The sequence below is a fragment of the Aulonocara stuartgranti genome (genome assembly GCF_965226115.1).
Source record: "Aulonocara stuartgranti genome assembly, chromosome: 22".
NCBI classification, from domain to species: domain Eukaryota; kingdom Metazoa; phylum Chordata; class Actinopteri; order Cichliformes; family Cichlidae; genus Aulonocara; species Aulonocara stuartgranti.
Window position 1 is genome coordinate 3,468,650 of NC_138957.1, and position 513,170 is coordinate 3,981,819.

Genomic DNA, 513,170 nt, shown 5'->3' on the forward strand with positions numbered 1-513,170 from the left:
GTCTGTCATGTCTGTGTCTCTCTCTCCCTTGTGCACATTCATGTTCCTTCGCTCCCTCTCGTCTGCCTTTTGTCCACTCCTGTGTCATGTTCCTCAGTTTCTTGTTTTATTGGGAAAGTCTTGTGATTCCATGTACGGTGTGCTTCCCCTGTGGCATCATGTTAATTTGTGTCACCTGTGTTCCCTGAGTGTTCTCACTTCCCTCGTTGTCCTTTTTTTTATTGCATCCAAGAGTCTGAATTTGGGTCCTATCCTGCCTGCTCTGCACACAGTTCATGACATAACTGTCATGGTCCTGGGTCGCTGACCCAGCATTTTTCTCTCGCTGGTTCGTCTGTGTCCTAAGTCCTAATGTTGGCTTATAAATGCCTAAACGGTCCTCCATACCTTTCTGATGTACTTCAGTCTTATATTCCCTCGCGAGCCCTTAGATCAGCCGACCATCTGCTTTTGGTTGTCCCAAAACCTAGGCTGAAACTTAAAAGAGAATGAGCTTTTTCAATTGTGGCTCCCAAACTTTGGAATACGGTGCCTTTAAATATTAGACAGGCATTTTCACTTCCTGTTTTTAAGTTAAATAGCTTTTGGACTGGTGTGAGTTGATATGCTTTTTATGCTTTTATGTGAGTTTTTTAATGTGAATGGTTTTATCTTTTGTTTTGTTTTTTCTTGTTTTGTTTTTGTACAGCACTTTGGTCAAACTTTCTGGGTTTTTTTAATTTGCTATATAAATAACTTGGATTTGGATTGCAGCCACTGAAGGTGTGGAAGTAGAGAAATGACAGGATGACCACAACCTCAGCAACAAGCCCACTCTCAGCCCCGACTAAGTGTGTTTGCTCCTGGAACTCTGTCTTCATTCCACCTATTTTACATACAAGGGTCAGTACTACAGGCAAAAACATGGGTGTGCCATGGGTTCCCCGGTTGTTGTCTGCTCTGGCCCATGGAAAACAATTCGCCATGGCTGCTGGTGTCTCTAACTTTACATATCTCAAGCTGAGAATTATGACAACCCTCAAGCAAACTCAGGGAAGCAAATTATATTCTAATGAAAAAATGAGTCGTTTATTTGTGGCTGATGAAACACGCAAAACAAAGGGCAAAAGGAAACTAAGACTAAACTAACAATAAACTAAACTGGGCAAAACTAAACACTAAAGGCTGAACACTCAACAGTGAGAAACATAGAACATGAGAACATGAGCACTGTGAGTTCTTTTTTGCTGAGAGAAGTTCAGGAGACAGTCTATCAGTTCACTATATTTTAGTGTCAGGCAGTTAAAGATTCTGGTTGTGCAGCTGTGGACTTCTCTTTGTCAGGCTGTCTGCACACAGAGAAGTTTAGCACAATTCATAATTCAAAGTATAAATTAGACACATGGAAACAGGAAATAATTGTGATTGGCAGTTAATTGGAAAATGCCGTGGTTTAGACTTAGCACTCCCTGATTTTGTTCTCCACAAGCAGGAAAATTCATATGAAAGAGGTAAACGTGGGATTCAGCAGGTGGGGGAACCCTAAAAGCAGTTTTATTGGCTCACAATAATTTCTATTGAGAGCACCAGTAGATGTTCTTAATGTACGGGCTGTGATCAGCTGATCTGCTGCTCTTTGTGGAAATATACATCTGAATTCAAACAGATGTGAGCAGATGTTTCATGAGTTGTCCTGGTCGATTTCCATTCTCTACACCAGGGGTCCCCATCCCAGTCCACGAGGGCTGGTGTCCCTGCACATTTTAGATCTCACCCTGGGTCAACACACCTGAATCACATGATTAGTTCATTACCAGGCCTCTGGAGACCTTCAAGACGGTTATTTATCCATTTAAATCAACTGTTATGGATCAAGGACACATCTAAAACCTGCAGGGACACCAGCCCTCGTGGACTGGGATTGGGGAACCCTGCTCTACACTGACAGTATTCTTATACTAGCTGTAACCCTGCAGGGCTCTAGACTAACTTTTTGCCATGGGCGTGTGTGCACAAAAGTTAGGCGCACACAAATTTTCTAATAATTGATATAATATGATGTGTTTTTCTGGATACACTGTGCTTTTTCAGCATTCAAAGATTGATGACACCGTGTCAAAGCACTGGCTATGAATTTCAGAAGGATCAGGCCTTAACTTAACAGAAAAGTTAGCAATAGTTCAGCTACATCCACTTCTATCGTGCCTAGGCTGCTCACTAGGGCTGGGTATCATCACTGATTTCTATAATCCATTCGATTCCAGTTTTCAAAGTCCCGATTCGATTCAACTTAGCCTCAGACAGTCAGAAATATTATAATTCTGATCATTTATCAGTACTGACTTCATCAGAATTGTGAACATCACAGCAGATGCCTTTGTGTGAAAGTAACTGAGAATAAAACACAGAAAAACATGAAGGAGATTTTCCTGGTCTGGCGTTTTATAGCAGATAACCTTAAAAATATTCTACAATGTTCTGCATATAAAGTTTAAATTTCTTCAGTATTGAACAACAGAAAGAATAGGGTAATAAGCGAATGAATAATACAGAAAACAGAGATTGGAGACGGGAAACTGTTCTTTCTGAGATAGAGAGAGAGCTAGCTGTGCATGAAGTGTGATTTTAATAGTCGTGGAAGCAAAACAGCAAAATTCATGACGACATTGATCAAATGTGAAGCGCAGTTTGCTGCTTCTTTTGCTGCTGGCTCGGTGGATTTTGGCTGGAGAGAGACAAAACCTGCAGCTCATAATCAGCACAAAAAGACGTAATCACAGCGCGGACCGGACGCATCAGGATCGCTGAGCTCCGACAGCGTGTCCGTCTACGGGCCGTCGGGTGAGAAAGCCGAGAAAGACAAAGCTGATTCTGATGCGTCGGTCTGTGTTTACATCTTTGTGTGGAGTCCGTGTACCTGCTCTCATTTGCTGTTTGGTTGTTGTTGAAATGGTTTTGTGAGCTTTAATCTGAGAATCTGGCGTTTCTGGCAAAACACAGTTATATTTAAAAGTCGATTCAGGATTTAATGAATTGATATCGCTTTATTCAAGCTACTCACCTCCCACTTCCACCTGCACTTTCAACTGGACCACGGCCAATCAGAGAGGTCCCGCCCCTTACTATCTCTGATTGGTTTAGTCCACGATAGGGGCAAAATGTGTGTCTGTTGTTGACCACAGGGAAGGTTGCAGATTTTTTTTTTTTTTTGCCACAGTTGGTCGCACAGGTGCAACCAAATATTTTTCTTTAGTCGCACCACTGAAAAATTTGGTCACATTTGAACAAAATGTCATCTGTAAAGACCAAATAGCTGGTTTAGAATAGAATAGAATAGAATAGCCCTTTATTGTACATGTACAAAATTATGGAAATTATTATCTGAAAACATGAGGACGTATATGTACACTGTAAAATATAACTTGTTGTTTCAACTTAAAAATATCAGGTAAAGGGTTGCCTTAAAAGTTTAAGTTAAGTCAAGAAATAGAGTTTGTTCTTGTAACACAACCAATTGTTATCTTAATGAAAAATCACATGTTGTCTAAGCTTTCATCTTAGTTTAGTTGACTGAGATTTGTTAGTCAGTTCAACTCCTTTAATTGTCATTTTTACTTGGGAAAACCCTTTCAGCTAAATTAAAATAATCTATTGTTTAAACTCTTGTCCTAGTTCAGTTGACTTGGGTTTTTTAGTTAATTCAAATACTTTAGTAGTTCTTTTAACTTGGGAATCTATTTTAGCTTAACTAACATAATCTGTTAGCTAAGTTGATTTAAGTTTATTAATTAACTGAGCTCCTTAAGATAGCTGAGTGAACTTGTAAATCAGTTTCATTTTAATTATCAGAGTTGATTGACTGGATGTAAAGAAAATGTGTATTGAACATCTTAAGTTTATTTTTTTAGCTTTCCAACATCCATTTCAGCAAAACTACCTGTTAGGTTTATCTTAGATCTCAGGTTTAAATATAAATGGCCTGCATTTGTATAGCTCTTTTCTAGTCCCTAAGGACCCCAAAGCGCTTCACACGACATTCAGTCATTCACACACTGGCGATGGCAGCTACATTGTAGCCACAGCCAGTGGGGCGCACTGACAGAGGCGAGGCTGCCGGACTGGCGCCACCGGGCCCTCTGGCCGCCACTAGTAGGCAAACACGGGGTTAGTATCTTGCCCAACGATATTTGGCATGCAGCCAGGAGGCAGCCTGGGATCGAACCACCGACCTTCTGATTAGTGGCTGACCTGCTCTGACACCTGAGCTACAGCCACCCCAATATCTACATTCCTTTAAATTTTCTATTGTTTACAGAAAGAAAGAAAAACCCACAGATTCCATTAAAGTGTATCTGATCATTTCAGGCAGAAAGTTTGTTTTAAGAACATGACAAGACAATTACTCATGAGCACCCAACATTCACCATTTATTGTGCCATCTTAGTCATCTGAGAAACAGAAAAATCAGTGACGTAGCTCAACAGGCTCACAATCCATCAAAACTCAAAGGTTGCTCCCTGTGAAACAATAAATTTGAACTTGGTCTTGAGCCCAGTTTGGATGAAGATTAAATTCTGACCAATACTCTAGGAGCAGTAGTGATTCTTGTGAAGTAACAACATAAAGTCTGCATTAATGTAATGTATCAACGGGACACTTGCTATTTTAGAAAAGTTATTCTTTACATTTGCAAAATTTTTAAACTTCATTGTGCTCAGTCACACCTGTTAGCACAAAACTTGAAATATTAAAATAGTACAAAACCTTTGGTTGGTGACAGTAAAGATCAGTTTATAACAACTAAGACATCAAACTCTTCTATTTGTCTTCGTTTACAATTGCAAAAAATTCCACAGGACCAATATCTCTGAAAATGAGTGCATGCTTCTGAAACATTTGATAATATGAATATTTCAGAAACACTAGTTTGAGTCTGCTCAATTGCAAAACAAAGGAAAAACTACTGACTTGATGAGATAAGCATCTGCAGAGTCCACCATTATATTGTTGTTCACATAAGTTTCTTAAACCATGAACAAATGAGTAATGCCTTCCACCAATGTTCATTAGGACATTCTGAATGACTTCAAAGATGCCCTTAAGTTCCTTTGGATAGTCTATGTTGTGGGCAAAAAGAAGGCCCATCAGCATGGAATTGGCACTTGAGACATCCCTCAGATTAGACAGGATTACTGCCGCCTCAAGGACACCATCACAATGCCAACTTTCATCCTCTTAGAAAACGTGTCTTCAATACCTGCCGGCTATAAAAGGGTTCAAAGACAAAAAAATAATAAAATTACACAATTACAATTACACAATAGCCCTCGTGCTTAAGAATTCATGTCTTTCCAAAGAAGAGCCACACTGATGCCTTGGATGATGGTGATTGGCTTTGGGTAACACTTATTAGCTAAAGTTTTTTCAGAATGAGATATGCACCCCCATGTTACAAATCCATTTCTTGCTTTAAACAAAGACCATGTTCATAAATAACTTCAATTGCAGAATTCAAACAAAATTTTCAATTAAAATGGTAAATGGCCTGTATTTGTAAAGCGCTTTACTAGTCCCCTAATGACTCCAAAGCGCTTTACACATCCAGTCATTCACACACATGGGTGGATGACTTAATCGTGGCTCAAGAGTTGACAGTTCGCCTTATAATCGGAAGGTTGCCGGTTCAAGCCCCGGCTCTGACAGTTTCAGTCGTTGTGTCCTTGGGCAAGACACTTCACCTGTTGCCTACTGGTGGTGGTCAGAGGGCCCGGTGGTGCCAGTGTCCGGCAGCTTCGCTCTGTCAGTGCGCCCCAGGGTGGCTGTGGCTGCAATGTAGCTGCCATCACCAGTGTGTGTGAATTTAAATCTACTTATGCTAAATATTGGCTGTGCTCTAAACCAAATCTGGCTGAGAATACATGAAATGTGCAAACTGCAGCTACACTACAGGATCAGATTATGGCTCCATAGACAATGCTCCTTTAATCAGTTTATTGATTAAAGTTTATTTTTCCCTAGTTAGCCCTCCTATGCCACTCTTGATTTTGTACAGCTCCATGAACCTCTCCATAATGGTCAAGCACAGCAAAAAGGAACCCTTTCAGGTCAACAGATGTAAGACGGGCAAATCCTGCTTCAACCTGAGCAACAGAAGAAGAGGGGTGGAGAGTACAGGCAGAAAAGATTCTTTGAGACCCAAATTTAAACAAACCGTCATCTGAGGCCCATTAGAGAAAACACAAACACACGCAAACAAACAAAAAGATGCACTTTACCTGCCATTCAGCGAAAAAGGAAGTTCAGAGAACAATAAGCTCTGTCTTGAAATCTTTTAAAGTAGAATGATTGTGAAAATGACTTATGTGATGTAAAACTTTAGTAAACATGCAATTAAAAGAACACTGAGTAAAAGGACAAGTAACAATTTCCTTATTCCTCAGATGTTTACCTTGATGAGCAATACTGCTTTAGTCCAACTGCCTCATTAAAGTTACACAACAGGCTTTTTACAATAAAGCCAGCAAGTCCATTACATACTCCCTTTTTATATCTGAAATACTGTGCACATTCTGTGTATATGTAGTGGACAGCAATTTACCCAAAAGAGTGCAAAGTTTGCAAGTCCACCTCATTTAAATGACAAAGTCAGATGTGATCATCTAGACCTGTGAAAACAAATGAATGACAAACCTGCAGTTATGGATGTTATTACAACCACAAGAACCTAAACAGTCTGCTCCACTGCTTTTGTTAATGAATCATTTGTTGGTAGCACGTCTGAATTTTTAGTTTATGCCACCTGCATGCGATCATCAATAGTGCAATATTACTTCTTAAGAAGTACCCTGACACTACAATCTTTATATCATTTGTTCTACAGAGCTATTAAGTTACAATATAATCTGTGGTGTTTCCAATATGACAAAATGCACAAATTGTAACTTACCATTTGACTCCACTGACAAAAACAAATCCCCAGCATCAAGTTTGGCTTCACAGACCTAAAATAAGTCAAATAAAAATATATGTTATAATTATTTTGTTTTTGCCATTTATTCATGTTTGCTAATTTTCTGACATATAAACAATGTTAGTTTTCTTACAATACAGGGAATGCAGTTTAATTAAAAGGTAAATTATGCAACAACAAAGAAAACCAAACAAACAAACTTCTGCAGTATACCATGCCAAAAATCAGTTTCTCTTATGCCAATTATTTTATCTCTACAGCTCTTTTAGTATGGAAACTCACACAATCTAGTCATACTGATCACAAGAGTTCAAAAATAAGTTAAAATAGTGAGCTGTTGTTAAGCATAAAGCATTTCAGAGCAAGCACTTTGGCGACAGTGGGAAGGAAAAACTCCCTTTTAACAGGAAGAAACCTCCGGCAGAACCAGGCTCAGGGAGGGGCGGGGCCATCTGGTGTGATTGGTTGGGGTGAGAGAAGGAAGACAGGATAAAAGACATGCTGTGGAAGAGAGACAGAGGTTTATGTGTGACCTATTTTGTAATAGATTTGCTTTTCCCGGCATGCCAGTTTCCTGAGTGATGATGCTGGGTCTGGAAAAGGTTAGTCAGAATTAACTTTGGTTCATTTTAGAATTAATCAAACTGAAATTTACATAAATAGTCTAAATTGTATCATCTGTCCAGAGCCCTCTTCTGCACAGACCCCTAGATCTTCTGAAGTCTGCGAGACAGTATTAAACAGTAAAATGTTTTACTCTGTGTTCATCACAGTGAATTATCAGATTAATTTAAAAGAGAGATAAAAATAGTATCTCCTTAAATACAATTTGTTCTACATGCCTCAGAAGTAATTGGTCACCAGTGAGCATTTTATTCATTAAGAAATCATCAGACACTTCCAGTGGGACAGTAATACAGTCCTATATTTCTCCAGATCCAAAAGAAGATGTAACGGCAGACTCATGAAAGAGAAATGCAGAACATGGTGCCACCTTATTTACACCACATGAATGAATGTTCCAATTTAAATGCAAAGTCCTGAGGTGGAGGGAGGCTGTAGATCACACTGACATTTTGGGACATTTTACCTCAAGATTTATAAATAACATCCAATGTAATTACTCCTCTTCAAATGAGTTTTTAAAGCTTACTTGTCATGGCATATCCTTATAGTAGTGTTTTTATTGCCTAAAGTCTGTGTTATTCTTACTCTGTGTAATTACTTCTGTCCTCTGGCTCATCAAGAAAATCGATGACTGAGCAGGATGCTTTCTCAAGATTTCAGCTTTCTACAATGTACCTGTAAACTATGGAGGGCCTCAGGTGCCAAAATGAATTCATTAAATACATCATTAAACAATTAATGTGTCATTATTCAATTAAAATGGGAAATAATTCATTATTCATATATACTCAGCCTCTGTCATGTTCTTGTCAATATTCTTGATATTTATTATAATCACCTTTGTAAATTCTTGATATTTATAATTGAGCAATTAGTCTGTTACTGTTACTGTCCTGGAGCAACTGTAACCCACATAATTTCCCTAGGGATTAAGAAAGTATTCTGATTATGATTAATTAAACATATTTTAAAAAATAATTTAATTTCAATTCTTTTCATTTATAACATTTAATAAATTATTTATTTCTATTAATTAATGACACATTTTCTAAACAATGTAATGATGGATTTAATTAATTAATATTGGGACTCTTGGCACTGTTGCTGTGTTCATGAACTAATGTTATCTGTCAATCTCACCCATCAAAGTCAGCGGGCAGAGCTAACACTGTCACTGCAGCCTCTGATTGGTTAGCGTGCAATTTGGGATTCTGTTCTACTATGCTGGGTCAGCAGAGTCTAATTGCCAAATACATTAATTTCACTATCACAATAAATCATATTAAATTTTTCCAAGTGACCTTGCCTTATTGAACTAAAACCACTGAATGAAGCACAAACTGCATTGGAATGAGCATGTATTAATTTGGTGATTTAGAAAATGTATAAATTTTTTTCTACTTGATCTGCTGTTGAGTCTCTTTTACACTGATGGAAATGCAGATACTTGGACATGTCAGCAAGCAAAATCATGTTCTGAATGCTTTGTTGTGCCAAGCACATTTGCTTTCCCAAGAGGAGCACTATGGGAAAGCACTCTAGGCTCCTCATGATAATCTGATTTTATTTATTTCATTATTCATATTATTATCTGTGTGGATGCTATGCTCGAGTGGACAGGGGGTTAAGCCCAGGATAGAGAAAGGAGAAGAAAGTGGAGGGATAGAAAGAGAATAGGGGCAGACTGAGGATGAAACAGACAAGCTGGGTCTGCATCTGTAACAAAACAGACTCAAATGATACACAGAACTGGAAATGCAAGACAAAGGGAGGTACACAAAAATGCATTTGCTGCGTGTGGGTGTGAATGAGGGACGATCTGATATCCTCGTGTTGGTGTTGTTCCCTCGTCATCATAAATAATGTTGTTCCAGGTTCAACATTGCAAGTGACCAATCACCTTCTCCTGACGTCATCTGCGACCTCGAAAAAAACAAACGCCTTCAAAAAATCGACTTCACTTGCGAGAAGAGAAACCGCCTCTGTAAGGACAATATGTATAATGCTTACCGTTTATTAAAGAAAAGTATCCTGAAATTCATAGAATTAAAGTTCCTGGATCGGCGGACAGAAGCGGTTTCTCTTCTCACAAGTGAAGTAGATTTTTTTAAGGCGGTATTTTTCAAAGGCACAAAAGGGGGATGTCACAATAATGTGATTGGTCACTTGCAATGTTGAACCTGGAACAACATTTATTATGATGATGTGGGAACAACACAGACACGAGGATATCAGATCATCCGTGAAGGAGTGTGAGACAGACGAGAGAAGAGAGAGACTGAGTGTCTGTGTATGAGAGTTTGCCATGAAGGACACTTTAAAATGAGGGTGAGAGAGACTGCAACAATGGCCCCTCACGTGTGTGAGTGATGTGTTGTCAGAGGAAGTAAGGGGAGGAAAAGGCTCAGGATATGTAAAGGCTGGGGAGGCTTACGGTGCGTTCACACCAAACGCGATAGACGTGACCAAAACGCGCCAGACACCCCTAGCTGGTCGCGTGCACATTCGCACCTCGACGCGCGTCCAACGCGAATTGGTCGCACATCCAATGGAAATGTGGAAGGAAGTAGTGCCAGACGGTATGTTTGCAAGATGGCAGCTGTCGATCTAGCATTTGAAGAGAGAATCTCCCTTCTCCATAGGGCTTTGGAGTTGACGTAACGCTGCTATGCATTGTGGGAGTGCGGCACCATTTGAGAAGGCCACGAATCAAAACAAACACACTGTGTTGGAAATCAGTTCAAAAGTCAAAGGACTGTATTGAGACTGGTTGCGCCCAGACGCCAAGAGACGGTATTTGGAAAAAATAGCAGTGGAGTAGAAACCCTGAAGACCTACCGCCATTGTCCTACCCTGATATCTTCTCATACCTTGTCTGTGGAGTCAGCGCATACACGGCAAATCATTTTTGGAATTGTAATTCCCTGGAGGTGCACATCTAATTCACAAACGGTTGGGTACAAGATCTGGCCGTTTTTAAGCCTCCATGTTGTGAGTACGTTGACCATATGACCAAGATACAGGCAAAAATTGCTCTAGATGAAACCATAAACACACCGTCTGCAGTGGAAGGCAAAAGGAGCCGTCCACAAAAAAGGCAAATTCCACTTGCTACTCTGGAGGAGTTGTCACCGATAAGCTACTCCATAAACAGAACATAGTTCTGCTGCATCACACATTAGGATGTTTGTTCTAATTTTCTATGACCTCAGCGCATTGAAAATAAAACTAAAAGCCCATAAAGAGCAATATGAATTTCTTTAGAACTTACCGGAATGAAAATGTTGGGAGCACACCAACAAAAAACTCGGGATGGCAGAGAACTTGATATCAGCTCATCTCACCGCTGCTATCCAAGCATGATGTCTTCGTTTGGTAACATCAGATACATGAGATCCCTCACGTTGCTTCCAGGAGGGGAAACGATAAAAAGAGAGCCCATTTTCCAGCTTATTCCCTTCCCAATCGTGCGGTCTAACATTGCAACCGACAACACAGCAAGTACGAGCCATAGCTGATGTTTCCGTGTGCTTTCGCTCCTGTAGCCCTTTGTTTGGCCTACTAACATGGCGGCTCGACCAAAAATCCTGACCACGCCCCCTCCAGTGACATCACGCTCCAAAGCCCTATTTACTTTCCAACTCGAGCGGTAGACACGATACGCGCAAATGCACAAAATGCACCACAAAAACTGATGCGCGTGTTTTTATTCGCACTTCAAACGCGTCAGTCGCGCTACTTGCTCACGCGTTTTCGCAACGCAAATCTGCTTCTAAATTTTCGCGGGACCCCCAGTCGCGCTTCATTGCGCTCCTCCATTGACTTTATATGTAAACCTGACGCTCTGGTTGGTCAGGTTTACAGAGTTGGGGCCCATTTGCACTCAGAGCCACAGAATCAGTACCTGAGTCAATCAACCACAAAAAGAATAAGACAGACTGGCTTGAGTCTGTAACAAGCCATTGGCCCAGCCCACCAAAGGGGCCAAGAGGACAGACCACCACAGTGCAAAGAGGGACCCAACAAGAACACGGGCAGTCCCGGGCAGCGGGGCCCCAGGCACCACACCCAGACCCGTATAGAAGAGGCCAGCAACCCAATATCTGCCACCACAAACCCCCCAGACCCCACATCCCAAAACTATAAGGCAGCAGCCACCTACCACCATCCACCGAGGCACAGCCACAGATGCCCCAAAACAGCAGCCGCAGCCCTCCAGCTCCCACGATGCCACAAGATTTCTACTTCAACATTGGAAGGAACTATTTCCTCTTCTGCCTTTCATAGTCATGTGCAAAATACGGCTGTATAAATGTGTCCAGCCCCTGGCGTGCGCACTCACAACAATGGCTGAGTGTAACTGGAGTTACGTGCAGACGTATTTTACCTCCACAAACAGCCGAGATGTGGTTTGCAATACATGTGGCAAGACAGTGAGGTGTTGTGGCAACACCACTAACCTCGTGAAATATCCATCCATCCATCCATCCATTCGCTTCCGCTTATCCTTTTCAGGGTCACGGGGGGCGCTGGAGCCTATCCCACCTGTCATAGGGCGAGAGGCGGGGTACACCCTGGACAGGTCGCCAGTCTGTCGCAGGGCCAACACACAGAGACAGACAACCATTCGCACTCACTTTCACTCGCACATTCACACCTAGTGGCAATTTGAATTATCCAATTAACCTATCCCCACAAGTTGCATGTCTTTGGACAGTGGGAGGAAGCCGGAGTACCCGGAGGGAACCCACGCAAACACGGGGAGAACATGCAAACTCCACACAGAAAGACCCCGGCCTGATGGTGGAATTGAACTCAGGACCTTCTTGCTGTGCGGCAACAGTGCTAACCACCGTGCCACCGTGCTGCCTCGTGAAATACCTCAGAGTAAATCATATCACAGAATATGACGAGTTTATGTTGAGGCGAAGAGGAGGAGAGGGACAGGTGCTGCTAGGGCGAGACAGACATCTCTCACTGAATCCTTTAGTGCTGCATGCAGGCAGCGTGCTCAAATAGCGCACAACTTCAGGTTTTTTATTTCTATATGATGAATTCTGCATTATTAAGTGATAAGAACGAGTAATATGATGTCCTGTAATCATGATGATGCTATAATTTGAGATACAATAAAAGATACAATAAATAAAGTAAGTTTTTGTACAAAGTATCGTATCGGATAAGTATCGTCGATACCACCCTGAATTTTACTTGGTATCGCATCGGAAAGGAAATCAGTGGTATCGCACATCACTAGTGGAAATGATTGGGTTTGCGTCTTACTTGGCAGGTATGGCTCTGGAGGGAGGGGAAATGGCCGAGTGAGCGTCCTGCAAGACAAGTTAGTGGAAAACAAGGCAACAAGTACAACACAGAAACACCAAGCATGCAGCACTGCAGACTGTTACTGACACAAACTGGCAGCGAAGAGATGCTGACTCTGGTCTTAAGTACTGATTGCCTCAGATCTCCATCAGTTGAGCTGAGCAGGTGGAATAATGACGACTCCACCCAGAGGCGGATAACAAGGAACACACGGAAACAGTAGAAAGACACAGGATGCTCGCGTGGACCATGACAACATATTTGCTGCCGAGCACAGTCTCTACACCAAAATTTGTGTTTTCTTATTTATTAATTAAATTTTAATTTAAGTTTATTTCAGCTTGTTAAATTATTTGTTTTTGTGGTAAGGTAGCATAGGCAAATTCGAATAATTAAATTTTTGTTCTACTGCTAATACAGCAAGAATTAGAACAGTGAAGTTTATTTTTCTGGTAATTAATATGGCTCCTTGTGTAAGGAGTATCAGAACCTTTGAGATGCATTCTTTCTAAATACAGAGTCTCTGTGGCTTTTACGCCCCAAAACTGCGCCAAAAATTGGTCCACCCCAAGGATCGGGTCCCCTGACATGAACAGAGTAACATAGTGTACGCTGTTAAGTGCCAGGAGGACTGCCAGGATTTATACATCGGGGAAACCAAACAACTTCTGGCGAAGCAGATGGCACAACACAGAAGAGCAGACATTCCCCAACTCTCTGTGAATGGGACTCGTAGCCACTGATCAGTAGTCTTTGATCAATGATCTCCCAGCCTTTTGAGATAAGAACCAGTCCATTTTTATTGCTGACAATAGATATGGTCAGCAATAAAGTGAAGGTAAGCTGTGGTATTTAAACAATGCTTAAGTGGTACTAATGGGCCCATTGTTTGCTAAGAAAATATTCCCCACACCATTACACCACCATCAGCCTGTACTGTTGATATGAGGCAAAATAGATTTCACATTGTTTACACAAAATTCTGACCCTACCACCAGAATGTAGCAGTAAGAATTGAGACTCATTTTACCAGATTGATGAGCTCCTGCAAATTGTAGTCTCCATTTCCTGTTTTTACCTGAAAGGAGTGGCACCCATTATGCTCCTCTGCTGCTATAGCCCATCTGCTTCAAGATTTAATGTGTTGTGCGTTCAGAGAATGCACTTTCTGTCTGGCTATTCTCATCTGACTTCTGGCATGACCAATGCACTTCCCCCCGAAAAAACTGCCCCTCTGTGGATATTTTCTCTTATTAAATTATTCTTTTGTAATGCTCAGTTTGAACTTCAACAAGTTTTTTTGACCATAGCTACACGCTTAAATGACTTACTGCCATGTGACTGAGTCACTAAATATTAGCGTCAATGGGCAGTTGAGTGGGTATAACTAATAAAGTGGCTGATAAGAGTACATCAGGGGATCAACCAGTTACACACAATCCTGCTTTGCCATAAATCAACCTGTTTGCCCAACTAGAGGACCAGTCAGGGTCACGTTTGAATTAAATGGGTAGTCCATTAGCATGAATTCTGAACAGATTGGTGTTAAAATTAGATAATTGCATTGCTTGTGCCATAGATTAGCATCTTGGCAGGTTACAAAACAAATATCTGACAAACACAGTGAGTTCTTTTGTTTTTATTGTTTTTTCTTTGTTTGTTAATTTTTATTTATTTGTTTTTTGGGGTGGGGAGGGGGGTGTCTTTTACTCTTAGATCAAATTCAAATTCAAATTCAAATTCAAATTTTATTTGTCACGTACACAGTCATACACAGTACGATATGTAGTGAAATGCTTGGACAACTGCTCGTGACCTAAAGAGAACAAAAAAGGAAAAGGCTATGAATAAGATAGGAAATAAATATGAAAAATTAAAAAGGGTAAATTTAACTAGGAAGGAATAAAATATAAATTAAGGTTAAAAATGAAATAACTGTACAACACAAATTAGAATGAAGGGTAAATTTAACTGGGAAGAATAAGATAAAATATATAAATTAAAGTTGAAAATAAAATAACTGTACAACAAAATACACAATACACAATATAGAACTATATAAGAATGTATGAAGAAATCTAAATCTAAATAAATATATACACAATAACAGCAGCTGTACAAGTATTAACCGGAAATGAAGAATATAGTGACCAGTGTTGTGCAAAACCAGAATCAGAATCAGAATCAGAATCAGAATCAGAATGGGTTTATTGCCAGATGTTGAGGTTTACAACATTAGGAAATTGCTGCGGTGCTTCAGTGCAGACAATAAGAATTAAAGTGCTATGTAGAAAGAAAGATATGTGCATGAGATATACATGAGATATATACATGAGAATAAGAATTATGAGTGCTACGTAGAAAGATATATACATGAGTGCAGGTGGTGATCAGTGCCAAACATATATACATGAGAATAAGAATTATGAGTGCTACGTAGAAAGATATATACATGAGTGCAGGTGATGATCAGTGCCAGACATGAAATGATGCAGTGACACAGCGTAGGGTCATGTGTTAGTGGCGGGGACAGTCATGTGGTTATTGTTCATGTGTCCAACAGCAGAGGGGAAGAAACTGTTCTTGTGGCGAGAGGTTCTGGTGCGAATGGACCGGAGCCTCCTGCCTGAGGGGAGCAGGTCAAACAGACTGTGTCCAGGGTGAGAAGGGTCAGCTGAGATCCGGGCTGCACGCCGCAGTGTCCTGGAGGTGTACAGGTCCTGCAGAGATGGGAGTCTGCAGCCAATCACCTTCTCAGCAGAGCGCACAACACGCTGCAGTCTCTGTTTGTCCCTGATAGTGGCTCCAGCGTACCACACGGTGATGGAGGAGGTGAGGATGGACTCGATGATTGCAGTGTAGAATTGCATCATCGTCCGTGTTGGCAGGTTGAATTTCTTCAGCTGCCTCAGGAAGTACATCCTCTGCTGGGCTTTCTTGATGACGGAGGTGATGGTGGGCTCCCACTTCAGGTCCTGGGTGATGGTGGTACCCAGGAAGCGGAATGAGTCCACAGAGGTGATGGGGGTGTCAGTCAGGATGATGGGGGGGAGTGGGGCTGTGTGCTTCCTGAAGTCCACAATAATCTCCACTGTCTTCTGGGCATTCAGCACCAGGTTGTTGTGGCTGCACCAAGACACCAGACGTTCAACCTCCCTCCTGTAGGCAGACTCATCCCCGTCAGAGATGAGCCCAATGACGGTGGTGTCATCTGCGAACTTGATTAGCTTGACAGACTGGTGGGTGGAGGTGCAGCAGTTGGTGTACAGGGAGAAGAGTAGAGGAGAAAGAACACAGCCCTGAGGGGAGCCGGTGCTGATGGTCCGGGAGTCCGAGACATTCTTCCCCAGCCTCACGTGCTGCTTCCTGTCCGTCAGGAAGTCAGTGATCCACCGGCAGATGGGATCAGGCACATTCATCTGGGAAAGCTTGCCTCGGAGATGGTCTGGAAGGATGGTGTTGAAGGCAGAGCTGAAGTCCACAAACAGGATCCTGGCGTAGGTTCCTGGGGAGTCCAGATGCTGCAGGATGAAGTGTAGGGCCATGTTGATGGCGTCGTCTACAGACCTGTTGGCTCTATATGCAAACTGCAGGGGGTCCAGGAGGGGGGCCGTGAGGGTCTTGAGATGGGAGAGAACTAGGCGCTCAAATGACTTCATGACCACAGATGTCAGAGCCACGGGTCTGTAGTCATTTAGTCCAGTGATCCTAGGTTTCTTGGGGACAGGGATTATGGTAGAGGACTTGAAGCAGGCAGGCACATGACATGCCTGCAGTGAGGAGTTGAAGATGCCAGAAAACACTGGGGCCAGCTCGTTTGCACAGTGTCTGAGGGTGGCAGGAGACACACCGTCTGGGCCGGGAGCTTTCCGAGCATTCAGACTTCTAAACTGCTTCCTCACATCTGCTTCATGAATATGAAGAGTTGTGGTCGGAGGAGGTGGTGTGAAATCCTCTTTTGTGTGGGGTGAGGGGGCGGGTGTTGCAGGTGAACAGTTTGAAGGTGGTGATGGCTCTATGGAGGGGGGAGAGGTGGGGGAATGAGTGTCCAAAGTGCCTCTATTGTTGGGGTCGTTGGAGGTGTGAAGGCTGCCTGATGGCTCGTCAAAACGACAGTAGAAGTCGTTAAGGGTGTTGGCTAAGAGCAAGTCATCAGTGGAGTGGGGGGTTTTAGGCTTGTAGTTTGTAATATTCCTAAAACCTTTCCACACAGAGGCCGAGTCATTCTCTGAGATCTGCTGCTGCATCTTCTCAGAGTGCTGATGTTTGGCAATGTCCACTTCCTTAGTGAACCTGTACTTGGCCTCTCTGTAGCAGTCCCTGTCTCCGCTTCTGAACGCCTTACTCTTTTCCAGCCACAGCTTTTTTAGTTTAGGAGTAAACCAGGGTTTGTCATTGTTATAACTCACCCTGGTGCGTGATGGCACAATGCTGTCCTCACAGAAGTGGATATAGGAGGTGACAGTGTCCGTAAACTCGTCCAAGCTGTTAGAAGCAGCCTTCATTGTGTCCCAGTCTGTGGTCTCCAAACACGTGCGAAGCTCCTCCACAGCCTCGTTGCTCCACAGTTTTTTGGTCCTCACGACAGGTTTGGAGAGCTTCAGCCTCTGTCTGTACGCGGGGATTAGGTGGATCATGACGTGATCAGAAAGTCCGAGTGAAGCGCGCGGCACCGCGCGATAGGCCCCGCTGATCGTGCTGTAGCAGTGGTCCAATGTCCTCTCCTCTCTGGTCGGGCATTTAATATACTGCTTGTATTTCGGAAGCTCATGGCTCAGATTGGCTTTGTTAAAGTCCCCAAGAGCAATGATGAGAGAGTCCGGGTATGTCCGCTCCGTGTGGAGAATCTGCTCTGCGAGTGCGCACTGAGCTGCTTGCGCATCCGCGTCTGGCGGGATGTAAACAGCGGCCAGGATGAATGAAGCAAACTCCCGCGGAGAATAAAACGGTTTGCAGTGAATGAAAAGATATTCCAGAGAGGGAGAGCAGTGCTGAGCAATCACTGTTACATCTGTGCACCAGCCACTATTGATGTAGAAGCAGACACCTCCACCTTTGGTTTTACCGGAGAGAGCGGCCTGCCGGTCCGCGCGCAGCAGATGAAAGCCCTCCAGCTTGAGCGCGCAGTCCGGGATGTCCTCACTGAGCCACGACTCCGTAAAACATAAGACACAGGAGGAGGCAAAGTCTCTGTTCATGCTTCTCATCAGGGCCAGTTCGTCTATCTTATTCCAGAGTGAGCGTACATTAGAAAGGAAGATCCCAGGAAGGGCCGTTCTCAGTCCGCGTTTCCTCAAACGCACGAGTACGCCGGCTCGCTTACCTCTCTTTCGACGTCTCACTTTCCTGATCAGAGTCAGCAGTAAATCTGCCGCAGATGCGACAAATATTGGAAATAAATCCACAGGCGTTGTAGTCCTGCAGTTAAGGAGCTCTTCTCTGGTGTACGAGTATCCAGAGGAGTTCCCAGACACAGAAGAAATGCACAAAAACAAGACAAAAGTAACGCACTGAAGCACCAGGGCATCCATACGCGGCGCCATCTTGGTTAGTATAACCAACCAAAGTCCAGAAAGTCCAGTGTGTGTGTAAGAACCATATGTGTGGGTCAGTACTGTGTGGTGGTGTGATTGAGAGACCGTATCGCCTGCAGGAAGAAGCTCCTCCTCAGTCTCTCTGTGTTGGTCTTCAGGGAGCGGAATCGCTTTCCTGACCTCAACAGAGAGAACAGTCTGTTGTTGGGATGGCTGAGGTCCTTCACGATCTTCCTGGCCTTGGTCCAGCACCGCCTGCTGTAGATTGAGTGCAGGTCAGGGAGCTCGGAGCGGATGGTGCGCTCAGCTGACCGCACAACCCTCTGTAGAGCTCGTCTGTCCTGCATGGTGCTGTTCCCGAACCAGGTTAAGATGTTTCCCGCCAGGATGCTCTCTATGGTGCACGAGTAAAAGTTCCTGAGCACCTTGGAGGGCAGTTGGAAGTCTCTCAAGCGTCTGAGGTGGTAGAGACGCTGTCGGGCCTTTTTCACCACGGTGTTGATGTGACAGGACCATGACAGGTCCTGCGTGATGTGAACTCCGAGGTATTTGAAGCTGTCCACTCTCTCCACTGGGCACTCGTTGATGACGGGGGTCTGGTAGTTCCTCTCCTGCTTAGTGCTGAAGTCCACTATCAGCTCCTTTGTCTTACTGACGTTTAGAAGGAGGTTGTTCCTCTGGCACCAGTTCTCCAGATTCCTAATCTCCTTCAGGTAGGCCGTCTCGTTGTTATCAGAGATCAGGCCCACCACGACGGTGTCGTCAGCAAACTTGATGATGGTGGTGGAGCTGGTAGTGGCCACACAGTCATATGTGTACAAAGAGTACAGCAGGGGGCTCAGAACACACCCCTGGGGGGCTCCAGTGCTGAGAGTGGTGGAGGCTGAGACATGTCCGCCCATCCTTACTGCCTGTGGTCTGCCAGTTAGGAAGTTGGAGATCCACTGACACATAGATGAGCTGAGTCCCAGATGCTCCAGCTTGGTGGTGAGTGTGGAGGGAATTATGGTATTAAATGCAGAGCTGTAGTCTATGAAGAGCATTTTAACATAATTCCCCCTTCTAGTGTCCAAGTGAGTGAGTGATGTGTGGAGGAGATGAGAGATGGCATCGTCTGTGGAACGATTTGGACGGTAAGTGAACTGTAGTGGGTCCAGTGTGTCTGGTAGTGAAGAAATGATGAAGTCTCTGACCAGGCGTTCAAAGCACTTCATCACTACTGAGGTGAGGGCTACAGGGCGATAGTCATTGAGAGAAGCAGGGTGGGGTTTCTTCGGGACAGGAACAATGATGGACTCTTTGAAGCATGTGGGGATCACTGACTGAGATAAAGAGATGTTGAATATCTCAGTGAACACAGGAGCTAGCTGGTATGCGCAGTCTCTTAGGATACGACCTGGGATGCCGTCTGGTCCTGCTGCTTTCCTGGTGTTCACTCTCTTGAAGGCTCTCCTTACTTCATGCTCGGAGATGACGAGCACGTTTCCGGTGCTGGCAGTATCTTCCTGTCTGCAGCCGTTAGCGCCGCTAACACTAGCATTGTTGGAGACCTTAGCTGCAGCCTCGAAGCGAGCATAGAAAGTGTTCAGCTCGTCTGCCAGAGTCACAGCCGCGTTCGTCATACCGGTTGTTGGTGCTTTATAGTCCGTTATTGTCCTTAGTCCCCGCCACAGGCTCCTAGAGTCACTCTGTTGGAGTTGTGACTCTAGTTTCCTCCCGTAGCGCTGCTTCGCCTCTTTCACCGCCCTCCGCACGTTATATGACGCGGCTTTGTACGGGTCCATGTCCCCCGTCATGAGTCCCGTGTTGTAGGCAGCGGTGCGGGATCTCAGAGCGTCGCGGATGGTTTTATCCACCCACGGCTTCTGGTTGGGAAACGTTGTGATAGTCTTTGTCTCCACGGTATCATCCGCTAGTTTCCCGATGAATCCCACAACCGCTTCCGTAAACACGTTGACGTCATCGTCGGAGCTGTTTCTGAACATGCCCCAGTCTGCGTCATCGAGTGCGTCCTGTAACGCGGCCACCGATTGATCCGTCCAGCGCGCGACCTTCCTCTGAACCGGAACTTCCTGTTTCAGCCTTTGTTTGTATTTTGGCATGAGGAAGATGGCGGCGTGATCAGATTTGCCAAACGGGGGGCGGGATTGTGCCTTGTAGCCGTCCTTGACCGTAGTGTAGCAGTGGTCCAGTGTCCTTTCACCCCTGGTGGGGCAGGTGATGTGTTGATAAAAGTTCGGCGCTGCGCGTTTGAGGTTGGCGCTATTAAAGTCCCCCGTCACAATAAGCGCAGCGTCCCGGTGTTGTGTCTGGTGCTGTGTGAGTGCCTCATGCAGCTCGCATAAGGCGGTGACCGTGTCCGCTTGTGGTGGAATATAAACGGCACTTACAATGACCGATGTAAATTCCCGAGGTAGATAAAAAGGACGACACATGATGGACAGTAGTTCCAGATTTGGTGTGCAGGAGCGTGTGAGAGGAACACCGTTCGCACTGTTGCACCAGTTGTTGCTCACCATTAAACACACGCCGCCTCCCCTTGACTTCCCCGAGTCCCGTGTCCTGTCCATGCGGTGAACCGAGAAGAACTCGGCCGGCTGGATGGCGTGGTCCGGCACCGCTGGGTTCAGCCATGTCTCGGTGAAGCAGAGGAGATTGCAGTCCCGAATGTCTCTCTGGAACTTTATCCTGGCCCTGAGGTCGTCAAGCTTGTTCTCCAGTGACTGGACGTTGGCGAGCAGGATGCTAGGCAGAGGTGTGCGGTGTGCACGAGCTCTCAGCCTGTTCCTGACGCCGGCTCGCTTCCCTCTAGGCCGCTGCCGCTTCCCTTTGTTCTCCCTCGAGATCTCACTCGGCCAGCTCGGATCCGGAGTTAAAAACTTCGAATTGTGAGTACATTGTATACCAATAGAAACAAGAGTGTCACTGTCATACCTAATGTACCCAATGGTGATGATTTTGCCGATTTAGAAACGCTGAAAACTAACTTAAAAAACAAAGACAAAGAAAAAGTGGTCGGAGCAGTCGTGACGGCAGCCGACCTCACCGGCGCCATCTTAATAATGATATTTATCATCTTAAGATGATATTTAATAAAAATATTTTGTTACAAACTCCTTCCAATCCTTCTTCATTTTTTGTTGCCATAGTACCGGATGAGGAATCCAGCGCATATGACAATGTCATGTTGGATTGCATTTTGAAAAATGGCACAAAAGTTATACACAGTCCATTAAAATGCCTAAACTTCCATATGTGATGCATTGGAGTGAGACCATCCTCACCTCACTCTCTCTTAGTCTCAACTTCTGAAAACTTCTATTCTGATTTCCTTTTGTGTTTGGGGATTGGTTTGAGGCTTTAACTATAATAGTACATAAGCACTATAGGCATAAACCCTTTTTCTGCTTGAAAAACTGGTGCAATGAAGTGGCTGTTACACTTCCACCTGGCCTGACTGTCATTATCCCACTGATTTCAATGTCAGACAAAGTACTCAACACATTCCCTCCAACACTATCTACTGCAAACAGGCTCCATGTTGATCAAAGTAGGGCAGGAGAGAAAAGGATGAAAATGCTGATAGTGATGATGACAGTGATCACTACTGTGATATCCTCAGTATTTTGATACAAGCTGATAAAAACGGCCTCTTTCTGCACAATTCAGGGCCATTTTTCATCAAGAAAGGACAGCTGTAATCATCCCTTTTGCTTTCCTGTCCCATCCGTCTTCCCCTTAGCATGCATCAGGATCAATCTAGGTTCATTTATTTTAATCATCTCTTATTTGCAAAACTGACAAAGTCAAAAGAGGACAACAGAAACAAAGTTAATTTTGAAAATAAGTCAAAGTATACATTTATACAACTCCATTCCTTTGGAGTAACATTCACATTTTTTCATTAGAAAACATAATTTTTAATCCCCCCCCCCCCCCCAATCTGTTTTAAATTAAATAAGTTAATTGTCAGCATTAGATTCTCTATGAATTTTTTTTTTAATCAAAAATATGCACAAAAAAATCCAAACCTCAGACATGAGCAATGATACAATTAAAAAACAATTAATTAACAATAGATTTTGAATCCTATAACTTTTTTAATGATAAATTAAGTGTAATTTTGAATCTTTGAAAAATATATGTGGATAATTTATTTGTCCACCTTTTTCATGTTGATACAGTGCACCCAATCTGATTGTTCAAACCTGAGTTATTCTATATAGTTATTCCACCATAATGTGAGAATGTTCATAAATAGATATTTTAAATGGAAATTTAAACTTTTACCATCCCCATGAATGTTCAGTGCTGTTTACATCAATTCCAGCTCAAATAGGTACATTTTTAGAAAAGTTCTGATGTGCATAAACATTTTATCCCATTTATTTATTTTTATAGTCAGCTTTTTACACACTAACCTTTATTTTCTTTGTATTTAACTGAGTTCTTTTGTGTTATGAAGTTTTTAGCTTATGGAAATTTTGTTGTGCTACATACAAATTTCAAGCTATTTATTAGTTTTAGCTGTTGTAACAAGGATTTCCCAACTTTCAGAATGAAAAAAGTTGTTATTCTATTGATAATTAGTAATTAGTAATAGTAATTACTCTTAAAAAATCCATAAAATCCCCTAAATTGGATAGTCTATGATAAAAACGTGTATACAGTAAGTGCTGTTTTAATAATTTCTATGGTTCCAAAACTTAGCATTGGTTTTATAGTAGGCCTACATGCACTCTATACACAATTAATGTCATCATTAATTAAATAAAGTTTATAAACTCAGATATTATTATTTTGAGTCACTAACTCTCACGTGACTGTCATATTGTACTACGTAACTGTCCTCATAGCAACAATATGCAGCCGTCAGTACGTCACCACGGTGTTCTCCATTGTCCATATACCATGCTTCTGATAGGAGACCTGTCGTAGTGAACGTGAAGTACAGAGTGAGTCCTTCCACGTTGTCATTTATATATATATATATTCAAATTGTATTTGCCGTCTGGCACAATTAACAATTATTTGTTCCCTCAAACTGTTGCTAGTTAGCTAGCCCGGCTCTACTTTGTGACTAGTAGTGATGTTGCTGGTATGCTAAATGCTAATGCTGTTGTGTTTTACGTGCAGTTTTGCATTAACTTGGTCTGATGCTAACACATTAACTTGGATCTTACTTTTGAATGCTTTTAATTGTGTCCCTATATATATATATATATATATATATATATATATATACTAAAAGCATCACGAGCATCAGTGATTCAATTAGAAGGTCATAATTTAAGTATAGCTAATAATGCTCAGCACGATTAGCTATGGTGCTTGACGGACCAAAATGTCTGGTAAGTGTACCTCTTAAGCTGTTTTAGACGACTATCGTAGATTCTTCAGTTAAAAAGAAAAACAAACATGTATCGTTCGTGAAAACAAAACAGGGACCGCTTTTGATAGCCGTTTAGGCGCAGCGGTGCTATTTGTTTGCTAACAGTGTGCTAATAGGCAAGTTGCGTAGCTAAGAGCTGTACAAATCCCAGCATCAGAAAACCTAATGTCTGCAGCTGATTAACGTTGTGTTTCGTGTTGGTGTTGAAGGGAAAACAATAGATAGGTTTACGCCACTATTTAAAGCCGCGTTTGAGAGAGAACTGTCCTTTTGATACAGGATACCCGAACGTTAAGGGCTAAAAAGTAATTGGACGTTTGGGTGCTGAATATTTTGTGTAGCAGCATAGATTGATTTGCATAAAGCACAAATTGAGTTTGCTTTAAATGTCTTTAAGTGTAACTCGCCGTCAATCTGAGGTGCAGACCGTACAGGTGAACTAGACCATCATTACAAAACAATCTCTACATTGAAGCAACTTTGTGTTATCGTACACAACCTACCTACGGCACTGCGGTACCTTTGGTATTTTATAGGTGTATATATAAGGGTATGTATTTTCCTATGACAAAGGGAAGTATGACTGAATGAAGGTAGACAAGAAACAACACAGCCAGGAGTTTTCAACCATAAAACTCCTAATCTTTCAAACATACTTTTGTGGAGTCCACCAAAACTCAGCAGCATGTAGGCCAATGCTGATTGATTGGCAAGTGGGATGAAACTGCTTCTTTTGTTCTGGAGTTCACCAGGAATGTGGGAGGCAAGAAAAAGATTATGTATGAAAAGCATAGACTTGGCTGCAGAAAACAGTATAGGCCTTCAAAGTCTGGAACTATCTTGCTGACAAATTGTCAGTGGCTCTCTTATAGACATTTTTCAGCCCTTTATGGACACTTAAGTTTACCCCAACTCAGACACTCCTTACAGTGTTACTGGAGCTTAAGGTAGTGGCATCCAGAGGCTAGATTCCATATTTGTAAGACTTTTTATGGCCGAGCACAATAACCTCAGTTTTATCTGAATTTAGAAGCAGAAAATTGGAGGTCATCTACCTACCTTTGAGACATTCCTGCAGTTTAGTTTAACTAAATAGTGTGTGTTATCTGTTTTGGATAGATAAAGTTGAGTATCACCTGTATAACAGCAACAATGTATTCTATGCCTTCTAATGATACAACCTAAGGAAAGGATGTATAATGTAAAAATAATTGGTGCTAGCACAGAACCTTGTGGAACTCCATAATTAACCTTAGTGTGTGAAGAGGACTCTCCATCTGTTAGACAGATATGTTTCAAACCACTGCAGCGTACCTATAATACCTATAGCATGCTGTAATCGCTGTAATAATATATTATGGTCAGCAGTACAGAATGCTGCACTTTACATATGGGCACATAACCACCTGCTAGCATCTCCTTTTCATAGCCCAATTTTATTTGAAATACTATCAAATAAAATATTATCACTTTTATGCTTTATAATGATCATTATGCAATAAAGTAAAAACAATTTTGCATGGTTAAACATGCAAAGCTTATCTGCTTTTTATAGTTTTTTTCTTCTCAGCTGTGTTTTTCTGCTCATGGCATCTTACTCAAATGTTGCATTCTTGTCTGTTGGTTTCTGGGACTCCCCCATGTAGTGGACCGCAGTTTAAAGCGACGGCAGGTAAAACCACTTGCTGCCTCTCTGCTTGATGCCTTGGATTATGACAGTTCAGATGACAGTGACTTTCAAGTAGGAGATGCTTCAGGTAAGTATGGCCTTTGTGATGTCTAACAGTATTAAATACATGCATAGTTTTTTATTGTTCAGAAATGAACAGTCCAAATGGCTTGAGACTAATAAGCTTTTGGCTGGCTAACTTAAATGCAAACTGTTTTATTTAATTTAATTTAATTTTTAATTTATTTTATTTTTTTTTTAGAAAAGTTGAAATGCTGCGCAAAATTTAATAAAAATGCTATGACTTTACAGTATTAGAAAATAAAAGAAAATAATTTAACCCCAATATTTCATTTACATAAAACAACATATGAAATGATGAATTTTAATTTTCTTATGCACAAGTCACTAAGTTTGGAATAAAACTTTCCGGTGTAATTTTCTTTTTATGAATTTCGTCATCTGTGGTTCATAATAATCCCAAATTTCAAGAATCTGAAAAATATCACATTAGGCTTTCTTCTGATGATTTTCTGAAATTTTCTATAGGGTTATTTTCGGGGCTTTGAGCGGACCATTCACAGACTTTATTGTACCCTGCTACATCGATTTCAAAACTAGTTTGGATGTGTGTTTGGAATAACTTTCCTGCTGGATAAAGCCGTTGCATCTCAGTTTTAACTGTTAAGCTTTTGATTTTAGATGAAGTTGAGGAATTTGGAGGAAGTCAATTCCTCCAAATCTTTCTATACTAGAGGATGATGCCCATGTGAGCAGCTGCACATTTTAAGCAAGGCAAGTTTATTTGTATAGCACAATTCAACAACAAGGTGATTCAAAGTGCTTTACAGAGACATTAGAAACAAAAACAAATAAAAAGCATGATTTAAAATTGATTAAAACAAGCAAACAAACAAACTAATTAACAAACAAACAAAACAGTATATAAAATCAAAACAGATAAAATCAGAACAATAGATAAAATCAGTAGTTAAATGCAAGTTTTGAAATTTAAGCTTAACAGTGTGGATTTGGTGCTTTATTCAAATGCAGCTGAGAATAGGTGAGTCTTCAACCTGGATTTAAATAAACTGAGTGTTTCAGCTGATCTGAGGCTTTCTGGGAGTTTGTTCCAGATATAAGGAGCATAAAAGCTGAATGCAGCTGCTCCGTGTCTGGTTCTGACTCTGGGAACTGATAAAAGACCGGATCCAGATGACCTGAGGGATCTGGAAGGTTCATACTGGGTCAGGAGGTCATTGATGTATTTTGGTCCTAAACCATTCAGAGCTTTATAGACCAGCATCAGAACTTTAAAGTCTATCCTCTGACGGACAGGCAGCCAGTGTAAAGACCTCAGAGCTGGACTGATGTGGTCCACTTTTTTGGTCTTAGTGAGGACTCGAGCAGCAGAGTTCTGAATGAGCTGTAGTTGTCTGACTGATTTTTTTAGGTAGACCTGTAAAGATGCTGTTACAGTAATCAAGCCTACTAAAGATGAATGCATGGACTAGTTTTTCCAGGTCCTGTTGAGACATCAGATCTTTTATCCTTGAAATATTCTTGAGGTGATAGAAAGCTGACTTTGTTATTGTCTTAATGTGTCTTTCTAAGTTTAGGTCTGCATCCATCACTACACCCAAATTTCTCGCCTGGTTGGTGGTTTTTAGGTGTATAGGTTGAAGTTCTCTGGTGACCTGTAATCGTTTTTCTTTGGCGCCAAAGACTATTACCTCAGTTTTGTTTTTGTTTAGCTGGAGAAAATTGTGGCACAGCCAGTCATTAATTTCCTCAATGCATTTACCAAGAGCCTGTACAGGGCCTCGGTCTCCTGGTGACATTGTGATATATATTTGTGTGTCATCTGCATAGCTGTGGTAGTTTATTTTGTTGTTCTTTATAATCTGTGCCAGTGGGAGCATGTAAATGTTAAACAGAAGGGGTCCCAAGATGGAACCTTGGGGAACTCCACATGTGATACTTGTCTGCTCGGATGTGAAGTTACCTATTGATACAAAGTATTTCCTGTTTTCTAAGTATGTTTTGAACCAGTTTAGTACAGTTCCTGAAAGACCTGCCCAGTTCTCCAGTCGTTTCAGTAATATGTTGTGGTCAACTGTATCAAATGCTGCACTGAGATCCAATTTTAGTCAAGCTTTAGATGCTGATTTTGAAGCAGGGACTTCTTTCTTGATTTGCACAGTCTCAGCCCACTGCCACATAAAACTTCAATGTGGGCAGAGACTGTGAAGGTAATTATGTCGCAATATGTGAGAGCTTGTAGAATTAAAACATGTTCTTTTAAAAGAGAAGACGTTTTCTTCTGACAACCCTTCCAGACAACTCACACTGATTTTAGTCTTTTTGTAGCTGTACTGTCGTGAACTTTAAAATTTCACACCCTAACTCTGGTGCCTGTGGAGTCTGAGATATAGGTTTTGGGTGTTTTGCAGTTTCTCTTGAGCATTGCCTGGTCTGATCTTGAGGTGAATTTGGCATGTCGTTTGTGAGAAGATTGTGGCATTGTGTTAACAGATACCTAAATGCTCCAGAGGTAGTCACCCTTGCTGATGATCAGTTAATTAATTTCATTAGTAGCACCTGGCTGCTACTTAACCTCTTAATTCCTGTGGAAACAGTAAGGGTGTACTTAGTTTTTTGTTTTTTTGTAGAATTTAACAGAGTCCTGTGAAATCAAATGACCCCTATGAGCAAGCGCTTTGGTGACAGTGGGAAGGAAAAACTCCCTTTTAACAGGAAGAAGCCTCCAGTAGAACCAGGCTCGGGGAGGGTGGGCATCTGCCGTGACCTGTTGGGCATTATAAAAGAAATACATCAAAGGAGGCCCTAACCACAGAAGTCAAAACAAACACTGAGGAGGTGTATACATACGAAGTTGAGAAATTTGTGTTTGTTTGATTATTTCTGTGCTGTGAGAATGCTTCTTGACAGTAAATGTTATTCCATTTGAAACCCTGTTTATTTACATGGTGCCTGTTTTCTAAAGAAAATGAAGTTGTGGGTCCCAAATTTCTTTACTTTTTGCTATTAAGTTCACTAATGCCAGTTTGACTGTAAACAGACCCCCTCCTCCACATTGTGGGTTCTGCTGGAGAAACAGCCAGACTTTTCAGTGATCTCACAGACACTTTCTTCTCTGTTGTGACAGGGTCAGAGGGCACAGGCAATGGCAGTGATGAAGAAGGGTCCAAAGTGAGTGCAGGCGGTTCAGAAAGTGATTCAGATAATGCTGCTTCAGCAGATGATGGCATAGATGAGGAGGAGACCAAAGACCTGGCTGCTGAGGAGAACTTGACTGAGGATGAGGAGAAGAGCAAACGGCAGCAATCGTCAGACAGTTCCACCAAAGACACTCCCACTGTCATCGCACCCAAAGGCAGACGCAAGACCAAGAAAATTTCAGAGCCTGCTGAAGCTGCTGAAACTGGATCTTCCTTAGTGTCTGCATCCAACAATGTAAATGCTGAAGAGTCTCAAGCTGAGCCCAAGAAATGGAATTTCCGCAGGAACCGCCCACTTCTGGACTTTACCACCATGGAAGACCTGAACGAGATGGACGACTACGATAGTGAAGATGATAATGACTGGAGACCCACAGCAGGAAAGAAGAAAGGCAAAGCAAACTCTCAGAAAGGAGGCACAGATGAAGAGGGTGGTGAAAGTGCTAGTGATGACGATGACAACGATGACGATGATGATGACGACGACGATGATGATGATGACGAAGATGGCGACGGCGATGATGATGATGATGATGACAAGGAAGATGGTGAGGACAACATTAATAGTAGCAGTGATAGTGACAAAGAAGCGAAGAAGTCCAAAAAGAAGACGAAGAGCAGCAGTGCTTTTGATGAAGAACTGACCAATGATAGCATGTCCCAGGGAAAGGGCAGCGAGGTGAGTACAAGATCAGACACGTTTCAAAAAGCAGTTCAAACCAAATAAACATTGTTAATAATAATAACTAATAAAATGTTTTTGATGAACACCATTGTTGAATGGCCACCCTTAATTACAGGATGAACACTCCCTTCTCTGTTGGTGGAACAATGCGTTATGTCAACCAATCAAAAAATTATATTGTAACATGTGGCATTTGATTGCTTAGGAAGAGGGGGAAGTTTTGCACGTGTGTAGTGTTGTGTAGTAGTGTAGTTATTGGCTTTGTTTTGTGTGTCAAAACAATGACTCCACTACTGAATGTCACAGATGGTAGCCAAAAAGCCACCAAAGGTAGATGTAATGATGCAATGTCAACGCTGTCTCCGGGTCTAAAACAGGAGGAGTGACACCATCTGTTGTCAGGCCCGTGATGTGCTACCCTGTCTTGGTGTGGACAGAAACTATTTTTTTGAGTGGCAAAAATCATTTGTGTGGCATCATTTTGTGGCACCTGTTTTGTAAATAGTTTTAAATGGTTGTGGAAAAAAACCAAACAACAACCCAAAAAAAACCTAAAGCATGGCAGCATTTCTAGGTAAATATTATGTATAACTTTATTGTTTGCAAAATTTGTGCTTAAGTTTTAAAAATTTACAATTTATATATCAAGTTAGGAAAATAATTTGTGTTGTGGTTTTTATTAGTCTAAAATCGAACTACTCAGATTTTACGATTGGTTTTGTTTTTATGTGAGTTTAGGTCAATTGTGTTCATACAGTTTGTCAAAATAAAGAAAATAACTGTAAATTCAGACATGGTTGTGCTGAAAAGCATAATACCCGTGTTTAAAGGTGAAATAAAAAGATAAAGTCAAAAATGGCCAACTACACCCGGAGCTCAGAGGATTAATGTGGAGATGGAGCCCACCTACACACACACCACAAAGAGCAAAGAGGCAGAGTCATTATGAAACGCTGAGCTCAGGTTGAGTGAAGGAAAACACAGTTCTAGCATCCAAAACATTCCTTTACTGGGTAAAAAAAAACAAACCCAAAAAGAGTGGGAGGCGTTGAACAAAACACCCGATCAACAAACTCTGACATGAGGAAAAAGCGAACAAATCATTAAAAATATTGGCCTATCAACACAATTTAAAACTATTGCAACATCTTGTTTTTAGCAACACAAAAGCTTTGCATCAAAGTACAGGGCAAACTAGGATGCTGATACTGTATGCTGGCCTCTTTTCATTGCAGTCACATGCAGACAAACATGTACAAAAGCTCATAACCATGAACACACCAAATCTCAGAGTAGAGCCGCTGCTCCTCCACATCGAAAGGAGCCAGCTGAGGTGGTTCGGGCATCTGACAAGGATTCCTCCTGGGTGCCTCCTGGGTGAGGTGTTCCGGGCATGTCCCACTGGGAGGAGGCCCTGGGGCAGACCCAGGACATGCTGGAGAGATATTATATCTCTCGGCTGGCCTGGAAAAGCCTTGGTGTTCCCCCAGATAAGCTGGAGGAGGTGGCTGGGGAGAGGGAGGTCTGGGCTTCTCTGCTTAGGCTGCTGCCCCCGAAACCCGGCCCCGGATAAAACAGAAGAAGATGGATGGATGGAGGTTGAACTCTTGTTAATAACAACATGTAATTTTTATTGTTCATTTATTAAAATTCCTTTTACATTCAATTCAATTTTATTTATACAGCCCTAAATCACAATAACAGTCACCTCAAGGCGCTTTATATTGTAAGGTAGACCTTACAATAATACAGAGAAAAACCCAACAATCATATGACCCCCTATGAGCAAGCACTTTGGTGACAGCAGGAAGGAAAAACTCCCTTTTAACAGGAAGAAACCTCCGGCAGAACCTTCCTGAGCCTGAGAGAAGGAAGGCAGGATAAAGACATGCTGTAGAGGAGAGCCAGAGATTAATAACAAGTGTGCTTTAATGAAGAGAGGTCTATTAACACATATTGAGTGAGAAAGGTGACTGAAAAAGAAAATACTAAATGCATCATGGGAATCTGTTTTCTTCTTCTCTTATATGCTGGTTTAGTGTTTTATCTATTAAGAATAGAAACTCTTTTCAGGAGTGTTGTTAACGCCTGCTCCAAAATCAGAGATAATCTAAAATAAAATAACTATTTTTTAATATCTGTAATATCTAAGAGCTTAATACCATAAGTTTGTTTTAGCTTATTTGCAGCTGAACTAAATTTAAGGCAGCTGGCTTTTACATTGGCACCTTTGCTTGGTGCTCCATAATACCAAAGTATAACACGAGTCATAGAATGCCTGCAATCCAATGAGAGGTTTTGATGTCATCATAGTAAATTCAAGAGAATCAACTTCAACCGTTTCCATGAATGTCAGTCATTGGGTTTGTGACTCTGACTCTGCTCCCTGATTCCCCAGGGTGCTTTGCTGGATCGGTCCCAGACCTGGAGCACACAACACATTCTCATCTGCTGCGTTTGTCTGGGAGACAACAGCGAGGATGCAGATGAAATAATTCAGTGTGACAACTGTGGGGTGACCGTCCATGAAGGTAAGGTAGAGTTATTTCAGTATAGTGGGCATGTGCATGCATGTATGTAGGACGGTGGTGTGGTGGTTAGCACTGCTGCCTCACAGCAAGAAGTTCAAATTCACCATCTGACCAAGGTCTTTCTGTTTGGAATTTGCATGTTCTCTTTGTGTTTGCATGGGTTCTGTCCAGGTACTCCGGTTTCCTCCTACAATCCAAAGACATGCAGTTAGTGGGGTTAGGTTAATTGGTAAGCTAGGTAGCTATATACTCTTTAAATACTCTTTAGCGTCACCAGGTATAATCGTAGTAGTAAAAAATAATAATGTTAATGAGCTATGAAAGACTTCCTGTAGCAGTTTTTAGGGCAGAAGAGATGAATAAGGCAGTTGGTGGATAGAGAGATGAATGCTTTCTCTATTAACCTTCTTCCACTACTACAGACTCGCCTCTGTTTTAGTTGTTTTCCATAACAGTCAAGTATAGGGATGGGTATCGTTTAGGTTTTATCCAATACCGGTGCCAAACCGGTACTTTTGAAACGGTGCCGATGCTCGAACCGATGCTTAAAAAATGGAGAACACAAACTTTGTCCAAAAACCTCTTATGTTTTTATTTTTAGAAGTCTCTTTTTTTTCTGCAAAATGATAACCAAGTTAGCCTTTTCTGTTGATACAACATACCTCCTTTGGTTGGAACCGGTGCTTAAACAATGGCAAACACAAATTCTGTCCAAAAACCTCTCATGTTTAGCTGTTTTTTTTTTTTTTGTTTTTTTTTTTCTGTAAAAAGATAACAATGTTAGCCTTTTCTGCAGCTGTAGGGCATATATGGTATCACTCTATCGAACAAGAAGAAAGCCGCATGTAACTATGACGGTGTTTGCTAGTTCACCATACATGCATTAATTTAATAACGTGGTTAGCCTACTCAACGTAAATTACAAACGAACAACATTAAGCTACTCACGCAGAGAAGAACGGCTGCTGCTGCCATCATCATCCTCATCATTTCTGCTACACTGGCAGGGCTAGGGGCCAGGACTCTCCTCTTTGGGTTCTTGGTGGGATGTTGCTAACTCCGGGTCCGATAACAGGCGCCACACCCTCAGTAGATGTGCTCGGTGTGAGGTCTTGCAGCAAGCTATCAAATACGGTGCATTTCTCGGCTTTTAAAAAAGCGCTATGCGTCGCCAGGTGTTTTATCAGATTCAAGGTGTTACCTCCTTTGCACAGCATCAGCTTAAAGCACTTGTTGCAGGCTGCTGAGTTTGCATCTTTTGGTGTGAAGTACAGCCAGACTTTTAACCGCTTCGCCTTGGGCATTTTTAATCTGTAGCTCTGCTCTAAAAGAACGTACGTACCTGGGCCCGCCTACTATCCTTGGAAAGGTAAAATAATTGGCTAGAATCCAAAGTGTATGACATCTCAGGAAAAAAAAAAAGCACAGAAATAAAGCACCGAAATGTGCGCTGCTGGCACCGGATACCGGTACCCATCCCTAGTCAAGTACCACCTAATGTGCGCAAAGCCAGTATAGCAACGCAGGCCGGAGTAGATACTTGATTATCCATATACGCTCATCGGCTACTTCATAAGTTACACCTTACTAGTACCAAATTTAGAACTTGTTTGGCTTTCAGAATGTAGAATGTATATTCTTTTCTTTTCTTTCTTTTTTTTTTTTTTAGAAAAAGAAAATTTGTATCAAAAATATTTTAAATAAAAGTTCATTTTCAAAAAACCAGTATGAGATTGAGACTAAGGCTTTGAAGTCTTCCTGGCAGTCTGCTGTGACCTCTAGCATCAGCAAGACATTTTCACCCAGAGAGCTTCTGATCAGTGGATATTTTCTCTTTTTAGGAACATGCTCTGTAAACCAAAGAGATGGTTGTAAGAAAATCCCAGTATTTCAGCTGTTTTACTCAGACCAACACCTCTGGGACCAGCAACCATTCAAAGTAAACTTAAATAACCATTCTTCCCAATTAACATCAGTATGTCCCATTGCTAGGTTTGCTTAGTCTACCAGCATATTGTCAATAGCAAGGATGAACTTCCAAGGGTCTTGTGCTCACCTCAGTGTTGTGAAGCCCAACAGTAGGCTGTAATGGAGTAAACTGATATATAACCACTTGACTTTAATACCATTTAACCATATTCTGTTCAGTGAATGTCAACCTACAAAGAAAGAAGACTGCTGCTCCTACATAATTCGGCTTCATTTAAATAATTTTTGGTCATCAGGCCTATTGAGTCAAGGTCTTTCTGATCACAAACGTTTCCATTACAAAATCCTGTTTTTACCCATTCTTCCTGTGCCAAAATGATGACTGTATTTAGATAAGAAAAGTCTGGTTTTAGTCGGCCTGTCAACACAATTTAAAAAAAACAGGTATCTCGTTTGAAGTTTACACTTTCACTACACATTGAAATGGGGAGATTGCAAGGGCGCAATGCTGCAATATCATGTTTAATAGGTCATTTGATACCGATGCTACTCTGATGAGTATGCGAGTTAAAGCCCTTGTTATAGGAAGCAAATGCTTGTCTCCTCTGCTGCTTTGCTTTGTATACACAGTCATAATAAAAAGGAAGTACATCTTCTGTTCAGTTCAGTTTTGCATGGCAGGATATACCAGGTGTTAAAATGAGGTAAATACAATCTGAGATAAGCAACGGTACATGGGATATTACATCATGTCAATGTTTATAAAAAAAAAACATAAGCCAATCAGTGCCAAAATAGGTGAGCAGTGCATGATAAACTAAGTACTCCCTGTGATTCAGTAGCTTGTAGGACCACCTTTAGCAGCAACAATTTGACATAATTGTTTCCTGTATGACTTAAACACTTTCTCGCATTGTTATGGAGGAATCATAGTAAATCAAGTAAATGTATTACTGAAGGTGCTACTGACATGGTAAATGGACTGATTCTTATATAGTGTTTTTTACTCTCCTGGAGCACTCAAAGCACTTTAATGATATGACATTCTCACCAAATGTTGGTAACAACCCATGCAATCCACACATGCAAAGAAATCAATACACAAAGTCCATAAATGATGTGTAATAATGAGAAATGACACAGGGACAAACCTTTAGAAATGTAGTTAGTTCGACAACTGGGGATGTGTTCAATACTGATTTGCTTTTTACTGTAATGGTTATTTGAGAAATAGCAGTGTAGGGATGTATTTATTTATGTAAATACGATCTGGTAACATAAAAAAAACCCTATTCAGGCATCTATCTGCTCTTTGATCTTGTATCGTTGTTGTATTATTGAATCTTGAACTGTAACAAAGGACAAGGAGGGAGTAAACTTCTGTCCAGCTTCTTCAGCTGAGTGAGTGCAACCGCTTGGAAGCAAAATCAATGACTTAGTGAGTCATCTCTTTTGAATTGGAGTTCTCGGAGAAATACACAATTAAGGGTGGCCATGCATACACTCTCATTCAATTATTTCCCCTCTTGTTGTGCTTTAAAGGAAGATTTAAAGGGAGCAAGCAGAGCTCATTTTAAGATAAACGTGTAGTTATAAAGCTTTCAATGGTGCTATAAAGCATTTTTTTTACTTCTCTAAGTTGGTTTGTTAGTCTTGGGCACTCACATGTACACAGGTTATTTGATCCATTATCCTGGCAATGACATGCCTGCTGGATTTAAAAAGTGCATCTTTTGTTGTCAGGACAGTCACTCAAATGGGCTGAATTAACCCTTAACCTTGAAACACCAAAAACCTTTGAGGTAAAAGCAAGACCTGTTCTACCATCTTGGACAGTCACACTCTTTAACAACACAAACACAGAGTAGTGAAGGATAAGAAAAGTGCTGATTGCCAATTCTCCATAGGCATAGGCAGACACAAGATATTAAGAGCTGGTCTTAAATTTATCTTGTTCATATTCCTGGTTGATATTTTCCTTCTCTGGGACATGTTTAATCTCCAAAAAAGGACACAGAAGGGAAGCTTAAGTGGTTTGCAATAGAGGTTGATAAAGAAGAGGACATGGCAGCCCTTGCAGCCAGTTCTTATCGTCATCTGGAAGGACAGATATGGTGTTCATCTTTCCAGACTGTTAAAATATTGAACTTAATTGTAGAAAGAAGTTGGGCGTTTCAAATACTTGTGATTGCTTGCAGTCACACAATTTCTGATTCCAAAATACTGTTTATCTCATTTGAAAAGTCTTTTCCTAAATATTGTTTATTTTTATGGCTCTAATAAAGATGTTGTATCATTTCTTCACAAAGTCTAATCTTCGCATCTGTTACATTAACAATCTGCTAAGCTCAGAACTCAAAATGGGTGATGACTGTTGCTGTACTGAACCCCATAATAGATCGATCTGCCGTTTCTCCTAATAACATGGTGTCACTGTACGTTTAAAACAGTACATGGAAGTGTGTGGTCTTTGCGATAATTGAAGGTTGCACCATCCAGATCATCAAGAATAAGTCTTAGGTTGGGCTTAGACTTGGGGAGAAGCAACCTGTCTCTGAGTAGACTCCTTTGATTATTTATGACCACATGCGGAGGATGTTCAGCATCGTCCATAATGTCCAGCAGTTTCTTTAGTGTCGTCTTCTCTGCCACTGTCACCAGAATGTCCAGCTTCATGCCGGCCACAGAGCCAGTCTTCCTGATTAGTTTTTCCAGCCTGGATGAGTCCTCCTTTGCTGTTCTGCTCCCCCTACACAACACAGCATAGAAAGGTACACCGGCAACCACCGACTAGTAGAACATCCACAGGAGTTTCCTGCAGATGTTGAAAGACCACAGCCTCCTGACGAAATAGTCTGCTTTGGCTTTTTTTTTATACAGGTGCTGCGTGTTGTATGACCAGTCCAGTTTGTTGTCCACCCACAGTCCGAGGTACTTGTACATGTTGACCACCTCCTTAACTGGCACTGCACCTGGTCTGGACCTTCCGAAGTCCACAACCAGTTCCTTGGTCTTCAATGTGTTGAGCTGCATGTGGTTTGTGTGACTCCATGTAACAAAGTTCCTCACCAGACTCCTGTACTCCTCTTCCTGACCATCCCAGATACACCCCATGATGGCTGTGTCATCCGCAAATGTCTGAATATGGCGTGATTCAGAGTTATAGCTCAAGTCAGAGGTGTACAGGGGGAAGAGAAGGGGGGACAGCACAGTTATTGTGGTGCTGACCACAGTGTCAGACGTGATGTCCTTCAGCCTGACGTACTGTGCTCTGTTGAGTTTTTCCTGGAGCAGACGGGGCTGGATTGTATAATAGGCACTAGAAAAGTCGAGGAACAGGATCCTTACCGTGCCTTATCCTGGTGCGAGTGAGCTCTGTGTAGGAGGTACAGAATAGCATCCTCCACACCGACATCTGCCTTGTTAGGCGAACTGTAGTGGGTCCAGGTTATGTTGTACCTGGGGCTGGAGGAGGTTGAGAAAGAGCTGCTCTAGAGTCTTCATAAGATGTGATGCCGGTGCCACCGGTCGAAAGTCATTTAGCTCATTGGCCCGGTTCTTTTTGGGGACCGGAATGACGCAGCATGTCTTCCAGAGGGTGGGCACTCTCCCCAGTCATAGACTGAGGTTAAAGATTTGTTGTAGCGGCTCCCCTAGTTCAGCAGCACAAGCCTTTAACAGCCTAGGACACACCTTGTCTGGGCCTGCTGCCTTCCTGGAGCAAAACTTCGGCCATGTCCACACTAATACATTTTCATTTGAAAACACATCTTTTTCTCTCCGTTTTGGCCTTCCGTCCACACTGAGGCAGCGTTTTTGGTCAAGGAAAACGCAGCGTTTTGAAAACGCTCTCCAAAGCGTATACATTTGAAAACGCAGTTTTCGCGTTGCAGTGTGGACAGAGAACCCGGAGCCTTTTCGAAAACGATGACACATTTTAGTTATGTGATGCAGTCATATGACCAATTAACCTAAGATAGCAGAAGGCATTATACAGCAGTTGTTTTGTTTGCGCTCAATTATTTCAGCCATATTAAAGATTAATATCAGTTTGTACATGCACCAAATAGCTTTTCTTCAATTTCTTTAATTCTCAATAGCTTTTGCAACTTTGTACTTTTGTGTTACTCGCAGCAACAACGCCACCTCATTGTTAGTCCATTTAAAAACCTCTGTGCTTTTCCTTGGCATTTTGCCGGGACGTTTCAGTTTCCGCGGCAGAAATGAGGCAGATCGAATCGTCTTGGTTTCACGCATGCGCAGTACTGGAACGTAAGTGTTTTCGGCCTTTTCAATGTGGACGCACAACTCTGTGAAAACAGAGGGGCTCTGCAGTAGAGGTGGGGGGGGGGGGGGGTTGAACTCACCGAACTAACACAACAAGCCCCTCAACATGTTTGTACTCTCTGCTCATGTTGCCTTCATATTAAATAATGTTTTTCTTTTTAAAAAACTTATTTAAAAAATTGCACTCAACAACAAACACATCCTCCCTAACATAAAAAGTCACTTTAAGGGCCAAATTTGAGACCCCTGCTTTAAGACATTATCTAATACAGAACATAAATATCTCCCTTATGCAGATGGCTTGCCATTAATCCTTCAGGACCCCATTCTTCCTTGCCGCAAACATTTAAGGTTAGAGAGAAGTCTCCAGCTACTCTCTGAACTGGTCAAACTCTACCATTTTACCTCTTTCAACCAGTTTTCCACAAGAAAACCTAAATATTCTGGGATGAAGGTAGGATCAAAGTTCACAGTTCAATTTCTTGAATACTGACAACTTAAAATCTGTTATCCTATACTCCAAAAAATTTATAAAAGCCTTACTCTCCAAACTCAGTACAGTAACTGCTGAATCATTGTCTTAAGAAAAAACTATCCAACATTTAAAAAACTTTGCTACTCTAATACATTAAGGTACCTATCTATTCAATTCAATTCAATTTTATTTATACAGCGCCAAATCACAACTGCAGTCGCCTCAAGGCGCTTTATATTGTACAGTAGATTGTACAATAATAGATCTATCTATATGTCTACAAAATCGACTGCCACCTGCTGGATTAGATGAGTTGAAACACAAATTTTGCATTACACTGATGAACCTAGAACCTATCAAAACCTGGCCCATAATGTTTTTGTTGTCCAAAGCACAACTATGCTTTTGTTTTGTTTTTCTGTTTTTATAAACGGGTTAAAACTGAGACTTTTGAGAATGCTACAGATCTCTATCTTGGTGACAGACCTTTCATAACGCAGATGAGGTTGCTCCCAGATTGGATCTTGTCCATCCCAACATTTCCTACCCCTATGACACAACCCTTTTTCCATGAGAAAATGGAAACATCAGCCTTGGCTGCCAGAGACAACACGGGAGACAAAAAAAATATCTAAGCTTGATTTTAATCCTTCATCTCCTGATAAGGCATGGCTAGGAGATCCAACTTTTTGTTAATGGACTCAAAAACACTTACCTGAATGTCGGTTGTGAGTAAGTCCTCGGCATCAGTTGACAAATCAGTCTTTCTAACTTGGTTGGGTTTTGTTTCTTGGATCTGTTGATGAAATCTTCAAGTTCTTCCACTCTGGGTGGTGCTGTCACTTGTCGTTGTATGGTTGTTTGTTTTGAAATTAGCTGTTTAAGTGTAAATAGTAATAAAACTAGTTAAGTTTAAAGCGAAGTCTTGCAGTCAACGCTACAACCTTTGAATCTTAAATTTTGCACTGGAAATTTTGCGATCTGACATCGGGCTATTTAGATATGGGAAATTAGAAGTCATCCAGGCCTTTATGTCTTCACTTCAGCTAACTGATTTGTATCATACAGCTTCATGGATAAGTAAAGGTGGCTGTCATCTGCATAGCAATGCAAATCTATACAGTGTTTTCAAACTCCATGACTAGCTTTTGAAGTAAAGATACCTCAGAAATGCCACAAATTGGCGTCTCTCAGATAGATATGATTGAAACTTTGCAGTGTAATTCCTTTCATACCTATGGTGTGTTCTAGTTCTCTGTAATAAATTGTTATGGTCAACAGTATTGAATACTGCCCTGTTATCTAGCAGGACAAGCACAGAGATGAGTCCACTGTTGGAGGCCATAAAAAGAATATTTATAACCCTCACTAGTGTGCATCCTAGCACAGAAACACTGCTGACTGAAACTCGTCATATAAACCTTTCTTCCGCAAATATTTAGTTAACTCTTTGACACCTACTCTTCAAGATTAAAAGGTTAGAAACCGGTCTATAATTAGTTAAGACAGCATTAATTAATGCTAAAACTTACTTGAGCGGTCTTGTAGGAATGGGGCCTAAAAGATGTGCTGATAGTTTAGTGGAAGAAATTCAGGTCACCTCAGAATGATCAATATTGGGAGCAAGACTCTTAAGGAAATATCAGCAGTTATTAAAGTAGCACTACTCAATGATACATGTGTGGGAAGGCTGGTAATATTTTTTTCTCTCAATCCACCCATCTGTTCTCTTCTGTTTACTCTATTTCGGGTTGTGGGGGTGGGGTGGGCCTTAAGTATTTTGTTAATTGCTGGGTAGGGTCAGCTGTACAAAAGGTGTGACGCCTAAGGAGGGACACACCTATATAAATTGAAAATCACACCAGGCTCTACAAAGGCCGTAACTACTGTATATTTGCTCTCTGAATGGTGTTTTTTATAGTGATGATGTAAAGCAATACTTTCTAATCACACTGTCTAGTGGTGGTCTGACTGGTGTCTAAAAACACAATGATGTAGTTTGGTTTTGAGTTCATACTGGATCAGTAGGGGAAAAACAAAACACCTGCGCATTCAAGAATAAATACTTGAAGAACGAATGCTATGCGCCCTTGCTAAAAAGGTGTAGTACTCTTAACATACTGACTCATTTCAAAGCTCACAAACTATTTTTTTAAGATTAAAACAAAGGGCTTTAGGTCAGAGATGAAAGGTGAGTTGTATCTGCAGTTAAGACTTTACTACTTTAGTTATTGTACATTTTTCAGGGTAAAAGAGTTTCAGATAGCAGACCGTATATATGGGACCCCTGTACTGGAGTGGACAGCACTAAACCTCTGTACATTCATCAAGTTTGGCTGATGAAAAAAATGCCTCTTGTCCTGAGATTTATTTTAATTTCATACATGGTTATGTTACAGTGACAGAGATAAAAACACACGAATAACTATTTATCAAACTTATGAACTTAAAATGAACGTACTTTTCCAAGTTTTTCTAGAGACGGGGTTGGAGAAAATATTTCCAGTATACCGTAAATGAGCATTATTATTGGTAAAAAGCAAAATGTATAATTAAGTGAAAGTTATAAAAAAAATACATACATTTCACAATACATGTGAAAACGAGTTTATATTTTATTCTGTAACCTTGTACACTTTCTTTTGATGTATTTTGTGTTTGTGGAACATAAACAAAGCATTTTTTTCATAAAATGTCAATATAGTTGAGCAGTTCTCTCGGTGGTTCAGTCAACTCTACCTTTTTTTTTTCCTGCAAAGTCCATTTCTGACAGGGATAATCTTCCTTCAGGGATTATGAAGCTATCTTGTAGTCATCACTTTTTGTCAGCTTAGCTCATATTAGCCAGTAACCCATGGCTAAACGGTCTGAGCTTTGTATCTCAGTTCAAAAGGAACACCAAAGATTTGTGGCACGGTTCAACTATACATCATTTAAACCAGCACGGTGGTTGTTCACAAACCCCAGTTTCAGAGCTCAATAAGTAAAGACGAACTGCCTAGATGATCCTTTTTTTTAAGCCTCCTGCCCTTGGTACATCTTGTGGGGGCAAAATTGAGGTAGAATACATAATATTGGTGCTAAGGGGTAACAATAGATTGTGAAAACAGATTGTCCTATTCTTTAAACAGGAAAAGCTGCAGTTGTGCCTTAATTGCACGAGTGAGTTGATTCCACGGAAAAACCAGAGGCCTGTTTTAAAATTTCAGACTAGAGCCCCAGCAGCCTCTGAAGAGCAGATTTCAGAATTAGTGATTCACCATGGCACACAGCAAATGGTCTCTCAATCAGAAAAGGACGCGCGCCCACCAAACAGTGTAGAGCTGAATAAACAACTCTGTCTACCCCAGTATTTGCTTTTTATGGGCTGTCTGACTCCCCAGTGTGGCATGCAGAACACTAAGTTTTTGATTTTTGAGTCTTTCCCATTGCTCAAAAAGCCCAAAGGCTGCTTGACTGAATTAGGAGCTGGAGTGTTATCTCCCTGACAGAGGGAGAGTGCTGATTGCTGTTCTCATTGGTAGTAAAGCGCACGTATGCCTGGTGTAATAGCAGCCATAGAAACCACATCAGCCAAGTAATTGTTTAGGCAGCCTCAGAAAATTAAGAGGACAATATTAAAATGTGTTTGCTTGGCTTCATCCAGCTTCTAAGTTTTTTCTCCTGCAATGTTAGTTTGCTGGGTGATTTTAATATACATCCAGACACTGTCACTAATACTCTTATGAGAGATTATTCATCATCTGTTAATAGCGTTGGCCTGCAACAATTTATTGATTTTCAGTCTCACTCTAAGGGCCGTATTCTTGATATTATGTGATGTATGCAGTGTTACTCCTCAGAACCGTATAGCATCTAATCTTTCCATATCTGGCCACAAGCTGGTATCTTTTGATGTCCATTTAATATTATCTAAGTCAAACTCTTTTCGCTCTATCATATCGCAATATTAAAAACATTGACATAACTGCCTTCTCCTGTAGAACTGACAGACAATTTATCTACTCCTGATAAACTGGTGTCTTACTACAATAATGGACTACACAGTCTACTCAGTACTTTCCATTGAAAACTTGGACTGTCTATTTCATTCACTCTGCTCCTTGGTTTACTCTGGATTTATGCAAACTTAAAACTAAAGATTGCTTGGAATGGCTTTGCACAAAGACTGGTCTTGCTGTCCATATGCATCGTCAACACGTGGAATTATAAGGATGCTCTGTCTGCAGTCAAATATGAATATTATGCAGTACTAATGAGGTCTGGTGAAGGAAATACAAGGACTCTCTACATTAAATCACCTGACAATTTTCCACCTCAGGTTTACTGCACTGAGCATTAGAACATTTTTATAGCCTTTTTCAGTACTAAGGTTAGTAACATCTGTCAGCAGCTGGCTCTAGATAATTCCACATATGGCACACTGTATGATTTTAAAGAAATCTAAACCTTCTACGTGTTGCCTTGACCCACCTCTGACTGGCAACATCCTGTTTATCCTCTCTCTCTCTCCTTTAATAACTGAGGTTATTCACTCTTCCCTGATCCCTGGGTTTTTTCCTCTACCTCTTAAAACAGCTGAGATAAACCTAACACTTCAGAAACCCGGTGAACCTCAATAAGTACAGTTCAATTGCAAATTTACCTTTTCTTTCAAAAGTTCTTGAAAAAAATGTTGTTGTACACCTTAATAACAGTCATTCGTTTGAACAATTTCAGTCTGGTGTTCTGCCACTTCACACTACAGATGAAGTCCAGGACAAAATCACAAATGATCCACTAATGGCAACTGACTTTGGGCTGTTAGCCATGCTTTCTCTATGATCTGAGCTCTGCCTTTGATACAGTGTCTCATGATATTCTTTTAAAGAGATCAGAATCGGTTGACATCATTGGCACTTGCCTGATTTTAAACCATATCTCTCAGGTTGTAATTGGCAAGTACAGTTAAAAAAAAAAAAATCAGATTACAAGCTTGCCTGTTGTCAGTAATGTTCCCCAGGCCCTAAAATCAGAACTGTTGCTAAATATCTACTGTCAGTTTGATTTATTTTTAATTTTCTAAGAGAGCGAAAACCTTTGCCATTGATGAATTCTTCCCCTTGCCACGCAGGATAAAATCCTTTTTGAGGAGCGTGGAACTCCTTAGATAGTTCCCTTCCAGTATGTAGTGAGCACCATATTGGATAGTAAATATTCAATTCAATTTGTGGTCCATAGTGGGTTGCAAAAAGAAGGCTAAATCCTCTGGGTTTCTTGCTGTGAAATCTACTGTGTGATGCAGGGTCTTCTAATCTTCTGCACACTTCGACAAAACCCTGAGGAAGTAACGACTAATCATTATCTGCAAAGGGTCTTATAGTCCCCTTCTTCTCTCTGCCTTTCCAGTACGACATGGCTATCACCTGATGTTGGCATCCAATTACTCGATGTAACTCCAATCATTTGATTTTGAGTCACACCTTGTTGTTCTCTTGTTGCGCTCTCTCTCCTTATCTCTGTATCAAAAGTTACTTCATTACTGTCGTCACACTTAGTTAGCATAGTTCACTTCAGTTTACATAATTTCAATGTGTTTTGTTTTTTTTGTTTTTTTAATTTCGATTATACCCTATATGCAGTTCCCTGCATTAGCAGGCTAAGATCTACCATTGACATTTTTATAACAAAGGAGATCTTTTAGCTGCTGTCCACTTATACAAATGTGCACGGGAGGTGAATGTGTGAGGATTGGAGGAGTATAGATGAAGTGGACATGAGAGCATACAACAGAATAAAGCAACTTGTGGCATGTTGGATGACAACATTGGAAGTTCCCAGGAAGCAGGAGCACCTTTTGCATCTTCTTCTCATTTTGTTGGTTGTGGGTAGCTCTGGGTTGTTTCCCCTGATTGTGCCAACCAGAGCCAGTTATCATCTGAGGTAGGGCTGTGCGATATGACAAAAATCTCATATCCCAGTATAAGACATTAATCGTCCTGACAACGATATAAATCACAAAAATGTAATATTTTTCTGTAAATTCTGTGAATCTCGGGCAACTTGACTTGCGTGAAGTTTTTCCAGCTGGTGTAACCAATGCATGAAACTATACATTTTTAGTCATAAGTTGTGACGGCCACCATTTTCTTTCAAAGTTTGAGTCTAAGGTTAACTTTTAAGCACCCGATGGCTCTTTTTTCTCATCTGTAAACTCTCTGCATACTCTTTCACGTGATTCAGTTTATTTTGAAAAGTCTCAACAGGATCTTGAGCTTTATTGTGAAAGGTTTACATGGAAAACAAACAAGCGGACAGCAGAGCCAAGTGATGGTTTTACCGTCATTGTTGCTAACGATAACATGTAAAAACAGGCGCTTGTCCGTCAGTAGTGTGGTTATTTTAAATATAAGAGAAAGAGAGAACTTTAAGAAATTAATATAGCCACTACAGTAACCATCAAAACGATGAAAAAATATTGCTGTAAACTGTTTATTTTACGACACCACAAAACAAACGATAGTGTAATAGGAAACAATAGACGTTTTTATATCGTCATTCAATATATATCATTATATGGAACAGCCCTAATCTGAGGAGCTGCTCTGCCAAAGTGAAGCAAGTAAAGACGTTGTCAGTGTGTCCTTGGAGCTCCTCTGTTAGTTGGCATGTGAACCCGTTTCCCTTTTTTACATTGTTTACATTTGTGTCTTAATAAAGGCAAAAGGCATAGAGATATGTCACATGGGCAGTGTTTGGTGTAAGGTGTTTTAGAGTTATACATTACTTTAATCAAAGGAGCTTGTTCTGTAATGCAGTAGTGTACTGCACTTGCTCCACTTGCGCTGACTTCAGCTCATTGCAGAGGAGGAAAATAGCCAAGCTAGCTTTTGAGGACATTACTTTTATTTTTTGCTGTGGGAAGCGTCAGGAATGTGACGGTAAAGTGCATACTGAGCCTGTCATTTAAAAAAAAAAAAAAAAAAAAAAAAAAAAATCAGAATTGAATCTACAAGGATGTGCAAAAACAGAATGCTAACATAAAGGAAATAGATAATCTCAGTATGATGTGAAAACTGACTGTATGCAAAGCCCAGCCAGGGACTGATTTTTCATCAGGAAACAAAAGCAGTGATTAGCAGTCACGTTGTAACCTTAATTTCTGCTTGTGGTAATTTCCACAGTAGAATCACTGAAGTGATAGCTGTGAGCTGCTATTTGGACTAGTCCACAGTTTCACCTTTGCTGTCTTTGTGTTGGTTCTCTCAAAGAAACATATTTTGTGCCCTGATTAGGTTAGGAATTTGTGCTAGAGTAAATGTGTAGCCTAAGGTTTATATTATTAAATGCTAATGATGTGTCAGTGGATCTCAGACCATGTTACAGAGTAATGCAAAATTATCTTTTTTTTTTTTTTTACTCCTAACCTCTAACCTCTATGGCACAGCTTCGCATCTACCACATGTGTTGCACGCTGTGGCTCACAGGAGCAGTTTTCATTTGAATGGGATGACTGTTCAGTAAGGTTAATACTGGTCTTTGCTTCCAGGGTGTTACGGTGTGGACGGCGAGAGTGACTCGATTATGAGCTCGGCCTCTGAGAATTCAACAGAGCCTTGGTTCTGTGATGCCTGCAAGAATGGAGTGACTCCCAGCTGTGAGCTATGCCCAAACCAGGATGGCATCTTCAAAGAGACGGATGCTGGGAGGTGGGATACAGTGGCACAATGACCTGGTGGTCAGTTGCCATTTAGAAGATACAGCAAGTGGAACATGTTCAGAAACAAATAACAGCTAATGATCTGTGCTATTCAAAATGCTGCAGGGATCCAAAGACTGTCTGAACTGTGTTATATATTCAGTGCTGAGGAGAAAAGCAGGTTTGATTAAGAAGGAAAATAGAACTGTTGGAGGAATGGAGGGAGGAGAAAAGAGAGGAAGAAAAAGAGTGAGAGAAAAGACTGTGTTATGTGAAGCGTGGAGACTTCAGCCACGTTATCGCTGATAGTGCTCCTCAGCCAGGCTGCACACGAATTTACTACTTCAGTAGAGCATGAAAAACACAGCAAATTAAACTGTGAAGCGGTTGCTTGCTAGAGATGGATATCTTTATATTGGACTTTGGATTCTCTTGCCTAAAGTCCACATTTGAAACTGTCTCACACCAAACTGTAGCATGAGTCTGGGCCTACATAAATCTATGAGTCAATTTCTTTTTGAGTATCTGAGAAACTAGTTTCATGATATTAAGTGTCTTATTGTCTACACAAATTCTCTACATTAAATGCAAAAATAAACCATAGCCATGATTTATCAGTTCACAGCTTTTTGTGAAATCAGCATCCAGGAGTCGAAATGTTTAAAATGCTACTTGATTCTGAGCCATTTCCAATTCTGGATTTTTCTACCATTCTTTGTACCATTTGTTCACCAATTTTGCTTTTATTCTTTGATGTTTTCAGGTGGGTGCATGTGGTTTGTGCCCTTTATGTTCCTGGAGTGGCATTTGGAGACATTGATAAGTTGCGACCAGTAACACTCACAGAGATGAATTATTCAAAATATGGGGCCAAGGCAAGTTCTCTTTTTGCTCACTGATGAAGATGAATTTCAATGTAAATAGTGTTTATCGGCCATGAGGCCAATCCGTGCAAAGACTGGGGTCGTACCATTAGTGAAAGGAGGAGGGGGGCAGGCGTTCGGAAGACAGCAAGTGTAGTGGTACAGGCAGTTACACGGCGAGACCTGCAAGCCAGATTTAAACGCAAGCTTGTCGGGGGAAAAATGAAGAAATGGGCGAAAATATAAAATGAGCAGCATCTGGCTGCATTTCAATGATATTAGTAAATTTCTAAAATTAGGAGGTGGCTAAAGTGAAGCCCAATTTTATTTTCATTGAGAAAAAAAAGAAAAACTGGACAGTCTTTGTAATGAGCTGCCAGAACTTTTTCTGTAATCTTGCATCATGCTGACGAATTTTTTTGTCACAGCATCTTTTTCTTTATGATGTAGAAAAAGTTAAATTTGTAACTTCTTTACATTGACAGAAAGGAGAGTTTCACTGGTCCCGCCCGCTTATGATCAGAGAGGGCTGAGTTTGACGCCCATAAACTAGAGGCTGTATTCAGACATTTTTCTCGCAGCAAAACTGATTAAACACCGGAGATGCTCTACTTACAGTAATCATTATGATCAGTAATGGGGCACAATTTAAAAGTGGCACGTTCCACCCCTAAAGTTGCTGAAGTTACCTGTTGAGAAGGCACTTAGTGGGGGCAAAGTTCCAAGGAACAAGTTTGAGAAATTCGGCTTTAGAGCTTTTCAGCTAAAGTTTCGTCAGTCTGAACTGATGTATAAGCGAGGTAATTGTGCTAAATACAAGCGTTAAGGTGAGGCTGATTTATCATGTAAAACCTGAAAGCAGCTTAAGTAGAAATTCACATGGAAGCGTCAGAATTTCAGTAGATAATCCAAAATATCTGTCAAAATGAAAACCGGTTAACAGTGAAACAGTTGCATACTGGCATTTTTGAAAAATGAAAAAATGTTATGTGTTATTTTTGTTATGAGCAGGAGTGCAGTTTCTGTGAGGATGCCCGTTTTGCCAGGACTGGTGTGTGTATCAGCTGTGATGCAGGAATGTGTCGATCCTACTTCCACGTCACCTGTGCACAGAGGGAGGGGCTTCTGTCTGAGGCTGCAGCGGAGGAGGTAGGGCGACCTTGTTGGCAGCTTAACGAAACCAGCATTATTAGTGAACGTTCTTCCCTCAGAGAAATGAAGAGTCCATGAATATGCAGATATTTTCCATTTAAATACTTGGGTGGTTGATTGGTAACAGTTGATTCTTGATATGTCATTTACACCGTACAAATACGTTTATTAATTTAGCTTCAGTGGTTGTCATGTCAGAAGTGTTAAAAGGATGTTTTAAATTCAATAATACATTAGTCTGCTCAGCAAAGAATTATGACTTTTTGTGTAATGACTATTGGCTGTGCAGCTCTTAAAACAAACCAACAAACAAAAAACTAGGAAGTGAACTTGATGCTATAAATTTGTCAGCTCAATAACAGTCACCTGTTAAACAAAGCGGTGTTAGCTGTTGAAACTGTAAGCAGCATATGTGTAGTGACTGGCAGAACAAAAAACAACTGTTTGGTCTTGGGTTTGCACAACCTATGCCTGTTGCTGCAAAAACTATCATAACTAAACCAAAATGTCACTAAAAAGTGAAAAAATAAAATAAAGTTTCCTTGATTCCTGGAGGTCTCTAAACTGAACTTCTTGCCCTGTGTTTGAACCATCCATCTGGGGCTGCAACGATTCAGCCTTCGATGCTTCGTTTAACACACGGCTCTGCAGCGTGCAGATGTGTTAAACTATGTAAACGCAAGTGCTTCACCCACATTTGCGAAATCTGCAATACAAACATATTTAGGAGCAGTGCATGAATAAAAAGTTTGACAACATTAAGCCCGCACAGCCTGCAGTTTTCTTTTGTTTTGTTTTTTTAAACAAAAACATTAATAACACAACAGCAGCAGTGATGATGACTCTGGCAGTTTAACATGGAGCTGGAGTCTGTTTACACGCAGCAAAGAGGAGGAGCCATTACAGAGATGTGAGCTCAGGTTGAATGAAAGAAAAATGTGTTTCCAGCATCCTCCCTGTGATCACCATTTAAACCTTTACTGGGACAAAAGTGAACAGGAGTCCTTGATCAAAGCACCTGATTAACGAACGCTGATGTGAAGAAAAGCAAATTTTGAATTTTGAATTCATTTATTTATTTAAAAGGGAGGGCAGCATGGTGGCACGGTGGTTAGCACTGTTGCCGCACAGCAAGAAGGTCCTGAGTTCAATTCCACCATCAGGCCGGGGTCTTTCTGTGTGGAGTTTGCATGTTCTCCCCGTGTTTGCGTGGGTTCCCTCCGGGTACTCCGGCTTCCTCCCACCGTCCAAAGACATGCAGCTTGTGGGGATAGGTTAATTGATTAATCCAAATTGCCACTAGGTGTGAATGTGCGAGTGAGTGTGAATGGTTGTCTGTCCCTGTGTGTTAGCCCTGCGACAGACTGGCGACCTGTCCAGGGTGTACCCCGCCTCTCGCCCTATGACAGCTGGGATAGGCTCCAGCGCCCCCCGCGACCCTGAAAAGGATAAGCGGAAGCGAATGGATGGATGGATATTTAAAAGGGACAGTGCAGTTAAACATAGTTCAAGTGCAAGACATGAGACTGATGTACCGCACATAGGTTTATAGCTACTGCTAATTTTTAACAATTGTCCCTTGTTGGGCTAACAATCTAAATAAATACATATTACAATAAAACATACATTTTCATAAAACCAAATTACATCATAAATACAATTACAATTGAGAGACAATTTAAAATAAAATTAAAATCATCAGATAAAATTACTACAACTTTGGTTCCCCTTTAACCACACTTTAGATCCTTTACATTGAAGGTTAATGTCTGTAATGTTGTAGCTGCTCCATCCACCGCTGTTTGTTTTACACAGAGAAAAATCTACAGTAAGCCTCCAGAAGTTTATTTATTAAAATATGCAGATGAACTGTTAACTTGGTCTGAGACCGTGTTTAAATTATACAGCTTGCTGACCGTCCTATTTTACACAAAGATACCTTCCAACAGTTTTTCAGATTGAAAGTGAAATAATATAATATATTATGTTTAAATAAATAAGATTAATGTTTAAAAGTAAAAATACAAGTTTTCTTCACAAGTCCATGAAAATGGTTGGACACTGAATTAATACTAATATCATGTCTACTTTAAGTCATAACTTCTTGTTTTTAGCAGCACAAAGATTTTGCATCATATGCTCATACTCGCTTTTCTTCATTGGAGACGCCACATACTCCTCATACTCATACTTTAAATACTTACAAACACAAACTCACTCATTCACGTGGACACGCAGATCCACATGCAAAAAAAATAATCCACATGAACACACACTGTCTACTTCATCTAGTAGATAAAACGCTGTCAGAACCCCTATTAATGCCTTCCAAAAAGAAAGAGTAAAGGTAAAAGTTGTGGCATAGTTATGGCATAGTCTAAATTGCATATATATGCAATTTAAACTATGCCATAATAAACGATAATATATCTTCTTTTTTTTGACTTTGCCTGTACTTGAGATTATTTATATATTAGTCATGTATACAGTAGGGATGGGAATTGATCAGAACTTGGCGACTAAGGATTTCGTAGTTTTTGCAGTTGAACTTTAGAACATTACAATTTCTCAAATAGAAACCAATGAGCAGTTTATTCTGAAATACCTGTGATTTTTGTGAATGCTTATTATTGCTCATTTCTTGTTCAATTAATCCATGGAATAATTGAAAGATTACTCGATTACTAAAGAAATCGATACCTGCAGCCCCACATCCATGACGATCTTGTACCCTTGAGGACTTTTCTGCTCTTACCACAGTGCCACCAATTTTATTTATTTATTTTTTTACCACACTTGGTACCTTTATGAAAAAAACCCAAATAATTTATCTTATGAATATTACTATAATAATACCAATAGACCAATTTTAACCAATACATGAAGTGAGAGAAGCGGTAAAATCAAGCCGAGAAAGAATCCACTAATTTTATTTTATTTTTCCTCACCTCCTTTACACAGCTTCTGTCAATAAAGCATCTACCACTTGGAGAAATCAAACTAGCGAGTGACAGATTTGATTGATAACGACTATTAATGAAGTTCTTTTGGAATATTGTCACTGCAGTCCACCAAGCAAAACAAATAAAATTCATATAACACAAGTATTTGGAAAAATGCCTGTTCACTGCAGCAGCCTAATCCAGTTAATCAGCTACAAATCCTCCACTACAACAGACTGCACACAGATGACTGTAGGAAGTCAGCAGCTGCAAAGCACTGCTTCTGCCTCAGCTGGATTTTTCACTTTAGTGAGTGGCAGGTTCTGAAAGTTCAACGTGGTAAAAGCTTTACAGGCTATTAATACCTGTTTTCCCACCAGTTATCTTAACTGTTAATTCCCATGAGTGCTCTTTATTTCCTCAGGATATCGCGGACCCATTTTTTGCATACTGCAAACAGCATGCAGACCGCTTTGACAGAAAGTGGAAAAGGAAGAATTACCTGGCCTTACAGTCTTATTGTAAAGTCTCTCTGCAGGAGAGAGAGAGACAGCTTACTCCCGAAGCTCAGGTAAGGATTGTTTGACCCATCCCATCTATACTAAAAACATGCACTATGTTTAGTCTAAATGACAAAGGACAGTTTGGATGGGTGAGATAAATTGTGTATTTTCGAAATAATATTTTACCCTAAAACAAGTTTAAGAAATGCTACAGTTTTCCTGTAACTGTTAATAAACCTGCACACAAAAGGAATAGGTTTGGGACAGAGGGAGGCGATCCCCACACAGCAGCATCACGTTGAGCTGACACGGATAGTTTAGCACCTGACTCCAAGAAAATGTAGAAATCACTCTGCTCATTGCTATTGCCCTTACTTTTCAGTTCTTTGGTCTGTACTTTGAGGTGGCCCTTGATCGAACTTATATTAGATCACAGTTTTGTATTTGTTGTAGGTGGTCTAAATGTGACTGCATGGTTATATCAGATTGACAGGCACACTAAAAGTCCCAGTTAACAAAATTTAGGCACTGTAAGCAAGTGTGAGGGACAGCATGTGAAATTTTCATTGTCCCCAAATGTAAATACAATTGCACATATACAGTGCTTAGCATGAGGAGCACAAACTCCCAGGCATAGTCATAAAGAACTGTCTTTAACCAGAACACTGAGCAAGCAGAGCACTGCATGTATGTCACATCCACACTGTAAGAAGCACCCTGTGTTAGTACTTTCGTAGTCTCTTTCCTCCTTCAAGATGACTGTGCAAATGGGCAAAAAACGATGGGCTGAACTGGTTTCCACAATTCAGTGTTTCCTAACAGCGTGTTGTGTGAAATTCTTTTGAAAGTAGATGCTACTTATATATACTAAAAGTAGAACAGAGCACAATATATCCTGTTTCTAATAGCAAAGTGGTTGTATGTGTCCCACCTGCAGGCCCGAATCACTACTCGCTTGCAGCAGTACAGGGCAAAAGCTGAGCTGTCCAGAAACACTCGTCCTCAGGCATGGGTACCCCGGGAAAAACTGCCAAGACCTCTGACCTCTAGTGCCTCAGCTATCAGAAAGTTGATGAGGAAGGCTGAACTGATGGGCATCAGCACTGACATTTTCCCTGTGGACACATCTGATACCAGTGCTAGCATGGATGGACGCAGGAAACACAAGCAGCCTGCTCTCACAGCAGACTTTGTCAACTACTACTTGGGTGAGGAAACTGTGTCATCTCTGCTCTACGCTGTTCTGTTGCTTTGTGTCAAGTGTTAATTATTATGCTGCTATTTCACTTTACCAGCTAAAGTAGGTGGGTCTCTGAGAACAGTGAGAAAATGTTTCGCAGCAATTCTTTTAGAAGCTCCTTGTTTGTTGTGAGTGAAATTGATACTAAAGAAGAAAACACTGAGATTAGAAAACTGCAAAGCACTGCAGTGCAGTTTAGGAGAAATTTGAAAGTTTCTTGATGTCATGAGCAGAAAGGTGTGCCGTTTGCGTGTATTCACTATACCTGCATGAGTTTACTCGAGTTACTCAGATGTTCTCCAAAAGTCCTAAGACATGCATATTAAGTTAGATAGTGATTGTGTGTCTGCAGTGCATGGATTTAACACTGTTACAGTGGCTTGCAAAAAGTATTCAGCCCCCTTGAACTTTTCCACATTTTGTCACATTACAGCCACAAACATGAATCAATTTTATTGGAATTCCAGGTGAAAGACCAACACAAAGTGGTGCACACGTGAGAAGTTGAATGAAAATCAAACATGATTCCAAACATTTTTTGCAAATAAATAACTGAAAAGTGGGGTGTGCGTAATTATTCAGCCCCCTGAATCAATACTTTGTAGAACCAGCTTTAGCTGCAATTCCAGCTGCCAGTCTTTTAGGGTCTGTCTCTACCAGCGTTGCACATCTACAGACTGAAATTCTTCTTTGTAGAACAGCTCCAGCTCAGTCAGATTAGATGGACAGCATTTGTGAACAGCAGTTTTCAGATCTTGCCACAGATTCTCGATTGGATTTAGATCTGGACTTCGACTGGGCCATTCTAACACATGGATGTGTTTTGTTTTAAACCATTTCATTGTTGCCCTGGCCCCTGGCTCAAAAGATTTGAGACTGGGGCGGAGGTTCACCTTCCAGCAGGACAACGACCCTTATGTTTAGGGTCGTTGTCCTGCTGGAAGGTGAACCTCCGCCCCAGTCTCAAGTCTTTTCCAGAAGAGGTTTTCTTCCACGATTGCCCTGTATGTGGCTCCATCCATCTTCCCATCAACTCTGACCAGCTTCCCTGTCCCTGCTGAAGAGAAGCACCCCCAGAGCATGATGCTGCCACCACCATATTTGACAGTGGGGATGGTGTTTTCAGAGTGATGTGCAGTGTTAGTTTTCCGCCACACATAGCGTTTTGCATTTTGGCCAAGAAGTTCCATTTTGGTCTCATCTGAGCAGAGCAGCTTCTTCCACATGTTTGCTGTGTCCCCCACATGGCTTGTGGCAAACTGCAAACGGGACTTCTTATGGTTTTCTGTTAACAATGGCTTTCTTCTTGCCACTCTTCCATAAAGGCCAACTTTGTGCAGTGCACGACTAATAGTTGTCCTATGGACAGATTCCCCCACCTGAGCTGTAGATCTCTGCAGCTCGTCCAGAGTCACCATGGGCCTCTGGGCTGCATTTCTGATCAGCATTCTCCTCGTTCGGCCTGTGAGTTTAGGTGGACGGCCTTGTCTTGGTAGGTTTACAGTTGTGCCATACTCCTTCCATTTCTGAATGATGGCTTGAACAGTGCTCCGTGGGATGTTCAAGGCTTGGGAAATCTTTGTGTAGCCTAAGCCTGCTTTAAATTTCTCAATAACTTTATCCCTGACCTGTCTGGTGTGTTCTTTGGACTTCATGGTGTTGTTGCTCCCAATGTTCTCTTAGACAACCTCTGAGGCCGTCACAGAGCAGCTGACATTAGATTACACACAGGTGCACTCTGTTTAGTCATTAGCACTCATCAGGCAATGTCTATGGGCAACTGACTGCACTCAGACCAAAGCGGGCTGAATAATTACGCACACCCCACTTTGCAGTTATTTATTTGTAAAAAATGTTTGGAATCATGTATGATTTTCGTTCCACTTCTCACGTGTACACCACTTTGTGTTGGTCTTTCACGTGGAATTCCAATAAAATTGATTCATGTTTGTGGCTGTAATGTGACAAAATGTGGTAAAGTTCAAGGGGGCCGAATACTTTTGCAAGCCACTGTATGTATCGTTAAATGTGGTAGCGATGGTGTTATTGCTTTTATGTAGACAGCCTACATTGAAAAAGCAGCAGTTGTACTAGATTTATATTTTCCTTCTCCACCATTCTTCCGTTATCCTTTAGAACCTAATGTAGCATCATTTGCCAACATTGCCCCTTCTGCTCCTTTAACTTCATTAATCACTTTTTGTATCCCCCTTTTCTTCCTTTTTAAAAAAAAAAAAACTACTCAGAGCGGAACATGAGAATGATCCAGATCCAGGATAACATTTCAGAGCAGAAAAACCTTAAAGATAAGCTGGAGAATGAACAAGAAAAACTACACGTCGAGTATAACAAGGTGAGTGACACAGTTCAAACACAATTGCTATATTTAAAAATTAGTTTTAATTATACGCTAGTTTCAAAAAGAAATCCTTTAGTGCAAAAACAACAGAAAAGTTTTACTGCTACTTTTATCTGCAGCAGTGACCTGATATACGTGCCCATGTCTTAATGTTGCTTGCAGCATATTTGACAGACAGTAAGGTCTGTTTTAGACAATGAACTGTTCATTTTCTTTTCCGTACTAATATGTCTTCTCATCATTCTGGTACAAGTTAATGTTCTTAGTTATTTCCAGGCAAACTGTAATCTGTACTTCTGTTTTTGAGTGCCATCAGTAGTGTGCAACTTCTTGCAAAATCTCAATTACAGACTGAATTATGGGATAGATGGATGAAGTTTATTGGTCACACAAGGAAATTATGAAATCTATAAATATATACAGATTGATCATATTGAATATTGAACTTGTCCTAAATGACGCTAAATGCTTTAGCATCTCTTTGGACCTCATTTCCAGTAACCAACTGCCAAACACAAGTTTAACATTTTGAACAATCTTCCGTTCTTTTGTCTGTCGTTGCATAATGACAGAACAGGTTGAGGTTAACTAACCAGTTACTTTTGAGCTTCTGAAATTGAGGGACTTTGCATAAAAAAGGCTGTGATTCGTTAACACTTAATTGTAGTACTGTAGTAAAATGTCGAATTTCTATACTCCACTCACATGTTGACTGATTGTAAAATCCTCAGTGGAAGTTTGAATCTGGGATGGATACACCGATGTACATGGAATGATGGTGGAGTGATTTGATCTGATTTCAAGTTTAGAAAGAACAAAGCTTTAGTCAACAGCTGACATTGCTGTTCATATTGACAGCTCACATGGGCCCATTTCATTAATATATGCAGGTTTTCTCATGGAGAAAGTGATGTTGTTGTGGTAGCAAAAAACTGAATATACTGAATAGTGTCCAAGCAACACACCAAAAAAGGTACATCTTTCCAAAAGGTTTGCTTGAAGGAAACATTAAAATGAATGTGGTGAAAAAAATGTAGTGATATTATCAAAGCAGGTGGTTAAGCGTTTTCAGTCTTCTTTCTTTTTTTTAACCCCTCAGCTGTAAAAACTGTACTGAAAATCTCATTGAATTTCAGTGACCTTCACCTCAAGGTCAGATGTCGTTTCTGAAAATCTTGTGAGTGTGATATTGCAGGAAGGAATTCACCTAGGATTCACATTCGTGCTATTTTAGCGCATCTACTAAAAATCTCAGTCGAGTTTAAATCAAGGTCAGAGATTATCTGACGTTTTCTAAAAATAAATCTTGTGAATACGATAACTCAAGAATTAAGGCACCCAGCGTATTTATGCCGACTACTAGGAGGCTGAGGGGAGTCAACAGTGGATACCAGTATTTGTAAACTTGAACTTCAGTTGTACAAATCTTTCAACACATTTTAAACCATTTTAATGGATTTTAAAGCTTTGTTGTGCCATGAGAGAAGGTTGAATTTAGGAGTTCTCTGTGTGCAGCCTTCATGTTTCTCTTCAGACATATGACCTCTGCAGTAAGCCTGCCACTCCGTCTGTCAGCATGAGGAAGGGAATACAATGGCAAAGTAGAAGTCAGAGTTAATGTTGCATTCAGTCTTCTGCCATGCATGTTAAGCGTTATTAATGGAGTGTGTATTGCTAATTGCACTGCCTGAGTTGCTGTCAGATGGCTTGGGCTTTGGAGAAAATACCATTACAAGTTAAGCTTTGACTAATGGACACTAGTGGAGAACAGTACAGTGTTAACCTGGACAAAGGGGTTACCAGTTGCAAATCATATGCAGTGATAGTATGAAACAGTTTCAGTTGTTTATATTTGAGTGCAAAATTGATGTTCACGTGCCACAGAACGTTAGCATGGCCGTTGTGCACATATCACAAAAGGTCTGGCTAACAGCTCTTCAGGAAACACCTCCTTGGGGAAGAAATTCAATTGTATGCTTGTCAAACTGTTATCGTTCACTTTTTACATAATGGGAACATGTGAGCTACTGGACTTCTTTAAGTTTTGTGAAGACATTTTACTTTTCATTCAAGAGACCTCTTCAGTTCCTAGGTATTTAAACCATAGAGGGGGTTGTCTCTTAAGAACATTGCTTAGCATGGTGTGTTAAGCTCCTGGCCAAACTTGTAAATGCCCTGGATAACATGAAAGGATGCACAGGACAACTCTTTCTTGCCCTTTTACTCCCAGTCACATGTATGGCAGTACCTAATTAGTTTCTAGGAGTCTGTGAAGGTTCTCAGTCATCCAGGTCATCGTAGTCAAAGGAGCTTGCAAAGAAAAGTGTGCGAATCATTCGCATGATAAGGTGGGGCCAGGTTTCACAATGAACTCACACGAAACCCTGGCTGATTGGGACCCACACCCAGTTTCACACCTTGGCTCAGGCGATTAGAGGATCATCAGGGGGTCCTTTTGTCCCTCTGTGGGGGGAAACTCCCACTAGGTTTATATCTGGGACTCTCCACCATTTGACCTTAGAACTGAAGAAGCTTCTTGGATGAGAGGTGAAACGTCTTCAAGCAACTTAAAGAAGTCCAGACGCTTTTCTTTGCAAGCTCCTTTGACTAGTTTCTAGGAGAATTGTTTAGTTAGGTTGATAACCTTTAAAATGAAAAAAACCAATCAAAATGATCATTACTCTTTAGGTTACTGATGGATGGAAGATCAAATGTTTTACATTCCCTAGTTTGAGACGAATAAGAGACAAGTTGGTCTGTTTTTGAAATTTGAAAAAATTGAATTTGACCTTAGTTAGGTTAGCCTCGTACCACAACCTGTTCTTTTTATGTGCGCCTTTTCTATACTGTGCCTTCCTCCTGTTTGTATATAGCTCTCATGTTTTTATGTTTCTCAAGTTTGTTAAATATTCCTGCTGTCGTACTATTTATATTTTCTACCTGAACAGTTGGAGTGAAGCAATTTCGTTGTACATGTACAGTGACAATAAAAAAGGATTCTATTCCTGACCCAGCTAACACACAGGTTGAGACCGATGTTTATATTGTTGTTTCATCCTTGTGAATGGTAAATGCTTATGGATTCAACTTTTTTCCTCTTACTCAAAACAGTTATTCTTTAGGTTTATTAGAAAGGGAAAAAAATTATCACATGTTATATGATCAGGGCCACAGTTTGTTTCCATTTGTCTCCCTCCAGCTCTGTGAGTTTCTGGAGGAACTGCTGAATGCAAATGGAAAGCTGCGAAGTGAAGGCCAAGCCACGTGGAGTCTGCTCGGCGGCATCCTGGGCCAGGTACGTTTGTTCAACCATTGTTTTTTTCCAACACATGTATTAGCTGTTGTTTAAACAAAGTCTCAGGAAGCATCTTGTTAATGATTTACTCTTTTGATTGAAGTATTGATTTAGGTGAATGGGTTATCCATATCATACTTTTATTCAAAGTCATCTGAGCCTGTAATAATAAGTTGTTTTGATTTCATTTGAATTAAAAACAAGAACATGAAACAATTTCTTAACCCATAAAAATGAGCTTTAACAATATAGCACAATACAAAACAATACTTAGGCTCTGAAAGACTATGGAGTTTTTTTTTCTTTTCAATGTGGCAGTTGTGTCTTAATTGTGGGTAAGTGTCCAAAAACCTCAGACTGTCAGCATATTTTTTTTCAGGGTCATGCCAACCAATCGGATAGCTCACTAAAGCTTTCTCCTTCCTGAGTGATATCCAGCTTTACATACAACAGTAGAAGTTTTCATTTATTATCCTTTATTTATCCAAGTAAAAATTCTCATTGAAATTAAAATCTCTTTTCCAAGGGAGACCTGGGAGAAAGGTGCAACAAATACAACACACAACAATATAACAAGTAAAAAACCAAATATAAGTGAATAATATGCAATAGCAGATTGTTTTTAATGTTGCTCTTGAAACAATCACTTGCTCCTTTGTCTTGCTCGTTTAAAATGGACTTGAACTTGAATAATTATTTCTGACAATTCAGTTCCTTATGATTACTGTATTTTTCGCACCACAAGGCGCACCGGACTATAAGGCGCATTAAGTGAAGCAAAACAGTCAGATAAGTCAAACTATACTCAACTCATTCTTCTTGGTTCCTCCAATTCTGTACCCTTGATTCATTAACCCTTCAAGAACTACCATAGAACCAAGTCCGCCAGAGCTTATCTTTACATTTTTTAATCAAATCAAATCAAATCACTTTTATTGTCACATCACATGTGCAGGTACATTGGTACAGCACATGTGAGTGAAATTCTTGTGTGCGAGCTTCACAAGCAACAGAGTTGTGCAAAATACAATAATGTAAACAAGCAAAATACAAGAATGGCTACATCTGAAACTAATAAATATATGTACAATATATAATAGTATATGCATTTCTGGATGTGTATACTAAATATTTTTCTACGTGTGTGTGTGTGTGTGTGTGTGTGTGTGTGTACACATATTTTACAAATTAAATAGAGTAAACAATAAATAAAATATATAAAAATATACAGAGTGAGACATGTGCAAAACAAGTGGCATTACTGTACAGTATGGAGTGCATAATGTTAAAGTTCCAGTAGTGAAGCTGAGGTGTCTATGACGTGTTCAGCAGTCTGATGGCCTGATGGAAGAAGCTGTCTCTCAGTCTGCTGGTACGGGACCGGATGCTTCCTGATGGAAGTAGTCTGAACAGTTTATGGCTGGGGTGACTGGAGTCCTTGATGATCCTCCCCGCTTTCCTCAGGCACCGCTTCCTGTAGATGTCTTGGAGGGAGGGAAGCTCACCTCCAATTATCCGTTCAGAGCACCGCACTACTCGCTGGAGAGCTTTGCAGTTGTAGGCGGTGCTGTTGCCATACCAGGTGGTGATGCATCCAGTGAGGATGCTCTCAATGGCACAGTGATAGAAGGTCCTGAGGATGCGGGGGCTCATGCCGAATCTTTTCAGTCTCCTGAGAAAGAAGAGGCGCTGCTGCGCCTTCTTCACTGTTTTGTTTGTGTGTACTGACCACGTAAGATCCTCAGCCAGATGTACTCCAAGGAACCGGAAGCTGCTCACTCTCTCCACAGCAGCGCCGTTGATGGTGATGGGGGTGTGTACTTCTCTGCACCTCCGGAAGTCCACTATCAACTCCTTTGTCTTTGCGACGTTGAGGGTGAGATGGTTGTCTTGACACCAGTGGGTCAGGGCGCTGACCTCCTCCCTATAAGCCGTCTCATCACCATTGGTGATAAGACCCACCACTGTAGTGTCGTCCGCAAACTTCACGATGATGTTGGAGTTGTTAGTGGCTGTGCAGTCGTAGGTGTAGAGTGAGTACAGGAGAGGGCTCAGTACACACCCCTGTGGAGCACCAGTGTTCAGTGTGATGGGGGATGAGGTGATGCTGCCCAGTCTGACCACTTGGCGTCTGTCAGACAGGAAGCTAAGGATCCAGCTGCAGAGGGAGCTGCTCAGTCCTAGATCCTGCAGTTTCCTGTCCAGCTTCGAGGGAACGATGGTATTGAATGCTGAGCTGTAATCTACAAACAGCATTCTCACATACGTGTCTCTCTTCTCCAGGTGTGACAGGGCAGTGTGTAGTGTCAGGGCTATGGCATCATCAGTGGACCTGTTGTGGCGGTATGCGAACTGTAGAGGGTCCAGTGAGTCGGGTAGTGCAGAGCAGATGAAGTCCCTGACCAGCTTCTCGAAGCATTTGCTTACGATGGGGGTCAGGGCTACAGGTCGCCAGTCGTTCAATGAGGAGATGGTGGAGGATTTGGGTAGAGGGACGATGGTGGCCATTTTGAAGCAGGCTGGGACTACAGACAGAGAGAGGGAAAGGTTGAAGATGTGTGTGAACACTCCAGCCAGCTGAGCCGCGCATGACCTGAGGACGCGGCCGGGAATCCCGTCCGGACCAGTAGCTTTGCGCGCGTTCACCTTCCTGAAGCACCTCCGCACATCCTCCTCAGACACAGTGTGCGCACTGACGTCATCCGCGGTGCGCACACTGTCCGGTCTCATGGTGTTCGCTGTGTCGAATCTAGCGTAGAATACGTTTAGATCCTCACACAGAGAGGCCGTGGTCTGCGGTGTGCTGGTTTTCCCTCTAAAGTCTGTGATCGTGTTTAGTCCCTGCCACATACTCCGAGGGTTGTCAAACTGTTGCTCCACCCTGTCCCTGTACTCGCGTTTGGCTGCTTTGATCGTCTTCCGGAGTTGGTAATGTGCGTGTTTGTAGTCCGATGTGTTCGCGGAGGCAAAGGCGGTGCTCCGTGCCGCGCGAACATCTCCGTTAATCCAGGGTTTTTGATTTGGGAAGGATTTGACTGTTCTGGATGGGACGACATCTTCCACGCATTTCCTGATAAATCCACAGACTGAGTCTGTGTACTCGTCAATGTCCCTAGCAGCCACGTGAAACATTTCCCAGTCCGCGTGATCAAAACAGTCCCGCAGCGCAGACTCCAATTGGTCCGTCCAACAGTGCACCGCCCTCCGGGTTGGAGCTTCCTGTTTCAGCTTCTGCCTGTAGGCGGGCAGGAGCAGGATGGAGCGGTAATCTGATTGGCCGAATGGGGCGCGGGGGAGGGCTTTGTACGCATCCCGGAAAGAGGTGTAGCAGTGGTCGAGTAGCCGGTTTCCACGTGTGTTGAAAAGGATGTGTTGGTGGAGTTTGGGTGAGACTTTCTTCAGGTTTCCCTTATTAAAGTCCCCGGTCGTGATAAACGCTGCCTCTGGGTGTGCGGTTTCCTCACTGCTGATCGCGCTGTACAGTTCCCTGAGTGCTCGGTCAGTGTCGGCTTGTGGGGGAATGTAAACAGCCGTAATAATCACTGCTGTAAATTCCCTCGGTAGCCAGAATGGCCGGCACTTAATCATCAGGTACTCCAGGTCCGGTGAGCAGAAGGATTTGACCGGGTGCACGTTCGCATAATCACACCAGCTGTTGTTGATCATGAAACACACACCACCGCCTCTGCTTTTCCCAGTAAGATCCTGTGACCTGTCCGCGCGATGCACGGAGAACCCCGGTAGTTGTATTGCGGAGTCCGGTACCTTGTCCGATTGCCAGGTTTCTGTGAGGCAGATCACGCAGCAGTCCCGCATCTCTCGCTGGAATGAGATCCGTGCCCGAAGCTCGCACAGCTTGTTCTCCAGAGACTGCACATTAGCCAGTAATAAACTGGGTAACGGTGGTCTGTTAGTGCGCCGTCTCAGTCGAACCAGAACGCCAGATCTTCTCCCTCTGCGTCGGCGTTTGCGGCCTCCAGGGCCAGAGAACAAAGGCGTCTCAGGTGAGACGCCTTTTACATGCTGTAGTGCCATTTTCGGGAGCATTACAGCATGTAATACATCAATACAAACATCATAGTCCAAATTTTAATAATATGTATGCATTAAGTGCAAAGTAGCTACATAAATTGCAAAAAAGAGAGATTTAGATAGAAGTCAACCAACGGGAAAGTCTGATATACAGTGATTGCCCATTTAGCAGCAGCATAGAGAGAGCAGTGACGTACATGATTTCCACAGCAGTCTGTAGTAGATGTTTTTCTTTTGTGAAAATTTTTTACACTTTTTTATTGAGAAGGTCTCTTCCACAAGGGCTCAAATCTCTCCTTGTGCTCATGACCTCTCAGTCTATGTTTCCTGCTCTGTCTTTGACAGGTTTGAGCCTGTGACTCTGTCCTTTTTAAAGGAGACTGTTGGTCATCTTAAGCCTGCAGGGTCTCCAAATGATGATGTCCCTCCTCGACTTTCAAAAGAGGTGTTACCTACAGTTGGTCCTTTGGTTCTTGAGCTGGTAAACCATAGTCTGATGTCAGGTGTTGTCCCTAAAGATTTTAAACATGCAGTAGTCAAACCCCTGATTAAAAAACCTGCTCCTGATCCTACGGTTCTTGCAAATTACAGGCCTATCTCCAAACTACCTTTTCTTTCCAAAATTCTTGAAAAGGTAGTTTACAGCCAAATAACGGCCTTCCTGGAAAAGCAAAATGTGTTAGAGGTTTTCCAATCTGGTTTGAAACCCTTTCATAGCACTGAATCAGCCCTTTTAAAAGTTTTTAATGACATATTTTTAGCGACTGATGCTGGGGACTGTGTTGTTCTTGTGCTTTTAGATTTGACAGCTGCGTTTGATACCGTGGATCATGCCATTTTATTCTCTCGTTTGGAGCACTGGGTGGGCATTAGGGGCACAGCACTGGAGTGGTTCAGGTCCTACTTGACGGGGTGAACTTTTTGTGTCAGCCTCGGTTACTGTGTGTCGTCCTCCGCTCCCCTCTTGTGTGGTGTCCCACAGGGCTCAGTTCTAGGCCCCCTCCTCTTCTCTTTATATCTGCTTCCTCTTGGTTCTGTACTGAGAAAGCACGGCATTGCTTTCCACTTTTATGCTGATGACTGTCAGATCTATGTCCCTCTAAAGAAAAAAGGCAGATACCTTACACAGCCATTACTTCAGTGTCTCGATGACATTAAGGCTTGGATGTCTGTTAACTTTTTAAAATTCAATGATAAAAAGACCGAGGTGATGGTTTTTGGTAGCCCCACTGAGACCCCCAATGTGTATGTAGATTCCCTGGCCCAGTATGTTACGTCAAAGTGGACTGTGATCTGAAGTTTAATAATGTAATTAAGGCAGTGGTAAAATCTAGCTTCTTTCACCTCAGGCAGCTGCAAAAATAAACCCAATTCTTTCACAGCAGCACTTTGAGACAGTGATCCACGCCTTTGTTAGCACTCTGCTAGATTACTGTAACGCACTTTATATTGGGGTCAGCGCATCATATATTAGTCATCTACAGAGGGTGCAAAATGCCGCAGCTCGTCTTTTAACTGGCACTCGAAAGTTTGAGCACATTTTCCCTGTTTTAGCTTCGCTTCACTGGCTGCCCATTTCTTTTAGGATTCATTTTAAAATTCTTTTATTTGCTTTTAAAGCCCTCCATGGCCTAGCCCCATTGTATCTCTCTGAGCTGCTACAGCCTTATACACCCACCCGCTCTCTCAGGTCAGCTGATCAGCTGCTCCTGAATGTACCCAGGACTGGGCGTAAATTTAGAGGGGATCGTGCTTTTGCTGTAGCAGCTCAAAAACAGAACTGGCCTGTCTAATCTCTAAAGGAAGCTCGTTCCACAGTTTTGAAGTCACTCTTGAAAACCCACCTCTTTACCCTGGCCTTTGACACCACGTGAGATGTTGGTTTTTATTTTTATTTCAGTTGTTTTTAGGTGATTCGATGCTGTTTTATCTTGTTTTAATATAGGGCTGTTTTAATTTTATGTTTTATGTGTTTTATTTATTTATTTTGCTGTTTCTGTACAGCACTTTGTTCCTGTGCTGGGTATTTTAAAGTGCTTTATAAATAAAATTGGATTGAAATTAGATTTAGAGCATTAAAATCAAAATTAATTTATTTGGCCTATGACAGTTTGCGTAGGATCCACTTTCCAGCAACTATGAATTGGATAAGCAGTTAAGAACATTAGTAGATATAAAATAAATGTTTTTGATTATAATTTGGAAACACAAAAATATTAAAGCTGTAAAAAATACAACAACAAAAAAAAAAACCTTTCAGCTTTTACGAACAAGCCATTACAACTGCACTCACTGGCTATTTCATTAGCTACACGCCCCTGGTGCTGGTCTATTGGATCAAGACTTGGTTGATGCTGTTTGAAGTGAGTGAACTGACTGTCATGTTCAAAGAACCATTTTGAGATGATTTAAGACTTGGCATCACCTTTTCCTGCTTTTCCTTTTTTTTGTTGGACTATCCTCTGTAAACCATAGAGGTGGTTGTCTGGGAAAATTCCCTTATATCTGAACAACCAGTCATTGAAATGACCTTTGTTCCCTATCCTGACTCTTGGTTTGAATCTCAGTAGGCTGTTTTGACCGTGTCTGCTGAACTGTTGCCATATAATTGGCTGGTTAGACTATAGTGTTCAACAGTCATACCTAATAAAGTGGCCAGTGTAGTTGTAAATACAACTCTTCAACATTTTAATAATCTCTGCAACAGGATTTGATAATTTTCTTTCCTGCACATGATATCAAAGCGAATCTCATAATTTGAAAATATTCCTATGGTCAGTGGGTTTAACTGAGAAAACATACAAACTGAAAGTGATATTTAAATTCCTTGCTGTCTTTCTCTTTAAGCATCTCATCTGCTGACAACAAGTAATTGTGACAATACTACTACGTGCAACATATACAGCCAGTCTCTAGCCACATAGACATAACGTGATTATCTGAAACAGTGGTGTCCATTTTATTCAAAATTGCAGATCAACATGGTGGCTTCCACACACCAGTGCCTGCCCGGTGTATTTTTACTGGATTAATTCTCAGATTATGAGTGTGCATCAGTTTTGTTGGAAAACATAATTACACACTAATCTATGTATATTTGTAAGTGTCCATGCTGCCTGTCCCTCCACCCAGCAAGGGGACAACGATACCCCATCACCTTTTTAAGGCTGAGGAGTAAAACCTTAAGTTTCCAGCAACTTATGAGGCATTTTAGAAACCTTTTTTTGTAAATGTTCCACAATTACTGTGTCCCCATTAAAAATGAAGACATCTGGACATGCATAATATTTTACAAGACAGCACGATAGTACTACATCTCCATAAATATAGCTTTGTAAAATGAAAGTAGCAAAAATAAATGTGCATTCATAGTGTGCTTCTTTTTGCACTTCTGCTTTGGGCCAGTGTTTTTAGAAGTTTTCTCACCCCACCGCTACCATCATCTTTTGCGTGTCCTTCGGTACGTCCATGAAATTCCTCTGTGGTCTTCCCCTTTTACAGCTCTAGTATCAGCATCCTTTTCCATTATATCCACCATGCCTCTTGTGCACTTGTGCTCCTTTTGTGCTCTTCTCTTCAAACCATCTCAGCCTTGCCTCTCTTTGTCCTCCAAACTGCTCATATCGAGCTGTCTGTCTGATGTCCACTCATTTCCAATTCTTTCTAGTCTAATCACTTCTAATAAAATTCTTAGAAACTTCAGCTCTGCCACTTCCAGGTGGGCCTCCCATATTTCTGTCAGGGCCACGTCTCCAAATCATACATCCAAAACACGTCTCACTAAGTTGTAAACCGTAATATTCTCTTTAGCTGCTATCCTTCTCTCTCCACCTCTCTTGTGGGGCTGTCAGTTGCTTTGTATGGTTGACCCCAGATATTTAAACTCATCTGCTGTCACTGCCTCTGCTCCTTGCATCTTTACTCTTACAACTATCTCCCACTCATTTAAACACATGCATTCTGTCTTTCACTCCTCTTCTCCACAGCACATACCTCCACCTTTCTAGGCTCTTTTCCATCCATGTACTGTCAGTACATTTAAAGCTCTAGCTTTCATCACGTTAACTTGCTGCAGCTCAATCTGTCTTTCTAGCGAGTTGCCTACATTATATGTAGGCGATCCTTACTTAGTGTCCAGTTAAGCATGCAGCTGATAAAAAGCCTTTTCCTTTGCTTTTGCCACCCCTCTCTGTGGTGTACTAAAAATGAATTACTCAGTAATTAGTATGACTTACAGTGTACTTAAATAGGACAAGAAATACCGAACATATAAAGGCTAATTTAATCATGGAGCCCTGCTCTCAAAATCTGATGTAGATTGTAACACTGTCTGTGAAGCTGGATTTAAGAAAGAACTGCTTAAAGTTAAAAATTGAGAACATGTGTGGCGCTGTCTTCTGTCTGTACGTTACGTCATGTGGTTGGTTGGTTGCAGCTAATAGACTGACATTAGTTTATCTTGGCTAACTACTGACAGAATCGATAACTCTGAGGAAAATAACGACACTAAAACTAAAAATCAGTTTAAGAGGATCGCTCCATGATGTAATTTAGCTTTTTATATGTAGTGCTTCATGTCATGTTTAAGATTTCCTACAGTGCAATTTCTGTCTCTGTTCCTGTAAAACACCTAGATGTTATGCAAGATTAAGTCACCCCAAAAAGAAAAGCGTACTTAATGTAAAATGGGGAAATATTGATTGTTTTTTCTGAAATTACGATAAAATTTATTTAAGTATGACATAATTAAAATTACTTTAGATTAGATTAGATGGAACTTTATTAATCCCTCGGGTGGGTTCCTCTGGGAAATTCGATTTCCAAAAAAGCACAGCACCGACAGAAGTTACACATATATATAAATACAGAGACAATATAAATAAAATATACGAAGGGGATAAATAGAATAAATAGGAATAAAAATAAAAATACAAGTGAATTGCACATTTCAAGTATTGAGTCTATTGCACCGTTGACTATTTACAAAAGTATTGCACAAAAGGTATTGCACAGTGAGGTGAAGAGGCACTACAGCTTAGTTGTTCCCAGTTTATGACTTACAGCGTGCTTAAAGTTATTTGCAGTGCAATGTGTCTTTTCTTGTAAAGTATCTGTAAGTATCCATAAGTACCTCCAAATTACATTTAATTACAGGGTAATTGTGCCCTTAGTTGCTCGTATTATAAAGTCACCCCTGATGCTGAATTGAAGTGGAAGAAAATAGATAGCTGACTGTGTTGCTTGGATAAAAATCACAATATATCAGAAACTCTCTAAGAAGACGCTGAAATGACAGTTGTGCCAAATGTCTGAGATTTGGTTCTTATTAGGTGTACTTGTATGATTAATACTGGTCGCTGAATAGCTTATTCAGCTCTTGTTGTGAAGGAAAAGTTAGCTGGACCCTAGAGCAGTGGATATTGGATAGGTTGATCATACGGTTAACAGACAGCCTTTAGTTCTCATATCCACACCTCTGAAAAGGCTCCAGAGAAACCTCACCACTACTACTCTTCATGTGAAGAAAGTCACAAGTATTAAAATCACATGTGGTTTTAGTTAAACGTTTAGACAATGAAATGAAGAGCTGCGTGTGATCTGCAGTGAAGTAAAGCTAATTTTAGCCTCATCAGTTGCGTACCTTTTATATACTAAACAATATCAAAAGATCAGATCAGAAATTAGAAAATGCCACTAATGCCACAAATTCTTTACATGAATTTATTGAGGAAAATGAATATTACATCACTGTAATGCTGGGATGGTGGAGCCACTCAGGATTCAGGATTTTATGTATATAGTTTAAGCAGCAGGTAAATCCATTAAAAGCTTTATTAGACGTGTGGTCGTGGAGAGTATGAGCTGAGCAGATAAGTTGTCAAATGATGTTAATATGGTGGCGAGGCAGCAGAATGTACAAGAACTTGCAAGAGTGGCAGTGAATCTGCAATGACCGCCATAAATCACCAATTATGAACATGCACTGTTTAAGTAGCAACATCAGTCACAGCAGTGAATGCCTTTGTGTCATCTATCTGCCACATTTTCATCTCCTATCTGTCATCCTTCTGTGCATTTGCAGAAATGGATGTCCCCAACTGGGACTGTCATCATTCTTCCACTACACAGTCAGTGCTTTTGTTCTTGACGCCTCTAGAAGTTTAGCACTCCTGGCAACTTCATAAGAAAAACATCAGAAGTCATATTCCAGGAGTGCTATGATTAGCGTTTAGATTAAATTACTTTTTTAAGTTACCCATGTGCAGACCGTAGTTCTGCAATTAAGACAAACTAAAAGTGTTATCAATAGTCTTAGGTCATCTTTACAAATGACGTAACTAAGCATATGGATTTGACGTCTTGTTGTTACTAAGTGCAGTTATTTTCAATCTTTTCAAGATTAAAAAGATGCATACTTGATGTATTACGTGTTTTTCCACTACAATGGTTAAAATGGCTTTATCTTAACCACCAAGTATAAATTGCTGTGACAATAATAAGCTGTGATATTAATGATTGAAGTGGAACAAATATGACCCAAGTGTCCATTTTGCGCTGTGTTTGGATAGGTTACAGTCTGGCAGAAACCCAGATGCCTAAAAGCTTACTGAACTGTTATTTAAATTGTTCAAACTCATTGTTTAAATGTGTACTTTTAAACTTCTTTATCTGTCTGATGAAGCTTGTTAACCAAACTGCTCTATATTGTCAGTGGAGACATTTTCTCGTTCTTACACCCTGGCAGACTTTAGTTTTAGTTAAAGAGATGGCCTCAGCAAGCCCTTGTGCTTTGGTCACCTGCCCCTCCCATCTATCAGGTTTCCCTCTGGAGATGCTCCTTCAGCGATGCAGGCAGAGTGAGAATGCTCAGATTAGAGCTTCCTTGGGGAAAACCTTGTCTGTTTAGTGAGAGACTGAATCCCTGCGAGATAAGTTTTCTAATTAACCTGCGTGGCAGCACTACACCTGAGATGCAGGGGAGGCTTGAATGTATCTGCTGCCGCTTTTCACCTACCATACACAACAGGTTCCCTTTTCCCTTCTCTGCTTTGAGGAAACTTGCAAAGGACTGCTTCAGCTAATATTGTTGAGACCAAACCCTCAGGCAAAAACAAACAGATGTTCAATAAATGCTCACTGTGCTTTCTGTTGCATCAAGTTAGTGGGTAAAATTGTTTAGCTAAAATGCTTCTTCAACTACGATGAAACCTGTTTGTACAAATAGAGCACTTGGTGAGCTGTTATTCACTCTTTGTATTTATTAGTTAGTTTCTGATGTTGGTGCATATGGACGAACCCAGACTTTAACCTTCTGAGTCTGATCAAAATCACTACCCTTTCAGCTTGTTCGTGGCCAAAAGTGTCCACCAACAGATTAGGTCTGTAATTTTAATAATTTTTTGTTTTTTTGCCATTTTTTCCCACAAAGCTTTTTAACTAACTCCAGTTCTTTTCATAAATATAAAATAGTTATTACTTAAATTACATTTTTAACCCTTTAAACACCAGTTTGTTTGTCCACTGTACTAGGTGGAAGACAACCTCAAATCTCACAGTTTTATATATTTGCAGTAGGGTTGGGTTTTGATTATCGATTAAAATCGATTCTGGATTGGATAACGTGATATCGATTCATTAAAATCCTGAATCGATTTTTAAATATAAATTTATTTTGTCCAAACCGCCAGAATCTCAGGTTAAACCTCACAAAATTTCTACAACCGCCAAACAGCTAAAACAGTAAATGAGAGCTGGTACACAGATTCTGCACAAAGACGTAAACACAAAACGCGGACCCAACGCATCCGAATCAGTGAGCTGTCGCCTTTCTCACCTGACGGCACATACACACGGACACGCCGTTGGGGCTGAAAGCCGACAGCTCACTGATTTTGAAAAGGTGGCAGGTGCTTTGTGTATCTGCGCTAGATTCTGAAGCTGCAGGTTTTATCTCCCTCCAACCAAAATTGATTGAACCAGCAGAGAAAGTAGATCGAAACTATGATTCACATTTCGCTTCACATAAACATCGTCAGGAATTTCCTCTTACTTTTGCTGTTTTGCTTCCACCATGATAAAATCACACTTCCGACATGTAATTGATTCACATCAACATTGATTATAATGCATTATTTTTGTGCAGGGAGAGCAAAAACATAAAAACTCCCTCTCAGCTTGTTCGTGGCCAAAAATGGCCACCCCTTGTTTACATTTACAAAATGCTATAAAATTAATATATATATAAAAAAAAATAATCCACTTTCATTGACTTAATTTTTTAAATTGGCAGCAGTGTTATTCAGGAAAATTAAAATTTCATTCAAATTCAGAATTTTAACCCTTTAAATGCCAGTTAAATCACATAATTGTAATTATTTACATAGGGATAAAATCATAAAATCTATTTTTTTTTTAAAAAAATAATACATGCAAAATGATTTCTTTTCTAACCATGGTGGAGGTTTGATGCATAGCAATAATTAAAAGTATTAATGAATTTTATGCATCTTTGTTTTTTGTGCAGTGACAGAAAAACAAAAAAATACAAAAAAATGGGCACCTCCTGTTTACGTTCACAAAATGCTATAAAATTAATATATATTAAAACATTTTTCTACTTTCATTGACTTGATTTTTTTAAATTAACACTGGTCCTAGTCATGAAAACCAAACTATAATTCAAATTCAGAAATTATACCCTTGCATACCAGTCAGATTACATATTATTACTACGCTTTTGGGTGAAAATAGCAATGTTCAAAGTTCACATTTTTTAGCATATGAATGATGAAACCTCTTTTTTTTTTTTTTTTAATCATCATTGCAGGGCAGTACCAGTAACAGTAACAATTATTTATTTTTACGTTATTTAATTTTTTTGGATGAATGGCCAAAAAGAAAATCACACATGGTGTGCTAGTGGCCAGAAAGGCAATTTAATGACCAAATAACCACAAAAATGATCAAAATTTATATTCCAGTGTGTGTGCTTCTGTATGCATCCTCATTAGCAGCAAGATGTGCTAACCACAGTAGAGTGGTTTTTGTAGGCACACTTTCTAAACCTGAGGGGCTGCTGTTCCTGGAGGTGCACCTTTTGCACCTTCTTCTCATTTTGATGGTGGGGTGTGGGTCACACTCTGGTTCAGACTACTGTGTCTTGATATCAATGGCAGAAATGGTTGAGAATCAGGGACAAGGGTGTCCGGAAATTGTCGAGGTCACCAGCATGTGCCCCAGCTCTCCCAGGATCACTCTTCATTTGTAGGTTGTAGAGGACTCCCCCACTTCAGTGAAGTTGTTTCCAGTGGGACAAAGGCATTGTATCCCAAGACATCCAGGAGATTGGAGAAAAGAGCCATCAGCCATCAGTTAGTTTTCCTTCTACAACTCAAGGTGCCAGCATCCTCTCTAAGTTATCCAAGCTGTATTTGTGCCTATTGTAGTCCAGGATTGCTTCTTGCTTCCAGGCTCCCTCTAATCCCCATCACTAACTGCTGGTTCCTTGTGCGTTGTGGTCAAAAGAAGCACATTCCTCTGTTGCTTTAGCATGTGGGATATCGCCGTGGTAGTTTTGGTGAAGCCAAAGACAGACAACAAAATCTTCCACTGTTGCAACTGGAGGAGCTGGGGAGGAAGCTCTGGGTTGTTTCCCCTGTGCCAGTTTTCATCTGAGGAGTTCCTCTGCCAATGTGACCGAAGGAAAGACGTTGTCCTTGGAGCTCCTCCGTCAGTTGGAGTCTGAACCCCATGCCTTTTTTTACTTCCTGAGAACTTCCAGTGTTGTCATCCAACATGCTATGTATTGCTTTATTCTGGTTAAGGCTCACATCTCCACTTCATCTACAATCCTCACACCTTCGCCTCCCGTGCAGGTTCGTAAGGGTGCACAGCAGCTAAAAGACCGCCTTTGTTTTAAAAAAGTCAAAAGTAGATCTCAGGCTGCTAATGCAGGAAACTGCATACAGGGTGAGCCCTGGTTTGATACCAGTAGGTATTGGATTGTAGAGCAGTCTCTCTTCAGTTAGTGGGACCCACACGGTTTTCCGGTTGTAACAAAATAGTTTTATTAAATATTATCTAATAGCAAAAGACCCCCCCCCCCCCCCCAAAAGAAAAAACAAAAAACAAACAAACAAAAAAACGAAAAGACAAAAACAAAAACCCCAGAAGAGGATTCCGGCACTAGCTAGTACTCATCATGGTAATGTGGTCAGCCTCTTTGGAGATTGTCCTCTCATCATCTGGAGAGGAAGTTTCTTCATCTTGGGCAGGTGTCTTTTCTTCAAGGACAGATGACTGCTGCTGTCCTTGCTCTCTGACCAGATCATATAGACAGTGCTTGTAGCAGTGATGACCTTCTTGCCATATTGCCAGAATAAATGATCTGGAAGTGCTACTGCTGTAAGTAAGCCTGTCTGCACCTGCATAAACTCCAGGACACGTTTATAAATAGTGTTTGTTGTCGTTTGCGCTGCAGCTGCAGCTGCAGCTTTGAACTCTGCAAAATGTCCTTTGATCGGGTTTTCTTTTTTTTGGGAGTTGATATTTTGGGTATGGTATCTTTTCATGAAAAATACAAGAGTAAAAGTTTGACTGGGAACCTCAAAGCTCAACAGTCTGCATCGACAGAAATTCACTGCAACCTGTGTAATATTTGATGCGTCATAATTTATTCCAGTCTATCTTGCAAATACATGTTTGTGCTGCAATGTCATGCACAAGCACAAACTATTAGATCCTTAAGATCAAACCTATGTCAAAATTGTGTCATTCTTTTGGTCTGTTGGAGTGTGATAAGCCATCAAAGGCCGCTACTAGAAACTAGGAATATTACATGAGCATCTTCCTTGGGGGGCTCAACCCGGGGTAGCGGTCATGGCCTATTAGGGGCTCTATTGGCTCTTAGGTGATTGTTTCCTCGTGGCTGGGGCGAGGGGAGGGTCTGTGCTGACAGATGTGGGTTACTGACCTGGTAGCCTGGCTGTAAGTAAATCCGTTGGGTATCTTTCTTCGCCTTTAGACAATAATTCTGATGGCAAACGGGACAGGCAAAAAAAAAAAAAAAAGGAATACTACATTAAATTGCTTGTTTGGCCAAAAATGGGTAAATGATGTAATTTGGTAAAAAAAACTTTAAAAACTAAAATTTTCATGTGTTGAGTTTAGAATGAAAGAAAATTTACCTAAATTGTATGATTTAGTACTGTCAATAACAAGGAATCAAAAAAGGTGGTTATAATGGGTTTCAATTGGCCAAAAATGGCCACGATAGAGCCAAGAGGAACAATTTGGTGTATAGTGAATATTATTGACATTATTAAGGAGCTGATGTTGAAAATTGAAAAATCTTTAAAAAAATGTAGACCTTTGGGAAGTTTCATTCCATTTGCATTAACAGAATGGAAATGGTTGAAAAAAATAAAAGTGAAGTGGCCACAAATGGCCAGGATAGAGCCAAAAGTGTTAATCTGGATTGGACCCACAGTATCCCACCTAAGATTGTGAGACCACTGGGCATTCTGTGGGTTGTCAGGAACAGCAAGCGACACAGGCGGCGGAGGAAGAGGAAACAGAAGCAGGGATGCAGAGCTGGCAGTCATGTCCAGCTGCGAAAGCAGCAGCACAAACCCCCGTTTCCATCAATCTACCTCACCGATGCCAGATCCCTCTCAAACAACACGGAAGAACTTTAATCAGAGATTTACTATAGCTGTTTTGTCCAGGAGTGTTGTCTATTGATTGAATCCAGGCTCCATCCATAAGTCCCCAATGCCTAAGTGGAGCTACTGCTCCAGACCTTAAAGCTCCGGGACTGCAACAAAGACTTTGGAAGGGGTGGGGGGTTCTGTGATTATATACTCCAGGTCTGTTGACATAACCACAGAATTATAGATGGTAATTGCTTACCAGACTTAAAGGCCATGTCAATTAAATTCAGACCCTATATCTACCTCGTGAACTAATGGTGGCTATAGTTAACATTGTTTACTTTTTCCCCTGATGCTAAGCCCAAAAGGGATCATAAAGCCCAAAAGAGATAAGGAATGTTACTCCAAATTTCTAAACAGCAGAGACTTCAACAAAGTCTGGCTCTAGAGGCCAACCCAACCCAAAGATATTTATTTATTAGGTCCTGCAAATTATCTGAATTTCCCAAGAATATGGTGGAAAATTCTAAAGGAATATTATTTACCTTAAATATACTGATTAAAGCTTTGTTGAGCCATAAGAGTTTAATATTTGGGCTGTCCCAAAATATGTGCCAATACACGACATAACCTCCAACAGTTCAATGTACCTGTGTCAAGATGTACCATTTGCTTTGGAGTTATGAAAAAACACATCAGACGATGACTTTTGATTCATGGGTTTTCAGTCATCTCAAGATGTATATCTAAATTCGTATGAGCTAAAATTGCTTGGGTTGGTGGGTCTTTCATCATTGAGAGTTCAATGTCTTTCCATTTAGCATGAAATTTTGTTGAACACATATTATTATATAATGTCTCCATAGTCATGTTTCCAGAGAGGAATCACCAGTCTTACTAAAATATCAGATTTGTAAAACAATCCGAGATCTTCGGTCATCATCATATCTCTCCTGAACACCTGAAGCTTCTCAAGTGGATCTCTTCTTGATCTGGGGTGGCTGTAGGTTTTAGCACAGTGTTGTCATCATTTCTCTTGTTGCTTTGGCGCCATCCTTACATAGGTGAGTCCACGACCCCTTCATAAAACACCTCTTTCTTCTGTCATGCTCTCCAAAGAACCTCTTCTTTCATAATTAGTGTTGATGCCGATTGTAGCACTGTCTCGGTCTCTTAGATTCCTCCTTCTGCCTTCTTAACCCCACGTTTAATATCCGCATATTGTTCGTTGTTATCTTTTCTGAAGTCACAAAGCTCTTTCAGGATTATTCAGGAGTGTGGGCTCAGCTGTATCCATGCCTGCTGTGGCTAACATTAGCTCAGTTGAATGGCTCAGACCCACATGGCTTTTCTCTGTCAAGTTATGACTCTCATACTTCTTGTGATAACCTTTGTTTCGATTTTCAAAAACAATCTTCAATATTGACAAAAATAGTACCATCAGGGGTCATTTAAACCAAACAAAAAAAAAACCTATTGGGAGCTCGTCATTCTGTTGTGGGCGGATGCCTAGAGCAGTTCTGTCTTCACCTTCAGGTTTCTGGGTGCCCATATCTCCGCAAATCTCACTTGGACACCATCACCATGGTAAAGAATGGTGGTATGGAGGGACATGGGACACAAGATCAATTGTGATTAAGAATAACTGATTAAATGCAGAGTGGATTATAAACACATGGAGAGTGAAAAAAGATGATTGAAGAAGAAACAGTGCATCATGGGAAGCCTCCAGCAGCCAGACCTTGTATGTGATGACAAAGGTTTTAAATTCAATATTATTTAGTATTTAGCACCGAGCAAATGAAGAGAAGCCAGTATGGGCAAACTGTGCTCTCTTTCTAGTCCCTGACAGTACTCTTGCTGCAGCATTTTGGATTAACTGAAGGCTTTTTAGGACATCCTGATAATAATGAATTACAGTAGTCGAGCCTAGAAGTAATAAATGCATGAACTAGTTTTTCAGCACTCACTCTGAGACAGGATATTTCTAATTTTAGAGATACTGGAAGAAAGTAAATGGACGAAAGCAGTTCTACATATTTGTTCAGTATGCACAATGAAGGGCACATCCTGCTCAAAATCGCTCACAGTGTAAATAGAAGCAAAGGTATTGCTATCCAGAATAAGCATCTGGTTAGACACAATATTTTTATTTTCTGAATTTAGAAACAGAAAATTAGAGGTCATCTGTCTTTATGCATTTAGATTTCTGCCACATCCTTTGGTGATCAATGAAGCTATGTATCATCTGCCTAGCAGTGAAAATGTATGCTATCCTATGCACTGAAGGACATGTCCTGGTTCTCAAAGTGTTGCTAGAAGTCTGGGCACAATTTTTCTAACTAGTACAATAAGGGTAGGGTACAATAACCTCAGTTTTATCTGCAATTAGAAGGAGAGAAATTAGAGGTTATCCAAGTCTTTATGTCTTCAAGATATTTCTTGGATTTAACTGAGTGAGGTCTATCATATGGCTTTGTGGAGATACCAGGATATCATCTGTATTACAATGTAAATGTAAGCTCTCCCTTCTAATAATACTGCCTAAGGGAAACCTCTGAAGTATCTGCTTGCAGGACCCACTGCAAACAGATACTTGTTGGGCTACAAGTAGCCCAACTCCTGGAGTTGAAAAACTGGGGGGGGGAATATGAAAAACCATTTCTGTTTTGGTGGTTGTCTCATTCTTGCCATTCTAGTGCAAATGTTGTTCATTTTCAAAGCATCTGGGAACCCCCTGCTACTTAACTGACTACATCAATATTTCAGAAATTTAACTGACTTGAATACTATGATGAGCTGTGTATTCCTTTTTCAAAGAAAATCTTATTTGTCTTAGTTTTTATAAAATCTACTTCGCAGTGAAGTATAAGTTACTTTTCATGTATATTAAATATTCATCAAACTTTTTGTGTGTGTGTTTCTTTTTTCTATTTTTTGGTAGAAATTAAATACTCCACCAATCTTGAAGGCCCCAAAAGAAAGGAAGCCCAGCAAGAAGGAAGGAGGCACCCAAGGGAAGGCATCTAGTCTGCCAGCGATCCTCTACAGGTAAACACACAATAGCTTTGAGTCATGATGGAGCGAGAAAGGCAAAGGTTAATGAAATGGGTAAAATGTTAGGACGAGGATTGTTTTTTATCCGTCATCTTCAGTGCTTTGAAATAGGAGAATTTATCTGAATCTGATACATTTAGCTCAAATAAGTATTTGATACTTGTTCTTGTCATTCTGCCTATGGGCACCGCAGTCATTTTTTATTTTTATTTTTTTTGTTCAGTCTTAAAGCTTTAATTCAAGGAGTTAAGAAAAGCATTGCATTAATTGGTTTGGAATTGGAGCCATTTTCACTCCTTAGCCATAAAAGGCTAATGAGGTATTGTTGTCACCCTGCCAAGTAGGTGAGCAGGCGGGCAGTGTGGACACCCAAGTTTGCCTCATTCTTGAGTTATCGCATTCAATCTATAATTTTAAAATTAATATCTACTACTAAAGATTTTGTGTGAGTTTGGATTTCAGCGACCTCGACTTTATGATTAAGATGAGAGGTCAGGTTTTCTGAAAATATTGTGATTGTGATAACTCCAGAAGGAAGTTACCTAGAATTTTCAAACTTGTACCATAGGTACAACTGCTAGGAGACTGAGGGGTAAAACTGGCGGCTGCCATTTTTATTTATTCTCAGTCCATATTTTTTTAGAGGCTAAAAACGCAACAGTTGTCTGACAAGCAATTTCATGGTCAGATGAGATCTGTTCCTTGATTATCCACTGACTGATTATGCAAGAAAAACATCTTAAGCCGCTTCCAAGTGTAAGTTGTTCATTTAGTAGCTGTTCCTTGAAAAACCCAGTTTCAGGTCTGAAGACATGTTAATGCAAGTGAAGACGGACATCATTCTGTTTTAAACCCAAAATCACATTTCTATAAAATACCAAAGATAACAGTCTGACAGACTTCTATAATATAAAACTTCACAGTGATTCCCAAAGAGCTTGAGCTGACAACATGGGATATCTCAGTGTGGATGAAGTGTGCTCATGCAATATTTGAGGAAATTGGAGTAGTGCATGTGGAAGTGATGGGTCTAAAAGCTACCTGTAGCTGATAAACAACGTCTGTGAAAGTCTTTTAAGAAATGGGAAACAAAAACCTGACATAGGACCCGACAGAAGCATCTGGCCCTTCAGCTGATCCATCAGCTGTTTACTGAAGCCTAATAAGAAAAGGTCTCACTTGATGGGTGTCTGTCAAGAAGCCCTTCTTAAGGAAGGGAAATGGGGAAATGAGGTTATACTTAAATAGCATAACTGGACTGAAAATCCGTGGCAACTGGTGTTAAGGAGTGATGAATCAAATTGTTTTCAATATGTACAGAGGAGATCAAAAGCGCGATACATCAGTGAGTATCATCTGTAAAACACGGAGGCTCTTTCCCTCTTTCCTGTTGGAATTCATTATACAGTTAGAGAAATTTTGTTATAAAACAAAAATAAAACAAAAAGCAACAACCTTTTCTCATGCTCATTATTTCTCATACTCACTGAAACCTGATGTATTTCTGCAGCTGCGGAATTTGTAAAAAAAACCAGGACCAACATCTGCTTGTACTGTGTGACACATGCAAGCTCTACTACCACCTGGGCTGCCTGGAGCCACCACTAACACGAATGCCCAAGAAGACCAAGAACAGCTATTGGTAAGTTGGGTTTAAGTGGACCCTGAGGCTCTCCCCTAAACACCATGAAAAGTGATCTAATTTGAGCAGCTGACAGCATCCGTTGTTGTGAGTCATATGAGATAAAACTGGCACAAAACAGTCATTAGTGAAAGTCACACATTAACCCCATTTCTCATTTCCTTAAGTGCAATTCAGTTCATTCAATTTTATTTATATAGCACACAACAACAGCTGCCTCAAGCGGCTTTATATTAAAAAGAAGAGTAAAGATCCTACAATAATTCAGAGAAAGCAGAGAGAACCACAATCATATGACCCCCTATGAACAAGCAGTTTGGCCACAGTGGGAAGGTAAAAACTCCCTTTTAACAGGGAGAAACCTCCAGCAGAACCAGGCTCAGGGAGGGGCGGCCATCTGCAGCGACTGGTTGGAGGTGAGGGGAAGACGACAGGACAAAGACAAGCTGTGGAAGAGAGCTGGAGATTTATAATAACCAGAAGCGGCAAATTTACTGAGACTCTTTACTTAAGCAAAAGTACAAAAATCTGTGTTAAAAAATACTAAACTTTTTTTACTCCGTTAAAAGTGAAAAAGTAAATGGTCTGAAAGTAAAAAAGTAAAAAGTAGCTCTTTGAATGACAATTCTACCTATTCTGTTTTTATGCAAAAGTAATTAAATCTTCTGCAGTATTCATATTTTCGTATTTAATTTTTGAATTAATACTAGTACATTAGAATACAAATGTTATTCAAATCCACATTCTAATTTTAATGTACTCATAATGTACTCAGCTTCATTCTATTATGTAGAAAACAATGAGTAAAATAATTTTAAAAAATAGCTATTTTCTGTTGCCTACGTTGTAGAGTGTTAGTTTGTCTCCACATCTGAACAGTCAGGGGTTAAAATGACATTCAGCAGGTGGGAAACTCTAACATCGGTTGTAATGGCTCAGCTTGGAGAAAAGAAGCACCACTCGCAATAATTTTTAATGTGAGCGGGGCAGATTCTTACTGTACAGGCAGATGACCTGCTGCTCTTTTTTGATTTACGCAAATGAATTCAACAAGATGTAAGCAGATGTTTCAGAGCTGTCTCGGCTGATTTCCATTTCCTACACTAACAGGGAACTGTATATTGTGTTTATGCTAGACCAGGGGTAGGCAACCTTTTTGATAACGAGTGCCATCTAAAATTTCCTCAGAAGTCAATGTGCCATATAATTGCATTAGCAATAAATTTAATAACGCTCTATATTAACAGTTGCTGTGCTGAGTGGACAGCTCCTGAAGGGTCGGAATGTGGAAATTTGAGCATTGCTTGAAAAAACTGACAGCTAGCAACGTCCCTCTCACCAGACTAAGTGATTTTTAGCCAATTACAAGTTGAATCTGGTAGTTGGGCTTGTTAGCTAAGATACCATCATTAAGAAGCGGCACAACTAATGTGTCTATGTGAGCTAATTTGCGATGTGCACCGCATTGTCTGTTTGTAAACACAATCAACTAATCGTTACATTAAAGACTGAAGATTTAGGTGTATGATTAAAAAAGAAAAAAATTAATTCAATTAAATGAGTCAAGTCGTTTTCAATTTCCTTAGGCAATGCTCTGAGTGTGACCAAGCCAGCAGCGATGAAGCTGATATTGCCATGGAGACGTTACCAGATGGCACCAAGAGGTCCAGGAGGCAGATCAAAGGACCGATCAAATTCATCCCACAGGAGATGTCACCAGAGCCCAAGAAACATCAAGTAAGAGGCACTGTGTGTACTGACACACTGGAACCAGCTCATATTAGCTAAAATGTGCAAAAGGTTTGCATGCTCTATTGTTCCTCCACTCTAATTACAGTGTATCTCATGTTGTCACTGGCTAACTGACACATTCATATTGATTACAAATAATTAACTTGCGTTCCCATTAGTTCCCTCTTCTTCTAAGGTTATCAGTACGTTGCACACGGTGATCTCACGCATGCAATATAAACAGTGTTACTGCATACAAAAAACACACAGGCGTTCTCCTGGTGGAACTCAAAATAATAAAAGAGAAGAAAATGAACTTGAATCAAAAAGTTGTTCCTTTTTGATTCACTGTGTTTGATGAGAAACAAGAGTAGGAAGGTACAAACCCAGTTTGAACAGACTAAACAGATGGGCTCCATAGAGACATGTTTTAAAAGCAGTAGGTCTGTGCTGTTACTCATTAAAATCCTCAGTCTCAGTAATTCTGATCTCTAGCAAAGATAACATTGTTTATGTGTATAGGTTTTGTGGTTATAAATAGGAATTTAAAAACCAGCATGTCGGCTCAGAAGTACAGTGAGTAATCCAAAGAAACAGAATGTTAAACACTTTTGACTATGTTGCTCAGTTCATTTATTGTTTTTTTTTTAAGCTAAAAGATGGCATATTTATTGACTTTCTGCAACCCGTCACTTGGTCTACTTTTTTTTTTTTAAGGTTTCATCTTTCTGGTTCCAGATGGTGTTGATGCTAAAGTAAAAAGTTAAGCCCCTTGTGATTAAAGCTGGACACTAGTCTGTACACTTCTAATCAAATAGAAATATCAGATTAGATATGACCACATTTGGCACAGTTATTATCAGTGTACATATTTATTTATATATGTATATGTATGTATATATATGTGTGTGTGTGTGTGTGTGTGTGCGCGCGCTTTGTATCCAGGCCTCTAAGGCAAACTTATTTTTGCCCACATGGTGATAGTTTTTTTTGTTGTTGTTTTTTTCCCTTTTACTTCTATTTTCCAAATTAAACAGTCAAACAACAGGTAACATGCACAGAAAAGGAAGAAACGAGATTTTGGGATAAAATCAACGAAATCATATACAGTATTCCCTGTCTGCAAAAAAAAAAAAAGATAATTAAAAAAATTGTGTGATCATCAAGGTTTTGCAGTCTGCTTCACTAGCTAACTATATATAACTACAGCGGTCCCTCGTTATCGCGGTAGTTATGTTCTAACAATAACCTGCGATAAGTGATCCGCAAAGTAGCCGACTTTATTTTTTACAATTATTATAGATGTTTTAAGGCTGTAAAACCCCTCACTACACACTTTATACACTTTTCTCAGACAGGCAGGAACATTTTCACACTTTTCTCTCTTGTTTAAACACTCTCTAAGTTCAAACCTTGTAGAAAAATAAATGCAGTACTATAGAATCAAGCCAAAGGCACCCACTCGACGTTTTGTCGACATTGTTGTGTTTGTTGGGGAGAAAACTTACAAACATACAGTACAGCACTTTAGAGTCAAACTGACAAACTGATAGCCATTGAAGCATTTATATCACAAAATAGTGCATTTTCTGTAAATTCTGTGAATCTCGGGCCGCCATTTTCTTTGTGAGTATTTATTACACGGCGTGCTGCGGGGAAAAGCCTGTTCTAACGTTTGAGTCTAAGGTTTATTTGGAGCACCTGGCAGCTCTTTTTTTCTTCTCATCAGTAAACTCTCTTCATACTCTTTCACATGATTTTTGTATCGGTGGTAGAAGAGATTTGCTGTGTTTGAGTCTGAGGTGGGGACCGGTTTGCAGCATAATTGCATAGTACAGTTTTATCTGGTCTGTGTCAGACTTTTCATAACCAAACCATTTCCATGCTACAGAGGTAGCCCCTCGTTTTTTGACTGCCATATGGAAAAGATATATATAAATCTTATAAAGTTTGTATCTGTCTTGTGTGAAACTTGTATGAAAAGCATACAAGAGTGAAAAAAAGATATGATCCCTAGAAAAAGTATATAAATGAAACTAGTATGTTTTGAAAACTTACTAAAACAATATATGAAAGTGGCCACTTTCATGACTAAATCATATAAGCCTTATATGGTTCACTCCTCTCTTCTTCCTGCTTCTAGAAGATGTGAAAGTGTGTGAAAACTCTCTCTTTTTTTTTTTTAAAGTTTTTTGATAGCTATCTTTAAAAAAAAAAAAAGAAACTGCATTTATTATCACAGACCTCAAAATGAACACAAATAGCATAATCCAAAACCTTGCAGCCAACAAATGAGGTTCCCAGTTTTAAGTGAGAAAAGAGAAAAAAATAAAAAACAAAGCTTGGAGGCAGATTCAGAAGCATCAGTATTTATGGTTAAAACAAGAAGAGAAGAATATGGCTATTCCTAAAATGTCATTCTACTATAATGTTCAAACAAAATCAGAGTGACAGTATGGGAATCCAAATAAAAGTTAGGGGTCATAGTCAAATTAGCGAATGGAAAAGATGCAAATGCAAAGTTTTGACCCCTGAGATTTAGCCTAATAAGATTCGCGTGTATCACCTTTGGCACAAGGGCCCAGTGTGCTCACTCTATTCCCAGGTCACACTCTTGGTTCAGCTTAGTGTTTTCAAGCCAGTTCCAACTTCATCAGATTTTTTTTATAAAAGCGACAGTGGAGGTGCCTTCTGCACCCTCTGGAATACCATCAATTCTAATAATATTACATCAGTAGCATCCTTCAAGGTAAGACGCTTCGTTCATGTCCTCATCTATTTCTCCAGTGCATTTCTCAGTTGTTCCGATGATGCACAGTTTCTTGTATTTTTCCAGTTTAACTCTGCTGTTAGTTCAGTTCAAAAGAGCGACATCCCTGATGTCATGGCTTCCTTCACCGCTTCTCGAATTGTTAGTAATTGTTTTTTCTCTAGTCAATATGTGATCTAGAGGTTCTCACTTGGAATTCAAGAAAATTTTTCATTGGGTTCTTCCAGCTGAGTCAGTAACACAGAGTGGTGAGAAGAGCCTGAAGTCTATCTATGAAATGGGAGTATGTTAGAACTAGAAATGGCACGATATGACTTTTTTTTATGTCCGATACCGATATCATAAATTTGGATATCGGCCGATACCGATATGAATCCGATATAGTGTTTTTTAATCAATAAAAATGTTTTTTTTTAATATCTTGCTGCATTTTGTATAAGTTCATACTCAAGTTTAAAAACAACAACAACAAAAAGAAACAAAACACTAAAGCTATTCTGTTATACCTTTATGCAAAACATACACTGCACCCAAAATATTTCATAGTTCAGCAAAACTGATCAATCTAATAAACTTAAACCTGCTCCATCCTCCCTATTCTGGTACAGTGGGGCAAAAAAGTATTTAGTCAGCCACCGATTGTGCAAGTTCCCCCACTTAAAATGATGACAGAGGTCAGTAATTTGCACCAGAGGTACACTTCAACTGTGAGAGACAGAATGTGAAAAAAAAATCCATGAATTCACATGGTAGGATTTGTAAAGAATTTATTCGTAAATCAGGGTGGAAAATAAGTATTTGGTCACCTCAAACAAGGAAAATCTCTGGCTCTCACAGACCTGTAACGTCTTCTGTAAGAAGCTTTTCTGTCCCCCACTTGTTACCTGTATGAATGGTACCTGTTTGAACTCATCATCTGTATAAAAGACACCTGTCCACAGCCTCAAACAGTCAGACTCCAAACTCCGCCATGGCCAAGACCAAAGAGCTTTCGAAGGACAACCAGGAAAAGTATTGTAGACCTGCACCAGACTGGGAAGAGTGAATCTACAATAGGCAAGCAGCTTGGTGTGAAAAAATCAACTGTGGGAGCAATCATCAGAAAATGGAAGACATACAAGACCACTGATAATCTCCCTCGATCTGGGGCTCCACGCAAGATCTCATCCCGTGGGGTCAAAATGATCATGAGAACGGTGAGCAAAGATCCCAGAACCACACGGGGGGACCTGGTGAATGACCTGCAGAGAGCTTGGGACCAAAGTAACAAAGGTCACCATCAGTAACACACTACAACGGCAGGGAATCAAATCCCGCAGTGCCAGACGTGTTCCGCTGCTGAAGCCAGTGCATGTCCAGGCCCGTCTGAAGTTTGCCAGAGAGCACATGGATGATACAGCAGAGGATTGGGAGAATGTCATGTGGTCAGATGAAACCAAAGTAGAACTTTTTGGTATAAACTCAACTCGTCGTGTTTGGAGGAAGAAGAATACTGAGTTGCATCCCAAGAACACCATACCTACTGTGAAGCATGGGGGTGGAAACATCATGCTATGGGGCTGTTTTTCTGCCAAGGGGACAGGACGACTGATCCGTGTTAAGGACAGAATGAATGGGGCCATGTATCGTGAGATTTTGAGCCAAAACCTCCTTCCATCAGTGAGAACTTTGAAGATGAAACGAGGCTGGGTCTTCCAACATGACAATGATCCAAAACACACCGCCCGGGCAACAAAGGAGTGGCTCCGTAAGAAGCATTTGAAAGTCCTGGAGTGGCCTAGCCAGTCTCCAGACCTCAACCCCATAGAAAATCTGTGGCGGGAGTTGAAAGTCCGTGTTGCTCGGCGACAGCCCCAAAACATCACTGCTCTCGAGAAGATCTGCATGGAGGAATGGGCCAAAATACCAGCTACTGTGTGTGCAAACCTGGTAAAGACCTATAGTAAACGTTTGACCTCTGTTATTGCCAACAAAGGTTATGTTACAAAGTATTGAGTTGTATTTTTGTTATTGACCAAATACTTATTTTCCACCCTGATTTACGAATAAATTTTTTACAAATCCTACCATGTGGATTCATGGATTTTTTTTTCACATTCTGTCTCTCACAGTTGAAGTGTACCTCTGGTGCAAATTACTGACCTCTGTCATCATTTTAGGTGGGGGAACTTGCACAATCGGTGGCTGACTAAATACTTTTTTGCCCCACTGTATTTTAAAGAGTAAGCAACCTAACTAATAGGGTTGCAAACTGCCAGCAAAAAAAAAAAAAAAAAAATAGGGAACCACCCTCCACCTCATGATGCTTAATCGACGTAATCAACTTTAATTTGATGCAGTGTGGGAAAAAAATGCACAGAAATCAATTATTTTTCAAGAAATAATAAATAGATTCAACATCTTTCTTCAACAGAATTGCAGACTGCACAGATGGAAATAGTACTATAGCTTACTAGGGTATATTAGACTTAATAGTTACTATATACAGTAATGGACTTCTATACATCTTACATCAGATTAAAACTTTGGGTGTAAAATTCAGATAATTATTTATTAAAAGCTCGACATTTTAACTGAGAATATGAAAGAAAAGTATGTCTTTGTGCCCCCTTTTCACTGTTCAATCCTTATCGGCCCCCCTGGCTAAACTTTGCTAGACAGTTACCAGCCGTCAGCTACGTAGAAAAAGATCCTGGTGTAGAAAGTAATATTAAATAAATTCTAACAACTAGAGCTGGGCGATAGAACGATAACGATATGTATTGCGAAATAACTTTTTCTCGATAGAAAAATTAAACTATTGCGATAGACCTCACCGCTCTTGTCCTCTTAAAAAAAAGAAAAGAAAAAAAAAGAACAGCCAATCCAAATTAAGTAGCGCAGAGCCGAACCAATCACAGCCGCAGCGTCACGTCACGTGACTTGTTACGTACAGCACAAGTGCCATGCTGTATTTGTTTGGGAAGCAGTCAACCGCCATTCCACCCGGGGAATGGAGGAAATGAGTGTGCCGACTAGAAAAATCAACCGAGAGCGTTACCGAAGAGAAAACAGATGATGGTTCCAATGCCGGAGAGATTGTCGAACGGAAGAGCCATAGAAGTTTCGTAGTGTGAAGGTATTTCGGCTATTTCAAGTCTGACAAAAAAACAGAGTAGCGCGCACTGTAAATTGTGCCGAAAGCAAGTCTGGAAATACAGTAAAGCGGTGCAGCTTAATCTCTGACTGGAAGCGCTAATTCATCATTCGGCTTTTGTCAGAATAAAGTAACTGTTAAAACTGTTTGAAAAGCTCAGCTATACAACAAGGAGAGATTGAGAATTTCCTTTTAGTTCTCAGTTTATTTGATATTGACAAAAGTTAGTCAATTTTGTCTGTTCTTCTGTAAAACAAACTAAGATTTATTTTTAGAATTAATATTTTGTTTCTAAGTGGAATTGACAATTTAGTCTGTTTTGTTTGTTCTGTTTTGAAACTTAAACGCTTTAGCGGCTGCCTTTTGTGTAGTTTGCAATATTTGCCTTTATTTATCTGAAAAAGTCTCATGTTCCTTAAGTACATCTACCCTGTTGAACTTATTATGGGAAATGAATATTTAAATCAAAACAAGCTGCTGATTATTTTACATTTTACTTGTGAGCAACGGCACATTTAAATCTTACAAATATAGTTATTTAGCTTATATCATGGTATATATCGTTATCACCTGAAATGAAAAAAACATATCGTGATATGAAAAAATCTTATATCACCCAGCTCTACTAACAACAGATTATCAAGCTTAAACGTGCTGCTGTTGTTCAGCCGCTGGTTTCCTCTTTCTGGGACGAAGTGGGCGATAAACAAACAAGAGAGACGGACTCGCGACAGAAAAGCCGATCAGCTGATCATTAATCAGTTTCACGATTGAAGTAGCAACAGGAGAGGGAGGGAGAGAGAAGAAGCAGTCGCGCCATATATTGGTTGTTAAGCTTAACGCGGGAATGCTTTACAAACATTCAGAGATGAACTTACACACTTGCTTTACTTCTCTCTTGGATAACTTTCTCGGAGATGAAATGCTGTTTGGTAGCGAGGCTACAAATACTCAACCAGACCGCTGACAGGTCTCGCACGCCACAGACGCTCTATCACTTGATGCATACTGCTCCGACGTGCTACGGTTATGAGCAGAGTTACGCCATGTCGCAAGTTTTGTGAGGTGCTTTTTTTGATATTTAATGGATCGGATTACATTTTTTATTTCTCTCCGATATCCGATCCATTAATTTAGGTCAGTATCGGACCGATACGTAATATCGGATCGGTCCATCCCTAGTTAGAACACAGTGCCAGTTTGGCCCCAGACATGTGCCGAGAACACTGCTGGAGATCTTCAGGATTAAGCTGCTTTCTGATTTTCCTTGCAGCCCCAGCCACTTAGGCATTTCAGTGCAGTATTTATCTTCAAATTCAAGGTGAGCAATGGCAGCTGCTGAAAGTCCCCTGCTTTGCATTTTTAATGCTTTTATGAAGGCAGAGAGCACTGGCACTTCTCTAAAGCCATGTCTCAATTTATCAGGACTGGCAAATTGACTTCCTGCTGGCCTTAATCGCTCAAGTGTGTGTGTGTCTGTGTTTGTATACACAGACATTTTCCTTTGGCAATAGGCTTAACACCGCTAAATGACACGTAACTACGAGTCTTGCAGCTTGTAACTACGAGTCTTGCAGCTTGTAGTTAGTAATGTGTACTGGAGGAAAATCTTTTAAAGTCAGCCAATGAGACCCCTTTTTTTTTTTTTTTTTTTAAATGCTGCATAGCTACGTATGTTTGATCACTGAAGACCATGTGAAGTTCTCACACTGAGTTTCATGCAGGAGCAATTCACAACCACAATCTGCCTATACATGGGAATAATATAGGACTTACCCCAAATAAATTCCAAATTATTTCATCCTGTTTATTTTAGTTTAGAAGATCCTAAAACTCAATCCAGTACTGCTTATGAACTATTATGTAATAACAAGCAACCGTTTTGGGTTTTTTTTTAAAGCAGAAGCTTTCATCATTGAAACATAGAAAAAACTGAAAGTGACAGAAAAAATAGCTGTACCTATAAATAAAGGCACTTAAGGCACTTTATAAAGGCACTTTAGATTGCAGGATTCCAACTGTGCCCAGCTTCCAGTAGAGTGCATGTGACTTTGACACAATCTCCTTTCCAAACAAAAACAAAATAAACAATGAAAGGAGAAAAAAAGTGAATTTTGCCACGACCTAAAGACCTAAATGTCACCTTTGTGGCCTCTACGAAGCTGGCTGTTGTCAACAGGGTTGTAACATGGGGTATTTTACCAATGAGGGACTTCATTAAAATGAATTAACTATGATTAATCACAGTGAATATCAGTTTCACTATCCGCACCCTACCCTGATTGCTGTCAAAACTCTTGAACTGAGAAGTAATTCAAGTGTAACCTGTCTGATAAAATTAAACAAGCGCAAGAACTGATGAGAAACAAAATCATTGACATTTGCGATTTTGGAAATGGTTACAAAGTCCTTTCTAAGGCTTTGGGACTCCAGGGAAACCAAGGTAAGAGCCCTTATCCACAAAAATGGAGAAAACTGTGGCGAACTTTCAAACTTTCTATCAAATGATTCTAATAACACATTGGGTCGTGACCTCCTGGATAAGGTATCAGAATCCAGAACAATATCTCCAGGCCTCACTTGTCTCAGTTAAGGTTAGTGTTCTTGATTCAGCAATGAGACGCACACTGGGAAAAAATATCCGAGGGAGAGTTCCATAGCTGGCCAAAATGAACACAGGGCAAAACACATTTTGATGATACACAAGACTTTTGGGGAAATATTCTGCAGACTGGTGGGACAAAACCCTTGAATGTGCCTGAATGAAAACAATTCTGCCAAAAATTGTGGGCCAAAGTTCCTCCACATCAATGTGAAAGACTCATTGCCGTTTATCACAAGTGCTTGACCCTTGCTGCCAGGCGTGGTACAACCATCTCTTAGGTTTAGGGGGCAGTTGATTTTTCATATAGGACCACGAAGGTTTGGCTAGCTTTTTCTCTTAATAAATGAAATCATTATTGAAAACCTGGATTTTGTATTTACGCAGATTATTTTTGTCTAATGCTGAAATTGGTTTAATGTTTTGAAGCATGTAACTTTGACAAATATAAACTACCAGTCAAAAGTTTTAGAACACCCCAATTTTTCCAGTTATTTATTACAGTTCATGTCGTTCAAGTCCAATGAATAGTTTGAAATGGTACAAAGGTACAAATGTTTGTTTGTTTGTTGGTTTTAAAGGTAAGGTTAACCAAAAGTGAAAAATAACAGAATTATACAAAAAGGCCTTTTTCAGGGAACACAACATAGATTAACAATTTAAAGCTGTTCCTCAGCAATAGAGGTTGATCAAGCCTTGAAAACTACAGTATTGTACTGCAGAGGAGTAGTGTGTTGCTACAAAAATGGTGAGAAAAAGGCAATTAACAATGAAAGAGAGACAGACCATCATAACATGTAGGTGTTTCCTACAGAGAAATTGCAAAGAACATCAAGGTGCCTGTAAGTACAGTTTTCTTCACCATCAAAAGTCTCTCAGAAACAAACTAACAGGAAAAGGTCTGACAGACCCAAAGCCACAACTAAATCAGAGGACAAGTTTCTGAGAGTTAACAGCTTGCGTGATAAGCTGCTCACAGGACAACAGCTTCAAGCACAGCTTAATAGTGGTCGTAGTAAGCAAGACTCGGTTTCAACTGCGAAGAGAAGAATTCCAGCTGCAGGTTTGACAGGACGAGTTGCAGCAAGAAAGCCATTGCTAAGACATCATAATAAGACAAATAGGCTTGCCTGGGCCATGAAACACTGCCAATGGAAGACTGGAAGGAGGTTTTATGGACTGATGAATCAAAATTTTGGTTCAAATCTTCGGTTCATCACACATTTGTAAAGACAAAGTATTCACCACATTCCTGCTTTGTTGGTAGTGGCTCCTGAGAAGCAATTCTACAACCAATCTGTTTGATCAACACTAGTTAATCTGTGACACCGGTTAATACAAAATAACAGTCATGCTGCCTCTTTCCTTTACATTTTTGCTTATTTGGTGAAGGGGACCCCTTCCTTGGTGATAAATGATCCTTCATATCATGCGTCGAAGGTGCAGACACAAATTAATATTTTCTCACAAAACTTTAGTTTTGTGAGAAAATATTAATTTGTTGGAAGGCCTAATTACAAACCAATCAGTGTATATTTATAATTACAAAGTATAACTTAAAGAACAGTCAGTTGTTCTTTAAGTTAGAAATAGAACACTGAAGCCTTTGTAATGACGCCTTCACCTAAATTTTACCTGAGTTACGGAATAAAGTGGACAAATGAAAAAAGGTGGCAAATTGAAATTAGCGTGTCTTCTCATGCTCTGTTAATTTTTCTAATCCTGTGCAATAATTCATGCTTCTTAAAGATGCACTGATGTACTTAATTAAAGATTGATTTTGCCTGGGACGTATGAACTGCCCACATTTTTAATTTCCTCACCTGAGCAGAGCCTGAGAGTAGCTATGCTATGTGGCTGAACCTTTTTCAGCTGATCCAGCTACACTCTGTTCTCCCTGGGTTTATAGATTACTTTAACTGGCACTACTTTAATACAAAAATTATTAAATAATGTCAAGCCTTTTATTTGGTGCTTCACTCACAGGAGAAAAGGAACTATGAAGGAGCCAATTGGCAGCAATCTTGCAGTTAACATTCTTAATGATAAGTGCTCCATCTGGCAAGTTGTGCTGAGCCAAAGGCGACAGATGGGATTGTTTTCACAATCTGTTTAAATATGTTGTCAATTTTTCTTCCCCTTTTAAACTCTCTCCAGCAGCTCAGACATTTGCTTGAAATAAGGTGTTTTCTGTTTTCTCACACTCGTATTCAACTTATGGTATCCTTTTTTCTGTGAGAAGAATGGACACCAGAAAGGTTTATTTCTATGCTTGTCCACTTTGTGGCATCCACGGGTATTTCATCCGTAGTCGCTTGAAGTCATGGAATATCATTCGCTTTTTTTGCTTTCTAGTCACCATCTTTGGTTTCTGGTCATTGCTTCCAATGTAGCTTAAGGGTTTACCAACAGTGCTGTGAATGAAGTTGCGAAATAAAAGCATTTAATTCATCTACTTGGCTGGCTCACAGTCTAAACCTTATCATTTTTTTTTAGTAACACCCCCTCTGAATGAAGTTTTTTCCTTCTAAGTTAATTGAATTAGCCCCCAAGAAGAAACTGTATGAAAATGTTTCTATGTGAAAGTAGAATACTTTTCATTTTATGTAGAAGAAATATATATGTGTGTGTGTGTGTGTGTGTGTGTGTGTGTGTGTGTGTGTGTGTGTGTGTGTGTCTATATATACATAGAGGCAGATTGATATTTTTTTCCGTTTTTTTGCAGCGCTTCTAATGTAATACGTGCATAGAGAGCCAAATGAAATGATTAATGAACCCAGATTAATCCTTTTTCCAAAACATCTTTCTTTAACAAACTTTGAACATTAATACCAATTTCTCGTCGTAGCAGACATTAAAAAAACAAGATTAAACACAACATAAATATAACAAAGTGCATAACTTAATAAAATTATTACGATATGACCAAATATCTTACGAAGGTAAAAGCATATCTGAAATCCTAACCAATGCATTTAAATTAAATGAAAATAATTTGAAATGCCATGATTTAGTCATAATATAATATATATACTTAAATAAGATATTTCAAAAATGCTATATATTTAAAGTTCCAGTCCATGACTTGTTGAAAAAAGTAACAGCATGTGTCTCCTTTTTGGCACATTTGACACTGACCCAATGTAAAATTTAAAAGAGGAGAAACAATAATGACATAAAGTTTCCATGTGCCAGGAATTTTATCTCTTAACAAAATGATGTTAATCATTATATCATCCATACTTATGCATCTCCTTACTGTTATGTGTTTATGGTCACTGTTATAATACAGCGTGGACTGTGAATAGATACCCAGTTTGTTTGATAAAGACAAGAGAAGATACTGATAGAAACAACTGTTCATCTATTATTGTGTCAGATTGTGTTTGTCTATGACTATAATTATAATTAACTATAATTGAAGACTCACCTGTTCTCAGCTGCATTTGAATAAAGCACCAAATCCACACTTTAAGCTTAAATTTCAAAACTTACATTTAACTACTGATTTTATCTACTGTTCTGATTTTATCTGTTTTGATTTTATATACTGTTGTTTGTTTGTTTGTTTGTTAATTAGTTAGTTAGTTTATTTGCTTGTTTTATTCAATTTTAAATCATGCTTTTTATTTGTTCTTGTTTCTAATGTCTCTGTAAAGCACTTTGAATCACCTTGTTGTTGAATTGTGCTATACAAATAAACTTGCCTTGCCTTGCCTTGCCTAGATAATGATCAGACCCCGTACTGTCAACTGCTGCAACAAAAAACAAAACCTACAGCAACTGGTACACAAAAATTAGAAAATGCACAGATACATAAATCAACAGTCTTCTTGTGTGTGTGTGTGTGTGTGTGTGTGTGTGTGTGTGTGTGTGTGTGTGTGTGGGTCTGAGCGAAACTGAGTGTCTGTGTATGTGACTTTGTCACGAAGTGTATTTGATAATAAGGGTGGGAAGCCGCAATGACAGCCCCCAGGAGCCGAAGGCAGATAGAGATAGATCGAGGAGATCAACCCATCCGCAGGCCCCATGAGTACCGAAGACCTGAGGCTACACATTTTGTCGACAACTGCGAGTCTGTCCGAGCAGGAGGTAGACCTCAGATGGGGTGCCCATTGCCAAAGGGCGAGAGGCAGCCAACCCCGCTAGAGGCTCGTCACCCTAGCAACCAAGAATTGCCCAGGACTTGGCAGAGTCCCGAGCCCCCTACCCCCACCACTCTCCCACGCAGAAGAGGTCCAAGAAACCCAAGACCACCACTCCTGAGAGAGTGGGTCAACGACCACAGCAGAACATCCACCCGCGCTCCCTGGAACCAACAAGACCTGTACCTGGGCAGCAATGCTCACCTGGAAGCAGTAGGGAAGGATTACCCCACCCTCCATGACCACGTCCCCACAGGGGCCAAAGCTCAGAACCGAACCAGGACCCAGCCAGATCAGTCCACAAACCACCAAGGGTGTAGGAAGACACGTGTTTGTCATTTCAGTACTCTTCCATAGATTTCATTTCAAGACTCTTTGAGTTCCTTGTCTTCATGTTATACAATGTCTCTTCTTCAAGCTACCTTTGGCAGCCCCTCCCTGTTCCTTCAAGGACACAATCTAAGGCAAATGAAATGAACCAAGAATGCCACATTGCTTGAAAGCCTTTTATAAAGCAACCAACACCTGGATTACTAAAATTAATTTCTTCTCTGATCTGGATTTCAGCAGAGAAAAATCAAGCTATAAGGTGTCAGACAAGGCTTTGACCCACCCAGAAATAAAAATGTCTTAATTTCTTCTTAAAATTATATTGTATTGTTTTGTATTTTGTATGGCATTACCATTTCAACCATTTACAACCGCTCGGATTTTTAATTTATCTTTTTAAATAGAGAACCAGAGGGCAGAAGAGGAAGAGAGTTCCAGTCTGTGAGGAGCGAGAAGATAAAATTGAGGTTTGTTGCTTTATTTCTCTACAGAAAAAAAGGTATTGTTCTAAACAACATGTTCTTGAGAAATTCAGTTAAGCTCTTCTACCTGCCCATGTTTGCTTCTTTGTCGCATTCTGTCATTCCAGGGTTTTTTTTTGTTTTTTGTCTTTTCTTACTCATATTTGCCAGTATTGTTCCTCTATTGAAATTAAAAAATAGTTAATTGTTTCTTCAAGAAGAATCCTACTGTTTAAAGGAACTGACTTTCCTCACAGTACAGATTTCAATACATACTTTAAGAATGTAAGAGGAAGAATGCAAATGTTTTTAAGCTTTTTTTTTCTCTCTCCTTTGCCAAGTTTGTGATTGCGAGACTGACAGAAAAGGTCAAGCTGGGCTAATAAGACCAAAGCTGTTTACCCCTTAGCTTAAAACACTGGCGAGGTATTGTGTTCATCCTGCCGGGCAGGCAGTGGGCAGGTGAACACCTAATTTGTAAATGCATTAACTTCAAATAGATATCACAGGTATATCTATGACAATGTTGGATGAGTTTGAGGTCAGAGGTCAGAGAATCTTGTGACTGTGATAACTCAAGAAGGAAGTCAACTAGAATTTTGAGATTGATACTATAGGTGCATCTGCAAAGAAAGTCCAAAAAGAAGTCTTGGACAAATCTCAGTCACTTTGACCTCAAAGTCAGAGGTCAAGTGTTATGAAAATCTTGTGAACAAGGCAAATGTGTGTCTACTAGGAGACTGAGGGGTAGATCGGTGTATCTGTATTCTTATACACAAGATTGTACAGTGCACAACTTGATGTGTTGGTGTTTATTTTTAGAATTTGTTGTGCTCATGACAGAGTTGTAGAAACTTTTGTACATACACAGTTCAGTTGATTTTAATGAACACGTTAGACAGCCCTGATTCTGATAATCACTGTTTAATAGCAATTGCCATTGTGCTATGTGCAAAAATGAATTCAACTATTTTGGTTTTGGGATGCTCATGGATGATTCCAAGTTCTGAATGTTGTCTCAGGTACGTAATAAACTCAGAGCAAATATTCCTATAGGCTGATGGACTCATTTCACGAAAACGTCATTACTACTGGCATGTTGCTTTAATCTGATCTGTCATGTTTCCTAATCGTGGTACAGACTTTATAGTAAAGTTGCATTTTATAGGAACTAATGTTGAAAAAACAATTCATTAAGTTTTTTGTGAATTTTCTGAGGTTTAGGTATGCCTTAAACAAGTAAAGATGCAAAAATTTTGTATTTTACAGGCTCCAGGATATTAATGTTTATGTCATTTTTAATAACACATGCACAGATAAAAGGAATTATGTTCCTGTGTATGCTGATCCATTAATGTGACTGCTTGGTTCACATTTGTAATCAGTGAGGAAGGACATTAGGGAGATTAGGACAAAGTGGACACACTTGGGAACACAGCTGAACAGAATCTAACTGATAAGAAGCAAAACTGAATATCATGCACATGAGACAGGGGACTATGAAAATAAAACAGGATATGACCAATAAACATGCTGAGACCCAGGCTAAGATGTTTGAACGTGACACAGGGACCGGAGATAAACAGATGACTGATTACCACAGGAAACACTGAGGACAAGAGACAGAGACAAAACTAGAACAGACTGGGCACGAAACAGAAATAACACAATCATAAGAGCACAGAGGACAAACAAACTCAGAAATGCCAGGGAACAGTGTAATCCTCAAAGGACAAGATAGTGAACTAGAACAGTAAATCATCTCAGATCCAAAAGAAATAAATCACAAGTCAACAACAAAACTCAAAATACTGGGTCAAAGACCCAGGACCACAACAGTTAGACACGATGTTTTTACCATTTTAGGGGTGAGTACAATAACCAACTTCAGTTTTATCTGAATTTAGAAGCCAGAAATTAGAGGTCATCCAGGTCTTTATGACATTTATGCAGTTTAACTAATTGGTGTGTGTCAACTGGCTTTATGGATAGATAAAACTGGAAATCATCTGCATAGCATCCATACAGCTGTTTTAGTAGTTAATGTAAAGTTTCAATAGGGCCTTGCCCCAGTTATCACATTCATCAGTTATATTGTGGAAATAATGCTTTAATGTACTTCACATCTTTCCCCAGTTTAATACTCATTATTTTTTACTACTCAACAAGCACTCATACAGGTCTCATTCCTAATCAGCCTTGTTTCCATAGGAACCTCTGCCACGGGAACGGCGACAACGCCAGTCTGCAATGCAGAAAAAACCAAAAGCTGATGACACGAGGACTGAGTGTACAACCTGCAAAGGACCAGGCGACAATGAAAACCTTGTGAGGTGAGGTAATGCAAGTGTGTGTGTGTGTGTGTGTGTGTGTCTCAGTCTCAGAGGTTATTATTTGTGTGTGTGTGTGTGTGTGTGTGTGTGTGTGTGTGTGTGTCCCATGACGCAACCATATCCTCCTGATGATTAAAGTTCAGTCTTCATTAGGCTCGGGCTGCCTATGCTCTGCAGAATGAGGGGGTTGACGATTTCTTCTCCATAGGCGCTCTATATTGACCTGCCACATACATTTGCACAGTTCATTAAGGCATAATGAACAGCAGAATTTCCTCTACCCCTGATGTCAGGTGTCTAATAAACAGAATTCTTCTTGGCATTTGGCATTCTATGAAAGAAATAATTTAAAAAAAGTTGGTAATAATGGGGACCTTGTCAGGACATTGCCCTGTGATGAAACCCTCAGATTTTTTTTTCCCAATTATTCAGACTTCCCACTGAACACAGTTCCCTTCATGAACATTGTCTTGTTGCTCTAGAGTGCACATAGACTTGTAACTTTAAGCACCTTATCAGTTTTTAAAAGGTTATGTTGAAATATAACTTTAGCCGTTCTATTGTAAATTCAAAGATGATGCATGAAGTCACTTGTGTTTTTCATTCATTTTTGTAAAACATCTGTCCTAATCTGCGGGTGTTTGTTTGTTTGTTGGTGCAAAATCATCATTTGCTTTTTTTCTTTTTTTTTTCAAGCTTTTGGATAACTTTAGAAAGGGTTCAGCATCAATTCTGTAATTCTGCTACAGTTTTATTGCAGTGACTAAATTATAAATTCTCATCTCTTCTACTTTACTCATTGTTTCAGTTCCATCATTGATTTAAGTCATTCAAAAAAAGCTTGACACTCAGTGGTCTCTAGTGTGTACCGCTCTTCTTTTTCTTTACTCGGTATAAATAATGTGGATAGTGTGAATTACTATGTGCTCTAGAATTCACTGTCTTCTTTTCAAGATCAGACAAATAGTGAAGCAACAAATGCACATCCTTTAAATTAAAAAAAAGTGCAGAAAATTCTATTGTGACTATTAAATACCCCAATGAGTGACAGGAAACAAAGAAGAGTACAAACACTTTTTTGGTGTTTGGATTCTTTTGAGTTGAAATAAAACCATCATCTATCATCCAGCACTTGTACTGGGTTGATTCAGGCATCCTATTAGTAACTAGAGTTTTATTCAACAGTTTAAATCTTTAATGTCTTTTCTTTTGCGACAATCTGCTAAGTAGTGTCTGTAGTGTAAAGTATCACACTAATGTAGAATGAATGTTACAAATATTAGTTTTTCATTCACATTGACATGTCAAATACCTTTTCAGGACCAGTGTCATTTTAACAGATTGGAATGAGCTCAGCACTTGAATACTAAAGTATTTGTGTGTTATTTTTGGTGCTCTTGAGGCAGCATTTGAGTTTCAGGGGTTCTGGTCGGGGTGTGAGGTGTGCTGCCCTGACTCTTTCTATCTTTGCATTGCACAGGTTGTGAGAGCTGGGGCAGCTACCTCACCTCCCATAAGAACTCGGGACAGATGACCGTTGGCTTAGAGAGAGAGAGAGACAAATTGAAGCATTTGAAGAATGGCAGTCAAGTCAGACTGAAGAACGAGACCATCACGCCGCCCCACAGCCACCTCTGATCCAAACTGGACCAACGAAATTGAGCAGATCTGTGTGAATCTAAAACATGGATCCCTACATGATGAATTGTCAGACACAGTTATATTTCATTTTATTACTATATTTTTATTAGTGTTGGACTCTCAACTGCTTGCACATATGACCATTAACTTATCTTATTATTTGGACACAGCTGCATGCAGCAAGACATGTTAGGATTTAAACACTTTTGACGACTGACTAAAATACATGAGCAAAAGAAAAAAAAAAAAAAAACAAGTAGAAAATGACAGCGTTTACTATTAAGCCACCTGAAATTAAGATCTGTAATACATTTGAGTTATCTTTAATGGTTTTCATGAAATATTGTCATTCCTTCTTTAATGTGTGCTGTATTTCTTTTTGAAAATCGTTTTAGATTAACATTAGACAGTAACAGTGAAACATGAACACCTGTATTGCTCTGTTCATTAAAAAAAAAAAAGAAAAAAAAGAAAGCAATTTAATGCAAAGTTCAGTTGCCCACTTTGTGGCTTCCTTAAGATTGATTTCAAGTATAATCAGTCGAGTAGGATAAAGCTTTCTCAATGAATAAAGCAGCTAAGTTTGTTTGGTTTAGCGTTTAACTTCTTAAAGGAAGTCCTGTAGTAAGCTGAATGTGCTGCTGTGGAGCACTTTAGACTATATCTCAACGTAACCCTCTCTATGCGTCTAGGCGTACTCCTGAAACCAGCGTTTCGACATGCTTTGCTTTGCTTCTACTCTGGTGTGCCACACATTTGACCTGCCTGTGTGACCTATCGGTTCTGGTCAGTGGTGTCTATTATTAAATATGGTTAACTGGAAACATTCTTGAACGTGGGCTTTTCTAAAGTTGATTGTTGTGTTGTGTGCTGATGAATACTGAGGAGAACAAATATTAAGAAACAGGATTATTATGTACAGAAAATGCAAAATCTCTAATACACAAAGTTTCTGTTGTATCACGTAAAGGAGTAAAGTAATCAACTGTGGTAAGCAGCTGTAGTCGGAAGGAGCTAGTGTAGTTAGCAGTTAGCAGTAATAGCACTTAAATATTAGTCCTAATGTCTTTAGTGTCTTTAATGTCTTTACGCATTTAGAAGTCTTCCTTTGTCTCATATCTTGAAGTGACAGTTAAACTGACGTCCTCAGAAAGAAGCGCAGCTTTGCTTGCATGTCTCTGGTGGCCCGAAGTGCTGTCAAAACAATATCTTATTGCTGCTCTCCCAGGGCTTCTGACAAGTGTCAGATTCTGCCCTCAAATGTCACTCCATTGCCTATTTGGGGCCATATATGCATGCTTTTGAGAACAGTTACTGCAGTTGCAGGCATTTTACTGCTGTTTGCTTTTTCCAGAGTTTGTCCAGAAACAGCACCACATGGAGTTTTCTCTTGGGATAAGATTGTAGAATGACCTACTGACTCCTGACCAGTCCTTATCCCATTATTCCTAGTCTCCTAGTCAGTCTCAAAGACTGCATATCAGTTCTACAGTGCATGGCTATATCAGATCTGTACCATAACTTCAAACTGAAAATTAGTGATGTTGTCTTGTCGCTTTTGAAAAACAGGTAGTCATTTAGTGTGATGCAGTGTACAGTATTTATTAAAAAGGCCAAACATGTCTTCACTTTGTGCCAACATACTTAATTGTAGTAACCTTAAGCTTGTGTTGCCGAGTTCGAACTCTGATTTGTGACGTGTTCGAGAAGTTTCTTTGTCTGGCAAATATTTGTTTACAGATGTGCTTTTAAGGGATTCTTTCTGATTAATTGTGTTTTGTGTTACTGTCATTCTGTATGAAGTAAGAATGTGAATGTTGCATATGTATTTGTACATGTATATGAAGTGTTTCCTATGGTCTATAGCTCTTGAAAAATAAGCAGAGCTTTAATAAACTCTTGACTTTTTCACCTTATTGTTGCCATGATAAATGACTGTCAGACAGTTAATTAATTGTTGTAAAGCTGCGGCATGGTGGTCCGCTTGTGCATGTAGTGCCCTCTGTCATCTGTGATTTATCGCCTGCGAAGGGGCCTTGTTGGTGGAGGTGGGGGCAGAGGAAATATTGCTTCTTGGCCTACGTAAAGTTTCAGCAGATGTGGTTGATTGTGTTATTGCAGTGACAAAATTTTTACGAAACAAAACAAAGACGGTAAAAAAGAAAAAGTAACTACAAACCTTCTATTTGTGGGATGTTAATGTTTTCTTTTTCGGTTTTCATACTACAGAAAATCGTCCACGTTCACAATTAGGTCCGTGGTTGGACAAGCCGAACAATGAAAAAAAGATTAAGAACAAAAGACCCTGAAGTCAATAAACTTGTTGCTAACTGTACATTAACTGTAACATAGCATACATGTTGTTATTAAGCCAGCTGATGTCTTTCCGTAATAGGATGCAGATATGTCATAGGCCTAACGTTGGCATACAAGTGATTATTATCATTACGGAGCAGTAAGTCAAATACAGGCCACTAGAGAGAATACAGAAATGTGTGAGAACCTTGGGCAAAAAGATGGACACAGCCACTATGACAACATTCTTTGATTTGTAAAGTCACTATATTGTAGGCTTTGAAATGTATTTTTTAAAATTTATTTATTTATGAGAGAAAATGACCATATTTGGGCAAGCGAGTGGAATGCTATCAGCTAACACTGCCTTGTTTGGACACACATAGTTGTTAGTCGGCCAGTGCTGCGGTGAAGTGGTTAGTGCTACGACCTCAGAGCAAAAAAGGTTCTTGGTTCGAACCCCACTTGGAACCGTTTTTGTGTAGTACAGGTATTGCAGCTTTCACAAAGAATATGAATTTTTTGCTAAATGAAGTTTGTATTCTGAAGTGCTTTGAGTGGTCAGTAAGACTAGAAAAGTGCTATATAAATCGCATTACATTTCATAATCAGTGCAAAACCTGGACCACATGTTTCTCGGATACTGTGTTAATATCATTAGTTTCACATCGAGCCGTATTGTTTATCAGACACTACTAGAACAAACTGGCTGAATCAAAGCATTTCATTCATAGGACCTATGTTCCTTCCTCCCTCCCTCCTTGCACGTCTCTGTGTTTGAGAGAATGTATGTATAAAAAACTTCAAACTCGGGTCATCTACCAGAGGTTTGGAAGCTTGAGGGTCCTACACAGTATGTTACCTGTTCTTAGACTGTGCTCTTCTGGACAGATGTCTCGGAATCACTCGCCCAGCTTGGCTCACTGCCCTGCATGCTCCGATTACCACAGGGACCACTGTTACCTTTACCTTCCACATCTTCTGGAGCTCCTCTCTTAGCGCTTGGTATTTCTTGAGATTCTTGTTTTTCTTCTTTATGTTTCTATCACTTGGTATGGCTACATCTATCACTACGGGCTTATGCTTGTCTGCCACTACTGTGTCCAGTTCGTTAGCCATCACCAGTTTGTTCTTGTGTATCTGGAAGTCCCACAGGATCTTAGCTTGGTCATTCTCAACCACCATTTTGACTTCCTAATTTTAGGGCCATACTCGACACAGATGTTCCTGTATACTATGCCAGCTGCTTGGTTATGGGGTTCTATATATGTATGTCCTGCCTGCTAGCATCTTGTATCCAGCTGTTGTGTGCTGGATTGTCTCAGGGGGCATCTTTGCATCATAAACAACCAGGGTCTTGCCTGGTGTGGTAATCCCCACACCAGGCAAGACCCTGGTTGTTTCTTAGCTGTCATGATTAGTTTCTCTGTGCTGTCCTACCAATAGCTTTATCCAGCCATTGGTAGGATTTCTCAGTATCAGCCACTTGTTCTTTCTCCTCTTCTTTCTCAGGTTTCTGCTGCCTGAGGTATCCACTAACCATGTGGTGAGTTGTGGCCATCTTTTTAATATACTCATACTTTGTTGTCCTCAGTCTTCTTTCTTTGGCTTAGCATACAGTCTGAGGATGCAAGTCCAAAGACATGCAGTTAGTAAGGGAATTGCTTGTAGGCGGGAATGTGAGTGCAAATGATTGTCTGTTTCCATGTGTTAGCCCTGCGACATACTGGCGATACATGTATATATGCATATGTATGTATGTGTGTGTGTGTGTGTGTGTGTGTGTATCCCCATACCATTGTTAATAAGAAAGAGATTAGCTATAGAGACCAACACTATAGCAGGCTCCAGTGTTCAGCATTCAGTTTGAAGGAGTTATTCTGCACAGTATCTTCGACTAGGTCGTGTATCTCTCTTGGACTGAAGGAAAAAATTTTAAAAAGATGCATCTAGGGATCTTATGTGTCACTTTTAAATGTAAGGCAAGCTGGGTTAGGATTTTTTTTACCAGTTGAAACTATCTCTTGAGATTTAGCTCAATTTGTAATGCTGCCATCCTGAATATAAATAAAGACTCAAATTTAGTAGCAGACATTAACAAGATGCACTGTTTCTGCAGGAGGCCGGGCAGCCTTTGGAGTTCAAACAATATTTGGAAAAGATGTAAGAGGGAAATTTTGGGTTTGAACAGGGTGGCAGCATTAATTTAGGCATCTCCTTCAGGTGAAACCAACTCACCATGGTGAGCTTTAGATGTTCCCATCCATCATCATCAAGTAAAGAGTGTTTTATGGCAGAACAGCAGCCAGCAAATAAGACATGATCTTGGCCACAGCTGACTCATGGTTAGGGGATGAGCACGAGGGGTAGAGGAATACAGAGAAAGAAAAGCTAGCACAGAGATTCAAGAAAGGAGTAACCTTTGCGATCATGGGTGCATTCCCATTACTGCTCTGACATTAGATTCAGGAAGATGATTTAATGGTGGCAGTTTGTTTTTGCTGACTTCACCCTTTTCCCCCACATTTAAAACAGAAAACACCAGAGGACTGGGTCTGTGTGGGAGGTGTGGCCAAGGAGCTAAAATCTATTAGTCTCTTCCCCATCTGTTAGTCCTGTGACTTTGCCACTGTGTGGGTCTGCTGAATGCTCCCCAGAGTTGTCGTGGTTTCTTTCTAGTCCATAACTGGTTTGTTCTTGATATCCAGTTAACTTCAGTGTTTGCCTTTTGCCCATTTAATCATTACATCTTGAACCCCAAGGCCATATCAAAACGTTATATCTTAACTGATTCCTTCACCTCAGATTGGTTTGATGGATTTACAGTGTGCTACAAGGTCTTTGTATTTCTAGACGATTGTCTGTAGCAAATTTCAAACACGAGGACAACATATCTAATGTGAATTCAGTCCTGTTGTCGATTGATACACAGTTTAATGGGGCCCCCTGCTGCAAAATACGAAAATGTTCAGTCAAAAACAAAACACTAGGTGAGGGTTGTATAGATCACTCCTGTTCCTCTCTTCCTATCTCTTCTGTCCCAGCAGTGAATAAGCTGTGGTCAGATAAGCTAATAAAGGGACCTGATCTGACTTAACTTTTCTATAGGTGCAACTTCAGCAGTCCATTCATTATTTCCTATCTTGTAAAACAGTAGCTGTTTTGTAACGTTGCATAGACCAAATAGTAGATCAAAAGGTAAAAGGCTTTCTAAGTTCAATAATCAACTGTTCTTTGGAAAGACAGTTGCACACTTTGTTATGGAGAAGAGTTAATGGCTGAGTGCTTTGTGTCATATTGATTCCTGTCACATGGACTTTTCCAAGGTAATTGTGTTGCCCGGTTCTGACAAATTCACTTACTTGTTTCAGCCATTTGAGCTCGGGCTCAGACACAAACACACTGTTGCAAAGATTTGAAGTTTTTGAGGTTACAAAACCACTTTCAATACATGATTTCATGGTATTCAGCAGTTGCATAGAAACAAGTATCAATAACATGGCCGATTATATGTTTTATCGTCACATTTGCTGTTCTAAGTGATTGATTTCTATCATTTTAACTTTTCTCATTATTTTATTTAATATTTGGGGGAGTTTAACCGTAGTGATGCTGAATTCAAGACAAAACACTCCTGTGCTCACTTTATTAAACAGAATTCATAGTAGCGTGTTTGTGGCCATTTTCCTAGGTATTCGGCCACACAGAGTGAATGCAGTCCTCTAAAAAAAAATTTATGCGCTTAGCCTCACAGGGAGACCTGAAAGGCAGCAACAGCAGAGTTCAAGTTTTAATTTTCATTAACACACATATTCACTGTAAAAGGGTTGTGTATCTGAAACAGCCTAACTGCAGCTATAATGGTCCTGTTGGTCAAAAGTATCCCTTTCACCCGTAGTCTCATTTGACCATATGTTACGCTAAATTCAGTACCAAAAATGGATCAGGCTTAAGACTGGATTAATATGAAATATGAAATAAAAATATGAAATAAATATACTTCATAATATAAATATTTGCTGTGTGTTGGTGAAGGTTTGAAGAGAAAAGGGACAAGATAACTTTGGTCAGTACTTTGAAACAAATAAAAAAAAGTGCTTTGTGTACACTTTACTTAAATTACCCCATTATGATACACACAAAACATTTATGAGCACACATCATATTTAAAAGAACAAAAAACACAATGTATAAGCTATATAGTAAAACATGTTGTCCTTTTTAGAGTGAGTGTTAATGGAAAGATAATAGTTTGATATCCAAACACAAACCTTATGAAGTGGGCTTTTTATTACATTGCCAGTTATGATCAGTTAGCTGAATCAACCTGCTGTCGGCCAATCTAAGATTTTTGTCATAGCTTTTGCTTGGTCTGTTGTGAACAGTATCTTATTGTGGCTAATGTTAGTAAAGTCTGTGTAGAAAATACATGTATAACATTTTAATGTTTACTTTTAGATCATGATTATCAAATTTTGGCCACTGACCAGAACGGTTCAGGCATATAGTGTATATAAAACACATCACATATTGCTTTTAAGCTTTAAACGTCAGCGTTTTGGCTGAAATGTAGTGGGGGTTTTTGTTTTTTAACCAGAATTGACTATGTTTGGATGAGAGTTTGTCAATGAACCTAGCTAGGTTGCTTAGCAAGAATTTTCTGTAAAATATTTTGCTAATTATAACTAAGTAATAAACTTATAAAATTGAACCACAGGTTTCTTGGATGGGATGAACTCATCATTAAACTTGATGTAATGTTTTGTCGTTTATTTCCTGATCAGCATGATTCAATTTAGTTCTAATGACAAATCGGTGAATATTTCTGCAGGCGATATGATTTGATATGATACGGGAGTAATGACACTTCTCTTTAAGAGATCTAGTCAGGACTGTGAGAGTGCTTTTGAAGATGTGGATGAGATCAAATGTAACCAACTTGGATTTTGTGGGCCATCAGCCCCGCCTGGTGAGAACCTGTCTCTGGGGACTGATATGAGAACTTCAGAAAAAGATTAAACACCAGATCAAAGTGGACATGAATCGCCAACTGAGAGCAAGACATGTAGCAGACAAAAGCAATCAGTCATGTCCCGTCCATCACCTCACCTCCAATAAGATTACATCAATCAATAATCTCTTATATGACTGATTGGATTTTGTCTGCTTAGTACAAGTACAAGGGAGGAGGGGGGGAACTACTCAATTTTCCCAATGATTAAAGCTGGGCCAAATTGCTTTGATAACATCAAAGACCTTGCTGTAGCTCTGTGTGTAAGGGTAATGTTGGCAGGAGATAAAGGCTGATGCTTACAGGTGACTGGGAAGCAACTGAAAACGACATTCACTATGTGGATCAAACAACAGGGCCACAAACTGACCATTGTACAGCTGAAACCACAGAATGCAGGGGAAGTGTCTATGATCGTGCACTCAGGTTTCTGGGCAAATGTTTTAATGACTGACCAATTAAATGTAGTTTAGAGTTGAAGGGCAAACAACAACTAACCATTAAGCCACATCCATCAGCGTGAATATATTTTTAAACAAGATTGTATGTCTGCAGGTGCATATCTTGCAACAAACTGATGTGTTCTCATAAATTTAGGATTAATCCAATTAAAATTGCATGGGAGGGGGCACCGGTTTGTGGAAGCCAATGTTGCCCTGCCATCTTCAGTACAGTGGTTCTGCCTAATTACATTTTGCATGTGTGGGTGGTCTCTAGCCACATGCATACATAGTGAAACTGTCTTTGAAGTAGTTCTAACACCATCTAATAGCAACAAAAATAGCAGCGCTCATGCCAAATGAGTTCAGGATATCCTCAACAACCTGCTTCAGTATTGTTGTTATTGGATAGAAGTGAGCTTCACTGACTCATTCACTCGTATTGGACTCCCTTCACAAAGTTTTACAGCTTCCTCCAAAGTGAATATGGGGACACATTTTGACAGCGGAGGTAAATAGCAGATTGACAGCCCATACTCACTGCAGATAAACAGCGACCAGAGATGTTTGTCCCACAGCAGCCACTGCAGCAATTGGGAGGGGAAAGAAAACAGAATTCAGTTGACTGCAATCGACTGATATCTCGTGGTGAGATTTTACATAGTGTACCTTTATGAATTTAGCCTTCTCCATACCAGCACCTTGAATAAATATCACAGACACTTTTTTTAAAATAATATTTGAATATTTGATATCAGTACATGAGCTAATACATTTCTGTAAGTAGACATTCCCAGTGAACTGCTAATATTGACTAATACACAGGTACTTAACAATTCAACACAAAGTAGTTAGTAGTTAGTTCCATTCACTGCTGTGAATGACACTCATTAAAAGCATATTAAAGACCACAAATGGATTTAAGTAAAAGTATGTGAATATGCTACATGACCAAAGGACATTTCAGATGTCAAATGATGTGGCTATTATAAGTATACAACTTTTTTGTTTAGTTTTTTTGTTAATGGCTTGGTGCACATAACAGAATTAGCATGTATTTTGTTCCATGTTGACTTTGAATGGAGCCATTTAAGAATCCACAATGTCATACAACTGCGTGTATGTTCAGGGCTGTGAGGGAAGACCAAGCATTATATCCAGTTTGACTGTTTGTTTTTTTCACATGCAGTTTTTATCATGGTGACTCCTGAAATTGAAAATTAAATTATGCCTGTAGGTGTTTCCAAGATTAATGCTGAGTGGCAAAACGTTGATATTTGAAATGAAAATGTTAATTAGGGAAACCTATCTTATACAGACATGCTTGTAAAAGTGACATAACCAAAATAATGTATTGATATTAGGCAAGTAGGAAATGCAGTTGGTTTGTGAAATTGTAACTTACATTCCCCTGCCACACATTTCCAAGTAATCGTCACACTTGTTGAAGGTTGCTTTTAATAGGTAACTAACATGAAAGAGACTTTGTTTCCAGGTAAGAAGCTGCAACATTAAGCACAATATTTACACTCTTGCCTTCAAACAAAGAAGGATGTTAGAGGCGTGAAGCAAGATTAATTCTAGCATTATAATTTAGTCCCGGTATGCTAATATGTTAAACATTAGTAAGTATTACCTTATTATGAGGTTAATAACACAAGTCAGTATGTGAAAATTGTAATGCACAGATTCTTTGGCTGTAGCTCAGGATGTAGAGCAGGTCATCTACAAATCAAAAGGTTGGTGATGGCTCCTATCTGTATGCCAAATATCTTTGGGCAAGATACTAACCCCAAGCTACTCTCTGATGCGTTCATTGGAGTATGAATGTGTGTGAATGATACATAGATGGCACTTGCTTAGAAAAAAAGCATAGAAAAATGTGCTTGTGTGAATGGGTAAATGAGGCAAGTCGTATAAAGCACTTTGAGTGCTCATGAGGAGTAGAAAAGTGGTATATAAGACCAGTCCATTTACCATTCAGTCCATGTTAGGTCATCATATTTCCACCAATATAATACTGATTGGTTTTTCCCTCATAGACATGTATTTGTTTCACATTATTACCCCCAGTTTCTGGCCTGTTTAGTATCTGTTTAAATAAATTTCAATCTAATATTACTGTAGCTATAACTTTCAATTCAATTCAATTTTATTTATATAGCACCAAATCCCAACAACAGTTAGGTTGTTAGGTTAAGTTAAAGACCCCACAATAATACAGAGAAAACGGAGAAAACCCCAATAATCATATGGTCCCATAGTAAATGCTTTGGTGACAGTGGGAAGGAAAAACTCCTTTTAATAGGAAGGAACCTCCAGCAGAACCAGGCTCAGGGAGGGATGGCTATGTGTCGAGACCGGTTGAGAATTGGGGGAGGAAGACAGGATAAAGACACACTGTGGAAGAAAGCCAGATTAATAATAATAACTAATACATGCAGAGTGATGTGTTAACACAAGACCTTGTATGTGATGAAAAGGATTTGAAATTCAACTCTGACTCCGTGTTAAATACGAATAATGTAGAGAAACCAGTAAAGAAGAAATCTGCGCTCTCTTTCTAGTCCCTGTCAATATTCTTGCAGCAGCATTTTAGATCACCTGAAGGCTTTTCATGTAGTTTTTAGGACATCCTGATAATAATGAATTGCAGTATTCCAGCCTAGAAGTAATGAATGAATGAAAATGAACGTTTTCAGCGTCAGTGAGACAGGACATTTCTAATTTTAGAGATGTTGCACAAATGGAAGAAAACAGTTGTTCATATTTGTTTAATACGCACATTGTCCTGGTCAAAAACAACTCCAAGATTCCTCACAGTGTTACTGGCGGCCACCTGGGAGGTAATGCTATCGAGAGAAACCATCTGATTAGATATAGTATTACTCAGATTTTTAGGGCTGAGTACAACAACTTCATTTTTTTCTGAATTTTGAAACAGATATTTAGACATCTTTATGTTTTTAAGACATTCTCGCATTATAACTAATTGGTGTGTGTCATCTGACTCCATGAATAGATAAAGTTGGGTGTCATCTGCAGCGAAAATGTATGCTATGCGCTCTAATGCTGCTGCCTGTAGGAAGCATGTATCATGTAAACAGAATTGGTCCCGGCACAGAACCCTGTGGAACTCCTTAATTGACCTTAGTGTAGTGAAAGTAGTGTAGTAGCTGTAATGTCAACAGCATGCTCTAATAGCTGTACCAGAATATTATGGTCAACAGTATTGAACACTGGACAAGCACAGAGATGAGTCCACTGTCAGAGTCTGAAGAAGATCAATTGTAACCGTCTCTAAAGCTATTCCTATGCTCTGATGAGCTCTGAAAGCTGACTGAAACTGCAATAAACCATTCCTCTGCAGATGATCAGGCAGCTGTTTTACAGCTACTCTTTCAAGATTTTTTTTAGATAAAAGGAAGCTTGGAGATTGGCCTATAATTAGCTAAGACAGCTGGGTCAAGTGATGGCTTTTTAAGTAACGGTTTAACTACTGCCAGCTTGAGGGCCTGTGGTACAAAGCTGATTAATAGAGATAGGTTGATCATATTCATGAGCAGTCTTGTAGAAATGGTGTCTAAAAGACAAGTTGATAGTTTGGAAGTAGTGATTATTGAAGTTAACTCATAAAAATCAAGACCTTGTTACTCCACTATTACCACATTATTACCGAGCTGGAATAGAAAGTGATTTTGGTCTATACTGACATGATAGCATCAAAAAATTACTGCAGATTTATCAGTGACAAAGCCATGATGCAAATTTACTATTCCTGTAAATCCTTGTGTTATTGTTGCCTTCCTATCAGCTCACTGCAATCTAGCCCTTCTCCTTTGATCACTGGCATCTGTTTGAACTCCATAAGGCTGCCTTTTTCTGTGCTCTTGGTTGTTTATTGAAATTCCAAATGGCCAAGGGGAAGAAGCAGTTTGTGAGTCTGGAGGTGTGAGACCTGATTGAGGCGCTGACCAGAAAGCAGCAGGTCAAATGGGTGGTGAGCAGGGTGCATGGGGGTCACCTGTGATGGCTCTGGCTTTGCTGAGGATCTGGTGATGGCCTGCAGTGGTAGCAGAGGGCAGGTAATGATGTTGTGGGCAGTGCTAGTTACCCTCTGCACAGCACTGAGGAGCTGAAGGACAGCAGCAGGAGCTTCTGGTCCTGGTTAATCTTTCTCAGGACATGCAGGAAGTGCAGGTTATTTTCTGAGCACCAGTGGGACAAGTTCTCTACCTCCGTCCTGTACACTGTCTCACCTCCATTAGAGATGAGCCCAACTACGGTGGTATCATCAGCATACCACCGCATACCAACCCAGGTGGGCCTCCTACGCAAGGCCACCTGGGTTGGCTGGAAGACTGTTTACTTAGCCTAGCAGGGCGAAGGACACTGTCTAAGCTGAACTCTGGACACACACATACACTGATACACACTCATCCCCCCTCCCTTTCCAAACGCCTTCGATGCTTGTCCCCTCCTGGGGAAGATGGCGGTCGACTGGACCAGCGCAGACATGCTGCAGGACTGGATGCGCTGTCTACACCGGCTCTCTCTTACCCTTTACCCGCCCCTGTTGCCTGTCTTGTGTTTCAATGGTGTATTGATAGTCATGTGCTTTTTGTGCTGAGGTGTTTTTTCTGTTATCAAACTGTTCTCCCAGTAGGAGCTCAGTCTGAGGGGAGTTTTTCTTCTCCTCTTCTCACCTCATGTTATGTATTTTCGTTGTTTTTTTCCTATCAGCATACCTCTCTGACATGTCCTCCCAATGTGTTGTTCGTGTAAGTCTGGTCAGAAGGTTCCTTTGTAAGTGCGCATGCGCCATTAGCGTGCTGCCTGCTGTAACCCTAATTTCCTTCGGGATTAATAAAGTATTCTGATTCTGATTCTGATTGACAATCACGCTGGCTGGGTTGGTGTGCAGTCATAGGTTTACAGAACATACAGTAGGGGGCTGAGAATGCAGTACTGCTGGGATCCGGTGCGAAGTGACAGTGGAGGCAGCCAACTTGGACGAATTGAGGCCGGTTGGTGAGGAAATCTTTGATCCAGGAGCAGGTGGCAAGGGGAATATGAATATGGTCCAGTTTGGCGTTGAGAATGTCTGGGTTTATGGTGCTGAATGCTGAGCTGCAGTCCACAAAAAACATCCTCACATAGCTCTTCTTGTTCTCCAGGTGTCTCAGTGCTCTATGAAGGGTGACGGCATCCTCCGCAGACCAATTTGCTCTGTAAGCAAACTGTTGGAGGTCGTGGGAGGGGGGGTAGACAGTCTCTGATGTGCTGAGACACTATCTGCTCGATAGCTGCAGCTACTGCTGTAGGTTCCTATGTTTTTGACTGTTAGATCTGTTAGTTTGTGTTAAACTGACATTTTTATAGTTAATTACATTACACTACATGAAAAGTGTCATTTGGATGTGCTTCCTCTGCATAGGATTCCTCATATTGAAATAATTAATGTCGGTCCCAATGTTGTGCTCTTAGAGATGTAGACTGTGCTTGTGTTGCTCAACGTTTAGTGTAAACTTCTGAAATTACCCGAATATAGAGCTTTCTTTTGCTGAAAAGTGTAATGAAGCTTATTTTGCTATCCATAGAGAAATGGAAATTAAAAACTGCTGCACTGTCACACATACAGAAAGGGGGGAAAAAGTATATCAGTAAGCGGTGCTTTAATTCAGAGATCTTCCACATAATGCACAACAAATATTACAAAAAGTGCACTCAAGTAGAGTAATTAGCGAAGCATCTGTGCAGTCGTTGCAGGCTTGCTAAAGAGCCCTCCTGTGAATTTGAAAGGCCTTCAAGGGTCTCCAGCAGCGAAACGGAAGAATTTTCCCGTTCCTTTTTTTCCTTAGTTGGAGATTCATGTGAAATCAATTGGCAGTTTGTGTGCAACAATAGGAATGTGCTCATTAGTGGAGCCCACACACTTTGGTCATTTGTCTTCTGTTCACTAGGGGGCTGGAGGGTACTTTAAATTCTCATTGTTTCCCTAGCAGATAGGCCAGCTCAGCTCATCGCACAGACTGTGTGTGTGTGTGTGTGTGTGTGTGTGTGTGTGTGTGTGTGTGTGTGTGTGTCTGTCTGTTTGTGTGAGACTGTGAGAGACTTTGGTGCTTTGGCATATTTGTGTTAATGTGCAGCAGTTGTTATCTTATGTCTCTACAAATCAAAAGATTCCAATTATCTGTGACAATGAAATTTCTGCTATGGTTTTAGTCAATCTAAATGGGTTAATGTTTAAATACCACAGTGTGTATTGCACCTGTTTCGTGGGTTTTCTAGTCTTGTGCAAGAGGGCAACATTCCATAAATTTAAATGCTTATTAAAGTTTGGTAAGTCTCTCCGTAATCCAACACAGATGCTATTACAACTCAATCATCCAGGAAGGGAAATCCCAAAAGGTTGATTCTGTTCATCTGGGGGTAGAGTTTTCAATGTCCCACTGAAAACGCTACGTGCAGATGAATATCGTCCAAAACCCAAGACTCCTTCTGATGCCTCTTACATGTCAGACTTGGTACTGGTACACAGTAACACCAGAACTCTCTATGAGGTAGGCATATCATTGTCAAAGTCTATAAGAGATGCCTATTAATGTAAATACAGAGGGTTTACAAGGTGCATACCACTGGTTACACTCAAAAACAGGAAATCTAGATTCGATTTTGACAGAAAACCTGAAAGAGCCTGCACAGTTGTGGAAAAAACTGATCTCTAAGACATTATCGTTTAGTAAATCTGATTGCTCTAGGGTTGCACCTAAAACTGTCAACATTTTCCTAAGATTTTTAGGATCAAGTAGAATAATCTCAGTTTTGTCTGAATTTCGAAAATATTGACAGGTGTCCCAGCCCTGTAGGTAAATCAGGTAGCAAAATGAAATGTCAGCTCCACCACCAGCAACAGGCTGAGATATCTATCATCTTGTATTTCTCTAATAAGTCATTAACCTTTTTTTCCCCCCCTTGTGGACACATGAGTGTGGTCCTCACCAACATCCCAGGCACCAACACCCCCAACAATCATATATAAAAAAAGGTATTTAAACATTAGGCACTTTAGTTTTACTAAAACCACAGCAGAAATTTAATTGTCGCAGATAATTGGCATCTTTTGATTTGTAAGGTGATGAATAATAAGAGTTTCAGTCAGGTTTCAGAACTTATCTCTGTACAGAAACGGTGTTAGTGAAAGTTACTAATGACCTTTGTATAGCCTGTGACAGTGGACTCATCACTGTGCTTGTCCTGCTAGATACTATTTTGTTAGATACTGCTAGATGTCACGGCTTGCGGGGACAGACCGTGTGTGAGTGAGTGAGGAGATAAAACTGAGTTTAAACGAATAATGAACCTTTATTATGGCTGATGTCATTGAGTCCAAACAAGGCACAAAACACAGTGGCGAAACAGAACTAGAACTAAACTGGGAAACTAATACTGAGATACAACTATGAAAACTCAGAAGACTATGCCGAAGAAAACTAAGACTATAAATACAAAGACTAAGACTGTGACAGCTATGGCTATGAATACATGGGGGGTGGTAACACAGACAACGCGACAGCGAACAAGTGGAAACACAGAAAAAATACACAAGGGATGATCATGGAAAGTGGAAACAGCTGAAACAAATGCACATAATGACGCGACGGGGGAAGTGTACACTAAGCACAGAACATGAAACAAAACCCTTCAAAATAAACCGGAAACATGACAGGATGCCTACATGGCACGAGCTTGACAAACCTGAACAACGCAGATATGAAACATGACAGCTTAAGACATGAACCAACAAGTTATGGAGCTGTTGTTGAGGGACCAGGAGAGGTTCTCTGCAAGGTGGACACCAAGGAATTTCGTGGTCTTGACAACTTCCACAGAGGATCCATTGATGTTCAGTGGACAGTGATCTCTCCGTGCTCTCCTGAAGTCGACAATCATGTCTTTTGTTTTGTCCACGTTCAAAGACAGGTTGTTGACTCTACACCAGTCTGTTAGCTGTTGCAACTCCTCTCTGTATGCTGACTCATCACCACAGTCCTCAGCTCTTGCTGATGAGACAAGCACGGTCGTTTCATCGGCAAACTTGATGATGTGGTTCAAACTGTGCATTTCTGCACAGTCGTGAGTCCAGGATCCAGTTGCAGAGGAAAACTGAATGGGGGAAGAGTTGCTGAGGGATGATTGTGTTGAATGCTGAACTGAAATCTATGATCTGATGAAATTTTATACACAGTCCGACATGCAGTGAAATGCTTATTGTTGTGCAATTCCCAACCAGATACAAGAATAAACTGAAATTAAAAATCAAGTATAACATTAAAGTTAAAAATCAAAATTAAAAAGGTATGCAAATCAGCAGTGTGCAGATTGACAGTGAATAGTCAAAAACAGTTATTGAGTATATTATTGAATTAAATTGTTTTATTAAGTGCATGTACAGTGATGTGATATGAGAGAAACCTGGGGCCTGTTCTTCGTACCTCGCTAAGTAAGTTAGCTGGATTAGATTGTTGACGATTTCGCGTGATCCTGGATCAGTCGGTTCCCCGAAGCTCATCCGGGACTTGCTGTCATAGCAACAGAGCCGTAAGCGTAAACCTGCTCGGGAGCAGGTTTACTTTATGTAAACAGGATTAGATCGCGGCCACGCAGGTATGTCCGCTTCATTTATACGAAAGCAACAGCGATATTCCACCACTGTTTCACCATAAATAAATAACATCAATGTAACTGAAGATAATGCAGCACTTGATCCTTTTATTGATGTCACACAGATACATACAGGTCATTTCCTAAAAAAGGGAAATGTACTATTAACATTCTATTACATGTATGTGATTATTACAGATGTAATTCATATTTCAGAGTAGTAATTGTAAATTACTTCGTGTAATCAAGATGAGAGACCACGGCTATAAAAGCGAAGGTGGATTTGGGAAGTCTGTCGCAGCCATGTCCTGTCCGTATACGCGACCAACCCATTGCGGAAGGTGCAAGATTGATAAGGAGAGTTTTCAGAACTCAGCGTATATTGCGGGACAGACAGGATCCTTTAGCTCAGCGCGACAGTGTGCTCATAGAGAGATATCGATTTTCCCGTGAGGGTATTATTTACTTAACCAACTTGTTGACGAGGGGGTGCAGGACCACCACCTGTCTTTTTTTCTTCTGCCCTTTTCTTGGTTGCTGTTATGAACAAACTAACAGAGTATTACAGGCCAGTATTACCTTGCCAAGAGACGAAAAGCAATCTAAGAGATAAATATTACCATTCTGTAGAATACTCCTGTATTCCACTTTTACTTGTTCCCATGTTCTTGTGGGTCCTGTTGTGGCTCTAATGTGAAAGGGGATATAATATAACATATTATAATATAATATAATGCCATATGATATTGGACAATATAGTGTCATATGATAGATCTACCCTACCGCCTACTGGTGTTGGCCAGAGGGGCCGATGGCGCGATATGGCAGCCTGGCTACAACCGTAGCTGCCTCCACCAGTGTGTGAATGTGGGAGTGAATGAATAGTGGTATCGTAAAGCGCTTTGGGTGCCTTGGAAAGCGCTATATAAATCCAATCTATTATTATTATTATTATTATTATTGAATTACCTACGAGTTTGATTTGTCAGCAACTTTCTGCCAGCCCTCTCTCCTTGCTTTTGCAGCCTTTGCAGTGTTCTCTTGCGTTTTAATTAAACTCTGAAACTCCTGAAATCCCGCACTCATGAGTTCTTGCTCTGCTGCCGGAAAATACCGTGCACGCCCCTTCGACATTTTCGCCGACCAATCAGCGGGTTGCCGATCAATGTTTCTACTATCGATGCGTAGCCCCTTTTACGACACCCAGTGATGTCACATTACTGCGTCCAGCTGTACTAATCGTCAACAGCAGGTGTGTTCGGGGAACCGGATTAGCGAGCTCACGGTTAGCGCGATGGTTTGGTCTTGGATGTGTCATGTGATCTTGGATGTAGTGAGCGACGTACGAAGAACAGGCCCCAGATCAGGCGTACATTATTTTGCGATGGTGTATAGACATATTTAGAGTCCAGTCCTACACCTGGTTCAGGGCCCATATAGCCTGGAGGAAGAAGCTCCTCCTCATTCTCTGTGTGTTGCCCTTAAGTGAGTGGAAGCGCTTCCCTGACCTCAACAGTGCGAAGACTACCTTGTTGTTATGGGAGAAGTCTTTCATGCACCACTTGGTGTAAATAGACTGCAGGTCAGGAAGCACTGAGCAAATGATGCATTCGGCAGAGTGCACCAATCCTTGGAGAGATCATCTATCCTGCTTGGTGCTGTTCCCATACCAGGTGCAGATATTTCCCGTCAGGATGCTCTGGATGGTGCATGAGTAGAGTTCTTGAGCACCTTCAGAGGTAGGTGGAAGTCTCTGAGTCATCTGAGGAAGAAGAGATGCTGCCGGGCTTTCTTCACCAGAGTGTTAATGTGACAGGATCACGAAAGGTCCTGTGTGATGTGAACACCCAGGTATCTGAAATTGTCTGCTCTCTCCACTGGCGCACCACATATAGTGCCTCGTAATTTCTCGCCTGCTTTGTGCTCCTTGGATTTGCTGATGTTTAAGAGAAGGTTATTCTCCAGGCTTTATTATCCAGGTGGATGAGAGCCCAGATGTAGGGTGGTGGCAATGGTATCATCTGTTGATTGGTGAACTGGAGTGGGTCCAGTTTGGGTGGCAGCAGGGTCTTAATGTGCCTCTAGAAGCACTTCATCATGATGGGTGTCTTGATTGTAGGGCTGTAGGGCGATATGGCCTAAAATCCATACTGCGGTATAATTTGAAGCATGTGCAGCAATGACATATATTGCGATATATTCTTTTCTTCTGTATACATATGTCAAAATGACTGAACAGTATAGCATGCCATTTTAAGAACACTTATTGTGCAAAACCTTTCTTAAATTTTTTTTAATCTTAATCTTTTACATATTAAAAATTACAAAACTTATCAAATATTTTTTTAAGATGTAACAGATCTTTTTCCAAACAATTTAACACAAAACTCTTAAATAACAAATAAAAATGAAGATAAATGCACAAAGATTTTTGAATAAAAAAAATCAGTAAAACACAAAATTCTAAACTGTTTAAAATAAAGTGTAAAATGTGCCTTTAGAAAAGGCTTGGAAAAAATATCAGTCTGCTGGTGTGTAGGGCCACCTTTTTTCTTTCCACTTGAATGACTGGGCATTTGTGGAAGGCGCAGTTTTTGGTTTTCCTCATATTCCAAAACGTGTTTCATTTTGAGGTTATAAAACCAATTACTTGTATTCCCTCTCTTCGCTATTACTGTCACCTGGCATAATTTGCAGATGATATTTTTCTGCTCAACTTCTGACAGCTTAAACCCAAACCAGGTCCATATCACCGACGTCGCACTGGTCTTCTTTATGAGCACTCCCTCCTCCTCCCCACCTGTAAGCTCCATGCTAGCTTGTAGCCGCTGCGATGCTTTCGACCAAAACAGGAACAGCTTGATGACCTCATAAACATGCACTATCGCGGTAGAGCGGTATAGTCAAAATCTCTATCTTTGGCCAGATTCATATCGTTTCTACTGTATACTGTTTATACCGCCCAAACCTAGTTGATTACCACATTGTACACAGCTGCCCTGCCAGCCTGCACAGCATTGCCCCTCGAGCCCGCTGCATCACCCCTCCCCTGCAGTGGAGCCAGAGACCACACCTCTGTCTCAAACATCTACAGGGTTTAGCTAGTAAGCTACCAATAATGGTGACTTAATGGTGATTAGCTATGTGAGGAAAGAGTCTACACAGCATTGCCCAGCCCCTCCGCTCCCCAGCTGTAGCCTATCCAAGCTGTCAAAGGGCAAAGGGATGGGTTTCATCCTGGACAGGTTGCCAGTCTGTCTGTCTGTTAGCCCTGTTACAATCTTTCAAGTTTACATTCATTGTCTCTGAACTGTAGGAAGAAGCTAGGATACAGGAGAGAACTCGCGTAAGCACAGGCAGAACACACAAATTCTACACAGAAAGGTCCAAGATGGCCACCAGATGTGAGTGCATAACCCCCTTGCTATGAGGCAACAGTGGTAACCTTTGTACCGTTGTGCTGCCCAGTTAACTACTGGTTAAGGAAACTAAATTAATTAATGAGGTTTTGTAGTTTAAGTTGCTGTATCTCTATAATTTGAACAGAACCATGTTACCACTTTACAATCTGTATGCTAAATTAATTTCACTGTGATTCTAACCCAAGATTTCTATGCATGTGAACATTTAATTTTCTAAAAAAGAAAGAAATATCAGAATCCGATCAGAAACTTTATTGTCATTGTCATGAGAACAACGAAATTAAGAATGGTCCCCGATCATTGCATCATCCCTAGCAATATCAAAATATAAATAAAACAATAAAATTCAATAAATAAAATAGATAGAATACTTAAAATACTAATAAGATATAACAGTAAAACATTCACATACATTCCCACACACATGCTTCAGACCGTGCATAGATTAACACAAGAGTGGCGTGATGGACATTTTTTTGTAGTATTCAGATGTGTTATTGCAGTTGGATAACAGCTGTGTTTGAGTCTATTAGTCCTTGCTCTGATTGCCCTGTACCGTCTGCCTGAGGGCAACAGTTCGAACAGGGAGTGGCCAGGATGTGAGGTGTCTTTTATGATGTTTTGGGCCTTTTTAAAACAGTGGGCGTTGTGTAGAACTTCCAGTGTGGGGAGAGGGCAGCCAGTGATCTTTTGGGCGGTGTTAATGATCCCTTGGAGTGCTTTCCTCTGAGCCCCTGTGCAGCTAGTGTACCAGATGCATATGCAGTAAGTTAGAACACTCTCAATGGTGGCTCTGTAGAAGGACACCAGCAGTCTCTGTGTGATGTTATTCCTCCTGAGAATTCTCAGGAAGTACAGTCTCTGTTGGGCCTTTTTCAGCAGCTCGGAGGTGTTCACACTCCAGGAAAGGTTCTTATGTTCATAAATCAACTATTAATTTGATTGTTTATTTCAGTTTTGGTTTGAAAAGCTGCAATTGAATATATGTCTTCTCTGTGAAACATACTCTAAAAGTTATTTGACCCCTTTTGCTTCACCAGAGGGCTTATATTCCAGCTCCTTAGGATTTTATAGGCACTACTGGCACTACCAAGGCCTGTATTTATCTGAACACTGATATGAACCACTGGGCAGACAATGATTGTGTAAGGTCAAGGGAATGGAGTGATTAGAGGATATTTGGAATACATTAACAAAGTTCACTCACTGACACCTGCCTTGTCATCATCCATCACTGTTGAACTGGCCTCATCATTAAAGGACTACTCAGGCTTTAAGTGTCTGGGACATAACGTGTGCCCCCCCTTTGTCTGCATCTCAGGTGTGATGAGTGTCGACTCTGCTATCACTTTGGGTGTCTGGACCCTCCACTGAAGAAATCACCCAAGCAGACAGGATATGGCTGGATCTGCCAGGAGTGTGACACATCCTCATCTAAAGTGAGTGTGCATACAGTCTATGTGTATAACTCAGAAAGAAACTTGAGGACTGTTGTTAATTACAGTTCAGAGGTACTATAACTTCATTTTAACTACTACTTCTTTTTGACTGTAACATAAAAACTCATAAAATAAAACATTTATCTACAAGTAAGTGGCAGTTCTTCCACTAAAGTGTGACTTCCATTATAATATTCTTAAATGATTTCCTTTAAATCACTGCCCCAGTTAAAAAATTCACATCAAACTAAATAATTCCAAAAAACAAAACCAAAAATGTGCTTTTACTTTGACATTTTAAATACAAAGTAAAAGTGTTTGTAAGCTGGTGAATACTAGTTTATCAATGTTATTTTTAAATTGTTGTTTAGACCTTCTGTGTTTATGTTTTTAAGAACCAATACATAAATTACTCAATGATTCACATTTCATATTCTAGCACATTCAGCCAGTGTAGCAGGGTGTTATGGCTGTAGCTCAGGCGGTAAAGCAGCTCACCTGCTAATCGGAAGGTTTGGTTTTTGTTCACCGTATGATCCAGTCTGCATGCCAAATTTCCTGGGGCAAGAAATTGTTGCTCTCCGATGCATCCATCAGAGTATGAATGTGTGTATATATACACACATTCACAGAAATAAGTGCTCGTGTGAATTGGTGAATGAGGCAAGTTGTGTAAAGCACTTTGAATGCTCAGAATAGAAAAGTGCTATATAAGAACCAGTCCATTTATCGTTATTATTTAGCAGGGCAATCACAACCTAGGTGGTGAAGTGGGTTGTCCAAAGTCACAGTACCCACCGAAATCCAGATTTTTCCTGAATGACTAGGATGGCAAAGAAATTTGCTGAAGTGTTATGATTAAAAATGCTGACAGGTTGCAATTAAATGGATATAGAAAGCAGTGAATATAGTTTGAATCCGTGCTGTTGTTGATGCTTTTTGTAGTAACATTATTAAATATTGTTATTATATTCATTCTGCTGTTGCTCTTGACGAAGGCGGTCACACTTTTCTCCTCTCCTCCTCCTCTCCCTTAGCTTCTTATGTCCTTGTCTAGTCTTGTGTTTTTTGTATTACTTTTCCCTGGAACATTCTCTCACAGTCTGTTCTCTAAAACCTAAAAGAGGAATTATGGATTGGATCAACTGGTCCCTAAATGCAATTGACACCCTTTCTCAACGAGAAGTTTGGGCTTGGGTGAGCCTGAGTGCTGAAGATATCTACTTATTCGGAACCATGGTAACAGGGTTCTGGCTGATCGGAGCTGGCTTGGCCCTGACTTATCGAAGAATTAAGAAAGCTGAACCAGCTGTTCAAACCCCCACAAGGCTGCCCGCTGGGATTGAAACGATGGGAAGAGGCGTGAGTTTCTCAAAATGGGCTCATTGAGTGCAGCACGGATAAGATCTTGGAGAGGCTACGGCTGCTGTGAATACTCAGAATAAGATCTCTGACTGCAGACTGGATTACATCTCGGAAGGGCTAGCTCAGAATAACATCTCTGGGTGCAAATTGGATGACATCTCGGGGAGGCACACTGTCGTGAGTTCTCAGAATCGGCTCCTCGAGCACAAGAAATGACAACATCAAAGAACGCAAGTATGGCGAAGCTCGCGGCTCTCCAACGGGAGATTGAGAGACCAGTGTTGGACTGTAGAACTGCTTTGAAATTCATATGAGCTGTTCGCACTAAAGTAAAAAGCACCATCACTTCATGCGGAGACCCCTTTGGCGCCAGCTGCGGTCTCAAGGCTGGAGCTGAACAACAACACCCTGATAACGACTGTGTTTAGTCTGTTCCTTCCCATTCCATGCAAGGCCACCTGGGTTGGCTGGAAGACTGTTTACTTAGCCTGGCAGGGCGAAGGACACTGTCTCAGCTGAACTCTGGACACGCACACACATACATATACACTGATATGCACACTCTCACTCTCCCCTCCCTTTCCAAACGCCTTCGACGCTTATTCCCTTCCGATGCTGACGGTGGATCAAGGAGACCAGCGCACGCAGCCCCGGATGTACTGTCTAAATCGGCTGTCTCTCACCCTTTACCCACCCCTGTTGCTTGTCATGTGTTTCTTTGGTGTATTAAGAGTTTTTTCATGTGCAGAGGTGTTTTTTTTCTGTTCTCAAACTGATCTCCCTGTTGGAGCTCAGTCTGGGGGGAGTTTTCACCTTATCTTTCCTCATGTGGTGCATTTTTCATTGTTATACCTCTCTAACCTGTCTTCCCCATGTGATGTTTTGTGTAATGTATGTATGGTCGGAGGGTAAGATGGCGCCGCCAATGCGTGCAATAGGTCAGCAGCCTTATGAAATTTCCCTTTGTGGGACTAATAAAGGTATATCAAATTAATTAATTAATATTCAAGTATATGCAGATTGAAAAACTGTTGATAACTTACTCAACTGGGGCGATCGTGGCTCAAGAGTTGGGAGTTTGCCTTGTAATCGGAAGGTTGCCGGTTCGAGCCCCGGCTTGGACAATCTCGGTCGTTGTGTCCTTGGGCAAGACACTTCACCCGTTGCCTACTGGTGGTGGTCAGAGGGCCCGGTGGCGCCTGTGTCCGGCAGCCTCGCCTCTGTCAGTGCGCCCCAGGGTGGCTGTGGCTACAATGTAGCTGCCATCACCAGTGTGTGAATGTGTGCGTGAATGGGTGAATGACTGGATGTGTAAAGTGCTTTGGGGTCCCTGGGGACTAGAAAGGCGCTATATAAATACAGGCCATTTACCATTTACCATTTACTCATGCAGAATACTGATTATAGGCCATTCTTTCATACATTTAAAAAAGTCGCTCTCATATTAATTAATCATTTATACAGTATGATTTTCATCATTGAGCGGTCCCTTTGTCATCTGTGCGTTGTCAGGGTTAGAGTCATTTATAGTTATAAACATCAGCATGAGAACTCCTGCTTCCCTACTCACTGTCGGGATAGTTCAGTGAAACCTCTATTCTTCCACTTGAAGTAAAATCAGGTACATCCTAAAGATAAAGTTAGCAGAAGGGTAAGGAAATTGTGTTTGTCGATTATTTTTTTTTGTTGTAAATCACAGTAAATCTTATATGTTTGGAAAGCCTGTTTATTTCCCTTTAAATTGTGCCATAGTTAATGGTGTTTTTTCTATAGTACTTAACTTTTACATGGAGAAAGTAAAGCTGTTGGTGATATGTGGATGACACCCGGGTCACCATCAATTTTCAGATCAACTCAGTGGATAGAAACAGTTCACCAGGGAAGAAATGAAGGATAATAGCTGTTTCTGGACTGCACTGTGCACATTAAAAAGGATGAGGGTCTAAACATTGAAGTGTATTGAAGTCCACAAAGGCAGACCAGTACCTGCTCTTTGATTTCCACCACCCTCTGGAACACAAGACTGGTATAATCAGGACCCTCCAACACCAGGCAGATAAAGTTTCCTGTAAGGCAAAAGGGAAGGAAAAGGAGCACACCCTTTTAAAGAAAGATCTCAAAACATGTTGTTATTCCAACTGGGCCATTATCAAATTGGAAAAGATGCACAGGAAAGAGGGTCACACCAAGTAGGGAGAAACAGAATGACAAACGGAAGAACACTGTCATTCCTTATGTAGCAGTTTATCAGAGAAACTCAAGAGAATTTTTTCCAAGCATGGCATGGCGTTTAATGGGTGCAACTCACATGATCAACCCTGCTCTTCAACCCACAAATGCATTTTCCTGAAAAATGTGGCACCATTTCATGGGAAACAACTAACGAAATATAAAATGCATTACCAAGAAGAATTGTTAGAACAAACATCAACCAAACATGAAGCGCCTTGAGGCGACTTTTGTTGTGATTTGGCGCTATATAAATAAAATTGAATTGAATTGAATTGAATTGAAACACAAATTTCCTTATTTTCTATACTAAGTTTGTATATGTTTAATATACATTTATGAATTATCACAATGAGATTATCCCACATATTTTGGTTTAGATTTTGTCTAGTTGTTTGTTTGTACGGAATAATATTGCATTGCATATGTTTGACAGCCTCTCGAACTAATTAATAACTACATCTGAATTTTCATATCTTTCAAATCTACCATGGATTTCTACTAAACTTTTCTATGGAGCAAATACTTCCTTAATGATTCTGTTGCAGAGGTAGGGAATTATAAAGGCCATAGTGGAAACACTGAATCTCACACACAAGACACACAATTAATCCATCAACTTACTCCTACTACACTCCATAGAAAAAGGTTTTGTTGAGTGTTTGTGTATGGATGAATTGGGCTTATCGTGCAAAAGCAGTAGGCGTGATCAGCAAGAATAGAAAGCACTTTTTAATTACCGATAATATCAGTGATACTAACATGATTCTGGTTCCATCCAAAATAATTCTTTACAACAACCAGTCCTGTTTCCAACACCTGAAGTACTTCTACTTGGGGAAAAAAAGTGATACAATTCTTGCCTCTTAATTACCTTTACTTTTAAAGCCACTGCAGTTACTACGGTCTAAAAACACTCGTATACAAAATAAATTTACTGAAATAGACTGTCTAGCATTAAGAAGAGCTAAATTAGAGTGATTAAGTGAAATAAAATACCAAGCTGATTTGATGATCAGCCTTGTGAATTAAGACATAATTCTATTCTTAACTGCAGATGATTTCTTTAGACAGAAATGACAGTTGAGAGCCAAACTTCTGTGTGGGGTTAGGGTTAGATTTGAATGATCAGTGAGAGGTTGAATCATTTCATCCTAATTATTTAGACAGTAAGTCAAAATAATCAAAAGCAGAATTTCAGAGAGTTTCATATTGTATGAGCAAAGCTAAATTGATTGTCAAAAGACTCAGTGTATATGAAATGAAAGTTTTCTTTTCTTCAGTTACCTTTTTTTGCCTAGATTAGTCATTTTTCAGAAGCTAATGTATCTCTGTTGTTTTAACATTTTTCAATGCTATCCCCAACCACAACATGCTGATTATAAAGAAGACATAAACTAACTAACGGTTAGTTTAGAACAATCAAATAGGAGAACCTCTAGGCTAATAGCAGGGCTGCATTTCATGGTAACAAAAGTACTGATATGAAAAAGTAATATGAGCGTTCTTTCCTCTATTATGTTAGCATGGAAAGAACACTTGTATTTAGCATCTGTTCAAAGCATTGTTCATAACAATCTGTTCATTTCTGCTTTGGAAAGTAACTCATCAATATACAACAGGCTACGTGGTTTCTGATTTTGAAGGATTTTTACTATTCACTTTGAATTCATCGGGCCCGGTGAAGAGGCTTGGTTAAGCAACAAATGGATGAAAGAAACCACGTGTGTGCCATTTCTGATATTGCAGGGTCTACATTTGAGAGGCATTTAAGAATGTGACATTTTTGCGAAAGTATGGTGTACAGACCTTTTCAGGCGCAAGGTGCTCAGAGTGTCTCAGTAATAGCAAGTGTGGGGAGATAATTGACTCCACTAAGGGCAGCTAAAAAGCACTCTGAGATGAGAGCTGTATTTAAGGAAAGTTTTATTATCTGCTTTAAAATGCCAAGTCATGCACTATTTTTGCCTGTGGGGGGAAAATGATTCTTAAATGCCAGCATTAAGTGCAGAATATTACCTGATCAGTGCAGTCGAGATTCAGCTAGATGAGCAAGATATAGGGGGTTAGGCAACCCCTCTGCTTGACAGTCTGGTACAAAAACCGGTGTAAAAAGTTATTCACCCACCCTCCATCCCGCTTTCAATATGAGCAGCAATTTGTGAGTGGATGGGAGAAGCAGCGTCTGTAAAAAAACAAAAAACAAACTAGGTACACCTTATGATGCAATAGTATGTGGAACCACCTTTACTAGCAATAAGTATTTTCTGTATGGCTTTATCAGCGTCTTACATTGTTGTAGAGAAATTTTGCTATACTGTTCTTTACAACATTGATGTTTGAGGGCATTCGCAGCTGTGATAATTTCCTTCCACAGCATTTTAATCAAGTTGAGGTCTAGACTTTGACTGGGCCATTGTTTACTGTCCTTGCCTCAGTGTTAAAAATATTAGAGTTTTCTTAGGGGGTTAATACAAACTATTAACAATTTGCAGATCTCCTTTGACTAGGCCACTCCAAAGTCTTTATTTTGTTTTTCTTAAGCCATTCAGAGGTGGACTTGCTGGTGTATTTTAGGTCATTTTCCTGCTGCAAAACCCAAGTGCACTTCAGCTTGAGGTCAGAAACAGATGGCCTATGTTCTCTTCAGGACATTTTGGGAGACGCCAGAATTTGTGGTTCCATTTACTACAGAAATTCTTTTAGGTCTTGGGCAGCAAAACAGCCCCACACCATCACACTACCGTCACCATATTTTACTGTTGGCATGATGTTCCTTTTCTGAAATGCTGTGTTACTTTAATGCCAAAAGTCTAACTTGTGCCTTGTCAGTCCACGTAGTATTTTCCCAGAAGTCTTGGGAATCATCAAGACCTTTATGTTGCTAAGCAAAAGCAACATACAGTGGGGCAAAAAAGTATTTAGTCAGCCACCGATTGTGCAAGTTCCCCCACCTAAAATGATGACAGAGGTCAGTAATTTGCACCAGAGGTACACTTCAACTGTGAGAGACAGAATGTGGAAAAAAAATCCATGAATCCACATGGTAGGATTTGTAAAGAATTTATTCGTAAATCAGGGTGGAAAATAAGTATTTGGTCAATAACAAAAATACAACTCAATACTTTGTAACATAACTTTTGTTGGCAATAACAGAGGTCAAACGTTTACTATAGGTCTTTACCAGGTTTGCACACACAGTAGCTGGTATTTTGGCCCATTCCTCCATGCAGATCTTCTCGAGAGCAGTGATGTTTTGGGGCTGTCGCCGAGCAACACGGACTTTCAACTCCCGCCACAGATTTTCTATGGGGTTGAGGTCTGGAGACTGGCTAGGCCACTCCAGGACTTTCAAATGCTTCTTACGGAGCCACTCCTTTGTTGCCCGGGCGGTGTGTTTTGGATCATTGTCATGTTGGAAGACCCAGCCTCGTTTCATCTTCAAAGTTCTCACTGATGGAAGGAGGTTTTGGCTCAAAATCTCACGATACATGGCCCCATTCATTCTGTCCTTAACACGGATCAGTCGTCCTGTCCCCTTGGCAGAAAAACAGCCCCATAGCATGATGTTTCCACCCCCATGCTTCACAGTAGGTATGGTGTTCTTGGGATGCAACTCAGTATTCTTCTTCCTCCAAACACGACGAGTTAAGTTTATACCAAAAAAGTTCTACTTTGGTTTCATCTGACCACATGACATTCTCCCAATCCTCTGCTGTATCATCCATGTGCTCTCTGGCAAACTTCAGACGGGCCTGGACATGCACTGGCTTCAGCAGCGGAACACGTCTGGCACTGCGGGATTTGATTCCCTGCCGTTGTAGTGTGTTACTGATGGTGACCTTTGTTACTTTGGTCCCAGCTCTCTGCAGGTCATTCACCAGGTCCCCCCGTGTGGTTCTGGGATCTTTGCTCACCGTTCTCATGATCATTTTGACCCCACGGGATGAGATCTTGCGTGGAGCCCCAGATCGTGGGAGATTATCAGTGGTCTTGTATGTCTTCCATTTTCTGATGATTGCTCCCACAGTTGATTTTTCACACCAAGCTGCTTGCCTATTGTAGATTCACTCTTCCCAGTCTGGTGCAGGTCTACAATACTTTTCCTGGTGTCCTTCGAAAGCTCTTTGGTCTTGGCCATGGCGGAGTTTGGAGTCTGACTGTTTGAGGCTGTGGACAGGTGTCTTTTATACAGATGATGAGTTCAAACAGGTGCCATTCATACAGGTAACGAGTGGGGGACAGAAAAGCTTCTTACAGAAGACGTTACAGGTCTGTGAGAGCCAGAGATTTTCCATGTTTGAGGTGACCAAATACTTATTTTCCACCCTGATTTACGAATAAATTCTTTACAAATCCTACCATGTGAATTCATGGATTTTTTTTTCCACATTCTGTCTCTCACAGTTGAAGTGTACCTCTGGTGCAAATTACTGACCTCTGTCATCATTTTAGGTGGGGGAACTTGCACAATCAGTGGCTGACTAAATACTTTTTTGCCCCACTGTAACAGTATGTCAAGTTCATGGAGGAGGTCATAAAAAAAGGGTGATGCAGAGGAAGTCCACGATGATGGGAAGGAGGGCGAAAAATGGTACATACCTCATCACGGTGTATTCCATGACAAGAACCCAGGCAAACTGTGTGTGGTGTTCGACTGCTCTGCCAAGTACCAGGGAACCAGTCTGGATGATCTTCTGCTCACTGATCCTGACCTGATGAACAATCTCAACGTCGTACTCTTTCGCTTCCGGTTGCACTCCACTGCATTGATGTGCAACATAGAGAAAATGTTTCACCAATTTCATGTGAGGAAGTCGGACCAGTATTACCTGCACTTCTTTGGTGGAAGAAAGGAGATCTCGGTGCACAGCCCCAAGATGAGTGTGCATATCTTTGGCGCAGCCTCATCGCTTGGTTGTGCGAACTACGGATTGAAGCATTTGGCAACAGAAAATAAAGACCGATACCCATTAAGCTCTCAGTTCATTCTGAGAAATTTCTATGTTGACGATGGAGTCATAAGTACAGACAGCTCAGAGAAGACTATTAAGTTGGCAGAAGAAGCCAGAAGACTTTGTGCCCTGGGTGGTTGAATCAGACTGCCTGAAGATCAGCACCAATCTTAAGGAACAGCCCGCAACGCGTCGAGGCATATTGTCCATTGTTGCATCCCTGTACGATCCCTTGGGTCTCGTAGCCCCCTTTTTGTTCATTGGAAAGGAAGTGCTGCAGCAGATGTGCTGTCATGGAACAGGTTGGGATGACCCTCTAACCAATGAACTTCGCCCATGGTGGGAGAAATGGAAAAATGACCTCAACAACTTGGAGAAATAAATATACCCCGAAGTTCCGCACCAGCACACTTCGAAAAGGTTATCAAACATGAGTTACATCACCGTCCAACCGGTTATGGACAGTGTTCATATCTGAGGCTTAGCAATGAAGAAGGAGACATTCTCTGTGCACTAGTCATGGCCAAATCTTGTGTGGCCCAACAAAGGTCACCACAATCCCAAGATAAGAGTTGAGGGCTGCAGTCATCTCTATGAAACCCAGCAATGTTTTGAAGGAAGAATTTGGATATGCGGACATTGAAGAGCATTTTTGGACTGATTCAAAGGTTGTACTAGGGCACATCAATAACGTGGCTCGACGTTTTCACACGTTTGTAGCCATCCGTATCCAGAAGATACATCTCTACACGCATCAAAGGCAATGGAGATGCGTCCCTACCGACCAGAATCCTGTGGATCGTGCTTCTAGAGGTTGTTTTGTCAATGAGCTAATATCATCGAACTGGTTTACCGGCCCTGCATTTCTATGGTAAAGGGGAATTGACCTCTCGGAAGAGGTGGCTCCGGGAACTGTCAGTCGGAGATCCAGAAGTTTAGGAAACACGGACTCTAAACACGGAAACCGTAGAACAAGATTTTCTTACCTATTGGCTGACAAAGTTCTCGTCCTGGACTTGTGCCGTTTGTGCAGTGGCTGGCATTCTTCAAAGGATCAACAAGGATAAGTCAAATGGTCTCTCTGCAGTGCAGGAAAGAGAAGAAGCAGAGTGCCTCATTATCAAAATCTGCAGAGACAAACATACTCGGAGAAAGTGCAGCTTTTGAAGAAAGGTTGTCAGCTGCCACCTCATAACAAGCTACATCACCTCAACCCCTTCTTGGACAGCGATGGTGTGATTAAGGTTGGAGGTAGACTCTGTGATTCAAGTCTTCCTCTCTCAGTCAAACACCCTACCATCATTCCAAAGAAACATCATGTTACAAGGATGATCATAGCATACTGTCATGAAGAAGTCAAGCATCAAGGCAAGGGGATGACTCTCAGTATGATCAGGACAAGGGGTTACTGGATATCAGGAATTGGTAGGACGGTTGCATCTTATCTTCGCCAATGTGTAGTTTGTCGAAAGCTTCAGAGACGGACAGAAGAACAGAAAATGGCCAATTTCCCTCCAGAGCGAGTAAATTCATCTCCACCCTTTACCTACTGTGGAATGGATTGCTTTGGACCCTTCTATAGCAAGCAAGGACATAGTGTGTGAAAACGATACAGTCTCCTTTTCACCTGCTTCTCCTATTATTGAAATGCTGGAGGACCTATCTACAGACACATTCATAATTGGACTGCGCTGCTTCATTGCTATAACTGGAGCCGTGCCCCAGATCAAATCTGACCAAGGCAGTAATTTCTTAGGAGCCAAGAATGAACTGCAGGAAGCCCTCATGGAACTAGATGGTGATAAACTGACTAACTTCCTTTCTAAGAAGCAGTGTGACTTCATCCTAAATGCTGCTGGTTCAAGTCATGTTGGTGGAGTGTGGGAGCGTCAAATTAGAACAGTCAGGAGTGTTCTCAACGCGACCCTTGCACTCTCACCTAAAAACCTACCTGATGCTTCCCTCCAAGCATTCTTCTATGAAGCAATGACCATAGTTAAGAGTCGTCCTCTCACTGTCGAAAACCTACACGATCCCAACAGTCGTGAGCCACTGACACCAAACCACTTACTTACCCTGAAGCCTACCATTGCCCTTCCTCCCCCCAGCAAGTTCATAAGGGAAGATATGTACGTGAGAAAGACATGGTGCCACTTACAATATTTGGCCGAGCAGTTCTGGAGCCGTTGGCAGAAAGAGTATTTGGCCAACATTGCCTTCAGACAATGCTGGCAAACCCCAAAGAGAAACCTACAGATCGGGGATATAGTCATAATGAAGGATGAAGACTTGCCCAGAAATGAATGGAGGTTGGGCAGAGTCGTAGAAACTACAATGGACAGAGATGGACTGGTTAGGAGAGTAAAGCTATGTCTAGGGGACAGGAAACCTGGCAAAATTGGTGAACGTCTCACCAAGCGGTCAGTGCTTGAACGGCCAGTTCAAAAACTAGTCTTATTGTTGGAAAATGACTAGTTCATTCCTTGCATACTAGGCTTCTGTTGGTTGGTCATTCTTTGTATTAGGAAATTATTTGTGTTCTCTCTTCCTATGTTTATGAAGTTATGATATTTGGAATACTAATGATTTGGTGGGAGTGTAAATGACCCAGATTACTTGTTCTATTTGATATTATTCCAATTATTCCTTTCTTATATCCCTGAACGAATTATACCTTATAATGTTCATTAGACTCTTATTTTGAAATTCGGAACGGGCAACATCTGGGAAGGAAGATCGAGCTGCTACTGTTTGCTCACAAGAAAAAGTTAATGAGAAAGTTATTGTTTTCCATCCATCTTTAAATTAGCATCTAGCTGGAAGGCGAACAGCTCTTACGATATGTCTGTGGTAACTTGTGAATAAATGGGTTGGAATACCCCACCATGGTCCATCCGTTATAGTCATTGAGTGCGTCGTCTGAATAAAGTCCGGCTGGAATGGTTTTCATCTTGAGACTCTGCTATGCAGGCCATTTTTGCCCAGTCTCTTTCTTATGGTGGAGTCATGAACACTGACTGAGGCGACAGAGGCCTGCAGTTCGTTGGATGGTGTTCTGAGGCCTTTTGTGAACTCTTGGATGAGTCGTCGCTGCGCTCTTGGGGTAATTTTGTTCAGCTGGCCACACCTGGGAAGGTTCACCATTGTTCTATGTTTTTGCGATTTGTGGATAATGGCTCTCACTGTGGTTCACTGGAGTCACACAGCTTTAGAAATGGCTTTATAACCTTTTCCATACTGTGAAATCTTATTTACTTTGTTTCTCATTTATTCCTGAATTTTCTTGGATTGTGACATGATGTCTGGCTTTTGAGAATCTTTTAGTCTACGCAACTTTGTCAGGCAGGTCCTATTTAAGTGATTTCTTGATTGAGAACAGGTGTGGCAGTAAGCAGGCTTGGGTGTGGCTAGAGGAACTGCACAGGGCCATGTAGTAGGGCTGGGCCATATTATGCCGTTCACGGTAATACCGGTATAATGTTAGGCAACGATAAGAAAATAAAATATCGTGCTAGAATATGGGTAAAATGCGCATGCGCAGTGCATTTGTTTTCATACGCACATGGCCAAAATAGCGGCAACGGAGAATGAGAAGGGGGAAAGCAGGTTGTTGAATGAAACGGATGAACCAGAATTGGTTTGTGAAAATAGTGCAACTTCAGTGGTGTGGCACTGGTTTGGTGTTTGTCCATCAGATACCCACTAAAGCACATTTTTTTGTAGAACATGCAAGCGGGCCGTCATTATTACTGGATTTCTCGGACTAAGGTGCTCGTAAATCTGGGAGTAATCTGGGTCCAAAACTCCATCTGCTTCAGATCCCAAAGTCCCAAAGTCAAACAAACACTGCGGCACACTGAGAGAGTTAAAAACTGTCTAAATTCTTTCATCTTTAATAAAAATGATCAGCATTGCAGCTTTACCAGGTGTAATAATTAAGTTTAACATCCAGGCATCCATGAAAACAGAATGTATCACATTTAACGGAGTTAGAAGTTAGCAGGAAGTTAGCGGAAGTTAACTCGCTAATTTCGCTAGTTACCTAAGCAGATATACCATGTTCTGACTGACAGATTTCTGAAAAAAATTCAAATGTACAGCTGTGCTGTCACTTCCAACTTAAATGAAGACAGGAAACTAAACAGCAGTGATGTTTTGTAGGGTTACTGAAGTTGGGTTAGCTGCTTTATAATGATGTGCTACATGATCGCTACCGACACAGCTATGTTAGCATAACATAAACATTGAAGCTGCAGGATAAACGCTAACACTTTTCCACTCAATAAAAGTTAACGTGAGGGCTCCCGATGGTTAGAGACAAATGCAATTGCAAGGCAGGATGCTGTAAACGAACCAACCTTCAGTCAGGAGAACAACTGAGATAATCCATCCACAATACGAAGTTAGTCATTAAAATACTGTGACAACATGGGGATAGATCAGCTGTGATAGAATACAGCATTAATGAATCAATGGTACAGAAGTGGAGGAAGCAAGAAGTATGAGTTGAATAAAGTTTGATCTATCTGACTGCTTTGTTTCGCTTAATGTGCCTTATAATACCGTGCACCTTATGGTCCGAAAAATACGTATTTGACTTTTTTATTTGGCACACGGCAGTTTAATGTTGCAACGCACCTCTTTTTAACTTTAGTGGATATTATACATGGTTATGCTCAGGATATGTCAGCACATTTCTACTGGAAATGCCCTTTGGTTAAACTGTCAGCAAGGAATTTGCATTTGCACTGTTAAATTTTTATATAGCTTTAATGCACATAAAAAAACAGCTGCTTGTTTAAGTGAAAATAAATGGATGGGTTTTTTGCGCTATTAAAGTTGTGGAGTTGCATTTTGTATTTTGTCTTGCATCAATTATATCGTCAGTTATATCGTTATCGCAATTTTCAAATATATATCGTGATAAATATTTTTGGCCATATCGCCCTGCTCTACCATGTAGGTTTGGATTTTTTTCCCCCCATAATAGATATCGATGATCTATCATGCATTTTCCATTGTTTCGGTTCCGGGTCGCTGCTCGTGCGCTCGACCGGCCAGTGCTACCTAGCCTGACCTGTCTCCGCAATATGATGTTTGTGTATTGTATGTACGGTTGGCAAGGTATCTATCTTAATTGCCCTTTGGGGATGAATAAAGTCTCTCTGACTCTGACTGAAATATTTATGTGTGACAAACCTATACAAAATAGGAAATCAGGAAAGAGGAAAAGTCTTTTTCATACTACTGTACATTGCTGGTAAAATAGTTTTATCATACAAAGAATTGTCTTTCTAACTTTCTTTCTAAAAATCTCAGTCTTGTATGTGTTTTTATTTGTTAGAAAGGACTTTGTCTACACTTGTACAACAAAGTTAATATTGGTGCTATCATTTCTTCCATAAACAAACTGCGAGATTAGTCTTTTTGTTACTGTAAGAGTTTTGCTTTGTTTCTTGCTCAAGGTCACAGAAAATAAGTTTCATTCTGATTTGTAACCAACATCTTTTTTGTTGATATGTCCCTTTGATTTGCTTGGTGTTGATGAATTATTTTAAAGTTATAGTAATTACAGCTCCTGGTTTAGAGTGTTACTGGAACACTGCTGGTGCCATTGCACACATGTTTCTGTTGTGCAACAGGGGGAAAAAAGGCTTTGTTGGATAGCCTTGAGGATATTATAGATGCTGTGTTTTTCTCAGCCTGCTTAGCTTAGATAAACCTCACTCTGACCAAGCCTACATCCGTCCTGCTAATGCCCCAGGCGCTCACAAAATTGATTTCAGTAATAAAGGGACAGTCTACTCATAATATACGGATGGTGTTCAATTCAACCCTGTTACCATGCCAAAGGGGCACTTGTTTAAGACTTTATTTACACCCTTGCAGCACTGCTTGGCATACTCCGTAATGTGGTGAATCAGACCATAAGATTTGGATAAAAGGTTTGAATTGCCAAAAGCTCTTAAAGTTCTTCAGACAGTGTTTAAAGTACTCAACTGTGAACTTGTGTGGGATGCACTCCTTTTGCTGCACTTAGTCTTGTTTTCATCAAAAGGATTGCAACTGCTGAAATTATAGCCTAAAAGTTTCATTTTCTTCACTTCCTCCACAGCCAATGGCCTCCTACTGCTTAGTAAATAATTTGTATTTGAAGTTCTGTTATGACCTCAAGAGTATCCAGCTCTTTATGGCAATATAGCAGTTAGGTATTTAATGCTAGTGTTTGCTGATTTGGACTACTGGCTGTTTATATGCTTAGTGTGCCTTAAGCGTTCAGAATTTTTTGATGCGTTTTTCTTACAGCTAATGAAATTTTTTTTCAATTCACAAGAAGATTACCTTTACAGGCTGTGCCATCAATCAGAAGCTTCATGGTTGACCCATGAAAGACTATAATTAAGTTACCCTAATTAACTTAATGAAGTGTTACACTCTGGTGATTTTACTATATAAAGTAAATTGAAAGAAAAATAGGCATCATTACTCATCAGCTGGTCTGGTATTTAGACAGAGGCTTTAGGAAGAGTTTTTTCGTCAGTTCTTCTTTCAGTGGGTGTCTTACTGGAAAAATCTAACAATTACCATGTTTTATTTTCTGAAAGAATTTTCAGGTGATCACTATCGTTGATGCATTTATGAAATGAAGATCAGTCTTTGAGTGTGATTTGAATTTGTGGCTCTCCATGTTTTCTTATCTGTATTCAAGCTTAATTCTAATGTTATTACAGAAGTGCACTTAATAACACTTGAGGCTTTTACTCAAGAATATTTTTTTAAGGTCTGATAACATCATCAGTAATTGTTGTGTCTTTGAAGCAGCTGAAGTTTAACCACAGTTTAATGTGATCTAAAAGCAAGAAATGACTGCTAAACTAGCCTGCTCAGAGTACAGACGAATGATCAAGGGTGGCCAGGCTTGATGCTGAAGACAAAGGAAAAAATCAATGGTTTGGGGTCACCTCAATCACTTTAACTAGGCGCTACAGATGCCCATGCCCCTCTCTGAGGCCAATTTGTGGAGTAAACAGAAGTGTGTAATTGTTGTCAAGTTCCCTGGTGGCCCAGGCAGTACAATTCTCTGGACCTTATTCTATTCTAATAACCTTCATGCTAGAAAGCATACATGAGGCCACTTTTTAGAGCCCTTAGTATTGTATGTCTGTAAACAATATAGCAGACACTGAGAAACAGCACAGAGTCTTCATTAAGGTAGCATTCCCTCATGTCCCTGATGGCTCAAAAGAAATGATGCTATATTCTAATGGCACTGTGGACTCAGAAACAATATGTTCTTTCCATAAATATGCACAATGAACTTCAGAGTTTTAAATTTCCACTTATCAAACCAATCATATATTAGGTATATTTTTGTCTTAAATTTGACTTTGACTTAAGCCAAAGACTGTTATGATTCCTCAGTGGTTTCAAAATCATTCAGTTGTCTATCTTGGGAGGAAAGTGTTGGAGGAATTCAGTCAGTAAAAGTCACTCATGGTGTTGTCCTGAGGAATTCACCAAACAAAGGATCCAGGCCTTGCTTATATAGGCACCCCTTTATTACCCCGTTGCTGGGTAGCAAACCTACCCAGGTCAAACACAGCTCAACAGGATATATGCAGTAGGTTAAAGTAGGTTAAATAAAAACTTAACTGCCCAGAGGCAGGAAACTGGTCACTGCCTCAATTAAGGGGATCCCGCATACCTGCACTTCTACAACCTGCAGGGATCAAGCATTATATAGGCACAGAAGAAAGAAAGCTAATTCTCTACAAAAGTCAAATGAGTTTACTTATATGGCACATTTAAACAAAGTAAGTGTTTATTATGTTGATGTCTCAATGCATGCTCAATCATCCAGGTCAGGAAATCCCAGAAAGTTGATTCCATTCATCTGGACGTTCTGTTTTCATTGGGAGAAATGTTTCATCACTCATCCAAGTGGCTTCTTCAGTCTCCGCTGCTGCAGGTTTCCCCAACCTTACAAACAGTATATTTGCAAAGAACGAAAGTAGCACCACTAACTAACAAGGTCAGTTTCATGTTCATTAATATGCAACTTGTTATGACCACTGATCAATGGCCATGATTACTGTGACGTTGGACCTGGTACACATAGACAGGACACGGATGTAATGACAGCACTACTTTATTTCCGAATGTGATTTCACTGTGGTTTTTGTTTTCACTGGGACACAGATACTCCCCCTCTGCTGTCACGTCCGCTCTCTCCCTCTCCGACTGTCACTGTGAACATATAAAGAGACATAATCACACTCACATCCCAGCACATCTGTTCACCCCCCCACTGCGCTGCCCCGGGAGCTTACTGCGTCACCCCTCCTCTGCAGCTGGCCAGAGACCACACCCACGCCACACATGCGGCCTACGGATCACCTTGAACTTAAAGGGCTGCAGAGCCAGATACCACCGAGTGATCTGGGCGTTGGCATCCTTCATGCGGTGGAGCCACTGCAGCGGGGCATGGTCTGAGGAAACGGTGAATGGGCGTCCCAGGAGGTAGTAGCGAAGGGAGTCGACCGGATCGCCAGGCACTCCTTCTTCAAGGTACTGTACCGTGACTTGCGATCCGTTAGCTTCCGGCTGGTCAACTCCCCCTACCTGTTGGGACAAAACGGCCCCCAGCCCCCTGTTCGAGGGGTCAGTCTGCATACAAAAAGGGAGGGAGAAGTTAGGCGTGAACAGCAGCGGCTCTCCACAGAGAGCCCATTTCACCTGCACAAACGCCGCCTGGCACCTCTTTGTCCACTGGACCAGATTCAGGCACCCTTGCGAGTGAGATCAGTTAAAGGGCTGGTCAGGTCCGCGAACCCTGGTACGAACTGCCGGTAGTAGCCGTCCAGCCCCAGAAATTGTCTACTCTACTTTTTCGTCTTGGGGCGGATGCAATCGCCCCGGTCTTCTCCACTTGAGGCCACACTTGCCCGCCCCCCAAGTAGTACCCCAAATACTGTACCTCCCTCCGTCCAACCGTACACTTCTTCGGGTTGGCCGTGAGCCCCACCTGCCTCAGAGACTCCAGCACCGCAGCCACACGCCGCACATGCTCCGCCCACGTGTCACTGCAGATTATGACATCATCCAGATAGGCGGCAGCATAGGCAGTGGGGGGCCGCAGCACCCGGTCCATGAGGCGCTGAAAGGTGGCAGGAGCCCCGAACAAGCCAAACGGAAGCGTAACGTACGAAGTGGAGAAGGCCGTCTTTTCCTTGGACTCTGCAGACAAGGGAATCTGCCAGTAGACCTTGGTTAAATCCAGCGAGCGGTGCCCAACCAGGCAACCAGGAGCTCGTCGACCCAGGGCATGGGATAAGCATCAAAATGTGACATCTCATTCACTCTGCGATAATCGACACAGAACCGTATAGACTCATCCTTCTTCACCACAAGAACAATGGGGCTACACCAAGCACTGTGTGACTCTTCTATTACGCCCAACCTCAGCATTTCCTCCAATTCCCGGAGAACAGTTTGTCTTTTATGTTCCAGCAGCCTGTAGGGTCGTGAACTCTCCATCACACCAGGCTACGTTTCAAAATGGTGCTCTATGAGGCCAGGTAGGGGGGGAGAACATTTCGGCAAAAAGCTGTTGCAATGCAGCAATATCTGCCCTCTGGGCCTGTGTGAGATGGTCACTACAATGGAGGGAGTCAGGGTTGTTAGATTTCGGCACCTCCGGCCCCAACTCGTCTCTCTCCCTTACCAGGCTCACCAGAGAAGTGGTCTCCGCCTCCCTCCAGGCTTTGAGGAGGTTGAGGTGGTAAATCTGCATGGCTCCGCCCCTGTCCGACTATACTACTTCATAATCAATGTCCCCCACTTGCCGTGTGACCACAAAGGTCCAAGGACCACGAGTAATTTAGAGCTGGAAGAAGGAAATAACACAAGCACTTCATCTCGCGGTGAAAATTGCCCGAGTTGTCACCCCTCTGTTGTACAGGCGTTGCTGTCGCTGCTGGGCCTGGAGCAAATTCTCCCGTGAGAGTCTCCCCAGTGTGTGCAGCTTTGCTCTCAGGTCTAGCACGTACTGAACTTCACTTTTCGCAGGGCTCGGACCCTCCTCCCAGTTTTCCTTAATCAGGTTGAGCACCCCCCACAGCTTTCTGCTGTACAACAGTTCAAAGGGAGAAAATCCCGTGGAGGCCTGGGGCACCTCCCACACTGCGAACAACAGAGGGTCTAACCAGCGATCCCATTTGCGTTCATCCTCGTGAATGAACTTACGGATCATGGACTTTAGAGTTTTATTCAGCCACTCCACCAACCCGTCGGTTTGAGGGTGGTAGACGCTGGTCCGAACAGCCTTAATGCCCAATAACCCGTACAGTTCCCTCAGTGTGCAAGACATGAATGAACGATGTGCCCTGGTCGGTCAGTATGTCTTTCGGAATACCAACCCGGGAGACAACCTGAAACAGTGCCTGACTTCTCGCGGAAATGGTGCGCAGTGGCACTGCTTGCGGGTATCCTGTCGCATAATCCACCAGGACTAATACGAAGCGATAGCTGCGTGCACTCCGGTGAAATGGCCCGATGAGGTCCATACCGATGCGGTGAAACAGGACCTCCATGAGGGCTAACTAGCTGACACTCCGGACATGACGAGCACCGGCGGCGCATGCAGCCCAGATGCCAATAGAATCGGGCCATTATCTGCTCCAGAGTTTTTTCGCATCCCATGTGTCCAGCCGTGGACAATCATTTCCCGGCGGCTTTGCGGTACCAGCAACTCGGTACGAATTTTGTTAGTGCGAGTGTAGCGGCTCACTCGCTACAGCCTATTGTTTTTCAATTGGAAGTGCGGTTAAGTCCGCGTGGCCACAGGGTGCACCCATTGACCATCAATTTCCATCACTTGGTCATAGGCTTAGCGTAGGGTGTCAGTCCGAGACTGCTCGAGTGGGAAATCTCCCGTGGGGCACATTACCGGAGGCCCCCCCCCCCGAGTCAGTGTCGGGCGACCCCGCATTACCACTGAACGCCGCACAGACATTACACGTGTCTACCAGCCGCAATCGCATTCCTGCATACTGCCCCAATAAAGTATGGAACCCCGGCCAATCTGTGCAGAAAATCAGGGGATGTGACAGGCGCGGACTAACCACTGCCTTCACTCTATGTTTTTTGCCCTTAAATTTCAACACCAGCGACACCACAGGATATCGGTGAATGTCCCCGTGCACACATTTAACCTCCACCCAGTCAGCCTCCAACAACGCCCCGGGGCGAACCAAACTTTGGTGGACCAGGGTCTGCGTGCATCCCGTGTCCATCAAAGCATGGCGAATGCCCCCTTGACACCTTACCAGCACGCGGTACATCCCTCCTGGACCGGGGAGGGCACTGGAGCACCGGCAACACGGAACACCTACCTCACCTCTATGAGCGGACACTCCCGGCGCAGGTGCCCCAGCCGACCACACTTCCAGCATTCCGGCCCCGGCGTCTTTGCGGCTCCCCGTGGCTCCGGCTGGAAGCAGCGGCCGGAACAGGTTCCTGGGGCTCCACCCCGCTGCCTGCTCCGTTCCAACAGGGCCGCCGTCCCTCCTTTGTGTCACCGCCACCGGCAGCCTAGGCAGCAGAACACGGTCGCTTCGCTGCGGCTCCTCTCGGCTGGGTCCCGGGTTGGCCGCAAGATGGTCCTCTGCCAGCGTAACCACCGCCGTCAGATCTGCCGGGCGGTGGCAGCGGACCCAATGAGCCCCCCACGAATTGCTCGAGGACGACCAGATTGAGCAGCCGAGCCTCCCCAGCCTGATCGCAGCCACCTCGCTGCCGCGTCCTCCAGCTGCCGAGCCCCTCCCATCATTCTGCTGGCTCTGAATTGACAGCGATAATCCTCCGGGGAGACACCCAAACGGTCCAGTACCGCCTGGCATACATCCTCAAACACCCCCCGCGATCTGGGGGGCAAGCTCAGCACCGCCGTCTGAGCCTTGCCCGACAGAAGCGGCAGCAGCTGGGTGGCCCATTCCTCCTCCGGCCAGCGACAGGCCAACGCCGTGGCCTGGAAAGCCTCAGTAAACACCAGCAGGTCCTCCCCTTCCCTCATCCGGTGCAATGTCACTGACAGCAGGGGGGGGGGGGGCGCCGGCGCGGCTGCATTCCCCAGCAGCTGCTCCAGAGCCGCGGTCTGCTGCTCAAATTGCTGGCGAAGCAACGCCAACTGCTGGTCCTGTGTCGCAGCCTGTCGAGCCGCCATTGCCACCATGTCCATCATCTTTTGGCCCGCGATCTGCAGCAGTTGGGCGGGCGGCTGGGCAGGCGGCTGAGCCGCCGGGGGAGCAGGTGGAGCGGACTGGGGATCGGACATCGCGCCAGGGTTTCGACACCAGTGTGACGTTGGACTCGGTACACATAGACAGGACACGGACGTAATGACAGCACTACTTTATTTCCGAATGTGATTTCACTGTGGTTTTTGTTTTCACTCGGACAAAGACACTCCCGCTCCGCTGTCACACCCACGCCCATGCCACAATTACCTTTCACAGAATGGCTACAATCACAGCATTCAGTTTTATTTATTTATTTAACAGTCTTTAAGTTACAAGATAATGACCCCACAATAATACAAAGATAACTCCAGCAATCAAACTACCCCTCCAAGAGCATGCACTTGGCGACAGTGGGAAGGAAAAATAGCTTTTAACAGGAACAAACCTGCAGCAGAACCATCTTCAAAGTTAGTCATCTGCTGCGACTGGTTGAAGGTGAAGAGAGGAAGACAGGATGAAAGACACATTATAGAAGAGAGCCAGAGATTATAAGAGCTACTGACTAAATGCAGAGTGGTGTATAGTGAGTGCATCATGGGAAGTCCTCAGCAGCCTAAGCCTAATGCAGTGCAACAGTGGGAGGAATCAGGGTCACATGATTCAGCCCTAACCTTATGCATCATCAAAAAGGAAAGTGTTAGACTTAATCTTACAGGTAGAGAGGGTGGCTGTGTGTCAAATATAATTCAGTTCCAAGCGAATGAACAGTGTGCACTCATCAGCAGGGACATTCTATCTCATGCACGGAGGCAGATATATTATCCTCACCCATGCTGGTTGGCTCTCTGGACTTGTGCATGAAAGTTGTCAAAATATTTTTTATCAAAACACTTGAGCAATGGCCACAGAGTCTCACAAACACATTTTCAACAGGTTTTACTTGCAGTAAGGAGACGTACAGAGTCCACACCAGTGTACAACGCAGTGGACAAAGTACGACTAAAGCATACAGTGTCTTGCCCTCATTTATAATGTGATTGCACAGAGTTTTACAAGTACTTAAATGTGCTGAACTTTCCACTGCCCATGCATATATGCTGAGAACCAGTGTTCTTATCTTTATAACCTCGACCCCAACTGTCCTGTCTTCAGTTTGTTTGTTTCTCAACGTTTTGTCCTGTTTCACAAGTCCCCTTGCAGGTACACCTTAATTAACTGCTCTCATGCAGACATAAGTTGAGCAATGGTTTAACAAAATTTCCCATCAAAAGGTGTAATTTGAATACTGCAGTCCTGCCTCAGAAGGTTATTGCCATCATTTAGAGTGCAAGAGCTGTGTCCGCATGTTTTAGAAGAGTGGTATTTTGAAAAACATCCTTTTTAAGTGCTTTGCAGTTGAGGTGCTGTGTTTTCTAAGTTTGACAACCCTACATTATAGGATCTGTTGGTCGCTTTAGACATCCTCTCCCACCACCCCTTGATCCTGGAGTTAAAGTTTCTCCTACTTGAAACCACTCTACTGTTGGCTCTAACCCCTGTCAAGCAAGTTAGTGAGTTACATACTTTATCCATTCACCCCATCTTGTTTGCAGTTGACCTCTGGACTCACTAAAGTGTATTTGAGGACATATCTCTGGCCTAAAGCTGTAAGAGCTCTCTGGCCTCGGTGGGACTCTGAGCTCTTTCTACTATGGGTATGGCCACGTCATGGATTTTGTTCAGAGGTGTGTCAGTACAGCAGCAAGTTGGGCTATGCGTTTTATAGGCTGGATGTTCCACAGTCATCCCTGGCTCAGGCAGTGCTTGAATTTAGTGTCTCAGGTCAACCTGAGACAGTAGATATTAGATGCATTGATGCATGCTCAATCATCCATGCAAGGAAATCCTCTTGTTACTGACCAATGGTCATTAATCATTGGTTGTTGCTCTTGGAACCGTGTCTTCATTCCACTTATTTTGTATACAAGGGTCAGTAGTACATGCAGAACTGGTGTGCCATGGGTTCCCCAGTTTCATCCACTGTTTCCCACTCGTACATAGAAGAAGTGGAAAAGTTGGCTTTGTTATCCAACTCTACATCACCAAGTCATTGGTTCAGGTATGTGGATGACACCTGGATAAAAATCAAATCTCAGGATGTACCACAATTCACTGACCACATTAACTCGGTGAACCAACACATAGGATACACCAGGGAGCATTTAAACTTGACAGGCTAGTCTTCTTAGACTGTGACATTTCCATCAGTCCACAGTAAACCAACACATTTGGATCAGTATCTAAGGTTTGATTCTTGTAATGGAGACCAGGGGTTCCATTACCTGGTTGGTATTGTTAATAATAAATTGTTGGATTGGGAATTTAAAATAGGGTAATAAAGAAAACACATTAGTTCTTATGGAGTCTTTTATTAGGTTATTTGACATACGTTTAAATTGACAGCTTGTAACAGAAAAGAGACAGTGGGACTGGCCATCCTGCCTGTGTCGGAGAAGAGCCAAAGTTAGAGCTGCTTGCAGTTAATCATTTATCAATAACCTAAACATATGTGAAATGAGAACTTGTAAAGGTACTCACCTGTCCTGGTTGCTTCTTGCAGGATGTGGAGCAAAAGAGTGAAAGCGGCTCAATCACCTGTTTAAGAGCTCTTGGAGCAGACCAGTGTGCCGGGTTAGGGAGTATGTTTAAAGAGGGTTTTAATTTAGATAGAAATGAGTGAAGCTTATGTTATTGGTTTGTTTATAGTATATGTTGGAAATATGTATATGTTTGTGATGTGCTTTAATGTTATTGTATGTTTGTTTGTGTGGAGGGTTATGTTTCATGTTGATTAGTTAACCCCCATACTTGGGCTATTCCGGATGCTCACCTGAAAAGGTAGAGTATAAAAGGAAGCCATTTTGTTTAGTTGTGGTTAGTGTTTGTGCTGTTATCATGCTCCGTCTTTAATAAAGTGCCAATCCATGGATGTCTTTTACTCCAGTCTCGCGTCATATTATTGCACAGAACCTATGACCGCCAGCCAAAACTGACAGTTCTCATCATCCACTGGAGCACAAACTGGGTGTCATCAGCATACTACAACACAGACCGAACACAATCTCCACAGACACAGCGGCCAGGAAAGCAGAAGAACATCATATTAAGAATGCCCTGAGTAAATGTGGTTATCCCAGCTGAACATTTGTCAAAGCTGGGAAGGCACCAGTGATCCAGAAGAGAAGAAGGACAGCATCTGCTCTACAAACAGTTCTCCCTCTGAAATTGCTACGTCCAAATGAACAGAATCAACTTTTTGCGATTAGCACAGGAAAAAAAAGTGCTTAGAATGAGTATGGAGGAGCTGGCTGACCATGTTAGTATGAGGGGCTGGACCCCTAACCATGGCTCAACAGGTGTGTCACAGACAGATGTGGTGAGATTGGAGCTTCTATATTTGGTCGTGTCAAGTAGATTCCCATAGTGAAACACCCCAGTCTTATTAAAGAACTAGGGATTATGTTATCTAACCAAAAATTATATTGCAGGAAGCAGCTATCAGAAAATATATGCTAAGACCGGCTGTTATGTTTAAACAATGCACAGTTCATAGTAGGAGGCCCAAAGTTTGCCAAGAAAATCAGGATCTTTGACCCTGTTGTCCAAATGACAGAAACTGAGACTCATCTGACCAGGCACTATTTTTCCAATTCTCTGTTGGCAAATGTTGGACGGTCTGTTCAAATTTTTGCTTTCAATCTCATGTTCTTAGCTAACAAGAGTGTCACCTGATGTGGTGTTCTGCTGCTGTAGCCCATCTGGTTCACGATTTGATGTGTTGTGTGTTCACAATTGCACTTTTGCATACCTTAGTTGTAATGAGTGATTATTCTTTATGAGCTCAAAAGCAGCAGCACGGTGGCACAGTGGTTAGCACTGTTGCCGCAAGAAGGTCCTGAGTTCAATTCCACCATCAGGCCGGGGTCTTTCTGTGTGGAGTTTGCATGTTCTCCCCGTGTTTGCGTGGGTTCTCTCCGGGTACTCCGGCTTCCTCCCACCGTCCAAAGACATGCAGCTTGTGGGGATAGGTTAATTGGATAATCCAAATTGTCACTAGGTGTGAATGTGCGAATGAATGTGAATGGTTGTCTGTCCCTGCGTGTTGGCCCTGCGACAGACTGGCGACCTGTCCAGGGTGTACCCCGCCTCTCGCCCTATGACAGCTGGGATAGGCTCCAGCGCCCCCCGCGACCCTGAAAAGGACAAGCGGAAGCGAATGGATGGATGGATGGATGGATGGATGGGAGCTCAAAGTAGTGTGGCTATTCTTCTTAGACTTATGGCATCAATGAGACATTTTTGCCCAAAGACCTGCTGTTCATTGGATATTTTCTTTGTTTTTAGACCATTCTCTGTAAACCCTAGAAATGGTTGTGTGGAAAAATCCAAGTACACCAGCAACTTATGACATACTGGGTCCATTTGAAGCAGAGTTTGTTCAATTTTTGTCGTTGAAGCCGCAAAGACATAATAAGCAGTCTCCCTGTATATTGATTCCTCTAATTTGATTATCCTGTTTTATGTACTGGCTAAGAGGTTCAACAAACTGAGCAAATAAGATCGGTAACAGGGGGGCAGACCTGTCGGCATAATCTTTCAAGAGTAAATGGTTCCGATAGACTGCCATTTATTTTCATTTTGGCTGTTGGTTTATTGCAGATTGATTGAATTGCCTTAATGACTATTTGATGAAATCTAAACTTTAAAACTTTATAGAGAAATGACAATCTTACAGAGTCAAATACTTTTTCTGCATCTAAACCTATCAGCATTGCCTCAATATTATTCTTTTTATATGATGTATGACGTGGAGAGTCCTTCTAATTCTGTCTTGGGTCTGGCTCTGATGGATAAACCCAGCTTAGTCAAGATTAATAAATTAATGGATTATTAACATTAATCCAGGTTTAATACTGATCTTGGTTGATAGTGTCTATAATTCAATTTATCTTTTTCCTCCTTTGGAACAACAGATATGGCCGCTTCTTTCCATGAGCAGGTAACCTCCCCTCATTTAAGGACCCAGTTACACGCTGCCTTTAGTCTAGAAGTTAATTCCTCCCTGTAGGCCTTATACCATTCACCAGTGAAACCATCCATGCCAGGGCTTCTATGTGCTTTTAGTCTTCCAATTGTGGCATTCATTTCTTTATAACAATAATTTTGCCCTGTATAACCGCTTGAGGATGCTGAGGACCCTTCTCTTTCTTACCTTCCACTCCGAGTCAGTTAGCCTCAGTTTTCTTATTTTCAGGACAATCCTTAACCCAATTATTCATGTGTCACCACACTAAAAAGAGCCTCATGTTCTCTTCTCCCTCCACTTCTCTGCTGCTCCCTGCCCTGCAGTATTTTATGGTTGTGACATGTACATTGTCAGCGGTGTGGTTAGGTTTGTTTCAGCTATCTGGAGTCCCTCTGTTCAAGCAACTTAAAGAAGTCCAGACGATTTTCTTTGCAAGCTCCTTTGACTCTTGATGTCACTGCCGTTGCTCTAGTATTGTGTCTTAAGGGAGAGGGTTTTTTTGTCGTTGAAACATGTTTTTCACAGTTCAAGATGGCTGGCGGTAAAGCTGTGGAATATTTAGCCAAACCTGGCCCTTGATGTAGGTCTGATGATGTTGGTCGAGGTTGATCCAGGTCTTGGTTTGCCTGCTACTGACACACTGAGGCATTTAATTAATATAATTTTTCATCCCTGCCTGTTAACATGTTCCCTCTCTGATTCTTGCAGTCCTGCCACAAGATAATAATCATTTCAATCTGTATTAAATGACACATACTATTTCTCTTTTAATTAATGTCTCCTCATCTTCCTTTTCCCCTTTTTGCATTATTTAATCTTATACTGAAATACCCATTTTTTAGAAATTAAAGTTAATTTATCCGCACATTTTATTGCTACAATATTTCACCATGTTTGTTTTTCATAAATTGGACATTTGGACTATTTTATGGTATACCTCTTGAGTCGGCTTTCTGTTTTGGACTTTGAGCTCCCCATATTTGTTCCTGGTGGTACTCAAGTTCAATCTCAGACATCCAATCTGTAGATTCTCAATCACAACTAATCAACCAATGGCTGTTTGTGAATTCAGGCCCAGTAAGTTGTCCCTTATGTAACCCATAATGCCATTAGCGTGTGTCTGCTTGTGGCAATCAGCCCAAACTAACGGTGATAATTTGCATCTGCCGATGGTCCTCAGCCCAGGTTAACAGATAAGGGGCAGGGATAGCTCAGTAGGTAGAGTGGTGGCCCCATGATCGGAAGGTTGGGGGATCGACTCCACTGAACGGCTACCCTGAGGTACCCCTGAGCAAGGTACCGTCCCTACACACTGCTCCCCGTGCGCTGCATTGGTGGCTGCCCACTGCTTCACTGGGTGAATGGGTTAAATGCAGAGGAACTATTTCCCTATGGGGACTAACACACACACTTTACCTTTACTTTACTTTACAGTGTTGATTTGCATCTTCCCTCTGGCGATCAGCCCAAACCAACTGTGTTTACAGAATTTTTCTCTGAATGGTGGACCCTCTTACCAAACACAGAATAATTTCAAATTCCTTAAATCAAATTATTTGTCCTTGAAAAATTCTCTCCACTCTGGATTCTTTATCAATTGAGATTTCAGCGGTCAATGTCTGCTCTCAGTTGCCAGGCACTCTTCTCCTCAGTAATTTGTTTGCAGGTAAGCACTCTTTCAGACTCATGGAGTCTAAATCCAGGTTTTCCTGAATCAACATGAAACCAAACTGATTTTCTGAGATTTATTAAAAGAAAGTTAAAACCTTTGCAAAGTGATTGATACAGCACGAACTGGCAAAGACAAAAAGGTAAAATAATAACAGTTCCTTTGTAGCCAACAAGTGGGAATCTTTGTCTGTTCAGCTGTAGGGAGCTCAGTCCTCACAGTCACGTAGGCACCAACCTGATGATGAACACAGTTCCAATTAGTTTGTTTACAAATATTCACACTCATTCTTTGTTCAAGAAAACTACATACCAATAGTAAGCTGGGCTTCAATAAGGTGAAACACAAATTTTCCATTACAGACCAAATAGAATAGAAATAGATTCTATAATTCTATAATTTTTATAAGCTATAACTATAATATCATCCACATCAGGTGGCTCATAAGGTTGCTAATAGTATAGCACAACAACAGCAAAACTAACAACAACTACTATGAAGCAGGACAGGCCTTTCTTCTTAATAAAGTTGTATTTAATTACTACAGAAGACTATTGATGCTGACATTGTGGCGGGGCTTCAGGGGAGGCCGATACACCGGAATTCCATCAGCTCATCACGCCTCCCCTGTACAAAACGTGCCAGGACCTGTGGTGTGTTGTTGTGTGTGGAGGTTGTAGCTGAAAAGCTGCAACTGAGAGTGGTAGAGACAACAACCGAATGTTGAAAATGTGAACTGTGTGGTCGGGTCCATCTTTCATGATAAAAACATATTATCAGGGGTATGAAAAAAATGTATTAATAAGTTACATATTGTTAACATTTATAAGAAGTAGCTTAACATGACAAAAGAAATAACAGAGATTTTCTTATGCAGAACTAACTTTCTTTAACTAACGTGCTTTCAATTGCTTTATAACTGCAACTGTAACTGCTCCAGTAGGAACACCAACTGTATGTTAAACACATAAAGTATTGCAAAGGTCTTTTGGGTCCACTTGATGATCATGTCTAGTATTTTAAAGGGTAAGTCAAAGCAGGACAATTTGTGCAAAAAGTTAATGGACATAGATAAAAAGGATTAGTTTGATCACATTTGGTCTTTTATTTTTGTTGTTATGGCAGATTTATTCACAGCAGCTCTCATATTATTGTAAAATTGTAAAAGGGCTGATTCTTATATAGCGCTTCTCTACTCTCCCAGAGTGCTCACAGTGCTTTATACACCCACTGTACGCACTTTTTTCCCAAGAATATTTGGCATGCAGACTGGAGCAGCCAGGGATCAAACCACCAACTTTCCGATTAGTAGATGACCTGCTTTACCTCATGAGTGACACCCCATCAAGCAAGGTGGTAGGTAAGCAGACTCAGCAGATATTTTGGGTCCCCAGATATGACCAATTTATTTACAGTGATCTCCATAACACATGAAAGTTAAGCCTAAGATCCCCAGATTAACTCATAATAATAAAAATCTAAAAGCATATGGCCTAGGCAGCACAGCTCACCGCTCCTCCTCAGGGAAATGAGAAAGACATAAGGCTCACTACTCCACTGATTAGCTCATTTACATAAATCCCTCTAAGATAACTCTTGATAAGTTAGTCCGTAATCTCGAAAAACACAAAAACGAAGAAAACTTTCCTTAAAAAAACTCCTCCTCTTGGTTAAGGCCGGTGATGGCAGGTATGGTGATGATCCCAAACACCTAACACCTAAGGCTCAAAACAAAGAAACAAAGGTAAGTATGAACAAAGGAACAAACAGCCTCTGACTGACTGCAAATGCCAGCCTAATCCATCTGTCAATCTCTTGCTCCCCTCTCCCCTGGCTCGTAAACCTGAAATCCTGAGATACTTAAACGCCTCTACTTGGTGCAGCAAATTATCCCTGACCTGGAGTGAGCACTTCACCCTTTTTTAGCTGAGGACCATGGCCCCAGATTTATAAGTGCTAGTTCTCATTTCTGCTGCTTTACACTTAGCTGTGAACTGCTCCAGTGCGAGCTAGAGGCCACCACATGATAAAGCCAATAGAACGGCATCATCTGCAAAAAGCAGAGATGAGATTCTGAGGCCACCAAAGTAGAAGTCTTTTGCCACCTGGCTACACCTATTATGAAAGAATAGGTGACAAAGGGCATTCCTGGTGGCAACAGTTGACCAAACTCATGAGGTTGTGTCTTTAGAAAACAACTGTTCGAATTAAACATTGGGCTTGCAGGTCAAATACAACCCTCCAGTCACATCCATTATCAGCAGTTCTCCACTACACGCCGTTGGAGTAGAGGGTCGCAAGCTCGATTCCCGCCTGGCATACCAGAGTGAAAGAGATAAATAAGTCATGCTGGCTCGGTCATCGCCCTGATCAACAAGGTGTTGGGGAACCAGCGCACCCTGATGAGAAGTGGCCTACTGGAACAAGAAGGCATCGGTGGGCAAGAGAAGAAAATAGGGTTTTGTTGGAATGCTATTATGCAAGGAACCCTGGCGGAAGGGATTGCATGGATAGGATGAGGGATGTATGAAATCGTCGATACCCAACATCATCATTGACGGCAAAACAACTAGTAGCTCAGTGTTCCAACATTCAGAAGAAGGGACTGCTCTCACAGGAAGAGATTGACGAGGTACAAAACATATGCTACAGCAAGGGGGAGCCATCAGAGATTGGTTAGAGGAGCAAAACACCAGCTACCCGAGACTGCAAGACTATTCAATTCAATTCAATTCAATTTTATTTATATAGCGCCAAATCACAACAAAAGTCGCCTCAAGGCGCTTCATAGGTACAGAGAAAAACCCAACAATCATATGACCCCCTATGAGCAAGCACTTTGGCGACAGTGGGAAGGAAAAACTCCCTTTTTAACAGGAAGAAACCTCCGGCATAACCAGGCTCAGGGAGGGGCGGCCATCTGCTGCGACCGGTTGGGGTGAGAGAAGGAAGACAGGATAAAAGACATGCTGTGGAAGAGAGACAGAGGTTAATAACAGATATGATTCAATGCAGAGAGGTCTGTTAATACATAGTGAGTGAGAAAGGTGACTGGAAAGGAAAAACTCAATGCATCATGGGAATCCCCGGCAGCCTATGTCTATTGCAGCATAACTAAGGGAGGATTCAGGGTCACCTGCTTCAGCCCTAACTATAGGCTTTAGCAAAAAGGAAAGTTTTAAGCTTAATCTTAAAAGTAGAAATAGTGTCTGTCTCCCGAATCCAAACTGGAAGCTGGTTCCACAGAAGAGGGGCCTGAAAACTTAAGGCTCTCCCTCCCATTCTACTTTTAAATACTCTAGGAACAACAAGTAGGCCTGCAGAGCGAGAGCGAAGTGCTCTAATAGGGTGATATGGTACTACAAGGTCATTAAGATAAGATGGGGCCTGATTATTTAAGACCTTGTATGTGAGGAGCAGGATTTTGAATTCAATTCTGGATTTAACAGGAAGCCAATGAAGGGAAGCCAGAACAGGAGAAATATGCTCTCTCTTTCTAGTCCCTGTCAGGACTCTTGCTGCAGCATTTTGGATTAGCTGAAGGCTTTTCAGTGAGTTTTTTGGACATCCTGATAATAATGAATTACAGTCGTCCAGCCTGGAAGTAATAAATGCATGAACTAGTTTTTCAGCGTCACTCTGAGACAGGATATTTCTAACTTTAGAGATGTTGCGCAAATGGAAGAACGCAGTCTTACATATTTGTTTAATATGTGCATTGAAGGACATGTCCTGGTCAAAAATGACTCCAAGGTTCCTCACAGCGTTACTGGAGGCCAAGGTAATGCCATCCAGAGTAAGAATCTGGTTAGATATCATATTTCTAAGATTTTCAGGGCCGAGTACAATAACCTCATTTTGATCTGAATTAAGAAGCAGAAAGTTAGCGGCCATCCAGGTCTTTATGTCTTTAAGACATTCCTGCAGTTTAACTAATTGGTGTGTGTTATCTGGCTTCATGGATAGATAGAGCTGGGTGATCAGCATAGCAGTGAAAATGTATGCTATGTCTTCTAATAATGCTGCCTAAGGGAAGCATGTATAATGTAAACAGAATTGGTCCTAGCACTGAACCCTGTGGAACTCCATAATTAACCTCAGTGTGTGAAGAGGACTCTCCATTTACATGCACAAATTGGAGTCTATTAGATAGATATGATACAAACCACTGCAGTGCAGTACCTGTAATACCTACAGCATGTTCTAATCGCTCTAATAGGATATTATGGTCAACAGTATCGAATGCTGCACTGAGGTCTAGCAGGACAAGCACAGAGATGAGTCCACTGTCAGAGGCCATAAGAAGATCATTTGTAACCTTCACTAAAGCTGTTTCTGTGCTGTGATGAGCTCTGAAACCTGACTGAAACTCTTCAAATAAGCCATTCCTCTGCAGATGATCTGTTAGCTGTTTGACAACTACTCTTTCAAGGATGTTTGATATGAAAGGAAGGTTGGAGATTGGCCTATAATTAGCTAAGACTGCTGGGTCTAGAGATGGCTTTTTGAGTAAAGGTTTAACTACAGCCAGCTTGAAGGCCTGTGGTACATAGCCGATTATTAGAGATAGGTTGATCATATTTAAGATCGAAGAATTAATTAATGGCAGGACTTCTTTGAGCAGTTTTGTAGGAATGGGGTCTAAAAGACACGTTGATGGTTTGGAGGAAGTAATTATTGAGATTAACTCAGAAAGATCAATTGAAGAAAAAGAGTAACTTAACATCAGTGGTACTAAGAGTAGCTGTAGATAATATTACATCTGTGGGATGATTACTGGTAATATTTTCTCTAATGATAAAAATTTTATTTGTGAAGAAGTTCATGAAGTCATTACTAGTTAACGTTAAAGGGATGGTTGGCTCAAAAGAGCTCTGACTTTTTGTCAGCCTGACTACAGTGCTGAAGAGAAACCTGGGGTTGTTCTTATTTTCTTCAATCAGTGATGAATAGTAAGATGTTCTGGCTTTGCGGAGGGCTTTCTTATAAAGCAGCAAACTATTTCTCCAGGCTAAATGACGATCCTCTAAATTTGTAACACGCCATTTCCTCTCCAGATTACGAGTCATCTGCTTTAGGGTACGTGTTTGAGAATTATACCAGGGAGTCAGGTACTTCTGATTTGAGACCTTAGTTTTCACTGGAGCTACAGTATCCAGAGTCGTACGTAGTGAGGAGGTGAAATTATTAACAAGATAATCGACCTCTGTTGGGGTAGCGTTCAGATAGCTGCTCTGCTCTGTGTTGGTACAGGGCATTGAAGATGATAACAGTGGGTGGATTATATTCTTAAACTTAGTTACAGCGTTTTCAGAAAGACATCTACTTTGATAAAGTCTACTCTCCACCGCTGTGTAATCAATTATTGTAAATGTAAATGTTATCAGGAAATGATCAGACAGGAGAGGGTTTTCAGGAAACACTGTTAAATGTTCAGTTTCTATGCCATATGTTAAAACAAGGTCTAGAGTGTGATTAAAGTGGTGGGTGGGTTTTTTTACATTTTGAGAGAAACCAATTGAGTCTAATAACAGACTAAATGCCATGTTGAGGCTGTCATTTTTAGCATCTACATGTATGTTAAAATCACCCACAATAATTATTTTATCTGAGCTCAGAACTAGGCTGACCAGCCGGTGCACTGCCTGGATTGATTACAAGAAGGCCTATGACTCAATGCCCCACACCTGGATCCTGGAATGCCTAGACCTATACAAGATCAACAGGACCCTAAGAGCCTTCATCGGAACTCAATGGGGATGTGCTGTACAATGCAAGATACCAACTTCAAGCCCATAGCACAAGTCACCATCAAGTGCGGGACCTACCAAGTAGATGCTCTGTCCCCACTGCTGTTCTGCATAGGCCTGAACCCCCTCAGTGAGATCATTGACAAGACTGGCTATGGATACCGACTATGGAATGGAGCAGTTGTCAGCCACCTCCTGTAGATGCATGACGTCAGGCTGTATGCCAAGAGTGAACGAGACATTGATTTACTGATCCACGCCACCAGGATATACAGCAATGACATCGGAATGTCGTTCCAACTGGAGAAGTGTAATCAGATGATAACAAAGAGAGGGAAGGTAGTCAGAACTACCAGAAGGCAACATTGCAGACATAGAAGACAGCTACAAGTACCTAGGAATCACAGGCAAATGGGAACCATGAAGAGGCCACTAGGAAAGCTGCAACTACAAAGTACCTGCAGAAGGTCTGGGGTCCTGAGGAGTCAGCTGAACGGTAAGAACAAGATCCGAGCTATCAACACCTATGCCCTGCCCGTGATCAGGTACCCTACTGGGATAATAAGTTGGCCAAAGGAGGGAGATACAAGCCACTGACATCAAGACCAGGAAACTCCTGACCCTGCATGGAGGGTTTCACCCCAAACAGATGGACAAAATGGTGACGGCTAACAAACCAGACATAGTGGTGGTAGATAAACAGAAGAAGACAGCCGTACTGATAGATGTAGTGGTTCCAAATGACAGCAACATCAGGAAGAAAGAACATGAGAAACTTGAGAAATACCAAGGGCTCAGAGAAGAGCTGGAGAAGATGTGGAGGATGAAGGTAACAGTGGTCCCAGTGGTAATCGAAGCACTAGGTGCGGTGACTCCCAAGTTAGGCGAGTGGCTCCAACAGATCCCAGGAACAAAATCGGAGATCTCTGTCCAGAAGAGTGCATTCCCAGGAACAGCTAAGATACTGCGCAGGACCCTCAAGTTCCCAGGCCTCTGGTAGAGGACTCAAGCTTGAAGGATAGGCCGCCCACTGGGGCGAGAGAGGGATTTATTTGGCCTGTTGGAACCTGCCAGTTTCCTCCGGTAACCTACAAGCTAACTAAGCCAGATAGGACTCCTCTTTCAACTTAACAGCTCCCTTCATCTAGTTTGGGGATTACCGCCATGACAAACATCAACTAGTGTTGTAGTTCTGTAACTAAGTTTAAGAATATAATTCACCCACTGTTATCATCTTCAAAGCCCTGTACCAAGACTAAATTCAGATAAAACTGAGGTCATTGTACGTGGCCCAAAAATTCCTAGAAATATGGTATCTAACCAGTTTCTCACTCTGGATGGGATTACCTTGGCCTCCAGCAACATTGTGAGGAACCTTGGAGTCATTTTTGACCAGGATATGGTAAATGGCCTGTATTTGTATAGCGCTTTTTTCTAGTCCCTAAGGACCCCAAAGCGCTTCACACATCCAGTCATCCACCCATTCACACACTAGTGATGGCAAGCTACATTGTAGCCACAGCCACCCTGGGGCACACTGACAGAGGCGAGGTTGCCGGACACTGGCGCCACCAGGCCCTCTGACCACCACCAGTAGGCAACGGGTGAAGTGTCTTGCCCAAGGACACAACGACTGAGACTGTTCAAGCTGGGGCTCGAACCGGCAACCTTCCGATTACAAGGCGAACTCCCAACTCTTGAGCCATGATCGCCCCATATAGATATGTCCTTCAATGGACATATTAACCAAATATGTAGGACTTCTTTCTTCCATTTGAGTATTTCTTCTTCAATCACCTTTCTTTTTTTTTTTTTTTTTTTTTTCTTTTTTTTTGGCCTGTCCCGTTTGGCTCTTTTGCCATCAGAATTGTTGTCTAAAGGCAAAGAAAGATGCCCAACGGATTTACTTTACCAAACTGACCATCCCAGCCTTGCCGTAATGGTCCATTTGATTCACCTTTTATTGTTTATTTTATTTTCACTTACTGAATACGGGACAGACTTGACTGGGGGAAAGAAGGGGAGAAAGAAAGAGGGAAAGAGAAACAGCTGAGAAGAGGGACGGGGGAGAAGGGCAAAAGACAAAAACCAACAGAACGGGCAGAGAAAAAAAATGCATATATCAATCACCTGGATCACCTGCTGAGAAAGAAAAAAGAAAGCAAGCAGAAGAGAACAAGAGTAATAGAATAAACAACATCACAATGATATATGGGAATATGACAGTAAATACTAAATGTTAAACATTATTGTGCAGCACATAAGATCAACAGAACACAGTGTGCTTTGAGGTAGGAGCCAAAAGGGGTGTCGTTTGTGGGTGTGATCACCCGTGTGTACACCTGTGAGCATGGACGCGCTTGTTTTTTAAAAGGTTCCTTCATGTAATGATCTGCTAGAGGGTGTGGGGGGGGGGGGCCACAGCCCCGTCCTCCAGGGCGTGAAGCAGGTGTGGAGGAGATCAAAACTCCAGACATCCAGAGGCCCCCAGAACACAAGAGACCATGGAAGACCAACAGAGGGGCAGCTGCGCCACTGTCCCGGAAAGAGCTGAGGAGAGTCCCAGATGAGGGCTCACTCAGCAGCCGCGGAGCAGAAGCCAGGGGGAGTTGCAGTGACGCGCCCCTGAGCTCCGCCGGGAGCCAGCTGCGCCTGAGTGACCGAGCCCCAGGCCGAGAGGCCGGGGGCACCCCACCTCCGAAGTGGCCCGAGCGAGCCCCAGGCTCCAGGCCCCGATAAGCGGCCGCCAAGGAGTGAGCCGGTGTGTACCTGGACGCCCATCCCCGGACACAAAGAACCACCAACGCACCGATGTCTGAAGGGGTCCGCCACTGGCAGGGGAAGTGGTGGTAGGGGGAGATAGGCCTCCAAACCTTGGAGGGCCTGAGATGTCCCCAGAGAGGTGGCGCCTGACACCCAACCTGACATATAGACACAGACATACAGGCACACACAGATACAAACATCCATTCCCACCCTCATGCTCTCATATGCACTCACTCCACACTCAACCAACGTGGAGACAGACATAAAGAGACGTTGTACACACGATCACACTCCCCAAGCGTACTCTACAAACCGGGTCTAGGTGCCCCCGCCCCTGGAGGGGGGACTGCACCCAGACCCAGGTGGTGTTTCCCTTTTCCCTGCGGTGGGGGGAGGCAGACCGCCCCGACTCCGCAGCAGCAGGAAGGCTCCACACTCCAGACCGCAGTCGGACGGCCAACTCCTCCTCCTAGTCCTAGCCCCCCCGCTCCAGCAGGTCGCAGAGAACGGGGGTGAGAGAAGACTCCAAACCTCCCTCCACCCGCTCATTGTAGTGTTGATGCATGTGTGTTCTAAGGTGCATTTAAAACCCAGGAGGGCATGGAGCTACCTGCCAGAGAGCAGCAGGTAAGCGCATGGTCCCTCCTGCTAGCCCTCAATGTCTACATGTATTTAAAATTGAGAGGTGGGCAACGATGCCAGGGGTGGGGTGTACACCCTGATGGTACTTTGGACTCCGTGTATCGTGCCCACCCCCTTCAATCACCTTTCTGACTCACTATGTTGACCTCTCTGCATTGACTCATACTTGTTATTAATCTCTGGCTCTCTTCCACATCATGTCTTTTGTCCTGTCTTCCTTCTCTCACCCAGTCGGTCAAGGCAGATGACGGGCCCCTCCCTGAGCCTAGTTCTGCCAGAGGTTTATTCCTCTTAAAAAGCAGGGAAAAAAAGCTTCTTTTTTCTTTCCCACTGTCGCAAAAGTGCTTGCTCATAGGGGGTCATATGATTGTTGGATTTTCTCTGAATTTATTATTGTAGGGTCTACCTTACAATATAAAGCACCTTGAGGCAACTGTTGTGAATTTGCGCTGTATAAATAAAATTGAGGAATCTAAAATTCAATTCAATTTAATTTAAAATAGCCATCCTTGGATTTCTTGACATTACTGCAAACCTTGGCCTTCTCTCAATGATCCTCATGATGTAGTCACCTGAAATGGTTTTCACTTCACAGCCTTATCAGTGTTCATTTGTGGAATTTTTTGCCTTCTTAATGGGAATGGGATCAAAAAAGTTAGTACACACCTCACCTCCATATAGATTATTTATTATATAATGGAAGATATTAGAATACCCATCCTTGCCCGCTGCCTCTCACTGTTGGCAACTGCAGTCCAGCCCCTCTCAAAGACTGTGCCTGTGTAGTTAAGACGTTAAGATAAGCGACTATACTGAATCATGGGACAATATTGAAGATATGACACTTTGATGCAATGTAAAGTAGTCAGTGTATAGCTTGTATAACAGTGTAAATTTGCTGTCAGCTCAAATAACTCAACAATACAGCCATGTAAAAGATCTCTGATATATGCCGATGCTTGTCCATGCAGAGCCCTGAATGTCAAAGTCATAATCTTAAAGTGGACTCTGAATTTAATGGGGAGCTAGTGCAGCAGGATCAGCAGGGGTGTGACATGAGAGTACTTGGAAGACTTGGTCAGAAGCCTTGTAGCAGTATTCTGAACACTTTGCAGACATTCCATGGAGGCCTTCCATGGTGAAACTTAGTCTATTAGACTCCATGCCCCAGATTTCACTCCATGAGAGTTTCCTCTTTTCCACACTCTCCCAATTCATCCAGCAACCCTGCTTGGCCAGTACCACGGCTCTGGCATGTCTGGCTGTTTCCTCCTGTCGACGCACCTACTCCACCACCATTTTTCGACGTTCAGTTACAGATGCCTGTTGCGACCAAGGTGTTACTGTGCCATGACCAAATCCCCCTCTTTCCTGTTGGACATGACCCACCACGTCACGATGCCAAAGAGCGGATTTCGCCTGTAGCACAGATGTGGCTGGGATCCACTTCCTCCGCGTTGCTAGGGTGGGAGCAGTGCCTCTCACTATGGGGTCCCAGGAGTCCATGAGTGACATCTCAAGCCTCACTTTTGCACATTTAATCTCCTCGACCAGGCAGGGGATAAGCAATGACAGTATCCCTTCGCTGTAGAGTCCAACGCTGCTGAGGCATTTGGGAAGTCCGAGCCACTTCTTAACGTAGGAGCTCACTAGCTTCTCTAGTCGATTGGCATGATTGAGTGAGACCTCGTACATTGTCAACGGCCACAGTAGTCTGTGTAATAACCCAAACTGGAAGCACCAGAGCTTCAGTTTCTCTGGGAGTGCAGTGTTGTTAATCCACTTGAGGTCATCAACCAAGTTCTGCCTTAGTTGTTCTAGTTGCCACGTATCATTGAGGTCTGCATTATACCACCGTCCCAGGCTCTTTATGGGCTTCTCTAAGACTGTTGGAATTGGTTCTCCACTGATATAGAATTGCTCGGCTGTCAGTTTTCCTTTTGTGATGGAGATGCTGTGAGATCTACTTGGCTTAAACTCCATTTTTGCCCATTCTATGTTTTCCAGGAGCTTCTGTAGCAATCGCCTAGTACATGGTTTTGTTGTTGTAGTGATGTCATGTCATCCATGTAGGCCCGAATGGGAGGAAGACGAAGGCCACTCTTGAGTCTCTCACCTCCCACTACCCACCAGGATGCCCGTATGACCAACTCCATTGCCATGATAAATGCCAGAGGGGAAATCGTGCAGTCTGCCATAACTCCAATTTCCAGGTGCTGGCAGGCTGTAGTGGTGTTCTCAGCTGTCACACAAAACTGTAAATCCTGAAAGTAGATCTTGACCAGTCCTGTGATGTGGTTTGGTACGCTGAAATAGTTGAAGGCCATCCACAAGATCTTGTGCGGAACTGACCCAAAGGCATTGGCAAGGTCTAAAAACACCACTTGAAGGTCTCTTCGTTCTTTCTTGGCAGTTTGAATCTGGTGCCAGATGATGCTGGCATGCTCCAGACATCCCAAGAAGCCCCGGATGCCGGCCTTCTGCACTGATGTGTCAATATATAGTAGTTTCTTTGCAGGAAGGTAGATAGCCTTTGGGCCAAGACACCGAAGAAGATCTTTCCCTCTACGTTCAGCAGGCTGATCTGGCGAAACTGGCTGAGCATGGAGACAGCTGGTGAAATAATCAAGTGCAAGGCAGCTGTTGCCTGGGAGCCAAGGAAACCTCTTTCTATTGAAGAGGTGGAGTCAGCCCCACCTAAGGCCCATGAAGTTCGCATTAAGATCTCTGCTACAGGCGTGTGTCATACAGATGCCTACACTCTGAGTGGCAGTGACCCTGAGGGGCTTTTCCCTGTTAGCTTGGGACACGATGGTGCTGGAACGTTTGAAAGTGTTGGCGAAGGTGTTACCAAGTTTAAGCCAGGTGATACTGTCATCCCGTTGTATGTGCCTCAGTGTGGTGAATGCAAATTCTGCAAAAACTCCAAGACTAACCTTTGCCAGAAAATTAGAGTAACCCAGGGTCAGGGTCTGCTTCCTGATAAGACATCACGCTTTACTTGCAGGGGAAAGCAAGTGTATCACTTCATGGGGACCAGCACCTATTTTATGTTCCACATTCTTGCATTTCATGCTCTTAATTACTGAATTCTGTCTAATTGCTGCTGCTAGTGGTTCAATAAAAATTGCAAACAGTGAAGGGGAAAGTGGGCATCCCTGCCTGGTGCCCCTCAGGAGACAGAAGCTGGAGGATGTTTGGTCATTTGTTTTGACACAAGCTGTTGGGGAATTATATAATATTTTTAACCAGTTAATGAAAGAGGATCCAAAACCAAATTTGTGTAAAGTTGCAAATAGAAATTTCCAGTTAACTCTGTCAAATGCTTTTTCTGCATCTAAAGAAAATATTGTAGTTTCTAGGTTTTTACTGTATGAGTAGTCTATCAAATTGAGTAACCTACGTGTATTTGTTGATGAGTGCCTACCTTTTATGAAACCAGTTTGGTCAGGATGAATTAAGAGGGGGATTATTTTCTCTAATCTTTTTGAGAGAGCTTTGCAGATTATTTTAAGGTCTACATTTATAAGGGATATTGGACGATAGCTTGAGGGATATACAGGGTCTTTGCCTGGTTTTAGCAGGAGATTAATGTTTGCAGAATTCATATTTGATGGAAGTCTGCCCTTTTCTTTAATTTCCAACAACGTTCTGTAGAAAACTGGTGCTAGAATCGACCAGAATTCTTTGTAGAATTCTGCAGGAAAGCCGTCTGGACCTGGAGCCTTATTATTGGGCATACTTATCAGGGCTTCCTGGAGTTCACCTGGTGTCAGTGGTGAATCCAGTGCCATTGCTTGAGTGTCCAATAATTTTGGAAGAGTTATGTTGTCCAAAAACTGATCAATTTCTTTTTTAGATGGGTTTATTTGTGGTGAATACAACGTTTTATAGAAATCCATGAAAATGTTGTTTATTTGTTTCGGGTCATATACCGAGATGGATCTTGAACAGCACATATAGTTGTTTTTTCTTTATTTATTTTTAGCTGGTTTGCTAGAAATTGACCGGATTTATTACCATGTTCATAATTTTGTAGGCGTAGTCTTTGTACTAAGAATTTTGTTTTTTTATCAATTATCTCATTTAATTCTAGTTTTGTTTTGCGTATTTTGTTCAATGTTTCCTGATCTTGGTGGGACGCGTAGGCTTCTTCTAGTGATTTGATGTTTTTTTCTAATTCCTGAATATTTTTGTTTTCTTCTTTCTTTTTATGTGATGAGAAAGAAATTATTTTACCTCTCATCACAGCTTTCCCTGCTTCCCATAGAACAGATGCTGATGTTCCGGGAGTGTCATTATAGTCTAAATATGATATCATATAAAGCTGGCGTTTCATTTTTAAACTTGAGTGCGTCAAACCAGACACGGATGGTATTTGTAACAAAGAGGTTTGATGTATCTTTCATCAGATCTTTATACTTTGCGGAGTACAGGTAAGTGCTGAGCGGTAAGGGGGTAGTGCTTGTCCTTTCTAAATTTACCCAGGGTAAGGTTGTCGTTGAAAACCAGCATGAGGCCGCAGAAAGCTGGGCAGCCCAGTAGTACCATTTGAGGTTTGGAACACACAGACCTCCCCTGTCATACAGGAGATATAGTAGCGAAAGGCGCAGTCTGGCTCTTCTATTATTCCAAATGAATTTAATGAATATTGTTTTTGCCTTTGTGAAGAAGTCATCTGGAGGGCTGAGAGGAATGACTTGGAAGTGACTCTTTTTTAAAATATTTAATAAAGTCTCTTTAAGCATTGATGTATTAAATCTCCAGTTTTTACTTGGCGTAGTATTATTCTTGTGCATTAGTGTTAAAGATACAGGAGCATGATCGCTGATAGCTATAGGATGAATCTGTGTCTGAAATGCCACTGAAGGATTCATTGTGAATGAGTTTATCTAATTAAATTGCAGCTTTTCTGTCAATATTTTGAAAATATCCTTCCTGCCATGTGGGGAATGATGTAAAAAGTTTGAGAACAACCCCCCCCCCCCCCCCCCCCCCCAAAAAAAAATAAAAAAAATAAAAATAAAAAAAGCTTCAGCTCCTGACTATTTTATATAGCACCAGACCCCTACGGCACCTACAATGGATGGTGGGGCCTTGTCAAAAGGTGGGCCCGGGTGACCCTGTCGTGAGCAGGGTAAGCTGATCCCTTGTTCTCGTTTCTGTCTGAATCCCTCTGTTCCCTTACCCAGTGTTCATGATCATCCCTCAGTATTTCATTTTCCCCATAGCAGTGGTCTTTTGCATGTGCATATGATCAAAGCTAACAATTACATTACCCCGGTTAGTAGTCTTACTACTCAACAACAAAGGTGTCATACTCCTGCTGCAATATTTTTTATCTTAAGATGGATTTTCAGTTACTGCCTTTTTTGAGCTATTGAGTTTCTCTAATTAAGCCAGACACAACCCATTGGCAAAATAAATAAATAATATTACTATTATTTAAAGAATTAGTTTGTCTGTGTGACTTGAATTTTAACATGCTAACCTAATGAGGCAACAGCAGGCAATGTACTCTTTAGTGTCTCTTTTTTCAGTATTCTATTATAAGCCAAGAAGTGAGATCAACTCCTACTGGATAACTATTTTCTGTGTAGAAAGAGGGGGAAATTCTTGCTGGACAGTAAGGCTCGAAGGTCGTCTTGTTGCTTGGAGGTTCAGAAGAATGCTGACAGATTTTCATACCTCATACTTTACACCTAAAGTTAATATAAGCAACAACAACAAAAAATTTATTTTACAATCCTTAAATGAGTCAATGACTACAAGGGATTTTCATAAAAGTAATAAAAACCATCCTTATATTGTGTTTATAATTACTTTTAAAAGTAAATGTAAAAAGGCGTTGGATTAAGTGTTTAGAAATGACAGCCATTTTTGTAAATAGTCCCTGTGTTTTAAGAGGCTTGAGTAACTGGACAAATTAACATGATATTAATTACAAGGACTTCACTCACTATGTATTAATAGACCTCTCTGCATTGAATCATATCTGTTATTAACCTCTGTCTCTCTTCCACAGCATGTCTTTTATCCTGTCTTCCTTCTCTCACCCCAAACAATCACAGCAGATGGCCCCGCCCCTCCCTGAGCCTGGTTCTGCCGGAGGTTTCTTCCTGTTAAAAGGGAGTTTTTCCTTCCCACTGTCGCCAAAGTGCTTGCTCATAGGGGGTCATATGATTGTTGGGTTTTTCTCTGTATCTATGAAGCGCCTTGAGGCGACTTTTGTTGTGATTTGGCGCTATATAAATAAAATTGAATTGAATTGAATTTTGAAAGTAGAAACAAATTACATCGTATCCCTCCTTAGTTTTGGTCAGGGAACCTGAAAACACTGTAGTGGTTTTTGTGTATATGTTGTCTATATAAAAGTGTGCTGTGTCTTTGCAGGAGGAAGAGGAAGAGCCGATGGAGGAAGATGAGGCTGTTCAAGAGGAAACAGCAGAGCGGGGGAATCCAAACTAATCCAGATAGAGAGGACACAAACACACCTTCTTAATGGCTGCGCTGCCACTCTGCTTTTGTTGTTCAGACTAAAGCACATGTAACTTTCTACTAGTTTCCCAAAGTTTGTAGACAAACAGCTTTTAGCTTCTACTTTAGGTTAGCAACCAGAGGTGTATTTTGACAAATGGTATTCAAATGTTGATATCTTTACTTTCAAGGAAAGAATTTGTAATTTTTACGGATGAGGGTGAAACCGACAGGTTTCAGACAGCCTTATGAAGCACATGAAATCATCCAGCACAGGAGTACACACAGAAACATATATTACTGAGCTCCTTCTACAGCAGTGTCTGACTCTTTACTCTGCTTTCATACACTTATGATCATCATGCCACACAAAGTATGCTCAGTGTCCTGTTTACAAGATGACACTTTTTCGTCAGAGCCCATAGAGCACCCCCCTATTCCCTGCTGACCATGCTTACACACTTAAACCAGTCAGAGGTCAGCAGTAATACCTCCAACAACTTTCAATGTGTGTTTAACTGGAGCATTTTATTTTTGTATCTTATTCATACCACCAGGATTTCCTACTTCTTATGAACTTATGTAACTAAACAAGTGAGAAAATAAGGTTTTAGGATTAGTTTTTTTGTTGATTTTTTTTTTTTTAACTTTTATTTTCAGCAGTACAAAACTTATTATGCTACATTTTGCCTTTGGATCTTAATGAATATCTTGTTTAGGAAATATATCTACTTAAGTATTTTATTTATATACTTTGTAAAGTAGAATTAGTTTGGAACTCTTTTACTTCTTTTTCATAGGTTGTTTGACCTGCTTGTAGGCTGTAATCATAACTAAATGTCCATGCTCTCACTCACTTTGCAATTGAAATTTAACATCAATTGAGGCCAAAGAGCATGGCCTTAAGAGGTCAAGTGCACTACAACTTAAGAAATTCAATTCAATTAAGTTTTATTTATTTAGCGCCAAATCACAACAACAGTTGCCTCAAGGTGCTTTATATTGTAAGGTAGAGCCTACAATAATGCATACAGAGAAAAACCCAACAATCATATGACCCCCTATGAGCAAGCACTTTGGCGACAGTGGGAAGGAAAAACTCCCTTTTAACAGGAAGAAACCTCCGGCAGAACCAGGCTCAGGGAGGGGCGGGGCCATCTGCTGTGATTGGTTGGGGTGAAAGAAGGAAGACAGGATAAAGACATGCTGTCTTTATCCTGTCTTCCTTTATTAATGACAGCAAATAGAAAAATGGCATAAAAGCACACAAAACACAACAGAAGGTGAATAAAACATAGTGGAGAAAGGGGGGAAAAAACACTGCACCAGCTCACAAAAAAACAGAATTATTAGGAGTATTTTTGAAGCATTTGTTCCATCAACCTTTGTTTTGTGTCTTGGAGTTTTGTGTGCCTAATAGACCTTTTTTCTATTTGCTGGTATTTTTTTTTAAGTTGCAGTGTATTTGACTTCTCAGGGCCACTGTAAAGGAAGCAGCAAAAGTGTTATCTCACATCAACTGCTACAGTATCCACAACCTTAGAAATGTTTGAAAGTGGTGACTACATTTAGTTTCTATGACTGTTAACAGAGAGTAAACGAATCATTAGATTTGACCAGAGATCATGGCCTGTCAGATTTTTTGCCTGTCAGCAAATCTGAAGCTATCCCTTAAAGTGCCAATAAATCCGAATTGGAAAGCCTAAATGCTTCTCTATCACTTAAACTCACTAACACACGTTCAAAGTCTCATTCTCTAGTTATTAGCCTGTTTAGCGTCATACTACCTGGAGTAACACATCATCAGAAAGTAATAGTTGCAAAAAACCAAGAACTTTACATTTTATACAAAACCTGAAAATACTACAGGAGCCGGATTACTATGGGCAGAAATCTGTGCCATCAGAAACTGAATTTGAATAAGTTCAATTTGAATTTGAATTGCTCAGATTGAATCTGAATTGTAACTTGAATAAATGCTTTTGAAAACTGAATTTGAATTAGTCTAAATTGAAATTGAATTTATGGTTTGAAAATGATCATCACTAAATTGAAATTGAATTTTATATTTTGAAAATGAATTGATTTGCTTTGAAGCTGCATTTTATCCTTTAAAAATTCAGCTCTCGAATAATTTCAGTTTCATTTCTCACCATTCAGTTTCAGTTCTACAATTCAATTTCAGTTCCAAAATTCAGTTTTTTGGAACTTACATCCGGTTCCGGTTCAAGCGCAGATTAATAGAACTACGTTTTACTAGCGGACCGAAAGTGTTACTGACGGGAATCTACAGCGTCTTGAGCTGAATTAAGACTTCAGAAAGTCATTCGTCATGGCGAATGACCAGCGGATAAACTCTCAGGTTGTTGTGTTTAATATTGGGTATACTTTTGTAGTTTTGAACAATACTCTGTGTATTCCTTTGTGTTTGCACCTTCAGTAACTGCACAGTACATGGCAGTGCTTCTCAGTCGTTGCTTTGCTGATATTATTTGACTTATACGTTCGGAATCTTCTGTGAGTTTTAATCAATTCCTTTTTACTATACTACCCCCAATTCATCACAAACTCACAACGTTTGTGATGAATTGGGGCTTAGCAAATACATTTGTTTGTAATGTAACAAATAATTCTGGTGAGTTTCAATAAGACATGTATATCTCTTCATACAGTTTCAGAAAAATCAGGTTGACACATTTTACACAGCACACACGGTCTTTTATAACGTGCAGTACGTACAAAGCAGAACACATGATGACCACACAGTGCTTTTCTTTTAAGTCTGGTTTAATCAGTGCATAAGTTCTTAGCAGAAATATATCTTTAGACTAGAGTTTAGACTTGAATGGTGCTGGTTAGCTGTGATTTGAAGGCTTTTGTTTTACCCTTGCTCCTCTTGAGGTACATGTATTGGGAATGGGATTTTCACCTTTGCAATACTATGTCTACAATGACATGTCTACAATTTATAAAACACACACCGTCTGCCTTCTTATGCTGACTTTGTTATTTCAAAATAGAGTGGTCTTAGCATCAGTATTGCTGTGACTTAAATGGATATGAAGTTCTGCAGAGAAACGGTTTAGTCAACGGCATTGGTAAAGGTTACAAATGGCCTCTGACAGTGAAACATCTCTGTACGTGTCCTGCTAGACAACAATTTGTTCATATAAATGGAGAGACCTCCTGACACACTGAGGCTAACTATGCAGTTTCACAGGGTTCTGTCCTAGGACCAGTTCTGTTTACAATATACATGCTTCCCTTAGGCAGTGTCAGTAAAGGGAATAGCATACATTTTCACTGCTATGTCTCAACTTCATCTATCCAGATAACACACCCGCAATTACTTAAACAGCAGGAAAGTCTTAAAGACATAAGTACACGGATAACCTATAAAACTGAGGTTATGGTACCTAAAAATCATCAAGACATATGGTAGGAAACCAGATGGCATTACCTTGGCCTTCAGCAACACTGAGGAGTCTTGGATTCATTTTTGACCAGGATATGTCCTTCAATACTCATATTAAACAAATATGTAGGACTGCTTTCTGCCATTTGCAGATTATCTCTAAATTAGAGATCCTCCATCTCAGAGTGATGCTGAAAAACTAGTTAATTATGTATTATTTCTAGGCTGGACTACTGTAATTGATTTACAGGTTTTCATTAAAAAAAAAAAAAATCTTTCAGTCGATTGAAAATGCTGCAGCAAAAGTACTGACAGGGTCTAGAAAGAGAGAGCATATTTCACTCATTCTGGCTTCTCTTCACTGGCTCACTGTTAAATCCAAAATCAATTTAAAGTAATTTAAAATACTCCTCCCAACATACAAGGTCTTGAATAATCAAGCACTGTGTTATCTCATAGTCCCTTAGTCACCCCAATAGAGCACTTCTCCTGGGCTTCTCCACAGCTGGTGCTAGCAAGACCAGCCTCCTGTGACTGCAATATCTTGTTACTAGTTGTTGTTGGTACTGGTGACAGTGCAGCAGCTGCCACAATAGCTAATATGTTGACACATTTTGCTGTGTTTCTTTTTAGTTTCTTTTTAACTTTTTAGCTTCACCTTTTCACAACTTCTTCCACACTAAACTTCTCTTCTAAAAGCTGTGTGAGCACACAGCAAAGATACGGGAGGGCCTGATTGTATTTAGAGATTTGAATGGGCACAATACAGTATCAGTAATGAAAATAAACAGGTTGTTGTCAGGACTTGACACACTTTTGGGTCAATTGAAAGGCCAATGTCGGCCCACCGGACAAATGCCCGATATGCCAGATTACCAGTCCAGCACTGCTTTCAGGGCCCTCTTCTGTTAGAACCAGCTCACATTTTGGATTTGGGAGACGACGCCCTCTGTACTTTTAACAAAGCATATAGTTAGGGCTTGATCAGGTGACCCTCTCTCAGTTGTGCTGGATTATGCCTGTGTTATCTGTTTTATATATATATATAAAGGTAACCTTCACTCATCACAAAACAGGAAGAAACTTAAAGATGCCATAGTGACTTCATCAAGCTTGCATTACAAAGTTGTATTGTTGCAATATGGGATTTGGAGTCATGTATGAGGAGCAATCTGTTTCTTGTCTACCATTTTTAGGGAGACATATCACAACATTGTTGTACAGTGATGGACCTCACATATACACACAAAAAACCCATCTTCTTCCACTGTTAATCTATTTGACAAGATAAATGGGATCAGATCAAAACTTACCATTTAAACTGCCTGACTATTATTTTCATAGTTAAAAAAATCTTCTATGTTAAGAAAATAGATTTTGTTATTAATAAAAATGACAAGTGGTGGTAATGGTCATTGTAAAAAATTTAATTAAAAGGCTTGAGCAGCGTGTGACATGGTAGACTGTCAATATGTACAGTGGGGCAAAAAAGTATTTAGTCAGCCACCGATTGTGCAAGTTCCCCCACTTAAAATGATGACAGAGGTCAGTAATTTGCACCAGAGGTACACTTCAACTGTGAGAGACACAATGTGAAAAAAAAATCCATGAATTCACATGGTAGGATTTGTAAAGAATTTATTCGTAAATTAGGGTGGAAAATAAGTATTTGGTCACCTCAAACATGGAAAATCTCTGGCTCTCACAGACCTGTAACGTCTTCCGTAAGAAGCTTTTCTGTCCCCCACTCGTTACCTGTATGAATGGCACCTGTTTGAACTCATCATCTGTATAAAAGACACCTGTCCACAGCCTCAAACAGTCAGACTCCAAACTCCGCCATGGCCAAGACCAAAGAGCTTTCGAAGGACACCAGTTAAAGTATTGTAGACCTGCACCAGACTGGGAAGAGTGAATCTACAATAGGCAAACAGCTTGGTGTGAAAAAATCAACTGTGGGAGCAATCATCAGAAAATGGAAGACGTACAAGACCACTGATAATCTCCCTCGATCTGGGGCTCCACGCAAGATCTCATCCCGTGGGGTCAAAATGATCATGAGAACGGTGAGCAAAGATCCCAGAACCACACGGGGGGACCTGGTGAATGACCTGCAGAGAGCTGGGACCAAAGTAACAAAGGTCACCATCAGTAACACACTACAACGGCAGGGAATCAAATCCCGCAGTGCCAGACGTGTTCCGCTGCTGAAGCCAGTGCATGTCCAGGCCCGTCTGAAGTTTGCCAGAGAGCACATGGATGATACAGCAGAGGATTGGGAGAATGTCATGTGGTCAGATGAAACCAAAGTAGAACTTTTTGGTATAAACTCAACTCGTCGTGTTTGGAGGAAGAAGAATACTGAGTTGCATCCCAAGAACACCATACCTACTGTGAAGCATGGGGGTGGAAACATCATGCTATGGGGCTGTTTTTCTGCCAAGGGGACAGGACGACTGATCCGTGTTAAGGACAGAATGAATGGGGCCATGTATCGTGAGATTTTGAGCCAAAACCTCCTTCCATCAATTCAATTCAGTTCAATTCAATTTTATTTATATAGCGCCAAATCACAACATAAGTCGCCTCAAGGCGCTTCATAGATACAGAGAAAAACCCAACAATCATATGACCCCCTATGAGCAAGCACTTTGGCAACAGTGGGAAGGAAAAACTCCCTTTTAACAGGAAGAAACCTCCGGCAGAACCAGGCTCAGGGAGGGGCGGCCATCTGCTGCGACCGGTTGGCGTGAGAGAAGGAAGACAGGATAAAAGACATGCTGTGGAAGAGAGACAGAGGTTAATAACAGATATGATTCAATGCAGAGAGGTCTGTTAATACATCAGTGAGAACTTTGAAGATGAAACGAGGCTGGGTCTTCCAACATGACAATGATCCAAAACACACCGCCCGGGCAACAAAGGAGTGGCTCCGTAAGAAGCATTTGAAAGTCCTGGAGTGGCCTAGCCAGTCTCCAGACCTCAACCCCATAGAAAATCTGTGGCGGGAGTTGAAAGTCCGTGTTGCTCGGCGACAGCCCCAAAACATCACTGCTCTCGAGAAGATCTGCATGGAGGAATGGGCCAAAATACCAGCTACTGTGTGTGCAAACCTGGTAAAGACCTATAGTAAACGTTTGACCTCTGTTATTGCCAACAAAGGTTATGTTACAAAGTATTGAGTTGTATTTTTCTTATTGACCAAATACTTATTTTCCACCCTGATTTACGAATAAATTTTTTACAAATCCTACCATGTGGATTCATGGATTTTTTTTTCACATTCTGTCTCTCACAGTTGAAGTGTACCTCTGGTGCAAATTACTGACCTCTGTCATCATTTTAGGTGGGGGAACTTGCACAATCGGTGGCTGACTAAATACTTTTTTGCCCCACTGTATGGGGAATTAAAATATGAATGAAAAATTGAGGTGAATGTTGGCAACAAACACAGCAGTGCTACTAATCCAAAATACTCAAAGCTTCATAGAACTCAAACCTTTATTTTTAGGTCCATTCTGCTGCTGATACATACTTTAGGTTTCTGAACATTAAACTTGTTGCTGCCTTTCATAGTGTGTAACTTGAAGGCCCTGAGTACTTTCTCCCACACTGAAAACACTGGGATGATAACATTATTTGAACATTACCTAATAAGACTTATTCAGCACAGACAGTTATGTTAAACTTTCCTAGCAGTCCTTCACAAACAGGGAACAGTCTGTCTATTCTCTCCATCTGTCAGCTGCTGCTGGCTCTTCCTCCTCCTCTGCCTCACACACTGCTGAGTTTGTCCTGGTGGATCATCAGGGGTGCAAAGCCTCACAGATGATGTGCAGCAGTGGGTCCCTCAGTCTGTCCTCACTCTGGACACTTGCAGTCGTCACACATGGAAATCAAATGTGTGATAAGCTGCAGGATTCAAACACAAGTGTAACTTATAAATACATGTTCATACTTTTATTCCACAATCAGAGAGAAAGAAACAGAGAGAGAGTGCAGGACAGACAGACAGGTGACAGTCTCAGGTGTACACACTGCTACACAACAGCACCAGAGAAGCAGGATTTAGTGTTTGTGTTATTACGAGTGCTAAACAAGAAGAGTTCCAGATGGTACAGTGGACACATGTGTGACTCCTGTGATTAAAGCATCTTTCTTTCAGCTTAACAAGTGAACCGTCAGCTCGTTCAAACACACGTTAAAGTCCGTTTGGCTCGACACCACCGAACAGAGGCAGCAATATAACATAGCTAACATTAACAGTGCAGTGAATCCTGCTTGTGCCGTGATATTCAGGACTGCAAACCGAGCAGCATCACTGACTTTCAGCTTGTTGTGTTTGTGGATATATGACTGACTTTAATTATCCATAAAATCATCACATTCTCTGTAAGATTAAGGTCGACTATTGTATTATTATATTTTAAAGGCTTTAAAAGCAAGTAAAAGCTGAACGTACAAACATCGCTAATAGCAAATAACTTTGCCGACATGTGGCCAACAGTAATGTTTTAATGTTCCTCATTATTAAACATTTGCACATAAATAAGTGACATAATATTCAGTACTTACTTTTCACAGTTTACTCTTCGGCCACTTCGCTTCTGCCGTCTGCGGCAAAATTATCCACACCGACTGCTGCGCTATGAATTGTGGGATATGTTGGGCCATGAAGTCTACACCGTCACAGCCTTGAAATTCAGGGAAATGAAGGACGTATTTGAGGGCCGCATTTCGAGCAGCCTTTGAATTTGGACAGCCTTCGGTGCGCCACTGTGACGTAATCGGCCTTAAAATGCAGCCTTTAAGGCTGCAGACCCTGAATTGGGATACAGCCTTTGAGACATGTTCAGGAGGTCATTAAGCCATTTAAATCAGCTGTGTTGGATTAAGGACACATCTAAAGCCAGCGGCCCACGAGGCCTGGAGTTGCCTACCCCTGTGATAAACAGACACACCCATATGAGAGCTGCAATGTCCTATGAGATTGTAAGTGCAGCTTTGAGCTTTGACCGCTTATTGCGGCCACAAGATAGTGGTAATGTAATGGATGAATGGACATATTGACAGGCCACTATACTCACTATAACAGTATTTTGATTGCCTGCTAACAAAGTCTGGGTTTCCAGCTCCTTAATATTCACCATGAAGCAGTAAGATGAACCATAATAATAGTATCAGATTAAGTTTTTAATCCGCAGTTTAACAAAAGTGTTAGAGATGCCCATAAAGCAAACTGCAAACCATCCTCTATAATGCCATTGAATGCACAGAAAATATCAAAGATATAGGCACGGTGCTGTCAGCTGAAGTTCTTTGTTGCCATGCAAACAACTCTGTGATAAATGATGTGAATGTCTCACAAAACTATCCAGTGTGTTTCAAAGGATTTGTCCTTGTAATGCAAAAGATGAAACATTTCCAAGCTTCCTTTTGCACAAAGCACTGTACTGGTCCATGCTGATGGGTGTCTGTGTCTGTTTCTTTTTTTGTTTTGTTTTTTTGGAGGGGTTCTTTCATCAGCAGTCAGATCTGGGATGCCAGCGCTCTTGTATTTTGACATTAAGGCATCGAGGGGTGTAATTCCAATTTGTTTCAAAGGAACTATTAATTTGCCCATTTCAGGGCCAGGCAGGAGGGAAACCCTGTAAGACTGCTGAAGCGTGAAAGACATTATCTAGAAGCTTGCGATTTTGGGAAAGAGACATGTGGAATTGATGATGGGAGGCGTAGGCGCCTGCAGACATTTGAGCCGGGCTCCCTGCGGTCGAGCTCCCAGCGTGCCATCTGAGAGCGATGTCATTAGGCGTATGATAACAGCAATGGGCACATTAATGACAGAGTGGCTCCGCTCTGCAGCCCAGTGCCCCGGCAATCTCCCATTTACACCCGCAGCATACTAAACAGCTCCTGATGATGAGAATAGTACAAAGAGCATGGAGCAGTGCTTAACAGCCAGCTCTCAGAGCAACAAAAGGGAACATGGCTCACTTTGACATGTTCGTTGCATTATCACATACTTCTCTTGATTATACAGGTTCTCTGTCTCAACGTCACACTAACAAATCTTTCAACCAGTGCTTTTCTTGTGGAATCTAAAACTAGATAAATCTAAAAGTAGATATAATTAAGATTTACACATATATATATGTAGAAATGTATATATATACACAGTACTGTGCAAATGTTTTAGGCAGGTGTGGGCAAAAATGCTGTAAACAAAGAATGGTTTCAGAAATATAAATGATTGTTTATTGGCCCCAAATGTATCGTGCAGCAGGACAACGAGCCCAAACACGCAGCCAAAGTCATTAAGAACTATCTTCAGCGTAAAGAAGAACAACAAGTACTGGATGTGATGGTCTGGCCCCCACGAGCTGCGATCTCAACATGATCGAGTGTGTCTGGGATTACATGAACAGACAGAGGGATGTAAGGAAGCCTACACAGAAGATCTGTGGTTGGTTCTCCAAGATGTTTGGAACAACCTACCAGCCGAGTTCCTTCAAAAACTGTGTGTAAGTGTACCCAGAAGAAGGCAAAGGGTGGTCAAATCACCAAATATTGATTTGATTTAGATTTCTCTTTTGTTCATTCACTGCATTTTGTTGATTGATGAAAATAAATGATTAACACTTCCGTCTTTCACTTCCACCTGCCTAAAACCTTTGCACAGTACTGTATATATATGTATGTATATACACACACGCACGCACACACATATAACTGCCACTTTCAATTCTGATACCTGCTATCAGCCAGTCCCCCCCCCCTCCCCAGAAATGTAGTGTACATTACTATGTAGATGTCATTTTATGTTTTAATGTAAACTACCAATAAAATGATGTCTACGTTTCTAGTAGGATAGCAAAGGTGGCATGCACGCAACTACTTACTGCTCTTCACGTTCTGTGCTTTGTTTTCTATATTGTCTACATGTATATGTGTGGGTGTATGTGTTTTTTACCAGTGTATGTCAAGTAGAATTTACTTTTACGGTTGTCAGGACCTTCTGAGTTTGGGATTTAGCTGTCCAATTTTACATTGGACTATTACCACTTCCACAGCATTCCGGAGGACAAAATAAGAACGCCAGAGTCTCTGTGGCTGGTTCCTCTCAGCGGCAAGCCCAAGAGGGAACGCAGGCAAAGTAGGCAAAAACGGGGCTGCAGGGTGGGCCCTCTAGCACAGCTAAAGAAACAACCACTTAAGCCTTAGCATGCCGCACGGTCCATCAACACGACAGGAACAGCCACTTAGGTAAGAACAGAGGAGGGTGCTTATGCATCTACATCAATGACAGCTGGTGTAAAAACATATGACTGTAGACAGCAACTGTTCCCCGCACATACCTCGCGAGTTATTGCACAAGGCAATAAGCAGTCAGCAGAACTCCCATCTTGACACAAAGCTAGGTTTGTCAGACCACATGTCCATGCTGCTGATCCCTGCATACACTCTTATCCTAGAAACAGCAGCAGGTAAAACATCGGATGGCAGCATCAGCCCAAGCCTCATGGTGCTGGAATATGAGGTGAGGTGCACACTGAGGGCAGTGAACCCCTGGGAGGTCACCAGTCCAGATGGGGTGACCAGGAGAGTCCTAAAAGAATATGCAGACCAGCTGGCTGGGGTCTTCACTAAGATCTTCAAAGCTTCGCTGTCCCAGTCCTGCATCCTGCTGTGCCTAAAGTCGGCCACAGTTGTCCCACTGCCCAAACAGACCAACATTAGCAGCCTCAATGACTTCCTTCTACCACCTGCTGCTGTATCAGAGACTTTCTTTCAGACCTTGTACAGAGAGTTAGAATGGGTCCTTATCTTTCCTCAGCCCTCACCCTCAACACCGGCTCTACACAAGGCTGCGTACTGAGTCCCCTACTGTGCACTATGTACACACATGACTGTGTCAGCACCCACTCAGGCAACGCAGTCATTAAGTAGATGCTACCACCGTGGTGGGGCTCATCTCTGGGGGAGACGAGTCAGCATAAAGAGCTGAGGTTCAGAGGCTGCTGGATTGGTGTGCAGACAACCACCTGGACCTCAATACCACCAAGACAAAAGAGCTAACTTTTCAGTTTGCACATGTGTAAACAACAGTTTTATGAATATACTCTGGATTGCAAACTTTTAAAAACAGGATTTTGACAGTAGTCTAAAAAATAGACAAATCTTTCATGAATAATTTTATTAAAGGACAAAACACATCAATGGCATTCAATAAGAAATTGTTCAGACATGGAGAAAAGGGATTGCTGCTTGTCCATAGAACAAAGGCTCTTATTTCATCATTAAGACGTGATGATAGTTTCAGTGTGATGACGGGCGAAATGATGCGTGACAGCTGAACAACAAGCACTAAAATGAGAAAAGCAAAAATCCCTCATTTTTTACCGTTGTCCTAAAGTTTGGGAAAATACAAAGAATAAGCTATTCTACTACTATTTTTATAAAAGTGTTAGTTAATACTTTCAGTCAATGAGTCTTCCAAAGAGGATGCTTTACTGTGTTAAAATCACAGCTGAGAAAAGAAAGTGATATTTTGGCTGTAATTTGGAGGTTGTTGCCCTTCTGTGGGGGGCTGGGAGAGCTGTTTGAATGGTTGTCTCAAAGCAGACAAAAGAATCCACTGTACTGCTAATTTTAGTCTGAACTCTCTTACCTGTCTGTAAAAATAGTTTTTTTTCCTTCAAATTACTGTAGCAACTTACCAGATATTATGCAGTGTTATCATTTTTAATTATAATTTCATAGCAGCTGGATAGCGAGAAACAAAACTGAAGCCATACCGGCCGGCTCTGACGTCAGCTGGATTAACAAGGTCCATGTCAGGTGTTGAGGAACCAGAACACACTGACGTGAAGTGAGCTACTGGAACAAGAAGGCATAAGTGGGCAAGAAATGAAAATGAGGTCCTGTTGGAATGCGACTATGCAAGTAACTCCAGCGGAAGGAGTTATATGATTAGGATGAGGGACGTATGGAATCTTCAATACACAGCATCCTGATTGGTGGTGTAACAACTAGTAGCTCAGTGTTCCATCATCTGGAAGAAGGAACTGCTCTCACAGCTAGAGATTGATGAGGTACAACACAAATGCTATGGCAAGGGGGAGCCAGGCTGACAGGTCAGGGGAGAGATATCATCAACCCCACACGAGATTCAGTACCAAGCCCCAGGTGTGATGGAAGAATGATCGTTGAGTGCAACTGGAACTGACTTGAAAGACAGATTCATGTTGAAGCTTGGCACTACACAAACAGCAGCAGTGATCAGTGAGATGCTTGGCTACAAGATGAACAGCCACAAGGAGCAGTACCCTAGACAGTACCCTAGACCCCTGGACAAGTGGCCAAGATCAAGGAAGCACAGAGGGAGGTTAGCCAACTTTCAGAGCTGCAGAAAAGGGCGATGAAGAAGGTACCTAAAGAGTACAAGCAAAAACTCACAGCCTAGCCCAGACAATTGAAGGCAGGAGAATAAACCAAAGCACCACCAAAGCTTGAGATGGAGCAATACTTGAAGAGATATGGGAGAAGGATGCAACCCATAACAGCAATGCTCAGTGGCTAGTGGATCTAAGAGCAAACCACAGCATCCTCTCTGAACAGGGTCCAGTAACCATCACAGTGGCAGCCATCTAAGAAAGCACCTCCAGTATGAAGAGGTGGAGAGAACCAGGCCCTGACATGATTCACGCCTACTGGCTAAAGAAGCTGACTGCACTCCATGAGCGTCTGGCAGTACAAATGATTCAGCTGGTAGTCAATAATGGAGACCCCCAGATTGGCTAAATGAAGGCCAGACAGTTCTCCAGAAGGGACCAGTTCCATCCAACTACCAGCCAATAACCTGCCTCAGTACCACATAGAAGCTCCTGTAAGGCATCATAGTGGCTAAGATTAACAGGCACATGGTTTAATATATGAGTGGGGCAAAGAAAGGGATTGGCAAGAATACCAGAGGCGCAAAACACCAGCCACTGCTAAGACTGAGCAGTCGCCCGAGACTGCAAGACTAGGCTGACCAACCGGTGCACTTCCTGGATTGATGGCCTGCATTTGTATAGCGCTTTTCTAGTCCCTAAGGACCCCAAAGCGCTTCACACTACATTCAGTCATTCACCCATTCACACACACATTCACACACTGGCGATGGCAAGCTACATTGTAGCCACAGCTGCCCTGGGGCGCACTGACAGAGGCGAGGCTGCCGGACACTGGCGCCACCGGGCCCTCTGACCACCACCAGTAGGCAAACATGGGGTTAGTATCTTGCCCAAGGATATTTGGCACGCAGCCAGGAGGCAGCCTGGGATCGAACCACCGACCTTCTGATTAGTGGCTGACCTGCTCAGCCACCTGAGCTACAGCCACCCCTAAGGCCAGAGGATTGATTAAGGACCCCTAAGGATTGATTAATTCAATTCAATTCAATTTTATTTATATAGCGCCAAATCACAACAAAAGTCGCCTCAAGGCGCTTCATAGATACAGAGAAAAACCCAACAATCATATGACCCCCTATGAGCAAGCACTTTGGCGACAGTGGGAAGGAAAAACTCCCTTTTAACAGGAAGAAACCTCCGGCAGAACCAGGCTCAGGGAGGGGCGGGGCCATCTGCTGCGACCGGTTGGGGTGAGAGAAGGAAGACAGGATAAAAGACATGCTGTGGAAGAGAGACAGAGGTTAATAACAGATATGATTCAATGCAGAGAGGTCTGTTAATACATAGTGAGTGAGAAAGGTGACTGGAAAGGAAAAACTCAATGCATCATGGGAATCCCCCGGCAGCCTACGTCTATTGCAGCATAACTAAGATAAGATAAGATAAGACAAGATAAGATAGAACTTTATTAATCCCTCGGGTGGGTTCCTCTGGGAAATTCGATTTCCAAAAAAGCACAGCACCGACAGAAGTTACAGAGTTACAGAATATTATATAGACACTGAACAAAAATATAAACGCAACACTTTTGTTTTTGCTCCCATTCCCCATGGGATGGACGTAGAGACCTAAAATTCATTCCAGATACACAATATAACCATCCCTCCCAAACAGTGGTCACAAATCAGTCCAAATGTGTGGTAGTGGGCACATCTGCTATATTGAGATAATCCATCCCACCTCACAGGTGTGCCACATCAGGATGCTGATCTGACATCATGAGTAGTGCACAGGTGTACCTCAGACTGCCCACAACAAAAGGCCACAAGCAATGAGGGAGCGTGCAATTGGCATGCTGACAGCAGGAATGTCAACCAGATCTGTCGCCCGTGCATTGAATGTTCATTTCTCAACCATAAGCCGTCTCCACAGGCGTTTCAGAGAATATGGCAGCACATCCAACCAGCCTCACAACCGCAGACCTCGTGTAACCACACCAGCCCAGGACCTCCACATCCAGCAGGTTCACCTCCAAGATCGTCTGAGACCAGCCACCCAGACAGCTGGTGGAACAATTGGTTTGCACAACCAAACAATTTCTGCACAAACTGTCAGAAACCGTCTCAGGGACGCTCAACTGCATGCCCGTCGTCCTCATCGGGGTCTTGACCTGACTCCAGCTCGTCGCCGTAACAGACTTGTGTGGGCAAATGCTCACATTCGATGGCGTCTGGCACGTTGGAGAGGTGTGCGCTTCACGGATGAATCATGGTTCACATTGTTCAGGGCAGATGGCAGCTGAGAATGTCCCAGTTCTTGCATGGCCAGCATACTCACCGGACATGTCACCCATTGAGCATGTTCGGGATGTGCTTGACCGGCGTATACGACAGCGTGTACCAGTTCCCACGAATATCCAACAACCTCGCACAGCCATTGAAGTGGAGTGGACCAACATTCCACAGGCCACAATTGACAATCTGATAGACTCCATGCGACGATGTGTTGCACTGCATGAGGCAAATGGTGGTCACACCAGATACTGACCGGTTCTGGGTCCCCAGACCCCCAATAGTGCAAAAAACTGCACATTCCAGGGTGGCCTTTTGTTGTGGGCAGTCTGAGGTACACCTGTGCACTACTCATGATGTCAGATCAGCATCCTGATGTGGCACACCTGTGAGGTGGGATGGATTATCTCAATATAGCAGATGTGCCCACTACCACACATTTGGACTGATTTGTGACCACTGTTTGGGAGGGATGGTTATATTGTGTATCTGGAATGAATTTTAGGTCTCTACGTCCATCCCATGGGGAATGGGAGCAAAAACAAAAGTGTTGCGTTTATATTTTTGTTCAGTATACACACACACACACACACACACACACACACACACACACACACACACACACATATAAACACAGAGACAATATAAATAAAATATACGAAGGGGATAAATAGAATAAATAGGAATAAAAAATAAAAAATAAAAATACAAGTGAATTGCACATTTCAAGTATTGAGTCTATTGCACTGTTGACTATTTACAAAGAGTATTGCACAAGGTATTGCACAGTGAGGTGAAGAGGCACTACAGCTTAGTTGTTCCCACCTCCTTTGTCCTCCTGTTTCCCCTCCCTCTCCCCTCCAGAGAGGAGTTAAACAGTCTGATGGCGTGTGGGACAAAGGAGTTTTTAAGTCTGTTAGTTCTTGTCTTGGGGAGAAGCAACCTGTCACTGAACAGACTCCTCTGGTTGTTAACGGCCGTGTGCAGAGGATGCCCAGCATTGTCCATAATGTCCATCAGTTTCTTTAATGTCCTTTTCTCTGCCACTGTCACCAGAGTGTCCAGCTTCATGCCGACCACAGAGCTAGCCCTCCTGATCAGTTTCTCCAGCCTGGATGAGTCCTTCTTTGCTGTGCTGCTCCCCCAGCACACCACAGCATAGAAAAGTACTCCAGCAACCACCGACTGGTAAAACATCCTCAGGAGCTTCCAGCAGATGTTAAAAGACCTCAGCCTCCTGAGGAAGTACAGTCGGCTTTGGGCTTTTTTATACAGGTGCTCTGTATTGCATGACCAGTCCAGTTTATTGTCCACCCACAGCCCGAGGTACTTGTACTTGTTGACCACCTCCTCCCCCTCTATCTGAACCGGCAGTGGACCTTCTCTGGACCTCCCGAAGTCCACAACCAGTTCCTTAGTCTTTGAGGTGTTGAGTTGCAGGTGGTTTGTGTGACTCCATGCGACAAAGTTCCTCACCAGACTTCTGTACTCCTCTTCCTGATCATCCCAGATACACCCCATGATGGCTGTGTCGTCTGCAAACTTCTGAATGTGGCATAATTCAGAGTTGTAGCAGAAGTCAGAGGTGTACAGGGTGAAGAGAAGAGGGGACAGCACAGTTCCCTGTGGTGCTCCTGTGCTGCTGACCACAGTGTCAGACGTGATGTCCTTCAGCCTGACGTACTGTGGTCTGTCGGTGAGGTAGTCGGAGATCCAGGCCACCAGGCAGGGGTCCACCTCCATCCTGTTCAGTTTTTCCTGAAGCATACAGGGCCGGATGGTATTAAAGGCACTGGAAAAGTCAAGAAACAGGATCCTGACCGTGCCTTTCCCCCCATCCAGGTGTGAGTGGGCTCTGTGTAGGAGGTACAGGATGGCATCCTCCACTCCGACACCCGCCTTGTATGCAAACTGTAGTGGGTCCTGGGCATGTTGTACCTGTGGTCGGAGGAGGTTGAGGAAGAGCCGCTCTAGAGTCTTCATAAGATGTGACGTCAGTGCCACCGGTCGGAAGTCATTCAGCTCATTGGGCTGGTTCTTTTTGGGGACCGGGACGATGCAGGATGTCTTCCATAGGGCGGGCACTCTCCCCAGTCGCAGACTGAGGTTGAAGACTCGTTGTAGCGGCTCCCCAAGTTCAGCAGCACACGCCTTTAGCATCCTAGGACACACCTTGTCTGGGCCTGCTGCCTTTCTGGGGCGAAGCTTCCTCAGTTGTCTCCTGACCTGATCCACTGTGACACTGGGAGATGTTTGGGAGGAGGGGAGGGGGGGAGATGTCTTGCTGCTGAGAGAGGGATTGGAGGAGGGGGGTGTCATGGTGTCAGGAAGGGGGGGAAGTGAGGGAGGTAGGAGAGTGGGGATTGGACTCTGTAGTGAAGGTGAGGGTGAGGGTGGGGGGGTTGTGGGCTGGTCAAACCTGTTGAAGAAGTTGTTGAGTTCGTTTGCCTTCTCCACAGTCCCCCCCACTGTGCTTTTCTTGGTGTTGTGGCCTGTGATGGTTTTCACACCATTCCAGACCTCCCTCATATTGTTCCTCTCCAACTTCTGCTCCACCTTCCTCCTGTAGGTGTCCTTTGCTTCCCTCAGGCAGCCTTTCACCTCCCGCTGTGCTGCTTTCATCTCCTCCTTCACTTTGCTCCTGAAAGCCTTCTTCTTCATGTTGAGGACAGCTTTGACTTCCTGTGTTACCCACGGTTTGTTATTAGGATAACACCGTACCGTCTTAGCAGGGGCGACTGTGTCCACACAAAAGTTGAGGTAGTCTGTAAGACAGTGTGTCGCCCCCTCTATGTCCTCACCATGTGGGCTCAGGAGCACATCTCAGTCTGTGGTGTCATAGCAGTCTCTCAGAGCATCCTCCTTTTCTGGGGTCCATCTCCGGATGGAGCGCGTTGTGACAGGCTGCCTTTGGACGAGGGGTGTGTATTGTGGCTGTAGGTAAACCAGGTTGTGGTCTGACTTCCCTAGTGGGGGGAGGGGGGTGGCTCTGTATGCATCTCTCACATTAGCATACAGTAGGTCAATTGTCCTGTTGCTCCTTGTGGGACAATTCACAAACTGGTGAAAAGCAGCCAGAGTAGAGTCCAGTGTGGCATGGTTAAAGTCTCCAGATATAATAATGAAAGCCTCGGGGGTTTGTGTCTGAAGTCTTGCTGTGACTGTGTGTATTTTCTCACAGGCAGCTGTTGCGTCGGCCCTCGGAGGGATGTAAACACACACACAGATCACATGACTGAACTCCCGAGGTAGATAATATGGCCGCAAGCTAACAGCTAGCAGCTCCAGGTCCGGACGGCATACCGAAACTTTAACGGAGACGTGTCCAGGGTTACAGTATCTGTTGTTAACGTAGACAATGAGTCCCCCACCTCTGCTTTTTCCGCTGGCCTGCGTGTCCCTATCGGCTCTCACGGATGTGAAACCGCATAGGTCTACGTTAGCCTGCGGCGTTAGCTCGGTTAGCCACGTCTCCGTGAAGATAAACAAGCTGCACTCACGGTATAGTCTGTGGTTGTTCAGAGCGCACAGTTCATCAATCTTATTCTGTAACGAGTTCACGTTGCCCATGATCACTGTCGGGATTGATGGTTTGAATCGCCTCCGGTGATCCGCTCTCCTCGTTCCAGCTTTGCAGCCTCTGTAGCTCCTCTTTAGCTCGGCCGGGATGTTGTGTCGCATGCCGGTCTGTCCCTTTGTTCTTAGTGCCAGCAGCTCCGCTCTCGAATAGATGAAGGAACTGGTTCCAGAAGTTTTAAAAAGTGCATTATCCATCTTGTATCGCTATATCTAAGAGGTATAAGTAGAGGAAGGTGAAAAAAACTTTGAAAAGCCTAGTCTAAAAAAGTTTAAGTTAACAAAAAAGGTGCGGTGTTGCAGAGCTACTTGGAAAGGCTGCCGTCACTCCAGCGCCATCTTTTATCCTAAGGGAGGATTCAGGGTCACCTGGTCCAGCCCTAACTATATGCTTTAGCAAAAAGGAAAGTTTGAAGCCTAATCTTGAAAGTAGAGATAGTGTCTGTCTCCCGAATCCAAACTGGAAGCTGGTTCCACAGAAGAGGGGCCTGAAAACTGAAGGCTCTCCCTCCCATTCTACTTTTAAATACTCTAGGAACAACAAGTAGGCCTGCAGAGCGAGAGCGAAGTGCTCTAATAGGGTGATATGGTACTACAAGGTCATTAAGATAAGATGGGGCCTGATTATTTAAGACCTTGTATGTGAGGAGCAGGATTTTGAATTCAATTCTGGATTTAACAGGAAGCCAATGAAGGGAAGCCCAAACAGGAGAAATCTGCTCTCTCTTTCTAGTCCCTGTCAGGACTCTTGCTGCAGCATTTTGGGTCAGCTGAAGGCTTTTCAGGGAGTTTTTTGGACATCCTGATAATAATGAATTACAGTCGTCCGGCCTGGAAGTAATAAATGCATGAACTAGTTTTTCAGCGTCACTCTGAGACAGGATATTTCTAATTTTAGAGATGTTGCGCAAATGGAAGAACGCAGTCTTACATATTTGTTTAATATGTGCATTGAAGGACATGTCCTGGTCAAAAATGACTCCAAGGTTCCTCACAGCATTACTGGAGGCCAAGGTAATGCCATCCAGAGTAAGAATCTGGTTAGATACCATATTTCTAAGCTTTTCAGGGCCGAGTACAATAACCTCAGTTTTATCTGAATTAAGAAGCAGAAAGTTAGCGGCCATCCAGGTCTTTATGTCTTTAAGACATTCCTGCAGTTTAATTGGTGTGTGTTATCTGGCTTCATGGACAGATAGAGCTGGGTGTCATCTGCATAGCAGTGAAAATGTATGCTATGTCTTCTAATGATGCTGCCTAAGGGAAGCATGTATAATGTAAACAGAATTGGTCCTAGATTACAAGAAGGCCTATGACTCAATGCCCCACACCTGGATCCTGCAATGCCTAGACCAGTGGTTCTTAACCTTGTTGGAGGTACCGAACCCCACCAGTTTCATATGCGCATTCACCGAACTCCTCTTTAGTGAAATTTTTTTTTCTTCTTCAAATTCAAGACATAGATATGTTTTTTTACTGGTGCACAAAATGAGCCGTACATGAACATCACCTTGTTCAAAGAACAAAACCAACACAATGCATGAACTTACAACAAATTACATACCTGCAAATCAGTGTGACTTCTGCTGTTGCCTTTGAGAGACCAGTTCAGATATGCGTGGCTTCACCTTGGCAAGTGCCAGTCTCATGTCATTTTCACAGAAAAGTCTGTTCCTTTTCTTCGTTTTTATGTCCAGCATCGTCGAAAAGGATTGCTCGCAAAGATATGTTGTAACAAATGGTATAAAAAAATCCAGGGCTTTCTTAGCAATAATTGGATACTTGTCCATTTGTCGACACCAAAACGTTGAGAGTGTTGTTGTTCTGAAGAGTTGCTGTTGAACCTGGCTCTGCTGAATTTCAATGATTTCGTCAAGGTATTCATCATTGACATCTGCTGTCTCAACAGCAAACGTGAACGGCTGTCTCACCCATGCTGGATATGACTCTCTTGTAGGGAAATATCTGTCGAGAGACTTTGCAAGCTCATCTAAGTGCGTTGCAATTGTTTGCTTCAGTTCCGTGGATACAGAAACATCTCCGATTCCAGACACATCTTCGACCTTACTTACACAGTTGTCCAGAAGGGGGAAGTTTGCAAAGTTGTTGTTCTCTGTTCGTCGTTTCCATAACGTTAGCTTTTTGTGAAAAGCCTTCAGGTGTTCTTCCGCTTCTATGATATTGACTCCACCACCCTGCATCTGCTGATTGAGATGATTGAGAGCTGCGAATATATCAGCCATGTACGCTAAAATGAGAATGAACTCAGGATTTTTGAAGCAATCTGCATGACAGTGTTGGTGCTCTTGCAAAAACAGGGCTAATTCCACACGCATGGCAAAAACACGATTCAGCACCTGTCCCCGGGATAACCACCGAACATTAGAATGGTACAGAAGTACCTCGAATTCAGAGCCCATTTCTTTACACAGCTCACTGAAGATGCGGTGCCTCAGAGCACTATTTCGCACATAGTTCACACATTCCACCACGGTTTTTAATACTTCTGCCATTTTTGGAGGCAAGGTTTTTGTTGCCAATGCATGCCTGTGCAAAATACAATGAGTCACAATGATGTGTGGTGCATCGGCTTTTACTAGCGCACCAAAACCAGAGTTTCTTCCCAGCATGACGGGAGCTCCGTCTGTACAAACTGCAGAAACCATGTCCCATGAAAGATTGTTGTCTCCGAAGAAGTCATCCACAAGCTTCTTCACATCGGCTGCCTTAGTTGTTGTTGTAAGAGGCTTACAAAATAAAAAATCTTCTTTTATCATGTCATCTTTCACATAGCGCACAAAAACAGTAAGCTGGCTTAGATTAGCATCTAGTATCAGATTTACCATCTTTAACGCGGCTGGTTTCACGAGTGTTTCACCAATGGTGTGTGGCTTGCCCTGCTTTGCGATCAGGTAAGCAACTTCGTACGATGCTGTGAGGATCGGTTTGTTAACGGGTACAAATCCAAGAGCAGGCAGAGTGGGCCTTTCATCGAATCTGGCTCTCTTCACCTTGAATTCAGCAAGTGTTGTGTTCTTGTATTCCCCGTCTCCATGCAGCTTCAAGAAGTGTTCCTTTAGTTTTGCCGGTGCGAGACTAGAGTTGCTCAACTTGGCGTTGCAAATCATGCAGATAGGACGCTCACTCCCATCACGTTCCGTGATACATGTAAATCCATATTGTACATATTCGTCCAACCACTTTCTTTTTTTGCCCGACATAGTTAGTATGGATTAAAATGTTAAAAAAAAAATCACGCGAAGTACTACCACGACATTCACATGTTGACTACTGCGTGCGCTACATTCCCCGCAGCCCTGATTGGCCAAGCAGTGTAGCATGATCGTCTGCAGCCAGTGATGGCCAGAAGGGGGCGTGTCATCACAAATTTACACGATAATTCGGGCGTGGCTGGACCTCTGCGACCTCCGCAGTGGAGGCTCTGCCGAACCCCTGAGACCGACTCACCGAACCCCTAGGGTTCGATTGAACCCAGGTTAAGAACCACTGGCCTAGGCCTATACAAGATCAATGGGACCCTAAGAGCCTTCATCAGGAACTGAATGGGGATGTGCTGTACAATTCTAGATACCAACTTCAAGCCCATAGCACAAGTCACCATCAAGTGTGGGATCTACCAAGGAGATGCTCTGTCCCCACTACTGTTCTGCATAGGCCCGAATCACCTCAGTGAGATCATTGACAAGACTGGCTACGGATGCCGACTACGGAACGGAGCAGTTGTCAGCCACCTCCTGTACATGGATGACATCAAGCTGTATGCCAAGAGTGAACGAGACATTGATTCATTGCTCCACACCACCAGGATATACAGCAATGACATCAAAAAGTCATTTGGATTGGAGAAGTTTAGTCAGATGATAACGAAGAGAGGGAAGGTAGTCAGAAGTGAGGGGATAGAACTACCAGATGGCAACACTGCAGACATAGAGGACAGCTACAAGTACCTGGGTATCCCACAGGCAAATGGAATCATGAAGAGGCCGCTAGGAAAGCTTCAACCACCAAGTACCTGCAGTTGGCCAGGCAAGTCCTGAGGAGTCAGCTGAACGGTCAGAACAAGATACGGGCTATCAACACCTATGTCCTGCACGTGAACAGGTACCATGCTGGGATAATAAGCTGGCTAAAGGAGAAGCTAAAAGCTACTGACATCAAGACAAGGAAGATCCTTACCATGCATGGAGGGTTTCAACCCAAGTCCAGCACCCTGAGGCTGTATGCTAAGCGGAAGGAAGGGGGCCGGGGACTGGTGAGTGTCAGCACCACAGTCCACAATGACACAACAAACATCCACGAATAAATCAGGAAGGTGGCCCCAACCGACTGCTTGCTCAGTGAATACCTCAGGAAGCAGAAACCCAAGAAAGAGGAGGATGAAGAGGCACCATAGAACGACAGGCCCCTGCACGGTATGTACCACCGGCAGATAAAGGAGGTGGCTGATATCCAGAAATCCTACTAGTGTCTGGACAAAGCTGGACTCAAAGACAGCACAGAGGCACTAGTCATGGCAGCACAGGAACAAGCTCTGAAGAATTTGCTTAAATAACTGGGTGCCATAACTTTTAAAATTAATTAGAAGAATTTTAAAATCAATATGAAAATGAAGGGTAGGAGACAGATGCTGTCCAGTGTAGCAGGTGATTTACACTCACTGTGACCAAAAATATTGACAAAAAAAATCATCAACTCAAAAGTTAACATGGCACAATTAAAAAACAACTGAACTTAAACCAATCAAAGCTAATGTCAAGTGCACTCAGCTACACTCACCTGGTCCTCTTCTCTTGAATAACTGAGTTCTTCTGTTTAAATGCTCAAAATATCCAAACACAGTACTCTCCAATGGAATATTCAGTACAAGAATATTACATTACAATCATCCACTTATGATGCTATTTTTTTTTTATCAGCAACAAAGCACACACTTCTAAAGTGTAGCCATTACATTTTACAATAATACATATAACAATAAAGCAAACAAAACGTAATTAAATGACAACAGTTTTCTTCCCCCTCTTCACCTGGTTCCTTCCTGTGACATCAGCAATCAACAGGAAGTTATACATACAATAGATGGTCTCTAAGGGCTTGTCCTTTTCTTGACTGGACTGTCATCTGTTACCAAGCAAACTGAAATGCAGTTAGAAGCTAAATGAATTTTGGGCCTTTGGCCTGGCAAGTTTCTGGATTATATGTGTGTTGTAAGCATGTACACAATCCTTCTATGCTCCAAGTCACCTACACAATAGATTGTGAAGACATAGCGCTTCACAAAGCTTAAAACCTTCTTTAATAGACTGAGCATCTACTCTGAATGAGCACAAACATGCAATGTGTATAAAATAATTATAGCTGCACCTGTAATAAAAAGGTTAACATGGTGGCAATAGCTTTAATAAACATCTTTAATACAATATCAATGCTATAGGATATATTTTTAATACAATGTTAATAATGCTGCTTATATTGTAGCAGTAAAATAATTTCTGTTTCTCCACATTCCCTCTTTTGACATTTTGAAAGAAATGTCACTCACCTCGAGTTGTGTCACTCCTCGGCCCACTCAGCCGGTTCTAGTTCCATCAATGGCATTATGGACACCGGAACGACCGCTCCCGGGTCCACAGCCCTCGTTATTACCTTTACCAACAATCCTCTGGCACAAGGAATGAAACGACAACCGCAGGTGACCAGTATCCCTAAAAATGTGGCAACTGAAAGCATTGCAGACATAGCCAATCCCTTCCATTGTCCAAACACGGATACCATCCAGCTCTCCAGCGGGTTGTCAATTCCTGAGTGCTCATGCATGGTTTTAGACAAAGTTTTCAGGCCCTCGGGTTACTGAGCCATCTGGAGCAGTGTTATTGGGGATAAAGGTGCAGCACATGTCTCCAAACATGGCACACACGCCCCCCTTCTCCACCAACAACATGTCAAGGGCCATCCGATTTTGCACTCCCATCAACGAGGTCGGACCCAATTGTTCTGCGAACCCCTCCATGGCGTCCCTGGTTAGGTTAGAGAGTCTCAGCACATTTTAATGAACATAGTTAATGCAATCAACATTCTTATTAGGCGTTACCCATCTGAAAATCCTGAAGCTACTTGGTCGGCTAGTTTATACTCATTTGGAACTCCCCTGGGCACCCCTATTGAGTCAATCCAGGTGGGTAAATTCAATCTGGGGTCATAGGCATGTACCCCCCTGGGTACCTCTTTTTGCCAAAATGTGTCTCTTACGTTTGGCTGCTAAAGTGCGTGTATTGCATTGTGGAATGGCTTTTACCTTGTTTCCAATTAGTATGAGTGGAGCTCCCAGCTGCACCATAGCACATGTCCCTTCACTTCCCAGAGGAACACGAACCAAAAGGGTGTTCTGCCCACAATAATAATATAACCCACTTCTTGCCCATGTTCCAATCACTGTGTTTGGGTCACTTACATTATTTGTGGTTCTTCCCGTAAGTGTAACAGCACACCGGCTTGGGTCAATTTCTCCCAATTTGTACTTTACCTCATCCGTTGAAAACTTAAAACATGTATAGTTGCATTGTTTTGGCATAAATGGTCCCACTGTTGTCTGCTTTGGGATTGGGGGGAAAAGACTAGACAACAGAGTGCAGTTGCCAGTACTCACTGCACTTTTAGTCAGCCGCAGCATACAGTCATAGCCCCACTTGTCCTCTGGATACAGTGGTGCGTGCTCTGTGAACAAACGTGGTCTGGCTGAAGCACAGGCAACACAATCAGATACATGTTGTTCTTTAGCATTTTGAGCCACCCAGTCCAGCCATAGGTTACTATCAGTGAAACCAGTGGCACACTCAATTAGGTCCTGAGGTTTCAACCTAGTGTAATCCACCGTCAGGACTGGTTTCCCTTTTGGTTCTTGCTCCTCTTGGGTAACAGTTGACGACCAATTCCCCAATTGCCCTGTAGAGTGTGTGACAGAGTCTATTGTATTGTTAATCATGTGTGTGACAGTTTTTTCTATGACCGGCTTAGACTTTGGATTGACTAGATTTACTCTAACTACCCCACTTGGATCTGTTCCCGACACATCTACCCCAATTACCAAATAGAACACACCTCCCAGGCTATCGGTTTTGGGCAGAGTGTTCCACGGACCTAGGGAAATTGTGACAGGGTTCTGGGATGCAGAAAAATCCCTCTGAATTCCTATTCCCTTTAAGCCTATGGTTGCCACCCTACTCCTGTCCAACTTACCGCAATATCCCAGGAACACCATTGCCCTGCTGTGTATTCTCCCACTGAACGATGGATCCCTGGACTGAAATAAGGGCTCCCTCTCCTGGTGCATATCATTTGGTGACTACAGACCCACACATCATATCCCCTCCAGCTGCTACTAGCCCCTTTACACTCAATGACCTCACACAGGTCAAACGTCAATGAGCTTGTGGACCCTTTAACGTAGTCCAGTTCTATGCCATTATATGTGCTGAGGCACTCATCCCCTTTACCTGACACCTCGCGCTTTCGTCTTCCCAACGGTCCCATTTCGGCAATTAGTGTCTCAGGAAGTGCTGTGCTGGACTGGCCTCCATGTTCGGACAAGTCGCCTGGGGTGCTCTGCAAAATATAGACAATAAAAAACACAGCCATGGTCAATATTACTGCATACATGTGGTTGTAAGGAACATTTTAATAAGTTTTTTTTCTCAGAAATCCCTCAATCAGAACATGGTGTTTTATTTAATCTTAAACACGTACCACAAGAGGCCCACTTACCACTATTGGTACACGTACCACAGTTTGAGAACCACTACTTTATGATTTCCATGCTTGAAGTAGCCAAGATGCGCCTTCTGCTGCAACTCTACAAATTTTTTTGAGCTTAAGGTTTGTGGCCCCCGGTTACTGTTTTTTGGAGAGAAAAAAATAGTGCCTAACAAACTTCTCATAAGAAAATATTGTAGAAATCTTTTAAAACCTATATAAAAACTGTATTAGAATTATTTTATTATTTATTAGACAAATAGAAAATTCACAAATTTTAAAGCAAAATTTGGGCTTGTACAATGGCAAAGGCAGGGGAGAAGTCAGAAATTAATCAAGTTAAATGCAAAATATAAACAGAAATATTTTTGCTGAAGCAGAGCTACTTATTTCAGTCTCAGAAAGAAGGAATGCATTAGGAACTGTGTAAAAGCTAGACCCTACCCGGCCTGTATAAAGGACCCAAATGTTCTCGTAAAGGTTCTGTTACAAATTGTATTATTTCTACAATAAAACAATGATTACATTTCTTTATCAGTAGTACAGTGCTACTAATTATTGTTATAGATACATTTTCAAAGATGCTGTTTTTCAGTGAAGCAGAAAAATTAGCGAAGTACATATTTTATTAATTTGCTAAAATACAGATAGTCCTGAACAGAAAAATTTGTTTTCATAGTTGAATGTTATCATTGCTTCTCTGAGAAACACCCCTGCCTTTGCCATTTTGTTGGCTCAAATTCGGGTATGAAAATGTGAATTGTGAACTGTTAGCTTTTTACATTACATTTTTAACTGTAAACAAGCTTTTAATAGATTCAATATTTTGTTGTTCCTATGACAGGTGGTCTAATAAAATTGTTAAACGCTATTTGTTAAACATATTCTAGGGTCCTTACCATATAAAGCACCTTGAGGCGACTGCTGTTGTGATTTTCCACTTATTTTTGCACAATAAATGCAAAAACAAATAAAATTGGATTGAAAATGTAATATATTGAATAGTCAGTCGGTGAGGCAAACCATTTCCAACTGACCGAGCTTCGCTACATGATAGCTGTACAGCGGCGCCACCATTTTTACATAGAAGTGGACATTTGTGTCCACTGAAAATATTGAGGTAGGACACCAAAAACAGAATTATAGGTTAGTTGTAGGAAGTATAGGTTACTTGAAAAATATGACAGAGCGAAGGGGGTGACGACAGGAAATTGTGAGGGACATACATAGTGACACAATACAAATGGCAAAAATTGTATATGCAGGAATAAATAAGTTAATGGTTCAACTCATTGTAGAGTTAACTTAATCTGTCTTGTACTCTCTCACATTGTTGTTGAGCTAATCAGAAGGCCACATGATGTTTCAAGGTCTGTAGCAATGGACTCTGCAGAAAACTGGCAACCTCTGCACACTATGAGCCTCAGCATCTGCTGACCCTGCGCCAATGTTCCCTCTAAGCTGAGCACGTGTCTCTGCGCACAGAAAATCTGCGTTGCGCACAGAAAAAAAATCTAACCTGAACTGAAATTAAAATAAATAATTTAACAATTCTGTTTTGCAGTGTTAGTCAGTAAGTGACTGTCTGCTCCCGTATGGGATTACAACGATGCCACCTTATCCCATAGTCCAGCCAATGATGCGATTCGTATATACGCAGTTAATCAACGTCGTTGACAGGCTATGACAGCGTCCTTATGTACCGACACTAGCAAGGCAGCGTGGCTGATGTGGAGTGAAGCCACATTAATGACAACGTGTACAACCATTGGAGATGTGAGCAGGACAGACGGAACAATTGATGGAAAAAGTGTGGACTTTATACCAGTTTTTAAACTGTGTTGATCGGCCACGTAAAACCAGAGTTATGATAAAAATATCTGCAATGTTTGGTTTTCTTCCTGAATACTGTCGTTGTTTATATTTACTGTGGGAAGAAACAGTAAAAACTGCATTTTATAGGGAAAACGCTACAAAGCACTCTCCGCCTGTGAGCAAAAACAAAACCAATAAAACCCCACCCTTTCCTATTGGTCGACAAAATGTACCACGTGGACCAATCAAAAAATGATATGGCAACATGGCATTTAGTTGTTTAGGAAGGGCGAAGTTTTAGGAGTGGCGGCGGTGTTTTTTAGATGTGAGAGATTTGCGACGTTTAGCGCAAATCTTGTGTAGTTAGTGTGTAGTGTAGTCAATAGTTTTGTTGTGTGTGTCAGAACCATGAGGCGACTGCTGAATGGTACAGGTGTTACAGCAGTGATACATCTCCTGTTGTCAGGCCTGCAGCTATCAGGCTGTTGTTCAGCAAGCAGTCCTCTGCCCTTGAAGAAAAGACATCTGCCCAAGATGAAGAAACTTCTTCTCCAGAAGATGAGGGGACAATCACCAAAGAGGCTGACCGCATTACCACTGATGATTCAAATTCAAATTCAAATTCAAATTCAAATTTTATTTGTCACGTACACAGTCATACACAGTACGATATGTAGTGAAATGCTTGGACAACTGCTCGTGACCTAAAGAGAACAAAAAAGGAAAAGGCTATGAATAAGATAGGAAATAAATATGAAAAATTAAAAAGGGTAAATTTAACTAAGAAGGAATAAAATATAAATTAAGGTTAAAAATGAAATAACTGTACAACACAAATTAGAATGAAGGGTAAATTTAACTGGGAGAATAAGATAAAATATATAAATTAAAGTTGAAAATAAAATAACTGTACAACAAAATACACAATATAGAACTATATAAGAATGTATGAAGAAATCTAAATATAAATAAATATATACACAATAACAGCAGCGTGATTTAAGTAATGAAGTGAAAACAATGTCCAGAAAGTCCAGTGTGTGTAAGAACCATATGTGTGGGTCAGTACTGTTGATGAGTACTAGCCAGCACCTGAATCCTCTTCTTTGGGGGAGGATTGGGGTTGGGGGGGCATGGAGGTGGAGGCCAAGCAGCTGATAGAAAAGAACATAGGAGCATTTTTCTGAGACCGAGGAGCCGGTGACTGAGTGGATCCGTCATGAAGAGACTGCTCTACAATCCAGTACCTACTGGTATCAAACCAGGGCTCACCCTGTATGCAGTTTCCTGCATTAGCAGCCTGAGATCTACTTTTGACTTTTTTATAACAATGGCAGTCTTTTAGCTGCTCTGTAAGGGTACAAATCTGCACGGGAGGCGAAGGTGTGAGGATTGGAGGATTATAGATGAAGTGGAGATAAAGCCTACACCAGAATAAAGCAATACATAGCATGTTGGATGACCACACAGGAAGTTCTCAGGAATTTAAAAAATGGCATGGGGTTCAGACTCCAACTGACGGAGGAGCTCCAAGGACAACGTCTTTCCTTCGGTCACATTGGCAGAGGAAGTCTTGAGATGAAAACTGGCACAGGGGAAACAACCCAGAGCTTCCTCCCCAGCTCCTCCAGTTGCAACAGTGGAAGATTTTGTTGTCTGTCTTTGGCTTCACCAAAATTACCACGGCGATATCTCACATGCCAAAGCAACAGAGGAATGTGCTTCTTTTGACCACAACACACAGGGAACCAGCAGTTAGTGATGGGTAATAGAGGAAGCCTGGAAGCAAGAAGCAATCCTGGACCACAATAGGCACAAATACAGCTTGGATAACTTAGAGAGGATGCTGGCACCTTGAGTTGTAGAAGGAAAACTAACTGATGGCTGATGGCTCTTTTCTCCAATCTCCTGAATGTCTTGGGATACAATGCCTTTGTCCCGCTGGAAACAACTTCACTGAAGTGGGGGAGTCCTCTACAACCTACAAATGAAGAGTGATCCTGGGAGAGCTGGGGCACATGACACCCTTGTCCCTGATTCTGCCATTGATATCAAGACACAGTAGTCTGAACCAGAGTGTGACCCACACCCCACCAAAAAATGAGAAGAAGGTGCAAAGGGCGTACCTGCAGGACTGGAACAGCAGCCCCTTGCACCAAGTGTAGAAAGTGTGCCTACAAATACCACTCTACTGTGTTTAGCACATCTTGCTGCTAATGAGGATGCATACAGAAGCACACACACTGGAAGATAAATTTTGATCATTTTTGTGGTTATTTGGTCATTAAATTGCCTTTCTGGCCACTAACACACCATGTGTGATTTTCTTTTTGGCCATTCATCCCAAAAATTTTTTTATAAAGTAAAGTAAAAATAAATCATTGTTACTGTTACTGACCTGCAATGATGATAAAAAAAATTAGGTTTCATCATTCATATGCTAAAAAATGTGAACTTCATTGCTATTTTCCCCCAAAAGCGTAGTAATAATACATAATCTGACTGGTATTCAAAGGGTATAATTTCTGAATTTGAATTATAGTTTGGTTTTCATGACTAGAGCCAGTGCTAATTTAAAAAAATCAAGTCAATGAAAGTAGAAAAATATTTTAATATACATTAATTTTATAGCATTTTGTAAACATAAACAGGGGGTGGCCATTTTTGGTCACGAACAAGCTGAGAGGGAGTTTTTTTGTTTTTCTGTCACTGCACAAAAAATAATGATGCATATATAATCATTGATACTTTTAATTATTGCTATGCCTCAAACCTCCATCATGGTTAGGAAATAAATCAGTTTGCATTTATTATTTAGAAAAAAAATGGGGATTTAATGCTTTTGTCCCTAAGTAAATCATTATATTATGTGATTTAACTGGTATTTAAAGGGTTAAAATTCTGAATTTGAATGAAATTTTGATTTTCATGAACAGCACTGATGCTAATCTAAAAAATCAAGTCAATGAAAGTGGAAATTTTTCTTAAATTCATGCACAGCTCTCTCTCTCTCTCTCTTGCTCTCTCTGTATACTTCAAGAACAGTTTCCTGTCTAAAAATCTGTTTTCTTCATTATTCGCTTGCTTGCTATGCACAAGTCTACCATTGTCGACCGCTGTTTTTTTTTCCTTTTACTTACTTCCGAAAAGAAAACCTAATTTCTGCCGTTCAATAGGCTTCTGAACAAATTTAAACTTTTTAAAATTATGCAAAATGCAAAACGCTTAGCTGTGTCTCTAATAAAACCGCTGTAACTTCAGAGGTAATGTTCATATGTTGATTAATGGTTTTCTTTCGTTTTTGACCTACTGCAGAACATTTTTATAAAATCTCAGGCCAGGAAAATCACCTTTATGCTTTATGTTTTGTCTTCAGCTGCTTTGACACAAAAGCATCTGCTGTGATGCTTACACCTTTGATAAAGTCTTGAGAGTGTCAGCTTCCTTTTTATAGATACAAAAATATGTAAATATACTGATCTGAATTATAATGTTTCTGACTGTCTGAGGCAAAATTTCCCAGATTCAAATACAATCGAATCGAATCAAATCGATTCTAGAAATCAGTGACGATAGCCTACCCAGCCCTAGTGTGGATAATTTTGCCGCAAAATACGGCAGAAGGGAGCGGCCGAAGAGTGAACTGTCAGAAGTAAGTACTGAATATGATGTCACTTATTTATGTGCGAATGTTTAATACTGAAGAACAATAAAACATTACTGTTGGCCACATGTCGGCAAAGTTATGTGACATTAGTGATGTTTGTACCCTCAGCATTAACTTGGTTTTAAAGGCTTTACTTATATATATATATATATATATATATATATATATATATATATATATATATATATATATATATATATATATATATATATATTAGGGGTGCAACGATACTCGTATCGATATCGAACCATTCGATACAGTGCTTTCGGTTCGGTACGCATATGTATCGAACAATAAAAAATTTTTAATTTATTTTATCAACTTTCCTTCTGACGATGCTGTCTGTGTTGAGCGCTCAGTGGATCTGCGCTCGACAGTGCAGCCTAGGCAGAGTAGTCGAACGCAGATTCACTGAGCGCAGGGCAAGCTAGCGAGACAGAAGTTAAGCTCCCCTTGCAACATGGCAAATTGAACCTCCCCCACCCTCATTCAGATCTGGCGTTTGGAACTATTTTGGTTTTCATGTGACGTATGACCCTGAAGGTAAGCGCGTCATGGACTAAAGTAAAACAGTATGTTGGATGTGCCACGCAATGCTCAATTACATGGGTGGGAGCTAGTGTGTTAGCGCAGTTAGCTCGTTAACGTGTTGGCCGTCCAGCCCCATGCACTGGGCGATCTGCGGTAGCTCGTTAACGGAGATTTGCCGTGTTGTGGCGTTAACGTCATTTCAACGAGATTTACGCTGACAGCACTAGTGAGAAAACAACGAATATGACTGCACATTTACGCCGACATCATCCTAGTGCAAAGACAAGTGGAAGCAGACAAAAGCAACAAGCACGCATGCTACAAACTTTACCCGAGTCATTTAGACAGCCGTTAGCACATGATTCTCCTTATGGGGACCTGATATGTTTAACATGCTGCTGAGAGTATACCCCATGCCCTGGAGGACGGGGCAGTGGCCCCCCACACCCTCTAGCAGATCATTACATGAAGGAACCTTTTAAAAAACAAGCGCGTCCATGCTTACAGGTGTACACACGGGTGATCACACACACAAACTACACCCTTTTTGGCTTCTACCTCAAAGCACACTGTGCGCTGTCGATCTTACGTGCTGCACAATAATGTTTAATATTTAGAATTTACTGTTGTATTCCCATAGATCATTGTGATGTTGTTTATTCTATTACGCTCGTTTTCTTCTGCTTGTTTTCTTTTTTCTTTCTCAACAGGTGATCCAGGTGATCCATATATGTATTTTTTTTTTGTCTGCTTATTCTGTTGGTTTTTGTTTTTTGCCCTTCTCCCCGTCCCTCTTCTCAGCTGTTTCTCTTTCCCTCTTTCTTTCTCCCCTTCTTTCCCCCAGTCAAGTCTGTCCCGTATTCAGTAAGTGAAAATAAAATAAACAATAAAAGGTGAATCAAATGGACCATTATGGCAAGGCTGGGATGGTCAATTTGGTAAAGTAAATCCGTTGGGCATCTTTCTTCACCTTTAGACAACAATTCTGATGGCAAAAGAGTCAAACGGGACAGGCAAGAAAAAAAAAATAAAAAAATAAAAAAAGAGAGTATACCCCAGAAGAAGCGTATAGTATAGCTTTTATTTTGGAAAGAGCCATTTCTCTGTAATAAACTCTCTTTTCCGAAGATGAGTGATTTCTCAATCAGATAGATTTATTTTTTTTATTTGTCGTTTCAGCAACATTAAATTTAAAAACTGTACTTTTGAGTTAAAATATATATTTATAATTTTAATAAATGACAAATTAAAAAGGTATGAACATTTTTTGTATCGAAAAAATATCGAACTGTGACACCAAAGTATCGAACCGAACTGAACCGTGAATTTTGTGTATTGTTGCACCCCTACTATATATATATCTATCTATCTATATAGATATATACATACATACATACATACATATATCTCATAACAATCTGACAATACATATAATATTGGCCATATTATATTTACATTACCACAGTGAGATGATTTTAGTCTCATGAACAACAAATTGTTATTTACTAACTAATCTTGAAATGACTGTTCAGTACAGGAATGAAGCCCAACTATCATGTTTTACAGTCCCGTGGTCTCAGCCTCAGATACTCAACTAATCAAAGTGACGTCATGACAGAAATGAATGACCAACAAAACATTTTTTCTCCTTCATTTCTGTCAATCAAAGCTGTATGTAACGTTTCTCGCGGTTAGTATCATGGTTGCTAGGCAACCTGAACAGCACGACGAAGGCTAGACTGTCCCATTTCACAAGCCTCTCACTTCCGCACTTCTCGTACTTATAGTACACACCATATGTAGTACGCGTAGTGTGCGTACTTCAAGCGTGCATACCGTGAATTGGGACACAGCCTCCGTACAGAGAGTGTGGAGCACCTTTTCCCCTAACCCTGTTTCCCCACGGACCCTGGCGACCCGGACCCCTTTCCCCTGCACATTGTATATAGCCACTTGGTGATTGTACTCACTGTAAATAAACGCACCGTCTTTCGCATAACAGAAAAACCTGGCCTGCACCTGAGTCCCTTTCAAAATCCTTATCAGGGTGGCCATTTTTGGCCACGAACAAGCTGATAGGGAGTTTTTTTGTTCTTCTGTCACTGCACAAAAAAACAAAGATGCATAAAACTCATTGATACTGTTAATTATTGCTATACATCTAACCTCCATCATGGTTAGAAAAGAAATCAGATGGCATGTATTATTTAGAAAAAAATTGGGGTTTTGCGATTTTTTCCATTTATGAGTTCCTAGGATTATGTGATCTAACTGGTATTTAAATTTATTTTTAATATATATTAATTTTATAGCATTTTGTAAATGTAAACAAGGAGTGGCCATTTTTGGCCATGAACAAGCTGAGAGGGAGTTTTAATGTTTTTGCTCTCCCTGCACAAAAATAACAATGCATTATAATCAATGTTGAATTAATTACATGTCCCAGACTCTACTATCAATAATACAAGAAATTCCAGTAGCACTGCAATTATATAAAATTGTGAGATTTGGGGTTGTCTTCTAGCTAGTGACCGAGCCCCAGGCCGAGAGGCCGGGGGCACCCCACCCCCGAAGGGGCCCGAGCGAGCCCCAGGCTCCAGGCCCCGATAAGCGGCCGCCAAGGAGTGAGCCGGTGTGTACCTGGGTGCCCACCCCCAGACACAAAGAACCACCAACGCACCGACACCTGAGGGAGTCCGCCACCGGCAGGGGAAGTGGTGGTAGGTGGAGATAGGCCTCCAAACCTTGGAGGGCCTGAGGTGTCCCCAGAGAGGTGGCGTCTGATACCCAACCTGACATATAGACACAGACATACAGGCACACACAGACACAAACATCCATTCCCCCCCTCATGCTCTCATATGCACTCACTCCACACTCAACCAACGTGGAGACAGACATAAAGAGACGCTGTACACACGATCACACTCCCCAAGCGTACTGTACAAACCGGGTCTAGGTACCCTTGCCCCTGGAGGGGGGAACTGCACCCAGACCCAGGTGGTGTTACCCTTTTCCCTGCGGTGGGGAGAGGCAGACCACCCCGACTCCGTAGCAGCAGGGAGGCCCCACACTCCAGACCGCAGTCGGACGGCCAACTCCACCTAGCCCTCCCGCTCCAGCAGGCCGCAGAGAATGGGGGTGGGAGAAGACTCCAAACCTCCCTCCACCCGCTCATTGTAGTGTTGATGCATGTGTGTTCTAAGGTGCAATTAAAACCCAGGAGGGCATGGAGCTACCTGCCAAGGAGCAGCAGGTAAGCGCATGGTCCCTCCTGATAGCCCTCAATGTCTACGTGTATTTAAAATTGAGAGGTGGGCAACGACGCCAGGGGTGAGGTGTACACCCTGATGGTACTTTGGACTCCGTGTATCGTGCCCACCCCCAAGATCCTATATGTATGTGTAATGAGAGTGTGAGTAATGTGAATGTCTAAGTTGTGGGATAAAATTGAGGCAGAGGCAGCCAGAAGGGGACAGAGGGGGGGGGGGGGGGGGGGGTAGCCTCCTCTGCACCCTGGTGACATACCCCTACTCCAAGGCCCTGCATGTGTGGGTGGTTGTGGTGGAGCGGGAAGAGAGAGGCAGCTGGAGATGGGGAGGGAAGGAAGGGAGGGGCAGGTAACCCCTCCCTGGGGCCAGCTCCCCCGCTGACCCCAGTAGGCACTCCCACACTCCGCGACCCGCCAGGGAAAGGGGGCCCAGGCCCATCCAGACCGGGGCCCAGTGCAGCAGCGCCTCCCGGCCCCACAGAGCCCGGGACAGTCCACCCAACCCCACCACAGAGAAAACTGCACCCACCCCACCATCCACTCATCTTCCAGACTACATAAGACAGTAAACGCCCAGGCTGAGATCTTCCTCCACCTCTCCTGTATCTCCCCCTCCTGCAGAGAGAGTTCCTGAAGAGAGGAAAGCTCCTGCAAGATGTGACCATCTCCCCCACCAGTTGAAGAGCCCCCCAGGTGGTTCGACGCACCGGCGGCACCCTGCTCCAGGGCCGGGCCCCCATGCACCCACCCGCCCACAACCCCGGCAACACACCAACCAGGATCCAAGCCCCCGAGGCCCGGCCCGGGCCCCAGCCCAGAGACGGAGCGCCCCCAGAACCTCACGCCCATCCCGGACCCACCCAGGGGCAGCCAGGTTGCCAGGTCAGTAACCCACGTCCGTCAGCACAGACCCTCCCCTAGCCCCGCTGCACGCAGCCGCGAGGAAACAGTCACCTGAGAGCCAACAGAGCCCCTAACCGGACATGACCGCTACCCCGGGTTGAGCCCCCCAAGGAAGATGCCTCCGGGGAACCCCCCGACGCCCTAAGCCTGTCCCTACCCCCACACCAATCACAACAGTGAAGGTGGGACCAAATTATGACCCCCCACCCCCACTAGGTGATGGAGCTGATAAAAGGAGTCCAGAGCAATTGATCTGATGTGGTGGCAGAGGCTGTGTCAAGACTAATGTAATCTAATAGATAATTTCTATATTGGTTAGAATTAAGATTATTTTTATTTTTCCAGTTCATGAGGACTGTTTTCTTGGCTATGCATAGGGCAGTGAAAATCATATGGGCTATATTCTTTTCTGAAGTGACATTATCTAAGCTGCCCAGTAAACACACTAAGGGGGAAGTTGGAATGTTACATTTCAGACACTTTGATAAGTCTTCACATATCTCGCGCCAAAACTTTTGCACTGGTGGACAGAACCAAAGAGCGTGGATGTAATTGTCTGGTGTATTGCCTTGACAGTGTGAGCAGTTGTTGGAAGATGTAAAGCCCATCTTGAACATCCGATGACCTGTATAGTGCACTCTATGTAGTATTTTGTATTGTATTAATTGCAGACTGGGATTTTTAATTAATTTAAAGGTTTTTAAGCAAATCTGAGACCAGAAGTTTTGGTCTAAGCTGACTGATAAATCTGCTTCCCACTTTGCAATAGGAAGGGATATTGATTCATCTAATTTAGAAAGTGTTCTGTATATTTTAGATAATAATTTGGGGGATTTAAGAGTAAGAAAATGTGCCGCACTTAGTGGTGTTTGTAATTCAACTTGACTGAGGTTAAATTTCTTTTTTACTATGGATTTAATTTGTTGATATTCTAAAAATCTTGTCTTGTTGATCCCATATTGTGCAACTAGTCTGTCAAATGGAATAAATTCTGTTCCCTCTAATATATGTTCTAAGTATTTAATTCCTTTACAACTCCATTCTGGGAAATGAATCATATTATTGTTTTGTAATATGTCAGGGGTATTCCAGATAGGTGTACGTTTGCATGGGATTAATGAAGACTCCGTTATTTTTAGAAACTCCCACCATGCTGTCAGAGAAAAGCTGATGTTGATACTTTTAAAGCATTCATGTCTTTTGATGTTTGAGCTAATAAATGGTAGGTCTGAAATCTCTAGATCCTTGCATAGTGCCTGTTCAACATCTAGCCAGGGCTCAACTAAGAAGGTATGTTTTGACCATTCTGAGATGAACTGAAGCCTGTTGGCTAAGAAGTATTGGTGAAAATTAGGCAGATCTAATCCTCCTCTATCCTTGGTTCTTTGTAGCGTTTTTAAGCTAATACGCGGGGGTTTATCTTTCCAAAGGAATTTGGAAATATATGAATCCAGAGATCTGAACCAATCTTGTGATGGTTTGTTAGGGATCATCAAAAATAAGTAATTTATTTTTGGCAAGATCATCATTTTTATAGTGGCGACCCTTCCCATGAGTGATATGGGTAAAGATTTCCATCTAGTCAGATCGCCTTCTACTTTCTTTAGAAGTGGGATGTGGTTTAATTTAGTTAAGTCTGAAAGCTTAGGAGAGACATTAATACCTAAATATTTAATATTTCCGGATTGCAGTGGGGCAGAGGAAGAATTATGGAAGGAGCAGTTAATGGGGAGAACTGTAGATTTTGGCCAGTTAATTGAATAATCTGAAACTCTTGAAAACAAGTTTATTAAAGTAATTACCTCAGAGAGGTTGGTTTGTGTGTTTTGCAGAAAAAGCAACACATCATCCGCATAGAGACTGATTTTATGTTCTATGTTCTTACATTTTATGCCCTTAATTGTTGTAGCCTGTCTAAATGCTGCTGCTAGAGGTTCGATAAAAATTGCAAAAAGTGAAGGGGAGAGTGGGCATCCCTGTCTGGTGCCCCTCAGAAGATAGAAGCTGGAGGATGTCTGGTCATTTGTTCTGATACGAGCTGTTGGGGAATTGTATAATATTCTTATCCAGTTTATGAAAGAGTTTCCAAAACCAAATTTGTGTAAAGTTGCGAATAAAAATTTCCAGTTAACTCTGTCAAATGCTTTTTCTGCATCTAGAGATAATATTATGGTTTCGATGTTTTTATCGTATGAGTAGTCTATTAAATTAAGTAATCTACGAGTGTTTGTTGAGGAGTGCCGACCTTTTATGAAACCAGTTTGGTCAGGATGAATTAAGAGGGGGGTCATTTTCTCTAATCTCTTTGAGAGAGCTTTGCAGATTATTTTAAGGTCTACATTTAAAAGAGAAATTGGACGATAGCTTGAGGGAAATAAAGGGTCTTTGCCTGATTTTAGCAGGAGACTAATGTTGGCAGAATTCATATTTGGTGGTAGTCTGCCATTTTCCTCGATTTCCTGCAACATGCCGTGGAATACTGGTGCCAAAATTGTCCAGAATTCTTTGTAGAATTCTGCAGGGAAGCCATCTGGACCTGGAGCCTTATTATTGGGCATACTTATCAGGGCTTCCTGGAGTTCACTTGGCGTCAGTGGCGAATCCAGTTCCATTGCTTGACTGTCTAGTAATTTTGGAAGAGTTACGTTGTCAAGAAACAGATCAATTTCATTTTTAGATGGGTTTATTTGTGGTGAGTATAAAGTTTCATAGAAATCCCTAAAAATGTTGTTTATTCTTCCAGGATCATATATTATGTTCCCCGATAAGTCTTTAGCAGCACATATAGTTGTTTTTTCTTTATTTATTTTTAGCTGGTTAGCTAGAAATCGACCTGATTTGTTACTGTGTTCAAAATTCTGCAAGCGAAGTCTTTGTATAAGGAATTGTGTTTTTTTATTAATAATTTCATTTAATTCTAGTTTTGTTTTGCATATTTTGTTCAATGTTTCCTGATCTTGGTGGGACGCGTAGGCTTCTTCTAGTGATTTGATGTTTTTTTCTAATTCCTGAATATTTTTGTTTTCTTCTTTCTTTTTGTGTGATGAGAAAGAAATTATTTTACCTCTCATCACAGCTTTCCCTGCTTCCCATAGAACAGAAGCAGATATTCCGGGAGTGTCATTAAAGTCTAAATATGAAGTCCATTCCTTTTTAAAATATTTAATAAAGTCTTCATCTTTAAGTAGTGATATATTAAATCTCCAGTTTTTTCTTGGCGTAGTGTTATTCTTGTGCATTAGTGTTAAAGATACAGGAGCATGATCGCTGACAGCTATAGGATGAATCTCAGTGTCTGAAATGTCACACAGCAGTGAGCTGCTGACCAAAAAATAATCCAGACGAGAGTAAGAGTGATGAACATGCGAGAAAAAAGTATATTCCTTACTGGTGGGGTGAAGAGAGCGCCATGCATCGCAAAGACCAAAGTCGCTCATATACTGTTTGATTATATTTGTGGACTGCCAATTGCGCTGAGTTCCTGTTGTGTTGAGCCTATCCATGTCTTCATTTAGTCCAAGGTTGAGGTCACCGCCAAGAATGAGTGTGCAATCAAGATGTTCAGAGAGTGCACTAAAAAATCCGTGGAAGAATGAGGGTTCATCAACATTTGGACCGTATATACTTACAATACATAGTTTTTTGTTCAATATTGATAGTTTAATAATTAGAAATCTACCCTCTGGATCTATAACTGTATCGAGTACTGTAAAATTAACATTTTTATGTATTAAAATTGCTACTCCCCGTTGTCTAGAATTATAACAGGCTGCAAACACGTTAGGAAACTCAGGTGTTTTAAGGTCGTTTAAACCTGTGACAGGTCTGTGAGTTTCTTGTAATAAAACAACATCTGCCTGTAGTTTTTTAAGCTGGTTAAATATCTTTAACCTCTTTCCTCTGGAGCCAGCTCCATTTACATTCCATGTGACAAACCTCAGCATGCCCATAATTGTGTGTGTATGTCTAATGATGTACGCTGGGTGTTTCGTTTAGACAGGTGGAGAGAATGTGGAAACATCCCTTGTTTGTAAATAGAAAGAGAAAAAGAAGTGTGGTGAGAGGCTCCATAAGTCTGACTATGTGTGTGAATATTCACTAATATGAACAAGCGTGGCTTGCTTATGTGTCCTGCAAGTCTGTGCGTGCTGTGAGGCTGTTGTGAATGTGCTGCCGTTGAGCTGATGTGTTTGCGTGATCGTGGTGTGAAAATATGGAGAAATAGAGGGTGTTGTTTGTAGGTGAGTGGGGAAGTAGGTGATCACAGCAGTGAAAGACAAGAGAAAGAAAGAAACCACATGAACTGTGAGCAACAACAACAAAAAAGAAACGAAATGGAAACATTCCAATTAAAACAATGACGGAGGGTGACGGTGTTATATCTGCTATGACATCATATTGATATTACTAGGTTAAACCCATGTTAAAGGAGAAAGTGTGAATGAATAAGAAAAGAGTGTAGCGGGTTCTTATCTGGAGTGCAGTCAATATAACCACGGTGTGGTGCCGGGGTCGCGGTACAGCTGTCCGTCCACGTAGAGCCGGTCCACGGCGATGACAGCACGGGAGCCTTTCTGGATGAAGCTACGTCGAACTGGGAACAGGACCTTGCGTCGTTCCAGGATCTCTTTGGGGAACTGGTCGTTCACGCTGAAGTCCGTTCCTTTCAGCTCTCTGCCGCGACTCTTCACCTGTTCCTTCTGTTTGAATTGACCGAATTTGGCCACAATAGGCCGTGGTCTCCTGGTCCGCGACCGCACGCCCCCCAAGCGATGTACTCTATCGAAGTTGATGTTCTTTACGGTGTCCTCCGGCAGCTTCAGGTGGATTTTAATGAAGCTTTTCACCGTTGCCTCTGCGTCCTCTCCGGCAGTTTCTGGAATACCAGAAAACACAAGATTATCTCTCATGCTACGGGCTTGTAGATCGATAACGGACTCTTTTATTTTTTTATTTTCAATGTTTAGCTGGGTCACGTTATCGGTGAGAGATTTGACCGACTCCCGTAGCGTGGCATTTTCAGCGGCAAGCGTTTCCACCTGCTGCTGGCTGAATTCCAGGGATTCTCTCAGAGATTTAAATTCCCGGTGTAAAATCTCCACCAGGGACAGCCTCGCATCGAAACTGGACAATCGCTTGTCGATTGACTCCAGGATGTCTGCGATGTCTTTGCTGGCAGGCGATGTTGTACCGGGGGAGTCTGCCGGGCGACATCTCTTCGATGACGGCGTCTCAATTTTGGCCGAGGAAGATGCACTCTGGGCCTTATTCATTACTAAATCTTGAAAACAGCGGTCGATGTAATCTTGGAGAGCGTCTAAACTCTCCCCGTTGTCCTCCAGGGTGTTAGAGATGATAAAACAGATGTTGTTAGTTATATGACAGTTGATTAGTATATTTGGTAATACTGAAGCTTGAAAAACCTTTGTTAAACTCTATGCTACCATTTGCTTTTTCTCCGCCAAAATCTACAACATGGGTCGCTTACCTTGTCCCTTTGAAAATTTCATTTAAAAAACATAAAGAATGCAGGCTGTTGGCTCTAAACTACCTAGTCATATACAAAGTGTTAAGGTCAGTGAGTGACTCACCTCCCAGTGGGACTCAAACTACAATACAAGAGCAATAAATTTAGGTCAAGGTAATGAGTTATAACACAAACTAACCACCTCCTACTACAAGTTTGAAATCACCTTTTATATAAAATAACTAAAAACGAAATAATTTATAAAAATATATGTGACTTAGAAATTCAGTTTGAAATAGAAAGCATCCTGTTATGACTAAGGCCCACCCACAGTGCCTTTGTGACTAACCAGGGGTATCCACCCACACTTTGGGAATTGCTGCTTTAGGCAATATAGTGTACATTTGCCGTAATGTAATGTGATTGTGATCTTAATCCACAATGGTTAGGACCATATGTATTACCCCACCTTTGTTCTTTCTCTCATCAAACAAACAAGCCCATTATTTTAATTATAAAGGTCTTATCAGTCTATATGTGATTCCTTTTTATCTGTGAACTTGGTGATGAAATTAAATCTTTTTAGTTTAGGTAGGACCATATTCATATTAAATATTTATATTTTAAATATGTGCATTAAATGTTTTAACTGTTGCTCCTTTACAAACACAACTGACAAAAAGGAAAGACATCTGGTAAGAGGCTTGCATTTGGCACATGTCAAATTTACACACATATAAAATGGTAAACACCCTGTAAGACTGGACAGACAAAAGCTGCTCATTGCCCTTCCTATTACAGCTGCATGAAAGATGCAATTCATACAGATGTCACCCACAAAGTAAGCTTTAATCAAGGATTTTCTCTCCTATGAAAATAATCAGCCTATATACATTAATGTTAAAATACCCCAGCCACAGAAACCTCCTATAGAGGACTGGATAAGAAGATGGCGAATTAATTGCTCTTATCTTTACTGCAAATGGAGCTTTGTAAGGACCTGTGTCTTCATGCACTTCATGGCACAAATAACTTCAGTGTTTTTGAATGTAAATATATTTATCCATGAATTCAAATGTATTTGGACAGACGTGTAAATGGTAAATGAACAGGTTATAATATAGCACTTTTCTACTCCATATAAGAACTCCATCCCTCATTCAGTCATTCATACAAGCAGTTTTTCTATTCACCCACTGATGACTGCATCAAGTGTTGCAGCCTGGTTTAGGGGTACAGGAGGGGAACATGTCCTCAGAATTGCAACTTCCTTACACTTGTCTCCTCTTGAAACTAGAATATGCAGAAGACGAACTATAAAACGCGCGTCTTACAGATACACCCACTCAAAATTGTTGCTTTCAGCCCAAGGTCAGCCGGCTGACAGTTAACTGACAGCCAGCTGTCAGCAGACAGTCAGCCACTGGGAGTCCCCCTTCCTTCCCTTGGGGTGTATCTACTTTCCATTATAAACCTTCTTTCACTCAGTTGCAGAGTGCCACCAAGAGATGCCGCTCTCTTCAACAGTGGCAGTTAGCTGTAGATGATTTTCTCAGTATTATCCTAGGGTCTTTGCCTTATAATCTAATAAATAGATACTATTTAAAAGAAAATTAAATACAGAAAAATGATATTCTTGCAGACATGCTTCCTTATAGATCCCAAACCAGATCTGGAGGTTGTGTCTGACACTAGTAGAGCTTAAGTTTTTATTTGTTACTTTGTCAGAACACAGTTTTACAGTATGCTTTTTCTCCTTTGTCGCTGATAGCAAACATAGGCACACACACACTGTTTTGTTTTTGTTTTTTTGTTTTTTCCCAGGAAATTGAGAGACAAAGCTCCAGGACTCCAATTGTTTTCATTTATTCTACTTTTCAGTTTTGCTGATAATGTGCTTCTTCATTCATGATTCATTGAAATCTTAAATGTTACCTGCTCCCATATTTTTGCCGAGTTTCATCTCAGCAAAATTCCTGAGAAGTTAAAGGACAATTATGCTCAAATTCAACACAAAATGCGTTAAAAATGAACACTCTACCCTTACCCCATATGTATATGTAAGTCATCGTGTGCCCTGCTGTGTGCTCTGTTTTCTGTCTTACTGTCAACTTCTTGCTTCATGCCAGAGTTTTGTGTTTTCGTCAGGGCTAGCGGGTCAGACTCAAGCACAGGCAGCGGGTCACGTTCACAGTCTTAACTTTATTGAACACCAGGTGCTATTTACAAAGTGAGGGATTTGGGGTAGGGCTCCAGTGGGTCCATGGGTTGATAGCGAAAGGGACGGGTGCTCCACACTCGTGGGTCTCAGCCACTCCTCACTCACTCACGCTTAATCCTCCAAACTGCGGGGAACGGGAAGGGTCCGGGAATCTGAAGACAGGAAGGGAAGCAATCACTAAAAGGTGTACAATATTGGACACGAATCTATAAGCTGGGATTCTGACTAATATGGTAGTTCAATATTCCAGCGACAGGAGGCTCTGAGCTGCTCCCTTTAGTAGTGACCAGAAACAGTGATGAGCTACAGGTGAGTGATTAGTGGAAGGTGTACATGCCAAAGGCAGGAGCCCGAGGAGAGCTCCGCCCCAGCTGAGTGATGCAGGAGCAGGAGGGAGGAGAAACGAGAACAAACAAAAACACATGTAGCCTGGCGGGGCTGGCTGGGCAGACACGGGGACCATGACAGTTTTGTGTTTTAGTTCGTAACTCCCGGCAATAAAACGATTTCCAAGTTTACATTTTGCCTCCAAAATCCAGCACCTGGGTCCTCATTCAGCCTGCCACGCAGCCAGCACTTGACCTTAAAACCCATTAGAGCGATTAGAACATGCTGTAGGTATTACAGGTACTGCGCTGCAGTGGTTTGTATCATATCTATCTAATAGACTCCAAATTGTACATGTAAATGGAGAGTCCTCTTCACACACTGAGGTTAATTATGGAGCTCCACAGGGTTCAGTGCTAGGACGAACTCTGTTTACATTATACATGCTTCCCTTAGGCAGTATCATAGCATACATTTTCACTGCTATGCAGATGACACCCAGCTCTATCTGTCCATGAAGCCAGATAACAGACACCAATTAGTTAAACTGCAGGAATGTCTTAAAGACATAAAGACCTGGATGGCCTTGGTGTCATTTTTGACCAGGACATGTCCTTCAATGCACATAATAAACAAATATGTAAGACTGCTTTCTTCCATTTGCGCAACATCTCTAAAATTAGAAATATCCTGTCTCAGAGTGACGCTCAAAAACTAGTTCATGCATTTATTACTTCCAGGCTGGACGACTGTAATTCATTATTATCAGGAAGTCCTAAAAACTCCCTGAAAAGCCTTCAGCTAATCCAAAATGCTGGAGCAACAGTACTCTATTAGAGCACTTCGCTCTCGCTCTGCAGGCCTACTTGTTGTTCCTAGAGTATTTAAAAATAGAATGGGAGGCAGAGCCTTCAGTTTTCAGGCTCCTCTTCTGTGGAACCAGCTTTCAGTTTGGATTCAGGAGACAGACACTATCTCTACTTTCAAGATTAGGCTTCAAACTTTCCTTTTTCCTAAAGCATATAGTGTCACGGTTTGCCAGGGCAAGCCGTGTGGAATATTTAGGACCTGGATGCGGCAGCTCTGATGCAGGTGAGTGTTTATTAACGAAGGGAAAAACAAACAACAAAGGCACTGGGAACATGAAACTGGAACCTAAACTGGGTAAAACTAATAAAACAAACCAGAAACGAAGCTGCAGGGAGATCCGGGGAAATACACATGGTGAGATGCAGGGAGACCGAGGGGAAACAACACAGACGAACCAGCAACTACTATGACAGAAGACACAACTTAAATACACTCAGAGAACACAGGGAGATTACACACAGGTGGGAACACAGCTGGGAGTGATTAACGTGACGAGACTAGGGAGGCAAACTGAAAACACTCACATAAGACGCAGACCTTCACAATAAAACAGGAACTTACACATGAAAGGACACAAACTAAGAAACGCAGACTAGATACAGGAACACACGGGCAGAACAGAGTAAACACTAACCAGAGGAAGAACAGAACCAAAATCGCAAGAAGAGAAAACACAAAACGCTGGGTCAAAAGGACCCAGGATCATGACATATAGTTAGGGCTGGATCAGGTTTAGCTGAATGAAAGGTTTCCCCAACTTTAGAAACAATACATTTGCATAATGGCTGAATATACAAATGAGTGATGAAACATTTCTCCCATTGAAATCGCTTTGTCCAGATGAAAAGAATCAACTTTTTGGAACTCATTTGATTTATTAGAGTTATTTGATTCTGCAAAAGTTGAATCAAATAATAATAAAAACAAATCCTATAATCAGATCACTTAAATTTGCTCTAGACTTTGGAAGGACAGAGATTGGAACTAGGGCTGCCACAAACGATTATTTTGATAGTCGACTAGTCACAGATTATTTTTGCGATTAGTCGACTAATCAGATCATCATCCATTGGACGTAAAACTACAGATTATTGCACCAGCAGCATCTGCTCTTATATAACTATCATTAGCTGACAGCTTTAAGTGTTTAAGGTCTGTGCTAACTAAAAATAAAGACAAGATGATAGTTTATTAAATTTTAATGAAATTTGCAGATTGTTTCGGTGAAGTTTAATAAACTCCTTGCTATCTAAAATATAACGGGACAGTATATTCTCCAGCATCTCACACTTCTGATAATCAGCTGTCTGCTTGACGTTTATTCAGCTGTGTAAAAACTATAACTTTGATCTCAGCCAGGAACAAATAAAATACTACAAAAAGCCAAACAACATTTTTAAGTTATCTAAGTGACTTATATATCATGTTTAACCTGAGTAGCGAAAGACAGCGGTGGGTTTGAAAACGATTTGCCGGGAGTGCGGTGTTCTCACGGCTCTAGTGAGCCTTGCCCTCGGCTAGCTATCGAGCTAGTGGGTAACAGACGTCTCCGAAAACGTCGGAGCGCTCTTGATAAACTGAGCAGATATTTGAGGTTTATACAGCTACATTCTCACCTGAAAATATGTTAAACGTTTATTTTGTGACCCACAAAGAATAATAAGAGTAATATTAAAACTAACTAGCTGCCGCCATCGTTGGAAACTGAGCAGTGCTGCGCTATGAATTCTGGGACAGAGTTACTTCTTCTTCTTCGGGGTTTAACGGCAGCTGGCATCCTTGTACATGCAGTGCTGCCATCTTCTGTTTCAGTCCGTTATTACACTCTTAAATCCTACTACGTATTCCTGCGTCTTTTGGGATCTTACAAAGCTTCAAACGACGCGTCGACTATTAAATCAATCGTCGACGATTTTGATAGTCGACGTAATCGTGACTAGTCGACTAATCGTGGCAGCACTAATTGGAACAAAAACGAGTACATCCAGGCCCAACAATGGACTTACCTCTGTGTTCTATGTTGATAATAATCCAATAGGAAAGCATTATCCCTTGGAAATTCAATCCTTCAGGAATACTGTGGAAATCCAAATCTTCTCAAAGTTACCGACCACAGGGAAGTTGTAATCCAGCAGGAGGACAAAGGAAATCCCAATCCTCCTCCTTTGTAAGTTGTATTTAACATGATTTGTCAATAATTCCATCACATTTGAACATTTGGTCACATATGAATACACTCCACTTCAGGTTTTATTCAGTGTATGCAATTCCGCTTTAGGTATATGTGTTATTAGCTCATTCTTATAGGAGTATCCATTTCAGCAAAATCTTAAACTTTGATCAGTATTAAGCATAGGTAACTCAAAAGAGCTAGAAATTAGAGGTCAGAAGACTATTTAACCTGTTTGTTTAGCACAATTTTTAAAAGTGAGAATGCCCGAGGAATGAAGAAGAACTGATTTTCAAGAAAGGTTATGTGCATAGCTGTAGTAACTAGAGGGGGATAAATCTGATGAGCCATGCCATGAAGCTATGATAAATAGTTGTTGAAGAGAGATGACCATCAGCGAGCAGCAGTATGGTTTTATGCCAAGAAACGTCACATCTGTAGTGCTCACATTGGAATGGAAATTCCATAGTTTTCCTCATCTCAGGGCTAACAAGCTCAGTTTTCCCTGAAGCTGTATTCTGGAATGGGGCCCAGCAGTGACATTTGGCAGTCTGTATTTAGAGTGTCCACATGTCACTCATTGCAAGCTACACTGCATGTTACAATCTCTGTTAGTTTTTTGTTTTGAGTATCAGAAGTTATGTCCATCCTCTGTCCCATTGTTGCCCATAAATGATTAGGTGTTTGACATTAAAACACACTGTTACGCCTTGTGTTGCATTTTGTATGCATAACACACACATCTTTATTTTTACTCAACCTCCATTCTGTTGCAACAAATACTCACAGCACAGCAGTGCCAAATAAGGATTAATCAACTGAATGAATAAAAAACTGAAGGACTTGATTTTAAGATTGTGATAACCCTCTCCTCTCTACGGTGGCCCCTAGAGACAAAGCACGTACAAACTCCAAAGCACTTACAAAATCCAAAACACTTGCAAACTCCAAAACACTTAATGTTAAGTCAAATTGTTGAATGTTGCCATTGTGTTTCTTAAATTTGTAAAGTCTTAGTTCAAACTATATGATCAACACATTCCTTTGTCCCCCTCCTCAGCCTCTCGAAGTTCTGGGAGGAGGCTGTAGTGTTTTATCACAAGCACATCCCTTGTGAAGATACCATTTGATGTTTGGTAAGCTTCCTGCTTTTATGACCCTTTTGGTGAGCAGGAGGTCACACAAACGCACCCCCATGACACACACACACACACACACACACACACACACACACACACACACATAGTGCCTTGTCTTAGAACCACTGGGGGGTTTTTTTACGGTGGGAGGTGCTTGTGTTGTGTTGTGTTGTATTGTGTATTGTAACTGTTTTTCCAATAAAAGGCAGCGAGCGGAGGCCGGAGTCAGGGTCATATTGTGGTAGGATTCGAAGTGCGTTCCTGAGATACCGACGAGGCCTCCCTTGCGCAAGTAAATCGATCGACCGCTGTTACCTTGTTTTTTCCTTCACAGGAATGAGTCCCAGGGTCAGCAGGGTCTGAGTTTAGACCCAAAACTTACAAACTCCAAAAAACGTACAAAATACAAAACACATGCAAACTCCAATACACAACGGAAGTGCTCCAGGACGCTAGGGGCAGTGTTGAGCTTTTGTTACCTAGTAACTACACAAGCCAGGAAGTACCAATGACCGGATTTGGTGTGTGGTAGTAACGGGTAAATGAATTTTTTTTAAATTATTTGAATATATATGAGTGTGGTTGTTCTATCTTTGCAGGTGTTTCCGCCGGTATCCAACTCCATAGTCGTGTCCAAATTCATGGGCTGCATCCTCCTGAGGCCGCATTTGTAGACCGATTACGTCACAGCGACGCGCCATAGGCTGTCCCAATTCATAGATTCCTCCGAATGCAGCCGATAAATGCGTCCTCCTTTTCCCCGAATTTGAAGGATGGGTCGGGTGTGTCCTTCGTGGCCTACCATATCCCAGAATTCATAGCACGGCCCAGCCAAACTCCAGTTTCCAACAATGGCGGCCGCTACTAAGTTTTAAAATTACTCTTACTAATCTTTCTGGGTCACAAAATAAACTTTTAACATATTTTCAGGCGAGAAAGTAGCTGTGTAAACATCAAATATCTGCTCGGTTCATCAAGATATCGCATATTTGCAAAAGTGCTTTGACGTTTTCGGAGACGTCTGCTACCCACCAGCTCGATAGCTAGTCGGGAGCTCGAGGGTCACTGAAGCCGCCGAGAACGGCACAACTCCCGGCACAACTCCCGGCACATCATTTTCACATCACCGCGGACTTTCGCTACTCAGGTTAAACGTAAGTCACTTAGACAACCTAAAAATGTTATTGTTGGGCTTTTTTAGTGTTTTATTTGTTCGTGAGTCAATCGGTTTGGCTGAGATTAAAGTTATTAGATTAGATTAGATAAAATAAAACTTTATTAATCCCCCTCCTCCTTGGTTTTTACACAGCTGAATAAACATCAAACAGAAAACTGATTAAACAGAAGTATGAGACAGTCGAGAATTTACGCCAGTGTCTGGTTATATTTTAGATAGCAAGGAGCAGACGGCCGAGTTTATTAAACTCCACCGAGACAGCGGTGACGCTAATCAGAAGGCTAGACCGTCCAATTTCCCCAGCTGTTTACTTCCGGCCTACCCAACCTTCTGAGGACCTGGCCCACATAGACCGCGAAGGCTGGGTCCTCGGGAGAATGCAGCCCATGAATTTGGACACGACCCATGGCTGTATCCCAATTCAGGGTCTGCAGCCTTAAAGGCCACGTTTTAAGGCCGATTGCGTCACAGTGATGCAACGAAGGCTGTCCCAATTCAAAGGCTGCTCATGCGGCCCTCAAATGCGTCCTTCATCTCCCTGAATTTTAAGGATGGGTCGGTGTAGCCTTCATGGCCCAACATATCGCAGACTTCATAGCGCGGCGGTGGTGTGGATAATTTTGCCGTAAAAAACCGGCGGAAGCGGGGTGGCCGAAGAGTAAACTTTCAAAAGTAAGTACTGAATATTATGTTATTTATTTATGCGCAAATGTTTAATAATGAAGAACATTAAAACATTACTGTTGGCCACATGTCGGCAAAGTTATGTGACATTAGTGATGTTTGTACTAACTTGGTTTTAAAGCCTTTACTTCAAAATATACGCCGTTCAGTAGTCGACCTTAATCTTACAGAGAATGTGATGATTTATGGATAATTAAAGTCAGTCGTATATCCACAAACACAACAAGCTCAGTGATGCTGCTCGGTTTGCAGTCCTGAATATCACGGCACAAGCAGGATTCACTGCACTGTTAATGTTAGCTATGTTATATTGCTGCCTCTGTTCGGTGGTGTCGAGCCAAACGGACTTAACATGTGTTTGAATGAGCTGATGGTTCACTCGTTAAGCTGAAAGAAAGATGCTTTAATCACAGGAGTCACACATGTGTCCACTGTACCATCTGGGAACTCTTCTTGTTTAGCACTCGTAATAACACAAACACTAAATCCTCCTGTTTGCAGCAGTTTATACACCTGAGACTGTCACCTGTCTATCTGTCCTTCACAAACAGACTGTTCCCTGTTTGTGAAGGACTGCTAGAAAAGTTTAAAATAACTAATTGTCTGTCCTGAATCAGTCTTATTAGGTAATGTTCAAATAATTTTATCATTCCAGTGTTTTCAGTGTGGGAGAAAGTACTCAGGGCCTTCAAGTTACACACTATGAAAGGCAGCAACAAGTTTAATGTTCAGAAACCTAAAGTTTGTATCAGCAGCAGAATGGAGCTAAAATAAATGTTGGTTTCAGTTCTATGAAGCTTTGAGTATTTTGGATCAGTAGCTGCTGTGTTTGTTGCATCATATTGCTGTAATTGTTTATATGCTTTATATATTCTGAGCTAAGTTGATCTATAGTGTTACATCATATTCTATAAGGATGTTGTGTGTTTGTTTACTTTCTGCAGTTTCAGTTTGACCCATTTAGCAGACGTCAGCCTGTTTAAGGCTCTGATATCTATTCTGTATGACTTAAAGCAGTTATGACATGGTCTGATTTTTTCACCCAATAAAGAAATATTTAATATATCATTTTGATCTGGCCATTTTTCTCAGAAAAATGGCGGCGGCGCACACAGTTGCAGCAGCTCGATGTACCACTGGTCGGTGTGGTGTTTGGTTATCTTTGTACGTTTTGTGTTTTGTTTTGTGCGCGATCAGTCAAGCGAATAACATCTTCAGCAGACATGATCTTCTTAAGATCGGAATGAGTTACCGTGTGAGCGTGACCATGGAATTTATCCACACACACAAAATACCAGAGGAAGTAGCGAGGAGACCGGGCGCTCCTTGGATTACTATTCCGGCGGGAGGGAGACGCAGACGGCGACGAGAGAGAAGGAGGAAGCGAGGCTGCCGGGCTGGCGTGCTAACCAGGCTAAGGAGGAAGCCTTTTAGACCACCGCTCCCGAGTTTATATCTCTCGAATGTCAGATCCTTGGCGAACAAGATGGACGAACTAAGGTTACAAATAACAACGGACAATCACATCAAAAACTCATGTATTCTTCTGATCACTGAGTCCTGGCTGCATCAGTCCATCCCGGACTCTGCTATTGAGCTAGCAGGCTACACCGCACAGCGCCAGGATAGAACAAACAATTCCGGTAAGAGAAAAGGAGGGGGAATCTGCATATACGTGAATAACAGCTGGTGTACAAACACAGTGATCATAGACCGTCACTGTTCTCCGGACATAGAATATCTGACTGTCAAATGCAGGCCCATCTATCTTCCACGGGAGTTCACTGTTGTGGCAATAACAACTGTTTACATACCGCCAGATGCAAATACTAACGTGGCACTAGCGCTTTTGCACACGAACATCAACAATAAACTCAATAAATACCCTGACGCAGTGCACATTATAGCGGGTGATTTTAATCAGGTGGATTTAAAAACAGCTATCCCTAATTTCCACCAGCATGTGAAGTGTGCCACGAGAGGGGCTAACACCTTAGATAAAGTCTATTCCAACATCAAGAAGGGCTACAGGGCAAGACCCTTACCACATCTGGGCCAATCTGACCATTTATCCCTGCTCCTAATTCCTGCATATGCCCCAATCAGGAAAACTGCGTCGACCATCACTAAAATTGTAACAACATGGCCAGAGGGCGCTTCTCAACAGCTACAGGACTGCTTTGACAGAACCAACTGGAATATCTTCCAACATCAAGATCTGGAAATGTTCACAAACAGTGTCCTCTGTTACATCAAACACTGTATAGACACTGTCACAGTAGACAAGCAGATCCGGGTTTACACCAACCAAAAGCCATGGATGACCCGGGAAGTCCAGCAGCTGTTAAAAGAGAGGAACAGCGCCTTCAGGTCCGGAAGCAGGGAGAGCTACAGCAGGGCTAGAGCCAACCTGAAAAAAGGCATTAAGAAGGCCAAGGCGGACTATAGGAAGAAGATCGAGAACCACCTGGAGAGTAAGAACAGCCGGCTGGTGTGGCAGGGTGTCCAGCAGCTGACAAACTACAAGTCCAAATCAGGTATGGCTGAAGGTGACCCAGCACTGGCGGAGGAGCTGAACATCTTCTTCACACGCTTTGAGGTCACTGCACCCTATGCCTCAGAGGAACAGCTACACCATACAGCCCACAGCAGCAGTACCATCATCACTCTGGAGGAGCATGAAGTGAGGCGCACCCTGCGGGCTGTTAACCCGAGGAAGGCAGCCGGCCCAGATGGTGTACCAGGACGTGTGCTGAGAGACTGCGCAGACCAGCTTGCCTATATTTTCACCAGGATTTTTAACCAATCCCTTGAACAGTCAAACGTCCCACCCTGCCTCAAGACCTCCACCATAATACCCTTGCCCAAGAAACCTCACATCTCTAGCCTAAATGACTATAGACCAGTGGCACTAACCCCGGTGGTGATGAAGTGCTTTGAGAAACTTGTGCGTTACCACATCACAGCAGCCCTACCCAGCAGCCTTGACCCACACCAGTTTGCCTACAGAGCAAACCGATCGACAGAGGACGCCATAGCAACAGCACTCAATGTAGCATTAACACATCTGGAGAGGCAAGGAAGCTATGTGCGTATGCTCTTTGTGGATTATAGCTCGGCATTTAATACCATTCTTCCATACAAACTGGACGCCAAGCTAAAAGACCTAGGGCTTCCTCACAGCACCTGTAAGTGGATCAATAGCTTCCTCACCGACCGCAGACAGAGAGTGAGAGTGGGACGTTACACATCTCCAACCCTAAGTCTAAGCACTGGGTCGCCACAGGGCTGCGTGCTTAGTCCACTGCTCTACTCGCTTTATACACACGACTGCACCCCCGCCCACCAGAGCAACACCATTGTAAAGTTCGCAGATGACACTACTGTGGTGGGGCTCATATCTGGGGGAGATGAGTCTGCCTACAGAGATGAGGTGGAGCGGCTGTCTTCATGGTGCAAGGATAACAACCTTCTCCTAAACACGAAAAAGACCAAAGAACTCATAATTGACTACAGAAGACACAAGACAGAAATCCAACCACTAATCATCAGCGACGACTATGTGGAGAGGGTGGCAGACTTCCGCTTCTTGGGAGTCAGCATAGAGGGAAACCTATCCTGGAGTGTGAATACCTCTGAGCTACTGAAAAAGACACAACAGAGACTGTACTTTCTGAGAGTGCTTAGGAAGAACAACATCACACAGAGACTGCTGGTGTCTTTCTACAGAGCCTCCATCGAAAGCATACTAACGTACCGCATAGGCATATGGTACGCTAGCTGCACAGTGGCTCAGAGGAAAGCACTCCAGGGAGTAATCAACGCTGCCCAAAGGACAATCGGCTGCCCTCTCCTCAAACTGAAAGACCTACACAGTTCCCGCTGCCTCAAAAGAGCCCATAACATCATAAAGGACACCTCACACCCTGGACACTCCATGTTCGAACTGTTGCCTTCAGGTAAACGGTATAGAACAACATACACAAGGACTAACAGACTCAAACACAGTTTCTACCCAATTGCAATATCATGTCTCAATGCTAATAAAAGTAGATGACTTTCATTGCCCCTGTTGTCATTTGTGCCCTTGATGTTGGAATGCTTTCAGACATGTTTTGTTGGATGCGCTAACAAATTGACTGAGTGATTGATTGTTTGAGTGATATATCAACTAGGTCGTATGTTGAGTGTCTGTATGGGGCCTTAGGCCTGGATTGCTTGGGTGTATTTACTGTATGAGAACACTGTATTTTATATGTATTTCTATCTTTTATATCATATCTATTATAGTTTTTAAGTATTTATCTTTCGTGATGTTGCACTGACCGGAGACATCTTTCAATTTCATTGTACTTGTGACAATGACAATAAAGAATATTCTATTCTAGTCTACTTTTCATTTTATCAGAAACAGTTATCACAGCTCGTACATTTTCTTTTTATACATACATGTAAGCATTGAGCCAAATTTAGTATTGCCAACATACTGAAGGAACAACATTTGTCTCTTATATATAATACCAATGACCAATACATATATATAGGTATATATGCACTGTCAAAGATACTTGTCTTTGAGTGAAGATTTAAGGTGATAGGACATATAAATAACTGCAACTTGAATCTTTACTGAAGCTCAGTGTTTGACACAGAGTTCATGTTCACTGCTGTAATAACTAATAATGATTAATATATTAACTATAATATTGGCCATATTATATTTACATATAACTGATATGACTTTAGTCTCATGAACAACATTAGCTAATTGTTATTTACTAGCTAATCTTAAATGACTGTTCAGTGCAGAAATGAAGCCCAAGAATCATGTTTTACTGTCCTGTGGTCTCAGCCTCAGATACTTATCAAATCACACAAAGCTCTTGTAGAAACAAACAAACAAATGAACAAAATATGTTCTCCTTCATTTCTGTCAAACAAAGCTGTATGACACGTTTCCAGCGGTTAGTATCATGGTTGCTAGGCAACCTGGGCAGTGCTACGGAGACTAGACCGTCCCATTTCAGAAGCCTACAAGCCTTGCACTTCCGGCCTTAGCGGTCTTTGAGAACGCGGCCCTTGTGGACCGTTAAGGCTGCGTACTTAAGGCTGCAGACCCTGAATTGACTATGTGCACGTTAGCATATGCTACTTCCGGTGCGGAAACTCCTGTGGGGAGCTTTGTTTCCGGTGCCCTATTCGCGCCTGGTTTACGGTCCAAAATAAGTTAAGCAAATGAATGAATCAAGCGGCGATTTACATTTCTATAGATGTCTTGGGCATTTATCCAATATATCTGTAAATGATGTTCATCGACTTGTCAATATTTTTTCCCCGCGCCTCAGGGCAAAAGAGAAAATGGATTCAAATGTTATATTTCTCAGCTGTCCCTCGTTTATCGCGGGTGTTAAGTTCTAGAAATAACCAGCGATAGGTGAAATCAAGTAGCTAATTTTATTTTTTGACTGTGCAAAACGTTTCGTGGACATCGTGGACATACAGTACTGCACTTCAGAGTCACACTGCTAGCAATCGATGCAGCGATTCTGTACTGTACTGGAGAGACGTCACGGAGGAGATCGTCTGCAGCGATCAGGACGCAGGACACAATGTGATGTTAAAAAAAAAAAAGCATGCAAACTTGCACTAAAAAATCTGCGAAACAGCGAGGTGAAAGGTGAACCGCGTTATAGCGAGGGACCGCTGTAATTTTTAAGGTAAGTCACAACATACCCTTCGTACATACTAATGTATAGAAACCGTTACCAGCAGTCATTCATTTTTTGTGTGGCTTTTTTTCATGGTTTGTTAACATGCTGTGTAGGTGTGTACTTACAGTACATCATTCAAGAAGGTTCAAGATTCAAGATTCTTTATTTGTCACATGCATAGTCATGCAAGTACAACACACAGTGAAATGTGTCCTGAATTGCTGCATGACTATGCAAAAACAAACAATAAGTAAATTTAAATTAAAAAAAAAAAAAACTTAAAATGCACACTGTGCAAATGGAATGTTAAAGTGCTTTGTGCCTTATTAGCAATGTATTAACAGAGCAATTCAAGTAGAATAAACAAAATGACCAAAGTGATGGTATCAGTAATTTAACAGAGTAATGTGAACTGAATGACCAGAGTAATAATTACTTGTTATTAATCTTGTGCTCTCTTCCACAGCATGTCTTTTGTCCTGTCTTCCACCCACACTGGATGTGGCAGTTGGCCGCCCCTCCCTTCTGCTGGAGGTTTCTTCCTGTTAAAAGAAGAAGAGACCCCTATCTGGGGAGTGAGGGCGGGGCCTCCAGGATGTACTTGGAAGGTAAATCTTCATGTGACTTATAAGTGAAGAACAGCTCTCTCTCTCTATCTGGAAGGTGGGTGTGGGAGGTTTCAAGGATGCGCTGTAGGTATAGGTCCCCATGTGATGTGGCGGTAATAAACTGATTTTAAAGATGCTTACTCTCCCATATTGGCTTCTCTTCACTGACTCTCTGTTAAAATCCTGTTAAATCTAGAATTGAATTTAAAATCTTTCTCCTCACATACATGGTCTAGAATAACTGGACTGGATCTTTTCTTAAAGACCTCACCCCAATAGAGCACATTGGACTTTCATTTTTGATAAAGCTTATAGTTAGGGCTAAATCAGGTGACCCTCAATCCAACCTTAGCTATGCTGCAAATTTAGACTGTTCGGGGCTTCCCATGATGCACAGTGTTTCTACTTCTCTCACGCCTTTTCACTCACCATGTGTTTATACACTGATCTGCATTTAATTATGGGTTATTATTAATCTCTGGCTCTCTTCCACATCATGTCTTTTGTCCTTTCTCCCTCTCCTCACCCCCAACTGGTCACAGCAGATGGCCGCCCCTCCTTGAGCCTGGTTCTGCTGGAGGTTTCTTCCTGTTAAAAGGAAGTTTTCACCAAAGTGCTTGCTCATAGGGGGTCATCTGATTGTTGGGGTTTCTCTGTATTATTGTAGGGTTTTTACCTTGCAATATTAGCACCTTGAGGCAACTGTTGTTGTGGGTTTTCTGCTATATAAGTAACATGTAATTGAATGGAATAGTCCAGCCCAGAAGTAATAAATCCACGAACTAGTTTTTCAGCATCACTGTGAGACAGGATGATTCCGATTTTAGAGATCTTGTGTAAATGACAAAAGCAGTCTGTGACCAAAGGACCCAACATGTGCACAATATTGCCAGGTTGGTGACATTTTATTTACAGTGTTTTCCTGCTCACCTCCCAACTAATACAAAGTGATATCCCCATGCAGTCTGGTGAAATGGCCTGATGAGGTCCATACCAATGCGTTCAAATAGGACTTCTATTAATGGTAACAGGTGCAAAGACTCACCAGTGAAGACTACCCAGAGTATCACACACTGATTCCCACCATTGTGGCCCTTCTCCAATTAAATGCTTCAAAGTATTTCAAAAAATGGATACGAGGGCAACTTTTTACTTTATTGAAAAGTGATATACCATTCAGGAGCCCAAGATTGTGTTGGATGGTTCACATAGTTTTTAAAATACTTGTGTAATTTTCTTGGTGAATGTTAAAGATAACTTTATAGAAACTGTATGTTATACGCCAACAATTGCCCCCAAATTCTCGATCTTTGCTGTACTGTATCCCAGAGTCTTCTTTGTGGGCAACGATGGCACTTCAGTTCCATTTTCATTTTGACAGGTGTCAACGAGCTCACCAAAGGCAACAGAAACGTCTGTTTTACTTTGTTAAAGTGATATAATATTAAGAATCACAATAAATTGTCGAAAGAGTCACATAGTTTTGTCATTTTCTTGATCATTAAAATGATCCATATTATATGACCTTTAACATTTCACACTTGAAGCCACTAACAAAAAAATCACCTCACAGAAATTAATGTTACGTGCCATCAGGACCCCAAAATTCTTGATCTCTGATCCATTTTCATCTTGACAGGTGTCAAAATGACTCTCAAGTGTCATATAGGCATTTCTGATATTCAAATTAGATGACTACAATGTAATAAATAAAGCAGTCCTTTGACTCAAAATGAATAAATATCAAATACTGTGGCTCGTGTGGTAGAGCAGTTTTGGTTCAAATCACCTGTCAAAACGCCAGAAAGACCTGGATCCACTGTTTTATTGCTGTTAATGTAGAAAGAGTCTCTGGTTTTAGATTTCTGTTACTCAAAAGAACCAAAGAGACACAGAACAATTTAATAAACCAGCTTTTAAACAGTATTCAAATGAGTGATGTTATGGTGAATGATGCAGCATCAGCCCATTAGAATGTGCTGGATCTCTGTCAGCTGGCTGAACTCTTCATCTTGTGGCAGGGAACCTTGGCTGGACAGAACTACACCACTGGAAGGCAAAACCACATGACAGCCAGCATCTGAAGCACACACGATAAGGTTTCATTACCATATATTTATTTTGCTCTTTTGAAGCAGCTGCTAAAACAAAAGGGCACTTGATTACTTTTTCCTTGATCAGTGTAGCATTCAATGCATCTGATTTGAAAGGGGGAGGGGAACCAGGACAATGAAATCCCTCCCAGGGAGAAGGGGGTAGCTGACATGCATACAAGGCAGGGAGGTTTGGATTCCTGAGGTGGGATCAGCCTGTCTCGTCTTCACAATAGACCCGTGAGAAAAGACAGATGCACAAAAGAGCTGAACGTGGCAGTCCATCCACTTGACCAGCTGACGTCCCCAGAGATGACGAGTTGGTTGCTTAGTCCTCCGCCTTCACAAAAGCTTCCTTCAGCATTGTACTCAATATTTGACAAAGTTGACACATCTGTTTATACTAGGAGTGAGCATAAACAGAGGAACATTTTTTTAAAGTGGCAATAAGTTTTATGTAGTTTTTTAAACAGCTCAAACTGCAATCTTTCCGCATCAGCACAAATGAAAAGCTTGTCTTTTCACTCACTTTGGCCATTTGTTTGTAAGCAAGGTCTGGGGTAGTTTTACATTTGTTGGTAGAATGTAAACAAATTTAGGTTAGAAAATATTGACAAATAACAAATTTCTCCATGAAATGTGTGCATACATTTGAGAAACACGTGAGTAAGTACCGAAAAATCAACTGTTCCATTTGATTTTAGGGTAGAGTGTTCAGAAAAAGAAAGGAGAAATACTGACTCATTTCAAACTAAATTAAAACTACCCTTAAAACGAATGAAACACCCCAAACTAGCGTGACTACTCATCAGCTACTCTTCTCTGCCTGCTCCATAGGTCCAGCAGATTTTGGAAAAAGCACAGTCTTTATTAATAAGAGTCAAACATATATACGTACGCTTAAGACTAGTTTATAAGACATGGACCAAAGCTTCTACAGGGGCTAACATTCAGTACCAACATGGAGCCGAAACCCATTCAAATATTGTAGCAGTGTTGAGCTTTATTTCTACAGAATCAAATTAAATCTGCACATGAGGAAAAATAACAAAAACAAAAAATAACAATTTCAATAAAATAAGTGTTTATCTCAAATTGAGATTTTGAGGGTGTAAGGAAAATGCTTGCTGTTGAAATTTTCCATGTTTTGTTTAATTTCAGGTGAAGTTAATCAATATGATAAAATAACAGATGAATGGTTAGAGAGAAATATTTTTGTTTTATTTTCATTGAAAGGTCTGAATAAATATCTGTTATTTAGAAGCAGCCTCTTGGTGCAAGTGTGACTTTAACCTTTTAACCTTTTAACTCTGTCTTAGTGAGCAGCACTGATTGGAGAGAGCTCTGATTAGGGACAACTCTCTTATGCATCTAATAATTTGAAGGCTTGATTGATCCAAATATGAATTCAGAGTGAGGGGCAAACCCAGCTGTGTGGCTATGTCTTAATAAAACCAGACATCATATCTGGGGTTCTTATTTGTTGTATTATCTCTGTGCTTTGATAAATGAGGATTAGCATTTTGCACAGAGCTGCTCCTGAATGGAGAAACAGCAGCACAGCAGGAAGCAGAAGGCCGGGAATCTGGGGATTACAAGAGGCTTTCTGCTCCCTAATTTGCTTTTAAAAGAGTCTTACCTTTGTTCTATTAGGTTCAGTTAGGATGTGCTGGAAGCTCGAGATTAGCACAGAGAATCGAGTTTGTGACAAAGCCGATTAGCTGCTGAAACAGGGCCAATGATGCTTTTGTTTAGAGAAACTGTTCCTGTCAGGCAGAGAAATATTTCCTTTTCTGAATTTAGAAGCTAATGTAAATATAAATGTTGGTGCTATGATATCCCTTAGTGCACAACGGCTAGAACAAGTTTTAGTTGTAAAGACAGGTGGAGGTTTGGAGCTCTCAAAATGAGAGATACAAACAGCTGTTTGAGCCCTTTACATGCTAAACTGTGACAAAATCTGAAATCAGCCAAATTCAACTGGGTGCCGGTTGTCTACTGCCATCTGCTGGGGGATATATATCACTGCTGGGCAGAGGTTACAATTTATAAAACAAATGAAACAGCTGTTATTCAAATACAGCACCGGTTCACAACAGTAGTAGTGCTTTATGTAATAGGTAAACAACTATACTATTCATTAGACAATGTTCTGTCGTGTCTTAACCTCCTTGCTGTGATATTTCTTTGTTTGAATGCTGACTGGGGCTTTTCTGTGTGGCACTATGGGTTTCAGCACACATAATTAACATAATTTCTAACCAAGAAATTAGCTTAGAGAGTCATTATAAATTGGCTATAAATATAAATGTGAGGGAGACAAAGTAGAATAGCAGTAGAGTAAAACATTATCGCATGGATTTTAAACTAAAGAGGTTAGATTAGTTGGTAAGAAAATCAGATTAACTAAAGACAGGATGACTGGTCTAGGGAGCACACTGCCCTCTAGCTGAGCTTCCACATATGGTGAAGAACTATAAACTTATTGGTTAGTAGATTATTTCTTCATTGTAACAATGCTTCTTGGCAAGAAATCTTATATTGTTAGAAAGCCTGTTTATTTCCCCTTAAAAGGTACAATATTTGTGGGTTCACCAAAGGTTGAGTATTTGGGTATGAAATACTTGTCAAATCAATGCTAATGTCAATGAGCTGTGAATGGCAACCCATTCTTCAACCGGCATTTGTCACAACTCAGCCATTGTGGTTGCTGTTGGTCATTCTGGTATGACGTATTTATGGAGTTGAGGTTGGGGATGCAGGCAAGCCCTTCCATCCTCTCCTCTTCCAAATTCTGGAGGTAGTGTCTGATAAACCCTGCTCTGTGGGGCCAAGTGTTATCATCTTGGAGGATAGGGTTCGGTTGCACACTGTGGGGATATGGGATTGCCGCTGGTTGCTGAATCTCATCTTAAACTAAATACATTTTCTGACTTCAGATGACCTAAAAGGAAAGAAAGGAAGGAGGGAAGAAAAGAAAGCGGGACAGGACTCAGCATCTTAACTGAGCTGTCCAAAGCTCTCCCTATGTCTTCTTAATAATTTTGATTTCTTTCTAAATGTATTTCAGATTTCTGCTGTCAGGCTTAGCTCCTTGACAAACTATGACTGGAGTTTAGTCTGAAGCTTTACTCACCACCCTCGTTGGAGAAATGGAGCTTGGATTTGTTTTCTAGGCAGCTCTGGGGCAGCTGCTGAGGTAGTGATGCTCGTTCAGGTGGGCTGTACTTGTAGGATTTTGATTGCATCTCAGGGTTGGACATGAAACTGCGGGTTAATGGACTGTCGTGGACAACTGTACACCTAAACAACTGATGTGAATACAAGGCTTTTTAAGAACTAGCCCAAGAAACACACAGGCACAAGTGTATGTGTCATAGTCAAAAGTTGATTAAAAAAGGCAAAAATGAGTTCATAATTAAAAACTGTAATTTAATTTCATAGTCATTTCTGCCAGTGGGGTGTTCACTAGTTGCAATTCAACTTATATAGTGCCTCACAATATTTTCTTGGAAAACAAATTATATTTAAAATGGAATGAATAAAGTGTTAATGTTTAAACTATTTGTGCATATGTTTGCCACCATCTTCATCTCTCTTTTTTAATCAAAATCACCATCATCTTTTTTTTCAGGGTGATTGCTGCAAACATCAGACTGCTTAGATACACACGAAGACCTACCTGCTTCAGCTAACTCTTGATTTCTTTTTTGTCATCAACAATTTTTATTTATTTCATTTTAAACTTCAATAACAGAACTTAAGGATAACTACATAAATAAATAGTTTAAAAAAACAAACAAACAAAAACAACAACAAAAACAAAGTTATCCTATTCTTTCTTCGCACACCAATCCCCACACCACCACTCTGTCATTACTCTTCTGTTCCTCAAGTTACAGAAAGCCAGCTTGTAAAGGGGACCAAATACAATCATATTGATGCAATTTGTCTAATAAACCATAAGTCACTTTTTCGTAGGACGCCAACTTAGCCATTGTCTTTAGCCACTCTTCATAGGGAGGGGGGTTCTTTTTCCACCAATGTCTTAGCAGGACCAGTTTGGCCGTAGTAAGAGCCAGAATAATCCATCTTTTTGTATAACTGGAAAAATCTCCACCAGAAAGTTCTGTGGTTATACCAAGTATGGACAGTTTTGGTGAGATACCAAATCTCCTTTTTAGAACACTGAAAATTACCACCATTATATTTTCCCACCAATCCCGAAGTGCCGAACAGCTCCATAAGATAGCTAACTCTTGATTTCTAATGACCTGTACAAGACTAAGAAAAAGAAAAAAAGTTCCTTATGTCATCACACATTTCACAGCTGTGATGAATAAAACCCTGTATGACACACAAAAATGAACAGACAAAATCCAGATTTTTTTTTTTCCTTTATTGCCATTGTGCATGAACTTTGACACTACTGGTTACACAAAGAGGAGCTGATGAACACTCTGACCTGCCAGTGGTGTGCTCTGGTCATTGCTGGTTTTGTATCAGTTGATGGCTTTAACAACAAACTTCTTGCTGATTCAGCCTTCATGCTCAAAACCAAAGGAATGTGAGATGAGACATTTGTGTCAAAGAACGAAAAGACAACACCTTTTCTTTTTAATTTTTTTTCCTATTATTGCACACATCTAGGTTACCAATGCCAAGTATATGTGGAACATTGGGAAAGCTAAAATTCTTGGTAAGGTGCTGAAATGTCTTTAGAAACCACGACATTGAACCTCCTTAAAAGCCTTGTATATACAAAATAACGTATATACAAAAGGAGTGTCAATACAGGGATTCAACAAATACACCAGTTATCCAAAGAAATGATGAGTAAGATGAAAATGCACTGGTTATTTACACTTGGCCATGTTCATGTCTGTTTGTAACATTGCACAGAAAACATGAAATGCTATGGTATTGTAGTTTGGTGGTAGCATCAGGGTGCCTACAGCATCCCATAATAATAATAATAACAGTGAAAACGAGGCCGGCCAGTGTAATGCTTTCTCTATGCATCATACAGCAGAAGGCGCTCTTGTAGCTGCAACCAAAAGTCTGAGTACAGAAACAAAGATCAAACATAATTTAGGAATCAATCACCTCTCATGCTCATATCTCATGGAATGGATTTCATTAGAACAGTAAGTTTCGAAGCTTACCAGAGTGCAGAGTGGAGGGAAAGGTTGTACAAATATTCATTTTTAACTTGCACAAGAACTGCGTCATCCCAGACCAGGCGTCATGAATAGTGAAAATCAGACTTTGATCTGTCAGTCACAATTTACCTGGATTTATATATTTATTTACGCTTTTTTCTTAATTTTGGCCACCTGGGGGCAACAAAACAACTTACTCGTTAAGGGCAAAAGCTGCCTGTCACTGGCATGTTTTGTAGCTCTTGACCTACACTTGGAAAGATTGTCAGAATTAGAACAATACAGACCCTGTGGGAACATGCTTACCTGCAGTCCATCAACACGCCAAAAGCATGCTGCTTCTGGAAAACAGTGCTATGCATAGGTCAGTTGCTGCTTGTTTGAAAGCTTGGATTGAACTATAAATGAAGATACTACAGAGCTCACTCAGAGGAAAAACTACTTTCCAGGTTTTGGGAGTCACTGTAGCGATCCAAAAGAATGCTGCTGTCACTTCTACAGAGCAATAAAAACAGTAAGGTCACGTAGCTCATGCCTGAAAAGGGCTGACGTCTTTTGGAAGTGATGCAATCAGCAACCCATAATCATTAAGAGATATAGCTCCATACATTTAACACTGCCTCCATGTGGCGGCTGACAACTGGAACATCTCCAGAGCTCTGAATTCCCTATTTAGACATTCAGTAGATGTGGTCCACTATTTAAAGTTCTCTCTGTCTGGATCTGACAAACACAAGTCCAATAATCATTCTCTCCTGGTTTTATCCAGCTTTTTATCATCTCTGTGTCCTATGGAGTAGTGAGGTCTGTCACTTAACAGCAAGCTTGCTGTGTCAAACCTCCAGGCTTGACTGAATATATTCTAAGATGTGGAAAACTAAACTTTAAAAAATGTTGTGGTAACGCATCTGGGTTATAAATAAAAACAAGTTTATGCTGCTCACAATATTTTGGGTGGAAACCGCAATTACCCTTTGAGCAGCGGTCTAATCTGCCAATCCAGTGCCAGTTTTACGTCCTCAAAGTTTTATTTCCTCAAAGACAGGTTGCATTTGAACATTTTCCTCATACTTTCACATAGTGTTACTGCATCCTCATTGCTTTTGCTCCACCATCAGCCAATCACATTATCATTAAGCTTAACAGGCAAGCTCAACCCCATCAGTACATCCACAACAACACATGGCAGAGGTCACAACAGCCTTCACTATTTGCAGCCATGAGCTCAGGTCTAGTCACTGAACAGAAAAGAGTGATTCGTATATTAATGAAAATGTGAGGGAATAAATGTCAGGGAATCTGTTCTGCTTTTTATGGACATACATTCCAAATTACCTGAGTATAGACTCCGATTGTGAAATACCTGAAGCAAGATCTGACACCGTGTAACCATTTGAGGCCATTTTCTCCTTTTCTTCCAACGTTTTCCTTGTTGCATTTAAGACAAAGCTCAACAACATGACCTGGACAGTGTAAACATCATCCTGTTCTTGTTGTCTTTCCTGTTCCATTTATAACACAGCCATAGAGTTTTAAACAAAGACTTTTCTTTCTTTTTATAGAGCTATATGTGGATATACATGTTTAAAGAGCTTATTCATACTGTGAATGTTGAAACAGAACACAACACATCATTTCATCAGAAATACACTACCAGCTTAAAATGCATGCCCCTCCCCGATCCATTGTGTTGCACTCCTCACTACGCCTGCATATGAACCCTTGAACTGTCAGGTCTCTTCCTGCCAACAGCAGCTCACTTATTATGCAGGACAGGAGGTTGAGGCAGCAAATCATATTGGTTGTGGTGGATATTCTGGACACTGTTGCTACGCCATGCAAAGATAGAAGGGCAACGGAGACAGTGGGCACAGAGAGACAGAGACCCCCTGGTGGAGCAGAAGGTGGTGTTGGTGAGAAAGTCAGTGGTGGTGCTCGATGGTTGCAAGTGTACATCCCAGAGACAGAGGCCAGCTCTGCTCAGGTCTAGCTGATGGCCGGGCTGTCTGTCTGGGACTCTGATGTCTCTGAGGGTGAGGCAGGCTCCTCTGGGGGATCATCTGTGCTGGTGCTCGTGGACACCTGAGTAGGGACACCATAGAATGACGTGGTTCCGTGTGGGTCAGAGCCAGAACCTGCTTCCCTGCTGTCCTCGTCTTCCTCGGGCTCTGATGCAAGGGTGAGTTGTAAAGAGCCAGGGAGTTTGACGGGACAGAAAGCTGAACCCGTTGGGATGAAATTCACTTTGTTTTTGTCAGGGCAGGAGAAGAGGGGTGCCGATGTGGACTGCCTGGAGCTGCACAAAAACATGTTCAGCGGAATTAAAGGGGGCAGCAGAGTACTGAGGAAATTCAGTATAAGTATCAAAGCATCTATACCTCATTTCCTCAAAAGCTTTAATCTTCTCACAGCCCTCTGGTGGTTCCCGCTTGAACATATAGCTGTTGTTGGGTTTGGGTGAGGAGGCAAACTTTGGCAGCGGTGAGCTGCTTCCATTGTCTGAAAACAGAAATATGATGCTTTTATCTTTTTTGGGATTGATTAGTAAAGACTATTCTCTGCAGTCATCTGCTCAAATGACACAGATCCACTGTGAATGCATATTTTATATAATAACTGATTAAAGTTTCGATTTCTACCAAAACTCCTGAGATATTATCACATTGGTGAGCAAATTCAAGTGTCTCCTCTCAACTTTTCAGGAGAACACAGATACTTACAGAATACAGTTCAAAGACATGTTAGGCTAATGGGTGATTCAAAATTCTCCATGGATGGTACATAAAGTGCTGAACGTGTATAAATTAAAACACTCTACACTGAATATAAAATTGCCTTTATATGTCTGAAACTCTTTGAGGGGTCAGTAAGAAAATAAAAGCACTGCATAAATATCGTTCCATTTCAAAGCACATATTTGCCCTTTTTGTGCCATGTCAATTTTGTACTGGTTTCTTTCAAAGATAATAAGATGAAAAGCAGATATTTCATAAAATCAACATTTCTTAAACGGGCACAAAGGACAAGATATATACAGGGTGGGCCATTTATATGGATACACTGTATAAATGGGAATGGTTGGTGATATTAAAGTCCTGTTTGTGGCACATTAGTATATGTGAGGGGGCAAACTCCTCAAGATGGGTGGTGACCATGGTGGCCATTTAGAAGTCGGCCATCTTGGATACAACTTTTGTTTTTTCAATAGGAAGAGGGCCATGTGACACATCAAACCTATTGGTAATGCCACAAGAAAAACAGTGGTGTGCTTGGTTTCAACGTAACTTTATTCTTTCATGAGTTATTTACAAGTTTCTCTTTGTTCACAGCCATTGACATGTCGAAGAGGTTAACACGTGAGGAGCGGATCGAAATCGTGTTTATATCTGGTGAACGCAGTAACCGGGTCATTGCAGAAGATTTCAATGCAAGACACCCTACGAGACCACCTATCTCCCATGCTACAGTTAGCAAACTGCTTGCTAAGTTTCGTGAAACTGGTTCAGTGTTGGATTTGCCACAATGTGGACGCAAGAAAACTGTCACTAATGAAGAAACATCAGTGGCTGTCCTAGCTTCATTCAGCAAGAGCCCACAGCGTAGCACTGGAGAGTGGCATTAGTCGAACATCCCTTCGGCGGATATTAGCTACTCACAAATGGCACCCTTACAAACTCCAGCTACTGCAGCATCTCAACGAGGATGACCCAGATCGGCGCACAGAATTTGCAGAATGGGCAAAACAAAAATTGGAACAGGACCCTCAGTTCACGCAGAAGATTTTGTTCAGTGATGAGGCAAACTTTTATGTGAATGGTGAAGTTAACAAACAAAACCACCGCTATTGGTCTGACACTAACCCACATTGGATGGATCCCTCCAAGACTGTTGGAACAACAAAAGTGATGGTTTGGTGTGGTATATGGGGAACAATGATAGTGGGTCCATTCATCATCAATGGAAACCTCAAGGCCACTGGATATTTGAAATTGCTATATGATGATGTGTTTCCTCTTTATGCACTGAAGCTGGCACGTTCCCTGAGTTTTTCCAGCAAGATGGTGCACCACCACATTATGGGTGCCAGGTCCGAGCATTCCTAGATGAACAGTTTCCTGGAAAGTGGATTGGTTGTCGTGGGCCAGTTGAATGGCCCCAAGGTCTCCCGATCTGACCCCCTTAGACTTTTATCTTTGGGGTCATCTGAAGGCAATTGTCTATGGTGTGAAGATACGAGATGTGCAGCACCTGAAACTACGGATACTGGATGCCTGTGCTGGCATTTCTCCTGCGGTGTTGCTATCAGTGTGTGAAGAGTGGGAGAAGAGGGTTGCATTGACAATCCAACCCAATGGGCAGCACATTGAACACATTTTATAAGTGGTGAGAAACGTGTAAATAACTCATGAAAGAATAAAGTTACGTTGAAACCAAGGACACCATTGTTTTTCTTGTGACATTACCAATAAGTTTGATGTGTCACATGGCCCTCTTCCTATTGAAAAAACAAAAGTTGTATCCAAGATGGCCGACTTCTAAATGGCCACCATGGTCACCACCCATCTTGAGAAGTTTGCCCCTCACATATACTAATGTGCCACAAACAGGACTTTAATATCACCAACCATTCCCATGTTATTACGGTGTATCCATATAAATGGCCCACCCTGGAGATTTATTATTATTGTTATCCCTATTTGCTAAAAGTCAACCGAAGTATAATAAAGATTCTATGTGTGTGTCTGACTTATAAAATGTGTGACTTATCAAAAAAGTCTAACTGGGTATACTGTGATTGACAAAAACAGAGTTTTAAAGAGAAAAACAAGAAAGAAAGTATTCCTCTGTATTTTAATTAAAAGGGGGATTATTTTAAAATGAAGGCTCATGTGAGAATATGCTAAAGACAAATCTAATTTAATTACAATTACATAAACTAAATGAAACATGAAGTCAATTAGAAGCATATGTGACTTTGTTAAGAATTAAAAGATATGAGGTTCTTCCCTTTTGTCTTCTGCGAGATGAGCAGTTCAGAAGATGGGATCTTAAGAGGTCACAGCTGCAAATTCCAACGCTGGAGTGATCAACTGATGCCAAACTGTGAACCTGCAAATTGGTTTTGTATATTTTTGGCTTTTCCTCTGCTCAGTTTTTGCCACATTAGATGATTAATTCAGAAGGATTTTGGTTTACACCATACGGCCACTGAATGACAAGGGTATGCCGGTTTCCTGTTGGGTGGTTATCATCAACTCGGTATACAGAGATAAGTGCATCCATTTATTCGCTCCAACCATTCTCCTCAAAAGGATCAGAACATAATTAGCATTAGCTCAGACTATGTTAATTAGATAAATGCAATTCAGTTAATTTGATTATTATACACCGAACTGTACTTTTATTAAATTTTTGTTAAATTGTTTTAATAAAATATCTTGCAACTAAAGTCTAAATTGTGGACATTTACTTTTTAACTCCTTGTGAAACAGTAAAAGTAAAAACCTGAGTATAAAGTTCATTTCAGTGTAAATAGCTTTGACAGGTTGCTCCAACCCTTTTTTATTGTTCAATTTCAGGTAACAAACTATGTTATGGTGCTTGTGGGCTTGGCGGTAGTCAGATGTGGATTAGACGGTTCTGTGAATTGTACAGGGACAAGTACTGCTGCCTATTGCTGGGTTTTGATATGGATGAAGCTTTACTGTTTGAGGTGTTGCCTACTTGAGGCGATTTGTGATTTGGCACTATATAAATAAAATTGAATTGAACTGCAAAAAACTCCCCACTGCTGGACCGCGATTCATAAGTCTTGTCATTAGATATTGATGTTTCTTTCATATATAACACAAAAAAATTAGACAAATGCTTAATTCCCAACACAACTAACTATCCCTAAGATGCTCAACCCATGTTGCTGTCTGGATTATTGTTGAAGTCCTAAATTATCACCTTTAAAATGTTTGTGTTAATGACATGATGTACAGTAAGGCATGCACTGAGCGCAACACTAACTGAGAGACTGAACAAACGACATACTCAGTTCAAATCAGCACAGAAGACTTTTACAATACACAGGCATCTACCTGAAATGTATTTATTTAATCTATCGTCATTGATATTATTACACAACCTCCAAAACAAGAATGGTTTTAAAGGTGGAGGCAACTGATATTCTTTGCTCCTAATTTTTTTCTGTCTGTTTTGCAGTTGACTGGGGTCAGTGTCACTCCCGGTAGCATAAGGTGATATCTGGTGACATCTAGTGTCCAGCACTAGAACTGCCCTACTGGCATTTGTCGCAGAATATCAAAATTGGTAGGTCCACCACTGGTGCTCTGTGTTTTTCACAGATAAGAGCAGGTTCACCCTGAGCACATGTGACAGACATGCAAAGGTCTGGAGAAGCCACAGAATGTTCAATTCAATTCAATTTATATAGCGCCAAATCACAACATAAGTCGCCTCAAGGCGCTTCTGAATGTTGCCCGTAACAAAGTGACTGGTATGTCGGTGGGTCAGTGATGGTATGGGGCAGTATATGGATGGAGGGATGGATAAACCTTTACAGGCTTGGCAACAGCACTTTGACTGCTATTATATTGGGATGACATCTCTGGACCCATTTTCAGACCCTACATGCTAGTGCAGTTGGTTCTGGTGCATGACAATGTCCAGGCTCATGTGGTCAGAATATGCAGGTAGTTCCTGGAGGATGAAAGAATGGCTTCCATGCTCCGCTAACCTAAATGAAGAAGAAGACCACTGGGACATTATGTTTTGGTCCATCTGACGCCATCGAATTGCAGAACATCTCAGTCCAGAAACCCGGTGATGCCCTGGGTCATATCTGGGAGGAGATCCCCCCCAGAACACCATTTGTTGACTCATTAGGAGTATGCCCCCATGCATACAAGCACATGAAGGCCATACAAACTGCTGACAACAATTTGAGTTTCTGCAATGAAATTTCACCAAAATGGACTAGTGGCAGAGAATTTTGAATTCACGCCTCTATAGGTTTAAGTTTCCATTATCATCAAAAGATGTTACATAGCCAATATAGGCTATGGTCTACATTTGATTTACTCCATTCCTTTGCAATACTGTAGAGTTTTAGTGATCTCCTCCAGGATCTGGTCAGGATAGGAACAAATCCCTTGACCCCAGCAGCTACTTTTTGTGAACACTTCAGTAGGACCTTAGCGTTGCTTACCTTTATCTCGGTCATATAGTAGATCATCTGTGGAGTAAGGACTGCCATCATGTGATCCCAGTGGGCAGGCTGGCGAGGGGGATGGTGACAGGCTAGAGCAGCTGCTGGACCGGCCAGGAGCTGAGGGGGTCTGGGTGTCCACACTGCGGGTGCTGCTGCTGCGCTGCTGTGGAGGGAAAGGTGCTCGTCGCCCATCGGGAACCTCCAGGGACTGCAGAGAAAACAATATAAGATTCAAAGCTCAGTCAAGAGATGGCAGTGACACAAGTCACAGGTTTACTAAAATACCATGCTGAAAATGGAAACTGAGCCCCACCTTAAGTTCCTCCTTATCTCCATTGTCTTTAATGAAGACCTTCTCCAGCTCATGGTTGATGCCTTCCATGCTGCTGGGCACCCTGGAGATCGAGGGCTTTGGCACAGTGATGTTGGACAGTGGCATCTGGGCAGACTTCGACATGGAAAACTGCTGCAGCGAGCACACAAACAAACAAACAAACACACACACACACACGAACCTTCTTGAGGCACACACACTACTCCAGCTTCACTATAGCCACTTCTCAGCTCCGTAATGTCTCTTTTCCACTAGTACCTACTTGGCTCGACTTAATTCAATTTTGGGGTTTTGTATTAGGTGGGATTACCTGGTACCAGGTACTGTCTGAATAACGGTTCAGCCAGGGTTCCAAGCAAGCAACCCATTTATGAAACCCGGCAACAATGGCTGTACAAAACCCAACACCACAGTCCCTCTATATCAGGGGTTCTTAACCTTTGTTACCTCGGGGCCCAACTTTTCCACCACAAAGTGGCTCGGGGCCCACTCAGATATTAACACTGTATTGAATAAACTGATGTTGCTCATCAATTTATTCAGTACAGGTGATTTATATTTAATAACTAAATCAAATGTACTTGATTTTAACAGCTAAAACCTTGTAAAATAAACATGATGATGCAATGCAAGAATCACAAAGACATTTATTTATTATGTGCAAGTGAACCTGCACATAAAACAAAATGCCAAACAGGTTAACAATACATGGAACAAATCAAACTTCAAGTAGAAATTGAAAGATTCAAGTCAGGCTTAATAACACAAAAATAATGAATAATTCAATTTTACTCCAGCAAAAGAGACCAGGACAAAATGGGAAAATAGAAATCGGATAAATAATGTCTTGATAAAATAAATACATTCAAAATAATTTTCTAATTAAACGAATAAATAAACAGTTTTAAAACTTAAAGTGCAAATGAAAACAGGGCTCGCAAAATCGCTAGCCCCGGGACGTCGGGCTAGCGATTTTTCCAGTCGGGCTACCAAAATCTATCTCTGCCCTGCCCTGCCCGTCGGGCTATCGTAGGAAGGAAAAATATATGTCAATGCTTTTGCATTCTTTCAGAAATGTAGCTGGGTAATTATGTCATTGGCATCAGTGAGCCACTGTCAATATGTGACATATTGAAATCGCGTTTGAATTTGCGCTTGTTTTTTTGCTTTCACTTTGCAATCGTGTGAACTGTGTATAGAGAGCGACAGCACTGATTGGTGAGTGATGATAATTTGTGCACCAATTCCTCTGACATCGTCTTATCTATCGTTAGCTTACTATGCAAACATGACAAGTGAAATCTCCCGCAGCAAGCTTAAACATGTGAGAGGTTGATCGCGCAGAGAATCGCTGAGCTTATGTGAGTGAGTGTGTAAAAGCAGCAGGATATATATTTTAGTTCTGCTGAGCCAAATAAGACAGGTCAGGGTGAAGAAGTGACAGCCAAAGAAAAGCTTACCACAAAACGGAAAAGTTATGACAAATCAGACTATAAGGCAAAAAGAAAGTGCAGCTTTATGGTTTCATGGACAAAAGAATTTCTGTGGCTGCGATATGATGAGCTAAATAACCAGGGCTGCACATAAGTGGTCCGCAGGTGCGCATTCGCTGTCAAAATAAAAAACACGCACAAGAGAAGTTTTTCTGGAGGAGGACAGACATTTGTTTAGAACTCTTAAAGATGTCGAAGAAGCTCCTTTAAGCAATTACTTTGGTGTTCCTCCACCTCCAAAGAAATGTCAGAAGGAGTCCGAACCACAAAAGAAGCACGTATTCTCGGAAAAGTGGTTGCAGGAGGTGAGCTGGCTTCAAACAAATAATGAACGCACAGAGATGTGGTGCAGAATGTGCCGTGAAAATCCCACTCTAGCGGACAAAAACAGTGCTTTTTATATGGACGCAAACGCGCGTTGCAACTTCTTATCTGGTGCGCGTCTTTTATTTTGACAGCGAATGCGTACCTGCGGACCACTTATGTGCACCCGTGTAAATAACATAATGTTCTGCCGGGTGTGTTGTTGGTTTTCCCTTGATTTCTGAGTCGACAAGCGCCTTTGTTACTGGGACCAGTAATTTTAAGAAAGGCCCCCATTAGAACCCATGAGAAATGCAAGAAATGCATTATTGCTCAGTCTGCAGTATCTTTCCCGGAACAAACACCAATTGAAAATAACATACTAAAAATAAACCTGAAAGATCTGTTTAGAACAGCGTACTATGTTGCAAAGAGTGAACTACCACTGGCAAAATTTAGCAGTCTTTGCAAACTTCAAAAAGCAAATGGACTCGATCTTGGTTCCACTTGCCTCTTACCCGTGACTTCAGTGCAAATTTCAAATTCAGGATCTGACACAGACTGATTCATGTCCTACACAGTTCTTACAAGTTCATAGAAATTTCTGTTCAATTAGAACCAAGTATTTGAGTTGATGATTGTAATTTTTATACAATGTTGTAATTTGTGTTTCAACAATTTTTTGATTAATGTTTTGTTTCCTTTACAATATTATACTTTAATGTATAATATTGTAAAGGAAACAAAACAGGAAACAAAACGTCAATCAAAAAATTGCTCTCTTTTTTATTCGGGCTACTTAAATTTATTTTGGGCTACCAAAAACTGAAGAGTCCCTGCCCGAAGGGCTACCAGGGATTTTGAAATTTTGCGAGCCCTAGAAAATATAGCCTTATGCCTATGAGTGAATCTGAAAGTTGCTTCAGCAGTAAACCTTTTTTTCATTGGCAGAACCAGAAGTTACTCTTTATATTTGAGACAAATGAACAACAACAAACAGTCACAACAGCCCATTTTTATGTTCACCTCTTAATGAGACACTAGAGCCTGCCTCTGAGACCTAATCAGATCCAGTCTGGGTGGAATAGGGGAAAGGCTCACTCTCAGAGCAACACTGGAAGCTACTCTGAGTTCGTTTTGGGCTTTGGTCTTGGTTGTGGCCAAGCTGTGGGAAGCTGTACTGTAATTGAGGTCTATATGACAAACACCCAGAGACTGAGCAGTAGGTATAGCATTGACTTGACATTCTCCATTGTTGTGTTGCATATAGCAAAAGACACAAATGATACAAATAATGTCACTGGACTTTTGGCCACATTGCTAGAATAACCCCAAGCACACTGAGGTAATGGAAAACGGCTGAAACAGAGTGAAGTCGAGTCGAGTTGAGCCGAGCAGGGCTTTCGTACCCTTTCCAACAATACCTACTCAATTTGGCTCATTTTCTATTACAATCAAGTACCACCTAATGTGCGTGGGGTCATTATAGCAACGCAGCCAAATGTCCTGTTACATCATTTGTATGTGACACAGATGACAAAATAAAAGCAGGATGTCGAGGCAATGACATTGGTGTTGCTTGGTCTGTGGTTTTTTGTCAGCCTCAGGGACCACAGTGTTGTTTGTTGTGCAGCCATTTGTCTTGTTGTCTGGCGGTTTTGATTTTCGTGAAGGTGAGTGATGCCACTGACTAGCCAATCGGTGGCATGCAGTCTGACAAGGTCACATTTGCGGATATGTTTCACTTGTCTTTATGTACATTTTAACTTCTTTATTTTTTACATTCATTTAATGTATGGCCATTACAGGACACTTTGCTCTTAAAATCAAAGTCTGCTTGACAAGGTTATCAGAGATACCTGAGAGTGGATGACTGAGGTGAAGATGGCTGATGGTACTAGTCAGGGCAGGGTGCTGATGCTGTAATGTACTTGGAAGAGTCAGCCTTTACTGAGGGGTTCTTCTTTACTGTGCTGGAGCTTTGCACTCTGCTGGAATTACAAAGGAAAACACAAGAAGCTGTGAGAGCAGACACCATGAAATGGTGACATACAACAGTCACAAATTTGAACACGATGTGACCTTGCACAGTAGTTACAGACTGAAACCACACAGCCAGACAAATCTCTTTACATTCACCTCAGTCAGCCACTCATCACTTCCCTTTCTGTAGTGAGCAAAGCTCCAAAATGAAGTAATGGAATATGCCAGCACTAGTCCACCAAGTAGAGCAGGGCGATATGGCCAAAAATATTTATCACAATATATATTTGAAAATTTGCGATAACGATATAACTGAACTTGTACTTGTGAGCATGCATTTTCTTCAGCATTGGAGTCCTGCGTGGTGCGCGTGGCTCAGTGCTTTACTTGTTGTTTGCTTTGAAACAATTGTACCTGCTAATTCCAGGTCTTTCTGTCTCTCTCCACAACTGTTCCTTGGCTCTTGGACAACTCCTTTGACCATTTTTTTCACTCCTCTGTCTGAAACCTTGCAAGGAGCATCAAGTCGTGTTCAGTTTATCATAAAATGATGTTCTTTCCACTTCTGGATTATGATCCCAACAGCCCTTACTGGAACGGTCAGTATTTTAAAAATTCCTGTGCAGAAGATGTCATCAATATATTTTGAAACAATAAGGCTGTGAGAGTTGGGCAGGGCGATATGGCCAAAAATATATATCATGATATAGATTTGAAAATTTGCGATAACGATATAACTGACGATATAATTTCTGCGAGACAAAATACAACTCCACAACTTTACTAGTGCAAAAAAACATCCATTTATTTTCACTTAAACAAGCAGCTGTTTATTATGTACATTAAACCTATATAAACATTTAACAGCGCAAATGCAAATTCCTTGCTGAAAGTTTAACCAAAAGGCATTTCCAGTAGAAATGGGCTGACATATCCTGAGCATAACCATGTATAATATCCACTGAAGTTAAAAAAAGGTGCTTTGCAACATTAAACTGCAGTGTGCAGTACGTATTTTTCGGACCATAAGGTGCACGGGATTATAAGGCACATTAAGCGAAACAAAACAGTCAGATAAATCAAACTTTATTCAACTCATTCTTCTTGCTTCCTCCACTTCTGTACCATTGATTCATTAATGCTGTATTCTATCACAGCTGCTATTCCCATGTTGTTGCAGTATATTAATGACTAAACTTTTATTGTGGATGGATTTTCTCAGTTGTTCTCCTGACTGAAGTTTGGTCCGTTTACAGCATCCTGCCATGCGATTGCATTTGTCTCTAACCACCAGGAACCTTCACGTTAACTTTTATTGAGTGGAAACGTGTTAGCGTTCATCCTGCAGCTTCACTGTTTATGTTATGCTAACATAGCTGTGTCACTAGCGATCACGTAGCACATCATTATATACCAGCTAGCCCAACTTCAGTAACCTTACAAACGCCACTGCTGTTTAGTTCTCCGTCTTCATTTATGTTGGATGTGATAGCAGAGCTGTACGCTTGAATTTTTTCAGAAATCTCTCAGTCAGAACGTGCTATAGAGATTGAAAATGTGACGTCATTCTGGGGTAAAACCGCAAAGGATTCTGGGAATGCGTGGCAAGCGGTACTAGCACACGCAGGCTTTCACATGAAAACAGTCACTCAGCGATAAAAAGAAACACAAAAAATGGCAAGAAGCTGTTGTATTATTAACTGCAATAGCCGGTCGCATGACAGCCACGGGAAGCCGACGGGTAAAGAGATCGGTTGTTATCGGATTACGTCGCGGAAGAAAAATTGTTTAAGCTGTGTTTCCGAAGTAACAAAGAGCCGACGGATGGCCTGGATTGCAGCCATTCGAAGACCAAATATAACGTTCCAGAACACTCCAGCTCACATGTTAGTCTGCTCCAAGCATTTCCACAAAGTTAAGTCTTCTAGTAGTTATTACGTAGTTTATCATAACATAATTGTTGATGTAGGTTACAAATAAGTCTTATATTGATTTGAATTGGTTGCGCTATGCTGCTTTGTTCACGGTGGCTTTGCAGGCTAATGTTTGTTGTGTTTTGTAGGAAAACCAGCCTACAAAATGCTGGAATGCGATCCAGACTAGGCCGCCCTCTATCAACCTGGGTCATACCGAGTTTAAAGCTGCTACCACAGCCAGATTTGATCGGTTAAGAGAGAGAGCGATATCAAAACAGCCACAAAAAGTCCCGCATGTATGTGCCCAAGTGTTGTACTGAAGTAAGCAAGTGATGAATAACTGTTTTCCAGTATGTTGCTTTGCTATTTTTTTTTTTGCATTGTTGATTTGTTTTTTACCGAAGCAGGTGATAAAGCATAATCAAATACAATTTTGCCTCTTTCTTGTAAGATTCTATAATAGAATGAAACAATAATGCCAGTTATAAGTAAAGACAATAAATTGAATGAATTACAAAACACTCATTTTACTTCTATTAGATCTGAAAATGTTGTGTAACACTACAACCTGAAATGACAAATAGATTGCGTTAGCCTGTACAGGAGATAAAGGAAAAAAAATTAACAACAGCGGTGAAATGGAACAGTCCAAATCACCAAAGTAAACTGGACCTGGGCTTGTTGCAGGGATCTAAAGTTACTAAACATTTTGTGAGTGTATGAACTCACACTTATGACCATATAATAATAAATATGTGTGTGATGAAAGTTGGGCAGCACGCTAACGTCCTTACTACACTCTGTATGCTCGTATGGGTCTGACCCTTTCACGCCTTTGATTTTTTTCCTCGTCCTTTTTTTTGCCTTTTCGTCAAGTCTGTCTTTGTACGGCCCTGCTGTGTTCTCCGTCGTTTTGTACATCACTGTTTTTGGGGCAAATAAAATGCAAGTAGGGATTAAAACCGCAGAATTAATGATTACCGGTGCTGGAAATACTAGCACTTGATGCAGTGTTTTGATTTTGTTGCCACGGGTACCCACAAAGCAATGCGCGAAAGTCACATGGTCTGTCAATCTCTATATCATGCTTAGGTAACAAGCAAAACTAGCGAGCTAACTTCCGCTAACTTCTAACTCCGTTAAATGTAATAAATTCTGTTTTCATGGATGCCTGGATGTCAAACTTCATAGTTACACCTGGTAAAGCAGCAATGCTGATCGTTTTATTAAAGATGAAAGAATTTAGACAGTTTGTAACTCTCAGTGATGCTGCAGTGTTCATTTGACTTTGGGATCTGAAGAAGATGGAGTTTAGGACCCAGATTACTTCCAGATTTACGAGCACCTTAGTCCAACAAATACGGTAATAACGACGGCCGCTTGCATGTTCTACAAAAAAAATGTGCTTTGGTGGGTATCTGACGGACAAACACCAAACCAGTTCCACATCACTGAAGCTGCGCCATTTTTACAAACCAATTCTGGTTCATCCGTTTCACTCAACGATCCGCTTTCCCCCTTCTCATTCTCCGTTGCCGCCATGCTTTTTCGGACATGTGCGTATGAAAACAAATGCACTGCGCATGCGCGTTTTACCCATATTCTATCGCGATATTTCATTTTCTTATCGTTGCCTAACATTCTACCGGTATTACCGTGAATGGTATAATATGGCCCAGCCCTACCACCAAGTCATATAATTCAGTATCAGATGGATTAGTAGTCTAACGTGTGATAATTTTTATCAGAAATCAGCTTCTATAGAAAGCTAAACTTCAACAGACTTACCCCACAGTAGGGCTGCTCAATTAATCGAATTTTAATCTCGATTACGATCTGGGCTTTCAACGATCATTAAAAATGACGGAGCCGATTATTAGCACCTCCCTCGTGCTTTACTCTCGCGCTGCTCCGTGTGGCAAATCGAGCGCACCTCTCTGCATTTCGAATACGCGTCACAACAATTAAGAGGACCCGAGGGAAGCTCGGAAAGCTAAGCAGAAGTTATTTGGAGAGGAGAGTGACTGCTGTTGGTTGAAAAGAGAGGTAAAAAAACTTCAGTGGTGTGGAAACATTATGGGTTCGCGGAGTCAGACGTGGATCAAGTAGACACAGTGTGTAAACTTTGCTACGGTGTCGTAGCTGCACCACAGAGCAACACTGCAAAGTTCACTAAACATAGATGTTTACATTTTTCATTTATTTTTTATATTGCAAACATTTGCACTGTTATCAGTATTTGCACACTATTTTATATTATTTTTTGACAATCTTTAAAGTCATTATTCAACACATTGTTATTGTTAAATAAATATCGTCAAATAATCGAGATCTCAATTTCAGTGAAAATAATCGTGATTATCATTTTTGCCATAATCGAGCAGCCCTACCCCACAGTCAGTCATACTAAAGTAATTAATCAGAGATTAAACAATTAAATGACAGAAAAGTTTCTGCTTTTCAATTACAATAGACTTTGTTTTTTTTTTTCAATGAGCAACTCGAAATTTTTCTGAAATGTTGCACATTTATTCCTTACCATTTAAACTCAAAGAGTTGTGCTGACAGATTTCTTTTTGACAGAAAGGGCAGTTACACTGGTTCAACCAATTTAAGATTAAAGTGGGTTGTATGTAGCCAACAATGTAAAATGAGTTTGATATTCCTGGTTTAGAGACTATATGACAGTGAGTCTTCTCTCGTGAATAGCTTTTTAAAAAGGGCAACAAGGGTTGTAGACATTTGTGATTTGCTCAATTTCTCAATTTCAGCTTCATATTAAAGCTTATAGCTGATAGTTCTGCCTATCAAAGTAAGGACCATTTCCTTTCAAGCGTTTAGTATCATACCTCTTTGAACTCGTCAGCACTGCCTCAGGATGCAGAGCAAATTGAATGGTCTTCTTTCTTTCGCGTTTCGTCACTCCAACATCCAGGTGTCTGAACACAGCAGCAGATTAATAGCTGTTAACTTAAAACTGTTTTCCCTACAACACCTCAATGAGTGTGTGTTATGAAATTGTTCTGACTAGCAATAACTCTCAACATCTTAGTCAAGACGTGGAATAAATAAGTAAACCTGCCTTTTCCTAAACCATAATGAATTTATCTCTTCTGGGGATAACAGATTCATAGAATATATGAAGTGTGTGGGCTCACCTGTGTGGATTTATCTTTCATATAAGATGAGTAGTGCACATGTGGATCTCAAGATCACCGTCCAGTTATAGTGTCCAGAGAGTAAGTCCACAGAATAAAACCTAATCTCAAAATAAAAAAGTAAAATTCATTAAAATCTCTGTAAAACATTAAAATGATATTACAGATGATTATTTGCTATCCATATTTGTTCCACTGTGCAACATGAGTTGCATTATAGTATGAAGACTTCTTGTATCTGTGCTTGCAGAGGAATTATCCATGATGCCAGAGGTAATTACATGGTCACAGCTGCTCCAAGACAAACAAATCAAATCAAACTAAAAAAAAAAGTTAAAATACATTTCAATACAGGAAACAAATGGTAAATCGTCTGTATTTGTATAGCACTTTTCTAGTCCCTAAGGACCCCAAAGCGCTTTACACATCCAGTCATCCACACATTCACACACTGGTGATGGCAGCTACATTGTAGCCACCCTGGGGCGCACTGACAAAGGCGAGGCTGCCGGACGCTGGCGCCACCGGGCCCTCTGACCACCACCAGTAGGCAACGGGGGTGAAATGTCTTGCCCAAGGACACAACGACCGAGACTGTCCGAGCTGGGGCTCGAACCGGCAACCTTCCGATTACAAGGCGAACTCCCAATTCTTGAGCCACGATCGCCCTTTACGAATTTTAACAAATCACCGGGCCTTCATCAATGTGCTCCAACCCATTTAGGCTAAAGTTAGTCAGCCTTCAATTTTTTCTCTGAATTAAACACAGAAGTGTTAAAGAAACAACAAAGTTTCTTACTAAGAAACAAAGTATCAGTGTAATTTGATGAATGCAAGCCAAACAAGCCAGGTGCATCACAAGTAGGGCTGGGCGATATGGCCTAAAATCCATATCGGGATATAATTTAAACCATGTGCGGTAACGATATATATCGTGATATATTATTTTCTTCTGTATAACGTATTTTCCACACTTAAAATCCTTTAATTTTCACAAAAATCGTGAGTGTGCCTTATGTATGAATTCTGGTTGTGCTTACTGACCTCGAACCGATTTTGGCAGAAATCTGTTAAAAAATGTTTTAGTACAACTTTGGTAAGCTGCACTGCTTGATGGATTGTCAGAGCATTACGGCTGCCGTAGTGAGGAGCTTCGCGGAGTAAACTGAGTCCAAAACTCCGTCCGCTTCAGGTCCCAAAGTCAAACGAACACAGAGTTAAAAACGGTCTAAATTCTTTCATCTTTAATAAAATCATCAGCGTTGCTGCTTTACCAGGTGTAACAATTAAGTTTAACATCCAGGCATCCATGAAAACAGAATTTATTAAATTTAACTGAGTTAGAAGTTAACAGGAAGTTAGCTCGCTAGTTTCCACCTAAACATGACATACCATGTTCTGACTGAGAGATTTTTGAAACTAATTAAAAACGTACAGCTCTGCTACCACTTCCAATATAAATGAAGACAGAAAACTAAACAGCAGTGGCGTTTGCAGGGTTACTGAGGTATATAATGTTGTGCTACGTGATTGCTAGCGACACAGCTATGTTAGCATAACATTAGCACAGTGAAGCTGGAGGATGAACGCCAATTTTTTTTCCACTCGATAAAAGTTAACGTGAGGGATTTTATTTTATTAAATTACAAGCCATTTTTTTTTCATTTTTTGGTTACACAACCACCCATCACTACTCATGACAGCCTATGCTGCTGCAAATGTATAAACATACTGGGAAAACTATTAAGGTACTTGACGTTTTTTTGTTGCAACTGTGTGGTACCTAAATGAGATGTGGGCTACTGCTGACACTGTCATCTCATGTGAGGGCCACTTTAGCGTTCAAGTAGTAAAAAAAAAACACAAACACAAACAAACAAGAAAACACCCACAAATATTTCTGAAGATGTAATGTTTTGTTTGTTTTTTTTAAATCTCAAATATTGTATAACAAGACAAAACAGAAAACGTGAATGCAAATGTTTTTCTCACTCTTAACTGAAGCCTTTCATTAAACTACCAAATAAACACATTGGTCCTCTCTTTCTGACAAGTGGCAGCACTTCTGCTATAACTGTGTTCGTATTTAACAAAATAAAAATGCAGACATAAGTGTACACATTAGTTTTTGACTCTCTCACTGAAGTTTGAGACCCCTGGTCTAGAGCGACTCATTTTCAGTTATACTTTCTACCAGTAGCAGAGCACTTTATTTTCAGTTGCTTATGTGAGCGAAGACCCTGGAACTTACTGTTAAGTTGCAGGGGAAGTTGCAGAGTTTAATCATCCATCCGTTCTCTTCCGTTTATCCTTATCAGGGTCATGGGGGGCTGGAGCCTATCCCAGCCACAGGTCGCCAGCCTGATGCAGGGCTAACACAGAGAGAAAGATAACCATTCATGCTCACATTCACACCCATGTTCAATTTATATTCACCAAATAACCTAACCTGTCTAACGCCATGTCTTTGGGAGGAAACCAGAGTACCTGAAGAGAAGCCACACAAACACAGAAGGAACGTACAGTCTCCACACGGCCAGGTGGCGGAGTTGAACTCAGGACCTTCTTGCTGTAAAGCAACAGTGCTAATCACTGTGCCACTGTGAGTTTCTTTTATTTCCATTGAACAAAAGTTGATTTTTATTTGTATGTTTTCATAGCTCTTAGAAATAAAAACAGAACTGGCAAAAAAAAAAAAATAAAAAAAAAAATTGCAATTGGTACATCTCCCGCTATAGTGAATGCCAACTTTAAGTCATTAAATGTATGTTGAATGTTAAAGCATTATTTATGACATTACAAATATTTGTAATACATACAATAATATTTAATATCTCCCATGCAGCTTGTATTATTGTTAAATATGAAGGTAGGAATTTAATGAGAAATCCAACCCAATAATCTTCGTCTTTGGCTCCTCCTGCTGGAGCATTGAACCAATGTCATTAACCGGGAGAAAGTAAGCAAAAAACAAAAACCTTATAAAGTAAGAAAACTTAACTTCATATTTATTACCACAACAAATAGATATATTTGCTCAGTCATAAACTTCTACTACAGTGGGGCAAAAAAGTATTTAGTCAGCCACCGATTGTGCAAGTTCCCCCACTTAAAATGATGACAGAGGTCAGTAATTTGCACCAGAGGTACACTTCAACTGTGAGAGACAGAATGTGAAAAAAAAAAATCCATGAATTCACATGGTAGGATTTGTAAAGAATTTATTCGTAAATTAGGGTGGAAAATAAGTATTTGGTCACCTCAAACAAGGAAAATCTCTGGCTCTCACAGACCTGTAACATCTTCTGTAAGAAGCTTTTCTGTCCCCCACTCGTTACCTGTATGAATGGCACCTGTTTGAACTCATCATCTGTATAAAAGACACCTGTCCACAGCCTCAAACAGTCAGACTCCAAACTCCGCCATGGCCAAGGCCAAAGAGCTTTCGAAGGACACCAGGAAAAGTATTGTAGACCTGCACCAGACTGGGAAGAGTGAATCTACAATAGGCAAGCCGCTTGGTGTGAAAAAATCAACTGTGGGAGCAATCATCAGAAAATGGAAGACATACAAGACCACTGATAATCTCCCACGATCTGGGGCTCCACGCAAGATCTCATCCCGTGGGGTCAAAATGATCATGAGAACGGTGAGCAAAGATCCCAGAACCACACGGGGGGACCTGGTGAATGACCTGCAGAGAGCTGGGACCAAAGTAACAAAGGTCACCATCAGTAACACACTACAACGGCAGGGAATCAAATCCCGCAGTGCCAGACGTGTTCCGCTGCTGAAGCCAGTGCATGTCCAGGCCCGTCTGAAGTTTGCCAGAGAGCACATGGATGATACAGCAGAGGATTGGGAGAATGTCATGTGGTCAGATGAAACCAAAGTAAAACTTTTTGGTATAAACTCAACTCGTCGTGTTTGGAGGAAGAAGAATACTGAGTTGCATCCCAAGAACACCATACCTACTGTGAAGCATGGGGGTGGAAACATCATGCTATGGGGCTGTTTTTCTGCCAAGGGGACAGGACGACTGATCCGTATTAAGGACAGAATGAATGGGGCCATGTATCGTGAGATTTTGAGCCAAAACCTCCTTCCATCAGTGAGAACTTTGAAGATGAAACGAGGCTGGGTCTTCCAACATGACAATGATCCAAAACACACCGCCCGGGCAACAAAGGAGTGGCTCCGTAAGAAGCATTTGAAAGTCCTGGAGTGGCCTAGCCAGTCTCCAGACCTCAACCCCATAGAAAATCTGTGGCGGGAGTTGAAAGTCCGTGTTGCTCGGCGACAGCCCCAAAACGTCACTGTTCTCGAGAAGATCTGCATGGAGGAATGGGCCAAAATACCAGCTACTGTGTGTGCAAACCTGGTAAAGACCTATAGTAAACGTTTGACCTCTGCTATTGCCAATAAAGGTTATGTTACAAAGTATTGAGTTGTATTTTTGTTATTGACCAAATACTTATTTTTCACCCTGATTTACGAATAAATTCTTTACAAATCCTACCATGTGGATTCATGGATTTTTTTTTTCACATTCTGTCTCTCACAGTTGAAGTGTACCTCTGGTGCAAATTACTGACCTCTGTCATCATTTTAGGTGGGGGAACTTGCACAATCGGTGGCTGACTAAATACTTTTTTGCCCCACTGTATGTGTCACTGCAACGACTTGAGCAGCTCATGTTTCCTGGTTTAGCTGTTGGGCTGGCTGTTTGTTGTTTGGGGTCAGGAAAACTGTCACTTTAATGTTGCAGATTCTTCTGTAGACTTTTAAGGTTTTTATTCATCATCCTTTGAGTACCAAGTCTCTTTGTTATCACATCTAACTATTGAAGTTTCTCAGGTGACATCATGCACACATTGCTCAAGAGTTGTCTGCCATAGTAGATATGAAAAATGTGTAATGCTCAATTCGTTAGGTAAAATTAGCTGCACAGACGCTGTCACACCAAAAACCTCATGATTGCCTTAGTAAGATTGCAGTTGCCTGTAGCCTACGTGGAAGACACCGACTTGTCTACAAAAACTTGTGAAGTAGGGCTGGGCCATTTCATACCGTTCACGGTAATACCGGTATAATGTTGGGCAACGATAAGAAAATGAAATTCCGCGATAGAATATGGGTAAAACGCTCATGCGCAGTGCCTTTGTTTTCATACGCACATGGTGGAAAAAGCATGGCGGAGACGGAGAATGAGAAGGGCGAAAGCGGATCGTCAAATGAAACGGATGAAGTGGAACTGGTTTGTAAAAATGCTGCAACTTCAGTGGTGTGGAACTGGTTTAGCTTTCGTCCGTCAGATACACAACAAAGCACTATTTTTGGTAGAGCATGCTAGCGGGCCGTCGTTATTACCGTGTTTTTTGGAAAATACGGCACACTTAAAATCAACCCTTTGATTTTTCTGAAAATTGACAGAGCCCCTTATAATCCCGTGTGCCTTATGTATGAACTCTGGTTGTGTTTACTGACCTCGAAATGATTTTATGTACACGGCGCTCGCAAATCTGTCAAATGTTGTAGTACGACTTTGCTAAGCTACGAACCCGCGCCGCGGCAACATAATGTTACCGTATTGTGTGTATAACCTCTTTTTAAGTTTTGTGGATATTTTACATGGTTATGCTGAGGATATGTCGGCCAGTTTCCACTGGAAATGCTTTTTGGTTAAACTGTCAGCAAAGAATTTGCATTTGCACTGTTACATTTTTATATAACTTTAATGCACATAAAAAAAAAAAAAAAAAACAGCTGCTTGTTTAAGTGAAAATACATTGATGTTTGTTTGCTTGTTTGTTTTTTTGCACTAATAAAGTTGTGGAGTTGTAAAGTATTTTGTCTAGTGTCAATAATATCATCAGTTATATCGTAATTGCAAATTTTCAAATGTATATCGTGATAAATATTTTTGGTCATATCGCCCTGCTCTATTGCGAAGTACCAACAGTAGTAAAACCTTAACAAGTGCAATAGAACCTGAAAGAGAATGTTTGATGAAAAATATCAGTGACTCGCACAATATGCTAGAGACCAATGACAAGGAGAGTTTTACGAACCGATCAGCCAAAACTGCAAAAATCTCTTTCTCTAGGAATCTAGATCAGTGGTCCCCAACCCCCGGGGCATGGACAAGTACCGGGCCGGGAGAGTTCAGGCTCGGATGTCAAATTTATGGTTTTCAGGGTTTTTATCGTCAACTCTGTTTCCCTGGGTCTTTTCCCGTGTTGTAGTTGTGCGTCTTATTTTGAAAGCAATATTTACACGTTACCATAGCAACCAGAGAGCATTAAGGGGCAGAGATGAGGATGTTACTCTTAATGTTGTTGGCGCATTTCAGGAGGACGCTGCTAATAAAGTTACACAATTACACAGTGAATTTGCGTTTATTATTATATTTACAAAATACCACAGTTTTTGTCTTGGTCATATCATTTTATTTTGTTGTATTTATCCGCCACACCTTAAAGGCTGGTCTGTGAAAATATTGTCTGAAATTAAACTGGGCCGTGGTGCAAAAAAGGTTGGACCGCTGATCAAGATCATGTGTTCATGTCAGTCAAGTCTTCACTCAAATATAAGAAAATGGTGAAAATAAATTAATGGCTACGCAATACGCAATAACTTTTTTGTACTCTAAAATGGCTTATGACGTTTGAACTAAAGCAGACTGTTCAGTTCAGTTGTCATAAAATGTGGATTGATCAAAACCACAGCCGTTGTTTTACATTTTGTAAGCGTTGTGGTCAGGTATCACCATAAAGCAGATAATGAAAATGTGGCGTAATATTCTGTTCTTTTTAACTGAAATTTGGAACTGGGCGATATGGGACATGAATTATCCTGATCACTTTTTCATATCAGTATATAGTAATATGTATCACTACAGGTCAGTACAGGTAAGCCATCTGGGTCTTTCTTTTCTAGGTATTGGCTAATGAGTGAATGACACTCAGCTAATAAAGTTTAAAAATATTTATTGAAACAAAAACAACACCACACAGCCATTTCAGAATTTGAGAATTTTAACTGTCCTTTTTTGCAAGTCCATAAACTCAGAATTCAGTTCTTTTCAGTTTCTTCAGTTCAGGTATGTGTATGTCAAAAAGTTAGTGTTGTTAATAGTACCCAGTAGGGATGGGTACCAATATCCGGTGCCATTATGGCCGAAAAGCAGCGCACATTTCGGTGCTTTATTTCAGTGCTTTTTTTTCCTGAGATGTCATAAACTTTGGCTGTACTTCACAGCAAAAGATGTAAACTCAGCAGCCTGCAACAAGTGCTTTACGGTGATACTGTGCAAAGGAGGTAACTCCTCGAATCTGATGAAACACCTGGCGACGCATAGCATTATGTTAAAAGCCGAGAAATGCACCGTATTTGATAGCTTGCTGCGAGACCTCACACCGAGCACATCTACTGCGGGTGTGGTGCCTGTTATCAGACCCGGAGTTAGCAACATCCCCCAAAAACCCAAAGAGGAGACTCCTGGCCCCTAGCCCTGCCAGTGTAGCAGAAATGATGAGGATGATGATGGCAGCAGCAGCCTTTCTTCTCTGCGTGAGCAGCTTAATGTTGTTCGTGTGTAATTTACGTTGAGTAGGCTAACCACGTTATTACATTAATGCATGTATGGTGAACTAGCAAACACCGTCGTAGTTACATGCGGCTGTCTTCTTGTTTGATAGAGTGATACCATATATGCCCTACAGCTGCAAAAAAGGCTAACATTGTTATCTTTTTACAGAAAAAACAGCTGAACATGAGAGGTTTTAGGACAAAGTTTGTATTTTCCATTGTTTAAACACCAGTTCCAACCAAAGGAGGTATGTTGTATCAACAGAAAAGGCTAACTTGGTTATCATTTTGCAGAAAAAAAGAGACTGCTAAAAATAAAAACATAAGAGGTTTTTGGATAAAGTTTGTGTTCTCCATTCTTTAAGCACCGGTTCGAGCACCGTTTAAGCACCGGCACGTTTCAAAAGTACCGGTTTGGCACCAGTATTGGATAAAACCTAAACGATACCCATCCCTAGTACCCAGATGGTGTATTGCTTCAGATCTGAAAAACTTGTAATGTAGCTACAGAACCTGATAGCTACGGCTGATCCTGAATCCTGACTTGCCACATGTGGATGAATTTGTCTCAGACTTCAATAACAAACCCGACCTGCACAAGGGAGTGACTATTTCTGCATTATTTTAGATTAGCTTAAGGTTAGTGCACAGAGAGCTTCATGGAATGCACACATACACAGAGCGAGTAAATAAAATACTGAACATGCCTAAGTAAATATATTTTTAAAAGTGCTATTAACATGAAATTCTCACCAGATGTTGTAACAACCCATACAATCCACACGTGCAAAGAACAAATCACAGACGTCCATAAATTATATGTAACAGTGAGAAATGACACAGAAAAAGGCTATTTAACACGCTTACTGAAATGTATTTAAAACATTGTACAAAAACCTTTGTCGGTGATGACTGCTTTAAGATGCATCCTGTATTGCTCAGGTGTGGTTTTGGCCCATTGTTCTACACCAAGGGTGGGCAACTCCAGGCCTCGAGGGCCAGTGCCCTGCAGGTTTTAGATCTCACCCTGGGTCAACACACCTGAATCAAATGATGAGTTCATTCATTGGAGAACTTCAAGACATGTTGAGGTCATTTAGCCATTTAAATCAGCTGTGTTGGGTTGAGGACACATCTAAAACCTGGAGGACACCGGCCCTCGAGGCCTGGAGTTGCCTATCCCACAAAGTCTTCAAATCTGGAAGGTTTGATGGCCCCCTTCTATGAACTCTGAGCCTTAGTTCCAGTTCCGTATGCTAAAAAACAGCCCCCTGCCATGTTATTCCCATTTCCAAACTTCACTGTTTCTATGGTGTTTTGGGGATAATGTGCAGTCAGATTTGGTCTCATCTGACCAGGCTATATTCTCCCAGAATTTCACAGGCTTGTCTAAATCTTGTTCTGTTAACTTTAAATGTACTTATGAGCATGCATTTTCTTCAGCATTGGAGTCCTGCGTGGTGCGCGTGGCATTTCCAGTAGAAAGGCATTTCCAGTAGAAATGGGCTGACACATCCTGAGCATAACCATGTATAATATCTAGGGATGGGTATCATTTAGGTTTTATCCGATACCAGTACCAAACCGGTACTTTTGAAACGGTGCCGGTGCTTAAACTGTGCTCAAACCGGTGCTTAAAGAATCAAGAACACAAAATTGGTCCAAAAACCTCTCATGTTCAGCTGTTTTTTTGTAAAAAGATAACAATGTTAGCCTTTTCTGCAGCTATAGAGCATATATGGCATCACTCTTGGCTGGAAGCAGTGCTTAAACAATGGAAAAAACACAAACTTTGTCCAAAACCTCTCATGTTTAACTGTTTTCCACTTTTTCTTTGGTCATTTTAGCCTTTTTGGCCAGGGTGAAGGGAGTATCTGCCATCAAACAAGAAGACAGCCGCATGTAGCTATGACGGTGTTTGCTAGTTCACCTTACGTGCATTAATGTAATAACTAGAGGTGGGAATCACCATACATCCCACGATACGATATTATTGCAATTTTTTTAAAATATTTTGCGATATTCAGATTCTGTACATAAAGGTAAACTTTATCAATATTCATTTTATCTAATATCAAAGTCTCACACTCAGTCTTTCTCTCATTTCAGTCAGTTTTATTGTTGACAAACTGAACGGTTTGTATTACAGTCTAGTCCAACTTAACTGAATGCAACCATCTGGTACAATTATAGCTATTCTGAACTATGCAATTTATGAAAACTATGCAGCCCATTCAGCAACTGAAGAATTTGAAAGTAAATTAAAACAAAATATAATTTTACATTAAATAAAAAAGTTTAACTTAATTAAAATAAAACATGTCTTAAATTTAGTTTATTGCTGCCAAAAAAAAAGTTAAACACATTTGGACAGTGAAGGAATGTCAGGATTCTTGCTCAGAAAAAGGATCAACGTGCTCTGAAGTCAGAGCATGTTCCAGTCTACAAAAACTTTTGTAACAAAATATCGATTTCTGCTGTCCCTGTATCGATACATTATTAGCAAACAAAATATCACGATACTACACAGTATCGATTTTTTCCCCCCACCCCTAGTAATAACGTGGTTAGCCTACTCAACGTAAATTACACACGAACAACATTAAGCTACTCAGAGAAGAACGGCTGCTGCTGCCATCATCATCCTCATCATTTCTGCTACACTGGCAGGGCTAGGGGCCAGGACTCTCCTCTTCGGGTTCTTGGGGGATGTTGCTAACTCCGGGTCCGATAACAAGCAACACACCCTTAGTAGGAACGGTGCATTTCTTGGATTTAAAAAAAAAAAAAAAAAAAAAACGCTATGCGTCGCCAGGTGTTTCATCAGATTCGAGGTGTTACCTCCTTTGCACAGTATCACCGTAAAGCACTTGTTGCAGGCTGCTGAGTTTGCATCTTTTGCTGTGAAGTACAGCCAGACTTTTGACCGCTTCGCCTTGGGCATTTTTAGCGCTGCTCTAAAAGAACGTATGTACCTGGGCCCGCCTACTATCCTTGGAAACGTAAAATGATTGGCTAGAATCTGAAGCGTATCACATCTCAGTAAAAAAAATAAAGCACCGAAATGCACGCTGCTTTTCAGTCTGGTTACTACCGTTTATGTCAGAAACGATACCGGTACCCATCCCTAGTCATTTCTCATGGTTACACATAATTTATGGAGATTTATGGTTTGATTTCTTTGCATGTGTGGATTGGATGGGTTGTTACTAACATCCGGTGAAAATTTCATGTAAATAGCACCTTTAGAAATACATTTACGTAGAAAATTGGTCATGTGTTGAATACTTATTTTACCCACTGTGTTTGTGTTTACATTAATATATATGAACTACATAAAAAAATAATATAATGTGTTAATGACTCTTGCTTCTGGTACCCCATGTGGTGACAAATGCTCTCAAGTGCTGACAACCAGGTGCTAATCAGTACTGCTGCCTTTGCTATACAGCCATCCTTTGAACGCCACAGGAGTCGGTTTGTGACAGTGGGATGGTGGGGGGTGGCATCTCCTGCACTGGAAAATCGAGGCTTGGTCATTATTGTCAATCTCAATGCAGCAACATAGGAAGAAAGGGATTCTGCAACCAGTGGCATTCCTATAGCTTCACAGTTTGGACCGAACTCCAAGACGACAACACATTTCCAGAATTTGGGAATGGAGAGGATTGAATGGCCTGTTTGCAGTTCTGACCTAAACCCTACCGAACACCATCCATTCGCTTCCACTTATCCTTTTCAGGGTCGCGGGGGGCGCTGGAGCCTATCCCAGCTGTCATAGGGCGAAAGGCGGGGTACACCCTGGACAGGTCGCCAGTCTGTCGCAGGGCTAACACATAGGGACAGACAACCATTCGCACTCACATTCACTCGCACATTCACACCTAGTGGCAATTTGGATTATCCAATTAACCTATCCCCACAAGCTGCATGTCTTTGGACGGTGGGAGGAAGCCGGAGTACCCGGAGAGAACCCACGCAAACACGGGGAGAACATGCAAACTCCACACAGAAAGACCCCAGCCTGATGGTGGAATTGAACTCAGGACCTTCTTGCTGTGAGGCAACAGTGCTAACCACCGTGCCACCGTGCTGCCCCCCCTACCGAACACTTCCGGATATAATGATGAAATGTAAAAACTATGAAAAATTTCGTACAGGCCAGGTTAGTCTATGCCTGGCCTATGGTTAGTCTATGCCAACACCAATATCTCTCTGCAATATACACCACTGGTTACTAATAGGGCTGAACGATATATCGCATTTGCGATAATATCGCGACATGATCAAGTGCAATTTTCTAACCGCAAAGGCTGCGATTATACTGCGATTATATTATACAATTCATGGGCTGCATCCTCCTGAGGCCGCATTTGTAGACCGATTACGTCACAGCGACGCGCCGAAGGCTGTCCAAATTACTACCATATCCCAGAATTCATAGCGCGGCCCAGCCAAACTCCAGTTTCCAGCAATGGCGGCCGCTACTAAGTTTTAAAATTACTCATACTAATCTTTCTGGGTCACAAAATAAACTTTTAACATATTTTCAGGCGAGAAAGTAGTTGTGTAAACATCAAATATCTGCTCGGTTTATCAAGATATCCCATATTTGCAAAAGTGCTTCGACGTTTTCAGAGGCGTCTGCTACCCACCAGCTCGACAGCTAGCCGGGAGCTCGAGGGTTACTGATGCGGCCGAGAACGGCACAACTCCCGGAACATCATTTTCAGATCACCGCGGAGTTTCGCTGCTCGGGTTAAACGTAATATATAAGTCACTTAGACAACCTAAAAATGTTATTGTTGGGCTTTTTTCAGTGTTTTGTTTGCTCGTGAGTAAATCGGTTTGGCTGAGATTAAAGTTATTAGATTAGATAAAATAAAACTTTATTAATCCCCCGGGTGGGTTCCTCCTTGGTTTTCACACAGCTGACTAAACGTCAAACAGAAAACTTATTAAACAGAAGTATGAGACAGTCGAGAATTTACACCAGTGTCTGGTTATATTTTAGATAGCAAGAAGCAGACGGCCGAGTTTATTAAACTCCACCGAGACAGCGGTGACGCTAATCAGAACTAGACCGTCCAATTTCACGCCTTTAAACTTTAAAGGCGTGTTTGTGTGTGTGTTTATACAATTGCTATTATGTTTGCACTTTATGTGTAATGTTACTGACTGCAGAGATCAGTAAGATGTGTGTATTTTTTATTTATTAGTTTTATTTATTTAATATTATTTTTTAATTGAATGACTGTCTAGTAGTTCACAGATGTCGAAAAACTGAGTGTGGTAAAGCCACTGATTTTTTTTATGTATATTTCTGCAATCTGCACATTGTACTGACTTTCATTTTAATGTTTACACCAGGGTTCCTTGTCAGCACTTTATGCTCAGATGTTTGTAAGCTAAAAATAAACTATTGTGTATGTTCAAATATACTGTTGTGATTGAAGAAGTTAAATAAAAATGTCAGTCATCAATTCATGCATCACCTCATGTCATCATAACAGAGGTCTGTCTTCCAGGAAAGAACAGTTTAAAATTAATGTAATATAGTATTGGCCATACTATATGATGTATTGCTTGTCTTTGTTTAATAATACAGAAGACAAAGACCTTAAAAAATAATCGCATATCGCATCGCAATCGCAATATTGGGGCAAAAAAATCGCAATTAGATTATTTTCCATAATCGTTCAGCCCTAGTTACTAATTGCCCAGGGGTCATTTGATTTCCTTTAATATTAAAGGAAATAAAATTTACACCCCAAAAATGTAAGTAATAACCAGAGCAATAGCTAAACAATGTCACTAAAGAAATAATGATTGTTTATGGCATATTTAGGCCCCCAGACAAAACACCCTGGATTTCAGCAGTGATATTTACGTCAAGTGTAGATAACATCATGTAATAACCCACTCCAGAGAGATTAGCCAGGCTAACTGAAATAATCATGACATGTTTCATGTGTCTGTGTTGCACATGAGCCTGATAAATACTGGCGTGTAGACAGAGACATGGATGATGAAGAGACTAGCCTACTTGCTCATAGTTTCCGTTTGTCTCTTAGGCCCCAATTACCAAAAGACCTAAATACAGTCAGTTGACAACATATTTTATTTCCCTTCCACTGACAGCAAACAGGTACATTTAGCAGATGAATAAAAAAACTGTTTGATGGAAATCTGGATAACCATCGATAACACTCAGATCAGAGAGTCGTGTTTATCTTCGACAGAGCAGCTGCATCATCGCCACCACACTGGAGTCTACAGCCTGACGTCGTTACCTCGTCACAATGTACCGTAGAAATCCTGTTTATCAGCTAATATCAAGTTATTGATTTTAAATAGTTGCTATACAGTGCCCCAACAATAAAACTGAACGCATGGGCGGAGCTGAAATAGTATTTAACTTCGGACGATAACAACCCAACTATGGCGAACATATGGCGATGATGTACCTCTTTGCTATTTCTAGCATCCAGCATCAGATAGGTCGACTGCATTACGACACACGTAGAGTGCTAGCAACTAGCCTAGCATAGCTCCCGAGTGTGGTGAGCTCTGACTTTGCTACAAGGGGGATGGTGCGCTAAACTACAGCTAGCTATTGAAATGTGTTATAATAAATGCTATACTGGCTTTAAACAAACACTCCCGGCCTTTGTCTGAATTATGACAATGAAATCTTGAATTTGGCGCAAGTCCATTTCACATGAAATTAAGTAATTTAGGAGTTGCTTCGACTGTTTGTTCCCTTTCCTCGGTATTTTGAGTCACCAAAACACAACGCGGCCCCCGCTTTTCGAACAGCATGAAAAATTAAGTATTTTATTTTCTCCGGTACTGAACAGGGGCCTACACATAGGCCGAACGCGAGGGTGGAACGTAACTATTCGGAAACAGGTTGGGTCTTTTTTTTAATCAAAGGACGCATTTATTCATTTATCGTCGAAACCATTCTATTGCCCGATTTGTCAAGCTACTTTGGTTTGGCGGTCGCTCAGTAGGTGACTGAACACCACTTAGCATAGCACGAAGCTAAACGATGATGGGTGCATTTAGGATAAACTTCATTTGCTAGACAGGAAGCGGTTACCTTTGGGAACAGGCAAGCTCCTGCTGTACAGCGGTGACACTCTCTGCCTGTGGACCAGGTTGCCGTCCGAGCCACTTCCACCCGGGTTGGCGGGACTGGAGCAACTGGACGTCGTAGGTCCTGTGTTGCTCCCGGCTAGAGGAAGAGGGGGGGTTGAGTTGTGTTGAATTCTACGCAGAAGCCGGTACAGTACCGTGACGCGGAGCGGCTGCACGCGGATCGTGGCGGTGGAGGTGTTACTGCTGCAGATAGAGATGAGGCTGTGGGAGAGGCGCCGAGTTTATTCCGCTGTTGTCGCTGGGACGAACTCGCTGTTGGCTGACCTGACTACCAGCAATTACTTCATTAGATTGTTTGTGATGTTAACATGGCGAACGTAACAGTTCCTTTTATAAGCTCACATTTTCACTAACGGAATTGCTTTTAACACAGTTGACAAAAGCTGTCCATGAAGTACACTTTGCCTTTCAGGTTACGAAAAATTCTCAACTTCAATTGACATGGCATGATTTCCACTTGTGCGCTGATTCTGAATAAAAATGTTTTTTTTGGCAGAATTCAAACTTATGTTGCCACGCTTGCATATTTATTTGCACCTTAAAGTCAAACTAGTCCTCCCCCAAACCAACCACTCTCCAATACAGCAACGCAGTTACCTATCACTTCATATATTTTATGTGACGCCAGAGCCACGCCCACCTGGAGGACAAAACGGTACTGCGGTCCTTTGCCCTCCCGGCTTTGATCGCCACATAGTTGCTGTGCTATTGGATGCATAGCCCAACGTTTATTTACAACTGTCAGAAGCGTGTAGACTCTAAGGGTCTCAAATTGAAATGAGCCGTGGGCCACTGCTGGCACTGTCATCTCATGTGAGGGATACTTTAGGGTTCAAGTAGTACAAACAAACAAGAAAACACCCACAAATAATTCTGGAAATGCAGTGTTTTGTTTGTTTTTGAATTTTAAATATTGTATAACAAGACAAAACTCCAAACGTGAACACACATTTTTTTCTCACTAACTAACTGAAGCCTTTTACTGGTACTTAAATTTGTACTTGGTACTTTCTTTCTGGCCAGACACATGGCAGCACCTCTGCTATCATTTTTGTTCATATTTAACTAAAATGAAAATGCAGATATAAGTGTACACATTAGGTTTTGACTGCTAGTGAAAATTGTTTTCTTTACAAATAACTCTCACTGAACTAACACAACCAATCCCTCAACATGTTTGTACTCTCTGCTCATATTGCCTTCATATTAAATATTTTTTTGCTTTTTAAAGAAAGCATTTTAACATTGAGCTCAACAACAAACAAATCCTCTCTAACAAAAAAAAAGTAACTTCGTGGGCCAAACTCCATTATATTTCTTCATGTCAATATACGTAGCACTTATCTTTGCTAATGATGGGGAAATTCTTGTTGTTCACCTCCCACATGGTGGCGTTATTTACCCATCCACATAAAAAAATGTAGCTGTCCGTATTTTGAAAGCTTTCACTCTGGTAACAGGGTAATATGAGGGATTGTCTACAAGATACATGTAGATGTCACCGGACTGGAGCTGTGTGAGACATGTATCCACTTTCGGGGATTAAAATAAAGCTGCTGTGATATAATGTGGGCCACAAATTACCAGAATGCATAGTTTCTCTTCATATCTTCCTTTTGCCTCCATGGATGGATGATCCAAGTAGTTATTTAATACAAAAGTTATGTAGATAGATATATGAGGGGTTGTACAAGCCAAAATCTAGTCCCTCATTCTCACACATACATTCTTCTTTTACATCCATATATCTGGATCCTCACATACTGTCTTGCAAATATATTAACACTACCTATTTTACACACACACACACACACACACACACACACACACACACACACACACACACACACAGTATTTATCATTTACTCTTACAGATATACGTTTTGACTCTCACATAAATGCATTTTCTAAGCAGGAAGTCACTATTAAACCACACAGTAATATACACTTGGAACTTTGTTTTACTAATCAAGACCTGACCAGAAGAACTAAGCAAAGAAGCTATTCAAAATCATTCAGTTTTCTTTACTAGTATTGTTTTTAATTTGGGGAGTAAGTAGCAATGGAAATGCCATAAGATTTTTTTAAATAATGTATTAGAATGTATTGAACAAATTCAAAGAGAGACTGCAGATTCTTTGTTCTTCAGAAGAACTAGTTGATCACATTCAAACCTTTTCTGGAATTTCTTTTTTCAGAACCGGTAGAATACTTGTGCACTTTCACCACAAGGAGGGTAATCCCCTCTTCAGATGTGTCAGGGCATAGTCAACAATGCAGGAATGGATAACCCAGATATGAATGGTATTTGTAAAAGTGACTGTGGTACTGGTGAATACAGAGCACTATCAGTTGGAGACAATGTTGTTACACTTGATGACGAAGATGATGGCAGTCACAGTATTGTATTGCAACCTTGTTCATTTTCTTGAGAGAAAAACACATTACATTGTGGAGGTAAGCATCAACGACACAGCTCTCAGTTCTCACTCCTTCTTTATTCGTCTCCAACATCAACTGCGCATATCGCGCCACAAAACACAGGAACACACTTCCTCTACACTGGGTGTGAGTGGAGCCCTCTAGTGGTCCACCACAAATGCCCCCCCCCCCCGAACACCCAGCAGAACTAGTCCAGGACCCGGGGCTTAAGCAAACGGCCGGAGCGGCTGAACTGGGGGGGTGGGGAACTGACAGAGGGCAACCCAGCCCGGGAGCGAGGCTGGCACTGGCGGTCAGAAAAAGCTGAAGACGACTCGGACTCCGTTGATTTTGGGTCGCTCCTGGGGGAAAAAACAGAATCCATCAGCCCGGTGGCAGGTGGGCGGCCGCGGCGAGGGGCCTGGGCCGGGACCACCTGATCCTCTTGCATAACATGTGCAGGCTTAAGTCTGTCAACAGAGACAACTTCCTGCCGACCGCCAAAGTCCAAAACGAAATGTTTGTTGCCTGGTTTAAGAACCCTGTATGGCCCGTCATATGGTGGACGCAGCGGAGTCCTATGGGCATTGTGCCTGACGAAAACGAAACGAGCAGAGTCCAATGAACTCGGAACAAAGGTGTCAGGCAGGCAGTGGTGCACAGGACCAGGAACAGGAAATGAGTTTCTTGGGGGGCGAAAAGGCAACAAAGAGGTATCGAAACATGGGGGAGGGCTCTCAGGTAAGAATTCCCCGGGGACCCGGAGAGGCTGGCCGAGGACCAGTTCAGCCGGGGAAACCCCGAGGTCTTCTTTAACCGCGCTACGCAAACCCAGCAAAACCCACGGAAGACGGTCGACCCAGTCGCCACTTGTCAAGGAAGCACGGAGTGCGGCCTTAAGTGACCGGTGAAACCGTTCGCACATCCCATTAGCTTGCGGGTGGTATGCTGTGGTGCGGTGGACCTTGACTCCCAGGCCGTCAGCCATAGCAGACCAAAGCTCGGAAACAAACTGGGGGCCCCTGTCCGAGTACCGCCTCCGGCCACCTGGTTGTGCGGTCCACCACAGTCAAAAGGTGCGTGAAACCCTGTGACTGCGGCAAGGGACCAAACAGGTCCACATGAACGTGATCGAAACGCCTACCCGGGACACGGAAAGGTTCGAGGGGTGCCTGTGTGTGCCAGTGGATTTTCGAGCGTTGGCATGGGATACAAACTGCCGCCCATTCTTTCACCGTCTTGCGAAGGCCCGGCCAAACAAACCTGGCGCTGACCAGCTTGACCGAGGCCCGGACGCCGGGATGAGAGAGGGCATGCACCGAGTCAAAAACACGACGACGCCATGAAAGGGGAACCACCGGGCGGGGGCGGCCGGTGGAAACGTCGCAAAGAAGGTGCGGACCGCCGTCCCACACCGGGGTGTCCTCCAGCACGAGGCCCGTTTTTGTTGACTGAAGGGCAAGGACGTCCGGGTCAGCACGTTGCTCGGCGGCCATGGCAGCGTAGTTGATGCCGACATACACCGGAGAAACCAACACACGTGAGAGACAGTCAGCGACGTGATTGGACTTACCAGCCACATGCTGAATGTCTGTGGTAAACTCAGAAATGGCCGCCAACTGGCGCTGCTGGCGTGCGCTCCATGGGTCAGAGACCTTGGACATCGCAAACGTCAAAGGTTTGTGGTCAACGTACGCAGCAAAGTTGCGACCCTCGAGGAAAAAACGAAAATGCCGTGTCGCGAGGTGCAGGGCCAGCAACTCCCTGTCAAAAACACTGTACTTGCGTTCAGCATCCCGGAGCGTACGACTGAAAAAGGCGAGCGGTTGCCAGAGACCTGAAACCCGCTGTTCCAACACTCCGCCCACTGCCACGTCCGAGGCGTCGGTGGTCAACGCGATCTCCGCCGACGGAAGCGGGTGGGCCAGCAGGGCGGCGTCAGCCAGCGCAGACTTGGCTGCGGAAAACGCACGGACGCGTTCAGGCAGCCAGTCAACCGGATCTTTGGCTGTTTTACCTTTTAAGGCAGCATAGAGTGGCTGTAGCAGGTGGGCAGCTCTGGGGAGAAAGCGGTTGTAAAAATTTATCATCCCCAAGAACTCCTGCAACGCTTTAACCGACGTGGGACGCGGAAAAGCCGAAACGGCCTGGACTCTGTCGGGCAACGGAACCACACCTTCAGCGGAAATGCGGTGCCCGAGGAAATCCAGAACAGGCAACCCAAACTGGCACTTGGAAGGGTTGATGATCAGGCTGTGCGCTTCCAAACGCTGGAAAACCTGGCGCAGATGGGACTCGTGCTGGCTCGCTGAGCAGCTGGCCACCAATATATCGTCCAGATAAACAAAAACGAACGGCAGCCCACGCAAAACGGAGTCCATCAGCCGCTGAAAGGTCTGGGCGGCACCTTTCAGGCCAAACGGCATGCGCAAAAACTCGAACAAGCCGAAGGGGGTAATGACAGCGGTTTTAGGAACGTCTTCGGGGCGCACGGGAACCTGGTGATACCCCCGCACCAAGTCAATTTTAGAAAAAATCGACGTTCCGGCGAGATTGGCAGAAAAATCCTGAATGTGGGGGATGGGGTAACGGTCATTCTCCGTGGCATTATTTAAACGGCGGAAATCTCCGCATGGCCGCCACTGACCGTCCGATTTGGGCACCATGTGAAGCGGAGAGGCCCATGCACTGTTCGAACGCTGTACAATGCCAAGGCGCTCCATGGCTGCAAACTCTTCCCGAGCGACGGACAGTTTCGCGGGGTCGAGGCGGCGCGCGCGCGCGAACACCGGGGGCCCGACCGTGGGAATATAATGCTCAACCCCATGCTTCGTTACCGTGCTAGAGAAATTAGGGACAGACAGCGATGGAAACTCTAAAAGCAAACGCTGAAAAGCATCCCCGGAGGTCACTACATTAGCCCGAATCAGGGGCTCGGCGGCCCGAGTAAAACAGGGTAGCGAAGAAAACGAGAGAGCATCGATTAAACGTCTGTTAGCGACATCGACAAGTAGTCCATGAGCACACAGGAAATCAGCACCCAAAATAGGTACAGAGCTAGCAGCAACAACAAAGTTCCACTGGAAATCCCGGCCATGAAAACAAACAGTCACCAACCTTTCCCCAAACGTTTTGATGGGAGAGCCGTTAGCTGCAATGAGCTGCGGCCCACAGTTCGCTGCTAGTCCGTCGGCAGCGGTAGGGGGAAGGAGGCTCTTCTGGGAGCCGGAGTCCACGAGAAAACGTCTCCCGGAGCGCGAGTCCTCTATGAAGAGCAGCCTTTCTGTATTGCCAGCGGTCGCGGCTGCTACGGCGCGCTGGCGGGTCCGTTTCCCTGGGCCGTGAAAGCGCAAGGCGGCAGGCAGCGACGCGCTCTGTCGCCAAAACGCTGATGGTAGAAACAGATGCTCTTTCCGCGGTGCCGGCGTGTAGCAATCCCTGCCGTCAGCAAGGGGGCGGATGCTCCGGGGGAGGCAGGTGGAGGCGTGGAAGGTGCCGCCGGCGTGTCCGTAGCCAGGGCGTGAACGTCGAAAGTGCGGCTAGCCAGGAGAATACGATCCGCTTCTTCAGCCAGGGAGTGATAATCCTTCGCAGGCAGAAGCGGAGAGTTCGCGAGGACAGCTCTCACGGCGGCCGGTAGTTGGCGAAGGAAGAGGTGCACGAAGAGGAAACCACCGTCATCCGGCCCGAGCAACGATAGCATGTTCTCCATGAGCTCGAGCGCGGTACCGCCACCCAAGCCTGACAGGTTGAGGAGCTTTTCGGCTCGTTCGGCGTCGGAGAGGGCATAGCGCCGAAGAAGCAGCTCTTTGAGGGCGGCGTATTTCCCTTGGGCGGGTGGGTCCCGGAAGAGCGCCATCGCGCGACGGGTGGCCAGCGGGTCGAGCGAGGCCACCACATGGTGATACTTCGTGTCGTCAGCCGAGATGCCACGAAGGGCGAACTGAGCCTCCACGTGTACGAACCATGACGGGGGGTCATGGAGCCAAAAGTCCGGCAGTTTCAGCGCCACAGCGAACGTAGCTGCAACAGGAGGCGGAGGTCCGGCGGCCGCTGATGCATCCATAGCGGAGTGTGCGTTATCTACGGCCCGTTGCATGCTCGAGTCAGGGGTCACCAATGTGGAGGTAAGCATCAACGACACAGCTCTCAGTTCTCACTCCTTCTTTATTCGTCTCCAACATCAACTGCGCATATCGCGCCACAAAACACAGGAACACACTTCCTCTACACTGGGTGTGAGTGGAGCCCTCTAGTGGTCCACCACAACATTAACAAAAGAGACCCATTATGTTGGAAGAAGGACACAAAGGATATTTAATTTATGGTAGTTGTGATTGTATGGAGCTCCGCAAGGGACATGGGAGAAAAAAAATTAAGATAAACTTTTGTGAGATCTCACAAAACAATGTGCCGGGTGAGCGGTGTTCCCCCCGGCTATAGTAGGTCTCGACCTCCCGTTAGCTTCGAGATGGTGGGTGTCAGACGTCTCCGAAAACGTCGGAGCACTTTTGCAAATATGTGATGTCTTGTAAATCGAGCAGATATTTGACATTTACACAGCTACATTCACGCCTCAAAATATCTTAAAAGTTTATTTTGTGACCCAGAAAGAGTAATATTACAACTAAGTAGTTGCCGCCATTGTTGGAATTCAACTTTTGCGAGATCCCGAGTTAGTTTTGCGAGATCTCGCAAAAGTTCATCTTAATTTTTTCCCCTCCCATATCCCTTGTGGGGCTCCGTATGATTGTGCACAGATTTTTGTTAGTCTAGTATCATTAGAAATGTTGTCACCGATTTAAACTCAAAGACAGTTAAAGCTAGTTAAAGTTATCGTCCATTTCATGCATGTTGCCAGTTTGGATATTATTTTAAGACATTTATCAGTATAATTATATGTAGTGTTGGGGAGTAACAGAATACATGTACCGCCGTTACGTATTTAAAATACAAAATATGAGTAACTGTATTCTGTTACAGTTACCGTTTAAATAGGTGGTATTTAGAATACAGTTACTTTAACGAAATAAATGGATTACACGGCGGTATTTTCCTGTTTCATATTGTTTGGGTTTTGTTTGTTCTGTCGTTCTGTTGTTGCAGGCGGCAGCGTTACGGTTGCCATGGTTACAGGGTGACGCGCTCTCTCTGCGACTGTGTGTTTCCTGGAAGAGAGACCAGCCCTTTCTCAATTCTAAGTACGCAAGTATGTACTCGCGTTCTCGGCGAGACCGGTCTTGCCGAGATCACACGGGAGTACGTACTTGCTGAGAACGCGAGCACGGACTCGCGTTTTGTACAATTGGAACACCAGCGTACTTGATGATGTCACAGGTCCAGAGTTTTTACTGCCGTCCCCTCTTAATTTAACTGTGAGTAATATGTTATGAAGCTTAACTTTAATCACAGCCAAACCGGTATACTCAGGAACAAATAAAACACTGAAATAAACCAAACATTAACATTTAGAAGTGATCTAAGTGACTTATATATTCAATTCAATTCAATTTTATTTATATAGCGCCAAATCACAACATAAGTCGCCTCAAGGCGCTTCATAGATACAGAGAAAAACCCAACAATCATATGACCCCCTATGAGCAAGCACTTTGGGGACAGTGGGAAGGAAAAACTCCCTTTTAACAGGAAGAAACCTCAGGGAGGGGCGGGGCCATCTGCTGCGACCGGTTGGGGTGAGAGAAGGAAGACAGGATAAAAGACATGCTGTGGAAGAGAGACAGAGGTTAATAACAGATATGATTCAATGCAGAGAGGTCTGTTAATACATAGTGAGTGAGAAAGGTGACTGGAAAGGAAAAACTCAATGCATCATGGGAATCCCCCGGCAGCCTATGTCTATTGCTGTCATGATCCTGGGTCCTTTTGACCCAGCATTTTGTGTTTTCTCTTCGATTTTGGTTCTGTTCTTCCTTTGTTTAGTGTTTACTCTGTTCTGCCCGTGTGTTCCTGTTTTATTGTGAAGGTCTGCGTCTTATGTGAGTGTTTTCAGTTTGCCTCCCTAGTCTCGTTATGTTAATCACTCCCAGCTGTGTTTCCCACCTGTGTGTAATCTCCCTGTGTTCTCTGAGTGTATTTAAGTTGTATTTTCTGTCTTAGTAATTGCTGGTTCGTCTGTGTTGTTTCCCCTTGGTCTCCCTGCGTCTTCCCATATGTATTTCTCCGGACCTCCCTGCATCCTCGTTCTGGTTTGTCTTATTAGTTTACCCAGTTTAGGTTTCCAGTTTCATGTTTTGTCGCCACCGCTGTTTGTACTTACCCACCCCTGTTAATAAACACTCACCTGCACCAGAGCTGCTGCCTTTTGGGTCCTTCCTACATTCCACACGGCTTGCCCCGGCAATCCGTGACAATTGCAGCATATCTACGGGAGGATTCAGGGTCACCTGGTCCAGCCCTAACTATATGCTTTAGCAAAAAGGAAAGTTTGAAGCCTAATCTTAAAAGTAGAGATAGTGTCTGTCTCCTGAATCCAAACTGGAAGCTGGTTCCACAGAAGAGGGGCATGAAAACTGAAGGCTCTCCCTCCCATTCTACTTTTAAATACTCTAGGAACAACAAGTAGTTCTGCAGAGCAAGAGCGAAGTGCTCTAATAGGGTGATATTGTACTACAAGGTCATTAAGATAAGATGGGGTCTGATTATTTAAGACCTTGTATGTGAGGAGCAGGATTTTGAATGCAATTCTGGATTTAACAGGAAGCCAATGAAGGGAAGCCAAAACAGGAGAAATATGCTCTCTCTTTCTAGTCCCTGTCAGGACTCTTGCTGCAGCATTTTGGATTAACTGAAGGCTTTTCAGTGAGTTTTTTGGACATCCTGATAATAATGAATTACAGTCGTCCAGCCTGGAAGTAATAAATGCATGAACTAGTTTTTCAGCGTCACTCTGAGACAGGATATTTCTAATTTTAGAGATGTTGCACAAATGGAAGAACGCAGTCTTACATATTTGTTTAATATGTGCATTGACGGACATGTCCTGGTCAAAAATGACTCCAAGGTTCCTCACAGCGTTACTGGAGGCCAAGGTAATGCCATCCAGAGTAAGAATCTGGTTAGATATCATATTTTTAAGCTTTTCAGGGCCGAGTACAATAACCTCAGTTTTATCTGAATTAAGAAGCAGAAAGTTAGCGGCCATCCAGGTCTTTATGTCTTTAAGACATTCTTGCAGTTTAACTAATTGGTGTGTGTTATCTGGCTTCATGGACAGATAGAGCTGGGTGTCATCTGCATAGCAGTGAAAATGTATGCTATGTCTTCTAATGATACTGCCTAAGGGAAGCATGTATAATGTAAACAGAATTGGTCCTAGCACTGAACCCTGTGGAACTCCATAATTAACCTCAGTGTGTGAAGAGGACTCTTCATTTACATGCACAAATTGGGATTCCCATGATGCATTGAGTTTTTCCTTTCCAGTCACCTTTCTCACTCACTATGTGTTAATAGACCTCTCAGCATTGAATCATATCTGTTATTAACCTCTGTCTCTCTTCCACAGCATGTCTTTTATCCTGTCTTCCTTCTCTCACGCCAACCGGTCGCAGCAGATGGCTCCGCCCCTCCCTGAGCCTGGTTCTGCCGGAGGTTTCTTCCTGTTAAAAGGGAGTTTTTCCTTCCCACTGTCGCCAAAGTGCTTGCTCATAGGGGGTCATATGATTGTTGGGTTTTTCTCTGTATCTATGAAGCGCCTTGAGGCGACTTTTGTTGCGATTTGGCGCTATATAAATAAAATTGAATTGAATTGAATAAAAATAGTGTACATGTATTTTGTGACCCAGAAAGAGTAATATTTAAATGTTTTTAGCCCCGCTCGTCCGCCATTGCCGTGTTTGAGTTTTGGATGAAATGCATTCTGGGATATTTAGCTGTACCAAGTCCACACAAGTCACCACCGATGCATGCTCGACAAAACGGGCGGAGCGAGAACACATCCGGGATTTTTTTCGCGTTCTCGGCTTGATGCGGACTTCGAATTGGAACAGTACTTGGTCTCCGACTGATGACGTATCACGAGTACACGAGAACGCAAGTACGCACAAGTATACATATTGAGAAAGGCCCAGCACCTTTTTTTCGTTGTTGTTGTGCTAAGCTGAATGCTACAGGCGTCACCCTAAAGAATGTAGCAAATATATACCCATTTCAATTATTTATTTTTACCAGTGACACCAATATAACATCTCCACATTCACAAATATACATTTCTGACATTCAAAAACAAAACAAAAACAAATCAGCGACCGATATAGCCACCTTTCTTTGCAAGGATACTCAAAAGCCTGCCATCCATGGATTCGGTCAGTGTTTTGATCTGTTCACCATCAACATTGCGTGCAGCAGCAACCACAGCCTCCCAGACACTGTTCAGAGAGGTGTACGGTTTTCCCTCCTTGTAAATCTCACATTTGATGATGGACCACAGGTTCTCAATGGGGTTCAGCTCAGGTGAACAAGGTGGCCATGTCATTAGTTTTTCTTCTTTTATACCCTTTCTTGCCAGCCACGCTGTGGAGTACTTGGATACGTGTGATGGAGCATTGTCCTGCATGGAAATCATGTTTTTCTTGAAGGATGCAGACTTCTTCCTGTACCACTGCTTGAAGAAGGTGTCTTCCAGAAACTGGCAGTAGGACTGGGAGTTGAGCTTGACTCCATCCTCAACCCGAAAAGGCCCCACAAGCTCATCTTTGATGATACCAGCCCAAACCAGTACTCCACCTCCACCTTGCTGGCGTCTGAGTCGGACTGGAGCTCTCTGCCCTTTACCAATCCAGCCACGGGCCCATCCATCTGGCCCATCAAGACTCACTCTCATTTCAGCAGTCCATAAAACCTTAGAAAAATCAGTCTTGAGATATTTCTTGGCCCAGTCTTGACGTTTCAGCTTGTGTGTCTTGTTCAGTGGTGGTCGTCTTTCAGCCTTTCTTACCTTGGCCATGTCTCTGAGCATTGCACACCTTGTGCTTTTGGGCACTTCAGTGATGTTGCAGCTCTGAAATATGGCCAAACTGGTGGCAAGTGGCATCTTGGCAGCTGCACGCTTGACTTTTCTCAGTTCATGGGCAGTTATTTTGCACCTTGGTTTTTCCACACACTTCTTGCGACCCTGTTGACTATTTTGAATGAAACGCTTGATTGTTCGATGATCACGCTTCAGAAGCTTTGCAATTTTGAGACTGCTGCATCCCTCTGCAAGATATCTCGCTATTTTTGACTTTTCTGAGCCTGTCAAGTCCTTCTTTTGACCCATTTTGCCAAAGGAAAGGACGTTGCCTAATAATTATGCACACCTGATATAGGGTGTTGATGTCATTAGACCACACCCCTTCTCATTACAGAGATGCACATCACCTAATATGCTTAATTGGTAGTAGGCTTTCGAGCCTATACAGCTTGGAGTAAGACAACATGCATGAAGAGGATGATGTGGACAAAATACTCATTTGCCTAATAATTCTGCACTCCCTGTAGTCCGTGCTGCAGGGAGAATGGACTGCCATACCCGTTATGTGTCTGTGAGCGCGAGGAGGGAGAAAAAGGTGAGTGGAAAAGTACGAGTTGTCATCGAGCAGAAATGGGAGCTGGAAGCATGTAAATATAATAATAACCAGTGTTGGAACTAACGCGTTATTAAGTAACGCGTTACAGTAACTACGTTATTATTGTGGTAACGAGCACGGTACCTAGTTATTATGCCAAAACCAGGAACGCGTTACTCGTTACTGGGATTTAGATAGGGTCGTTACTCAGCAGCAAATTGGCCCTGGGTGAGGGACCAGACAAAGAGCGATTCAGAAGACCCTTATGAAAAGGATACCGAGGGAACAGTTTACCCTGCCCGGGATAGGGTTACCGGGGCCCCGCCCTGGAGCCAGGCCCGGGGAGGGTGCCCGAGGGCGAGCGTCTGGTGGCCGGGCCTTAGTTCATGGGGCCCGGCCGGGCACAGCCCGAAGAGGAGACATGGGCCCATCCTCCCGCAGGCCCACCACCCGCAGGAGGCGCCATAGGGGTCGGGTGCATTGTGTGCCGGGTGGTGGCCAGGAGCGGAGGCCCTGGCGGACTGACCCCCGGCTGCCAAGACTGGCAATAGGGACATGGAATGTCACCTCTCTGGTGGGGAAGGAGCCTGAGTTAGTGCTTGAGGTTGAGAGGTACCGGCTAGATATAGTCGGGCTCACCTCGACACATGGCTTGGGCTCTGGAGGGTGCTCCACCTGGAGACTCTGTTGTCCTGCTGGGAGACTTCAATGCTCACGTGGGTAACGACAGCGAGACCTGGAGGCGTGATTGGGAGGAACGGCCTCCCTGATCTGAACCCGAGCGGTGCTTTGTTATTGGACTTCTGTGCTAATCACAGTTTGGCCATAACGAACACCCTGTTCGAACATAAGAGTGTCCATAAGTGCACGTGGCACCAGGACGCTCTAGGCCGTAGGTCGATGATCGATTTTGTAATCGTATCAGCAGACCTGCGACCATATGTTCTGGACACTCGGGTAAAGAGAGGGGCTGAGCTGTCAACTGATCACCACCTGGTGGTGAGTTGGATCAGGTGGCGGGGGAGGACGCTGGACAGACCTGGTGCACCTAAACGCGTAGTGAGGGTGTGCTGGGAACGTCTAGCAGAGGCCCCAGTCCGCGAGATCTTCAACGCACACCTCCAGCAGAGCTTCAACAGCATTCCGAGGGAGACTGGGGACATTGAGTCCGAATGGACCATGTTCAGCGTCTCCATTGCCGAAGCTGCTGCATTGAGCTGCGGCCGCAAGGTGGTTGGTGCCTGCCGTGGTGGTAATCCCCGAACCAAATGGTGGACACCAGAGGTGAAGGGAGCCACCAGGCTGAAGAAGGAGTCCTATCGGGCTTGGTTAGCCTGTGGGACTCCGGAGGCAGCCGACAGGTATCGACAGGCCAAGCGGAATGCGGCTCGGGCAGTGGCTGAAGCAAAAACTCGGGTGTGGGAGGAGTTCGGAGAGGCCATGGAAAAAGACTTTCGGACTGCCTCGAAGAGATTCTGGCAAACCGTCAGGCGTCTCAGGAGGGGAAAGCGGTGCTCTACCTGCACTGTGTATAGTGCTGGCGGAGCGCTGCTGACGTCGACTGAGAAAATTGTCAGGCGGTGGAAGGAATACTTCGAGGACCTCCTTAATCCCACTGACACGTCTTCCGAGGAGGAAGCAGAGTCTGGGGATGAGGGGAATGACCCGCCAATTTCCGGGGGCGAGGTCACTGAGGCAGTTAAACAACTCCTTGGTGGCAGAGCCCCTGGTGTTGATGAGGTCCGCCCCGAGTTCCTGAAGGCTCTGGACGTTGTAGGGCTGTCTTGGTTGACACGCCTCTGCAATGTTGCGTGGAGATCAGGGGCAGTACCTGTGGACTGGCAGACCGGGGTGGTGGTCCCCATCTTTAAGAAGGGGGACCGGAGGGTGTGTTCCAACTACAGGGAGATCACACTCCTCAGCCTCCCTGGGAAAGTCTATGCCAGGGTGCTGGAAAGGAGAGTTCGTCCGCTAGTCGAACCTCGGATACAGGAGGAACAATGCGGTTTTTGTCCTGGTCGCGGAACACTGGACCAGCTCTTTATCCTCTCCAGGATACTTGAAGGTGCATGGGAGTTTGCCCAACCAGTCTACATGTGTTTTGCGGACTTGGAGAAGGCATTCGACCGTGTCCCTCGGGGTGTCCTGTGGGAGGTGTTGCGGGAGTATGGGGTGTCTGGCCCATTGCTACGGGCCATTCGATCCCTATACAACCGTTGCAAGAGCTTGGTTCGCATTGCCGGCAATAAGTCGGACTCGTTCCCGGTGGGTGATGGGCTCCGCCAGGGCTGCCCTTTGTCTCCGGTTCTGTTCATAATTTTTATGGACAGGATTTCTAGGCGCAGCCAAGTGGCGGAGGGCTTTCGCTTTGGTGGCCTCAGAATCTCATCTCTGATTTTTGCAGATGATGTGGTTCTGTTGGCTTCATCGGATGAGGGCCTCCAGCTCGCACTGGAACGGTTCGCAGCCGAGTGTGAAGCAGCGGGAATGAGGATCAGCACCTCCAAATCTGAGGCCATGGTTCTCAGCCGGAAAAGGGTGGGGTGCCCACTCCGGGTCGGGGATGAGTTCCTGCCCCAAGTGGAGGAGTTCAAGTATCTCGGGGTCTTGTTCGCGAGTGATGGGAGAAGGGAGCCGGAGATCGACAGACGGATTGGGGCTGCAGCTGCAGTAATGCAGACGCTGCACCGGTCCGTCGTGGTGAAGAGGGAGCTGAGTGTAAAAGCGAAGCTCTCAATTTACCGGTCGATCTACGTCCCTACCCTCACCTATGGCCACGAGCTGTGGGTAGTGACCGAAAGAACGAGATCGCGGATACAAGCGGCAGAAATGAGCTTCCTCCGAAGGGTGGCTGGCCTCTCCCTTAGAGATAGGGTGAGAAGTTCGGCCATCCGGGAGGGGCTCAGAGTAGAGCAGCTGCTGCTCCACATCGAAAGGAGCCAGCTGAGGTGGTTCGGGCATCTGACAAGGATGCCCCCTGGGCGCCTCCTGGGTGAGGTGTTCCAGGCATGTCCCACCGAGAGGAGGCCCCGGGGCAGACCCAGGACACGCTGGAGAGATTATATCTCTCGGCTGGCCTGGGAATGCCTTGGTATTCCCCCGGATAAGCTGGAGGAGGTGGCTGGGAAGAGGGAGGTCTGGGCCTCTTTGCTTAGGCTGCTGCCCCCGCGACCCGGCCCCGGATAAAGCGGATGAAGATGGATGGATGGATGGATGGTTACTCGTTACTTCGTGTGGTGGCTATCGCGGCGCTTCCACAGATTCAATAACATTAGCAAGTGGTGGAAGCCAGCAGGTGGACGAAGGAAAAGGGAGGCAAGAGGAGAGACCCGAAGCGGCCACCGGGCTGAGTATCACGTGAACTGAACTTCAGGTAAGAAGTTATGACCTGCAGTCCATCTGGGTCAGATATGAACCAAGTTTAGGTGGAGTTTATTTTCGTTATGCTGACTTTTTCGTACTGCGTACTAGCTAGCATGATGGAGTTTCTATACAGCTGGGTGGGTGCTATGTTACTGATGTTGAACTTTATTTTATTCATAAGGTTAATTATTAGAGTTTCAAACTGTCCCGTAAAAACGGAATCATCTCGTATTCAGAGAAAATATCATGCGTTTCGTATTGAGGTGAAAAGGAACAGTTTGTCCCGGACTTCAGCTACAATGAAAAAGACACAAAGCTGGAGTTATTCTGTGTTTATGCTGCACAGCTGGCTCTTCTTCTCTCATCCTCTCACCCTCCCTCTCCTGTTTCTACTTCAATCATGAAACTGATCAATGATCAGCTGATCGGCTTTTCTCTCTTGTTTATTTATTGCCCACTTTGCGCCAGAAAGAGGAAACCAGCGGATGTCGCGCTAAACAACAGCAGCACTTTTAAGCTTGATCAGCTGTTGTTAGAATTTATTTAATATTAATTTCTAGTATCAGCTGATGTTTGCTGGAGCCACAGCTGCAAACCTGCTGGTCATGATATGGTTTGGTTATCTGGTGAGAGGGAAACATGAAGATGAAACCAGGAGATGTCCTTACTGAATCATCAGAGCTGTGATGGAGAAACAGGTTTACCTTTTAGGTGACATGAATGAGTTGAAGGGAAGTTATGAACTGTTTCTGAGAGACAAATAACACCAGGATCCTTTTCTAAGTAGCTGACAGCTGGTAACTGTGCAGGGGCGGGTCTAGCAAAGTGTTGCCAGGGGTCCATGTAGGGCATTAAAAGGGTAAGGGGGGCACAAGGAAATACTTTCTTATTCCCATTTAAAATGTCTCACTTTTACAAAAATAATTATCTGAGTCTTACAACAAACAATTGATAGATTGATACATATATACCATCAGAACAGTGTACATTACTGTCACAACAGTGTTTATTTTCATTCAAAGGCTTTATGATTTTTCCTATAATGGTGGGCCGGTCTCTAGTCAAAATGCCCGGGCCAATTTTCTGTCCCAGTCCAGCCCTGTGTGCAGCTCATCTGCAGTCTGGTGTTGCGGACCTTCAGTAATCGTAATAAATCACACAGCAATAGTACATTCATGAAGTTGTAAAAAGCATGATAATATATTAAGTAATCCAACGTATTCAGAATACGTTACTGTCATTGAGTAATGTAATGGAATACGTTACAAAATACATTTTGGGGCATGTATTCTGTAATCTGTAGTGGAATACATTTTAAAAGTAACCTTCCCAACACTGACTATATGAGCTCCAAACCTTTGTCTTTACATTTTACAACCACATTTCATGTTAAAACACAGTGTTAAATGACTCAGAAATCAAATACTACTAAAATTCTAAAGTTTTTTGACTATGTAGAACTCAATAAGAAATAAAGAAATCAGTGGTCATTTTACCAACTGATGTGGCCTCTTTGACACATTAACAAGACTAAAACTGACACCATGAGTGTTAATACAGTCAGTAAATACATTAAACAGTGGGATTTTGTATCAAATAGAATCAAGAGTTCTATAAACAATTTTAAAGCAGAACACCAGAGAACAAAAACAACTCACAAACAAGCAAGAAAAGAAAAAACAACTTACATATTGATTCACTGAAAAAAATGCATTGATTTTGTTTTGCTTTTTGTTTTTTAAATCAAATCTAAAAAGAAATTGGAACATGCTTACTTTAATCTCAGAACTACTGAATATAAGGTTCTCAGAAGATGTTATTGTCATCATCTCACTACAAGATTCTGGAACAAGTAAAATGCAGGAGTAAGGATGTCCTCACAGTAAAGAGGGTATCCTCAACACAGAAACAAAATGACATAGGAAATTTGATTTGTATACATTTTGCTGTAAGTTAAAGCCTGATTTGAGTGCAAGAGGAAAATCATGGTTAGTTGCACTAACATACAGTATTGGACCTGACTTGTGTAATATAATATCACTGTTAAGATCTCTTTTAGAAAGAAATGCCATGCCCTGCAAATCTTAACCACATTCTCATTAGTTTGGCATTCAATTTATGACCATTTGCCTGCTTGTAGAAAAATAACCTACAGTAACATTTAAGCAAACAGTTGGAGCAACTGTCAAAAATGTCATTAAAAACAAAACAAAAAACACGTACTTTTAACTTAAGACTATCAATATTAACTTCTATCAATATCTCTGTTTCTACACTCATTTTATAAGAGTGTGTGATGTTTGTTGTATATTTGCTGCTATGACAACTCAGTTTCCCTCTGGGATTAATAAAGTTTCTCTGATTCTGATTGACACAACACGTCAAACCCTACATGCAACTTCTGCTTCTGTTCGGTATCTCTCCAGAAAGGAATGAAAACTTCTTTAGCATGCCTTCTATTACTGCCAACTTGAGAAAGGTGAAGAGGCTGTCAAGAAGGTCAGCTGTGAGGATTGAAGGGGGTCAAAGGTCTCTGGGTGAGCTTAGATTGTGCAAGTGTTCGCAGTCCATCCTGAAATCTGAATCATAATCAGAATGACCTTTTAAAGTATTTTTATTGGTGTATGAACTTATTTTAAAATTTGCTATTTACATCTTTTTTTAAAAAAAAGAAAAAAAAGAACTGATAATATATAAAAGAAGTGTATATCCAAATCTACATTTTTCATGTAATGTAGTCACCTGTGGAGGCAGTTCTCTAGCTATACACAAAGAACTATCTCACCAAATCTCAGAAAACAAGGCAGTCTGCATGGGTTTGAGTTACTCATCAAATAAATATGTACTTGTTCCTTTGAGAGGAACCGATTGCAAATGAAATAAACAAATGAAAATAAATAAAATGTTACAGAGATCACAGTTCATGATATTTAAAAGTTGCAGTTTGCGATTTAGCCCTCTTGAACATTGTAATTGCTATTGCATATAAGATTGGAATATGATGGCAAGAGAAGTAAAAACACATAAATAGCACTCTTATAAAATACCTTTTAAACAATCTGCAAAACATGCATGAAACAGAAATGACGATTTAAATCCAATGAGGCTTGAGTAAAAATAGGCAAACCAAATAAAACTAAATGCTCCAGTTCCATGGCTAAAAATGTTTCCAACCTTTTTTTCTTGTACAAAAATTTAAAATTTAAAGCTATTCTTTCCCACGTTTTTTTATTTTTATTTATTCATTTATTTATTTTCTGGGCTTTTAAAACAAATATTTTAGATATTATCCATCTCTTCTACAGTGTTGTAGATATTGACCCATTTACAACAGAGCTGAACTGATGTCTTCTAGCAAGGGGACATCGTTCCAAACTTTATCCAGAAAAATTAAATAAGAACAACAAAAAGATTAAAACCAAGCTTTAGTTAAGGCTAATGTTACCACAGGCAGATTCATGTTAGTGGCATTGTGGGTTACATAAGTCATGACTGACTGAGAATCACTGAGAATCTCGGTCTCTGAGATTAAACGTGAACAACACGGGGAGCTCAAATTACAAAAGCCAACAGAAATTAAGTGTAACAAAGTATTTCAGTATAAGATAAAATAATCCAATAAAGGGAAATGAAACTTAAAAAAGTGAAAAATCAAGATATGTATAAAGCAAATTAATTAGAAGAAATGAATATTGTCATTTAATGCAGTTAGAAAGATTATTTTCTTATGACAAAGCAGGAATCAGGGAGAGAAAGTGTTGACAGGCAGGATGAAAAATGATATTAATCAAACGTCTCAGTGTCAGAAGCAGATAGACCCGGCCCTGGGTCAACCTTCTCCTTGAGAACAAAGGCTGGAGCAAAATGACAGACAAGCACCATCAGCACCGTCAGACTTACATCCAAGGGCAGATTTTGGTAAAAATTCCACAGCTTCACCTCAACCCCACTCTAAACCTGAAAAACAAGCTTCAACATCAACCAATCTCCCCCAGCTAGCACAATAGAGGAACTGCTCTGATTTTAATGCAGACTTAGAAGCTACTTCCTTTTCTTCCAGGAATGAATGAACCACAACACTCATTATTCCTGAAGTGGAATTTAAACCAACAGAAACTAAAATAAAGACTGATTATTTTAAAGTGGAGACACACCACCTCATCAGGAGTCAATGGCAGGTGGTCAGAAAATGGCATCACCCTCAGCCTTACAGGGTTACCAGCAGCATATACAAATGCCAAAATCACGCTATATAGCAACTTCACCAGCCTATGGCTACAGAGATGAAGGATTTTGGAGAGACAGACAGCTGCAGAAGGTGGAGGGAGAATGAATGAAGTCTGTTTTTAGTGTGGGACACAAATCACTGGGTTAAAGGTTGTCCTGAAAAGCACAACACTCAGGCCGAGTGACTCGGGGCAGAACTTGAGAAAGAGAAGGGTCCTCAGCATAGCAACAAAAAGTAAAAAATGAAAATAAGACACACACGCACACATATAGGGAATGCATTAAAAAGCCTACTAATACACACACACACAGAAGCAATGCAGGTTTAAACGTTCCAAGGATTTCTTAGAGGCTGACTCTGAAATGTATAAAGATGCCACAGTTCTGTCTCAAGGGATCCCTGACCAGTATAAACACGCACTCAAATTGCTGCAGGATTCACATTCTTTGGACATACTATAGAAACCAACAAAAACAGAGTTGATAAATTACATCTATTATAACTAGCAAAGATTTACTAGATTCTCTTCATTTGCATGGTTGCACGGTGGCATGGTGGTTAGCACTGTTCTCAGGTTCGAGTCCACCATCTCGTGGCTCAAGAGTTGGCAGTTCGTCTTGTAATCGGAAAGTTGCTAGCTCGAGCCCCGGCTCGGACAGTCTCGGCTGTTGTGTCCTTGGGCAAGACACTTCACCTACCGCCTACTGGTGATGGCCAGAGGGGCCGATGCTGCGATATGGCAGCCTTTGCTTCTGTCAGCCTGCCCCAGGGCAGCTGTGGCTACAACTGTAGCTGCCTCCACCAGTGTGTGAATGTGAGAGTGAATGAATAGTGGCATTGTAAAGCGCTTTGAGGGTGTCGAAAAGCGCTAAATGCAATCCATTATTATTATCTCACCGGGCCTTTCTGTGTGGAATTTGCATGTTCCCCTGTGTTTGTGTGGGTTGTCTGCAGATAGTCCGGCTTCCTCTCACAGTCCAAAGACAGGCAATTAGTGGGGTTAGGTTAATTGATGATTCTTAAATGCCCAAGAGGTGAATGCAAGTGTGAATGGTTACCTGTCTCTCTGTGTCAGATTACCACACCTGTCCAGGATGTACCCTGCCGCTCACTCTATGGCAGCTGGGATAAGCTTCAGCCCCCTCATGACCCCCATAAGGGCAAATGGAACGAATGAATGGATGGACTAGACATTCACTTGAAGCTCTGTGACAACAAATGCATCCAACTAATCTCCCAACATGGCAGAACAGAAAGGCATGTTGCTAGCTGAACAAGGAGATGTGTGTGTGATGTTTAGTGATACATGTTGTACCTTCTTCCATTCATGGCTCACAAGACATTTTATAGAGTAAAGTAATCAAGTTCCAGGTCGAGAAAGATTAGGTCCCAAAACCAAACAAGTAAGCAGGTCAGTATGAAGACGGGTAAAGTTCTAAGTTTATTTTTGAAACTATGACATTCCCCAAAGAAAGCAATATAAAGAGTAGCAATAAAATGTCCAGATATTTTAAAAAAGGAGACAAAATAACTATAAGGACACAAGGTAAACAATGCTCAACAACAATTTAATGGTGAAAAAAAAATGTCCCCAGTCACAATCAAGGCCACACATTACCAACAGATTCCTCGAGGAATAGGATGGGCCAAAAAAAGATTCCATCTCAGCAAACCTCAACTTAAGAGGTCAATCTGACCACTGCTACACACACACAGCACACACACGCCCGTTCAGCTATCTTAGTGAGGACCTTAATTGACATAATGGTTTCCCTAGCCCCTTACCCTAACCCTAACCATTAAAAATGAATGCCTAACCCTAACCATAACCTAATTGTAACCCTGACACTAAAACCACATTTTGAGCATCAAAAAGGCCTTAAAATGTGTGAGGTGTGTGTGTCCTCACAAGTGACTGTTGGTTCTCAAAAGTATAGTAGAATGCAGATTTTGGTACTCACAAAGATAGCTAGACAGGAACACACACACACACACACAGTGACGGAGTGCCACTAGTAACTGGTTAAAAAGCTTACAGGATGTTGAAACTACATCCATTGTAGAAACCCATCTGTGAATTCAGCATATTGATAATTTAATATGAATTTACCTAAAGGTAACGTTTGAGTGTCACCCATGACTTGCATGAATCCTCATGACATCTGAAGTACAAGTATCAATATATTAATGCTGATTACAGCAGTGAATGTTTAAATGCAAAAAGTGGGATACAATTAACCCGTGTATAGCATATATTCAATGCTCACAAGATGTTTTGCAGAGTAAAATGTGCACTAGCTCAGGAAAGGCAAGGTACCATTAGCATGTACATTTACTGGATTAAAAATACTGGGGGCTGCCAGGTCTACCTCTCAGCCTCCTAGTAAAAATATCCATGATAATGAAAATCCCAAGAGAATTTCAGAAAAGTTGACATCTGACGTTGAGGTTAAGGTCACAGAGACTCAATCTGAGAGTTTTATTAGATGAATCCATGGTATGAATTTGAATTTCCCAGGTGACTTCCTTCTGAAGTTTTAGAAAACTTGACCTCTGACCTTAAGGTCAAGCTCACTGAGAGCTTGACCTAAAGGTCTTGAAAGTCATTCAAGATTTTTTAGTAACTGCACCTAGGGTATGAATTTCAAAATCTGTTCAAGTGACCATGTTACTGACCAAGTCAGTGCCTTTTCAACCAAGTTCAACATCCTCACATGACGAGGGTTTACATTTCATAGTGTTTGAATTGTTGGCAAACAGACAAATACAAAAATTAGTTCTTTCTTGGAGGAAAAATCGAATTCATAACTTAGGCCATTTTTGTAACAGGGGCCACCATGCAAATGTTCAACCCCCCCCCCCCCCCCCCCAAAAAAAAAGAAAAAAAGAAAAACAACAACAACAAACTTGACATGTTAAAAATGTTGATGAGGAAAAATAGGGACATTAGTCTTGTGAAGCAAGAAGGCAGTTCTGGGCATATCCAAAGATAATTTACTTAACTGGATATTAAAGGCTGGATCCAGTGCCAGAAAACACACCAAGCAGCTGGCACTGGCCTGGAACCACAGAGTTGCTGAGCACTAAACTGGAATCAGTGACATCAGTTGTTATGGGGATGTAAATTTACCAGTGATGTGGATTCTGCTACTATGTAACATTCAGTTCTTTGTCAAAATAATGGATAGTTCTTGGAAGACACCAAGGCAGAAGTTGCCCCTTTATGGCAAAGGAACCAGTAACAGTGGGTTTAGGTCTCAGAGCAGATGTGCTGAGACCTGAATCCAAAGTGTATCTCGATCTTTACAGAATGTCAGTCCTCACTTAGACTGTCACATATTGTCAGGCAGTTGTGCAGGAACTCTGCACGTGGAAGATGGTGCGAACATTCGCATTAACAGCAGCCATTCTATTTTCATTGCAGTGGAATCCAGGCTAAAGATATAAGGTATGTAGCTATGGCTCTACAACAACCGTGAATGGTTGCAAGCTGTCTGCTGCATGTCTGTTTGTTGTCTGCCTATATAATGACTTTTACATAGTTATAGACAGCAGCAGTCTGTTTTATGAGAGACTGCTGGTTTCTCAAAAATTGTAGTGGCTCTGATTTTTAAGGAATCTGTTTTGAGCCCCAGCCAGCAGGTGGCCTGGTAATGGATGCTTGGAGGTACCCATTTTATGTTATGGTTTTTCTTCCTGAAGAAGAAAAACCATAACGAAGAAATGTCCTACAGCAGCGGTTCCAACAGTCGGAATGAGCCAATGTGCCTCAAACAGATTCTCTGGTACAAAAGAGAAGAAACAAATAAAATTAGAAAAAGAAAAACAGCAGAATAGCAAAAAAACCCAAACTGTTTGCTTTACTGGTTATGCAGTACAGCAAACTTTATAAACATGCAATGACCAACAAAACGGTCATTGCATGTTTATAAGGAAAACAAAATAGACACAGAATCTCTTCATTTTAGAGCAGAAATTGCGACATCTTATTGTGGTGGAGGTGTTTGTATGTCGTGATCCTAGGAGCTATGTGGTTGGGTCAATTTGCCATGATACGCTTTCCCAATTGTTCCTGGGTGAGGAGACCAATAAAGAGCAATTCAGAAACCATTGGTTTCTTTGCTGTCTAAGCAAAGAAACCAAGGAACAAGTCTACACTTGGGGGGAGGTTTCTGGGCTCTCACCCTGAAGCCAGGCCCGGGGAGTGGCCGCTGGCTGGGCCTTAGCCCGTGGGGCTGGAAACAGCTACATGGAGGTGAAAAAAACATGATCTTAACTGCTCAAAGGGATAGCTGAAGCGCTGACAATGGGGCCAGAGTTGTAATAACCTGGAGTTTTCCTTTTGCTAATCACAGTAACCCTATACTTCATTATATCTACAGAGTGTAACTTGAAAAAATGTCTTACCATGTTTTAGGCAATCACAACCTAAACTGTCCGTCTGCGTTTAAGTTAAGCAGCACACCATGAGCAACACACAGAGTTTAAGAAAGCCTTTCATTTCCTATAAAACTGTGACCTTTTTGGGATCAACAGTACAATTTGACCATATATTCATTATATTTCAGTAACCCTACATTTAAATTAATTTAATTTTGTGTCATTTAGATGAGGTTTGATTTGTTCTCTTCAATATGTTATAAAGTCAGCTATGGCAGCCTACCAGCTCTGTTCCCCATAGTGTGAACTATGGAATATTGCAGTTCAAAGAAACTAGGCGTTGTGAAGAATAGAATTCTCTAAAGTGAAGTCGTATTGAAAGCTGGCTAGATTATAATTTATGTCCCGGGACAGCAATATATCAGGGATGAGGGGGAATCCTGCCTGCATGGCCAGGACATGAGGAGCCAAAGTGAAGGGGACATCCCCGAGGAGATCTGGAAGAGTCGAATGTGCTTCCACTGCTCGAGGTCTCATCGTTGTCCCCGTGTTGTGTGAAGTTGCTGGGAACTTTGTGTCATACTGCGGATCTGGAGTTGAGCAGGACAACTATGAAGAAAAGGAGAGATGTTCCTTGTGAGTGTACAATGTTGAAACCAGTTTTGTGCAACATTCTGCCCGAATTCTGCCCTGAAGTTCAATTTATGTCTTATTCTGCTGGATAAGATTTAGATTACTGGGTTGTGTCAGACATTTGTGTTAATGTGGAGGCTCTGAATAGATGCATCTCACAGTTTTCTGTACAGTGAGACAATGGCGCAAACAGTAATTCACAAACATGCAGTTACAAGTATAATTAGAGTCTAAAGCAAAGTGCCCAATTAGACATAAAGCAGTCAATGCTAAAGTAGTGAGGCTTGGGAAGTAAATGTGAAATGATCAGAAGGCGAGCGATGAGGCTTCTGCTTAAGCTCAGTGTTAAAGGGCTTGAAGAGTGATCGTGGCATGCTGCTCACCTTTGATGCTTGCACTATGACATTTGTTGAGGGCTGTGTGACGTTCATGGTTTGCAGCTTCTGTCTCTGTTCTTCAACTGTCTCGGCTGGAGATCAAACAGGACAGACAGCTTAATGTTTACTAGAAACAAATACTGAAGAAACAAGAAGAAATAAGGCTTCTCACCCAAAAAAATATATATTCTATTCATTAATAAATATTTATTTACCTCATTTTCAAGATGCATGTGAACATGAAACATCATAATCAGCAAACACAATTAACAGCTATGGTATCAATTATAAAACAAACAAATTAATTAATTAATTAAAAAGTTAAATCATACATTCCCTCGTTCTTGAGTTAACGCGTTCAGAAGATTTTCAGAAAACTGGACCTCTGATTTTGAGGTAACAAATAAGGGAATTCAGAATTTGATGGCAGCAAGAGGTCTTAAAAGTCGGCAAAACTGGGAGACCAGTGTATAGCACAGAGTCACATTACAGGTCAGTAACGTGATTGGTACAAAAAGACCGTCACAGAAAAGTAAAGCTAGACAGAGATCCACCAATCTTCAAAAAACTACAATAAAGAGAAGCCAAAATGAGACAAATATGGCCTCTGTGTCGAGTCCTGTCAGTGCTCTTGCTGTATCGTTTTAAATTAACTAAAGGTTGCTCAGAGAGTTTATATGGAGAGTTTTTCTTTAAAAACCAACAAACAAAAAAGAATTACAGTAGTCCAAACTAGAGGTAAAAATGCATGAACAGGATGATATTGTGCAAATGGAAGAAAGCAGTCCTACAAATTTGTTTAATAAGCAAATTAAAGGACTTATCCTGGTCACAAACTACTCCAAGATGTCTCATAGTGTTACTAGAAGCCAAGGCAATGCAATACCTGGTTAGACACTGTGTTTCTGAGATTTTTTAGGTCTAAATACAATAACCTCAGTTTTATCTGAATTTATAATTAATTATAAATTATATAAATTACTTCTAATTTATAAATTAGAAATCATCCTCTCTTTGTCTTTAAGACATTCATGTAGTGTAACTAATTGGTATATGTCATCTGAATCTGGATCCTTAGCTGGGAGAAACTGGCACTAACAGAAGCATTTCTTTGTTTATCAAATGTGAAGCTGCTGTCAAAAATCACCCGCAGGTTTTGGAATTTTCCAAAGGGCCAACTTTGGAAAAGACTGAAATCCCCCTGGCTGCCTTTACTATCAAAGCTGAGGGGATAACAATTTGATGAAAGTGGTCAGAGTGCTAAAACAGAGCTAAGCAGATCATGATTATTCGTAATCAAAGACAAATAAAAAATACAAGTCTGATCAACTTGTTAGTAGAGAAATGTAGTCTGAGTAGAGGAAATGTCTATTCTAGTTGTCTAGATTTTGTGTGTATAGACTTGATCCATCATCAGCCCTTTTTACTCATGTCTGAGTTTGAGATGATAAGAACTGTGTGGCCGACCCATCATTATATTTTGGAACAAGAAAAACAGTGTTAAATGTTGGAAGGGTTAAACACAGAATTATGATGTGAATTATGTGAATTTGCTGAGAGTTAATTATGCTCAGTACTGATCAGCACATAATCAGTTAAATATAAAGATGTTTGAGTTTGGCTAAAATGATGAATAAGAATAAAAGTAAGAAAATAAAATAATGATTTTTTGAGACACGCCTAACTCAGACCTAACTGACAGCCTGTGTAGAAACAGCCTTGAGAGATGTGAGAGTGGCTGTGTGTGTGTGTGTGTGTGTGTGTGTGTGTGTGTGTGTGTGTGTGTGTGTGTGTGTGTGTGTGTGTGAGAGAGAGAAAGAGAGTGAATGAGAGCACATACAGGACACAACACGCTGATTTCTGGATGTCTGACTTTTAAAGTGTGTGATTTAGTGAAAGGGGGATTGTACTCAGTATATTGTGTTGAGTAAATTGTGGTTAACAAACACAGATTTTTAAAGCCTTTAGACATAAAGGGAGTATGCTAAAGAACGTGCTAATAAAATCTGAACTGAATGAAATGTGAAGTAAATCTTATTGATATGTGACTGAATGATCAAATGTAATTAAATTTTCCATGTTAACAGAGAACGATAGAGAGAGAGATAAGGTGGGGCTGAAGATTAGTGAATCTTATGTAAACAACTGATGGGTTAAATAGATATTAGAGAGAGAGAGAGAAGGGTGGGGCGAGTGGGGCACATAACAAGTATAAACTGGGATGCCTGGAGGCGTTGGGGGTCAGTCTCCGGAGCCCTGCGTGATGAGCAGTTCAAAGGACTGGATTCCAGAAGTTTACCGTTGGAGATTCCAACAAAGGCGCCAAGGGGAGTTTGTCCACGGTGGACTCACAGATTGCATTTGGCCCTATTTCATCATTATGATCATCATCAGGGTTGGATTATAATTCTGAGAAGGATTTGAACTTCCATCGTTTTCTAAGTGGAAGTTGCAGCTTCTCAAGACTTCCAAGCTGTTACCTGCTTTGTTACCATCTTTGAGAAGATGTGGAATCTATCAAGGAAACCTGGTTTACTGATTATTCCCATTAACACAGAGCAGTGAAGTGGAACACATCTTCAGTGCTGGAAGTGGCCACCACACCACCAACCTCTCTCCCCTCAAAGACAAGAACAAAACATGCATATAACCTTAAAGTGAGTTAATTAAATTAATAGAATTTAAGTGATTTGATTATTTTTTTAATGTTTTTCTTTTTATTATTTTATTGCTCCCGCCCAGCTGCTTTAATAAAAACCTGCAATTAAAGTCTAAACTGTCGACATTCCCTTTTTGACCCTTTGTGGAACAATAAAGGTATAAATCTAAGTATTAATCTATATTAGTCCAAATAGCTCTGATTCGCTGCTCAAGCCTTTCCAAGTAATATTTTCCCTTGGGCCTGTTGTATGGGCCTCTAAAACCAACTCAGATTAACAAGTGCCACAAACGACACGGGAGCTGCAATAACAGGTGTTACTTATAAGATCTGACCTGCAAGGCTACTCTGGTTTGTTCATATCAGGCCAAGCAGGGAAGACACTTGGACGTCAAGGGAGTCAGGCTGAGCAAGTGGCCTCAGCCACATTGACTCCAGAAACCTGCACTATCTGGGTACAGATAACAGGATCAGGGATTAGATGTTTTAATGAGACAGCTGGAATCAACTTTCTGTATAGGGGTTTTGTGGGTCTACTGATCAATAGGGGATGACATTTAAAAGAGGAGTGAGTGTCAGGAAGTCCAAAAGGTACCACTTCTGTTTTTTCTCTCTTTTTTTTAAACTAATGGAGTATTAAGAGTTAAAAAGAGTATTGGACTTAAAAATGGATCCTTGGGGGATCCCACAAGTGAGGCGAGCAGGTGTTGAAGAAAACTCAATTAACCTGACAGAAAGCTTCTGTCTGTTAAATAACATCTAAACCATCAAAAGCAGTGACTCAACACAGCTCTCTAGTCTAGAGATTAGGATAACTGTCTCAGCACTTAGGTCTAAAAGCGTGAGAATCGCCCAAGTCGGTAATTAATAAATGACCATTAAAAACTTTTAAAAGTGCTTGTGCTGTGCTATGATGTGGTTTGAAACCAGACTGAAATGTGACACTATTAGCTTTCAGAAAAGCCTAAAGCTAGTGGAAGACAACTTTCTATAGCACCTTAGAGAGAAAGAGCAATTTAGAGATCTATCTAAATTGTGCGTTCTGTGCGTTCACATTTGCAGTTTTGTCTTGTTATACAATATTTAAAATTTTAAAACAACAAACAAAACATTTTTGGAAATATTTGTGGGTGTTTTCTTGTTTGTTTGCTTTTTGTACCACTTGAACAGTGGCCCTCACAAGAGGTGACAGTGCCAGCAGTGGCTCACAACTCATTTAAGTTTGAGACACCAGTCAGTAAAACTGTGTGTAGGCTCTACATAAGAGCAATGCACAACACCACTGGTCTTTTGTCATGCAGTACATGCTACAGGGTATGATGATGGTTGAAAGGAACAAAACACACAACTCCAACCACATTCATCCAGAAATGCCTATACTATTATATATTGGACATATATTTATTAGTTTGAATGAATGTAGCCATTCTTGTATTTTGCTTGTTTACATTATTGTATTTGCACAACTCTGTTGCTTGTGAAGCTCGCACACAAGAATTTCACTCACATGTGCTGTACCAGTGTACCTGCACATGTGATGTGACAATAAAAGTGATTTGATTTGATTTGATTTGACATTCTGGAGTTGTGAGTTCATTTTAACATTACAGTGCTTCCTGTCAGAGGTGCATACCTGTATGTGAATGTGCAGATAACCATACATCACTAAGAAAAACTCTTAAAAATTTGTAAAACAAGTTGTAAACTTCAGCTTTATATATAGTTTCATTTTAATATGTTCCTTACCAACAATAACAAATCCTCCATCTACTTCCTTGTCTGGGGTTGACTTCTTTGAGTCCTTACGCAGTCCAAACAAGCTCCACATGATAAACCTGTGTAAAGAAAAACCCAAAAACAGAAGAAGCAATAGGTTAGATGAAGAGCCAGTGCATTATACGTTTCGCATTCATTCATTTTATCATGCTTACTGTCGAGAAAGCATAACAACAGACTGATTCACTCGAAGTTCAAATGTCAGTAAACAGAAACAGCAACCTTCAGGTTGTTATCTGAAGGTTAGTTTTGTAGAAGCTTCAGGGAACCCTTAGGAATGTTCTCAGGTTTTTACATAACCTGAGAAAAGTTTTAGGATTGTGCTTTAGTTTCTTGTGTGGTATGCAAATGCAAGTGATAAATGTAATAATGTCATGAAAAAATATACCCATGTCTTTGAATAACTCAGTTAACTGAGGAGACAGTTTCCCCCTTTTTCTTTGTTTGAAATCACTGAATTTGCTACTAGACATTTAAATCTGTAAGTTCTACCACTTCTACCACAGTCAGGTAGTGTACCAATTTTTAGTCTAGAAAGGGGTCTCCCAGCACACCCTCAAAATATGTTTGGATGTGCCAGGTCTGGAATTCCAACATGTGAGTTCACAGGCATTACCTTCAGAACAACAAGGGTAACATTTTAAGGGAAAACTGCTTAAATTTAACTATTTTTGGTGCTGCTAATTTAACAAGTTGATGATTCTGTCATGTGTTCCTTACTTTGTGTGTTTTGGTGCAGCCCTGAAGGTGTACCTATCTGTGACTTTTACCAGTGTGAGAGCAGCAGCACAGAATCCTTAATATTTGTTTAAAGATAAATGTCTCTCTGTTGGCACCTATAAATTCCAGCAAACAAATAGCACTACAGAGTACACTATTTGCACTTGTAAAAAAATGTATTCCTCATCCCAGCTTAATGGTCGCCTTCTTTTTTTTTGGCTGCTCCCTCTTTTAGGGATTTTAACAACAGATCATCTGCCTCTATCTCACTCTATACCCAGCATCCTCTGCTGTCACACCCATTCCAATGTTAAGAAACACAATTTTTCTTTTTCATTTAGCCTCTGAAACTGGATTCAAACTGAAAACCTTCAGTTGATCTACCTTTTAGGCTATACCTGTTACTTGTAGCTGTCCACCCTAACACAGCAGGCTTTAAAACTAGCTCTGATCCAAAAAGCAGAATCCATTCTTATTGGAATGCAACCAATATTGTTCTTTTTTTCTACTTTGAAGTCAAATGGTCTGCTATTGAAGAGGTCTGACTATGTATCCCATACATATCAGGTATATCACTGTTTACAGAAGATCTCAAGGAGCCGCGTGACAGGAAGAACACGAGATAGAAATGAGTCCCTCAGCAAGTCATCTAAAAATACTTCCTCATAAAGACATCTACTACACCACACCGTAACTTCGCCACGATATATGCATCCGGTTCTGTCATTCACTTATCGTTCTGCCATGCCTAGATGTTCTGCCACACAGAATATATCTTTCTACCCGCCTTTATATAATATATATAATTTATCAACATCCATTCTTTGACTTGAGCAGCCACACTGTGCTACTAAACCACTGTGTTGTTACACCATAACTATTATAGGCTGACATTTCATGTGATCAGTGCTGTGAATATCTGTTAGTGACAAATAAATTCATTAATAGAAATTACAGAAATATTGCACTTGCATTTGTTCAAAGTTTATGCTGGTTGAACTGCAGCAAACATTTAGAGAAGCAACCAGGAAAATATTAAACAAATATATTAAGAAATGATTTTATGCTGAAGAGTGAGTGCAGGTAACGTATTTCGGTTCTGGATCCCATCTTTGGGCCATTGTTTTGTCTCAATCCAGTTTATTTTTTTCCAGTCATTGTATTGGAACCACAAAAATAAAAATACATTATGCGTAGTGAACCACAGTATATTTCATTCGGTATCTCCAATGTGTGGAATCCCATTTTGAAAGACGCATCTCTTTAACTTCACAGAAGTCTGCTAACGACTTGTGAAATGTGTATTCTGCTGAGATCTCACTACATATTTACAGTCTCGGTGCTCTACAGGACTATTGCCTGATATTATCAAGAATGGAGTTTCGCTAAAAAAAAAACGTTCACAGAACGTCCTTGTTTGTTGAGACTTCACATCTTTGTTCTGAAAACTGACGATAAACGTCAAATCCGTTCTACACATAATTTAGTCAAAGAGAAAGCCAAGGCGAACGACGTTGAATCACTTTAAACAAACGGGCGTATTTAAGGTTTTCATGGGCATATGAATGTAGAAATGCATCACAACTTATTAGTGATACATTTCTTTTAAAGTGACCCTGGTCGCTGTCTACTCTTCGGTCGTGTTTTGAGAGCCCAAACAACAGCCATGGCTCTATAGAAAGTGAAAATGGCACTCTTACTATCGTTACTTGTCGAATTCAGAAAGCCTTAATAAAGTCAGTTCTTGTTCCTTTAGTGTTTACTGCCAGTTATTGGTGCCACTCGTTTACTTCCTGTTCGTGTTACCTTCGCTCAGCATTACAAAAAATATCAGAATATTCTATCATATTTTCGCCCTTTAGGATCACCCGAGTTATTATGACGGTGAATTCACTGACCTTAAAGCGGTCCTTGTCCACGTAGAAATTATCAGTGTTCTTTTTTTGTAAAATTCGTGCTGTCAGCAATATGTAGCGGAATGATTCGTTGTCGTTTCCGCGGAAGAAAATGTTAGAGCACAACGGATATGGCTTGGAAAAATGAGAGGCGCTTGTTTTGTATTCCCCTTTGGCCGTAATTTCAAGTGCCGCGTTTTTTCATGTAATCTGGGTAAGCCGCCCGCCTGAGCTGCGCCTTTGTACTAAAGGTCAGGACTACGCGTTTCCCGCGCTGTCGAAGGTCCAGGAACGTGAAAGAAGCTAACTGTAAAGATGGCAAGTCTACTGGACGCTTCTAAACCAAGAATAAACTGCTCTATGCTGTCACAGCACATTGGCAGAGGTGTCTGCTTCGTTGGGCGCGTTGAAAAGGTGGGTTTTGGCTGGTGCTAGTTAAACTATTTTTAACAATTATAAATATGGATTAACCTACACCTGCATATATGCACTGGCCCACTCTGTTAACAGCAAGGACATAAAGTATTAGTTTTGCTTTTCTTGACCAGGTTCACCCAACAGGAAAAACGTTCAGTGTGTCTGATGGAGAAGGAAAGAGCGCTACGGTAGAATTGAACGAACCTGTGAGTACTGCCATAATTTATGGCATCAGTTTGCCTACACGTTTCAGGGTGAGCGGTGCTGGTGGTACGAAGTATGTGGTACAACTGGTCTGTGGACCACTCTTGTTTGCTTGTACCGTTGTTGTTGGTCATATTCTCCGCGTAGGAGCTTCGCTCGCCGCCGCATCGTCATCACACAGTCACTTCTATTTATGCCTGCCCGCACAGGGAGTCGCTGCAGTATTCTGAACGACGTGTCGGATAAGCTCAACTATACAGCTGTGACTGTAATTATGAGGGGAGATTTCAGTGTTAATGATCAATTCCTAGATAGATTTCCTCCCAAATACAGCACTCATAACTTTATTCTGTCATAGTTATGTAGTTAGTCACAGTATGTTTCTTTCCGTGGTCAACACTACACATTTAATCAGTGGTGGGAATAAGAGCGTGGGGAACATCACAAGCCTGATACCTGCAAGCTTGCCCATATGGAAAAAATATATATCAATCTTATAAAGTTTGTATCTGTCTTGTGTGAAACTTGTATGAAAAGCATACAAGAGTGAAAACAGATATAAGATCCCTTGAAAAATTATATAATGAAACTTGTATGTTTTGGATACTTACTAAAACAATATATGAAAGTAATGAGAAAGTGGCCACTTTCATGAGTAAATCATAAGTTTTTACTATTTCTTTTCCATATGGGCCTTTATCTTATAGTGGACAGAAATTATATTTTGAAGAGGCACCAATAATTTATGTCCCATCTTATTTGATGCAGAATACCTGATTGTTCTGAATAGTTTGAAATGGTTGTTAGAAAAATGCATTGGCTGCATTTTTAGGTAAATAGCTGCATTTAACTTTGTTGTTTGCAAAAACTGTGCATAGGTTTTTAAAATGTACAATTTCTGTTTGCATTTCAAGTTATGAAAATGATTTGTTAAACAGTAAAAAAACGTAACTCTTCTACTCGGATTTTATGTTTTTAAGTCTGATTTTTAGATTATTGTGCTAATACAGAATGCCAAAATGGAAAAACTAACTGTAAATTCAGACATGTGAGGTTGTGCTGAAAAGAATGATACCAAACAAGCCAAGATAAACAGTTTTTAAAGGTGAAATTTAGAGGTAAATGAAAAGTAGTCAGAAACAGCCAATTATACCCTGGACCCCACAGGGTTAAACTTTTTTTTTAAAGTAATGCTATAGTTACTTTACCAAGTAATTAGTTACTTTTAGAATATAGTAACTGAGTTACTAATTCACTTACTTTTTTAAAGAAGTAACTATTACTAATTACCTTTGCAAAGTAACTTGCCCAACACTGCATTTAACAAAGAGCATATCAATAAAAAAAAGCAAGAATTCACGAGACAAAATAAAAGAACTGAAATTAAAAAGGGTGCTCTTTTGTGCTTATAACATATAAAAATTGAAACAAACAAACAAATCAGTTAAGATACATCAAGCATATTCGATATATCCGCCCACCCGTAGTTGGTTGCAGTTGATAGACTCACATTAGTTTATGTTAGCTAACTAATAAGAGAACAGTGGAGTCAAGGAGACTAAAACAAAAAACAGTCTACAGGGGTCAGTGTGGGCTGCCCATGGCTGCAACAATGAGTTTTCTGTTAAGAAACCTACTCTAGCAGGGGAAAGAAGTATGTCCTATTTCAGGCAAGAATGAAATTCAATTAGAGCATTAAGGATTAAGAGGATTAAGGATTACTGGACAAATGAGTACAGACCAAGCCTTGATTGCTAAAGATGTAGCTTTGCTTTATTATATTAATCTGCCTACATCTATATTGTTTTAAAAGTATATTAAAATATAAATAAATTTAACTGAATTGAAAGTCTTGAGCAGAGATTGTTGACTTTCAATAAACACAGGGGGGATTAAAATATTAATGCAAAATGAAGGTGGAGTGTTGGCAAAATGGCTGGTTTAAAATTTCATTCAGAAACTTTCAATAACTATTTGGTTCTTTTCTTAGCTTGAAGAAGAGCTGAGTGGCATTGTGGAGGTCATTGGTATGGTGTCCAGCAAAGGAGTAATAACCACCACCACATACAACATCCTACGAGAGGACAAAGGCATTCCCTTTGGTACGTCTCTCTAGACTGATTGAGTAAAGTTTTGTTCCTGATCTGTGACTCACAGTGTGCTGTGTCTGCTTATCCCACAGATTTGGAGCTGTATAATGAAGCCCTGAAGGTCATTCACGACTTTCCTCAGTACTACCCGTTTGAAGTGGCTGCAAGTGGATGAAGATTGGCTTCATTGTTTTTGTGTCTCATTTTACATGTTGGAGAGAATAGTGTGGTACAAAATATTTGCATTAAAATGAAAACCTTTGTTAATCACATGTCACTGAAGGTTCTTTTTTTATGATAAACTGTAAAATAAGTGGGTAATACTTTATGTACTCAAATATAAACAAATTTAAAAGACACAATAGAGTGACAGCAACAGCAGAATTTCATGTCCACAGTGGCACAGACTGGAATTTACAGCACTGACACTTGAATGGGAAGTGTTCAGCTGGCTAATTTTACTCTTGTCAGTTTCAGCTAGTTTCACATTATGTTTAGCTGAGCTTTCAAACCAATCGGAGAGTAGAATGCGTTACACTTCATAATTCATTTGTAATACATTTTCTTGGCAGCACAAGAACTAAGAGTCATAAAAAGGTTAAATGTAGAGACAAAATATAGAAGCTGAATGGCTTAACCAGGGGTCAGCAACCTTTAACACCCAAAGAGCCATTTGGAGCCAGTTTCCACGCAAAAGAAAACACTGGGAGCCGCAAATACTTTTTGACATCTAAAATGAAGATAACACTGTATATATTGTTTTTTACATTTATGCTTTGTGTGAACAACTAAGGTGTGCTGCTTATGAAATCCATGAAGTGTTACAGAGAAAATGACATTTTATTTATGTAATTAACACATTTTGAACTGAAAGAAATATAACAAAAGGAAAGCTGAACTAAAATGATCCAGCAAACAAAAACTGTTGTGAGCCGCCACCCTTATATCGGCTTTTGGAGCCTTGACCTGACTTTTAAAAAATAATTGAAGAAAAAAACATTCTGCCTAAAAATGTATTTTACCTGGTTAATGTGTGTGGCGGGGCGTGGTCTGCAGCGCCGCTGCAGGGGAGGCGACGCACCTGAGCTGCACCCGCAATCACGCCTCGTCGCCTTAACGTCTGTGCTCTCTCTGCTGTTGTGTTGGTGTGTGTCGGGCTGTGAGCTGAAAAGCTACAGCCGGCTGTATGCGTACAGCAACCGTGTGTGAAAAGTGGTCACTAAAGAGATGCTGAAAAGCGTGTTCATGGAAACATCGTCAGGTCTGCCGTGATATGTTTACAATGGGACTTCTGCTCCTGAACCTCTGCACACAGCGTCTGCAAATCGGGGCTGTACGAAGTCACTTCATCTTTACGCAGGACTGTAAGCTGTCATCTGTGAGGCGTGAGCGTGTTTGTTTTTAACATAGTTCACGGTGAAGAACAGCTGCTGACGTAATGTGGATCCGAAGATCCATAACTGGCCTACCTGGGGTTGAAAGTCTCGATAAAGGCACGCCGTTTCGGCGGATACACCGGCTTCCGCGAGTGTAACGCTTATTTTGAGCGATGAAAAAATAATAGAATATAATTTTATTTTTATATTTCAATATCACAATAATCTTCCAGTTTAGAACTACAAGTTAAAAAAAACAGAACTAACATAAATAAAATACAGCCAATTACTTCTAATTTATTTTCCCAAACCACGCGGAACCGCAGTATAAGGACTAAGGAGCCGCAGGTTGCCGACCCCTGGGTTTAACAAACCCAGTTGCTAACAGGAAAAGAAATTGCGTCGAGGTAATTGTATTGGAAAGGAGTGGAATAGCCATTTTAAATGTTTTGCTGCTGCGATACATTTAGTCTCAGTTTTAGCAAAGTTCTGTATTGCTCTACATTCCTTATTACTAAAATTACTGTTGTAACAAATTTCCAAAGCTAGGCTAGGATAAATAAAATATTTTTTTGCCTTCTTTCTACACTCCCCCCCCCCCAACAGCAGCCAAAAACAGTAAACACTTCTGTTATGAGCGTACTTGGCAGCAGAGGACAGTATAATCAGAGAATTTACCCTGAACAGAGAAGTGTTACAGAGGCATGGGCCAAAAGTACCTAAAAATAACGGGTTCTGTTATGTTGAAAAATATTTTTTGGGTGCAACAAATGATGGGAGCATAGAAGCTAAAGTGAAGACCTGTAATATGAACACATATTGGTTGTTTGGTTCCAGAACAACTGTTCTCTGAACAGTTCTAATAATAATGGATTGCATTTATAGTGCTTTTCGAGGCCCTCAAAGCGCTTTACAATTCCACTATTCATTCACTCACATTCACACACTGGTGAAGGCAAACCACAGTCGTAGCCACAGCTGCCCTGGGGCAGACTGACAGAAGCGAGGCTGCCATATCGCGCCATCAGCCCCGATTTGACAGCAAGTAAGATCAGTATTAAAGCAAGTAGGCCAGTTTAAACAGGTAGGTTTTGAGCTGTGACTTAAAAAGGAAATCTATATTTCTATCTATATTTATATAAGAGTGTACATATATATATATATATATATATATATATATATATATATATATATATATATATATATATATATCCCCGCTCACCCCTGTGGGCGGTCAATCCTTCAAGCTCAGGTCCTGTACCAGAGACCTGGGAGCTTCAGGGTATATATGTATATATTTATATATATAAATATATATTTCTTAAGACTGAAGGAAGTGAGTTTCAGAGCCGAGGAGCAGAGTGACAGAAAGCTCTGTTCCCCACAGTGATGACACGAGCAGAAGGAACAACAAGATGAGTGACAGACGAAGATCTGTGAGAGCAGGAAACAGTGGTGATATGAAGCAGATCACAGAGATGAGGGGTAAGGTTATGGATGCACTTACATATGAGATGTAAGATTTTAAAGTTTATCCTTGCTTCTATGGGCAACCAGTGAAGCTATTGAAGAAATGGGATAATATGGTCTCTTAAGGGAGTACGAGTTATGACCCGAGCTGCAGAATTCTGAAGAAGTTGAATTTTATGGAAGGACTTACTGGGGAGACCAAATAAGAGGGAGTTGCAATAATCGATCTGGGAAGTAATAAGACTATGGATGAGGATGGCAGCAGCATGGGGAGTAAGGAAGGGACGAAGTCGGTTAATGTTACGTAAGTGATAGTATGCAGAAAGGGTTATGTAATTGATGTGAGACTGGAATGAGAGAGTACTGTCAAATATGACACCCAAACTCAAACCCGTAAGTATTTGGACAGCGATTCAGATTTTTGTAGTTTTGACAATCAAGTGAAAATTGGTTAAAATGTGGTTGAAAGGTTTAAATGGTGATCACAGGAAGGATGCTAGAAACACGTTTTTCTTCCACTCAGCCTGAGCTCACATCTCTGCAACGGCTCCTCCTCTTTGCTGCGTGTAAACAGACTCCAGCTCCATGTTAAACTGCCAGAGTCGTCATCACTGCTGCTGTTGTGTTATTAATGTTTTTGTTTAAAACTGGCAGCTGCTTTCTGTTCACACGCTTTTGGGTCAGGTGGGGGGGGAGGATGCTGGACAGACATGGCACACCCAAATGTATTGTGAGGGTGCTGGGAATGCCTAGCAGAGGCCCCAGTTCAGGAAATCTTCAACTCCCACCTCCGAAAGAAGTTCAACAGGGAGGGAGTGAGGGAGGCTTAGGACATTGAGTCAGAATGGACAATGTTTTGCACCTCCATACCTGTTAATCTACGTCCCTACCCAGACCTATGGGCATATGCTTTGGGTAGTGATCGAAAGAACAAGACTGCGGATACAAGCAGCAGAAATGTTCCTTCACCTGGGGGTGGGTGGCTTCTGGCTGGCTCAGAGTAGAGCTGCTGCACGTCCACGTCAAAAAGAGCCAGTTGGGGTGGGCACCTCCCAGGTGAGGTTTTCCAGGCATGTTCCACCGGGAGGAGGCCCCAGAGACCCAGGACAAACTGGAGTTCCCCTGGGTAAAGTGGAGCAGGTGGCTGGGGACAGGGGGTCTGGATTCTTTGCTTAGGCTGCTCTCCTTGTGACCTGGCTACAGATAAGTGGAAGAAAATGGATGGATGGAATTATTGTTTGTTTGTATTAAATTTGCAATATTGTTTTGGCAACAGTGTATTAATGCAGCTTGATTGTCATTCTTTTTTCCTTGTTTTTTGTTTTTTCCTTTTCTGGAAATGATCATGGGAAGCTGCAATAATGCTCCCCAGGAGCCAGAGGCAGACAGATCCAGGAGATCCGGGTCATCCGCAGCCCCCAGGACTACTGAAAACATAACAGTACATCTCAGCAACAACTGCACATCTAATCCCAGCAGGAAAATGAGGGAGGGCACCCACGGCCAAATTGTGTGAGAGAGATAACAAGGAGCCGACCAGAGCCAGCCGCCCTGGCACAACCTGAGAACAGGGCACTAAGTGCTCAAATAACCAGCCAGCGTCCAGCAGCACCCAAACCACCAGTGGACCTTCGTCCCGGGCAGGGTGTATGAAACAGGGATGCAGGAAGACACCCCCCCCCCACGTCACTCATTGTTGAAAGTGATATCTTGAGTGGGTCTGTTGGTGAGTGTGTATAAAGTGTACTGGATGAGTATGACAGTGTGCTATTAAAGTTGGGAGGGAGGGGTCGTTGACATGAGATGTGTCGCAGTAAATGTGTTGTTTGAGACTTTACTTGTAACTTAACAATAAATACTTTTTATACTGATCGTATCAAATACAGAGTTATGGGAAACTTAAACTTAGTTTCAAAATAATTAAATATGACTCTTGGTTTAAGGTTATTGCTGTTTTAAATTGTGTAACATATAAATAGAAGATTTTAATTAGATAAAATAGTGGTGCTATACATGGTCCAAAACTGGGCTGATTTAACTGCATCATAAGAAGTGTTTTTACTAATTTTTTAAATCATACTTACAGTGTTCATATTGATTAAGTGTTGTACTAGAAGTCTCTTGAGTTCAAAGTTAATAAAATGTAAAATGATTAAGTTGCATTCAATTTGTATCAAGCAAATGTAAAAGTCTTAATGTCTTGATGCATGATCGATCATCCAGTAAATCCCAAAGGTTGATTCTGTTCATCTGGACGTTTTCAGTGGGAGAAACATTTCGTCACTCATCCAAGTGACATCTTCAGAATATTACGTAACTGCAAATTATGTTTTTTTTTATTTAGTTGAACTTCAAACCCATAAATCATGTTATTCCTAGTATTGTGTATTCGCTAAGGGCTAAGTCTGATTTGCTCAATTAAAGACTCAGAATACTAGTGTGCATTATATAATTATTCATAGGTTTCAGACACATACCCGACGCACTACCCTACCCTAAAGTAATGTTCTTTTCATCTATCCATGGAGGAAAAATTAAGATATGAAGAGAAACTATGAATTTTGGGGACTTGTGATCCATATTCTGGTCTGACAGCTTTATTTAAATCCCTGAAAGTGGCGACTTTTATTTACAGTTTCAGAGTGAAAGCAAAGCAAACTACAAGGTCCACATTTATGGGAACTTTGCAACAGATTTGGGAAGAACTTTCTAAAGAATATTTGATTTCTATTGTAGAAATAATGCCACGTGTGTGTTCAGTTGTTATATCTGCAAGAAGTGGCTACTTTGATGAGTCAAAAGTTCAGAATATATTTTGGTCTATAAATTACATTACTTCTTTTTTGAACTCAAATTGCTTATTGCTTATGCTTTTCATTTCAGAGTGCAATGAGACATTAAAGTGCATAATTTTCAATAAAAACTTAGCAGTAGAGTATGTGTGCATGTGTCCCCAAATTTCAGTTATATGAGAGATTTACAGTTGTGAGGAAGATTTTTACCTTTCTAAAGCCTTTGGTTTGATAATAGAGACACTGAGGACAATCTGATGATATTTACTCAGTGAAAACTCTAACTCCTCTAAATGTATCGCAATCAAATGAATTTCCAGGTCTTTGAGGCTAAGTTCCTTCAAATCCAGCTGTCAACTGATATTCAACTTTTTTTTTTTTTAATCTCTATCAAGAACTGCAGTGGATTGAAGAGGCTGATAGAAAAGCTAAACAGTGACTACAGTGATTTTAATGAGAGTCATTTGGAGGAAACTGAAAAATGATCATGTCTTTTGTATCTCTAGCCAGGAATTCAAAGAGAGACATATTTTGTAAATTGAAGATGGGACCTAAACTACATGTCATAGATGTTTGTAGACATAAAAGCTTAAATGCCCCAAACTGAAATAACAACAAGAAAGTAGTTTCTGGGACTTGATCAAATGAGAATGAATAATGTCTATTTGGACTGCCTATAAAGAAACGCACACAAACAAACAAAAAAATCATCAAATTACGGAAAGATGATAAGAGTTTTCTCATAGCAGACTTTTCATGATGCAACAAAGAATCAGCCACACTGGCTGCTGATCTTGCTTGCTTCTCTCGTTCATAATCAAACATGAAGTTTTCATTTTGATGAAGTAATTTTTAAAAGTTAAGAGATGAAAATACTTTCCAATAAAAAGGTTTTTCGGCTGAAATAGTCTACTGCACCCAGGAGGGGGCGAAAATGCGCCAGTCATCTACTTTGTTGACTAAACGAAGAAGACCAATTTCCGGACTTCAGTTGAGTAATTGTACTTGGGAATGTTGTGGTCTGGTACTGTGTCCTGTCTGTCGCCGTTTTCCTTTATTTCTTTAATCCTGCCGTGTTAGATACGGTTTCTGTGCACTTGATGGCGGTGTGCGCTCACGTCTCCAGAGTCCGTTCACTTTACAAGAGAATTTTGGTCCTGCACCGCTTCCTGCCCATAGAGCTCCGAGCCCTTGGTGACCAATATGTGAAGGACGAGTTTAGAAGACATAAGAGTGCAGGACCCAAGGAGGTCAAGAGCTTCATGACAGAGTGGGAGGTAAGGCGGGTCACGGCGGTCAAGCCAGCCGCGGCTAGACTTTTGTTGCACTATATTTCAGATATTACGGTACAGGTGCCGACTGTCTTCTTTATCTGCAGATTTTCACCATTTTACTTCATAGTCCAATAGACATTTGGTTATATTTGCAAATAGAATAAATTATCATCCTTATGTTAACGCATTGTTGAAAATAGAGACAGAAAATGACAAAATATGAAATAATTTGTCTTCTCACAGTATTCTACGTGTATTAAAAAAAAAAAAAAGTTACCAGAAGGTGCTATAACTATTTCACTTACTCTGGGTGATCTCCTCTCGACCTCTGGTGACTTATGACCTGTGACCTTGAGCTCAAGGATCTCAAGCATAGCAAAAAGTGCATCATGAATATCCGTTACTGCTCAAGAACATTTAAATACATGTCATTTGACTAATATTACTGCTTTTCCTCATTTTCCTACACCACTGGATGCTGTTTTAGCAATGATTTGATGATTAGTAGTTATTTAGTGTGATTTAAATTAGGCCCTAATCCAAAGAAACAATAAAAAATATATGAAACGTTTCTCACTGATTCAAAAAGGAAGACAGGATTTCAGATCATTTGAATATAATTATTCCCAATAAAGATTTTTTCCATTCATGTTAATGCATATATTTCATTTCATGGCAATAAATGAAATCTAGCAGCCACAATGTTTAATAAGTGTGTGGGAGAGCAGATGCTAAATGCTCAAACCTGATGTTTGTTTCCTTCATCCCCAATCTCCCTTGCAGAACTACAAGAACACTCTGCAGACTCAGGTTCTGGAGTCAGCTGGGGAAAGATACAACTCAGTAAAGTTTGGAGACCAATTGTCACAGAAAAAGCTCAATGATTTCCAGGATGAACAGATCAGCCAACTGTATGAACTCATGGTGGAATCCACCAAATCCAAAAGACAGTTTGACATACAAGAGGACAGGAAGTGAAGCTGCAGGCCAGAGAGCAGTGCTTGGACAGAAAGAAGACAAAAACAAACAACATATGACTATGATGAATTTAAACTCGTGAGTGCTTTAGGTAAAGGGTGGTGCTCTAAGGAGTCTTTTAAGAATATTTGATTACGTTAAAATGCTGTGTACTAATTCTGTGTTGCTTTGTGTGACCCTTTTTTGGTGCAAATAAAAGTGATGTCATGCTCCTCCTGAAGTACATTAGCACGCTAGTAATGTAAGCATAATGGTCACTCCACATCCAGCCGTATCACAGTACAGCTGTCCAGTGACCGTTTGCATTTTGCCCTGCATTTCTTCAGCATTTTCTGCCCTTTAAAATCTCTAGACAGCTCTTAATGTCTGCCACGTAAATGTGCTCCAGCATGTTTAGAGTAGGGTCATCTACTCATTGGGGGGGTCAGTGTTTTGGTCCTCAATTGTCCTTGGGCAAAGTACTGAATCCTAAATTCTTCCCAGTTCATCAGAGTTGTGAGTGTGAATGTTAGATTTTTCACAAGTGCTAAAAGGCATAGAGTAAAGTGATGTATTAAAGTCTATTTGTGTGAATATGAAAATGTGGCTTGTAGGATCGAATTCTTTGAGTGCTTAGTAAGACTAGAAAAATGCTATGTAAATATTACTACATTTGCTGTAGCACTATTAATTTAGTTGCACTAGGTTTGTGTTTATCTAAATTGGTAGCTCTAATAGAAACTAAGCAGTTTTCTTGTTTATCTCTTAAATATTTTGAACATCTGTGACACAGCACAGAAAAAGCAACCCAAGGATGTGGACTGAGACAGCCAAGCAGTCAAGACAAGCGTACTTTTTAATCCCAAAAAGTTGATTCTGTTCATCTGGATGTTTTCAGTGGGAGAAATGTTTCCTCACTTATCCAAGTGAATTCTTTAGTCTCAGCTGGCTGCAGGTTTCCACAGCTTTATAAAACATACCTTTGCACAATTACTGAAACTATCACCACTGGCGAACAATGGGCTGTGAGATGAGTTTTTACTCCAAGTTTCCTCACAGCGTTACTGGAAGCCAAGCCAATGCCATTCAGAGTAAGCATCTGGTTAGATGTTATATTTGTAACATTTTTATGGCAGAGTACAATAACCTCAGTTTTATCTGAATTTTGAAGCAAAAAATTAGAGGCCATCCAGGTCTTTCCTGCATTTTAACTAATTGGTGTATTTTATCTGGCTTCATGAATAGATAAAGTTGGGTGTCACCTGCATAGCACGAAATGTAATTCTATGGCTTCTGATGATGCTGCCTAAGGAAAACATTTATTATGTAAACAGAATTGGTCCTAGCACTGAACCCTGTGGAACTCTATAATTAACATTAGTGTGTGAAGAAGACTCCATTTACATGAACAAATCTATTAGATAGATATGATACAAACCACTGCAGCACAGTCCCTGTAATACCTACAGCATGTTCTAATCGCTCTAATAGGATATTATGGTCAACAGTATCGAACGCTGCACTGAGGTCTAGCAGGACAAGCACAGAGATGAGTCCACTGTCAGAGGCCATAAGAAGATCATTTGTAACCTTCACTAAAGCTGTTTCTGTGCTGTGATGAGCTCTGAAACCTGACTGAAACTCTTCAAATAAGCCATTCCTCTGCAGATGATCTGTTAGCTGTTTGACAACTACTCTTTCAAGGATGTTTGATATGAAAGGAAGGTTGGAGATTGGCCTATAATTAGCTAATGGTCAACTGATGGCCTTTTAAGTAATGCTTTAACTGCTGCCAGCTTGAAGACCTGTGGTACATAGCCTATTAATAAAGATAGGTTGATCATATTTAAGATTGAAACATTTGTTAATGGCAGGACTTCTTTGTGCAGTCTTGCAGGAATGGAGTCTAAAGGACACAGTGATGGTTTGGGGCAGGTGTGTCAAACTCAGTTACACACTTTAGGTCGGATATAAATGTATGTGGCCTGCAGGCCTTGAGTTTGACACATTTGGTTTAGAAGAAGTAATTGCTAATTCAGAAAGATCAATTGAAGACAAGAAGAGTCTAAATAAATGTCAGTAGTATTGAAAGAAGCTCTACATAATATTACGCCTGGGAGATGGCTATGAGAACTTTCTCTAAATGTTAAATACTATTTATCATGCAGCCGTAGAACGAACTCGTTATACACATAAAACAAAATCTATATGTGACTCGGATCTTTACACATACCTAAAAGACAAAATGCAGCAGCAAAATCAGCCGACACACACAGCAGTAGGCCTCTCTTCATAAGATAACATAAGAACTTTATTTATCCCAAGGGAAATTCTTTTATCATACACGTGCTGAATGCAGCAAGAGAGACAGAGGAATAAGATATACAATATATACAATAAGAATATATTAGTAGTATACAGTAATATACCGTAGGATAGTGCAAAATATAATATCAAATAACTCTAACGAAGTAACTATATGACTATATCCTGAAAAATAAATAGTTATGGGAACAGAATAACTTTGGTATTAATCCTCAGGAAAATCCGCTACAGAGTGAGGAAGAGCTGTACAGTCTTAATGCCACCCGTACGAAGGATTTCCTGTGGTGGTCAGTTCTGCATTTCGGGGCAATGAGTCTTTTGCTGCGTTTGCTCTGATAGTCCATCATGGAGGCATGCATGGGGTGGGAGGGGTTGTCCATGATACAATGATGGCAGTTTTGAATGCTGTTTTTCTCATTCAAAGTAATCAAAAGCACTTTGGGGACCTTTAGCCTTAAGAACTAATACTTAGTAAAGTAAAATACACCAAATGTAAGGAGCTACAGAGAATGTGCCTTACCAGTGTGGAGTCCATGCAATCTGGCTGGGAACCCCCACACATGCAACATGCTTAACAGCAGTGTCCCACTGGAAACAACAGTGACATGTGGACCCTTAGTATTAAAAAAATTCTATTTAAATAGTAAAGTTTGAGAAAGTTCACTGTGACTCACTCAGTACATTATATCTCAGCTACACCTGCCCTCCTGAATCCTCCGGACTCTGAAAAGAACAAGGATAGGACATCTTGGCTTCTCACTTCACCTCTCCACCAAACATTCACCTGGATGCATGCTTCCAGAATCACTGCTCTTAAAATTTCAAAAGTAAGAAAATCTGCCATGTTTACTCCTTAAAAAAATATCCTCCTGACTTACCTGTTCAAATTCAGCGGAGTAATACGCTTCTCCTCTCTTACAGGGATCAATCCTCTGTGATTACCTGTGTCCAGTGTTGAATAGAATCTTTATTCTAATTAATCAGCTATTGTGTGTGTGACACAATATGACAATATATAATAATACAACAACACTAAATGGAATATGTAAGCAACACAAAAAAATGGCAATAATGTTAAGCTGTCATTGCCACTATCATCGTCTTTTCTTTTAGCATAGCTGTTTGTAGTAAAAATTAATAATTCAAATATTGGATTGTGTTAAGGATTATAATAACAACCAGCAACAACAATAATGACATTGGTAACAAGCCAAGAAGGAAGAACAGGAGTGATTAATAATAATAATGGAAAACTGATTTAAGTTAAATATTAGATATTCCAGAAAATGTTTCCACGAGGCTTTTGTTGTATGTCTGACCAAGTAATATATGATGGGGGAAGATGGATCCATTTGAGTATGTACTGCAGTTGATTTGCCAAAGAATAAAAAATGTGGAGTTCTAGGACTCTTTGTGTTTTTGTTTTTTGTATAGTTGCCAGTTTTACTCATGGGTGTCTTGTTCTTCAAGTAGAATGTTGAAATGACTGAATCTAGAGGAGCGAACCAGCTCATTGCTGGATGGGTCAGAATTATAGAAAATAAGTACAGTGTAGGCTTGTAGTGAAGACCGCCTAAACCGAGACCAAGACCGAGACCAAGTCGAGACGAAACCAGGACAGAGACAAAAAGTCTTTAAACTGCAGCCAGATGCTGCTTCATTTACGGGTCTCAGGCATATTCATGTGTTTTTGCTTTCGCACAGCCCTCCTCACCGCTGTCTACTGTCTCACTCACTTACTGAGAGGACAGACGCACTCTCCACCTGACTGTCGCGTCTCTCACCCTCTCTGTTTTTCACATACTGATATTATCCTATATCCTCGCATGTGATTGGCCACAATATGGAGGGATTGGAGCATAGCTGAGCCACTGAGAGCTGAGCAGCGAAAGGAAATTAAGTGAGGAGCCGGCTCTCGCTCAATGGCTTCTGACTCTTCTGATTCACTACAAAGCACTCTCTAAGCACGGCTCTTAAAGCGGATGCTTTTGAAATGACTGAAAGATTTATTAGGCTGTGTTTTGAGCTTTGTTTAAAAAAAGAATGACTTCATATAGGAAAAAATATATATCACATATGCAGGACACCTTAAACTAGTTTTTTAATTAAGCAGCAAGGCAGAACAAAGTCAAGGCTGTATCAAGACATAGGGACTAAACCCCGATTCAACCAGACCCAGAACTGATCCGGAATTAAAACAGGACTACAACAGTTCAAAATCAGGACTATTTAGGACTTAACCAAAACAGAACCACAATCAGAACTAGATGATAGTGGCACTAAAAATCATCATAGACCTGCACTTGCCTCTGTCAGTGCGCCCCAGGGCAGCTGTGGCTACAATGTAGCTGCCATCACCAGTGTGTGAATGTGTGTGTGAATGACTGAATGTAGTGTAAAGCACTTTGGGGTCCTTAGGGACTAAGTAAAGCGCTATACAAATACAGGCCATTTACCATTTACCACAACACTTATTTTTTAATTCTACCAAAGTACAATATTTAGATTGAGAAACGTTTATATAATTATTTAGCCTTGTTGTGCAAACAAGCCAGCATAACTTAATAAATATAGAATTTGAAAAGTAACAAATGGCATCTAAAAAGATATACTAGGTCAGTGGTTACCAAACTTTTTTTGCTAGGCCCCCCTTTGTTTTACAAGAAAAATGTTGCCCCCCCGCACGCGCACACACAAGCACAAGCGCATCCTCCAACCACACACACACATATTTTGCTTCATTGCGGTTTATTTCACACCTCAAACATTTAGTAAACAATTAAGCAAATACAAGTAAACTGCAATAAATTACAGGTAGCAATAAAATAAACTACTAACTCTGTTACGCTATATCCGCACCTACACGGGTATTTTTGAAAATGCAGCTGTTTCTATGCATTTGGACCTTTCGTCCACGTAAACAGCGTTTCAAATCACCGAAAACTGAGATTTTTTAAAAACGCCGTTTTTTGCGTTTACGTGTGGACGAGGAATACAGAGTTCGTCACACAATGTCAAAGGTATGTTCCTTTTTTCACGTCACGCTGTGGCCACGTTATTGTTTACATGAGATGAATTGCAGAATGGCAGATAGAGACAAAATACTGTTAACCTGACTATCTTCAGTTTTTAAACACTTAAATATAAACACACAGTTACTGTCCCTCCATTTACAAAGGCAGAGGCGTCACGGTGTGATTATTTTACATGTAGTTGTTTTTTTCCTGTGGAATAATATTCAACATTGATATGAATACATTTTTCAAAAAATGCCTCTCTGTGCAAAATGGGTTTAAAAACATAAACAGCTGTGGGATCCTGTTTGTCTGTGATTTGAACCGGGGGACAAATCGTGGCAGGATCAGCCTGATGTTATTTGTATCCCACTGTAACTTTACTGTATAAAGAGCTAACATCTCCAACATGTCAGGAGTCGTTAGTCATTACAACAAGTATTTGTGAACTAAAAATCAAGGATGTGGGATCCTGTTTGTCCGTGATTTAAACAGCCAGCAGCCCAGCGCTGCTCCCGACGCAGGGAAAACCAATCCTGCAGGGAGACCTACCTCGGCACTTGTGCAGGTGAAGCCAGAGGGAAGATTTGCTTCACCATGTTTTCTAGTCTTTGGCTTAGAATGAAGTTGGTTTGGAAACATATTCAGCGATGCTTCATCTCCTGCTTTGCGTTTGTGTGGGCGCCCCGTGCTAGCAGTGTCCAGGTGGTCCCCCCCCTTTTCATACCGCCCCCCCCCCGCAATGGCTCTGCGCCCCCCCTAGGGGGCGGGCCCCACATTTTGGGAAGCTCTGCACTAGGTAATAGATACATGTTCTGATGAGTTTTGGCAAACAACCATTTGACTAACATGTGTGTCTCACCTGCTCTTGTTCATCTCTGTTCTGTCCTCATTCTCCTCTCTCTCTCTGCTCCTCTCTCTCCCTCTTTGTGCTGACAATCAAGCCAAACACCAACATCATCAAATATACAGTTGAAACCAGATATTTACAGACTCTTCAGATAAAAACACTTTTTTAATTGTAACATCAAATCAGACTAAATGTTTATTTTTTTAGATTGATAAATATAAAAACATATTTGTTAACTTTAAGAGTAAAGAGAGAAACTTTCTGTATTTCTTAATTGCAAATGGCACCAAATTGTATTCAAACTGAGCCACACTTATGGAGCTCCACAATTCTTTTCCAGGTGTTTTGGTTGATATCTCTGGATTTTCCCATGTCAAAGAAACAGGCTCTGTGTTTTGCCTTATATCCACATCCACAGCTGTGCCACCAATTTACTCACATGGACTCTACGAACCTATCAGAAGCTTCTTCAGCTCAGAATGGAATCGTCTGGAGTTTTCTTATTAATTAACAATAAACTTAATGTATATGTACTCCTAAATTTGATGAAAGAGATAAAAAAAAATTGACAGCTCTGTCTCTCTTTATTCTGACATTTAACTAATTCAAAAGATATTTCAATATTTATTTATCCAAAACAAAACAAGTTTACTCTAAATTCATGTTTAACAGTGTTTTTTTCCATAAAGTGTAAATATCTGGTTTAAACTGTGAATATACTGCTGTGTGTTGAAATTCCTCTTGTTTTGCATAGAGATATACTGAACAACATACAAAGCATAATATATAAAAAACCTTCTACCTGAGTTTTTTCTTTGTAAGAAGCCCATTACGTCTATTGTTGTGGTCATCAGTACATAACTGAAACTGGTTTAGAGAGCTTTATTTAGCCGTGGAGGGAAACAACTGAAAATATGAAATAAACACACACGTAAGCTAAGACTCTCTAAAGAAACAGCAGTGTTGTTGTTCGGCTTTTCATTTCGCCATTTGTTGATTCACTCGAAGAGCAAGTAACGTAATATGGGTCAAATGATCAGTTTGATATCAATCTTTTGTGATACACCATATTTACATTATTTGTACAGTACGAATGATTTGCTTTGGTACCTGCTCAAACTTAAGCTCTCCTCTGTCTGCCTGGCTGCGCTTCTCCTACAGCAAACTCGCAGGCAGCAGCTTCCCCCCCACCTCACTCACATGTGTAAGTGCTGTGTTCAGTCGCCTATAGTGCCTGACCTCAGATCATACCGAAAATTAGGGGGAATTTACAACTGTGCGGTTTGTGCTTCGAATAATGTGTGTAGTTTTTGTTTTATACAGTTGTCAGTCAGGCATCTAACTATGAAACAAATTACACTCCAAAAGTTAAAAATTACCCGGGCTTAAGGCCAGTAAGTCACCCCCCCGCTCCGCCGATGGTTGACTCCAAATCTCCCGACCACTATGTTGATCTGAGAAAGCAAGACCGAGACAGCGAGACCAAGACAAGAGCAAGACCACGTAAGAGTGGCCTCGAGACAACACCGGTCTCGAGACATCCAACTCTAGTACAGCGGACCCTCACTATAACGCGTTTCACCTTTCGCGGCCTCACTGTTTCACCGATTTTTTTTTTTTACAGTGTCCTGATTGGCTGTAGACCATTGTCAACCAATCTTGTGCTGTGTCTCCTGTATAGTACAGAATGCTTGTCAAATTTACATAAATCTTTGATGCTAGCAGTGTGAGTCTGAAGTGCATGTTTGTAAGTTTTCTCCCCAACAAACACAACACATGTCGATGAAACGTTTTGCACCGCCAAAGGGTGCCTTTGGTTTCATTCTATAATACTGGACTTATTTCTCTACGAAGGTTTGAACTTTGAGAGTATTTAAACAAGGGAGAAAAGTGTGAAAATGTTCCTGCCTGTCTGAGAAAAGTGTGTAGTGAGGGGTTTTACAGCCTTAAAACATCTATAATAATTGTAAAAAATAAAGTTGGCTACTTCGCAGATTTCACTTATCGCAGGTTATTTTTGGAACATAACTCCCACGATAAACGAAGGACCTCTGTAGTTTACATTTGGAAGTACAGACATTTTGAGCAATGCCTGTAAGCAATAGTGGTAGGGCCCAACCAGTGTTTAAGGACATTATTTAATGTTTTAAGTAATGGTGTGAATGTCAGATAAACCAACTCAAACAGCCTGGGGGAAAGATGTAAATTGTCATGACCATTAATCAATTGACATTGATCAATGGTCATGACAGTTTGCATATTAATGATCAGAAAACTTGTTTGTCAGTGGTGCTCGTTTAGTCATCGTGCAAATGTACTGTGTAATTGGGAAAACCTGTATTGAGCTAAGACTGAAGAAGTCACTTGGATGAGTCGATGAGTAGTGGCAGGGCAAGTGTGGGGTTTGAAGGGATTTTTGTCTGGGCTGTGGAACATTGGACCAGGTCTGGATTCAAGAATCAAAGATTTATTTCTGACATGTAAAATGGCGATTTCACTAATTTTCAAATCTATTTTCTTACTGCATTTCTCTTTCCTGTTAGCGCATGGATTAGCTATCGTATAAGTAAGTGTATTTGCTTTGGGATTAACCACAGGATTAGCTCTTGGATGAGATAACTGATTAACTATTAGATTAGTATTTCCGTGACTCTTCTGGTCCTTCAAAAAGCAATGCAAACTAGCCACAGAGATGTCAGAAACTCTCTGATTGATAATTTTATACTACTAAGAAGTGTGTGCTTGTACAAGGAGCATTCAGCCTTGGTGTTACACTCTGCCCAACACTGATAGCTGAAGAATAAAAAGGAATTCAAGCTGAACTTCTGAGTGTGTGCCTCTGGATTCAACCTGACCGCCATGTTGGCTAAAATTGCTAACGCTAGCATCACTACATGTAGTCACCCACTCTTTAAAGATCATTTTCTCAAATATAACTCAGGAAATGAGTAAAAGTACACACGTGAGGAAGTTACAAACATCCTTCTTAATAACTTTACATGACTCCTTTGGAGTGATTTGAATTGTGGGTTAAAGGAGAAAGAGATTAAGAGGTAAAAGCAGAGGACGCAGTAAGTGAAGGTGTGTCTCCTGTTTGAAATGGTAAAATGGCCTGTATTTGTATAGCGCTTTACTTAGTCCCTAAGGAGCCCAAAGCGCTTAACACTACATTCAGTCATCCACCCATTCACACATGGCAGCTGCATTGTAGCCATAGCTACCCTGGGGCGCACTGACCGATGCCACCGGGCCCTCTGACCACCACCAGTAGGCAGGTGAAGTGTCTTGCCTAAGGACACAACGACCAAGACTGTCGTAGCCGGGGCTCGAGCCAGCAACCTTCCGATTACAAGACGAACTGCCAACACTTTAGCCACGATCGCCCCTCGTTTGAAGTCCAGGTGGCAGGTTTTTCTGTGTGCATGCTAGATGCCAAAATGCTCACTCAAAGGGATGTGAAAGCTGTAACATCCTCCATTACTATGGTACAGAACAGATGTGGGTGTGTCCTCATTTCCCAGAGAAGTTCAAGTTCTTGTCAACAAACACACACAATAATGTAAATGGATACATCGCCTAAACATCATCCGGGATTAAATAACCTAAATTTTTGTACTCTGTGATAATCATTTCTACATAATTTACTATATACATCTGTTTCGTTTCCCTAAAAATGTCCAGGGGATGAGGGAAGGTAACAAAAAGTGTCCGGGTCGAAAGGAGACAGGGAGGCAAAATGGTTAAATTAAAGAGTTTTATTAATGCTTATATTAGTAACTGAACCAAAAGAACTGATCTACAGAATTTAAGGCCTTATAGGCCTATGGAGCATACAGAAAAACATTTCACTAGTTGTTGGGTCTGCGCTTCCACAGGCCCCGCTGGTTTAGAAACTTATTCCCGTTAACGACAAGGAAGCAAGACAATCAGCGATCGATCGATTTTACTTGCACAAGGATCTCAGAGCAGCCCTTCTGCCCTTGGTCAGACCACTTCGACCTCCACTTGCTGCCTTTTATTGAAAACAGTTACAGTACACACAAGCACCACCCATTGTAAAACCCTCCTATGGTTATAAAAGATAAGGTACCATGTGTGTATGTGTAAGCACGTGTGTGCATGTGTGTGTATGCCTGTGCGAGAATGTGTGTGTGTGTGTGTGTGTGTGTGTGTGTGTGTGTGTTTGGGGGTGCGTTTGTGTGACCTCCTGCTCACCAAAAGGGTCATAAAGGCGGGAAGTTTACTAAACAAGAAAACAGAAAATGGTTTTTGAAGTTTTTATTATGAATTTAAATCTTTTTTGTGATTTCCATTTTTGATTTGAAATATTTATTAATAGATAACAATTACATTTGAATTAGTGATATAATTTTAAATTATATATATTAAATAATGACCATAGTCCTGTTTAAATAAATAAAAGAATTACATGATCTGTAAATGAATTTACAAATGCATGTTTTATTGCACAATTCATTACTGGAGCACAATATGCATTATTTTGATGCATGTGACTCTGTATTAATATTTAACACACACACACACACACACACACACACACACACACACACACATACAAAAAAACAGTCCACTGTGACAAAAATGTATATGTTTATATAATCTTTAAATATCTACTATATTACCAAAATTATTTACTGTTAGCTAAAAATGAGAAGTGTTGGATACATTTTTTTCAAACTCTTCCTTTAAGAAAAGAATCAATAGAACATCATGAGAATACCTCACTACAGATGAAACTGATATCAAAAGTAAAAATAACTCTGCAGAAAAATCTTCCACATCATTGCTGAATGGAAAATTACTGCTGCATATGTTTAAGATTGAGCTCATTTCAAATATTTTCATTGATTTGTAGTGGTAGTCCTGTGAGGACCAGGTGTCCTCCATCAACACTGGCCTACATCTAGAAGTATATTAAAATATACTTGATGAAACTCAAGGCCAATATTTTCTAATTCCATGTTCTGTACTTCACACATGATGATGAAGGTGATTAAAATTAATAAGTCAAAATTAATTTCTAACTGCTTTTAATTTTATGTATTTTATTAATAGATTAAAAGGGGTCTTTAACAAAGAGTTCACAAAATGTCATTACTAAGTTAAATGAATGATAAAATTATTTTCATTACAATTCATCGCTTGGATTCATGCATAGAAAGCCCTCAGCTTGACCGCACTATCAATTGCCATCCCCAACAAGCTAGCTCCTCTTTGCAGGTTGTGTGGCTTTACTGCTTTGGTACACTGTAAAGACGTAAATGCTCATCAATTGAGTTTTGTCATGACAGCTCTTCTAGTCCAAAGAAACATAATATGGACATATTAAGAAAGTTGAACACTTTTTCAGATTTTCATTGGACATGTAGTTGTAAAGCAGTTTGGTTGACAGTTCTTGACCTTATCCCAGTTGTGAAAGGTGGTACATCTTTTTCCACTCAGTGGTAACCGCCACTGTGCTGCTGAATAACTGAAAGCTTTCAAATATAATTAAGGCCACACAACAGTGTGTAATGAGTTTAGTTTTTTTCTTGTGAATATCTTCAGTTTTTTACTGTCATACATGGAAATGCAAAATATGCAAATTTTGGTAGTGTGGGATGCGTTTGAAATTTTACAGCTCATATTACCTTTCAACGTCTGCTTCTTATCTACGTTTTTTTAAGGAAGAAAGAGGACAGCCCCTCTGTTTTTATATATGTTTTTATTCTTTATGGAATAAAAGAAGCTTCCACTGAAATGAGACGAGCTAGACAAGGATCCCCCTCCTTTTCTTTTAATAAATCACTATGAATAAAACTGAGCTGCAATTATAAGTATGTTCTGTTCTCAGAAGCTCATTAATCCCATTCACCTGCTTCTCAATGTTGAGCTATTTTTAGATAAGTCACACCCCAACCTAGACACGTCTAGATATAATGAAGGGATAGATTGGATTTAGTTTGTTTATTATTCTGTTACATGTAACTTTTACAGGGAAGATTTCTTTTTCACACTTGGTTACCAATACGCTTGTGCAATGTGTGATTTTGTGAACATTTACAAAAAGTCATTGAAACCAGAAAATTTTCTGTACATTTCTCAGATCTGTGCATCAATATAATTCTGTCTCAGAGATCTGCAGATAAGTCATTGTACATTTGTATGACATGCACTGTCAACTATGGGACCAAATCATATCCAGTCAGCTGAATTTACCACATGTGGACTCCAATCAAATTGTAGAAAAAGATGACAGGTGATCAGTGAAAACAGGCTGCACCAGAGCTCAATTTTATGGCAAAGTCTTTGAAAACTCGTCTATGTATTTTTTGTTTTTATGTTTAATAAATTTACAAGAATTTCCAGCAAACCTTTTTCACTCTGCCAGCATGGGGTATTGTGTGCAGAATCACAAAATATGGATGATGTGAACACTTTCTGGATGCATATCTATATCAAATAGCATCATTATAGTTTTCTTGATGTTAAGTGCTACAACTAAGGTGTCAGTGATCTGTTTTGGTAGCCCAATAAAGGCTCCTATAGTTTCCTACACAAAAATATTGTGTAAAAAAACACTGCCTTATATCCCTAAGAGTAAGAAGAACGCAGAGCAATAGGTGGTGGGTACAGTGGTTTGAATTACATCTGTTCTATCAATGCATCTGCAGCTACAAGACTCTCTTCCACCACTCTGATCCTCACACAAGTAGGCGACTGCTGACACAGTGGGATTAAAAGTGTAATGGAGAATTTTTCACCTTCAGTAACTACCAATTTCAATAACACAATATTGCCAGTGTAACCTTGAAGCGTGCTATTCCTGCATAGTCAACATGTCAAACTTATATTCAATGAACAAATCCCTGAACGCTGTCATGTTATAAAGACCACATAACCTTGAGTCTTGCTTTGGAAATTTTTAAAGAAAAAAACGTTGTGTCAGAAACAAACTATTCAGTCAAAGGTACTTCTAAGTTGTTTTCAAAGTAAAAATATATTAAATTCCGCTGAGATTACATGTAGAAATAAGCTTTAATAAAACAAGATGGAAAATCAAAGACACAAAACGATGAAACTCAAGGCCAAACATTTATTTACTGAAAATATTTTTTTTTATTGAAAGAAATGTTGATGACTTTATCACAAAAACAGTCACCTTGAGGGACTTCATATTTTAAGGTAAAGAGCTTTGCAGTATGGATCTTGTAGAAAATATGGATGTTCTGCTTAGAGCCATGATTAGTGCCTCTGGGCTGTTTTTCAGTCCAGTTCTGTCCAGCCACTGGGGGGGATTTCTCAATATCACCTACTGATATTGTATTCTCCTAGCTCAGGGGTGGGCAATCTCAGTCCACGAGGGCCGGTGTCCCTGCAGGTTCTAGATCTCACCTTGGGTCAACACACCTGAATCACACGATTAGTTCGTTACCAGGCCTCTGGAGAACTTCAGGACATGTTGAGGAGCTAATTTAGCCATTTAAATCAGCTGTGTTGGTTCGAGGACACATCTACAAACACAAGTGGATACTGTGTAATTATTCAAAGCTATACGAAGACAACACATGGTACCAGGAGTAAAAGCGGGAGAGCGGAAGCGATAGCAGCTCAAAGTTCTGTTTGAGATGGAAAGTTTGAAGCCTCCGGAAGGACTGAAACTGGTGGGGAATGTGGACATCAACTGGCGGTGTTTTAAGCAGCAGTTTGAGCTGTACATGGCTGCCATGGGACTGGACTCTAAACCCGATGCCAGGAAAATTGCATTGCTGCTCACGGTAGCTGGTCCTCAAGCCATTGAAGTCTTCAACACGTTTGAGTTTGAGGAAGTTGGTGACAGGAATAAGTATGACAGAGTGATTGAAAAGTTTGATGCACACTGTTCACCACAGAAGAACACAGTATATGAAAGGTATGTTTTCCGATCTCGGATGCAGCAACCAGAAGAGACTTTTGATTGCTTTGTGACTGATTTGAAGCTGAAGGCACAGTCATGTGATTTTGGAGAGCTGAAAGATTCTATGGTTCGTGATCAAATTGTGTATGGGATCCATGATAAACGGACTAGAGAACGGCTGCTCAGAGATTCCAAGTTAACTCTGGATGAAGCAGAAAGACTGTGTCATGCAAGTGAGTTAGCCCTGCAGCATGCAAAGACATTTAATGAGACGAGCGTCGCTGCAGTACATGATGGTGCAAGAATAGCTGTGGTTAAAAAAAAATGAGGAAGAATATGTCGCAGAAGCACAGCAAAGAGGATACAGTGTACTCCTGTAAGCGATGTGGTAGCAGACATGAACCTAGACAGTGTCCAGCTTATGGCAAAAGATGTTTGAAATGCGATGGAAAAAATCATTTTGCCAAACAATGTCTGTCGAAAGCCAAACCCAAATCAGTGCATGTAGTTGAAGAGACTGACTTAAGCGAGACTTTCTTTGTGGGCATAGTGTCACTTGAGGATGTAAAAAGTGAGCATAACGAAGCAGAGGACAGTGAGCGATGCTCAGATTATGAAGACACGTGGATTGTTTCACTCCCAATACAAGGAGCTTTGGTGGCACTAAGGATTGATACAGGTGCGCAGGCGAACCTAATCAGCATGACAGAGATCCATGCCATGAAACCAAAGCCCAAAATAATAAAGAAATAGAGTACCTCTAAAAGACTACAATGGAAAGTACAGTGGGGCAAAAAAGTATTTAGTCAGCCACCGATTGTGCAAGTTCCCCCACTTAAAATGATGACAGAGGTCAGTAATTTGCACCAGAGGTACACTTCAACTGTGAGAGACAGAATGTGAAAAAAAAATCCATGAATCCACATGGTAGGATTTGTAAAGAATTTATTCGTAAATTAGGGTGGAAAATAAGTATTTGGTCACCTCAAACAAGGAAAATCTCTGGCTCTCACAGACCTGTAACGTCTTCTGTAAGAAGCTTTTCTGTCCCCCACTCGTTACCTGTATGAATGGTACCTGTTTGAACTCATCATCTGTATAAAAGACACCTGTCCACAGCCTCAAACAGTCAGACTCCAAACTCCGCCATGGCCAAGACCAAAGAGCTTTCGAAGGACACCAGGAAAAGTATTGTAGACCTGCACCAGACTGGGAAGAGTGAATCTACAATAGGCAAGCAGCTTGGTGTGAAAAAATCAACTGTGGGAGCAATCATCAGAAAATGGAAGACATACAAGACCACTGATAATCTCCCTCGATCTGGGGCTCCACGCAAGATCTCATCCCGTGGGGTCAAAATGATCATGAGAACGGTGAGCAAAGATCCCAGAACCACACGGGGGGACCTGGTGAATGACCTGCAGAGAGCTGGGACCAAAGTAACAAAGGTCACCATCAGTAACACACTACAACGGCAGGGAATCAAATCCCGCAGTGCCAGACGTGTTCCGCTGCTGAAGCCAGTGCATGTCCAGGCCCGTCTGAAGTTTGCCAGAGAGCACATGGATGATACAGCAGAGGATTGGGAGAATGTCATGTGGTCAGATGAAACCAAAGTAGAACTTTTTGGTATAAACTCAACTCGTCGTGTTTGGAGGAAGAAGAATACTGAGTTGCATCCCAAGAACACCATACCTACTGTGAAGCATGGGGGTGGAAACATCATGCTATGGGGCTGTTTTTCTGCCAAGGGGACAGGACGACTGATCCGTGTTAAGGACAGAATGAATGGGGCCATGTATCGTGAGATTTTAAGCCAAAACCTCCTTCCATCAGTGAGAACTTTGAAGATGAAACGAGGCTGGGTCTTCCAACATGACAATGATCCAAAACACACCGCCCGGGCAACAAAGGAGTGGCTCCGTAAGAAGCATTTGAAAGTCCTGGAGTGGCCTAGCCAGTCTCCAGACCTCAACCCCATAGAAAATCTGTGGCGGGAGTTGAAAGTCCGTGTTGCTCGGCGACAGCCCCAAAACATCACTGCTCTCGAGAAGATCTGCATGGAGGAATGGGCCAAAATACCAGCTACTGTGTGTGCAAACCTGGTAAAGACCTATAGTAAACGTTTGACCTCTGTTATTGCCAACAAAGGTTATGTTACAAAGTATTGAGTTGTATTTTTGTTATTGACCAAATACTTATTTTCCACCCTGATTTACGAATAAATTCTTTACAAATCCTACCATGTGGATTCATGGATTTTTTTTTTCACATTCTGTCTCTCACAGTTGAAGTGTACCTCTGGTGCAAATTACTGACCTCTGTCATCATTTTAGGTGGGGGAACTTCCACAATCGGTGGCTGACTAAATACTTTTTTGCCCCACTGTATATTGAGAGCAGTGGTCAATGCAGGCTTAAAGTGACAATAAAACATAAAGATTATGATGTATTGTTTAATGTTGTTCCAGAAGGTCGTGAATCACTGCTGGGTGGCGTGACATCCAAAAGATTGAACCTAGTAGAAAGAGTGTATCACATCAGCTGTCCAGAAACAGAAAGTGGACAGCGAGGAGCAGTTGACTCCATTGTACAGCATTATGAGGATATCTTCAAAGGTTTGGGATGTCTACCATGCAATTACAGTATCCAGCTGAAAGAGGATGCAAAGCCAGTGATCCATGCACCACGTAGAGTCCCAGCTCCACTGAAGGACCGTTTGAAGAAAGAACTTAACAGGATGTTACAGTTGCAGGTCATTACAAAAGTGGAAGAACCGACTGCGTGGGTAAACTCAATGGTGTGTGTGGATAAAAGGAATAAAAACAATGATTTGAGAATATGCATGGACCCTGGCGATTTAAATCAAGCCATAAAACGTGAGCACTACCAGATACCAAAGCGTGAAGAGGTTGCAAGTGAAATGGCGGGCGCCAAATACTTCTCAAAGCTAGATGCAGCTCAGGGTTTTTGGCAAATAAAGCTGGATGAGAAAAGTTCAAAATACTGTACTTTCAATACACCTTTTGGCAGGTATAGATTCCTCAGAATGCCATTTGGCATAATCTCAGCATCTGAGATTTTTCATCGTGCCATGGACAACATGTTAGAGGGTTTACAAGGTGTTCGCTGTTATGTTGATGATGTGGTTATATGGGGCTCCACCCTACAAGAACATAATGAAAGACTGGTGAAGGTGCTGCAGCGGATGAGGGAGAATGGATTAAAGCTAAATCGTGACAAGTGTCATTTTGGTGTGAAGGAAATAACATTTCTGGGAGACAAATTCTCTGCTGGAGGTATTGAGCCAGATGAAAGAAAAGTAAAAGCCATTGCAACAATGCCACGCCCGACAGATAAGAGAGGTGTGCTCAGGGTGAGGGAATGATAAACTTTGTAGGAAAATTCATACCTAACTTGTCAGTGAGAACATCAGCACTAAGGGAGTTACTTCGTGATTCCATAGAATTTAAATGGTCAGCGAGGCATGAACAAGAATGGAATGATTTAAAAACCACACTGACAACGCGCCCAGTGCTTGCATATTATGATCCAACTACGAGTCTGAAAATCTCAACAGATGCCTCAAAGGATGTGCTTGGAGCTGTTTTACTTCAGGCTGAAGAAGGGAGTTGGAAACCAGTTGCTTATGCTTCTAGATCCATGACTAAGTCTGAAACCAGATATGCTCAGATTGAGAAAGAATGTCTCGGACTGGCATATGGACTTGATATTTTTCACTGTTATGTTTATGGTCTTCCTACCTTTACAGTTGAGACAGATCATCGTCCTTTGGTGTCAATCATTAAGAAACATCTGAATGAGATAAGATAAGATAGAACTTTATTAATCCCTCGGGTGGGTTCCTCTGGGAAATTCGATTTCCAAAAAAAGCACGGAAACGACCGAAGTTACAGTTACAGAATTGTTATATATATATATATATATATATACACACACACACACACACACACACACACACACACACACACACACACACACACATACATATATAAATACAGAGACAAATATAAATAAAATATACGAAGGGGATAAATAGAATAAATAGGAATAAAAAATAAAAATACAAGTGAATTGCACATTTCAAGTATTGAGTCTATTGCACTGTTGACTATTTACAAAGAGTATTGCACAAGGTATTGTACAGTGAGGTGAAGAGGCACTACAGCTTAGTTGTTCCCCCCTCCTTTGTCCTCCTGTTTCCCCTCCCTCTCCCCTCCAGAGAGGAGTTAAACAGTTTGATGGCGTGTGGGACAAAGGAGTTTTTAAGTCTGTTAGTTCTTGTCTTGGGGAGAAGCAACCTGTCACTGAACAGACTCTTCTGGTTGTTTATGGCCGTGTGCAGAGGATGCCCAGCATTGTTCATAATGTCCATCAGTTTCTTTAATGTCCTTTTCTCTGCCACTGTCACCAGAGTGTCCAGCTTCATGCCGACCACAGAGCTAGCCCTCCTGATCAGTTTCTCCAGCCTGGATGAGTCCTTCTTTGCTGTGCTGCTCCCCCAGCACACCACAGCATAGAAAAGTACTCCAGCAACCACCGACTGGTAAAACATCCTCAGGAGCTTCCTGCAGATGTTAAAAGACCTCAGCCTCCTGAGGAAGTACAGTCGGCTTTGGGCTTTTTTATACAGGTGCTCTGTGTTGCATGACCAGTCCAGTTTATTGTCCACCCACAGCCCGAGGTACTTGTACTTGTTGACCACCTCCACCTCCTCCCCCTCTATCTGAACCGGCAGTGGACCTTCTCTGGACCTCCCGAAGTCCACAACCAGTTCCTTAGTCTTTGAGGTGTTGAGTTGCAGGTGGTTTGTGTGACTCCATGCGACAAAGTTCCTCACCAGACTTCTGTACTCCTCTTCCTGATCATCCCAGATACACCCCATGATGGCCGTGTCATCTGCAAACTTCTGAATATGGCATAATTCAGAGTTGTAGCAGAAGTCAGAGGTGTACAGGGTGAAGAGAAGAGGGGACAGCACAGTTCCCTGTGGTGCTCCTGTGCTGCTGACCACAGTGTCAGACGTGATGTCCTTCAGCCTGACGTACTGTGGTCTGTCGGTGAGGTAGTCGGAGATCCAGGCCACCAGGCAGGGGTCCACCTCCATCCTGTTCAGTTTTTCCTGAAGCATACAGGGCCGGATGGTATTAAAGGCACTGGAAAAGTCAAGAAACAGGATCCTGACCGTGCCTTTTCCCCCATCCAGGTGTGAGTGGGCTCTGTGTAGGAGGTACAGGATGGCATCCTCCACTCCGACACCCGCCTTGTATGCAAACTGTAGTGGGTCCTGGGCATGTTGTACCTGTGGTTGGAGGAGGTTGAGGAAGAGCCGCTCTAGAGTCTTCATAAGATGTGACGTCAGTGCCACCGGTCGGAAGTCATTCAGCTCATTGGGCCGGTTCTTTTTGGGGACCGGGACGATGCAGGATGTCTTCCATAGGGCGGGCACTCTCCCCAGTCGCAGACTGAGGTTGAAGACTCGTTGTAGCGGCTCCCCAAGTTCAGCAGCACACGCCTTAAGCATCCTAGGACACACATTGTCTGGGCCTGCTGCCTTTCTGGGGCGAAGCTTCCTCAGTTGCCTCCTGACCTGATCCACTGTGACACTGGGAGATGTTTGGGAGGAGGGGAGGGGGGGAGATGTCTTGCTGCTGAGAGAGGGATTGGAGGAGGGGGGTGTCATGGTGTCAGGAAGGGGGGGAAGCGAGGGAGGCAGGAGAGTGGGGATTGGACTCTGTAGTGAAGGTGAGGGTGAGGGTGGGGGGGTTGTGGGCTGGTCAAACCTGTTGAAGAAGTTGTTGAGTTCGTTTGCCTTCTCCACAGTCCCCCCCACTGTGCTTTTCTTGGTGTTGTGGCCTGTGATGGTTTTCACACCATTCCAGACCTCCCTCATATTGTTCCTCTCCAACTTCTGCTCCACCTTCCTCCTGTAGGTGTCCTTTGCTTCCCTCAGGCAGCCTTTCACCTCCCGCTGTGCTGCTTTCATCTCCTCCTTCACTTTGCTCCTGAAAGCCTTCTTCTTCATGTTGAGGACAGCTTTGACTTCCTGTGTTACCCACGGTTTGTTATTAGGATAACACCGTACCGTCTTAGCAGGGGCGACTGTGTCCACACAAAAGTTGAGGTAGTCTGTAAGACAGTGTGTTGCCCCCTCTATGTCCTCACCATGTGGGCTCAGGAGCACATCCCAGTCTGTGGTGTCATAGCAGTCTCTCAGAGCATCCTCCTTTTCTGGGGTCCATCTCCGGATGGAGCGCGTTGTGACAGGCTGCCTTTGGACGAGGGGTGTGTATTGTGGCTGTAGGTAAACCAGGTTGTGGTCTGACTTCCCTAGTGGGGGGAGGGGGGTGGCTCTGTATGCATCTCTCACATTAGCATACAGTAGGTCAATTGTCCTGTTGCTCCTTGTGGGACAATTCACAAACTGGTGAAAAGCAGCCAGAGTAGAGTCCAGTGTGGCATGGTTAAAGTCTCCAGATATAATAATGAAAGCCTCGGGGTTTTGTGTCTGAAGTCTTGCTGTGACTGTGTGTATTTTCTCACAGGCAGCTGTTGGGTCAGCCCTCGGAGGGATGTAAACACACACACAGATCACATGACTGAACTCCCGAGGTAGATAATATGGCCGCAAGCTAACAGCTAGCAGCTCCAGGTCCGGACGGCATACCGAAACTTTAACGGAGACGTGTCCAGGGTTACAATATCTGTTGTTAACGTAGACAATGAGTCCCCCACCTCTGCTTTTTCCGCTGGCCTGCGTGTCCCTATCGGCTCTCACGGATGTGAAACCACATAGGTCTACGTTAGCCTGCGGCGTTAGCTCGGTTAGCCACGTCTCCGTGAAGATAAACAAGCTGCACTCACGGTATAGTCTGTGGTTGTTCAGAGCGCACAGTTCGTCAATCTTATTCTGTAACGAGTTCACGTTGCCCATGATCACTGTCGGGATTGATGGTTTGAATCGCCTCCGGTGATCCGCTCTCCTCGCTCCAGCTTTGCAGCCTCTGTAGCTCCCTTTGTTCTTAGTGCCAGCAGCTCCACTCTCGAATAGATGAGATGTCACCGAGGATTCAACGTCTCATGATGAAACTGCAAAGGTACAGCTTTGACTTGATATACACACCAGGAAAGCATTTAGCTTTAGCGGATGCACTGTCGCGAGCATCAGAGGTGTGTCACGCAAGCTCCACTGAGAAAGAAGTAGACGATCATGTTAATATGATAGTGGAGTCTCTGCCAGTGTCTGACGCAAAGATAAAACAAATATGCGAGGAGACAGCTGCAGACAGGGAGCTGCAAACGGTGATCGAAAATATCCAAGGGGACTGGCCCAAAGGGTCTTGTTCAAAGTATTATCATGGTAGATCGGAGCTCAATGTGGTAAATGGACTGCTGTTGAGAGGCAATAGGATTGTGATACCACATAGTCTGAGACAGCTGATACTTCAAAGAATACATGAGGGACATCTGGGAATAGAAAAGTGTAAAAGGAGGGCTAGAGACACTGTGTACTGGCCTGGCATTAATAAAGACATTGAGACCATGGTCGGAAAGTGTGAAACATGTAACAAGTTTCAGAGCAGACAGGCAAGAGAACCCATGATGATTCCTGAACTTCCTACAGCGCCTTGGAGGAAAGTCAGAACAGATTTATTTCATTTTAATGGGAAAGACTATCTGTTGGTGATAGATTATTACTCTAACTTTCCTGAGATTGCTCTGCTTACAAGTACAACTGCTAATAATGTGATCACACATGTGAAGTCTATCTTTTCCAGGCATGGAATACCTGAAACTGTCATTAGTGACAATGGTCCTTGCTATAATTGCAAAGAATGGCAGAATTTCGCAAGAGAATACGGCTTTAAACATGTCACATCAAGTCCTCAACATCCACAGGCAAATGGCAAGGCTGAAAAAGGAGTGCATATCATCAAGCAGCTTCTGAAGAAGGCTACAGACAGTCGATCAGATCCTTATTTAGCTATGCTGAGCTACAGGACTGCTCCTCTTGACTGTGGTTTATCCCCTGCAGAATTGCTGATGAATTGTAAGCTACACACAACTTTGCCCTGCTATGCAGAAAGCAAGCAGAGTGAAGAAATTATAAAAAAGCAAGAGCATCTGAAATGGAAGCAAAAACTGCAATACGACAAGGGAACAAGAGCACTTGGATTGCTTGCAAAGGATGATGTAGTGAGAATCCAAAATCAGAATGCATGGAGCAGGAAAGCCGTTGTTCTTCAGGAAGCAGGTCCGAGATCATATGACGTAAGAACTGAAGAAGGTCATGTGTTCAGAAGGAACCGTCGTAACTTGCTGAAGACTAAAGAGACATTTCAGGAGGAAAAATATGGCTTAATCTGTAAAGCTATGACTGGATTTGTTTTTATCTTATATTCTGATGGTGTTGAGAGAAAAAAAAATATTGTTGTAATACAAATATGTGTATATGTTGATTCGTGGGACCTATGTTGTCAGAGAAAAGGAGATGTGGTGATGTGTGGGTGTTCATGTGCCAATGGGGTTTTGCCAGTAGGGGGCGCTGTATTTGAGAGGGCTCATGAATGCCTCTATAAAAGAAGACTGACTTGTGAATGAAATAATAAAATGTTTGGAGCAGACGCTCGCGAAACACAAGTGGATACTGTGTAATTATTCAAAGCTATACGAAGACAACACAGACCCTAAGAGCCTTCATTTAATCAGGAATCCAATGGAGATGTGGCAAGCAACACTAGAGGCCAGCTTCAAGCCAGTTCCACAAGTTCCCATCAACTTCGGGATTTGATGATGGAGAAGCTAGGTCATTAACAAGAGTGGCTATGGATGACATCAAGTTGTATGCCAGGAGTGAACAAGACATCAACTCACTGATCCACAGTACTAGGATCTACAGCAAAGACTTTGGAATGTCATTCGGACTAGAGGAGTGTAGTTGGATGTTAACAAAGAGAGGGAAGGTATAGTCAGAAGTGGGGGGATTGCACTGCCAGAAGGCAACATTGCAGATATTGAGGACAGCTACAAGTGACTGGAAACCCCACAGGCAAATGGGACTATGAAGAGGCAAAGCTGCAACCACCAAATATCTGGAGAGGGTAAGGGAAGTCCTGAGGAGTCAGGTGAATGGGATGAACAAGATCTGCCTGGATACTAAGCTGGCCAAAGGAGGAGATGGAAGCCCCTGACATCAAGACAAGGAAGTTCCCTACCATGCATGGAGTGCATCACTCCAAATCACACCAAAGCATACCAAGACTGTATGCTAAGCACAAGGAAGGAGGCTGGGGCTAATGAGTGTCAGAACCCCTATTGAGGATGAAACAAAGATCCATGAGAACATTGGGAAGATGGCCCCAACTGATCATGTCCTTAGTGAATACCTCAGACAGCAGAAACCTGAGAAAGAAGAAGAGCAATCATGGAAGCACAGGCGCCAACACAGTATGCACCACTGGCAGATAGAAGAAGTGGCTTACATCGAGAAATCCTACCAATGGGTGCACAAAGCTGGACTGATAGACAGCACATAGGCACCAATCATGGCCACCAGGAATGAGCTGTAACCACAAAATCAATAGAGACAGGGTGCAAGATGCAGCAGACAGGGCATACATGGGACGCCTTAACCAAGTGGCTGGCGTAGTGTGCAGGAAGATCTGTGCTAGTCAAAGATGATGACTAGCACATCATCTGTGTTGATGAAGCGCTGATGTCAAAATGGGATAAGCCCTCCAGGGTTGAGAATGCCTGAGCTAAGATACTGTGGGACTTCTAGATATAGATGGACAAACTCGTGATGGATATAAAAGTGGTGGACAAGCAGAGTAAGTGGACCCAAGACGAGGGCGCTAAGCAAATACAGTGTGCACAAAACGATGGTTTAATAAAACTGGTGAGTTATCTACCTAATGAAAGTGGTTGTTAATCTCAGATACCATCAGTATGCTATCGAAGGATAAATGTAGATTTTGTAAAATGAAAATTCTACATAGACCTTAACCCCGTCAGGCAGATCATTAACAAGACTGCCTACCTATACCGACTACGGAAATGGTGCAATTATAAGCCACCCCCTCTGCATGGATGACATCAGGGTGTATGCCAGGACTGAACAAGACATTGACTCACTAATCCACACCACTAGGATCTGCAGCAATGACATCGCAACTAATAATAATTCACATTAGCAGTAATGACATCTGGTTACGTCATATGGAGGTCACAAAAATTTAAACTCGATCGGTATTGTCAAAACAATGCCAGACTGTAGTTTTCTCAGGTCTCATCCCCAATCAGACCCGGAAGGACATGTTTAGCAGCATGTTCTTGTTAACCTCTTAAACCCATGGGTTTTCTGCTTGAAAAAAAAGACATGCTTAACCTCCTAAGACCCAAACTCTTTCATGGCATTCATTTTTAATTTTTCTTTGCTATTTGGGTTGATTGGGACCTAAAGAGTGTAAAAACAAAGAATTACCTTTTTTTTTTTTAACTAATTTTTGTTTATGAAAAAAATGAGATCCACATATGAGGACATTTGTTTCAACTTTTGATAGAACAGTGGCAGTATAATGTCCTCGTAAGTGAATATCAGGACCTTGTAGAGAAAAATTAAGTATTTTGGTCTAGACGTCCCAAAATGTGATGTCCACATATGTGGACGGCAGGTCCTAGGAGGTTAAAATGAATTGATTATTTCTCTGCAATTAAACTCTGTAAACTATCTTGGTGTCAAAATAAAGCTAACACCTGTAAGACTTAGTCATAGGTGTAAGCATCACAGCAGATGCCAATGTGTCAAAGTACCTGAAAATATGCAACAGTAGACCAAAAACTGATGAAAACCATGAATTGGCAAACTTCAAAACCCACTGTGTTAAACGACCTACAGTAGCAACATTCGATGTTACTAATCAGATTTATTTTATAAAACAGTAGCTATTGCATGCAATAAACTGTATGCTTTACAGATGAAAGTCACAGGAAATAGAAAATACTTTGTTTTTCTATTAATGTTACATGTTTATACCAACAAATATGAGCTCCTGTCAGAGTAAGCAGTTTTGATTAGCCAACGTCTAAATTGTTCAAGACTTGTGCAATTAAAAACAACCCCCCCCCCCCCCCAACAAACAAACAAGCAAACAAAAAAAAACACACTACTATTCAGACTCCATGTTGTGAAAATATTTATGAATGCATTGTTTGATTGTTAGCTGCACCCCTTTGAAGGGCTCTGTAATTCCTCTGAGCAGCTCCGGCAGCTTCCTTCAACAGGCATTATGGCTCCAGAAGGTATTATATGGGTGGAAGGATGACTTAAGTAGCATATTTTCCACCTGTGTCATGATCACATCTATCCTATAAATGCCGTTGCATTTTAAGATACACTAAACAATGACTAAAGTGTTGTATTAACTGATTTCTTCCTTTCTGATTTATTTTGGTGTATTACATTCAAATATTTCATAAAATGTAAATAGAACCTAAGTAAATGTAAAATTAGATCCTTTTGCAATCTTTTTATAATTCAACTGACTAAAAGAAGAAACATTTTAGATTGAGTCCTTCATTTATTTAAGGGTTGCAAAGTTTTTAAAGCCTGACCACTCTTCATTAACTGCCTCTCAGTCAAAAGTGCTGAAAACAAGAATCATATGGCATATTTTTGCTTAATTAATGACATAATTATCTGTGCATGCAATTTACATAGAAAACAAGGGAAGTTCATAATGGGTATGATGATGTTGGTTAGATTGATTCACTGAATTCCAGCTTTTATACCAACTTTATAGAAACCAAGTTTTGGGAAATCAATCAAACATCTCATACAACACCTGGTTATACCTTTTGAATTCAGCTGGCAAACCCAGCAGTGAGCCTAAGTAATGCTTGGGTCATGCTTGTTCCTGAATCTGTGTTGGAATTTGCTGTCCTGTGATGTTTGGCTGCTGAATACTTTGTCTTAGCACCTTTACAACGTCTGTGCAACTAATAAGCTAGTTAAAAGTGAACTTGTTTAAACCAGTCCAGCTCCAAGTAACAATAAGAAAGGCGTCATAACCACTGAGCAGGACTCAAAGGTGAGACTCAGGTTGCCAGTTCAGTGAATTTATTTACAGTGAAGTGCAGGTACTATTTACAGTGTCTATCAAATAGGGAAAACAATCCAGAGCCTCTATATACAATAATGCAAACAGGTGGTCTTGTAGAGTTATTCTCAAAGCACAACCATGAAACAGACTCCTTTCCAAACTCTCTCAACAGAATCCTTCACGAGACAAACGGATCAGGCTCCTGGATGGAAGAGAGAATGAGGGAGCAGAAAGGGAACAACAAAAAAACATGTAAGCAGACAGAGGTGAATATTAACCATAACCAGTTTAACACTAAAGCCATGACTGTAGGAGCATCCTCTGTATTTAAAGTGTGCCAGCTGAGCACCAAATGACAAACAGGTGAGTTGATTACTGATTGATTAATTACTAATTAAAGCCCTTGAAAATGTGACTGTCTCTCTCTTGAAAATCTCTGTTGATAGTGATTTAATAATTGATCAACATATTGACTTACTTTTACTTAAAGACAGCTGGTTGCAGCAGGATGATCATGTTAATGTGACTTGCAGGTGATGATTAATTTAAACTAACTTTCATTATCCTGGAAGGACAGGCCGTGGGCGGGGAGTGGCACTCAACCTTAGACCCAGACAGAATTTTTATTCATTTAAAAGCCTAACTCTAAGCCTTGCCGAAATCTCTGATTTCTCAGACTTTGTCTGATTTAGTGATCAGCTCAGACAAAATAATTATGCTTTTAACATCCATGTAGTTGCTGAAAATGACAACCTCAACACTGGATGTAATCTCTTATTAGACTCACTTGGATTCTCTCCAAATGTAAAAAAGCCAACCCTCACCTTCATTACACTCTGGGTTTTGTTCCGACAGACAGCATACAAACTGAACGTTTAACAGTATTCCCTGAAAACCTTTTTTTGTTTGATCATTTCCCAATTTTACAACAGTAGAGAATACATGTCATTACAGTAAATAACAGTATTGATAGGTCTGTGTAGCACAGGCCTACTGCTGGAACACCAAGACAATTCTACTACAACAGGGCTGGACTGGCCTTGGCCTGGTTGATTTTCTTGAAGGACATTGGGCTAATCCAATGAAATCTCTCAGCCCTCTTCGGCTCGTCCCCCCTCCCCTTTTTAACTAAGGTTATCAAATTTTGCCACTTGAGCTGACCAGAGTTGGACAGGAGTGGTTATGGACAATCCAAATGAGGGTGCAGGAAAGCTCAATGAAAAAAGGTAAAAAGGCCTTTAGGTGGATGCAGTGAAATGCACAAAACTTACCTATATGTTTGCCACCACAAGCTCTGCAGCAGCTGGTGCAGGACTGGAGGGGGAGGAGGCAGAATTAGCGATTCAGGGAGATAAGTCAGAGGTGGGAGATCGACTCTACTTGTGGCCCAAATATCGATGTAAAGAAATATAATGCAATTTGGTCATTGAAGTGACTTTTTTGTTAGGAAGGATTTGTTTGTTGTTGAATTCAGTGTTAAAATACGTTCTTTAAAAAGTAAAACATTATTTAATACCTCTCCGTGAATCGCTACCTTATCGTGGTGGAGGGGTTTGTGTGTCCCAGGGATCCCAGGGGCTATGTTGTCTGGGGGCTTTTGCCCCTGGCAGGGTCTCCTATGGCAAATTGGTCCTGGGTGAGGGACCAGACAAAGAGCGATTCAGAAGACCCTTATGTGAAAAACATCGAGGGAACAGTTTACCCTGCCTGGGATAGGGTTACCGGGGCCCCGCCCTGGAGCCAGGCCCGGGGAGGGTGCCTGAGGGCGAGCGTCTGGTGGTCGGGCCTTAGTCCATGGGGCCCGGCCAGGCACAGCCCGAAAAGGGGACATGGGCCCATCCTCCTGCAGGCCCACCACCCGCAGGAGGTGCCATAGGGGTCGGGTGCATTGTGTGCCGGCCGGCGGCCAGGGGCGGAGGCCCTGGCGGACTTATCCCCAGCTGCCAAGACTGGCAATTGGGACATGGAATGTCACCTCTCTGGTGGGGAAGGAGCCTGAGTTAGTGCGTGAGGTTGAGAGGTACCGGCTAGATATAATCGGGCTCACCTCTATGCATGGCTTGGGCTCTGGAACCAGTCTCCTGGAGAGGGGCTGGACTCTGTCTCAGTCTGGAGTTGCCCCTGGTGAGAGGCGGCAGGCTGGGTTGGGTATTCTAATATGCCCTCGGAAACACCTTGTTCGAACATAAGAGTGTCCATAAGTGCACGTGGCACCAGGACGCTCTAGGCCGCAGGTCAATGATCAATTTTGTAATCATATCACCAGACCTGCGACCATATGTTCTGGACACTCGGGTAAAGAGAGGGGCTGAGCTGTCAACTGATCACCACCTGTGGTGAGTTGGACCAGGTGGCGGGGGAGGACGCTGGACAGACCTGGTGCACCTAAACATGTAGTGAGGGTGTGCTGGGAACATCTAACAGAGGCCCCAGTCCGCGAGATCTTCAACGCACACCTCCGGCAGAGCTTCAACAGCATTCCGAGGGAGACTGGGGACATTGAGTCCGAATGGACCATGTTCAGCGTCTCCATTGCCGAAGCTGCTGCATTGAGCTGCGGCCGCAAGGTGTTTGGTGCCTGCTGTGGTGGTAACCCCCGAACCAAATAGTGGACACCAGAGGTGAAGGGAACCACCAGGCTGAAGAAGGAGTCCTATCGGGCTTGGTTAGCCTGTGGGACTCTGGAGGCAGCTGACAGGTATCGACAGGCTAAGCCGAATGCGGCTCGGGCAGTGGCAGAAGCAAAAACTCGGATGTGGGAGGAGTTCGGAGAGGCCATGGAAAAAGACTTGCAAAAAAAAAAGACTGGTAAACCGTCAGGCATCTCGGGAGGGGAAAGCAGTGGTCTACCTGCACTGTGTATAGTGCTGGCAGAGAGCTGATGACTTCGACTGAGAAAATTGTCAGGCGGTGGAAGGAATACTTCGAGGACCTCCTTAATCCCACTGACACGTCTTCCGAGGAGGAAGCAGAGTCTGGGGATGAGGGGAATGACCCGCCAATTTCCGGAGGCGAGGTCACTGAGGCAGTTAAACAACTCCTTGGTGGCAGAGCCCCTGTTGTTGATCAGGTCCGTTCATAATTTTTATGGACAGGATTTCTAGGCGCAGCCAAGTGGTGGAGGGCTTTCACTTCGGTGGCCTCAGAATCTCATCTCTGCTTTTCACGGATGATGTGGTTCTGTTGGCTTCATCGGGTGGGGGCCTCCAGCTCACACTGGAATGGTTCGCAGCCGAGTGTGAAGCAGCAGGAATGAGGATCAGCACCTCCAAATCTGAGGCCATGGTTCTCAGCCGGAAAAGGGTGGAGTGCCCACTCCAGGTCGGGGATGAGTTCCTGCCCCAAGTGGAGGAGTTCAAGTATCTCGGGGTCTTGTTCGCAAGTGATGGGAGAAGGGAGCCGGAGATCGACAGACGGATTGGGGCTGCGGCTGCAGTGATGCGGACGCTGCACCGGTCCGTCGTGGTGAAGAGGGAGCTGAGTGTAAAAGCGAAGCTCTCAATTTACCGGTCGATCTACGTCCCTACCCTCACCTATGGCCACGAGCTGTGGGTAGTGACCGAAAGAACGAGATCGCGGATACAAGCGGCAGAAATGAGCTTCCTCCGAAGGGTGGCTGGCCTCTCCCTTAGAGATAGGGTGAGAAGTTCAGCCATCCGGGAGGGGCTCAGAGTAGAGCCGCTGCAGCTCCACATCGAAAGGAGCCAGCTGAGGTGGTTCGGGCATCTGACAAGGATGCCCCCTGGGCGCCTCCTGGGTGAGGTGTTCCAGGCATGTCCCACCGGGAGGAGGCCCCGGGGCAGACCCAGGACACGCTGGAGAGATTATATCTCTCGGCTGGCCTGGGAACGCCTTGGTATTCCCCCGGATAAGCTGGAGGAGGTGGCTGGGGAGAGGGAGGTCTGGGCTTCTCTGCTTAGGCTGCTGAGCATAGAGTACAAACATGCTGAGGGATTGGCTGTGTTCGTTCAGTAAAAGAGTCAAAAACTAACGTGCACACTTATGTCTGCATTTTTATTTTGTTAAATATGAATATAGTGATAGCAGAAGTGCTGCCATGTGTCAGAAAGAGAGGACCAATGTGTTTATTTGGTAGTTCAATGAAAGGCTTCAGTTAGCTAAGAGTGAGAAAAATAATTTGCATTCACATTTGCGGTTTTGTCTTGCTATACAATATTTGAAATTTTAAAAAACAAACAAAACACGACATTTTTGGAAATATTTGTGGGTGTTTTCTTGTTTGTTTGGTTTTTTTTGTACTACTTGAACACTAAAGTGGCCCTCACATGAGATGACAGTGTCAGCAGTGGCCCACGGCTCATTTAAGTGTGACGCCCCTGATGTAGGGAGTGCAAAGAGCTGGAGTGTGTATGAGAGCAAGTGGGGGGTGGGGAGTTTTTGTGCACAAATTGTGCATATGAGAGAGAAAACTGCTTTTATAGCCTTCATTTTAAATTATGTTTTGAAAAGATTTGGTGTCCAACTTAGTGGCATTTTAGCTTTGCCTAAAGTTACAGTTTGCAGGTGTTACAGCTTACAGTTATTATTAACATAAGCACTTGGTCATAGCGCTTGGTCATCTGATTATTGGTTTTTTTTCTTTCTTCTGTGTTGTTGTGATATATACAGTAAATAAAGTATATACAGTAAATAAAATTTAATTGACTTTAACTGAATCTGTCTTCTGCTTATTCAATTCAGGGTCGCATTGGGGGGTTGGAAGCTATCCCAGCTGCCACAGGCCAAAGGCACAGTGCATCCTGCTCATGGTGCCAATTTATCTCAGGGTTGGTATAAAAGCCACTGAACTATTTGAATACTAGTTATTTATAACACCTAGCATGTAAAGCTTCTTTCTAAACTTGAGCGGTTTCAGATGCTTTTTAAAAAAACAAACTCTGAGTTCTCTGATTGCAGGGTTAAGGTGCTTTTAACCTCTTGAAAGTACTTCTGCTTCTTGTCTTCCCCAAATGACAACATTTAATGCCTTTAATATCATTCACTGTACCTAAGGGCAAACCAGGACACAAAAGGACAAACACTTGCCTTCCTTTAAGTACATTCTAGAGAAGAAGCTGAAAAACAATCATCTGTCAAAGTGTGTTCAGTAGAGCATTGTTTGTTGAAAGCAAACACTGCATCTGTGGTATCATATTGGTTGCTCCCATAGCGTAGGCAGTGCTACACTGACTATAAATGGTTCAGCATAGACACACAGACAGAGAGGTAGTGTTTAAAGTTGAGGACTGTTAATTATCATTGTTAACTAAGTCACTGATCATTTACAGTATTTCCAAGAGTCTGGCAGTCTTTTGCTAGAATAGAATAGAATAGAATAGAACATCCTTTATTGTTCTTTAGTGAGGAAATTCAGGTGTTACAGCAGCAAAGTGACAGACAGATGGGGCATGCAGATTCACACAAAAGTAAAGAAAAAATAAAACACAAAAAAATAATAGACTCTGCAGGGCAACTTTACAACATAAGAAAAAAAAACCCGGTGCATTTATTAAAAATAACCTACTCAGATTCAAAGAAATGAGCTGAGTGAGATCATTAAAAAAGATGTACAAAAAGTGCTGTATATTTGTGCTTCAAAACAACAATGACAAGCTATTTACAGAAAACTGGAAAAACTGTGCAACAGCAGGGATGTAAACAACTTATTGTGTTTGTTGGGAGCAGTGATGGTTATAAAGTCTAACAGCTGCTTGGAGGAAGGACCTGCGATAACGCTCCTTTATGAACCTAGGATCCAGCAGTCTGCAACAGCTTTGTGCATGGGGTGGGAGACATTGTCCAAGAGTGATGTATTGCCAGAGTTCTTCTCTTTCCTACCACCTGCACCGGGTTGAGGAGGCATCCTAAAACAGAGCTGGCCTTCCTGATGAGCTTATAGAATCACTTTCTCTCAGCTGTAGATAAGCTGGTGTTCCAACATAAAACACCATAGAAGATGGCTGACGCCACCACAGAGTCAAATAAGGTCGTTAGGAGCGCCCCTGCACTCTAAAATATCTCAGTCTCTTCAGCAGGTAGAGTCTGCTCTGACCTCTCTTAAAAGCATCAGTGTTGTGACTCCAATCCAGCTTAATGTTCAGGTGAACACTGAGGTACTTATAAGAGTTCACTATCTCAGTGTCAGGTGCCTTGATGTTCACTGGTGTTGGTGTGGTGGGTCTGCACCAGCAGAAATCCACCACCAGCTTCTTGGTTTTCCCAGGATGATGGAGATCATGAGACGGTTCCGCTGGTACCAGTCCACAAAGTCCTGAATCCACTCTTTGTCCTCTGAGTCGTCCTCACCTGTGTAAGTCTGCACTGTTTAGGGTGAACAGGAAAGCTATGAGCACAGTTCCCTGCTGGGCCCCTGTACTGCACTCCAGCCTGTCAGAGCCACAGCCCTGTGTCATTTATACAGTGCCAAATCATAACAATGGTTGCCTCAAGGCACTCCTAACAGCTCTAGCTTGTCCCTCAGAAGTCCAGGCTGGATAGTGTTAAAGAACTGGAGAAGTCAAAGAACATGATCCTCACAGTGCTTCCAGGCTTCTCCAGGTGGGTCAGACCTTGGTACAGGAGGTAGATGATGTCATCATCCACCCTGATGCCAGGCTGGTAGGCGAACTACAACGAATCCAACGAAGACCTCAACAGGGAGCGGAGATGATTTAGGACCAGCCTCTCGAGGGTCTTCATCAGACATCAGCCTGTAGCTGTGCAGGTCCTTTGGATATGTAGACTTTGGTACAGGTACCACACAGGAGGTCTTTCCCCAGCTTCAGGACCATGTTGAACATGTTGAACATGTATCTGTGCAGCATCTCAGGAGCCTGGAGCTGATGCCATCTGGACCTGCACCCTTTCACACCTTGATCATTCCAACCTCACGTGTTGAAAGGGACAGGATGATGGTGAGGGAGCGGGCCTGTAGGATGGAGTCTTTTTAAGCCTCTTCAAAATCCCACTGATGTTGTTCTGCAGCAGTTGGTCCTCCATCTTCTTCCTGTAGATCTTTTTAGTTCCGTCCCCGATCTTCTTCTTGGTTTCTTCTGCAGAGCTCTTGGCTCCTCCTTATTTCCTGATCTAAAGACTCTCTTCGTCTTTTTTCATGGCTAATCCAGTGCTTGTTACTGCAGAGGGGCACAGTGTTAATGAAGTTAATGTAGCCATGGATGCAGTCTGTTATACTGTGAATGTCCTTGCCCGTGAGGAGCACAAAGCTCTTTCCACACAGTGGAGCTGAAGCAGTCCCTCGGAGCTTCTTCAGTCTCTTCAGACCATCTCTTCACTTTGCATGTCACAGCTGGTTCTCTGCGTACAAGGGGTGTATACATTGGCTGGGGATGAAGCAGGTTGTGATCTGAGGTTGATCTGATATCCTCGTGTTGGTGTTGTTCCCAGATCATCATACTAAATGTTGTTCCAGGATCAACATTGCAAGTGACCAATCAGAATGTTGTGACGTCATACTTTTGCGACTTCGGGAAAAACCGGCGTAAAACAAAAAACTGTACTAAAGCTGCGTGAAACCGCCTCTGTCCGCCGATCAACGGACCCTGACCCTAACCGTAACCCTTTAATAAACAGTAAGCAGAATTGATATTGTCCTTGCAACATTGGAATTTCATAAATGCACGAATGGCTTGGCGCGCAAAAAAATAACGTCACAACAATGTGGTTGGTCACTTGCAATGTTGAACCTGGAACAACATTTTCATGATGGTCTGGGAACAACACCAACACGAGGATATCAGATCATCCGTGATCTGAGTCCCCAGGGGGAGTTAGAGGTGATGAACTGTATGCCTCCTTGGTCTTGGCATGTATTAAGTCCAGCATTTTATTGTATTTGGTGTGGCAGAGACATGATTCAAATTCCCAGAGATCAGAAAAGGGCCTGGGCATGCTGTGTTTGGAGATACCCTCCTCTTTTCTTACCGTGAAGTCATTGCTGAGTTTACTGAATCTGCTTTTGGGTCCTTTCCCTCATGCCAGCCTCCGGGCCGCCCTGTGACAGACGTGGGTCCCACGTCTCTTTCTACCCAAGGAAACATGCAGCACGGAGAGCTACCAGCTGATCTCTGGTGTAAACAACTGAAGCATGGCTGCTCACACGGTGTCTGAGTACAAGGACCATAAAAAAGAAAACAAAAACAAAGTGGTCCAGATTCAGAAAAAGCTCCACTCCAGTGTGTGTACAAGCAAACCAGAAGAAACAGAAATGCACAGTATGTCCAAAAAAAATAAATTAATTAAAAATTGAAACTCAGTATTGAGTAGGAGCTGCTGTAACAGTCTGCCTGCTCCCCTGGCTCTGGAAGTAGATAATATAAATGTTAATGTAACTTTAACGCTTGCTTGCTCTTAGGGGCGCCAAGTGTGCCCACAGAAAAGAGGGCCCAAAGGGTATCCAGACACTTCTCATGCAGGATCAGAGGCCAGACTTTATTCAGACAGCTGGAATTTTATTTTACTTTTACCCTAACGCTGGGTCAATATAAACATGATTCAGTTTAAATGAATCCCTGGTATTTGCAGATATTAAAAATTGATGCATTGAAGCTAATTGGGACTGTTATTGGAAATCTGTGGCTGCTGCACTACTAGTTACAGCAGTAACCTAAATAACTAGTAACTCAATGAGCGATGACAGAAGCTAAAATTTGTGTCATATCATCATTGAAATAGTAACCACTCTATTACCTTTGTGCAGTAACTTTAGGCTAGCACTACGATAACAGTAAAACACATCGTTACATGAACATAGGTATTAACACACATTAACATTTCTGAGTGCTTACTCACTGACTTATTAAAATCACTGTATAAATGTGTGTGTCCATTTATTCTCCTTACCTGTAAACCAGGGGTTTCAAAACACAAGCCCTAAATGTTGTTTAGCTCCTTTACACTGATAGAAAGGGGAGTTTCAGTGATCTAGCTCCCTGATATAAACCCTGACCTCTGATGTAAACACTGCTATATCACCAGAAGTCAGCAAGAATGGATTCTGGAGTTTTCCCATACTTCTGTTAGTAACATTCTATGAGAGGTTTGGTACTGGGAGTATCACTTTAGCATCGATTAATTTTTGAAAAGTACATTATCATAACACATTATCCTCCATTTTATTGTAGATGCGCTTTTTTGTGTTTTACAACACAGCTTCATTCTGTGTTTACTAGCATCTGGGAAACAGGTTGAATATGTTAAAAAGCACATCACTAATAAAAAAAATGCTAAAGCGATGCTCCCAGTTGAAACAAACTTACACTGAACCTCTGTACATGTTCAGGAGCAGGTTGAATGTGCAGCACCCATTAACCATAATCATAGGAGACCTGACACAGGGAAAATGCTAACACTTTAGGACCTTTGAAATGATGTTGAACTGATGAAACAACATCAAGCCGGAGTGAAAATCTCACAGATAGAAATTTATTATTTCTGTCTTATCAAAAACTAAAGAGCCAGATTACACCTGACAGCTAAGACAGCTTTACAAAATGTGATGCAAAGCAAAATGAAGCACAAAAGTGTCACATGCATTAAGTGATACTATACTGTGTACTCTGACCAGCAACAGGTTGTTTTTTACTAAAAGATAAAGGCTGGTCTGGCAATGTGATGGAAAGGCTTAAAGTGGTTTATATATGCTTGATATAATCGTGATAGTGGCAGAAATTACACTGCCAGTTTGAGGCTAAAGATGCTGTATCCCAAAAATACCACACTTTAATTTTAATGACATTAAGTACTTTAATGGTCTCTCTTTGTCAAGAAACACTAGATTAAAAGCATTACCATACTGCATGCCAGAACTACACAAATAGGCCTAAAAGTATTTTGATGTGAATTCCTGTAGGAGGATATGATTTAATGAGGTTTTCATATATTGTCTCTCTAAAGATGATTATTGAAAACAGCAATCCGTTTAAGAGCTCTAAGGCTCGTGGTTAGAAAACAGATGATAACTCGCTGAGATCATGACCATTTGTACTTGCTGTTATCATGAATACACATGTGGCATAGACTGATGTCCTGTACACTTGATTTACACATGTCTCTGAAAGATGGTTTTCTTAGTCTAGTCTAGTTTATTTTGTTTTACACAAAGAAAGTGCCCATGTTTAGTGTGAGGTTTGTAGCTAACATTTCTTCTGCTCAAACTGAGTTTAGTGGTTTGTGAAGTGGAAAAGTGAGCACACTGCTGAACACTTGTTTTGGTGACATCACCTCCATACTGCTAGCTTTAAATGTGTATGTTACATTTATTCAATTTAAAGAAGTGTATGACAGAGTTTTTAGTGATCGATGGTGGTGAATGTGACGTGCGTGTTAGTATTCATCTTACTCATGAGCTTCTTTTAAAAGACATACATGTGGATTCTGAATTCAAAAAGAGATGTCTCTTATGAATGTATTTTTAATTGACAAACTGTGCATAGCCTATCTAACTAATTAGGTGTATGTATTTTCTTTACGGTCAGTGCTTAGAGACACTACATATAACTCAAAGTCACATAGACCAAATGATCTGACGGCCATCATAACGACCCACAAAATGATAAATACACGACTGACGAGAACAATAATTTCCGTTGTTAGGTGATAAACTTTTATGGGTAATAAAAGCTGTCACAATGCCGTCACCTCCACCGCCCTCCCACCTAGAGCTCCTTCACCTCTTTAAGAGATCATTTGCAGACTAAACTGTAACGTAAGCCTGGGTTTGATTAGTATACATGTGCTGGTGCCTTCTGATAAAATCAACATTCAATGAGGAAATTAACTTTTTTTAATGTCAACATACAGGAGAATATACCCCAGGAGTTACAGGTCTACATAATATTTGACAACTGTCTTTGTAGAGCTCCCATTGAAGAGCCACTCACGTATGACTACCAATTTATCTACTGAAAAGCCATTTCCTCTTGATACTGATAGAGGCCACGTTATCAAACATACGGTTAATATAAATGATGACGAAGATCTAAGCTGCAAACCCAAACGCTCAAAGTACTTAAATCAGTTAAGCAATGTAAACTTATTTTTTTTAAACTACCCTACTAACTCAATGGAGTCCTTGTCTGTTATCAGTTGCTCACTGGTTCTTTCACTAATAATTTTTATTTTTTTTCTTTGTTATATTTTTTTTGTTGCTTTTATTTCTTTTTGAAACATTTAAAAAACAATTTAACTTGAAAATTACTGAAATAAATTTATTGGGCCTTTTAAAAAATCTGCCTTAACTACAAGCTTTTAAAACAATCAACTGGACATTTTTAATTTAAGTTGTTAATTTGGTTTTTTTTTTTAATTATCTTTGATATCTTTATAATAATTAAATTATTTAATTACCAATTAAATTAATTGTCTTATTTGATTGAAGACTGAAAAGCCAGAAACACCAGCAGTAAGGTAGCTCTGAATTAATTGCTGTTGACCAGCATTGTTTGCATCACGGTAAGTATTCTAATTTTCTTTAAATCTTTCTCTTTTTTTCCCCCAAGCCATTTTAGATGGTCAGGAATTCTCATTCAGTGGTACCATTAGCTAACTGTTAATAAGCTAACAGCTAATAGGCTAACGCAGCCAATTCACAAAGTTAGCTGACGGAGTTCACAGTGGTAGCTAGGATAGACTGCTAAGTTTTCAAACTATAAACACCGTGCTATTCTGAAGTATTTGATTTTTTTTCTTTATTAAAACAGACATCATAATCAGTGTTGGTAAGTTACTTTTAAAAAAGTAATTAATTACTAATTACTTAATCAATATTGTATTTAAAATACTTATCTAATTACTGTGTCTGAAAAGTAACTTAATTACTCAATAAGTAATTTAACTAAATACTTCTTAAAATCCCTATAAACCTTGGACAAACAATAGAAATTAAACTCTTTAAATAATAAATAATTTAAAAAAACATACGAGTCAACATGAAATAGTTTAGCCTTTTAGCTTTCTGAATCATCTTTATTACATTCTATAAAAAAACATTCTTTAATAATTACATTTTTTAGTAAGAAATGTAACTTTCTTTGGCTAAGAAACACAATTCCTGAATAACAAAAATATTTTTCTGCAACATATCTGAATAACAAAAAAGCTTAGCCTAAGAAATGTTAAATATGACATGTATCACGCTGTAAACATTAAAATTTTTACATTTTCAAAGCAATGAGTAACATATTCATACATAATGTATGTAATCATGTCGTGTGTTTCAACAAAGTGAAGTTAACTCTGACCTTTGGTTAACAAACAGAATTCCTCTGAAACTTTCTCAAACCAATGAGCACCATATTTCCTGCATGCTGTATGCACTCATGTTTTCCAAAACCTTGTTGTACTACTTAGCTGTCTTGTTTTTGAAAATGTTGTTGTATCTCATTAATGTAAGTCTCTCAAAGCGTTCACTTGACAGTCTGTTCCTTCTGGGTGTAAGCACAAGATTGCTGAGGCTAAAAAGCCTTTCGACTGGTGCGCTTGATGGTGTGGCTCTGTTGTACCTCAGTGAAATGGTCTTAATCCTGGGAAACTGGCTAAGAACACCCAGCTCAGACCCAGCAGATTTCAAATATTCCATCACCTCTGTTTCAGCAGAGTAGGTACAGTTGTCCTCCTCAAATGAAAAAAAGTCATCAGTGGAGTCAGCAGGGTTCTTGTGATCCTGAGCAGGTTGTTGGTCTTCAAGAGACAACCCTCTGTAGTAAGCATTGCCCTAACCATGTCTCTTTTTCTCTTCTTCTCTGGTCCAGCGTAACTTAAATTTAGGCAAAGTGACTGCAGCCAGGAGAGCTTCATTCACATCATTGAGGAAAAGCGCACCTTGATCACCTATGAGACAAAAATACATCAGACACTTCACATAAGAGCATGATAAATAACACAAAAATTTTGCATACAGAATTGCTCAGAGCAAGAAACCACACACGATAGCTGAGGAGCTAATACTCCCCGCAGCTTTAGATATGGTGTCAACTACGCTCAATTAGACAAGTGCTGCAAAATAAAGGCCGTACCTCTCTCTGATGATGCAGTTGCAAGCTGGATATGTGATATTTCAAGTGACATCGAAGAATAACTAATTGACGGGCTGTGGACAGCAATAAAGACTGTTGTTAATTGCTTATGTGTGCTTCTTCATGTCAGAGTCTCTGTGTGACGATTTGTTGTTTTGTACGTGTCCCAAGAAGAGCGACGCTGATGAGCTCTTTATGTTTCTTGACTGTTATCTTACAGAACGTGGCCTTAAATGGGAGAATTGTGTAAGAATTTGTACGGATGGTGCACAAACTATGGCAGAGAAAGAAGGGGTTGCAGGCACTTCTCAAGAGAGTCTCACCAAATGTGCAATGGACGCACTGCATACACATTGAGGCAGATTAACCCTGAACTCAACACTGTTAACCGACGTTGTTGCCATCATGGTGAATTTCATTAAAAAAAGACCCCTTAAAGCGTGACTGTTACACCACTTTGTGAGGAGATGGGAGCTGAACATGTAGCTGTTTTATTTCACACATTTTTCCATTTCTGACTTAGTTCACATTCTGTTTAACTTGTTACTTTTGAATTGGTGCAGACTAATGAAGCAGTGTGGGTACCTGGTGAAGCTCCCCAAGAAAGGCGACCTATCCCAGTGTGGCAACTGGCGAGGAATTATGCTGCTGTCCATACCAAGCAAGGTGTTGACCAGAATCATCTTAGAGAGACTGAAGGAGGCATTGGACAAGAGACTGAGATCAGAGCAGGCAGGATTTAGACAAGATAGATCATGTACAGACCACATCGCCACTCTGCGCATCATCATTGAGCAGTCTATTGAATGGCAGTCTCCCTTGTACACAATCTTCGTCGACTTTGAAAAAACCTTCGACAGCGTTGACAGGGAGACCATGTGGAAACTGATGCAGCACTACGGAATTCCGTAGAAGCTCATCATCCAACAGCTTTATGAAGACTCGTCCTGCCAGATCATCCACAATAGAAAACTGACCGACCAACCTCTTTGCAGTGAAAACCGGAGTGAGTCAAGGCTGCACATACCCTAAAGCAGATGACTCGTAATCTGGAGAGGAAATGGCGTGTCACAAATTTAGAGGATCATCATTTAGCCTGGAGAAAAAGTTTGCTGCTTTATAAGAAAGCCCTCCGCAAAGCCAGAACATCTTACTATTCATCACTGATTGAAGAAAATAAGAACAACCCCAGGTTTCTCTTCAGCTCTGTAGCCAGGCTGACAAAAAGTCAGAGCTCTTTTGAGCCAACCATCCCTTTAACATTAACTAGTAATGACTTCATGAACTTCTTCACAAATAAAATTTTTATCATTAGAGAAAAAATTACCAGTAATCATCCCACAGATGTAATATTATCTACAGCTACTCTTAGTACCATTGATGTTAAGTTAGACTCTTTTTCTCCAATTGATCTTTCTGAGTTATCTTCAATAATTACTTCCTCCAAACCATCAACGTGTCTTTTAGACCCCATTCCTACAAAACTGCTCAAAGAAGTCCTGCCATTAATTAATGCTTTAATCTTAAATATGATCAACCTATCTCTAATAATCGGCTATGTACCACAGGCCTTCAAGCTGGCTGTAGTTAAACCTTTACTCAAAAAGCCATCTCTAGACCCAGCAGTCTTAGCTAATTATAGGCCAATCTCCAACCTTCCTTTCATATCAAAAATCCTTGAAAGAGTAGTTGTCAAACAGCTAACAGATCATCTGCAGAGGAATGGTTTATTTGAAGAGTTTCAGTCAGGTTTCAGAGCTCATCACAGCACAGAAACAGCTTTAGTGAAGATTACAAATGATCTTCTTATGGCCTCTGACAGTGGACTCATCTCTGTGCTTGTCCTGCTAGACCTCAGTGCAGCGTTCGATACTGTCGACCATAATATCCTATTAGAGCGATTAGAACATGCTGTAGGTATTACAGGGACTGTGCTGCAGTGGTTTGTATCATATCTATCTAATAGACTCCAGTTTGTTCATGTAAATGGAGAGTCCTCTTCACACACTGAGGTTAATTATGGAGTTCCACAGGGTTCAGTGCTAGGACCAATTCTGTTTACATTATACATGCTTCCCTTAGGCAGCATCATTAGAAGACATAGCATTTTCTCTGCTATGCAGATGACACCCAGCTCTATCTGTCCATGAAGCCAGATAACACACACCAATTAGTTAAACTGCAGGAATGTCTTAAAGACATAAAGACCTGGATGGCCGCTAACTTTCTGCTTCTTAATTCAGATAAAACTGAGGTTATTGTACTCGGCCCTGAAAAGCTTAGAAGTATGGTATCTAACCAGATTCTTACCCTGGATGGCATTACCTTGGCCTCCAGTAACACTGTGAGGAACCTTGGAGTCATTATTGACCAGGACATGTCCTTCAATGCACATATTAAACAAATATGTAAGACTGCGTTCTTCCATTTGTGCAACATCTCTAAAGTTAGAAATATCCTGTCTCAGAGTGACGCTGAAAAACGAGTTCATGCATTTATTACTTCCAGGCTGGACGACTGTAATTCATTATTATCAGGAAGTCCAAAAAACTCACTGAAAAGCCTTCAGCTAATCCAAAATGCTGCAGCAAGAGTCCTGACAGGGACTAGAAAGAGAGAGCATATTTCTCCTGTTTTGGCTTCCCTTCATTGGCTTCCTGTTAAATCCAGAATTGAATTCAAAATCCAGGGGGCAGCACGGTGGCACAGTGGTTAGCACTGTTGCCGCACAGCAAGAAGGTCCTGAGTTCAATTCCACCATCAGGCCGGGGTCTTTCTGTGTGGAGTTTGCATGTTCTCCCCGTGTTTGCGTGGGTTCTCTCCGGGTACTCCGGCTTCCTCCCACCGTCCAAAGACATGCAGCTTGTGGGGATAGGTTAATTGGATAATCCAAATTGCCACTAGGTGTGAATGTGCGAGTGAATGTGAGTGTGAATGGTTGTCTGTCCCTGTGTGTTGGCCCTGCGACAGACTGGCGACCTGTCCAGGGTGTACCCCGCCTTTTGCCCTATGACAGCTGGGATAGGCTCCAGCGCCCCCCGCGACCCTGAAAAGGATAAGCGGAAGCGAATGGATGGATGGATGGATGGATGAATTCAAAATCCTGCTCCTCACATACAAGGTCTTAAATAATCAGGCCCCATCTTATCTTAATGACCTTGTAGTACCATATCACCCTATTAGAGCACTTCGCTCTCGCTCTGCAGGCCTACTTGTTGTTCCTAGAGTATTTAAAAGTAGAATGGGAGGCAGAGCCTTCAGTTTTCAGGCCCCTCTTCTGTGGAACCAGCTTCCAGTTTGGATTCAGGAGACAGACACTATCTCTACTTTTAAGATTAGGCTTAAAACTTTCCTTTTTGCTAAAGCATATAGTTAGGGCTGGACCAGGTGACCCTGAATCCTCCCTTAGTTATGCTGCAATAGACGTAGGCTGCCGGGGGATTCCCATGATGCATTGAGTTTTTCCTTTCCAGTCACCTTTCTCGCTCACTATGTATTAACAGACCTCTCTGCATTGAATCATATCTGTTATTAATCTCTGTCTCTCTTCCACAGCATGTCTTTTATCCTGTCTTCCTTCTCTCACCCCAACCGGTCGCAGCAGATGGCCCCGCCCCTCCCTGAGCCTGGTTCTGCCGGAGGTTTCTTCCTGTTAAAAGGGAGTTTTTCCTTCCCACTGTCGCCAAAGTGCTTGCTCATAGGGGGTCATATGATTGTTGGGTTTTTCTCTGTATCTATGAAGCGCCTTGAGGCGACTTTTGTTGTGATTTGGCGCTATATAAATAAAATTGAATTGAATTGAATTGAATTGCATGCTGTCGCCGACAATCTTCCTGATCGTCATGGACTGGATCATGAGAAGAACCACAGAGGGCAGCAACAACGATACAATACTAATATCAGCTTGTAAGTTGACAATTTTAAAGGTGAAGTAAAAAATTTCTCTTTACCCTTAATTACTTGAAGCTCTAACATATAATTAAACCAAATATTTACAATAACTTTTATGTTTCTATATTGAATATTAAATCACATTATCACTGAACTGCTAGTTCTACCTGTCTGATGTGACGACATTGCAATAGACAATGCCGCCACAAAGTTTAGTCAGTTTAGTGGGTTTTTTTATTCAGTGCGTCATTTTAACTGAAGCATTTGCTTTTTTTTGTTAAGCAAAGCTAAGTGCTTTGGCGACCGTGGCTCAGGGGGGATCCCTGGGCTCTCTGTCCTGGTCGTTGTGTCCTTGGGCAAGACACTTTACCCTACTTGCCTACTGGTGTTGGCCAGAGGGGCCGATGGCGCGATATGGCAGCCTCGCTTCTGTCAGTCTGCCCCAGGGCAGCTGTGGCTACAACTGTAGCTGCCTCCACCAGTGTGTGAATGTGAGAGTGAGTGAATAGTGGCATTGTAAAGCGCTTTGGGTGCCTTGAAAAGCGCTATATAAATCCAATCCATTATTATTATTATTATTATTATTAAGTGGTATGCCTTCCCTTCTAGTCGCAGTCTCAACCATATACTGTCTTCAAAACTGCCAAAAAGTTTCATATTATGTACAGCAAGTAGCTTTTTCTGTCATCTACATCTGTCATCTGCAATGGTTCTGGCAATCTACAGAACCATTGCAGATGGAGAAAATGATTATGTATAATCAGCAGTGTTGGGTAAGTTACTTTAAATTAGTAACTTAGTTACATTACTAGTTACTTCTATTCCCCGGCCTACATCTATGTGGGGGAGGTAATTGGCTGTAGTGTTTAACTGTAGGGATATCCTATGTGAAGATTATGTGTCCTTATTTAGTGAGGATGTTTTACTTCCTGCCCTTTATTTACCTGTGCTTGTGTATGGTGAGACTGTTAAAAAGGAGTTGAGCCATATACATCGTGAGGGGAGATGACTAGACTTGTAGTCAAGATTGCCTAAACCAAGACCATGACAAGACCAAGACAAAGTCGAGACGAGACGGAGACGGAGACCAAGACAAAAAACAATAAAAGTCTTTAAACTGCAGCCAGATGCTGCTTCATTTACAGGTGTCGGGCATATTTATGTGTTTTTGCGATGCACTCGCACAGCCCTCCTCACCGCTGTCTACTGTTTCACTAACTTACTGAGAGGACAGACGCACGCTCCACCTGACTGTTGCGTCTCTCACCCTCTCTGTTTTTCACATAATGATATTACCCTATATCCTTGCATGTGATTGGCCACAATATGGAGGGATTGGAGCATAGCTGAGCCACTGTGTGAGAGCTGAGCAGTGAAAGGAAATTAAGTGAGGAGCTGGCTCTCGCTCAATGGGTTCTGACTCTTCTGATTCACTACAACTCAACTTACATTACTAAACACTCATATGAATCTATGCCTGGAAAACTTTGATTGTCTATATCAGTGTATAATTTGAAATAAGAAGGTAGAAAAGTACTTCTCACTGTATCATTTTTATATAATCTAAAAAAAGATAGTTGAACTATCATGGTCTTTTCTACTCTTTCTGAGCTCTTCAAAGCACTCTACACAACTTGCCTCATTCACACCTACACGCTTTTTCTATGGAAATGCTTTCTACCTAACATTCACATGCATTCATACTTTGATTGAGGCATTGAAAAGCAACTTGGCTGGATTTTTGGCAAGGAGCAGATGGGGATTAAACCCAACCTTCCGATTAGTAGGTGACCTGCTCTACTACCTGAGCTACATCCAACCTCGTTTCCTCCTCTGCCCAAACACACCTGAGTTAATCAACCACTTGTTCCTGACGATCTCGTCAAGAAACCACTACTTAAGGTAATAGCTAAGGATTGTTCTTTGCTGGATTGTTGAGCTGCTCAGTTAGTTGAAACCCTGGCTCTTGTGGCTCTGTGTGTTTTGCGCTGCACCTGACAACTTTGATTTCGACTGGGTGTTTTCTGTGCACAAATCCCTGGAGACCCTTCCCTGGTGTGGTAAGCCTAACCCTGACCTGAGAGAGAGTGTGATCGGTAAATATAGGATGTGTGGATTTCCTTCCTCCCTAGACCCCCCTGGAGCACTATTTACCTTGTGTCATTGTGGTTGTTGTAAACATATCAATTCACTGTAACTAAGCACACTGAACTGTGATCTCCTGAGTCCTGCACTTGATATCCATAAACACAGGAAAAACTTATACTCAGTCTCCAAGAATGTCCCTAGCTCTCTCACTTTCTCCTCCAGTGCCTGACAGAAATGGCTGCAGGCCATGAATTGAATGGACTTCAACCCATGCAAGTCACGCTCTCCTCTGCCTCTCCTGGCACAAAAGAAGGCTACCAGTGGTTGAGTGTCTTTTCTGCGGCCACAAGAGCTATTTCACTGATTTATGTCCTGTCTGGCCAAAAGACAACATTTCTCAGTAATGATAGGGGTACAGATGGGTGAGAACAAAAAAGCTTCCTCTCTACCACTTCTCATGAGCCCTGCTGAAATGTCTTTAAACTCCCACTATCATTTACTCCAAGCATTAGCTGATTCAGGAGCCGAATAAAGCTTCATTGATCCCTCCCTATCTTAAACATTAGAGATCCCTCTCTCCAAGGTTTTACAAGTCAGAAGCCTAGATGGGAAAAGATTCCCCGACATCACACATAAGACTCAATCTGTCTCTCTCATTCTCTCTAGCAACCACACTGAGGACATCTGTTTCTACGTGTTCAAAGCATTTGGTCCAAGGTCACCCCTGGTTATCATTTCGTAACCAATGTATTGGTTGGGATGAAAATTGCATTTAAGGGTGAATTCCACAATGTTACTAACACTACTTAAGATAAAAAAACAAAACAAAACAAAACATTGCTCACCTTCAGATGCTCCGCCCACATCTACAGATCTCCTGTGTATCATGAGGCTGAGGTTTTCCATGAGTGTCTGGCTTTGTCTCCTCCTCCCTTTAGACCTTACAATTGTGTTACTGTCCTCACCGGTGCACCTTTCCCGACCAGCAGATTATACAGTTTCTTTAAGAGCGAACGTAAGGCCATCGATAACTGACTCACTGGTCGCAGGCATCATTCGGCCATCTTCGAGTGTCTGGTACTTCCCTTTGGGCTAACAATAGCTTCTGCTGTCTTTCAAGACCTGGTAAATGACGTCCTCTGGGATGTCATTAGCCACTTTGTGTTCGTCGACTTAGACGACATCCTGATCTTCTCACGGTCACTCTAAGAACATGAGTTTCATGTTAGGCAAGACCTGCAGCACCTCCTTGAGAATAAACAGTTTGTTAAATGTGAATTCTATGTTGACACTATTTCTTTCCCTGGTTACATTGTAGAGAAAGGACACCTCAAACTGGATACAGCAAAAGTGTTTGGCCTGTCCCTGATGCTTGGTAGCCCCACAAAACTCCTACACAGGACGTTGATTTCAGCTCTCTGATTTAAAAAAAAAAAAAGTGTCTTAACCCCTGATCCTATCAGTCTTATCCAGCAGATAAGACTGAGAAGAAGTCTTATCTGCTGAGAAGAACCCTGCATTATCCAGAAGATAATGCAGGGTTCTAGAGCTGATGTGGGTGAGGAGATTCACCCAGCCTGACTCCCTTGATGTGCAGGTCTCTTCCCTGTTTGCCCTGGTATGAAAAAACTTGAGTAGCCTTGCCAACAAAGGTTTTTTGGTTTTGTTTCTTTTCATCTATAAGCTTATTACTGTCTTTATATTGCAAATGTGAAGAGACTGTTTGGTTTGTAACTTGGGTTGTCCTACCTTGGTTGTCATGGTCAATGGTCTTGTCCCAGGGTTTTAAGTTGCTTTGGAGTTCTAGTTTTTGATTATTGTTTTGTTAATTTTTTTTATTCATGTTTATACTATGGTTACTATTGTCTTGTGATGCGATCCAGTTTTGTAATGTTGATTTTTTTCTTCTTCTTTCAAGCCTTGATTTTTACTCTTTTTAATTGTTTTGATTCCTCCAACAATGAAGAGAAAGTCATTAAGACAAAAAAGAAGCATCAATCATATTGATACAATCAAATGTCATACTGACAACGGAAAGTGGTAGTTTAAACTCTGAGTACAAATTTAAAGTAAAGCGCAAATCAACACTCAAAAGTGATTGCCCCCTGTGCTGTTTTTGCTCTGTCCTCTTTGATTGTTGGGCATGGAAAGGCAAAGGCATGAAAAATACAGCAGTGCATGTTTACAAGTTTATAGTCTTGGGAGCATTTCTCTGGATTTATCAGTACACTTAAAGCAGGGGTCTCAAACTCGTGGCCTGAGGGCCACTTGCGGCCCACATGAAGAAATATAATGCAATTTGGCCCTTGAAGTTACTTTTTTGTTAGGGAGGATTTGTTTATTGTTGAGTGCAATTATAAAATAAGTTCTTTATTTAATATGAAGGCAACATGAGCAGAGAGTACAAACATGTTGAGGATTGGCTGTGTTAGTGCAGTGAGAGAGTCAGAAACTAATGTGTACGGTTATGTCTGCATTTTTATTTTGTTAAATATGAACAAGGTGAAAGCAGAAGTGCTGCCACATACCAGAAAGAGAGGACCAGTGTGTTTATTTGGTAGTTCAATGAAAGGCTTCAGTTAGTTAAGAGTGAGGGGAAGAAATTGCATTTATGTTTGCAGTTTTGTCTTGTTATCCAATACTTGAAAAAACAAACAAAACACTACATTTTTGTAACTATTTCTGTTTTCTTGTTTGTTTGCTGTTGTTGGGTTTTTTGCACTAGTAAAAACACTAAAGTTCCCCTCCAGTGAGATGACAGTGCCAGCAGTGGCCCACAGCTCATTTAACTTTGAGACCCCTGACTTAAAGAGATTTGCGGCAGCTGACAGTCACAGCTGGCATGTCCTACCTGGACCATACTGATTGAAATTCCTTTTAAAGAGAGCCTTCAGTTGTTTTGAATGAATGACAGTTATTTTTGAATCCCCAAATAGCTTCCAAAATGAGTAATTCTTTTGTATCCCGTATTTGGAAGGGCATACGAGGGAGTACAAACTGAACTCCTGCAGATGTCACATCGTGTGATTCATTGTTGTAGCATCCAAGAAAATTAAAACCTCAACAACCTTCAAACATGAATGGATAAGTGTGTACAACACACACTGTGTGTGTCCACTTATGGGAGATGTTTAAAAAATGTTTTATCTGTTCCAGTGGGACCCACATCTTTTTTTTTCTTTTTTTTTGCCCAATGACAGGTTCATTGTATTGTGTACTTGACATTTATCAGGTAACAATAGCTAACTGAAGTTGACAGTGTGAAGTACAGATGACAACTGTGCACAGATTTGTTCAAACGCCTCTCACTATGGACATAAACCTCACACCTGGTCCCTAATGGCCAAGTACTTCACTTTACAGCATTTCATGCTAACAAAAGCTATGGCTTGTGGATGTTTTCTGCTGTTTGGGAAAAGTATTAGTGTATAAATTCCCATGGGTGGAGAGCAGTCGATCACATTTACAGCCTACAGTGGAGACAAAAGGTTCTCCTTCCTGTTATTCTTAGGCAGAATGCCATGAAATGCCAAGATCTGAGAGAATGGCCCTCCCTCCATAATCCTTACAGGTAAACTTTACATCACCTTATAATAATATAATAATAGTGTTTATTACCAGTAAACTGCTTTCTTTACACAAAATGTCTAACTGTGTCCAAATGTTTAAAATTATATCCACTTTGAGAGAGTGTCACTGTGCTTACAGAAATACATTACCTGAGTGAGTCTTTTTTTCCCACCTCAATTTAGGTATACAGAACTGAGATAGGTGGAAGTGAGTCGTTGTTTAAAGAAAATGTGAGTCATAAGAGCTGTTATGATGCATAAAAATGAAGGAAGGGAAGCAAGAATGAAAATAATTTATAGGCTGCCAGAGATTCGGGGCCCAAAGGAACTGTGAAAATTAGCAGCAAATAAAAAAAAGTAGGTTCAGTGTTAGCAACAAGATGGGTGTTTTTCTGGACTGTACATGTGCAAAACGAGCTAAGTCAGAAGTAACAGATGTCAGTTTAACTACATACAACACATGGTCTGTAGACTGAAGAAATTGAAATCAGTTTTGTTTACCCTTTAAAAGAAGGTGCTCAAAGTAGAAATTATCCTCCTCCACATTTTTTGATTACCATATCCCCAAGCTGCCTCCATCTGCAGGTTAAATGGTGTCTCAGTATCTAAAACTGAAGAGCACACTTTGTTGTTATTTTGGGTTTTTCTTTTAACTAAGCTTCAATTCAATTTTATTTATACAGCACCAAATCACACCAACAGTCGACTCAAGGTGCTTTGTATTGTAAGGTAGACACTACAAAAATACATACAAAGAAAAACCCAACAATCACATGACCCCTATGAGCAAGCACTTTGGCGACAGTGGGAAGGAAAAACTCCCTTTAGGGAGAAACCTCCGGCAGAACCAGGCTCAGGGAGGGGCGGGGCGGGTGAGAGAAGGAAGACAGGATAAAGACATGCTGTGGAAGAGAGACAGAGGTTAATAACAAGTTTGATTGAATTCAGAGAGGTCTATTAATACATAGTGAGTGAGAAAGGTGACTGAAGAAGAAACACTCAATGCATCATGGGAATCCCCCGGCAGCCTATGTCTATTGCAGCATAACTAAGGGAGGATTCAGGGTCACCTGGTCCAGCCCTAACTATATGCTTTAGCAAAAAGGAAAGTTTTAAGCCTAATCTTGAAAGTAGAGATAGTGTCTGTCTCCTGAATCCAAACTGGAAGCTGGTTCCACAGAAGAGGGGCCTGAAAACTGAAGGCTCTGCCTCCCATTCTACTTTTAAATACTCTAGGAACAACAAGTAGGCCTGCAGAGCGAGAGCGAAGTGCTCTAATGGGTGATATGGTACTACAAGGTCATTAAGATAAGATGGGGCCTGATTATTTAAGACCTTGTATGTGAGGAGCAGGATTTTGAATTCAATTCTGGACTTAAACAAAACTAATTGAGAGGCGGTCGATTACAACTATGTGCCCACCCTAGCAGAGGGAAGATTTAAGCCCCGGATGGAGCTCCCACAGTCAAGGGCAGGAGTGCCAGGGGATCAGAGGCAGCGGGCAGCCAACCCCAACTGAGACTAACCTTGGTTTTATTTTAAAAATTCTTAAAGAGTAGTTGTAAAACAGCTAACTGATCATCTGCAGAGTAATGGTTTATTTGAAGAGTTTCAGTAAGGTTTATAGTTAGGGCTGCATTAGGTGAGGCTGAATCCTCCTCTTAGTTATGCTCCAATAGGTGTAGGCTGCATTATGAGGTCATTAAGATAACATGGGGCCTGATTACAGTAAATCGTGCACTCTCTGATCCTATGAGTAATACCCAGTAGGCGGTGCACAGCTTGAATGGAGATGCTATTGTGTCAAAGTAACTGAGGATGGAACTTAAAAAAATATAATTTGTTCTCATCTAATTTTTTTGTATTTTATAGCATATAACCCCTTTGAAAATATGCTGTGGTAGACAATATACTTCAGAAAGTCATGAATCACCATAATGACAACAAAGACTGATTCTGCTGAAGTGAAACAGTCCAAAGTTAGTAAGGTTTTAGTGAAGACATAGCCAGGCGTTCTAAAATTTGACACAATTTGGCAAATCTCATCACAGTCTGTGAGAGTTGAAATTTCTTAGATACTGAGCAATAGAAATTATCTAACTTTATTTACATGCCTAAAATACTTGTTTTTTTATTATCTTTTTTTAAAGAATTACTCACACACATGCACAGCAAAAATAGTCTTTGAGACTATTTCTGTAAAACAGGAGAAAGGTGCATTGTGGAAGATGGTGTTAGAGGTGTTACTTGTCCACACACATGCCTTCGGGTGAACCGTGCTTTGTGTTTACATTATTTTATGTAATTTGTGTGTTTGATGCTGTTTTAACCAAATTTTTGAGAGGACAGAGGTTGGAGAAGTTAACGGGCATATCCAGGCATAAAGATGCACTTATCTCTGTATTTCCTGTTGATGACGATTAAATGTCAACAACTGTGACATCCAGTCATATTTAATCACCTGATGTCCAGCTACACCTCTCTCTCTCTCTCTCTCTTTGTGACCTTGCTTCAACATGATTTAAAGCATAGTTTAAACTTTCAAATCACTTAGTCATTCTGACCAAGCACTACAGACCACAGACATCCGGACAGCTCCAGGCTGTCCACCATCTTTACATTCCCTGCTGGTACAACAACCCCAGGACACACACGCACATACAGACAGACACACACGTGCGCACGCACACACACACACACACACACACACACACAACATCACAATAAATTTCATTACTCAAACTGCATTTCTCATTCATCATATTAATTAGACTTATACTTTGAATAAGTCTAATCAAGTGTTGCGGGAGTATGGGGTGTCTGGCCCATTGCTACGGGCCATTCGATCCCTATACAACCGTTGCAAGAGCTTGGTTCGCATTGCCGGCAATAAGTCGGACTCGTTCCCGGTGGGTGATGGGCTCCGCCAGGGCTGCCCTTTGTCTCCGGTTCTGTTCATAATTTTTATGGACAGGATTTCTAGGCGCAGCCAAGTGGCGGAGGGCTTTCGCTTTGGTGGCCTCAGAATCTCATCTCTGATTTTTGCAGATGATGTGGTTCTGTTGGCTTCATCGGGTGAGGGCCTCCAGCTCGCACTGGAACGGTTCGCAGTCGAGTGTGAAGCAGCGGGAATGAGGATCAGCACCTCCAAATCTATCTCTCGGCTGGCCTGGGAACGCCTTGGAGGTGGCTGTAGAGAGGGAGGTCTGGGCCTCTTTGCTTAGGCTCCTGCCCCCGCGACCCGGCCTCGGATAAAGCGGATGAAGATGGATGGATGGATGGATGGATACTTTAAATACATCTTTGATTAAGAATAAAGATGATTTACTATTAGCAGAAAAGGGCTGGATGTTAAGACCTTTACCCTCTCATGTGTAATGAGGGGTAAATTGGGGAGATTTCAATCTCTTTCAATCCCACCTTTATTAACATGAAACACACTATAATGATTAGACCGGGATTAATATTTATAATTAATTAAAATTCATTGTTTATTGACGCATTGGAAAAGGAGAGTGAGAAGAAAGAATCAGGAAAAGATGTTTGTGTGGATACAGATCACCTCAAGATCACTAAAGCCATGTTCTGGTTGCGATAGAGCGGCCCATTGACATGCAACTTATCGATCGTGATGACAGCTTCTTGGATGATATGTTTCAGATCAGGAACAAGACCTTGCTTCGCTCTAGGATCTTCTTGTTCAATCTGAAGTCTGTTCCACTCAATTCAACTGAGTGCATCTCCAGTTCTTTTTGCTTGAAGTGTTCAAATTTGGTCACGATTGGTCTGGGTTTGCATCCTTTGCTTTCCTCCCAAGCGGTGGACACAATGGAAGCAGATGGCTTTTACTGTGTCCTCCGGTGAGTCTGAATAAATTATCTCACTGTTTTTCACAGAGTCTTCCTCTGCTTTCTCTGGTATTCCTGTAAAAACTAGGTTTTCTCTTATGCTGCAGGCCTTCTGCTCAATAGGAATTTCTTAGATTTTTTATTTATTTTTTTATTTTCTTGCCAGTTCATTCCCTCGTTCAGGGATTTTATTGACTCTCTGGGGGCTTTGTTTTCTTTCTTTTTTTTTCTGCAGTGAGTGTTTCCACTGTTTGGTTGTACTCTACTTATTCCCACAAAGCCTGAAAGTCTTTATGGAGGATTTCTAACAGAGACAGGCATGCATGAAAATTGGACAGTGGACCCCAAAATGTCCAGCATGTTGCTGCTATATGAAGCAGCAGTTCTGGGAGTCTTCAGGCCAGCTTCTCTTAGCAGATGGGGTCTCTTTGCTGATGGAGGGAGTCTGCGCCTTGTTTGGTTTTTTCATAACAAGATCTTAATAGTCCTCCACAGTGCATATAGTGAGATATGAAAGTAAAATATAGCTAGCTTCTTTTGTCTTTCACTTCTCCTTTTGACTGTTTTTAAGGGACACTGTGTACACCATCACATACTAAAACATGCCAAGCTCCTGGCTTAAAACGTCAGATTCTGTTTTCTTTGGGAGATATGGCTTAAAAATATGTCTTCTTGTGACAGGCTGTTAGTAACAAATTGCCTAAAACTAGAATTCAAAATTGGTTTTTTGCTTCGTCCAGACCCAACTTTGGCTCATTTTTTTGAATGATTTATACATCAGTGTTTAAAGGCTCACCAAAGAAACTAACAAAACCAAGACAAAAAATAATGTTTTTTAATTTGATTGAACTGAACTGAAAATGGGTGAAAAACATTCCAGTCTTGGAATGAAAAAAACTTCATCATTCAGAAAGTCAGTTCCGTGGGAGTGTCTGAGAGTTTTTCCACCTGGTGTCCGGAACGTCTTGTGTCCACCCATTGGGGTGGAGTTTCTAGCATCTCACCTGGGCCTCATCTGCAAACAATCAGCAGGAGGGCTTCTTCAACCAGCGCTGCCTGCTACTTCTCACCAGTTTTTCCTTTAGTGGTAACTAGGGTTCACCTGTATTCCACTCCTGCTTGTTCCTTCCCTGTGTCTAGATCTCCTCGTTACAATCTTCTGGGCTGACCTCCTGTCGTAATCTCTCTAGCGCTGGTTCTCTGATTCCACTTCCATGGTCTGTTTCCTACTAGGCTCATCATTCTGCCTCCTGCCTGTCACAATGCTTCTGGAAATGCAGAAAACATTCCCTCTCGCTGTTTCACTCCTCACACTTCCATGGATACCCCGACCTGGAAGTAAGCAAACACCACCTCAAACGTATTCACCTTAGCCTCAAACTCCCTTACCCATTCAGTAACCTCTTCTCCCTCTGTTGCAGAATTCCCGTTCCATTGTTCCCTTTGCTTTTCACTCTGGCTCTAGCCACGTTTTCTACTCTCGCCTGTGCAAATAAAAGTCTTATAAATAGTTCACTGTGTGTATTGAGTCTGAATTCAGGTCCAAAACCAGGGTTAATGACAATAAATGGTTATAAACAGTATAAACTGAAGTGCCAGTTCAGAAACATTGTTGTGAAGCACTTACTACTACTTCACTTGTTCTGTCCCTACATTACTGGCTTTGAAAGAAATATGATCTCATTGTTTGAATTGCATTTATCTGATATAATTTAGCTTCATGTAATGGACCCTGTCTTCCTGAGCAGATATGGGCAGTAACGCGTTAATCTGATTACTTTTTTCAACTAACGAGTAAAGTAAGGGATTGCTGTTGCAGAAAAAGTAATAAGATTACACTTACTTTCCCGTAAGCACGCTGCGTTACTGCGTTACAAAACCGTGATTTTGTTTGTGAGACTGTCTTATGACAATGACATAAGCAAGTGCGACGTTCATGGTAACAGACTTGTGCAGATCAACAACATCGAGTGTGGGAGAGAGCATGACCGTGCAGCATTTAAAGCGTGGAAGTACTCACATTACTTTGAGTTTGATTCCGTAAAAAGTGACAAAACATTAGCGTCCTCTGTACAGTGCGTGGGAAGGAAACTTCTTTTAACAGCGAAAAAAAAACCCTAAACTTCTGAGCAAGTACCTATCACGCTGCCACGGGAATGTGAAATTCACAGAGAAACCCCCGGATCTCCCACTGACATGACCACTGTGGCACCGGGCAAACCTCCACCCACCCCACTCCCGCTAAACAGATTTAAGAGCTACAGGACTTAGTGCTGCTGAGTTTTTGATTTGATTTATTTTCTGCTGTGTTTTACTTGCATCTATTTGAAAGAGTGAGTGTAAACACAAATAAAATATTTTATTTTCTGTGCTGGAATATGCAGAAGATAGGTTTAAATGTTCAGCAATTTCTTCAAGTTAAAGACTGTTGCATATAATTAAATTTTTGCTTGATGCAATGTGCATAAAATGCATGAAGACTTTTTCATTTGATTACATTTTATATTATGGATTATGCAGAAAAAGTAGAATTGGGCTGAAAGATTTATTGCTTTATTACCTTATTACAGTAATTCGTTACTGATTACTTTTTTCAAGTAACTTAACCAACACTGTTCCTTTTTTTTTTTTTTTTTTTTTGCCTGTCCCGTTTGGCTCTTTTGCATCAGAATTGTTGTCTAAAGGCAAAGAAAGATGCCCAACAGATTTACTTTACCAAATTGACCATCCCAGCCTTGCCGTAATGGTCCATTTGATTCACCTTTTATTGTTTATTTTATTTTCACTTACTGAATACGGGACAGACTTGACTGGGGGAAAGAAGGGGAGAAAGAAAGAGGGAAAGAGAAACAGCTGAGAAGAGGGACGGGGGAGAAGGGCAAAAGACAAAAACCAACAGAATGAGCAGGAAAAAAAATGCATATATCAATCACCTGGATCACCTGCTGAGAAAGAAAAAAGAAAACAAGCAGAAGAGAACAAGAGTAATAGAATAAACAACATCACAATGATATATGGGAATATGACAGTAAATACTAAATATTAAACATTATTGTGCAGCACATAAGATCAACAGAACACAGTGTGCTTTGAGGTAGGAGCCAAAAAGTGTGTAGTTTGTGGGTGTGATCACCCGTGTGTACACCTGTGAGCATGGACGCGCTTGTTTTTTGTTTTTTTAAAGGTTCCTTCATGTAATAATCTGCTAGAGGGTGTGGGGGGGCCACAGCCCCGTCCTCCAGGGCATGAAGCAGGTGTGGAGGAGATCAAAACTCCAGACATCCAGAGGCCCCCAGAACACAAGAGACCAAGGAAGACCAACAGAGGGGCAGCCGCGCCACTGTCCCAGAAAGAGCTGAGGAGAGTCCCAGATGAGGGCTCACTCAGCAGCCGCGGAGCAGAAGTCAGGGGGAGTTTGCAGTGACGTGCCTGTGAGCTCCGCCGGCAGCCAGCTGCGCCTGAGTGACTTCGGAGGTGGCCACTTCGGGCCACCTCCGAAGTGGCCCGAGCGAGCCCCAGGCTCCTCCTATCCGGAGGAGGTGTCAGAGCTCATCACAGTATAGAAACAGCTTTAGTGAAGGTTATAACCAATGTTCCCTCTAATGTTTCACGTGTCTGAGCGAACACACAAACTCCCTGAGCGTCCCTTGGACCACTGTGAGCAACAGCAGACGTGCACTGTGGTCACACCAGCAATCCATCCAAGTTACATGTTTATTAAAGTAATCAAATTACACCATTTAAATTTATGTTAGACTACTTTTAATTAACTGCTTTAGCCCACTTACAATGAAAATTAAAAAATTTTGTGCAATTTTGAAAACAACTTTCTTTTTTCTTCTTTTTTTTTATAAAGCTCTGACTTGTATTATGAGTCTGAGTCTGTGGTCTGGGAGAGAGTCCTGTAACTCTGTCTGCAAAATACAGTATATAATGACCAATGTTGGGCAATTAATTATATAGTTACTTCTTCAAAAAAGTAACTGAGTTATGCAAACAACAAAGTTTTTTTCAGCTGTTTACCTAAAAATGCAGCCAAGGCGTTTTTTTAAATAAACATTTCAAAGTATTTACAGAACAATCAGCTGTTCTGCATCAAATCTGATGCCACACAAATTATTTGTGCAACTCCAAAAAATTATTTCTGTCCACTATGAGATGAAGGAGAACAACAGCCTGATACCTGCAGGCCTGACAACAGGAGATGTATCACTGCTGTAACACCTGTAACACTCAGCAGTCGCCTCGTTGTTCTGACACACACAACAAAACTATTGACTACATTACACACTAACTACACACTAACTACACACTAACTACACAAGATTTGCACTAAATGTTGAAAATCTCTCAAATCTCAAAACACCGCCGTCACTCCTAAACCTTCCCCCGTCCTAAACAACTAAATGCCATGTTGCCATATCATTTTTTGATTGGTCCACATGATACATTTTTCGACCAATAGGAAAGGGTGGGGTTTTTTTGGTTTTGTTTTTGCTCACAGGCGGAGCTTTGAAGCGTTTTCCTTATAAAATGCCGTTTTTACTGTTTCTTCCTGCAGTAAATATAAACAACGACAGTATTCAGGAAGAAAACCAAACATTGCAGATATTTTTATCATAGCTCTGGTTTTACATGGCCTATCAAGTCCACACTTTTTCCGTCAGTTGTTCCGTCTGTCCTGCTCACATCTCCAATGGTCGTACACGTTGTCATTAACGTGGCTTCACTCCACAGCAGCTAAAATGGTAAATGGTAAATGGCCTGCTTTTCTAGTCCCTAAGGACCCCAAAGTGCTTCACACTACATTCAGTCATTCACCCATTCACACACACATTCACAAACTGGTGATGGCAGCTACATTGTAGCCACAGCTGCCCTGGGGCGCACTGACAGAGGCGAGGCTGCCGGACACTGGCGCCACCGGGCCCTCTGACCACCACCAGTAGGCAAACGGGGGGTTAGTATCTTGCCCAAGGATATTTGGTATGCAGCCAGGAGGCAGCCTGGGATCCAACCACCGACCTTCTGATTAGTGGCTGACCTGCTCTGCCACCTGAGCTACAGCCACCGGTGTCGGCACATAAGGACGCTGTCATAGCCTGTCAACCACGTTGATTAGCTGCGTATATACGAATGTGAATTGCATCATTGGCTGGACTATGGGATAAGGTGGCATCGTTCTGATCCCATACGGGAGCAGCCAGTCACTCACTGACTGACACTGCAAAACAGATTTGTTAAAGTATTAATTTTAATTTCAATTCAGGTTAGATTTTTTTTCTGTGCGCAACGCAGATTTTCGTGCCAGCAGTGCTCAATTGCGCACGCGCGCAGCTTAGAGAGAACATTGGTTACAAAAAATCTTTTTATGGCCTCTGATGGTGGACGCTGTGCTTGTCCTGCTAGACCTCAGCTCAGCATTCTCTTCCACAGCATGTCTTTATCCTGTCTTCCTTCTCTCTCCCCAACCATTTGCAACATATGGCCATCCCTCCTTGAGCCTGGTTCAGCTAGAGGTTTCTTCCTGTTAAAAGGTTTTCCTTCCCACTGGGTTGGGTTTTTCTTTGTATGTATTATTGTAGGGTCTACCTTACAATATAAAGCGTTTTGAGGCGATTGTGATTTGGTGCCTTGTAAATAAAATGGAATTGAGAGTGTTAGATATGATTCAAACCACTGCAGCGCAGTACCTTTAATACCTACCACATGCTATAAACACTACAATAAAATATTGTGGTCAACTTTATTAAATGCTGAACTGAGATCTAACAGGACAAGCACAGAGTCCACTTTCAAATGCCATAGAAAGATCATTTGTAACCTTCACTAAAGCTGCTTCTATACTGTGATGAGCTCTGACACCTGACTAAAACTCCTCAAATAAGCCATTCCTCTGCAGATGATCTGCTAGCTGCTTTACAGCTGCTCTTTTTTTTTTTTTTAATAAAAGGAAGGTTGGAGATTGGTCTCTAATTGTCTAAGACAGCTGGGTCAAGTGATGGCTTTCAAAGTATTGGCTTAATTACTGCCACCTTGAAGTACTAATAGGGTTAGATTAATCATTGATTGAAGCATTAATCAATGGTATGGCTTCTCTGAGCAGTTTTGTAGGAATGGAGTCGCTGATGAATAGATGTGCTGATGGTTTGGAGGAATCAACCCAGAATAGAGCAATCAGAGAGGAAAAGCATAAATAAATGTCAGCAGTACTGAAAGCAGTCACATACAATATGGATTATTTTTTTCTCTGGTTAAAATTTTATTTGTCGATAGATTAATGAAGTCATAGCTGGTTATGGCTACAGTGCTGAAAAGGGATCGTAAGATGTCCTAGCTCTATCGAGTGCTTTTTCTAAGCTAAATGAAGATCATCTAAATTGGTTAAGATGCCATTTCCTCTCCAGCTTACAGCTTATCTGCTATAAGATGTCCGTTTTAAAGTTATGCCAGGGAGTCGAGCACTTCAGATTTGAGGCTTTCTGTTTAGGAGGAGCCAAAGTATCCAGAGTAGTATCCTGCAAAGCCTTAATATTTGTAATAACAGGACAATCAACATCTGTGAGAGCAGAGACAAAAATGGGTGATATAAACACTTTGAATGGTCAGTTTAACTCAGCACAACACTCCCAAATTAAAAATGCTATTAAACAATCACTCATTGATGGTTTTCTAATTGTTTCTAATGGCAGGATTATATTCTGTTGTGCTAATCTGCAAAACAATATACATTTGTACAAATATTTTCAGTTTGGCATAAAAAATTTTACCTATTGAAATCACATTAAGTCAAAATATTACCATTTACTTGATATTTACTGTCCATGCAGCAAATTCTGTGTCTGAGCTGAAGCTCATTTCCTCTTTATCCCAGACAGTGGATTATCAATATTCCTTTCACATCTTCCCCCGCCCACAAGTGAGCATCCATTATCTAGATGAAGCCCAGGGGACCATCTCCATCAGAAGGTCACAGCAATGTTCATGCAAGCAAACTCAGCACTGAAAGCAATTTAGCCACAAAGGAAAAGAAGTGCATTGCAGAAATTATTTTACTGAAGTAAAGCCACTGTTTGTATTCACAGCACACAACAAAACTGTGTGTTTTGTTATGACCTACTGAGTCAAGGACTCTAATAGGTGTCATGAAGACTGTTGCTCTGTAGTTGTCACAGCTGCCACACAACAGAAATGTCTTGGGTTTGAACCCCGCACGCCTCTGTCTGTTAGTAGTTTGTTACTGGTGCTTGCACAGATTTTCTCTGGGAATTTGACTTATTCTTTGTCATCAGAAAATATTCTAGTTTATTGCTGCCTGTCATGATCATGCACACGCTTTCAAAAAAGATTCTTAATCTCTCTCTTGCAACAAAGATTTATAATCTTTGTTGCAAGAACGTAGACAGTCTAATCGCTGGATGATTGTGCGAGACACTTTCCCCGTGTGAACGTGTGTGAAGAGAGGAGTGAGAGTGAATGTGATTCCCTTCCCAGACTTTCCCTTTGGGCTATTCCCCCACTGTATATATCTGCGCCTGGTGACTTTGTAAATAAATGTTGTTCCTTGTATTGAACTCCGCTCTGCACCCGAGTCCTACTACACACCATGACAGAATCATCCAGCCACGAAATGGACTCAGCAGACCCAGCGACTTCCACTCCTACTCTCGCCACCTTGATAGCAATCTTGGAGCACCATGAGCAAATGTTTGCTCACATCAGAGGTGAGCTTACAAGCCTTAGACAAGCCGTGGCCCAGTTAACACCTCTGCCGGCATCTCCACCTGCCACCATGTCTCCACCGGCCAAACCAGCTCCCACTGTAAGTGTGTCAGCCTCCACACCCACACCAGTTCATTTTGACAGATTCCTTCCCACTCCTAGACCCTTTACTGGAGAAGTTGGTAAATGTGCCGGATTTCTCACTCAATTCAGTTTCGACAGCAACCTCAAGCGTTTTCTAATGATGGGACTAAAATTGCTTATATCATGCAGCTGCTTCAGGACCGTCTGTGTCTCTGCCTCTGTCTGTGCTTATTGATTCCAGTGCAGAGCAAAATTTCATCTACACCTCCCCTCCCCTAAATTTCTTTAGAGACACTGCCCAGCCGCTCAGTGTTCACGCGCTATCTGGTCAACGCCCGCCCGACATAACTCATGTGTCTGAGCCTCTCTCCCTCTCCCTATCCAGCAACCACACTGAGAGGATTTGTTTTTTACGTTCAAAGCACCACTCATGCCGCTCGTGTTGGGTCATCCCTGGCTCGTGCTCCATAACCCGCATATTGACTGGGAGAAAGGAAAAGTGATGGGGTAGAGTGTTAACTGTCACATGCATTGCCTCCGGATTAGGGAGGGAGATGAGTGGAAGACTGCGTTTAACACTCCCTTGGGCCACTTTGAATATCTTGTGATGCCCATGGTTAATGATGTGCTCCGTGACTTTGTTAACCGTTGTGTGTTTGTCTATCTGGATGACATTCTCATTTTTTCGAAAACGCTTGCTGAGCATCAGCTGTATGCGGCAGGTCCTTCAACGTCTTCTGGAGAACCAGCTCTTTGTGAAGGGGGAGAAGTGCGAGTTCCATGTGACCTCGGTGGCGTTTTTGGGCTACATTATCGAGCGGGGGAACCTACGGACCGACCTGGAGAAGGTGCAAGCGGTGGTGGAATGGCCGGTTCCTCCCAACTGTCGGCAGTTGCAACGCTTCCTGGGCTTCGCAAATTTCTACAGACGATTCATCCGTGACTTCAGTAGGATTGCTCTTCTGCTTACCAAACTTACCTCTCCCAAAGTTCCGTTTCAGTGGGATTCTGCCGCACAGCGTGCTTTCACTCTGCTCAAAAACAAGTTCTCCACAGCACCCATTCTCCATCAATGGATCTCATTTGGCAGTTTATTGTGGAGGTGGACGCATCGGACTCCGGGGTTGGAGCGGTCCTGTCCCAGCAGGAGGAGGGTAGGCTCCATCCATGTGCTGTCTTTTCTCGACGTCTCTCTCCTGCAGAGCGCAATTATGACATCGGTGACCATGAGCTCGTGGCTATCAAACTCTCCCTGGAGGAGTGGAGACACTGGTTGGAGGAGGCAGCACAGCCATTCATCATGTGGACAGACCACAAGAACCTGGAGTACCTCCGTTCGGCCAAGCGTCTCAATTCCCAGCAGGCCAGGTTGGCTTTATTCTTTACTCACTTTAACTTCACCATCACTTACACTCCCGAAAACGTGAAGCCAGACGCCCTTTCACGGCAGTTCTCCACCTCGGAGTGGGAATCGGACCCCGGGACCATCCTCCCGGCTGCCTGTGTGATTGGGGCTGTCTCTTAGAATCTCTTATCCATGAGGCACAGGAATTGGAGCCGGATCCAGGAACCAGCCCTCCAGGATGCCTTTTTGTGCCTTCCGCTGTCTGTCCTCAGATCCTCCACCAGGACTTCTCCAGCCCCTCCCCACACCAATTCGGCCGTGGTTACACATCTCCTTGGCTTCATCACCGGTTTGCCACCCTCTGCAGGTCACACCACTATACTCACCATTGTCAATTGTTTCTCCAAAGCAGCTCACTTCGTCGCCCTCCTGAAACTGCCTACGGCCTTGGAGATGGCTCGACTCCTCACCACTCACATCTCCAGTCTCCACGGGATCCCCAAGGATGTAGTTTCGGACAGAGGCCCATAGTTCACCTCCAGAGTTTGGAGAGAATTCTGCTCTGCCTTGGGGGCCAAGGTCAGTCTCTCTTCCGGGTTTTATCCACAGAGCAATGGACAGACTGAGCGAGCAAACCAGGAGCTTGAGGCTGCCCTCTATTGTGTCTACTCCCACAACCAGTCCCTCTGAAGTGAACAGCTGCCTTGGATAGAGTACGCACACAACAGCCACACCTCCACCGCCACAGGCAAGTCACCTTTTGAAGCATCCTTGGGGTACCAACCGCCTCTGCTTCCCACCATTGAAGGTGAGCACACCGTCCCCTCTGTGCAGGCTCATCTCCGCAGGTGCCGGCGGGCTTGGCGGGCGACTCTGCTCCGCACCAAAGAACAGAATAAGATGCGTGCGGCTCGCCGTCGAACGCCTGCTCCAGAGTATGCTGTGGGCCAACAGATATGGCTGTCCACTCGCTTTGTGCCATTATGGACTGAATCAAAGAAGTTGTCACTTCAGTTTATTGGTCCCTTTGCCATTGACGCCATCATCACCCCTGTGTCTGTACACCTCAAGCTTCCTCGCAACATGCGCATTCACAATGTGTTTCATGTGTTGCAGATCAAGCTGGTGCTCTCCAGCCCATTGTGCCCTCCATCCAGGCCCCCCTGGCTCGTGGATGGCCAGCTGGTGTACAACATCTCACGCATCATGGACTCCTGACGCCGGGGTAGGGGATTCCAGTACCTGGTAGATTGGGAGGGCTACGGGCTAGAGGAACGCTCCTGGGTGCCTCGGGCAGCTATCCTGGACAAAGGCGTGCTCTCATGCTTTCATCGCAGGGATCCAGGCAAGTCTGGTGGGTCGCTGGAGGCTCGCGTTGGCTGCCCGGCCAGCCCCACAAGGCCACATGTGTTTTTGTGTACGTTCTCCTCTTGCCTCCCCGCCAGGGCGGAGCCCACTGCAGGCTCCTGCCCTCGGCGCGCACACACCTGTGTCTCATCAGGCTCCAATTACGGGTTGGACACTTAAGGCTGGGACGCAGACAGTCTCATTGCTGGATGATTGTGCGAGACACTTTCCCTGGACCCATGACCGACCCGACGTGTGAACGTGTGTGAAGAGAGGAGTGAGGAGGAGTCCCTTCCCAGACTTTCCCTTTGGACTTTGGACCCCCGCTATTTCCCCACTGTATATATCTGCACCTGGTGACTTTATAAACGTTGTTCCTTGCATTGAACACCGCTCTGCACCTGAGTCCTACTACACACTGTGACATTAAATATAGTTACATGTGAAAAATATTGAAATGACCTACTAATATGGCCAAACACTGTTATAATACAATTAATTGGACCTAAAATTGCAGAAAAGTACCATAATTAGTTGGGCTTTACAAGAGACATGAGGAAATCAGGATAGGACTGTAGAAAGGCATCAATTCAGGACAGAACAGAACAAACAATGCCAGTCCTTTGGTGTGACTTGTGTTCACTGTTCAGTACTAATCAAAACTGGCTGGTCTGCCACTAGCATGCAGATGAGAACAGGTTTGGATCATTTTAGGGAAGAATACCGGCAGCTGCCTGCTCACATTAATACAGTGGTGTGAAAATGTTTTTATGTTTGTCACAGTTTTTAAACAAATTTAAAAACTAAACAAAACTAAAACAAGTAAGCACAAAACACAGCTTCTAAATGAAGGGGTTTGTTATTCAATTAGTTCAGCCACATTGGAGGGTTTTTGAGCATGAACCGCCTTTTTATGGTCATGCTCAATCAGATTCAGGTCAGGACTTTGACTAGGTCCTCCAAAGTCTGTTTTGGCTCATTGTCCTGCTGCAGAACCCAAGTGTGCTTCAGCTTCTGGGGCCTGTTCTTCGTACCTCGCTAAGTGAGTTAGCTGGATGAGATTGTTGACGATTTCGCGTGATCTTGGATCGTTCGGTTCCCCGAAGCCCATCCGGGACTTGCTGTCATAGCAACAGAGCCGTAAGCGTAAACCTGCTGGGGAGCAGGTTTACTTTATGTAAACAGGATTAGATCGCGGCCACGCAGGTATGTCCACGTCATTCATACGAAAGCAACAGCGATATTCCACCACTGTTTCACCATAAATAAATAACATCAATGTAACTAAAGATAATGCAGCACTTGATCCTTTTATTGATGTCACACAGATACATACAGGTCATTCCCTAAAAAAGGGAAATGTACTATTAACATTCTATTACATGTATGTGATTATTACAGATGTAATTCATATTTCACAGTAGTAATTGCAAATTACTTCGTGTAATCAAGATGAGAGACCACGGCTATAAAAGCGAAGGTGGATTTGGGAAGTCTGTCGCAGCCATGTCCTGTCCGTTTACGCGAGCAGCCCATTGTGGAAGGTGCAAGACTGATAAGGAGAGTCCTCAGAATTCAGCGTATATTGCGGGATAGACAGGATCCTTTAGCTCAGCGCGACAGTGTGCTCATAGAGAGATATCGATTTTCCCGTGAGGGTATTATTCACTTAACCAACTTGTTGACGAGGGGGTGCAGGACCACCACCTGTCTTTTTTTGCTCTGCCCTTTTCTTGGTTGCTGTTATGAACAAACAAACAGATTGTTTCAGGGTCTCTTTCCAAGAGACGACAAGCAATATAAGTGATAAATATTACCATTCTGTAGAATATTCTTATATTTCACTTTTACTTGTTCCCATGTTCTAGTGGGTCCTGTTGTGGCTCTAATGTGAAAGGGGATATAATATAACATATTATAATATAATGTAATATAATATTGGATAATATGGTGTGATATGATAAATCTACCCTACCGCCTACTGGTGTTGGCCAGAGGGGCCGATGGCGCAATATGGCAGCCTGGCTTCTGTCAGTCTGCCCCAGGGCAGCTGTGGCTACAACCGTAGCTGCCTCCACCAGTGTGTGAATGTGAGAGTGAATGAATAGTGGCATTGTAAAGCGCTTTGGGTGCCTTGAAAAGCGCTATATAGATCCACTCCATTATTATTATTATTATTGAATTACTTACGAGTTTGATTTGTCAGCAACTTTCTGCCAGCCCTCTCTCCTTGCTTTTGCAGCCTTTGCAGTGTTCCCTTGCGTTTTAATTAAACTCTGAAACTCCTGAAATCCCTCACTCAAGAGTTCTTGCTCTGCTGCCGAAAAATACCGAGCGCGCTCCTTCGACATTTTCGCCGACCAATCAAAGGGTTGCAGATCAATGTTTCTACTATCGATGCGTAGCCCCTGTTGGGCCACCCAGTGATCTCACATTACTTCATCCAGCTATACTAATCGTCAACAACAGGTGTGTTCGGGGAACCGGAATAGCGAGCTCAGAGTTAGCGCGATGATTTGGTCTTGGATGTTTCATTTGATCTTGGATGTAGTAAGCGACGTACGAAGCACAGGGCCCTGGTAAGGAAAAGATGGCTAGACAGTCTCCTTCAAGATGTTTTGGTAGGCAGCAGAATTCATGGCTCCATTTACCACACCAAGTCTTCCAGGTTCTGAGGCAGCAACACAGCTCCAGACCATCAGACTGATGGTCTGAAATGCTCTGTTGCTTTTACACCAGATGTAATGGAACACACCTTCCAAAAACTTCACCTTTTGTCTCATCAGTCCACAAAGTATTTTCCCAAAGGTCTTAGGTATCTTCAAAATATTTTCTGGCAAAACTGAGATGAGCCTTTATGTTCCTTTTGCTCAGAACTGGTTTTTGTCTTGGAACTCTGACATGCAGGCCAGCTTTGCCTTAATATATTTCTAATGGTAAATGGTAAATGGCCTGTATTTGTATAGCGCTTTACTAGTCCCCATAGCTTTAGAGATGGCTTTATGATACATTCCAGACTGAGAGCTCCCAATTACTTTGTTTCTCATTTGTTCCTGAATTTCCTTGGTTCGCTGCATGATGTCTGTCTTTTGAGGATCTTTTGGTCGACCCTGCTTTGTCAGGCATGTCCTTTTAAAGTGATTTTTTTAATTCTTTATTGAGAACAGGTGTGGCAGTAGTCAGACCTGGGTGTGACTACTTAGAAACCAGCAGTCAAACTGAAAACTAACCTTTAATTAAGATGCATGCAGAGTATCCACAGAGGGGGGAAAAACCCAACAAAATCCAAACTTCTTTAGAAAAGGGAGCACACAAGAGGAGGTTAATAAATGACCTGAAAAAGAACAAAGGAAATAATACAAAGGAAGCAGAACTAAATGCAACACACAGTAGTTGATTATGGAACTGTGTGTTTGTGTGTGCTCAGCAAACCTATAAAATATGAGACAATATTGTGTGAGACTTTCTGGAGTCCAAGTATGGTCTGTGATCACTTTAATGGGCAATAATCTAAACCAGCAGTCTCCAACCTTTTTTGCGCCACGGACCAGTTTATGCCCGACAATATTTTCATGGACCAGCCTTTACGGTGTCGCGGATAAATACAACAAAATAAAACTAGTACCGGTACCGAAAAAAAGAAAATTTATTCATAACACACGTGAAAAGACCAAGGAAAACTGAGTAAACGATAAAAACGATAACAAAATAACGCTGAAAACCGATAAAAACCCTGAAAACCAGACATTTCACACCTGAGCCTCAACTCTCGCGGCCCGGTACCAAACGACTCACGGACCGGTACCGGACCGAGGCCCGGGGATTGGGGACCGCTGATCTAAACCAGTTCATTAGCTATCTATAGCGTAGTCTTTTGGTTAAATTGAAATGCATAAGTACCAACCAAGAGACCTGCTGCACCAGTTTGGCAAAACTAGATTTAGAGAACATTTTCTAATGTTTAAGGAGATTATGCTAAGGCTGCTAAGGAATACAGAAACCACAAGATTGGTTTTGGAGGCTGATAGAGTCTGATAGAACCCATGTTAGGTAGTTTCCAGTGCTTTCACAAAACACTTTGTTTCAAACCAAGAAGATGCTACATCGTCATCACTGCAACAGCTAATTTTCACAAGACAGTTCTGAAGCAGTTCTGAAGAAATTGTCCAAAATGTGTTGGTACCCTGAGGCCTTCAGAATTCAACTGGAACTAGAAGCCGGAGTCCAACTCCTGAAAAACAGCCCCACACCATAACATCTCCATCCACCAAATGTCTACACTGCTCTAGAGCCCAGTGGTGGTGTGCTTTAAATAATCTGACATTTTGCATTGTGCTTGGTCATGTAAGGCTTGGATCCATGAAGCTCTCTATGCACTGTTCTTGAGCTAATCTAAAGGTCATATGAAGTTTGGAGGTCTGTAGCAATTGACTCTGCCGAAAGTAACTCTGCACACTATGCACCTCAACATACCCAGGTGATCCTAGACTGTACAGAGCTGAGGTGGCAAACACAATCTGATTCACTCATACCAAGTGAAATGTACTTTTCATACAAATCCCACTGCACCGTGAAAGCCTTATTTGACATAGCTACAGTGACATTCATCTCTGATCTGTATGGTGGTTCGCTTAGTGATAAGGAGCTATCCAAGCAATCATGCATTGCTGAGAGGTTGACATGGCACTGATGCTATATAATTTCTTTCTAATCAGTAGCTGTTGTAAATGCAAGGTGCTCTGCCCACCTTTTCTATTTAAACAGGAGCAAACGCCAGCATACCAGGTTAAGAATACACCTGCCATAGTCAAACTGAGAGTACATGTGAAGAGAGTCATTCTGAAGGTAAAATAGAACAAACTTTTTGATGACATCGTCGCCTTATCACATGCCTACAATATAAACAACTGCTTGCATATATGCTGTCAAATTACCAGAACACAGCATAGGTTTAAAAAATTAGTTTAGTGAAACCACATGGCCTGCAGCTGAGGCCAATATTGTAGCGTTTCCGCCCCTCAGCTGACAAAACCTAACTGCACAATTGATACTTGAGTGCTGATAGTTGAGTTCTATTGATAGTTCTAATTCATTGGAAATGTTATACTAATGCACTATATTACTATGCAGATGCATACTATGCAAAAAATATGAATCAAAATTATAATAAAATAAAACACTTTTTGTTACATAAGCCAGACAGGTAGCTTGGCATAAATATGCAGAAAAAAAATGATCAGCTTTTTCTCTGATTGGTCTTTGCACGTCTATCAGTGTATAATTTTTGCACATAGTAGTTCTCCTGTGCCTACACACACACACACACACACTCACACAACCACTGCATCCCACTGATGAGCAGTTGTCCTTGCACTTGCCAGTAATACGCATGGCTCTTCTTTAGTGTAGGCAAACCAGATTCCATCTGCACATATTTGCAGTCAATAATGTTTTGTACACTGAGGCATTTCAGTTCAACAAGACAAGAAATATCTGTAAGCATCAGGAGATGCAGGGAGGCGAGGGCAGTGGGGTGAACGAATAGACCACAGAGTGAGTAGTTAACATTCCTTAGCCTACTATACTCAGCGGTTATTGTGGGCTTTATTTCGGCACTCTTCTCGTGTCTGCTTTCTACTTTATTCCTTTCATGATGCACTCTGCAAGTGAAGACCTCTGCCCTCTGACATGACACACCTCACAAAACCATCATAGCGGAAAGGGCCAGTGCATAAAAGAGGACCAATGCAGATTCAGGCGGAGGCACAACAAATAGATTTTCAGCAAAGCTTTGTTTACAAACACAAGGTAAATACTTAAGTTCAGGGAACATGAGACGTGAAAGTCCAGCCTGAGAGATAAAGTGATCCAAGGTGAATGTGGCAAGAGGGTAAGCAGACGAAGAGAAACGGAAACAGAGCATGAGCCAGTGGTGTGAGATTCACAGGAGTGACCAGCGTCGACGCAAGTTAGGTTCTTGCCAGGTTGGAGCAATGGAGAAAATACAAGGAGACACAAGGTAGGCAAAACAGGAACTTAAAATGTGTTGGCCAAAATCCAAAATGGGTTAGAAGACAAACTGGCGAGGACTAGTTGTTAGCACTGGTCTTAAATACTGCCATCTCTGGTCAAGGCTACCAGCTCATAAGACAGAACACTTCCCTCCTGCACCCGGCCATCATTATGGTCACAAGTGGCGTGTCCTCAATATTACATTTTGTGTATGATTCTGTTATTCTGAACATGCAGAGATCTGGTAATGGATCCACTCCTGAAAAAAAAAGTTTATGATATTAATGTAAGGAACAAGGTTCTTATATTGAACAACAAAAATAAGAACAACTAAAAAAATAAAGTGTGAAACACTGGTGCATAAAATAAAAATTGCGATACACACCTATGTGACTCAGTCAGTTGCCTTCTCAATGTGTAATTTATGTAAATTATAAATTATTACCCATTCTGAACTTATAAAATCTTGCTTCTGACATATGTATACCAACATGCATTTCTTACATAGTAAACCAAATTTTACAAATCAAAGTAGAACATGCAATTAGAGAAATGGCATTGGGATTGTTGCTACTGGCAGATTCAGTCTGTAGCTTCACTAATGATGTGATGGCTCATCAGGTGTGCCTAGTAAAGTGGCAGTGGTCTTAAAATTGAGTTATGTTTGAGTTACCTAGTGATGAGGACTGATAAGAATTTAGTGACTCTGTGTTGGAGGTATTTCCACTCTTTGTTGTGATGGATGTTGGGGTCATTACCCAAAAAAGTAATTATTGCACATATTGCATTGAACACTTTTCTCAAAAATAATGCAGCACAGTGCTTAATTACTCCCAGGAGAAAGTAATTCCTTATATTACTCATTAAATTACTTTAATGTGATGCCATAAAATGACCTAAAAGGCATTGTCTCATAATTTATCCCTGTACTTATGAGGCCACACATATGAGCTTTCTCTTGGTATTACACAAAGCCCACAGCACAAAGCAAAGACAAAAACTAGCATAAAGAGACTTACAGTGATTGTTACAGTGATCGCTACTTTAGAAACATGAACAGGAAGAAACAGCCTGATTGATCATCCATTTGTTTTATGTTGAGAGTGAGTGTTCAGAGTGTGGCTGTTGGGCTGGGGGTGGCATTCACTCAGCTGTAATGCCACTCTTGATTATCTAAGTATACATGCTGTGTGTTGCAGGTGTTTTCCAAAGAGCTGAAGTTCAGTGGTTGTAATAATTTCTGTCATTCAAGGTTTGTATTCAAAATGCACTCACCGACGGGCAGGGCAGAGATAGATTTTGGTAGCCTGACTGGAAAAATCGCTAGCCCCAGGACGTCGGGCTAGCGATTTTGCGAGCCCTGTATCTGATTGAGGAATCACTCATCTTTGGAAAAGAGAGTTTATTACAGAGAAATGGCTCTTTCAAAATAAAAGCTATACTATACGCTTCTTCTGGGCTATATTCTCAGCAGCATATTAAACATATCAGGTCCCCATAAGGAGAATCCTGTACTAACGGCTGTCTAAATGACTCGGGTAAAGTTTGTAGCATGCCTGCTTGTTGTTTTTGTCTGCTTCCACTTGTCTTTGCACTAGGATGATGTCGGTGTAAATGTGCAGTCATATTCGTTGTGTTCCCACTAGTGCTGTCAGCGTTAATCTCATTAAAATGACGTTAATGCCATAACGCGGCAAATCTCCGTTAACGAGCTACCGCGGATCGCCCCGTATGTGGGGCTGGACGGCGTCAACACGTTAACGAACTAACTGCGCTAACGCAGTAGTTCCCACCAATGTAATTGAGCATTGCGTGGCACATCCGACATACTGATCAGAGCCTCTACTTCACTCATCATCCAAGGTTTTCGCTTCGGAAAAACCCAAATGGTTTTAGTCACTGTCACATTCTCTGCACAGCACTTAATATAGAAAAGGACAGAGTGAATGAAGGTCTCCAGGTCCTGCTGCTAGAGCTGGATCAGGTCTGAATTGGACTCTGTGCTTATGTGCTTCAGGACTGGTGCTATATGCTTTACCATAAAGGAAAGTTTAAGCCTAATCTTAAAAGTAGAGGCAACAATACAAAGTCCTCAGTGCATTGCAGGAGGACGCAGTGAAAAGGCATAAAAAACACAAAAACCCCAAAAGGTGCACAGTAGTTGGGTGCGCTGTGCTGCTGAATATGTCCGTACACACTGCCATCTTGTTGGGGTTTTTTTGCAACTTTTCAAGTGTAAGTCAATGGCATTTCAATACATTTTCCCAGTCAACTATAAATTCACCTAATTTCAATATAATTTCCCAGTCAGCCATAGATGAATGACTTTGAGAGGGGTCCAATGGAACAGTTGATAATAGTTTTCATTTCCCGGTCAACTATGAATCCATTACTTTTCAATGCCTTTGTTGTCGCCTGGTCAACTATAAACAGATCAATAATCATTCAGTTATAACACGACAACTTTGAATCAATGTTATTCCACTGTCATTGCTGTTACACTGCCATGTGTCATCTGTTTTAATATGGATTTTAGCATATTTGTGCCATAATGATGATTCAGATGAAAAATCAACATTAATTCAATCTCATCTTGCTCTCTGGGAAAGATGAAAACCAGCCCCGAAAGACTTCAAACGATCACCACGGTGATTGTACTGTAGAAACGGAGGCTGCAGTCTGTCTGTTCATCCTTTTGTTACGTGCTGAAGTTCAGGGTCTGGCGGCTGGGCTTGGGTTGACAAACACTCAGCTTTTACATTACTCCCATTTCTTGGCTAGCTTAGCGTTTGCATGCTGTCTGTGGAGATGCTTGCTAGGAGTTCTATTGCATAATGCAGATGCTTTTTGCACTACACTCACGCACTCTCCTCCTTTGGTGCAATAAAAATTCATGAATAAATGATAAATTAAATGTTAAATACAAATGTTCTTAAACTGAGCATTAGGTAGAAATATCCCTGCAACACTGGCCTCCATCAAAAGTATTCAAACAATGAAAAAACGTTAAATCAAATGGCCCAGACATGTTGGAGCTACTTTGAAGTTTTTGGCTCTGTGACAAGGAAAAGCGGACTTTTCACCGTGACTGAAAGCTGGATAACAGTACTTTCTGACGTCACCGCCATTCTTCATAATAGTGACGGTGAAGTCCGGTGACGCACAACAGGTTCTGATCACTGCGCTTAACAGGCTGCTTACCGAAACTTCACTCAAGTAATCATAGTACTGCTAAGGCGTTACTTAGCAACACTATTCACACTGGTATATAGGAGCGTACGGATCGGAGACCGTACGAAACAAACAGCTCCAGAAGCTGAGTGCGCAGACAGCGCTGGAGATAGTGCTGTGACACGGGCTACGCGCTATGGACTACTGTTGATTTGTTGAGGAAGAAACAGCGCACACTCCAGCTCCTTCTGGTGCTCACACACCTGTTTCATTCACCTCGCTTTATTTCTGCTGATAACTGTTATCGTGATACATTGGGCATTAGAGTGCTTGTTGTTGTACAGTGAGAGAAAACCTGCGAGATCATGAAGTCTCTGCTTGTAGCAGTTTTAATGGTTCTCATCACCGCCGCCCAAGTTTCCGGCGAAGAAAATGACCCAAAAGAGGACACTGATTACTGGACGAGCACTAATCAAATCCAGGTATTTATTCAGACTTATACTCTCTCCTTAATAATTCATAAATACTACTATTTAAGTAGCTCATCTTTTAGTCTCCTTCAGTGGATGAAAGCAGAATAAATTTATGTACCGCCTAACAGGCATAAGGAAATTAGTTTGACTTAAGTTTTTTTTTCTTGCTTTTTGTGAGAACAAAGACATCCCTTTACAGAAGTATGTTAAACCCCAGCGTCACACTGTAGGTTGCATATTTGTATTTTAAAAGATATTAAACACAAATTTACTGAACAGGTGTATATAAAGGCTTATATATTAGCTTAATCACACTTTAGGAGCGACTGTCGGCACTTTGTCATAATGGGCATCGTCACTCTGTGCAGGACATTAGTAGCGCAAAGATCCATATTGCCAGTCACAATGATGCGTACTGCACGAATATAATCCTGAGATGGAAACAGAAAATGGCAAGAAAAGATCCAAATACATTCTGCTTTACTCAGTGTATTTTATGTGGGTGGACCGGTGGGTGGGTCTTTCAGCTAATATTGATTAAGATAAGGTTCTGGCAGAATTCCGCTTTATTCTCTTGTTATAATGACACGAGCAGGTAGATATGGTATTAACACAGTTGAGGTATAGTTTGATGACGCAAAATTTTTATAAAGATAAGATCCACTCTCACTCCACTCTGCCTCTCAGTGTAAGCATTGCTTCTCTCCCTCCACTCAGAATGGCTGGATTTCCGACAACCCGTTCAGAGAAGCCCTGCTGAGACTGACAAGAAAGCCAAAGCCACATCAGTTTATCGGTCTGATGGGGAGGCGCTCTATGGGTAAGAGCTATTTCTTAATAAAAGTACTTCTCCTATGCATCAGTTATGCTAACCTTTCATTTTTACTTTCATCCTCCCACAGCAAACACACAGATCACCCGCAAAAGTAAGTCCTGAAGTCCTTATAGCTAGAGCAATTTTCCTGCTCTTTAATTAAAACTCGGAACAAAAAGACCCAACCCCTTTGCCAATAGCTCGAGATATGTGGCCAGTTACCTCAGAGCTTTGACTGGCGCAAGCTGGCACGCTGCTCATTTGTGCACAAATCAGCATGCACAACGCAAAAATGAATTTTAACATAACAAAATAAAGCTCAGGTAAAAATAAAGCTAAATAAAAAATTACGATTTTAAAACAAATATAAATATCAGTATGTACAGTAGTGGAAATAGGCAAATATGAATATTATTGCCAAATAAAATTGATGAATAGCTACAACCATCTATTACAGTGATAAGTTAACAAGAATTAAATAATCACTTTGAATTTACCACCATATCACTTGTGTGAATTATAAGTAATCCTGTTACAGTATCACTTTTAATTTAATAGAGAATAAATTACTAGTGATAATGTAATAATCCTCCCATGTGGTAAAATGAGACTGCTCTGTGGCGACCAATCAGAGACGTATACATCAGGTGGGATGTATTACTCATAATGGTGAGGGATTTCTTCAGCATTCTCCTCTTAGACACCTCTACCTGAGTCTTCAAGTTTTACTCCCAGAATCAGTCTTGATTAAGATTAATTTGTTCAGTTTGTTGACATTAGCAGCTTTCATCCTGCCGAACACTCCTGCATAGAACACCACACTTGCCACCACAGAGTGATGGCAAGTGATGTAAACAGCAAAGCCTTACAAATGTAACGTCCTGAGCTTTTTAGTAGATACAGGTCGCACAGATTCTGCTTCGTGTCTCATCCATGAAATAAACCCTTTTAAATGGATGGAAGGGCATTAAAAAGCATTCAGGACATTAACCCATAAAAGCCCAGATACATTTTTACTGCCAGGAAAACTATGGGAGAGTCAGTGTTTAAGCTTTAACAGGAACTTTCCTCAGTGTGTGAAGGGACGAGGTTCTTTAATATCAGACACACAAGCAAAGGCAAGTGTGCAAGGGTCAGATGGACTTGTGTGTTTTTCTCTAATAATGTGCATTTTGACTGAGACTAAAGGCAAAAGAAAATACATTGAGTTTATAAATGTACGGAGACAGTGGGTGGAGAGGTGTACACAGCTGTGACAGCTCTACAGATATCAGCTCGCTCCACAAAAGTGGAAGGCCTTTGTTCCACAAACAGAGCATGGAGCAGAAAAAGCACAAATTCCACTTGCCCACCGTGTTTGTGTCTGTGGGCAAGAAATGCACACTTTCCCAGGGTTTAATTAACATACACCCACCAAAGATTTTTTTTCCTAATGTTCTTTGAACTCATTAATTAGTGAGTAAAGAAGGTGGTCCAGGGGAGACGCCTGTGTGAGACAAAGAGGGGAAAGATAAAGAGCCATGAGGAGGAGGGGATTTTCTCTTTCCTCTGTCATGGTTTGCGTTTCATCTGAATTAGTCACCTACTCAGTGATGCACTCAGTGCAGCGTAAGTAAGCAGACAGCTAATTTATCCCTGTAATGCAGGACCTGCTGTAAAACAATCATGTGGACATGTGGCCGTTCAGTTGAACTGTTCATGTTTCAACAGAAAGTCTTTAATACTAACAGAAAGAAACCAAAAAGACACAATTCATTGTTTTGTCGATGGCTCAAGAGACATTACAGTTTTCTTGTTGTAGTTAGATGAATGAGACATTCAGTGTTGTCTTATCTCAATGTCTTTCCTATGAAGGACATAAAGTGAACTCCTTCGTTGGACTGATGGGGAAGAGGAGCCAAGAGGAGCCAGGTCAGTTCACTTAACGAGGTTTCATTTTCTGAAAAACAAACTGAATCCTTAAGATGGCATTTTCCCCTTTTTCAGCAGAGTCTTATAACTGGAACACAATAGAGATGTATGACAAGCGCCGCTAAACAGCTGTCACCTCTCTGCTTCTCATCAAATATTCTTCAGCCACGGCACGGGGACCGGATGTTGGTTTTGTTTTTCTCCAAACCGCATATAGCTGTTAGCTCATTTAAAAGATTGCATTTTTCATACTGTAGTGAAATAGCAGTTCTGTATTTGTGTCAGTTTGATCTGTTTCGGTAGAAGAAAGAGTGGAGTTTGAGGAAGTGTCATTATAAATGTTAATTTCCACCACCTGCCAGTTTTCTGAACAATGTGCTGATAGTTTCACTTCATTGTGCCTCACAACTGATTGTTTTTTGCTAATACAACAAAATAGCACAGGTGCTCATTTTGGCTTTCGAGTGACTTATAGAAGCTGCCTTGTTCTTCATCTGCATATGTTGTGATGTATTAAAATAATGTTAAAAATTGTATTAAAATTATTTTATCACTGGTTCAGTCTTAAGCTTGTACAGTGCAAATCAGTACTCAGTTAATCTAGATGGATGGTGCTAGGGCAGACTCTGATGGTAAACAGTGGTACTGCATGAAATATAAATGAAGTAAACAGTTTCTGTTGCAACAGGAAATTTTATTTTAGCGTCAATTAATGTAAAACACAGAAAAATAGAGACAGATAAAAGATTAGTTAAGAGAGAAATACAAATGCAATACTGCCTAGTGCAAACATGATTCAATAAACTAAGGTTGGATACAATTTCCTTGCTGTAGCATATGGTTATTAAATTACATTAGACTGCAGATATTAGTGATCTCTTCCTGTAATCCACTTTCAAATGTGACCATGGGTGGGACAGTTATATGAAATGTCTAACTCCTAGTTCCCAAACTGTTTGAATAGTCATTCATAGTCAAGCATGAAAAAAATGATTAGATCTTTTACGCATGTCTCACTTCTGCCAAACATGAAAAATATCCTTTTACAAAACACTTGCATAATATGCTAGTTAGCGCCAACAATGCTGCAGTTCTAGCTTGGTGATTAAGAGCCAAACAAACTGAAACCAAAGCAAACCAAACCAATTCAAACTACCAGAATCAACCAAAGCTGTCAAAAGCTGGGAGGTAGCAGCATGATAACACTACTTACTGACCTCAGTCAGTTATAGTGTAAACATGATACCACCCTTACACCCTGTAGCTCAGGAGGTCGAGCAGGTCATCTACTAATCAGAAGGTTGGCGGTTTGATCCTCCAGTATGCACGCCAAAGATCCAATTCCATCCATCCATTTTCTTCTACTGGGATGCAGGGGCAGCAGCCTAAGCAGAGAAACCCAGACCTCTCTTTTGGAGAACAATAAAGCGGTCCCAGGCCAGGAAAGATATATCATCTCTCCAGCGTGTCCGGGGTCCCACCAAGGAGGCATTCTAGTCGGATCCACGAACCACCAGAACTGGCTGCTTTCGACGTGGTGGAGTAGCGGCTCTAGTTTGACAGTTTGATGCACAACAGTGGCATATAAACACCAGGCAAGTGAAAACAGGAAAGTGAGGAAGTTCAGTTCAGTTCAGTTCATTTTTATTTCAAACATTTCAAACATGTGCCTTCACAATCATTACAAAATATCATTCCATTATTTGTTTGAAAAGGAGTAGGCTGAAGTATTTACTTATTTGTCCCTACCCCCTCAGTGCTCAATGAAAGTCCACTAGCAGTTGGAGCTTATAGCAGGGTAACTAAGAGATGGTTCAGGTTCACCTGATCCATCTCCAGCTAGTCAGTATCAGAAAGGAAAATCTGAAAGTTTGAAGCCTAATCTTAAAAGCAGAAGAGCTTTGTCTTCGTTCTCTCAGCTCAGCGGAAGAAATTTTAACTGTAATTACACCCTCAAACACACAAATCATTGGTCTTTCTCAGGTTTATAGATGGACAAGGTACGGGCTGATGGATCGATGGCATCAATCCAGCGCGGCATCCAGTAATGGGAGAGCCACTGAGCACGGTCTGGGTAGTGCTTCTCAAACTCCTGTCTATAGTAGTAGGCCTCTTTAGTGCGTGGGGGATTGTGAGGGAACCTCTTGTAAGCTTCCTCCATGTCATCATCGTTCACCTAAAAAAAACAACAACAAAACAAAACAAAACAGATGGGTCACTCGCAAACTTTGTTCAATCAATCAAAGCATCAACATCAACTAACGAGCAATGTCATAATACAGAGCTAAGAGGAACACCTACAATTTACTGAACCTCTCTCTGCGGTTTAATTAAAGATTTTAACGCTGTCGTGATTAGTGTATTTGATCAATTTTCTGTGGATTCTTGGCCCGTTCTAATTTAAATTTACTTTAAATGCAAAATTTTAAGTTAAAGTAAATCTTTTATTCTGTCAAAGTGGTGCCATTGCACTGAGCTTGGAATTCTGATTTTTAGTAAGTGCACCTGTGTTATGAATTTGAAAATTTCCTACGTTGCCTTGTTCTTGCGTTATTGCATTCACAAACCTGGGTGTCTGCACCACCTGAAATCTGCCTGAAATCAGTCGAGATTTACTAGATTGTGAGAAGGCCGAAATCAATGTTAACATAAAAACTTTACTGTGAATGGGACCGAGTCAGAGGCTTCTCTACCAAATATTACCATTGACTCCAGATGCTCCTGCAGGTACGTGTACCAGGACTTCTTCACAGATGTCAGGCCATCACTAAAGGCTTCTTTACGCCTCCAGAGAATCTCATCAGGTATCAAGTCGAGACCTTTGAAGGACTCCCTCAGAAGGTGCTTCTCCACTCCATCCTGGTTTCACAGGACACAATACACTATTATTACAAAGCAAAGTTGCATGATAGTGTGGACACCAATATTGTACAGACTCACCCTAGGAACCCTCATTTCCTCAGGCAAGGAGAGGTAGTACGCTGTGAATCTGTGGTCCAGGAAAGGCACTCTCAGCTCCAGGCTGAAAGAGAGCGACACGAAATGAGCCTGAACTGAAATAGTCCATTGCAAAATCAATTTCTATCAAATTGTGTGAGTACAGGACAGGGTTACTAATAGGTCTATGCTATTAATCAGAACTCTGTCATTAATTTTTATTACTATATTTGAATAATAGTCAGCGTCACCCTATTGGTTGGTTGCATTATTTGGTGACCACTATTGGTTAATCACTGACATTTTGGCAATGGTTAAAATGAATGCATTAGTTATTTTACCACCAAAGCTCTCCAGCTGAATTCCTGCTGTCCACTTTACCCTCCATCCTTTTTCCCCCCTTTTTATGGTCAAATTAAAGATGCTTCATGAGCACTACATGCTCTGAAAAGCTGTTGCACAAACAATTACAGCCAATTCTGAACGAAGTAATTGTAATTACAGGACATTTTTTCAGCAGAAAATTATCGCCAACAACAGGCAAAGTGCAATGTTCCCTTTTTATTTTTTGCTAGATTCTTTCAGTTACCGGTCTTAATTCTTCGGGCAGGGCTAGTGAGTAACAAAGAAGGGCTACCCATGTGCAGCAGTGGTCCGATCAGCACGGAGAACATCAAACATGTAGAGCTCCTCCATCAGACGAATGCTGTCCTCTGCTGCAGCTTTGGGTGTTGGAGCCTAGAGGAGAAATAAAGCCATGTTTAAATGAATCCTTTTCGATTGGCATTCTAACTTTAGGTTCAGTCTGAAGTTTTCCTTCAGACGTCGTAATATTTCTGGATCACAAGTCTGACAATTCTGGCTAACAAAAGTGCTTCGTATATTTTGTCTGTAATGATCATTTAAAATCATTTTTATTTAAAGCAATGAAACGTCAAAAGAAAAAAACAAATGCAATGAACTTAGATTTGCTCTACTTTGTAAGGTTGTCCAGATTTTTTGAGAAGTATAATCATCCCAAAGCATAAAGATTTCTGTATTCAGATCAGTTTAAAAAAAGAAGTCTTTCTTCTGCACAAGTTTGAGAAGCCACATGCAAGTCAGAACAGGAATTCCAGAGAAGTGATCCAAGCATGTCAAAAGTATTCATTCACCCATCCAAATCAATGAATTCAGGTGCTCCAGTCACTATAAAATCAAGCACCTAGGCATGCAGACTGCTTCTAGAAATATTTGTGAAAGAATTGGTCGCACTCAGGAGCTCCATAGTGGTACCATAATAAGATTCCAACTGTGCAACATAGGGATGGGTATTGATAAGATTTTCACGATTCCGATTCCATTTAACGATTCGATTCTCTTATCGATTCTTTTTTTTTTTTTAAAAAGGAGAACACTAAGGTCGATTAGCTTAGAACTTTGTTTTATATCTTCTCTTTGAACAAGACAGAAATTTAGGAGTAACATGGCCTTACAAACCCAACAGTGAGATCTTAAGAGATCCAGCCTACGGCTCTTCAATAGGGTGTCACAGGATCCCCAGGAAAAAAAATTGTAAATGTAAAATAATAAAATAAATATTCTTCTGTAGCAATAACAAAGTATAACATAAATTGTTCTGTGGCAATTACACAAGAATATCCAGTAATGTCCCTGCCTACAATTAAACACATTCACTTACGGAAAATCGGGGGCATCTGCTGTGGCAAATGGGTGCAAGCCTTTTACCACAAACTGAGTCACTGCTCAGTGACATTCGTCTATCCTGGCCTGAAAGGAGACGCTAACGGTAGACTGCAGCGAGAACTGCCAGCATCTGAGCCAGACTCTGTCTGTCTCATCATGGTCACCTAAATGCACAGTAATGGCAGGTTTTGTAATAAGACAGATCGCGCTAACATAATATGCACTGTTGTTGATTATTTACCTGCCGCATTAACGGGAGAGGACGTGCAAACGTTACCGCTGCTGCTGGGTTGAGATTCACGAGTCCGGAGCGGAATTAAAAACACGACATTCATTTGAGGTTATCGTGTGTTTTTTTTGGAGCAAATGCTTTTGCATATTCGTAGTGTTTCCTCCCTTAAATGAAATATCTACTTTGCAAGTATTGCAAGTTGCCCTGTTGTCATCCGTTCTCATAAAGTACAGTGGGGCAAAAAAGTATTTAGTCAGCCACCGATTGTGCAAGTTCCCCCACTTAAAATGATGACAGAGGTCAGTAATTTGCACCAGAGGTACACTTCAACTGTGAGAGACACAATGTAAAAGAAAAATCCATGAATCCACATGGTAGGATCTGTAAAGAATTTATTCGTAAATCAGGGTGGAAAATAAGTATTTGGTCACCTCAAACAAGGAAAATCTCTGGCTCTCACAGACCTGTAACGTCTTCTGTAAGAAGCTTTTCTGTCCCCCACTCGTTACCTGTATGAATGGCACCTGTTTGAACTCATCATCTGTATAAAAGACACCTGTCCACAGCCTCAAACAGTCAGACTCCAAACTCCGCCATGGCCAAGACCAAAGAGCTTTCGAAGGACACCAGGAAAAGTATTGTAGACCTGCACCAGACTGGGAAGAGTGAATCTACAATAGGCAAGCAGCTTGGTGTGAAAAAATCAACTGTGGGAGCAATCATCAGAAAATGGAAGACATACAAGACCACTGATAATCTCCCTCGATCTGGGGCTCCACGCAAGATCTCATCCCGTGGGGTCAAAATGATCATGAGAACGGTGAGCAAAGATCCCAGAACCACACGGGGGGACCTGGTGAATGACCTGCAGAGAGCTGGGACCAAAGTAACAAAGGTCACCATCAGTAACACACTACAACGGCAGGGAATCAAATCCCGCAGTGCCAGACGTGTTCCGCTGCTGAAGCCAGTGCATGTCCAGGCCCGTCTGAAGTTTGCCAGAGAGCACATGGATGATACAGCAGAGGATTGGGAGAATGTCATGTGGTCAGATGAAACCAAAGTAAAACTTTTTGGTATAAACTCAACTCGTCGTGTTTGGAGGAAGAAGAATACTGAGTTGCATCCCAAGAACACCATACCTACTGTGAAGCATGGGGGTGGAAACATCATGCTATGGGGCTGTTTTTCTGCCAAGGGGACAGGACGACTGATCCGTGTTAAGGACAGAATGAATGGGGCCATGTATGGTGAGATTTTGAGCCAAAACCTCCTTCCATCAGTGAGAACTTTGAAGATGAAACGAGGCTGGGTCTTCCAACATGACAATGATCCAAAACACACCGCCCGGGCAACAAAGGAGTGGCTCCGTAAGAAGCATTTGAAAGTCCTGGAGTGGCCTAGCCAGTCTCCAGACCTCAACCCCATAGAAAATCTGTGGCGGGAGTTGAAAGTCCATGTTGCTCGGCGTCAACCCCAAAACATCACTGCTCTCGAGAAGATCTGCATGGAGGAATAGGCCAAAATACCAGCTACTGTGTGTGCAAACCTGGTAAAGACCTATAGTAAACGTTTGACCTCTGTTATTGCCAACAAAGGTTATGATACAAAGTATTGAGTTGTATTTTTGTTATTGACCAAATACTTATTTTCCACCCTGATTTACGAATAAATTCTTTACAAATCCTACCATGTGGATTCATGGATTTTTTTTTCACATTCTGTCTCTCACAGTTGAAGTGTACCTCTGGTGCAAATTACTGACCTCGGTCATCATTTTAGGTGGGGGAACTTGCACAATTGGTGGCTGACTAAATACTTTTTTGCCCCACTGTATAATCAAATTTTTGAGCGTTTGAGCCGCTTAGGCGCCGTGTTTCCTGCCAGGTAAATGACGCTCCGCAACGTGGTGACGTCATTCGGGGCGACTGGAATCAATAAGGGAATCATTTGCAAAAATGGCAAACAATTCCAAGGAATTGAAACAGTGGGAACCGGTTCTCAACAAGAACCGGTTTTCGATACCCATCCCTAGTGCAACAAGTCCAGTTGCAAAATTTCCTTGCCACTAAATATTCCACAGCCAACTGTTAGTGGTGTTATAAAAAGTGGAAGCGACTGTGAACGATAGCAGCTCATCTACAAAGTGGTAGATTGTTTAAAATCAGAGCGGGGTGAGCAGTTTGGCAGTTGCCAGGAGAACAGTACTTGTCTGCCTGCACTGTGCCAAGTTGTGGCGGGGCGTGGTAATCGGTGCAGCAGCAGGATAGGCGAATGCACCTGCAGGGCATCCAAAATCACACCTCGCCAGGTTAATAGACTAAACTGGGTCACGTCATGTTTTTGTTTGTGTATTCTTGTGGCTGGCATCTAGGGAGCTGCAGCCGAGGCATGTTGTAACAGCAGCCGAGTTACATAAAGAGTAAAAAGTCACTGAATGCTGGATCGTGGTCCTGTCGTGCCTCCTACCTGCCACAGAAGTGGTTGGTGAAGGGAGCATTATGGTCTGGGGTTGTTTTACTGCAGTTGGGCTCGGCAACTTAATTCCTGTGAAAGGACCTCTAAAGGCTTCAGCATACCAACACATTTTGGACAATTTCATGCTCCCACGTTTGTGGGAGTTTTGGGATGCCTCCCTCCTGCTCCAACATGACTGCGCACCAGTGCACAAAGCAAGACATGGATGAGTGAGTTTGGTGTGAAAGAACTTGACTGACCTACCGAGTCCTGACCTCAAGCTGACAGCATTCCTTTGGGATGAATTAGAGGGGAGACTGCCAGCCAGACCTGTTCATCCAACATCAGTGTCTGATCTGTCTGACAGGCTGAAGGTTAAGGCTAAGCCTCTGTCCTGCTTTTCCCTTCTTACTGTTGCCAAATGCATTCTCATATGGGGTCATCTGACAGTTGGGGTTTTTGTAGGGTCTTTACAATATAAAGCACCTTGAGGTAACTGGTGTTGTGATTTAGCATTGTATAAATATGTCTGTGGAGGTTCTCAGTCATCCAGGTCATCGTAGTCAAAGGAGCTTGCAAAGAAAAGCGTCTGGACTTCTTTAAGTTGCTTGAAGACGTTTCACCTCTCATCCGAGAAGCTTCTTCAGTTCTAAGGTCAAATGGTGGAGAGTCCCAGATATAAATCTAGTGGGAGTGACCCCCCACAGAGGGACAAAAGGACCCCTGATGATCCTCTAAGAAGCCATCAATGTCCACTGAGCGACCACATAATAATAATAATAATAATAATAATAAATATCTATTCTCTGTAGATTGTAGAGACTGATTTTGCCTCTAAACAGGAAAATTACTACAGAAGTAGTTACAGTGATTTTCAGCAGGTGGTGGAAACCCTAAAGTCAGTTTTAATGGCTCAGCACAGGGAAAAGAGTCACAACTCACAATTTCTACTGAGAGCTCCAGTAGATTTTCTTAGTGTGCAGGCTGTGATCAGCAGACCTGCAGCTCTTTGTGGATTTATACACCTGGATTCAAACAGATGTGAGCAGATGTTTTATGAATTGTCCTGGCCAATTTCCATCCTCTACACTGACAGTATTGTTTATATTAACTTAATACTAGATGGCCACTGTGCATCACAGTACAGCAAATAAACCTGTTTATCCTACACTAACCTACATAGGATTTTCTACTGAGCCTCAAAATAACAGTCAGTTTTTCAGCACATTAAACAACATGGAAAAGAAAAAAGAAAAAACACAAAACAAAAAAAAAAAAACAAAAAAAAAAACAGTGTGACATGTACAGACCCAATATCTGACTTGGAACAGAATAGCCCTTTATTGTCATTGCACATGTACAAAAAATTGTGGAAATTATTTAAAGACATGAGGACTTGCATATAAGATTTAAACTAGTTTATCAAACACCACTGAGCAGCCGTTGTCTTTAAATCCAATCTCTCTTCCTCCTCTCCGGTCCTGAGTCAAGTTTGCTCTTTCTTTTCTCTCCCTGTGAAAAACAGCAGCTGTACCTTTAGCTGCAACACACTGTACGACAAACTGCACACAAACAGTTTGATGTTTGTTGGGCTGATACAAACGCTGCATTTGAAATGACCTGTCACTTAAAAAATGTCACTCCCTTTATGCTCGCCCTTTTGTAGGGTACGCTAGATGCCAAGGTGCCCAAACCGCAACTTATGGACACCTGCAGTCGTTCCAGTTTTGTGACAGGAATAAAAAGAAAGAAAGGAAAAAGAAAACAATCCACTTTAACCACTGACAATGGCCCACAATTGTGCCTCTTTGATCTCTTTTTATGCTACATCCTGCCTTTCATGCATTACTATTCACGCTCCAATCAGTTTGATGTGTGAAGGCGGCAGTAACATGAAATAATAACTTCCCTCAAATGTCTTAATGAGCCTGCTTTAAAATGTAAGGAGTGGAAAATACAGATATTTTTTTTGAAAATGTAGGGGGTAAAAATAAAAAACCCAAAACAATAACTCGTAATAAAGTATAAGTAAAGTACAGATGCCTGAAAATTGTACTTAAGTTCAATAAGGAAGTATTTGTACTTTGTTACTTCCCACCTATGCCCATTACTGTATGTTCAAACTAACAAAGTGAGAAAGAGAAGAAATGTAAAGGTGATGAATACCCCACGCTGTACTCGAACTGACAATCTTCAGCAGGCAAAAGAAAGATAACAGAAATAATTATGAAATCAGGCAACCAATATCAAAATGATCTGGAAAGTAGTTCAGTCTGCAACCTCATGACATACAGCAAATAGCTTACTGCTGTAGAGTGAAAACAGGTGTACCTAATAAAGTGGCTGCTAGGTTTACTAAAGAGGCTCAGTATCAGTTTTGTGACTCAAAGTATTTTTGTGGCTGGTCTTATGACTCATGAATTGGTAAGAGTTTCACTTTCAGGAGATGAAAATTTGTAATTCACATTTGCATTATTTAAAGTCTGTGGCACATGATTTGCTGCAAATTGCAAGAAATGTAACACTGGAAACAATCCTGTCTTATGCCTGTTGTGGTCGTGATAGTCGCTATCAGGACTGTTTATTTTTAAGAGGGGGAAACAATATCACAACCAGTGCATCATTGTTGTGTTTGTTGTTTTGACTGTGTTCACCTGATGGTTTCTATCTCTGAATATAAATTAACTATTCTGTTTGGGAATGCAAACTTTGAGGTAGCAGGAGTCATTCCTTGGGAGCAGGGACCATGGGAGTCATGTTTGTGTTGCTCTGGTTTTCCCCGGGACCACAAAGAGTGTTATGCTACATGATGAGTCTAGATTCAGCCTGTGCTGTCCAAGTGTGGAGGATGAAGTGTATGGGGTGGCATTTCCCTCAATGGAAAAACAATGCTTTTCACCAGAGGAGGATATATCAATGCGTCGAGTTATCAAGATAAGATTCTACGACCAGTGACAACACATGATCCCACAGAGAAGGGTTTATGTGGAAGTGGAAACGATAAAGTAGCCTGCCTGCAGCTCTGACCTCAACCCCACTGAACACTTGTGGGTGTGCTTAGGTTTGCTGCTCATGTCAGTGACCGACATAACCAGACTGGCTTACTTGTGACAAAGAATGGGACGCCATCCCACAGAAGTGTGTGACCAAGCTGGTGGTGCCAGGGTGTTGTGCATGTCTCTTCTACATTCTACTAAAGCAACTCTCTATTAAATGAATACATTTTTAAACTGCCAATATTCTTCAGACTTCAATTATCAGTAGCCCAGTAAGCAGTTTGGCATTGGCAGAGAAGATTTGAGATGGCCATAGTATAAGGTTTATGAAGCACTGTTACACAAATTTCATTAATTTTTGTACTAAGTTTATGTGTTGTCACAATTCTATTACATTTAAGATAAATCAGCCTGAAAAAACAAAGGTAAACCATCAAACTCACCTTGTGGAAGTAAATGTATCCCTGCGTCAGCTCATCAGAACCCTCTCCAGAGAAGATCACCACACTGTCAGTCTTCTGTCTGATGTACTTTGAAATCAAGTACATGCCTGTACAGTTAATAGTAAAAGAGTGTAGAGTCAAGTGCATTCCTGCTCATGTACCCTTATAAAAACAAATCACAACCTACTGAATGTATAATATACAACTAGAATGCTGTTATGTTTGATTACATTACAGTTAATATCCTACATGTCCGACGCCCATGTGGTGGTGCCCTGATACAAGGCCACGTAAATTTTGATAACTTTTTCCCTTAATAAGTGAAAAAATAATTTAAAAACTATTTTAAAACATATTTGACAATGTAAAACATTTAAGTATGACAAATAAGCAAGAAAGTAAAATCAAGAAGGGACAAACGTTTTCACAGCACTGTATATAAAGTGCTTTGTGTTCCACTCACCCACAGAGGCACGTATTGTGGTGATGTCATAGCTCTCCAGGTGGAAGATGACATCCTTCACAACTTCAATACCTTCTTCTACAGTGAACGTCACCTCATGGTGTTCACTACCAATATGAGTGGCCACCTGACAAAACACCAATTGATGATTAAAAACACACCAAGACCTTTTTTTAAGTGATCCGTGACACACGCCAATGTTATAAGCTTAAGTTATAAGTTAGAAACAGGTCTTATAAGTGAGGGACAAACCTTGCGAGCAGCTACGATGTCTGGACTGTCGTCTGATCCGATTGCAAATGTCTGAATGGGATATGGCAGCTTCTCCTCTTTGGCCAGTTTTACAAGTGTAGCAGCAACCAAACTGGAGTCCAGACCACCTGAACAACAGTAATATACGTTTATATTCTATATCTGGAGTTCCAGAGGGTTCTATGCTGAGAACAATTGGATAGATAAAGTTGGGCATCATCTGAATAGAAGTAAAAATGCATGCGGTGTGTTTTAATGATACCATCTAAGAAAAGCTACTATAATGTAAACAGAAGGACCTAGCACAGAAGCCTGTGGAACTCCAAAATTAACCTGTGTGTGTGAAGAGGACTCCTCGTTTATGGGAACAATTGGAATCTATATCTACGTCATATCTAGATATGATTCAAACACGGTACCTTTAATACCTACAGAAGGTCTAATCGCTGTGATAAAATATGGTTGAGGATTAGGAGGACAAGCAGAGATTAGTTCTAAACCATTCCTGTTTTATAACCACTCTTTCAAGAATTTTTGAGAAAAAATTAAAGATGAATCAAGTGATGTAGTGGTTTAATTACTGCAAGCTTGAAGGCCTGTGGTATGTAGCCCGTTAACAGAGATAAGCTGATTGCATTTAAGCTCGAAGCATTATTTAATAATAGGTCTTCTTTGAGCAGTACTTGTACACAAAAAATGTTTTTTAAAGTTTGGAGAAAGTAATTAGTGAAGTTAACTCAAAAAGATCGATTGGAGAACAAGACTAAAAAGCAAGAGATTGTATAACAAATGCTGCATTTCTAACAAGGCTTGGACTGGAAAATGATTTACTTACAGAAGTCAAAGAAAAAGCTGTGAGCTTAGTTTTTTAAGGACTACGATTTAAATCACTGTGTGACCAAACATGCAGAAAAATACAAGAACTTGTCTGATGAATTGCGGGTCAAGGAGTCGGATGCTTTGCTAGCTACACTGCAAAGCCAACAATGATTTATTTTTATTTTTGTTACAAATCTACACACATCCAGGGATGCAGCTGACAAGGCAAGTTGTTTCATATCCCACACAAACTGTTTTCTGATGGAGAGCTTATTAAAGAGAGCTGGGTGGATAAATCAGTTGGAGCCCAAAACAGACTTTAGCTTTTTTGCTGAACGAGAAAAGTGAACTGAAACACATCTAAAGCATTTATCGTTTTTCTATGGAGTTGATTAAATGCTTACATTTGTAAAAGAACTATTCAGTATTTTTAGCCATGTGTTAAATATAAAATGAAGTACTGATAATAATTATTGTTTTCTTGTTTATGACTTGGATTTTCGACTTACTCCACAATTTTATCTTTATCTTAATACAATATCCTTCATCTTTCAATTATCAGTAACATAATCCAAATTAAATAATTTACTGCTCTGTACAGTTGGAGAAAATAAATATTAAGCATAGTTAAACAGAGGTCATGATTGGTTCATCCCTGTGATTAAAGTGTAATTAAAGTAGTGGGTTTTTTTTTTTACATTTTAAGAGAAGCCCATTGAGTTTAATAACAGTTTAAATCCCATTCTGAGGCTGTCATTTACAGCAGCGGTCCCCAACCCCCGGGCCTCGGGCCGTGAGTCGTTTGGTACCGGGCCGTGAGAGTTGAGGCTCAGGTGTGAAATGTATAGTTTCCAGGGTTTTTATTGTTTTTATCGTTAACTCTGTTTTCCTGGGTCTTTTCATGTGTGTTATGAATAAATCTTTTTTTCGGTACCGGTACTAGTTTTATTTTGTTGTATTTATCCGCGACACCTTAAAGGCCGGTCCGTGAAAATATTGTCGGGCATAAACCGGTCCGTGGTGCAAAAAAGGTTTGAGACCGCTGATTTACAGTATCCACATGGATGCTAAAATCACAATAGTTTGGGAACTGTTTGGTCTTTGGTTGTTTAATACGATGGAATGGAAGCTGCTCCAAGGATTCTAACAATATGGCTCAGAGGTGTCGATTCATTTAAACCAGGGGTGTCAAAGTCATTTCAGCCCACTTCGACCTTAAGTGGGTCAGACCACTGAAACCTTTCTGTCAGTGTAAAGAAGTTCAGTTTTTCTACATGATACAGATAAAGCTGCTGTGACAAAGGAAAGGAATCTGTCAACAACTCTTTGGAGTTGTATTGTAAGAAATAAATGTATAAAATGAATCCAGTTTTGAGGGGGTGGTATGCATTCAGTACTAGGGAGAACACACATAAGGTTTAAGGCCTGGACAAGTTTGAAACCTTTTTTCATTAACAATGGAACATGGCTGAAAATATAAGCTGATATCACTTTAGCCAGCTCCTAATTTTAGAAATTCCACACTCAGTTTTGCAGTCTCCAGTATCATTGAAATACAGCCAGATGCTGCTCACTTTAAGTTTTCGTTTCTTTCTGCTACACTTGCTGTCTGCAGAACGTCCGCCCCACTTCCTTCTTTCACATAATGGCACGATCTCAGTCTGTCTTTGCATGTGATTGGCTGCATGGTGTGCCCATTAAAATAAATACCAAAAGATTCGGCTCCCACCTAGAGATGGGCCATTAATAACTGACATATGAAATTATCTCACAAGCCAAAAGTAATTGTATTCGGCCCACAGGCCAGATGTTTCACACCCCTGATTTAAATGATCACAATCATCCTGCTGTATCCAGGTTTTTCTAAAGCAAAGTAAACTATGTTGATCAATTATAAACTCGTGTACTAGCAGGAAGAGACCTGATGTTTACAAATCCACATTTCACCGTTTTACTCTTTGGTGCAGTTGAGCATACTATACAGTTCTTGATGAGGATGTCCACTTCCTGGACAGGGAGGAACGCAGGTTTGAGCGGGGAGCCAAGGACGTCATTTACATGAAAAGGGAAGAACCATCTCTGAATCGAGGAGGGGGCCTAAGGGTGCATCTTTCGCCATCTTACAATGCTGGGATTGCAGCCATTCCCCAACTCTCTGTGAATAGTACTTATGGCCATTGATTAATGATCTTTGATCAGTGGTTGATGATCAATGGTCATGAGAATTTGAATATTAAAGATCAAGAAACTGACCTCCCAGCTCACTGTTTGCCATTGGCTGTAGTTTCAGTCATTATGCAAATGTCCTGTTTATCTGCATTCAGTCACTTGGATGAGTGACGAAACGTTTCTCCCACTGAAAACGCAACGTCCAGATGAACAGAATCAACTTATCTGGGATGATTCTAACTTCAGCGGGCAGTGCCATAAGAGGCTGTCACAGCTGTCATCCATCCCATCTACTACACCTTCCCTATTTCAGTAGCTGCCGGGGCCCAGAGGAGAGAGCTGTGTGGTTTGTGCGCAAGCTGGAGAGGGCAGCTGAGAAGCTGCATGTACAAAATGACCATGACATTAATGCTTATGATCAGTGTATGTTAACTTTTAACCACAACTCTATATGTAAATTGGATTGCGATGAATTGCAAATAAAACACTTCTTCACTTGTGAATGAACAGAAAGCTCATCACATGTAAGTGAAGTTAATGTTACTGTCAGACAGGTCGACTTACTCACACAGAATATGTCTATGTATGAACGCCTACTCTTAGGCGCTAAAGCAGAATAGCATGTCTCAAGGCACAGAAGCCAAATGAAAATGCAAGCCCTTTCAAAAAGGACATAAGATTAACACACACACACACACTAACACACACACACACACACACACACACACACACACGTTGTGCTCCACATAGCAGATGTTACCTGACAGAAGACAACCAATTCTCCTGTGAGCCATGAGACGTTTCCTTACAGCATTTTCAAACAGATTTCTGATGTTGCTCTTCACCAGTTCCTCATCCAAACCTAGGGAGACAAACTCTTTAATGTCCTTCACAAATACCATCTACCACTAGAAATGCTTGATGTTTAAAGTGGTGAATAGACTCTTACTTATAGGTAGTTTCTCCACTGTATCATAGATGGCATGAGAAGGCTGTTGTCTGCAGCAGTGAAACTGTTCCATCTGAATAGACTGAACTTTGCCACTTGGCTTTAAATCAAAGACCTCAAAGTGCCCAGGGGGGAAGGGGACAATGCTGGCAGGAGTACCCATGCCATGGGTAATGTCTATCAAGCCTGTGATCAGAATAAGGTTAGTAATGCAAACATATAAAGAAGCAACATTCAATATAAACCATCCCATTACCTTTGGCCTCCGAGCACAATGCAAGGAATCCATCGTCTGTGAGGAGTTTGAACAAAGGCCTAACACCATACGTATCTCTTCCCACATGCACTTTTCTGTTGGCAGTGTCCAGAAGAATGAAAGCAAATACACCATCCAGGAGAGAAGCCATCTTCTTAATGCCAAAGCGGTCATAAAGGTGGAGCAGAATCTCACCATCCATTTTAGTCTGGCAATCAAACTCAAATTGCTTCCTCAGCTGAAAGAACAAATGGCAACAAAATGATCATTTTAACTTTCATTAGTAGGGCTGGACCCTTAACCACTCTGGAATTTCCCCAGATGGCCATGAGAACTGCTTCTGTCTCTTTAGGTTAAGAAACAGGTGGGGGAGGATTGTGGTACCTGGCACACCCAGGTCTGTGCAGTGAGGGTGCAATGGGAGTGTGAGGCCCCGATCTTTAATTCCCAGATTTGGCAGAGCTCCATCCCAAGTGAGGCTAGGGACATTGAGTCATGTTCTGCACCCCACTGCCAGAGCTGCAGTACAGTGCTGCAGCCACAAGGTGGTTGGTGCCTGTTATGGCAGTTATCGCCAAACAAGATGGAAGACACCGTAAGCGAAGGGAGCAGTTAAACTGAAGTACGAGTCCTATTAAGCTAATGGCAAAAGGCAAAGCCGGATGTGGCTCTAGCTGAAGCAAAAACACAGGCATTGGAGGAACACAGTGAGGCCATGAAGCAAACCTTTGTCAGCAGGAATAGAGTGCTGCTGACTTCAAATGAGGATACAGTCAGGCAGTTTTGTTTATATAGCACCAAATCAGCGTGAACAGTGAGCAAGTGAGCATGCTTGCTTCTTTAATGACTTGGCACTAGGGGTGGGTTTTGATAATCGATTTATCGATTAAAATCTATTCTAGCTCGGATAACGTGATATAGATTCATTAAAATCCTGAATCGATTTTTTAATATAAATTTATTTTGCCCAAATTGCCAGAAACTCAGGTGAAACCTCACAAAAAAACCACCAAACAGCTAAAACAGTGAATGAGAGCAGAAACACGGATTCTGCACATAAATGTAAACACACAGCTCGGACCCGCCAGATCAGAATGAGTGAGATGTCGCCTTTCTCACCCGACGGCACGGTCGGGGCTGAAAGCCGACAGGTCGCTGATTCTGATGTTTCGGCGGGACCGCACTTTGTGTTTACGCCCTTTTTGCGCTGATTCTAAAGCTGTTAGTTTTCTCTCTCTCCAAACAATATTGACCAAACCAGCAGCAAAAGATCCAAACTACGCTTCACAAAAACATAAACATTCCCTCTTACTGTTGCGGTTTTGCTTCCACCACTCCTCATTTACATGAATAAATGGGAGTATATGAGAGGATGTAAGTATTAGTGTGTCTAATTCCTGCATCCTCTAATGTCTGTAACAACATTACGGTCAACAGTATGGAACACTGCAGTGACGTCTCACAGGACAAATACAGAGGAGTGCACTGTCCACAAGAAGATCATTTGTAACCCCAAAAGGTTGATTCTGTTCACTTAGATGTAGCCTTTTCTGAATACGCTGTTACGTTCCCCTGAGGAGGCCCTGCTAGGGCCGTAACACCCCCCCCCATAAATACAAACCCGTTGTTTGTCAAATGATTATGATAAACAAAACCACAAATCAAGTCCGTAACCGTCGCATCAACAAATTGCAGGCTTTCCACCTACCAAACCCCATAGCAACGGTTAGGCATTTCCTGCGGAAACTGCCAACCCCATCTCAGTGGGTTCACAACATTGACAGAGAGTGGCCCCAGACCCTCGAAACAGTGTCCCATGTGATAGCCAGGGCTTTGGACCATCATATGTGGAGAACCCAGCAGGCAGCTAGTGGGCCTTACTGAAACACTTTGCAGACTATTCCTCAAGTCACCGGTACAGGCATGTTTGTTAGCCAGGGTTGCGGGTCTTACTGGTGGTTTTATACATGATCTGTCCACCTGTAGGTCATTTTGAGGAACTGGGACATTGTCAACCAGCAGCAGCTCAGGGTTAGTTGACCTCTTACACTGACTACATGACACTACTGAGCAATTATGCTCCAAGTGTAGCCTCTTAATAGGCCTGGCAACCTTGTCGGTTTGAGAGCCACGACTGACTTTTCTCAAAGCAGGCCCTTTTTGCTTTGAGTTTGCTTTCTGTTTGAGTTTCAGTCTCAAACAGTTAGCAACAAGGTGTCCAGGTTTGTGGCAGAAGAAACAAAGCTTCGTTTTGGGTCTCGAATCCACAACTTTTTCAGCTTCGTTAGCTGGCTCCCTCCTAGCTCTCCAAGATGTATTATAGTGAGAAGGGATGTCACATTCTACCGCATTTGTTTTATGAGTTAGGGTAAACTCATCGGCCAGTATGGCAGCCTGCTGTAAAGTGGAAACCCTCTGTTCACTTAAATAAAGAGCAATACACTCAGGAACAGAGTTTTTAAAATCCTCCACAAGCATGAGCTCACGTAACAACCCCAAACTGTTAACCTGGCTTGCAGAGCACCACCTATCAAAGAGCTTCGCATTGTCCCTAGCGAAGTCAAGATAGAACTGACCCTGTGCCAACTCCAAACCTCGAAAATGCTGCCTATAGGCCTCAGGCACAACTTCATAGGCTTGGAGGACGGCACTTTTAATCTTTTCATAAACTAGGTTGCCCTGCCTAGACAGACCAGAGCAAGCTTGCTGAGCCTTACCTGTGAATTTACACAGCAACATCACCCCCCACACGTCTTCAGGCCACTGTAATGCAGTTGCTATGCTTTCAAACACACTGAAGAAGCTCTCAACACTGGACTCACAGAAAACGGGAACCAGGTGGATGTTATTGCTTACAAACGAGCTTCTAGACACCTGTGCACTGATGGCTGCATCAGCCATTTTGGGGGCTGGAGAAGGGTTAGAAAACACACCCTAATTTAGACACAACCACACCCGTCTGCCAACTCACTCAGACTACCCAATAATTAACCGATTAATGGAAAACTACACAACTTACTTTAACTGACCAACTTACCTCTTGCAGTATACACATTAAACAAACACAACTTACCCAGTTCCTAAGCACAACAAACTTTACCTATCTTCTGGAGCGTGCCGGGCTCGAGGCGACTTGAAAGGCGAAACTTCAGCGACTGGAGCCCTGAATTGCCTACCCCCAACAGGGAACGAATCCCCGCCCAGGATTACTCCGAAAATAAAAAAGGCAAAATAACAAAAGAGTGCCCGAAGGAAGAACTTTATAAGCTCAGCTGGACACTCACCTAACTTAACTGGGAAGTTGAATCTCTAAAGGTGAAAAAAAGCAAGATAATCAAATACCAATTCCAACTCAAAACTCCCTTTTCAACTATCCCGGATGAGCCGCCACTTGTAACGTTCCCCTGAGGGGTCTAGGCAGGGAGGGGGAAGTAACAAAAGTGACTGGGTCAGAAAAAGGAGTCAAGGGGTAAATTAAAGAGTTTTATTAAAGTTTCAATTTATACTAACTAAAAGAGACGGACGAGCCGCTATCACCATTTAAGAAAACAAACAAAACTCAGGCGTTGGTCAATAAAGCACAAAGTAAGTCAAAAAGAGTGCAGCTCACTAGCTGCAAACACAGACACGCAGCTCACTAGCTGGAAACACCCCAAAACACTCAGCTCACTAGCTGTAACCACACTAATGGCACTCTGGCCCAGAGCTCACCTTTCCCTGGGCTTAAATACTTTTAATTACTGATGAGAGTCAGCTGCACAAAAGGGAAAGGTGGCACCTCCGGCAGAAGAGGTAGTGGGACACTCCCACACAGGCACCTTCAGGAGGAGGCCCTGCTAGGGCCGTAACAACGCTCTGTCCAGATGAACAGAATCTGTTCAGCAACAACTGCAATCAAGCATTTGCGATAACTGGCAATGAGTCTTTTACAGCGCTGTGGAGGAATTTTGGCCCACTCATCTTTTGCAGCCACATTGGAGGGTTTTTCGAGCATGAACCGCCTTTTTAAGGTCATGCTACAGCATCTAAATCTGATTCAGGTCAGGACTTTGACTGGGCCAAACTCCAAAGTCTTTGTTTTTCTTAAGCCATTCAGAGGTGGACTTGCAGGTGTGTTTTGGACCATCGTCCTGCTGCCCACAACCAACTTGGGGTCACGAACAGATGGCTAGACATTCTCCTTTCAGATGTTTTGATAGACAGCAGAATTTAGCACAGCAAGTCTTCCAAACCATCTCACTACCACCACCACATTTTATTGATGGTGTGATGCTCCTTTTCTGAAATGCTGCCTTTCTTTTACGCGAGATGTAATCGGGCACACGTCTTACAAACATTTCAACTTCTTATATTTATCTGAAGTTGCAGATGCCCAAGTCTTGGGCATCTTCAAGATGTTTTCTGACAAAACTAAGATGAGCCTTCATGTCCCTTTTGCTCAGCAGTGGTTTTTGTCTTTGGACTCTGACATTCAGGCCATTTTTATCTTAGTTTCTTATTGTAATCCTGAACACTGACATAAACCGAGGCAAGTGAAGGCTGCAGTTCTTTGGATGTTGTTCTGGGGTCTTTTGTGACCTCTTAGTCGTGCTGCACTCTTGGGGTAATTTTGGTCGGCTGCCACTCCTGGGAAGGTTCACCACTGTTTTCGCCATTTGTGGATAATGTCTCTCACTGCGATTTGCTGGAGTCCCACAGCTTTAGAAATGGCATTATAACCTTTTCCAGACTGAGAGATCTCAATTACTTTGTTTCTCATTTGTTCCTGAATTTCCTTAGCTCATGGCATGATGTCTGGCTTTTGAGGTCTACTCCACTTTGTCAGGCAGGTCCTATTTAAGCGATTTCTTTATTCAGAAGGTATGATAGTAATCAGGCCTCGGTGTGGCTGGAGAAATGTAACTCAACTTTATTTATGTTATAGGGGAGAAAATCACTTTTTCACACAGGTCCATGTAGGTTTTGATTTTTTCCCTCTCGATGATAAACACCTTCATTTTAAAACTGCATTTTGTGTTTACTTGTGTTATCTTTGTCTAATATTTAAATTTGTTTGGTGATCTGAAACATTGAAGTGTGACAAACATAAAAAAATAAGAAATCGGTAAGGGTGCAAACACTTTAATGCCCCACTATCTCGAAGACTTGATTACAATTCTTGCTGCCAAAGATGGCATAAACAGGAATAGGTCACAGTTTTTCCACATAGGACCAGATAGTTTTGGATAACTTTTTTTTCTCCCCAATCATTTAATCAATCAGCGTTTAAGACCTTAATTCCAGACATCCTTACCACCAAACTGGCCCACCCTCAGATTCCCCCTGCCACCTGGTACTGGATCAAAGCTTTCCTCACCAACCGGCCTCAATCAGTCAGACCCCCCACCCCCACTGTCACTCAGCACCAGATCCCCACAGGGGTGCCCCCTATTGTACGCCCTGTACACCTCTGACTGCATACCAACTCACCCAACCAACATCATCATCAAGTATGTTGATGACACCACAGTGGTTGGGCTTATAAATAATAATAATAATAATAATAATAATAATAATAATAATAATGGATTGGATTTATATAGCGCTTTTCAAGGCACCCAAAGCGCTTTACAATACCACTATTCATTCACTCTCACATTCACACACTGGTGGAGGCAGCTACAGTTGTAGCCACAGCTGCCCTGAGGCAGACTGACAGAAGCGAGGCTGCCATATCGCGCCATCGGCCCCTCTGGCCAACACCAGTAGGCAAGTAGGGTAAAGTGTCTTGCCCAAGGACACAACGACCAGGACAGAGAGCCCAGGGATCGAACCGGCGACCTTCCGGTTACAGATGAGATTCCCAACCCCCTGAGCCATGGTCGCCCTTTGTAGAATTTGTACCTCTGGTTCCCCAAAAATAAACTAAACATCCTTAAAACAAAAGAACTTGTCATGACAGTAGCTGGCATAGACAGGTCCACTCCCCTCTCATTATAAATGGAGAATGTTTCACCACCTTCAGGTTTCTGGGCACAAACATCTCTGGTGATCTCATCTAGACCCACAACACCATTCACCCTGGTAAAGAAGGTCCAGCAGTGGCTGCACTTCCTCCATGTCCTGAGGAGGAACAACCTGGACCAGAAGCTGGTCCTGGCCTTCTACCACTCCTCACTGGAGAGTGTGCTCTGCTACTGCCTGCGTGTCTGGTACACAGCAGCCACAACTCAGAACAGGAAGGCTGCGCAGAGGGCAATTGAAACTGCCACCCCCCCCCCCCCAAAAAAAAAAAAAAAAATCATTGGCCTCTGAAACCAAGGCCATCGCAGGATACCCCTTGCATCCAACCCCACACCCACTCATAGCCATAGTCTGAGTAACCCTCATAACTGAGCCGCTCACACACAGACTCTAGTCAGACCAAGTCCATTGCGCTTCTTTCAAGCACTTTGCAACCTGTCTTCTAATGTGTGCCTTTCTCCTGTTTTTATATATATTCCTCTTGTTTGTTATTTATTCTTGCTGTATATAACACTTTATCTCTTTACCATGCACAGTTGGTGTGGAGCACCCACAATTTCATTATACATTTACAATAACAATAAAAAACTATTCCATTCTATTCTTTGTCCAGTATTAAAATTTGTTTAATGATCTGAAACATGCAAGTTTGATAAATATGCAAAACAAATAATAAACTGGGAAATGGAGCAGGGCGATATGACCAAAATATTTATCACGATATACATTTGAAAATTTGCGATAACGATATAACTGACGATATAATTGACACTAGACAAAATGCTTTACAACTCCACAACTTTATGTATTTTCACTTAAACAAGCAGCTGTTTTTTATGTGCATTAAAGTTATATAAAATGTAACAGTGCAAATGCAAATTCTTTGCTGACAGTTTAACCAAAAGGCATTTCCAGTGGAAACTGGCCGACATATCCTCAGCATAACCATGTAAAATATCCACAAAACTTAAAAAGAGGTTATACACACACAATACGGTAACATTATGTTGAAGCACAGTACGTATCGCTCCGCCTACGACAGCCGTAATGCTCCGACAATCCATTAAGCGGTGCGGCTTCGTAGCTTAGCAAAGTCGTACTGAAACATTTGACAGATTTTCGAGCGCCGTGTACATAAAATCGTTTCGAGGTCAGTAAACACAACCAGAGTTCATACATAAGGCACACGGGATTATAAGGGGCTCTGTCGACTTTCAGAAAAATCAAAGGATTGATTTTAAGTGCGCCGCATTTTCCAAAAAACACGGTAATAACGACGGCCCGCTAGCATGCTCTACCAAAAATAGTGCTTTGTTGTGTATCTGACAGATGAAAGCCAAACCAGTTCCACACCACTGAAGCTGCAGCATTTTTACAAACCAGTTCTGGTTCATCGTTTCACTCAACGATCTGCTTTCGCCCTTCTCATTCTCCGTCTCCGCCATGCTTTTTCCACCATGTGCGTATGAAAACAAAGGCACTGCGCATGATCGTTTTACCCATATTCGATCGTGAAATTTCATTTTCTTATTGTTGCCCAACATTATACCGGTATTACCGTGAACGGTATGATATGGCCCAGCTCTACTGGGAAAGAGGCAAATACTTTTCCACTGTATACTCAAAGCCTATAGAAAGAACAGGAGTTACAATAGTGCATTCCTAACATGCACAAAAGATGAGATTGGTTTTATTTATTGGTGGCAACCATACCACCCAGCTGTTATCAGACAGGCTTTCTGAAAATGGAGCAAAATTTGTATTTAAAATCAAGCATATAAATCCCTGTTGTATGTGTCACACACGTAAAGAACTGGAAGTATTATAAGCATGAAGGAATTTCTATATTCTCACTGATGATTGGGTGACACTTCTGACACATTAAAGAACAGAAAGCCTAGGCCTTTATCACCATCTGGAGACAATATGCTGTTGAATCAAGAAACTCTAGTGAACACGATCTTCTGAATGAACATGGACCTGGTTTGAACAGTGGGTGTCATCTTATAAATGCACCCAGACAATTCTTTGTTAAATGACATGTTCATGTATGCAGTGGCCGTAGCTCAGGAGGTAGAGCAGGTCATCTACTAATTGGATAGGTTGGTGGTTTAATCCCAGGCTGCTCCAATCTACATGCCAAATATCTTTGGGCAAAATACTAACCCCAAGTTCCTCTCCAGTACATTCATCAGACTGTCAGTGTGTGTGAATGTCAGACAGATAGCATTTAAGCATAGGGAAAAAAAGTACTTGTATGTTGTGTAAAACACTTTCAGTGCTCAGGTAGAGTAGAAAAGCGCTAAATAAGAATCAGTCCTTTTATCATTTATATTAGAGCGTATTATGTTCTACTAGAGACTTTAGTTTGCAGTAATGTGATAACTGGATGTATCCCCTGCTCGAGAAAAATACTTCTTTAAACAACCACTAAAGTTTCAGAACAGAAAGGAGCAGAAGTCTTACTGTTTGGTGGTTGTAAATCTCTCCATTGTAGCAGAGCCACATGTAAGGAAACTTCTTGATGCGCAGCGGCTGCATGCCATACAGCTGGTCCACAATGGCAAGGCGATGGAAGCCAAACCAACAGTTGGTGAAGCCATTAACATTCTCAAAGCGGAAAGCATCAGGGCCTCTGTGAGCAATTTTCATGGCACAGGTGCACTGAACTGACATGGACTCGTCGCTGCCAAACAAAGCCCAGATACCACACATTTTGCAGCTGTGGACAAAAACAAAGAGGCATGTAGCTTACAAAGAGATTACACAGAGTTTAGATTTCTAGAAATGCCTACATAAAAGAGATGATATGCAAATACAACGCAGTGAGTTGGAGGATTTGGTCACCAGCTTCAAAATGAAACTTCAAAAAGCTCAGAGTCTACCTCTCGGATCTCTAACACAGCCAAACAGTAACTTAACAATAACGTAACCCTAACAAAATATCCTTCATTGTTCCTAGTACAATGGGTTTTAAGTAACAGGACATTATCATGCTTTACAGAATTCCCACGCTCCATGAACACAGCAGACTGATTTTCGAATTTGACTTCAATCACGTTTTAAACTAAACATGTGAGGTGGACGAAGATCGCGCTGTACAACTGACTGTGCTGCTGAACACAGTGTGTGTGCGTTGGGAGCGTTTGAGTTAATAAGCCACGAATTGAAGTCTCTGGTTGCTTCGGACGCACCTTTCCTGCCTCAATCTGTAATATAAACTTTAACAGTTACTACGAAATAACTGGGGGGCTTTGGATAATTAGATAGTAGACAACAATAGACCTATCTGTGATAGAAACGGTCTTCAGTTAATACAACTACCATCAAGCGCTATTCATAATCCTACCAATTAAAAATATGCTCAGCTACAACAACTAATATCCGGAAACTATTTGTGGCTTTCTAACGTACGCCGCGTGCTCAGTTGAACCATTCGTCCAGCTGCGGTGTTGTAGTCGGACCGGTGTTCCAGATTAACTGGTGATAGCAACCAGTCTGCTGGGTGCCTCGGATACGCTGAATTTTTATTAACACTGTACACAGTTGGACAGTGCTCAACATTCACATAGCATATGAGATATACTTTTAAAATTGTAATATATCTAAGTAAAATTACACATGGCAGTTTTCCCAGCATGTTTTTGCTGTGAACGCTTCCCAGTGGAAAGCCTCATTCCTGGGCACAAGCTTTTGATGAAGACGAAGAACGCAATGCAGCTTACCGTTTTCACCTTAAAACTTCCGCAAAGAAAGGCATAGACTGTTTGAATACTTGTGGCTAAGATGACGCAACGTTTCAATGAAAGAAGGGAGAAAAAAGCTACACCGCGAAGGCATTTCACCGGATAAGTAACCGCATCTTCAAAATAAGAGCCACGGCACAATAATGGCTCTACAATGATATCAAGATGTTGGAAAAACGTGGAAAAATAGAATGTATTATGAAAAGCACAAACTAGAAAAATAATAATTGGATGGATGCTTGGTAGATATGATAGACATGGTAGGCAATTTATTAAATCATAAAATTAGACGATTTCAAAATGATAAAGTGAAAACTAGGTAGAGATCTTGAGCTTTACTTTGATAAATTCCCTATTCATTTATTTCTAGCAACGGGTTGTTTGACGAAGTAGCTGACAAAGTTGTGTCCGCCTGCAACACTAAAGCCACACCTGCGCTCTGCACCACCTACATGGCTTCTCTTCTTGTGCAGTCTGTCACAAACGGTGGGAAACTGATTTGGCAGCAAAGTTGGTCTTTTTCGCCGCTTAGATCCCATCTACCTGCAGATCTAGTTTTGTAAATGTATTTCCAATGGAAACTAGCTCATGCTGTGAATGCTTGTGTGGTATGATTCATAATGAACACTTGTACCCATAAAAACAAACAAAATGTATTAATTAATAAAGTAATGAAAGTGCAGGCAGCTAAACGCTGCTTCCATATACCAGCCGCACTACAGTCTTGGTTTTTATAGCGTTTATTTTCCAAAGGCTTTCATTCTGAAGGTCATGTTCAAAATCCTGTGCATTTGTTCCTTTCTAGCTTGACACTGCAGCTGCATGCAAAGTTGCATCATACTTGAAAATTGTGTTGTGATATAATCAAATACTGTTGCAGGTTTTGTCCTGACAAGTTTTATTAAGCTCTGAGAAAGAAGCTGTAAAATGGCTCCTCTCTAAAATATACCACAGATGCTGTCTTCTGCTCTGAAATTGCACTTCACTTTATTGGAATAAACGGTTTGAGGTTTGAGATCTTGGAAGTGATTGAGCATTAACTTTGACTATTAAAGTGACAAAGGAACCCTCAATAAATAATATTCATTTATGTTAATTTCTATATTCACACGAAAGTCTGAGGGACTAAAAACACTTCTAAGATCAGTCAATCTTCAGCACAGTTTTTGTATATAGCCAGCACAACTATCATTGGGTATATCATGAAATACCAAAACTCCCTATCCATCCATCATCTTCTTATCCGGGGCCGGGGCAGGGGGGCAGCAGCCTTAGCAGAGAAGCCCAGATCTCCCTTTCACCAGACACCTTCTCCAGCTTGTCTGGGGGAACACCAAGGCGTTCCCAGACTGGCCAAGAGATACAATCTCTCCAGTGTGTCCTGGGTCTACCCTGGGCCTCCTCCCGGCGGGACATGCCTGGAACACCTCACCAAGTAGGCATCTTCGGTGGGAGGTAGGCAGGTGAGCCATTGCACCCTTACCCTCCTGGGGCTGGCTGGCTAATACTTGAACTTGGCAGACCTGACCAGCCCCTTGACCAATCTCATCTGGAAAGGTGCCCTAGATCTGGTACGGTGGATGGAGCAGTGTCAGCCAGTGTTTGTGCAGGTGACGAAGGCCCTCTGTGGTGAACCCCTGTGCCACATGCCGATCTTTTCCCTCTCTTTTATCCTGAAGACTGATGCCTCAAAGAGGGCTGAGGGCCGTCTTGTCCCATCAGGTGGGGTCAGCTGACCCGTGGTGTACATAAGCTGGAAACTATCAGAATGTGAGACCCGCCACAGGGAGTTTACTCCCATTGTTATTAGCTTCTGGGATGCCCTTCACTAAAGGCTTACATAGGGGGTAGGCTAGGCCAGGCAGGAAAAGCCTGGGTGATGGGGGTATCTGGTGGTGTGTGGTTTGTGACTCAGATGCAGGGGAAGGGTGAAGCAGTGGGTTCAGGGTGCGGTGTTGGTGGAGGTTGTTTGACACAGTACTCATCTTCTAATCACACCTCCCCTATTTCAGTAGGACACTGGGACCTGGGGGAGAGACAGAAGCTGTCCCAATTCAGCTGCTGCATCCTTCAAAGGCCATATTTGATGGCCAGTTACGTCACAGTGAGGCAACGAGGCCCACAAATGTGTGGAATTCATACAATTTTGAGCTGGTTAAAGTGATATCTGTTTTTATTTCCAGCTATTTTCCATTGTGGAGGATAAAAGTTGTCCAGCACTAGTAGTGAATCCATAAAAATACTTTTTTTTTAGAAAAGACTGAACAAAAAACTGCTCCCTTGAAAAAGACTAAATTTACAGTTTAGTTTTGAGTATTACAAAAAAGAAACTATATACAAAGTGTCTTTGAATGGCAGATTTTCAGAAATGTCTGCATGTAGCACGCAGCCATGGCTCAGAGTGTCTCAGTGAGTGTCACAGGCCTAAGTGTGCACTTGTAGCCATTTATAATTCTTAACTTGTTTCATCTGCTGCTCACCACAAACAAGCACAAGCAGAAACTTTGGACTTTTAACTGTAGTGTAAAGTTTTACAGCTTTTTCTACTGATTAAAAACCTCCCATATGACCATTCATACTACACAAAGTAATTAAGTAATAAACAATCAAATGACCGAGAAACATTTTTTTGAAAACTGTCTTTCACTTTCTACTATGGAAAGGTTTTGATGAGCAATGAGCTGCAAGAAGCTTTTATGTAATCTTACACATTTATTTCTAACAGTTCAAGTCCAAAGTTTCATGCTGATAGAGTTCTTTCTTTGTCAATGGAGCTTTTTCTTTCTCATATATAGAAACAGGGAAATATGTAACTTCTTTCCACTGACAGAAAAGCGTTTCCACAACTGCACTAAAGAGTAAAACAGTGAAATAGGAATTGTTAAACATTAGGTCTCTCTCTTTGAAGTAGTAGTACATGAATTAATAATTGATAAACAAACTAATTTACTCTACCTTACAGAAACCTGTTTACAACAGAATGATTATGTTAGTTTACATGAAACAACGGCTGAGTCATACTAATTGTCAGAGTACTCGAAGCACAGACCGAGAAGGGTGTGTGGCAGCATCAAATCCAACAGTGGAGAACAGATTTATAGTCTGTCACATTAATATAGTGGCAGCCATCCTGTTCAAGCCATGTTTAGTGTTATATGAACCAAATCCTACTATTCAATAAATATCAATAAATATGTTCTTTGGAATGTCCACTGCCATTTTTACGTGTCCTATTGGAAAGCACACAACGCCTCTATGAAATGTGTGTGTGTGTGTGTGTATATATATATATATATATATATATATATATATATATATATATACACGTAAAATACAGGATTACAGGATTACAGAAATGAAATGAGATGAGATGAATACCACTGAATGTACGCGAAGTGCAGTCTAGCAGCGTGAGCAGTGTGACAGTTCAACTGTTTAGGAGGGAGATGGCGAGGGGAAAGAAACTGTTCCTGTGTCGGGTGGTCCTGGTCTGCAGGCTTCTGTACCGTCTGCCAGAGGGCAGCAGATCAAAAAGTCTGTGTCCAGGGTGTGAGGGGTCTGTGATGATTTTCCCTGCCCGTTTGCTGGTTCTTGAGAGGTACAGGTACTAAGTGGAGGGCAGGGGGGTGCCGATGATCTTTTCTGCTGCCCGTGCAGTCCGCTGCAGTCTGCTCCTGTCCTGTTTAGTGGCTGCTCCATACCAGACTGTGATGGAGGAGCACAGGACAGACTCAATGACCGCAGTGTAGAACTGGATCAGCAGCTCCTGTGCAAGACTGTACTTCCCCAGTTGTCTCAGGAAGTACATCCTCTGCTGGGCCTTTTTGAGGGTGGAGGAGATGTTGGTTTCCCATGTCAGGTCCTGGGAGATGGTTGTACCCAGGAACTTAAAGATCTCCACAGTCGACACAGGGCTGTCTGATATGATGAGGGGGAGCAGAGTTGAGGGATGTCTCCTGAAGTCCACTGTCATCTCTACAGTCTTCAGCGTGTTCAGCTCCAGATTGAGTACCAGCCGCTCAACTTCCTGCCGGTATGCAGACTCATCACCATCCTGAATGAGGCCAATGACGGTGGTGTCATCTGCAAACTTTAGGAGTTTAACAACCGAGTTCTTGGAGGTGCAGTCGTTAGTGTAGAGGGAGAACAGTAGTGGTGAGAGGACACATCCTTGAGGGGCACCAATACTGAGGGAGTTTATATGAATAAACTCAACTGAATTGAACTCATAGTCACGTGTGTGTAATCAAATTTGTAGATGTGTGAATAAATCGGTACAAGGAATTTATAATGTGTACAGAAATACTGGCTTCAAAAAACGCAGCGCTCAGGCTCTATTTCCTTGCATACCACCAGGTGGCGACATTGGACTGATAGTGATGAGATCGTCAGACCACAGTCGCTTTCCATCAATGCATCTTTGTTTATAAAGTACTTTAAAACAACCAAAGCGGACATAAAGTGCTGCACAATTAAGCTTAATAATAAAAATACATAAAATATAACTAAAACAAACAAATTAAAAAAGTCAAATGACTAAAACACAAACTAAAAAAAGAAAAGAAAAAGTAAATCTGGCTGGGACAGAAAGCAAAACAAAAATGGGTTGTAAAGTTAAAAGTGGACAGTGAAGACAAACAGCTTTATTCTATGCTTGCTGCAAGTAAATGTTTATGCTTGGGGGCTTTTTCGTTTGTTTGTTTCTTCAGTAGCTGTCATAAGCAGTTTGTTTTGTAAAATAAATATATAAGTATATATAATGTTACCATAACTGGGAACAGCTGCGATCACCTTTCCACCTGGCAAATTCATACAAGCACTAAACAAAATGTTTTAAACAAAAACAAACAAACAAAATATTAACTGTATAGGACTCGCTGGAGAATTTGATATTGAAGAGTAAAACTCTTTTGGTTGTAAAACTTTTGGAGTAAAACTGAACTCTAGCCTTTAGAGAAGCATGTTGAAATTATTTGAATTATCCTTTAAACTGCACAACTCTGACTCACCATACAGCTGGAACAGAACAAATGGCAATTACAATAAGAAAGAATATGTGCAGCTTACGTGGAGCACAAGATATCTAGTTATTATCTCCATCTAGTTACCAGACTGTGTGAAAGCAGGCTGGAAAAATGTTCAAATATATCAAACATTGTTAATGCAAGAACATGACAATATTGTTATAGCACATATGATTTATGACCTGTGAATAAGCAAAGAACACATGTCTAAATACTTCTTTCCTTTGACTGTCTGGTTATCTATTCCAGTCATTCTCAAACTGTGGTATGTGTACCACTGGTGGTACATGGATCCCTCTAGTGGTACGCAGGAAGTCTCAAAAAAATTTTAAGACTAAATAATATACCATTTCTGATTGAGGGATTTCTGAAAAATTCAAACGTACGGCTCTGATATCACTTCCAACATAAATGAAGACAGAAAACTAAACAGCAGTGATGTTTGTAGGGTTACTGAAGTTGGGCTAGCTGCTATATAAGCTGTGTCCCAAAACCTAGGCTGCATCCTTCAGAGGATCCGGCCTTTGCAGTCTACATCGGCCGGGTCCTTCAAAGACCAAGAAGGCTGGTGCGAGGCTGTGAAATGGGACGGTCTAGAACAGCACACAGCAACACTACATTTGAGCGGGTGGAGGGAGGTTTGGAGTCTTCACTCACACCCGTTCTGTTAACCGTCTGGGGGGCTGGGAGGAGGTGCTGGCCATCAGACTGGGGTCTGGGATGCGGGGCCTCCCTGCTACTGCAGATAAGGAGGCGGTCTGCTTTCCTCCACCCCAGAGAGAAGGGTTACATCTCCTGGGTCCGGGTACGGGGCCTGGCGACTGTGGCTCGGCTGGGTCCCTTCCGGGGGGTGGGGTGCCTTCAGGCCAGCTGGCTGCCGGCAGAGCCCACGTGTCCGTCACTGCAACCCCCTCTGGCTTCTGCTCCGTGGCTGCTGGGTGACCTCTCGTTTGGGGCTCTCCTCAGCTCTTCCCAGGAGGGTGGCACGGTTGCCCCTGTGGTGGTCCTCCTTAGGTCCTTGTATTCTGGGGCCTCTGGATGTCTGGGACCTGGATCTCCTCCATACCTGCTTCATGCCCTATGGCTCCCCACACTCCCTAGCAGATCGTTACATGGAGAAACCTTTTGAATACAAGCGGTCTGATCCACACAGGTGTTCACAGACACAAACTACAACTTTCTTGGCTGCTGCCTCAAAGCACACTGTGCGCTGTAAATCTTGCGTGCTGCACAATACCATGTAATATTTAGTATCTACTGTTATCTACTGTTAGCTAGTTTATTGTGATGATGTTGTATTTATTATGTTGCTCTTTCTTGTTTGTTTTCTCTTCTGTTTTTTCTTATCTCCATACAGGTGATCCAGCTGTTTTGTTTGTTTGTCTTTTTTTTTCTTCCCCCCTTTCTCACCGTCTCTTCTCCCCTCTATTTTTCTTTCTCTCCCTCTCTTTCATTCTTTCTCCCTGTCCTATCCCCCAGTCATGTCTGTCCCGTCTGTAACAACCGAAAATCAAATAATTAACATAATTATAATAAAGGTCAATCAAATGGACCAATATGGCAAGGCCATGATGATCCACTTGGTAAAATAAATCTGCTTGGCATCTTTCTTGGCCTTAAGACAAAAATTCTGATGCTAAAGATCCAAACGGGACACAAAAAAAAGAAAAAAGAAAGAAATGGGACGGTCTAGCCTTCAGATTTGTGTCACCGCCGTCTCCGTGGAGTTTAATAAAGTCAGCCGCTTGATCCTTGCTATCTAAAATATAACAGGACACTGCCATAAATTCTCAACCATCTCAAACTTCTGTTTAATCAGTTTTCAGTTTGACGTTTATTCAGCTGTATAAAAACCCCGGAGGAACCCACCCGAGGGATTAATAAAGTTTTATTTATTCTAATAATCTAATAAATGTGATCTCAGTCGAACCGATTTACTCCGGAACAAATAAAACCAACCAAAAGTTATCTGAGTGACTTATATATCATGTTTAACCTGAGTAGCAAAAGACCGGGGGGGTCTGAAAACGATGAAGCTGGGAGTCCGCTGTTCTCACCGGCTCTAGTGACCCTTGAACCCCCAGCTAGCTATCGAGCTGGTGGGTGACAGATGTCTCTGAAAACATCGGAGCACTTTTGCAAATATGTGATGTCTTGATAAACCAAGCAGATATTTAAACTGAGCAGATATTTGAAGTTTGCACAGCTACATTCTCGCCTGAAAATATCTTCAAAGTTTATTTTGTGTCCCAGAAAGCGTAATAAAAGTAATATTAAAACTAAGCAGCTGCCGCCATTGTTGGAAACTGGAATTGGCTGGGCCGCGCTATGAATCCTGGGATATGGTGGGCCACAAAGTATATGCCCGACCCATCGTTCAAATCTGGGGAAAAGGAGGACGCATTTGGAGGAGTCTACGAATTGGGACAGCCTTTGTCTCGCTGCTGTGACGTAATTGGTCTACAAATGCGGCCTCCAAAGGATGCAGCCTACGTTTTGGGACACAGCTATAATGATGGGCTACGTGGTGGCTAGCCACACAGCCATGGTTAGCATAACACAAAAACAGTGAGGCGGGACAATGAACGCTAACTTTTTTCCACTGCATAAAAGTTAACGTGAGGGTTCCCGATGGTTAGAGACAAATGTAATCGCATGGCAGGATGCTGTAAACAGACCAAACTTCAGTCAGGAGAACAACTGAGAAAATCCATCCACAATATGAGGTTAGTCGTTAATATACTGCTGCATGGTTGTAATAGTTGTAATAAAAACTGAGAGAGGCCGACAGTGATCACTGACTTTCTTTAGGGGCTTGTTGAGATTAAATAGAACAAGATTAAAACGTGTTAAAAACAGGAAGCAGGGTTTATCACACCATCACTTGAAGACCGGATATCCTACCTGCTGTGAATGTTTTAATGCAGTACACTTGGTGTTATTATCACTTGTCGCATCCTGTTTATGACAGTTAAAATAAATAACATTCATATAACAAATAAAGTTTTCTCGTGTAAACTGTATGTGGTGTTAAATAGGCCTATACTACTGTACCTTAATGTTGGTCATAAGGGTTAAGAGCCATATATTTTACGAGGTGGTACTTATTGTGAAAAATTTGAGAACCACTGATCTATTCCATCTGGTATTCTTTCTCTCCGTCCTATCTTCTCGCCCTCTGTTCTGAATTCTGTGTTTTGCTTGAATCCAGCACAGTCAGTGTGGAGCACCGACAATTTCTTTCTGAATAGCCCTTTATTGTTATTATCTATAATAACAATAAAGGGCTATTTTATTTTTTTCTTAAGTGTTAAAAGATTAAATGTGCCTTATTATAGAGGATCAGTGTCACATGTTTGTCATGTTTGTCTTTTCAATGGGCTCTAAATACAAACACACACGAGTGTGCGCTCCCATGTATTGTGTAAAATACATTTCTCATACACATTATATCATATTATTATTTTCCAACAGCAATTTATGCAATTGATATGACTCCTGCTGCGCTCCTGGGCTTTCTATTGATGCCACAATTATAAATTATAATATTTCTTCAGTTTGAGAGTCTTAACATTGATTTTGTAGGATTTCAGAAATGCACAGGAATTTTATCCCTTCCAGAACAAAACTTTTATTCACTGTCCTTTGTAGCAGCAGGGTTTTCTACCTCACACTTTCAACCATTGTCTACACTTCAGGAAGCAGAACTGTGGAAGCGGAGTCCCTCAGAGAAAACTCAGAGGAGCACATATCAGCTTTAAAGGAGCTTGAGGAGGGACAGTGTGACCGATTGCTCGTACCATCCATAATATGAAGAACCTTTTAATGCAGGGATCTGAAGTTTTAAGGTATGACAGGATCTAGATGGGAACCTTTTCAGTTAAATTAACTCACATGCTAATAGTTGGAGTGCTTCTTTTATCCTTTATGTAATTAACAATATATATTCCTAACGTGGAATAAACTGTGTTTAGTGTCTTTATCAACTGAATTTCACCCAAACTGAAATTGAGTTTTTAGAATGAAACATGAAAACAGGACAATGCCAACAACCAACCACAACCACCAAGCAGGTGGTGCTCTGATTACAGTTGACCCACAATATTCACAGGGCAAATAGAAATGTAATAAACAAAACTTGATTTTTTTTTTTCATCGAATTTTTGTGATTGATGTGTAAGTGATGGTAATAAAGGTCTATCAATGTCGAAGGTTTTTTGACACTTATAGTAAGATTTCACTCAATGTTTAAGTAAATCCTTTGACATGATAGGTTTATGTTTAAAAAGTTCCAGTGTGATTTATTCCTTTTTATTAAGAAATAAAAGAAATTTCAACTGTGCTCGACTCACCCAGTTTCTCTATTTGGGAGTATCTCCAGCTTTGGAGAAAAGCCTCACACATGGTGCTGAGAAGCACGAGTATCACACAGCAAGCCAGCATAGGCTTGGCTATATGCACCTCTGCCTAGTGATTCCCATAGATCACATGATGTTGTACCCACGTTGCTTGGCACATTACAACTTCACCTTGGAATAAAAAAAAGAACAGACTTGTGAATAGTAGTGATGGGTAGTATGTTATCGAGAGAGATGAGTTGACAGTGTTGTCATATGGTAGGAAACCCTTCTCCTTTCAGCAGTTTCCATAAAAGCAAGTTCCTCTGTATCACAGGTGAAACTAACGCTGATATGCACATTTTGCAGGAATCCATTGTTGCTTTACATGTTCATAAATCACACCAGCACCCAAACCACTTTCTGAAACGTCATCAGTAATTTCACTCGACCTCAAGAAGTGCTTCATAAAAGACTTCCTGGATTTCTCAACACATACAGTAGAGTACAGTACAGTACAGTGTGTCACATTACTACTGGGGCCATAATCTGGAAGTGGAAAATACATAATTTCACCAGAAATCGCCCACGACCAGGTGCTCGCTGCAAGGTTTCAGACAGAGGAATGAAACTAATTATCAGAGTTGTCCAAGGACCACCTGGGGAGAGCTACAGAAAGACCTCAACAGGCACGAATGTTTCAAAGCAAACAGTATGTCACGCACTCAACTACCATGGCCGGTACGCAAGCCTGGGAGATACTGGGAGAATATCAACTGGTCAGATGAAACCAAAATGGAACTCCTTGGATGGCATAATACCCACCACGTCACTGCAAATCACCCCAAAAAACACACTCTACCAATGGAGGTGGGAACTTCATGGTTTGGAAGTGAAGGAAGAAAAATCAGCAAAATTCTGCAGCCAGAATGATGAAGATGAAATAAGGGTGGATGATCCCAAACACAGCCAAGGAAACTCTCCATTGGTTTCAGAATAAGAAAATAAAGCTCCTGGAATGACCCAGCCAATCAACTGACCTCAATCCAAATGAACATCTATGGAAAGAACTAAAACTCATAGTTCATAGAAGAAGAAGTGTGATTTTAGCCCATTCTTCCACAAAGAACGGGCTAAAATCACACCTGAGCATCTGACTAGTTTCTCCACACAGTAGGTGTTTTGACGCGGTCAACAAAGACTTTTGTACCAAATATTAAATACACTTCAGCAAGCGTGTTCAAAACATTTCTTCCCCCCCTTTGGTGACATGTTCTGTACTTATTTTACCCGTATATTCTGGTACAGTCCTCCCCCACGTCACCTCCTGATTTCACTTCCACAGTTCTGAGTAAAATGTGTTTCTGTCTCACTCAGCCATCTTATCACTTTATGATAAAATAAGACCTGGTGCCCATTTTAAGAGAAAGAAGATTTAAAAAGAAATAAACAATTTTGGGGAAGATTGTTTTTCTTACTTATCTAAACAAAACTAATTCTTCTGGGTCTCTGGTTATGCATCAGTAAATTCAGTATGAATTAAATTTTAATTCCTTTCAGTTATTTAGAAAATAATTAAGGCTTGTTAAAATAATACATCTCAGCATTATTAGTTAATGTTTTTAGTAATTTAATGTGACTCTTCACAAATAATGCTTGAAGCAGCTTATACAGTTTGAACCAGCACCGAGCCCTGTCACATTTACACCCAGAAAAGAAAAAGGATTAAAATGCTGTCTGTAAACACAACATCGCAGAAGAAGACAACTTCCTGATTCTTAGTTAAAAGAAGTGCGACAGGGTCACATAGCCAAATATAGCTCATTACTGTCATGAAACGGTATTAATGGTAACGTCAGCAGCTAAAAGAAAGTTCCTAAATAGGCAGACACAGCTGAGAAAAAGACAAAGTGAGAAATTTGGCAGTATTTAAAAATACTAATTGTTCAAGTCTCGGATGAAGCCAGCAGACATGTCATTAAACAGACATTTAATGACATTAAAAATACAAATTGTTGTATGTAATGACATGCACGTGTATGATTAAGCCATTTCAAAATGATACATCACAAGAGAAGTAATGCAGTGCTTATAAGTTATTAAGAACAGAGTATGATTGTATATTTTCATCTGCAGTACAAAATCTTAAACACTTACAACCTAACAATAATAGCAGTAGATTGAAGTCTGTTCATCTCGGGTAGTTGTAGTTGGTGAGATGTAAGAAATTACATTTTTAAAAACCTTCCAAAGTTTTCAGCCTTACACAAACATGAAAATGACAGTAGTGGTTACTTTGAAAACTGTAAAAACAACAGCTGTTTATGAGCGAGTGTAAAACTGTGATATAACGGCCGGAAAAATGGAGGCAGTTGCTAAAACAGGAAAAACTCTAACTTTCACATTTTTGTTAATTATGTGAAGCAGTCTTTTAGAAAAGACACGGGGATGCTTTCCTAACACTAGCGAAGCAGTTTCAACATAAACAAACAGGTAATGAAAACATTGGTATTTGTGTTTGCCAGCGCTGCCATGAGCTGTCCAAAATCAGGTATAAGTCATGTTGTAGTCTATAGTTGTTGGACATCACTTGGTAACATTAAAAACAGGCCGAGCATTTCCATTTGGCTGATGACATGAAGCATTACCGTCATTGAATAAGGCGTGGAAGACACGGGTATAACATGAGTTTGAGGTTGCTCTGCACAGAAAAAAGCTTTTCTGGCCACATTTTGTTATCAGAGACATTTCAAGAACTGTAACCATCCACATACATTACAGCTGATAAAGCATCATTGAAGACATTATTACACAGCCCACCCAAAGTTTCCAACTGATTTTTTTTTAAATGTCTTTCGTAAAGAAACACACTTCAAATGAGGACACGCTTCTGTTCCAGGCACTTCTGAAATGTCGAGTGTGTAACAACATTAGGTCACCCATTACACTCGAACAAGGTAACAGAAATCATTTGGTTTCAGGGAGCCTCATCTTCATCTTCAGCTTGGACTGCTCTGCATTCCTCTGCTCAACTCTATGAACTGCTGCTGAGTCTTCGCCGTAGCAGCGAGGCCGGCTTGCTCTCAGTGTCCTCTACGTCGCTTTCACATTGCCGCTGCAGAAAAGCATCATTACAGCTGTCAGCACTTTTCACTTACAAATCTACGTGACTGTGCCTCATGAAGCTTGTATTGCAGATTTGAATTATATCATTTGAACATGTACCTAACTTCAACTCTGACGTTACACTTCTAAAACAGTCTTTGTTATTTCTTTGACTCCATCCACGTATTAACATTTTCTACTCCCACCTTTTGTAATTCAGAAATGTATTCATGCACATTATCAATACGTCGAAGCACTTAACAATAACAGCCACATACACCTATTCATAAAGTACTTACCGTATTTTTCGGACTATAAGGCACACTTAAAATCCTTTAATTTTCTCAGAAATCGACACTCTGGTTGTGCTTACTGACCTTGAAACATCTTTACGTGGTACACGACGCTCACAAATCTGTCAAAATGTTTTAGTACGACTTTGCTAAGCTATACAGCTGCACCGCTTGTTGGAGCATTACGGCTACCGTAGTCAGGAGCCTCGCGGAGTCATACGTACTCTGCTTCAATGTAACATTATGGTGTGTGTATAAGGACCCCATAATGAGACGTGCTTACGGGCCAAAATCACCCAACTGTTAAACTCAGACCCTGAAGATGAAGAATTTGAGGAAGAGGAATGAACTGAAAAAGTGTATTGTTCTGTATTTTATTGTTACAACTGAACAATGTTGAGAGTTATTGTGAATGAGTTGAATAAAGTTTGACTTATCTGACAGTTTTGTTTCGCTTTATTAGCCTTATGTATGAAAATACACCCGTTCATTGATATTGCGCCTTGTAGTCCGAAAAATACAGTAATTCAACAGTACCATACACACACTGATGACATCTGAGCAGTTTTAAAGTTCATTACTTCACCCAAGGACACTTTGACATATGGACTACAGGGCTGACTGAGGGTTTGGGGGGGGGGCTATCCCAGCTACCAGTGTGAGAGGCAGGGTAACAGCTGGACGGGTCACCAGCCTGACACAGGACTAACACAGAGACAGACAACCACTCGCACTCACATTTAGATTCTCCATTTAATTTAACTCCACTTTTCAGTTAAATATGTCTCACCTGTAGTGGATCTGGACTCAGGGTGTCTTTACGCGGCAGTCTCAAATTTACGAGCCGATTACATGCCGACACCATATTGTAAGACATCTAGAAGGTGACAGGGAAGAATGTTTTACATCCATCACAAATAACATCAGCTCAGTATCTTCTAAGGTAACGTTCATTTTTAACCCATTATGTGAACTTTAACCTCCTAAGACCCAAACTCTTTCATGGCATTTTTAATTTCTCTTTGCTATTTGGGCTGATTGGGACCTGATGAATATAAAAACAAAGAATTACCAGATTCATTCGTTTTAAATTTCGATACAAAAGTAGCAGAATAATGTCCTCGTAAGTGGTATTTTTTTTAATACTTTTTCGTAACATGTAACCATGGTGGAGTATTTTACGGTACAACATATGTCCTCTTTATTACATAAGGATTTAACCATTGCTAAGGAGGGTGCCAGACAGGGCTAATGCACACAAATATATAGTGAGGGTACGCTAGGAGTAGCAGAGGTCCTGGACAATAAGATTTTGTTTTAGATTTTAGAACATCCTGATAACAATGAATGGCCTCTGGAAGACAATTCCTTATGGTTGCTTGTGTCTCTAACTTCACGTGTCTCAAAACAGTATCACCAGGAACCAGAGAATTCTTCTCGGTGGGTGTGTCCCAGACTGGGCAAAAACTGTTAGAGACGTGAACAGGTTGGTAGTGTACCCTGGCCTTCTGTTTAGGACTACGCTTTCTCCTCACGGTAACCCACCCAGTCTGTTTTCCTGGCTGCTTGTTACAATCTGCTCGGCGAGAGCTAAAGGTGGCTATCCTATAATAAATATAATATATAATATAATAAAATTTGAATCCTAACTTCGCCCACACCAGCTACAGAACTTTAAAAGTGTATACATGGATTAATTTGGTTTTACTGCTGGTCTAACGCACAAAAATATGCTTTAAAATGTCTCTTAACATAAATATCCAGACTCACCTTCCACTTCCTTCGGGCATTGAACTTCTTAAAGTTCTTCATATTAATTGAGGATCGATTTCTTTTGGCAACCTGTTTAGGTGTGATGGGCTGAAACAATGACAACATGTATGGCTGACAACACGGTAACACAACAACAAAAGTAGTGCAGAAGAAATGACAGACTGGTGCTAACCTTAATCCATGGATGAAGCAGACACTCCTCAGCTGTCATTCTGTCTCTGCAATATGCATTGACGTGTAAGGAATGATGAGAGATCATTATTTATTTTTATAGTCCTTTTCCTTTAGTACCTACTCAGACTGATCCGTTTTAAATTACTAACAACCTCACCTAATGGCATGAGGTACAACACGGCCGAACATCCCATGACGTTATTTGTATGCAACATGAACGGAGGACATGGAGGCAACGGTACCTACTGCTCGATGTATGGCTTTTTATCAGGCCATTTCTCTCGTTGCCGGGTTTCAAAAACGGCGGTTTTGATTTATGTAAACGAGATGCTCGCATGACTCATAGAGTGACCATACTGACTAGCCAATGCAGTCTGTTGACGTCACATTTTCGGATTGCCTTGGATCACTTAGGTAGGTACTAATAATGTACCCGGCACCAGGTACCCCAAAAAAAAAATCTAAGTCACGCCAATCTAATCCGAGTAGGTACTAATGGAAAAGGACTATTAGTTAATATATTGTAATAATCCTTAAGCATTTTTGCTACAACCTAAACTACTAAACTAAAGTAGCAGGAAAACAAAGTTTGGCAGAACATTCCATGATTTTTGGATGCTGTCAAACAAACTAAAGAATATTAAGATAACAATGATTTAAGTGTATTTCACATGACCTTTGGTAGATGAATGCATTTGTCTTGTCATAAAAATGTAAAATTACTTTTACTCCTCTTTAAAACCATCTGTCTTCTGCATCCAAACTGTAAACATTGGCATCCTCGAAAGAGTGATCTTTATCTTTTAGGTGGAGAGATAGGCCTTGCACTGTCGAGGTGGCTCTTCTATGTTGTGCCATGTGTTTATGGATGGGCTGTTTGGTTTCACCAATGTAGAGGTCTGAGCACTCCTTACTGCACTGCACAGCATGCACTACGTTGTTTAGTTTGTGTTTTGGAGTTTTGTCCTTAGGATGAACCAGTTTTTGTCTGACAGTGTGGCTGGGTCTTAAGTACACTGGGATGTTTGCTTAAAGAAAATTTTCCCCAATCTTTCTGACAAACGTTGTTCCGTTTGTCATTCTGTGTCTCATTAGTTGGTGTACAGTGCACACCAACGAGCTGGACAGCCACATTTAGACTCTGGATACTTGGTGCTTAGTGTGAAGGGACTAGTTGACATGAAGTCCTAATCTTGATGTTCACTATTACATCCCTAATCACTGAACAGAGGAATACATTAAATTTCAGACTAATGTGCCCAAGTAAAATATTGTATTTTATGACATACTCTGGATTCTTCATCAACAGTTTCTGGATGAAATCTTTCGCCATGGGGCTTGTCAGGCTGAAGTAGTGCTCATTAAACTCGTATTTCATGCCAATGACGTTTCCCAGAGTCTCTTCATCAGTGTCGCCTTGGAATGGTGACAAACCACTCAATCTGAGAAAAGACAATACACTTTAGTAGTGAAACTACAACATGTCAACATCTGACATCTTCATCTGAGCATTAAAACACATTAATAGTTTTCTTTTCCTTCTTTCTTTCTTTCTTTTTTTTTTCTTCAATTTCCCATCTAGTATAACTGAAAAAGTTTACCTTTACTTTTAAAGGCCCAAATACAATCAAAAGATGTTTGTATACAATCCATAAATTATGTACTTTAGAAGCCACCCAACATACAAACACTTACAACTTACAATATGTAGGTAATAACTCCAATGCTCCTGAAGAAACATGAAACAAGGCACAGGCAGACATGAAGCGTAAATTAAAAACAAAAAAAACTCTACTGTATGACAACATGTAAGAAAAACACAGTGATTCAGTTTTGTTTAAATCCTGTATAATTGTGTTTATTCTGCTGTGACCAACTCAAATATTGTGCAGAGAGTAATGCTCACGACAGGCCTGAACACGCTGGAGCTGAATGCTTACCACATATCTGCTGCTGTACTCAGAGGCTGGCAGCTGATGACCTCAGGGGCTGCAGAGGTGGAGAAAGATAGAGAAATTGTGTTGGGTTGGTTATTAACTTAGATGATTCGATTCTAAATAACTTTAGTAGAATATTTGCAGAAGTAAAGCTCCTTAAACTTGCAACAAACACTTTTGTTGGCAGCTTTTAAGCACGTAAAGTCAGATATAAACACAGGATCTCTTATCCTCCACTTTTAAGTTTGTGTGATAGCCTTATAAGGAATCTGTTGTTTATTTTCACATGACAATTTGCATGTCAACGATCTGACCTCACAGCCCATTGTTCATCAGTGGTGTTAGGTTCAGTCATTTTGCAAATGTACTGTTTATACAGTTGGGCAAACCTCCAGTCAGCAGAGACTACAGAAGTCACTTGGATGACTGACGAAATGTTTCTTCCACTGAAAACGCTACGTCCAGATGAACTGAATCAACTTTTTTGGTTTACTTACCTGGATGATTGTGCATCATCAACACATTTTAATGCATTTTAACCATCCGAGACAAGATGTTTCTCATTTTAGAGATATTGCACAAATGAAGGAAAGCAGTCCTAACCTTTGTTTAATAAGCCCACTGAAGGACAGATCCTGGTCAAAAATGATTCCAACATTCCTTGCAGTATTACTGGAAGCCAATGTAATGCCATTCAGATTAAGCAACTGGTCACCTACCATATTTCTCAGATTTTTGGGGTCGAGTACAAGAAACTCAGTTTTATATGAATTTAGAATGGTATGTGTATGCCACATCCAGATGAACAGAATCAACTTTTTGGAATTTTCTTAGCTGGATGCTTGTGCATGCATCACAACAACAACAACAACAATAACAACAACAATAATAATAATAATACATCTACATTGCTAATAAATTGCAAAACGTACGTTTATCTCCCTCACTGAAAACCAGACTGGCTGTGATCACAAAATAATAGCCAATGTAAACATTTGAAAGTAATGGGGCGATCATGGCTCAAGAGTTGGGAGTTCGCCTTGTAATCGGAAGGTTGCCGGTTCGAGAGTCTCGGTCGTTGTGTCCTTGGGCAAGACACTTCACCGGTTGCCTAGTGGTGGTGGTCAGAGGGCCCGGTGGCGCCAGTGTCCGGCAGCCTCGCCTCTGTCAGTGCGCCCCAGGGTGGCTGTGGCTACAATGTAGCCAGTGTGTGAATGTGTGTGTGAATGGGTGGATGACTGGATGTGTAAAGTGCTTTGGGGTCCTTAGGGACTAGTAAAGCGCTATATAAATACAGGCCATTTACCATAATTAATGTCCATCACACAAAAAAAGTCAAAATTTCTCAGGTGATTTTAAAATATATATGAATCTAGCCTTCATCATCTTATCACAGGGATAGTTTCCCAACAACTTGATGTTAAGTGTTTCCATCTTTAGAAACTTACTGCAAAAACTCATAACAATGCTGCATGCCAGCAATGTAAAAGATGAGCAGGAAACTGAAAAGTTTGCTTTTGTAAGTCAACAACATTCTGATAAAATGAGTCATGAACAGACATCTCCACCACAAGCATCTCTAAAACAGTGTAGCTTATGATTTTTGTTTCTGTCATTTAATGAATGCAAAAAGTTTTATATCTAAAAAAAGAAAAACAGCAATATGGAACTACATCTAAGCACAAAACATAAATAACTTCAGTGTGGCACCCTCTACACTATGTAAACCAGTGATTCCTGTGATGATCTATGGTCTTTATAATGTGTAAACTGATTGGTTCTTATATAGCACTTTTCTACTCTGAGCACTCAAAGCGCTTTTTACAACTTGCTTCATTCACCCACTTTCATTTCAGTTTAATTCAATGTCATTTATACAGTGCCAAACAACAGTTGCCTCAAGGCACTATTCATTTACCCATTCATCCAGGCACTTTTTTAATGCAACAAAAAGCATTTGCACGTGACCGTTCCAGATGTGCCAAGCCCATGTGAAAAGAAAAAAAAGACCTCAATGGAGGGGTTCAGCTGGAAAGCGAATTGTAATGATTCAAATACAGGGGGCTGTGAGGAGATAATGTAGTTAGTCCTTTACCAGTCTCTCGAAGCGCATCGTTATGGGAATTAGTGTAACAGGACAGTGGTCATTAAAAAAAAAGTGACAGTGAATTTTGTGTCACTGGAATGATAGTGACAGACCAGCAAGGTGTTACAGATGTCCATAACGCATTTGCCCATGGGTCAGCACACTCACTCTCAGTTCTCGTCTTGGAATGCCTGGTGCGTTCACTCTCTTCGGGGTTTTACAGATATTAGCAACGCTGAGATTCAGTTCTTTTTGATCAGGGTGAAGACTGGCTTTTGGTGTAGTGGTGGTATTATATGTTGCAAATTTACAGAAAATGTTATTGTAATTTAGACAGTGTAGGTTGTTGTCACAAAGCGGAGGAGCAGCCCTATAATCTGTTATCTTTGAATCCTCTGCCATAAAGTGTTACCAGGGTCACAGAAGAAATGTAGAATCTTTCCAGTATGGCATGCTTTGCTGTTCTTATAGCACGCAGGGTGGTCTGCGGCTCAGCTGTGGAGAGGGTTGGTGCAGTGGGTACAGAGGGCAGTTCCAGGACAGGCTGGCCAACACAGCTGGGGATCATCATCAGATCACGCCTACACTATCTGAGCAGCACGCCAGGAACCTAACATAACACAAATGTGTGTTACAGTGGCGCCCAACTACCCAGGACAAGATATCGGACCCACGAACCATGCAGCCGGTGCGGTCGCAGAGCTGGCTGCCATGGAGCGGGAGCAGACAACAGTGCACCGACAGCAACTTGGAAGCCCCAGGACCAGGCCAAGTACCAGACAAATGTCCTGGGAAATCTGGTTGCTCAATGCGGTTCCTCTCCGTCACACAGCGAATGGTATACCTCCATAGTTCCGTGGTGGTAAAGAAAGGTGGGTCTATTGGGTTCTGTGTTGACTACCGCAAGATGATTGAGGTCACAGCATATCGCTTATTCCATGCCATGGGTCAATGAACTCCTGGACCGGTTTGGTACTGCTCATTTTTTCATGACACTGGATTTGACTAAGTGCTACTGGCATATTCCCTTGTCTCCAGAGTTTCCACTCTGTACGGATTTTACCAATTCCACACACTTTTATTTGGCTTTTTCAAAAAGGGGGTTGATTACATAAGCCAAAAACTCTCAGAATGGGAAATGCCCGGCCTGAGTTCGGAGGTGGGTATATGGTGGGGTGTGGCTCAGCTCCAAGGAAGGGGTGGTGCAGTGAATTCAGAGGGTCCTGGCTCTTTTCCCTCCTTTTCCTCCAGCATTGTTTCCACTAAGGCAGCCAAAGTAAAGCGCCTACATTTATTATAAAGTCCATTGGTGTGGTCCCAGACTGAATGTTGTTGGATTACATTATACATGCTTCCCTTAGGCAGCATCATTAGAAGACATAGCATACATTTTCACTGTTATGCAGATGACACCCAGCTCTATCTGTCCATGAAGCCAGATAACACACACCAATTAGTTAAACTGCAGGAATGTCTTAAAGACATAAAGACCTGGATGGCCGCTAACTTTCTGCTTCTTAATTCAGATCAAACTGAGGTTATTGTACTCGGCCCTGAAAAGCTTAAAAATATGGCATCTAACCAGATTCTTACTCTGGATGGCATTACCTTGGCCTCCAGTAACGCTGTGAGGAACCTTGGAGTCATTTTTGACCAGGACATGTCCTTCAATGCACATATTAAACAAATATGTAAGACTGCGTTCTTCCATTTGCGCAACATCTCTAAAGTTAGAAATATCCTGTCTCAGAGTGACGCTGAAAAACTAGTTCATGCATTTATTACTTCCAGGCTGGACGACTGTAATTCATTATTATCAGGATGTCCAAATAACTCACTGAAAAGCCTTCAGTTAATCCAAAATGCTGCAGCAAGAGTCCTGACAGGGACTAGAAAGAGAGAGCATATTTCTCCTGTTTTGGCTTCCCTTCATTGGCTTCCTGTTAAATCCAGAATTCAAAATCCTGCTCCTCACATACAAGGTCTTAAATAATCAGGCCCCATCTTATCTTAATGACCTTGTAGTACCATATCACCCTATTAGAGCACTTCGCTCTCGCTCTGCAGGCCTACTTGTTGTTCCTAGAGTATTTAAAAGTAGAATGGGAGGGAGAGCCTTCAGTTTTCAGGCCCCTCTTCTGTGGAACCAGCTTCCAGTTTGGATTCAGGAGACAGACACTATTTCTACTTTTAAGATTAGGCTTAAAACTTTCCTTTTTGCTAAAGCATATAGTTAGGGCTGGACCAGGTGACCCTGAATCCTCCCTTAGTTATGCTGCAATAGACGTAGGCTGCCGGGGGATTCCCATGATGCATTGAGTTTTTCCTTTCCAGTCACCTTTCTCGCTCACTATGTATTAACAGACCTCTCTGCATTGAATCATATCTGTTATTAACCTCTGTCTCTCTTCCACAGCATGTCTTTTATCCTGTCTTCCTTCTCTCACCCCAACCAATCACAGCAGATGGCCCCGCCCCTCCCTGAGCCTGGTTCTGCCGGAGGTTTCTTCCTGTTAAAAGGGAGTTTTTCCTTCCCACTGTCGCCAAAGTGCTTGTTCATAGGGGGTCATATGATTGTTGGGTTTTTCTCTGTATCTATGAAGCGCCTTGAGGCGACTTTTGTTGTGATTTGGCGCTATATAAATAAAATTGAATTGAATATGGAGTCTTGGTCCATTTTAAACATAATTCTTCAATGCTTGACCACAGCCTATATTTAAGATATGGATGTCGCTACATCAGCATATTGGGATGCTGGGTGATCAGACTGCTGAACTGGTTTGGAAGTCGCACCAAAGCTCATCAGAACAAACAACGATTTATTTCAGTGGATAAAGACAGGGTAATCATGAACAACAAGACCAACTAAACCTTGTGACTGTCACTGATTGGAAGCATCCAGTGTGCCTTACACAAAAACACACATGGAAAGTTCTTAGTAGGTTAAGATAACATTACTTGAACTAAAACTGTTTATTTTGGTCATCTTTACAGCAGTTTCATGAAAGGCACAAACCTTAAAACGTGGGAAAAAGCAAAAAGCCCAACAAAAGTTGAAACAATTGTGAGGCTATACCAGACCAGTGACAGCAAACATGAGTCACACTAAAGAAAGATTTGGATGATCTTTGGTCAGAGAATAAATCATGTTTTATGCATTGTAAAATAAAACTAAACTGATAATTAACATTTCACCAAAACATAATGCCAAATACCATTTTTTAATACAGCTTAATACTCACCAATGTACTGTGGAGTACCACTTGTGCTCTTGTACTCCTCTCCCGGGTGAAACAAGTGAGCCAGGCCAAAGTCTATGAGTTTGATGTTGGGAGGTTTTGACACTTTGTCTGACAGCATGATATTTTCTGGCTGAATGTGGCGAAAATTGTTATGTTGGAAACCATGACTTTGAAAATGTTCTGTTCCACAATATAAAAGATAGATGTAACTAAGTATACTTACCTTGAGGTCAAAGTGGGCAATGTTTTTGCAGTGTATGAATTTCAGACCCTCCAGTATCTGCTTCATGAATTCAATGGCCTCAGTTTCCAACAGGTTCTCTTTCTCAGCAATAAAGTCAAACAGCTCCCCTCCACTGACACTAAGCAGGAAGTGTTTTAATGAGACACTTGTTAAACATTTCATTTTTTCCCTGTACAGAACAGGATAGGGTAGCAAATATATATTTTCTCATACTATGGTTTGTTTCCCATATGTTATGGTGGAGGGGGAGGATTTGCATTAACAGAAAACAGGTTTAAATTTGTAGGTAGAACAGTGAAGTGTTTACGCTTTATGGAGATATTTGTCAACTCACAGCTCCAGAATGAGCACCACTTCAGCGCGACTTTCAAAAACATCTTTGAGAGCCACAATGTTTGGATGTTGGACAGCCTGGAGGATCTCCACCTCTCGCTCCACGCTGCTCCTGTCCAGGCCAAGACGGCTGCATGCAACCTTCCGAATCTTCAGGAATTTGCCTGCCCAAAAGTTCCCAGAGGTCCGCTCCCGAACCTGGCGAACCTGGCCAAAATGCCCACTGTACAGGGGAAGGACAGAATTCACAAAAAACACCAAGCCTGGCATGCATCAAAAATCCCGTGTCCTGAAAAATATGACTTTTTTTTTTTTTGCTAAAGTAAAAACAAATAGTCTTCCCAGACATTTGGGTCAGGCCTAATCACCATATCCTCACAGCCTTCTGCTGCTGAACAGGTGGTCCTTACACAAGAGTATTAGCTTCGGAAAAACTCTGAGTAACTGCTCTGCCGCTCAGGTGGCCAGGGGCAATTTCTTCCCTGCATAACGTGATCCAGTGGTTTCTGTTATGATGCTGAGCCACGATATATTTAGCCGACACACAGAGTATTTGCACATGTTTTGCATATTCATGCTTTGAGCAGGAGAGGTTGGTATGCCCTCCTCCTCATCACAGTGTTGGGCTTAGAGTCAAGCCCCGGAGTTTCTGCAAGTTTCTGTCCACCTTCACTATCTATGGTGCTAACAACAAGGACAACGAGTTAGCTGGTTTACTAACTTCAGCAGAAAAGGACAACAGTGTTAGCTAGTGTGGTAAACCGTACTAACTAAACCGCCTTAGTGGAGAGCACGACGCCCAATCTATGGTGCAGACTTGGTTTCAGCAGAGACGAGCAAAAGGTATCAAGCACCCAGCAACAGGAAGTTTGCTAAACACTCCTGTCTATGGACAGGTAAGATAGCTAGCTAGCCTAATATAGGTTGAGATATGCGCCAAAGCTTGAAGAGGTGTTTCAATAATGGCTATGTAATAGCACAAGCTACTGAAGGGTGGGAGTTTCTGCCTGACGTAGTTGTTGCAATCACCAGCCAATCAGGAGTGGTGGAATGAGATAAATGATTCTGAGTTGAATTGCATCCCATAGTGCGATATTGCCGTGATTGCTACTATGGGAACAGGGAATTTTACTTTCACACGCATCACCTCGTTAATATGGTTTCAGACCAACCATACGTGGTACAAGGCTGCAGGTTATTGTAGGCAGGCATTAAAAAAAGCAGAGGACACAGCTCTTGTTACAGTATACTGGGCATGACTGGGAGACTGATGTCTCTGAGAGCTTTTATTCCTATTGTGATTAATAATTTATAGTGGAATTGCAGTATAATTGCTCAAAATGGGAAGTTTGTTAAGCCCACAAGCACAGAGGTTTCTGTGGTCATTTTGCAATAGTCTGGTATGGGTTGCATTAAATGCATGTAAATCGTTCACTTTGTATGACTGTGAGTTAACATAGGATTATCGTTTCTTCTTTGTTTTACCTTATTACTCAGAGAGCTTTTTGGGGTATCAGCACCATCAAATTAAGGCTGAAATCCTGCTTATTTCAAATCCAATATGCTGGTATTCAAAAGAAACAAATCTGTACATGTCCTCACCATACATCACTGTACTGCGGAGCACCTATTGGAACACACTAGAGCATAAAACAGTTGCATCCATACCTTCCCAGAACTTCCCCAATCTCATAGAAGTCTTCCACATTCTCAGGTTTGAAGACAGCCATGTTCCTTTGGTTCACACTGGTCACCTTGGTTATAGGTTTGCCTACTGCCAACTATTTAATATGGAGCTTCAAGGGGTTCATGATCCTCCAAACTCTAACATCAAAGCTGGACCTGAGTTTGAGTAAGAGAAAATATTACAGAAAATTATGTTCTCCAAAAGACCACACAATGTCTTGTACTGTGACAACTACACAAACACAGTGCATACATCTGATACATACAGCCGACATTTTGCTAGCAAGAAAAAAAAAAAAATCAGACGTAATAATTTCTCCAGGGTTCTTCAATATGTGTTTATGCTGAACTTTTCCCAGTCATCTAGTTCAAGATGAATACTTTATCTACTCATAAATAAAACTGTAACGCAGCGGTGTTCCAACAGACAAGCAGACTAAGCAGCGACTGCCCGGTCAAATCAAGAAATCAGAAACAATTAATGTGAAAGATCTTTTTTAATCTGAAACAGCGTTCTGCCATCAAACTTCCACCCATCCTTTACATTACTGCCATCTTCTGACTGCAGTTGGCTTTTGTTACTGGAAGCTTTACTTGTCTTGGATCCTACTGAAAACTGTGTGCTTCTATTTCATGAGCATATCTGTGTCCCGTTAACTATGCCTGAAGCTTGACAAGCTGAGAGACCAGATAAACATCTGGTGTTTGATGGGGGACCAATGGGAGATTAGCATGCAAGGTATGCTGCCACTGGCTCTGCATTCAAAGTTCTGAGATTCCCAGTTTGTGTGGAAACAGAATCAGCATTAGCCAGTAGATGAGCTTCTGGAATTTATCATCGTAACAGATCATTACGAGCAAGCATTTCCTCTTACAAACCAACCCGACAAACGTGTATACAAGCTGGAGTGCAGTGTGAAAAGTTTTAATAACTTCCTTAGGCAAGTGGAACAGGCACAGGCTCAACCAGCACATTAAGATTAGTATATCTGAGAAATCACTAGTAAGTTTAACTAGCTGTTTGGTCCAGACGCCTTCATTTTTCACACATATTTACTAGGGATGGACCGATTCGATATTATGTATCGGTATCGGTCCGATACTGACCTAAATGACTGGATCAGAGAAATAAAAAATGTAATCCAATCCATTAAATATCAAAAAAGCACCTCACAAAACTTGCGACATGGCGTAACTCAGCTCATAACCTTAGCTTGTTGGAGCAGTATGCATCTCGTCATAGAGCGACTGTGGCGTGCGAGACCTGTCGGTGGTCTAGTTGAGCATTTGTAGCCTCGCTACCAAACCAGCATTTCATCTCCAAGAAAGTTATCCAAGAAAGAAGTAAAGCAAGTGTGTAAGTTCATCTCTGAATGTTTGTGAAGCATTCCCGCGTTAAGCTTAACAACCAATATATGGAGCGACTGCCTCTCCCTCCCTCTCCTGTTGCTACTTCAATTGTGAAACTGATTAATGATCAGCTGATCGGCTTTTCTGTGCCAGTCTCTCTTGCTTGTTTTTGGTCCACACAGTTACACGGCTGGTAACTTTGCAGGGGCGGGTCTAGCAAAGTTTAGCCAGGGGGGCCGATAGGGCATGAACAGTGAAAAGGGGGCACAAAGACATACTTTTCTTTCTTATTCTCAGTTAAAATGTCAAGCTTTTAATAAATAATTATCTGACTCTTACACCCAAAGTTTTAATCTGATGTAAAATGTGTAGAAATCCATTACTGTATATAGTAACTGTTAAGTCTAATATACCCTAGTAAGCTATAGTACTTCTTCCATCTGTGCAGTCTGCAGTTCTGTTGAAGAAAGATGTTGAATCTATTTAATATTTCTTGAAAAATAATTGACTTCTGTCCTTTTTTTTTTTTTTAAACACATGCATTAAATTAAGGTTGATTACGTCAATTAAGCATCATGAGGTGGGGGGTGGTTTCCTATTATTTTTGCTGGGAGTTGGCAACCCTATTAGTTAGGTTGTTTAATATTTCTGCTAAATACTCTTTAAAATACCAGAATAGGGAGGACGGAGCAGGTTTAAGTTTATTAGCTCAGTATTGCTGAACTATGAAATATTTTGGGTGCAGTGTATTTCTTGCATACAGGTTTAACAGAATAGCTTTGGTGTTTTGTTTTTTAAAACTTGAGTATGAACAAGATATTAAAAAAACAGTTTTATTGATTAAAAACACTATATTGGATTCATATCGGTATCGGCAGATATCCAAATTTATGATATCGGTATCAGACATAAAAAAGTGGTATCATGCCATCTCTAATATTTACATATTTAAACCAGTGGAGACAGTTAACCATGTCGTGCACTGCTCAAGCCTTTTAATTCAGCTATGCTTGTTTGTTATTAATACAGTTTCATATATTAACAAGCTGCGTTTCTAAGCTCATTAACAATTTTTTTCAGGGATAATGGATTGTCACAAGAAAACTACAACAAAACTACACAAAGATACAAACATTAATATTTTACTTCTCCATTGCGTTACTGACATTTTCAGAAAATATATGCATATTTTCTCAGTTACCACCTCATGTGTCTCCCTCTTTTCTTGACAGTTTTGAGCCAATCTGTATATGTGGAATGTGTTGTGATAACATTGACAAGTATACTAGATGCCATGGATTCGTAGGATTACAATTCTTTGTATTGTTGTAGAAGAATGAGCTCAGTGACATTCGCCTCACACCCTCGGTAGTTTTAATGTTACAGCTGTATATTTTTGGTATTTTACGTGTTCATTCAGTACACTGCCATCATACTTTTTGCAATTCTAAAAAATGTTTACAATATTTCAGAAAATAAAATGTATTAACATAAAATGGAAGCACAGCAAGAAACAATTTAGCAGTTTCCCATAATAACTTTACGTACGTAGAAGCTTAAACTGATTAAAGACTGGAGAAAATGAAAGCCTCTTAGTGGCATCACCAGCTTTCACAGAAGCACAAGTCACACGTGAGGCACTTCCTCATTTCAGGTTCGATTTCTGGGCTTGAGGATTTTTATCTTATTAGGTGCTGTATAATAACGACTTCTCTCGTCTGCTTGTGGCACTTCCATTGATTCTCTTCTCACAACTCTCTGTACTAGAAACCATGACATCAGATGCATGTCGCAAACTTCTCTCTACACACTTTGATGTACTTCCCCATATGATACAGAATGAAAGAAACATACAGGGAAGGGTGAATAAAATGTGGATGTCAGTTTGTGCATCATGTCTCCTGGCTAAAAGAAACAATCACAATCTTTCAAACGTTGTCCAACCCTGGTCATTTCACCAAGCATGACGAGAACGGTAATAGCTACAGGAATGTCACTGCAGGCACAAGATTCAAAACTCACTGCAGAAAATACATTTATGGTCCCAACAGGCTCAATCCGCAGGGTCTGAATTATGGTCGTTTTTGTGATATTCTCTATGTTATTTAAAAAAAAATGAAAAAATTAAACTAAAATTAAAGAAAGTTGCTGTAACTTGTTTTGTTTTTCTACAGTCTTAGAAATTCTGTGACAGCAATTTTGTTATTTTATTTAAGTGGATGCAGAAAAGCACATGCAGATCTGGAAAATGTAGTGACGATTTTGCAAAAAGGAACAGACATGCATACATTTCAGTTCATTAAGCTGGTTAACTGATCTGTAAATAATTCCAAACAATCTACAGCAGATGCAACATAGCAAAGCAGTAAAGCGGTTTCACGCTGTACAGCTTTGGTATTAAATAGATTGGGTACTCAGTAGGGCTGCCACGATTTGTCGACTAGTCACGATTACGTCGACTATCAAAATCGTCGACGACTGATTTAATAGTCGACGCTTCGTTTGAAGCTGGAATAAGTAGCAGGATTTAAGAGTGTAATAACGGACTGAAACAGAAGATGGCAGCATTGCATGTACAAGGATGTCAGCTGCCGTTAAACCCCGAAGAAGAAGAAGAAGAAGCAGCAGCAGCAGCAGCAGCTGTGTCCCAGAATTCATAGCGCGGCCCAGCGCAGTTTCCAACAATGGCGGCAGCTAGTTAGTTTTAATATTACTCTTATTATTCTTTCTGGGTCACAAAATAAATGTTTAACATATTTTCAGGCGAGAATGTAGCTGTGTAAACCTCAAATATCTGCTCAGTTTATCAAGACACCGCATATTTTCAAAAGCTCTCCGACGTTTTCGGAGACGTCTGTTATCCACTAGCTCGTTAGCTAGGCGGGGGCAAGGCTCACTAGCGCAGTGAGAACACCGGACTCCCCGCAAATCGTTTTCAAACCCACCGCCGTCTTTCGCTACTCGGGTTAAATATATATGAGTCACTTAGATAACTTAAAATGTTATTGTTTGGCTTTTTTTTAGTATTTTATTTCCTGAGTAAATCAGTTTGTCTGAGATTAAAGTTATAGTTTTTACACAGCTGAATAAACGTCAAGCAGACAACTGATTATCAGAAGTGTGAGATGCTCGAGAATTTACTCCGGTGTCCTGTTATATTTTAGATAGCAAGGAGTTTATTAAACTTCACCGAAACAATCTGCAAATTTCATTAAAATTTAATAACCTATCATCTTGTCTTTATTTTTAGTTAGCAGAGACCTGAAACACTTAAAGCTGTAAGCTAATGATAGTTATATAAGAGCAGATGCTGCTGGTGCAATAAGCTGTAGTTTTAGTCCAATGGATGATGATCTGATTAGTCGACTAATCGCAAAAATAATCGGTGACTAGTCGACTATCAAAATAATCGTTTGTGGCAGCCCTAGTACTCAGCCGATATCTAAGCAGACTGACTGCCATTTGTCAGTGATGCTTCTGTCGCACTGCGCCTTGCCTAAACTGACCAAGCAGAACTAGTCCAACCCGTTGCAATTCTGGACCATTTGCTTGAGTCATTCTCTCTCTGCACATGACTTAGCAGCAAGTTAAGCTCTAGGAGTTCCCACAATGACGGCGCATTTCAGCAAGCTGGTAAACACCAAAGTGGTTATTATTGTTTCATCATTTCATTTGTTTTCTTTTCCTTTTTTTCAGAGCACAATTCACTGATGATTACTTAGATGATATACATAAAGGAAAAGTTCCCCAGATAGAGACTTAGATATGGACCTCAGTCAGGAGATTCCGACAAAGGCAAAAGCGGACTGCAAACTGACACATACACACAAATCGCCTGTAGTTACGGCTAGCTAAAAGAGTGTGAAGTGGAGCAAAGGTTGGGACATTGAGTCAATGCAGAGAGTGGCTGAGAGAGACAGTGTGGACAACTGTCACACTGAGTCGGAGTAATAACAATATGATAAACCGCTATGTAGATGATCCTCTGCTCCCCCACAGTGACGCCATGCATCATCTGCAATAAACATCTGCAGTTTTCTAAATAATAATCCACAACTTCGCAGAAAGAAAATGTACAGTATTTTCTTGATCTACTGCCAGAAGTACACTGATGTGAGGTCATGTTCTGTAGTGCACTGCAGGCAAACACCACCACCAAATACAAGCAAACAAAGTACAGTTAGTACAGTGTTTATCTAAAACCCAAATACCTCTTAAGGTGAGCCAGCTACCACAGATTAAAGATGACTTTACACGAATGCATAGGTGCTATAAATCATGCTAGTATGAAAAACCTATCAACGCACATTAACTGTAAGACAGCTATCCCTAAAGAATCTCCTCAACATCTTTCTTTCCTGTCAACTGGTCATTTGTTCAAGTGATGTGACTTCTGACTCCTTTGCTGGAGGAATGTGATTTGTCCAAACGTTCCCAAGGGTACACTATGAGTTTTTCCACAATAACAAAGTCACCAAATGTGACAAACAGTCTAAGAGCCAAAAATTGTATACCCCCCCCCCCCCCCCCTTTTTTTTTAAAGTTTAAGTGTTTTTCCCCCCAGAGCAGATTTTTTTTTAAGAAAGGGAACACCCTTTGTGGTTTTGGGAACGCCACATATTTAGAATCCTATTTAGTTCATCCTAAATCCACCCTGCGATAACCAAACCTTCAAGCTAGAATCTGCAATAAATAATGAACATACATAAGATCAGGCTGGTTTTGGAGAACCCGCCCGATACCTGCCAAACAGTTTGAAACGCTGTGGGTACAGAGATCTGACGCCCTTTGAATGTACTAAAATGTATTTTGTATGAAGTTAACCGATAAAAACTATCCATTGGTTAATTTACAGAATAACTTCTTTGCAAGTAACAGTATTAAAAAAATGTGTAGACTGCACAGCCTAAGGCACTATACGACCTCAGCCTGTTGGGACATGTTTTATGTAGAAAAACAGACTAAAATCCATCCGTTCTAAAGGAGGGAAACAACACAAAACAACTTGTCCCACGAAATGGCACAGTTTAAAAATAACTACAGATGCTTTCAATATTTCAAAGAAGACAGATGCCACTAAAAAAGAAAAAAAAAATCAGCTGAGAAATTTGTTGGCTCACTAACCATCGACACGTATTGCAAGCAGCCTTAACAACACAGCGCTTCCTTGCCCAGGTTCACCGTCCGGCTTCCAGGTAAGACGTTCCCAGGAAAAGCGGTGTATCTCGCGGATGTGTTCCTGCCCTGATCCTGGAAAGGCTGGAACATAAATGCCGTTTCGCCGTGTGCTTGGCCCTGAAGCTCGCAGGCAGTTGGGGAATGCGGAAAACACCACCACTATCCACACTTTGATGTCATGTCCGATTTACCGTAAATACGAGTTTAGCGACCTGGAGAGGCGTTCAGGGCACCTACTAAGAGTCAATAAAGTAAAAAGCTTTTTGTTAACTACATTTCACGTCCACCCGTCACATAACAGGTAATAAGAGAAAAATTTCCGGTTTGAAAACACCTTCAAAATAAAGGCGGAAACTACAAATTAAGTTTTGAGGTGTTTCAGCTTTATAATACTATTCAGTGGGCAGAGTAATAACGAAATATCAATCCATTCATCTAGTTTCTTAATCATTTATTCAACTGATTTAGAGTTCTTTGGGGAACCTCTATAGAGCATAGGACCTAACCTATGTAAGCGGCCAACGTCAAGATTCAAGATTCTTTATTTGTCACATGCATAGTTATAGGAGTACAACTGAAATGAAATCTGTCCTGAAACACTCCTCGACTGTGCATAAAGAGGACATCATATACAGTAAGTAGTGAATTATATACATTAAGTAAATTAAATAAAACAATCTGGAAATTTGAAATTAAAAGTCTGAAAATGTGTGCGAGTGGAATGTGTCTTGTGCCATATTAGCACCGCAATGTACTGACAGAGCAGTGCAACATACAACATAGTGACCAGAGTAGTACAAACGGTAATGTACAAGATCAGTTGCGGTCCTAGCCTATTTAGCGCCCTGGGAGAACACCCCCTCTGCCTACTAATTAATGTTATGTTGTTGTATCTCTGTTGTGGTCAGTGCTATCCTCTATGCTGTTGCATGCTGGCGCAGCAGGTTGAGGGTCACAGATGCCAACAGACTAAATTAACTGATCCACAAGGCCAGTAATGTTGTGGGGGTGGAGCTAGACTCCGTTAGGGTGGTGTCTGAGAGGTAGATGTTGTCCAAGATAAAGACAATGTTGGATAATTCCTCCCACCCACTCCATGACATGCTGGCTAGTCACAGGAGCATGTTCAGTTAGAGACTGAGATTAGCAAAAAGCATCACTGAATGACACAGGAAATCATTCCTGCCTGTGGCCATCTCCCTGTACAACTCCTCCATCTAACACACTGTAAACACTGCAATTACATCCTTTTTACACACGCTCTTTTCTACTCTGGAATATTCTCGTCAATTTCCTTGTAATCACCTCTGTTAATCCTTGATATTTATAATTGAGTGATCTGTATATATTAATGCTATTTCTTAAATGTGTAAAATCTGTAACATAATGTATTGTTTGGAGTTTAGTCTGTTACTGTTACAATTTTTTACCATTTCTTCTTGGAGCAACTGTAACCCACATAAATTCCTTGGGGATTAATAAAGTATTCTGATTCTGATTGTTTCAGGATGACCTGCCATTATCCAATCACACATCTGCTTACCTGCATCTTTTGCTCATTTCTCCGCCTCTACTTCTTTTTTCTAAACTGAGTACCTGATGGCTTTGAACTTTTCTTGTCCATCTTCCATAGGTTTTAATTTTGCACTCCAGTAGGAACACCCATCCCTCAACCTGAGGATCACCACAACATAACATTACAGACCTACACCTTAGTTCACAGATTCACTTTGTCTAAGGTGTATTTCTGGGATTTCGTACAACCCAGGATTCAAATCATGAATACATAATGGGCTTGGATTTACATCATTATGATTGAAATGCGCTCTATCTGGAAGCAGCCGGCCCCTCCCCTTTCGACGGGTTGTGTGTGAGACTTTAAATCATCAAACTGAATTATAAATTTTAAATTGTTATTGATCCTTTATCCCGAGTCCTAAAGTGTATATTTATTTTCTTACTCTTCTTATATTTATTGTTTGTTTACTTGCACTGCTGTAACTGGAGCCTCGTCGTCTCGTCTCTATATGCTGGACTGTAGCGGAGATGACAATAAAGTTTACTTTGACTTCAGCAGCGAGCAGGCGCACCGAGGGCTCTCGTGCTCACTTTTCGCATATAGAATTTCAAAAAAGCATCGATGCAAATTATAAGTCTGTATCATGATGTCTGGTGTTTTCCTGTTTGTTGGTTTGTTTTTATTTTTTATTTTATTTTGCGGGTTGGTTATTAGATGCTGCTCCAGCCAGCCTGAGACTCCCCCGCCGCCCCGCCCTCTCCTCCCTGTGCCGCATGCAGCAGGTGCACCTCACAAACGGAGGGCGCCCTTACTCCCAGCAAATGGGCGACAGAAAACCGATCAGTGCCTATGCCATTCCCAATATGCACTGGCGTGATGTCGGGGCAGCATGAGTACGAACAAATTGTTTTTTGTTTGTTTTTTTTTGACGATGCCCCTGATGCCGCCCCCCACCACGATGCTGCCCTGGGCAAACGCCCATGTCGCCCGTATCAAAAACCGCTACTGTACGAGATAATATACACAGTAGTGAGGCCAAGAAGAATCAGCCATGATATGAGATGACCGTGAACGTTCTGGAATGTGGCAAGAATAAGTCCTGTCTCCGTCACTTATGGATGCTTTTGGAGGGGTGCGCATGTTCTGATTTAGGACTCGGAGGGCCTGAGGGTAGAAGCTCCTCCTGAGCTTCTCTGTTTTTGCCCAGGTGGTGCAGAACCTTCTGCCTGATTGCAGAAGTTGGGACAGATTGTTGCTGGGATAGGATGGGTCCTTCAATAGCTGCTCTAGACCAGCATCTCCTGGTGTAGATGTCCTGTAGGGAGGGAAGAACAGTCCTGCAGCAGCGTTCAGCCACACAGATCACTCTCTGAAGAGCTTTCTGATCCTTAACACAGCTGTTCCCATGCCAGGATGCGATGTTATGTGTAAGGATGCTCTCCACAGCACCTGTATAGAAAGTCCTGGGGATCACTGGAGAGACCCAGGACTTCCTCAGTTGTCGGAGATGGTACAGGTGCTGCCTAGCCTATTTGGACTGGACCTGAATGTGAGCAGACCATGTCAGGTCTGAGGAGATGTGGACACTGAGATACTTGAAGGACCACACCCTCTCCACTGGAGCTCCGTTGATGATAAGGGGCTTGTAGACTCTATGCTTACTCCTGAAGTCCACCACCAGCTCATTGGTCTTGCGGATGTTCAGCTGGAGGTGGTTGTCCTGGCACCACGATGCCAGATTCTTCACCTCATCCATGTAGGCTGCCTCACCGTTGTTGGAGATGGCGCCCAACACCACTGTGTCATCAGCAAACATTACAATGGTGTTGGAGCTTATGGAATGTCAATTGAGCAATAGATTCCAGTCTACCATCCCAACCATCTTTGGAAAACCCGTTAAGAGCTTGGTGAAAATGTTCTAGAGCACACTTAAAGATGGAGCAGCTGTTCCTTGTGAGGAGCTTGAGGGTCGGCTGAAGAAACTGGCAAAAAAGGTCTTTTGAGAAATGTTAGAATGGTTATACTAACGTGGCATCCTGCCAAGAATTCTTTGGCCCCTGCTGATTTATGAGTGCCCCATATCCACCACTGAGGGTCAGTCTCAGAAGAAGAGTTTGACCAGCATAGTTGTCTATGGAAATAGCGGCAAATTAAGGCTCGTCTTGAAATCCATTCTGGAGGAGTTCAAGGTTTTGTGCATCAGGAAACTAGTACAGTACAATGAATCAATTACTCCATGATGCAGATGTGAACAGATGGTAACATGCACTGTTCTGCTGTGCTATATACAAATATCAAAAATAGATAAGGATTATATATTTACAGTGTGGGTTATTGCACGTATTAAATATTGCACAGTAGTGATGGTAATTTGCATAGTCTGTGTATAGAGGGTTGGGGGTCAGTGCGTGTGAGTTCAGGGTGGTTATGGCTTTTGGAAAGTGTTGAAATCTCCCAATTCTTTGAATCTTTGGGCTGAAGGAAGGACAATACTCGGTGTATAAATGCTCAATCAACAATCATTTATTTCGATACAATTCAACAGTCAGAGCATTACAACGTCCGGACGGGAGAGATGCTACCAGAGGGTCAGGCACATGTCTCAAAATGGTGACGGGTTGCTCAGCTTTTTATACTCTCTAGTGGCCCCCAGCTAGTCGTAAAAGCCAAAACATCACATTCTTTCTCTGTTACAGCGCCTAAGTTATGACCTCGGCAGTTGTTTCTCTGCTTTCTGTAAGGTGGGGGTATGGAATGTGGTCTGTCTGTCTCCCCTGTCTTAGACACAGAGTCTCCTGCTTACAATCTTCTCTTCATGATTCAACAATTAAGCATGTCAAGAAAACAGTGTAACACATTCCCAGCAGATCAAGGATACAGAGTGATGCACATTTATCTAATGAACTAATATGTGAATATGTTCTGTTAACTCAAAAGTATAACGAGAACTAAACTACATACAGCTCACACACTCTATATTAAAGGGTATAATGTGATCTACAGCAGTATTCTAATTCAACTACTTTGATTACATATATAAGGTAACATATAATAACAGAATAATCTAACAAAAGAAACTGTTCTTGAGTCTGTTAGTCTTTGTACTGATGCACCTGTAGCACTTTCCTGAGGACAGCAGTTTGAACAGGTCAAAACCAGGGTGGGAGCTGTCCTTGATGATGCTCTCTGCTGAGCTCTGCTCTGCTGAGCAAGCCAGGGAGGTATAAATGTCCATCAGGGAGGGGGGAGGGCAGCAAATGATCTTCTGTGCTGCCTTGGTAAATGGTAAATGGCCTGTATTTGTATAGCGCTTTACTAGTCCCTAAGGACCCCAAAGCGCTTTACATATCCAGTCATCCACCCATTCACACACACATTCACACACTGGTGATGGCAGCTACATTGTAGCCACAGCCACCCTGGGGCGCACTGATAGAGGCGAGGCTGCCGGACACTGGCGCCACCGGGCCCTCTGACCACCACCAGTAGGCAACGGGAGAAGTGCCTTGTCCAAGGACACAACGACCGAGACTGTCCAAGCCAGGGCTCGATCTGGCAACCTTCCGATTACAAGGCGAACGCCCAACTCTTGAGCCACGATCGCCCAATACTGTGATGAAATCTATTCCCCACTGGCGCCACCAGGCCCTCTGACCACCACCAGTGGGTGAAGTGTCTTGCCCAAGGACACAACGATCGAGACTGTCCAACCTTCCGATTACAAGGCGAACTCCCAACTCTTGAGCCACGATCCCTAACTACTCTTTGAAACCTCTCCCTGTCTGCCATGATGCTCCCGTACAATACTGTGATACAGTATGTCAGCAAGCTCTGGACGAGCAGTAGAAGGTCAGCAGCAGTTTGGAGTTCTGGTTGGGTTTCCTAAGGACCCTCAAAAACTTCAGCCACTGCTGAGCCTTGTTGCCAACCGCTCTGTCATGTCTGTCCAGGAGATGTCAGCAGAGATGAGGACGCCACTAAACCAGAAGGTGTGGGTCACACTCACTGTTGATGTACAGGGCCGTTTAAGTCAGTGCTGTGCCTCCTGAAGTCGACAATGACCTCTTTCAGAGGAACTACAGTAACCAGAGTCACACGCAATGAAGATTATTGTTATCTTAACAAGATAATCGACCTCTGTGAGAGCTGAGTTGGGCAGCTGCACAGTGTTGGCACAAGCCAATGAAGAAGATAACAGTGGATGAATTATATCCTTAAACTTAGTTAAAGCAATTTCAGAAAGGTATCTACTGTAAATGGCCTGTATTTATATAGCGCTTTACTAGTCCCTAAGGACCCCAAAGCGCTTTACATATCCAGTCATCCACCCATTCACACACACATTGGTGATGGCAGCTACATTGTAGCCACAGCCACCCTGGGGCGCACTGACAGAGGCGAGGCTGCCGGACACTGGCGCCACCGGGCCCTCTGACCACCACCAGTAGGCAACGGGAGAAGTGTCTTGTCCAAGGACACAACGACCGAGACTGTCCAAGCCAGGGCTCGATCTGGCAACCTTCCGATTACAAGGCGAACGCCCAACTCTTGAGCCACGATCGCCCAATACTGTGATGAAATCTATTCCCCACTGCTATGTAATACATTATTGTAAATTTAAATGTCATTAGGAAATGATCAGACAAAAGAGGATTTTCAAGAAATACTGTTAAATGTTCAGTTTCTATGCCATGTCTCAGAACAAGATTTAGAGTGTGATTAAATGATGAGCAGGAGGTGTAAAGAACACAGTTTTGTGGAGCAGTCAGGGAGGAATCATCTACTTCTGAATGTGAATAAGACCAAAGCTTTGGTGATCGACTTTAGAAGGTAGAAGACGGATCCATCCCAGGTCAGGATTAGTTACAAGACCAACACAAAAGTATACAAGGAGGAGGATTTCAAGATGGCGCCGAGTATGGCAGCCTCGTCGCGAGCTCCCCCAAGCAACGGCTTTCTTCTGTGTTTAATTTTACTTTTCCTTTATTTTTTCACGAGCAGCACTTGTCTCCTTGTGTACGACCGACAAACCTTACTGGACATAAAAGACGGTCTTTCTTATAACTTTCCGGAGTTCACGTTTTGCAACACGGACGCTCCGTTTGCAGACCCCCCATTCATCTCACCTGAGACGCCTTTGTTCTCTGGCCCTGGAGGCCGCAAACGCCGACGCAGAGGGAGAAGATCTGGCGTTCTGGTTCGACTGAGACGGCGCACTAACAGACCACCGTTACCCAGTTTATTACTGGCTAATGTGCAGTCTCTGGAGAACAAGCTGTGCGAGCTTCGGGCACGGATCTCATTCCAGCGAGAGATGCGGGACTGCTGCGTGATCTGCCTCACAGAAACCTGGCTATCGGACAAGGTACCGGACTCCGCAATACAACTGCCGGGGTTCTCTGTGCACCACGCGGACAGGTCACAGGATCTTACTGGGAAAAGCAGAGGTGGTGGTGTGTGTTTCATGATCAACAACAGCTGGTGTGATTATGCGAACGTGCACCCGGTCAAATCCTTCTGCTCACCGGACCTGGAGTACCTGATGATTAAGTGCCGGCCATTCTGGCTACCGAGGGAATTTACAGCAGTGATTATTACGGCTGTTTACATTCCCCCACAAGCCGACACTGACCGAGCACTCAGGGAACTGTACAGCGCGATCAGCAGCGAGGAAACCGCACACCCAGAGGCAGCGTTTATCACGACCGGGGACTTTAATAAGGGAAACCTGAAGAAAGTCTCACCCAAACTCCACCAACACATCCTTTTCAACACACGTGGAAACCGGCTACTCGACCACTGCTACACCTCTTTCCGGGATGCGTACAAAGCCCTCCCCCGCGCCCCATTCGGCCAATCAGATCACTGCTCCATCCTGCTCCTGCCCGCCTACAGGCAGAAGCTGAAACAGGAAGCTCCAACCCGGAGGGCGGTGCACTGTTGGACGGACCAATCGGAGTCTGCGCTGCGGGACTGTTTTGATCACGCGGACTGGGAAATGTTTCACGTGGCTGCTAGGGACATTGATGAATACACAGACTCAGTCTGTGGATTTATCAGGAAATGCGTGGAAGATGTCGTCCCATCCAGAACAGTTAAATCCTTCCCAAATCAAAAACCCTGGATTAACGGAGATGTTCGCGCGGCACTGGCGGCACGGAGCACCGCCTTTGCCTCCGCGAACACATCGGACTACAAACACGCACATTACCAACTCCGGAAGACGATCAAAGCAGCCAAACGTGAGTACAGGGACAGGGTGGAACAACAGTTTGACAACCCTCGGAGTATGTGGCAGGGACTAAACACGATCACAGACTTTAGAGGGAAAACCAGCACACCGCAGACCACGGCCTCTCTGTGTGAGGATCTAAACGTATTCTACGCTAGATTCGACACAGCGAACACCATGAGACCGGACAGTGTGCACACCGCGGATGACGTCAGTGCGCACACTGTGTCTGAGGAGGATGTGCGGAAGTGCTTCAGGAAGGTGAACGCACGCAAAGCTACTGGTCCGGACGGGATTCCCGGCCGCGTCCTCAGGTCATGCGCGGCTCAGCTGGCTGGAGTGTTCACGCACATCTTCAACCTTTCCCTCTCTCTGTCTGTAGTCCCAGCCTGCTTCAAAATGGCCACCATCGTCCCTGTACCCAAATCCTCCACCATCTCCTCATTGAACGACTGGCGACCTGTAGCCCTGACCCCCATCGTAAGCAAATGCTTCGAGAAGCTGGTCAGGGACTTCATCTGCTCTGCACTACCCGACTCACTGGACCCTCTACAGTTTGCATACCGCCACAACAGGTCCACTGATGATGCCATAGCCCTGACACTACACACTGCCCTGTCACACCTGGAGAAGAGAGACACGTATGTGAGGATGCTGTTTGTAGATTACAGCTCAGCATTCAATACCATCGTTCCCTCGAAGCTGGACAGGAAACTGCAGGATCTAGGACTGAGCAGCTCCCTCTGCAGCTGGATCCTTAGCTTCCTGTCTGACAGACGCCAGGTGGTCAGACTGGGCAGCATCACCTCATCCCCCATCACACTGAACACTGGTGCTCCACAGGGGTGTGTACTGAGCCCTCTCCTGTACTCACTCTACACCTACGACTGCACAGCCACTAACAACTCCAACATCATCGTGAAGTTTGCGGACGACACTACAGTGGTGGGTCTTATCACCAACGGTGATGAGACGGCTTACAGGGAGGAGGTCAGCGCCCTGACCCACTGGTGTCAAGACAACCATCTCACCCTCAACGTCGCAAAGACAAAGGAGTTGATAGTGGACTTCCGGAGGTGCAGAGAAGTACACACCCCCATCACCATCAACGGCGCTGCTGTGGAGAGAGTGAGCAGCTTCCGGTTCCTTGGAGTACATCTGGCTGAGGATCTTACGTGGTCAGTACACACAAACAAAACAGTGAAGAAGGCGCAGCAGCGCCTCTTCTTTCTCAGGAGACTGAAAAGATTCGGCATGAGCCCCCGCATCCTCAGGACCTTCTATCACTGTGCCATTGAGAGCATCCTCACTGGATGCATCACCACCTGGTATGGCAACAGCACCGCCTACAACTGCAAAGCTCTCCAGCGAGTAGTGCGGTGCTCTGAACGGATAATTGGAGGTGAGCTTCCCTCCCTCCAAGACATCTACAGGAAGCGGTGCCTGAGGAAAGCGGGGAGGATCATCAAGGACTCCAGTCACCCCAGCCATAAACTGTTCAGACTGCTTCCATCAGGAAGGAGGTTCTGCAGCATCCGGTCCCGTACCAGCAGACTGAGAGACAGCTTCTTCCATCAGGCCATCAGACTGCTGAACACTTCATAGACACCTCAGCTTCACTACTGGAACTTCAACATTAAGCACTCCACACTGTATATAAATGCCACTTGTTTTGCACATATTCAACTCTGTATATTTTATATATTTTATTATTATTATTTTTTTTTTTTTTTTTTTTTTTTTACTATTTAATTTGTAAAAATGTGTATACACACACACACACACACACACACACACACACACACACACACGTAGGAAAATATTTAGTATACACATCCAGAAATGCATACACTATTATATATTGTACATATATTTATTAGTTTCAGGTTGGCCATTCTTGTATTTTGCTCGTTTGTGTTGTTGTGTTTGCACATCTCTGTTGCTTGTGGGGCTCGCACACAAGAATTTCACTCGCATGTGCTGTGCCAGTGTGTCTGCACATGTGATGTGACAATAAAAAGTGATTTGATTTGATTTGATTTGACAAATGGATAAGCAGGTTACCTGTGGCTTCAGCAGGGCTGGACCGGAACCAAAAATAATAATAATTTTTTTTTAATCAAATGTTTATAAAAACCTGACATATACCTTCTGTCACCATGTGTTATCTCTGTCAAAGCTCTCACTTCTGAATTTATTGATTCAAATGGCACATAAGATACATTTGTACATATAGCTCCTCGGTAAGGCATGAAAAGTTGGAACATTACTTGTAACAAACATTTGATTTGCAAATGTCCATCTTGGAAGTCTAAGCAAAATTCTAAATGCACCCTGAAAGTCTACCTGCAGTTTTTTCATTATGACTTGACTATAATTACACCAAATGAGTCATATAGAAAGAGGTACAATAGGCTTGAAAAAGAGCCACTTTAACATCATCTGTGCACATGTAAAATTTACGTGCCTGGGTTGCTTTAGCTGTATGTTTTGGGTCATTGTCCATCTGTCCATTGTCCATCCAAGTAACTTCTTCAGTCTCAGCTGAAGAAGGGAAACCTGCAGTCAGCTGAGACTGAAGAAGACACTTGAGGGTGGAGAATTTGTCTGACAGACAGCTCAGCCAAACAGAGAACAAACATCCTCGCTAAAGGGTTGAATTTTGCTGTGACGCCGAGACAAATCCCGCTATTGGAACTCTTTTCAGCCACAGAAACAGCAATTCGAAACAACAATATTGCAGACATGTAAGCTGCGAAGCCACCAGCATCCAACATCAGCATGGAGGAGAGGAAGGCACACACAATGACAGCAACATTATTATCCTTCCGGCAGACAAGGGTAGGTGCACGGTTTTGCTAAACCAGAAAGACTATCATGAGAACATTTTGTCACTGCTCAGTGGCAAAAATACTTATGAGCCCCTAAAGTGCTCCAGGAAGTGGTTACAGGAAGAGGGTGATAGACTGTCTGAAGCAGTTAAAACAAGACAATGCTATTGACGGGACCTCATACCACAGGCTATAACCAGACGAATCTACATCAAGTCTGTGTGGTTTACCGAAGATACATAAACAGGGTGGACCTTTAAGACTGATTGTCTGTATGATCAACTCAGTCACCTATAACATCTCTAAGTTTCTGGCTTCGATCCTCAACCCGCTGGTAGGCAGCCCTGAACACCACATCCAGAACAACTTGGATTTTGTTGAGAAGGTGAGAGATGTCATTATGGAGGCAGATGAAACAATGGTCTTGTACGATGTTACATCTCTCTTCACTCGCATCCCAGTCACGGACGTGTTGGAGGTAGTTCGTAAGAGATTACAGGATGACCCCCAACCTCAGCAACAGGACCACTCTCAGCATCGACCAAGTTCCAAGTTCCAAGTTGCTTTTGGAACTGTGTTTTAATTCCTCCTATACAAGGGTCAGCACTATAGGCAGAAATATGGGTGTGCCATGGGTTCACCAGTTTCACCTATCGTGGCCAAATTGTACATGGAAAAGTGGAAAAGAGGGCTTTGTTATCCTACCCGGTCCAGTTGAGATGCATTTTTTCTAAATACCGAGTCTCTGTGGCTTTTAAACCCCAAAACACACTGCACCAAAAACTGGTCCACCCCAAGGATCGGATCCCCCGACACAAACAGAATAATATAGTACACTGTTAAGTGCCAGGATTTATACATTGGGGAAACCAAGCAACCACTGGCAAAGCGGATGGCACAGCACAGGAGAGCTACCTTGGCAGGCCAGGACTCCGCAGTCTATTCACACCTACAGGCCAGTGGACACTCTTTCAAGGATGAGGATGCACACACACTGGACCGGGAGGAACGCTGGTTTGAGCGCAGAGTCAAGGAGGCCATTTACGTGAAAAGGGAAAGACCATCTCTGAATCGAGGAGGGGGCCTAAGGGTACATCTTTCGCAATCTTACAGTGCTGTGATACTCATAAACCACTCATAAGACTGAGGCTTATGAGTGGCTTGCACCTTGCAGTGAACCTGCATGAAAGTAAGCCCTGTAATACCTTTCATGCAGTCTTCTCTTTATGGTAGACTTGGATATTGATATGCCTACCTCCTGGAGAGTGTTGTTCACTTGGTTGGCTGTTGTGAAGGGTTTTCTCTTCACCATGGAAATGATTCTGTGATCATCCACCGCTGTCTTCTGTGGACGTCCAGGTCTTTTTGCATTGCCGAGTTCACCAGTGCTTTCTTTTTTTTTCTTTCCAAACTTTAGATTTTGCCACTTCTACTATTGTAGCAATTTTCTTGGATTGATTTTTTTCTGTTTTGGGAGTTTACCTCTTCACTCGCGTGGAGAGGTTCTTTTGACTGCTGTTGACAGTCTATCACAGATTCTGTCAGCAAAGCCTTCCAAATGCAAGCACCACACCTCAGATCAACTCAAGCCTTTTATCTGCTTAACTGATAATAACATAACGAAGGAATTGCCCACAACTGCCCATGAAATAGCCTGTAAGACAACTGTCCAATTACTTTTGGTCCATTTAAAAAGAGGGTGGCACAGCTGAAACTCCTAAACCCCTCATCTAATATGAATGTAGATACCCTCAAATTAAGCTGAGAGTCTACACGTTATGTCAATGTCCATTATATAACTATACTTACAATATGTTTCAGTAAACAGGTAAAAACAACAACAACCTAAACTTGGTGTCTGTGTCCAAATATATCTGGACCTAACTGTACACTCTGGCTATCAGCAGTGGCTCATGGTCAAAGCAGCCATTCATTTTACTGAAGCCTTGAATCTTTCCCTTCCTAATTATGTCCCTCCATCTATTTTCATCTTCCTCTCTTCCACAGATGGTGCAGCAGCAGCCCCCTGTGACTGTGAGGCCTGATTACAAGTTGTTACTGGCTGTTGCTGGTACTACTGTTCACAGTGCAGCAGCCCTGATAGCTAACGTGTCGTTAATCTGACACATTTTGCTGGATCTGCTTTTATTGTTTTCTCTCAGTTTTTCAGCTCCACCTTTTTAGGCTGGTCCATCGACCCAAGTGTCTTGGCCCACCAGGAAAATGCCCGGTATGCCAGATGACCAGCCGAGCCCTGGACTTCAGCATGTGCAGCAAAATGTTTCATAATCCTGACTACACTCTGCACCATTTTCTGCAAAGGCAGTGGATTACTTCCACTGCCACAAGATTGGATATTTGACATCTTTTTAAACTATGTGCAATAACGTTTTATAATACATCTATCCAGTATTGAAATATCTGCTCTTAAATTTTGACATTTAAAATTGTACTTTCATTTTTTTCCTGTTATATATTTGCTTGATGTAACAAAACAGAATGCAACAGAAAGAAAAATAACCTTAAGTTTTTATTTATGGGAATGATATAAACTGGAAACAGGGAATGCAAACCCCCAGAAATGAATCAGGCTCAGCTTTAAAAAAACAAAACATGTACCTTGTTTTCATTTATTTTGAACTTAAACAACGGGCTCCAAATGTCATATCAGCTCATTAGAAACACACACTGCAAATACAAGCAGCTGTTTACAGTAGTAACCCCCATTAGCCAGTTCCCATTGTAGGAGTTTAGAACATGTGTGCTGAAGGATTCACCAGACTCATGAGTTGCAGTGCAATTACAGCAATGGAGGGAATGGAGCATGGGCACATCATTCAATGATGTTTGTGTCGTCTCCTTTAGGCTGACTGCTGAATTGCTCTTTTTCATCTTAGTCTATTTGGTGAATTTCATGTTACTGAAGGCAATATCTGACAGAGATTATTACTTAGCTAACTTGTGAATGATTAAACTGGTAGCCAACCAGCCTTACTCTCAAGCCCTCCACAATAGAACCCACAGTTTCCTCCCAAAAAGGGTCATGAAAGACACCTGGCAGGTCCTGTTACTCAGATCATCTCACTAGTTGTGATGGAAAACAGCATAATGTAATTGTTTCGTCACATGAACTATTTGCAGATAAAGAGATGCCACACGATTTTCACCTTCTACTTCTTGCTCCAAAGTTCTCTTAAATATTCTGTTCGATCAAACCACAATCAAGTCCATTGGTCACCAAGTTTTCGTTTTCACCCCAAGTATGGGCAATGTTTTTTTTACAAAACCCTTTTATTTCCCTTCCCATCCCCAACCCCATTCTTGAAAAGAGCAAAGATGTTTCAGTTCTTCTTGCTCTTGGGCGAATCGTATTTCCTCTTGCTGGAGTACCAGAGAAGCAGAGGGATGCCGATGGAGGGTAGCGTCATCACACCAAATGCAGCCCAGTCCAACTAAAGACAGACACACGGAGCAGTGAGTGAAGTGTTAGAGGACTGTTCTGGCAAATGCAAAAACTTCAGTCTATCAGCCATGAATCGAGACACTATGTGAACAGTGGTATCAAGGAACTCTGTTGTTGTGGAGACTTTAATTTAGTTTATCAACATGCACTACTCGTACTAAAAAGTACTTCTTGTGCTATATGCAAAAATTTGTCAGTATAGATACAGTAAATTCCAATTTTAGCTGAAATTAACAACCCAATAAAGATCCTTAGAGGTTTACAAAATTCCACCAGCCTCAATTTACTTTGATCAGCATAGGCCAGTGGACTCAGGTGCCATAATGAGCGAGCCTCAATCTGTTTTTAACACTTACATAGTGTGGAGAGAAGCGCCGGTCAAACTCTCGCTGAGCCAAGATTCCTCCCTGTCCAGGAGCACTGGAGTAGCCAACCTGCAGGAAGGGAAGGAGGGGACACTTTAGCTTCCAACACATCACTATGGACTGTAAATGCTTTGACTCACTAAGGACTTTAACTGCTTTTACCACAACTTGTCCTCCCTCCTGAACCAGGTAGCTGACGGTAGCAGAGGTAAAATTAAAGTATCCAGCCTTCAAGGGGCGCAACACCACTGTGTGAGAGACGTTGCTGGCTCTAAAAGTTTCAGAGTTAAGAATGATGACTTGGAGAAAGAGCCCATCTATGGTTATTTAAACCAACTTAAATCTAATTCCTGCATTCCTGGTTCATTAAGGCCTCTGTCTTATGAACCATGAAGAGTGAATACTTCTTTAGGTTCAGCGGCCTGAAAAGCTATCATTTCAGTATTTGGTCCTACTGTGTAAGATGATATAACTGTGGTGCAAAAAATAGGCTGCCATACAGACACCCAGTAACTTACGTTTGATCAAGAATTTAAGATCAAACTCCCATTAAGCCACAATTAATGCGTCAAAAATAGCTCAAGTTTGATAGTGCCAGTGAGAAGTCATGTTACTGCAAGGATACGGTGCAATCCTGTCCCATTTCACATTCAGCATTCCGGAAACAATTCCAAAATCTTCAGGAGGAAAAGAATCATCGGATAGCTCCACCTCTAGAGCTGCACTGCGGAGACAAACCAGAGGATGACATTTAGTCACATAGTATGCACTAAACATTTTATCAGGTCTTGACAAGCTCTCAAGCAGTTCACATTTCAACAATTCTGAAAACGTCTTGATAATGTTCAAACGTACTGATAAAGTGATTATTAAACAGCAGTTTGTTAAGAAACAACTGAATAAAATAATTCTGTGTCGTTTGGTTTTCTGTGTGTATTCATTTGTACAGTTATCTGATTTACAGCAGCTGTCCAGATATCTGACCTGGAGCCCACGTTGTAGATGCTGTACTGGAGGGTCAGGTCGCGGCCCTCCACAGCATAGCGGTTCAGGAGGGATTTGGAGGCCAACAAACGGGCGCCCTCTTCTCCTGAGCCCAGAGCCAGCAGAGAAAGGATTACAAACACGTGCAGCATCCTGGTCATCTGGTCAAAACAAACAAACAACAAAACAAAAAAGGGAAATTAACTGGAGTTAGGAGGAGAATACGATGGACTACAAAGTATGGTGAAACTATAGCCAGGAGTCCAGGCTGGTTTTGAAATAAAACAATATGCGGTAGTGTCCAGGTATCCAACTAAATTTAGCATAAACAACAAAAAAGAAAGGAGAAAACAATCTGCAGTCAGTCTTTAAACGGAGACTACTTCCTGAAGTCCACGATCAGTTCCTTGGCAAAGACCAAGGAACTGATCGTGGACTTCAGGAAGACCAGGAAACACTTGACCCCTGTTTCAATCCAGGGGGTCAGTGTTGACATTGTGGAGGACTATAAATACCTTGGAGTACACATTGACAATAAACTGGACTGGGCTAAAAACACCACAGCACTTTACAGGAAGGGCCAGAGTCGTCTCTATTTTTTGAGGCGACTGAGGTCCTTCAACATCTGCCAGAAAATGCTGAGGATTTTCTATGAGTCTGTGGTGGCCAGTGCGATCCTCTATGCTGTTGCATGCTGGGGGAGCAGGCTGAGGGTCGCAGATGCCAACAGACTTAATAAACTGATCCGTAAGGCCAGCAATGTTGTGGGGATGGAGCTGGACTCCCTCAAGGTGGTGTCGGAGAGGCGGATGCTGTCCAAGATAAAGACAATGTTGGATAACACCTCCCACCCACTCCATGACATGCTGGTCAGTCACAGGAGCTCGTTCAGTGAGAGACTGAGATTACCGAAAAGCACCACTGAACGACACAGGAAATCATTCCTGCCTGTGGCTCCCTGTACAATGCATCCACTTAACACACTGTTTGCTGCTACAACTACACATGTTTCTTTTCCAAATATTTATTTATAAGTGACTTATGTATGTATGTATGTATATATATGTATATATTGTACTATTCTTAGTTAGCGTATTGTCTGTCTTGTCTTAATGTTGGTTTAAAATGGAGCACTGTAACAAAAAATAATTTCCCCCAGGGATCAATAAAGTATTCTGATTCTGATTTATCTTAGGTTTGACTTTCAAAAGACGAAAGAAAAATCGCGACTGGGAGGTAATTTTAAAAGGCTGTTACGATATGTTACTAATGAAGTGTCCGGCTTCAAGTCAGAGTGCTCAACACTAACCGGTGCTTACGTGGACCAAAGGAGTCACATCTTCATTTGCGTTAGTAAGAAAATTATAGTAAGTAACAACGCTTTATGTCTAACAGGCGTTTCATAGATTCGCTGTATATTAACAATATGTCCGTTCCTAAAATAAAACATTAGTAAATTATAACGCTGAAGCTTTAAAAGAAAAACAGGAAGAGATTTTTTACCTTCCTCTAGTTCTCTTCAAATGGCAGAAAGTAAAGGAGCTAGTCAAGCGCATGCTCAGAAGCTTAAAGCCTGTTTTTACATGACGTGTACCGAGGGGGAGTTAAAGAAGCCTGCAAACTGCAGCGCCCCTGGTGTTCGGGAGGGAGATAGGAGTCATTCGAAACGAACGTAGCTCATTATGCAGAAGTAGCTGGACTGCCTGTTCCGGCCCTGTAAAAGTACTTGTTGATCAGTTGAATTTTCATACATATAAAACGGTTTATGTACAAAATATAATTCATTGAGAATAAAATTCTCACTGCAGGTTCTCTGATCTTAATAAGATAACTCTTTATTGTCATTGCACAGTCATACATAGTACAATAGTACAATGAGATTGGAAAACTGTCCTACGTCGGCACTACATATAACACGACACGATATGACACATCACAACGCAACACAAACAACACAATGCTCACAGACAAGACCCTCCGTGAATACATGCATTACATTATATTTGCATATAGAAATGAAAAATGAAATAATGGATTGGATTTATATAGCGCTTTTCAAGGTACCCAAAGCGCTTTACAATGCAATTATTCATTCACTCTCACATTCACACACTGGTGGAGGCAGCTACAGTTGTAGCTACAGCTGCCCTGGGGCAGACTGACAGAAGCGAGGCTGCCAATACTCCCAAAACTTGCATTTCTAATCCTAGGACTTCAAAGGCTGTAAATGATTTTTGGTTATACTTTATACATGAATCAAAAACAAATGCAGGCATTCATCAGTTTGCCTTTGGATTCTATTTGTCAAACCTTTATGTAATTCATTCATTTGAAAATGTTCTCATTTTTGTATCATCACTTGGGCTCTGCTGTGCTACCATGCCAACAGAATCTGGTGATAATTCAGTGTCAATATTCGCATCAAGATGTTCCTTCCCAGCCACTCTGCTTTCATCTATTATCAGATGATAGCAGATGCTTATCTGATACCGTATCAGCATTTCCTGTAACACTCAAAGATGCCACCAAAGGTTTCCAGAACTACCTTGTCCCCTGCCTGTAGATGCTAAATATGCATGTACCTTTTTTCCCCAATATATACATGTTGCCCACATAGACCGCGAAGGTCCTCCGAAGGATGCAGCCGGTGTTTTGGGACACAGCTTGCGTTTTCTTCGTTTACTTCGTCCACAGGTAAACGCAAAAACTGAGTTTTTGAAAATATCCACCCTGGCAGGAGTTTTTAAAAATCTCCGTTTTCAGTTACCAAAAACGCCGTTTACGTGTGGACGAAAGGCGCAAACGAATAGAAAAATCAAAAATACCCGGGTACGTGTGGACGTAGCCTAAGTGCCAAACATTAGGCAGATGGCAGAGGTTGTGATACGGTTGTTGACAATCTTCTTGTCAATGCTCAACATGAATGTCTCAGCAGCAAAGCAGGAGGAACCTGAGAATTAAAAAAAATCAACAACAACAAGAAAAACTAATGAAAACCTTTAATAACAAGGGTTTGAATGTCTTACTGGCTGAACCTATATGGTTGTGTTAGTCAGTGTATTAGTGTGGAAGCAACAGAACATGAAACTAAACAAGCCAAGAGTATCACCTTCTTGCATGCTCAATGAGCCAGGTAAGTAAATCCCAAAAAGTTGATTCTGTTCATCAGCTTAGTCTATTCAATGTATACATCTGTCCCAAGTCATGTATATTTCGTATTTCTTCAACAACGGTTTGAATGGTAGATGTTGGCAGAAGATGCTGTCCCTGTGCTTTAATGTAAAACATACTGAAATTAGACCCATCCATACCAGGGTCTTCTGTATCTGATACACTGGCACCTTACTGTATGGTGGCACTTGTGGTTGGACTCTCTGAGTATCTTTGTTTGAACCACAAATCACGTTTTCTAAACGTTTGTGTTTTCTACACATATGGGAGGCAAATGTAGATTTTACAGAGAACACACTTTGGCATCCTCTCACTGGGCAACTCACATGCTGTTCACAACTAAAGCCTGCAGTTTTCTTTGTGTGCACTCAAATGGAGTCGAGTCAACTAGCGCCACCTGTGGCCAAGTGCCATAGTCTACAGCCAGGTTAACTTGTGACACACAGATCTGCACCACGTTTGAATTCCTGTTTCATGCACAGTGTATTTGTAACTTTCAATGTTGTCTGTTTGTGCATCTTGCAAATAAACCTTTGAACCTAATGAAATGAAATTATTTGTTTATTTTTGGCCTGCATCAGTGGGAAATGCCAAGTTATTTACATAAAGTTATAGAAATCAGCTCTCCCGTTGTTCATCATGATCTTAATAACTTTTTTCCATAACAAAGAAATAGGTCTTGAACAAATATATGACACATGAATATTTCACTAGTGTTGTAACGTCACATCCTGTTAGCTTTTCTCTGGAAATTATCATTTTATAATTCACAATGCCTCATAATGGTAATTCATCAACATGGCTGGAGAGAGTTGATTCAGTTAAAGGACTAGAGGTTACAGTCCCTGATAATGCATTGCTTTAGATGGAGAGACTCTTGAGGGATGGCTGTTATGAGGAAAGGCGGCCCAGAAACTTTGCCAGCAGCACGCATCGTTGTGTGCCTCAACTTTCGGTCTTTTACCCAGGCTAATCTGCCACTTTCCTTCCTTGGTTAGGTTTAGGGATTAGAGATTGATCTAGATTACCATTTTAAATTTGTGACACATCATTAGTTGTGGACTTTGGATTCATCAGGTGTTTCGGCCGTTATCACTAGACACCCTCATCCAAGGAGGCCCTGCCAGGGTTGATCAGGCCCTGGAGTGTGTCACCGGTTTATGTTAAAAATTTTCTCTTCTTCTTTCTTCTGTTTAGTTTCCTACATTTTCTTTCTATATGTTCACTGCAACTGAGAAAAAATAATACTTACCTCTTTAGTATTTACAGAGCCTAACTTCTTCAAAGGCATAGAAAAGGTGATAGAGAGAAGTAAGACAAAAGGGGACAAGATAGGAGAGAGAAGAGCCGGAAGGGGGGCACCCGGTCTGGCTTCCCACACCACCTTATATACAGTCTGTTTAAGTGTGATTAATTTAACAAACACTTGCAGCAGCATCTGCAGCAGTTACACAGTGATTAGTAATAAACAGAGCCAGTGTGATTGAGTCGAGAGAGTGAGTGGATTTAAGAAAGTGGGTGACTCAAGTGTGTCAGTTGGTTTGTTTTTGTTTTTTTTATTGTTGAGATGAGTTAGAATTTTTTTTGTTTGTTTGTTTTAAAGCTAATTTAATTTTCAAAACTTGCACATGATCTTCAATTTGTAGAAGATCTACTGACTATCACATAGCAGCTGGAGCAGTCTCAAATGGAGTTCAGTCCACTACTGCCACCTGTGGCCAAGTGCCATAACCCACTACTAGATTGACTCGTGACACATCTGCAGTAGAGGCTGAGGGGCTCCACTTACACCTGGAGCATTCAAACCTACCCACAAACATGTTGAAAGGCGCAATGTGGATTGTCAAGACTGAAACCAGTCATTAAGCAAAGACAACAGGGATCTTTTTTTCTGTTTATTTAGTATGCACAACATTTGTAGTCGCCTTCTGCACAGGGGAAGTCCACGCACACTGTGTACAGCCCTGTGTACAGTCCCAGCAACACTCCAGCACATCTTGGTTGGTTGTAGGACTAGCCTTACTCAGGGCAGATACACATAGAGACACAATCAGGTCCTCAGGTGTCTAGCCGAGAAAGCTGAGTGCAAGAGAAAATCCATTGATGCTCAACCAAGAGAAGTGTCAGTTTTCATCAGCATTTGTCCCGGAGGGGGACAAGCCGAGGACTAGCCCTTCCGCCCTGGACCTGGGCCCGCTGAAGGTCGCCAGGGATTGGCAGATGCGAGTGGACTTGGATCAGACGCTAATCTTTTCCACAGAGATCGTAACAACTACTCTGCGACCAGACCTCGTCCTTTGGGCTTACTAAAAACTTGCCACTGAGCTGAAATCTTTGGGAAATCTTTTTGTAGCCTAAGCCTGCTTTAAATTTCTCAATAACTTTATCCCTGACCTGTCAGGTGTCTAAATCCAATCGAGAATCTGTGGCCAGATCTGAAAACTGCTGTTCACAAACGCTGTCCATCTAATCTGACTGAGCTGGAGCTGTTTTACAAAGAAGAATGGGCAAAGATTTCAGTCTGTAGATGTGCAAAGCTGGTAGAGACAGACCCTAAAAGACTGGCAGCTGGAATTGCAGCAAAAGCTGGTTCTACAAAGTATTGACTCAGGGGGCTGAATAATTACGCACACCCCACTTTGCAGTTATTTATTTGTAAAAAATGTTTGGAATCATGTCTGATTTTCGTTCCACTTCTCACATGTGCACCACTTTGTGTTGGTCTTTCACGTGGAAGTCCAATAACATTGATTCATGTTTGTGGCTGTAATGTGACAAAATGTGGAAAAGTTCAAGGGGGCCGAATACTTTTGCAAGCCACTGTGTATAACAGTGATGTACTGTTAGTTGCTAATTGTGAGAGGGAAGGATTCTTTTTCAAACCATATTTTAAAAAATATAATAAATGTTCTTCCTAATATTATTATTCTTCCTGTTAATAATAATAATAATAATAAATAAATAAATAAATAAATAAAATAATAATTTTTTTACAAGTATATTAAATATAACAATAATAAATAAAATCACATCTCCATATTGACATGATATATACAAAGTAAGAAACAATTAAAGCCACAAAACCTATGTTGTTATCACAATAAACAAACGGGGATTTCTCTAAGCGTGTGGATCATAATCACTGATAGTCTGGTCTAATGTGCAGCTTTGTTTAGAATTGTGCAAAGCTTGTTTCTGAAACCTCAATACAATTCGTGCACAACTGCTTCAAATTATTTAGTGTTTCACGAAGCATTACTTTCACTAGACTATCACTAGCCCTAAGTATTTTGATTGCTTAACTACAGACACTTCAAGTCTCTTATTATGATGTAAATTAAAGACACTTGGAGGTTAACAATGACTATTAAGTTGTAAAAGCTTTATTTGTAATGCGACGTAATCGTTGTGTCCGCCTTTGCTGTTGTTTGATTGGTTTGACGAGAACGTATCCGTGATCTGATTGGCTTTCAATGACACAACACAGTTCCGCAAATCTAGTCTGTTTGTGTTTTGACTGTTTTTTGCTGAGAGCTTCAGAGCACCACGAAGTGTATACACAAGGAGACTGTCAGCGTTCAGCTCCTCGGTTCGTAACTATAGCTGCTAGCTATAAAACACAATGCTTTATTGAAACATGACAAATGTATCTCCAGCTGTTGGGTTTTAACTCTATTCTTCTAACACTATGAGCAGAGATGGGCAGTAACGAGTAATCCGATTACCTTTTTCAAGTAATGAGTAAAGTAAGGGATTAGTATTGCAAAAACGGTAATTAGATTACCGTTACTTTCCCGTAGGAACGCTGCGTTACTGCGTTACTAAAACCATGATTGTTTACTGTATGTAGCTTTGTCACTACCGCCACACAAGCTTTTGCCCTGTGTGATTATAACGGTTTTCGACTGGTCTTATTAGCCCCGGTAGTTGCTTGGGAATGCTTCCAAAGACAAAAGAAGGATAACTGAATGTGGTTTACTAAGTGGCTAAATGCATAAAGACCCTGTGTCATTAGCTTATAGGGATGCTTCATTTCGCCAAGCCAGTTTTTGTTAGGCACTGGTATTAGCATGTGTAGTATACATAGTTTGCAGTCTAAATAAATTGTCAGACCTAGAATGTATTTGTCTTACTAGGGGCATAGCAAACAGCTGCTTCAGTATTATCGTGGCATATAGCTGCCCCGGCTCTCTGGTTCAAATTCATGGTGGCAGCTGTATCCATTGGCCCCATGTCCAGCTCCTCAGATCCTGTTGGTGCTCAGAGGTTAGCTTTGAAATATAAATCCACAGCTGGAATTATATAATCACAGGATATAATTCTGTGGAATAATTCCACAGCTTGCTTAGGCTGTGTGGAGGAGTGTGTGTCCTATTTTTTTACCAGCTGATTTGGACTATCCACGGGAATTCATGGTAGGATCTATAAATGTTAGCTGTCTTATAAAGACCATGTTATACCTTTTGCCGAAGTGTACTAGGTATAAGACAACACCTTAAAATCCTCATACTTCTGTTCTGTAAGTTTACTGTCAGAACACTGTCAGATCTTACTGTCTGTGCTCTCCCACAAGCTCAGATTTTGCAACAACCCCATTTATACTCTGGGTTTTATTGGTGTTTTTATCTTAGATTCACTGATTACAGGTTTTTTAACTAATACGTCTGTGATGCTTGGTGTATTTACTTTAGTCGCACTGAATTTCTGCTTTCAGTGCTGGATTTTCCAACTACCCTTTTGAAAGAATTTGTTTTTTTTATTGTTATAAGCTGAAGCCTGTTTTAGTTTTCTGTGTGAGCAGAATGCGGTAATTTTGCAAAACATGCCATAAAACTAAGGCCACTAAAGGTAGCAGTACCAGGAGTTTATTCCACTGCAAAATTAAGACTGTTTTAAACTCCGCATGTCAGCGTCTCTCCACACACCACAAAAAAAAAGGTTTGAGGTCATCAATTTTTTTATATGTTGGAAGCACAAAAGAGCACCCTTTTAATTTCTAGTCTTGACCACAGAGAGAGACATACTGTGACAGTATTGTTGTTTGTGAGAAACCTCTTTGTGCAACTGATGGTTAAAAAAAATGGCTAAAATAAAACATTTCTATTCATTCAGATTTTTTGTAATATACATGGAACGGTCGATTTGAGTAGTAAACCAGTGCGATTTTAGGCACTATATGCTCACAAATAACATTTGTTTTCTGAGGTTATTTAAACATATTGCGATATATAGTGTATGGTGATGTAGCCAAAAAATATTGCGATATTAGATTCTCCTCATTACGCACAGCCCTACCTCCTGGTAGGACATGTGGAACACCTTACCTAGAAGGTGACAGCCTTAGCCTTTGTTGGTGATGACAGTTTCAAGACACCTCCTGTCTGGAGAAACTTGCATTGCTCAAGTGTGATTTTGGCTCATTCTTCCATTCAAACAGTCTTCAAATTCCAAAGGTTCCTTGGGCCCCGTCTATGAACTCTCAGCTTCTTTCCATAGATTTGGATTCAGATTCAGGTCTGGGCATTCTAGCAGCTTTATTTCTTTCTCTGAAACCAATTGAGAGTTTCCTTGACTGTGTGTTTGGGATCATTGTCTTTCTTAAACTTTCACCCTTATTTTATCTTTATCATCCTGGTAAATGGCTGCAGAATTTTATCAAGAATGTCTTGGCACATTTTTCCATTCATCCTTACTTCAGTTGTATGAATCGTGCCAGTGATGTATGCTTAAAAACAGCTGCACCTCCCTTTTTTCATGTGTTCAAAACTTGAAAAACGATGTGTTTTCACATTATCACACTAATTTATGAACAACTATAGTTTGATTTCTTTGCATGTATGGATTGGATGGGTTGTTAACAACATCTTGTAAGAATTTCATGTCAATAGCACCTTTGAAATTGGTGACGGGTTCGATACTTATTTTACCCGCTGTATGTCCAGGTACTAGTTTACCATTAACTTGTTGTAGTATATGAGCTGGTATACTTACTATATCAATTCATATACTACTTCCTCTCTGTGTTAAGTCCCAGGGATGCATGTCTACATTAGCCCAGGTGGTCTTAGAAACTCTTGCAGTGTCATTTGTTCATCAATAGGGGTTCTCTGCAGTCAATACTGCTTTGAAAAGATCTTGGAGGGTGTGGTATGCCTTTATCTCCTTGAATCATAAGCTGACAGTAAAAAGTGGTTCTTGTCTATATGACAATTCAAGTTTGAATTTAGCAGAAAAATAGCTTGGTTGGTGTTGTTGCCTAACAACAAGAATGTTTATAGTTTAAGCCATGTAATTTCCCTCCACCATAATGTGTCGCATGTATAAAAATAATGATCATGATTAAAAAGCTTTAATCTTGAAAATAAAATGGTTTGGTACTGAATGAGTGGCGCAATGATCATCAACTTTTAAACTATTTATAACACCTGCATGAAATGTAATGCATAAATAATACAACAAAATGCTGTGCTCAGTTCCAAACCAAATGCAACAGGAAACAGGAAAAACACTGTTGATGTTGTTGTTTTTTTGTTTTTGATCCTAATAAAGTATAGTTTTAGAAAACACTCATTTCTGTTTGCGGAAATTTCAATTGGCTGTCGCAGCCATCAGTCTACTGTTCACCCAAATATTGTAGACATTTAAAAGCGTCCTGTTAAACCTCTCGGCAGGATTACCTTGAGGATGATATGGGAATGTTCTCGAGTGTCCAGTACCTGATTTCTCCCTCAGTGTCTTGAAAAGTTCATTTTCAAACTCGCGCTGTCGTGACTCGTGATGGAGTCGTGCTGGGTACCCAAAGCGCGGAATCAACTCTCCAAAGATTCGCTCAGCTGCTGTCTTCCCAGACTTGTTTTTGGTGGGGTACGCCTGGGCAAACCTGGTGAAGTGGTCCACAACGACAAGAATGTATTCATATCCCCCCCGGCTGGGCTCCAGGTGGACATAGTCGATGCAGACCAGGTCCATAGGCGAGGTGGATGTGATGGTGCCCATTGGAGCACATACTTGGGTTGTTGGTTTCTTGCTAATGATACATCGGCACTTCCTGGTAACATAGCTTTCTATGTCCTGTTTCATGTACGGCCAGTAGAACCTCTCTCTCACCAGTGCCAGTACTCTCTCTGTGCCGATATGTCCCATGTTGTCATGCAGGTGCTTTAACACCGTCTCTTTGTACTTGGCAGGGAGGATTAGTTGTTGCCTTTCACCTGTTTGTCTATACATCAGTCCGTTTTTGAAATGTAATTTGTTCCACTCCTGCAACATTTTCCTCGTTGTTTTAGTCACTGTGTTTCTGATGTCATTTGTTAAGACTGTGCTTGAGCTAGCTCATCTTGGTCAATTGCAGGAAAAACTGGATGTGGCTCCTGCATTTTCAGCGAGAGTTAGGGCAGCAATCCATGCAACATCACTTTCTCGAGCTGCTCTAGCCTCACCCCAGGCTGCTTGGACCACCTCAGGTGGTAACTCTTCAGTGCACTCACCCGCATACATGTCAATGTTAAGGGGCAGACGGGACAATGTGTCAGCATCAACAAGAACTTTTCCCCATTAACTGCATAAATCTTTGGCACTTTCCCATAGTCAGTTAACTCTATGAGCTCTGCTATCGGACGAACATTGACATCTGGAATGTATTTATTTTTCCAAGCTCGGTCTATCAAGCTAACCTGAGCCCCTGTATCTACAAGAGCGGCCACAGTTAACCCATTAAGAAGGCATTTTGTTGTTGCTTTTTTTCCTATTAGTCTTACTATTGGCTCTCTGTTGCTTACAGCGGTTTTTAGTGGCTCATTTTTGCTCTTCTTGGATTTCTGTCTCTTGAGTTTAGCTTGGTGCACTTTTGTGTTGTCACATGATTCAGTCTCTGTGTCAAGGTGGGACTCAGATGTTGTCCCGGTCACAGCTGGTCCCTACGCAGCAGCAGGCCCTGGACTGGTGAAGTTTCTCTTTGCCTCGCTTCTGCCATATTGGAGAGGAGGACCTATGACCTCACTATGCTGTCTCACTGAGCAATGCGCCACCCGGAGGCCGGGGAGTGCAAATATCTCTTACACATAGTTCACTTCGGTGACAAATCTCTCTTTTATTTTTTAACAAGTACTACTTCTGATGGGATCACACATTATTAATGTGTGACACCTTAATAACTGTATTTGCATCTGTTGCTGCTTCCTGTATTTTTGAATTAAACAACCATGAGGTACAGAAATTAAAACAAAACACATCTCTGTTTATTTCTGTTCCAACCCACGGTCTGCTTTTCATGGAGCACGCCATCACTTTGTCCATTTTTACTTATTTTTCTTTTGTCCCGAAACAAGCCGAGCCCACCAGCATTCTGAATGACAGTATGATGACCAGGTCCGCGTCGACCTCATTGATAAATGTGCTCTGCCCAATCATAGGCATTGGTTGCTACCGACAACAAGAAATAAAGCAGGGCTGAACCATTTTCTAATAGGGGAGGGAGGGTAACGCTATGCAATATATTCATTTTTTAGAATTTATATTCAACGTTCATTGCAGCTAGGCTCAAAGTGTTAATGCTAGCTTATTTTAATAAACAACATGTCATATGCAAACAACTAGGGTGTGGCAAAGATTATTTTAGGGTGGCACATGCCCACCCAATGCCACCCCTGTAGATCCACCCATATCAGTGCTGAACTTGCTGTCTCAGAAAGTGAAAACCAAACAAGAGCTCAAAGTGGACCTAAAACAAGGCTGAAAATGACAGGCATAAACACTGAGTTTGTTCTTAGAAAATCTTTCTGTATTTACAGGTTTGAACAGACAAGCAGCTACAGATAAAGAGTGCTTATATATACAGCAGCACAAGATGTTAAAATGAGTGCTAAAACTATACGGTATTTACAGATGGACTACAACTAAGAACAAGTTTTATCACAAAACGTCTGGTACTCTACACAGTATCACAAATTCAATGAGCTGTACAGTTAAAAACCAAAAAATGGCAAATCTACATGAAATCCAATGTTTCTCCAATCGAGAGGCACTGAATTAAAATGTATTTACATTATATATACATGTTATAGTGTATAAGCATGTATGTGTTCATACAGATATAGCTACCTGTGGTGCAAAAGCAGCAAAAGAAATTAGAATGTATGGAATTGAATACTACAAAGGAAAAAAAACAAAAAATGTTTGTGCTAAATGGGCTGACTGACAAAAAGGTTACACCATACATAACTAATATACTGGCAAAAACAAAGATTGAGCCCAAGGAAGTAATGTTTGCTCAAAGTCCTAACGGTCCTAACGGTTACGTCAGTCATTTAAAAGAAAAAAGAAAAAAAAGAGATTGTCAATAATACTTCAAGTTCATGCAAAGACGTAAACCATTAAAACAACAACAAAAAAATAACTTTTCCCTGTTGACCAACCAGCTGTGCAGCTTTCCCTTCATCGTGACACAGAAGGGGCAAAATAAGAGGGAGGGCGGGGCTTCCTGTGCGGATTATGGAACAGAGTTAGAACGCAGTACGGGCACTTGGTGGGGAGGTACAGTCTCAGAGTCAGCCTCATCCTGGTTGGAAAAGCTGCTCGTTGTGGCAGTGCTGGGTGGTGGTGGTGTGGAGGTGTTAGCGGTGGTGGTGAGGGTGGTGCTGATGACACTGCTGCTGCTGGTGTTGGTGCTTGTGCAACTGGCAGCAGGTGTAGTGGCCTGCTCCTCTTTGGGCTGCTTACTGGCAAACTCAGTGATGCTAAAGACAAATTGGAGGCAGCCCAGTTTGATGTAGCTGCCATGGTGGAGCAGGGCCGTGCCCTCCCAGCCCGCCCCGTTGCCTCCAATTAGACTGGAGCTACTCGCTTTGCAGCTACAAGACGGCTCAGCACCACCCTGACGTTGGCTACTCATCACTCCTCCTACTGGCAACAACCCCACCATGGAGTTGGCTCCCTCGTCCTCTTCCCGTTTCTTACTGCGACCTACGCAAAGAAGAAATGCAGCAGGTCTGAGAAAGACGTCTGTACAGACTAGTGTCACAGTAAACTCCATTAATGTGGAGACAATGCAACCATGAAAAGATTTCACTGATTACATTTTATCCACAAAATAAAAATGAACACTTTGTTTTGAAAATGAGACTAAAATCATGTGGAAAGCTGAACTCTGGCCAACATGTTTTACACTCATCATCTATAAACACTTTCAGAGAAATCTGATTTAATGCTGTTTCACACTGCAGCTCTTTACTAATCAAACATCTGTCCAAATGATCTTTAATAACAGATTAAGACTGGAAGCTTTATGTGATACAGCAACATTCAGATTTTACATAACGTGGTCTGCCACAGAACAAGTATATCTGACTGCTCATTTTAGCACTTTATTTATTTACCTTTCTCATTGCTACAATGCCACATGCACCAAGTTTACCACTGTACTGTACGTTTACTACATCCTTACTTTTACTTTGAAATTGCAACTGATAATAACAAGCCAGCCCGTTCTTTCCCATTTGGTGTTTTCTCTACCAGCAGGCTCGCTGGCTAGATCGCCATTATGGATGGAGATGAACTCCAACACCAAACTCATGGTTTGTTTTTTCCCTGCACTTCAAGCTGGCACTCTAACCAGAACCTACAACAGACGGAGAACTGGTTCGTGTGCAGTTCTCCAACAATGAGAATACAATGAGCTCACTGGGACTCAGAGCAGAACAAGAGCCAGCAGCTGCAGTCCAAGAACATGGGCTGACTGAAGACAGCTAATGATGATGTTCACTTATTTATTTTAGTTTTATATTAAGCTAATATTATTCACTTAAAAATAAGCACACATAGCTCAGCACATCTCATAGGCTACTGTAAGGTATGAATTACAGCAAGAAGGTGATAAGTTTTCTTGTCATTGGTTCACTGCACTGCATAAACTAATTACATGTACCCATTAAGAATGACAAATGTGACCTTAACCACAATTTGGATGAAGAACACTAAAAGCTGACCAATACTGCAGGAGCAGTGTCAGCGTAACAAACAGGACACTGACATTAAGCACATGGGGGGCTACACTTCTATTCAGTATTAGAGTATAAATTAAAGTATTCCTTTAATTTACAGAAGCAATGACGTTATGATTTCTTCACAAATAAAATTTTAACTATTTTAACCAGAACACATACAGATGAGTGGCTAAGTGGAAGAAGATGGATGGATATTCATAAAAGGTTTATACAAAATCTATGAGTGACGACCTCATCAGCAGTCCAAGTCAAACTGGGCACACAGACCTGGGTTCCTTCAAGCCAATCCAAACAGATGACGGAGATGTACTTACGAATGATTCCTTGGACTTTGGCTACCAGGCCACCGGGTGGACATGGTGAGGTCTTCTCAGAGAAATCGCACGAGTACAGGACATTATCCACTGTGGTGCCATGCTCGCTATAGTTCAGAAGCTCATAATGCTTGGTGTTCTGAAGGACGACAAACACACACACACACACACACACACACACACACACACACACACACACACACACAATTTACATCTTGGTCACTAACAACCACAGGAGTGCTCTGCAGAGTGATGTAGTTTAAAGGCCTCACCTCATCATAGAAAATACAGGCATGTTTCCCCGATACGTAGTTGCAGTGACCATAGTTTGTAAGGCACACATCCATGTCAGAGCCTTAAAGAAACAGTTAAAGACTTACACACCCTTTCCCACAACACAAAGAATACAGATTTGCAACATGGATTTTTTTCTGCAATATTGACGTGTCAAAATGTATTTTAATGACCTGCACTCCAATGTGACATATTGTGTTTTTGTTCAGTAGTTTTTATTCCACATGGTCCTGTTGTGACCCTCACAGGTCTAAGAACTTACTTTCACAGACAACTATCACTCAACCTGACTAATGATGCAGAGACTGGGAGCTAGTACAGGCTCAGTATATTATTATATTATACTCTGTCGTGTACTGCTGCCTGTTGTACAGAAGTACAGTCATGGTTAAAAGGATACCTTCTGTCAAGGTTTACATATTGGGACAAAATAAAAATCATCTTGTTTTTAGCAGGTCTTGAAATTAAATCTTGATATATAACCTCAGATGAACTATAAAATATGACATTACACTGTCATGTATTTGACAAAACTAAGCCAAAATGCAGAATTAGTGGATGAAGCACTAAGCAAACCCTTGTTGCTTCCATAGAAATAAAGATGGCAAGTAGCAGGTACATACTGCTAATCAAACACAACTGATTAACTGATTATCAGCACGAGTGACCACCTCTATAAACTCAGAAGCATTCTGGTGTGTGTCGACATAATGCCAAAGAGGAAAGATGTCTTAAAGAATAAATGAGTGCTGCATGTCAGTATCTGAAGTTGCATGAAGCCAGTCCCAAACACGCTCATAATTCTACCATGAGAAAGATTATTCACTATTCAAGTGGAAAACATGCAAGACAGCTGCAAAATATTCCCAGGAGTTAAAGTCCAAAAACAGTCACCAAGGATCAGGCAGTGCAATGACTCCAAGCACGTCAGCAAATCTGTCTGGTGGTTCTGCAAGCTGATGAATGATGGGGTGTTGTTAGTTTTTCCACACACTGCTTCTGCTTCACTTCCCATTTTTATATCTGTAGGAGTGATTAGACACCAAACCAGGGGCCGTGGTACACCTGCTGTGTTGGCAGCTTTGTGTGTCACCAGTAAGACCATCACACAGCTATATCCATTCATGCTAGCTGTTACGGTGCATGTACGTGCTGCAGTATTCTTCTGAACAATAGGTGTTGCCCGTCCTCCAAATCAGCGATGATATAGAAGGAGAAGAAGTCAAAGTTGGAAGCCGAGGAATTTTAAAGTTTTTGCCAAGTTTCAACATCTCCCTCTGTGAAACCTGTGAACCTCTAAACTTCTGTACTGATATGATGTTAGGATGCCATTAAAAACAGACTTTAACCCAGCTGCAGCAGCAATGCAACAACACACCAGATTATAAAAATGGAGAAGTGCATGACCAGCAGCGATGACAGCTTACAACATGTAACATCAACTTTGCTGTATGGTGACATTTGCCAGGCACCACACAGCAGGTATGATGGGGCCCTACCTATGTTCTACTTCGGTCTTATTAAACTTTAGTCACAAGGCAAGAATATAACCTAAATCAAACATGATTGACTGGAGTTTGGTGAACTGGTATAATTTCAAAAAACTACGTGAGAGCAGCTTTAATACTGTTCTCCTATGTGAACCTTTCCCCATCAAAGGTGAAGCCTAAGAGTGGCTCAGAGCCAGGGCACAGAATGCAGCAGGGTCAAAGTCACAGCGACTGAATGTCCTACCTGATCCTATGTGTAACGTCCTATAGCACATGCTGACAGCTGCTCCTCTTCCTGTCAGAGGGTAAAAGACCGTTCTGGCTTGCACCTTTTTCTGACCTGGAAGGAGGGGAGTGTAGGTTTTAATAATTAGAACAAAACAGCAATCAAACAGCAGAAAAACTGACTTCTTGACAAGTAAACAGACTAAACTGTAGTGCAAAGGTGTCTTACTGTTTGGGTGGGGTGCTGAGGTTTTTGGGGTAGTGCTGGTGGTGGGGGGAGGGTGGGTGCTGGGCACTTTGGGAGCAAAGAGCTGCTGGATCCTCTGATAGGCCAAGAGCTTGATGATCTCTGTATCCAGTTTGTCCAGCTCGATCCATGCACACACACAAACACACACAACCGCTAAAAGCTAATTACATCTTTGTGTGCTTCATAGCAGAACACAGCAATACGAAGGCTCTTAAACTGTCACATGTGGCCACAGAGTGACAAACTCACCCCCATCCTCCTCTTTTCCATCCTTCATGCAGCTGGACAAGTTGGTGATGGAGGGCAGTGTGTTGGGCAGCAGTGAGTCCGTCAGTGCAGGAGCAGCCTTTATGTCTGAGGGACAGGAGAGGAAAAAAGAGACAAACTGACATTGAATATGACGGCCCAGCTGTGTAAGTGTTTCAGTGTCTAAAAAGTCACTCCAACCGGTTGATGCACAAAGTGATACACTTGCAAAAATTCTACAAAAAGACTTCATTTAACACACTTCAAAGAGTCACGAGAACTTGTTGCAACATTATTTCATCTCCTTTAACTATCATGTGTTTGGGTTTTTGGGAGTCAAGGATCCCAATAAAAATCAACAGCAAATCTTACTGGTGTGTCTACTGCATGAAGAGTTACAGCAAACTGACAGAAGCACTGATATCAGAAGTAATTTCTGACCACATCAATGTCCACTTTTTTCCCAGTTAATGCCAGTCGTTTATCTGGACCTCTCTCCTATCACATCGAAAATGAATCAAAACTCAGAACCTCCGATCGATACGGTCTTGCCCATGTCAGTTATTTTGGTTTGTAAAATCTGTCAATAGTCCGCCCATGATTTACTGTCCCCTTTGAGACAGACATGTATGTTGTCACCTGACACTGCTCTGTCCAGTCTGTGGCAAGTAAACGTAAAGAGATGTCAGATACCAAGTCAGCTTCCCACCTGAGCAGTCTGTACCAAATAAAAATGCTGTTTTTTGTCTTACTCTTAGTAAACTAAATAAATAATTCACTGACCAAACACCATCCACTCTGATAATTTGCATCTGCTGGTGAAAGAAACTGATCTGACATCAGTGTTAAGTTAACAAGCTCTATGTGACAAGCTCTAAAGAGTCATGCATTAAATGAAACAGCAGGAGTATTTCTTGTAATCAAATTACTCGATGAATAGTTGCAGCCCTGGCTAGTACTACAGGCAGAAAGAACAAGCCTGTATGATGACTTTAGAATTACAAGTTTAGTTTACTTTAATTACTGTTAAACTACAGTGTTATGTTTTTACTTGTACTTAAATTTCCAGAGAAAACACTAAAGGCTGTTTTTGTGCTTAGATTTAACTCGTGCTGTGTCACTAATATTGCACTGTAATACTATTGTATCCCAGAAATTTACTAGTCAGTACTAATACAATAGAATTATGCAATTCTCAATACCAAAACAAAATGATCATCCCATGTACATAAAGGCTGCCAACCGACACACACTGCATAAAACCCCCACAACACCTCCTCCAAGTGGTGAGCACATGGGGGGTGGGCCTATGTCATCTCTTTAGCCTGTACACAGCCAGACTGCATGGGCTAAAACACAGTCTCTGGTTAGACTTCCTTGAGCTCTTCCCCAGGCCTGGCTCCAGGGTGGGGCCCTCGTAATCACTATAGCTACTGTACATTATCTCTTACACTTTAAAGTATTATTAGAGTAAATTATTATTATTATCATTATTATTACTATTAGCTGTATAAAGTGATACATTAAGACTGCAGCTTTGACATTTCTGATGTGTACCTGGAGTAGGTGCTGATGCAAACTTTACTGTGTCGTGCTCCTGGCTGCTTCTAGATGGTGCATCTGTGAAGGAACTGCTGGTGATTGAGAAGGAGGGCTTTTCATCGGTGCTCACACACTCCTCCTGGGGCTCTGTCTGGCTCCTGTGGTTCTGTTGGCCAATGTGGGGCCATATCGTGGGGGCAGTGGGGCAGTTCTGTTGGGCACATGCATTTACAGTGCTCTCGGGTTCCTTCTTAACCGTTTCTGTTCCTATGTGGTTCACCAGTCCAGAGGCAGAAGCTGATGGCGTCTTCCCAGCCTTCAGTCTGTTCTGTAGCTCAGCCTGTCTGCAGGAATCTGACGCACTGTTACAGTCTACAGGTCCATTGGCTCTGGGAGGCTGAACCAATTCCAGAGGTCCATTAGATTTCCTACAGTTCTGACATGGTGTCACGGTGCATTTGCAAAGAACTAGCCCTGATGGGCTGTCCTTGGAAAGAGAGGCCCCCTGGGAGTCACTGGGTGTACTGCAAGCTTTAGAGCAGGGGTCAGGGGAAGAAGTCCTTTCTAATGAGGCCTGAGTTTTCATGTCCTCTGATGTTCCACTTGATTGTGTATTTGCTTTCTGCTCAAAGTGCCACTCTGTTGATGAGGGCTTCTGTTTGATGGATAGGTGTCGCATGATACTGCACTGGAGAGCGATGACATCCTGAATCCAACTGAAACTGAGTGGGGTTTCTCTCCATAGCAGCCGCTATTAGGAGCTGAAAGAGTCTCTTGAGGAGTCGCAAGGTCGGAGCAGAAACTGTAGAACTCTGAACTTCATCCTCAGGCTCTGCTGCCTCCTCCTCTCCATCGTTCGGCTCCTCTGAGGGGGTTGGGGTGGATGAAGTGTTGGAATTTGGAGTCCCAGGTCGGCTGTTAGGCCTGCTGCTGGTTCTGCGGTCCAATAGTCGTACCTGGGCCACTCGTAGCCCAGGGCCTGCAGCTCCGGCCCCCGGAGGAAGACCGTCAAGCTGCAGCCGGCCAGCGTTGAGCAGCAGCTCCACAGATGGAGAGGCAGAGCGCTTGGAGGAGGATTTCTCTGGCAGGTCGTTGGTCTGTTCAGACTTCTGTTCTGTACATAGACACACAAAAAGACCCAAACACTGATTTAAAAGCCATCTCTTGACCCTGCTGTCCTACCTAGTTAGAGGCGAATCGCCAACCTTCCTTTTATCTCAAAAATTCTTGAAAAAATAATTTTTAAAAAGCTAACAGATAATTTTCAGAGGAATGGCTTATTTGAACAGTTTCAGTCAGATTTCAGAGCTCACAGCACAGAAACAGCTTTAGTGAAGGTTACACATCATCTTCTCATGGCCTCAGTGCAACGTTCAATACTTTTGACCATAATATTTTATTAAAGCAATTAGAGCACCCTGTAGGTATTGATTTCTGCAGTGGTTTGTATCATATTTATCTAAGGTTAATTATGGATGTGCTAGGACCAATTCTGTTTACAATTTAAGTGCAGTATCATCAGAAGGCATAGCATACATTTTCACTGCTATGCAGAGGACACCCAACTTTATTTATCCATGAAGCCAGATAACACACACCAATTAGTTAAACTGCAGGAATGTCTTAAAGACATAAAGACCTGGATGGCCTCTAATTTTCTGCTTCTTAATTCAGATCAAACTGAGGTTATTGTACTCGGCCCTGAAAATCTTGGAAATATGGTATCTAAGCAGATTCTTACTCTGGATGGCATTACCTTGGCCTCCAGTAACACTGTGAGGAACCCTGGAGTCATTATTGACCAGGACATGTACTTCAATGCACATATTAAACAAATATCTAGAACTGATTTCTTCCAATTCCAATCTTTGTGTAATATCTCTGAAATAAGAAATATCCTGTCTCAGAGTGACGCTGAAAAACTACTTCATGCATTTATTACTTCTAGGCTGGACTAGATGTTTTCTAATATTTTGGGACATCATTTTAGAGACAGAACATTACTTTTTACTTACCACATTGTTCATTCTCGCCAATGTCTGAGATGCAGCAGACGATAATTTACACTTTGCACTGTCTTCATGGATTATTGGTTCATTTTACGCAGATTACATAATAAAGTCAGTCTTGTATTCCTTGCAGTCATATCAAACACACAGGCCAGCACCAAGAAATAAAGAAAAGTGCAAGACGCACTGAAAACGCTGACCTGTGTATCTCAATAATAAAAAAAACTATATACATATGTACAGAAATAACTCCTCAGACTAGCCGCATCATGATGGTCTCTGTGTAAGATGGAGAGGTGTTTCCAGCCTTTCCAGACACAGCGCAGACATGAGGAGTTAGAAAGTTTGCTCCAAAGCACGAGGAAACATCCATATGTAACATCCATATGCCATATGTCCAGGAAAGGCTTCATTGCTGATCACAGCCGGAGACGTTTCCTTGGTGGAGTGGGGCTGCTGCTGCTGCTCTCCTCCTCTGCAGGCTTCCTCTTTGCACCCTGTGTAAACCTCTTCAGAAACTGGCAGAGCACCGACATGATTACTCTGCCGTCAGAGGTGTAGTCCGTAACTCTCCATCGATTTGTCATTTCCCTTTCCTCTGTGCAATACACAGTGGAAATGACTCTGGTGATGGTGTCGCCGTCGACATCCAGGGTGCAGACGCAGTTCCTCTGATCTGCCTTCAGGACAGAAAGATCTGCCTTCTCTGGAAGCAGAGGTGTGAGGAACCATGAATGGAGGTGGGACCCTGCAGGCGGCACCATTAAACCAGCTGGTGAGTTGGTAGGAGGAGATGGAGTGGTGTTCTCCAACTGGCTCTCTGGCACATGAGTGAAAGGTGTCGTCAGCAGCAGTTTGTTAAAGAATCCCCTGAAGGCAATATAAGGAAACGCCTTCGTCCCCGTAACCAGGTTGTGGTTTAACGAGAGGACCAGATTTTTCATAGAGTCCACATGGCTGGGGCTCAAAGGACGGTTCCTCAGGTTAGAGATGAACATCTGGCATACACTGACAGGACTCACCAGCTCAGCTACGAGAAAACAAAAAGATCATCTGTGTTAATCGTGACATAATCAGACAAATTACGGATTTAAATGTCAAAACATGGCTTTATATCATCATATGTTATTTCTACACACAGACAATGAGAGGCCCGCAGCAGCACTCTTTATGAAAGCCTTAAGATTGGTAGAAGGTGAGAAAAATGGTTTTGCACTGTAAATGACTAAATTTCATGTTTTAAACCAAAGATCACAGCACCAAACTCTGCTTGTTAGCATGTTTAAACAGTAAAAATGTACTGCTGATAGAATTCATTTGCAAATTCACATTTTAGCTGCATGTAAATTAAAAATGTACAGCTCATAGTAAAGAATAACTTTGTGTGTTCTTGGTGACTGTGAACAACATTTCATGATAAATGAATGTCATCCATAATATTTGTGAATTATGGACACATTGTCAGTAAGGCTGCATAGAGTTTCAGTGATGTTTAATAATGAATTCATGTTCAGCACTTATTCTTATTTTATTTAAGCATCAGTCTGTTGAAAATAAAACAGCTAAAGTCAGGTGAGAAACCTCCAACCTGCTTATTGCATGCACACAGTTTCAATTTCTCACCGAGCACATAACATACATCTGGACACCTGTACAGACACGGCAATATACAATGCACTCACATAAATATGATATACTTAATTCAGCATCAGTAGCTATAACTGATTTTGCACATAATGCGTGCAAGATCAAATTTTGGCCACATCTCCGAGGACTCCCTAACCTCCCTCAAAATTTCCCAGCTTTATAAACGCAACGAGTGCCTCTGTGAACTCTCACAGCTCCATCATGCTTCTATACAGATTCGTAATTTATTAACTTTATCGTCTAATTCAGGGCCAGTTGCTAAAACATGTAAACTCAAACCCTCCACATACAAAAACAGGACTCCAGGATGACCGCACTGACGTCAGACGTCAGCCTCCCGCAGGTTCTAATGACTGACGTCGTTTCCATGGCGCGTGCGTTAAATTGAGTGGGGTTTTTTTTAGCATTTTTCAAACCAAAATTGCCCAAAATTGAAGTTTCTAAAGTTTGACATATTTCACCTGAAATGTTCACACTCATGAAATCTTCCTCACTTTAAAGTAATAAAAGGCCAGTCTAAGGTGTATTTGTTTGCTTAAATATTCTATTATACTTATTAGCTCACTAAGCTTTACCATAGAGCTCATCCAGAATACGGGTGACACCAATGGAGAGCAGGTACTGCTCACGCCGTACTCCGCCGGAGCTCATTTTTGGGGTGTTTGAATCCTCGTTTCAAGCACTAGTTTTAAAACTTTGGAAACAAACAGGTTTTCACAGCGCTATTAAACAAACCTCCTGCTCGCACTCTCATGTGAAAACCAAATTCGAACGTTGGTTTCTGCTTTTATACCTGCCGCGCTACACGTCATCCTCGTCACCTTGACTCCCAGGGTCACGCAGGCGACGCGGAGTGATTCAGAATAAGTTTCCTATAATTATCAGATTTTTAAAAATAAGAATTCTCATTTAGTTTCGCAGTTTCTAATCATAAGTATTTTAATTATTGAATTATTGTAATATGTAATGTGTTTTTTGATCATGAATTCGTCTCTTTATAAACAACAAGTAGGCCTACAGTGATTTATGCGCAATTTTTGAGGACTCTGACTTTAAACTATTTTACAAACGCGAATTTGAAACTTGAATAAATAGCGATCCCTTGAGCTTTTACAATAGCCTATGAAGGTTAGTATTTAAGCTCAATAAGCTGCTGCATTTATAACATTTGTATTGGAAATTTATCTCCGTAAGCACAAAAATAAATCCATAATAAAAGAAATTTTACCGTTGAAGGAACTTCAGTGTTGATCGTAGGTCCACATGGTAATGCATGTAAAAGTAGTAGTAACTGTTGTGTGCCCACCTTATTACTGAATTAGGCAGAGCACGCTGAATTAAATCAGGACATAAAGCACGGTCTTTCTCTTGCTTTATTGAATGCTGTCGATCTGACAACTAGCCATGTAACAGGGCCTCCTTCGGACCACCACATCCAGTTTAAAAGTCATCACATTAAGACAGCCATATATCAGTACCTACATGACATCCCCCTTTCCCTTAGATTAAAATTTTTAAGACTAAAGTTTGAATGTCATTTTTTTTCTTTAACATTGAACATTCTTTCTTGTCTTACTTTCGAACAATTATATTATCTAACTGCCTCACCACACACACTGTAAAAAAAATTCAGTAAAAATACAGTACAATCTACTGTATACACGTGAAGGAATTTTCCGTATTAGTCATTTACAGGTATTTTTCTGTATTTCTCAATTACTGCAATGCATTGTGGGAAAAAGAACCTGAAAAGGAGGGAAAAGTAAGCGCAAGAGCAGCCATTAGGCTTCTTTCAGGCTTCATCTGGATTTTGGACTCTGAAGTTGGAGAAACTGCCTTCAAATTTCTGTGGTAAGTATTAAAACTCATGTTTCCTTTTATTAAAATATTTTTTTATTCAGAAAGAATTGTTAATTCTTTCTAAATTGTTAATTAATGCCACGATCGCAAAAGAATTGCGATCGTGGCTCAAGAGTTGGGTGTTCGTCTTGTAATCGGAAGGTTGCCGGTTCGAGCCCCGGCTCGGACAGTCTCGGTCGTTGTGTTCTTGGGCAAGACGCTTCACCTACCGCCTACTGGTGATGGCCAGAGGGGCCGATGGCGCAATATGGCAGCCTCGCTTCTGTCAGTCTGCCCCGGGGCAGCTGTGGCTGTAGCTGCCTCCACCAGTGTGTGAATGTGAGAGTGAATGAATAGTGGTATTGTAAAGCGCTTTGAGGGGTCCCGAAAAGCGCTATATAAATGCAGTCCATTATTATTATTAATTTATTTGTTAACTGGTTTCGGCTGTCTCCAGACAAGTCAGGAATATTTTGCTGACTCAGTTTTTAAAATAATTGTTATTTAGGTTTAACAAAAGAAGCTTCCCATTTTAGTTAATGTTAAAATAATCTTTACTGTGATACCACCAGTTTTGCCCTTCAGTGGCTGAACCAGTTTTCATAAATATTATAGTTAGCTGTCTGTGTCTCTCTGGGTATTACACAGCTGTGATGTGGATAACTGGATAACTGGGAAAAGTGAGAACTTCATGGTCCTAGAAATTATTCTAGGACTCTAATAAGTACTGTTTCAATACCTGTGTTTTACAGTTGGCTCTACTGTACACTTTAAAGGGTTTCAGGAAAAGTTACACTAACCCTAGTTTAAGCCTCAGACCTTCCTGGCTGACGCTAGCAAATGCTAATGTTAGCCTCTGATTTGGGCTGCTAAAGTAAAGACTTTTAGCTAGCTGACCAGCATAGATTATTTCGGTGGTTAACAGACTGTAGTGGTAATATTATTGAAAGTATCGTTTCACCTCAGCACATTTATGTCTATTTTGTAGCACATAGAAATGTTTAGTTAATATTTACAGACAGACACATTTTCCCTGTAACTGTGTTTCTACTCCAACATTTGTTGAAAATGTATTTTATGAAATGCCGAGCAGCATTTCTAGTATGTGGAATATTTTTGTCACCCCACTGTGCTAATGTGACTAAATACTAATAATGATTACTAAAAAAATTCAATAATAAATCAATAATAACTATTTCTTGATTGAACTATAATGTAAGCGCAGTGCTGGTGTGCAGGGGCTTTATATGCCTTGTCTATATCAAGCTTTTAGCCAAATATAAGTAATTTATTACACGGCGTGCTGCAAGGAAAAGCCTGTTCTAACGTTTGAGCCTAAGGATTATTTTGAGCACCTGACAGCTCTTTTTTGCTTTTCATTCGTAAACTCTCTCGAAACTCTTTCATGTGATTCTTGTGTAGGTGGTTAAAGAGGTTTGTCGTGTTTGAGTGGTGGTGGGGACCAGTTTGTGGCATAATTTGCATAGTACAGTTTTCTGGGGCGTGTCAGACTTTTCATAACCAAACCATGTCCATGCTACAGAGGTAGCCCCTCGTTTAACAATAAGGTCCTCGATTTCTTTTGACTGGTCCTTCTGTTTGGAGCTAGCTGGTTCTGCCTCATCCTTGCTGGCCATGCTGGTATTCTCTGTGCCTTCATCTGCGTGGTGACTGTAAGCGCCATTTATAGTTACTTGATGTTTTTATTTGAGGTCATTTGTTTGATGCATATTCTGAAATTTTATGTTTGAGAATAATGTATATCATTTCAGTTTATTTTGAAAAGTCTCAACAGACACTTGAGCTTTATTGTGAAAGGTTTATATGGAAAATAAACAAGCGGACGGCGGAGCCACGCACTGGTTTTACCGTCATTGTTGGTAACGAAAGTACGCGTAAAAACAGTCACTTGTCCGTCCATAGTGTGGTTATTGTAAGTATAAGAGAAAGAGAGAACTGTAAGAAATAATATAGCCACTACAGTGACCATCAAAATCATGACAAAAATATTGCCGTAAACAGTTTATTTTGCAACACCACAAAACAAAGAATAGTGTATAATATGAAACGATAGACATTTTTATATCGTCATCTGATATATATCGTCATATCGCACAGCCCTAATCCTTTTTTTGTTTATGTTGTTTATGTTCTAGGTAAAAAAAATTATAAAAATACAAACTTTTTAAAAATGTCTTGTTGTTTCTCTTTTTTTCCTCAGAATAAATTGCGACTAGTCTCAATGGCTGAGATGGAGGAGCAACACAGCGACACGTTAACTCCGACTGCTGCAGTTCCTGTATGAACTGAGCAACTCTGAAAATCCAAGGAAAAGCTGAGTGTATTTTACTTAAAGCTCAGATGGACCTTGATGTACTAACATGCAGGCTGCATTCAGGACTTTGTCACACTGGTATATGAAGAGTGGTAACAAGACTTTGTAGTAATTTGTCTTACTATTGTCTTATTTGTTGTGATTTAGGGTCTGTGCGCACAAGCAGAGGTTTTTGTTTGTAACCATAACCTCGTTTTCAGAGCCTTGTCTAACATTTAATGGTCATGAAATATGTCAGACTTTTTCCTCTACTTAAACAGCTAAGAGAATTTGAACACCGTGGAGAAAAAGGTGTGCATTAAGGATTTTGAACTATGATGTTTAAGTGTTGTCACTGCTGAGGATTCGTGGACACAGATCCTTATTCACTACGCTGCTGTTTACAGTTTAACTTTTTATCAGAACAAGCACTTCTAATTGTACTTTGCTCCTCACTGACAAAACAAGTCCAGTAAATACACTTTTATCTTTAAGTTTGGGACAGTAATCTGTCTTCATTTATTTTGTGTTGTAGTTATCATATGGGGAAAAGTCCTGTGGTTATCCATCCGTCCTGTTCGAATAAACCCAATGTTCAGGAACATCTTCTTTAGATCTGTTCAGATTTATTCATGTGGCACCACTTAAACAGTCAACAAATTTTGACCCAAGTATGTTATATTGTACGGTAAAGAGCCCAAAGAGTTCATCTCAGACAAATGTTCACACAAATGTGAATTACATTCACTTCATTAATGAAGTGAATGTAATGTAATGCAATTCAGTAATCAAAGGTGTTTGGCTATAACTGACTACATGTGTATACTGTATCATAAGTGGACAGAGATGGATGTAAACCACACCTTAACCATTTGGCTGAGGCAAAACTACCACAAGGCAGTGATTCTAACTAAAAGGTACTCTGGATATTATTAAATGTGAACATGTCGTTAAATATGACATTTTTTGTTTGTCAGGTGTCCTGTTTGAAGAAAACACTTGGTAGCCACTTGAATGAATGTAAATAAACACATTTACATGACGGCAACCTGATTTCAAGGAAATAAAAATGCTCAAATTTGAAAGCTTGTGAGTTATTTTGTTCATGTATCAGCTGTTTAGTAGTTTTATGACAAGATGGATGCTGTCATTATATTTTAGTATAGTTTTAGAGTTGAGGAGAATAAAAGAATATTTAACATTAACTGTACCAATGTTGTTGTGTATAAAGCACAAATTAATTTAAGTTTTAATTTATGAATTTTTGAGCACATGGTGTACTAGGTTGTAATTGCATAGAAATGTACGTTTAAGGATATAAAGAACTATATTTAATGAGTTACAGTGAAAAGAAGTGCTTGGAAATAGTAATATAAACAGAAATTTGAATTTTTCTATTAACGGAAAATATCAGTTAATGATACAGAAAATATACTATGAATAAACGGAATTTTCCGTTTTATAGCTGAAGGAAATGTCCGTCAAACTTCCGTAAAAAAACAGAAAATATACTGGCAGAAAATTACCAGGACATTTTCCGTTTTTCTACGGAATATTTTTTTACAGTGTAAGTGTACACACATTACAAATTTTCCATTACGTAAGAATACAGAAATTTGAAATACGCAAAATTTCTCTGTTTTATGCAAGAATAAAATAAAATACAGTTGTTTTAGTTTTAAATTAAAATGAAATCATGTATATTTTATCAGATTTTGTATGTATGTAGTTTACAAAAAAAACAACAAAATGTAGTTCCATGTGAAAAAAAAATATGGACAAACACAAGGCCTACTATGGAAAAAATGATATTGGGCTTTATCATGTGAGTTTATTTGAAAACTCTTGTAATTTTATTCCATAATTAATGTAATAATGTTTTCTCATCCATTCAACAAAAGTCAAAATACTTTTATTAAACTAGTAACTGGGTTTAAAAATACATTTTTTGATACACCAAGTGAATAATCGGTTTTTACATTAAATTAATGGATTAACCCTTTTAAGGATATCCATAAAATGTTATTGTAATTACAATATACTGATAATTGCAGAATTACAGATCAATAGAGAACTTTGCTGTCAGACTGCAGGCTTTCTTGTGTTCAGAGAGAGAGTGAGTGAGTGTTCAGCTTTCAGGACCCTCTTCTATGGAACCAGCTCCCAGCTCGGATTCCGAAGACAGACATGTTTGGTACTTAAGATTAAGATTAGGCCTAAAACCTTCTTCTTTTTTTGCTTAAATATATAGTTATGCTGTAGTAGACTTAGGCTGCATTTCTCCTTTTCTCACTTCTTTCTCTCACCATGTGTTTACAGACCACTCTAGATTTAATCATGAGTTATTAATAATCCCTGGCTGTCTTCCCCAGCATGTCTTTTGTCCTGTCTCCCTCCCTTCACCCCCAACAAATTGCGCCTCCTTGTGCCTGGTTCTGCTGTCGCAACCTACTTTAGAGGTGACTGTTGTTTGTGATTTGGCACTGTTTAAATAAATTTGAAATGATCTTATCAAGTACCTGCTGATGGATATGAATAATTAAAGAGTTGAGCTTAATAAAACACTAGCTTTACTTTATATAATAATTTCATAATGCAGGTGCAAAACAACATTAATACAGCTCACTTTGCTGTATATGTCCTTAATTTTTTTTAAAGTTAACAAAAAAAAAAAGTCTAATGCTGCTGTAAGAGCGCTTTCCCACTTTATATAAATGTGCTACTTAAACTACACTGTGGTTGAATGACATAAATGAGGGAATAATACGATTTAGTTTTACACTAACAAGTCTGAAACACTTACTTCCTGTTTCAGTACTGAGTACACAGATCACATTTATAGGTCGGATAGACAGGAAAAAGCAACACGAGCAGCTTCATTCACCCTTGTTTTTGATCTCATGAAGATGTACAACTTTTTTTTGGCATTTATTCCAAGTATAACGAACTAAGGAGAAAGCACACCCACCATATAAAGGTGATCACTCACAACAAATATACTGACATTCCGTAACTGCTCATTGAACCCAAACCATGGCAGTAAATTGCCAGTAGCATAACAAAGTGATCTGATCCACTCGTGGTTGAGGTGAGGGTTCGGGTTTTTTGTCACATCTTTGAAAATTTGCATGAAACCTAATTTTAACTCACCACTAGGTGGAGATAAATGTCTTTGTCGCCAGTGGGATGGCTCTGTAGTCCAGATCAAATGAGCTGAGACAGATCTGTGCATTTAGTTTATCATAAAACATGTAGATTAGGCTACATTCAATTTCAAAATAAATTTCACAGAATGAACCACGTGGCATACATAGTCCTTTGGACACATAATTACCAGAACTGCCTCACTCGCTCCAGAATATTTCAACCCATTAACCTAAAAAGCTCTATGCTTGTTTTGGCCATGTTGTGGATTTTTGTTCTGCTGAATAATGAAACGTTGTCCGGTAAGTTCCGATGTCACAGTACACCTCTGCAATCCTGGTGTTTCCAACACCTGTGTGATCATGAATAAATGCGCCAATTCAGTTTGCAAAAATACATGTGGTTTCTGGCTCTCGACCTGCATTTTTCTTTTCTTGCTGTGCAAGTAGGTGTGTCCAGCTCATTCATAAAATGTCGCTGCCAGTGAGGATATATAAAGCACAGCCCTGCAGGTTACTTATCCATCAGGTGCGTCAGGTGCAGTCATGCTTCGTTCTGTCAGCGCGCTCCGGCTCCTTGCGCTCCTGTTGCTGCTGAGCATGAGTTCAGCTGTTGAAAATAACGCCACAGAGTCCGTAAGTCCTCAGCTGGTCCCTGAAACTCAGGACCCGCCGACCGATGAAGACACAAACCAGGCGAGGAATAGAGGGAGACGGCCTTCTGACTCTCTGCGTGATGGTGAGTCCAAATGGCTAAAATTAAATAATGTGATAGAAAACATCATAAAGTATTATGTGACAGCAATACAACTAAAATTGAAAAGAAAAAATCCTAGTTTGGAATAATAATATTTATTTATTTATGTATTTATTTATTTGTATTATGATGATGCAATCAGTTTAAACCTAGGTAAAAAGTAATCTTACAAAACAAAAAACTACAAGATATCCATGTCTGGAATGCAGGATTTATTAAAAAACTGTAATTAAAATACATGCAGTGCCGTGCACGATCCACAGTGAAGCCCAAAGCCCGTTGTCAATACAGACATTTATAGTTGAACCAACAAAGAAATCCTTGCTGCTGGTGTTGAGATTTTTGCAGGTGCATGCTGTAAATGTCTGTCTGTCTGTTGTAGATTATATAACACCTGACAGAACACCTTTGGGATGAATTAGAATGGAGACTGTGAGCCAGGTCTTCTCTCTCAACATGAATCTGATCTGACAAATTAGCTTCTGGAAAAATGGTCAAAAACTTCCATAAGCACATAAACATAAACTGTTATAGCTGCAAAGGGTGAGCCAGCATCGTTTCAAACCCTGTGGATCAAGAGAAGGATATCACTCAAGTTCATATGCATGTGGAGGCAGACAAAGGAATACTTTCAGCAGTATAGTGTAGGCTCGATTGTCACATGCTTATTACTCTCACATTAGAGGGCACTGTGGAATTCTGTCGATATCCCACATCTGACCTGATGATGGGAGGAGACATTTTGTCATTTTCACTGGTGACAGTAAATTTTAATGTTGTTGTTGTGGTTTTTGTATTATAAGACCACACCAATATTAATCATTTAAAAAGTGGACTATTATTAAAAAGCTGAAAGTAATACCTTCGGGTTCAATCGGTTTTTCACTAGGTAGCTAAAGCCATGTGATAGCTAGGTTAAAATGTTTATAAAGTTCGGGTTGGTTCTCGTACATGTAACAACCAACATAGCCATAGTTATCTGTTGGAAAACACTGAACAAAATGACTGTCTTTTAAAAAAATATAAGGAACCTTTGAGCTTTTTTAATGATATCAATGATACATCAGTTCAAAATACAGTCGTGGAATGTAGAATTAATTCTCACTTGTTTTTGTGGCTTTAATAAAGGCTACATTACTAAAGCTGTAAATTCCACAAGTTCACGGCTCATAAATCACAATACAAATGGTTTAGAATCCTGCAGCAAACACTTCTCCTCAGAAGTTTCATAATACTAAAGCTAAGTAGACAGAGTGAGGAAGACAGAGTAAAGTCACTTAGTGCAGCAAATAAATATTTTGAAGTTGGAACTTATAACTGAAAAAAAAGCCTGTTTTATTTCTCTGTGAAAGAAGTCAGGCTCTATTTATATAGTTTAATGAATTTATAGCACAGTGCTGCTCCCTGCCCTGATATAAGAGAGTTCACCCATCAGTCTCTTCTCACTCTCCCTCTTGTTAATAATCACAACAGAATAACATGACATTTATTTAATTCAACTCTGGATTCCTGTGTTTAAGTGGATGGATAGCATATATAAGGCTTCACAATCTATAACAAAAATAATACTGAGACTGGATATTTTCTTCTATACATGCACATATGCCCACTTACAATAAGTGGAAGAAGAAGTATTATAAACATGACTTTTATAATTCAAGGCAACACAAATTATGGCTAATTTGTGTTTCCTTTTCTCCAAGGACTAAGAGTCATCTTTGAATCTTGTCTTGTACCTCATATAATAGTTAAAGCAGCAGCTGTGTCAAGTATGGCTGTGGCCCAACTGCAGGACTCAGGGACAAACATGACACACAAGATAGGACAGTGGGGAGAAACAGACATGGAAACATGATAACAAAACATAGGCAAGACAGACTGGACATGAACGGGGCACTCCCATTATGAAAATAAGAACTATAAACAGCAGTCTCAGAGGCTCTAGAAGGACAACATATTCATAATTAATTATATTTACAAAGGAATGAATAAGTCCAGAAAAAGACTCAGGACCACGACAACCTCATGGGAAAAGGAGAATGCAATTGCCATTTTACATGTTGGAAAAAACTGTTTTCCTAATTTCGATGTTTGAATCTATTTACTTATTTGTTTGCCATTTAAATTTAGAATTTTTTATAAATCTTTTTTTTTTAATTGAGAGCTGAATGTCTTTTTCTGTAAATGCCTTTTTCCATTTAGAAACATTCATTTCAAAGTTCTCTTTTATTAACAGTTAAATTATGAAATAACTATTGATTTATAATTATTAATGTCTAAATAAAGAAAAGAAATTCAGCAGCAGTTTGTAAATACAGAAATGCACAATACATTATTAAATCACAAAATGCTTTTCATGTGCATGACTCTTGGTCCAGATATGAAACTACTGATTTAAAAAAGACAAACTGTGTCATGAAGTGCAGAAATGTGGAAATATCAGACTAACATGAACACGTCATAAACTGGTATCATGGGACAGTTAGTGGTGTGAATTATAAATCATGTTAAATTCTTTTACAACAGAAATATCAGTAGCTGTTTTCCTTTAACTGGGTTTAAACCAATTCTTCACCTTCAGTTTAATGACAAATCATCACCGTTGTAAATATTTCAGTTGTCATTTTACAAATTCATATTCAGCTCTGATGCTATTTTTAGCTTCCTGAAAGTACCAGCAGGACCCCTGACTCTGATTTCACTGATTTCACCATGGACCTCAAATGTGCAGATCGACTCAAACTGACCCAAATTTAATATTGAGGATGTGTGTGTGTGTGTGTGTGTGTGTGTGTGTGTGTGCATATATATGTTCATTTTGAATGCTACATTAACTGTATGTGCAGCGGACACAGCGAGGGTGCAATTATGTGTGTGCAAACTCAGAAATGTAGACAGTCGTAAACTGAGGTAGACCAAGGAAATACACTCCTGCCGGGTGTTTAGAAGTCTAATGGCATTGGAGAAGAAAGAGTTCTTTAATCTACACTTCACACTTCTATACCACCACCACCACTACCCACTTAAAACAAAACAAAAAACAATAATATATATATACACACACACACATACTTTGGAATAACAAGAAGACTGATCTAAGCTACACATATATGTAACTCACTTTTCATGTCTTAGGGCCAGACCAGAGCCAGGTGGGCTGCAGGGAGTTGAGGTCCACGAAGTACATCTCTGATGGCCAGTGCACCAGTGTCAACCCTATCAAGGAGCTGGTGTGTGCTGGGGAGTGTCTGCCAGCTCAGCTGCTGCCCAACTGGATTGGTAGAACTCACACTGGGAGGTACTGGAGCCGCCGCGATGCTCAGGAGTGGCGCTGTGTTATCGATCGAACCAGGACCCAGCGGATCCAGCTGCAGTGCCACGATGGGAGCACGAGGACCTACAAGATAACTGTGGTGACCTCCTGCAAATGCAAGCGCTACACCAGACAGCAGAACGATTCACGACACAAGGACACATCTGGAAATACTGGTAAACAGAGGAAGAATCAGGGGAGGCCTGGACTGCTGGAGATGAATGCTGGGAGCGAGTCTGCTAACTGAAACCTGATTTCACAGCTACAAAGAAAAAACCTTCATATTGTCACTATAAATGTTTTTGTATGAACTATAAGTGTGCAGAATAGATATAAACAAAGGTGAATAGTATAGTGTTATCTCCATATTTAGTTTAATACAGTGATTAGTCTGTAGACCAAAATATAGCTCATTTGTTCCCATGAAATATGTTTGTCATCTGCAACAAAGAACTCGGCTGCAACTATTCAGAAAGCAGTCTAACACCTGAGCTACAGCTGGTGACATTTGTCTAATCTTTCTGGAGAGAAGTGTTGTCTTATTTTTTCCGTACATTTTTTGAACAGCAGTGATTTTGTCACACTGACAGTATTCTCATTATTCGTATAGTGTGAATATGAGTACATGTTATATATTTTAGCTAGATGTAGAGATTTCGATTTGCTGTCCTTCTTTGGTTTTGCCTCATTGTAGCATTTAGTGTTATCTTAGCAGGAGAGCCTCTCCTAGGAAGGGTCGTTCTACAGAAAGTTGTAGAATTTTGACCATACAGCCCAAAACTTGTCCAGTTTATTTCTTAATGTATAAGTTATTTTCTCTATAGATCGTATAGATGTCAGTCCACATATCTTTTGATTTTTCCAGCACATAGCAATACAGCGCTTGGTTTCCAAAACTCCAGTCGTTAACAGAGCTCTATTGTTTGCAGCAGGTACAAAATTATTTGGGTATATATTTAAAATACATACTTTAGGATGAAGTGGAATCAACAGACTCAACAGATTTATTACCTTTTCCCAAAAGATTTTCACATGTGGACATTCCCATATACAGTGAAATAAAGTGACCCTGTCCACTCCACACTTAATACAGGTCTTGTTAACCATTTATATTGAAGTAGCCGAGATTGTCTGACTCTGGGCCAAGGAGCATGATTTATAGCACTCATCATCAGATATATCCATTTGCAAATCATTCCTCCAAGCCTCTAAAATAGACTGTGTTGATTCTTTGGAATTTTCCATAAATAATTTATACAATGCAGAAACTTGGCCTCTCCCATTTACATGCTTTATAACTGTGCTCTCTAGAAAGGAGTAGGTGGGGATTTGTAAGCTGTTACCTTGTGTGGTTAAGATAAAATTTCTTAATTGAAGAAATTTAAAAAAATGTTTGACAGGAATAGAAAAAGTACTTCTAAGTTGTTCAAAAGACATAAGAGTATTATTCCTAAATATATCAGACACTTTCTCATACCTTCATCGATTCAAAATTTAAAACCTGCATCCACCCTACCAGGAGGAAAGCTGTCATTTCCAAATATCGGAGTAAACCGAGACAGTTGGATCATTTCTCCCAAGTAGTTATGTATTTCAAACCAGATCATTATAGGGTTTTTAAAAAGGGGTTCTTAGTTTGCTTATTTAGTGTCTTCCTGTCGGCTGAGTAAAGATATAAGGTAGGAGGAATTTTGATTTCTGTAGACTCCGTAGAAACCAACACTGGAATTTGCGCATTAACAAAATAAAATATTGCCGCTCTGATTTGAGCAGCCCAGAAGTACCACTTTAAATTTGGAAGTTGTAAACCCCTCTTTCATAAGGAAGGTATAATAATGAGATTCTGAGTCTTGGTCTTCTGTTATTCCAAATAAAGTTTCGGAATAGTTTTTGCAAATCTAAGAAGAAAGAGTTTGGTGGAGAGAGAGGTATTGATTGAAAAAGGTAAAGATATTTTGGCAAAATTGACATTTTTAGTATATTAATACGACCAATTAAAGATATAGGTAGTTTCATCCATCTGTTTAGAAGTGTAATAACTGAAGTCGTTAAGGAATTATAATTGGATGCAAGAATATTTTCAATTGAGTGAGTTAATTTCACACCCAGATAAGTAAACCCATGTTCAGATAACAGAAAAGGAGTATTGATTGGAGGAGTTTGTCGTTCATTTTTATTCAAAAATAATATTTCGGATTTATCTGAATTTATTTTATAACCCGAAAATGTACTAAATGTATTAATGAGACTTAATATGGATGGTATTGATTTGTTTAAATTAGTGCAGAACAGGATCATATCATCTGCATATGGGGCGATACGGTGGTCAACATTACTTTAATTCCTGATATGTTTTTATGATTCTGAATTGTCATTGCAAGAGGCTCAGTTGCCAAGGTGAACAAGAGAGGTGACAAGGGGCACCCTTGTCTAGTTCCACGATATAATCTGAATGGTGCGGAAAAAAGACCATTAGTTAAAATCTCTGCTTGAGGGTTGAAGTACACCAACTGACTCCATTTAAAAAATCTGTTTCCAATACCAAACTTTTTCAAAACTTCAAATAAGAACGGCCATTTGATCCTGTCGAAGGCTTTTTCCTCATCCATTGAGATTAACGCATTGTCTCTTTTTTCTCATAAATGATATTCATGACCCTCCATATATTGTGAAACCCCTGCCTCCCCTGGATAAAGCCGTTCTGGTCTGAATGAATCATTTTAGGCAAGAGTGTCTCTAATCTCATAGCTAATAGTTTGCAAAGTATCTTGCAATCATAATTCAACAGTGAGATTGGTCTATAAGAACTACAATGTGTTGCTGGCTTATTAGGTTTCAGTAACAAAGTAATTGTTGCAACATTAAGTGAAGGGGGGAGAGACCCCGATTCAAATGATTCCTGATACATATCCAATAAAGGCTGGATTCATTTATCTTTAAATATTTTAAATATTTCTATTGGTATTGCGTCAGGTCCAGGAGTTTTGCCCCCTTTCATGTTCCTTATAGCATTAGTAATTTCTTCTACTGTTATATTAAGCTCTAGTTCATCCATATCGTTTTCTGGTAGTCTAGGAAAATGCAGCTGATCCAAAAAAACTATTTGTTTTGATGAAAATTACTTTAAATGCTCAGTTGTGTATAGCTGTTTATAAAAAGTAGAAAAAGAGTCATTAATATGTTTAGGATCAGCTGTGATCTGTCCTTCATCTGTTCTTTCAGCCTGAGCCTGTTTAATACACCAAGCCAGTATTTTACTTGCTTTTTCACCCTGTTCATAATATGACTGTTTCAGTCTTAGTAAACTTTTAGTAGCTTTATTTAATGACAAAATATTAAATTTAGCTCTGAGTTTATTTAACTCTAGAATTAGAGCATTAGATTTGGATATAAATATCTCTTCCTCAATATCTTTCATCTTTTTCTCCAAATGGACCAGTTCCATCCTGGATGCTTTATGTTTAAAGCTTGTAAAACTGATCATTTGCCCTCTCAGGAAAGCTTTAAAGGCCTCCCATTTTATAGTCAGGTTTACTGCAAACAGGAACTCCCTAACAACAGAGGCATTAGTCAGTGATGAATATCTATTTTAAACAGCAGCCTTTACTTTGCTTTATTGTGTAGGGGATACCTTCCCCTCCAGGCTAGTGGAGGTTCTTACAGCTGTAGCAAACATTTTTATTGGTGTTTTATTGTCTCATCTATCCATTCATTTTCCCCCTATAAGAACTGTAGCCAAAGAAAGACAGTTAAAAGAATCACCTGCACTAGACAACAACAGGATGTTTCATTTGTGTTTTCCCCACAGGGATAAGGATTGATGCCCCTTTGTCTGTTATAACCTGTAGGTAGACTTTTAAACCAGATCACGTCTGGAATATTGTTCAGCAGCTCGGCGGAAAACAACTTTTTTCAGGTGATCTTTTAACAGAATTAGAATATTTAGTAGCAGAAACTAACTGTTGTGGAGAAAATAAATACATTTACTCAAATACTGTGGCGTTTATACTTTTCTTGTTTTTAATTTGTTTTTTAAATTGTTTCAAATTTGAAATGGAAGCATCTGGATGACCTGTGATTGATAGAACCATAAATTCTGCTCCCTGCTAAATTCGAACCATTAGCCCGTCCACTGCTGCTTAATCGCACTTAGGTTATGTAGTAGGACAATGATCCAAAAAACAGCAGCTACCTCAGAATAGCTCAAAGAAGAAGAAGAAAAAGGTTGTTCATGACTATGACTGATTTAAAATAATTCTGTCTTTCAAAATTGACCCTGAGCGTAATAGCGATTGCCAGTTTCTGCAAACTGATTGGTTGATTGCAGTTCTTTCAAGGTTTAAGGTTATCAGGTTAAGGGGGCAATTACTTTTTTCACAGGCAGCCTGGTGGTTAGCACTGTTGCCTCACAGCAAGAAGGTGCTGAGCTTGACTCCAACATCTGGCCGGTGCCTTTCGGTGTGGACTTTTCATGTCCTCCCCAGTTTGCGTGGGTTCTCTCAAGCTTTGCCAAAGTCCAAAGAAATGCAATTAGCGTGGTTAACTGATGCTTCGAAATTGCCCATAGTTGTGAATGTGAGTGTCTGTCCTTTTGGTTTCACTGTAAGACCTGACTCCCTCTCATTTACGTTTATACAGATGTATAAATAAAAGTCAGTATGTTCTACTGACTTTTATTCCTTTTCCCTCCAAAGCATATCTCCTCCTCTCCAGGGTCTCTTCCATCTGCCTCCAACCCGCACTACAGATCACAATATCATCTGCAAATATGATAGTCCACTCCTGCCTGACTTCATCTGTCAGCTTGTCCATCATCATCTCAAGCAAGAAGGAGCTCAAAGCTAATCTCGTGCAATATTCAAGACGTTGCAGTACCAGAGTCCCTCTCTTTGCATCCTATCATATGCTTTCGCTGGATCCACAAACACAAAGTGCAAGTCCTTCTCCATCTTCCCCAGCATACAGCCTTACTGCTGTTCACAGACTCTCACCTTAACGTAAATTCATCTCAGCATCCTGCAATTGTTACCCCAGCTCTACACATCACCTTGTTTTTGAACACCGCAAACGTCATACTTATCCATTCCTCAGGCGTCTTCTCACTGTTTAACACACAAAAATGTGCATAAACATGCTTATTGATTCCCAATATTGTCGCAGTTACTTATTGTATATATTAGACATGCAAACTTCCTGTCGCTACGTCTGACAATCAGCCAGCTAAACAAAAAACTACCAGTACATAAGCTAACATTAGGCCAGCAAATGCTAGGATAGTGTCCTACAAAGTACACTTTCCCACTGATAAAAGGTTTGATTACATTTTCACATCACATGAGTTCACTGAACAAGTGTTCACATTCAACAATGTTCGATTAAGTCAGTTCATTTTGGTGTTGGCTCTTGCTGTGGTATTGTATAACTTCCTGTTCCTGTTACAACACACATTGGTGTTTTGTGTAGCTTATCTACATGTATTATTGTAAGGTCTTGTCAGATGTTTAGCTACTCCTCAGCCTCCTTTAGTAATACCGATGATTGTAAGAAGTGTAGCCTAACTGCAGCTCTGGAGGCCAGGCTCAATGAATTGGAGACCTGTCTCCATAGCCTGGAAAATCCTTCAGTTGGCCAGGTGGTGTAGGCAAAGGTTGCTTAGTCAATATTGGGTCACCCCCAGCAGATTGTCCCGAACAGCTAGGAAACCAGTGGGGCTGGGTGATGGTGAGAAGGACGCGTAGTCCTAAAAGGAAGCCCCAGTACACCACCAAACCAACTACATTTCAAATCGTTTTGATTTCAGGTCGTAGTGATAGATGAGCTATATCAAGTGATAGCAACACCAGGAAGAAGTACTTGCTAAAATTTGGTATATATATCCAAAAACGCTTGAGCAGTGTAGCAGAGCTCGTCATCCGATGTTGTTCAGGGAGTAAGGAAACTGTGGGCAAAGTAGAACAGATGAGTGACACTCTGTACCTGTAAACAAGGCACTTTGCTATGTGACCCAGGTCACTCGAGGCGCTACAAACAAATGTTCCTGTTAGTTCAAACAGTGCAGCGAAACATGCCCTGAAGCTACAATTACATGGCTATTGATCCATCTCTTAACCACAGGATTTTAACACTTTATTTGAACAGATTCCACATCCTGCCAAACCCCTTTACCTAGGTGTCAGGAAGCTGTGTCCAAACAATCTAGAACAAGCAGCAATTAATCAAAAGAAAACATTGTCTCATGATCAGTTTGGTCTTAGCGACACTATTGCTTACTAAGCCCCCACTAACATAAGAGTTAATCTTCTTCTTTCCTATATTATTACATTTCAGAGGCATTTTTATATATTCTATACATCAAAGAGAGGGTGAGAACCACATCAAAGCTGCAGAAATTCATCTTCTGCAAACAAGCAAAGTAAAAAGACCAAAATAGAATCATACAAAGGTCTGTTTCATTGAGCGTCCTGAAGCCTGAAGCTGTGAAAGGTACCTGCTGCTGAAAGTCTGCGTGTTCTGCACTCAATAGCCTCGAATAGTCAAAGAGAGGTTAATCTCTCTACTGCAGACACACCTGTTTTCCATTCAGCCAGAATGTTATCTAAGCATTCCTTCATAGCCACAACACTCAGAAAACCCTGGCCAGACAAAGATGTCTGTGTTTGACATGCCTTCTCTCTCTGGTAGACCCAATAATAATAATACGTATAGACAGACAGACAGAGAGATAGATAGATAGATAGATAGATAGATAGATAGATAGATAGATAGATAGATAGATAGATAGATAGATAGATAGATAGATAGATAGATAGATAGATAGATAGATAGATAGATAGATAGATAGATAGATAGATAGATAGATAGATAGATAGATATGATTCAAGAATGGACATGATTGTATTCCTATCTCACTTTCACACAGACTGTTTATCTGTTGGCAGCTTTTCACTAAAAATAACAAAATGATTGTGATGTTTCTATATGTTCTGCAAAAAAATTATTCATGTATCTGGGGTTAACGTGTCCTGGAAGTGACTATTTCACAACTTCCATAAGGGCAGTTGTGAGCTCTATCTTACATGTTGCATCACAGATCTTATTAATGACTTGCACAGTGATGCAGTAGTTATCACTGTCGCTTCAGAGCAAGAACTATGTAGGCAACACTGAATTAGATTAGGAGTAGATGGACAGATAAACGATAAGATGGCCTATTATGAATACACATTAAGAATACAGAGTTTCCTATACACAAAGCTGTCTTATTGTAACACACGCACAACCCCTGCAGTCAGAAGAACATAAAAGCTGTGCTGTTGTTCTTTTTCAGGTATTAGGTGACTCCACAGAATGCTCAAGGAGGATTTGATAGCCTTGTTTCTATCTTGATGATCTCACCCCCTCTAAAAACTACTTTAGAATTAACATGCTGCTAAACTACAGCTCAAGACACTGTTACCTGAACGATCTGTTCATCTGAGATAACCACCAGAAAAGCTTCAGAACTTAAAACAGTTTAAGACGCTAGAACTGAGAACATTTGACTTTCCTCCAATGTATACCTGAACTGTCTTGCTTTAATTATTGAGAACTGACTGATATCTTGGGCTGTTTAAACAAAGACATGCTTTGAGTCTGATGAGGTGAATGCAACAATGCATAAAAACAACAGAGAAAAAGTTTTATTTCATCACAGATTAAAGACAAGCGCCAAAGGATCTAAATATGTAACCGAGGATGCGGTTTGTCATTTCATTCAAACTGGCAGTACACAAAATGTGCACATAGGAGATGAATCTTAAAACTTTTCTTGATTTTATCACTAATTTAAAACACTTACAGTATGAAGGCAGGTTATACTTTAAAGACTAAACAACATTATAAAAAGAAGAAAGAAAAGAAAGCGCCAGCAGTCCAATATATGACTTGACCCAAGGAGAATTTTACATTGGATACGAGACTTCCATTGAAAAGCATCAGAAAGTTTACTTTTAAAGTGTGACCGGTTACAGTGTGTACCAAGTCAGAAACACAGTAGATGGGAACAAATCACCAAATCATTCTCCCTCTGACACCATCGCATGCAAATCTGTCCCTGCAGCTTTGCCAACATGCATTTTTTAATAGGATAGAAAATGTCATCTCCAGCATTTTAATTACTGTGATTAATAATATGTATTTTCAGTAACTTTAAATTGTTGCATTTAACTAATATAAAATACCCGTACCTGTTCAATAAATAAAAATGTTCAAAATGAGCATTTAATTAATTAATACTCAAAATTGTGGAACAAGAAAAATGAAGTAAAACAAAATCTAAATTTGTATACCTGCAAAAGCTGGGACAGAAAAGTGAGACCAAAGCTTTTTCAGGCTAAAAACATGTTTGTTTGTAATGATTGTGTTTGTCATGTTTAATTTACACGTTTTCACTGGGTTTCATGCAGCCAGAGCTGTGTAGGTGAGCTCACCATCATGACACATGTGTATATCCATTATCACCACACAAAGCCTCTCCACCTTCATCCTGATGAAATTTTGCCTTGAAGAATCAAGGTGTCTGCTTACAAGCCTTTCCCAGGGATCTGTGACAGTGCCTTTACTCCAGCTTTTTTTGTACCTCTTTGATACCACTGAAAAGAAAAATCCACTCCATAACTGTCCTGTTCATGCCATTACTGAAGTAGGTTTTTTTTCCATCCATTTTGCACTAAAAATGATCTCCAATTACTCCAAAACGTCGTGTTGGTAATATCACATCGTCGGCTAAACAGAAGACCCTGGAGGGCTTAAAGGAAGCCCATTTGCTAAATTTTGCATCTCAGAAACTAGAAATTTGAGATTGATCTTTTATACTTTTCTTCAGCCCAGAGTAAGTGTGAAATCCAAGAGAGGGTAGTGGGGTCCTTGACAGCAGCCATGCTTGCTGCTTGTGTCTATGAGAACTGTGACAGGGGTTAGTGTATTCCCATGGGAGCAGAGGCATGGAAAATGAAGACAATGCAGCAGGGAATACAGAGCTCTAAAGAAACTGAGTAAACTGAACAGGCATGAGAAAGTGGGGTCTCTTCTAAGTCCAAGTAACACTTTGACACAGTGTTTTTTTAAATAGTCTAGAGCATCATTTACATTTAGCTAATGGACTGCAAGTACAGCACCACAGACGTTTGGTAAAACTGTCCTCAGTCATTTTCTATCAAGAACCAAAAACCCATTGAAATCAAGTACAACAGGATTTAACAACAAAATGAACTAAGTGAGACATTAATGAAGCACCTCTCTCATCCTGGGAAAAGGACTTTGGATATTTGTCAACCAGTGAGGACCAGTCTTGATGCTACTGAACAGTCCGCTATTACTTTAGAACAGAGGTGGGCAATTCCGGTGTCCCTGCAGGTTTTAGATGCGTCCTTGAACCAACACAGCTGATTTAAATGGCTAAATTAGCTCCTGCAGTTCTCCAGAGGGCTGGTAACGAACTAATCATGTGATTCAGGTGTGTTGACCCAAGGTGAGATCTAAAACCTGCAGGACACCAGCCCTCGGGGCCTGGAATTGCCCACCCCTTCTTTAGGACATGAAGAAATATGCAGGAAATCCAAATATAAAATCTACAAATAAGTAGTTGTGTACCATAAGTTGGAATGGTGCCATATTTCCGCTGTAGCCAGCAGGCACAAAATAGACACAGAGTTGCTGCTAAAGGGAGATAATCAGCAACGGTAAGAAGAAGACTTTAACGTGAGTTTCAAACTCCTACATTTTTCGCCCCCGTGTCACAAAAGCACTACAGAGTTCTTTATTTCTTTGCTTTGGACTTTGAATACATCATTCTAACACATGAATATGCTTTAATCTAAACAATTCCAGTGTAGTTGTGACTGTATGTTTAGGGTCAGTGTCCTGCTGGAAGGTCTAGTGTCTCTTTAGTGTCTTTTCTCACTGCCCCTCTTCCCCTCTGTTTTTCTTGAACTTCTCCTGTCTTACTTTCTTATCCCCCAGTCATGTATGTTGTGTTTGTAATAACTTCAAACTTAATAAAATAAAATAAATAAATAATGATAATAATATTTTTTTTTAAAGAAGGTGAACCTCTACTCCAGCCTCAAGTCACAGTATCTAACACGTTTATTGTAGTTAGCTCCACATGACTTTCTGTGTTGCTTGCTGCGCACACTGCAGTTATAGAAATGTTAAATATAAATGTAGAGCCGTTACATGTTAGTTCACACAATGTTGATTTAGCCTATCAGCACCAGATAAATCTGTCTGTAGTTCACATAAGGAGATTTTAAATCCTGAGAGTGCTTTTTCACTTTGAGACACTAACATTTGATTAGAACCAGCATCGACATGGTTAGGCAAGATTGTAACATCATAACATTACATTTCAGTACAGAATTTTGATTGTTGCACAAATGGCTTCTAAAATGATATTTAGGAGTGGTGCTCAAGAAAAAAGGAAATCGGACATAGAAAAAATAAGACGGGACAAAGGTATGTAATACTTACTGACTCTTATTCATTTGACAGTTGAATTTCTGACACCAGAGCTTAGTTTGTAAATGTAATATTTACCTTTAATCTAACCTACTGGCTAAACATAATAGATTTAGATGATGACTCTGAAGGCATTTCTCAGAGCATGCTTCATTTTGTCAGCTACCCAAAGAGTGATTGTAAACAGAATTAACAACCAAATAACCTATTTAACTGTATCCTTTTAAATCATATGTGTGTGTGTGTGTGTGTGTGTGTGTGTGTGTGTGTGTGTGTGTGTGTGTGTGTGTGTGTGTGTGTGTAAGAATCATGCCTTTGTCGTGGGTTCAACTTCCGACCGCGTCATGAACACTGACCTTAACTGAGGCAGATGAGGCCTGCAGTTCTGGATGTTGTTCTGGGGTCTTTGATGAGTCGTCGCTGCACTCTTGGGGTAATTTTGGTCAGCCGGTTACTCCTGGGAATGTTCACCACTGTTCCTTGTTTTCACTATTTGTGGATAATGGCCTTCTAACCTTTTCCAGACTGAGCGATCTCAATTACTTTGTTTCTCATTTGTTCCTGATGTTCCTTGGATCACGATGTGATGTCTGGCTTTAGAGGATATTTTGGTCTATTCCACTTTGTCAGGCAAGACACAAGTTTTCCAGCAATGAGTAGTTTGGATTTGGAGCACATGTGCAATGGCAGAAAACCAATCTCAGTGTGCTAACTAAACGGAAGCTCATACAGAAGCCAGAGGGAAACATTTGCGGTACAATAAATTAGGGTTCTTTAACCCTAGAACTAACTTGCTTCAGCACTGGACAGCTATGCCTAGTGTGAGTAGGTAGAGTGGGCTCCCACTCTTGACATTTTTGGCAAAATGTCTCTTTTTATGTAAGAGACACTATCAAAGGGGATTTTCAGGGTTTTTTGGAAAGATGTCTTATCCTACATCAGGATAACAACATAAACTCTTCTATATTTGAAATTAATTGAATTCTTTTATGGGCCAAATGTCATATTCACAAATGTTCTGAACAGAAAACCGCACTTCCTTACTTTCATGATGGAATTCCATAACTATCACTTATGACATTATCAGACTTTCCTCTAATCATAAAGCAGTTAGAACATTATTGTTATTCTCTCAATAAAATATTCAAAACTGCTTAAAACAAAAGGAAGAAGAAGAAGAAAATAAATTGTGGTTGCTTTTTTAATTTTCTTTCTTGCCTCCCTGACACATCTAGATTTCCTTCTTCTGTTCTCAAGTTCTGAAACGATTTTCTACAGTATATGTTTTATGTCATCTTTGTTCTGCTAAGGTAGCTACCGCTCTTGTACTTTGTTCTTTTGTTAAAGTTTTAAAAAAAGAAGAAGGATGCAGCCCCTGGACACAGCTAATAACACCACTCTGTGTTGTAACAGAAACAGCAAGTGATACCAGAAAAAGCCAACATCAAGTGAGAGCGCCACCCAAAGGAGTATGAGTGTTTAGGAATGTTATCATGACCTCTGTACATATGACATATTTCAGGACATTTAGTAGCAAGTGAGCATAACTGTCTTTGGTTTTTGGCAATGCACTCCGTCCTGCGTGTATACTGCTTTCCCTCTACACATTGTAACTGCAATCCTTTAAGAGTGGATTTAACAGAGACATTTTCACTTGTCACCACCATTCTGTAAGAATTTATTTAATATCATGCTTCTTAAGGATGATTTTATCTTAAAAACATAAAACAAAGAGGGAAACAAAAGGATTTCTGGGCTTAAAGGCCAACATTTGAAAGGTGGGGGAAAAGAAAAACTAAGAAAAATAGACAGTAGAACAATGTTGCTGGTTCTGCTGCACTATTTGGATGGTTGGGTCAGAATTTGGCATTAAACAATATGAAAGTAGAGGATACATCCTCCCTTTAATCAATGGTTCACGCTTGTGTTGGTGGTGTAATGGTGTGGGTGGCCCTTAGTACAAACTAGGCATTGTTTAAATGCCACAGTATATTTGAGTATTATTGTTGACTGTGTCTGTCCCTTTACACCCACTGTGTACCCACGGGGTGGCTCAGGAGGTAGTGCAGGCATAGTCATCTGCTAATCTGTGGTTTAATCGCTGACTGCCTCAGATACTGAACCCCAAATAGACTTTGGTCAACAGGCTTTACAAAGGGGTTACATATAAAATGTTAAAATTACATCTTTTTCAACTATCTTTACAACTCTGCCTTATTGTACTTACATTACAACCAAATCCATCCTTTTTGTCCACTTAAAACATGTTTACAGAACTATTGTTAGATTTCTTGCAATATTTGCTGTCTTCTTGGCCAGATTACTCTAAAAAACACATTTTTAATGTCATCAAGCTTTTTTAACTGCATAAATAGAGGACATATAAAAGTCACTCCCCAAAACCGACGGCTTCTACGCTGTTACAGGGATGTTGTTTGTGGCTCACGATGACTTTTTCATTCACGAGGGACACATTTGACATATGTTTCACATATTATAGACCAACAAGTTATGTATAGCAGTTTAAATCCGAGCAGACGATCACTTTTTGGCACGACACCGGCGCTATCACGATGTACTTGCCCGGTGAGGTTTTCAGCGAGTCATTTGAGTTTGACTGGTCCTGCAGCGCCATCTGATGGTCATATAAGTTTATGATCGCTGAGTGGCTGCTCGGGCCACCTGCGCAGAAGAAGTGCGGAACGACTAGAACCACGTATCATGTGTCTGCGAGTGTTACATTCTGAGGTGATGAGATCTGACTTTAGTCTTATAATATCTAATAGGACAGTTTGTCAGCTGCTGCTCGCCGGTCAGCAGATGATCTTGTTACTGGCATTACTCGTATGTATTTTCACTTTCTCCCGTTGTTGTCCTGCCGGAACGCTGTGTGTGTTTGGCGTGCGTGCATTTGACGGCTCAGTGTGACCCAGCAACGCTTGTGCTGTTTTCAAGCGAAGCGTCGTTGGTGAATTATGAAGCTAAATGGCTCCTGACAACAATCTTTCTGGAATATTTTGAGAGGAAATTGCAGGACTTCTCTTTAGCCAATCGGTGGATCGGATATCCTTACTGAGTCACATGTGGACTAGGAGTCAAGTTTTTAAAAAAAACATAAGACTACACGCAAACTGGAATTTTAATCCTTCATAATAAAAGCATGGCATTTCAGCCTGGAATTAACCGACCACGTGCATCCTTATTATACGATTAACACACAACTGATTGTAACTAGAGACGTTGTTACATGATGTTTATACCCCAGATGAAGATACTTCAGGCGTCCATCAAAGGTTTACAGTGTTTTGTAGGTGAGGCTGGACACTGAGAAAAGAGATAAGGATTTGGCTCCCCATTGGTTAGGGAGAGAGCTCGAGTTGTAAAGGGTGCAGCAGGTTAAGACAGATTGAACTGTACCAACTGTGAAGTGAAGACTGTGTTGAGAAGATGGAAGGAGTACTTTAAGGACCTGATGAATGTGCACTGAAGAAAATCAGAATCAGAGAATCAAAGAGACTTTATTAATACCAGAGCATGCATACAACAAACGTGTTGAAACAGAGGCATAGATAGATAAATATTAAGATAAATATAGGTATAGATACATATAGAGATACAGGTATAAATATAATACAAAAGGACACAAATATGTGTGCAAATATATGTCATGGTGTAACACTGAAGGCAGGAGGCAAAGAGGAGAACCACAGAGATGATTGGTGGATGTAGTGAAGGAGAAGATGCAGAGGGTTGGTGTGACGGAGGAGGATGCTGGGGACATTTTCAGATGAAGGTAGATGATCCGCTGTGGTGAAGAAGAAGTTAGATTGTAGGCTGCATCCCAATTTCCCTCAAAATACCGATGTCTATCTATCTCACGGTCGGTGTTTATGTGACTTTATTTTGAAGGGTCGATATGTGACTTCCTCTGCACTCAGGTGTTGGTTGTAAGCCTCTTTTTTCCTCGCAGGTTGGACCGATCATCTATTGCTGCGGACTAGCGGAATAAGTAGCTCAGTGGGTCTTTGTCCGGGTTTTATTTCTTGTGTCGAGATATTTATGTAAACATCAGTTTCAAGGATTTATTGTGTTTATTTGCTGGTGAACATGGGCTGCGCTGGATTTACCTGCTCCAAGCACTCCCTGTGTGCGCTCAACATCCTCTATGTTGTGAGTATCCACATCACAGCTTACCATATGGATAATTAAAGTGCCGTGTTCATCAATACAGATAGCATTTTATCACCCTCAGAGTGTGTAAATGGAGTGTAGGACACGTCCACTTTTACAAAATCCACTGATGAGGTCAGACGCTGCTCTAATCAATTATTCACTGTGGTAGGTAGGATCAGGTGGCCGCTCCATCCATCGGATGAACCGAATAAGAGACGAGGAGTTTAGAAAAGCGCCCGATTTTCTTTTTAAAATGGGAGGATCTACAGTTTCCACCTTTAACTGTGCGCTTGTTTTTTGGGGCGGGGGGTTGTCACTTTAGAGGTCGCCCTTACTGTGGAAGCCTTTCCTGCAGGCTTTGATAGCTCTTATCATGTCTGCTTTGGATTAAGGTGTGTATCTGACGCTTAGCTACACACTGGACCTGGAGCCTTGCAGTCCTTTAAAGAAGGCGCTCCATAGCACCCTTGGTTCTGTAAGGGTGCAGGAGGTACTAATGATTTCACAGTGAGGTAATCTGCCGTATCTGACACTGCAACTTTCGTATTATATCATCGTATCAGTCTGACATGTTGGCCTTTGCTTCTTGTTTAATCTCTCTTTATGTAAGTGTAGTACAAAATTGTTGCTTATCATGTAAAAGTCGAGAGGATAAGATATGCACATGCAGTTCAGCTCACATTTAAAAAAGAAGACGAAAATGCTCTTATTATCACTCTTTTTTTTAAGTAATAAAGAAGCAACATGTATCCATTCCCACAACTAGTGCTTAAAGCCATCCAGCAGCGCAAAATTTGTGAATGTTTTTTGTGACAAAGAAGTATCTGTTCCAATCACTCTATCAGAGAAAAATCAGTTTTATAATTTTATAATAATATGCTGATTCTAGCCCCCTAACTTCTTGTACGATGACAAGTCAAGTCATCCCAGCAAAATGTCCCTAAAACATAACAATGCTACTGGATTTGCTCACACAATCACATCAAGGATTGATATTTTTCCTCATCCACATAAATCGTTCTATGCTACTGACTGAATATTTTTACTTTTTAAAATTAGTTACCATGTGCATGTGATGAAGGAAGACGCACATTTAAACTATTCTGAACTTGATTTATGCTACACTGCTGACACCGTGTGTCACCACTTCAGACAAAGATTCCTTGGCTGCTGGTTCATGAGCCACTCAGATTGTTTGTGGTCAAAGTCAATGCAGACAGCACATGCTGGACAATACAATAAAGTTCTCTTATAACCTAAAGCAGAATTTCAATAATTAACCCACGTGTGATAGTGTGGATACTTATATGGCTGATTTTTGTTTTTTAAGCTGCCTGCTGCAGTTGATTTCACATGTTCAATTTAGCAGATGTGGAAGTAGCTATATTCAATCCACTTATCCAAATAAGACCTATCACAGCTGCCATAGTGCAGGGTGCACCCAGTCTGCAGATTGCCAGTCTGTAGCAGAGCTAACACCATTCAACCTCACATTCACATCTATGGGCAATTTAGAATCAGCAATTAACCAAACCTGTGTAACTGCATGTTTTTGGACTGTGGGAGGAAGCATGTAAAGAAACCATGTAGACATGGGGAGAACATGCAAACTCCTTACAGAACAGCCCTGGCCAGCTGATAGAATAAAAAATGATGTTTAACTTTTTGCACAAAGTGTCATTTCCACACTCAGCCAGTATGTCTGTCCTGCAGATGGTCAGTCTCCTGATGATTGGCATCGCAGCATGGGGAAAGTGGTTTGGTCTGGTCTCCAGTTTCCAGGTGGTGGGAGGCATCATTGGTGTGGGTGTCTTTCTCTTCTTTGTGGCTCTGGCTGGCCTCATTGGGGCAATGAAGCATCACCAAGTCCTGCTCTTCTTTGTATCCTTCACAAACTCATCCTATGACTGTTCTTTCTGTACTTTCATTCACAACTTATATAAAATGTCATTCAGTAATACAAATTCAATCCTTTTTCTACATATATAGTTCCAGTAGTGCCAGTTCACGGCAACAGTCATCTCAAGATGCTTGAAGATAATGTAAGGTAAAGACTAGAGCAGGGCGATATGGCCAAAAATATTTATCACGATATATATTTGAAAATTTGCGATAACGATATAACCGACGATATAATTGATGCGAGACAAAATACAACTCCACAACATTACTAGTGCAAAAAGACAACCTTCCATTTATTTTCACTTAAACAAGAAGCTGGTTTTTATGTACATTAAAGCTTTATAAAAATGTAACAGTGCAAATGCAAATTCCTTGCTGAAAGTTTAACCAAAAGGCATTTCCAGTAGAAATGGGCTGACATATCCTGAGCATAACCATGTATAATATCCACTGAAGTTAAAAAGAGGTGCTTTGCAACATTAAACTGCAGTGTGCAGGACGCATTTTTCGGACCATAAGGTGCACAGGATTATAAGGCACATTAAGCGAAACAAAGCAGTCAGATAAATCAAACTTGATTAAACTCATTCTTCTTGCTTCCTCCACTTCTGTACCATTGATTCATTAATGTTGAATTCTCTGGCAGCTGCTCTATTCCCATGTTGTTGCAGTATATTAATGACTAACCTCGTATTGTGGATGGATTATCTCAGTTGTTCTCCTGACTGAAGTTTGGTCCGTTTACAACATCCTGCCATGCGATTGCATTTGTCTCTAACCATGAAGAACCTTCACGTTAACTTTTATAAGTGGAAAAGTGTTAGTGTTCGTCCTCCAGCTTCACTGTTTATGCTATGCTAACATAGCTGTGTCGCTAGCGATCACGTAGCACATCATTATATACCAGCTAGCCCAACTTCAGTAACCCTACAAACGTCACTGCTGTTTAGTTTCCTGTCTTCATTTATGTTGGAAGTGATAGCAGAGCTGTACGTTTGATTTTTTTCAGAAATCTCTCAGTCAGAACGTGTTATATCATGCTTAGGTAACTAGCGAAACTAGCGAGCTAACTTCCGCTAGCTTCCTGCTAACTTCTAACTCCGTTAAATGTAATAACTTTAGTTTTCATGGATGCCTGGAAGTTAAACTTCATAGTTACACCTGGTAAAGCAGCAATGCTGATCGTTTTATTAAAGATGAAAGAATTTAGACAGTTTTTAACTCTCAGTGATGCTGCAGTGTTGTTTGACCTGAAGAATACGGAGTTTAGGACCCAGATTACTCCCAGATTTAAGAGCATCTTAGTCCGACAAATACGACAATAACAACGGCCGCTTGCATGTTCTGCAAAAAAAATGTGCTTTGTCGTGTATCTGACGGACAAACACCAAACCAGTTCCACATCACTGAAGTTGCACCATTTTTACAAACCAATTCTGGTTCATCTGTTTCACTCAACAATCGGCCATGTGCGTATGAAAACAAAGGCACTGCGCATGCGCGTTTTACTCCCATTCTATCGCGATATTTCATTTTCCTATCGTTGCCTAACATTATACCGGTATTACCGTGAACGGTATAATATGGCCCAGCCCTTTTAAAGACCTACAATAAAGGGAGGACCCCAACAATCAAACAATCCCGTTTAACCAAGCTCTTGGTGACAGGAGACCTCCAGCAGAACCTGGTCGGGGGCATGTTGGTGGGGTGCATAAAGAAACAACGACAAAATAGAAACTGTGTATAATAATATTGTTGGTTTGTCTTCTGTGGTCGTTGTTTTGTGGTATCATTGAATTTGTGCTAATTTAAAAAATCTAAAAATAATTCTGTAATATTTAGATTCAGATGTTTAATTAGTTGCTAAGTGACCAGAACTTCCCAGAATAAAAGAAAAGAACATTTACAGTTAAAATGTTTAGAGCTGTCTTTGTTGGTGCCGAGCATCTTTGTCCTGTTTCTGACCAGCACACTGTTGTTTATCTCCTACAATATGCTGTCTTAACATTACTGTTTTGGAAAATTCATTACATATTAATGTATTTATGTGGAAGAAGATACCGAGCTGGACTGTATTTCACAGACAACCTTGCACACAGACTCTATTTTCTTACTATTAGCAGATATGTTTCTATAAATGAGCTCTTCCAACTGCTTATGTAGTGCTTCAGTAACACTGACTATCATCAGTATTATGCATGTCCAATGTCTGCAATGTGTCCACTGTTGTTGTTCTTTGACAGTGAAGCTCAGTACATGATCATCCTGTTCATGGTATTTATTGTACAGTTTTCTGTTTCCAGCGCTTGTCTGGCTGTCAACAGAGAGCAACAGGTACGAGCTTTGGTTTCTCCACAGAGTGCCGAGCAGCACAAATGATAACTATGCAGCTTGCTCTCTGTTGCACATTAATTTGTTATTACTTGACTTTATATCCAGTACAGTTAGACAACTCACATTTTAAAAAGTTTCATCAGAGCTGTTGAGCAAACATCCATACAGGTGGAGGGAAGGTGGAGGCCTTGAACAAGCAGGCAGCAGTGTCAGACAGTACCGTCTCGTTCTTCCACCTGATAGTTTGAGACAAAACTCTCCTTGCAGCTTTGTGAAAACCCCACATATGATATATCGTTTTGTGCAGCTTGTTTGGGAATAGAGTGCTGTGACGTTTGGTAGCAATTTGTTGCACAGTTTTTGCAAAATTCCTAAAAAACCTACAGAATTTTCGCCTATTCGTTTGAATGGGAACGCGTCCAAAAAAGAAAGAAAGTGTGTGTAATAGGAGGAAGAAATCAAATTATATTATATAAAAGAAATTTAAATAAGTGTAAATTGTGGTCAGTAAACACTAATAATATTACTTCAATGGGAATCATATTTTATAGATATTATCAGTAAATAACACATAAAAAGTGAAAGTAGATTTTACCTAAAACCTGCCTCTCCAAAAGTAGCTAACGCACAGCTTAAATGAAGGTCATATCTTTTTTCTCTGGAAGTTTTGTTTCAGCATGACATTTTTTGGCCACTACATTTTAATATAAGTGGAGATACTATAAGGATTATTACTGATAAATAAAAAAAATAAAAGCTTAAATATAAAAGTGAACCAGTGTGGCTTCTGTGATTAAAACTCTAAGCTTGTCAGGCTGCACAGACTATGTGCTCATTAAGTCATTTAAGCAGAACCTCTTAATGTGAAAATACTGACAGATGATGACAGATGTAATGCTTCATGTTCCTTCTAACACTGTGCTCAAGGATCACCTGCTGGAGGTGGGCTGGAACAACTCTGAGAGCACCCAGAGAGATGTGGAGAAGAGCCTCAACTGCTGTGGCTTCAAACATGTCGACCCTAACAGCATGTGTGATGCTGTGAGTTTGGATCCAGTCTTTTCCAAGTGTTTCCTGTTCCCCGTTACATGTCACATATCTCAGTATGTGCGAAGAGGCTGATGATGGTTCTGTTTTTTTAATGTACAATAAAATTGAACACATCACAAATTTTCAAGTAAATATATTTCTAAAGTTTAGGTTGAAAGAAATTCTCACCATGTGTTGATAACAACCCACCCACTTCACACATGCAATGAAATCAAACCATAGACACATAAATTGTGTGATTACATTATGTGTGATAATAAAAAACTTTGTTGAAAAAATGAAGAAAGGGAGGTGCAAATAGGGTTCAGGCCCAGCTGATGGTCGATTTAAAGGGGTCTCAAAAAACATGATGGGTAAAACCAGTGAGCTCTCACAAGACCCTTGGAACTTTATTGTTGCAAAAATGTTGCTGGCACTGGCTCAGAGGAATATTACTGAAGATCCCAGTGAGCACCATTGGGACCATAATCCAGAAGTGGAAAGAATATCGTTTTATGATAAACTGACAACGACCACAACCTTGCTCCTTGCAAGGTTTCAGACAGAGGAGTGAAAAGAATTATCAAAGTTGTCCAAGAGCCAAGGAACAGTTGTGGATAATGCGATTGTTTTGCCCCATTAGCTCCAGGTGTTGTACCGTCCACGGGAGCGCGTAGCTGCTTAAAGCTGTAGCGCCCAGATTACTTACAGCTACTTCCGTGCAAGCGGTAACCTGAACACAGCTTCAATCATCTGTTTGTTGAAAAATGGTAACGCGAGCGCACCACATTTTCTTGTTAGTAACGGTAACGGCGTTGTAATGATAGGAATAGTAATTAGTTAGATTACTCATTACTGAAAAAAGTAACGCCGTTAGCAACGCCGTTACTTGTAACGCCGTTATTCCCATCACTGGTTGAGAGTGAGCTCCCTTGGTCTTGTTTGAAAAGTAACAGCAGTAAAGTTAATTTGAAATAATGACTCTACTGTCAGAAGCATTGGTGCGATTTTTAAACATGTGCTGTGTCTCTTTTAGGCTTGTTTCCCCAACAGCTTCTGTTCGCCTTGTGCAGACCAGATTAAGGAACATGCTGGAGATATTCTCCGATTTGTAGGAGGAATTGGCCTCTTTTTCAGCTTCACTGAGGTGAGCCATTACAGCCCAGACATGCCCTGTGTTTCAGTAACATACCGACGATTTGTCACGTCCCAAGATGAAAGGTACCATTCCGCGTCCTTATGAGATGCTTCGGAATCTCAATTGAATCCAATAGAATGCCGGTCGTGGCAATAACACACGCTCAGAGCAGAAGCTCCAGCCGTCCATTCCAACCCTAACCTTAACCATTACCTTAACCATAACGTTGGCCCTATCAGATGGTGTTTTCCAAAGTGATTCATGATCAGAACATAAAACACATTTATATGTATAGATTCATTCCAAACGGCTCTCATACCTCCCAACGCGTAACATACCGCAGATTTGTCACATGGCGTCGGTATGTTGGTATGTTGGTATGAGAGCGTGCTGATATTTCAGACCGGTAACAGTGCCTACAGCAGGCTGCCTACATGTGCCCCATGGTACCACCACCAACTTGTATGGAATACAAACCAGAAACTCAAATTATATTAAAAGTTAGTCTGTTGTAGAAAATGTCATTTGGGCTTCCACTTCTGGACTTTCTCTAGTATATCAATAAGATCCTGTTTTAGTTACATTTTACTAAGTGTTTCAGTCTGTCATCTTCTTTCAGCTTCATATTTCATTTTCTGTGATTGAATCTTTTCCACAATAGTCATATTTTTCTGTATGGTGATTCCTATCTTTAAGGTTGGGCGACTGGACGAATATATCGACTATCGACGTAGGCTGAGCCTTTCACCAATCGTTTTTACAAGAGCGATTTATTCATTTATTTGCCCACGAGTAAGTTTGCTAATAATGTTGACTGAAGCTAAGAGAAGCAGCCAATGGAAAAATAACTGGGCTGTTTTGACGGCACCGTCTTCCAGCTGTGAGCAAATGCACCGACCTCAGAGTGCGCCCAAATGTAGCGATTCATTTATTCAAACTCATAACAGAAAGCAAGGCAGAAGCCCATGTTCAGAAAAAATAAAAACATTTGATTTAAATGGGAAACAAAGAGAAAGTGGCTTCTTTTTCCACTATAACCGTGTTTACAAGCTGTTCCAGTGTTTATCCGTCGCACACACTCACCCAAACAATAAATGCAAGCTCAAACAAAAACTACGTTAAAAATCAAAATGTCTCTTCCAGCGAACATTAAAAAAATCTCCATCGTAAAGTTAAGTGTTCTTTGTAATTTAGCGCATCTCAAATAAATACATTTGAAAAAAATCCAAAAGTAGCTACTGAAACAAACAAGAAAAGAAGTAAAATATTCCCTCAAACAAAACTTATAAATTCTAAATGTGCAAATCAGTCCGTGCATGATTGCATTGCTCCACCCATCAGAAATTCTGCACCTGCGCAAAGATATCGTCGGTTATTGGACTGATGATTATCGGTTGGAAGATTTTTACGTATCGCCCAACCTCACTGCGTACAACTCGTTAGTGTAAAACTCTCAAACCCAGACCTTAAAGCAGATGACTCGTAAGCTGGAGAGGAAATGGCGTGTCGCTACTTTAGAAGATCATCATTTAGCCTCGAGAAATAGTTTGTTGCTCTATTTTAAAAGAGCTCTCTATAAAGCTTATTTTCTTCAATCAGTGATTAAAGGAAATAAGAACAACCCCAGGTTTCTGTTCACTGTAGCCAGGCTGACAAACAGTCAGCTCTGTTAACTACTAATGAGTCATTAGACAGAAAAAGGAATTCAGAAGGATTTGTTTGTAAAAGAGGAACATGGAGGAGGCTTTTTCGCAGGTGATATCATTACATAGCAAACTTTTAATATGGGCTTCACTGTTTCCCTTGTTTGGACCAACAAAGACAGAGGATTCATTTTCAGCATGGAAGGGAAAACAGCTGTTTGTACATTAGTGACGGGAAAGTATTTAAAACATTTGAACAAATAAGAAAATAATTGAAATGACAAAATAATGACTTGGTTAATGTTTTTTCTAAGATGAAGAACGGTGTTGAAGTAGAGTACAAAAAATGTACAGAATATAAAATAATAATAAAATATAATAATAAAGATTAGGCTAACAATACTGTGTAATCAGCATTCACGCTAATAATTAATGAATAAGGTCACATGGATGGAAGCCTGACAGCATTTCGATTGTCAGACCAACTTTGACTCAGACCTCCTTCAGTGAGTTTGTCCAGAAAACATGGCAACATTTCTACATAAATAATTGTGGATTTAAAATAATTCTCATGACGTAGTGTGTTTGAAACAATTCATTACATAGTATTGACTGACATAAGGAAACTTTTAACTTAGTGCTGTGTGTTTGTGTCAGATCTTGGGAGTGTGGCTCACATATTGCTACAGGAACCAGAAGGACCCACGAGCCAACCCTAGTGCTTTCCTGTGAGACAGCCAAAGCTCCACTGACCAACATCCAATCACCTCATCCCCAAACGACCTCTATGGACGTTCTGACTTGTGCATTTTGACTGATCACTGCAGTAAACCTGATGTGTTTCGTTTTCAAGAGCTAAGTTATGTGTGAGGAGCGGCGAACATGCTGCCTTCAGCATGACATTCCTGCAAAATACAGATACAGTTAGTACACTGTGAAATAAAAAGAAGGAATGCTGATCTGCTATATAATCCAGAAGTATTTACACACCCTGGCTGAGAGTTAACTCTGAACACTTTTTTGTCATTTTGTTTCTTTTATAAAAACAGTCGATTCCACTGGAAGCAATAATATCACCCACTTCTCTGCACACTGACATTACAGATTCTGATGTTTTACCGTGTGTAGAAATGTGAATGTGTGACGAGCGGCTTTGTTTGTAACCTGCAGATGTTTTGCATATTTGAAAGTAAGTGTGTGCCTATGAGTTTTTCTCTGTTTGCTGTGGATTTGCCCTTTTGCATGACTCTGTCCATTAAAATGTGGGCTACTGTATAAAAAACTGCAACTATCTGTAAGCAGTTCCTCTGAGCCTTTGTACTGGAAACCACACTATGATACTAATCTAATAAAAAGAATCAGTGTCTTCATCACATGCTTTCTGTGTCTGATACATAAAATGTATGAAATGTAGACATTAGAAAAGATATTTTCATTTAACATATTGATTAAACTTGTCTTTTGATTTACTATTAGCAAAAAATGGAAAAGCTCTGTTATAGCACTGAAGACCTTCTCTAAGCTCTTCTCTTACCCTTTCTTGTTGTGATGACAAGAGAAACCCGGGGGGGCTTCAATCTCTCTCCGCCCACCTTTTCCGCCCACATCAGATGATGAACTGATGAAGCTGCATTTGACAGTATGTGCAGTCCAAACTAGGACAATCACAGGGAATCATGGCTAACTTTAACTTTCATTTTACAGGGACAATTATTTTACATTTATTCATGTTGTAGGCATTATAAACATGATTTTTAAATTGTCATAAATATAGTCTGTTTCAGCACTTACATTCAAACTAATAGATTCTTTTCATATTTGAATACATACCTCACATCTGCCTGCTAGGAGACATATTTATCTCCTTTATAGTCTGTAACTCTACAACAAACTCACCTGGTCAAACAAACGTACAAACATAGCTTCATAGCAATTGTTTTGCTTCTTTCATTCATTCATTGACTGACATATTAATTCTTTGTCCGAGCACCAACCACAACCTGATCAGAATATTAAATGACTCTAATTCCTCCTTTGCCTGTCTGGGTCTAGTTAAATTAGGAGTGGCATGGTTTGCTCCTTCAACTTAACCAAGCCCACGAGTCATTAAATCCCTAAAAAAAGTGGCACCTCCTCAGGGCCTGGGAGTGTTTTTTGTTTGTTTTTTGTTATGGGGGGGTAACCCTCTGAGTCAGCTTCCTCCTATAAGAGGTCAGGAAGGAACAAAATCAGACTTAACAAAAAACATGATAAGCCTGATTGACTCTGTTGAGCCGTACGCAGCGCACACACATACACACACTTACTTTCAAATATGCAAAACATCTGCAGGTTCCTAACATAGCCGGTTCTTTGTAATTGAAAAGACTTGAGACTGGGTTACCCAGCAACACAAAAAAGCTTTCAGTGCTGGCAGTGTGGACCCGCCCACCCAGAATTCAACTTTACTGCATACACAGTCTTCTTGAGTCGATTCCTTACCTGAAACTGTCTGACTGACAGACATCGTGCTGACAGATTGCAGATCAGGCGTCATTATATGATTATTTCTTGTTATCAAACAGAGTAGGCAAATCATGCCAGTCTCTGCATGCTGATTGTCACCAGCACATCACTGAATCAGAGTTGTGACAGAAACATTAACTGACCCCAAATCCACTGATTGAAAGCACCAGCACTTTCCAGTTCACAAGTGCTTAACCTAACACTCACAGACTCCAACTGATGCATTTAGCTTCAGTATCCTGCCAGAGGAAAGTTTGATATGCAGGTTGGAGGAGGCGGGGTTTATACTACCAAGCTTGTGGTTAGCAGACGTGCTCTGCCTCCTTGGCCACGGCTGCCTCTGTGCTGGGTGTTATGGTCAGATATTACCACTTTGGTCTGATTCAACAATCTTATCAGTTGTTCATAAGTGAACTTTGCGTGTTCTTTTCAGAGACAAGAGTCTGTCTCCTGACACGTCTCTAGAAGTACATATTTGTATTTTGTGTTTTTCTGATTGCACTGTCATAAACTTGAACACGCTAAACTCTGGTTAGTGTGCAAACTAAATGCTGGGAAAATTGTGGGCAAAAATGTCTGTAACTATTAAACTTTTAATGCCACGCTTTTATTGATCTACTATAATTAAAGGTGAAAGTCTGCACTTCCATCACATTGTAAAAAACCTCCTATAGTGGTGTAAGAGAAAAATGACCGCACAAATAAACACCTTTTGGCCTTTTGAGATAGATACATATAACAAAGTGGTCCTTATGGTCAATACAGGCCGAATGCAGTAAAAACTGCTTTTTTCTAGCCCTCCCACACAGCCTTTAAAAGTTAAACATTTAACAGCTGGATGAGTGGAGACCTGATGCAGGCACTGAAGTTAACAGTCATTTCATTATTTTGTTGTTAGTATGATTATTATCATTGATTAAACATAAAGATTTGATTCCACACAGTCTGGCAAATAAGAAGGCAGAGTATCTGTCAGTGAGAACAGCTTCATTTATTTACTCAATATTCCTGTCGTACAGTAATAATAACAAGCATTAGGAAGGAAATCAGGGAGAAAACATTTCAAGTGAAGGTGAAAAGAAGAATTTTTCCAGTGCGTTGTTTCTCATATGTAAACTGTGGAGAAAGCAGCTGTGGATCAGCATCAGTGTGTCTTCCTGGTGCTCACAGCTCAGACTTCAGAAGCTTCTTAGCTTTCTGCATGTTGCCAACCACTGAGGAAGAGACAGGAAATGTTTAATTACACAGTGTAAATGGATGCAAGCAGACAAAAACTGCATCGTGAGGAGTACGCGTCACAGCAAGTATGGGCTGCAGCACTTACAGAGTTTGATGTCACTTGGTTCATAGGCATACATGCGGTTGGCGTAGCGACCAGTGATGTCAGCCCTCACTGTCATTGAGGGGTCTGTGGAGAAATTGGTGCTGGGTAAGTGAAAAAACGCCAGTTGTGTGCATCAAACTATAATTTCATAACATTTCACTATAAAATATCAGATTTTTAACATTTGATTTGTTGTCTCTGAAGTATATTCATTTACACAACAGGTTAGGATGGGCGAGGATTTTCCACAGCACCAATATTTTGGAGACATGGTTGTAACTGATATACAATACAGCTAATTATAGTTAATGTCATTTCCTTGAGAAACATTAAAAGGATTCAGTGCAATAAAACACACTGATAGATGTAATAGTAGTTACCAGTCTATATAAAAGATATGTCCTAATCTCAAGCTCTTACCAACAAAAAGGAGCCTGGGAACATACTGGCCATCAGGGGACAGATGTTTGTCTGTGGTTTCATACTGTAGGAGAAGCAAAAGAACAGTTTTTTTACAGGCACCGTAAACCTACGCGCCAGTGCTGAACCACAAAATGTAATAATGTTAAGTGTGCCTTAAAATGTAATAGAGACTGAAAGACTTTAAAATACTTCATTTTGTCAGGTGTTATAACCTACCACCAGATTAAGGACGATGAAGTCCTCATCAAGGACTTTTTGGACCTCGTTATCCTCGGAGAAGACTTTCTTCAGCGCTGTGGGAGAAAATTGACTTTAAGTTTTATAACTCGGGTGTGTAGAGAAGAGCACCAGGATGACCAAGGTGACATCACATATGAACAAACACACACTCAGTCTTCAAACAGAACAGACTTCTCGCTCGAACAAACACAGTGAGTAACTTAATAAGTGAAACACGAGCAGCTACTCACCCTGGCTGTGTGGGCAGTCTTCAAGGTGAAAGATGACCAACAGGGGCTTGTTCCTAAAATACCAACCAGCCCATCATAAGCTTCAGCAAATTTTACAGTTAAGTCAAAGTTTGGACTTTTATTTTGAAACTATGTCTTACTTTGACCTGGACCAGTAAAGACCCTCCTCATAAGTCTGAGCCCATATCAGCTGATCGCCCCATCCTGCACAGACAAAGACACCATTAGAGATAAGTGCGTCCTTTACCTCAGTAATACTGGGCTTGATGCGTGAATGAAATGACTCAAATACCTCTGGACAGAGTCTGTGGGACCCTCTTCCCACTCTTGGGGATATATTTTGCAGCAAAGGTAGAGGAAATGGCTACCAGGACCAAGAGCACAGACAGCGCTGATTTAACCATCTTTAGAGTTTTCCTGAAACAGCAAACACAAACCAGCTAGAAATGCATACCAGTTTTAGACTTGAAGCATCAGCCTGTTTGCTAAAGTAACTGCATTCACACTTCGATCAGCACATGAGCTGTTAAAACTTGCAGTAACAGAAAGGGAAGCAAAACTGAAGAGACACTTTTATAGAGAAGACTATTTTAACAGAAATCCAGATACTTTTGTATGACATGCAGTTATTTGACATAGTAGAGTATTCACACACAAAAAGGTACAAAGCTATGGCGACAAGTTCTTTAGCTTACCTGTTCCCGAATAGTCAGGTAGAAAATGTGGGCAGATCGTGGACTTGCACTGTCTCTAGCTTCACCTGTCCTGTATTTAAGTACCTGTTGGCTGAGAGCCCACCTTCTTCCCTCCCCCACTTCTCTGTGCAGGAATGCCAGAGTGACGCAAAAGTTTGTTTGCCAACCAACTGCAGAGTGAAAGTGGATAATTTGCATTTTCCGTGTGTATGAACAAAGACATCCTGTTGCAAGATCATGATTTAAACATTTTATGTTGGGACTCAACACACCCTTGTCAACCAGAAGAGAACTTGATGGAGCAGCACCTTTTTAAATAATATTAAATCATAATTTGGAAAGGAATAAGAGATTTACAAATTACGATTAAAAAAGATATTCATGTAGCTATATTTGTCAGTAAGCAATATCTGAATTTTCTAGACGATATAAGTATTCAGTTATTGTCAAATCACGGTTTGTGTTATCGTTGTGGGGTCTTTACCTTACAATATAAAGGCGTAATTTGGTGCATTTAAATAAAAACTGAATTGAGTGTTTCCTACAGCAATAATTAGTGTGATGCACATTTTGCACAGGTGTGATCAGGATGAGTTGGGCTGTTTGGCTTCGATCCATGGCCAAGTCAGCATTAAACGTAGGAAAGCGATCAGAGACTGAATGATGATTGGTCTGCATGTGATTGGTTCAGAGCACAAAGCAGCAACTTGATATCCTCTTTGCTGCAAAGTACACTGCTGTTATAGTCATGCAGAGCATGAATGATGCTTTGCATGAACAAAATGATGACCTGAGCCTTTAGTTTTTCAAAACTAGGACTTGTTAGCAGACGAGAACTAATTCACGATGCACAGAGGTTTGTATCCTGCCTGGTTTTTATCTCAGCCGTCGCCTGTGCACTGCAGCGGGGGTCTCATGGTCACCTAGCTGCTGTCAATAGCAGCTTTGTTCAGGCTCCAGCCATTCTACCTCTCTGATTGAATCAGCCCTTTCACCACAGATCTGCCTGCAGTTTCTAACAGTCCACACACACTTGCTCTCCTCTGCTCAGTTCCAGGAAGTAGAGTAATACATTCATTTGAGTTGAGCAACATTTTTCTTTATGGGCACTAACATATCATAATATGATATGAGATAATATGAGAACATTTGAATTTGCATTTGTATATTCCAGTAACAGACATATTTGGTTTTTTGTCAAAATACTGAATACTAAAACTTTTCCACTCACAGGAACTTTTTATCCAAGCAGCTTTTGTGTAGCTTAAAACAAATGGTTTCTATCTAAGCTAATGACATTCATAAGTCATTAATAGACACAGTTCACGGGTTTCCAGGTTTGTGAAGATCCTCTTCTACCAGGATGTGCTCTTTATTCAATCAGGACCCCCTGACCCGCTGCACTGACAATTGTAATCATTGCACGATAACATGTACACGTACACACTTAGTTATTTATTTGTTTTGTAATGGGGTAAAACAACAGATGACGCAGGAACTGACCAAACAGATTTTATTAGTAACGTACATCAACTTTTGGTGTGATTAAGAAAAGGAAATTGACGTTTTCCCTGTTTTCCCTGGTGTCTCTTGTTGCTGGTGCACTTTGTGTCAGTCTTTGTTGTGTGTGTTCTTCTGTCTGGGTGTGGTGCTCCTTTTCTGCTCCTTCAGCCAACTCACCTGTACACCTGAGACCCATCAGCTAACCGTGACCTGCAGCATCTGTCTCAGCTTAGCTCTCCAGTTCCATTGTCCAGTTCACCCATTGAACTAACACAATGGCTCATTCTGGCCGCTCTGAGGGTCTTCGTGTTATTCGACCTTTTTCCGTAACTCCTTGTTTCCCTGTGCCTCAGGTCCATGACCTGAACCGGCAACGTGAGAAAGACCAGTGACCAGTTGAACCTCATAATCATCATCATGGCCTTTTTGCCATAGTATCTAAAAACTCCAGATCCTCAGTTTGCCATTTAAACCACCATGAACATATCATCATATCTGTTGTATTGAAATGGATGCTAGTTTAGAGCTTTCCAGTTGCATCAACTCACCAAAGACAGATGTAATGCCAGAAGTGAACAGGGCCTATTTCCACAGAATACATTCCACATATTCAGTTCATAAAATTCAATTCATTTTTATTAATATAGTACTGACAGCAGTCACCTCAAGGGGCTTTTATATTGTAGGTTAAATAACCTACAATGTTAGAATTCCACATCTTAGATCCCAACACAAATACTGAAGACATATAAATTCCTTCCACATATTAAACGCCAGATATTTTAAGGCCATTTGATTTCTCTGTCCACGTCTTCTACAGTTTATTTTATTTTTTTTCCCTTTTGGTCATTTTTAACATTTTCTTGTTTTTTGTTTATTTTGTTTTTGAAAATGACAAGAAGAAAAACAAAGAACTGAATTAAAAGGGGATAAAACACATATCAGTGACTGAAAAGGTCCAAACGACTATCCTTTGAACATACAATAACAATCTAACAAGATTGCACTAAAACAAAGACCAAAGAAAATTATTAATTAAGAATAAATATTAAATAGAGAGAAGAACTGAAATATATGAGAAAATACCTCCATTTTGTATTGATTTGCCTCAAAAATTGACAATCATTTTTTAACTTTTACACACATTGTCGTCACTATTCCAGATGTTTCCCTCATTTAGAAGATTCCCTCTTTTTTAAATATCCTTTTCTTTTCTTATGTCTATTGAATTTCAAACAACCTCTGAATACATTTTGGGGAGAGATTATCTTGCGCTTTGTATATTATCATAGCAATGATCAGCTAAATCATACAATTTTAAGGCATGCAGTTAAATGAATAATCCATTGGTTGGTTCATAATAATCTTGCTGTGGCTGCAAAGTAAGTACAACGTAAACTGTTGGAGTTGTATGTAGTGATGGGAAAGTAATATTGCAAAACAGGGATGAAATTACAAAAGGAATGTCAACTTCAGCTATGCTTTGGCTTCACTGATGTGACCTGTGACACCCAATCCAGAAGCAAACAAGCTTATGTTCTCAGCCTCTGGTGGTAGTTCAGATCATCTACTGATCAGAAGGTTGGCGGTTCGATCCCTGGCTGCTCCAGTCTGCATGCCAAATACGGGCATGATACTAACCCCAAGTTGTTCTCTGGTGCATCCATCAGAGTATGAAGGTTAGACAGAAAGCACAGAAAAGAAAATCTGTAAATGACACATGGTGTAGAAAGTGCTTTGACAAGGCAGATGGCCTGAACTAAGCCACATGGGCTCTGCACAGGGTGGTGAAGAGAACCAGTTGTTGAAAGGGTGAGAAAAGTGAGGATGCTGGAGGCAGAGTAGAATTGGAGCTGGGTGAGGTTGGTGGCAAGTTAAAAACAGGTCAAGGACCTCAGGCACAGGTAAGCAGGGTAAATGGCCTTTACACATCCAGTCATCCACACATTCACACACACATTCACACACTGGTGATGGCAGCTACATTGTAGCCACAGCCACCCTGGTCACATAACACAAAAAGAGGGCTTGATTAAAGTATACATGGAAGTGAGTTTAGTGAAAGAAGGGAAGTAGAGCCCACAGACCACATTTCCAAATATAGACCCAACATACAGATGTGTAGATACTTCAGAAAGTGCAACATTGCATTAGTGTTTAGAAAATAAACACTAATGCAAATCCAAATTCACCAACTGTCTTTAATTATGATAGCTCCCACATACTCATAAGTTGTACATTCC

General features: G+C 41.4%; 14 protein-coding genes and 1 pseudogene across 34 annotated transcripts; 7 read left to right on the forward strand and 8 right to left on the reverse strand.

Moving 5' to 3' along the window:
* The first annotated feature begins 23,278 nt into the window (after positions 1-23,278).
* Positions 23,279-164,343, forward strand: phf14 (PHD finger protein 14). 3 transcript variants are annotated; one of them, XM_082521162.1, is made up of 18 exons: positions 23,279-23,390; positions 25,474-25,584; positions 28,666-29,417; positions 31,822-31,954; positions 46,174-46,333; positions 47,087-47,198; positions 48,198-48,335; positions 51,705-51,851; positions 52,721-52,991; positions 55,270-55,376; positions 58,582-58,677; positions 77,305-77,411; positions 78,928-79,059; positions 80,646-80,796; positions 94,178-94,240; positions 96,446-96,567; positions 119,362-119,479; positions 135,890-136,133. In XM_082521162.1, coding segments are annotated over exons 1-18 (2,949 nt in total). In that variant the 5' UTR covers positions 23,279-23,389; the 3' UTR covers positions 136,118-136,133. The 3 variants fall into 3 exon arrangements, with proteins under 3 accessions (XP_082377288.1, XP_082377289.1, XP_082377290.1); XM_082521163.1 differs by lacking the exon at positions 135,890-136,133 and adding an exon at positions 162,553-164,343 and having other exon boundaries at positions 23,282-23,390; XM_082521164.1 differs by lacking the exons at positions 119,362-119,479; positions 135,890-136,133 and adding an exon at positions 98,048-100,124 and having other exon boundaries at positions 23,282-23,390.
* Positions 61,980-441,769, forward strand: LOC309698606 (uncharacterized protein). Its single transcript, XM_082521165.1, has 2 exons — positions 61,980-62,022; positions 439,310-441,769. The coding sequence occupies exon 2, from the start codon at positions 439,327-439,329 to the stop codon at positions 441,697-441,699; it is 2,373 nt and encodes a 790-aa protein (XP_082377291.1). The 5' UTR covers positions 61,980-62,022; positions 439,310-439,326; the 3' UTR covers positions 441,700-441,769.
* Positions 139,675-143,205, reverse strand: LOC309698620 (uncharacterized protein). The gene is made up of 2 exons (XM_082521189.1): positions 141,906-143,205; positions 139,675-141,875 (listed from the first exon to the last, which is right to left on the reverse strand). The coding sequence occupies exon 2, from the start codon at positions 140,360-140,362 to the stop codon at positions 139,715-139,717; it is 648 nt and encodes a 215-aa protein (XP_082377315.1). The 5' UTR covers positions 140,363-141,875; positions 141,906-143,205; the 3' UTR covers positions 139,675-139,714.
* On the reverse strand, positions 226,118-258,115 carry glcci1a (glucocorticoid induced 1a). 5 transcript variants are annotated; one of them, XM_082521183.1, is made up of 7 exons: positions 258,001-258,115; positions 245,557-245,677; positions 238,108-238,239; positions 234,432-234,581; positions 234,116-234,326; positions 229,278-229,398; positions 226,118-229,195 (listed from the first exon to the last, which is right to left on the reverse strand). In XM_082521183.1, the coding sequence occupies exons 4-7, from the start codon at positions 234,573-234,575 to the stop codon at positions 228,886-228,888; spliced, it is 786 nt and encodes a 261-aa protein (XP_082377309.1). In that variant the 5' UTR covers positions 234,576-234,581; positions 238,108-238,239; positions 245,557-245,677; positions 258,001-258,115; the 3' UTR covers positions 226,118-228,885. The 5 variants fall into 5 exon arrangements, with proteins under 5 accessions (XP_082377309.1, XP_082377308.1, XP_082377311.1 ...); XM_082521182.1 differs by having other exon boundaries at positions 234,432-234,584; XM_082521185.1 differs by lacking the exon at positions 245,557-245,677 and having other exon boundaries at positions 234,432-234,584; positions 258,001-258,086.
* Positions 279,059-290,228, reverse strand: umad1 (UBAP1-MVB12-associated (UMA) domain containing 1). Of its 3 annotated transcripts, XM_082521340.1 has the most exons (5): positions 290,084-290,228; positions 287,436-287,524; positions 283,037-283,122; positions 282,465-282,629; positions 279,059-281,422 (listed from the first exon to the last, which is right to left on the reverse strand). In XM_082521340.1, the coding sequence occupies exons 2-5, from the start codon at positions 287,515-287,517 to the stop codon at positions 281,369-281,371; spliced, it is 387 nt and encodes a 128-aa protein (XP_082377466.1). In that variant the 5' UTR covers positions 287,518-287,524; positions 290,084-290,228; the 3' UTR covers positions 279,059-281,368. The 3 variants fall into 3 exon arrangements, with proteins under 3 accessions (XP_082377466.1, XP_082377464.1, XP_082377465.1); XM_082521338.1 differs by having other exon boundaries at positions 279,059-282,629; XM_082521339.1 differs by lacking the exon at positions 290,084-290,228 and adding an exon at positions 289,886-289,963 and having other exon boundaries at positions 279,059-282,629.
* Positions 290,321-293,058, forward strand: rpa3 (replication protein A3). Its single transcript, XM_082521342.1, has 4 exons — positions 290,321-290,494; positions 290,629-290,703; positions 292,692-292,803; positions 292,884-293,058. Exons 1-4 carry the CDS (start codon positions 290,396-290,398, stop codon positions 292,964-292,966), a joined length of 369 nt encoding a protein of 122 aa, XP_082377468.1. The 5' UTR covers positions 290,321-290,395; the 3' UTR covers positions 292,967-293,058.
* sdhaf3 (succinate dehydrogenase complex assembly factor 3) lies at positions 299,396-300,901 on the forward strand. Its single transcript, XM_082521639.1, has 2 exons — positions 299,396-299,706; positions 300,487-300,901. Exons 1-2 carry the CDS (start codon positions 299,530-299,532, stop codon positions 300,679-300,681), a joined length of 372 nt encoding a protein of 123 aa, XP_082377765.1. The 5' UTR covers positions 299,396-299,529; the 3' UTR covers positions 300,682-300,901.
* Positions 372,922-376,993, forward strand: tac1 (tachykinin precursor 1). 3 transcript variants are annotated; one of them, XM_082522348.1, is made up of 5 exons: positions 372,922-373,457; positions 374,166-374,268; positions 374,351-374,374; positions 376,117-376,173; positions 376,252-376,993. In XM_082522348.1, exons 1-5 carry the CDS (start codon positions 373,341-373,343, stop codon positions 376,296-376,298), a joined length of 348 nt encoding a protein of 115 aa, XP_082378474.1. In that variant the 5' UTR covers positions 372,922-373,340; the 3' UTR covers positions 376,299-376,993. The 3 variants fall into 3 exon arrangements, with proteins under 3 accessions (XP_082378474.1, XP_082378475.1, XP_082378473.1); XM_082522347.1 differs by having other exon boundaries at positions 372,923-373,457; positions 376,249-376,993; XM_082522349.1 differs by lacking the exon at positions 374,351-374,374 and having other exon boundaries at positions 376,249-376,993.
* On the reverse strand, positions 377,801-401,727 carry asns (asparagine synthetase). 4 transcript variants are annotated; one of them, XM_082522342.1, is made up of 12 exons: positions 401,561-401,727; positions 400,302-400,557; positions 391,833-392,070; positions 391,577-391,762; positions 391,388-391,489; positions 387,640-387,767; positions 387,388-387,514; positions 386,925-387,031; positions 379,748-379,848; positions 379,114-379,195; positions 378,877-379,032; positions 377,801-378,349 (listed from the first exon to the last, which is right to left on the reverse strand). In XM_082522342.1, the coding sequence occupies exons 2-12, from the start codon at positions 400,548-400,550 to the stop codon at positions 378,140-378,142; spliced, it is 1,686 nt and encodes a 561-aa protein (XP_082378468.1). In that variant the 5' UTR covers positions 400,551-400,557; positions 401,561-401,727; the 3' UTR covers positions 377,801-378,139. The 4 variants fall into 4 exon arrangements, with proteins under 4 accessions (XP_082378468.1, XP_082378470.1, XP_082378469.1 ...); XM_082522344.1 differs by lacking the exon at positions 401,561-401,727 and adding an exon at positions 401,455-401,474; XM_082522343.1 differs by lacking the exon at positions 401,561-401,727 and adding an exon at positions 401,250-401,270.
* On the reverse strand, positions 412,549-432,665 carry LOC309698615 (death-associated protein kinase 2). Of its 2 annotated transcripts, XM_082521180.1 has the most exons (12): positions 432,290-432,665; positions 425,798-425,971; positions 424,131-424,352; positions 423,776-423,914; positions 423,553-423,682; positions 418,228-418,276; positions 417,990-418,016; positions 417,577-417,729; positions 416,286-416,331; positions 416,111-416,200; positions 415,131-415,217; positions 412,549-414,057 (listed from the first exon to the last, which is right to left on the reverse strand). In XM_082521180.1, exons 2-12 carry the CDS (start codon positions 425,857-425,859, stop codon positions 413,977-413,979), a joined length of 1,086 nt encoding a protein of 361 aa, XP_082377306.1. In that variant the 5' UTR covers positions 425,860-425,971; positions 432,290-432,665; the 3' UTR covers positions 412,549-413,976. The 2 variants fall into 2 exon arrangements, with proteins under 2 accessions (XP_082377306.1, XP_082377305.1); XM_082521179.1 differs by having other exon boundaries at positions 423,553-423,914.
* A 3,673-nt stretch (positions 441,770-445,442) lies between the features above and the next one.
* On the reverse strand, positions 445,443-449,325 carry ssr2 (signal sequence receptor, beta). Its single transcript, XM_082521190.1, has 6 exons — positions 449,241-449,325; positions 447,738-447,898; positions 447,379-447,477; positions 446,916-447,024; positions 446,745-446,822; positions 445,443-446,377 (listed from the first exon to the last, which is right to left on the reverse strand). The coding sequence occupies exons 2-6, from the start codon at positions 447,896-447,898 to the stop codon at positions 446,267-446,269; spliced, it is 558 nt and encodes a 185-aa protein (XP_082377316.1). The 5' UTR covers positions 449,241-449,325; the 3' UTR covers positions 445,443-446,266.
* Positions 449,326-459,690: 10,365 nt separating this feature from the next.
* LOC309698893 (PHD finger protein 12-like) lies at positions 459,691-470,763 on the reverse strand (annotated as a pseudogene). The gene is made up of 9 exons (XR_014280799.1): positions 470,501-470,763; positions 468,285-469,308; positions 466,285-467,383; positions 464,731-464,835; positions 464,461-464,634; positions 464,251-464,346; positions 462,495-462,577; positions 462,223-462,361; positions 459,691-460,868 (listed from the first exon to the last, which is right to left on the reverse strand). The product of XR_014280799.1 is annotated as a PHD finger protein 12-like (transcript).
* Positions 470,764-477,282: 6,519 nt separating this feature from the next.
* Positions 477,283-485,283, forward strand: LOC309699103 (sclerostin domain-containing protein 1-like). The gene is made up of 3 exons (XM_082521955.1): positions 477,283-477,524; positions 477,672-477,960; positions 481,114-485,283. The coding sequence occupies exons 2-3, from the start codon at positions 477,768-477,770 to the stop codon at positions 481,536-481,538; spliced, it is 618 nt and encodes a 205-aa protein (XP_082378081.1). The 5' UTR covers positions 477,283-477,524; positions 477,672-477,767; the 3' UTR covers positions 481,539-485,283.
* Positions 485,284-494,463: 9,180 nt separating this feature from the next.
* Positions 494,464-505,380, forward strand: tspan13b (tetraspanin 13b). 6 transcript variants are annotated; one of them, XM_082522683.1, is made up of 8 exons: positions 494,464-494,536; positions 495,759-495,805; positions 495,926-495,958; positions 497,675-497,842; positions 500,117-500,197; positions 501,125-501,238; positions 502,263-502,373; positions 504,665-505,380. In XM_082522683.1, the coding sequence occupies exons 4-8, from the start codon at positions 497,675-497,677 to the stop codon at positions 504,737-504,739; spliced, it is 549 nt and encodes a 182-aa protein (XP_082378809.1). In that variant the 5' UTR covers positions 494,464-494,536; positions 495,759-495,805; positions 495,926-495,958; the 3' UTR covers positions 504,740-505,380. The 6 variants fall into 6 exon arrangements, with proteins under 6 accessions (XP_082378809.1, XP_082378806.1, XP_082378807.1 ...); XM_082522679.1 differs by lacking the exon at positions 494,464-494,536 and adding an exon at positions 495,305-495,581; XM_082522680.1 differs by having other exon boundaries at positions 495,759-495,958.
* A 2,102-nt stretch (positions 505,381-507,482) lies between these two features.
* agr2 (anterior gradient 2) lies at positions 507,483-509,531 on the reverse strand. Its single transcript, XM_082522656.1, has 8 exons — positions 509,425-509,531; positions 509,022-509,146; positions 508,870-508,933; positions 508,730-508,782; positions 508,476-508,552; positions 508,257-508,320; positions 507,837-507,920; positions 507,483-507,726 (listed from the first exon to the last, which is right to left on the reverse strand). The coding sequence occupies exons 2-8, from the start codon at positions 509,131-509,133 to the stop codon at positions 507,677-507,679; spliced, it is 504 nt and encodes a 167-aa protein (XP_082378782.1). The 5' UTR covers positions 509,134-509,146; positions 509,425-509,531; the 3' UTR covers positions 507,483-507,676.
* Positions 509,532-513,170: the final 3,639 nt, after the last annotated feature.

Coding starts and splice junctions, on each gene's coding strand:
- tspan13b (XM_082522679.1), top strand. CDS start 495,557: ATGCTGGGGACATTTTCAGATGAAG. Junction 495,582..495,758: donor GGGGACATTTTCAGATGAAG/GTAGATGATCCG, acceptor TTTTCCTCGCAG/GTTGGACCGATCATCTATTG. Junction 495,806..495,925: donor CTAGCGGAATAAGTAGCTCA/GTGGGTCTTTGT, acceptor ACCTGCTCCAAG/CACTCCCTGTGTGCGCTCAA.
- LOC309698615 (XM_082521179.1), bottom strand. CDS start 425,859: ATGGCTGTCTTCAAACCTGAGAATGTGGAAGACTTCTATGAGATTGGG. Junction 423,915..424,130: donor GTGGTGCTCATTCTGGAGCT/GTGAGTTGACAA, acceptor CTTCCTGCTTAG/TGTCAGTGGAGGGGAGCTGT. Junction 418,017..418,227: donor AGTACAGCAGCAGATATGTG/GTAAGCATTCAG, acceptor ATGTTTCTTCAG/GAGCATTGGAGTTATTACCT.
- umad1 (XM_082521338.1), bottom strand. CDS start 287,517: ATGTGGAGCTTGTTTGGACTGCGTAAGGACTCAAAGAAGTCAACCCCA. Junction 283,123..287,435: donor TGGAGGATTTGTTATTGTTG/GTAAGGAACATA, acceptor TTTGATCTCCAG/CCGAGACAGTTGAAGAACAG. Junction 282,630..283,036: donor TCATAGTGCAAGCATCAAAG/GTGAGCAGCATG, acceptor TTTTCTTCATAG/TTGTCCTGCTCAACTCCAGA.
- LOC309698620 (XM_082521189.1), bottom strand. CDS start 140,362: ATGTCCGATCCCCAGTCCGCTCCACCTGCTCCCCCGGCGGCTCAGCCG.
- tac1 (XM_082522347.1), top strand. CDS start 373,341: ATGAAGTCTCTGCTTGTAGCAGTTTTAATGGTTCTCATCACCGCCGCC. Junction 373,458..374,165: donor CGAGCACTAATCAAATCCAG/GTATTTATTCAG, acceptor CCCTCCACTCAG/AATGGCTGGATTTCCGACAA. Junction 374,269..374,350: donor GATGGGGAGGCGCTCTATGG/GTAAGAGCTATT, acceptor ATCCTCCCACAG/CAAACACACAGATCACCCGC.
- agr2 (XM_082522656.1), bottom strand. CDS start 509,133: ATGGTTAAATCAGCGCTGTCTGTGCTCTTGGTCCTGGTAGCCATTTCC. Junction 508,934..509,021: donor CCCACAGACTCTGTCCAGAG/GTATTTGAGTCA, acceptor TTGTCTGTGCAG/GATGGGGCGATCAGCTGATA. Junction 508,783..508,869: donor CTTTACTGGTCCAGGTCAAA/GTAAGACATAGT, acceptor TTGGTATTTTAG/GAACAAGCCCCTGTTGGTCA.
- phf14 (XM_082521162.1), top strand. Junction 48,336..51,704: donor CTGAGGCTGCAGCGGAGGAG/GTAGGGCGACCT, acceptor TTATTTCCTCAG/GATATCGCGGACCCATTTTT. Junction 119,480..135,889: donor GTGACACATCCTCATCTAAA/GTGAGTGTGCAT, acceptor TCAATCATCCAG/GTCAGGAAATCCCAGAAAGT.
- sdhaf3 (XM_082521639.1), top strand. CDS start 299,530: ATGGCGGTGTGCGCTCACGTCTCCAGAGTCCGTTCACTTTACAAGAGA. Junction 299,707..300,486: donor GCTTCATGACAGAGTGGGAG/GTAAGGCGGGTC, acceptor TCTCCCTTGCAG/AACTACAAGAACACTCTGCA.
- ssr2 (XM_082521190.1), bottom strand. CDS start 447,898: ATGACCAGGATGCTGCACGTGTTTGTAATCCTTTCTCTGCTGGCTCTG. Junction 447,025..447,378: donor AAATGGGACAGGATTGCACC/GTATCCTTGCAG, acceptor TGAAACTTTTAG/AGCCAGCAACGTCTCTCACA. Junction 446,823..446,915: donor AGGAGGGAGGACAAGTTGTG/GTAAAAGCAGTT, acceptor CCCTTCCTGCAG/GTTGGCTACTCCAGTGCTCC.
- LOC309699103 (XM_082521955.1), top strand. CDS start 477,768: ATGCTTCGTTCTGTCAGCGCGCTCCGGCTCCTTGCGCTCCTGTTGCTG. Junction 477,961..481,113: donor TTCTGACTCTCTGCGTGATG/GTGAGTCCAAAT, acceptor TTCATGTCTTAG/GGCCAGACCAGAGCCAGGTG.
- rpa3 (XM_082521342.1), top strand. CDS start 290,396: ATGGCAAGTCTACTGGACGCTTCTAAACCAAGAATAAACTGCTCTATG. Junction 290,704..292,691: donor CGGTAGAATTGAACGAACCT/GTGAGTACTGCC, acceptor TTCTTTTCTTAG/CTTGAAGAAGAGCTGAGTGG. Junction 292,804..292,883: donor GGACAAAGGCATTCCCTTTG/GTACGTCTCTCT, acceptor CTTATCCCACAG/ATTTGGAGCTGTATAATGAA.
- LOC309698606 (XM_082521165.1), top strand. CDS start 439,327: ATGATCAACAACAGCTGGTGTGATTATGCGAACGTGCACCCGGTCAAA.
- glcci1a (XM_082521183.1), bottom strand. CDS start 234,575: ATGTCGAAGTCTGCCCAGATGCCACTGTCCAACATCACTGTGCCAAAG. Junction 234,327..234,431: donor GAGATAAGGAGGAACTTAAG/GTGGGGCTCAGT, acceptor TTTTCTCTGCAG/TCCCTGGAGGTTCCCGATGG. Junction 229,196..229,277: donor AAAGCTTTTGAGGAAATGAG/GTATAGATGCTT, acceptor GTTTTTGTGCAG/CTCCAGGCAGTCCACATCGG.
- asns (XM_082522342.1), bottom strand. CDS start 400,550: ATGTGTGGTATCTGGGCTTTGTTTGGCAGCGACGAGTCCATGTCAGTT. Junction 379,196..379,747: donor CGGACCACTGCTGCACATGG/GTAGCCCTTCTT, acceptor GCTCTCTTTCAG/CCTGGAGCTGAGAGTGCCTT. Junction 379,033..379,113: donor AGGAAATGAGGGTTCCTAGG/GTGAGTCTGTAC, acceptor CTGTGAAACCAG/GATGGAGTGGAGAAGCACCT.